Here is a 576,716-nt window from a genome sequence, read left to right as displayed (position 1 = left end):
TTCTTGGTATTGATCTAGGAGTTACTAAGAAAGTTACTTTTAAATGCTTCATGACTTTAGTATCTTTATTAATTCCTCCCATGATTCTGTCCTATTTTGCTCTATGACTCTATTATTATGCACTTAAAATGTTTTATCTCCCTTATGAAGTAAAACTTTTGTCAACATAAAATGGCTTCCTGGACAGCTTCACCACTGAATTGCACCAAACATTTAAAGAATTACTGTCAATTTTTCACAAACTCTTCCAAAAACAAACAAACAAACAAACAAAAAACAGAAGAGGAAGGAACAGTTTCCCAGTCAGCTTGAGACCAAATCAGACAAAGGTGCTTGACATCATTAGTTATCAGGGAAATGAAAATCAAAACCAGGATGAGATACCACTTCACACTTACTGGGATTGCTAGAATCAAAAACTCAGAAAGAAGTTCCCTGGCACGGGAGTTCCTAGTTGGAAACGAATCCAACTAGTAACCATGAGGTTGTGGATTTGATCCCTGGCTTTGCTCAGTGGGTTAAGGATCTGGCGTTGCCCTGAGCTGTGGTGTAGGCTGCAGATGCGGCTTGGATCTGATGTTGCTGTGGCTCTGGCGTAGGCTAGCAGCTGTAGCTCTGATTCGACCCCTAGCCTGGAAACATCCATATGCTGCAGGTGTGGCCCTAAAAAGCAAAAAGAAAGAAAAGAAAAATACTTAGATAGTAATAAATAGTGACAAGAATGTGGAGAAATGGAAACCCTCAAATACTGTGGGTGGGAATGTAAAATGGTGCAGCCACTTTGAAAAACAGTTGGCAGTTTCTCAAATGATTAAACTCTCCTAGCTATATGCCCGAGAGATATGAAAGCATATGTTCAACCAAAATATTGTACACCAATGTTTATAGCAGCATTATTCATAGCCAAAAGATGGAAACAACAATGTCCATTAATGGATAAATGGATAAATTAAATGTCATGTATTCATATGATGGAATATAATTCATCCATGAAAAGGAATGAAGTACCAACACATGCCACAACATAGATGAACTTTTAAAACACAGTAAGCAAAAGAAGCTAATCACAAAAGTCTATGTATTATGTTTCCACACAGAATATAAATGTCTAGAATAAAGAAATAGAACAAAACAAAGTAGATTTTGGTTGCTTAGACCTGTGGGAGTGATAAGGGGGATTATAGCTAAATGGTATGAGGTTTCCTTTTCAGGTGATGAAATATTCTAAAGTTGTGATGATAGTCGTACTTATCTGTGACTATACTAAAAAAATCATTGAGTGGTACACTTTAAATGGGTGAACTGTATATGTAAATCATATTTCAATAACAATGTTAAAAAGATAGCCTATAGTGGTTGACAAACTCAACTAGTATCCATGAGGATGTGGGTTCAACCCCTGGCCTTGCTCAGTGGGTTAAGGATCTGGCATTGCCATGAGTTGTGGTGTAGGTTATAGATGTGTCTCAGATCCCGGGTTGCTATGGCTATGGCATAGGCAGGTAGCTGTAGCTCTGATTCGACCCTTAGCCTGAGAACAAAAAAGACAAAGCCTAAAAAAGACAAAGAATAAAAATAAAAAATAATAAAACAATTTTGTCTGATGTTAATATACATATGGTGATATACATGTGATACATATACTTCACCCTGTTGAGAATTTTGGGCTTCCTAAATCCTGAGTCTGAGGATTGGTGCATTTTGAGAATTTGGGGGAAGTCTCAGCCATTCTTTGAATAACACTTTTCCTTTATAATCTTGATAAACTCTGCTATAAACTACAATTAGATGTGTGTTGGAACATTTCACTTTATATTTTGTATCCCCTAACTTCTTTTTCATGTTTTTCTTATCTTTATGCAATATTTGGGAAATACATTTTGTGCATGACCTGATTCACAATATATCTTCAGCTCTTTCAACCTAGCATCTATGTAGTTATATTTTCACTTAATATTTTATATTTCTGGAAGTTCTACTTGATGCTGTCTCAAACTAGACATTTTGATATTCTTTTGTTCACTCAGCATATTTCAAATCTTATTTTATCTTTAAAATATTTTAAAAATATACTTTCTAATCCATCTCTGATACTTGCTGTCTTTGCAGGTATTGTTATGTGGTTTTTTTTCCCTGCAGATTTTGCTCATTGAAGCGTTCTTCTTGTGCTTTGTGTATTTTGATTGTAAATTCATGTTCATCAACCATACCTTTTAAAGTTTGTTTTCTAAAACAATATAGTATCCTACATTTGATGTATTTTGTATGGTTGGGCTTATCTAGATATCTAGTCCTAAACATTACCAGAAACAGAAGTCCAGTCATCCTTTTATCTTAAATTTCTTACATTATTTTGTTTCAGGTATGTCTCATTAAGTAGTAATTATTTGCAATTTGTTCACCAAACAAATTTGAGATGCCTTAATAGATGAGCTGAGCCTTGACATATTCAGTATATATCTTATCTATCATGTTCTACTTCTGTTATTTTTATGTTTCCTTATTTTTCTTTGGCTGCCTTCTGCCATATTGCTGTGGCTGGCCTTGGTTTTCTTGGTAGCATGTCTCGTTCCACACTTATTTTTACCCTACTGGAATTTAATTAAAAACTTATGCTTTTTTCTAAATATATTTACTTTCTTCCTACATAAGGCAAGAGATGTTTTATATTCATCAATACTTCTTGTATTAGTGACCGCCATGTACTAAATTCTTACAGAATAATCTGGCCTCTTAGCTAAGTTTTTTTTTTTTTAACAAATTATGTACTATCTTTCAGAAATACCTTTCAAATTTACGTTAAATATTATCGTTGCATTATAGTTGTTCAGACATCTTTTCTAAATTTTACTGGGTTTATTTACTCACTTTTGGATGTTGTTCCCAAGAGCACTTTCCAAAAAACCAGCTGCATGCAAGTGTCCATTCCAGACTTACAACATCAGGACAATCTCTAAAGTGGGCAGGATCCTAGGCAAATACTGTCTATGTAACAATTTGATTAAAATTGCATTGTAAATACATGGGCCCATGTGAGGTATAGTGAATTGTCAATAAAGATTTAGAACAGTGGCTAAAGAAGGGGTACTTATGTGTTTGTTTACTGTCCATCAATGCATATGAAGACACTATATAGCACCCAGACACCATTTCTTTCTGTCCAGGTCCAGGAATTTTCTTGTCCTGTTTTTTATTACTGCTCTATTCACTGTCAAATACATGGTCCTTGGCTAACTTTCTATATCTTACCAGGAAAAGAAGCCAGTAATTATGTGGATAATAGAAAGCCAGGCTCTAAGCAAAATGAAAATACAGCATACAAATTGGAAGAAAATATTTGCAAACAATGCAACCAATAAGGGATCAATTTCCAAACTATATAAGTAGCTCATACAACCTAAGATAAGCAAACAACCCAATAAAAAGAAGACATACAAATGGGCAACGGGCACATGAAAAGATGCACAATATTACTAATTGTTAGAGAAATGCAAGCAAAATTACAATGAGTATCACCTCACACTGGTCAGAATGGCCATCATCAAAAAGTCTACGAAAAATAAATTCCAGAGGGAGTGTGGAGGAAAGGAAACACTTCTACACAGTTGGTGGGAATGTAAATTGGTACAACCACTGTGGAAAACAGTATGGAGGTTCCTCAGAAAACTAGATATAGAGCTACCATATGCTCCAGGAATCCCACTTCTGGACAAAACTATAATTCAAAAATATGTGTTCATTGCAACACTATTCACAATAGCCAAGATATGGAAGCAACCTAGATGTCCATTGAAAGATGAATGAATAAAGAAGATGTGGTAATACACACACACACACACACACAAGAATATTATTCAATCATTAGAAAGAATGAAATAATGTCATTTGTAGCAACATGGAAGGACCTAGAAATTATCATACTAAGTCAGTCAAACAGAGAAAGACAAATATCATATGATATCACTTGTAAAAGGAATCTAAAAACTGATACAAATGAACTTACTTCCAAACAGAAATAGACTCACAGATATAAAAAGCAAACTTATGGTTACCAAAGGGGATAGTAGGGTGGGGAGGGAGATAAATTAGGAGTTGGGGACTAATATATACACACTACTATATATAAAATAGATAGGTAACAAGGATCTACTGTATAGCACAGAGAACTATATTCTGTATCTTGTAATAAACTATAGTGGAAGAGAATATATATATATATGTAAATGAATCACTGCATTGTACACCCCAAACACAACATTGTAAATTAACTATACTTCAATTTTATAAAGTTTGAAAAATTAAAGAAAAAAGCCATTTGCACTGAAACAATCTAGATCTTCTTGACTCTGAAGTTCCCTAATGGCCTTGTCTAAGGCTGCATTATATTGTTTCTTGTGATGCTGCATTATTCAAAGCTGTCTGTGCATGCTGGTTTCCAAGGAGTCTCAAAGGCTATTACTGTGCTTTGTTTTGGTTGCCATCCATGCAAGTCTTCCTCAGGTGTGACAGGAAATGTGAATGATAATTCGTTTTCTGGGCATGTTAAATTTATACCTTGAAATTTTGTAGCATAAATGTAGAATGATACATCTTCCAACAGTGCCTTCCCTTGAACTCTTTGAGCTGTAATCCCATTCCTAGAACATGATCTCTTTCAACATTGACAGCAGTCCCATTGTAAGCAGAAAGGATGCAAGGGGCCTATAGGCAGGACATGAAAAGTGGTCCCATGCTCCATAGGATGTCTGTCTGTCATTCAGCACAGATTAAGCCTGATCCAGAAGAACATGATGCCATGAATATATTGGGTGAGAAAGTGCATGAGTTGAAAGGGCCCTTTGGCATTTTCAAACAATGATCTTTAAAGGTTCCCAGAAGAGCTGGGCCTGGTCATGCCCAGAGGACTGCCTGATACCTCATGAGAACCTGCAGGAGGTGGTGGGTGCACAGGGTGAAATATGCATGCCTCCAACTCTAGCATCCTTTGATGCTAAAGGATGGTGCTGGCATCCACTTGGAGCCTTGATGGCTAAATGCCTATGCACCATTCCCTACCTACTGTCTAAGCCCAAGGGTTATGGTAGCCCAGAGACCTGAACTCATGTGAATCCAACATAAGGGACAGTCACCCAAATCAGTGTGTCAACACTATTCTGATGGTTCAGTCTCATACCATGACATGAAAGAAATAATGTGCTGACCAGTGGAAGTGATCTGCTCACCAGGACACTCTCTGGGAGCCAGGACCTGTCTTTAAGGCCCAAGAACAACTCCATAGACCCGAGGGCCATGTGAACGTTGCATGGACATTCTAGGAAGATGCTCTCTGGGGACACTTTGGGGCTACTTTCAACGTTTCAAAAGAGTGGAATTCTTCCACTATCTGCTCCTTAATCCACCCCGCCAGTTTTAAAACTTTTTCTGTGAGCTTGGAGTATCAGGTATGGGACATTCTGCTGGGAAATCTCCCCTAACTTAGCTTCCCAAGGATGCTTTTCCTTCATTTTTGTGGCAACAGAAACTGGCACACGATTGCTCAATCTGGAGGATTAAGCGACTAATTTGTTCAAGATCTTCCCTATTTTTTTAGAAGGATTTTTTTACTTGTCGTTTTTCTCTTTATTGTGACCATTGCAAAGGGAATTGGGGGGAAAAGGAAATTAAATTCATGGGCTTATGTAGTAATTAATTACATTATTATTATTATTGTTATTATTATTATTTGTCTTTTTGTCTTTTCTAGCACTGCACCTGCGGCATATGGAGGTTCCCAGGGTAGGGGTCCAATCAGAGCTGTAGCCACCAGCCTACGCCATAGCAACATGAGATCCATGCTGGATCTGCGACCTACACCACAGCTCACAGCAACGGAGGATCCTTAACCCAGTGAGTGAGGCCAGGGATCAAACCTGCAACCTCATTGTTCCTAGTCAGATTCATTAACCACTGAGCCACGATGGGAACTCCTCTGCCTTACATTTTTGAGGGTTTCTGTAATGTTTGGCACTGGGCATAAGGCTGGTCTTCAAACTTCAGCAAAATATCTGCAGAGATAGACGTCTCTAGGCAAATATGGATGCCTTCTTGTGATAGGGGTCCCAGCCTGGCAGTGGATCAATTGGTGGATCTAAGAGTTTCAGGGTAAATCCCCATGCTGTCACCAAAATTGGACATTCTCAGCTCTGAGGATGGTTTGAGTTCTCAAGCCCCAAATAGCTGAGGATCTTTCTTTGAATGTACTTGCATTAAATACTCTTCTCCTCATCCAATTCAGGACATTTTTGACTGCCCTCCAACTTCTGATATTGTCAGAGCTCAGACAACCCCTGCGGGGTTAAATTGCTCATTGCATGAGAGAAGCTGGCCATAGGAAAGATGCTTGGGGCTCGGCTCTTATAATCTTTGTAATCTGCTCCCAGGCTTCCTTGTGCCTTGGGGAAAGGTCTGCCTTTGCTTTCTGTCCTGCCTCAGCAGGCAGAGACGGTCTAATCAGACTCTTCCTCTCTTAGTCTTGCTTGGACCATGTGGCAGCAAGCTCCCTGCAGAACATCACAACAGAGGGTACAATTATGCCTTTGAGCCATTGTCACTGCCCCTGCCTTGCCTGATTCTCACATTCTGACATTCTCTCCACTTGCTCTTTCACGTTCTCTGACATTTAAAAAAACTGCCCTCCCTTCTTATCATTAGTATACTTATTAGCATCTTGATTAAAAATCAAGTGGGATCAGCATGGGTTCATTTCGTGGGCCTACCACTGGGACCAGGCAGGATAAAGGAATGCTCTAAGGCTGTCCCACAGTGAGGCAAGGGTGGGTCAGCCAGAAATGCAGGCATGACATTGTGGGCAACCAGCAGTCACCTGTGGCTCTGATCATGTGATTCTGGACTGTACAGCTCTGGGACAAGGGTCCTTCAGCGATGTGCAGGCATTGACTTTAGAGCAGCTGCTCCAAAATCTTCCCTTTCTGTGGGCAAGTTTATTCAGCAGGGCCCCTCCAGTCCAGTAAGTCTAGGTAGTTCTCTGCAGAATCTCCTTTGGGGTTAAAGAAAGAATTTAGGAAAGGTCATTTAAACTGAGAGCCTTTGGCTAGTGATACACAAATAAAAGCAATCTGGCTCTCTCTGCTCCTTGGCCATGTTTCTTCCTTGGAGGTCAGGAAGGAGAACTCAAAAGATACCCACACTCTTTCTCCCATCTTCTTTCTCACTTGTCTCCTCCTCTGCTTCCTGGGTGTGGCTTCTTGACTAGTTCTGAGCATCTTGGGAATTTCTAAAAGGCACTTTCTTTCTCTCCTTAATTGTTAAAAACACTATTTAAAATTTTTCTAATTACAAATATGACAAATTCCTATTGTAGAGAATTAAAAAATAGGTATAAACAAAAAACAAAATAAAAAATCACCTTAATCCTACTATTCAAAGGTATTTGTTGTGAATATTTTATTATTATTTCCTTCTAGTTGATTTCCCTGGTTATATATTTTTTTACTTGTGTAATATTACTCTATGAACTATTTTGTACTATGTGATTTTCACTTAACAATATGCTCTTGGTTTTTTATGTTATTAAATATTTCTCCTTAACTCCATTTTTAATGGCTATACATATTCTATTTCATAGAATTACCATCATTTTTTTTTCTAATTTCTGGTTGTTGAATATTTTGATCTTATTCTTCCTCCTTCTTTTCCTGTTTTTGTCATTTTAATATTATAAACAGCATTGTGGTAGTGTATGCCCACCTTGCATAAATTCTTGATTATGTCCTTAGTAGTATAAATTCATAGAAGTAGAAAGGTTGGATCATAGACATAGGAAGTCTATATATTTTTTAAAAAACAACAAATTGTCCTTCAAAAAGACTATACTAGTTTATATCTCCACTTGAAGGGTGTAAGGGTTCATTAGGCCAAAGTTGAATTATTGTATATATATAGTATACATATAATTATACTCAATATATACAATATATTTGTATTTAATATATACAAATTTTCTAGAAAACTTTCCAAGAGTTTATGCTTTAATCTGTGTTTCTTTGATAATGAAACACTGAATATTTTTCAAATGTTCAATTCTCATCTTTTACGTCATGCCTGTCCAGGTCCTTTGGTTTTACCAGTCGTATATTCATGTTTTGATTTACAATCAACTTGGAAGCGCTTCTATATATTGATGGTATTGCTCTTTTGTCCATTTCTATGATTTCCTTTATATATTTTTTGACATGTCAAATTCTAATTTTGTTAGCATTAAGCTCATTCCTGAATTCACTTAACAGAAAATTTATAGATGCTACCATATGCCAGGCACCATTCTAGGCAGGGATGTAGCAGAGACAAATGAGATAATGACCTGCCTCCTAGGATTACTTTCTATTGGAGGGAAGAGGAGTCACACAATGAACAAACAAGATATGCAAAATAGGTAATGATAAATTCTGAGAAGAAAAGTACAGGCGTAGGGAGATCCTGGAGGGCTGCTGTAGCTGGATGCCCAGGAATGGATGGCGCCTTCTGAGAGTAAAGGGGAGTGGGTGGTTTTCAGGCAGAAGGAGCAGCATGAGCAGAAGCCCTGTGGTGGAAGTGTGCTGGGTGTGTTGAAGGTGCTGGGAGTCTGTTGTAGGCAGAGCAGAGTAAGGTAGGGACATAAGTAGTGAGACTGGAGTGGAAGCCAGGCACTGGTGTGCTGGAGGCTGCTGTTACCTGCCCAACAGAGCCAGTTGCCAAATTTTCAAGAATATTGAGAGCCAGTTGTTAAACATAGCCATTATTAAAAATTAAATTACCCTGTATGAACTTATAATTAAGTACACTGTCTTATAAATGAAGGTAAAATATACTCAAATTTCATTACTTTCTAATTGTTTTTTCTACTTTTGACTGTGTGCTCTTGAAGTTAATTGTGTCTATTGTGTCTGTGTGTTGGAAACTACATAATGGGGGGTTACAGCACATCTCTTCACATTTCAATGGCATTATGTTGGTACCATGAAGTCAGCTGGTGAGAATATTCACAGCACAGAAATCAGCAAATTCTACAAATCAGGGCCTCGATGATCATTTTGTTGGCTGTCTATACTTGAAGGGATGGAGAAAAATGTCCATTATGTAGATTAAACTTAAGTGTTTGTGTTTCTATCTGCTACATTGTGAATGCACCAAAAACAAAGAAACAAACAAACAAAAACCCAAGGAACTTCAGTATTTAAAAATTATGATCCAATTCAACAAAAAATGCTTTGCATCACTGATGAGCAAGGGGAGTTCCAGCATATGTTTTTACCTTCTATTTACTTATTAATATAAAGAAATATATCAACCAATGTTTATTTTGAAACTATATTTATTCATCACTTGCAGTCATAAGTTGGCTAAGGTTACAGGAGTGTGTCAGAAAAAAAACAATAAAAGAATTTTGTGAGAGTTACCTTATTATATGGAATTTATAATGAAGAATACTAGAGAGTTTATTTGTATTTGCAAATATCTGCTACACATACTTTATATCACTAAAATTTATAGTAAACACATGAAAAAATGCTCAACATCGCTGATTATAAGAGAAATGCAAATCAAAACTACCATGAGATACTACCTCACACCAGTCAGAATGGCCATCATTAATAAGTCCACAAATAACAAGTGCTGGAGGGACTGTGGAGAAAAGGGAACCCTCCTGCACTGTTGGTGGGAATGTCAACTGGTACAGCCACTATGGAGAACAGTTTGGAGATGCCTTAGAAATCTATACATAGAACTTCCATATGACCCCACAATCCCACTCTTGGGCATCTATCCGGACAAAACTCTACTTAAAAGAGACACATGCACCCGCATGTTCATTGCAGCACTATTCACAATAGCCAGGACATGGAAACAACCCAAATGTCCATCGACAGATGATTGGATTCGGAAGAGGTGGTATATATACACAATGGAATACTACTCAACCATAAAAAATGAATGACATAATGCCATTTGCAGCAACATGGATGGAGCTAGAGAATCTCATACTGAGTGAAATGAGCCAGAAAGACAAAGACAAAGACCATATGATATCACTTATAACTGGAATCTAATATCCAGCACAAATGAACATCTCCTCAGAAAAGAAAATCATGGACTTAGAGAAGAGACTTGTGGCTGCCTGATGGGAGAGGGAGGGAGTGGGAGGGATTGGGAGCTTGGGCTTAGCAGACACAGAATAGATTTACAAGGAGATCCTGCTGAATAGCATTGAGAACTTTGTCTAGATACTCATGTTGCAACAGAAGAAAGGCTGGGGGAAAAAATGTAATTGTAATGTATACATGTAAGGATAACCTGACCCCCTTGCTGTACAGTGGGAAAATTAAAAAAATTATTAAAAAAATTATGAATTTATGTGCATACATTTTTTTTTCCTGGTTGCTAAATATTTTTTGGGGGGAGTCTTTTTAGGGCCACACCCATAGCATATGGAAGTTCCCAGGCTAGGGGTCAAATTGGAGCTGCAGCTGCCAGTCTACACCACAGTCACAGCAACACCAGATCGAGCCACGTCTGTGACCTACACCACAGCTCTTGGCAATGCTGGATCCTTAACCCTGCCAAGGATTGAAACTGTGTCCTGGTGGATACTAGTCAGGTTCCTCACCACTGAGCCACAGTGGTAAGGGAACACAGAGAACTCCCTGGTTGTTGAACACTTCCCTGTACACCAGTAGAGTCAGCTCCAGAGCATCTGGGAGCCAAAGTAAGGATAGTTCTCCTAAGTGTAATGGAAGTTATTAGTGGGTTCTGAGCAGAGGGATGATGTAGCCAGTTACTGGGTTGACGAGATTCATTCTGGATGCCATATAGGAAATCAGCTGAAGGAAGTACGAGGGGCCACAGATAGACCAGTGTGGAAGTTCTTGAGGGGTTCCAGGTGATAACAAAGATGATGAGAAGTGGTTGTATACAAGATATATTTTGAAGATGTGTCCACCAGATTGCCTAATGGATTAGATATGGGGTTTGAGAGAAAGGGAGGAATCAAAATATCTCTCTAGAGCTTTTGATGTGAGCAGCTAAAAGGATGGAGGTGATTGTTTCTAAGACTGAGGAATTAGGGGAGAAGTAATTTATGTAAAAAAAAAAAGAAAAACTATTTGGAATTGAATAAGCAACATTTGTGATGTTTTCCAGACATCCAAGGGGATGTTGAGCAGGAAAAAGGGCATAGACTTCTGAAGTTTTAGGACAGATAGGTGCAAGGAATCCAAATTTACTGTTCAGAATTGCAGAGATATTTGAAGCCATGAAAAGAGACAATGTCACCCAGGGAGGAGTGTAACAGAGGGAGAGAGTTTTAAGATGGAACACTGGACACTCCAGCATCTAGAGATTGCAGGTATGAAGGGGATACAGGAAGGAAGCAATAAAGTATTGTAGTTTTCATTCTCTTATGTCAATTGCTTTTCCAACTATTTCTGCACCAATAATAAATTATTTTAGTTCCGGTAGCTTTAAGATAGATTTTATTCATTTTTCATTTGGCTGTGGAAATCCCTAGGCCATAGCATTGACCCAAACGGCTGCAGTGACGCCAGATCCTTAACACGCTGAGACACAAAGGATAGATTTTGATATCAGGTAGATTAAATGTTCATAATTTTTTAGCTAGTCTTTTGTGTTCATGTTTCTTTACGGTAATTTTTATGGCTAATCTTATGTGTTTATTTTTCTAGGTATTTTTAGACAATAGTGCTCAAGTTTTAAAAATTTGATGACGGACGTCTAAATCATTTATGGGTTAATTGGTATTTTATGCTATTAAGTCTTTCTTTCTAAGAAAGTGCTATTTCTTTCTGTTTATTCAAATATATTTTTATGTGCCTTTGTAAAGTTTTAAAGTCTTTTTTATAGTGCCTCTAAACAATTTTGGATAAGTTTATTCCTATACATCTATTTTTTCTGCTGTAAATTGAATCCTTTCTCTCTATTGTTTTTCTAGCCAGTTATTGCTAGTGTGTAAGAAAGTTCTTTACTTTTGTATATCCATTTTTATCCAGGCAAATTCCTGAATGCTCTTACTCATTACGAAGAATCTTTCGTTCATTGGAGTTTACCAGATGATAATTATTCAAACAATAACAATGTTGGGTCTTATTTTCAAATATTTATATCTGTTATTTCTTATTTCAATAAGCAAACTTCTACAGTTGAGATTAATTAATTGTGCTGAAAGTAGACGTCCTTATATTTTTTCCTGACTTTAATGGGAAAGGCCTTTATTATTTCACTGTTAACTATGACACTAGCTAAATTGGCTTAGATTAGTGGTTCTCAAACTTTGGCATGCATAACAATTATTTGTCTTTCCATTAAAAATACATAAGTTGATAGTTCATTTCCGGAGTGTAGAGGTCTTTGATAAGGCTTAGGAGTCTACATTTTTGGCAAGAAACCTACCCTGTTCCATGCTGGACCTCTCTAAGAGATACTCATTTTCATGTTAAGACAACATCCTATGTTTAATTGAATTTCATCAAATGTTTTCCTATTCTTCATCAAATATGAATTTTATTCTTTAATTAAATATGATATATTCTAATATGAAATTAAGTTCAGTTAGATTGTTAAAATGGTCCTTTAAATTTTTTAAAATGTATATTTAAAAAGAAGATTTGTTTTTAGTTTATTTTGGAGGTTAACTTTGTCAGGATATTTTTCAAAATCTGGCTTTTTCCAGGTTTTTAAAATGAATCAGAAATCATAAAATGTTATATCTGATGTAACAGGGAAGTGTTCTGCCTCTTAAAAGGTTTGAAATATCTTTGCCTATAAAACTCTCTGGGCCTGATGCTGTTATTGAAGCTATTCAATTTTTGTAAAATATGTCTAATTTTTTTTTTTGTAGGCTATTTATCTATTTAAGTTTTTTTTCTTAAAATTTGATTTATTTAAGATTTCACTTTTTAATCCATTAGTTAGAGGAGGTGGTCATATTTATTTCCATTCATTTGAGTTTAATGCTGAAAGCACCTGAGATTCATTAGCTTTCCTTTGAGATTAGTTTTGACTCACCCAATATGTATTAGTCTAGTATCTTTTTACTATTGCTCTTTTCTAAGTCACATGCAAATGAAAATTTTATTCCTTCTTCGATCTAAGAATTATTTATGAGAGAGGATTTTTGAAGTAATTTCAAAGTGGTTAGAGCATTTCGATATAAATTATAGAATTAAGTTTTAGCATATTCACTCTGGCTTCTACAGTTTTTATTTAATTCTTTTAGTTCTTTTTTATTTAGTTATTTTTATGAAATATGATCAGTATTTTTGAAGTGTGGCATGGGCCACGAGAAAGAGTTGTGTAAGCTACGCTTTTGGAGTTCAGCTATATAAATAATCACATGTATGCATAAATACATATGCATAAATAAATATATGAAATTAAAGTTCCCTTGTAATATATTATTCACAACACCAGTATCTTTACTTTGCTTTTATTTTATATTCTGAGTATTTATAAAGGTATTATGATAGTTAATTTTATGTGTTCAGTTTCTTATCTAGGCCATGTTACCCAAATATTTGGTCAAACCTCACTATAGATATTAACATGAAGATATTCTTTAGATGCTAATAACATTTAAATCAGTAGACTCTGAGTAAAGCAAATTGTTTTCCATAATGCGGGTGGGACTTATTCAATCAGTTGAAGACCTTAGTAGAAAAAGACTGACATTCCCCAAGAAGAAGGGAATTCCACCAGCCTTTGGACTTGAACTGCCACTCTTTCCTGAGTCTACAGACTGCTGGCCTACCCTGAAGATTTTGGACTTGTCAGCCTCTACAATGCCGTGAGCCAATTCCTAAAAAATAAATCTCTCTCTCTTTATATACTTACATACTGTTGGCTTTGTTTCTCTGACAAAGAAATCTCCCAACTTCATTGTGCTTTTGTAAATTTATTCTTCAGCAAGTTTTGCTTTTAAGAGTATGTGCTTTACATACTTTGATGCAATATTTTTCAATGTGCAAAGATTGATGACTAGTATCTTTTCACTGTAAGTTATGTTTGTTAATATTAATATCTTTGTTCATGTTGTTCAATATTAAATTCTTATCCTTAATGTTAATCATTATTTTTTAGCACCTTTTTGGTCTATTTTGCCCATAACTGATTTCTATTTTATCAAATATTAGTATCGCAATACTTCTTTAAGATTTTTATCTGCTTATATATCTCTGCCCACTTTTCCACTCTTCAGCTTTCTGTATCTTGTTTTAAGGGTGACATTCAAAAACATAGTATTTGTTTTTCTCATAGCACTTTGCTTGCTTATTTTTTAAACAGAATTCTTGTGTCCTTTTCTTTTATTCTTTTTTTTTCTTTTTGTCTTTTTTTTTACCATTTCTTGGGCTGCTCCCATGGCATATGGAGGTTCCCAGGCTAGGGATCTAATCAGAGCTGTAGCTGCTGGCCTACACCAGAGCCACAGTAACGTGGGATCCGAGCCACGTCTGCGACCTACACCACAGCTCATGGCAACGCCAGATCCTTAACCCACTGAACAAGCTCAGGGATCGAACCCACAACCTCATGGTTCCTAGTCGGATTCATTAACCACTGAGCCACATGGGAACTCCTTGCGTCCTTTTCTAATAGGAAATTAATATTTGTGCAACAGTGGGCTATTACTTAATTTCTTATGCTTCTATTTTTTCATCTGCAAAGTAGGGATATTAGGAGTATTTTCTCTGCTTTTTTTCCTTTTATTTTTAGGGCCGAACCCATGACATGTGGAGGTTCCCAGGCTAGGGGTTGAACTGGAGCTGTAGCTGCTGGCCTACGCCACAGCCACAGCAACACCAGATCTGAGCCACATCTATGACCTACAACATAGCTCACAGCAATGCCAGATCCTTAGCCCACTGAACGAGGTCAGGGATTGAACCTGCATCCTCATGGATGCTAGTCAGATTTGTTTCCGCTGAGCCATAATGAGAACTCCAGGAAGTATTTTTTTAATGGATTGATAGTGCGTGTGCATGGGGGTTCTTGTGTGTTCTTGCACAAGTATGTTTGTGTATGTGCATGTATATACTCATGTATGTGTGGTGCAATATATGTTTGTGTTAGTGTGTAGGTGTGCAAGTTCACATGTTCACATGTGCTCACATATATGGATGGACATTCACATATGTATGTTTTTGTACACGAGTGTGCAGATGCATGAGTGTGTGTGTTACCTTATGTTGCTCAAGAGTTATCCACTATTGGCCAGGAGGCCACATGAAGACACTTGCAGAGGAGTTCTAAGGGGACCAGTTTTACGATGCTACAGACCAACCTGGACTGTTCCTCTGGTTCCTACTCAGTTCCTCTCTTTAATAGTTTTGTTTTGGCCTCTTATTTTTATTTTACTAATTTAAAAGAAATTTATCTCCTCCATCTCTGCTATCACTTCCTTCCTCATATCTTGCCTCAGTTAATGTAGAGGCTTATTGACTTGTCTCCCTGCCTCCAGCTGTGATTACCTCCAACTCTCTGCGGTATCAAAGCTGACTCTTCTGAAGTTCAGAGTCTCCGCAGATCATCCCTACTCCACACTGCCCAGGGATTTCCCTTCACCCATACCTGACGTTTCAGTTCCTTAGCTCCTCCACACGCAGGTACACTCTTCCCCAACTCCCAGGTTCTCTTGCTGGCCACCCACGGACACGATCTTGGTTCTCTCCCAAATTCTGTTTCATTTTGAAAAAACTAAGTCAGCCTTCCTGGAAGCCCCTCCAACACCTCCCTCCACCCGAACAAGGTAGCCCTCCTCTCTGTTGGCTCATGGGGTACCTACGCTCCTCTCTCTTGGGTGAGTACACATGATTGCTAAATTCCATAGAAATAATAAGTAGCAGAAGGGTATGGAACTCTGGGCTTCTAACTTGGAGCCCAGTGATGGTTAATTCAAAGCTTGGCACCTCCTCTAAGCAGGTTGTGATGTTAAAAAGTTGAATTTTGAGGTTCTGGTGATCAGGTACAGTGAGCATTGGCCTCTCTTCTCCTACCCATTCACTAAATGCTCTGCCCAGCTTCCAGCAGGAGAAAGAGACTTGCACACTCATAAGAGGAGGTGGGTGGAGGTGATGGGGGCCTCCACTGTAATGAGCAATGGGCTGGGCTGCACTCTGGGGAGGGTAAAGGTGATGTCCCAGATGGTTCCACTGAAAATTCCAATTCTCCCACTTAATTCAGGTAGCTCAACAGGCAGAGTCAGACTGGAGCAATTAGAGCGAAGGGTATCCCTTAGGAGAGCACTGACAATGCAACTCAGCACAGATTACTCCAGGAGCTCTTTATTATGCCACCTCTGAGGTTGGGGAGGATGGTCTTTGTATTTTGGGCTCAAGAAATCATTTCTCTGAGGCAGAAATGATTTTGATTCTTATCTAATAATCATCATAATGATAATCATAGTAATAATGAGTTAGAGCAGATTAACTTTACCAGAAACTGCAATTGACTCCAATCCTGTGTTGAATTCAGATTCTATGTAACAGCTACTTTTAAGCTACTAAAGATGTTCAAATGATTGGCTTTGTGGGGGGCGGTTAGAGGGAGGGCTGGTGAATTAATGACTTTACACGTAATAAGAACTCACATTTGAAATTCACTTTTCTCTGATGCATTTTAACTTGTTTCCATCCCTACAACAACCCACTAAAGTAGGCTGGAAGGGGTTGCAAGAGTCAGGACATGGTGGCATAGGACAGGGTGGTAACACTATGGGTTTCTGGACATTAGCTTAGGTTTGAGTCTCATCTCTGCCCTTTTAGAGCTGTGATTTATGGCCAGTTCCTCAAGTAGGTAGCCATTATTTTCTCCTCTCTAAAATGAGGTTGGTAAAGACATTATGGGGCTTGAATGGGACAGTTCCTGACATGTGACAAGTACTTAATGAATGTCCTGTTATTTCTAGTGGTTTGTCCCATATCATATAATAGTAAGTGGTAAATTGGAATTTGAATCTGGGTCTTTTAATTTCAAATTTATTAGCTAACATACCTACTCAGAATCCTTTAGCCTCCACTTTTCCCCTCATTTCTTATTTTTATAAATCTTTAATTTATTATATGAACAATCAGCAAGCATTTATTGACAACATTGACTCTACTGGCCAGGCTCTGGGGGGAAAAGAGATGAAATACACACTGACACACTCTTTGAAAGGATGACATCTATTGAGAATCAGAGAAGTAACACCCAGGTGCATGGTAATCTCAGAAGATCTGTAATCAAGGCCTGGAATACAGTGGACACACTGGGCATAGGGATGCTGAATCAATGAATTGTAGCGATTAGCCCAGGATAGAGATGATAAAACTGGCAGTGGGTTTAGAGGGCTGAGTTGGAAGGGATGACGGTTAATGATAGATGGTGACTTTTCTGGCAGCAGTATTGATGTGGCATTGATGGGTGGCTTGTGTGTGTTGCACAGGTGTGTCTGGGGCATGAAGGGAGGGGCATGGAAAACATGAGGCTAGAGGGACAGGGGACACCAGTCTGAGAAAGGTCTTTGAAGTTCCACTGGGAGAGCCTGCCCTGCTGTGAGGTTTTACTTATTTTACTCTATAAGGAAAGGGAGCCATTGGATGAATTTTAATGGAGTCATGCCATGATCAGAAGAAGGCTATAGAAAGTGAAAGATGGATTATAGGGTGGGGAGATGAGGTCAGGGAAATGAGCAGAGTATATTAGACCTCAGCCCACTGCCTGGGAGAGTTGAAGTCAAGAGGGTCAAGAGAATGGGGTGGGTCAAGAGAAGGAGGTAGAAGAGGCTGTGAATCCAAGGATTGGAGTTTAGGAGAACATAGGTGGTAGAGTTCTCAGCAATCACAAAATCCAGGGTGGTGCTGCAAAATCAGCTGCAGAAGTGGGATATAAAAGATGTTATGATAAAGAATAAGGGACTTTGATACCAATGCTAGATGTTTCATTAAAAGAGACACAAATCATAAGGATGATGGTGGACTTGACATAGAAATACAAACTGAAAGTCAGGTGCCAGCATTTTAATGATCCTTTAGGTCATGGACAGCAGTCATAAGAAGGGGGGAATAGATGATTTGCCAAATGGAAATGGAACAACCCTAGTCCAGCTGTCCACCACTTTCCATGGTGGAGAGCTTTTTTAATGTAAGAAGAGGTAAGAAATCCATTCCCAAGACCAGCTCTTGACCCTAAGAGGTTAGTTCTGATGTGGGAGGATGAACCTCACCCCCTTGAGAATACTTCCAGAAAGCGGTACTTTCATAAGAAGCTGCAGGCAAAGGCAGAGACCCAGATTTCAGATGAGGCAGGAAATGTGTGGACTGACTGCGAAGAGTTTGAGGCTATGGGAGAATTTGCTTACAAAAAGCTGGGGGTTTGGAGTTCCTTTTGTGGCTCAGCAGAAATGAACCCGACTACTATCCATGAGGATGCGGGTTCGATCCCTGGCCTTGCTCAGTGGGTTACAGATCTGGTGTTGCCGTGAACTGTGGTGTAGGTCACAGACATGGCTCAGATCCCTCGTTGCTGTGGCTGTGGTGTAGGCCAGCAGCTGTAGCTCTGGTTCAACCCCTAGCCTGGGAACCTCCATATGTCACAGGTGCAGCCCTAAAAAGCAAAAAAATAAAACATAAATTGAAATAAACAAAAGCCTGGGGGTTCTGGAGGCCCCCAAAGGGAGCAGAAGGGAAACGAGTAGTTAGAGCAGAAAAAAAAAGGGCATGTTTTGGTTTTTGCTGTGGCCGGTGAACAGCTTTCAGGCTGCTGCATTTGACTAACCTCACATCCCTCTTTGAAACTCTTTCCTTTGTTGATTTCCCAGCACTACTCTCTCCTGGTTCATTGTCTGTCTCTCAGGCTGAGTTGTATTTGTTTACATTCCCTAAGTATTATTATTATTATTTTTTATATATATCAAGATTTTATTTATTTTCTCATTACAGCTGGTTTACTGTGTTCTGTCAATTTTCTTCTTCTTTTAATTTATTTTTTTCCCACTATATAGCAAGGGGATCAAGTTATCCTTACATCTATACATTTTTCCCCCACCCTTTGTTCTGTTGCAATATGAATATCTAGACATAGTTCTCAGCAGGATCTCCTTGTAAATCTATTCTAAGTTGTGTCTGATAAGCCCAAGCTCCCGATCCCTCCCACTCCCTCCCCCTCCCATCAGGCAGCCACAAGTCTCTTCTCCAAGTCCATGATTTTCTTTTCTGAGGAGATGTTCATTTGTGCTGGATATTAGATTCCAGTTATAAGTGATATCATATGGTCTTTGTCTTTGTCTTTCTGGCTCATTTCACTCAGTATGAGATTCTCTAGTTCCATCCATGTTGCTGCAAATGGCATTATGTCATTCTTTTTATGGCTGAGTAGTATTCCATTGTGTATATATACCACCTCTTCCGAATCCAATCATCTGTTGATGGACATTTGGGTTGTTTCCATGTCCTGGCTATTGTGAATAGTGCTGCAATGAACATGCGGGTGCATGTGTCTCTTTTAAGTAGAGTTTTGTCCGGATAGATGCCCAAGAGTGGGATTGTGGGGTCATATGGAAGTTCTATGTATAGATTTCTAAGGTATCTCCAAACTGTTCTCCATAGTTCATGGATCAGAAAAATCAATATTGTAAAAATGGCCATACTACCCAAAGCAATCTAAGGATTCAATGCAATCCCTATCCAATTACCCATGACATTTTTCACAGAACTAGAACAAACAATCCAAACATTTATATGGAACAACAAAAGACCCAGAATGGCCAAAAAAATCCTGAGAAACAAAACCAAGGAGGAGGCATAACTCTCCCAGACTTCAAAAAATACTACAAAGCCACAGTCATCAAAACAGCATGGTACTGTTATCAAAACAGACAGACCGACCAATGGAACAGAATAGAGAACCTGGAAACAAACCCTGACACCTACGCTCAATTACTCTTTGACAAGGGAGGCAAGAACATAAAATGGGAAAAAGAAAGTCTATTCAGCAAGCATTGCTGGGAAACCTGGACAGCTGCATGCAAAACAATGAAACTAGAACACACCCTCATATCATGCACAAAAATAAACTCAAAATGGCTGAAAGACTTAAATATACGACAGGACACCATCAAACTCCTAGAAGAGAACATAGGCAAAACACTCTCCGACATCAACATCATGAATATTTTCTCAGGTCAGTCTCCCAAAGCAACAGAAATAAGAGCAAAAATAAACCCATGGGACCTAATCAAACTGAAAAGCTTTTGCACAGCAGAGGAAACCCAAAAGAAAACAAAAAGACAACTTACAGAATGGGAGAAAATAGTTTCAAATGATGCAACTGACAAGGGCTTAATCTCTAGACTATACAAGCAACTTATACAACCCAACAGCAAAAAAGCCAATCAACCAATGGAAAAATGGGCAAAAGACCTGAATAGACTGTTCTCCAAGGAAGATATACAGATGGCCAGCAAACACATGTGAAAATGCTCAACACCGCTGATTATAAGAGAAATGCAAATCAAAATTACCATGAGATAACACCTCAACACCAGTCAGAATGGCCATCATTAATAAGTCCACAAATAACAAGTGCTAGAGGGGTTGTGGAGAAAAGGGAACCCTCCTGCACTGTTGGTGGGAATGTAAACTGGTACACCCTAAGTATTATTGATAAAATTTCTTTGTGCTTTTGGCCCCTTCTCCACACCTCTTGCTAAAAACAAAGACTCTTTAACTCTTCCCTTTTCACTCCACTGACTCCCTACTGGGAACTGTAAATGTTCTCAGGGCTTCAGTTCCCACCCACAAGGCAAATTCTACATCCAGCCCAACTCCCATGAACTCTGGGTTGCATTTTGTGCTTCCCCACCAGCACCTCTACCTGAATGTCAGGTGCACCAGCATCCTCCAGGGTGTCAGGCTCCCTACTTTGCCCATCAAGGCTACTTCTCCTTGAAGAGAGGTGTTCCCTCTCTCCATGCACAGCACCCCAACCTGTCACCCTAAAGCATGTGAAACATATAAATTTCATGAGGTCAGAGATTGTTGTTGTTGTCTTGTTCATCAATGTATCCACACTACATTGAACAACAGTACTTGGCATGTGACAAGTTCTTGATAAACTTTTGCTGTACGAATAAATGATTGAATTCTTGGTGCCCCTCTACAACACTTCTCACATCCTATGAGACACCAGTTCTCTCAGTTCTACCCTGAGCCCATACCCCCTTCTCAAGGCTGACTGTCCTTTCATAATTCAGGCTGCATGGTTTTCCTACTGCAATTTCCCTTCCTGAACCCCTGCCAGGAAGCTCTACTGCAGTCTACACTCCACACTGCCACCAGATCCACTTAAAAAAAATAATGGTTAATTCTCAAAATTGTGGAGCACCTGGAAGTAAGTACTTTACCCTCTGCAGAATACCATGAAATATTGTTTTCCTTAATAAGATCATGCAACATTAGATCCCTTTGGTTGGATTTTATTGGCATGTCTCAAAGAGGATTCTGCTGAATAGAAGCTCCTGGAATTGTTCTGAAAAAGAAGCTTCCATGATCCAATGTGCATAGAAAAATTAAACACTCAATCCCCATCCTGAGGAAGCACGTGGCACATGGAAGAAAATTAACTTTTTTAAATTCAGTACCCTCCCATCACCCATTTAAAAAAATAAATCTCTTTTTCTAGGTAATTTCAATTAACAACCAATAGAATTAAAATTCTATGAAAATTATTTAGGAAATGCAGAGCTATGCTATTTTAAAGTGGGTCTTGTCTTTACCAAAAATATATAAGACATTTTTAGAAATCACATTTAACAGAATAAAAGTTATAAACATAAACTGAATGATCAAATTTAGTGTAGAGATGAGGCTGGTAGGAGGCATAAATCTCTTGCCTTTGGATGACAACTGGCTACTTTAGCTTCTAGTGGTTGGTGGCTGAAAGGTGTAGCATGCCCAAAGGTTAAAGAAATGCTATGGAAGAAAACTTAAAAAAAAAAAACCTTAAAAAACTTAAAACTTAAAAACTTTTAAAAAGTCCCCATTAACTTAATCTTTTGGAAAAGGAGAAATAGAACACCATTATTTTATGTCACTGATGGATAAATATGATGAATCATCAGGTACTTAGTGGGAGAGCATGTGCACTAAGGTACAAACTGTCTACATCCTTGACATGCCCAGAACATACACTGTGACCCTGACCTTTGGTTGTTCACCATTTGTGGAGGACTTGCATGGGTTGTAGTCTGTCACAATGAATCTGTGACTGGCTTTTTGTGGATCCTGCCCTACAGCTTCCCTGATTTAGCTACCTTGTTTCATTCCATGGAACACTGATGTTAGCCCAGTGAAGCAAAGGAAAGTCCTGTTATATGCTAATGGGTTAATCATTTCAGGGTCTCAATTAAGATCTTTCCACATTCCATACAGTCAGCAGTTTAACTGTATGTTCAGTTTATGCTAAAATTGATGCATTTTTGCCAGACCATGTTGAAGATATTTTGGGAAGGGTCATTCTAAACTTCTCAAATTGCATAATTTATGTCACTGTTCAAACACAAACTCAGTCTGAAAAGGACCAAGCCACCTATCACCCTTATGACTAGGTCTTTTTTTCCCCAACATTATTCTGAGACAAGGACTCTGAGCTTCCAATATAAGAGCCTGTGTATTGCCCCCCACCCCATGGAATTATTGAATGAAGACATCCATAAAACTGCTGCAGTGTGAGTGAACATAGATAAAAGAGAGGGAGGGGGAAAATGTGTAACAGCCCAAAGCTGCCCTCTTAGAGTGAGTCTAAAATCCAAAATTCTAAACCACTTAGAGAAATCTACAGCTAATGAAGATTGCAAAAAATATCTATAAGAACAGATATTTACACAAGGTACAATGTTTTTAAGAGTCTGATTTGAAAAGTAGGTCTAAAAATCTGGGATAATTAGAAAGATGGTGGAGTAGGAAGAGCCTGGGCTCACCTCCTCCCACGGACACACCAAATCTACAACTACACATAACTATCTTTGAAAATGCCCTAAAGACTAGCAGAATAGATTTTCTACAACTAAGAATATAAAGAAAAGGTGACATCAAGATGAGTAGGAGGGACAGTCTAGTCAGAACTCCCTTCTCTGATGCAGCAACCATACAAGCAGGAAGGATATCAAAGGCATGGAAGTCCCCTTTGAGGAGCTAGGCATCCAAGCACCAACCCGGATTTTTCAACCTGTGGGCCTTCACTGGGAAGCTGAGTCTATACCATGTCTGGCTTTGAAAACCAATGGGGCTTCCATCCAGGAGAGAAGGAGGGCTGTGGGAAACTGAGGCTCTGCTCTTGAAGGAGTCACACATAAACTCACTAACTCAATTCCAACACAGAGGTAGCACCTTGAAAAATGCCTAAGTCATATAAGAAGGAGATTTATTGACTAACTTTAAGGTGTATGCTAGGGGGCAGGGATTTGGTGGAATTTTCTCCAGGGATAGAAGTGCTACAGGATATCTAAACAAACAAACAAACAAACACCTCTCCTTCTACCTACCTGGAGGGCAACATTTCTGTGTCTCTCCATCAACATTTCCAACACCATACACTATGTGCAGTGCCCTGGAATTCCCTTGAAGTTCAGCCTTGCTCAACCTGCCCACCCAGGCTGGGCCTTGCAAAGTAGCTCCTATCCCACCACCTCCAACATGCACCACAGCCATCACTGACAATTCTCCAAGGTTATTCCTGCTTTGAGAGGCCAGTCTTGTACACCAGCATGCCTGCAATGGTCACAGCAAGACCACTTGAGCTGAAAGACAGCCATGCCCACCAGTGCATTTGCAATGGTCACAGCCAACCCCTGCATCAAGCCGGTGTGGGGGCCAGCCCCCCCTACCAGCATGTCCGCAGAAATCACAGCCAAACTTCAACAGAAGGGAACACAGTGTCTTCATAGCATTTATCCCTGGAGTACCTGGCACTGGTGACCAAGGGGGGAATGTGCCACTGGGCCCCACAGGACACCTTCTAAGACATAAGTCCACACTATCAAGACTGAGTGACATAGTTGATATACCTAATACACAGAAACTAACATAGAGTTAGGTAAAATGAGGAGATAAAGGAATACCTTCCAAACAAGAAAAGACAAAACTTCAGGAAAAGAATTAAACAAAATTGAAATAAGCAAGTTATCAGGTAAAGAGTTCAAAGTACTATTCATACATTTACTCACCAAACTCAGGAAAAGAATGAGTGAACTAAGTGAGAACATCAACAAAGAGATAGAAAACATAAAAAAGAACTAATTATCGTTGAAGAATACAATCATTAAAATGAAAAATACACCAGAGGGAATCAACGGCAGATTAGAGAACGCAGAAGAGCAGATCAGTGATATAGAAGACAGGGTCATCAAAATCACCCAGTCAGAACAGTAAAAGTAATATTAATATCAACAAATCAATAACCAGTATATGCCACATTAACAAATGGGAGGATAAAATTGTGTAATCATCTCAATAGATGCATAAAAGGTATTTGATAAGTTCAACATCCATTAAAACCTCTCAACTAAGTTGGTATAGAGGGACTTTACCTCAAATTAATAAAGGCCATATATGGCAAACCCACAGCTAAGATCATACTCAAGGTGAAAAGTTAGAAGATTTTCCTCTAAGATCGAGAATAGGACATGAATTTCCAATGTTGCCACATTTATTCAACATAGTTTGGAAACCCTAGTCACAGCAATCAAATAAGAAAAAGAAATTAAAGTCATCCAAATTGGAAAGGAAGAAGTAAAGCTGTCTCTATTTGCAGATGACATGAGCCTATATATAGAAAACGCTGAAGATTCCACACCCCCCCCCAAAAAAGCCTGTTAGAAATAACAAATGAATCCAGTAAATTTGCAGGGTGCAAAATCCATATACATAAATCTGTTGAGTTTCTATACACTAAAAGTGAACTGTCGGAAAGAGAAATTAAGAAAACAGTCTCATTTAAATTTGCATTAAAAATACCCAGAAATAGGAGTTCCCATAGTGGTGCAGTGGAAACGAATCTGACTAGGAATGATGAGGTTGTGGGTTTGATCCCTGGCCTCCCTCAGTGGGTTAAGGATCTGGCTGTGGTTGCTGTGAGCTGTGGTGTAGGTTGCAGATGCATCTCAGATCTGGCATTGCTGTGGCTCTGGCATAGGCCAGAAACTACAGCTCCGATTAGACCCCTAGCCTGAGAACCTGCATATGCTTCAAGAGCAGCCTCAAGAGCTCAAAAGACAACAACAACCAAAAACCAGGAATAAATTTAACCAAGGAGTTGAAAGACCTGTACATCGAAAATTATAAGGCATTGAAGAAAGAAATTGAATGACAAAAATAATGAAAATATATATGTTGCTAAGGAACAAGAAATTAATAATGTAAAAATATGTATAGTACCCAAAGCAACCTACAGATTCAGTAGAACAGAAATGAGAGCCAAGAAATAAATCCACACATATATGGACAATTAATTTATGCAAAAGAGCAAAGAACATACAATGGAGAGAGGTTTTGGGAATAAATAGTGTTGGGAAATCTATACAGCCACAAGCAAAGAATAAAACTAGCTCACTATCTTACATTATGCCCCCAAATTAACTCAAATAGATTCAATTAAAGTCTTGAATATAAGACCTGAAAGTATAAAATAAAAAAAAATTCCTAGAAAAACATAGACAGTAACTTCACTGACATCAGTCTTAGAGGAGGTTTTGTGACTCTGACTGTAAAGGCAAAGGAAACAATAGCAAAAAAAAAAAAAAAAAAACCAAATGGCAGTATATCAAACTAAAAAAGCTTTTAAACAATGAAGGAAACCAGTAACAAAATGAAAAGGGAACCTAGAGAATGGGATCATATTATAATGACATATCTCAATAAGGGGTTAATATCCTTATTTATATATATATATATATATCACATATATGTATATTATATATTAAATATATAAGAATTCACACAATTTAACATCAAAAAACAAACTACCCAATTAAAAAATGGGTAGATGATCTGAATAGGTGTTTCTCCAAGGAAGACATGCTGATGGCCAACAGACACATGAAAAGTTACACCAAATTACTAATCATCAGGGAAAAGAGATATCACCTCATGCCTGCCAGAATGACTATTATCAAAAAGAGAACAAAAAACAAGTTTTGATGATGGATGTGGAGAAAAGGGAACCCTCATGCACTGTTGGTGGAACTGAAAACTGGTGCAGTCACTGTGGACAACAGTATGGAGTTTTCTCAAAAAATTAAAAGTAGAACTGCTATATGATCCAGCAATACCACTTCTGGGCATTTATCTGAAGAATATGAAGATAATAATTTAAAAGGTATATGCATCCCTAGTTCATTGCAACATTATTCATAGTAGCCTAGATATGGAAGAGCCCATTAATAGATAAATGGATAAAGAAGATGTTATATATGCATAATTCAATATTACTCAGCGATAAAACAGAAATCTTGCCATTTGTGACAACATGGATGGAATTAAAGGGCATTATTCTAAGTGAAATGTCAGACACAGACAAATACCATATGATTTCACTCCCACATGTAATCCAAAAATCAAACCAAATGAACAAAACAAAACAGAACAGACTCATAGACATAGAGAACAAACTGGTAGTTGCAAGAGGGGAGGAATAGGGGGGTGGGAAAAATAGGTGAAGGGGATTACTACAAACTTCCTGCTATAAAATAAAAGTAATGTACAGCATAGGGACACAGTCAATAAAATTAGAATAATTTTGTATGATGACAGATGGTTACTAGACTTATTATGGTGATCAACTTATAATGTTCATTAAGGTGGAATCACTCGATTGTACACCTGAAACATAGTATTGTATGTCAACTATACTTCAAAAAATAAAAAAATCCAAGATAATTTGTAAATAATTGCATTAGAAATGAGAAATTATAAAACAAGTTCAGTAAAGGGAAACAAAAACTGATGTATACTAAAAACATTATAAATAAAAACTATTGCCACTGAAATAAAATCTCAAAAGATGAAATTAATTCTAAATGGAATGTATTTGAAGAGAAATGGAATGAATAGGAAATGTCACTGAGAAATGCATTCAAATCCAGAACAGAAGGGAGAATATATAAAAATAAGAAAAGGGTAGTTAAATTACATGAAAGATAGTTTAATACTATCCATCAAACATTTCATAGGGATTTCAAGAGAAAATATAAGTCATAGCAGAGAAAAAATAGTTGAAAAGAGATAATACATCTTCACAAGCACAGAAAGACTTAAGTCTTAAGAGTTATCCTATATTTAGTTTTAAAAGGAATTTCCATACTGTTTTCCATAGTGGTTGCACCAGTTTTCATGCCCACCAAAAATGTAGGAGGATTCCCTTTTCTCTACACCATTTCCAGCATTTACTGTTTGTAGGTAGAAATTTTGGTGATGGCCATTCTGAATGGTGTGAAGTGATATATCATTGTATTTTGGTTGGCATTTTTCTAATAACTGTTAATGTGAAGCATCTTTTCATGTGCTTTTGGGCCATCTGCCTGTCTTTGGAGAAATGTCTATTTAGATCTTCCGACCATTTTTAAATTGGTTTGTTTGTTTTCTTGATATAAAGCTGTATGTGATGTTTATAGATTTTGGAGATTAATCCCTTGTTGGTTGCTTCATTTGCAAAGATTTTCTCCCATTATGTGGGTTGACTTTTCATTTTTTAAAATGATTTCCTTTGTTGTGCAAAACTTTTAAGTTTAATTGGTCTCATTTGTTTACTTTTGTTTCTATTTTCATTACTCTAGGAGGTGAGTCAAAAAAAGATATTGCAACCCAACAGCAAAAAAGCCAATCAATCAATGGAAAAATGGGCAAAAGACCTGAATAGACATTCCTCCAAAGAAGATATACAGATGGCCAACAAACACATGAAAAAATGCTCAACATCGCTGGTTATAAGAGAAATGCAAATCAAAACTACCATGAGATACTACCTCACACCAGTCAGAATGGCCATCATTAATAAGTCCACAAATAACAAGTGCTGGAGGGACTGTGGAGAAAAGGGAACCCTCCTGCACTGTTGGTGGGAATGTCAACTGGTACAGCCACTATGGAGAACAGTTTGGAGATGCCTTAGAAATCTATACATAGAACTTCCATATGACCCCACAATCCCACTCTTGGGCATCTATCCGGACAAAACTCTACTTAAAAGAGACACATGCACCCGCATGTTCATTGCAGCACTATTCACAATAGCCAGGACATGGAAACAACCCAAATGTCCATCGACAGATGATTGGATTCGGAAGAGGTGGTTATATACACAATGGAATACTACTCAGCCATAAAAAAGAATGACATAATGCCATTTGTAGCAACATGGATGGAGCTAGAGAATCTCATACTGAGTGAAATGAGCCAGAAAGACAAAGACAAAGACCATATGATATCACTTATAACTGGAATCTAATATCCAGCACAAATGAACATCTCCTCAGAAAAGAAAATCATGGACTTAGAGAAGAGACTTGTGGCTGCCTGATGGGAGGGGGAGGGAGTGGGAGGGATTGGGAGCTTGGGCTTATCAGACACAACTTAGAATAGATTTACAAGGAGATCCTGCTGAATAGCATTGAGAACTTTGTCTAGATACTCATGTTGCAACAGAAGAAAGGCTGGGGGAAAAAATGTAATTGTAATGTATACATGTAAGGATAACCTGACCCCCTTGCTGTACAGTGGGAAAATAAAAAAAAAATCTAAAAAAAAAAAAGATATTGCTGTGATTTATGTCAAAAGTTTTCTACCTATGTTTTCCTTTAGGAGTTTTATAGTATCTGGTCTTTAATCCATTTTGATTTTTTTTATTTATGGTGTAACAGAATGTTTTAATTTCATTGTTTTACATGTAACAGCTCAGTCTTCCCAGCACCACTTATTAGAGAAACCATCTTTCCTCTAGTGTATATTCTTGCCTCCTTTGTCATAGATTAATTGGCCCTATGAGCATGGCTTTATTTCTGGGCTTTCTATCCTGTTCCACTAATCTATATTTCTATTCCTGTGGCAGTACCGTAATATTTTGATGACTGTAGCGTTGTAGTAGAATCTGAAGTCAGGGAACCTGATTCTTCAAGTTCCCTTCTTCTTTCTCAAAATCGTTTTGACTGTCTGGGGTCTTTTGTGTTTCTATACAAATTTATTTCACCCTTAGGCATCTATCTGGAGAAAACCATAATTTGGAAGTATACATGCACCTCATTGTTCATTTCAGCACTATTTACAATAGCCAAAACATGGAAGCAACCTATATGTCCATCAACAGAGGACTATAAAAAGTGGACTATTACTCAGCCAAAAAAAGAATGAAATAATGCCATTTTCAGCAACATGGATGAACCTATAAATTATCAGGCTTAGTGAAGTAAGTCAAAGAAAGAAAAATAGTGTTTGATATCATTTATATGTGGAATCTAATAATAAATGATATAAAAGAAGTGATTCACAAAACAGAAACAATCAAAGATTTTGAAACCGAACTTATGGTTACTAAAGGGGAAACGTTGCAGGGAGGAATAAGTTAGGAGGCTGAGATTAACATACACACACTACTATATATAAAATAGATAAGTAACAAGGACCTAATGTATAGCACAGGGAAATCTACTCAATATTGTGAATAACCTATGTGGAAAAAGAATCCGAAAAAGAATGAATGTATGAATGTGAATAACTGATTTACTCTGCTGTGCACCTGAGACTAACACAACATTGTAAGTCAACTATACTCCAATAAAATTATTTAAAATGATCTAACCTACCTTTAGAGGTCTTAAAAATAGGGTCCACACTGAGGCATATCATAGCAAACTAGAACATGAAGAATAGAAGACTATCTTAGAAGTTAAGAGAGAGAAAAGATAGAGATAAGAGGTAAACAAAAATCTGATTGACAGCAGATTTCGTCTCAGCAAAAAGAGATGTTACAATAAAATTATATATTTATAGTACTGAAGTGCCCAACTTTTATTGTCACTCAAAGGACAGGAAAATGAAGACTTTTTTTTTTGGTAAAGGGTTGACAGTTTATTTTTTCTTTTACTATTTATCTATTTACTTATTTTATTGAGGCATAGTTGATTTACAATGTTGTATTAGCTTTAGGTTTATAGCAAAGTGAATCAGTTATATATACATATACACACACACAACACATTCATATTCTTCTTTCCTATATTATTTCAAAACATTGAATATACCTCTCTGTGCTATACAGTACATTCCTGTTAGTTAGCCCTCCTTTAGATAGTAGCGTGCATGTGCAAACCCATCCTCCCATTTTATCCCGCCCCACCCTGTTTCCCCTTTGGTAACCCCAAGTTTGACCTCTAAATCATTGAGTCTATTTCTGTCCTACAAATAAGTTCTTTTGTATCATTTTAATTTAGATTCCACATACAAGTGATAGCATATGATATTTTTCTTTCTCTGATTTACTTCACTTAATATGATAATCTGTAGTTCTATCCATATTGCTGCAAATGGCACTAATTCATTCTTTTTTATGGCTGAATAAAATATTGGACTATATATATGTACTACATCTTCATCCAATCCTCTGTCAATGGACATTTAGGTTGCTTCCATGTCTTGGCTATAGTAAATTGTAAACGTAGTAATAGAACATTGGGGTGCATGTATCTTCTTGAATTATGCTTTTCTCTTGATACATGCCCAGGAGTGGGATTGCCGGGTCATATGGTAATTCTAAATTTAGTTTTCTGAGGAACATTCATGCTGTTCCCTATAGTGTTTTTACCAATTTACATTCCCACCAACAGTGTAGGAGGGTTCCCTTTTCTCCACATCCTCTCCAGCTTTTATTGTTTGAAAATAAAGACATTTTGAGACATCAAAAAAAAGAAGACAGTTTACCAACCACATTTCTCTACTGGTAAAAAAAAGGGGGGGATATAAACACTCATGAATCTTAAAGGGGGCACTTTGAATAAAGAAAACAGATTAAGAAGGAAGACCAGAAGGACAGGCGAAACAAGGGGGGACATGGAAAGTGGTAAGCTATTCATATAAACATAATAGACAAATCACAATAGAAAACAGCATGGCAGTTAAACTCTAAGAAACTATTTTTTAGAAAGGAGCATAGCTAGTAACATTGAATAATTTAGTATTTTATTGTCATAATTATAAGCTTTGGATGTTAAATAGTTTGTAGATTTCCTTATTATTTGTTGCCTTCATGGCTTTCTTTTTCTTTCCTGCCCTTTTTTTAAGTGGATGCTTTTGGGTTCATAGTATACAACTTTAACTTATTGCAGTCTCTCTTCAAGTAGTAGTATATGACTTCAAGTGTAGTATAACAACCTTACAACAATAAGGCTCCGCCCCCTCTCCTGTTCCTTATGCTACTGTTAGATGTTTTAGTCCTGCCTATATTATAAACCCTACAATTTGTGGACACTACTTTTGCTTTAAATCACTGATGTACTAAAGAGAATTATTAAAATAAGGGAAAAAATGCTTTCATATATTTACCCAATGTATTAGTTTCCTGTGGCTGCCATAATAAACTATCAACAATTTTGTGGCTTAAAAGAAAAAAATTTTTATCATACTTGTGGAGGCCAGAAGTCTGAAATCAAGATGTCAGGAGGGCCGGGCTCCTTCTGGGGACCCTGGGAGAGCGTCCACTCCACACCTCTCTTTTAGCTTGTGGTGGCTGCCTGCAATCCTCAGTATCCCTTGGCTTGTAGCCTCATCATTGCAGTCTCGGCCTCTGCCTTCACATCACCTTCTCCTGTGTGTCTGTGGCTCCTTTTCTAATTTCCCTCTGCCTCACCCTTACCAGGGATTTAGGGTTCACAGGGATTATCCAAGATGATCTCAGCTTAAAATCTTTAACTTAATGATTACTTTTCCGAAATCAAGCGGCATTCACAGTCTCCAGGAATTTGGAGATGGAAGTACCTTTTTGGAGACCACCATTCAACCCACCAACATCATGAAGATGTGAAGAAATGGGAACCATCACATGATGCTGGTGAGAACAATTTGACTGTAGATAGTAAATACATATATTTCTTTCTTGTACAAGAAAACAGACACACACACACATACATATGACAGAAGTGTTTTCCAAAATCATGAGACTAAATCTAGCTAATAGGTTGGATGCTTTCTCCAATCCTACAGCTGACAGTGGACCCCGGGAAGTTTTGCTCTGATGCTGTTGTCTTTCCCTACTATTCTGTTTTATTCCCACTGATTTTATAAGGACATGGCCCTAAATTTGGTGCTTTTATGTTTTTATGCTTCTCTCTTTCAACCTGTGTGGCAGTGCCCTCTAAACGACTCAGCGATGCCCTGGGGCTGCTGGGGTTTACAGGGATCCCTGGGCAGACTCTCAGGAAAATTGAACAGTCCTGCCTTCCTTGAGCTACTTTGTTCAAGGGGATTCTGTAAATGGGGTTTCCTTAAAGTAGGGTCCACCCACCATTATTACCCAGAGCAGAGCTGTCAGGCTCATCATTGTTTGGGAAGAACACTGAACTAGATGAATGAGGCTGTGTAATTGGGCCCTGATCCAGCCTTGAATCCCACAGCAGGAAAGGGAGGCCTTTCATCCTACCGCAGCCCCGCCTCCTCACCCTTGCTTGCTTGAAGACACCAGCAGCGCTGTCAAGGGAGCCCGGTCCAGAAAAGAGAGCTTGTGGACGAGATCTGAGGCCCTTTAAAAATCCTGCATCTAACAGAGGAGGATTTCCTCTAACTGGCAGGAGACAGATGCACTGCAGACTCACAGAGAGACATCAGAGAAAGGGACTGTCCCCTGTGATGAGAGGGCTTTCAGGGATGAAGTGACAGGGAGCAGGCCCAGAGGCTCTGGGGATCGCTGTGTGTCCCAGGCTCAGGCTGATAGCCTGGTCATATAATGTCAGAGTCCCTGAAGGGCCAAGCCAGGAGGGGTCCTCACTGCTCCCTTGGCCCAGACGGGAAGGGATCAGCAGAGGTCACATAGGAGGTTAGTGGTAAAACTGGGCACGGCCTCCCAAATAATAAAGACACGGTGAGCTTTCACAAAGGACAGTGCTGTCTTGTCCCTGCCCTCAGCTCTTAGTTCCCTGCTGCACAGAGCCCTGCACCACTGATAACCCAGTGTCAGCCGAGACCTGACATCCTCTCTCCTAGTGTGAAATCCCCTGCTCATCTCGCCTTTTTCCCTCTTGCAGATGGTCTCACTCTAGACTCATTTCTTTTTTCTTTTTCTTTTTCTTTTTTTTTGTCTTTTTGCCTTTTCTAGGGCCGCTCTCGCGGCATGTGGAGATTCCCAGGCTAGGGGTCAAATCAGAGCCATAGCTGCCGGCCTATGCTAGAGCCACAGCAACACGGGATCCAAGCCGAGTCTGCAACCTACACAGCAGCTCACGGCAACGCCAGATCCTTGACCCACTGAGCAAGGCCAGGGATCGAACCCGCAACCTCATGGTTCCTAGTTGGATTCGTTAACCACTGCACCACGACGGGAACCCCTAGACTCATTTCTGTCAGTCAGACTCTGACCCCCGGACCCCATCGCCCTATCTGCTTGGGGTTCCCTGTTGCTGCACATTAGGTGGAGGGTGGCACCTCTGGGCTCTGTCATAGGAGGTCTTGGCAAAGAGCCTGAATGAAGATGTCTCAAGGTCAACTCTATGCTAGCCCTGGGTGACTTCTGACCATTGTTGTAAATCCTCTCACCTCCTCCAACAGGAATGACTGCCCACAGAATGTGGACAGGCCTTGGCCTTGGCAATTAGGGACCACTTCCTGTCACCCATGTCTGACTGAACTGTCCCCACCCCCACATTTGCACTCGGAAAGAAGCCCAGGCTTCTCAGGGAGGCTAAGGAGGCCCTTCACGCTGGGAACACTCTGCTCTTCAGTGCAGGCTTGCACACCATGTACTCAGTCTCTTGGATCGGTCAAGGGCAGCATGGAGCTGAGGATGCAAATGCCTCCGGAGCTGTATCAGATTCCCCTGCTTAGACTTCTCTTCCCGGCACCACCCTTTTGCACGTCTGGGCTGAAGTCCACTCCTTTGGGTCCCCTCCCTTGGTCAACACACTCATTCCAAATGAGAAAACCTCAGTTTTGAGAGCAGATCCAGGACTCCAGCCTCAGTTCTCTGACCTCAAGACCAGACTGCAGCCTCGGTGTGGAGATGCAGCACCTCATTTGCAAGAACTCTGCTGTCCTTGGCTCCGACATCTCTGCCAGACCTGCCGTGTCACCCGTGAATGGGGTTTTGAGGCTTCCTGAGCTGCCATGGCCAACATGCTCCCACGGCCCAGGACACTCAGTGGGAAAGGTTATCCATGCACTTCAGTCTTATTTTTTTTCCTTTTCAAAAAAACTTTTCTTCTATCAATATTTGATGAGGGTAATTTCAAAGACTTGTTTAGTATGATCTGCACATAAGGAGCCCTTCCGAGTATTTATCACGCTCGGGGTATAATTACATTCAAATCCTGAGACACTGTTGCTAGGTTACTGTTGCTGGAGGTTCCTCTGACTTCCATGCTTGAGGTGCTCCGCCTCCCTCTGCAATGTTAGGGGCAGGGGACCGGCAGGGTAAGGCTCCCCATTGCCCTTAATGAAAGTGAGATTTTGGGGGTCTCTCCTATGGCTGAGAGAGAGAGAGTATGTGCCTGCTGGGGAGGGGTTGGAGGGGGAGGGGAGCATGCACACTTCCCCATGGGGCTGAAGGTGTAGATCACGTGGTTCCTGCAGGGAAGATTAAAGAGGTGGGAAGGGATAAAAAAGGGCAGTGGCTGCCTTGAGAGACCCCCATGGAGGAATCATCTCTGAGTCTTTCCTCCCGCCCTGATGATTCCTGAGAACTGAGCACACATCCTGCATCCTCCGCAGGCCCCAGGAGGAGTTCCATTCTGACGGCAGGAGGCTGCCCTTGTCCAAGGACACAGGCAGCTTCTGAGGGGAGAGCACCTGCCTTCCAGGCTAAACAGCATTGGTTCTCCCAGTAAAAGGTGAAAAATCAGGATGAAGAGCCAGATGCCCACCCCTCTCCTAGTGAGGCTCCGCTGAAAGACCATCATGTATACAGGGGAGGCTGGAGTGTTGAACCTGGGATGTCCACATTGGCCTTTGCAGTGTGGAAATAAGGGCAAGTGGCCTTCCGGCTCACATTTGCGAAAAGTCTCAAATGTAGACTCTTTTTTTCTTTTCTTTTTATGGCCACACCTGCAGCATATGGAAGTTCCTGGGCTAGGGGTCGAATCAGAGCTGCAATGGAGGCCTATGCCACAGCCACAGCCATGCCAGATCCCAGCTGAATCTGTGACCTTTGCAGCAAAAATATCAGATCCTTAACCTACTGAGGGAGGCTAGGGATCAAACCCACATCCTCATGGATACTAGTTGGGTTCTTAACCTGCTGAGCCACAATGTTCACTCCTCAAATGTAGGCTTTTGGTGTTATTTTCAAATGGGGCTAAATGGACAATCATTGTTCTTTTTTGGTTTTGTTTCTTTTTCTTTCTTCCTTTTTGCCACAGTTGACGGGCTTGTTAATGTAAGCCTTTAAAATATACAGCATATTTACAACTCTGTTTTGATATTTATGTTTCCTTTTCAGTCATCTAGGACATTTCAGCATAGGATGTGCCTGTGCCCCTATCTACCTCTGAAAGCCTGGCTTAATTTCTCCCTGAGCGCACCTTGCACCTTGCAGTAGCTTGCTAACCTGTGGATGCTGCCTTTGTAGCCATACATTGATTAATGGCTGGCCAGGGCCAAACCCACACATTTGTGTTTAATGCACTACTGAGTCAGCATCACTGGCCTTGGAAAAGAAAAAAAAGAAATAAAACCCAAGCAGATGGGTTCAGGGATGGAGTTTAGCATTTGATTTGCATTTCCTGACTCGGCTGCCCAATCTATTTCCCATTGGCCTTTAGAAACGTGCTAGATTGAATTGTGTTTCCTATTGCAAATTTTAAACAAGGTAGATAATACAGTAGGCATAGTATCCATAGTCCCCTGGGTATAGCTGCAAATACGCTTTTAAAGCTCAGAGCAATTTCCTCAGTCATCACAGAGCAATAATTGCTATTAAAAAGAATATATACCCAGGCACACACACAATGTTTGTAGCTCATCAGTGGGGAATATCGATTGTTGTCAATTTTTAATGCAAAAAATAATTAAAGACTTAGCAGCTGTTCAAAATATTTACAAAACAGATTTACTATTAGTGTTTATCTTCAAAACCACAAGCAAGATTGGGAGATAATTCGTTGAGACATCAGCTGACTAAAACACATTTGGTTTCAACAGGAAGAGTTTCTAAGCCTCGTGTCGGGGGATGATGCGGAAGGTAGATTTTCCCATCAAGAAGGTTAGCTAAGCTGAGGAAGGCTGAGTTTGCTACAAAATGGCAAAGGATCTTGAATTCATCCAAACAAGTGAAGGCGAGGTGACATTTGTTAGTTGCGGACTTTGTTTTAAGGACTCACACATCTCTCTGATCTTTGTGTTCATCAATTGGCTTGTTACCAAGAAGAAAAGCCACCTGGTTTTGCTGACTCCATGACTTTGACTCAGTCCCCTCAAGAACTCTTCTCAGTCTTCTGCAAGGGTCAGGCAACACAGAAACACCATCTGTATCACCCAGGAAAACAGAAGCCAGACCAGAGAGGTCAACAGAGGCCGTTTGCTATGGGAAAACAGTTATAGCGGGATTTGAAAAACTGAAATTGGGCTGGAAGTCCACCCAGAGATTATGAGAAACCATGACCACCCCCAGGCTGGTGAGCAAAGGGAGAGGATGAAGCGACTGAGGCCAGGACTTGGGCTGCCTGGTGGCAGCTAGGACTATCTTGCCAGTGATGGCCCTCCTCAAAGTGGGGAGGTAGGGGAGAAATTCCCTGGATTCTCCCCTTCTCCTGCTGTCCATGTTATAACTCATGCTTCTCACTGGCAGGCCCTGACCAGAAGCCAATGGCCCGTGCATGTGGGAGATGCTCTTTATAGTGTCAGGCCCTGGAGACACAAAGCAATGATAGATCTGAGGGTGGATTTGACTGGCCCATCAACTCCAGCACAGTGCCAGATGAGGAAAAGGAGACAAAATAGTCAAAGAGCCCCATAGAGGGAATGAAGATTTCTAAGGGAAAATCAAGGAAGGCTCTCTAGAAGAGGCACCACTGAGATGGGCCTTGAAGGTTGGAGAAGATCTCATCAATAATGCTGGGGTGGGAGATGGGAAGGCAGAGTTAACACTCAACTGCACCTGGAGGTCACTTCCAATATGTGGGAGAGATGGTTTTGGGATGGTAGTGGTAGGGATAGAGTAGGATAGTTACACAGGTAGTTTCTAAAATTCCCAATAAGGGACCATAGATAGAGAGGGAAACCTAGGGAACTTTGGGAGATCACATTAAGTTAATAATTGCACAAGAAGGCCTTGAGAATGAGGCAAAATTTCTTGACTAGTAGAGACAGGAGATTTGACTTAGGTCATTGGGTGGGGGAATGGGGTGAGGCCTGCATTCAGGTTCAGACCAAGGGTTTAAGGACCACCCTTCTGCTGATTTGAATAAGAAATTTGTTTGACCTTATATTGTCAAATACTCTCTTACCGGATACCAAGGAGGAGTTGCTATTCAAAGAAAAAGAAGGAGGCGGTCTTTTCCCACTCCCACTCCCCTTGGATTATAAAAGTATAACCCGCCTAATCCTTGGAGAAGAGCCACCTGCATGCCTGCTCGCATCTCTCACCAGCGTCCTATCTTAATAAATCTGTTTCTTGCCTATCACTTTATTTCTTGCTGCATTTCTTCTGCATGGAGGCACAAAGAACATGAACCTCAGTAATTTCAGACGAGTCTCAATCTGGGTAGGCTGGGTTCAATCCTGGCATGTGAGGTCAAGTCCCATTCTGGGTTCTGGAAAGTTCAAGTCATAAATGCTGTCATTTTCAATAGGAGATGGGGGCCAGACTGAGGGGGCCAGGTCCCACAGGATATGCGTCGAAGAGGCTAGGTGTGATGGCAAGACCAACAAGTGGGCTGTCATGGGTCGAGATGGTCAGGAAGCAGACTCTCAGACAGAGATGGGCATGTGCTCTTAGGATTAGAATAGACAAGGAAGAGGAAAGGGCCAGGACTGGGCAGAGGGAGGAGTTGGGCTGTGATGCAGTCACAGCAAGGGCTTTAACCAATCCCACAGGGAGCTCTGGAGTTGGGAGAACCCTTCAGAATTGTCCTGTGTTGGGACAAGGGAGCTGGGCCTTTGTATCTTAGCATCAGCCTGTCACTGGGTGAAGGATGCCCCACGAAGGGGTGTGACTCTGGGTGAGGAGGACTCCCAGCCAGGGTGGCAGCCCCAACAGCAACCTCCCTCAGCAGGGGAATGGAGATCTTCCATCCCACTTGGGCAGCATACCACAATGTCCTTCATAAGAAGCCAAGGGAGTGGAAGGAAACAAAGGGTACCTGCTAGATGCCAGTGGACCTGCACTTCACACATATTACCTTACTTCCAGATGACACCCTGCAGGCCAATGTCACCAGCCTCATTTTAAAGACAAGGAAACCGAGACCTAGAAAAAGTAACTTGCCCAGTGTCCCTCATCCGTAAGTAGTGGCGTCAGAATTTGACTGCATGTCAGCCCAACATTATGACCCCAGTCAGAGCTCTCATGGCAGGGAACCACTTATCTCTGCAAAGAGGGAAGTGAGGACCCAACCAAGTGAGGGGTCAATGGTGAGAAGGAGGATGGTTTCCAGTAAGTTGACCAAAAAATCCAAAACAGCTACAGAGCTTAATGTGATAGGAGAAGAATAAAAAGGTTGATGATCAAGCAAGAGAGAGACTCCAGGTGAGGTTAGATTGCATGGCTATTTTCTAGTACTTGATGGAATTTTGTTTTTTTGACAATTCCCTTACTTGCGTTGAGGAATTCTCCACCTTATGAACCCAGCTGGGAGAAGTAGAAAATGGTGAGTCATCACCAGCAGCCTCTGCTGCAGCCAGGCAGGGCACCAGGCTCCCCTGCTCACCCACATCCACTCAGCTTTGATTTGCACAGGAGGCCAGGAAGTTGTGACCTTGAGGGAGCTGTTCTGACCCCTTCAGGGCTGACAGCCTGGTCAGTCCTGGCAGGTGTGTATGGCAGCACAAGGATTTGGGGACGCCAGCAGGACTTGGGTGTTCTGTTTGGTGGTTCAATTTTGAACACTTTTTTTTTTGCTTTTTCTTTAGGGCTGCACCTGTGGCACATGGAGGCTCCCAGGCTAGGGGTCTAATCAGAGCTACAACTGCTGGCCTACGCCATAGTAATAGCAATGCCAGATCTGAGCCGTATCTGCAACCTACACCACAGCTCACGGCAATGCCAGATCCTGAACCCACTGAGTGAGGCCAGGGATCAAACCCACAACCTCATGGTTCCTATTCAGATTCATTTCTGCTGCACCACAATGGGAACTCCCTTGAACACATTTTATTCCTAGATATGTTATCCTAAGTCTGGTCTTTAGCCCTTTTGCCAATTCTCTGAGTGACCCAATATCCTTTAAAAATTATCTTGAGGAGTTCCCGTCATGGATCAGTGGTTAACGAATCCGACTAGGAACAATGAGGTTTCGGGTTTGATCCCTGGCCTTTCTCAGGGGGTTAAGGATTCGGCGTTGCCGTGAGCTATGGTGTAAGTTACAGATGTGGCTCGGATCCCGCGTTGCTGTGGCTCTGGCATAGGCCGGCAGCTATGGCTCTGATTTGACCCCTAGCCTGGGAACCTCCATATGCCGCAGGAGCGGCCCAAAAAATGGCAAAAAGACAAAAATAAACAAACAAACAAATAAATAAATAAATAAAAATTATCTTGAAACAATTTCATGCCTATAAAATACTGCAAAAGTAATAAACCCATAAACACTTCACTCGGATTTTCCAAATGCTAATATTTTACCACACTTGTGTGCTCCCTCTTATCTCTTTATCTATATGTGTCTCCTACTCTAGTAATAGTTTTTTCAGATAAGATTCATCACTGGATGCAAAATTAATGATGGAAAGAATAATGAAAAATCATATATTCACACTGTTTCAAAATACCTCCCTTCGATTATACAGAGTAAAGAGTAACTTCACAGAGAAGAAACCTGCCAGATGCCACTTTAACCCAGTGATCAAACTTAATATTACAAGCTTAGGAACAAATCAACACCCTGTGCATCTTTCTAGGACCCACCATTTGGATGCCCCATTGCTTCTGTGACATTCCTGCAAAAATGCACAACCTGAGCTTACTCCTGAGGAAACATCCAGAGAAATCAAGCCAAGGTTCATCCTAAAAATAGCTGGCCTGTTTCCCCTAATATCATTTTGGGAATTTTTATTTCTTTTTTAAGGCAGTGCTCTATCTAAGTGTTTTTATAATCTGCCTAGCGCCAAACCAATATTAGATCATTCTTGCAGTTTTTTTCTGTGGTAAGGTCCATGCTGGTAAGGAAAATGCCTGAATGGGGCACCATGCCAAGTACTGACTATCATATCACAGGGGACTCTGGGATCAGCAGGTGGATGGAGAGGGAGAGGAGATAGACAAGGAAAACCCTGGGGCACAGGGGTGTTGGATGGTGTTCAACATCCGGCTTATGATTGTGCATCTCAGTTTTCCACCCACACCTGTGCTCTGTGGCTGCAAAATTATGGCATGTTTCTTCCTTCCTCTTTGGAGCAGAAGGAGTGATGAGAGAGTGAGAGCCACAGGCAGGGGGCTGACACTTTCTGAGCACTAACCAAGGGCCCAGCACCATACTGTTTAGGAGTTTGCAGTCTCCCTATTGTGAGTCAGTGTGTTGCATTGGTTGATTATTCAGCTTCTTGAATATGTTTTTTCATCTGTAAAATGGGGATAATGATAATGCACCATTCACGGGCAGGGGGTGAGGATTGAATGATATATTGACTGTAATGGTGCCACACTTGACCCACCATGAACACAAAATATCGGCAAGAGTATAACTAGAAGGGTTCTGGATTAGATGATGCTCTTGAGGTCACCCAGCCTCAAGAAATGACACAGGGATTGAGCCACATTTGCATTTTCTACAGCAGTGTTCCCTTCCATGTGAAGCACAGAAAAATGAGGACACACAGAGGAGGCATGGACTAAAGATCTAAGGTTCATTTCACTGATGTAATCGCAGGGCTGGCAGAGTTCTGGACCTTCCAGGTTGGGTCCCGATGCTGCTCTAACAGGCCCCCTATTTTGCCAAGTTCCTGCATCACCTATGCTTGTGCTAACCTTGGTGCCCAGGGAGGTGGGCAGGCAGCTCATAACTCGGTAATTGCCTTGTGGATTTTATGGAGCCATATAACGGTGTGCTGTGCAAACTTTTATGAGTATTTATTTTATAGTGTCTACTGAAACCATTAACACTTTCATTAGCTAGATTCAAGGGCCATGAGAGGCTTGGCTTCCCTACTAAGATCAATTTTGTCTGTAGATTTTAAATAAAAGTTTATGAAAATATTGCATGAACATCCCAAGGCAAGCAGCTGTTCTCAGTGTCTTGCAAACCCAGATGGAATTAGGAATCCATGATCACCTATCTATCCTTTTAAATTCTGTGTTTGGCTGGAAGGGGACAAATGGGGATTACTAGACAAGTGAGTCCACAATGTTTATTATTACTTTTCCTTGAAACCTGGATTCCATCAGCAAAGCTGATCTCCAAGTGACCTCTTGCCTTCTGAGATTGTACTTTTCTTTTGGATTCCATAATTCCAAGTAGGGAGGAGCTTAAGCATGGGGTAAGCAAAATGATAAAAATATAATTTCTAGTTCCTTTGAAATATGTGGCTGTACATTTTAAGTGACTATAGCTGATAAAATTAGGACACTGTCTCTTGTGTACTCAGAATCTGTGGTAAAGACTCAGAGTTGTTTATCAGATTTTTTTGTAAGTAGTGCTGTAAGTTGTTAAAAGAATTACTGTGCTTAAGTGAAGTGATCATTAGCAGGAAGCGATCAGGAAGTCATCCCAGCACCTGGGAGTTTGTTTCTGGTTGGGTAAGATGAGGACGTGGATGGTTTATTTTCTCAGTACCAAGGCATGTCATGGAGCTTACTTGATCAAAATAAATGCACACTTTTCACATTAATTAATTTCCTTAACGATATGCAAGGAAATGTCCCAAGAACTATGAAGAGAATTGCAAAAATGAATCTTACTTGCATGGGACACATGTTGTTTTGTTGTTATTGTTTTTTCGAATGGATCTTGTTTATGGTAGGTAGAGTTTATCTTCATCCTTGAGTTCATGGCTCATTATCATTATTGGTAATTGCCAAGCCTTTTTCTTCTATTTATTTTTTCCCTTTTATCTTCCCTGCTTCCCCATTCCTTTCCTCCCCATATGCAACTGCATTTTTGCATTTGATGGTTGTCTTTTTTGCTTACATATGTTTCTATAAAAGGTTTATTGTTTTACTGCATGTATTTTTAATGTATGTAATGGTATTGTGTTATAGAATCTCATTCCATTTCTTACTCCTCTCACTAAACATTAAATTTTTAAGATTCACTCATGCTGCTCTATTTAATTTAGATCTGTTGCTTCTAATTGCTGCATAATGCTCCATTCAGATGTTATTCATGTGAAAGAGTAAGCTATTTTGAGGAACAGGTCTAACTGAGCTTCAGGAAAATAATTCTTCAGATTCTGGAGAGAAGAGATTGGGGTCATTGGGAGAGGGGCAGCTCCACAGCAAATTTAATCCTCCAAATGAGAGGTAACCTGGGCCAAGTACTGGGAAAGTATAAGAGGAGTGTGTGTTGGACCTATTTAGAGGTAGACCTGATATATTTTGACTATGTGTTGGATAGAAGGAGTGAGGGAGGAGTCAAAGGGAACACTAGGGTTTTGAGCCTGTGGAGTCGGTTATCTTCAACATGGATGACTGAAGGAGGAGACACAATAAAAGGGGAGGATATGGTGGAAAGTAGTGAGGAGAATGGGACAGCCCCAAATGTAGACACTCACTGGTTTATTCAATCAACATTTATTGAGTCCTATTATATGCCTGGCCCTGAACTAGCCTGCTAGGAGAACAGGTGGGGGTGGGGTGTGTAGAGTTCTCTGCCCACATTAAGCTTGAGTCAGATATTAACAAGAGGTCACAAAAATAAAAACATCATCACAAACAGTCCCAAGGCCCTGGGAAGATGAAGGGCCCCAGATGCAGCTGGAAATCAGGAATGAGCTCTCTGGGGACATCACCTTTCAGCTGAAACCTGGATGAGTAGGTGTTGCCCCAGTGACAAATAACAGGAAGCTATTCCGCACTGAGGAATGGCACTGGGAGAGAATTTGGCACGTGTGAAGTGTGAAGGTGGGAAATAGTTTGGCCCGTGGGGAGGCACTGAAAGAAGCTCAGGGAGCTGGAGTGTGGGGCATGAGGGGAAGATCAAGCTGAGCGGTGACATAGCTCAGACCACTTCAGGACTTAGAGGCCATGCTACAGAGCCTGGACACTTTTTCAAAGGGAGGCACCGGAGGGCTTCAGGCAGGAGTGACCTCATCTGATGAGTGTTGTTAAAAATCTCATGCAGCTGCCGCATGGAGCACAGATTGGAGAGCAAGTGGGAGACATTCAGGGATGTTGTAGTTTTCTAGGTGAGGGGTGGGGGTGGCTTGGATGGAGGGTGGCAGTGGAGATGGGGATTGATTTTTGAGGTTTTGAGCTTGAGTTGACTGGGCTGGATGAGGGATGGAGATGGTGGGGGCATGATGCTCTTTGTCAACAGTGGCAGCAGGTTGAGCCTGAGCTGCCTGTTAGATACGCAAATGCAGATGTTCAGGGATCACTTGGAAATGACACTCTGACATGTAGCTGGTTTAGAAGCCATGAGATTGATTTCAGAATTGCCTGTGCTATGGTGAAAGGAGAAACCATGAAAATAGGTGAGATCATCAAAGAAGACAGTGCAGGGACATAAATTGGGAAATGCCTATTTGGAAGATAAATTTTTATTGGAGATTTAAAATTTTGTTATTCATTTTGAGACATTAAAAATGCAATAGCAAGCAAAGAAAAATATAACATAATTTCATATTCCCATCATCAGGAATCTAGCTGGTCATATCTGCCACATTAGGAAAAAACAGAAATAAAATATCACAACCCCAACCTCCCAACTCCTGGCAAACATGCTCATGAGTTTGGAGGCAAGATGCTTTTTTGAGATATATATTCATCTTTTCTTTGTTTTCCCTTCCCTGATAGAGGTAGGTCAAAGACTGTATGCTTACAAGCCTCAGGAGACATGGCTCTGATGTTTATGAGTTCAAGGCTGCCTGTGGAAGATGAGGATAGGAGAGGCAAGGATGGTTTCCTGGTGATTGAAGAGCACTCCCTGGGCAAGTTCTGTGGTCTTGGCGTGGAACAGTGGGGTCTTTCTCCTTAGCGCTGAAAGTACCCCAGGCTCTGGCAGGATCTCATAGTGGGCAGCCCATGGTGCCTGGCCAGGCAGCCCTGCCAAAGCTTCATAATGCAAGCTTGATGGGAAGGAGCAGAACCTCAGAGCCTGAGCTAGTAGAATTCTCAGTGGTTATCAGAGTGGACTGTTGCCCTATTACCAAGGAGGTCTCCATTCTGCCTTGGCCCTGTGTCCTTCCTTAGAACCATGTCAAAGCCCCTCAGAGAAAGAATAGGAAGCCCTTGAGAAGGACTGAATTTCTCACCAACCCAGCAGGATGACAACTTGGGGTTGAAATCCAGTTAATTAATGGAAAATAAGGTAATGCCATATTTCTTGAATACTTGAATCTATGAACAGGAGTTCATCCCCCATACAAGTCTACTCAGTAGGGGGGAGGGGAAGACAGAGAACAAGGAGGACAAGAACCAGGATCCTCTAGAGAAGAACCAAGATCCTCTAGAGAAGAGGCAGTTCAAAAGGTGGGTGTGGTCAGTTATGTGACATGCTCTGAAAAGCGTGATGTGGAGGCTGTGCCTTTGAGAGCACAGAGGACACGTGGGAAGCAAAACTTGTTTAGCTGGCATTCAAGAAGATTTTCAGTGAAGAGAAGGCAAGAGAAAGAAGATTTAAATAATTTTTTTTGGGTTTGCTTAGGACTAGAAAATACTTGAGGCTCTTTCTGTCCTGAGACAGAGGGAGAAATAGGAGAACCCGAATAAGAAAGACAGACAACTGGTGGAGGGTGTGACAGCTTGTGACTACCAGGATCCTGTAAGGAGACAGGACACACCCTCTGGGCCTGCAAGAAGGATGGCCTGGCTATATAGAGGCACATTTAAAGTGTATACAGGGTACTGAGGGAGCACGTGGTGGAGGCCTTGATCTTCATAACTAAGCATGTCAATGTTGAGAGGTCAATGTCTGCCCTTCAGGGACTTGTGAATAATAGAAACATTTTAGGGGCTATACAGAGAATACCACAATAAGGAATCATTAAGTCTGAATATAAGTACAATCATAACAAAAGCACTGTTTTATGACTACTACATAATAATCTATATAATTAGTATAATTCTTAGACATTATTAGTATTATTATCTCTACCTTATTCATGAGGAGATCGAGGCCTAGAGAGACTAAATAACATAATTTCATTGCATAATGTAACCCTGTGGTCATTCAATAAAAATGAATGGGTTTTAACCAGTCTACTAAACACCAAAGTCAGCCTTAATCCTTGGCCAACTGGAGAAACACAGCAGGGCAGGCCTCCAGGTTGAACTGAGTGAGCTTTACCACAAGATGCTCACTAGCAGCTTGGGGTCAGGAGGATTGATGGCTCCTGGATGACCTGGTTTAAGAATTCCTTAACGCTCGGATCTCAAGATGTCTGGTTGAAGTAATGAGTGTGATGGAGAGAGCCTGGCAGAATGAAGAGTGTGAAGGAGTGAAAGAACTGGAGAACAAGGCCAAAGGTTGGTTTCAGAGTTCATCTGTGGAAGCTGAAGCCATGAAGCTGATGAGTCTGAACTTATCTCCCTCAGGCTGATGAAGGAGAGAGTCAGGAGTGTGAGGAGGAGGGGGCTTCGGACCAGGTCTAGAGGAATTCTTACATGAAGTGGTCAGTAAAAGGTGGAGACACTAGTGAAGAAGGCAGAAAAAACTTGGCAGGAAACCTAGGAGTAGGGCAGGGGTGTGTCACCAGAGAAAAGGGAAAGCAGTGGTATGGAGAAATAGGAAGGGTCCCACAGGGCTAAGTGAGAACCTGGCAAGTGCAGTGGGATGAGGATGGAAACATGCCCAAGGGATTGGGGGCATGGAAGCCTCATGTGATCCTAGCAATAGCTGTTCCAATGGAATGATGGGGATGAAAGCCAGCCAGGAGTAGGTTGAGGAGTGAGAAAACTGAGGAACTGTAAATAAAACAACCTTTGTAGGAAGTTTGGCTTAAAGGGTAAAGAAGGATGAGGCAATAGCTGGAGAGGCATGCAAGATTGAGAGAAGGCAGTTTTTAAATGGAAAAGACTTATGGGTATTTAAATGTCTTCGGGTTCTCCCGAAGAGAGAGAAGTAGAGAAAGAAGGGACCACAGATAATGTACACTTCCTGACAGGGCAGAAGAAGATGGATCTTAAGCCATGAGGATGAACCAGGCTCAGTTGGTGGGAGGGAGAAAAGGCCAGGGAACAGGAGGGAGGGGGTGGGCTCGAGCACTTGGTGGTGGGTGGGTGAGAGAGTTCCATGTAACAGACTCACTGTTCCCTGAGAAATAGGAGGCAGGGTTGTAAGCCAAGAGTGAGGAAGGAAGTGGGAGAGTCAGAGGTTTGAGGAGGACAGATTAGACCAGAAGTGTGTTACAGAGTGGATGAGAGAAATGTGGCATGCTTGCTAGGCAGTGCTGGAAGTGGTCTGAGCATCGTTACCATGAATAGTGTTGAAAGTGGCCTGCCCAGATGTGGTGTTTTCTTAATATTACTCAACAGCTCATGCTCTGCCTCAGAGCAAGAGGGGAATTGGGTCCATTTAGAGTTGGCTTTGTGCTAGATGGATGGGATAAAAGGACAGAATGGCAGAGGAGTTTATAGTTCCAAAAAGTGTTATGGAGTGATGGGCCATGAGATCTAAGTTGGATAAGGAGAAGAATGAATAAAGAAGCTTGCTGATGGATTGGCAGTGAAGGGGCTTCACTGACTGCAGGTTCCCAGGAGGCTCAAAAACCATTTGAAAAGAAGCTGACCAAGTTAGTGGAAGAGGAAGTTAGGACCAATGCATAAAATGAGTCATGAGGCCAAGATTTGGGTGGTTTGGGGAGTAAGTGACTAATGTGAAATAGAGAAGAAGGTCACCCGGAATGAGGACATCAAGGGACTGAGGGACCAGCATGTTGGATGGTCATTCACGTAGACCCTAAAGACACGTGACTCAGGTGCCAAAGTCATCTATGAATGAGGATGGTGAGAAGATGGTGGCGTTGAGGAGGGGAAGAAGGCAAAATAGCTGGTACCCTGCACAGGGACATTTTACCTAGGAGGAAAAATTGAGGGTATGCTTAGTCCTGAAATGCCACAATTCCTTTTTCGACTTGAGGCATCATCTCCTTTCAGTTGCAAAGGTTCCGAGGAGGAGTAATACACTAAGCCGTGGGAATCATTTACTCTTTGGAATAAATGCGTTTCTCAGTAGTCTACAGAGAATACTTTTTGGCCAGGAAAGCTAAAAAGGCATATGGAGTGAGAGGAAATGGCTAAGCCTAGAAAATGTCATCACAGTCAATCCCAGGAACCAACACAGGGCAACTGGCTCAGCGCACCAGGAAAGTTGTAATCGGGCAGGTGGAATTCCATTGGCTCACAGCAGCCCTTGTGGGAAAGCACGGAGACCCATGAGACTTGGCTTAAGGCTTCCCAACTCCTTGGCTGGTTTGAACGAAATTGGAACAAAAATCAGAACCCTGGACAACTCAGAGGGACCACAACATGCCCCAATAAAGACCATTTCCAGGCTGCTGGCTACTGACCTCAGACATGTAGACTTTCTAATTAGAAAGGAAGGGGTGTATAAACTTGGTAACTATAGGCCCCCTCTCATTAATGGGAAGCAGATAACATTCATATATTTCGAGAAACAGATCATGCTGTACTTGTCTGTTCATCTATACATCCCAAGCATACATCTACTAATCAATTTCTACATGTAGATCTTTTGATGAGGACTATGCAAAGATGCACATAAGACATGATCCCATTCTTCAAAAAGATCATCTGGGCAGGAGAGAGAAAGATAATTTTAGGCAAATAATTAAAATGATATTTGAAAATTCCATAATAGTAAATTATATGAAATAGCTGGAGAACATAGCAGAAGGAATAAAAAATTTTGTACACAATTTTTTTATTCTATATCAGGATACAGGCAAACTGAAACATTGGTGACAAGTGTTCTAAAACCAGTGCATTTTTGGGTGAGGAATAAGTGCCTTCTTTCTCACATGTGCTTTTTAAAAATTGCTAGAAGTAAGGATGGTTTCAGAAGGGCTTGGCATCTGCACAAATGTCCTGATGTTGGTGTGAAGGAGATGTGTTTTGCTGTGGTTTTGAGATGAAAGAATATTCCACATTAACAGAAAAAGTATTTTGTGAATTAGACTACCTATACAAAGAAGAGAATGCCAACAAAATCATATGAATATGATTTCTCTCCTGCTTGGGAACTTGTCAAAGTGTCATTGATGCTGATGAGGAAGGGATCCCAGTAGTATCCCTGCATTCTCTCACTTGGGGACATGGAGCCTGAGACCTCAATAGGACCTGTTTCATTTACCTACAACCATGATTCCAGCTGACATTTGTAGCACGAGGATGTGTGACCACACCTGTAATAATTTGTGTGCCCCCCATAATAGTTTCCAAGTTCTTTCTTTCTTTTTTTTTTCTTTGCTTTTTTAGGGCCACACCCATGGCATATGGAGGTTCCCAGGCTAGGGTTCACATTGGAGATACAGCTGCCAGCCTATGCCACAGCCACAGCAATGCAGGATCTGAGCCATGCCTGTGACCTACACCACAGCTCACGGCAATGGTGAGCTCATGACCTGGGTTAAGGAGTGAGGCCCAGTGAGCGAGGCCAGGGATCAAACCTGCAACCTCAAGGTTACTAGTTGGATTCGTTTCTGCTGAGCCACAAGAAGAACTCAAGTTATTTCTGTAACAACATTACTCTTACTCATTCAGATTTGAGTTTTTCCCCAGGGGCCTGGAAGGGGGTGAGTTTACAGCTCCGGAAGGGATTTTGCATGGGCTGCCACCTCTCTTATATCTGCCATATCTTTCCTACTATGAAGACCATTGTGACTGAGCAGCTAATTGTCATGGCTCACACAGGGAAGGTTCTGCTGGAGATGGATGGTACTGTGCTGCTTCTTTTCCAGGTGTAAATAGTTGACATCTCAATGATAGTGCTTAGATCAAGTCAGTCAGGATTCTTCTATTAAAAGAATTTTTTAAAATGTTAGGCATTAATTAACTTACTCCATAGGAGGTGAATAAGTTTGAGGTTTTGATGGGGTGTCGAGAGAAGTAGAATGTTGAGGTACAGATTGGTGCCTTTGAACGGGAGTTGTCATTAATTGTTACTTGACCTAAGGTTTTCCTCTCATCCTCTAGGAATCCTTTCTACACTCTTTTCAGCTCCTGCCTTTCAGCTTTCAACTCCATGAACCTCTGGCCCATGTTCTTTCTGGCTTGGCTTTTTCTTGGGTTGGGGTCTCTGTTTCCTTGTCTCTCCCTGAGTTTCTTTGCTTGTTTTTTTTGTTTGTTTCTGCTTTTGTTTTTTGTTTTGTTTTGTTTTGTTTTTTGGCCATGCCCATGGCCTGTGGAAGTTCCTGGCCTAGGGATCAAACCCAAGGCATAGCAGTGACCCGAGCCACTGAAGTGGCAAAGCTGGATCTTTAACCTCCCTGAGCCCAGGGAACTCCTCCTGAGTCCTAGTTTTTACTTTTTACAGCTGCACCTGTGGCTTATGGATTTTCCTGGGCTAGGGGTCAAATCAGAGCTGCAGCTGCACCCTACAACACTATAGCCATGGCAGTGCCATGTCAAAGCCACATCTGTGAATTATACCACAGCTTGTGGCAAGGCTGGATACTTAACCCACTGAGCAAGGCTAGGGGTTGAACCTACATCCTCACAGAGACAACTTTGGGTCCTTAACTTGCTGAACTACAATGGGAACTCCCTGACTCCTTTTAACAGACAACTGACTTCTTGTTTCCTTTCCTCTTGTGGTCAGAGGACAAAGAAAAATCTCGTGGCTCACAGTCTGGTCTCCTTCTAATGGTTGTGGTTCCCTGATGACTGGGTCCTGAGACCCAGAAGGCTCTGCTCTCTGCCCTCTGCCCCACTCCCTCCACTCGCCTGCCCTGCCTTTTCTGATGAGCAGACTCCTCACACCCACTAAAGGCTCAGCCTCAGAGCAGGCAGCCTGCAGGATTGTACAGCCTTCCTCTGACAGCCCTTTTCTTAAAGAAGCCAAACTCTTTTGGCCTTTCCAAAATTTAAAAGATATCTTAAATATGCCAGAGCATGTGTTACAGGGCTACAGAGTAGTTTTCATATATCCAAGTTACTCTTTTTCCAGGGCCTGCCAACATTTCCATTTCAGGCTTGTGCGATTAAAAAGAATAATTTGAAAATATGTCAAAACGTTACGTTTTTTATCCTGGCTCTGCATGCCGATCACTTAGGGGTGGACTCTGTGATTCCTGGGCCAGTTCTCTTCTCACATGGATTACACCCTTTGTATACTCACTGGAGGTGGGGGGTGTTCAGGACACACTCAGGGCAGTCTCTGTGATTTTAGTAAAGGACTAGAGTCAGAATTGAATACAGGAAGAATATGAACCATGGACTAAAATCAGGTTTTCCTTATAATCCATGAAGGAGGCATGATGGCTGCTAAAGGGAATTGAGGGAGAGAAGTCCAGCTTTTGAGTGCTGGGTACCCCCTATGCCTAGTCTCCCTTTAGACCTTCATTCATGATGATGCTTTCCCATCACACACACACTCACAGCCCCTCACACACCAAGACACACCCTCACCTCCTCTCACTCCACTCCTGACACAGATGCACCCACAAATTTACACACAATCACACACAGATGTACACACTTGCAAACATACAACTCTCTCTCCCTCTCACACACGCACAAGACATACACACACATTTATACACATAATCCTTCTTAAAGTGTGATCCAGAGGGCAAGGTATAGTTCTTGAGTGGCAGGGACCCTTAACTGAGCATAAGAAGACTTGGTGCACTGCTTGACTTTGAAAGACTTTTCACTCCATTGGGGCCTCAGTTTCCCACCTGGACCACATGATGCGGGAGTTTGTGCCAGCCCCAGGGCAGGCAGGAGGAGAATTGCTCTTTCTCAGGATGTGCTCCCACCACTCCTACACAGAGGGCTTCTTGGAAACCAAAGAATGATGCTGAACTGATTAATGAGGGGACAGAGATGAATCCGGCTCAGCCTTCTCAAGTTAATGATTTTGTAACCTGCTGTGCTGGTCTGGCACCTTCAGACCAGTACTCAGGTTGGCTTTCTGTTGGTCTTTTCCAGGTGTCTGAATAATTCCCCTTGACAAGGTGTCCATCCCTTTTTTCATTCCCTGGGCATCCAGGGGTGGCACAGGGGGCCAGGTTCACACTGACGCAAGGCTGCCACTGGGGCTGCAAACACCAGAGAAGCAAATCACCTTGGGGCACTGACTTTAGAGCAAGAGATGATGTCTCAAGGCCCAAGATGCACGCAATCACTCCCCTTTTCACATCACTTTGCCACAAGCGATGCACATTCACACCTATTAATTACTTCATTTGGTTCTACAAGAGCTCTAAAAAGAAGAGGGTTCGAATATTCTTACTGCAATTTTTGATAAAGGGTTAAGTGACTTGCCTTATGGTCACGGCTAATGAGGAGCAGAGGTGAGACTGCACATGGGTTCTTTTGATTGACAGACTTGGGCCTTTCCTGGAGCTTTTTATCATCTCTTAAGAATGTAGTTGTCTGGGGAGTTCCTGTCGTGGCACAGTGGTTAATGAATCCGACTAGGAACCATGAGGTTGCGGGTTCGGTCCCTGCCCTTGCTCAGTGGGTTAACGATCCGGCGTTGCTGTGAGTTGTGGTGTAGTTTGCAGATGCGGCTCGGATCCAGCGTTGCTGTGGCTCTGGCGTAGGCCGGTGGCTGCAGCTCCAATTCAACCCCTAGCCGGGGAACCTCCATATGCTGCGGGAGCGGCCCAAGAAATAGCAAAAAAAAAAAAAAAATGTTGTTGTCTGGGATCACCTTGCATGGTGAAGGGACTTGTATTGTCAGGATGGGGGATGGGAATCTAGCTTGTTGGCTGGATTCCCAGGGGGATCTGTGGTCTGGGGACCCCCAAGTTTTGTCATTCTGAGGATGGAGCAGGCTTGGTGGGGTAAGGAAGCTGGGAGGAAGGGAAGCAAATTGTTTTGTGATGCTGAGGCCTGATGGAATTCTGTTATTTTTTTCTCTCTCTCCTTTGGCTTCTTCATGGCATATGGAGTTCCCAGGCCAGGGATCAGACCAGAGCCTAAGTTGCACAATGCAGGATCCTTAATGCACTGTGTCAAGCTGGGGATCAAACCTGTGTCCTAGAGCTCTAGAGGCTCCACTGATCCTGTTGGGCCACAGCAGGAAGTCCTTAGCTTGGAATTCTGTGTGATGCTAGATTCAGCCTCTAATCACTCTCAATCTTGGTCTCTTCACTTGCTCATGAGGCAAATGAAGCCTGGACTAGCCATTCCCCCTATGCATGTGTATGAACACATGTGTGTTCACATATGCACACGTATTAGCTGAGAAGGTACTGTTTGGGAAAACCCTCATAATGCTCATGAGTGGTTGTGTTAATTAGCTTTGCTTTTTTTTTTTTTTTTTTGTCTTCTTGCCTTTTCTAGGGCTGGCTGCTTTCCGAGGCATAAGGAGGTTCCCAGGCTAGGGGTCTAATCGGAGCTGTAGCTGCCGGCCTATGCCAAAGCCACAGCAACAAGGGATCCGAGCCGCGTCTGCAACCTACACTACAGCTCACAGCAATGCCAGATCTTTAACCCACTGAGCAAGGCCAGGGATCGAACCTGTAATCTCATGGTTCCTAGTCAGATTCGTTAACCACTGCGCCACAACGGGAACTCCAGCTTTCATTTTGAAGACAAATAGCCCTGATTTATCAGGGGCTTGCAACTATCAAGCATTTTTTTCTTACTGACTTTCCATATGGGGCTGCACTTGGGGTAGCTCTGTTGGCTTCTGAGGGTTGGACTGAGCTGGGCTCTGCATTCAGTCTGCAGGGCAGCCACTCTCTGGGACAGGCAGTTCTCGGGGGTGGGGAGAGTCAGAACAAAAAGGGCAGAGCCAAATCCCAAGTGTATTGAAAACCTGCTCAGATATGAGCTATATCCTCATCCATACTTGCATTTCGTTAGCAAGTCTCTTGGGCAAACCTAAAGTCACTGGGGTGGGGATTATATACTCTGCCTTCAGCAAACCATGGCCTGGGTGGAGAGGGAGTGAATAATTGTCAACACGTAAGACAGTTTAGCACCGGGGTCATGATTCTGCCCATGGTTGCAGGACCCAGAGGTTGAAGAAAGCTCTCCATTGTCTGGTCCAGTGATGATCTTTTAGTCTGAGTGGCTTCAGTGCCATCCTGGCACTTTTGCAGCTGCCTCTGTCTCAGTGTATCTTTCAGACTTTCCCTGTTTTCCATTTTCTGCTCAAGTCTCAAAGGATGGCTGTCCCTCCAGGGCCCATGCAATATGAATGTAGATAGGGAGAGGCAGCCCTAAATCTCAGCAGATTTCTTGAGTGCCTATCACTCAGCATGGCCTGTATCAAGGCACTTATGCTTCTCTCCTGCAAGAGGGACCCCTTCAAGGTGAGAGACCATAGACAGAAGAAAGGGGACCAGCAAATGGAAAGGGGACCAGACAGGGAAATGGCAAGACTTCAGAGACTTTTAAGGATTTCAGTAAGAGGAAGGAAAATGGGGTCAGTGTGAGTTCTCTTGCCCCCTCTTTCAGGGACATGGTCCTTCAGGATAGGAGGAGGCCCCATGGCCTGACCCCCACTGCATCTGGTTATGGAAGGAGGCCTGAGCTGGCCCATGTCCAGAGCACAGTGAGAGATCATGGGTTAGAGGCTCAGAATTTTGTAACCAGCCTCACCCTTGGGTGGCCCTTGTGATCCCTTCAGTGGACTCCATCATTAACATTGTCACCATCATATCATCATCACTGTCATCACTAGGCATGTCACTGAACAAACCTTTACCCCATACCCAACACTGTCATTTCAAGAGCATGTATTGAGGGCTTCCTGTGGGCTGGACCCATGTCTGAGAATATGTTGAGGGATAAGCCCCAGGTTCTGACCTGAAGAACTCACTGTCCGCAACATAAGGCAGATGTATGAACCAAACCTTATGTACCAACAGAGGCCCCTCAGAGATGCACCTGCATCATCTTGGGGGTGCAGACAACAGGCTCTCTTCTTTAGCTGCCTTGTTTTTTTTTTTTTCAATAATGATAACGACAACAAGAATATCTGGAGCACTCTAGTCCCTATAAACAACCCTTATGATAACAGTCTGGACAGTGGAGCAGCTTGAGAGAGAGAGTCTTGGAAGTCTGGCTCTGCTACTGTTTGAACCCACATGAGTTATTTAACTTTGCTGAGCCTCACTTCATCAATCAGGACAATAATACCTTCTTTTCAGGAGTTTTGTAAGGATTAGGCCAAAATGTTCCCATTGCCTCGTTCAGTCTCTGGATGATCTTTGGATAGTATCTACCTTCAAAGTGCTATCGATTCTAAATTTGATCACTTCACACCAACCTCCTGGTGGCATCCTTTGCTAGTTAGGTGAATACTAGGTGCTTCAACAAACAAACCTCTTGATTATAGTCATTTAATACAATAAAAGAGGATGTGCCCCCTCCTACTAGAGTTTAACACAAGTGGTCACAATTGGCAAGAAGCTTTCTTCGTGGAGGCCTCAGGAACCCACACCACCTCCATCCTGCGGCCCTCCCCTCCCCTCCCCAGACTCTCCATTGCTTACAAAAGATGGGCAAAGAGATGGAGGAGACAGTGCATTGTCTCCTAACTGCCTTGCCCAGGAGCAAAACACATCACCTCTATGTATATTTCATTGGCAAAAGAAGTCAATGGGCAGCCCGATCTGTAAAGGAAGCTGGGAAATACAGTTTCTGTGAACCAAGGATGGACAAGGTCCATCCTTGTGCCACACACCAAGGTTGTGCCACACACCATTTCTCCCTCAGCCCACTGCAAACGGTCCCCCCGAGCATTCTCTCACCCCAGGGTAGGCGATCTCCATTCGGTAATCAGAGGGATCTTTTAAAACTGTGAGTGATGTTAATGCTATGTACCCATGTAAATCCCTTCAAATCTAGACCCCTGGTCTCACCTCCTATTACTCTGCTTTTCATGGCACTTCAGCCCCACAGGTCTTTCTGTACCCAGAGCTTGATGGAATTGTAATAACTCAGGGCATTTGCACTTGTGGTCCCCTTGGCCTGTGATGAACTTCCCACTTCCTCTTTCAGTCAGTTCTCTGATAAAATACTGCCCCCTCAGAGCACCTGCTTTGACCACTCAACTATCCCTCATTTAAAATAAATTATATTAGAAAATATTAAAAACAAAAAAGTTTCAGGAAACAATAGGATTATACTACCATCCGCTTTATGAAGCCTTACTATATATAGGAGTTTATTAAAATGAGGATTTCTGTGACTCAATTTTGACCCAAAGACCAATATCATGAGTACCAAGTGGCCGCATATTCTAAAACAAGTTGATGGCATTAGCTGGTCAGCTGCCTCCAGTTTCTAGAATGAGCTGATGCCGGAGAGGCCAAAAGGGAGAATTCCTTTGGAGGGCGTGGGTGGAGTGGCGTGGCATGTCCTCTCCCCTGTCTGAGGAAGAAGAGAGGGACTGTTTTTCTCCCTTTCACCTAAGAGATGGGACCTTAGAAGAACTGCCCAGAGAGTCTGTCCGATGTCCACTGGAGTGAGGAACCCTAGGAATGGAGAAGCCTGAGGAGAAAGAACAAAGGGATGAGGCCTGTGAGTGGAGAGAGCTCCAGAGCCAGGTGTAGGCAGGTGCAGTGGGTGAGGGTGAGGTCCTCCTGGTCAGAGGTTGGTCTGAGGAAGGGAGCAGGTGTGGGCCCCACTCAAGAGGGTCACTGTGGAAGTTCATGTTTCCTGGCACTGAGCTGGCTGGGATAGAGGCTTGCTACAGGACTGGGGAGCATGGCTTCCTCCACTGCTAAAATCTAATGGGATTGGGTACTCTGGCCACAGCAGCCAGAGTAATGCTGGATCCAAGCTGCATCTGTGACCTACACCACAGCTCATGGCAATACCAGATCCCCAACCCACTGAGCGAGGCCATAGATTGAACCACGTCCTCACGGATACTAGTCAGCTTTATTACCACTGAGCCACTACGGGAACTCCCAGGCCCACATTTTAAAGGGTTGTATAGCGGTGGGATGGGCTGCCTCCACTAGAACATGCCCCCCCACCCCAGCCATGTGTACACAGCTGGTCCCCACATGTGTCTCTGCAGGATGCTGAGAGAATGAGTGACCCAAGCCCTTCTGCTCCTGAGCTCTGCCCCTGTGGCAGTGTATTTCTGCTCAGTGCAGAGTATTTCCTTTCCCCACACCGACGCCACACTCCACCTCCGGAAGAGTATACTTACTCAACCCATTAACACTGGACTGGGCCTACCTTTGGCCAATAGAATGTGAGCAGACTTCCAGGGTGCTAGTTCTAAACAGAAGCTTTTAGAGAGATTGTTAGTCTGCTTTTTCTGCCTCAAGAATATTGACTTATGGTTATGGGGGTGCCCTTTATCTTGGGTCCTAGAATGAAAAGACATGGACACAGTCACAGCTCATGACCACAGCTATGAACATACAACACAAGGAAGATATGATAGTTGCTATAAGTGCCAACTAAAAACTGGTGCTCACTATGTGGTTCTATAAGAACAAATTTACTAGCCAGTGCAGTTGCTGGCCTACAATACAACTTTGAAAGGAATTTAGGGCAGGGATTAGGAATGAAGCACCCTATACTCTGGGGGGAAAAATGGCAGAATAGACCTTTAGATAAATATTTTGAAGAGAAGAATTTTATGAACCCAGTTTCTTGCATCTCCTCATATCTAGAAAAGCGCAAAAATGATTAATGGAGACATCTGCTCCTTGAGACTAGCAGCCACCTTCTACCAAAATGTACGCTTGATTGCATGCATCCCCCCGCTTCCTCAAATCGCATATATACTGACCTCCTCCTTTACCTACTCAGAGCAGTTTCTCAGAACTGAGAGGCCATCTCCCAGGTTATAGTCCTCATTTGGCCCCAAATAAAACTTAACTCACACTGTGCAATTTTTTTTTTTCAGTTGATATAAACCTCTGAGATTTTAAGGTTCTTTGTTTCACAGTTTCATCTGTGTTTCACTGCTTCAACCAAAAGCCGATACTAGCCTTCTACAAATGATATTTGTTGATGTTCACCTGAGCCTCCTGCATGACCTGTAGTATATAGGGTCAGGGCATAAGGAAACTGATATGGACTGAGGGTTTATATCTTCTCAGAATTCGTATGCTGAACCTCTAATTCCCAGTGTGAGAATATCTGGAGGTGAGACCTTTTGGAGGTAATAGGTTTAGATTAGGTCATGAGGTCAGGACCCCCACAATGGGATTGGTGCCCTTTTAAGAAGAGGAATAGATTTCCCTCTCTTGATTTCCCCCATCCCCTCCCCACACATGCACACAGGAAAAACTAAGTAGCAGCCTTATAAGCCAGGAAGCAAGTTCTCATCAGAAACCAAATATGCTTATATCCTTATTTGGACTTCTCAGACTCCACACTGAGAAATACATATCTATTGTGACTTTTAAGCCTCCCGCCTATGGTACTTTGCTATGGAAGTCCAGCAGAAGAAGACAATAATTGGACTGAAAAGTGAGGTGCTGCTGTAACAGATTCCCTGCAAAGTGGAAGCAGCTTTGGAACAGGGTAATGGGTGGAAACTGGAAGAGCTTTGAAGTGCATGCTAGAAAAACCCAATAGTGCTAGGAAGGGATTTTAAAGATGACTCTGGTGAGAATGCATAAAGAAAAGAGGAGAGCTATAGAGAAAGCTTCCATTTTCTTAGAGAATCCATAAGGAATCATGTATAGAATGTTGGAAAAAACATGGACAAAAAAGGCCTTTCCGATGAGGCCTCAAATGGAAATGAGGAACACGTTATTGAACAGTGGGCAAAAGGTGATCCTTATTATAAAGTGGCAAAAAAAACACCAAATTGTGTTTTTGTCCTAGTGTTTTGTGGAAGGTAGAACTTGTGAGCAACAAAATTGGATAGTAAGCTGAAGAGGTTTCTAAACAAAGCATTGAAGGAGAGGCTTGGTGCCTTCTGACAGCTTATAGTAAAGTGCAAGAAGAGAGAAATGAAAGGAAGAAGGAATTGTTAAACAGAAAGGAAACCAGGACTTAAATATTTGGGAAATTCCCGGCCTACGCATATTGAAACAAAACAAAACAAAAAAGAGAAATCACGTCTGGAAGAGAATGCTAAGGTGTAGCTCACCAATAAAGAGGTTAGTGTGGGTGTGAACCAGTGACCCAGTCAGCCATTTCCACAGAAGCCAGGAATAGACATGAAATTATAACTGTAGAAATGTTGCAGGCTGGGACTAAAAGGAACAGAGACAATAGGAGAGAACAAAGAAGGGTGCAAACATGCTATTTCTCAAGAGAAGGGAAGAAAGACATCCAGGGTGATTCAGAGATGCTCAGAATTGCCACTCCCAACAAGGTAGGGGGTTGGGGGTGGGCAGGGATACTTCTTCCCTGGTGTAAAATGGGAGGCACCTCTCTGGTTTGGAGGGCCAGTACCTCAGGAGCAGAGACATCCCCAAGAACCACATGTGCAGCAGCCCACTGAACTGAAGGGATGGGACCACCTGCCAAGCTGTGGGGGTGATGCTGTTACTCCTGCGGGCCAGGAGGGCAGAACATCAAACAAAAGAGAGTTATTCTTGAGCCTTGAGATCTCATGGAACCCATTTGCCTTGTTAAGTTTACGACTTGTTGGGACCTATCATCCCCTTTCTCCTTCAGATTTTTCCCTTTTGGACCAAGAATGACTATCCTATACCTGTCTCATCATTGCAATTTGGAAATACATAGCTGGAAATACATAACTGGCCTGGCTTTGTGGGTTCATGGCTTGAGAATGTTTTGCCTCAGGATGAATTTTGCCTCAAATGTTTTGCCTCATTCATATCTGATTTAGATGATTTTTTAAATTAAAGTATAACTGATTTATAGTGCTGTGTCAGTTTCTGCTGTACAGCATAGTGACTCAGTAATACATACATATACATATTCTTTTATTTATACTCTCTTCCATCATGTTCTAATCTCTTGGGATAGAATATGGTTTAGATAATATTTAGACAGAATTTTGGACTTATTTATTTATTTTTATTTTTTGGTCTTTTTGTCTTTTTTTGTGTGTGTGTGTGTTTTTAGGGCCGCACCCATGGCATATGGAGGTTCCCAGGCTAGGGGTCCCATCAGAGCTCTAGCTAGTGGCCTATGCCACAGCCACAGCAATGTGGGATCTGAACCATGTCTGCAACCTACACCACAGCTCATGGCAATGCTAGATCCTTAACCCACTGAGCAATGCCAGGGATCAAACCTGTGTCCTCATGGATGCTAGTCAGGTTTGCTAACTGCTGAGCCATGACAGGAACTCCAAGATGGAACTTTGGACTTTAGACTTTGGAGTTGGTAGTGGAACAAGTTAAGACTTTTGAGGCTGATTAGATAGGAAAAAAAAAGTATTTTGCATGCAAGAAAGACGTGCATTTGGGAAGACCAGGAGCAGGATGTTATAGATTGAATGTTTATGTCTTTCCATTTTCATATGTTGAAGCCCTACCCCCAATGTTATGATATTAGGAGGTGAGGACTTTGGTGGGTAATTACATTTAGATGAGGCCATGAGGGCAGGTTCCTTATAATGGGATCAGTGGTCTTATGAGGAGAAACCAGACAGCCAGCTCCTTCTCTCTCCCTCATGTGAAGATATAGCAAGAAGATGGTAATCTGCAAGCCAGGAAGAGGTATCCTCCAGAAAATGAATTGGCCAGATTCCCTGCCTGTGGGAATTCCAAGCCTCCAGAACTGTGTTATTTAAGCTACTGAGTCTATGGTATTTTGTTGTAATAACCTAAAAAGACTAATACATAACCTAAGGGCTAGATAAGGGAGGACATTTTAGTTATAGAGTTTCCACAAATACGCTTTAACAGATAGAAGAAATTCCTTTCATTTTTGGAGTGTGCCAAGAGTGTTTATCATGACTAGGAAAATGAATAAGCAAACTGTGGTATTTTCACACAATAGAATGCTACTCAGCAAATACAAAAATAAGTAAATAAATAAATCTCAAAAGCATATTGAGGAAAAGAAAACAAATTCAAAAAATACCTACTGTATGATGTTATTTTTATGTAGTTTAATAGTTCAAGCTAATCTCTGATAATAGAAACTGAATAGCTGTTGCCACTGGGTGTGGGGATTGACTGGAAAGGGGCATGAAGAAAATTTCTGGAGTGATGGAAATGTTCTCTATTTTGTTCTGGATGTTGGTTAGCTACATGGTTGTCAGATATTATTGATAAATTATTATTTGTATGCATGTTTGCAGTTTGATTACCATGTTGTTCAGCTTTGGTTTTCTTTGTAGTTAATTCTATTTGCAATTTACAGTGTTTCTTTCATTGAAGCTTGATGTCAGTTGCCACGTTTGAAAACTCTCAGTCCTTATATTCTCAAATAGTTGTTTCTGTCCCATTTTCTTTCTCTTCTTCTGAAACCACAATTACACACAGGTTAGGGTGGAGCAGACCAAAGGTGGACTCCCTCAGGCAAAGCTGTCTTGGTGTATTTTCAGCCCAATTCCTCCTGTGTCCTTGGTAAGCTCACATACCTTCAGCTCTCCATCCCACTGCTGCAGAGCCTTGTTTCCAGATAGCCTCTCAAAATTTGTTTCAAGTGTAAAGACTCAAAATATGAGTCTCTCCTCCCTGTCCCTTGGAAATTCTGCCTTATGCATTGTAGTAAGAAGTCCTTATGCCTCAGAGACATTGTGACCCTGAGAGGTGTAAGTACACTGGCAGACTTTCAGACACCCTGACCCAAGAAAGAAGCTTGCAGGCAATTCGCCTTTCTCCTTTAAAATCTAGTTTAACTGGGGTCAATAAAAAATATTTATACATATTTCTATAGTTTAAGAAGTAGACCCCTATATAGTTTGAATAAGTCAATGCTTAGAGAACATAAAGATAAGTATCCCTATTTTGCAGATGTGGAAGTTAAGGTTCAGATTGCCTGCCATGGGCTGAGTGCCTTGGAAACATTATCTCATTGACTTATCACAAGACCTGCGGGATGAAAATCATCCTCAACCCGCTCACTTGGTGGAGAGCTGAATTCATTCTGGGAGCTAATGCAGAAATCATGACTTTCCATCACACCTCTTTTCCTTAGAGTTGTAGGGTTGGTGAATGATTCTAGTCAAGACATAGAGTAAGATTTTTCTAACACAAATATTCCTTCCTTCCTTTTCTGCATTTTCTCCAGTTATATATTTATTAAAATTATTACTTTATTATAATTTAAATAAAATTCCTCCAGTATTTATTTATTAAAATAGCAGTATAAGAATAAAGAAAAGAAAACAAAGAGAAAGAAAGGAAAAGAAAAGAAATTTATACACTATAGATCAACTATTTTAACTTTCCTATGTCTCCTTTTGGTCTTTATCCACATTCCTTCATATTTTATGTTGCTGTGATCCTACCCCAGTTATCACCTTGGATTCTGCTCTCTTCATCTGGTGTCATGTCATGGGCATTTCTCCAGGTTGTTATGTGGTCCTTGATATAACCATGCTTGATATAACCAAGGATGTAGGTTGTTTTGGTATGGTCCCCGAACATTCTCTGCTCCTCTCCCCCCATTCCACTTCTCCATAGCCTCTTGACAGCAGAACCTCAGACTTCAAGATGAAGGCTCTATGCCCCCCCACATGTTTTGAAGGGAGTGAGATGCGAAGAAGTCTCTTTTATTAAAAATTCAAACTTGAGCATCAAATAAGAAATGATATGCATGCTGTTAAAGCAGTGATTTTTAAGGGCTGCTCATCAACAGGTGAGTCTGTGTAAATCCCTGCTTAAAACTGCTGTATTGAAGTCCAAGAGGAAATAGAAGGTAACGACTTTCTAATGCTGTCATTTGCCTGGACATTCAGCAGGGATGCCAATTTCTTTTAAGAGAAAATTTCAGCAGGAATCAATTTTTCTAAATCAAATTCAAGGGTCACTGATTGTTAAGGCAACCATGGGTACACTAATGATGCTATTTATAGTTTGCTTAATATGTATGCATAATAAGAGAAAATTATTTATAGAGATGATGAATTTAATATTGGGAGTGAAGCAGATTTACAGCCTGGAAAATGTAATTGCTTTTTGATATCAATTAAAGGACTATTTCCAAAATCAATAAGAATTTTAAAGAATAGCATGAGCCTGAATGAATGATAAGTAACTTGGAAGCAATTTTAAAATCTTACAGTGAACAATTCTCTTGAGCCCCATGAAGGGCTTTATGGGCCTTTGAGGAATAAGGTAAGATTTTTTTAAAAAAACTTCCATTGATTTGAAATGAAAGCAAAGCTTGCACACACCACTGAACTGCCACTTTTGTCGCTACATAAAGCCATGTTGGACATGGAGCTCTGGGAGTGATGAATCAGAGGGAGTGAGAGAACCTGGGAGTTGGTGCCTTATGGGCTGGAGCCAGACGAAGAAACATCTGCCAACCCTGGGGCGGGGATCAAGGTCTGCCCTGGGGGGAGCCCCAAAGCTCCAGAGCTGAGCATTGGAAGATGGGGAGTCTAAGAGATGCCAAAGGATCAAAGGCATCCAATTTTATCACTCCACAGACATCTATCATGCATCTACTGATCTACTGATGCATGGAAGGAGGAGATACCTTGAAAAGCTTTGCAGAGACAGTGATGAATCAGAAAAGGTTTTGATCTAGAGGGGTTCATGGACTAGGCCGATGTGCAGACAGCAGCAGGATGATATAATGTTTGTTCCCATTGGTGGAGAACTTTGTGATGGGCAGTGCACCAAGCACTTGGCATCCACTGTCTTATTCAGTTCTCACAAGAAGACCCCACTTTACAGACTAAAAAAACAGAGACAACAAGGTTATATAACTTTCCCAAAGTCACCTAGTTGGCAAGTTGCAAGAGCTGGAAATCGAACCCAAGAATTCTGCTTTGGTTAAAGGTACTAGCACTGTTTCCAGTAGAGTTTGAGTCCTGGACTTTTGCTGTGTGTGTTACCAAAGTACTGACCACAACACCTAGGAGAACCCCATAAAGGTGAATGCCCAGTGCTGTGGCTACCCAGGAGGAAGAGACCCACTTTGCCTGGAGAGGTGAGGAGATGCTCAGCCAGCTGGATCTCCCAGAGGTAATGATATTTGACTATTCAAGGATAAATAGGCACGGGCTTTACAGAGGACAAAGGGAAGGATATTTGACAAACACAGAATTGTACCCTGTGCAAAGAGGCAAAAGTGGGCCATGAATTAGTCCTGCTACTTGCAGAAAAACCTCCTCGTCTCATCTCAGACAACAGGTGCCATCCCTGTTTTTAATTATACCCCATGACATTTGCCTGTGTCATTGTCCATTGGAAGTGATCACAGTGTCTGAAGAGTACCTGATTCTTGGGAGAAGGTTCAAGATGGCAGTGTAGGAAGATTCTGAACTCTTCTCTTCCTATAGACACAACAAATCTACAACCACATATGAAATAATTTCCTCAGAATGGGACCTGAAACCTGGATAAACTGAGTTTACAAAAAAGGGTAAAAAGACAGAATCAGGAAGGGTAGGAGAGGCAGAGACACAGTCTTACCAAGGGAAAAACCATACCCCAGTAGTCACAGCAATCCAGGATTAGGAAAGATCACAAAGGTATTAATCTTCTCCCTGAGGAGCAAGGGATTCAAGGTCCACATCAGGATCTCCAATCCCCAGATCCTGCACAGAACAGAGCACAGCACAGAACACAGCAATAGGGAGGAGTTCCTGTTGTGGTGCAGTGGAAGTGAATCTGACTAGGAACCATGAGGTTGTGAGTTTGATCCCTGGCCTTGCTCAGTGGGTTAAGGATCCGGTGTTGCTGTGAGCTGTGGTATAGATCACAGATGTGGCTCAGATCCTGCATTTCTGTGGCTTTGGTGTAGGTGGGCAGCTGTAGCTCTGATTTGACCCCTAGCCTGGAAACCTCAGGCAGCTCTAAAAAAAAGAAAGAAAGAAAGAAAGAAAGAAAGAAAGAAAGAAAGAAAGAAAGAAAGAAAGAAAGAAAGAAAGAAAGAAAGAAAGAAAGAAAGAAAACCAATAGGGAAATATTTAGAAACATCAAGGAATGCTTGCTCTTAAAGGGCTCCCTCATAGATTCACTCAAACTGATAACCAGTACAAAGCTCCAGACTTAAAAGCACATGAATAGGTGAATGCGACCCACTTACTAATCATGAAGTATCTGCTAGAGAGGAGAGAGCCAACACTTTGGGTTCTCCCTGGGGACTGAGACACTAGTGGAAGCCAGTTTTGCAATCTCAGGCTACCTTGCTGATTCCAGTGCCAGAAACTGCTATTTTGGAATCTCCCTCTAACTCTTTAGTGCCAGTGGGCCTGCCCTGTTGAGAGCCCACCCATCTCTGTGCCTCAGCTTGGCCTCACAGCCAGTTGGGGTGATAGTCCCACCTATCAGCACACTGAAGTTATCTCAGGTGCTCCTCAAAGCCAGGCTGGGGGCCACTCCTGCCCACCAGTGCCTCTCAGCAGCCCCAATAAGGCCCTGCACTAAGTTTGGGGCTAACCCCATCCACCATCATGCTGCAGAGCAGCCTCAGCCCCTCCACAAGAGGATGCATGCAGCCTACAAAGGGATGCTCCTTGAACACCTGGCTCTTGTGATTCCATACAAATTTTAGAATTATTTGTTCTACTTCTGAAAAATATGCTATTGATATTTTGATAGAAATTGCATTAAATCTGTAGATTTCTTTGGGTATTATGCATATTTTAATAATATTAATTCTTCTAATCTATAAGCATGGAATATCTTTTCATTTGCCTGCATCTTAATTTATTTCATCAATGTCTTACAGTTTTGGCTATACAGGTCTTTCACCACCTTGGTTAAATTTATTTCTAAGTATTTTATTCTTTTTGATACAGTTCTCAATAGAATTGTTTTCTTAATTTATCTCTCTAGTTCATTACTAGTTTGTACAAATGCCACAGATTTATACATACTGATATTCTATCCAGTGACTTTACTGATTCATTTATTAGTTGTAAGAGTTTTTGGTAGACTCTTTAGAGTTTTCTATATGTAGTATCCTGTCATCTGCAAATAGTGAGAAATTTTCTTCCTTTTTTTTTCAATTCAGATGCATTTTATTTCTTTTCTTGCCTAATTGCTGTGGCTAGGACTTCCCATACTATGTTGAATAAAAGTGGTGAGAATGAGCATCCTCGTCTTGTTCCTGATCTTAGAGGAAAACTTTTCAGTTTTTTACTGTTGGAACATGATGTTAACTGTGGGTTTGTCTTATATGGCTTTTACCATTTTGCTGTACATTCTCCCTTGAAATTTTTAAAATCATAAATGGATGTTTAATTTTTGTCAAGTGCCTTTTTTCTGTATATATTTTCTTAATCATATGATTTTTATTCTTCATTTTGTTAATATAACAGGTTGATTAATTTGTGGATGTTGAGCCATCTTTGCATTCTGGAATAAATCCCAATTTATTGTGTTGTGTGATTCTTTAAATGTATTTTTGGATTTGGTTTTCTACATTTTGTTGAGGATTTTTTCATCTATGTCTATCAAGGATATTGACCTATAATTTTCTCTCCCTTTCTCCCTTTTTTTTGTGATATCCTTGTCTGGTTTTGTGCCAGGGTAATAATGGCTTTGTAAAGTGTGTTTGGAAGGTTTCCATCCTCTTCAATTTTTTGAAAGAGTTTTAAAAGAATAGGTATTAAATGCTCTTTGAATGTTTTGTAGAATTTGCTGGTGAAGCTGCTTTGTTCACTTCAGTATTATTTACATTAGTCAACATATGGACATGACCTAAGGGTTCATCAATGAGTAAATAGATAAAAGAAAATATGGTATATATACACAATGAGATAGAACTCAGCCACAAAAATATGAAGTTTTGTTGTTTGCAAAAACATGACTGGACCTTGAAGATATTATGTGACGCGAATAAGTCAGATGGAGAAAGAAAAATACCATATGATTTCATTCATTTGTGGAATCTCAGAAAAAAAACAAATGAATAAACAAAATGAAATAAAAACAAACTCATAGATACAGAGATCAGAATAGTGGTTGCTAGAGAGGAAGATAGTTGAAGAATGAGCAAAAGAGTGAAGAAGACTAACAGAATGGCAACGGGCGATAACTAGATTTGTAGTGATCAATTTGTAGTGCTTATAAGTTTCAAATTAAAATTCTGTACCCCTAAAAGTACTATTTTTTTCAAAGTGCCTGATTCTCAGTTGGGCACTAGGTCAGGAATCTGAAGGTAGGTTATTAGTTCTGCTACTTCCTCTCTGTGTAACTAACAATGTGTAACTCTCAACCTTGCTGAAAATTAGTTTCCATATTTGTCAAATGAGGATGTAATACCTATTTATAATGTTTGTTGTGAGGTTTAATAGGCAATACTGAATTTAAAGTGACTGGTATGGGGCTTCACATAAAATTAGGCTAAATAATTCTAAGTATCTATATCTGTATTAGTATCTATGTCCATATGTACATTTTTCTTTATCTTTTGATATTTGTCCTCACAAAATGTGAATCCTAGTTGCCATGGCAAAAACAAGTACATGGATACTTCTTAAAAAAAAACAAAACAGAAGATTTGTGGCAACCCTACATGGAGCAAGTCTCTCAGTGCCATTTTTTTCCAACAGCATTTGCTCACTTTGTGTTTCTGCATCATATTTTGGTAATTCGTGCACAATTTCAAACTTCTTCATTATTATTATATTTGTTCTTGTGATCTGTGATCAGTAGTCTTTGATTTCAGGTGCCACAAAATATGCCCACATAAGATGGCTAACTCCATAGATATTGTGTGTGTTCTGCCTGATTTCTCTTCCTCTCCTCAGGGTTTCCTACTCCCTGAGACATAAAAATATTAAAATTTGGCCAATTAACTACCCTACAGTGGCCTCTAAGTGTTCAAGTGAAAGGAAGAGTGCACATCTCTCACTTTAAATCAAAGGCTAGATGTGATTAAGTTTAGTGAGGAGGGCATGTTGAAAGCCCAGGTGGATGGAAAACCAGCCCTTTTGTACCAAACAGCCAAGTTGTGAATACAAAGGAAAGTTTTTTTAAGAAAATTAAAAGTGCTATACTAGTGAACACAAAAAAGATAAGAAAATGAAAAATCATATTGCTGATATGGTGAGTTTTAGTCTAGATAGAAGAGCAAATCAGCCACAACATTCCCTGAGCCAAAGCTTAATCCAGAGCAAGGCTTTAATTTTCTTCAACTCTATGAAGGCTGAGAGACATGAGGAAACTGCAGAAGAAAAGTTTGAAGCTAGCAGAGCTTGGTTCATGAGGTTTAAGGAAATAAACCATAACATAAAAAGTGCAAGGAAGTAGCAAGTGCTGATATAGAAGCTGCAGCAAATTATTCAGAAGATCTAACTAAGATCATTAATGAATGTGGCTACAATAAATAATGGATTTTAAATGTAGACCAAATAGCCTTCTATTGGAAGAAGATGTCATCCAGGACTTTCATAACTGGAGAGGAGAAGTCGACGCTTGATGCCAAAACTTCAAAGAATTGGCTGACTCTCTTAGAGGCTAATGAAGCCGGTGGCTTTAACTTGAAGCCAATGCTATTTTAACATTCCAAAAATCTAGGGCCCTTAAGAATTATGCTACATCTATTCTTCTTGTGTTTTAGAAATGGAATAACAAAGCCTGGATGACAGCACATCTGTTTACAACATGGTTTAGTGAATATTTTAAGCCAACTGGTGGGACCCGCTGCTCAGAAAAAAAAAAAATCTTTTCAAAATGTTACTGCCCATTGACAATGCACCTGGTCACTTAAGAGTTCTATGGAGACTGACAACAAGAATCGTGTTGTTTTCATGCTTGCTAATGCAATATTCATTCCACAGATCATGGATCAAGTACTCATTTTGACTTTCAAGTCTTGCTATTTAAGAAATACATTTTATAAGGCTATAGCTACCATAAATAGTGATTTCTCTGATGGGTTCGGGCAAAGGCAATTAAAACCTTTTTGGAAAGGATTCACCATTTAGCTGTCATTAAGAACATTGGTGATTCAAACAGAAATTTAGAGCAAGCTGAGTCCAACTCTCATGGATGACTTTGAGGGGTTCAGGACTTTGGTGGAAAAAGTAATTGAGGGATGTGGTGGAAATAGCAAGAGAACTAGAATTAGAAGTGGAGTCTGTAGATGTAATTGAATTGCTACCATCTCATGATAAAACTTGAACAGATGAGGAGTTGCTTCTTATGGATGAGCAAAGAGAGTGGTTTCTTGAAATGGAATCTACTCCTGGTGATGGTGCTGTGAGGATTGCTAAAAAGACAACAAAGTATTTAGAATGGACATAAACTTAGTTTATAAAGGAGCAGTGTTTGTGAGGATTGACTCCAATTTTGAAAGAAGTTTTACTGCGGGTAAAATGCTATCAAATAGCAATGCAGTCTACAGAAAAATCATTCATGTGGCAAACTTAACGGTCATCTTATTTTCAGACATTTCCATAGCCATCCCAACCTTCAGCAACCACTATTATCAACTGAGGTAGAGAATCATAAGGTCAAACAGACTTGTAACCAGGGGACCCCCAAGAGAGTATCTGGTTCAGGATACTGAATGGTATTTGATTCTCAGTTAAGCATGTTTCCTAGCACACCACATTTTAGTGTGTGGCCTCTAATCCATTTCCAATGAAAAATTTTTTTAAAAATATTAAGAAAGTAGACATGTGTCCTGATTAGGCAATTGATCATGGAATAAGTATGCCAAAGCCTGAATCTTAGCTCCATTACCAGCTACCTATGAGAGTTTGCTCAGCTTAGTAGAATTGGCTGTGCCTTCATTGTTTCAACTTTAAAATAGAAATAATAATTACACCTAAAAATTCTTGGGATTAAATGGGAGAATATATGTACATCTCCTGCTTGTTCCATAGGAAGTGCTGCCCCCTCAAAATGTCCATTAATATTGACATCAAAGCATTGCTAAGTTGCAACAGGCAGTTTACATCTTCCAATAGGTCATCAACACAATCAGTATGGCCACTAGCCCAGCCAAATAGTGTGTGGACAACAGTCTGGAATTTCCAGCTAGAGGGTTTGGTCTATATTCTGTTTTCCTTGTGGGCTTTCAGAACAGAACTCCCATTGATTTGCAACAAATTTAGATAAATTATATTGGTTCAGACATCGATCATATGTGAGTGCTGGCTTGTCTTCCATTACAATGTTGCCAGGAAGAAATCAGCATCATCTTGGGAAGGAGGAGGTACAGAAGGATCAATCTCAACATAGCTGCAAAGAAAACCTAAGAAACAAGCTAGGCTGTAGAGAGCCTCACTGATCTGAGAGTCGATATAGCAAAGTGATTGGATTCTGGAGGCACTGTCGGAAAGTCATCTTGCTTTTCTGCATCAGATACCTCATTTGTGAAATGGGGACAATTATAATACCTAATACACGGGTTTGTTGTGAAGATAAAATACATGTGCATACAAAGCATTTAGAAGCTAATAAATGCTGAATACTCTTCAGATATTATTGGTAATACATGGATCAAGCATAGTAAGTGTAAAACCAGCTTCAGAGAGGTAGGGGTGCGAGAGGAGAGAATGGGAATTTTTGCTTCTTCATCTCTGATTTCTCTCACCATTCTAGTAACATCCCTTTATGTTAGTTCATTTCCTTGCAGAAAGCATTTCCTGAGGGCCAGCTATGTGCCAAGCAGTGTGCACGATTCTGCAGAAGACCCACAAGGAAGAGCAGGGGGTATCAGGCCTCATTTCCAGGAGCTCTAGGGAACTCTGCATCTCAAAGAAGACATTTTATGCAGTGTGTCTTTGTTTTACACTTGGTTTTGCACTAGCTCAGGCAAGGAGAAAGCAGAGGCTGGATATACATGCTGCTCTAAGCAACAATCCAGGATGATGTGAGGGCATTTCAAGTATCAGAAGCAAAGTCAAGGTGTTTGTCCAAGTGTGATAAATGGAGGTGTATGTATGTGTGTGAGGAGACCAATCTGGCTAGAAATGGAAGGTTCAATTTAAGGGGCTGCTATAGTAACTATGTGGGTTGGGCAGAGATTCAGCCAGTGCCCAAAGTAAGATCATACTGGTCATTAAAGTACTGAAATCTGCCCACACACTGTCAACAGCCTGGGAAAGCCTATCCCCCCAAGAAGTTCCCCAAACTCAGAACTAAAAATTAATGCCCCACACCGCAGGGCTTCCTCTAGGGCCAGCCTGCTCTAGCACAATGGCCAGTGACCAACTTTGATTGGTCAGTGGAAGATTACCCTAATTTTCAGTTTACAGAGGATTTCAAGGGCCAGGCTGGGAAGATTGTGCTTTATTCTAGAGACCACAGAGACACACTGCCAGTCTTCTGTCCTTAAAATTCCCTTTGTCCTGCAAAGACTCAGCAGAAAAATGCCTCCTGCTGCAAAGGAATGTGCCTAATCCACACTCAGCAAAATATATTTGCTCTTTCCAGTTGGTTTCCTATCTGGGCCTGATAGCCACACCATTGATGCCCACAACTGAGGTCCCCACACCAGCAGAGGACAACACAGATGCTCAGTTCTCTTCATCATGATCCTGATTTTGTCACCATGGTTGCTGAGATCCATCCTTTGCCCAATCCATTTGTTGTCACTTTGGATCTGCTTCTGCTTTTTGCTTTCCCTGTACAAATAGTTTGTCTTGCTAATTCTTTTTCAAAAATGTCTGTTGTGTGTTTCTTTGTCTCCCCATCCTAAGGGCTGCCCATCTCCCTGTCTGGTGCCCTTCAAAAATCTTGACCAGTTAGCCCATTCCCTGCGGCTGAAAGCCCTCTTAGCATCTGCCACTTTGATCCTGTCTTCTAACCTCCCTCTGTGGGCAGAGACAGTGTGTCTGTGTTGGGGACTGTGGGCTCATAGGGAGGGAGTGCAGATACTGGTTTGTCCTAAGGTGACACACCTGTTGGTGAGAAGGACGTCTCCAGGGAAGCGCTGATGCACCAGAGAATGGCTTGGGCCAATTGGGAAAGCTTCCTTGAGGACAAATTGGAAATTGATTTCTAATACTTTTAAATTAAGAAAGGAAAGTGCTCCTTGTTTTCTTTAAATAAGTCTGGGTAATTTCATCAAGGAGGATGATTATATTGGAAATTTTGATTGATTCAGAAACATCATTATTTAAGTTCAGAAATACATAAATTACATTGGTTAAAACAATCATTTTCATATCTTGCATTTAAACAGATTATAGGATTCTTTGTTCTCTTCTCTGTAGATGGTTATTGAGCAAAACCTGGATCTCCCAGCTGCTTGATTTGCTTCTTTTCAGATTCAAGGCACACAAATGGTTGTATTTTTTTTCTCCTCAGCATTTCAGGGCCAAGGGGGTTGAAGAAGTCCAAAGTAGAGATTTCTGGCAAATCCTCTGAAGAACCACAGAAAGGATGATCAGAAACCGTCTTCCAGATAAACAGAGGATCCAGGAAGAAGATGAGGATGTATCATAAGTTTGCCTTTTTATTGGCCAAGCCTGAAGTTTTGTGATTGTATACTGATGGCCTCTGAATCCCCCCATCCCCCACAACCCAGTTCTCATCATCTGAATTCTGTTTGAGCCTCTTACAAGCATTTTAAGCTAGTCTTCCTATATTGGCTCTTGTTTTTTCCTATATGCTAACCATGTTACCTCAACCTTACAAACTCCTTGAGGTCTTAGATGCTCTATTCAATCTAGATACCCAAAGAAGAGGTCCACAGGCTCCCCCATGACCACTTATTCATTGGCATTTACACTAATGGGAAATGACCCTTTTTGAAGGGACTCAATCCAAAGAAATTTGTTCTATGGGTTGAACCACCAAGGGCAACAAATAAAATGACTGCCTTCTTTGCTGCAATTATATTGTTGTCTTTGCATAAATGGATGACTGAGGGTGTGACACCACATGTCCATCACCTTGGAAAGTCAGAATTGGTAATCTGGATAAGGTGCCAAGGAGACATAACTGGGTGCTCCAGGGGAGAGACTGCTCAGGGCAGAGGAAGGGAGGCAGGATAGCATTCCTGTTAAGCACTCAAGACTTCAGGCTGCTGGCATTTGAATCTTGATGCTGCCCTGGATTTTCTGCATGAAATTGGCAAAGTTTTTATACATACTTTTGCCTTATATTAAGCAATCAAAAATGGTGCTGAGAACAGAGAATGCAAAATATGGAAGTTATTGCTGGAATGTCCCCCTTGCAAAAGGTAACTGTGATCAAATCTGCTAGCTTGCAGAAACTGGTTTTTCTGTTACTTTTGTGAAACCACTTCATATCCCTTTTAACAAGCCCCACTAAAGTCTTTTTTGATGTGTTGAAACATGAGTTTTAGCAGAAGCCCTGTTTTTAGAGGTGTCGTGGTGCAGGAAAGGGCTGTAGATTGGGAGCCAGGAGGCAGACATGCATCTGGAGCCCTGGGCACCCTTTCCTGGCAACCGAAGTTCTCTAAGATCCAATTGCCTTCACCTGTTAAACCATCACCACTATTAAAATAACAACAAGGAGTTCCCCTCATGGCTCAGTGGTTAATGAATCTGACCAACATCCATGAGGACATAGGTTGGATCCCTGGCCTCACTCAGTGAGTTAAGGATCTGTCCTTACTATGAGCTGTGGTGTAGATCGCAGGTGTGGCTTGGATCCTGTGTTGCTGTGGCTATGGTATAGGCCAGCATCCACAGCTCCAATTTGATCCCTAGCCTGGGAACCTCCATATGCCCCAGGTGCAGCCCTAAACTAAAGAGCAAAAACAAACAAACAAAAACCCAACAAAATTTGCATCATCACAAAATTTATTTTCTCCCTCTTTATTTCTTCCTCTGTTCTTATCCCTCAGGCAACCACAAATCTGCTTCATGTCGCTAGATGTAGATTATTTTGCATTTTCTAGGATTTTATATAAGTGAAATTATCCATATGTACTCTTCTTTTAATCTGGCTTCTTTCATTCAATACAATTATTTTGTGATTTCAGCCCTGTTGTTGTGTGTATGAACAATTTATTAGTTTTTACTGCTGAATAGTATTTCATTGTGTGGGCGTATTACATTTGTTTAACAACTATTCGTGGATAGACATTTGGGTTGTTTCCAGTTTTTTGGTTATTTTATTTTATTTTATTTATTTATTTGGATTTTGCCTTTTTGAGGGCCGCACCCTCCGCATATGGAGGTTCCCAGGCTAAGTGTCAAATCAGAGCTGTAGCTGCCCGCCTACGCCACAGTCACAGCAATGCAGGATCCAAGCCACACCTGCGATCTACACCACAGCTCATGGCAATGAAGGATCCTTAACCCACTGAGTGAGGCCAGACATTAAACCCTTGTCCTCATAGATATTAGTCAGGTTTGTTAACCACTGAGCCACAATGGGAACTCCCTTGGTTATTTTAAATAAAGCTACCATGAACATTTATATATAAGTCTATGTATGTTTTCATTTCTCTTGGGTAAATACCTAGGGATAGGAAGACTGGGTCATATGGTATCAGTACATTTAACTTTTTAAGAAACTGCCAAACAATTTTATTCCCACACATGGTGCATGAGACTTTCAGTTCCTCCACATTGTGTCCAACACTGGCATGGTCAGTCTTTCAATTTCAGCCCTTTTAATGAGTGGCTAGTGGTATTTCACTGAGAATTTGATTTGCATTTCCTTGATGATTAATGATGTCTAGCATCTTCTCATATGCTTATTGTCCATTTGCATATCTTCTTTTTGTTGAAGTGATTTCACATTTTTGCCCTTTTTCTTATTGGTTTGTATGAGCTCTTTATGTAATCTGGATTCAAGTTCTTTGTTATATGTGTTGTGAATATTTTCTCCCAGTAAGTGGCTTGGCTTTTTGTTTTCTTGATGTCTTTCAGAGGGTAGAAAGTTTTGATTTTTCTTAGTCTGATTTTGTCACTTTTTCTTTTGTGGGTCATGAATTTTATCCTTTAAATATCACTTGCATATCCCACGATCATAAAGATATCTTATATTTTCTTCTAGAAATGTTGTACTTTTGGGCTTTACACTTAGGTCTTTGATTTTTTTTTAAGGATTTTTATTTTTTTCCATTATAGTTGGTTTACAGTGTTGTGTCAATTTCTACTGTACAGCAAAGTGACCCAGTCACACATATATATACATTCTTTTTCTCACATTATCCTCCATCACGTTCCATTGTAAGTGATTAGATACAGTTTCCTATGCTACCCAGCAGGATCTCATTGCTTCAAATTAATTATTTTGTATAGTGTGAGGGTAAGATAAACATTTAATACACTTTTTACCACATAACTCTCTGGACATCATTTCCAAAATGCTTTCCTTTCCCAACTGAATTGCCTTAACAACTTGTCATAAATCAATTTGATCAAATATGTATATTGTATTTCTATGCTATCTATTCTGTTCCTTTGATCTATATATCTATCTTTCCACCAATATCAAACTGTCTTGATGACTGAATCTTGATCATTGAAATGAGGTAAGTCCTCCAATGTTGTTCTTTTAAAAAATTGCTTTAGTTATACTAGGTATTTTTCATTTACATACAAATTTTAGAGTTTATATGAATTTATATAGAATTTCCATATACATTTTAGCTTGCCAACTTCTACAAAAATGCCTGTTGGATTTCAATTGAGATTACATTGAATATGGGGAGAACAGTCTTGCAATGATATTGAATCTTCTAATTCACAGAAAAAAGCTATATCTTTTTCTATTTATTTAGGTCTCTTAATTTCTCTTAGCAATGTTTTGTAGTTTCAGGGTAGAGTTTTTGGACCACTTTGTTAGACTTATTCCTACATATTCAATATTTTTTTATGTCACTCTAAATGGATTTTTAATGAACATTGTTCATTGCAGCGCTGTTTACAATAGTCCAAGATATGTAAACAACCTAAATGTCCGTAGACACAGGATTGGATAAAGAAGATGTTGTACATATATACAATGGAATATTACTTGCCATAAAAAAGATAGAAATAATGCCATTTGCAGCAGCATGGATGGACCTAGAGATTATCACATTAAGTGAAGTAAGCCAGACAAAGATGAATATTATGAGATCACAAATATGTGGAATCTAGTAAAAATAATACAAAAGAATTTATTTATAAAACAGAAAAAAACTCATAGATTTTGAAATTAAATTAAGGTATACTAAAGGGGAAACCATGTGGTATAAATTGGGAGGAAAGGATTAATAAACACACAGTATTATATATAAAATTGGAATTTCCATTTTGGCTCAGTGGGTTAAGAATCCAACTTAGTATCCATAAGGATGCAGGCTGGATCCCTGGCCTTGCTCAGTGGATTAAGGATCCGGTGTTGCCCTGAGATACGGTGTAGGTTGCAGATGAGGCTCAGATTCCGCATTGCTGTAGCTGTGGTGAAGGCTGGTGGCTGTAAACTCTGATTTGACCCCCTAGCCTGGGAACTTCCATATGAAGGGGGTGTGGCCCTAAAAAAAAAAATCAACAAAACTGCTTTTTTCCCATTAACCTTATAGCCTTACAAGCTTGCTAGATTCATTAATTAATTTTAGTACTCATTTTTTTAGCTTCCCTGGCATTTTCTACATGAACAATATCATTTGCAAATAGGGAGAGTCCTACTTCTTTCTTTCCAGTCCTTCCAGTATTGGTTTTATTTGCCTGCCTTAGTACAATAGCTAGAACCTCCAGAAAAATGTGAGTAGATGTGCTGAGGGTGGGAATTCTTGCCTTGTCCCTTGCTTAGGAGGTAAAATATTCAATCTTTCACCATTAAGTATGATCATTAGCTGTTAGTTGTCTGTTTTTGCTTTGTTTTTAGATATAGATGCCTAGGTTGAAAAGGTTCTTTTTTAGTCCTAGTTTGATAAGAGTTGTTTTTTAAATCATGAATGGGTGTTTAATTTTGTCAAATTCTTTTTCACACTAATAAATTAACTTCGTATTTTTCTCCTTTTATTTCATTAATATGGTACATCTTGTCACTTAATTTGCACAAGTTAAACTAAACTAGCATTCTTGGAATAAGTCCTACTTGGTTATAATGCATTTTCCTTTTTATATATCATTGGGTTCAGCTTGCAACTATTTTGTTAAGCATCTTTGCTATCTCAACATTCATGAGAGATATTGGTCTGCAATTTTCTTTTCTTTGTCACATATTTGTTAGGTTTTGGAATTGAAGTTGTGCTGACCTCAGAAGAGGAGTTAGGCATCGATCCTTTTTTCTCTATTTTTTAAAAAACTTGCATAATATTAGTATTACTTCTTTTCTTCATTGTTTTATAGAATTTATAAGGGAAACTGTCTGCATTAGTTTCTTGTTGCTATTGTAGCAAATGACCACAAACTTAATGACTTAAAATTACACAAATCTATTATCTTACAGTTTTGGAGGCCAGAGCCTGAAATGGCTCTCACTGGGTTACATTCAAGCTTTCTGGAGAGAGATTCTAGGGAAGAATTTATTTTCTTGCCTTTTCCTGCTTTTAGATGCTGCCTGCATCCTTTGGCTCATGGCCTTTTCCATTTTCAATATCTACAGTGGCCAGCTGAGTCTTTCTAGGTTGACTCTCTCTGACTCAGCCTACCTTATTCACATTTAAGGACCCTGCGATTACATTGGGCCCATCTGGCTGATCCAGGCTACTCTCTACCTTAAGGTCAGCTGATTAGAAACATTAATACCATCTACTGTCTTTTGCTATAAAATACTCACAAATTATAGAGATTAGGTTATATACATCTTTGGAAAGTCATTGTTCTGTTTACTGTACCATACCATCTCAACCTGGGGTTTTCTTTGTCAGATGGATTTAATTTTTTTTTTCAATTTCTTTAATAGGTATAGCAATATTCAGCTTTTCTGAAAGTCAAAAGTCAATTTTGGTAAGTTGTCTTTTTCAAAAAAATTCTCTGTTAACACCTAAATTGTCAGATATAGGCCTAAATTTGTTCATAGTATTCTCTTGTTATTCTTTTCATGTATGTGGCATCTATGATGATAAATCCTTTTCATCTTGGTGATGTATGTTCTTTCTCTTTTTTGCTTGATCTATTTAGAGCTTGTTAATTTTTTAAAAAAATTTCTAAGAACCAGGAGTTCCCATGGTGGCTCAGTGGTTAACGAATCCGACTGGGAACCACGAGGTTGCGGGTTCGGTCCCTGCCCTTGCTCAGTGGGTTAAGGATCCAGCGTTGCCGTGAGCTGTGGTGTAGGTTGCAGACACGGCTCGGATCCCGCATTGCTGTGGCTCTGGCGTAGGCCAGTGGCTACAGCTCCGATTTGACCCCTAGCCTGGGAACCTCCATATGCCACAGGAGTGGCCCAAAGAAATAGCAAAAAAAAAAAAAAAGACAAAAAAAGTAAAAATTCTAAGAACCAGCTTTTTGTTATGTTAATTTTCTTTTTTTTGTCTTTTTTTGTCGTTGTTGTTGTTGTTGTTGTTGCTATTTCTTGGGCCGCTCCCGCAGCATATGGAGGTTCCCAGGCTGGGGGTCAAATCGGAGCTGTAGCCACCAGCCTAAGCCAGAGCCACAGCAACGCGGGCTCGAGCCGCGTCTGCAACCTACATCACAGCTCACGGCAACGCCGGATCCTTAACCCACTGAGCAAGGGCAGGGACCGAACCCGCAACCTCATGGTTCCTAGTCGGGTTCGTTAACCACTGCGCCACGACGGGAACTCCTGCTATGTTAATTTTCTTTACTGTCTGCCTGCATTTTATTCCATTAATTTCTACTCTAAGACTTTATCCTCTTCCTTTTACTAACTTTAAGTTTACCTTGCTCTTCTTTCTCTAGTTTCTTAAGTGGAAATACTAGAGAATTGATGTTAAGTCTTTCTTTCCAAGTACAGTTTTACTACATGTGACAAATTTTGATGTGTTTTATTTCTGTTGTTTTTCAGAAAGATCATTGCATTCATTGGATGCTATAAATCCCCTGTCTCCTTAAGATACTTCTTAAAAAAGAATTTGAGACAAGGGTATTGCTGCACCCCAAAGTGATTTTGGAATGCAACCACTCCCTTGACCTTGAAAAAGAATACTGCTCTAGACCAGAATCCTTATATCAGCTATTTCTATTTTCTTACCCCCAATATCTCTTTTTTGAGGGAAAGAATTGTGTAATTGTTTCAAGTCTTCTCCAGTTACTGAACCTCTAAGCTCAAGTTGGCCAGAAATAACATCTTGAATAAACTGTTACCTCTCTTCTAACTGGGAAGAATTATCCGAATCAGCTTTACTGGCGTCTCCTGCACGCATATGTCTCCAGCTCAGCTGGGACTGACTGTTTCTCCTGGTACCTATTCGGACTGTTTCACTGTGCTAAATTGGGATGCACATGGGCTTCTAGAGTATGCATGTACTGGGAGAAGATGATGCAAAATAGAATCCACAGGGGGCGGAACTTGCTAAGTAGGTAAGGTAGAAAGAAGGAGAAAACATGTAGGGCCAGAAGTGAGTTTCTGGGTTTTATCACAACTCCTCATAGTAAGGAGAAGATAGAACAAGTCCTTTCTTCTCTCTGAGTCTGTCCTGCCAAGAGTGTGGGTGTTGTGATCCATAGAGCAGAGTGTGGATGTGAAAGTCCCTTACAGGCTATAATGTGCTGGGGTGACTGTGGTCTGGCATTGCTCTCTGCTTTAAGCACCTCACTCCTTGGCCCTTATTTCTCCAGCAGCTCTTGCTTTTTTCTTTCCTTCAGGGCTGGTTTCATGAGTTTGTGATCCATCCAGCTGCCCAGGGCCCCACACTCAGAATGACCTGCATGTGGTTTAATACTCTGTGTCACTGTCTTGAAATTCTTAATGATTTGCAGTAAAGAGTCCCCAATTTTTATTTTGTACAGAGCTGTGCAAATTCTGTAGCTGATCCTGTTTACCTAGAAAGTACCTTGAAGACAAGGTAGTCACTTGGCAAGCAAAAGGGCCATGGCAAGACTCTGAAGGCAGATCTCCTCAATAGTTACAGACACAGCCAGGTGCAATGGTGGGTGGTGTGTCACATTTCCCTGTCTCACTAAAACAATTTCCAGCAGATCCTCCCCCACCCCACCACCTCCTTGTAAGGAGAAATTTTTGAAGGCTAAATCATATTTACCCGGATATTCCTCACCATACACCTGTCCCAACAGCTCCCCCAGTACTCATTCACATCCAGCAACCCAAGAATCAATAGCATCCATATGGTGCATCCTCTATAAATGAAAGCTCTTTTAATTAGTGATGGAACACCTCAAATAATTTCAGCAGATGCTTCCATTTCATGCAAACAGGCACATGTCTTTGCAATTGGGCAATATTGTTCTAATTATATCATAGCCTGCAGCCCAACTGGGCACGTCTCTGAGACAGGCTTTCTGAGGGAGATTACGTGGGTTGGGGGAGATCTATTTTATTCACTCTCCCACACATACACACACACTGTGATATCTCCTTTCAATATTTAATGTTTGTTAACTGTTTTTTGTTTTGTTGTGTTTTTCACTATTTTGCTTTCCAAGTACTTTCCACAGTCAGGAGGAATGGGAAGGACATAATTATTTGGCACTAGAATGGGTGAGGGGAGGAGGCTCTAGGATTTTCCTTATTTTTATAATTTTCCTAAAAAGCCTGGGTCTACTTCAAGGAGGTTACAGAATAGGCACTGTGATGCAGAGGTTCCTTTTGCTCTCCCTGATCCTGGGATTCTTGTGGCAGAGATGGCAGAGCTGTTTGCTATCATTAAAATTCCTCTAAGAGGGATGGAAGAGCATGTGGTCTCTGAGCAGACCGGGTTTCTATCTGGAGGCATCAGCATGGTGTGTGTAGTTCTTGGCATCCAGCACAAGAGGGACCAGTAGGCTTGTCATGCTTGGGAAGGGGCACTGTCTGACTGTGAGATGCTGGTGGCAGTTGTTCACTAAATATTTTCAGCTCACCATCCACCTTCTGAGCACATAGTAGAACCATGCTTCTGTCTTTCTTTGAGGGATTCTCTGTGCTGTGCTTCTATATATCCTTCCATATGGGGCTGTGTTGTTGACCTTGGCCAATGAAATACAGGCTTGAACTGTGTTCCTTACAAGGGGAAGGCTTCAAGAGCCAGACAAACTCAGTGGTCACAGAAGCACATGTCAAGATGAAGCTGTCACCCTGAGTCCCTGAGTGTCTAATCAAAGCAAAACCCTCCTGTGAGCTTAAGACACTTGTGTCACACCACTGAGATTTTGAAATTTTTTTTTTTGATTTAGCAAAATCTGGTCTGTTCTGACTAATAAAATAGTGACTAGATAATAGGGTTAGCCCAGGTTCACTCTCTGGGCAGTCCCCACGGGGCCACTCTGAACTGAGGAAAAGAGGGATTCTTGGAGGAACAATCTGGAGGTTGGCAGTCCAGAAACAAGCAAGAGAGGATCTACTGATGTATACCCATCTTGGGAACACTTCTCTCTTGTTCTGGTACATAGGCATAGCCGACCATGAGACTCAGGCTATTTCAGGTACAAGAAAGAGCAGCTAAACTCTGGCACATTGAGGAGCAGGCTGAATGAACTATGGGTGAGGCTATCTCAGGAGATCTTGATGTCTCCAGGCAGACCTAACTTCATCCCTCCCGGTGACCTATTGTCCTATCACCAGGACTTATCCTTTGCACTTTGGCCCAGCACTCAGGCCAGCCTGTGTTGAGGTGCCCCCAAGGACAGATGGAGGAGGCACCCAGATGTCTCCATCTGGTAGTGGTGTCCTGAGGATGGCTTAGCTTTTTGCCCCTTCCTCTCTATTGTATAGGTCCAGGATTTCTCAATGAAGAGTCTACCATAGGCTAACTGGCTTTCCTGGACAACCTCTGAAGACCCCCCCCAGGGCCCAAGGAAAGCTCAAGGTTAAACTTTCCCACTCCTGCCTGCCTCACCTGATATTTCTCTGGGAACCACCATTAGTGAAGGCTCTGCTTATAGAAAACACGATCTGGGCCTCAAACAACCAAATGAACAAGAGACTATTTTGAGCATCTCTCCATCTGTAAGATGGGGAGCCTTGTGGTTTTTTAAAATCAAAGCAGGATGTAAACAAAAATGAAAAAAAAAGAAGGAAAGGCAAGTTTCTTTATTCAAACTTCTTCAACCACACACTTCAATCTGTTTTATTACCAAGATAGTAAAATAATGGGGTTAAATTTAGATAAAAGTAAAGAGACAGAGTGACTTTTATTTTCAGTAGCGCATAATACATTTAAAATGCTGTTTCTGGGTAAATACTTTAGGCTGGGTCTCACCTCAGCCAAAGGGCTTCATGTTCTGTCCACTGACCATGTTGAGAGAATAGGTCTTCTGAAGTCTGGGTACCACCCATCAGCATCTGATCGGTATCTTCTCCACTCTCACTTAGGTGTACTGAGAGTTGCTGTAAAAAGTAGCCCAGAAGCCGCCTTCAGTCTTGCTCAGAGGCAGAGGGCTGGATGAGATGACCTCCCAGTATATCTTCTAGCCACAATGTATAATGCATTATTAGGATAAAAAGCAGGAAACTATAGGATTTGAACTTCCACACCTTTTCTCTTTCCTACCTGAGGTGGCATTCAAAGGAGATAAGTTGGGCAATAACACAAGTGATTAAAAATATTTGGCAGCTGTAGAGTGTGGACACACAAAAATACTAATGGTTTCAGGACAGCATGGACACATTTTGCACTCACTTTCTCACTGTCTGGTGGAGGAGACAGACAAATATATTTCAAAACAGTGATCAGGGCTGTGTAAGACATATGTGTAGCTGCTATGTGTGTGCTGATGGAGCAAGGGGTTCTGCTTTATTGGATGAATGGACTTCAATCTGAATATTGGAAGAAAGTGGAAATTAAGTGACGAGAGTGAGAGGGGGCAACATTCTTGGTATCTGCAAGGGATTTCCATTGCCAGGTTGGGGTCCTGGCAGGAAAATGGCAGGAGGGGAAGCTGGAGTGAGCCAGAAGTCAGGTACAAAGGCTCGATATGCCAGGGAGGGAAACAGATTTCCTTATGAAACAGTGGGAGGCTGGGGAAAGATTTTAAGCAGGGGAGAGAGGCATGTAAGACGAGAGATCTCTCTCACCAGCTCTGGATGGAGAATGGCTGGAGGACAGCAGCACTGGAAGAGGCAATCCTGTGGGAAGCTCCTTAACTAGACCAGATGAGAGATGGCTACGCCTGGGGGTGGGGCAGGGAAGCAGGACAGAATCTGGGGATCCAGGATAAAGGATAAGCCCATTCTAATGCCTTTTCCATTTCTCAGGGAAGAAACACACCCAAGTAGTAAGCCTGCCTGTGTTGAGCTGGGTTTGCTTGAGATTCAGTTCAGTTGGACTTAATTGGTTTTTTAATGTTTTAAAAAATATATTGAGGTATAGTTGATTTACAATGTTGTGTTAATTTCTGCTATACAGCAAAATGATTCAGTTATACATGTGTGTGTATATATATATATATTCTTTCTCATATTCTTTTCTATTATGGTTTATCACAGGATATTGAATATAGTTCCCTCCACTGGCAGAATGTTAAATGCCCCACTCCCACTCACTCTCTGAGCAGTGAGTTACCCTCAACTGAGAAGGGCCTCCTACTGCCTGTGGCTATTCCCAGTGCCCTCAAGGGTGTCTCCCAGAGATGGCTGCTATGCTGCTCTGATGCTCTGGGCTTCAGCTCTGCATCACAGCTGCCACTCTTTGGTCCAGTCCATAGGATCACCCCTCCCAGCTCCAGGATGCCTGGTCAGCCACCCAGAGGAAGCAGCAAAGGGTGGCACCACATGAACGAGTCTAAGCTTCCTGAAGGAAGCTGGATTCCCATCCTGATGTACCACAACTCTTCCTCACCCTGGGCCCTGCTTTTCATTGCAGGGTGATGGGGAGCTCATGCTCTCTCAATGTCTTCTAGTAGAGTGATTCTGATGTCTTCTAGTAGAGTACATCTGAATTTTCTTGGGCTTGTTAAAACACAGATGGCTGGGCCCCACCCCCAGAGAGAGAAACACTCTGATCCATTAGGTCTGGAGGTGGGGTGGTGGTGGCGAGGACTGAGAATCTGCCTTTCTAACAAGTTCCCAGGTTATGCTGATGCTGCTGGTGTGGGACCAGATTTTGAGAACCATGTTTTTCCTCCCCAGTCCTCTGGGTTGCTCAGCCCTTTAAAACAGAGAAAATAGAACTGCTCTATTTCAGCTGGTGCATGCAGGATCCAGGTGGACTTTTCCACAAGGAGGCTCAGATGCATGCTCCTGGCTAGAGGCCTATCTGGGAGAGGCTGGAGAGGCTGGGAAATCGGTGTGCAGTCAGTGCAGACGTGAGCCCTAGGATCCCTGGGGCCAACCTGCAGAGCTGTGTGGCCACTCTGCCTTTTCCCACTCCTCCATTCCCTATTCAGTCTCCTCTCTCCTGATATGTGGGGAAATCAATGCCTGCAATGTATAAGAAAAGCCATCGAATTGCCCTTACCTGCCACCAGGTGACACCTGATATTGATTGAGCTTATGAAAGTGATTCACAGGTTTGCTGAAGCCTGGAAAAGATCAAATGTTATGAGCCTCATGATCCCATCTTCCTTCTCTGCTCTCAGCTAGCACTAGAGGAGGTAATTGGGAAATAATAGACCGAAGGAGCTTTTTTGGTGTGCTCACAAGGAGAACAAAATACGGGAGAATCATTTCATTGGGAGAGAAGGGATTCTAGTATCATTCGTTTTTATTTAGGGCAGTTTTCTCTTTAAGTGCAGCATCCCCCAGACTTGACCATTATAGAACAGCATTTTCAACACAGCCAGTAAATCAAAGAAAAAATGACTGTGGAAGGAAGCTTTCTATGGATGTTCTGATGCTAATGTACCAGGCAGGTCTCTGAGGGCTGGAAGTGCTGGTGTCTGCCAAGGGTTTATGTTTGGACAGCCCAGCCCCATGGAGGGCACTCTCTCTTTTCAGTTGGGTAATAAGACAAATATAGACTAGCTTGTAACTTAAGTCAATTTCAACATCTCTGTGTCTTTATTCACAATAATAACTATAAACTTAACTTTAAGAGTTGCTGTGCAGACTGAAACAATGAAAAGCAGCCAGTGCCAGGCAACAAGTGTTGGGTGTTATTGTTGTATTGTTAGGGCATTAAAAGTAATAGAACTGGAAATAGCTGTGATAGTGAAAGGTCAGGGTATCCATTTATTGAATGCTGTGGCACCATAGTGATCTGTCATCTCCACACCATTTTGTCTTCTTGGATACACCAGGACACCACATGACCCAGGTCCCTCTGCAATTAATTGAGAACCATGTGCCAGAATTCTGACCAGTGGGATGCAGGTGGAAATGATGTCATTAGCTTGTTCCCAGCTCGCATTTTCAAACATTTTACAAAATCCTCCAGCCTTTCTTTCCTTGCTGTATTGAACTTGAGATCACATATTCTGTGTGTTTTAGCTACAAGATGGATGAGGGTTACTGGACCTGTGTTAAAATTTATCTGCGTAATAAATAATGTCTTTTCATGTTAAGACCCTGGGACTTGTGACTTTGTTACTGCAGCATGGCTTATACTATCCTGACAAACACAAATGTCTATTATGTATGCAACTGTAAATTAGACACAAGAGTACTATGACCTTATTGAATCTTCACAAAAGCTCTGCAAGTCTGCTGGTCCCACTCACCTCTCAGCTTACTGCCTCAATTCTGCAATGCAAAAAGTATATACTATACTATAGTGAGCTGCAATCGTTGAGAAAGAAGAATTTCTAAAACTGGCCCCTGTCTTGTCTAGAATTTCTATTTTTTTATTTGTACAAGATGGGTCTGTCTTCATTTAACCATTATGGAATTTCATGCTCATAATCATGCAGGTTCCATAATAGGATCTCTGTTGATACTTCATGATTGTTGTATCTTATTTCTACATTGTTATTTTTATCATTTTGTGTAATTATTCTTCACTCCTATTGTTACAATATATAATATCTTGAGTGAAGTTACTATTGCAACATTAACTTTCTTTTGTTTATAATTTGATTACATGCTGTTATTGGATAGGCCTTCACTAACTAACAATAAAATAGTATTCGCAGTTAGTCCATAGTACCCATATCTTGTATTTATATATCATATGGGTTTATTTGTTCATTGTTTATGGCCAGTTTCTCCTCACCATAAGAATATAGGTAAATACAAGTGAGGTTTTCATAGATTCATATGCAGCTTAAATTGTAGAGAGATCTCTTACATTTTGCCCAGTTTTCCCCAACATTTTGTAGTACTATGGGATCATATCACAATCAAAATATTTACATTGATACAATACACAAATTTTATTCAGATTTCCCTGGTTTTACTTGTACTCATGTATGTGCATGTGTGTGTGTGCAAGTGTATGTGTGTATTTGTGAATTGAGTTCAATAGAATTTTATCATTTGTGTAGGCTTGTATATCTACCACCACAATTGAGATACTAAACTGTTCCAACACCACAGGGATTCCTCTGTAGCCCTTTAATAAATACCTGTTTTCCATCTATACCCCTCCCCCTACAACCTATAATCTATGATCCATTTCTAAAATTTTGTGATTTCAAAAATGTTATAGGAGTTCCCGTCATGGCTCAGTGGTTAACGAATCTGACTAGGAACCATGAGGTTGCAGGTTCGATACCTGGCTTCGCTCAGTGGGTTAAGGATCTGGCGTTGCCGTGAGCTGTGGTGTAGGTCGCAGACTCGGCTCGGATCCAGAGTTGCTGTGGCTCTGGCGTAGGTCAGCAGCTACAGTCTGATTAGACCCCTAGCCTGGGAACCTCTGTATGTCGCAGTTGCGGCCCTTTTAGAAAAGACAAAAGACAAAAAAAATAAAGATGTTATAGAAACAGAATCATACCATGTAACCATACAGTATGAGATTACTTTTTCCTTAAAGTGACACTCACATAACATAACATAAAATTATCCATTTTAAAGTGCACAATCCAGTTGTATTAATAAACTTACAATGTGCAACAATTATCTCCACAAGATTTCAAAACATTTCGTTATTCCAAAAGGAAACACAACCCTACTGAGCAGTGACTACCCAAAGCCTCTCCCAAGAGCCCCTGGCAACCACTAATCCACTTCATGTCTCTCTATATTTACCTATTTTGGATATTTTATATAAATGAAATCATACAGTATGTGACATTTTGTATCTGGCTTCTTTCACTTAGCATAATGTTTTTGAGGTTCATTCATGTTGTAACATGTATTCTTCATTCCTTTTAATGGTGACAGATCATATTTTTATTCATCCATTTATCAGTTGTTGGATATTTGTGTTATTTCCACCTTTTGGTTACTGTGGATAATGCTGTCTGTGGCTATCCATGCCCAAGTTTTTGTTTGAATAACTTTTTTTCTCTTCTTTGGGGTATATATCCAGGTGTGGAGCTGCAGGGTGATATGATAATTCTACATTTAACTCTTTGAGGAGGTGTAAAATTATTTTGCTTAGCAGCTGTACCATTTCCACCAGCAATATACATTCTCTACATCTTCACCAACACTTGTTATTTCTGCTTTTTGATTATAGTCATTTTAGTGGGTGTGAAGTGGTACCTCATTGCAGTGTTGATTTGCATTTCTCTAATGACTAATGATGACGAGCATTTTTTCATGTACATGTTGGCCATCTGTATATCTTTTTTGGAGAGACATGATGTCTAATTCAAGTCACCTGCCCATTTTTTAACTGAGTTTTTTTTATCATTTTCTTTATATATTTTATGTAGTAGAAACTTATCATATATATGATTTGAAAATATGTTCTTCCATTATGTAGATTTTCTTTTCATTTTCTTAACAATGTCTTTTGTGTCATAAAAATTTTAAATTTTGCTGATGTCCAATTTATTTATTTTTCTTTTGCTGCTTGTTCTTTTGGTGTCATATCTAATTATTCATTGCCAAATCCGAGATTGTAAAGATTTATCCCTTAAATGTGCCTACATTACTTGGCCTGGCACCTTTTGCCACATTCAAAGCCAGCAATGTAACATCTTCTTTCCTCTCTGGCCTCTGCTTCTATCCTTACATCTTATCTCTCTGATTGTGATCACCCTACCTCCTTATAATGAGGACCCTTTCCAGAAACTCCAAGAATCCTTCTTTTTTTTTTAAATTTTCTTTCAGTTTAAGAAAATTTCTTCAGTCAGTCTCTAAAGATATGTTTGCTAACGACAAATTTAAAAAATTTCCTTTGAGAATATTTTTGTTTCTTTTTTATTTCTGAAGGATAATTTCAACAGATATTACATTTGCAGTAACAATTCTTTTTCTTCAGTACTTCAAAAGTACTGTGCTACTTCTTTCTGATATCCATGGTTTCAGATGAAAAATCTACTGTCGTTCAAATGGGTGTTCTCTTGCAGGTAATATTTTCTTTCCCTCTGACAGTTTTCAAGGTTTTTTCCCTTTATCTTTACTTTTAGAATGTTTAATTATGATGCATCTTGGCATAGATTTATTTGGGTTTATCCTTTTTCAGCTTTACTTAGCATCTTGATCTGTAGGTTTGTGTCTGTCACCAAATTAGAAAAGTTTTCAGCCATGATTTCTTCAAAAACTCAGCCTCTCTCTCTCTCTACACCCTGGGTGGCAGTCACCAAGTTTTGGGTTTAGTATGCAGGTATTGGCTTACCTTTGTTGGCTGTGGTTCCAAAAACAAACTAATGAGTTAAAGCCTTTGTAGTGTTATTTTGGTCTGCAGAGTGTATCTAGTCTCACTGAGCTTCCCACTGGTCCTTGATGGTGCTGCCTTAGAGGGGAAGAAGGAGATTTCTCAGGTAGATCACCATGTGGCTCTGGGTCAGGGAGGGAGGGGTATAATGGAATCCCCTACAAATTTCCCCCTCATCCTTCACTTTCTCACTCACTTTCCATTCCTAGGTGTCTATGGGTTGATGAGGAAAGTCTTGGGCTCAAGGGGACAAAGAATCTTCCTAGATCAAGATGCCTCCTGCAACTGTGTCTCTCTTGTTGGCTCTACCTGCCCACTTCTCATAGCTCTTCATGGAAAAGAGGAAACTCGGGCCTGGGGAGGAAAAAGAATGCCCAATAAATTTCCCTTGTAAGTTGTGTTGGGCTCACCTGACATTATCAGAGAGATTCCTGTTGGATCCAGGGGAAGAATGAACTTACTTGGGTTGCCTTCTACTACAGGGTGGGGGACTTGGAAATTTCTGGTCTGGATAGCCTTCCTATGTTGTGTGGGGGGATGTAAGATGCTCTCTTCTGTGTTGTTCTTCTAGTCTTAAAGCCTCAAACCAGTTCACATTTTTCTTACCATCTTTCAGAGTTCTTCTTTGGTGGACTCATGCTCCGTTTCCAGGGTTAATAGCTGTGCTTAGCATGTAGGAGATAGGAAAACAGGTTTATATCATTATGTCTTGACTGGAAATGACTTCACCATTTTTCTTTGAAGATTTCCTCATCTTCATTGACTTTGCCCTCTCCTACTGGAAGTCCTAGTAAATGCATTTGGAACTCTGTTTTCTTCTTTCACTTTAAAAAAAAATTACTTTTTTATTCTCCATCTCTGTCTTTTTGCCGTGGTAGACTTCTTTATCTTCATCCACTATTTTGGTTTTCATTTATGTTCATTCATTTTTTTCAGCCCTGCTATTTAGTTTTTATTTCAGTTTTCAGAATTCTAATTTTCAGTAGTTCTTTCCCCCCCATTACTCTTTTTAAATGTTTCCTCAAATGATTCTAGGTATTCGAGTAAGAAGTACAATATTTAAATTGCATTCTTTCCATTGATTTCTTTAATGTTGTTTTGGTTCATTTTGACTTCTTCTTTCATGTTGTTGATTTTCTGTAAAGTCCTTAAAGGCCTTGTGATCCCTGGCTGAATTTTCATGTTTATGAGTCTAAATAAGACAAAGCTATTTGATACAGATGGTGCACAGGGGGCATTTTGCCACATATACAAGGCCTTTTCAGGGGGAGGGGAGGATGCTGATGTTGATCTTGAGCAAACAAGCAGGCTCATGATTCCCATCACTACCTGAATACATTGTTTTTGACCCTTGTCATAGCACTTGACTGTATTTTGCTCTGCCTCCATTTCTTTTTCTTTTTTGCCTTAATTTTTGGCCACCCCATGGCATACAGAGTTCCTGGGCCAGGGATCAGATCTGAGCTTCAGTTGAGACCTATGCCACTGCTCCTACAATGCTAAGTCCTTTAACCCACTGTGCTGGGCCCGGATTGAACCTGCACCCCAGGGCTCCAGAGATACCGGGGACCCTGTTGCATCACAGAGGGAATTTCTCTGCCTCCATTTCTGTTTGTTGGTCTGCCCAGGAGGTTGGGAGATGCCCATTCTCTCCTCTCCACTTCCTCCAACACCCACACTGTGGCAGCAGGTCAACCAGGTACAGATCTTCTTTGTGAATCAGGAAGGCATAGGGCCAACTAACCTGGGAATCATACCAGAGCCGGTGCTAGTGGAGAGAGGGGTGAAGTTATGCAGATAGATCCATTGGGTGTGCAAAGAAAAGTTAGAACTTTTACTGACAAGAATTTTATCTCAAATATGAAAGACAATAAAGCTTATTAATGTTAACATGTGAATTGTCATTCCTGAGTAAGCCTAAGAGTTCCTTAATCCACTTATTTGCTTGTTTGATTGTCTTGTGATGAATTGCAGTTTATATCTTCTTGGTTAAGGAGATTTATGGATAATACATTCCATTTAAAAAAATCTAATCCTCTCAAAATGGTTAAGTGATTAGAAATTCTTGTATAGGAAATGTGAATCAAAACCAATCTTAAAAAATGCCAATGCTAGTAAACAACTTGAGAATAGCAAAGATGATACAACTAACTTTTATTGACTACATTATCTGATGAAAATGATGATGATTTTTATGAGATCTGATGGGAATTTTGTCCCCAAAGTTCAAACTGTCATGAAGACCACTTGGGAGATGAATTGTCACTCAGGATCACTAGTGATTAATCTCATCTAAATATAAATTGTGCTGAGATATTCGCTAATGATATAGTATATGCATATAGTTTATAAATAAATAAATTCACATAAACTGTGTGAATTTTTAACTGCTTAATTTTTTTAAGTGAAAAGAGTATGTGGCTCAAGACAATTTGGAAACCATTGCTGTAGATAGTCCTCCACCTAATGATTCTGATTATCACCCCACAGCCAAATGCAAGCTGGGAGACCCTCTGGGGCTTCCCTAGGAGGTGCTGCACTTGCTACTGCTAGAGTTTTCCCCTAATGGTTTTGAGTTGCAATCATCCAGTCACATCTGTTTTTCCATTGCCCATAAATTTTTTATCATTTCTGTTCCATCAATGACATTCTTCCTTATAATTAAGGCACCCATGGATTTATTCTTTTTTGTCAAATTTTTTGACAGTTTTGTAGGATCCTGCTGGAGGAGAGGACAATACATATGTATCAACCACTGTCCCAAATCTAAAGCCAAAATGTTGCTATTGAACTCAGAGAATAAGATATTCCCTATTGAATGAGTTTCTTTTTATTTCCTGTTGGTCTTTATTAAAACAAAAGTAAAAACAAACCAAGCAGCCTGACTCAGGAACCAGGGGATAGAGCATGCAAGCTTAGATTTTGTAATGCCGTGGGTGACTCTTAGGGCTTGATGTGCCTTCAGCATGTTGTCTAAGGGGAAGGTGAGATTGGAGGAAGGAAGAACAGGTTGTTATTATCATGGGGTGTTTTACTTAAAGGGAAATAGAAAGGACTGTTTCTTTCCATCTAGGAAAACTTCTACCAGCATGGAGCTAACCTCAGAATCAGAATTAAGCATCCACCACCCACCCCTATGCAGAATGCAACGTGCCACCTCCTGGTGCCCTTCCCTGCTTAGGTCCTTGGGGGCTCCTAGATTTGCTTTCAATGGGGGAGGATGTTTCTTTACAACAAGACCTTCCTATTGCTTAACTTTATGATGCACACACTCTTTTATAAATATGTCATGTTGCACATTCAACATGAAAATGAATTTAAATTAATTGGGTTTGAGATTCCTTTTTGGAGAATTTCATGAGGCCCTTTGAAATAACAGAAGTGTCACAAACATGAGTTGGGAAGCAGATATCAGGTACAAAGAGTATCTTCCAGAGGAAGATACACTTGTCAAAAAGGTATTTTTTCCCCCTGCAGTGACAGGTGGCTCTGACAGCTCTGGTTTGTCAGCAGGCAGACACATGAGGATGAGGGGATCAAAAATGAAAGACGCCAGTGAAAATAATTCCTTCTGTGGCTGTGAAGTGATCATGACATTGCTGTATCATAACGCAGCACCGAAGACAGAATCAAATTGAGATCTCTCAAACTGTAGAAGAAAATGTTACCTGATAATGCCCTTTCTCCAGCCCTTTCTATATTTACTAGTGTTCCCTGAGGGTGAATGGGAAGGGCAGGTCTGAGTTGACCTGTCCATGTCCATGGATTTCTGGAGATTGGAGGCAGACAGGGTGTGGTTGTCAGGTTTGTGTCTTGGAGAGAATAGTCCTGGGATGCTGGATGACGAAGCACGCAGTGGGGCTGGGGGTGGAGGGGTGGGGTGGGGTGGGGAGTGGAGGGGAGGGTAAGGTAAGCTGTAGGGAGTACCTGGGGCCCAGCACCAGGGGAAGACCTACTTTCCAAATCAGAAGGCACCGATACCTCCATAGGATGGTTCATCTGTACTAAGGCCCTTTCCTATCTTCTAAGGGTTGCAGATGATAGGAAATGTGTTCACTTTCTTAGGAAAGAAGGTCTTAGAGAAATATTTTCTCCTTAAGTGTTCTGGAAATAGCTGATGGCTACTGCAGTTACTTTCCCAAATGAATAGAGGCTGAGGGTATAGCTGAGAACATAGCCAGCCACAGAGTCCTGAATGAGTTAACCTAGATGCTGGGTGCTTCTTTCATCAACCAGCTGTAATGATGAAAAAGCAACTTCCTGCTATGTCTGAGCTGAGGTAGCTGTGACCAAGGGCCAAAGAGGGCCTTTGCAGGGTTAAGCTCAGAATGTGGGTGAGCAGAGGAGGCAAGGGCTATGGTGGAAATAGATGGGTTCCTGGATGGATCCCAAATGCCTGCTCCTTTATGTGATCTACTAAGGCTCTGCTTCTGAAGATTTTCAGAACATTTGGAAAAAACAACTGTGCATAAATTATACTAGTTCATGTGACAATGAGTGTCCTAAACTCTCCATCTACAATGGGTGGAGAGTTCTTTTTTTTTTTTTTTAATACCTTCAAATTTAAGGCTTGCTCCATTAGTCTCCTGCTGTGGAGTTTGGGGGGGGGTGGAATTTTATATTCACCCAAACAGTGAATATTTTTGGAAAACCTGTCATGTTTGCATGCTTGCTGCCTATTAGTAACTGTGGGCTACCAGATCTGGCCTCAGCTATCAAGTCATCATTTTATCTGTCAATTGAAAAATATAGGGTTTTCTCCAAAGCACTGCTAAACTGATACTTTAAAAAATAATAGGTATACACCTTCAAGGACAAAGAGATTGTAAAAGGAGTAGCACCAACTACTTTGGAAGCTGGATTGCAGATGTGCAAGTTACATTTGACTTAGCATAAAGAAAGCTGAATCTGAAGGCCGCAATGGGGAGAGCGGCAAAGCAAACCAGTTTCCAACCCCAAGCTCTCAAAAGGTTTGGGGCTTTCTGGTCCTGGTTAACCTAGGAGTGGGAATGAAAATTATCCTAGGGAGTTCCCCTCGTGGCTTAGCAGGAATGAATCTGACTAGTATCCATGAGGATGCGGGTTTGATCCCTGGCTTCGCTCAGTGAGTTAAGGATCTCATGTTGCCATGAGCTGTACCGTAGTTCCAACACATGGCTCAGATCCCATGTTGCTGTGTGCTGTGGCTGTGTGTAGGCTGGCAGCTGCAGCTCTGATTCAAACCCTAGCCTGGGAACTTCCATATGCCATGGATGCAGCTGAAAAAAAAGAAAGAAAGAAGAAAATATTACTAAAATCAGGACTCATATTGTTCTAGATCTTATCACCTCCAGGAAGGTGGGCAACTGCCCCTCTCCACCCTTCCAGAATACTTACTGGAGGCTTGTTTTCTGGAGAGAGAAGAGAGGGTCTCTGCCTTGGAGGCATCAGACATATATGAAGGCAAAGCCACCATAAGGAAAGATAAGGGAGGGCTTCCATGCAAGCTTGTGTACTGAAAATGTTGAGGTTGCCCACCCCTGCTCACTCTCAGGTCCCAGGAATCTGGCAGCCAGATTTGAACTTCCAGGAAAGAGATCAGAAGAATTTCTCTGAGGAATATGACCAGTCTAAGAGGACAGACATAAAGATAGTGCAATTGAAGCTTCCCCAAGAAAATTTAAACCAGCACACATGCCTACATGCAACATTCACAACAGGGAAGGACTAATCACTTACACAGAGCTTCCAACTGGACTTTTCAGTTTGCTAACCTTAAACATAGGTGGACAATTAAGCATCACTGGAAAACTAAAGATGTCCTCGACTTAAAACATAGACATCAAAACAAGTGTGAGAAAAAGCAACTTGGATGAAATGCAGGAATAAGACAAGTTTACTCAGCCATAAAAAAGAATGAAATAATGCCATGTGCAGCAACATAGATGAACCTCTACTTATCATGCTAAGCAAAGTTAGACAATGAAAGACAAATATCATGTGATATCACTTATGTATGGAATCTTAAGAAAGGGATACAAATGAACTTATTTGCAGAACAGAAATAGACTCACAGACTGAAAACAAACTTATGGTTACCAAAAGGGACAGGTTGGGGAGAGAGATGGACTAGGGGTTTGGGACTGGTGTATACACACTGTGGTATATGGAATGATTGGCCAATGGAAACCTGCTGTATAGCACAGGGAACTTTACCCAATATTCTGTAATAATCTGCAGAAAGAATCTGAACAAGAATGGTTATATGTATATATATAATTGAATCACTTTGCTGTATAGCAGAAATTATCACAATATTGTAAGTCAAATATGCTTCAATAAAACTTTAAAAAATATGAAAAAAGAAAAGCTTAAAAAAGATCTATCATTAATATCATATGATAATAAATATATTATATCCATGAAACAAAGAAGAGAAGGCTGTAAGCATTAAATTCAGGGAGCAAAAACATAACCTAAATATATAAAATATGATGATAAGTGTGAAAAACCCAATAGGAGGATTGGAAGATAAAGATATCTCCCAGAAAGTACACACAAGATGAAAACAAAATGAAAAAAGAGAGATGTAGTCAAGGAGAAAAAATGGGACATTTGGGGGATGTTTCAGACATCCAAAATCTAAATAATAGGGATTCCTAAAAGAAAGAACAGAGAAAATGGAAGGAAGGTACTTATCAACAATGAAATTAAGGACACTTCCCAGAATTGAAGGGCCTGTGTTTCCCAATTAAAAAGACCGAGTGACCAGCAAAAAATAGAGCCACATCTCATCATCATGGCCACCATTGTTATCTATAATAATGAACAAATACATGTGATTATTTGTAGCAAAGGATAATAGGCAGAGCAGAACTTTAATCCCTGAGAGAAGAGCTGGCCCAAGTTCACTGGTTTTCTCTCTGGGGATACTTTCCCTACAACAGTGTGGAGAGGCAGAGGGACCATTATGTCACTGACCTGAGGAGGCAGACATGGAGGCTTGAAGCTGCTGACATGCTTGGAAGGGTGGCTATGAACACACAGAGACCTGAAAGGCTCAGCAGGGAATAGATGCTTCAGGACAAAAGCTGAACAGATGTGCCTGAGGCCCCACCGTGCTGTGAGACATTCAAATTTCAACTGAATCAGTATGAAGAGTCTTTATTATAACTTTAGAATGTTCCAGAAACCCGTGAAAAGCCACATAGCTATAAATACCACACACATTGTAAGAAAGAAAAAAATACATTAATAAAAACATAGAAATCCATAACAAAATATTAGCAAATTGGATACAGCCCTATATAAAAACAGTGATGCACTTTAGCCAAGTGAGACTTATCCCAGGAATGCAAGTTGGGTTAACATTTCAAAAATTATGTAATTTAACACATTAACAAAATAAAGGGGATGTGATTACTTCCATAGATACAGAAAGCATATTTAACAAATTCCAACAACTATTCATGATAAAAATTCTCAGAAACTAGGAAAAGAAAACTGCCCCAATCAAATGAGGGGCATCTGGTAAAAATATCCCACAACTAAACATTGTACTTGAAGTTTTCAACACTTTCTGGCTAAGATTTATGTTGTATTCAACATTTTATTGGAGGTTCTTCCATTGTAATAAGACAAGACATAGAAATAAAGTTACAAGGATGTGAACCAAGAAGCAAAACTGCCTTTATCCATAGATAATGCTATTGTTCAGGTATAAATCTTATAGAATCCACAAGCCAAGAAAACCTACAGAACTAGTTTATGAAGTTGACAAAGTACAAAATATAAAGTCAATATAGGATGCAAATGAACATCTGCATAATAGTAGTGAACAATAAAAAAGTGAAATCATTAGCATAATGCATAAACAATAGTCCAAACTTCAAGACATGATAGACAAATGACAAATAAATCAAAAATAGATACATAGGTGATAGATAATAGGTTGCTTACACAGATAGAAGGTATTACAGGATAGGGAAAAATAGATCGCAGGGATGCATGTTAATGTTTCCCCTGTGAACAGAACAACATCTGTTCCACCGTACTTTTGTCATCCTAATAAAAGTCACCTCTATCTACCCAGTGGTGATGCCTGGACGTCATTCCCGATCGTGCTTCTCTTTCATGCACCACACCCAAATAGGCACCAAGCTCTGGTAATGCTTCCTTCAAAGGCAACTTTAACCTGTCCACTTCTCTCTGTCCCAGTTGCAATCACTGTAGTCCCAGCCATTGTCATTTCTCAATGAGACTTCCTCCAGAGTCGTTTTCCCAAATCCAATACATTTTCCAATACATTGTTAAAAAGTAAATGGATGATGCCCCCCACTCTGCTGAACATCCTTTAAAGGCTTCCAGTTGCCTTGAAACCATCCAAACTACCAGATATACTACCTGAGGTGGAGAGAAAGTCATGTTCCATCCAGCAGCCAGTCCATACCTCCCATTGGGTAAGCCCTGCCATAGGCCACTGGACACTGAGGATGGGAAACACCACCTGCAGAAGGCAGTATCCCTCTGCCCCCACCTCCATGATGCAAAATATCAGGGGAAAGGTGAGAATGGATCTGCCAGTACCCAGGCCCAGGATCAACTTGAACTAGACAGGTCAGGGGATGACTTCAGACTGAGCCCTGAAGGATGAGAAAAAGTAACAATGTGAATAACAAGGGGGCACAGGCTTGGGGCTGGGAGAACAGCACTGGCAACTACTCAGGTGCAGAAAAGATGAACTGTGCTGTGTTTGGAAAATTAAAAGAAAGGCTGCATGTGTGAGATGTGGTGAGTGAGGGGCAGAAAGACTAGAATGAGGCCATAGGGAAAGGCATGGGGGCTGATGATACAGGGCCTCACCAAACACGGTGTAGCATCCGTGCTTGCTTTTTGCAGCACCATCTGATGGACATCCATCTAGGCAGAAGAAAGATTCTTTCTGGCTGTTGTGTGAGAGGAATTGAACGGGGGGCGTCACACCAGGAGGCAGGGAGACCCAGGGGAGGCTGTCGCTGCTATACCAGCAGGTGGCAGTGGGGATGCAGGGAACTGGGTGGATTCCAGGTACATTTCCTTTCCCCCTTTGCCAAATGATGGCTGGAGGGGCCAACACTTCCAGGTATCTTAGTCTAAGACACCTTCTCTCCAGGCAGTGTTCCTTGATTGCTGAGACTCTTTCCTCCTCTTCCTGAGAGCTGCGGGATTGGAGTTGGGGTAGCTGTTGGCCCTAAAAATCATTCCTCCTTCCTTGGAATTTCCTGCCTGCCTGAGCCTCTTCTTCCAAAAACTGGAGCAAAATTCACCCCAAGCCAGAGACCACCGAAGCTGATTGTGCACAAAGTAAGTAGACTTAGGGGAGGGAAACAGAGACAAGGACTGGGTCTCCAGTAATTTGGATGGCTTTTGAGGCAACTGGAAGCCTGGACCATGATTCACTCATTTCCTTAAATTCCAGCCTGTGCTGCCCGTTTTCCAGCCCATTTCCTCTTCTCTGTGAGGAACTGGTAGAGGTAATGGCCCCTTCCAGCCCCCTTCTGGGCGTGTGTAATTCACACACAAAGGGCAAAGTCAGGGAGAGCAGCCCTTCTGCCTCTTGTGTCTGTCGGTGCAGCTCAGTCTTGACCCAGCTCTGAGTAGGCACCTTTTCATCCATTCAGCCTTCCCAGCCCCCCGGAAGGGCAAAGGCAATCTACTCATCAGGCTCACTGACCCATTTCTTGAGCTGGGTTCTACATCTGCTCTGTTTTTCCAGGTCCAGGCTTCTTCCCTGGGAAGAGCATCTCCTGGGTTTTAAGGGAAGTGACTTCTAAAGTCAGGGGAAGTTCCAGGTGCATCACAGAAGACTTGTGACAGAGTTGGGTTATTATAGCTGAGGAATTAGGCCAATTTGAGCTCACAAAGAGCTCAACTCATTTGCATATTCTGTTTGCATACCAAGCATATACTGGTCATCTTTGTGCCTGTCCCTGTTCTAAGTACGTAGGGAACAGAAATTAATCTCAAGGCAGGTCCTCATCTTCACACTTTATCTGGAAGAATAAGCCCCTCATTCATTCAGCAACAAGCAAGGTCTTTCCCGCTTAGAAAGGCATCCTGCACTGCCTATGCCTCATCCTAACTTCTTGGTGGCTCTACCAGCAGTAAGGATTCAGAGGAACTCCAGGAAACTGCCAAAGCTATTTTGGGTGGGTGAGTGAAGAGGCAAATCTTCGTCAGCCAAAAATTAGGCTCCTACCCTAATCTGACAGAATTCTCCCATGAGAAGCTCCTTACAACATTCCCAAGAAATGTCTGGCCATGTACCCTCAACTCTTCCACCTGTAGCATCAGATTTACTCTTGTCCAGATTTTTCCATTCTGTGCTTGGGCAGTTCTGTCTTTCTTTTTTTTTATTGGTCATGCCCACAGCATATGGATGGTCCCTGGCCAGGGGTGTGACATAACAGCAAGAAGAGCACTGCAGTGACAAAATCAGATCCTTAATCCATTGTGCCACAGAATTCCATAAAGTTCTGTCTCGTACTGAGCACAGACTTGCCTCCACATACCATGATAGTTCTGTCTTCCTAGCTGACTCAGAATAAACTACCTCCTCCTCTGCATGTGGTGCTGAGGGGAAGGCTTATCTCAGGAGCCTTCTGAATGTTTTCTGGGCTCAGCCACCCCTTTCTTCCAATTCTCCTTCTTAAGGCTTGATGATGCTTTCCCTCATCATCCTGGGGTTTCCTATGTCCATGTGCTCTGTGATGGGGTCAGAGGCCAGAAGCAAACCCAGCACCCTAGGTTGAGGAAGAGTTCTCACCTGAGTTCACTGGGGTCATCAACCCCCCCACCCCACCACCCATGGCAGGCATTCTGTTATTTCACCTCTCTGTATCTCACTTTCCTGATCCATCAGAGGAAGATAAAATTAGTACTAACCTCATAGGGTTACTTGAGGGTTAAAGCAGATAATCCATGTAAAGCACTGAACACACTGACTAAATGTGGTTCATTAACCTAGCTTGGGTCACCTCTGGAGCCTGAGAGAAAGATCTGAGGTCAAGGAACATATTTTGGGAAGAGGTGGCAGGAAATAGGAATGGGGGAATGGGAGGTCCACCTGCAGGTCCTGGTTAAGATTGAAACAAGAGGGAGGTAGGACCCATACATGGGTATGTCCTTGAGTTGGTCACCACTATTGCTAACTAGGGCTCAGTCCTGTTGGAATCCTCTGCAAAGCCGTTTATCTTGTCATCGTCCATCTAAGAGATGGAAGAGAGGAGAATTCAAGGTTGCCCATTGGCCAAAGATGGCCTTCTTGTGTGCTAATTTCCTCACACTTTCTGATTGCATGTGGAAGTGCCACCAGGTTCCCCAAATGTCCTTCACTGAGGAATCTGAGAATCCCTCCAAAACAATAGGGACAATGTACAGGGGAACCAAGGTACTATCAGGTTAGACTTACATAAAAGTGCTTGCAGGAAGTGTCCAATATCTGGTGCTCAATAAACCTGTGTTCTTTTCCTACTGATTACCCTCATCACAATTAATGCAAGCCCAAGGTCACACTCACTCTTTGTCAGCCACATGCTGGTCTTGGTCATAGTGTTAGCACAGAACCAGGTTTCCCTAATAACAGAGCTCCACAAAATGACCTCTACTGTCTCTTGGCACCAACCTCACACAAATTGCACACTCAGCACAGCAATCTGAGTCCCTCTCCTGTAGACTTTCTTCCTGACCCCAAGGTCTCCTGAAGGTCTCTTTCTAAATCTGAGTTTCCTAATCTACAAAATGGGTGGTCGGGGGTGTATCTCAGAGCTTTTTCCCTGGTTGGAGGAAAGGGCTTTTCTGAGGCACCAGCAACTGTCTGCCCTCAAAGATGGAGCAGTGATCCTCATTTGCAAGTGGTCTCCAGAGGACACAGAAGAGGTCCTTTATAGCCTTTCTGAAACGTGGGGAGAATGAATAATAAGCATCAGCCCTGTAGCTGCATAGGTGCACACCAAGGGAATACTACAGAGATAAGGATTTCAGGAAGGGGTTGTGGCCCCAAGGCAGGCCACTCCCTCCTCAATGTGGGTGAGAAAGATGGTGGCCAGTGGGAGGATGGACTATGCCCTCCCCTTCCTATTTTAAGTCCCCCCTCCCCCCACCCCTTGGGGTCTAAGCCAGGCTTACCATGATGAAGGGCAAATCTAAAGTTGAAATCTAAACTGGAAGTGACCAGAAAGCCCCAAATTGTCCAAGATACTTGAAAGATGGAGGGAAAAAATTCAAAAGGAATTTCCCAGTGGCCCAGTGGGTTAAGAATTTGCTGTGGCTGCTGTGGCTTTTGTTGCAGCTGTGGCATGAGTTAGATCTTTGGCTTGGGAACTTCTGCATGCTGCCAGCACAGTCAAATACATGTATATATTTGCTTTGCCCAATCTCCCCTTCCCATATATATATGAGGAAGATTGAAAGGGGAGATTGGGCAAAGCACAACTGGAGATAGGAGGAAAACCTCTTCCTGTATGTGCCCTGCAGAGTTCAGACAGTTCAATTAGCCAGTTACATTTGTGGAGCTGGGTAGCAGAGTGGACCATTGCAGGGCCAGTTCACAGCACGCCTGTGACTCTGACTTACTTTCCTACAAAATGGTCCACAGAGAGGAGATGTTCAGGGCTGCCTTCCTGCCCATATCAGAATGTCCTGTTTGACTGTCTTCATTCCTTCCCTGGAAATGATGCTGAATAAGAATCAGATAGAGCCGCTGTCTCCAACTTTTCTGTAATTTCACCCAGGAAGGCGACTGGCCAGGGTGGGGTAATTACCCCTGGCCTTCCCATCTGTGCTGGAGAGGAAGCCTGGCACTCAGCCATGGGTGCTCTGATCTGTGCTCCAGGCAAAGGAGCTCCTGACAAGCATGCTGACACTTCCATTGCTCTCATGCCAGCAAGAGGCACAACTTTAATTAAACGAGGTTGCTTAAAACTGCGGCAGAAGAGCTGGGGTTCAGACTGCCTCTTCTCTCCTATGATATCACCCTGCTTGCGGCCCCTCTTTTTCCTCTGCTCCAGGCTAATCTTCTCTTGGCAGGCAGCTGCCCTTCTTCACTGCAGACCACTGAAATTTCTTTCTTTTTTCTCTCTTTCTTTTTTTATTTTACATTTTTTATTAAAGTATAGTTGATTTACAATGTAGTACCATTTTCTACTCTCCAGCAAAGTGACCCAGTCATACACACACACACACACACACACACACACACACACACACACACATTCTTCGAAATTTCTCTGACTTCTGCTTTCAAAGCCCTTTGCAAAAATAAACTCTGAGACCAAATCCAGTGGTGGGGGGAGGCAGAAAGAACTTCCTGCCTGTGGGTTGCCCCTTTGGGAAGAGGGATTTCTTTCTGTACCTTCTCCGGTTTGCCCCCTACCTCTGTCTGATTGCGTATAATAAGAGTAGGAAATGTGACCATCCAACTGAGCTTTGCATGTTGTCTAAGAGGTATCTAATTTGGGCATATTCTGCAGACATGGGGACAACCTATGGGGAAAATAAGCCAGGTCTCCCAGCAACCATATTGCTATGATGTGGGCCTGAAGGGGCTCCTCCAAGGCTGAATTTAGGGGAAAGCTTGTTTCTTCAGGGCTTTGGGGACCTCAGGCTCAAGCTGCTTCCTCATCACAATTACTGGGAATGGGAAGGGACAGAGGGCTGGGAGGAGGGCATGGTCATATTTCCATATTAGTCGGGCCAAGTTCCAGTTGGTTGACCTCCTGGACATTACAACCAAGCACTCCTTCTACATGGCCATTCGCTGGCCATTGGCATTAAGACCGGAGCTTTTCATATTGAGTTGTTTTAAAAGAGGGGTCTCTCTTTGCTTGGAGGTGCAGGTGTCATTTTCCCTTCCCTGTTATTCTGCTCTGGCTTCTTGAAGTTGATCTTCTGTAGGCTGCTCTATTTAAAGGAAGGAGAAAGAAAAACCGAATAAATAATCTCACCGTACTTGATAGCTAGGTGTCAGAGATGGATAGAGGGAGATAAGGGCCTATTCCTGGTGACTTATTCTTGGTACGAAATTTATCAGGACGGGGAGGAAAGCCTTGGAGAGAATGTTTAATCAGAGGGAGCAGTGAACGATGGACAGTCTCATTACATCCGCCTTCTGCAGTGTGATCCTCAGGAACAGAGAACACAGTGCCTTCGTCTGCCCCTCTTAACGGTTTTTAATTTTTCAATGCATTAAAATTCTTTTTAAATAAGTGACGAGTTCTTAAGGTTTTTTTTTTTTTTTAATAACTCTGACTTGACTAAAAGTTGGATTGAGAATGTCTCTCTCTTTCTTTTTTTCTGGAAATTTTCTCCAGCCTTTGAAGTACTCCCAACTATATTCTCCCTTCAGAGAGAAAATGGTTGTTTTGAAAGTTGCCTTTTAAGCAGCAATGCTGTTTTTTCTCTGCTGAGAGCTGCTCTTGTGCACTTCAAAAGCAGAGTATGTCAGCCTTCTCCACCCTGTTTCTCTCCTTTGAAGTAAGTGTGGGGGCAGCCACTGTCTCTTAATCACACTCTCTGGCATTTCCATGGCACTTTACAGTTTCCAAAGCTCTCTCACAGCCATTTTCTTATTTGATCGTCACCACAACCCCTGAGGTAGGCAGGGCAGGTGTCTTTATCCCCATTTTACAGATGAGAAACCTAGGGCTCAGAGGGATGGAGATTTGTCCCAAGGTGACATGAATCACAAAGTAGAGGAGACTGGACCAGTGTTGAGCCTTTGGTGGCTACATCAGGGCTCTTTCTTTCTTTCAAGGGCCACGCCTGTAGCATATGGAAGTTCCCAGGCTAGGCATTGAATTGGAGCTGTAGCTGCCAGTCTACACCACAGGCACAGCCATGCCAGACCTGAGACACCTCTGTGACCTATACTGCAGCTCACAGCAAAGCTGGATACTTAACCCACTGAATGGGGCCAAGGACCAAACCTACATCCTCATGGATACTAGTCAGGTTCATTACCACTGAGCCACAATGGGAACTCCTACATTAGGGGTCTTTCTCCCAAACTATCCCACCTTGCCCTGTTGGCATTTGGGGGACCAGGGGCTGAGAAGCTGGGGGTGATGGAGATATCTGACATTGGCTCTGCCCAGCATAGGAGAGGTGTGTGTTCCCTGAGGATTTCTGTGCCCAGTTCTGGAGACTGTGTAGGAACAGAGCCCCATGAAGCCTTCTCCTGCTGCAATAGAGCAAAACGAAGTCAGGAATAAAGCTGAGCATTGGCAGATCTTGCCCCCAGCTCCCACGCTCCATAAATTCCCACAGCTGTGGCTCCTTCTCCCCAATCTCTGGACTCAGCCCAAGCCTGGCCCTGGGAGCAGGAACATCAGATGCTCTGGCTCAGAAGCTGCTGCTCTGACCAGCACGTGATGACTTCGTCTTTCAGTGACTGAACTACAGCTCATTTTGAAACTACTCAGTATATCACTAGTTTTTGTTCACAGCTTAAATCCTATGTCTCAGGCAGAATTTAAGTCAGAAATCAAGCTTCCACAGCAAGGAGGCATCTCTTTTACTTGTACATCCAGTACACTGAGACTGATGGAAATGTCTTTGAATGTAGACGCTCCAAACTCAAGACTCTTCGTTTGTTAATTTCATGGACTGGTTTGCCCAACAAACACTGTGTACGCAGCGCCTCCCTGAGACTTGGCAGAGAAAGGAGTGAGTCCATTTTCATTGGACTTTGGCTTGGGGCGGCAGGCGGCGGGGAGATGCCAGGATGGGCATGAGCCCAGGTGCTGTGGCCATCCTCCATCCAGAACTGGGAGTCAGTAAAGGCTTCTCAGGGAAGGAAAGGCCAGATCTGGCTCCTGAAATGTGAGTAGATGTAAGCCAGGCAAGATGGCGTAGGGAAGGGAGAAGGGAGGGAGCAGTCAGGGAGGACATTCTTGGAGGAAGAAACAGCACAGAGAAATGTCAGGAGGTACGGCAAATGTGCATTTGAGGCTGAGAGTAGCTCAGGGTGACTAGAGCATAGAGTTTGGGGAAGAAGTGAGAGGTAATACGTGTGAGGGCTTAGTCATCAAGGAGCACATTAAAAATCTTGGACTTCATCCCAAAGTCAATGTGCAGCTTTAATATGGACTTTTAAACAGGATAACGTCATGCTCAAATTTGCATTTTGGAAAGATCATTCTAGTCGCAGTCTGGAGAATCTAGCACGGACATACAGAGACACAAACTTTCCCATAGGCCTGCTCAAGACATAGGCGATTTGAAAGAGACCATCGGAACAGCCCGTGAGTTCCTCATTTTCCTGGATCCCCCTAAGTTCTGTACTCTATCCAGCAAGATCATCAAAAACCAAAATGCTTGGCTTGGGCTGTGTTAGTTCCCCCATGACATGCTATTGCAGACCTGGAATTTACTGATATTGTCTTTAGATAAGAACTATCCTTCTGGAAAAATGCTCTGTGTTTTTGTCAGACTGAAGTTGACATTATCCATCAAGTAATCAATATCCTTTATTTGAGGATCCTCCCTTTTATTTATTAAAATTTTTTCACATCTTTTTTTTTATTGAATGAAAGATTCTTTAAATATCTCTATAGTGCTTTACAGTTTTCTAAGTTTCACACACATGATTTCATATAATAACCCTGCCTTTCAGGAGTGTCCTTTCTAGAATGTTGTTTGGTTCAGCATCAAGAAAAATGTTCAACATGGCTTTCCTATATAATACAGGGTCATAAAATTACCTCTGGACTGTTGGGAAGGTTGACCGTGGCCACACATGTGATGATCCTTGGATTCTCTTCGGTAATAAATAGCATGTTATAATTTCTCATGTTTTATACACAACCTTTAATTCTAGGCAGTGGTAGATAGATGTGGGTTAGGAGCCAGGTACCAAATCTGAGCTCAAATTCTGGCTCTACCACTTTCTACAGCTGAGACAATGGACCAGGTATTTATTTAATTGCTACGAACCACTGCTCTTTTATGTCTAAATCTTGGAGACTAACACTCATTCCATTGAATTATTGAGATAAGTAAATGAAATAATACATGGAGAGTGTCTGCCACATAGGCGGTGCTGATTGAATATTTAAAGAATGAATATCTTTATGCAAACAGACCTGTGGGCTTCATTTCACCTGAGTGTGAGGACCATGTAAATCGGCTTCTTTCCCTTTCCTTCTTTACTGCCAGGAAACTCAGAGTTCATTCAGGCTTCAACTACAGGCTTATGCCAGCATTTATTCTTATGTTTTCTTTTCAGATTTCTATTTGTTTTCATTTTGCATCATTCTACTTTGTATGTCTTTATGCTTTATATCCACCTCAAATACACTTTTGAAGCTTGCATATTTAGGTATATAACAGGTTAACTAAATAAATTTATTTTTTTATCAGCACCATGTTAGTAACAGGGGCACCTGGATTTTATCCCTCTGTGGAGAATTGACTTATGCCCTGGTTTTTGACTGCAAGCTCAAAATCCAGCCTTGGCTAGAAATGTAATGTAGAAAGATATATCCATCTTATAACAGATCCTACTGTTTGGTGTAATTCTCTGGAATAATGTGTTAAGTAAATACCAAAAGCAATGGCACACACTATCCAACATAAAGGGAGGATATGGTTGATGACATGGAAGTATTCAGCGTTAATTCTGGTTTCAGGCAAAGCTTGATCAGGGTTCGTATAATGTCACAAGGACAGAGACTATCTCTGTCTTAGCTCTGCCCTCCTTCATGTGTTGACATTGTGCTTTGACTCAAGATGTGCTTTGTGCTTTATGCAAGATGCACCAGGGGCTCCACCGCACAAATTTTCAGGATCAGTTTTAAGCTTCTTTCCACCCTTGTTCCAGAAACCTTAGGAATGTCTTCAAGCATCTCATTCACTCTGATAGATTTTGCTGTGTTGCCTTTTAGTTTTTTTGTTCTTTCTCATTGTGACCAGTGTGATGTGATACTCTGATTGGCTTATGCCCTTCTATGCCTCACCTCTAGATCTGGGAGTGGATCATTTTCTCTAAATGGCATGGATTGAGAATGAGAAAAAATGTGGATTCCAGAAAATTTAATGTTGCTTTTTTTCCCAGGAGAAAGTGGAAGGCTGCTGTGTGATAAAAGGGATAAAGGAAAATAAGCTGGGACCAGACCAGGATCAGCTGCTCATCTGGTGTATCTCACCTACAGGACAATTTCTTCATACTTTGCTCTGTGATGCTGGGGCTGAGACCCTGAAAATTCTACTTCCCAGGTTTCCTTGGTAATGGGTTTCCTATTAAGTTTCTGCCAGTGGGAGGCCCTAGCAGAAGACTGGAAAAGAGAAGAGTGAAAAGAGAACTTCTTTTGGTTTTCAAGTTTCCTTCATCTTCCCTCAAATAACAGCAGAAGGTTGGCTCCAGCCCCAGCTCCTTTTGGCCCTTCCAGAATCATTCTTGCCTGAGGCATTGCCTCTAGTTATTCACCTTCATTGTTTCTGGACATATATCTAGAGGCAGATTACATGTTCCAGAGTTCAGGTGCAAAGTCTGTCTCAGAGGGAAATAGCTGATATGCCCAGATAACTGCACCATTTTGATAATTTACATAAGCAGAGACCTGGAAAATAGTCTGAGGATGATATATAAGGTGATAGAGCAAGAAGGATTGTCTGTAATAGTGGATCAGGCTGAATTTATCTATATGGTTCTTGGTTAGTCGACTGAAACCTGAACTTAGTGATGCTGAGATGCTCAAACTTCCCTGGCATAATAGAGAGGAAAGTCAAAATGCGTAAGAAATAAGAATATTAAGGTGGATTTATCTTGTGCAGACTCACTCCTAGCCCCACTAAGTCCACTGAAAGGCCCAGGTTGTACTTCCTTTACTAAAGTATTGAGAATAGCATTAGTGAGGGGACACCCAAAATCTTGAATAGCTCTGTTGTGGCCATCTGCAGGCTGAGAGGTGCTACCTCTGAGGTGGTTTTCCTGATTTCTAGAAGTAGCAGAAACCACGTGATAACACCAAATTTCCAGAGACAAAGTGGACAGAATGACCATAAAGGAGCAACAAGGATGAAATGCTCATCATCATTTGAACAGTTTTAAACCTGCAGGTATTTTTGGCAGTGGCTAGTTGATCACAATGCCCCAAGGAATGAAATATATAGGCAGTCTTGGAGTTTCCATTGTGGCTCAGTGGTAGTGAACCTGACTAGTATCTACGAGGATTCGGGTTTGATCCCTGGGTTCGCTCAGTGTATTAAGGACCTGGCATTACTGTGAGCTGTGGTGTAGGCTGCAGATGCAGCTCGGATCCTGCATTGCTAGGGCTGTAGTGGAGGCTGGCAGCTATAGCCTGATTTGATCCCTAGCTTGGGAACTTCTATGTGCCATGAGTGTGGCACTATACAGACAAAAAAAAAAAAAAAAAGGAAGGAAGGAAGACAGATATGAGCACCCTAGTAGAATGTTACTTAGTTGGTGAAATAGGAAAAATGACCATGTGCTGGTCAGAAATTTGGCGAGAGATGCCAGGATGGAGGATACAGGTTTCCCACCCAGCTTCAAAGCCCAAGTCAAGTCACAGACCAGAACCCTTAATGGCAAGGAAGACTGAGTTTTCTGGAGACAAGTCCCTGCAACCACCATGTCTGCCTCCACAAATTCTCCAAAGGGATAGGAAGCCATTTCCTAGGATGACTGTACACAGGTTAATGGGTAAGATCAAGATCTTTCAGGAATTTCAGACCTGGGTCTGATTAAATATTAATAATTAGGTACTAATATTAGAGTGGATCCTATGGAGGTTTGGTGACAAATTGAGCCCAATTCTATCTTGTAGTAATCAGATGATCTGTAGAGCCTCCTTGTGTTTATTTTCCTGGTTCTTCTACATAAAATTGGAATAGTCATATTCAGCAGCCACTCAAATTGAAAATGAGCAGGGCCCTGTGGGGCACCTTGGCACAAAAACCTTTCTGTATACCCTGTTTCTTGTTTTTAGGAAACAGACCCCACTCAGCCTCCATGACCTTCCCTGAGTTCCAAAGGGCAGGTGCAAACAGTTGTTAATCAAGGAAGGAGGGGGATGCAGAGACAAGGGAGGAGCAGTCAAGAAACAGTAGTGTAGCCTTGGGGCAGGGTCCTGGTTTTTCCTCGAGGAATGCACATGACAATATCTTTGAGTTCTTCTGAAGACCTAAACCCCCAACAAATTAACTATCTTATGAAGCATTCTTCACTCCCAGACCACCAGAACCAGTCCCAGGGACACTAAACACCAATACAAGCTTGGTCCACCCTGATGCTTATCTGCAGCCCAATTTTCCACTCCAAGAAAATTTAAAAATATTTCCTATTCTCTCCCAGAGGTGGGCACTGGCTTTAGGGCATTAGCCTGCTGTGGCCTCCTTTGCCTGGCAAAAAAATAGAACTAATTTTTTTCTTCCTTCACCCAGAACTCTGTCTTGGAGTTTCTATTTAGCACCAGTGGACAGGGGCCAAGTTTTGGCAACAAAATCCCCTCAATGACCACTGATCCAAGAAATAAAAACTCTTTTTGTAGGAAAGGCCAAACAGAAACCTCTGGAACCTACCCCCTCCATTCGGATAGTAAACCCAAGGCAAAACCATACATCAAGGTAAACTGCAAAGATAAGTACCACTGTTAAAAGACCTGAAAGATGCAGGGGGGTGGTGATTTTTCTCAGATCTCATCGAATTTGGTCACAGGGCTTGTGCAGGAGGTAGATGGATCTTGGGGAGAGACTGCAGAGGATTGTAAACTTAATTATGTGCTGACACCAATTACAGCAGCTGTTCCAGATGTGGAATCTCTCCTGGAACAAATCAACACAACCCCTGGAAGCTATTACACAGCTATTCATATAGCAAATGCTTTTAGCACTGTATTGGTTTACATGGGCTGCAAGAAGTGGTTCTCTTTCACCTGGCTGGGGCCACATTACACCTTCCTGGATGCCCTCAGACTATGCCAATGCTCCTATTCTTTGCCATCTAATCCAGAGAGATTAGTCATCTTGGCATTCTACAGAATGGTCACCGCCTAATATCAGAAAGTACCTGGGAAGTTTTAGTAAGATACATTGGTTCCAGAGGATAAGAGATAAATCCCATACCATTTCAAAGGCCTATAACTTCAGGGACCAGTCTAGATCTCCTATGATCTAAGTCATTTCCAACAGAGCCTTCAATGTAGAGGACAGGTATTTGCACCTTGTACCACCTACCACTAAGAAGAGCAACATTTTTCAGACTTCTTTGAATATTGGAGGGAACATGGACCTCATTTGAGTATGATGTTCAGACTTATTTATCAAGTGAATTGAAAGTTTTTAAGAGGGTCTCAGAGAAAGACGAAGCTGTGCATAAAGTCCAGGCTTCAGGGCAAATTACTCTGATACTTGGTCCCTATGACCCATCAGATACTACGTCACACAAATTTTCTGAAGCTCTCTGTGTCTATTGGCAAAAATCATTGTGGAGAACCTTAGGATTTTGCAGAAAAACTCATCTGTTTTCTATAGACAAGTATTCCTTTGAAAAATAGTGCTGGGCCCTGGGAGTGCTTGAATGTGTGACTCCAAGTGATCTGAGCTTCTCATTTCAAGTTGAATATTAATAGACCTGTCAAGTCATAAGGTTAGGCATGCATACACTTAGGTCTTCTTGGCTGTAACTGTGTAGTGTGACCTCCTCTACCTGTGGTAGCTGATGGTAGAGTATTTAACCTATCATATTCTGGAAGTGACAAGCAGCAAGGGGGGAGGGGGAGGGGACTGGCTTCAGGGCACACCAATCAGCAGTGTCTGCCACTGGCAAAACTAGTCATCGTCTGTTTCTGGTGACAGAAACTGCCTCGTGAGACCCACTCCCGCTGGGAATACTACACTACGTTTAGACAAAAGATGGTGGCCATCTTTTTCTGCTTCCAGAGACAAAAATAATTTCACATCATCTAAAAGCTATTAGAATGGGTACAGAGCACAGATAATTTTTAGGTTATTGGTAATTTTGTGAGGCATTGGGACATTTCTTGCAGTCTGATTCTTGTGTTAAAGTCTCTGAAAGAGAGTTAAGTAGGCTTGGGTCAATAAAGAGGTTGTACAACTTGGGCCAAGTTTGATTTCTGTCTGTGGTGTAAACAGATGATGACAAGATCAATAAATTCTTCCAGGTCTTAGGTTATCTTTCCTTGTGTTTCCAATTAGAGGAAACGAACCTCACAGAGTATTTCCAATTGAAGTATCCAGGCCTCTGGTTTTTCTAAGACAGAGCTGGCACAAAATTGAAGATACGTTCAATGTGCTGATGTTGCTAAAATTTGGGGGAGCCAAGGATTACCCTCTTAAGATTTATTAAATAGACCTGGGGCCAAACTTACCCAATTATCTGGATTAAAGTGTTTTGCAAGAATCATGGTCTACAACCCAGTGAAGTTTTAAGGAAATCCGAGATTCAGAATTCATCTTAAAAGCTTTCCTCTTTGGCTCCGGGCAGTTCATTGGATGTTGTGTCATCACTGGGAGAATTCTGTATCCCATTTGACATGGCGTGGGTATCACATTGCTGCAGATGTGGAAACTACTGCTCACCCAGACATCCTACATGACCACTTCTTCAGAGGCCTTGCCATAGGCTACCTTTTTTGTGTGCATGTGTGGCAATATTTTAGTAATTTTTAAAAAATAATTAGAGTATAATATATGTATAATAAAAATCAATAATGATAAATGTCCAGTTTGGTGAATTTTTTATCATCTGGACATGTGCATGTAACCTGCACCCAGATCAAGAATGAAAATGCTTCCTTCCTATCAACACTTCCTCTTCCAAAAGTGAAAAGTCTCTTGATTTTTTTCAATGTTTATTGAGATACAATTGACATATAACAATGGATAAGTTTAAGGTGTACAACATGATGATTTGATATATGTACCCATTGCAAAAGCATCACCACGCTAAGTTTTAACATCCATCACCTCATGTAGTAACAGTTTTTTCCTTATGATGAGAACTTTTAAGATCTACTCTCTAGAAATTCCCATTGTGGCTCATTGAGTTAAGAACCTAATATAGTGTCCATGAGGATGCTGGCTCAATCCCTGGCCTCACTCAGTAGGTTAAGGATTCAGCATTGCCACAAGCTGCTGCCATAGGTTGCAGATGTGGCTTAGATGTGGCATTGCTCTGGCCATGGCATAAGCCTACTGCTGCAACTCTAATTCACCCCCATCCCAGAAACTTCCATATGCTGCAGGTGCAGCTCTAAAATAGAAAAAAAAAAAAAGATCTTCTCTCTTAGCAATTTTCAAATATGCAATATAGTATTTTTAACAATAGTGACCATGCTGTACATTATATCCCCAGAATTATCTATCTTATGACTGGAAGTTTGTTCCTTTTGACCACCTTCACCCATTTCCTCTACCACCTACTTCCTGCCTCTGGCATCTCTCAATCTGATCTTTGTTTTTATGAATTTTATTATTTTAAAATTCCATCTATAAATGAGATCACACAGTATTTGTCTTCATCTGTCTGACTTATTTCACGTAGCATAATGCCCTCAGGACCCATCTATGTTGGCACAAGTGTCAGGGTTTCCTTTTCTATGGCTGAGTAGTATTTCATCGTATATATAGATACCACATCTTCTTCATCCATTCATGTGTTGATGGACACTCTCATGACTTTTAACAACATACATGCGATCCACCTGCTTTTGAAATTTATGTAAATAGAATCATAGAGCATGTTGTCTTTTGTGCCTGATGTGGTATTTCACTCAGTGTTACGAGCTGGGATTCATCCGTGTCTACACACTTGGTTGGAGTTCATTCATTCTCATTGAAGGGCAGTATTCCATTGAATGCCTACACCACTATTACTCTCTATTCTTCTGTTAATGGTCCTGGAGGTAGTTTCAAGTTTCAGGCTATCATGCACAGTGTTGCTATGAATAATGTACGTGGTCTTGATGAATTTATGGATGTTTCTGTTGGATGAAATTGCTGTGTCATGGAGTAGACGTCTGTTCTGTTTTAGCAGACACAAGCTGCTTCTTTCCCAGAATTGATGGCCTAGGCCTCCCTCTGAAAGCGGTTGGATCTCTGGCTTTTTCAGGGGAAATAGAGCTTCTGATACAATGTGTAATGAGTTCATGGCATCTTCTGACAAGCCTCTCCTAAGATTCCATGTTGCTGATTTTCCTTGAGATATATATATATATATATATATATATATATATCTCCTGGAAGTTCTCGTTTAACCAATATTTTACCAATTATGTTTGGGACAGTCACATGCCTAGCAGAAACCAAGCACTACTAAGTGCTTAACCTATTTTCCTCCATTACAGTTCTTATCTAGGCTCTGCGGAAGATTTGCTTGCTTTACAGGTCGAAAAACCCATGACTGGGGAGGGGAATGGTGGAGCAAGTAGGGAGACCCGAGACAGTTAACTTGCCCCTCTCTGTCAGCTGATATTGTTTCTGAACTTGTTCTCATACCTGGCTTCCACAAATTTAGAATTTACTAAAAATGGAAAGATGCATTTCATAACTCTTCTCCCAACCTGCTGTTCTCTGTCACCAGAGACAGCGTGAGAAGGCTGCTGCTGGAGATTTAAAGCCTAAAACTATTTGAAGAGCTACAAAGTGTCATCAAAAGAGTAAACCAGCAAGTTCCCGCTGTGGTGCCTTGGAAATGAATCTGACTAGTAACCATGAGGATGTGGGTTTGATCCCTGGCTTCACTCAGTGGGTTAAGGATCTGGCATTGCTGTGAGCTGTGGTGTAGGTCGCAGATGTGGCTCAGATCCCACATCGCTGTGCCTGTGGCATAGGCCTGCGACTGCAGGCCTGATTTGACCCCTAGCCTGGAGACTTCCATGTGCTGCAGGTGTGGCATAAAAAAGAAAAAAGAAACGAAAAAAAAAAGTTGGGGTAGATGTGAGGCCCTACCCTGTAGTAAGATGGGCATTTGGTCATGATGAGATGTGGCTTCTGGTCACACAAACATATCTCTGGAGACTCACAGGCCTGTTACCAAGAACAGCTGTCAATATTCTTTCAGGCTGAAATGTGGAGTTTTATGGGCACTTGCCTTTCAAAGTATAGCGCTCCCTAGAGCACCATCCTCCTTATGCTGTGTCGAGGGGGAGGGTGCATATCATCTGTGGAGCAAGCTTTCACACTCACAGGGGGCAGATTGGATCCTGTCAGTGAACTTGGGGGCTGGGGGGTGGGGTTCAGCGCTCCCAAGAGAGGCTACTGCTGGTAAAGTGTTGAAAGGGTTTCTTGAGTGAAACCCTCTTGCCAAGTGTGCTCAGGGGGTTCATCCAGGGAGGTTGTTAATTCTACCTGGTACAAATAGAGAATGATATCTTTCCTGACTATGACTTTCCAGCAGGGATGGAAAGGAGAAAAACAATTGGTGCCCCTTCATCTAGGGAAGAATCCCACCTGGCCTGTGTCCCTTCTCTGCGCTCCTGTAATGCTTGAGAAACCTGTCCCCGAGTGATGGCAGGAGAATCTGGAATGCTGATGAAGGGAAGCTCAGAGTACTTCCTTCTGGGCAGGGCCAGAATGAGTGGTCCAGCGGTCCCCATGTCTAAGGTCACAGAGATGCAAACCTCTCCTCCTCTAGACAGAGAGCCACCTCATTGCCAGGCAGCCTTGCCCCCCATCTCTCTCTATCACTGGCCCAGTGGGAGGAGTCCTTGGGAGAAAGGACTGCATGGCCTTAAGCTGGGTTAGTGGTCAAGACCACTCTATATGGACAATTGTTTCTTCCCCTTCTGCTGCTAACAAATTCTGACTCTTCCCAGGATTTGACACATGCTCAAGCTGGATCAATATTGTATCCTATCCTGGGAAATATAATTGTGGGGCAAAGGAAGAAGGGTGTCAGATGTCATCAGAGAAGGACCCCTAGTTCCTGCTGCTGCCAAGATGCTTAGAACAGCCCCATTCCTGAAATTCCAAGTTCCAAGGCCAGCTTTTCTCTCCTCAGGATCCTTCCAATTAATCACTCACACAGACTCCCTTCTTTCTTTTTTTTCCCCCTAATAAGTCAGTCAGAATTGGTTTCTGTTGTTGCAGCAAAATCCTGGCCGATACAGAAATTGGTTCCAGAAATTAGTTGTTGGCAGCAGACACTCAGGGCATGTGGAATCGGTCATGGGCCTGAATGGAAGGCGTAAGTATACAGAGAAGGAGCAGCTATTAGGTCACCTGTTGAGCTCACCTGAGATACAATGAGCTCAGTGAGGATGCAAGCATTAGGTACCAACACCCCTGCCATAGAGCATGTAAGGGATGGGACACAGACATGATGGGTCCTTGGCAGGGCATCTGATGGAATAAGCAAGTGTCCTAACCTGAGCTCCTCAGAAATCGGTCCTTAAAGTAAATCATTTCCCATCCATGGATGTTGGGCTGAAGCACCTTTAAAAATTCCAAAGATTGAGTCTTCCTGTGAATGAGCTTCCCTTACTTCACCATTTCATGAACCAGGGGCATGGAGGAGGGGGCTTGTGACACTGGCGTGGGGACCTCTGAGCACTGGAGGACTTGAAGACCCTGCCTCTGCAAACCCTTCTGACATACGAGTCCACTCTGCCCCCACCCTTGCCTGTAGTTGTGGCTGACACTCTGCCCCCACCTCACTGCTGCTCTCTGGATAGGTAGGAGCTGGAGTCAACATGGCCTGGGGTGGGGGTAGGGGATGAAATGAGTAATCAGAACACAAAAGAAAAGGTTATGCCTGGAAGTAATTGTAGCTCCATCATCTGGGGTAACTTGGGGCATAAATTTTGAGAGTTAACTAATGAGAGTAAAATATAATTTGAAATGTGGCAGACTCTATTGTCATAGGTGAGCCCATCAAGACGCTGTACCTGCTGTGTGCCTGCTTGGACAGCCAGCTGGATTCCTGCAATTGGATGCTCTCATTAGTGAAAATTTCTCCAGAAGACCGGCCCATGCTGGGTGGAAACAGAAGGCCAGAAATCTCTGCAGTGATGCAGAGAAGGAAATTCAAAGATTCACTCTCTTGCTCTCTCCCTTGACAGGGCCCCAAAGACTCTTATATTGCCTCTGCCTTGAGGAAGAGATGGCAAGGGAAATGCCAAAACCTTTTTTAAATGCTCTGCCTATAGTTCCCTCTGGGCTAAGAATCCTGTGGATAGGGCTCACTCAAGGTGGGTCCTTTGTATCCTTGGGGATGGAAGAATCTTAGAATAGCATGGCCCAAGGCATAGCTAGAGGCAAAGCAGTTTGGGTTCTCATAATAGACAGTTTGTGAATGAGGAGTTGGAACTCAGCGCAGGATCTTACACACAGTGATAACTAGCTGTGATCAGTCAATGATGCACCCCAGTGTCTGTATTGCTCAGGTCAGGCTAGGCTGTGCTGCAGTAACAAATAGCTCCTGTAACCTCCATTGCTGGGATAACAAAGATTTAAATCTCTCACTCAACACCATTTTCCACTGGGGCTCCTCTGAGGAGGGGGCTGGGAAGGGGTGCACTCCTCATGGTTTTATATGGACCCAAGTGGATGCAGTAGCCACTATCTCAAATGATGCTGGTCACACCCAGGAAAGGGAGATCTGGAGGGTGTCGCACAGCCTCAAAGGAGGGATGCATATGATTTCTCACTGGGTAGAAGTAGTCACACTGTCCCACCCAACCAATAGGAAGCCAGGAAATGCAGACTACTGTGTACTTCAAAGTGGGGAGCAGAAAATAATTGGGAAACAAAATTAATTCTGACTACCACCCTATCCACTTGACTATCACATAGCACCTATGACACCATGAGAATGTTCTCTGTGGACTTTACATAACAATGGGAAAAAAATGACAGCTTGACCCTCTGGTGACCAATAGTATCTGTCAGTACCACCAGGAAGTGAGTGTATCTCCAACTCAGAGATATGAAACACCACCAGAAAATGTAAGTCCTCCCTGAAAGCCAGCTCTGTCTGAAGGGTCGATGAGCTGAAGTGAGGGTCTGCATGGCTCCTGACAGTAGCTGCAGGCTTGTGTGGGTGGTTAGAGTGTGTGATTTTGTTCATACCCTTTAAGAGGGGAGTTTCTGTGTCCACGGCTCTCTAACTCTCCCATGCACGGTTTCGCTGGCTTCCCAGAAGGAGCTTCAGAGTCCCATTTTCCTGGTACAGAATTCCCAGGCCTGGGAAGCCTGATGTGAGGCTTGGACCCCTCGTTCTTTGGGGTGAACCTCTGTGATTATGATAGTCCTCCCATTTGTGGGCACCTACCTGGGTGTGTGGGTCTGGACTATATTGAGTCTCTGCCCCTCTTACCCAGCTCATTATGGTTCCTTCTTTACATCTTAAGTTGTGGGAAATATTTTCTGCTAGTTTTCAGATGGTTCTAAGTGTTGCTCTGTAAATAGCTCGTGGGCCAATGGGAGGAGGTGAGCTCAGGGTCTTCCTACTCTGTCATCTTCTGTACCTCCCTTCTTTCATCAGGGCACACCTATACTCTACCAAGGTCTGGGTACTGGCAGAAAAAAAAAAGACAAAAACAAAAACCATCTTCCCTGGATACAACTTCTCAGCAAACGTTTCATGGATAAGGATGATTCCTATTCATGCGTTTCTTAGTTTACCCCTCACTCATTAGTTGACCCTCAGCCTGTGGGGCCCCTTCCCAGTGCCAGGCCCTCACTACTTTTATATGACTATGAATATTCCTTGCCTTCCTGAACCATAGTCACCTTTAGTTGTTACAGCAGAGCTCTGCTCTCAGGGAAGAAGTCTGATGAGAATCAGGCCCCATGTCCAGGCCAGGGGTCCCAACTCATGGTAGCAAAGGTGGCTTCTCTGTCTCCTGGATGGATACATTGGGATTATCTCAGAGCCAGGCAGGGTGGAGGAGGGCGTCAGGACCAATGCTGGGATTCAGACTTCTAATTTCCTGCCCAGGGGATGGGGAGATTTTTGAAGAAGGAGCAGAGAGATCTAGATTGGTAACTGGACTCCTGATGGCCAAATCCTGGGTTGCTTGCTCTTGGTAGTGAGGTAATTGTCCTCTGAGCCTGCTAAGGACTTTGGCGTGACATGGCATGGAGCATGTTTTCTGGCCTGAAGGTCCCCTTGATAAGGCTCAGACTGCTGTCACACCATTCATACTCCAGACCTAGGGAGAAGAGCCTGGCACAGTGAATGTGGAGCTCAGGGCAGCCTGCAGGAAGGTCATGACATTGTGGCATGTGCTGTCAGCCAGCTCTTGAGTGGCACCCACTCAGGGTAAGAAACAGAAATGGCTGTTCCAGGTCAATTGGAGATTGATTTACTTGACATGTCCGTGTTATATGTCTATTGGATTTCCACAGATGGCTGATCTTCAGTTGATATCACACTGGACAGAAGGAGAGTGATGAGATGGGCTGCCTGCTCAAATCCTGGCTCCTGCAGCCCTCCCTCATAACTGGACTGTTTAACCCTTGCAAGTAGGCACTGCCCTGCCAGTCTCAGGGACCACATTATGCTCCAGGCAGGTGCCCTGTAAGGATCTGGGGATCTGTGGCCTGTTGGTTTGGGATTCCAACAATCTGGTTGTGGTACTGTCTCAAGTGTCCTGAATTACAAAGCAGAGGCATTCATCCCTTTTCTAGGATCAGACTGTCTCTTTATCTTCTTTTGACCCCAGAGTCACTAAACTTATCCTGTATGGTGAACCCCTTCCTCTGGGATCCAGCTCCTCCTGACCTATGGCAGGCCCTGTTTGACATCAAGTCTCCCAGAGATTTGTCCTTCTTTGAGTATATGTGTGGGACACTTAGATTTCTAAGATTTTGTCTTCTCAGCCTTTGCCTTCCTCTGACCCCCACTGGCAAGTTCCATTCCATCCCTGGACCTAGCCATTAATATCCCTAAATGCCTTTCACACCTTCTAGGGTCACTTATTGCTCCATACCTGAACACCCATTCCCTATATTCATGTTAAATGTCTATCCAGACTACATCTTAGAATGCTATACCTATTGGACATAAGCTTATCCCTCTCTGCCCTCAGGATCTAGGCTCCCAGATCCTACTGGGTGGGTTCAGTGCTACCTTCTGGTCTCTTTCCACTGTATACTTTCTGGCAGATATCGAAGAGACCTCCTCCTACCCAATGTTGCCTGCATTGACTCCATGCTCTACTGGGCTTGTGCTGTGCTCTGTGTCTGTGGGTTGGGACTGAATGATATGGCCAGCCCTCTAGACAATTAAGATGCCAGCTTTATATGGGCCAGCTGGGGAAGGGCACCATTTACTTCTCTGAAGGTACCAAGAGGGACCATATTTTATGCTGAAAGAGCTGGGCATGTGCTTCTGGGTTGTAAGGTGTACTTTGATGGTATCCCAGAAGGGTGAAGACCATCCGGTAGGAAGGGCTAGAGCAACAAGTTCTCAAATATTGACTCTTATTTTGTAACTGACTACCTAATGTCATGTTACAAACATTTATAGAACATCTACTGTGTTAAAAACAAACAAGACTGTCCTGACCATGGGGAGGGTTGTGGTGACATCCTGAGCATCACGAAGCAAGCCTCATTCCAAACTTATGGCCTGGTTTTAGCAACATGAAGTAGAACTCAGGATTTATGTTTGGGTTGGAAGTAGACATTGGAAATCAGATCACCTGAAACCAGGTGGAGGTGGTGTCAACTATAAGAGAGATTGAAAAGAGAAGCAGAACCTTGGGGGTGAGAATCTGAGTGGACTGCTTTCACTAGCCCTCCCACTGGAGACTCACCATCTCTAGGAGGCTGGCAGTGGTAGAGCAGTGACAAGTATGGCTTTTGAATGCAGATGGACCTGAGTTACAGACCCACCTCCATCACTTACTAGGTTTATGATTTGGACAATTTATCTAATCTCTCTATCCCCTAGTTTCCTCACTCGTAAAGTAAAAACTCAAATACTTGGATTATAGGAATTAATTGAGAAAATATATGCAAAAAGCTAGAGTGCCTAGAACACAATAAATTCTCAGTCAATAGTATCCATTCAATTTACTATGTTTTCCACCTTAGGTGATTGATATTTGTTTTATTCAAGAAAGAGGTAATTTCCTTTGACTATCCTGCCAGGTCAATCTTCTGTTGCTAGATACTTGGACAGGAGCCATCCTAGGGCCTGCGGATGGATCCAGTCTCTGGGTCCTGGTCAACCTACTGTTTGATCCTTCCCTTCATCCAGCAGGCCTCAGCTCTAGAAGATACCAGAGACCAAACCATGCACACAGAGTATGCAAGATCTTATTTTTATCCTGTCTTTCCCTTGAAGATGTCTTGATAATGCAGGTGAACTCTGCCAGAAGAGTTATATGATCTAAAGAGCTATGTGAATTTCTACTTAAAGAAAACAATAATGTAAATGAATGTGTGGGTTGAGAGGGGTGGGAACACAGTGAAATAAAGTCTCTAGCAAACAGTGGAAAGATCAGTCTGGTCTCTATCTCCCTCCCAATTTCAACAAAGAGTTTGGTTTTGCAGATCCAGCTTCATTCTCTTTATGCATCCAAGTTGGACCTTATGTAATCTATCCCACTCAATACTAATTAGATGTACATGTAAACCATCATTTTCACACCCTCTCTTCTTTTATCCAGATTAAGCATTTAATTGTCTGATAAGGGTGTTTGTAAGATAATCAAAGGGAGGGAGATCAGAGGGAGGCCAGAAAGGGCTGAAAACCTGACAATGAGTGAGGACAAGGGAAGGCCAGCTGGCAAGCCGCCAAACCCCCCTATCCCCCATGGCTGTGAGTCCACCACCAAGATTCAAGGCACAGTTCCACCTCACCAAGTTCAGCTCCAGATCCCTTCAGGTTGAATTGGGGATACCTCTCCTCTCCTTTCTTTTTTCTCTTCTCCTTCCCCTTGTGAAATAAACTGAATAGAAGTCTTCCATGGTATGTCCCATTGCTACAGGTGCCTCATGTTCATTCATTGACTAAATGTTCTTCAGGAGCCAAGGATATTGGTTGTGTCAAGGTGAGTAGCTTTGAGCTGAGGTCTTTGTATGTTATGATCATATTGAGCACAGGGGAGGATACAAGGTGTGCTCAAGAAATGTCTTCCATTGATTTACTTAATGTTCCTGACTTTGGCCTTGAGAAAACGGTCATCATTTCTCACATCTTCATGAAAAAGAAGGCCTGCCCCATGAGTTGGTGTCCTGTTATGATGGCTGGGTACACACCATGTGCCAGGCCCTGTGCTGGGGTGTCGACACTGCTATTTTCCTTTCTCCTTCCTGATCATTCATTGCCCTCCACTTTCATCCAGAGACACGGTCGTTCAACAGGATTTTTTTTTTTTTTTTTTTTGACTGAGAACCAGCTCTCACTGTGGGGCACTGGGAATATAAGACAAACAGATAAAAATAAAATACCTGCTCTCAGACTCACAACCAGAAGATAAACATGTGAAAGACAGGCCACCTTACCCACCCCCACCCCAGGGCAAGGCAGATAGTATGGGGTACTGGCTTCCTGTCTTCATGTCTCTGTCATTCACAGCAGCATCTGTCAACCATTAGTAGTGTGGTCTCTTGCTTTCCTGATACCATCTTCTCATTCTAGCATCTCAGGTGTCACAGGGAAGGTATTTGTCTCCAGCTCTAATTCTTCAAAGCATCTCACTTACCTTGCACCCAGTTTGTCTTGTAGCAAATGTGATGGACAGGAGAGGAAAAGGCTCTGCCTGGTAGGTTTTGTTTGGTGCTGAGAAGAAGGGGGATGGGTCTCACTGGAGAGAGTGCTGTCTCTGTGGACAAAAGTGGTCTTGCTGTCAGATGGCATTGACAGAGGGTCTCTCCTAAAACAATCCCTCTTCCAGGACAGACTCTGAGACTCTAGACCCTCCTCCCACTCTGGCTTCCCGGGGTTGGCTCCAATCAGAGTTTGGGCTGTCCTGCTTATCCCCCGATGGCCTTCCCCCTCTTTCCTTTGCCCTTCAGAAGTCGCCTCAGGACCCCAACGATGTGCGGCTTCCAGGCAGAACAGGGACAGGAAATCTGGTGCTCTTCCGCTCCCACAGAAGTACAGCTGTTCCTGCTCAGTGGTTAGAGAGCCAGGCCCACCACCTCGGGAGAGGAGAGAACTTAGGCACCACTGACTTCTGCCAGCGGGACGATGAGATGTCTATATCCCACTGAAGGACAAGCCCAGATCTTTCCTGGCCACGTGGTGAGCAAAAATCTGTCACTGAATTCTGCTGCCTTGGCAGTCTCCAGGCTGCAAGTTCATGGACAGACCAAGAGCCAGGAAACGAGTTAGCAAGCAGCACGGCAGCAGGCTGACTTGAAGAGTCTGGCACCTGGAAGAATGAGGAGGCAGAACCATCCAGCCACGAGGCAGGGCCTCACTATACCCATTCAGGGCAGAAAACTCAGCAAGACCTGGGAACCAGAGGGACATGAAGGATATAGCGGGGACTCCAGGGTTCCTCTGTGATGGCATTCAGAGGCTGGTCTCCTCTGGATGTGCCCTTCAAGCTGCCACTGCATGTGAGGACATCATCCCTGCCACGCCTATGCTTTGCTGAAGGGTGCCAGCTTTGTCACTGTGGTCACTGGCCAAGCCAGTGTTAGTCCCCAGACCTCCAGAGCTGCAGAGATCAACAGAAAGTTCTTCCTTATATTGATGGAAAATTTTCCTCCCCACGAACTCTACCTCTTAGTCTGAATTCTAAAGTTCCAGAAAATTGGGCTTCTCCCTTATGTGACAGTCTTCCAAGTATTTGAAGGCTTTCAAGAGTTATAGCAGGAGTTTCTGATGTAGCTCAGCATCTTAAGAACCCAAACCAGTGTTCACAAGGTTGTAGTTTGATCCCTGGCATCGCTCAGTGGGTCAAGGATTTAGCAATGCCCTGAGCTGCAGCTTATGTCTAAGACATGCCTCTGAGCTGGTGTCACTCTGGCTGTGGTGTAGGCAGACTGCTGCTGCTCCAGTTCTACCCTAGCCCATGAAGGACCATATGCCTCAGGAGCAGCCCTAAATGGAAAAAAAAAGGTCACAGCATCCATAGGATCCAGGCATGTTACCCCCTTGTTTCTCTGAAGACTGTTTTTAAACCCCTCATAATCCTCCTATTTTCACTGGATGTTCACAACCTGATACTCAAAGTGCAGTCCACAGACCAATAATGTTCACATCCCCTGGGGGCCTATAAGACAGGCTGGATCTTGGGTCACATCCTAGGCTTCCTGAATTAGAAACTGCCTCTGAACAGACTTTCCAGGTAGTTTACATACACATTAAACTTTGAGAAATACAGGAAACACTGACTAAGAGCATCTTCATAGCAACACATAAGGTTCATACGTAAGCTTTATGGCAAATGACAGAAGAAAGATTAATTACCTTGTAACGTTTAGCCTATGAGATATGATGCATAGAAAATATGTAGAAACTACAAGGAGGTGTTAATAATAATAATCGGCCTTGCTCAGTGGGTTAAGGATCTGGCGTTGCCGTGAGCTGTGGCGTTCGCAGACGCGGCTCAGATCCTGTGTTGCTGTGACTGTGGTTCAGGCTGGCCGCGGCGGCTCTGATTAGACCCCTAGCCTGGGAACCTCCATATGCCACAGGAGCAGCTGAAGAAAAGGCAAAAAGACAAATAATAATAATAATAATAATAACAATAATAACATTGAAAGAGAGCGTTGACTGCATACACCTCCGATCCAATTCTGTTTAAAGCATACTAGTGGCTACCTTCTTGAATTGTCATTAAAACCCCACAAGGTAGACAACATAGTTATTTCCATTTGAAAAGTGATGAAAGAGGCCCAGAGAGGCTAACTTGCCCACAGACATACAGCTAGAGCCCAGACAGTTTAGTTCCAAAGGAACTGTGCCTGACCATTGCTAAAGTTGAATGATAAAGCCACATATATAGAGTTGGGTAGAAGCTATGGCCACAACTATGCGCATATAGCCTGAGTATGCTCTAGTGCTGTGACCTCGTGTTACCATAATAAAGCAGTGTGTGCCAAAAAGAACACGGTTTTGTCCAGGCCCAGCAGTATTTCTATCACCTCACTTACATTTTCTTTCAATTTAAACAATGTTTACAATACAAAAATAATATAGCCATGGTATAAAAAAAATCATACACATAAAAGGATAGAAAATAAAAAGTAAAGAGCTCCTCCCCCATAGCCTTTCTTTACTTAGAGATAATCACTCTTAGCAGTTTCTTGTATATCTTTCCAGAAAATGTGTTCTTCATTTAAAATAATGAATACACACACACACACACACAAACACACACACACACAGGTACATATATAACATGCACACAATCCACTCTTAGCTTGGCTACATTTGTTAAACAGCCTTGCAATTGGCTCCTGTTTTATTTATGATGAATTGGAACACTCATATCTTTCGCACATGAAGTGTTATTAAGTTTTCATCTCTCCATCTTGTACAGTTTTTTTTTTCTCACCTAAATGTAGGATATTTTATGTCTTTTAACTGAGTTTCATGTAGCTGGTTGTGTTCTAGCATCCCAGCAAATTAAATCTTTTTTTTTTTTTTTACTTCTGAATCTAAAGCATGGAAGCTTTCTCCTTCATAAGTCTAGTAAGTATACCCTGATTTTCCTGGTCTGAGAAAACAACTGCATGGCTGCAGGGCGAGGGGAGCAAAGGGATGGTATATGAGGGTCACTATATTGACAATGAAATGTACCAAAAAGGCACCAAATGTTAGCGATGGATATTTCCAGATGGTGGGTATTTTTCTATAGTTTCCAAATGTTTAATGATGAGCATGGGTTATTCTGTCATTAAAAAAAATAAATAAAAGCTGCAATTTTATAGATTCTACCTTTTGTTTTATTGTTTTTATCATTTTATTGTTTCTACCTTTTCACTGTCTTCCTGAAAGAGCTGCTAGACCCATTCCTTCTCCTGGGACACTTTGTTGTGGCTCCAGTTGACACTGGGCTTGACCACATGACTTGCTATGGCTGATAGGATGTTACCCAGTGTGATATGAGCAGAGGTATCAACTTGTCTCTGCGGTTTGATTGCCACTTGTGCTTCTGCAGCCCACCATCCACCATGAGAAGAGCATGCCCTAGGTAGCTGCTAGTCCCAGATTTGAGAGCCCATGGGGCAGATGTCAACCTGGTCCATAACCTAAGGCAGAAATCCTCATTCCCCCATCAACCGAGAGAACATTGATTGAGAAAAATAAATATAACTGGGGGAGTTTTTAAAATATATAGCACAATTACAGTAATAAATGACCAGGAGGAACAATCAGCTCCTCCAGATAGTGGGTGTGACCTGACAATAGTTACCCACCCCCTCCAGCTGTTTTGACTATGCCCTCCTTACTTTGTGCCTCCCACTAGCCACTTCAGCTATGCTCACCCATTCTTAGCCTTAAGTCACCTGCCTCCAACCATCACCTGCATGGCAGGTAAGGAGGTGGAAGCCATGCTTCCTGGCTTGTCCTAACATTCTTTTCTACAAAAGTTTCTGTTCTGTAGAGTAGAAAGGGCTCTGGTCTACACCTTAATTATGAGTCGTTGTGAGGTCTACAGCTTAATTATTGTTATGAGTCTAATGGTGTCCCTTCAAAATTCACTTGTTGAAGTCCTATTCCCCCTGCCCTGCACCTCAGAATGTGACCTTATTTGAAAATAGAGTCATTGCATTTGTTAGTTAAGATGAGGTCATAGTGAAGCAGGGAGGTTCCCTGAACCATTATGACTAGAGCCCTTAAAAAAGGAGAATTTAGACATTGAGATAAAGACACGCAGGGAGAATGCCACGTAAACCTGAAGGCAGAGATCAGGGTGATGCTTCTAAAAGCTAAGGACTGTCAACCATCGCCAGCAGACCGTCAGAAGAGGAGACAATTACAAAACAGATCCTTCCTCACAGCCTCAGGATGAAGCAACCCTGCCAAAATCTTGATCTCAGGCTCCCAGCCTCTAGAAATGTGAGACAATAAATTTCCATTGTTTAAGCCTCCCAGTTTGAGGTACTTTCTATGGCAGCACCAGGAAACTAATACATGAGGACACCTCATATTCCACACCGGATTACAATGTGCAGATTTTTCTTTGTCATTCAGCAATTCTCCTACACCAGCAGGGTGTCCTACAATTCAATTCAACTCTGTCACTATCTGTCTGGAGATAAGGGCTTATCTTATAAGACTGTCCCATCCCCCTACTTCAAACACCAGTCATAACTCCAGGGTGTCACCTGGGCTTCCTGGGGACATGTGAGGTCTCAAGAGCCCCCTCCTTGGGTTCCCTTCATTTGCTAGAGCAGCTCACAGAATTCAAAGAAACATTTAACTTACTGGGTTGCTGGTTTATTATAAAAGGTTATATTTCAGGCACAGCCAGAAGGAAGAAATATGTAGCACAAATGAGGAAAGGCAGGGCCCTCCCATGCCCTCTCAAAACTCATCACTCTCCCAGCACCTCCATGTGTTCACCAAACCAGAAGTTCTCCAAACCCCATCTTCTTTGTTTTTATGGAGACTTTATTACATGGGCATGACTGATTAAATCATTGGCCTGTGGTGACTGATTCAACCCCCAGCCTATCTCCCCTCCCAGAGGGGCTCCTGTCAACCCTCCCCCCCTTGGGAAGTGTTTTCTGAAAGTCACCTCATTAACATGGCAAAAGATGTCTTTATTACTCTCATCATAGGAAAATTCCTAGAGTTTTAGGCATTCTGTGCCAGGCATGGGAATAAAGACTAAATATACATCTCTTATTATAAATTACATGTCACACCGCAGTCAAGCTCTCTGTTCCTTTCAACACCCTTGGAAGTAAAATGTTGCACTCCAATCCCTGCCCCCAGCATCTGGGTCTGGCTGACCTGGAGGTTGAGTGAGCAGATGAGATGTCCTCTCTCCTCTCCTCCTCCCTTAGAACCCGTCCTTTCCCCACACAGGATGCAGGGCCAAAGCCACCCTCACCCCTACCCTGCCCCTTCCACTCAGGAACTCAATGCTGGAGTCCAGCATCTATTGCCAACTCCTTCACTGTGCTTCTAGTGACTGTCTTTCTGCTAAATGAATCCTAATACCTCTCCGCAGGCCCCATGTGGATACATTGATAACCCTATCGATAAAGACAGGGCTAACTATCCCTCCTGTCTACTGTGTTGCCATATAAGCCCATGACCCTACCCATTAGAAGTGACCATTCAACCAGAAACTGGTCTGCCTTCCAGCTCAGTACACCATCCACCACATGGCTAATCATGAAGGAACAACCAGATAGAGATACCTGACAGCCCCCAAATACAAGTACCTGTGGGATGCCCTTAATCTGTCAGTGAGCTTATCAAATGTAAAATAAATGAAGTTCAAATCTGAACGTCAGAAAATTAGCACTGAAAAGAACCTAGACCTCATCAAGCTCAAACTTCCATTTCATTGGTGAGGAACTTGAAGCCCCGGGGGGAAGTGACTCAGACAAAGTGAGTTCTTGGCAAAGCCAGGACTAGCATACTGATTTTCCACTTCAGTTTTCATAAAACCACATTAAAGAGGTTTGTTTTTTTGTTTGTTTGTTTGTTTGTTTTTAATCTGCGAGGGCTCTAATTGATCGCAGTTTCCCTTACTCATTTTCCCTGATCATCGGTTTAATAAACTATTTCACATTTTTTATTACAGAAGCAAACATGCACATTGTGAAACAATTTCACATTGTACAGTAGAGCTGGCTATGGAAAACGATTACCCTTGTTCTCCTTCACTTCCAACACACACGTCTCTCTCCCCTGGGTTAGCCACTCATAACCTCTCCTGCCTTTAGTATGTCAGATGGTTATTTATCCCTGTGTCACTAAATAACCTGCTTATCCTCTTGCAATTGTCCAAACTTCAGTCAGTATTAATTTTAGATTCTATTTTTTTTAATCTCAACTTCAGATGTTATCTACTAGCCACAATATATGGAGAGAAATTAACATCCATTTCCCCCCTGTGCCATTTACATGGACAAAGTTGGTAACATTTATTTTTATTCTGTAAACATAATTCAGTCCTCTTAGCATTTATCCATAAGTTAATTCCAAAAGTAAATACATATATCACTTAACATACACGAATGTGTGAATAGTATTCAATGCAGATCCCAATATTGTATTTTTCCTCTTAATTATTAAGGAAGGCTCGTCAGAATGTAAAAGCCAAGTGCTTTATCTTCCCTGACACCCGCTTCAATGCATAATCATACTTCATTTCTTTCTTTCTTGTTTTAATCTTTTTAAGGCCACACCCAAGACATATGGAGGTTCCCAGGTTAGTGGTCGAATCGGAGCTGTAGCCACTGGCCTACCCCACAGCCACAGCAACACGGGATCCAAGCCGCATCTGCGACCTATACCATGCTGACCGCAACGCAGGATCCTTAACTCACTGAGCGAGGCCAGGGATCAAAACTGCGTCATCATAGATGCTAGTCAGATTCATTTCCACTGAGCCATGTGGGAAACTCCGTGCCTCTTTTTAATGTGTATTAGAGACAGAACCATGTTTTCCTTAGGTACACTTTCAGTCTTCCTAGATATCATAACGGAGATTCTTTTCACGTTTGAAGATCTTTAAGAGCCTTAGTCATGCTATTGATTGAATAAAATCTTCCTTTTTCTTCAGAACATTCTTTGTGGAAATCCTCGATGCTCCTGTATTTATGTGACTGGTTAGGTTCTAGGATGGCCGTTATCTCATTTTGGAAATCCATGTTTTCCTTTTATTTCCCTTTTGGTATCTGGAATACATCCTTGAGTTTTTGTTTCAGAAAATACATGTGGGTGGAATTTAAAATTTTTGAGTTTTGGAATGCCTGAATTGTCTTTATTTCACTCTCATACTTGATTGGTCATAGAGATTGGCATGGGATTTTAGATTCCAATTATTCCCCTCAGAATTTTGAAAGAGTTTCTCCTTTGTCTTCTAAAACCCGCTGTTGCATATGAGATGTCTGGATCAGTTTAATTTTTCTCCTTTTGAGGTCATCTCTTTGTTTCCTTCTTGGAAGTTTTAGGATTTTCTCTTCTGTTTGGAATTCAGAAATATCACTAAGATTTCTCTCAACATGAGCTTTTTTTTGCAGTAATCCCTGTTGGGATTTGGTCACGTCTTCCAATTGGAAGAATTGCTTCTTTAGTTTCAGGACATTTTCTACTAATACTTCCTCGATAATTTGCTATTATCATTTTCCCCCAGTTTTCTCTTTTAAATATTTTCTTTCTGAATATTAGAACTGCTACATCTGTCTTCCAGTACCTGAACTTTCAATTATATTTTTCACTTTACTCTATGTTTTGTGATATTAACATAACTTTATTTGCCAGAGGACCAACTTTGTCTTCAGCTGTGCACTTAATATTCAGAAAGCAATTTAATTTGTTATTTTTGCAATTGTATTTGATTACTAACAACATTTTTGTTTTCTGATTGCACCTTTTTAAATTATCCAATTCTTCTTCTAGAGATATAATTTCTATTAAATCGCTGTTAAGTATACTAATAAACATTATTATTAGGCACACAATATTCTGAACTTTGCTCTTTTTCACCTCGCATTTTATTTTGGCAATTGTTGTATGTCAGCCCCCACAGGGTTATTTCAATTCTTTTTCATAACTACATTGTATCTCACTTTATATGTTATATTTGTGTAACTCATTAACTAGTGCCCCAATATGGGATATCTGGCTTTAAAATAAAGAATTGATATCACACAAACAATTTTGCTGTTATTTTCTTTGTATGAATGTCTTCATGCATATGGAGTATTATATTGGTGGAATAAATTCCAAGTTATAACAAGTGCTGATATATAGTATGTAAAGCATGGTGATTATAGTTAATAATGCTGTATTACATAGTTGAAAGCAGATAGGAGAGTGATTCTTGAGAGTTCTCATCACAAGAAAAAATGGTTGTAAATAAGTATGGTGATGGATATTAACTGGATTTAATGCAGTGATCATTTTGCAGTACACTAATGTTGGATCACTACACTGTAACCTGAAATAAATATAATTCTGGGTCAACTATATCTCAGTTTAAAACAAGAATTGGCACCTAAACAGCACACTAAGTAAATAAACAGTGCTAAGCTGAAGTGTATATGCACTGCTCATTTTGATTTGAATTATCAAATCTTCATCCACTGAATTTACCTAATAGAGTCCACCAAAGAGTGAAGAGAGTTCTGTATCCTACCCCTTCCCCAACAAAGTACGCTGTCAGACTTGACCCACTTCATCCATGAAAAATGGTATCTTAGCATAATTTAATTTTGATTTTTATTATTATGAGTGATATAGATCAAATTCTTGTATGCTCAAAGTCTTACAATTTAATTTCTATTAATTGTTTATTTAAACCTGGACTGTAGAAGTTCCCACTATGGCACAGTGGAAATAAATCTGACTAGTATCCATGAGGATGAGGGTTCAATCCCTGGCCCCAGTCAGTGGGTCAGGGATCCAGCATTGCTGTGAGCTGTGGTATAGGTTACAGATGTGGCTCGTATCCCACGTTGCTTTGGCTGTGTAGCTGTAGCTCCGATTTGGCCCCTAGCCCGGGAACTTTCATATGCTGCAGGTGCAGCCCTGAAAAGCAAACAAAACCAACACAACCAACAAAAACACATGGACCATATATCTATTAAGTTATTGATATTTTAAAGTTTTATGTGTTGCAGGAATTTGTATTTTGCTATCATGTGATTTAAAAGCATTTATTTAGATACTATTTGTGGAGTTTCTCCATCCTAAAATTCCAATAAACTTTTCAAATTTAAAATAGTTTCAGGAGTTCCTGTCATGGCTCAGCAGAAATGAATCCGACTAGGAACCATGAGGTTGCCAGTTTGATCCCTGCCCTCGCTCAGTGGGTTAAGGATCCAGTGTTGCCATGAGCTGTGGTGTAGGTTGCAGATGAGGCATTGTGTGGCTCTGGCATAGGCTGGCAGCTATAGCTCCGATTAGACCCCTAGCCTGGGAACCTCCATATGCTGTGGGTATGGCCCCCCCCCCCAAAAAAAAAGAGTGGTTTCAGATTAAAAAAATAAAAACTCCTGAAGGTAGTATAGAGTTTCCACATATCCCATCCTAGCTTCTCCTATTATTATCATCTTAGGTTAGCATGGTTTAATTGTAGCAATTGATTAATCAATATTAACATATTATTATTAACTAAAGTCCATACTTCACTAGTCAGATTTTCCTTAGTTTTTATCTAATGTCCTTTTCCTGTTCCAGGATCCTATCACGTTACATTTAGTCATCTCATCTCCCTACTCTCCTCTTAGTCAGTTTCTCAGACTTTCCTTATTTCTGATGACCTTGACAGTTTTGAGGAGTGCTGGTCTAGTACTTTATATAACATCCTTAACTTAAGATTTGCCTGATGTTTTTCTCAGAATTAGACTGAGAGGAAGACCAAAAAGGTTAAGTACCATTCTCCTCACATCATGTAAAGTGAACATACTGTAAACATGACTTATTCCTGTTGATGTTCACCTTGATCACCTGACAGAGGCAGTCAGCTTTCTCCGATGTCTACTTACTCTTTCTTCTCCTTTCTATCTTTACCCTTTGGAAGGAAGTCGCTATGTGCAACCCACACCTAAGGAGTTGGGACTTAAGGCACTTTCTTGAAACTGAGTATCTCCATGAATTATTGAGAATTCTGCATGGCAGATTTGTCTCTTCTCCCACTATTTATAATTTATGTAGGCATGTACATAGTTGTTTATTTATTTAGTCATTTATTTATTTATGTCCATATGGACTCATGAATATCTATTTTATACTTTGGTTTATAACCCAATACTACTTTATTTTGTTGCTCCAATTGTTTTGCTTTGGCTATTGCGAGTTTTTTAGCTGCCTCCTGTGTCCCTTTGGCACACACACATCATTGTGCATATATGATTTTTTAAGCACATCCGTACTACAAGATGCTCCCGGCTCATCTTGTATATTTCTAGTCCCAGTTCTAGAAGAAACCATTTATCTAAAGAGCCCTATTCCTTTCACTGGAGAATAATATCACAAACCAAGGTGTGGTTTCTCAGTGTACTCATTTTTATTGAAATGATTGCTTCTAGGCAAGATAGAGCAAGGAACATACTAACCCAAGTATATACATATAGCAATAAATATTTCCATATATAACCTTCTGAATCTATATTAAGCTAAACATGAGTTGACATCGATACCTTCAGCTATAACCCAGCACCACATGGATCTTTCTAGCGTCCTTTCTTGCCTATCAGTAAAATCCTACTCTAACAGCGAGAACCCTGGCTCCTACCATCTGTCATCCAATTACTTAATTGTTCAATTCCAATATTCACGTATATAGTGTACCTAGAATTATTTACTAGTACTCCATGGGGAAACAACTTTATCAGAGTGCAGTGTTGAGGTGCATGTCCTTTTGCTTTTAGTCTTACAGATTCTACTCCTTTCCAAAGTTCCTTAGTTTAGCACCTTTCCCCTCACCCTCGTCAGTGAAGATGTTCCATGCATTTGTAATACAGCTGGCTTCTTTCATCACATTCTACTATTCATCCTCACGCCTCCCTCCAAACTCCTAAATGATTTAAAAAATTTTTGCATATGTTAAGTTTTACTCTTTGTGTTTTAGAATTCTACGGGTTTTGGCAAATGTATAGTGTCATATAGCTGCTATTATAATATGTTTTTTGGGGGCACCAGCAAATTATGCTCAGAGCTTGAGATTGTCTTTGCCAATATTTTATTTAACACAGGTTCACTGTGAGAATTATAATAATTTCACAGGCCAATAGCATGCAGAATAATATCTCTTAATAAGCCAATAAATAAGATGCTCCAAGCAAATGTTAGCTTAATTACTATTGTTCCAAGCAAGGGAAAATGAAAGGAATAAAGTCCAAATTAAGTGAAGGTTTGCCTTTTCTAGAGTTTTCGTTTCTCAGGAGAAAAGGTTTTGCTGAAGTCCAGCCCAGTACAAAAATAAAAGTCCCTTGTTGCTACAGCATGTTGCTAGGGAACAGCAGTTTTGATGGCTCGCCTGATCTTTGAGGGCTGCTGTGAGCTTTGCTGCACTGCCAATAAAGAAGTCACCCTTATGAGAACATAAGAAAATGCCCCTTCTGTTTCTGAGGCCGCTGCACAGTTTAACACCACTGCCAACCAAAAAGAGAGTTGTTTGGCCATGGCAGGAGCAAGTGTCTCTAGATCTTCAGAGAGCAGATCAGTAAAAGGTAGTTTTCCTCTGACTGAAACTCTAGGATATTCTGTAAAAACTCTCAGTATTTATCACCTAAATGTCCCCTCTTCATGGTGCTTCTTTATCTGCTAAACCCCAAGTAGGGCCCCTCAGTAGCTGAGCTACTAAAAGCTTACCAAGGATAACAGATTACTTGACGAAATCCTGATGCAACTTTATTCATTTTTATATCAAAACAACTTTACTCCTAAAAACTGCTCTTTTTAGTTTTTATCATAAACAAGTGGATTAAAACAACTTTACTTAAATCATAAACAAGTGGATTTGAAATCATGCCAAGCCAATACACAACACAGTGTCATACACAATAGTTTCACTAAAGAAGATGAGTAAAACAAAAATGGTGGCATCAGCACTTTCATCCTTGGTGAAACTGCCACAAGACCCTTGTCCAAAAACCTCTGACACGTGCTTTAAATTAGACCATGAATCTCTTTCTCATAAGAGCTGAGTGCTTTCCAAGCTTCTGCCACTGTAATGGGACTCAGAGAGAATGAATTTGTGTGTGAACCCTTCAAGACTGAAGTCTTGATTTTCCCACAGATCTCTGGTTCCCCCAGATGTCATCCCCACTGGTTTTCAAAGCTAGATGTTATGGGGACTCCTCTTCTTGATCTAAGTCCCTCAGGCTTATGGCCCATATGTGGGGCTTGGACCCCTGGCTCCTCAGGGGAGAACATCTGAAATTTTTATAATTTTCTGGCCTGTGGGACTCCACACCAAGGGTGAGGGTTCTGACAAGACTGCATCTCTACCCCACCTACCTGTCTTAAAGTGATCTTTTCTTTGTATCCTTTGTTGCAGAAAACCTGTTCTGCTTGTTTCAGATCATTCTCAGATAGTTGTTCTATATATAGTTGTGGTTTTGGTGTGACCATGGGAAGAGATGAACTTAGGCTCTTTCTACTTTGGCATCTTGATCCAGACTTATCATATACAAAATTTTTACATGAATTCTGTGACTATTTCACCATTCTCTTTTCTGTTCCACTCATAGATGTTCCAGTCATGTCAACGGCATGCTATTTAATTACCCCTATATTTATAAAATATTTTACCATATAGAAGACTGAGTTTTCCTCACTTTTATCTTTCACAATTTTCTTAGAGATGCTCACATGATTATTTTCCCTCAACATATGATTCAACTTATTCTACTTCAAAAATAATCTACTGTTTTTATAGGGATCAAAATTAAATATATATATTAAATTAAGGCTAAGTGAACTCTTTGTAATATTGATTTCTCTCTCCAGAATATGATAGACTTTCATTATGAAAATCTTATTTTGTGTCTTTCAATGGTATTTTTAAAGTAACCCTCATGTTATTCAATAATCACATTAAATGCAAATGGTGTACTACCCTAATTACACAGTGGAATTGTCAAATTGGATAAGAAATAATGCCCAAGTATTTGCTGCCTCTAAGACATGCACTTTAAATATAAAGACACAAAAGATGGAAAAAAATGAAAAGATGGAAAATGATATAGTATGCTAACATTAATTAGAATAAGAACATTACCAGAGATAAAGAAGGGCATTTCACAATAATAAAGGTATCAATGCATCAAAAGAACATAACAAACCTGAATGTTTATGCCCCAGTAACAGAGCTTCAAAATACACAAACAAAATCTGACAAATTACACAGAGAAATAGATAAGCCCAGCCCTTATTGCTGGAAATTTCAACACTCCTCGCTTAATAATTGATGGAAGAAGCAAATAGAAAACTAGATATAGGAGATTTGCCCAACACTGTCAACCAACTTGGCCTACTTGGCATTCATTGTTCACTCACCCAACAACAGCATAATACAACTTTTGTTCAAATACACACGAACTTTTAACAATGATAGATGGTATTATGGACCACAAAATAAGTCTCAATAGATTTAAAAAGATTGAAATGATTAAAATTTCACCCTTTGACCAAAACCAAAGTTACATTAGCAATCAGTAAAAGGACAATATCTAAAAAATTCCCAAATATTTGAAAGTAAATAGCATACTTTCAAAAACTCATGGATCAAAGAAAAAATCTAAAAAAGAAAAGAAAATATCCCAAATTAGCTTCCATCTCTAGAAACTAGAAAAAAAGAGCAAATTAAATTTAAGTAGAAGAAACAAAATAATAAAGATCAAAGTGGAAGTCAATAAAAGAGAAAGCAGAAAAACAGAAATCAATAACAACAAAAGTTTTTTCAGAAGATCAAAAAAATTGATAGACCTTTAACCAGACAGATTATAAAACAGAGAAGACCCTAATTATCAATGCCAGAAAGAAATATTCAACAAAACAGATTCTATAGCTATAAAAAAAGTTTTTTGTTTTGTTTTTTGTCTTTTTGCCATTTCTTGGGCTGCTTGCTCCCTCGGGGCACATGGAGGTTCCCAGGCTAGGGGTCGAATTGGAGCTATAGCTACAGGCCTACGCCAGAGCCACGGCAACACGGGATTCGAGCTGCGCCTGCGACCTACACCACAGCTCACAGCAACACTGGATCCTTAACCCACTGAGAAAGGCCAGGGATCGAACCCGCAACCTCATGGTTCCTAGTCAGATTCGTTAACCACTGAGCCACCATGGGAACTCCTAAAAAAAGTTTTTAAAGGAATATTATAGAGAATTTTATAGCAATAAAAATTTTTAAAACATTTGAAATGGCAAATTTCCTTTAAATACACAAACTGCCAAAGCTTTCTCAAGAAGTAGATAACCTGAATATCCCTTTATTATTAAAGAATTGAATATATAACTAAATCCCTTCCCACGAAGTACCCCAGGCCTAGTTCACATCAATAGGGAATTCCACCAAACCTAATGAAGAAAAATACCAACTCTGTACAAATGCTTTTTGAATATTTTAGGCAAAGAAAAACTTTCTAACAAATTCTATGTGGCCAGCATTACACTAATACCAAAATGAGACAAGGACATTATAAGAAGAATAACAGCAGACTAATATTCCTTATGGACATTCATGCAAAAATCCTTAACTAAGCTTTAGCAACATGTATACATAAAAAGGATAATACACTCTGACCAAATTGTATTTATGTGAAGCTAGTTTAATACTAGCATATTAATTGATACAATTGACCATATTACAATCTAAATAAAAAAGGGAAAAACATGGTCATCTCAATGGATGCAGAAAAAGCATTTGACAAAACTCAGTTATCTGTTCATCAAACTAGAAAAAGATGTGAACTCCCTAATCTAAGAAAAGGTGTCTAGAAAAACACCACAGTGAATACCATATATAGTGTGAAAGATTGACTGCTTTTCCCCCAAGATCAGGAACAAGGCAAAGAGTTCTGCTCTCTTCTCATCACCTTTATTTAACATTTTTCTGAGGTTCCAGTCAGGCCAATAAGAAAAAAAAAAATGAATGAAAGAAAAGCATCTAGATTGGAAAGGAAGGAATAAAATTGTCTTTATTTGCAGATAACATGAATGTTTATGTAAGAAATTCCAAAAGATGTACAAAGAAGCTCCTAGAAATAAAAAATAAATTTAGCAAGTTCAGTGTTTAAAAAAATTCTATTTCTATGTACCAGAGATAAACACTTGAACATATAAATTAAATAGTTTCACTTACAATAGCTTCATCAACACAAAATATTAATAAAATAGGAAGTTCCCACTGTGGCACAGTGGGTTAAGAATCCAACTGCAATGGCCTGGGTCACTGCAGAGGCATGGGTTCAATACCTGGCCTAGGGCAGTGGGTTAATGGATCCAGCATTGCTGCTTGGATTCAGTCCCTAGCCTGGAAACTTATACATGCCATGGGTGCATCCATAAAATACACACACACACACATGCATATGTGTATATATACACACACACATATATATATATACCAATATTTGTATGTAGAAACTATATAACATTCATAAAAGCTATCAAATAAGTGAGACAGGCTAGGTCCTGGGACATAGGACAATTTGCTTCAGTGGCTGTAGTGCTTGTACCTAGATAAATACCTCCTTGAGCAACAAAATACAAAAAAAAAAAAAAAACCTGTAAGGGACTAAAAATAACTGTGTGCGTGTGCAGTTGGGGCAAATTATAGACAAGATACAAAAAAAAAAAAAAACCTAAAAACCCAACTCCTACTTCTGAAGTACAAGGAGAAAAAGCAGGGAACTGTGTATGCCCCCTGCAGACCCCCTAACCCATCCCTCTGACCAGACCCTGGACCCACCCCTATCCCCACACTCCATATAAGGAACCAGCTCACCACCCCCTCTTATGGAGCTAGAAAGCAAGCAATCAAAGGTGCAAGGGAACCATTTTCTTTTTTTCACCCCCTCTCTGCTGCAGCAGGGGCCCCAAAAAGCCTTGTCTGAATTTCTCGCCTGGCCTCTTATCAATTTGTTTTGATTAAGGAAGACCAATAACCCAGATTGGTAACAGAAACACTAAATAAATGGAGAGTTATACTTATAAAACTGTAAATTGATTGCAACCCCATTCAAAATATCAAAAGGCATTTTTGTAGAAATCAGAAATCTGATTCTAAAATATATATGGGAAAGTAAAGAAATTTTAGAACAATTTTCAAAAGAACATGGAGAATACTACTGCATCATTTTCACACTTGCCACTAAATACAACAATTGAGTGACATATTTGTGAGAGATTTGTCATACTGATTAATGAAACAGAATAGAGATAGCAGAATTAGGTTCAAATAAACACAATCAATTAATTTTCACTGAAGTTCCCATTGTAACTTAATAGATAAAAGATGGTGTTTTCAGCAAATATTGATGGAACGTTTAGCTATCCACATGTAAAAAGAAAAAAAAAACTACGCTCATACAAAGATAACTCAAAATGGATCATAAGCCTAAATATAAAATGATAAACTATAACTATAACAGGGAATACATTAAAGATAATTTTTTTTTTACTTTCAGTTAAGCAAAGCTTTACTAAAGAACACACAAAAATACAAACCATAAAACTAAAAAAAGATAAATTGAATTTAATTAAAATTTAAAATTTAGTTTCTTTGGATGTTAAGAAAATGAGAAGTCTTGAACTGTAGGAAAACAGGTGGGAAAAAAAAGTAAAAGTCTGATAAAAGAAGTCTACTCAGAATATAAAAGAATTCTCTTAACAAGAAAAAAAATTTTAAGAATGAAAAAATATTTAAACATTTGCTTCACTGAATAAGACATACAAAATGATAAATAAGCACATGAAAATGTGCTTGACGTCATTAATCATTAGAGAAATGTAAGTGAAATGTATAATGGAATATTACTGAACACTTATTAGAATAACTAAAACACAAAAAATTCCATGTCAAGTGTGAGGATGTGAAGTAATATTTTCATCCATTGCCTCTAGAAATGAAAAATGATACAAATCACTTAGGGAAACGATAGTCAGTTTTTGAATAAAGTAAAGCTTGAATGTACTTTATGGCCCAAGAATCTTCAAACTAATTACTCAAAAGGGATGAAAACATATGTTCACACAAGGACCTGTATGTGGAGGTTTATAGCATATTTATTCACAATAGTAAAAAACTGGAAACAGTCCAAATTTCCATCAACTGGTGAATGGATAAAGAAATCAGTGTACATACAATGGAATGCTACTCGGCATTAAAAATAAATAGAATACTGATACATGCAATGCCATGGGCAAATCTCAAAAGCATTGTGCTAAGCGAAAGAAGCCAGACCCAAATGACTATATTTTTTATGATTCCATTTATATAGCACTCTGGAAAAGGCAAAATGATAGAGACCCAAGTCTGATCAGTGGTTGCTGGGGGCTGTGGGTGGAGGGAAGAAATTGATGACAAAGGGTGTAAGGGAACTCTGGGGCGGTGATAAAATATTCTGTACTGATTGTGGTGGTGATTACATGACCTATATATTTTTCTCAACTCATAGGACTGTATACCTCAAAAAGGTGAATATTATGTAAATTATACTTATTGAGACATTCTTCTCCATGGATTTCTTGCAGATCTTACGGGTAGGGCAATGTCGCCCTTTGTTCTGGACTATTTTTTTCAAGAATGTTTCCATAGCAAATAGCCTTGGGAGAGCCTCTAGAGCAATATGCAGGCATGCTTACTGTCTGGTATAATAAAAATATCTCCCTCTGGAGAAAAAAGAAAACTTATTGTTGAGTAAGTTTAGGGTTTTTCTTGTGCATTGCAACACTCTGCATGTGTTAGTGTCATCCGGCCCAAGTCATGCCTCCCTGTGGGAACTGGGAACCAAGGAACAATTCCAAAAATTATGATATTCTAGTTACCACTATTTCTATGGTAATACCCTGTCCTTCATCTCTGACCCAGGATTCTGGTTAGAATAGCATTCATGAAACAGTGGCAGGGTAACTTGTTAGCTTGCAAACAGAGTAAAATTTCTGACCCTTCACAGTTTTGACACTTTCAGAAAACCAAAGTGTATGTTCAACCAAAGCGAGTGTTCAACCAGGCAATAAATTGTCCTCCACTTAATTGCCTATTAATGAGATGGGACTGGGGAGGAATTGCAGATCAAATACTAGGAAATAGGTTCAAAGATAGCTGCATGAACTAGGCCTTGGATGTTACAAGTCTCCTCCAGAGGGGGGACTTTGCTAGTCCAGTGGTCAGCTTCAAGTTCACCCTATTGTAATAACAGATACTAAGATTTTTCCTGAGGGCAGCTGGCTGAAGGTTCAGTCTCTATTAGATAACAGTTACAAAAACACCTACATACACTGAGAATGAAGGAGGGAAATTTGTGACTACCATGTGCAGCAAACTAGACCTTTGGCTTATTCATTTGGGAGATGTGGGATGTAGGATACTTATTAAGGACAAATGGGAACAGCTGGTTCATCTTAGGGCTCAGACCTCTACTGCAGTCTGTCATGTCAATTGCAGGTCCATTTCAAAGTAGCAATAAAAAGTTCAGAGTTGGGTTTTGTTGTTGTTGTCTGTTTCTTTGTTTTGCAGAAGGTACCAGTTGCCATAAGGGAATTTCCTTAAATCAGACAAACTCCCCTGGAAAATTCTAAATAAGGTATTGACTACTATTCAGAGTTTTAGTGCCCTGGATTGGGTTTACAATAATGAAAGCGATCCACTGCAGAATGAGAAACTGAACCCAAAAAATCTAGATAAATGCTTGCTGTCAGCCCTACTGCCCTGGAAAATTCCCCAGCCCTTATGTGGAGATTGAATAAGAACTTAGGAGGTGTTAGTAATGGGAAATGATGCCCCAGATTAATGTATGCTCCCCAGTGAAGGGTACCACTGTGGGAGCCAAGCCCAAGCCAGCCAGATGGCACACACCCCATGGCCCCAGTGGGAAATCATTGTGACTGTAACTGCTGAGTCAAGAGCTTCCCAAGGATGAAATAGAGGGTGTTAGCCATGAGGACTTCACCATTCCATGTAGTTTTGAGAAGGCTGAAACCAATGGAAGTTTGTTTGTTGGAGCTGAGCACAGCTGCTACATTGCTCAAAATGGAAAGTAAATGTGCCTTGCTTACTGGTGTGGAGCCACACTCTCCCCAGTGCCCTAGTTTCATCTGTACTGCTCTATCTCAGTTATTTAAGTAGAAAGATGATCAGACATGAGGCTGAGATCTCCTGTACCCAGAAATCCTGAAGGCAATATGCCCCTGTCTGCACATGTAGGGAACTTCAGGGAGGGAAAAGATTCAAATTTGCATGGCTCTGTTGCCCATGTCAACATCATGCCCATTGTCAGGATGTAGTTAATGGAGTTTGAGCGAGGTTCAGAGTAGAGGAAGGTAGTTAATGTGATTTTTGTGGTTGGAACCATCAGGCCATTAAATGTACTGTGGTAGTGGAATCCACTGCTGAATGTGTAATTGACATTGATGTTTTACATGCATATATGTGAATGCTCATCAAGTCCAGAGGAGAGTCTCCTGGTCAGAAGAGAAGTGCTCACTGAACGCTTAGTATTCCCCATGGGTGCCTAAAGTGCACTGTGATTTGCCAGAGGTGAATGAGTCAAATTTTAGCAAGAATGTCTCTGCTTCCTGATGTCCAAATCTCTCATTACGTAAATAATGTCCTGTTCATTGCCAGGACAGAAGCCTAGATCTTTGTGATTCTGACTGAAATATGATCACTCTCTGAGATGGTCAGTAAACCCTGTGACAAAATTAAAACACTGCTCTCTGAGTAAAGTTTCTTGGGACTATGTGGATGGATACACAATGTTCAAGTACACCCCTTTTGAAAAGTATCTATTAGCTTGCCTTTGTGAAAAGTGAATCATTGATCATGAAGTCCTTGTGACCCGGATCAAAGATTAACAAATCCAGGAGTGCCCAACAAACCTCACTTGCCAAATGGAAAGAGTATATTCAAGTCCTCAGCCAGGTTGACCCAACAGCATCTTGGATTTACATGAAAAATGGCAGCTAGCTCTTTGGCAGAACTTCATCTCCTATTCTACTACTGTGGAAAACTACTTGAAAGTATGTGCATATACCATGACCCATGATCTAGCAATCTAGATTCATACTAACAGAAATGCATACATGTGATGTTGAAAGACATGAACACCAAAACACATATGTGAGATATTAATAGCACAATTATAATAATCAGAAACTGGAAATAGCAATGGAGTAAATAAGCCAATGGAGATAATGGAGTAAATAAGAAAACTGTGATATATTCATGCAAAGGAATATCATACAGCTATTAAAATGAACAAATTAAATTATGAAAACATGCATGAATTTCACAAGTATGGTTTGAGCTAAACAAATCGAACACAGAATAATATACACTATTATTCCGTTTATATAAGGTTTAAAATGCAAAACAGTCTTTGGTTTCACAAGTCAGGAGATGGCTACCTGCTTTTTTATTTTGTTTTTGTTTTTTTGAAAAGCTGGGGGCATAGTGACTGGGAGGGAACTTGATGCTAGTGACTTTTTTATTTCCTCATCTGGGTGGTAGTTACATGGGTGAGTTTGCTTTATGAAAATTAATCAGGCTGCTGACTTATAATTTGGACAATTTTTCTTCTATATTATACCTTCACAAAAATAAATACTAAATAATCAGAGTTTTGAAAATAAAATGCTGAAAATCCTATCACATATATGCAACTATGTGAAATTATAACACACCAGATCACCAGTAAATTAAAAGCAAAACATGCCATGATGAAGTAGAGTTTACTTCAGGAAATCAACTCTGGTTCAATATATTATCTCCTCTATAGATGCTAAAATGCATTTTAAGAAATAAAATATCTACTTAAAATAATAATTCTTAGTAAAACAAAGAAAGAAACTCCATTATTTGAATATCTATATAGTAGCAGCAACCAATATCACACTCCTTATTAAACAATAAAGACATTTCTATTCAAATGAGGGAAAAGATAAATACATCTGCCAATAGTATCACTGAATATTTTTCTAGAAGTTTCAGACAGTGCAATAAGGCAGGAAAACAAATTAAATTTAAAACACTGATAACATGTAATTAAACTCTCTTTTATTATAGAATGTATAAAAAACAAATGAAATACTTAATTCCATTGAAGAAATATCAAATAATAATGATACTTAGCATGCCAGGTAGATATAAAATATATATTAAAATTTGCAAGCATAATGAAAAAGAAGATTCCCTTGACTACAGCAAAACATAAATTACAGGAATTTTTAGCAAGAAATACATAGCATCTGTAAAAAAAATGTATAACACTTTGCTGAGGATTATAAAAGAACTTGATGAAAAGGAGATAAATGCCATATTTGTAAATTGGAAGATATATCTGGTAAAGGTTTCTACTCTTCCACATTAATTTAATATTTAGAACTATACCAATGAAAATACTAGTATTTTGGAACTTTACAGAATTACCTCATAATTCAACTGGAAAAATATACAGGTGAAAATAGTTATGAGAATTATGAATGTGAATAAGGATGGATGACCCATGTCACACAACATTAAAATGTGTAATGAGGCTGAGATAATTAAGATAGTGCTTTCCTGGAATAAGAGTTGGCAGACTAATAAAGCATCTCAGATGCCCAGAAACAGATATGTATATATGCATCTATACATACACACATGTGTATAGATCCAGTTTAAAGACAGGAGGGGAAATAAGTGGGGAATAGGTTGATTATCTCCATTGTTCCCAACCATAGGCAACCATTCTATTGTGCTCAATACAGATACTTTATCTATGCATGCTCTTGTAAAACAGGTATTACATTATATATCCATCCTAATTCTTGCTTTGCCTACTGAGTCCTATGATCTTAAAAATCTGTGCAGGGTGCTATATGAAGATCTAGTAGTCCATTACCTGGAACACAAGAAGTCCATGCTGTGCATTTAATACATTTTGGCTATTGGCTACTCAGCAATGGGCACGCAGATTGTCTTGACTTCTTACCATAAGACAGCTTCTGATAGAGCCCTGTGATGTTAGTCAACCAAGCTGGGAGATTTGAAATCATTTAGAATGGCTGTCTTCCCCTTGACTTCTTCATTACTGTTGAGGACTTGCAACTTCTCTTGGCCATGAGTTTTCTTTTTTCCAATGTGAGATCATTCTTCTTGGCAGAGATGCATATGTCCTTTCTGGAAACTGGTTAATACTTGGTGGGGATGGCTTTACTGTGCAGTCTGTACCTACTGGCTGTGGCAATGCTTTCGTCTCCAGGGCTTGGCTCTGTGTCCCATATTTGATCAGCATTCCAACATCTAACTTTACACACAGGGAGATACATAGGTTTTAGAAAACAGTGTGTGTTTTAGGATCATTTCAATCAGGATTTAGTCCCAGGTTAACAACCCACTTCCTTAACCAAACCATGCAGCCTTCCTAAGTCTTATCAGTTTTTACATCTAAGTTTTTACAACAGTTAAATGCTAATAACAATATTGGGATGCATTAGGGCACAGTGAGGCATAAATGAGATTGCATATGGAAAGTCTATTTACTGTTCTAGAAGATATCAGGCTGTTTTATTTTTTAACTCACCAAACTATAGATGCTGCAGTGGCATTGGCTTGCAGGACATCCGTCCTGGCTCACTTCCTTACCTCCTCAAGTATTTGCCCAAATCCCACCTTCTCAATGAATTCTGTCCTGATCACCATAATGAAAATTGCAAACTGCTCTTCTACTCTCCAACTTTTCCTTTTTCCACAGCATTTTCAACCTCAAAGGTGTCAGGTAATTTATTTATGTTTATGTTTATTGTTAATTGTCTGTCTCCCCTTGCTGGATTCTGTTGAAGATACAGATTTGTGTTGCTCATGGGCCCTAAGCACTTGGAAGTAGTGCCTGTTTCCAGGTGGTTAGGAGTCCCTACTAAGTAAACATTCGATGAATGGTTACACTTAGCACTGCTAATTCAGAATAGTCCTGAGAGCCTACCTAAGGTGTTTTCATGGTGCCAGAACAGATGCTTGAGAAAGTCAGTCTTTGGAGAAGATAAACACATGACTGAGGTTGGGGTGGGGTCGAGGTTTCATAGTAGGAGTCTTTTTCATAATCTCTACCTAGGAGATCAGAGATCCTTGCAGGGAGCAGCCAGGCAGAGTCACCTTTGCATGGAAAATGCATCTGATAACTGTCTATTGGCTGTTGTCTATTTGAGTTGTCTATTTGGAGTTGGCATGAACTTGTTAACTTTGAACATGGGGACATTCATGCCTTAGGCACAAAGAGCTCCCTGACCAAATGGGAAATATCCTTGCTCTTTGTCCATTGCCCTGACAACTTGGAAAAAAGTTCAACTTTTACCTAAAATTCAGCCTAGAAGCTGATCCTTCTGGTAACTGAAATGAAATGCTCATTGGAAAGCATTGTCAGAAATCCACGTGATCAAAGAAGACTCACCATCCCCATTTTTCAGACCAGCGAAATGGCATTGCGTCCCCCACCATGGTGTCAGAAGACTGGTACAGCTGTGGGTCAGAGTGACTTGGGGGGAGAGCTCCACTCAGGAACCACTGGGAAAGAGAGGTCCCAGGTGTGAAGGCAGGTGTTGGTATCTGTGGAACCATCACCTGTGGGCTATTTGAAAATAACAAGGAGCATATAAGTGGAGGGACAGACTCACTCCCACATTTCTCTTCTCTCTTAGGTGCTTCCTCCTTGTCCTTTACCGCCATCGACTCCTCTTCCTTCCTCTCACCCCTCTTCACTGCTCTCCTCCCTTCCTTCCTCTGTCTAAGTTTCTCTGCTCTAGATCCATGGCCTCACAGCACCAGGACCACTTGGAAGCCTTATGAAAACACAGGTGATGGGGCCCATTCCTCAGAACTTCTAATCCATCACTTCTGAGCTAAAGCCTAAGAGCTCACATTTCTAATAAGTTCCCAGGTGTTGCAGCTGCTTCTGGTCTAGGGTCCACACTGTGAGAAGCTCTGACCTATTGCTTGTTTCCTCCTTACTCAAATTCTCACTGGGTTTCTCCATCTACCTCTACCTCCATCTCTTCTTTCTTATTGTCTTGGTCTCTCCTTTAATTCCTCGCTATTCTCTCTGTCTGATGTTCTGAGGTCACTGAATTCTCTTTAGGAAAGTTAGAATCAGGAGAAGAGTAGAGAAGGAAGCCTCAGGTCCCATTACCCAGCACCCTGTATCTCAGGCTGGAACTCTCTCTCTTTCCTCTTCTCTCTGATGCTCTTTGCAAGCGCACGTGCTAAAGCCTCCCTCCCGGGGACACTCTGAGCGCCCTGGTTGGAACTAAAGCCCAGGTCCTTCCATATGGCAGACCTGTGCCTCTGTTCCTTTCTCCCACGGAGAATGCCTGGGAATCTTCAAAGAGCACAGACGTGGGGAAAGAGATGAGAGAAAGTGAATCCATTAAAAGGCGTAGAAGCTGACAGTTTCAAAAATAATGATCTGAGTTTCCTCTTATTTAAAACTACCCAGGTGCCCTGCTGCTTCCATTGCTGCTACAACTGACACTCAGCTACATTTGGAATTAAAAATACATAAGTGCTTTTTGAAAGAGCTGCTAATTTGAAGGTCATTAGCAGCCAAAACCATATTTCTTTAATTTATAAAGAAGGCATGTAATAAAGCTATTAATATTTACTCTCCTCCCAAACTCTGGCGTACCAACTCACTCTAGTTTATTCTGCCTTTCTCACCTTGGCCCCATCAATGTACTCCCAGGTGGCCTTTGTATCCCCACACCTGCCCTGTACCTGACACCTGCCTGGTGGCCTCCAGCACTCAGAGGAGCCTGTGACTTGCAGTTGACTGGGATGGATGTAAATTGCCATTAGAGTTGGGGAAATGGCCCTGTCTTCCAGAAAGAGGGTACTTGCAGCTGTTAAACACTGATGGGTTCAGAGGCACTTGCTTCCATAATGAGGGTACTGGGGATAATTTCCCCTGTGGTCTGCAGCTTGTGTCCTCACTTGCCCTGGTCTGTGTCACAGCAACCAGGCAGACACACCTCCCCTGGGGATGCTGTGATGGGCAATAGTCATCTTAGCACTTGGGCCACCATCCCTGCATGTCTGGAGGGAGCCTTCCACACCTCAGGCAGCCCTCGCTAGGCTGGGGTGGTCCCAAATCCACATTGCTGTGACCCACTGTTCCCTGGACTCTTTTTTTTTTTTTTTTTTTTTGCGTGCACTCCACTCTCCTGTGTTTCTCCGTCCCCTTGTGGCTTCGGAGGCACAGCTGGCCCCACTCCACCACCCTGCCTCCCAACTCCCTCTCCTCAGCTGTTTGTTTTATGAGAGAAATTACTAGAAGACCAGCCTGTCGGCAGTTTCCCTGCAAATCCTACTTGCAAAAGGAGGAGGGAGGTGGGGAGAAAAGCAGGTGGAGGGGGGAGGCAATGAGGCTGGGGGTTGTGGTTGCCATAGTGATATAGAAATGGAACTGACAACTGAGAAGCTTCTACAGAGCAAAGGAGAAGGAGGGGAGGGTGACTAACGGGGCAAGGGGAGCAGCTGATCGATAGGCAGCTGCATAATGCAGGTTTGGAGGAAGGACGATGTGGAGAGAGGTCCCCGCCTAGGAGATCCTGCCAGAGCGCAGGGCTGAGATTAGAACACAGTCGCCAGGCCTAGAGCCAGAGAAGCAAGCAACACAGGGTCTGCAGAAATGCACCATTGTCACAGAGATCGCCTGGATGCCCTCCATCCTCAGCCAGCAGTGGGATGGCTCACCGGCCTTCTGTTGTGGATGAGGCGGAGCACTGGGTGGGCCAGGCGACCTCGCGATGCCTTCTAAAAATCTGACACGTGGCAAATGAAAACACAGTGGTGCACTCTGCCTTAACTTTGCTTCTTTTCCCTAAGATTTATTCTTTCTCTCTCTCTCTCTCTCTCTCTTTTTTTAAAGTCATTTTGCACTTACTTACCCAATTTTCTCTCACTGCTCTTATTTCTTCTAATTACATGTGTAAAGCAGCTGGTTACGCCTGCCGCTCTGTGCGGACTGGGAAAAGGATGGTTTCCCCAGGGTGTATGAAGAGGTGTGAGTCTTAGTGAGCCCTGAGGAACACTCTCCAGGGGCTCAGAGGCCACAGAGTGGGCTGATGGTTCTGAGAGTGGGACAGAGCACCCAGCCTCTGGGCCACCAGGGCCCTTTCCATCACCGCCAGTGACAGGGACCCAGCAGCATGGGGCCGAGCTTCTCCAGCCGGCCTTTCTCTGGAGCACATCTGCTGCCCTTTGCATGTCTGGAAGAGACCACCCTGTCTCCTGCCAGATTCCTCACCCAGGAGGGCAAACCTTCAGGCCTCCCCCTGCCCTCCTTCAGGATTCCTGCCCCAATGGAAGCACGTCTCACATCATTTGTGCCATTAGAGCAAAGACTGCCTGGCATTTATAGGGATTCTATACGGATGTGTGAGTCAATGAATGTATGAATACATAAATAAATATGTATTGTTTTTACCTCGTAGAGGTTAGGGTTAGGGTTATTCTAGCCATGAGTCTTCACGGCCACCACCCTCTCCTGAGTCATCAGCTTGGATGTCTCTCATGTGACTCCCTGGTGGTTGCCTGGAGAAGATCTCATCATTTCATCATTTGCCTTAATCCCTAAGGAGACAGAGCCCAAGGTGGCCAACTGTTCCCTTTCTTGGTGCTTTAGTCTAGGACCACAATCACTTTAATACTGACCATGAGCATCTGCTTTTCACTACTCACAAGAATCTTCTGAGGAATGTGCTTTTTTTCCATCTTGCTGTACTGGGGGTGGCAACAAGCTGGGTTGCTGTAGGCCTGTAATATTCTCCTAAAATGGGCTTTCAAGAATAACTTTAGCAGATCACCGATAAGATGGTCCCAGAATCAGGATTTAGTCGGTGAGGCTTTTACAAGTATTTTGGATTCCTGAACTTTGCCACAGCTTCTCTGATTCCAGCCACTACCCCTCCATTCACCTGAGGCAGGTTGCATCTAGGTTGGCCTGATTACAAAGTGAACTCTTTGTTATTTATTTATTTATTTATTTATTTATTTGTTTGTTTGTTTGTTTTTGTCTTTTTAGGGCCGCACTCAAGGCATATGGATGTTCCCAGGCTAGGAGTTGAATCAGAACCACAGCTGCTGGCCTGTGCCACAGCCACAGCAACATGGGATCCAAGCCGTGTCTGCAACCTACACCACAGCTCACGGCAACACCGGATCCTTAACCCACTAAGTGAGGCTGGGGATCAAACCCACATCCTCATGGATGCTAGTCAGGTTCATTACCACTGAGACACAATGGGAAGTCCCCCAAAACAAGAACTCTTAACTGCTAGTTAGACCAGGCTGGCCAAACTAAGGTCTGTGTACTACATGTGGTCCTCTACCTGCTTTTATAAATAAAGTTTTATTAGGACACAGTCACGCCCATTCATCTAAATATCACCTATGTGCTTTCACAATACAAGGGCAGAGTTGAACAGTTGTGACAGACACCATATGAGCCTAAAATGGAAGTCAGTCAGACAATGAGACGCCAGTATCAAATGCTATCACTTACATGTGGAATCTAAAAAAAGGACACAATGAACTTCTTTGCAGAACAGCTACTGACTCACAGATTTTGAGAAACTTACATTTCCAAATAAGACAAGTTGGGGGTGGGAGATGCACTGAGGGTTTGGGATGGAAATGCTGTACACTTTGGGTGTGATGATTGTTGTACACCTATAAATGTAATAAAATTCATTAAAAAAAGGGAAAAAAATTTACTCTCAGGCCCATTATGGAAAAGTTCTATTATCTCCTGGATTAGATTTACTGCACTAGATTCTAGAAGAGATGCTGGATAATCTTGCTCTCTGGTTATCCTCAGGACTCAGAACACAAACAGTTAACTCAATCTCAGTGCCATATGACAGTTTGCAAATAAGACCAAAGGAATGATGTTCACTCAAATGAAATCAGCTGTGCAGTTATGCCCCCTGGGCCAGACAAGTTAATGCTTGGCAAACTGCCCTCTCTGTGAAACATCCCAGCAGGAGCTGAGCCCCATGGTGGGAAAAAAACAATAAAAAAAATTGTTAATTGTTAAATTGGATGTCAGAGAGAATATCTTTCAAAGTTGCAGTAGGCAGTTTGCATTTGGGAAATATCAGATTGCGAGTGAGACTGGAGGTCACCAGTAGGCAAAGGAGCCCTTCCCCCACTGAGCAGAGTGGATGCAAGGCTTGGTGCCATCTGCCCTGTTCAGCAGGGAGACACATCACCAGGTGCCCTGCTTGGCTGCTGCATTTTCCTTTAGTGAAAGCACAAATAAAACTCTGGGAGCAGGGTGGTGTAAATATGGTTCTAAAGAGTTGTAGTCAACGTGGCCCAACCTTGAGCCTGCGGTGAAGTAACTTCAAGAATAATCAATGTAATCAATGAGTATCGTTGGTCCTTTAGTTTCCTTGGTTGGAAGCAACTGATGGCAAAAGTGCATGGATTCAATTATTAGTTCATTCATTCAACAGATTTACTGCGTGAGGACTTTGCCCCAGGCCTGCAGATTCAGCCATGAATAAGACATGCTCCCCAGTTTGGCAAAGTTCCCAGTCTGGGAGGGTGGGATACAGATGCATAGACAGGCCATGATACCACAGGGAGTGAACTTTATGATGGTGAGAAACACGGGGAGCTGAGGATCCCCAGAAGGGAAGCCGCATAGCCAGGTGAGAAGAGGCGGGCCAGGACATCGATCCAGCTTGGAATCCCAGGACAAGTGGCAGGGCCATGGGAATCAAGGAATGAGTATGAGTGGAGGTGCCAGAGCAGGGGTTGGGAAATGTGAAGAAAAAAAAAAAAATGAGGAGAATTCATAGGTTTCCAAAGTTCCATTTTTCTTTACTTTTCTTTCTTTCTTTTTCTTTTCTTTTTCTTTTTCTTTTTTGACTACCCCATAGCATACAGAATTCCTGGGCCAGGGATCAGATCCAGTTGCAGTCTCGATCCAAGCTGCAGCCTCAGCAATGCCGGATCCTTAATCCACTGTGCCGGGCCAGGGATTCAACCTGTGTCTCAGGTCTCCCAAGACACTTCGGATCCCATTATGCCACAGCAGGAAACCCCAAAACTTCCATTTTTCAAGTCCCTCCTTTAATTTTTTTTTTTACATAGCTACATATTAATTGTACTACCATTTTGTTACTATTTCTTCTTAAAACCAAGGCATGGTTTTACTTGAATAAATGTATTTTAAAAGGGAACTTCATGATATCTATGGAACAGTGTAGTATGTATTTTATGCACTAGATACATTTTTCTTTTGTGTACGTTAAAATAAATGTATAACTATTATGATTTTAAAGAATCTGGACACATACAGCCTAAAACCCTCTTGCCTATTGAGGCACTCCTGGAAACCCAGCAAGTTGACACCCTGCAGATGGTGTTTCAGTCACAAGAAAATCTATGTATAGTTATTAACTGAAGAAAGTCTCTCAAGTGTATGGACAGACCCAGAAATTGGGTTTTAATCCAAAGAAAATGTTCAGTTTAGCACAAGGAAGAGCAGGCCCCTGGCCTGTGAGAGAAGGCAACGTGCCTATGCAACATATTGAGGATGTTTCCAGAATTCAAACCTTGGTCCAGTATGACAGGCACCCTGGGAACCCACCCAGGAGCAAGGCAAAGCTCAGTTCCAACCTCAGCAAATACGCAAGGTGAAGGGCAGAAATGATGAAGATGACAGATACACGCAACTGTGAAGTTCACACAAACCTCACATCCACAAAGGGTAAGGATTGACCTTATCAGAGGCAAGAAACCTCTTTTACAGTGAATCTTGGGCACTGATTTGCTTTCTATTTTTAGGTTATAGAAATCTCTAGAAGCAAAATAAACTGCTAACAGGCAACATTTATGGCGCACTCCCTAAAAACCAAGAGTTGGATTGTATGATTTATAAGGGGGTCCTTCATTTCTTTCTTGTGAAAACCTCATGGGGTAGGTAACATGCTCCCCATTTTACAAACACAAAGGCTCGTTGTGAAAATAAGCCACCTTTGTTGAGTGACCGTGCTGAACAATCAGAAGAAATTCCAGGAAGACTCCTAGCTCAAGTGGAAGTACACCTGTGATTCAGAGAACAACTCAGACATAACCTGGGTTCAAATCCTGGTTCTTCATCGTGATCTTGAACAAGCTGCTTGAGCCTCACTAGTAAATGCATTTTCAAAATGGGTATAATAATAATACTGGTTGTATAAATACTTGGTGTGCCCGGCTCATGGTAAGTGCTCCAAAAAAAGTAGCAATTGCTATTACCAATTATGTAATTGAATTTGTGATTATTATTTTAGAGAACTTCTCAAGTGGCCATAATTTCGGCCTCACCCCAGGATTATCTCCTCTAATTAGCCAATTGAAAAATGCACTTTAAATTCTAAATGTAGGATACTCTCAGCTCTGACCCAGATCAAAACCTGGTATGGGAGCCCTAATCAGCTTATCTGCCTCTAAAAATGTCTTGGCAGTGGTCAGAGATCCCGGAGATGCCTAGGGTCACACGGGAAGCCCAGTTGGCACGCCAGACTCTACTGGACTTAAGCATTGGGCACATGCGGGCTCTCCCTGCAGATCTCTCCTATAGCGGGCTGGGGTGCAGGGCTGGGCTGTCCTCAAGCCCTATTGCTGCAGTACAGCAGGTGGGGGTGGTGGGGATGACTCAGTCATCACAGAACCACAGGAATCCAGCCAAAGGTGGCTAATCGCTCAGAATTGGAAGCAGTGTGTCCTGTGTGTACAGCTTAGACATGGGACACTTTCTGAGGAGGTCTTCATTTCCTGGCCATGCCCCTAACATGGACAGATAGAGCCCTGAGCTCACACGCCACCACCCACCTGCTCATTCAACAGAGGCCATAGCACCTGAACAGGTAGAGATGGCTGTGCATGCTGCAGATCTTGTCCCATGGTAGGAAAGCTCCTTAGAGGACAGCCTCGCCTCCCTGCCTAGTTTCATTGTTTCCCTCCCATGTGAATGCTGGGGAGGCCACCATTGAAGAGCCCCCAAACACATGCCAAGCTTGAGTGGAAAAACCAAGGGTCCTCCCCGACCCATCTGACCAGTCTTCCTAGCTCCTCTGCTGATGGGCAGTGCTGCCTCCTGCATTCCCTTGTCTGCTGGCTGCCTATCTCTCCATGGGGTCCCCAAGCAGACTTCTCTTTGACCTGCTGAACTGTGATTTTCCCCTTTGCATAGTTTCCAAAGGCTCTGCTCACTTCCTGACTTCATGGTATCTATCCAGCCCTCTGCAAAGCCCCCAGAGCCCAGCAGCAGTCTCGTGCAGGTTGGTTGAATAAATGAGTAGAATCCTGCTTTGATATTACCTGGCTCTTCCCCCTATCTCCCATTCTAGTTCCTGGGAGTCTAGGGTCTTGACCCTGGGCTCTGCCCTGTGACTGAGACCCTAACCCTGAAGCATAGATATCCCAATCCCTCTGCCTGCCCATCTGTCCAGTTGTCTGGGCCTTCTACTTATTAGGATGTCCGTGAACTTCCCCTAGACCTCCCAGTGCTGATCTCTGCATGCCAGGGTGACTACCTGTAGCATCTCACTACCATACTAGCTGAGCCTGTCCCCCTGGGCACCCCTTCCATTCTCTGTTGCTAACACTCCCTTATCCAATGCCCAGAGCTTATCTATTTCTTGACCTCAATCACCCAAAATTCTCCTTCCTTCAAGTGGGTTTAGTCTCCCTGAGCCTGGCCATGCCCTGCCTCCCATAAGTACGTATTATATGCTGGCCCAAGGCAGGGTGCTGGAGACACACAGATGAATACAACCCATTCCCTGCTCCCTGGGAGCCCACAGACTAGGAAATGAGTTAGTTGGGTTGAATATGACAGAAGTGAGGACAGTTGTTTAGAAGATGAGAAGGAGGTGAGTGACTATGAAGTCTCCACCACCCTCACAAGACCTGTGACAGACGTCGGAGGTGGGGGCCTGGTGGGCTCACAGGCTGGGGAGGGGAAGGGATTCTAGCACAGGCACGGCCGTGAGTGCAGACGTAGAGGTGGAAGGGGCACAGCAGAAAGCAGGCGCTGTGGTGGGTAGCTTGGCTGGAGAGTTGGTCACGGGCCTCCCAGCCGTGATCAGGAATTTGGACTTTATCCCTTTGGTGGTGGGGTGCCCCTGAGGGGTATTAAGAGGGGCCTGGGATGATCCATGTACATTTCCCACCAGATCTTCTCATTGGCCCATCATCTATTTCATCTGCAAGGACGTGCTGGCCTTGTCGCTCTAGCATCACGACTGCGAGGCCCATGGGTTCAATCCTGGCTCTTTGGCGGTCTGCAGGAGAGGCTGCAGGGACTGTTTACATGATTAGATTGGGAGGAGATGGGAAGGTGAGCTGGAGTTCTGCTAGGAATTCACATCATTTCTCATTTCATTCAACTTCTAATCTGAATTAGAGTGGCTGCATTTGCAGCCACAGCCCCCGTCCAGCTGTACGGGGCCTGATCATTTTCATGAGCCTCCTTCTCATCTTCTCTCCCCATGGATTTCTTTTCATCAGCTTTTAAATGTGCTTGAAAATTTCCCACTAAAAAATAACAGCCAAAGGGAGCCTCATCCAGCTACTTCCTTATTTTTCTTCTCCCTTTCAAAGTCAAGCTTCTTAGAAGATTGTGATGACTCTCTTTCCTCAAGCCAGCCAGCATCTTCTGCCACCAGCTCTGCTGATGCTACCTTTACCAAGGTCACCCCTGACCTCCTGCAGCCAAACTCATAGGCAGTTTTCAACCCTGGCCTTACATTAGCCTCCTTGGCAGCACTGGGCACTGGGGCTGCTCTTCTCTCCCTGAGAGGTTCCTTTGGCTCCACAGACTTTCCCTCATGTTCTGGTTTTTATTTTGGCTCCTGGAGGGGCTTCATCCAGACCCTTGTGAGCCTCCCTTTGCTGGGACAGATTTATTTTATTTTATTTTATTATCTTTGCTTTTTTAGGGCCGCACCCGCTGGATATGGAGGTTCCCAAGCTAGGGGTCAAATCAGAGCTACAGCTGCCACCTACACCACAGCCACAGCAACTCAGGATCTGAGCTGCTTTGGTGACCTAAACCACAGTTCACGGCAATGCTGGATTCTTAACCCACTGAGCAAGGCCAGGGATTGAACCTGCATCCTCATGGATACTAGTTGGATTCATTTCCACTGCACCATGATGAGAACTATTTTATTTTATTATTTTATTTTATTATTTTATTTTTTTGCATTTTTATGGCTGCACCTAAAATCTTTTAAATAGCACCATTCCACATTCACCTACTCTTCTTCCCACTCTCACATTCTCATGCAGGAGGCTCTTACTTCCCGTGCCTTTGATGACCATCTAGCCAAAGGATGGCTCCCAAACTCCATCTTCATCCTAGATCTCTTTGCTGAATTATGAATTCCTGTGTCCAGTGGCCCACCAGGAACCGATATTTATATTGTTACCTTCCTCCCCATATCTTCTTCCTTTTGAATCCCTTATTTCAATATCAAAATCCACTCAGATGCCCAAACCATAAACTTGGTGTCATCCTCAACTCCTCCCTCCCTGCCCTGCTGACAGACAATCCACCTCCACCTTCTGCTGGTTGAATCGATCCACTTCTCTCCATCCCTAATGCTAATCCACACCCCCAGCCAGGCCCCCATCATCTCTTGCCTATGTTGTTACACCAGCCTCCTAGCCAGGCTCCCAGAGTTGAATCTATTTCCTTAACTCCATCCTCCATTTTGTGCCCAAAGTGATTATTGAAAACAGAGTTCCCTTGCCTCAACCCACTTTCCACCAATGGTATTCAGAACAGATTCCTATGTCCTATAAGACCTTTCATGATCTAGCCCTTGCCTACTCCTCCAGGCACCCACACCCAGCATCTTGTTCTCCAGCCCTGTGGAACCGCCTGTGATCCCACATACTTTAATCCTCGCTGCTCCCTCCTCCTACAACACTAGTTCCATCACTAACATCTTCCTCTTCCCAATTTGAGAAGTCCTTTCACTCCTCGGGGAACCTTTAGCAGATCCCCCTCAAGAATGCCTTCTCTGACCCCCTAGGACAATGGCAGTGCCCTTCTCTGGGACCCGATAGCCATGTTTATTCATTTCCCCACCGACATTATTTACAAAGATGAGTTCTGCACTAGAGGTGGTAGCTGGAATTTGTCGTCCTATTTTATGTCAGAAAGCCATTTCCACAGCTATAGTAGTTCATAATGTACGTGCCAAGACGAGTTTGCAGATCAGAAAAGGTAATTGAAGCCATATTAGAGTGAAGAGAGCCTCTCTCTTTTAGGAGAACAGCATAGCATGGCTCAGCATCTCAGTAGCCTAGAAGTGGCTTATCTGCCCATCATGTTGTTTAGTTTTCTTATTTCAATGTATTTTCTCCTGGTGAATGGGGGGTGGGGTGTAGAAAATCTTGGAGCAAGCGTGGCTTTAGAAAGATAAAACAGCTCTTGGAAGAAGGTCTCAGTGTGCAGAGAGTGGCAATGATGCAAATAAAGTTTCCCTGGCCCAGAAGTCCTGTCCTTTCTCTCTGCCCAGCTGGACGTCATCCTGGAGGAAGCGCAGCCTTGTTCTGCTTTCAGAAGGATGTGCTGCTCACTGTGCTTCACTGCCCTTCTGATTTGCCTCTCCTGTCCCGGGGATGGTGCTGCTTTCATTTCTGCATCTCGGGAACTTTGCACAGTGACTGACACTCGGTGGGAGGCTGCTTTCCCGGCTGGTGCTCTGGGAAAGTTCATGACATCACATTAAAGATGCAGAGTTGAAAAGAAGTGTGTTAAACTTTAAGAAACTAAAATTAGAAGAGCCTACAATTGATCACAGTTAAGCGTGAGGAAGATTCCAACCAAATATCTAGGGATTAATGTCTTTTAAAAGCACATTGTTTAAGGTCATGCACCTCTGTAGGTGACGTATGACATGTTAGACTTTCTCAACTCCAACTTACTTAAGTCATCAAATAGGTTTTGGGCAACTTCTTTGTGTGAGGCAGCGTGTTGGGTCCCGGGCACAGAGGTGAATAGAATGAGCCCTGTGTCCCCTCTCACGCTGGGGACCACTGGAAGATTCTCCCTGGGAATGCCATGTGCCAATCATGACTCCCAGCAACAGAGCCTGTGATGACATGGTCAGCCCAGGAAGGTACAGGTGTGGCAGGGAAGGCGTGAAGGGCTCTTCTTTTCTCTCAGGTACATGGTCCAGGTCTACCTGCTATTGCCTATGGGGCTGTCCAGCCCACCCACCCCAAATCAGGGTCTGCAGAACACATTGTCCCCCACAGTCACCCCCACCCCCAGGGCTGGTGCTCTCTGTGAGGGACCAGGAGTTTGTTCTCAAACTTCAGTGCGCCTCTTCTGTTCTCTGGAAAATTGCGTCTCAAGAGACCCCTTGCTGGTGAATACTTTGCCGTTTGACCCTATCAACTTGAATGACCTTCCAGTGTGAACTTCCTCCATCTGATGACCTTTATGTGACCTCAGTCATTCCCCCCCGCCCCACCATCCCCCAGGCCCATCGATCTTTCAGACAATACAAAACCTTTGGCTCTTTTTGAAAATGACCCTGTGACTCCTCTATGAACTGCAAGGTGTGGCAGTGAACGAAGGGCCCCCTTTGACAGGGATCTTAAGTGCCCTCAAAGCCTTCCTGCTGGCAGTGAGCACTGGATGGTGCCTGCTTGCTGCTGGGGCCCCGTCACAGAGCAGTTCTCCCTTGCTTCACTTTCTGGGGAATTAATCATGCTGAGTCGAGTGAAACCAGAGCCACCATCATTTCACAAATGATAATGAGGGCCCCAGGCCAGCTCACAAAGGCCTTCATAGACCAGACATAGCTGTTAACATCATTGTTAATTGATGCTTCATGGGTTCTCACTCTCCGGCCTGTCTCGTTCTTCCTGCCCCCCATCATTCCTGGAGTCCTAGTTCTCAATCCTCACTGGTTTCAGTTCTCTTCAGAAATGGATAGTCAAGGGAAACTTTGAATCCTCATTTCATTTAAATTCTCCTAGGAGTTCTTGATGTGAGGCAAGTGACTGGCACTGCACATAACTTGAGGAGAGGTACAGGGAGGTGGAAGGAGGCATATGATCTTCGTAGTATGGGCACCTGTTCAAATCTCAGAACTTCAGTGATTTTCAGATGATGCCGCAAGCACATGCTCTATAGATTTATCTACTCTTTATCCATCATCCCTATATCCCAGTACAGGAGAGGAGCGGGGAGAGGGCACAGGGAGGTGAGTCATAGTCTCCAAAGCTTTCCCCAAAATCGCCTTCATTCCTATTATTCCTGATCCAGAAACACTAATTAAGCATCTCCCACCTGCCTCCTATGTTGTCCCCACCCCCATGACACTTGGTGGCTGCAGGTGTGCCTGGCAGAGGTCCCCTGGGAGCCCTAGCCTGGGCTGCACAGCACAGCTGTAGATTCTATCTCTTCAGCCTGGCTCTCAGGGCCCCAGGCCACTGACCACCATGCAAAGTGCACCTTTGAGAAAGGGTCTGAGGAGTTCCCTGGTAGCACAGTGGGTTAAGGATTGGCATTCTCACTGCTGTGTCCAGGGTTGCTGCTGTGGCATGGGTTCGACCTCTGGCTCAGGAACTTGCACATGAGTGGCCAAAAAGAAAAAAAAACTTTAAAAAAAGAGAAAAGATCTGAATTAGAATTAATTCTCGGCAAGATGATGAGGCAGCCTGTCTAACTGAAATTCAGGGGGCTGGGGTCTTGCTGCTAGTAGCCTTTTCCCTAGAGTGCTCTTTCGAGGGTGTGAGTGAAGTCCCCTGGGGCCAAAGCGCCTGTGGGCACAGATGCCTCATGCAGGAGACCAGTCTCTCCCATCCCTCAAGCCCATGAGTGTGAGTGTCCATTCCCTTCTTCCCGGGTAGCCCGAGAACCTCGCTGCCTATACCCGAGTCAAGGGTTTTATGTCACTAACTGTTAGGAAGTTGGGTTAGCACAGTGCGGCCCCTGGACCAGCAGCATCAGCACCACCAGACACATGAGAGAATGTCAGCACCACGAGACATTCTTGGGTTCCCCTCCTGAGATCTACTGAACTGGCAAGAGTGGGATGTATGTTTCAACACACTCTCCAGACGATGCTGACACACAACCCAGTGTAAGCCCTGCTGGAATGAAGGTTAAGAGCACGAGTCACAGAGCCTGAGCCAGGCTCCACCACCATGTGATCTAGGATAGGTCTTTCTCTTTCAGTTTCCTCACCTGGGAACAGGGGACCATAAAGCATCTGCTAAGAGTTCATACAGGTAAAACACTTAGAAACGTGCCTGGCACGGACAGTCTGCCCTCGAGTAGCCACCACCCACTGACTATACACATGTGGAAACTGAGGTCCTCCCCGTGCTCAGAGGGAATGCACAGGGTCTCACTCATCACAAACACACTGCACTGGGGGTGGTGGAGGGGACCAGCCTGGCCTGTGAAGCCTTGCTTGGCATCTCCAAGGAAGGGGGTGTCCAGACTTGACCATGAAGACCTAGCCTTAAAGCACCCTGGCCTTTAGGCTTTCTCCTTGTGTACTTTGAGTTCTTTCTCTCTTTTGTGGACAAACCAAACCAAAGGATGTGACATGGCCTTAGCTTAACCTTGCTTTGTCCACAGCCAGAAGGTGGACTGGCCTTGGTGGAGGCACAGTGAGGATTTCAAGGCTGCCTGAGGAATTTGGTGACCAATTACAATTCATTCCCATGGAAAACTTATAGTAGATTAGCTGAATTGCCTAGGTTTGTAAAACATGGCATGGATTGAGGTCTTTGGAGTATTTAGCAAATTGTGCATGGAACTGGGAAGCTGTTAATAAGGGAAGTTTTCTCTTCTACATGCTACATGGCTGGAGGGGTGCCCTTTGCCACCATATACCAACCTGCCAACAGTTCTGTCCCTCTTCTCTCGCCCCCTCTAAGCAAAGAGTGGGGCTTTAAGATGGCGCTCCCCTGCATCAGAGCTGTACCTGCAAACCTATGAGCCTCTTTGAAGGGGCCTCAGAAAGTAAGAATCTGGCCAAGTACAAAGTCACCTGAGTATAGGGAAAAAGCCTCCTTTCACCTTAAATACTTGTGAAAAAAGCAACAGGGAAACCATAACTACTTTCCCTGCCTCACAAACCCTCCTCTGACTGCGTGTTCGCAGACCCTCCCAGCACGCAGCCTAGAATAGTCTTGAGTTGTGTTCACAAAATCAGCCTGGATATGACCTTCCCAATGCAATGTGTAAACTGGGCTCAGGGCAGACCATGTACCTGTATTACTGGTGATTATATTTATTTGCCAGTGACTTCCTACGCCACTTATTTGAAGCCTGGGAGCCTGCTATTTATTTAGTTCTTCCTTTGGGTGACAGCGGGGAGGGTGAGCTCACATATGCTGCTTCTCGGGAGCCCCGAGGTCCAGGATGTACTCCTTCTGTTCCCTATCAGGGGACGAAGGGTGGTTGTTAAGGATTCTCCCATCGAGGAGGGGTGGTGGTGGGACTCACTGGCGTCTGGGAACACACACTCTGACACCGTTCTATGTAAACCCGGACATGCTTCTGCTCATTTTAATTAGACAGATAAAATTAGCAAGGAGATTAAGGTCAAAGGAGAAATTAAAAATATTTAAGTGTTAGGTGGAATTTACAAAAGTGAATTGAACAATGAGGTACAGGAAGGAATGCAGAGAAACACAGACATATCTGAAACATTCCTCGGATGCCACGCGGCTTCAGCCAGTCCCCAGACTGGGAGGAAGAACTCTCCGCCGCAACCTCTTGCCTTGCAGATTCCAGGGATGTGGAAGAACATTATCCAGAAACACCTTCCTTCTCCTTCTCTTCAGATGTTACCACAAATAATAATGATCAGTCAGTATCATTCTACAATGGCCCACACTGCATCCAATTCAAACGACTCACCTGTTTCCTGTCTGAACTCACAAGCTCTCCAGAGTTTTTTTTTCCCCCTTTTCATTTGATTTTTCTCCCTACTCTCTCTCTTGCCATGAAGCCAATAGGCCAATTGGGCCAACCAGAAAACCAAACCAACAACCCCCCCCCCCCGGGCCCCTTTGAATTTTCCAGGGGCAATGACCTCCCAGTTCTTTCTTGTTTGCATCTGTTATGGACAAGCAGTCATTTTATAACACAGACATACATAGGCGTGCCCTCGCACACGGAAACAGGTTTTTCTTTTTTTTTTTCTTTTTTTCTTTTTTTCCAATTTGTGGTTTCTTTCTCCTTTTTGCAGAAAATGCAAACAAAAGAAAAACAAGGTTTTCAATTGAAGGTACATCTCTTCTTCAATATGAAGACATTAATTGAATTGGTTGGATCCCCCATGCAGTGGTCAGCAAAGTCCTTTGGCAACTGACAGAACATCTGGAGACGCAGGAGCTGGGGTTTGTTTGAAGAAACTTCCCTACACGAGTCATGAGCAAAGGGAAATGGATGTGGGAGAAGGGAGCGGACTCTTGGGGAGGAGGACAGAAGGAGAAAAGAAAAGAACGTCATTGGTGAGGAAGAAAATGGGAAACTGCCTCTGTTTCTTCCCTTTACCTCCTTTCCTTTCTTCCTGTCGGTGCATGACTCCAGCCCGCTGAGGGTGCAGGCTGAGTTCACTCTTGGTCCCCCGATGCATATTGTTTTCTCTTCACTTCCTCTGAGCATATCGCCTTTTCATATTTTTATTATTACATAGTTGGTTTCCCATGGCGTCTTAAATGTGTGTCTGTCGCTGAGAAACAAAGACTGCCTCTTAGGAACAGGTCCAGTTTATTCTTCATGGATGAGAATGCATTTCTCAGCTGAGAGGCCAGTCTCTCCCAAACATTTCACGGTGGTCCATCTCTGGTTTTCCCTTGAGCCTGGTCCTTTTCCTTCCTCTCCTCCCCACGGGAAACAAGAGTTCTCAGGCCATTGCCGTTGGTGACTGACTCATCTGGACCCTCATAGACAGAATGCTGTTCAAGATCTTCTTCTGATGACCTGCCAAGGTGACCCCTATTCTCAGGAGGTCTCTGGGAGGGAAAAGCCACAAAAGAAGGCATTTTAGTGCTTTTCACAGATCAAAACTCATCTTTGAAGGCAAACTTCTGATAATAGTGAGGTAGGCAAATAAAAGTGTGTTTAAAATCTGATGCACCCAAATTTACCTGAGTCTGGCAAACAACTAAATAGATAGTCTCTCTTTCTTTTTCTTTTTGGTCTTTTTGTCTTTTCTAGGGCTACACCTGCAGTATATGGAGGTTCCCAGACTAGGAGTCGAGTCGGAGCTGTAGCTTTTGGCCTACGCCAGAGCCACAACAACACAGGATCCGAGCCATGTCTGTGACCTACACCACAGCTCACAGCAATGCCGGATCCTTAACCCACTGAGCGAGGCCAGGGATCGAACCTTCAACCTCACGGATACCAATCGGGGTTTGCTAACCGCTGAGCCACAATGGGAACTCTCTTGTTCAATTTTACTTTCTTCAAGTAGTGGCCTCATCTCCAGGGCCCCCTCCAGCTTAGAGAACCCTGGAGGCACTGCACCTTGTTCCTTACCAGGGGGTTCTGGAGCAACCCTTTTATTGTTTCCATGACCCTTAGGTAGACTAGAACTTTCCTCTATCTTTTGTTAACACTGCAGGCACACACTGTATGGGGCTTTGGTTAGTCTGTGAAGTTTCTGCCTAAATCAGTGACTGCCCACTGTGATTGAAAGATGTGGGGCTTGCCTAGTTTTCTGATGTTTTCCCCTGAGTTTCCATCTTCTGCCCTGTTTGAATTTTAATGTCATGAATTTTTAAGAAGGGTGATCTCAAAATAACTTTCAAATATCTGCCCAAGGAGGAATCCAAGGAGTATGTTTCAGATAGGGATTTGGACTGATTCATCTTTGAGCTCTGAGTCTTAATATGAACAAGTTCATGGCTTCTATTTGACTTTAGGAAGACCATGCATCTTTCTTTAGTTAATAACATAACATTTCTTGAGTGATTCCCATGTGTCATATACTAACTCATTTATTTTCATGGAAGCATTTCATAAAAACTGCCAAACCACTTAAAGTCAATGACAACAATTTACCAGCAATCATTTCTCATGTGCGTTCTTCAGGTAGACAATAGACCAAGAGCTTCACATGGACTATTCCATTTACCTCTCACCACAAACCAGTGAGATGGGCACATTTAGAGACAAGGCAGGTAGGGCACAGAGAAGTTAAGTGACATACTCAAGATCACACAGCTAGTGGGCAGCGTGGAAACGGGGTTCACTTTCAGGATGGTCTGGTTCTCAGTATCGTTCAGGGGTGCTTTCAGAATTCTTCTAACTTCCTGACTGTATTCCCTCCAGAACCCCCATCCCAGGACAGCAGACCACTCTGCACACTGTGCAAGAGATCTGAGGGGAGGCCCCTTGCTGGACCTCCATTCACAATGCCTGGGCCCTCCTGACCCCCTCCTTTCAGCTGGTGGTCATTCCCCTGAGGGCTGGAGCTAGTCTAGATTGTCAAATTGCGCACATCTTTTCTGCACTTTTGAAACGTACTCTTGGATTTTGAATTCACAAATTGCCCCACAATCTATTTAGTTACACATGTTCTTTTTCTGTCTTTTATCTCTCAAGAAGCAAATGAAATTGCTCCAGTAGTGTGTGGCCATCTTTTTTTTTTTTTTACTTTGAACTAAATCCCTTAATTTTCAGTTTCACTTTCCTTTAATTCTTGCCCTAGCTCTTTTTCGCATGGCTGTCCCTGGACTGAGGGAATTACTTCACTTGATTCCTTCAGTTTCTGGGGGATCAGGCAATGACCATCCCCATACTCAGCCACATGACAATGGGAAGCAGGTGCAGCCCTGCCTTCAGGAACCCCCACTCTGTCCCTTAATCCAGGCATTCATTTTAGCTCTGCAAGATGGGGAAGCTGGTTTCTCCACCAGTAAAGGCTTATTTTTTAATTTTTTTTTTTGCTTTTTAGGGCTGCACCGAAGGCATATGGAGGTTCCCAGGCTAGGGGTCAAATCGGAGCTACAGCTGCCAGCCTACACGACAGCCACAGCAACTCGAGATCTGAACCTCGTCTTCAACTTACACCATAGCTCATGGCAACACCGGATCCTTAACCCACTGAGCAAGGCCAGGGATTGAACCCACGTCCTCATGGATTGGTTTCCACGCACCACAGTGGGAATTCCTTATTTTTTTATTTTTGATGTTTAATAATAATTCTAAATGTCAAGGACTTTCTTAGGCATCACCAGGAAATGAACTTAGGTTTGGAAAAATGAATTCTGCTATTTAGCAGGTCCAAGGCTAGAGGCTCATTCAAGCCATTTCCCTGGAGCAAGTGAGTTTCCATGATTCTGGCAAGAATATGCCTGACAGAAGCAAAGCTGGACTCCAGGAATATTGACTGCTGAGCAGGAGTCCCAGACAGATGCCAAGTATCAATAAACTGCCCCTCTGTGGCTCAACTGCTGGAGTGAATGATCCCCCCTCCCCTGAGACTCCCAATTGGCCCACCCCAGGACGGAGTCCCAGCACCTGAGACCGAGCCTGACATAGAACCGGTGGCAGTGTTTGTCAACTACCAGGCAGACTGACCGATGTGCTACCAGGCGAAGTGTGTGCCACAGGCCACCAGCCTCAGTACTGTTGGTATACACGGCAGCTGGGCAGCTGGTGAGGTCCCTGCTGGGGTGTGTGTGTGTGTGTGTGTGTGTGTGTGTGTGTGTGTTCAAAACTGGACCCTTGCCAACTCTGGTTTAGTGGTTCTCAAACTTTGCTGCACATTCGAATCATCTGGGGAGTTTTAACTCCCTGTGTCCAGGTCTGACCACACACTAAATAAATCAGAAGATGTGGCCATAGCAATCAGACCTCACTAGTTTAACGACTCCCAGATGACTCCGTGTGTGTGTGCAGCAAACTTCAGCCCCGGGTGGCCCTGGGAGGACAGGTGGGAGCCTATGGAGCCAGCAGTCAGGAAAGCAGGCTTCAGCCCCCACTTTGTCACCTCCTTTCTCCATCATTGACAGGAAGAAGTGGCACTAGATAGAGATTTCCCCAACTGCAGTTCCAGAAAACCCTGCCCTTCTGAACTATGGTTCCATGGCATTTAAGAATTTTACATGGGTTTCTTTATTTCAGGCTTTCTCCTGGCCTTTACAATGCTAATACTTGGAGGGAATCTCCAAGAGAGTGATAAAGTGCTCTGTGTTTCCCAAATTTATTTGACCAGGGGACCTTTTTTTTCCAAGGAGAACCTATTAACATTTCTCGGAACCGGTGCTGCCAGAACATTCTTGGGGAGATGATGGACTATCTGGGTCTTTAAGATCCTTTCTGGCTCTCCTCTTCTTCGAATAATTTTAGTTTTTTTATTCCTCTATGCTCCTGGGGTAGGGGCTGCAGATTGGAAAATAATCTGTGGGGGATGGAGACATAAGGCTTATTTACAAGTGCTATCGAAGTGCGGATGCAGGCTCCCCGAGCCTCGGAGCTCACTGCTGAATCAGGGCACCGCCTCTTCCTGCTATGTGGTTTAAAGTGCTGGCTGGCTGTGTTCTTTCCATCTGGATGCTCTCTTTGATGGGCTGAGTTTAAAAACTTAAATGGAGGAGAGACTCTCGGTGATTAGGCAGATGACATATGGCTGTGACTTTGAAGAACTCTCATTTGGGTCCCAGAGTGGAGCTGGGCCTCCCCTCCCCCGCTCCTCTGACTTTCCAAGTCACTTCCCCACCCAGCCTGGTTCTATATTGAGGTAGTGCTCTGGGGATGAGGCCAGAAGGTGGAATTCGCACCGAGGGCCATCGCAGGGAGGGAGCCTTCAGCCCCCACCCTGACTGAACGAGGTGATTTCCATCACTTACTCAGATGTCATCTGGGTGACCAGCTGGAGGGAGGTGAAGCCGGCGGTGAGGAAGCTGTCCCTGTACTGGACCATTTTGATGGCACTGAGCCAGTCATCCACAGTGGTGAAGGCCGTGAAGTCTGGAATGGAGCGGTCGAGTAGGGGCTGGGAAGGCCTGCAAGACAGAAGGGAGCAGCTGACCCCACAGCTTCAGGGGGGCATGGGCAGAGCTGCATTCTGGGTGAATGGCAGACTTCACAGATCTGCAGCCCCAACGGGATGAGGATTAGGGGGGGAAACTTGGCCTGACCCTTCCTACCCTACACAATCCCGAGCTGGCATGGTTCTCAAGGCCAGGTGGCCAGTCCCCCCTGCCTCTGGGCTCTGTCCCTTGCCAGTCAGTGCAGAGAGGCAGACCGCACTCTGAAGGAGAGAGATGGACCACAACTCCTTTGTAAGCTGCAAACTAAGAGCTTCACAACACAGCAACACCAGATCTGAGCCACGTCTGCAACCTACACTGCAACTCACAGCAATGCTGGATCCTTAACCCACTGAGGGAGGCCAGGGATCGAACCCACATCCTCATGGATACTAGTTGGGTTCTTAACCTGCTGAGCCACTACGGGATCTCCTATCTTGTTTACTCTATATGGCCAGCAAGGGCACAGTGCTTAGTCCATAAGCACCCAATAAACTTTAATCAAAAGGATGAATTTACAAATGAGTTAACACTGCAGATGTAGATGAGTGATGTACAGCTGACAGTTGCTGACAGTAGCTGACAGTTCTGTGCATTTGCTCGTAACAAATCCAATTGCTGTGAATTTCTTTGTCCCACGGCAGTTAGGACCACTACCTGTTAATAGGTTGGCCGAGGTTCCAAGTCTGCAGCTCCATCTGCCTCATGCACTGGTGTGGTTAACTGAAAGGGTGGCTTCTGGGAACAGGACTGCCCAGAAGTGGGGTCTCATACCAATCAGATCAGATACACTCAACTACCACAAAGCCCAGTGCTCAGCCCAGCTGAGGCCAATGGAAGATAGAGACCCAGACAGGTATCTCAGTATCTGGCTACAGCCCATGCTGGAGGGAGGGAATATTTCAGAGAGACAGAAAGAGGAAAAGGAAGGGAAGAGTCTTGAAACTCCTTCCATCAGTGGATAAGCTCAGCCGCCTCTTCCTTGCTCTCAGTTAGACTGAAGGCTGGTAGCATCCCTGTGGGCCCTGATTAACCGTGAGACCACCCACCCCTAGGACCCACCCTGCTCGCTAGACTCACACTGCGGTGATGGTTGCCACAGTCTTGAGACTTGCCGGGTTCCGGATCATCTTGTCCAGGGTGTTGACAATCTCTGCGAAGCGGGGCCGGCTGTTCCGGTCCTTCTGCCAACAGTCCAGCATGAGCTGGTGTAGAGCAGCTGGGCAGTCCATGGGTGGGGGCAGCCGGTAGTCCTGCTCAATAGCATTGATGACCTGCAGTGACACACATGGGAACGGGTGTGACTGGGTGAGAGTAACTGGCGGGTCATTCACAAATTAGACTCTGAGAATGGAGCCTCCTCCACCCGGGTGCGCTCATTCTGTGTGCCTGTATCTCAAACTATAATAGATCTTTCCCCCCTAGTCCGTGGGCTCCCAGAAGCAGGGTCTGCATCTTATTGCTCCTGTGTGTCCCCAGCACCTGGTGCAGGGCCTGACACACACTGGATCTCTGTAAATGTGTACTGAAGAATGAGCTGGTAGGAGTTCCCACTGTGGCTCAGTGGGTTAAGAACCTGACTAGCATCCAAGAGAACAAGGGTTAGATCCCTAGTCTCACTCAGTGGGTTAAGGATCTGGTGTTGCTCCAAGCTGCAGTGTAGGTCACAGATGTGGCTCAGATCTGGCAGTGTTGTGGCTGTGGCTGTGGCTGGCAGCTGTAGCTCTGATTCGACCCCTAGCCTTGGAACTGCCATATGCTGCAGGTGTGGCCCTAAAATGAAAAAAAGCAAAAAGAAAAGAAAAAAAAATGAGCTAGTGAATGGCTTGAGCCTTTCCTTCTTTGAGAGGCTTCTGGGCCCAACTCTGTTGCACTGGCAGCTAGTGGCACAAAACAATGGACGTGGGAAGCCTAGTGAACCTAGAGTTACAAAGGATGCTCACCAAAGCCCACTGTGGCCTCATCCTTTCATCCCTACAGGAAGAGGAAGGAAGGGAAGGACTGGCATTTGTGGAGAGCCAACCTCATGCCAGGGACCCTCTAGATGCTTCCTAAGCAGTATCTGTTTTCAGCATCATGAGGCAGCAAGAGGAATCAGGTTGAAGAGAATTTAGTCAAACAAACTGGTTCAGTACAACGATGACTGACAAAGGTGGAAATAACAAGGTGATCCAACATGAATATCTCCAATCAGGTTTCGTTAATGTTTGCAGACTCCAGGGGATCATTTTGTAAAAATTTTTGGATCTTTAAGTACTTTTTCTGTTTCTCAGACTGTTGTATTTTTTTTTTATCTTTTACTTCTTAGTTTCCAATTCATTTAAGTCAACTATGCCTCCTCTGTGCTTTTTGTAATAGCACAAATAATTGTTAACAACCCAGTGCTAAACATAAATTTATTACGGAACATTCATAACACAATGGAAGGCCTGGAATACAATGCAGGCCTTAAGATGTCGCAAAAATGTACCTATTGAAATGGAAATATGCTCACATTGTAGTATTAGGCAAAAGAGCAGGCTGCCTAAGTGCAGGTATGCTGTACTCTTGCTTTTGTTAAAAAAAAAAAACAAAAAACAAAACAGGAATCAAAACAAAAACCAATAATTACATACATGCATAGAAAAGGCTTGGGATGGATATATACCAAGGAGCTAATGGTGGTTGCCTCTTGGCAGATAGAAACATGAATGCCCTTTTGTCTTTTGCTTTTTGTTTGTTTGTATGTTTATTTTCTGTAATAATTAGGCATTTATTTTACATTAGAATGAACAGTTAAAGCACCTTTAGTAGCAAAGGAAATCATTGCGAGCTCAGGGATTTTCAAATATTTTTGCCTCTACTTAAAAAAATGTCAGATTTATTTCAACTGATTATTCTTTTTTTAACTTTGTAAATTGGTCAGAAAGTGAATATTCTCAATCGCTTTACATTTGTACAATTTCTGTGCACAGGATACAGGGCATATGGGGCATGAGATAATATAATAACCTGAAGTCATTAGAGATAATCAAGGTGTATTATTCCTTCTATTCGAAGTGTCAGAAAAACAAACAACCATACAAACTGTATCAATATTATCTACTTTATAAAAAAAATAAACGGCCCCTGGGAACATTTACTTTGGAATAACACGTTGTACCACCAACAAATGTTGATCTTGGCCAGACTGCTGTCAATCAAATTACCTGCTGTCCTCTAAGGAGGGTATTTTAGCCCTATTTTCCCCGGGAGGAAATGGATGCACGAGCAGGGAAGTCATTGACCTGAGGGCACACAGCTAGTAAGGGACAGGGCTGAGAAATCAGAGATACCGGAGTTTATGAGCTTAAGTTCTGAATACCCTGAAGCCCCCTTTTCCTAAGCTCTGTGGGGGTGTCATGGGAACCTCAGCTTGGAGAGCAGTCTTTAGAGCTGTTGACTGCCTTTGCGGTAGGAAACAGGGGTGTGGAGCTAAACCCCATAATCCACGAGGATGAGCAGCTGAGTTTATAAACTGGCACCTTTTCTAGCTCCTTCCAGGCAGTCAGATTGAGGGGCCCTGTCACAGAGTCCCTACACAACATGGAGACAAGTGAGGTTACCTTTGACCTCTTTCTGGATTGCCTAAGGACATGTTAGGTGGGACCAGCAGGAGGGGCCGGTGTCCAAATTCACCTTCTCGTGGGGTTAGGGGTTCCCACAGTCTTCCAGTGCGGGGCAGCTCATGTTCCCCTAAACTTCTGCCATCGCTGCTCAAATTATCTGATGGCCAGAGCCCCAAATACTAATGCCCACCCCCCGACAAGATTCCTCTCCCCTCTGCCCATAAGAAGAAGGAGCACTGGAGGCCGGGTCCTTCTGTGGGGACACAGTTCCGTGGTGGGACCAGCTCACCCAAGCATTTCTGGCAGAGCCTCAGAAGACAAGGAACCCAGGAAGGCATGGACTCTTCTGCCTGTGAGCTTTAGACTGGATACCGCTTGGCCACTTTTCCCTCATCTCTTCTGCAAGCCACCTCACTGGAGTTTCTGCAAGACCATCCTGGCGTTTTTTTTTCTGTATTTCCTCATCTTTCTGGTGTGCTGACTTTCTTTCTCTCTCTCTCTCTCTTTTTTTTTTTACTTTTTTTTATAGTTGATTTACAATGTTCTGCCAATTTCTGTGACCCAGTTATATATACATATACATTCTTTTTCTCACAATTATCCTCCATCCTGATGACTCTCTTTTAAAAAGGACATCAAAGAGCCACTGATTCCTTCTCACTGAAGGAGCACAACCCCATGCCATGTGCTGGTGACAGCGTGTCATTGCCACTGGGGGCACAGTCCTCGGAAGTCTAGTTTCAAATCCTAGTTCCATTTCATATTAGCTCCAAGAACTTGGGAAAGTCACTTGACTTTCTAAAACTGCACAGATGGGGTTGTTAAAAGGATTAAGTGACACAACGAGGCAATGAGGGGTGAACATCACCCATGTGAATCACAGGAAGAATTCCATTGTTACATGGAGGCTGTCACTGCTGCCAGGGGAGGTCTTCTCTGCAGAGTGTTGCTCTCCTGCTGCCACAGCCACTTGGAGGTTCAGGAAGATACTGTTTAAAAAGCACCAAGCATGTAGTGGGGACTTGTTGAATGCTACATCCCTAAAGTTCATCTTTCAGGACAGAGGCTAGGAGAATCTTCTCCCATAATCTTGTTTGCAAAATGAGACTTGATTCCTTTTGCTATTTCTTCTACATAAATTGACTGCTATTACTCAAGTTGATACTTGGGGGCATTGATGCTTTTTGCACATTTGGAGAAAAAAAAAAAAAAGGTTTACCCTCATACCAAGTCATTACTTGGTCTACAGGTAGCATTTACCTTCTCAGATCTTTCTTTGAAGCACTGTGCCTTTGGAGATGTTCATTCTCTCCTTAAGGATCTGGGTGTTTTCTAAAGGTTCTAAGCATATATCACTTATAATCAAATTAAAACATCATTATTTCAAAAAAGCAATTGTGGTCCTCTAATGGGGCTTTGCTATCATTGCTTGTCTCTCCTGCTTGATGGGCAGGTGTGAAGAAAACAGGAAGGAGGTGGGAGAAACACTTTTCAGTCCAAACACCAGTGAGTGCATCTAAATTTTGTGAAAAGACACGGCCTGAGGTTGTGGGCAGAGGGTGTCCTATTGAGCAGAATTGAAAAAATCAGAGCGAAGAGTTCCTGCTGTGGCTCAGTGGTAATGAACCCAATTAGTATCCATGAGGTTGCAGGTTCAATTCCTGGCTCTGCTCAGTGGGTTAAGGATTTGGCATTGCTATGAGCTGTGGTGTAGGTGGCAGAGGCAGCTCGGATATGGCATTGCTGCGACTGTGGTGCAGGCCAGCAGCTGCAGCTCTGAGTGGACCCCTTGCCTGGGAACCTCCAAAAAAAAAAAAAAAAAAAAAAGAAAGAAAGAAAAAGAAAAAAAGAAAGAAAAATCGGAGTGAGTCCTGGGCCCCTCTCCTTGGACCATGACAGGATGAGATAAATGGGTCTTGAAAAGACTGGAGATTAAATTGAGATCAGATGGTGTTTCCAGAGAGAAGGGGACATGGTGGTATTATCCAGGGTAAGGAACTGTCATGGGGCAGAGTTGACTTACTTTGAAAGGTCTGCGGCACCTCTCTGGGCCATCTGAAGGCCAGTGTGAGCAAAGATCCTGGGGCCCCAGGAGACAGGGACAGGGTAGGGTGAGGCCTGCTCTCCCATACCTTGAGAAGGCAGGTGTGGGGCTGGGGGGCATCTAGGAGCAGGTGGTCTGACCCCAGTTGCCTCCCCAGAGCTGGAGGGGGGGGGGGGGAAGGGAAGGGCCGGAACTCCTCAAGGAAAGGAGCAGAGGCCCTCCCTTTTTTTCCCTCCTGTCCCCAGCAGGGCTCCTGGCTGTTCCCAGACAAGTGCTTCCCATTAGTGAGATGGGCGGTGGGCGGGCTTCCTTGACCTTCTGCGAGGAGAGTGAAGTGGAGGAGCTCAGAGCTGTGGAGGAACCAGGGCAGAGGGGGTTAAGCTGAGCTCTGATGTTTCAATAAAACCACAGCTCCTCTCCACAGACACTGCCACTCTCATTATCTCTGTCAATCAGATCCAAGCAGTAGAACTTCCAAGTTCTCTCTCTGGCTGACAAACTCTCTGTACATGTTCAAAGACCTTCCTGGGCTCCGGAAGCCCAATTACCAGCACTCTGACTTGTCTCTGCAATTCTCTTTCTTAAAGCCTTTCAATTGTCATCTGTAAAATCCTTTACTGCCACCACCTCAGTGGTTTCTGATGAGTCGGGCTATAGCCTGAGCTGCTGGGAGCCCCTCCTGTCGCTCTGCCAGGCCAGGTCATAAGATGCCTTCTGAATGGGCAAAAATCACCCTCTGCCTTTCACAGAGAGAGAAATGGTACTTGGGACACGCCGACTGGCTTTATTTTAGAGAAATCCAACAAAATTCAAATAAGCTGCTACTTTGCAGATGTTCTTATTCCCTCTGAGTCCCAGCTCAAGCAATAAATATCTGCAAGACGTCCTTACCTGCCCCCCTCCAAATATTCCCACAGACCCATGCCTGTGCCACTGGGCTGTAAACCCCCCAAGAATAAAGCCAGCAAGCACAATGCTTAGTCACAGTTAACAGATACTGAGTGTTTGTTGAATAAATGATTTGGGAATTCTGAAAGTCTAATATCAGAAACTGCATTTGTTTTCAGCATAGGTGAATGCCTTTGCGGAGAATATCTTGAATGTCAAAGCTTGCCTGTCAGACAGTTTCATAATCCATTCTATGTGTGCGGAATTGTTCTTAATCGGATTACAGTCTCTGGGCAGGACAAAATGGATCTGCTGTTTCCAGCTAACGTTTGTCCCTCATCTAGCTGGCGGTACAGACGGAACCAGGGTGCACCTGATTCTGTGAAAGCAGTCTCGGCATCAATTCTGACACTTACAGATTTGACATGCTATAGGAGCAGAGGCAAAGCATGGATAATCAGAGAAAATAGGGGATCTAGACGCCACACATGGTCGGCATCGGGACCTGGTTATGGATGCAGCCATTTCACCTGCTCTGGGCTGAAGCCGTTCTGCCCATGGGAGCAGGAGGCACTCATACCAGGACCCAGCTCCTCTCTCCTCTCCCAGGTCTCCAACTTTCTCAACCTTCCGAGCCAACAGCCATGGCTGGAAACCTCTGGCTGGATAGAAGGGCTGGGGACAGACTTCTTCAGTTTACTGGTGTCTCAGAGCCCACCCACCATGGACATGCTTACAAGTGGCTGCTTTCCCCATCTGGGCTGGGCCAGCCCTGCTTCTTCTTGCTTGGAAGTTGGGAAAGATAATAACTTCCCCCTACCCAAGATGAAGGAAGGAGCAAGCTGAGAACAGAGGTTTTGCAGGCATTGCAAACTATAATCCTCTCAGCTTCAAGAGAAGGTCATATAGTCAGATAACAAAAGAGAAGTGGGAATTCCCACTATGGCTTGGCAGGTCAAGAACCTGACTAGTATCCATGCAGATGTGGGTTCGATCCCTGGCCTCACTCAGTGGATTAAGGATCCAGCGTTGCCGTGAGCTGTGGTGTAGGTAGCAGATGTGGCTCAGATCCTGTGTTGCTATGGCTGTGGTGTAGGCTGGAAGCTACAGATCGAATTCAACCCTTAGCCTGGGAACTTCCATATGCCACAAGTGTAGCCCTAAAAAGACAAAAAAAAAAAAAAAAGGAGTGGTCCTGGGGGAACAGCCCAGGGTGCAAGGCAGGGATGAAATTCCAGGTAGTACCGGACCTTATCAAAGCAAATCATCCTCTAAAGGCTTTCTACCTTTTAGTAATTATGGAGCAAAGGGTCCCATCTGGAACACTCCCAAAACACCTCTGTTTAAAGCATCTCAGAGGACCCTTCTCTTTCCTTTCCGCCTTTCTCTTGCCGGTTGCTGAAAGGGTGTTGATGACCTCCGTTCCGACAGGCCCCCTCCTGAGGCCCGTCTGTATCTGCCTGGCTTTGGGACTCTCCCTCAGCACCCGTGTCAGTGAAGGAGGCTTCACTGGCAGGTGACACGGGCTCCCAGAAGAGCAGATTCTCAGGAAAGAAGCACCCCTTACAATTAACTCCTCTCTTGAAAGCTGAAAGGTGCGAGTCCTCAGAAGCTGCAGCTGACTCAACACAGCTCATCGGTCAGAGCAGAGCAGCTAGAAGCCAGGCTCTGACCAGGGCTGCTTCCCCTCCATCACACACAGTGACAGAGGGCACATAGGCTGGTGCTCTGGAGAGGGGCAGAATTCCCTGATTAACTTCGGGCCTGATCTATTCATGGTTCATGGCCATTCAGATCCAGCCCATTGTCTTCTGGGTTGGCCTGGGCACCTTACAGGCTTTGGGGTCATGGGGAGCATCACATCTCCCTGCTGGGCTCTTTGATTAGCTCAACCATTGGTGCCATGGGATCCCTGTATCCCCTGCCCTGGACACCTCACATTCACATTCTGAGGCCTCGAGAAGAAAACAGAGAGATGGGTTTGGAAGGCCACAGCCCATGGGACCCCTAGGGTGGGGCTTGTGGCAGCCAGGCACCACTGACACTCACATCTTGGTTGGACATATCCCAGTAGGGTCTCTCTCCAAACGACATGACTTCCCACATGACGATCCCGTAGCTCCAGACATCGCTGGCGGATGTGAACTTGCGGTAGGCGATGGCCTCTGGAGCCGTCCATCTCACCGGGATCTTGCCTCCCTGGAGGAAGGAGAAGACTGGTCAGCCCAATAGTTGGGTTCCTAGTCAACGGTGGTGAGAATAAACTGGGCACACGTGTCCTTCCAGCCCCACCCCCATGTCTCGTGAATTAGGATAGCCAGCAGGGCAGTCAGTGTCCCCGTGCAGGGCGATCTGCGGGGCTGAGCCGTCTCAGGTCAGGTGTGGTCACAGGGCACCACACGAGAGGTGGTGCCTGGGGCTGCAGCTGCATTTGCCCCCTGGCTCCCTACATCCTGGTTCTAATGTCACTGTGGGTGGGAGAAGTAAGTGAAACTGGCGTAAAAGTACTGCCACAGGGCAGTCCATGAGATCAGCCACGTGAGCCTGACAGGTGGGCGTGGCAATACCGTCCCCCAGTGTTGCACACATCATGAAGCAAAACAAGTAAAAAAAGAAGGCACTGACCAGTGACGAGCAATACCTCCTGGAACCACCGCCCCCCCAACCCCTGACTGCAGGATCACGCTCCCTCTGCCCCCCTTGCCTGTGCTCCACCCCGGGGAACAGTTTTCCTTATTCTGCAGCCTGCAGGCAGCCCTGGCTGCCCTGGGTTTAACAGTTTCAGTGCTGAGAGATTCAAGCTCTCCTCCCAGCCCTTCTGTGCAGGTCGGCATTGGAGCTGCAGATACGCTTTTCCAAAGAGCCGCTCTTAGGTTTGTTTCTCGGTCTGTCTTGCCCTCCGACCCCACACTGGTGGTTTCCAACTTGGCTCTCTGCTTGGTCCTTGGTTTGTCTGCCAGACCTTGACCTGTTTTGTTCACCTAAGGGATTGATGTCCAGCCATCCATTCATTCATCCATCCGCCCTGTTAACAAACAGGCCCTGAGCACCACTTTGTGCCAGGCCCCCTCTCTGAGAAGCTGGTGTCCCAGAGCCGAGCTGGCCAGGGGCCCTGCCTTCAAGCTGCACAGGGTGTGGGGAGGCAGACCAGAAAACAGAAACTTAAGATGTATTGTTAGCAAGATGGAAAGTGATGAGGGTGAGGCCAAAGGGGATCCAGGGTGTTCTGAGAGCCAGAAGAGACTCCTTAACACAGGAAGGGGTTAGAGAAGATGGCCAGCAGCAGTCAGAGGGGGCAGTTTCCCTTTGGCCAGGTGTGGATACCTGTACTATCCTTTTCTACCTGAGTGACCTCTCTGTGCCTCCATTTCTCATTGGAAAAATGGGGGTAAAGGATTGCACTTCCATAGTGGGTTGTGGTGAGGATAAGTGGATTACTACCAATCTAGTGTGGGAGCAAGGCCTGGCATACTGGGTCCCTGATGTACACGTGGTAACTAGTTAATCAGGCAGAGTGCGGGGAGGAGGGACGCCCAGGCAGCAAGGAGCATGTGCAGATGCTGGGGTAATGGAGAGAATGGCAACTGCCAGCAAAGTGGGCCCAGGACTGCAGGAGCACAGAATTTTGAAGGAGGAAATAAAGAGAGGCCGACAGAGAGCAGGGCATGCTCTGCAGTACACCGATGCCACCCCTGGGGGTAGAGTTCATCCTTCTCCAGAGTAAATATCATCCTCATTTTCAATTCTTCACGCCAAATACCGGACTTCACTCCCAATGCCTGGGCTCTGCCTCCATAATGCATGAGACCTGCGGCTCCCTTCCTCCCTCCCCTTCTCAGCTGTCTCCTGCCTTGGCTGAAGGAGGCTATTTTTACACTGACCGTCCTCACGATCTGTTAAAATCACCAGAGATACATGTTGGACTTTAGCAAAAATACCTTAAAAATGTACAAGTGGTTAATCTGAGCACAAGTGAGAGAAAGAGGAGCCAAGTGCAAAGTGTATTTTTATCTGGTTTCCTACCCGGGGTCTGGGAGGAAGAAAGGCGATCTGGCCCTGACCTCCCCAGGCACACATCCAGCTTTCTGCAAAGAAGACAGCCCTGATTTCCCCGGGGACAGTGGCAGGCTTTTGTGGTGGGAGACATCCTTAGCTCAAATGCCAGCAACGTGACAAATGCCTGGAGGGCAGGCTGGGGCTGCGGAGGCAACAGGATACTCTGTTCTCACCATCCCCCAGAACATGAATGAATTGACTGGTTTTATCTCCTCAGTACCATGGCTGGGAAGAGAGGTGGAAAATTCAGCCAGTGAACCAGGAGCTGCCAAACACCTGAGGCCAGTGTCGGATAGCTCAGGGACCCCATGCTGTGTGTCCCCCATGAGGGGAAGGGGAGTTGCCACATATGGGGCTCCCCTAGAGGAGAGGGGTTTCTGGTCTCTCAGTATACCTGGGTTATGAGGCAGGAGAGGACAGGAGTTTAATTAGTGTGAGAGTGTGTGTGTTGGGGGGTGGGGGGCAGACAGAAAACTTGGCCATGTGGGTCTGTCAGTAAGAGTTAGGATTAATCTTTTGTGTCTGTTTGTGTCTGAGAGAGGGGCAGGGGAGGCAAAAGTGTGTGGTTCTTCTGCATCTCAAAGAGGCGATCTGGGAGTCTGAAGGTGTCCTCTCTGCCAAGTCTGGAGCAGACCCCAGGGGCTGCCAGTGACAGCTGTTGAGCCCTCCCTCCTGGATGTCAAGTGGCGGTGCCAGGCCCGCTGGCGAGGCGCCTGGGCCCTCCTGCCACCTTGCGCTGTTGGGCCTCGCTGAACACAGAGTTTGGCCTGTCACCACCCCGCCTCCATCCCAGCGGGTGGCAGAGCCTTTGAGAAGAGCAGCCCCAGACAGGCAGGTGACAGCTTGTCATGAGCGGCTCTCCACCAAGAGAGCAGGGGACGCTGACCTCCGAGGCAGCCAGGGGGGCACAGGGATGGGTGCTTCCTTCCTGGCAGTTTTAGTTTCCTCTCAGCTTTTCAAACATCCTATCATCGGCATTGTCTTCTGACGCTCAGAGGTAATTATGGTGACGATCATTTAACCCGTTTTCAATTATGTGAAAGGAAATCTACTAACGTAGAGCATGGTGACCAGCCCCACGCAGGGGAGTCAAAGAAAAGGAAGTGGGAGGGTGTTGCAGTCACCAGGGCTTCTGCTAGTCTGGACCGGAAAGCCCAAGGTCAAGGTATTCCTGTGACAGCAGAGTGTTCTGAGGGTCCTGGCTCTCACCAATGCAGGTGTGAGGAAGCAGCACAGGGAAGGAGCAGTTTGCTCTGTTGGATGGGAGGAAGCCTTGGGGGAGAATTCCCAGGGGGTGGAGAACAGGTGAGGCTCCCTGGAAGGAACCTCCACCCATGTGGGAAGAGGGGCTGACACTGGGCCTGAGGAGAGCATTGTCCTCTGCACTGGTTTCTTCAAGCACCAGATGACTTGATGCCCTGAGGGATGCTGAGGACATAGGTCTGCCTTCTGCAGGAACCAGGTTCCCCCAGAGCTGCAGCAGGGGTCACTGTTGGGATGCGGGGAAGGGAGAAGGGGAGAGAAGGGAGGAGCATCCCATGGCCATCAGTGTACCTCAGACACCGACCTTTCAGGTAAAGCTTGTCAGTCTTCGAAAGTCTGGCATCTCCAAAAGTTTACTTCAGAACAGTCGTGCCTTAACTCAGGTGTGAGGCAAACCACAAAGATTGTGTGTGCAAGTGTGTAATTCAATAAACTAGGAGACAATGTCTGGCAGCAGATTAATTCTAACCCAGTCATCTTCAAGGTCACCTGCTAAGAACCCCCACCCACACCTGCCACCAGGAGTGATACCAACATGTAGAAGGTTTCAGCATAGTACTTTAGACCCTCAGCCTTAGCCGGCCTGCAACACGCATCTCTGCAGCCCCCACTCTGCCCAGCACCCTGCTGGAAACCTGGCAGAGATAAGACAGCCCCACTGTCAAGGAGCAATGGAAACCTCCAATGCCACCTGGACAACTCACTGTCTTGTCACTGTCACATTAGACAGGTACAGCTCAAAGCATTGGTTCTAGAACCCACCCATGTATGGAGCTTTCCAGGCCGAAGCCTGAGCATAGGACTGATTTCCTTTGCTAGTTACTTATCCTAGAGATGCCCATAAGGGCGACACTTCTATGTGTCTGCATTGTGACAGACTCTTCTTCACCATCATGCGTGAGATGAAGCCTCAGCGGGGATATAACAGGAATCCAGACACTCATGAATATTGAATATTGTGATCGTGGAATCACTGGAATCATGCCGCATGAGGAATCCCCTTGAAGGGATAGGTTTATGACTGAGAACATCATACGATGGCTCTGAATTTCATAATGTCCACTGTCAAACAGGTTTATAATATATAAAACATACTGGGGTTGTTTTTTTTCTTTTCTCTTTCTCTTTCTTTTTTTTTTGTCTTTTTGCCATTTCTTGGGCCGCTCCCACAGCATATGGAGGTTCCCAGGCTAGGGGTCTAATCAGAGCTGTAGCCGCTGGCCTACGCCACAGCCACAGCAATGCAGGATCCTTGCCATGCCTGCAACCTACACCACAGCTCACGGCAACGCTGGATCCTTAATCCGCTGAGCAAGGCCACGGATAGAACCCGAAACCTCTTGGTTCCTAGTCGGATTCGTTAACCACTGTGCCATGACGGGAACTCCATACTGGGGTTGTTTTGAAGATCCAATATGAGATATGTGTAAATCACTCAGGATAGTATTACCATTAACCAGGAATTTATGTTTGTGAGTTGAATTGTCTCCCCGCAAAAGGTATGTTCAAGTTCTAGCCTCCTGTACCAGGACACGTGACCTTATTTGGAAATCTGGTCTTTGGGGATGTAACTGGAACCACAGAACTAGCCCCAAACTGGCCTGATCCTATTTCTAACAAGTTACTGAGCTGTTCTGCAGAGACGACAGAACAAAACCGCAAGTTGTGCTGCCAAAGCATGCACAAGGAGAGAAGTTTGATCCTAAATAACACTTAGAACCAAAGTTTCTCCATGCCCACAGAACAAAAGCATCAGAACATAACCCGAACCTAAATGCCAGAACATTTTCAGAAGCTAAGGCTTCGCTGCCCAGGAGACCCAGTGCTGAAGCCCCCATTACAATACCTTACCATCAAATGCTAAGTTCCAAAGTCCTCCAATCAAACCCTGCCCTGCCAGCACTTCCAGATACCATCCCTCCTTCCCTAACTCATAAAACTGTGACAGAACCCCAGATCAGGGAGACAGATTGGAGAGCCTTGTCTTCTATCTCCTTGCCAGTCAACCCTACAATCAAGCATTTTATTTTCTTAAATGCTGGTGCCACAGTATTGGCTTCTATGCATTTTGGGCAGTAAGCCCTTTGCTCAGTAACATAACCAAGTAAGATGAGGTCATTACTGGATTAAAGAAGGACCTAAATCCAATCACTGATGTCTTTAGAAGAAGGTCGTGAGACATGGAGAGACTATCAGGTAGGAAAAAGTACCAAGTGAAAATGTGGGCAAAGATTGGAGAGATGTATCTACAAGCCAAGGAATGGTACAGATTGATAGCAGCCACCAGAAATGAGGAGAGAGGCATGGACCAGATTCTTTCCTGGGGTCCTTGGAGAGAGCAGGACCCAGCCAACACCTTGATTTTTGGCCTTCCAGCCTTCAGAACTGGAAGAGAAAAAAAAAAAAAAAAACCTGCTGTTTAAAATCACCTCTTTTGTGGTCCTTTGCTGCAGCAGCCCTAGGAAGCAAATATGTCAAGTACGTACAATTTTACCAGACACTAGTTTAAGAATACTGTTGTTAAATTCTCAGGTGGCAGACCCATAAGCTACTATTAGGAGGCAGTGGGATTTGAGAGTGAGAGAAACTTCTAATATTTAGGTAGAATCCTAGCAGGTAAACCACAGGGCTTCTGTAATATTTCCCCAGTGCTGTTGCTCAGACCCAGACCAATCTACTCCTTGAAGAACTGCCCTTTGCTTAGCAATGTGAGTGGTGTGTGTGTGTTGGGGGGGGGATACTTTGAAGGACAAGAACATGGCACTTCCACTGATAGAACAATGAGGATGCCTGTCAGAAGGCATCTCTGATGATGATGCTGGGGCCATATCACAACTCCTACTGGAGAGGCATGACATACCTGAAAGAGAATCAACCTTCACTCCATCAGCCATGTCCACACACAGACCGAGCTGGCCAGTCCAGGCCTGGGTAGCCGTATCTGAATTGCACAATGCTAGCTGAATATCCCTTTCTTTGGCATATCCAGAACACCTAGCCTATGTTGCTCAAGCTTGGCTATCCACTGGAATCACTCTAGGGAAGGGCATTATTATTATTATTATTATTATTATTATTATTAATATTATTAATGCAATGGGTGCTCTAACTTATTTAGAATTTGTGGGAGCAGTGCCCAAGCATCGGTAAGTTGGACCACGCTTCAGGTGATTCTAATATGCAGTCATTCAAACCTAATGTTTTATTTATTACCATGCTAAGTCACAACCACTGGCCTGCAGCCCTGGTTCTCAAATTTGAGTGTGTATCCAAATCTCCTGAAACCTTGTTTAAACACATGTCACAGGGCCCTAACCCGGACCTTCCCATGTGTAAGTTCTGGGATTGGCTTGGAGAATTTACATTTCTAACAAATTCCCAGTGTGGTTCCTATACTTTAAGACCCACTGGCATAGATCGATCTGGCATAAGTCATGGATTGAGTGAGGTCTCATCTCAGATCCCAATTCTGGTCATTGCTAATGGTGGGGTTGAGAAGAATTCTGAGGCTTCATCTGAGGTCAGCAAAGGAAAATGCCGTGACTGGTGAATGATGCCTGCCACAGGTGAGGGGATGAGTGGCTGGATATATGACAAGTATTTGCCTCACTGCCCCAATCCCCAAAAGGTCTTAAAATGATGAGAAAAAAAAAAAAAAGCCATGAGCTGGCTTCTTCAAAGTTTCTGTCAAGTGGCCCAAAGGAAACGGAGGGAGAGTTGGGGTGAAGTTCACATCACATACAACAAGTGTCCTTCTGGAGTGGCAGGCTGAACACTCCCCTTGGAGCAGGGACCGTCCTGACCACGTGCTTGACCAGCCTTGGTGAGGCATCTGTCTGTGAAGGGCTCCACACAGCCCTCTGTGGTCAGTTCAGACACAGATGGCCCTGCCCTCAGGGTGCAGCCATGGGACATCTGCTCCTCTGGTTCCCCAGTCACTGTCCACTGCCTTGGAGCCAGAGATCTAACATGATTCTAAGTGTTAAACTAAGAAGGTATTTTGGGAGGAATGTCTCTATTTAAAAGCCCTCTCAAAGTACGCTGACCCATTTTCCCCAACCTAATCAGCAAAGTGATTTTTCCACATAAGACCCATATCAGCTATACGAAGCAAAAGAAGTTTCTGCCTAAAAGGTTATCTTTCTCTGAGCACTACCAGCTTCTAACAGCCCGTGGAAATGGCTTCTGGCTGCTGGATTGCGACTGAGTCTATATAATAAAGAGGCTGTTCCTAGTTCCCCAGGATGCCATGAATTTGCATGAAAACAGTCTCTCCATCTTCTGAGAGAGTTCATCTGGCCCCACTGCTTATTTCTTTCCAGAAGCCACAATCTTGATAGTGACACTGTGATTTATTACCATGCTAAGGATTATGATGCAACACACAGAGAATTAGAACTTTTAGGTGGGAAACAGACTGCAGGAACAGGTGAGCTTTTGGAAAGGTTGGTCTTATTTGTCATGCAAATGGCACAAGGAACAGAGAAAGGGGCTGAGAGAAAAGACAACCCAAAAAGACACACTGCGTTGGCTGCAGACAAAATTGTTTCTAAATAGAATGTTTTTCAAAGCTTTTCTTGAAGCATTAGCTGCTCCTCCAAAATGAATGACACAATGTATTTCGTACCAGTAATAAAATATGTGATTTGAATAGCTACAAATGGAGAGATTTACAGTCGGTGGGGTCCGCACTGCCTCTCCCCTGAGCTTTGTGAGCGCTGAAACCCTTCTGTGAGATGCTGTGCAAGGTAATTGCAGCCCAAACATCATTTTCCAGCAGCGAGAGAAAGGCCTATTTGGACGTAAATTAACTAAAAATATGCGGATGGTAGTGTGTGTTTCATGTGTGAAGAACAGAAAGGCCACTTGGTGACGTTTCCCAGCTGGGAAAAAAAAAAAAAAAAAAAGCCCTGTTCTTCAACCAAGCAGACGTTGTTTCTCTGTACAATACTGTCAGGGCAAACAGCTGTCTTTTACTACCCACCCCCAAAAGAGCCCCTGATGGCTGAGATGTGGGCATTTAATTATATTTTTTATCACACATTATTTCTCGAGTTTATAATTAAAAAGACAGGGTGAAGAGACAAGGGCTAAAAATTCACTGGCTGCCTTCATTCATTTGACAAGAGGTGGGGAGTGGGTACCTTCTGGGCAAAGGCCAGGGTCCCTAGAGGGAAAGGGAACAATACCACTCTGGCCTGAAGAGGGCGTGGCATAGGCACTCTCGCCATGGTAATAGGCAGAGATGGTGAGGCTTGATCTCTCCTGGTGCAGTCCCAAAACTCAGGCCTAGTTTTCAATGCTGCTGAAATGTCTGTCTTGGAGAGTGTTTGGATTAACTGGTCCAATGGGCTTTAGATTCTCTACACTTTGCCTACCCAGAGGGGGACTGTTGGTCCCCTGGGGAGGGAGGCAGTTCCTCTCAAGGATCCACTAAGCCAGGATGCAGTCTGCCCTGGTGCTGAAACCAAAATACTCCCAATCCCAAGGAAGTGGGCAGGAGGGTGAACCCCTAGGCCCTCAGAATGGCCAGGTTGGCGGCAAGGACCGGGAAACAGGGGTGGGCGGGTTGAAGAGGAGGCTAGACGGTCACCCTGCTCTCTACCCTTCCTTTTCTGGGCCAGTCCAGTGTGCATCGATTGCTTCTCTGAACAGGGCAGGGATTGTGCTTTTTTCGGAGCTGCCACTGGAGCCACCATCACCACAGCTTCACTGCTGCCCCTCAGCCCCACGCCTACCCTCAGGGATCATAGTTCTCCTGCCCTTTTCTAGTCTGTTTGCCTCACCAGTGACCCCTGGGCTCTCCCAACTGTCTTCAAGTCTCTGTGGCTCCTGTCTCTGTCAACAGGCCGTGACAGCTCCCCCACCTTTGCCCCAAATGTCTCCCCCATGGCCCTCAGGCACCCACTCTTCTCCCATCCCATTCCCTCCCCGTGCTCAGTGACATTCAGGGCTTCCTGCCACTCTGAGGTAGGGCTGCACCTCCCACAGCAATGTGGCAGGGCTCCTGACAGTGAGCAGTGAGAGGTGGGGGTGCCCAGTCGAGTGGCTGCTCTGTCTGCACAGCCAACCTGGGGACCTCTACCAGCTCTGTGGGAACCTGGGGATTTGTTTCTTGTCCTCACTGAGCTGACTAAGGCCTTCGATGTTTGCCCACCTCTTCTGTGAGCATCTGACAGACTGTGGCAACCCGTTTTCACAGGTTTCCTAGGTCTATTCCTTATTTGAAGGGTGATTTTTGGTGCCTCACCCGTGTCCACTAGCCATGCTTCTAGACTCTCTTCCTGCCCCCACCCTCCAACAGCTATTTTAAAATAATCAGTCACATTAACTAGCTTAAGTTCTTCTGGCCTCCTGAACTGCACTCCCTTCTTGGCACGGCATCTCTCTCAAAGAATCCCAGCAGTTATAACCAAGTCACTTAACCACTCTGTCTTACCGTCTCCACCTGCCAATAGGGATAATAATGCTTAATTATCTCAGAGGGGCGTACAAGGCGCTGCTAGCTGATGCTGGCAGACGGTGAGATGTGTGAGCCAGCCTCCTCTGCCTGGCTCCCGGCGGGAGCCCTCTTTCCAGGCCGCCTGTCCTCTCCGGTAGCAGTGACAGAGGTCAGGGAGGGCAGGGCCAGCCCCAAAGACCATTCGGGGAGGCCAGCTCCTTCCTGAGTCCCCTCTTCACTAGTCATGTGAACCAGGGGGAGTGAGGAGGGCAGCTGTAGGTTCTCACCTGATAGAAAGTGGAAGCAGCACTTGAAACTGGTCCTTCGATTTCCAGTCTCGTGCTACCTTTTCCTTATAGCAGATAATGGAAAAGAAGTTGGAAGGATAAATGGAGATAAATGTCCCTGTGTATGGCAAGCAGGGACATCTTTTCTTTCCCAAGGAGGGAGGGGAAGGACTGGCTTCTGTTTTCCTTTGATGGAGTGCGAGCCCCAAACTCTCAGCCAATGGTCCCGTCCCACCTGTGCCATCATCACCCCCAGACTGTCTAAGTCCTAATCAAGTCTGGGGCTAAACAGGACCATGTGAGTCTACCTCATTTTTGATGTTTGGTGAAATTTGTTGAGACATAAGAATACTAGAGTGTATCTCGTAGTGAGATAAGGGGGAAGAAAGATATATTAAAAAAAATAATAATAAAGTATTTGGAGTTCCCGTCATGGCGCAGTGGTTAACGAATCCGACTAGGAACCATGAGGTTGCGGGTTCGGTCCCTGCCCTTGCTCAGTGGGTTAACGATCCGGCGTTGCCGTGAGCTGTGGTGTAGGTTGCAGACGCAGCTCAGATCTGGCATTGCTGTGGCTCTGGCGTAGGCCGGAGACTACAGCTCCGATTCGACCCCTAGCCTGGGAACCTCCATATGCCGCGGCAGCGGCCCAAAGAAATAGCAAAAAGACAAAATAAATAAATAAATAAATAAAATTTAAAAATAAAGTATTAACAAGCACAGTGTACTGTCTGGGATTATGTTAAGAAGATGAACGGTCCCGTGTTGAGGGAGGGGCTGGGGATGTGGGAAAATCTCACAGACTGAGGGGGGAGCATACGTTGGCAAAAAGTTTGGAGAACTGAACTTTTTCTACCAATATTTAAATTGTGCAGTTCTTCACGTCACCATGAGGGGCAGGTGCACATCATGGGCTCAGCTGTGATGCGTAATGCATAATCGGGATCTAATCATGAGGAGAGACGAGACACACCCCAAATAAGGAAGCTTCTCTTTTAAAAAGGGGGGCAATGTTCTTTAAAAATGTCAATGCTGTAAAACACAAAGAAAGGCTGTGAAAATGTTCCAGATTAAAAGAGACTTTATCAACATGATAGTGAAATGCAATATCTGATCCTGGATTGGATCTTCTACTAGAAAGAAAAAGTGCTAAAAAGGACATCTGGGGGTCAGTGAACAGTTAAAATACAGACAGTAGATCTGATAGTAGTATTTTATCCATGTTAAATTACTGAAGTTGATAACTGTACTGTTACAGTTATTAAGAGAATATCCCTATTCATAGGAAATTCATAGGAAATACAGAAATACACACTGAAGTATGTGGGATACTTCATGGGGCTAAAAAGCCATGATGTCTTCCAAGAGTTTAGGAAGACATTTCTAAAATCTTGGAAAAAAACCTTTTTTTTTTTTTCTTCTTTTGGTGGTGAGTAGGCAAATAGTAAAGAAATGAGGTAAAATGATAACAATAGGTTAGGAAATTGGGCAAAGGTTATATAGGTATTGTTTGTATTCTTCTTCTTCTTTTTTTTTTTTTTTTTTTTTTTTTTTTTGCTTTTTAGGGCTGTACTTATGGCATATGGAGGTTTCCACACTAGGGGTCAAATTGGAGCTGGAGCCATGGGCCTACACCACAGCCACAGCAACTCCAGATCTGAGCTGTGTTTGCAACCTACCCCACAGCTCATGGCAATGCCAGATCCTTAACCCTCTGAGCAAGGCCAGAGATAGAATCTGTGTCATCACGGATACTAGTCAGATTCATTTCTGCTGAGCCACAATGGGAACTCCCTGTATCATTCTTATTCTTGGAACTTTTCTTTATGTTTGACATTACTTTAAAAAAAGTTAAATATGCAAATTCTTTGGCCCAGGGATTTCTTTTCCTGAAATTAATTATACAGATCTATACAAGTGTACAGAGGCATCTATATAAGAATATTCACTGAAGCATTGTTTGAAATAATACAACATCAGAAGCTGTCTAGATGGCTATCAAAGAGAGCTTGTTAGATAGTTTCTATAGTTCATTCATACAAAGGATGCTTGAGAAAGAATCAGAGAAACTTACAGGGGCAGCAGCAAAAGGTTTTCAAAGGCAGGAAGTAAGGTACTAAGAAGGGAAAAGGTCATATTCATGATACATTGTTAAGTAACAAAGCAAAGTGATGAGCATATTGGTATGCATAGTATGAGACCATAAAAATATAGCTAAATACACACACACACAGTAAAGCTGGGAAGGAAACCCCAACCTATTCATGACAGTGACTTCGGACATTTGGGAAGAAAGAGTTTGTTTCACTTTCTACTTTAAACAAACTTTAATTTTTTAATGTTTTTAAACATTGCTTTTATAAATAAAACCAAAATACTTTAAAACAGTGGCATTCTAGAGACTTCTCTGGGTGCCTGTCTTGAGATTGGCTGATGTTTCAAGTTGGACCAATGAGCCCTTTCTCCCTACCTGAGATCCATCCATCCTCCCCTGGTATGAGGGGAGGGAGTGGGGGTTATGATGAACATAAGCCTGGTGAGTGGGGCTGGTGATAAAAGCCACTAAGAGCCACAGGGGAAGGGTCAAGTCTCAATTGGAAGAGCAGGAATTGAAGGGTATCTTTCTCCTGCTTTGAAGAGCCCACTGCTTTGGGCCAGTCATCTTGCTCCCTGGGCTCCTGCTACATTTAACATCGACCAGTCTCCTACGTGGCATTTCTGCTCTCCAGAGACATGTATGTCACTCATTAATTCATCTCTTAGTTCACTCCACAAACATTTATTGAGCCCCATGCAAAAGCTCAGGGATGCTATAATAAAAGAAGAAGGCAGGCCAGCTATTGGGAGTGGAGAATGCAGAGCTGGGTAAGACCACAAGGCAGGTAGCAGAGGCCTTGAAGAGCCACTGGGCAGCATGGAGGAGGACATTGATGTCAAAGCAGCTGTGAAAACAGGCTAGTAAGAGCCGCATTGAGAGCATGGTGGTGGCTGGACTGTGAGCTGAGCTGCCCATGCTTGTTCCTAACCTCTCATTCCTTTGGCCAAGTACTTCAGAACTTGCTTGAGGTGTGCTGGGACCCCAGCTTGATTTAGACTTTATCAATACTCCTTGCATCTCATCTGTCCTCTCTCAGGACTAATCTATTTTCTGATCTACTTTAGGATTTAGGCTATATTTTCCCATTCCTTAGAAAACCAACTCCTAGAGATCCTCCCGCACTGCAGACTTAGCTTTCTTCCACCTTGGTGGGTCTAGATGCCTGGTCTTTGCCTCCCTGCCTGTCCTGCTTGGGCCCAAAGGAGCCCAAGGATGGGCTGACTGTATGGCAGTCCCAAAGGCAGCTGGATTCTTCAAAGTGGGAAGGAGAGACCCATCAGTGTCTGCCTCTTCAAGCCTGGATTTGACCCTTTCGCCATGGCACTTAGTGGCGGTTATCACCAGTTTCACTCACTAGACTTTGGACCTTCCTAATCTTGCCATAGTCTTGAAGCTCTGCCTAGAACTGCAGAGCCTTTGTTTCAGAATTATGAGTTATGGGAGCATCTCCTGCTGAAGACTAAGAGAGAGTCTCTCTTTTCAGAGAGTTCAGAACTCATTGTATCCGGGTTTGGTGAATGCTAAGCCATTCTAAAACAGTTTTCATTTCCATTAAGTTCATGCTCTCCCAAGGCCATGGAACCCACTGTTTTGTAGAAGCCCCAAAGTTTCAGGAATAATCCCCAACTAGAAGTCAAGAGAAGCCCTGGCAGGTTGACTAGATTGGTGGCCTCTGCCCGTGGTAAGCAGAGCTTTCTCATTTGGGCTTGGTGGAGGGTGCCCTGGTGGTTCTACATCCTGCAGGAGTATTTCAGTATCTCCCAAGGCCTCTCATACATTCACATTTCTGAGCCCTCCAGGGTTGTATTTTACTACCTGTGGCAAAGGCTGGGTGAGTTTAGGACAGGCAGAAGGCAGGGCATCCTAGCTTTGGAAGAGAGTAGGCAGGAGGCCAAGAAGCAGGAATTAACGAGCCAGCATATTTATGGGACAGACTGGAATTTGTCTGCTTCCCCCATCTTCTGCCCCTCCCCCCAAGTAAACTAGATGATTTAGATCAACGGTATGGGCAACGTGAATAGTGATTGGGACAAGACCAGCCTGAAAGGTCATAGCCTAAAACAGGGATTGGCAACCTGGGAACAGATAAGAATCTTAATGTTTTGGGCAAAGGTCATTCCAAAATTTCTCTGGCAAAAATCATAGAGAATGTGATCTTCAGAAAGTTACTAGGTCAAGTTTCTAAGCAAGACAAAAGAACATTTGATTGTGTTATGGAACTATCATCCAAATGTTCCCATGTCAGTGATGACAAGCACTGGCCTTGTGGCTGGAGCTGGAAAAGATCATTTTGCAGCCATGGTAACACAGACTGGTTCAGACAGGAATCATCAAAGGATGCTAAAACTGGGGGTAGGGGATTTCGATGAATAACAGGATATTTGCATGGTCTGACTGTCTTCCACACAGGCTGCTTAACAGTTACAATAGAAAAAATACAATATATATATGCATGTAAATATACACTGGATAAGTTGGAGAAAAGCTTGAACAGGTGATCAAAATCAGTAAGTCCAGTCAAGGGGCAGATGGACATCAAGAATCTTGAGATATGACACCCCAGAAATCACTTACTACACTATATACCCACTATAGAACCTGAACCTAATTGTGAGGACCACCAGAAAACTCCAAAAGGAAGAATATTCCATCAATGAAAAAAAAGGAAAGGTATTCTTTAAAAAAAAAAAAAGTGTCAGTGTCATCAAAGACAAAGACAGTGAAACTATTCCACATTGAAGGAGACTGAAAAAAAACCATGAGGACTAAGACCTGACCCTAGATGGCAGTTCCTGGAGGGTAGTCACTTCTCATAGAGACTGGTTTGGAAAAAAATTAAAAATATTGCCTTTGGAATGGATTAGCAATGAGATCCTGCTGTGTAGCACTGGGAACTACATCTAGTCACTTATGATGTAGCGTGACAATGTGAGAAAAAAGAATGTGTACATGTATGTGTAACTGGGTCACTTTGCTGTACGGTAGAAAAAAAAATTGTATTGGGGAAATAACAATAAAAAAAGAAAAGAAAAAAATCTTAGCCATGGTATAAAGGTCTTCAATAAATTGGGGGGGGGGCAGATTTTATCCAAATAAAAATTTCTTAAGATGCTCCTTTTCAAATGACTGGGTAACCCAAAGGACCAAATAATGGCTTTGCCTTTTGAAGCTGTTCTTACAGAGAAGACAATGAGGAGAGTCCCAAGCATTTATATTATGGCTTCAAACAGAGGCAGTGAAGAAAATGCAATATGGACAATATTCTAGCTTTGAAGCTCCCAAAAATGTAAAAAAATTTCCCCAAATCTTCCTTAAAGACCAATACTTGGCATGATCTGTAGAGTCTCTTCTAGGCCTAGAAAAAGTACAGTGGTGGCACAGAAATATTGACCTCATAAAATGACCCACTGTCATCACACTTGATGACCTATAGTCCTTAAATATTGCCCTTGTAGTGGTAAAACCCTTGTTTGAAAGGAAACCTTGGTAAATGTTCAGCTTTAAGCAAAAAAGAGAGGAGCTGTTGTAGTTGGAATAGGATGAGGTCTGGAGCTGGGATGGGTCTCCCCATCTCCCTGGTGGTGCTCCAACACAATTCCTATAAACTCTAGGGTGTGAAGCTGATGTTATTGACCTCATGGGTTGAAATGCATTCCAGTGACTCTCATTTTTCCTTTCCTTTGATTCACATATATACTCTAATGTAATTACTTTAATTTTGATCTTATTAACAATTTTAAAAATAATCTCTGTCTCAAATCGTTAGGCCTAATACAGACTGGTTCAGACAGGAATCATCAATGGATGCTGAAATTGGGGGTAGGGGATTTTGATGAATAACAGGATATTTGCATAGCCAACTATTTATTACATGACCATCCTAATAAAAATAGCCAGCACTGGTAAATGAAAAGATGCATTTTCACCAGGATGTCAGTCATTCAATCTTTTGCAACCAAAACTCTGGATTTTGTGCTTCTTCCTTGCTATGTAGGTTATACAAGTATATAGGTTCTAGGGAATACTCCCATCTTAAAGAGATCAGTTTCATTAACCTAAAAAAATCTGACCCAGAGGATAGACTTCTTTGTCCAAAAAAATTATAATTTAACATAAAGGACATGCTTTCACAGTCTCCTTATCTTTATTCTCAGTTTCACCAGGAAATATAGTGGTTCTGGAAACCACTACACCAGCCACTATTTCCACTAATGAAAGGTCTTGCTGGCAATGTTAAACTTTTTTTCTTAAGGTCTTACGATGCTAAGGCTTTCTCTGTAATTTTAAGAAATCTTGCCCCTAATGCTTTATGATACATACACCCCAGGAAAAGATCATATGAGAACCATAGGACTTACACATTATACTCATGTCATTCCCCCATTTACCAACTATATATTGAATGGGTTTGCATTGAGGAAATATGCACTATAAGACCAGGCTATATCTCTATTTCCATTTTTATGAAGAACCTCAGAGGAGGCAAGAGCAAATGGCCTTGTCTCAAGAATCCACTGGGTGCCAATTGCTTTGCTGGGCACTTTACGTATTTGATATCTTCAAATTTTCACAATCATTCTAAGAAGTAGGTTCTTATCCCCATTTTACAGATTAGAAAACTGAGGCTTATATACCAAGTAAATACCTCACCTGGCTTATATAATGTATTAGTAGCAGAGCTTGGGTTTATATTTCAGGCTCATTGCCATCCAAGTTTGTGCTCTTTATGTTACATTGATTACATTTTAATGCAAGATCCTACCACTTGCATTATTAACTAATCCCATTCACTGCTAACTACATTTGGCATGTCATGTATGGGAACAGATTTCCCTCCTCATATCAGATAAAAGCATTTCACTGAGATCCAGAATGCTTTATTCTATTTCGTCAGCTTTTACAATAACTTTTATTTTGTTACATTTTACAGGACTTCAGAAAATTATTAAAGCACTTTCAATACAATATTTTTCCTTTGATCTCTACAATAGTCATGTGATATAGACCGAGTATAATATCCTGTTCCTGTTCAATGAATAATGGAATGGAGCTTCAGAGAGGTAAAGTGAGTTTTATCCCAAGTTAGTAATTGGCAGTGCCAGGACTCAAACCATGCTTTCTGGCTAGAAATTCAGCCTTGTCCTTGTAAATTCTGAGGGAACCACCCTTCAGAATTACCTACTGTGAAGTCCTACATTGAATTGTCTATCATTAGAGGTATTGGACCAAGTTATACTACATGTTTTGAAATGTGATGAAAACATTGAAAAATAAAGTAAGGAAGGAACAAGTTTAGTGTGTTTGTCATTGAAGATAATGATTACTGGTAGGATAATGCAGATCAAAAGCCAATATAAATAACCAACAAAAAATGAATAATAGGTTTTAAACAATGTTGTCTTACTACTCACTAAAACAATTTTCTAATACTGAGAACAATTGTAGAATACTAATCAGTATTTTAGAATAATAGAACCATAGCATGTATAATAGGGGGAAAAAAGTAATTTAGGAGGAACATAAAGTATTTTTTAAATAATTTACTTTATCACTTTTTTTGGTTTGTTTTTAGGGCCGCACCTGTGGCATGTAGAAGTTCCCAGTCTAGGGGTCAAATTGGAGCGGCACTGCTGGCCTACGCCACAGCCACAGCCACGCGGGGTCTGAGCTGTGCCTGCCTGCAACACCGGATGAGATCCTTAACCCATTGAATGAGGCCAGGGATCAAGTCTGCATCCACATGGATACTATTTGCGGTTTGTAACCCATTGAGCCACAACGTGAACTCCTACTTTTATCCTTTTTAAAAAATTTGTATTTATTTTCTAATAATGATTTGCTATCCTTTTTTAAAAATTATAGTTGATTTACAAAAAATATCTTAAAGTGATACTTAAGGAATCGGCTCCTCCCCATGCCCAGGCCTTTGCGTCTCCCTCCCCTTTCCTATCCCACCCCCTCCTGCCTCAACATTTCCTGGCCAAACCTCTGCCCTTCCAATTCCTCAGGGTAGAATATCTAACTACAAAGCCATTTTATACCATTTTATTGGGGATGTTTTTTGAAAGCATACGAATTTACATTGCTTGGGAATTGGGGATAGGGTCTCCATGGACTTTCTGCCATCCTCTGATCCCTGAAGTGAGCCAAATGCCATTCAAAGGAGAAATTTTAAAAAATGATGAGGCCTTGGGGAGATGGGGGGATGGGGGGAGGGAGTGGGATGGACTGGGAATCTGGGGTTAGTATATGCAAACTATTACATTTAGAATGGATAAGCAATGAGGTCCTACTGTACAGCACAGGGAATTATATTCAGTCTCTTGGGACAGACCAGGATGGGGGGTGATATGAGATAAAGAATGTTTATATATGTATGACTAGATACACTTTGCTGTCCAGCAGAAATTGGCACAACATTGTAAATCATCTGTACATTGAGAGAAAGAAAGAAAAGAAGGAAGGAAGGAAGGAAAGAAGGAAAGGAAGGAAGGAAGGAAGGAAGGAAGAAAGAAAGGAAGGAAGAAAGAAAGAAAGGAAGAAAGAAAAAGAAAGGGGAGTTCCTATCATGATGCAAAAGAAACGAATCCGACTAGGAACCATGAGGTTTCCGGTTTGACCCCTGGCCTCGCTCAGTGGGTTAAGGATCCAGCATTGCTATGGCTGTGATGTAGGCTGGCAGCTGTAGCTCCGATTAAACCCCTAGCCTGGGAGCCTCCATATGCCGCGGGTGTGGCCCTAAAAAGACAAAGAGACAAAAAAAAAAAAAAAAAAAGAAAGAAAGAAAGAAAGAAAGAAAGAAAGATATGATGAGGGCTAAAGTCAAGGCCTCATGGCCGCGCCTGGCTAAGTCATGGGCCATAGCCCTGGGCTGTGTGCCTAAAACACGCACCTCTAATAGACATGAAGTAAAAAAATGTGTATGGACGAAAGCGTCTTGGCTAGTCTGGCATTGAGTGGCAGGATGTGAGGCTGCCGGGTCAGGTCCAGGCACAGCTGGGCTGAGGCTTTGCATTTTGATAGAAAACTCTCAGAAGGTTAATGAATAGAAGGTCACCCTTGCTCTTGTCACCTGGGTCATCTCCCCTCGCCTCTTCCCACTGCTCCGCTCCTTGGCCAACAAGAGATGAGAGGAACAAAGTCCTGACAGGTCACTTTGAAAAGAGAGTCATTGCTGACCAAGGAAAAAAATATCTGCCTCCAAGAAAGAAAAGAGCTGGCCAGGAAGAGAGACGAGCAGCTTGCAACTCAGGAGCATAATCCATGGGCTTTGAACTTCTCTTTATGCCATTTTTTCCCCTTGTATCAAATACCCAGATGGCATGTGTTTCTCTAAGTGAGCAATATTAGTAGAAGTTCTACACGGATCTTTTCACTGAGAATCTTCTTTTCCTGTTTTGTACTCTCTCGCTTTCTCACAGGGAAAGGGTTTACTTGAATGCTTTTGTGGGAGGATTAAAATAAAATCTTCACCTCTCAAATCTGTTCCGCATACTCCCCCTGCGGCTAGAGCATCTGCAAAAAAAGAGCGGGAGCAGAGTGGCCTTTGAGCAATTCCCCGCCCCCTGCTCTTTGCCTTCCTCACTCTGCTCTCTCTTTTTCTCTTGCTTACACTCTGACTCACTCTTCCTTTTACCTCTGGAGCTGTAAATTCCACTGGAAGAGAGTTCCTTGGCTGCCTTCAGATTCTAAAATTCAGCTTTCCCAGAGGAGGTGTAATAGGATCAGCCATGATAAGGCTGCTTTTGAGCTTCTGGGGTCTTGAGAAAAATCACTCTTGTTTCGGGATGCTCCTCAGAGGGCTGGGTGGAAGCGCTTGGTTTCACTTCCTTGGATAAACAACTTGCCTTCTAGAGATTCACTAGACTCGGAAGCCTCTTTTCGGAGTTCCTGTCGTGGCGCAGTGGAAACAAATCTGACTAGGAACCATGAGGTTGTGGGTTCGATCCCTGGCCTCGCTCAGGTTAAGGATCGGGCATTGCCATGAGCTGTGGTGTATGTCGCAGAGGTGGCTTGGATCCTGAGTTGCTGTGGCTCTGGCATAGGCCAGTGACTACAGCTCCGATTAGACCCCTAGCCTGGGAACCTCCATATGCTGCAGGTGTGGCCCTGGAAAAAAAAAAAAAAAGAGAGAGAGAAGCCTCTTTTCACAAGGAGGGTCTGCTTTGTGCAGGGTTCACAGGTCAAGCTCTATTAGGTCCTGAAAGTCCTATTAAGCTGGGTAAAAGGAATGAGCCCCCCTACCCCCTGTATCAACTTCCAATGATGCAGAGGACTCCTGCAGAACCAGAGGGAGATTTGCAAAGACACTGGAATCTCCTTCTTATAAAAACACCAGTCATTGGATTTAGGGTCCACCCTAATCCAGTGTGATCCCATCTTAGGTTGAGTATATCTGCAAAGACCCTTTTTCCAAATAAGGTCACACTCACAGGTATAGGAGTTAGAACTTCAGTGTGACTTTTCTGGGGGAGGATACAATTCAACTTGTAACAGGGTCCTTCAAGGGCGAACACACCATGGTTTCATTAGCCTTCACACCCTCTTCCCCAAACCAGTCAAATCAGCTTGTTTACAACCTGGAGCACCCCAGTGAGTACACTTCTTTCTGACCTCTTCCATTCTGATCAAAATGTTACCCTCCTTGGGGAACACCCTCAGCCTCTAAACCCTTATAACCTTATCCATTTACCCATCCATCCTCCTTCCACCCATCCATCCTATCGACAATGACTAAGTACCCAGCTTTACCACCTCATTCACTTGCCTCCAACTTGTCTGGGAAGCTACTCCACCGTCTTCCTCCCTCTCAGCTAAAAGCCACCTCCCTTTTCTCTAAGCAATGGCTCCAAACTTCTTTACTATGCACCCAGTCTGGAAAGTAAGCTTACATCTCATTGAATGATTTACAGATACTACTGCCAATCAACATAGTAAATACAAGTACTGTTTAACTTCTCTGGCAGAGGCCCTTGGCTATTGCAAGGAATCAATGATTGATTGGTTCACTGGCTTCTTGACTGACCCTTTGGGACCTCAGTTGAGAAGATGAACTCGGGCTCACCACCCTCTGCTGGGGGGCGGGGGCATCAATCCAGGTGCCCTCACGGTTCAACCCGCCATCACTTCCCAGGGCCCCCCTCAGCCTGCACCCTGAGGACCTGGGTCAGGGTCTCATTTCTGGTTCCTCCCCTCTTCCTCCTTCCTGGAGCTCACAGGATGGAGCAAAGCTACTTTGGGCCCACTCTGCTGCTCACACAGTCCTAGCCCTCCATGCTGACTCACTTCTCTTGCCATTTCCTGCAACGTCCCCTTTGAAAGCTTTTTCTATGGGACAGCTGCTTCTCCCGCATCCGTGCTTATGTTCCCTGACACCCTCCTCTCCTCCATGCCCCTAGCTGAGGAAGGAGGCTCTGCGTCCAGCTCTGGGAAGGTTCCCATGGGGTCCTGGCAGCACTCTTTCCCAAATGAATGCTTTTCCATCCCTGAAGTTTAGCCCAGATGTTCCTTCCTCGGGGTATGTTATACATGCTTGATATATGCTTCTCCTTGGCACCTAACACTTGTAATAACAGCACCTAACAATTGTAATTACATAGTTAAGAGTGTAGTTATTTGAAGTCCATCTTTTTTGCTAGGAAGGAAATTCAAGGAGCTCGGGAAGCATCTGTTTTGTTCGTTGCTGCACTTTGCACTGAGTAGATGCCTAATAATTGCATATTGGTTGAGAATGGCCAGTAGAAGCTTCGCATGAGCCTGTGCCCATGTGGCAGACCCTCCTGTCTGATGACAGGCATGGTGAAAGGCACACAGGGAGGAGGGCTTTGCCTTCCTGACCCCACACACCAGGCACAGAGTGAAGAGAGGTGCTGGCCGAGAAACCTGACCTGGGCCTTGCTCCCGTCCCCAGGGTATTAGCTGGCTCAGGCTCTGAAATCCCATCCTGATCCCACTCATGCTAATAACACACTGGCCTTACTAATAATAATTACACTGAGTCTTTTTCAAAAGGGCACTTCAGTCAGGGTTTGATATCCCTAACCGAGCATCTGGTGACAAAGTGATCCAGGGAGAGGTACTAGTGGAAGCGGAGGCAAGGCTGCAGGGAGAAGAATGATGTGAGCAGCAGAGCAGGGGCTAGAGCAGCGTCTGAATGATTCCTCTCTCAGCTTAATTAATGCTACAGGAGAATGTCCAGGGGATTAGGGCCTGGTTTTATTCTGGCTGCAATTAAAGGGTTCCCCCTCTTTTCTTTACTTTATTCCTGTGCACTTTCCCATCCACCCAAGAGAGAGTCTGTTCCTCCAGCTCAATGATTGAAAGAAGAGCGAGAAATCATAATTTGAAAACGGCCTCGTGAGGGAAGCTAGGGATCAGATAAGGAGGAGACTGTATGATTTAAATGTAAAAACCACCAAGAACGGGGGGGAGAAGTGAAGCTGAGCCTGGGTCGCTGGACAGAAAGCCAGCAAACCTTTCTCACTCCGGAAAGACCAAGTTCCCAGCCTGAGCCCAAAGCCTCAGGCAGAGGGATCTTCCCAATAGCATCTCCTTTTAGTTCGTCTTAGTTTTACTGAAGCAGAGTTGATCTACAATGTTGTGTTAATTTCTGCGGTACAGCAAAGTGATTCAGCCATACATATGCACACATCCATTCCCATGTAGGTTATCACAGAACATCGAGTAGACAGCTTCTGCACCTGAGGCTGCAAAGTGCAGACAGAGGGGACTCTCTCCGGAAGGCCTGCAGGAAGGATTATCTCTGAGATAATTTTCTGCTTTCTTTGCACCTTGTGAATTTTAAGTACATTATAAAGGAAAAAAAAAACCCAAAACCTAAAACGAGCACTCTAGCAGTGGAATTCACTTCTCTGTGATAATGAAAAGAAATGAAAAGGAACAAAATAATGCCATTTGCAGCAACGTGCATGGAACTAGAGACTCTCATACTAAGCGAAGTAAGTCAGAAAGAGAAAGACAAATACCATATGATATCACTTATATCTGGAATCTAATATATGGCACAAATGAACCTTTCCACAGAAAAGAAAATCGTGGACATGGATAAGAGAACTGTGGTTGCCAAGAGGAGGGGGAGGGAGTGGGATGAACTGGGAATTTGGGGTTAATAGATGCAAAGTATTGCCTTTGGAATGGGTAAGCAATGAGATCCTGCTGTATAGTACTGGGAACTATATCTAGTCACTTGTGATGGAGCATAATAATGGGAGAAAAAAGAATGTATACATGGTATGGGTGACTGGGTCACCTTGCCATGCAGTAGAAAATTGACAGAACACTGTAAACCAGCTATAATGGAAAAAAATAAAAATCACTATAGAAATAAGAAAAAAAAGAAAAACCCAGCCCTTACTCCACGTGACTGGGAGGGTCTGTGTCTGCATGCACCGGTCTTAAGGAAGCCCTGGCTGCCCACATGTTCCTCTGTGTATCTCTGACCTTGCTTTTGTATCTATGTGTATGGACTGCACTATACCTGCCCGTGCACATTAGGTGTTCGATGCTGGTGGGAGCCACTCACTGCAGGTTTTAGGGAAGGCTTGCAGAAGCTTTCCTGTCTTTACCATGGAGCCCACCTACCGTTTGTCACCCAGGAGGGCTAGAGTCAGCACTGCTGGCTCCTGATGGAACAGAACGTCTGGGCAGCTCAGACAGGGAGATGGCTGTGCCCCCCTGGCTCTGCCCTCAGTTCCCTGATGGCTCAAGGAACAGTGATGTAGGTTGGCTACTCCTCCAGGGTGTGTCAAAGCAGAGGGGGGTCTCCGACTGTGGCACCCACTTCTCCGGTGCAGGTGGGGCTCAAGACCTGGCATGGGGAGGGGGGAGGGTCCCCAAAAGTGAGGTAATGACCCCCTTGATCTTCTCTCTGTGGATCTCCTCTTTGAACATTTTCCAAGCAACTTCCCCGAGGGGTTAAAAAAAAAAAGACTCTCCAGCCCAGACATGGGTGAGCCCCTCAGGCATCCTGAATGACCTTCTTTCCTTAAGCCCTTATTTACTCATAGAAGATGGAGGCTAAGCAAACACAATGAAAGAAGCCCTCTCTGAATTGAACTCCCGTTTACTGGGCAGCCAGGCACAGTGTCAATGAAGATGACTGAGGTGGTAATGCGTCTGTGTTTGATGCTATGTCATAGAAGAATCTCAAGACGGGGGGTGATCATTCATCTGTCCCCGACTCCTTAACACCCAATCCCAGAATCTTCAAGGCTGATATAAGCTTTGCTTTTTTTTAACCGAGAAAGTTGATGGATAGGGAGGGGCGTTCAGGCTCTGGGCCATTGGGCTATTAAGAGGAGAGAGGTAGCAGAATCAGATGGAGGTTCCCAGATGCTGCTTTGGGGCTCTGTGGCAGGGACACAAACTGGTGCTGTGCCTTCCCTGCCTCCCCAGACATGGGTGATGCTGGGCCAGAGGCTTGGGGACTCTAGCCCCCGCAAAGACAAGGTGCCCAGTGTGGCCCCAGGACCTGCTCACTTCCCTGGGCTTGGGAAGGGAGAAGGAGTTCCAGGATGGCTGAAAATACGTTCTCTTCTCTAGTCTGAAAGGATGGGGACTTAGTGTCAGATTTACTTCAATTTTTGAAAAATAACTGACATTTCTTGCAATGCAGGTTTATGAGGAAAGTTATGCTCCCTAAAATACTTGCAATGCAGTCATTTTACAAGTGAGGTCCAGGACTAGTGGGATCTGCACTATCTGGGTTCTCATGTAAAATACACATTCTTGGGTTCCACCTCAGACCTCAGAAATTTGGGGGTGAGGCCCAGGAATCTGTGCTTTCCTAGACCTCTGGGGAATTCTGGGCCACAAGGAGGGGTGAGAACCCCAGGTTTCAACGGACACAATAATCTTAGTAGCCTTTTTCCTCTGCTTTTCTCCTGAGAAGTTTTTTTTTTATTTATTTTTTAAATTATAGTTGATTTACAATGCTCTGTCAATTTCTGCTGCACAGTAAAGTGACCCAGTTGTGTGTGTATGTGTGTGTGTATGTGTATATATATGAATATATACATTCTTTTTATCAAAGTGTGCTATACAGCAGGATCTCATTGCTTATCCACTCCAAATGCAATAGTTTGTATCGACTAACCCCAAATTCCCAGTCCTAAGACGTTTTCTTCAAAAGTCTCCCGTGGTGATCCTGTCATGAGGGCCTTAGGTTTTCCTTTGTGAATATCAGATTTCCTGGGCTTCTGGAAGCTCTCTGCTTCATTGTTTTCTGTTTCGCAGTGACTCAGAAGAGGGAAAGTCATGATCTTTTTTCACCCATGCACCTGGCTGCCTCTTGCCCTGGGGTATGGACTCTGAGAGCCTGGAAATGCCAGTGGCAGCACCTATGACAATCACAGATGCTGTGACAAGGGCAGAACTCGGATTAGGGGTTGTTTTCAATTTATCACGGGGCGTCGTAAGGATCTTAGAGTTCTTACATCTTAGAGCTGAGGAGACCAAAGGCCAAACTTATAGAGTTTACTTTGATCCAAATCCCGAGTCTGCCTGCCATGTTTGAAGAACAATTCTGCCAGACCAGGGAGGGAGAGAGCTCTAAAGAGGGTCTTTCTGCCTTCTTCCCAGCCCACATTGCTGTAGACATAGGCAGCACAATATCATGGAGTAAAGGGCAAATTATTTTGTGAAAGGAAAGGCCCCACACACTACAGCCCAGATTCAGTTGTGGCTAGAATTGATGCTCTCTTCTCAAAGCGCAGTGAGGATTGGGGCTACCTCTGAGACAATAATTTGTGGGAATAACAGAGGAGGGCGAGACCAGGGTCCTGCCTCCATGGTGATAGGGGTGACTGAAATTAATCACAGGGGGACGAGAGCCCCTGCAGAATGTATGTGGAGCAGACCTGGTTTCCCCTGGCAGGTTCAGGAGGAGCCAGGGGGCCAGGTGCCCCCAGAGATCACCCTGGGGGACAGGCTGACCCTTGTCCCACAGGGAGAATGGACCCTCCATGTCCAGTGCCCCAGAGCAGCTCAGAAAATGAGTCTGATGCAGGTGGGGCAGATTCTTGAGGCAGAGGACCAGCTGAGTGGTCCCTAGCTGGTCCAGGCAGTCATTGTGGGAAGTGATGGTGGCAACAGGCAGCACCAGAGATCAAGGAAGGACGAGGTGCAGCTGGGGAGGGGCTGAGAAGATGAAGGCTGTTTCCTGCCAAGTGGGGCAGATGCCCAAGGAGCAGCTCTGTTTGCAGTTTGCAGAGGGGGACAGAGTGGGCAGAGAACATCAGCAGACTTTAGAAGAGAGAAACGAAGAGGAGGGAGGGACTGGCTGGCTCAGAAGGAAGTGAGCCTCAGAAGCAGCAGAAAAAAGCAAAACAAAACAAAAAAAACACTGGGTGTGAGAGGAGCCAGGGGCTGAGACAAGAGGGCTGAGAGGCAGGAGGAGCAAAGGGGAGGGGGCTGGTGGAGATCAGAAGTTCATTGAAGACAGAGTGCACTTCCTGATGAAACAGGAAGGCCTGCAGGGAGCGGGGTGGAGGGAGGTATGGGCAAGGCCAGAGACTTCTTAGAGAGACAGCCTGGGGCTCCAAAGGATGGGAAAGTTGACACTACTTTAGCAGAAGGAACCTGGCTGAATACTAAGAAGCAAAGATTTTGCTCACAAAGGGACTGGATGAGGCTTCTTCCTACCGGTCACAAAAGAAAGCAAGGCACGCTGGAGCAGAGCTTTGGTCGTAATGGGCAGAAAGAGGCCATGCAGAGGGTTTGTGAGACCCCACTGGGGCTCCGTCCATCTGTGTGAGCTGAGAAAGGGTGAAGGTCAGGTATGGGAATGTGTATGTGAGCCCCAAGTGCAAAGAGCCAGCCAAAGATGTGACATATTCCCTGATATGGTGCCATTTTCCCTCTTGGTGACAGGAGACAGGACCAGCAATAACCAGAACGTGACCTGTGACATCAGACACTGAGAACTGGTCTGTGACACAGCATGGTGCTACGGACTAAATGTGTGTGTCCTTCTGAAATTCCTGTATGGAAGCTCTAACCCCCAATGTGATGGTATTTTAAGGATCGCTCCCCCCACCCCCTCCGAGGGGGTTAGTATCCCGAGAGGAAAAAGAGAGACCGAAGCTTGCTTGCTCTCTGTCTCTGTCTCCGCCTCTCACAGCCTCAAGAGCACCGAGCAAGGTGGTGGCCATCTGCAAGCCAGCAAGAAGGCTCTCACCAGAAACTAAGTTTGCCGGCACCTTGATCTTGGACTTCCCAGCCTCCAGTTTCTCCAGAACTGTGAAAACGAAATGTCTGCTGTTTAAACCACCACGTCTATGATATTTGGTTATAGCTGCCTGCGCAAACTAAGACACATGGAAGTGTTATTTGGAACACCCATAACGGTCCTCAGACATACACCTGCCAAAAAGGAAGGTGTGTAAACGGTACAGATGTTAGAGCCCAGCCGAGCCCAGAGATCTGTCTCTTTGCCATGTTAGCAGCAGTTCAGAACGCCTCTTATTTTAATAGGTTTATTCCAGTCATCAGAAAGCACAAAGAGCAAATTCTATCTGTTCATTATTCCAGGAGTCTGATGGGAAGGAAATGCTCCTGGGGCTAGAAATACCAATTTAAAACTGAGAAGGAAGACCTGGGGGGAAGCAGGGTGGAGAATTAAGACAGAATAAGAGATGAAGGCAGAGGGCCTAGTAGGAAAAACTAGAAAATTGTAATAGCTATTACTGAGGTCTTCACTTATAAAGTCAAACAAGATGTATCATAAGATGATGATGTTTAAAAGATTTTGAAAGAACTGCATGAATAGAGGATTTAAGATGGAGGATTTAAGAGCTGTTTCGTGGTACGGCTGATTAAGGGTAATACGCTCAAGTTCCACTTTTGGTGTGGAAGAGTATGCTTCTAACGGATAGACTCTCCCACAACTAACAAAAAAATACAAGAGAAGAGACAAAAGAAGAAGAGGAAAGAAAACAAAGTAGAAAATACCTGAAGGTTCCAGAAACTGAGCAGCCCAGATGTGAGTTTTACCTTTTGCAGTTTTTTTGTGTTTTTTTTGTCTTTTTGCCATTTCTTGGGCTGCTCCTGCGGCATATGGAGGTTTCCAGGCTAGGGGTTGAATCAGAGCTGTAGCCACCGGCATACACCAGAGCCACAGCAACGCAGGATCCGAGCCGAGTCTGCAAACTACACCACAGCTCACAGCAACGCCAGATCGTTAACCCACTGAGCAAGGGTAGGGATTGAACCCTCAACCTCATGGTTCCTAGTTGGATTCGTGAACCACTGCGCCACGACGGAAACTCCAACCTTTTGCAGTTTTGCCCTGGGCGCAGCTGTACTCACTGCAGTCTAGGCAGTGGCTAAAACTCTAATTGAAAATCCTGCTGTGTAGCACTGGGAACTATGTCTGGTCACTTGTGATGGAAAAATAATGTACACATGTATGTGTAACTGGGTCACCATGGAGTACAGTAGAAAAAAAATAATGTATTGGGGAAATTTAAAAAAAAATTAAAAAAAAAAAGAAAATCACACTATCTTTCTGATTGGAGAAACCAAGAGAAGGGGTCCTGGATAATCAGGCCTGCCTGAAAGTTGGGGAAGAATCCCTGGACACAAGAGAACCAGAGAAATGGAATTCCAAGTTCTGAGTAGGAACTTTTCCCAGTTCTCTGGCTGCCTCCTGAATCCTGCAAGTATAAGAGAGACTGAAAACTACAGGAAGGGAAATCTGAGCTGGTGCCCATCGCAGACCTGACAGAGTCTGCAGTTTGAGTACAACGTGTAAATTTCCTGCTAAATCAAAAACATCAACACTCTTTGGATCAGCACAGCAGAATTCAGAATCTCTACGTCACATACATAACATTCACAACACATGAAATCCAAAACTGCTAGCCATACAAGGATCCAGGGAAATGTGATCTGTTCTTATGGGAGGAAGAAAAATGCCAAACTCAGGATGACCCAGACTTAAAATAGCAGCTATTATGGCTATTGTCAATAGGGTAAAGAAACATAAGCTTATGAGGAATAAAAAGTAAGACATCTCAGCTGAGAATTAGAAATTATAAAAGAAAGATTAATAACAAAGTATAGAGCTAAAAAACACAACATCAAAAAATAAAGTCTCTTGAGAGATTTTTTTTTAGCAGAATGGAGATGGCAGATTAAATAACCAATGAATTTAAAAACAGATCTGAGGAAGGGAGAAGAAAAAAAAAGGGAAAATAATGGACCAAGCCTCCAAAGCCTGTGGGACAATTTCACAAGTTCTACACATTTGTAATTGTAGTCCTAGAAGGAGGGGAAAGGGATAGGAAATAATAGTTGAAGAATTGTAGCTGAAGTATTCCCAAATAATAGTGAAAGACATAAATTTACAGATTTAAGAAGCTTAGAGAGTCTCAAACAGAATAAATTGGGAGATAAAAACATGACCAGGCATATCATAGCCAAGCTGAAAACCACAGATAATGAGAAAATCTTGAAGGTCACTGTGTGTGTGTGTGTGTGTGTGTGTGTGTATCAGAACAATGGTTTAAATAACTGTGGGACTCCTCATCAGAAACCATGGCAACAGGAAGACAATGAAACAACATCTTTAAAGTGCTGGAAGAAAAAATTATAAACCTGGATTTATATATCCAGCAAAAAATATCTTTCAGCAATGAGTGCAAAATACAGACATTTCTCTGATAAAGAAAAACTTAGAGAATGTGTTGCCCAAAGACCTGCCTAACAAGAGATATTAAAGCAAGTTTTTCAGACTAAAGGAATCCTTGGGTCTTAAAGAATGAAGGAAGAGCAGGAGAGAGAGTAACTATTTTGAGTTACTATAAAACATTTTCCTCTTGATATCTTTAAAATATATATGAATGCCTAAAGAAATAACTATAAGATCATCTTATGGTTGATGTCAGTGGAGGTAACACATACAACAGTTATAAAGGGCAGCATGGATGGGGTGGTCAATAGACCTGTACCTTTTGATTATATTGTTTCTGCATTTTATATAAAGGGGTACAATATCAATCCCAAGAAAACTGTGTAAAACTAAAAAATAAAAAGCATACATACATAATACATACATACATACATACCTAAATTCTAGAGTAACCACGAAAAAAAAAATGTAAAGAAGTGGAGCTGCAAAAGGTCAACAGATAAATAAAAGTTAATAGCCTATCTACTTCTGCCTGAAGATGGGGTGGGGGATGCAATAGGGCCTGGCTTTGGTGTGCATAGCTGAAAGGCCAGTAGAGTCAATTGTCAAAGATGACAGCTAAGTTGGACTCTAAAGATCATCCTTTGCTGGGTCTTTGTGAGGAAAGGGGAAAAATGACAGAGAAACAGGCTTTCTGGGACAACCCAAATGACCCAAATTGGCTAGGGAGTCAGGGACACTATGGGGCCAGAGAGGGAGCCATGGTGTCCTGAGCACTGGCCTCAGAGTCAGGAGACCCAGACTGGAGGGCCAAAGCTGCATAGACAAGCTAAGTGACCAAGTAACTCATGTGACCACTCTGGGCCTCAGACTCCTGTTCTGCAAAGTGAGGGGGTAGGATTTACAGCAAATTCTTAGTAAATACTTCTCTGGAGAAAAAAGGCAGCTGGGTATAACCATACCTCCTACTCAATTAATTTATATACATTGTATTGGTCAATGTTGGGCTGCTTCATGCTCATAATGAGGCCCTTTGTCCAATCTATCCTCCCCCAAGTCAAGTACACTTATGCCCCTTGTTTTTATTCTTATCTTTATGCTAATGACTCCTAAGTATACATCTTCATTTGGACTTCTCCTCCATGCTCCAAAGCCATACATCCAGCTGCCTATTCAGCAGCCCTACTTAGATATCCTACCAGCACATAAAAACCAAAATGTTCTATACTAGCGTCTTTCAAAATTTTGTATCAGAGTCACTTGGGAAATCTTGATAACAATCCAAAGGTCCAGATCCTCTTCTACTTCAATGAGTCTGTGCCTCTATGTTCCTTATTATCTGTCCGGGTAAATCTACACTCACTAAAATTTGAGAAAGACTACTTTAAATCCACAATTTACTCCCAACCCATCTATTTTTCCAATTGGTTCCTTTCCAACATCCCCATTTTCAGAGATTGGTACCAACATTCCTCCAGAAACACAGGCCAGATACTGTGTGTCATCCTTATACCTCTCTCATCCTCACCCTTAAGCCTCACCCACTATCAAGTCTTTTCCATGTTTCTCCCCTGATCCCTCTGGGCTTCATTCACTTCCCACTGCCCATAGCTTCCTGATACATCCTGCTTCTACTGTTGCCTCTCCCATCTGTCTTCCATATTTGAGCCAGAGTAATTTTTTTTAATATTTTATTTTGGAGTTACTCCTATGGTGCAAAGGGATCTGCAGCATTTCTGTAGCATCAGGATGCAGATTCAATCCCCAGCCCGGCACACTGGGTTAAAGGATCTGGTGTTGCCACAGCTATAACACAGGTCATGACTGCAACTTGAATCTTATTCCTGGCCCAGGAAATCCATATGACATGGGGCAGCCAAAAAAAGAAAAAAAGTTTTTTTTTTTTTTTTTACTTTGAGACAGTTTCAATCTCTAGAAAAATTTCAAGAATACTACAAAGAATGCCTATACACTCTTCACCCTGATACTCCATTCTAACTCTTAACAATTATCACAGAAATACCCCCTCAAGGACCATATACATTACCAAGTTATCATGCCTATTAAAGTCCTTCAATCTGAAACAACTGCCAGGCTGTATAACTTCCCTGACCTTGGAATTTTTAGACCATAGGTTAGGTATTTGATAGAATGTATCTCAATTTTAGTTAGTCTGATGTTTCCTCAGGATAAGACCCAGGTTATACATTTTCAATAGAGTATCTGAAATGCCATGTTCTTTTACTGCATCCTCTCAAGCAGCACAGTGTCTACTGGGCCTACTATTGGTGGTGTAAACTCTGATAATTTGATTAAGACAGTGTTATAAAACTTCTCTCTAAGGTTACTTTTGCCCCTTTTGCCATAAATATTTTGGGGGAAATACGTTGAGGCTATGTAAAATCCCCATATTTTCCCAGTATTGGTGTCTATTGATGTCTCTTAACTATTAACCTAATGGTCACCAAATAATGATTTTTCAGTGACATCATTCTTTACACTATGGGAAAAGCTTTATCATCTCTTCATTTATTTATCCATTTATATTCATATCAGTGTGGACTCCATAGTTCCTAACCTGTTCAATAGGTTATAGTCTGTTACCATCATTAAATATTTTGAGGTTCACATTATCCCTATTTGGACATTGAGAAGCCCTTCAAGCTGGGTATTTTTTTTTTTTTTGACATATTCCTACCATTCGTTGAATGATTTATACTCCTGGAACAAAAAGATATATTAGGCTCATCTCACACTTTCCCTGCCCAAGGTCTGGAAGAGGCCATTTCTCCAATGAGTCCTAGTTGCTTTTAGTATAGAAGAGGATATAGAATCCAAGATCTGAGTGCCAGGTGTACTCTTTGCTACACGGGTGTCATTGCTTTGAGGCACTCTCAGCTCATGTTTATTTCCCAAACCCTTTATATATTGAAAACCACAAGTCCACATCAATCCCTCCAGTTCCAGTTTAATACCACATAATTCCTTCTAGTTTTCATGCTTTCCATATTTGTACTTCCTTTCAAAAGTTCCTGTTATCTCCAATAGAGTTTTCAATATCCCTGTATATAGTCAATCTCCCAATCTCACTGGGTTTCCAGCCCCCTCCCATGTGGGTCTCAAGCTCTAATAGGGGCTTACCTCCATAGCTCAGGATGTCCTACCTCAGTTGGGTCTGCCATATAACTTTTTTGTGAAAGAAAGAAGAAAACCAACAAAAGTTTTTTATTTGTTTGTTTTGTTTATAAAGAAGGGAGGGATTGGAAAGGAAAAACAAGAGAAAAAAAACTGGTTATTTTTAGAAAATCCAAGTCCATCACCTTTGGGTCATGTGCATGCATCTGTGTGTATCTGCTGCTGCACTCCCCCACCCCCAACCTGCTGAGTGATTTCCCATTGCTCTAAGGCTGTAAATTTCATCACAAAGGTCTTAGGAGGCCCTGCCTGATGTAACTACTGATGAGTTCTTTGGTCACTTTCCCTTTCTTTCTCCAAATGCCAAGCACAGGGGTCCTCTCTCAGCTCCTCTAAAATTCCTCCTTCCCTCTTGCCACAGGACCTTTATATGTGCTGCTTATGTTTCTCAGTGCTCTAATTTGCCCCATTTGTTTGAGTGACTTACTCTTCAGATCTTCACTGGAGCACCTTCTCCTCCTCCAGAAGCCTCCTTAATTCCCCTAGATCTATTTAGAGCATTTTTCTTATTTATTATTTTCTTCATGTTCCCACAGAACACGGTGGCACTTATCTCAACTGGCAATTAAACACTTATTGGGGTATGTGTGCAATTAATCTTCCCTTTCCTATTCAATTGTGAGTCATGTCAGAACAGTAATGCTATCTCTTTTCAATCTTAATTGTGCCTCTAGCTTATGGTCCAGGGCTGGCACATCCTAGCTGATCCATAAGTATTTTCATGTAAATAAATTGCATTTTTAGAAACATAAATAGTTTAATCAGCAAACATGGTAATTTTCTTTATTTTGAATAAAAGGGAAAACATGGAATATTAATTTGATAAAATGTGGAGTATCCTGAAAGCTCTCGGGTTTAGGAGTTTATAAGTTTTATCATTTAGAAGAAACACTTACAAAATCACATCAAATGAGCTAAATAATATGTATAGGAAAATAATACAGGGAAATTTTCGACTATGAAATTGTCAATGGAAGGCATATACAGATTGCATATTTGGTTCAGATTATTATTTAGGTGACTCAGGGTCATTAGAATGTTAGTCCTTCCAAATGTTGAAAAAAATTCCATTCAAAATCCATATGTGAGTGTGTATGTATGCGTGCATGTTTTGGAGCCAGAAAAAGCCATCTTAAATTGCACTTGTAAGAAAAGATATTTGAAAAGAGCCACGAATTTTTTTTTTTGTCTTTTTGCTATTTCTTTGGGCCACTCCCGCGGCAAATGGAGGTTCCCAGGCTAGGGGTCAAATCGGAGCTATAGCCACTGGCCTACGCCAGAGCCACAGCAACGTGGGATCCGAGCCGTGTCTGCAACCTACACCACAGCTCACAGCAACGCCAGATCGTTAACCCACTGAGCAAGGGCAGGGACCGAACCCGCAACCTCATGGTTCCTAGTCGGATTCGTTAACCACTGCGCCACGACGGGAACTCCCAGAAATTTTTTTTTTTTTTAAAAGAAGAATGAAGAATAACTTATTTTACCCAAATAATAAAATTCTTGCTAAAATTATTATAATTGGAACAATACACATAGTAAAGTTTTTGATGAAGTTATAATCAGAACAATATAGTTGGGCATGAGAATAAATAAATAGATCAGTGGAGCAGAATTGAGAAGCAAAATATAGTTTATGTAAAGAACTTAATATGTGACAAGGATGACATGTGAATCACTAAAATATGGAAGATATCTTTAATAAATAATGCCAACATAATTATCTATTCACCTGTATAAAAACAAGGTAAGAAGATATGTCCAAGCCCATATTCAAAAGCATATTTGAGAACAGCTCTGGTGTCTATCAACAAAAGAATGGATAAACATTGGAATGCAACAATAAATAAGAAGGAACTACTTCTGCACACAGCAATATGAAAGAATCTCACCCACAGAATGCTAAGGAAAGCAGTCAGACATGAAGAGCCTCTTGATTCCACAGGCCAAACTAATCTATGGTTGAAGAAAAAATCAGAAGAATAGAAGCCTCTGGCTGTGGGGTGGGGGCGGGACATGAGGGAACTACCTGCTATGGTGACAATATTCTATATTTTGGTAGGATTTGAAGTTACACAGTTGTATGCATTTGTTAAAAGTCTGTAAATGTATAGAATATTTATGTACTTCTTTATATGCAAATTTTACCTAAATCAAGGAAAGAACTATAAACAAATATTTAACTCTCATTAAAGATATGTATGCTGAAGTATTTAGGGGTGATATGTGCTAACATCTGCAACTTACCTGAAAATGTATCAATAAACCAGGATGGAGTGACAAACAGACAGAGGGAGAGGCTAGATGTATAGTTATATGATAAAGTCAACACAGCAGGATATTAATTCTAGAATCCATGTGGTGAGAATAAGCTGTCTTTTGCAAAATTCTACGAAGTTCTCTGTACACTTGCAATTTTTTAAAATAAAACCTTGGGAAAAATAAATTTCAAGTCTACTAAGTATGTAGATAAAGAACAAACACCCCAATAAAACAGTACAGAAAACTGGACAGTGTTTTTAACTTTGGAGTAAAGAGAACTCTTAGGATAAACCAGAAAATCGCATGAGTAGAGGAAAATATATAAAAGAATATTAACCACTTTTTGCAAGCCAAAAGATACCATAAACAATATCAAAAGGAAAACGGTATTCTTTTGAACACAAAAAGGGATTGTCAGGGAGTTTGGGGTTGGTAGATGCAAGCTATTACATTTAGAATGGACAAGCAATGAGGTCCTACTGTGTAGCACAGGGAACTATATCCAATCCCTTGGGATAGAACATGATGGAAGATAGTATGAGAAAAAGAAAGTGTGTGTGTGTGTGTGTGTGTGTGTGTGTGTCTATGACTGGGTCACCACTCTGTACAGCAGAAATTGGCACAACACTGCAAATCAACTATAATAAAAAATAAGTTAAAAAAGCTGACTAAAAGAGATTGAATTTTTTGTACAAAAAAAAGATAGAGGAGGAATTAATTGTATCCTATATAGCAGATGAAGGGTTAAAATTTCTACTGTAAAAAAGAATTGCTGTAAATTTCTAAATAACCAGAAAACAACCCAACAGAAAAATAGCTAAAGACAGGTACAGTAATTAGCAAAGGGGGAAACATGAATCCCAGTAACTGTATTAAAAGGTGGCAATATCTCTAGAAGTCAGTTGAAAGTGAAAATTAAAACAAGATGAGGTATGATTTTTCATCTTTGGATTGGCAAAGTTTTAAATATGGATTATTTCCAGTATTGGTGGGGATATTGGAAGAGGGGCACCATACATCTCTTCCGGGGTGTGAATGTTTGCAACCTTTCAGAATATTTACAACCTGGAGTGAAAAAATGCCCAAGAAACACACAAGACACTGAGTGTCTTGTGTAGACAAGTACTATAGACATAGTATTATCCCAGTTTTATAACATAAAAATGTTCAAATTTTTGAACAGAGAACAATATGAAAGCAGACACATCAACTGTTGCAGCTAATGCTTCAGGAGAGGGATTGGTAAATTATAGCCTAAGTACAAAATTGGGTTGGTCACCTGGTCTTTTACAGCTCATGGGCTAAAAATGGAGTTCATGAATTTTTAAGGGGTTACATTTTAAATGATTATATAATCATGTACCTAATATCCTCATTTGGCCTCTTAGCCAGCAAAGCCTAAAATATTTACTATATTGCCTTTTAGGGAAAGTTTACCAACCCTTGCTTCAAGGGACTTATAGTTTATTATTCTTTTCCTCTTCTCTGCATTGTTTTGATTTTTATAATAGTCACATATTGCTTTCGCAAGCTTAAGGAATGGAGGTAATTAGGTAGGCAGATCAATCAGTCTGGATGGTGTTGGGAATGGACATAAGGAGAGGAAGGGAAACCATGGAGACTAATTAGGAAGCTAGTGTAACAGTCCAGGTAAAAGAGAATGATGCTTTGGAATAGGATGGGGACACAGTAGAGATGTAAAGAAAGGGACAGCCTTTATAGAAACCAATAGAAGTTGCTGAGGTATTGGACATGGATGACGAGGCACAGAGAAAAATCAAGACTGATTCCTAGGTTGCAGTCAGGAATTGAACGGTGCAACCACTGGGATGGAGAGATGAGGAAGGGGAAATTGGAGAGTAAACACAGAACTCTATCTTGGACCTGTGAAAGTTCTGAAGGGAATTGTGCAAACTAGGTTTTTGGACACAGATGATTAGAGCTATTCGGGCTGTAGAGGAGAGGCTGAGCAAGCAATACACATTTAAGAGTACTCATCATGTAGGTGGAGCTTTTTGGAAGCTATGGAGAAGAGGAGATGAGGACTAGAAGTCTGCCTGGTGACTTCAATGCTCAACCCAATCAGAATCTGCTCCCTGCGTACAGATGTCTCAGATGCTACTATTCAAAGGTTTGGATCCCCCCAAACCATTCTTTTCAAAAGGTCCTCTCCCATGCGCCAAGGAATAGAATGGCTTCAGAGGAGACACTGACCCTTACGCTATGCCCCACTGCTTGCCTGGACAACCAGCTACTATTGTTTCTCCTGGATGAGTGGTCTGCCAGGCACCTGGCTCCCCCAGGGGAGAGATGAGTTCTGGTCCCAGTCACTCCCGGAGTGCCCTGTGAAGGGTCCCACCGTGTACAGCCACCTCTCACTCATGTCATGGTTTGACCTGAGAAGACCCAGAAGGACTCACCAAGGAGCTGGTGTAGGTGGGGTCTGAGGTGTCATCCTGGAGGTAGCGGGAAAGGCCAAAGTCAGACACTTTGCACACCAGGTTACTGTTGACCAGAATGTTCCTCGCAGCCAGGTCCCGGTGCACGTAGTTCATCTCAGCCAGGTACTTCATGCCCGCAGCGATGCCCCTGAGCATCCCCACCAGCTGGATCACTGTGAACTGTCCATCATTTTGCTGTCAGAAAACACCAAGGGCATCCAGATCAAGACGGGGTTGTAGTGCTTCAAAGCCCAGGTACTGGGGCCCCACCACCTGTCACCTCTTGGCCAAGCTGCTCCCTGCCTCTTCCCATTCCCATTCTCATCCCTCCCCTCGATTGCTCTTCTCTCTTCTCCTTGCCAAGCCTTGTGACTCTCATCTCCAAATTACCTCTCAAAGCCACCCACTTCTCTCCACCTCCACTGCCACCATTCTAACCAAGTCATCATCCGGCACCTGTAACACTTCCCTCCATCTGCCCCCACAGTCCATGCTCTAACCTCAGAGCCACCCTTGTGAGACATAAATCAGGCCATGTCGGTCGCTGGCTCAAAGCTCTCTAATGGCCTCCCATTGCATTAAGGGAGAGCTCCAAACTCCTCAGTGTGGCCCCCGAGGCCCCATGGGATCAGCTACCACCTCACCTTATGCCACTCTGTTCCTCACACCTATGCTAAAGCCACAGTGACTGGGGACTTTGAAGTCCTCTCCCAGGCCAAGCCCTTCCTGCCTCAGGCCTCTTACACATGCCATTTCCTCTGCTCCCCTCCCCCCACAATCAATACCTCCTTGTTTCAGGTCTCTGCTTAAAGGTCACTTCCTCAGAGAGGGCGTCTCTGCAACCAGCCCCCTCCCCCAAACATAATTAGCACTTTCTTAGTACTATCTTTCAGTGCATGCTCTTATTTTCCTTCTTAGCATGTATCATAAGTTTTGGCTCTGTGTGTCTGTCTATCTCTGCTGCTTGACTCTAAGCTCTTTAAGAAAAGAACCCTCGGTCTTGCAGTCCTCACAGCAACCCCAGTGCTGAGAAAAAAAAATCACATAGACAGAAAAGCTCCATAAACATATGCTGGATGAATGACTAGTACATCTCTTCCTGTCCCCAGAATTAAATGTTTAAGGCATCTTCCTCAACACCGGGATACCCACACCTGCCTCGGAAGGCTGGGTGGTCAGGAGGAGCTCATGCGCTGTGTCTGGCTCGAGGACCCTCTCAGGGTATGGAGGCTCTTCCTGCCCCTCCTCCTGCCAATCTGAAGTGCCGCCTTCTCTCCAATCACAGTTTCTTACCTGCATGCCCTCCCTCTTCCATTGTTAGATGACAGGCTCTTCAGTGAATGAATCTGTGCCTTCCTTCACCTCCCACAAGCCCCCGAGTCTGGGCTCTGCACCCACTGATTATATCAGTGGACCCTGGACCATGATACCAAGAACACATTTCCAAACTGGTTCAGCCCCCATGCTCCCTACAGGGCTTTGAGTTGAGCCTGGCCCAGGCACTGAGATGCTCTGAATGGGGGAGAGGAGGGAGGGGGTAGGACACTCTGGGCAAGTCTAGTAACTGCTGAGCACAGGCTTTGTGCAAGGCAGTTCTTCCCTGTGCTCTAGGGTCTTCTCATGAAGGGCAGGAAGCATAAACAGAGTTAGAAGCTCCTATTTATTGAACACATTCTGATTGTGAGATGGTACACAATGCACTCAACATGCATTATCTCACTGATACAGATGAGACACATCATTTATGTATGTGCACCTGCAAAAGTATTTTCTAGGCAAAGATAAGTAAGGAAAAGTAGAAGAGTCATTATAAAAAATATACTACTTATTAAGGAAAGGCCCAAGATCTAACAATGATAGTGTGGATTGTTGAAGATTCTGTTTCTGGTACAAGATGGCAAGCCTGGGGGTTGGTTCTGTCCCCTGGTCAACTGAAAGAGTGGAGCAAACTGATACTCCCTCCACTCCTTCCTGAGTCCCGCCCCCAAACCCACTTCCTCTCAGGAGAATTTGACACACTCCAAGTTTCAAATTCTCACGCAAACCTTAACCACCTCCCAATCTGCCCAGAATGCTTCCTCTGCAATTTTTGCTTCTAACCAACTCCGAAAGCAAGTGCAGAGCTGCTTTTTGGAAAATGATTGGTTTTCAGCACATGGTGCCCATCTGCCAGAGCTGGATGTGCTGTGAAGGATGCAAATCTTTCTCACTAATGAACTTCACTCAACACCTCCTTGAGAAGCTAGTCCGGCTTTCCCCAGCACCGTCATTTCTCTAAGTAGGTCTCTGGGGACCTGCCTCCCCAGAAAGTTGTCATGCAACTTTCATGCATTAGAAAATGTATTTCAGCCACAAGTCACAAGAGTCGGATTTTTTCAATTCAGTTTGTTACTTCTCCTCTGTAAGTGGAGACAACGATGTGGTTAAAAACAAATGTCTCCCTAAAAAGCCCACTTGTAGGTAGATGTTGGGGAGGGCACTGGTGGTGGCTGAAAACAGCTTTGCCAAGAGCAGGGTTGAAAGCATTTGCAAATTTGTATCTATGTTTCTACTTTAAGTCATTAAAGGCTTGGTTAGGTTGCTTCATTTTCTGCTTTATTTCAATATTTAGATCAGTCATCTTATAGTTTCCGGGGTCGACAAAGGACAAGATTTGGTTAAAAGTCCAGCCTTTGCAGCTAGATGGACCAGGGTGGATCTAATCTCCATCTCTCCCCAGCTGCATCCTCTTGGACACGTTATTTAACCTTCTGAGCAATGATTCCTACATCTGCCAAATAAGAACAGAGTGCCCATTCTTCCTGAGAGGTGGGACTCAAGGTTAAATGAGATAATAAAGGTGAAGGGCTTGGTTCAGTGTCCCGTGAATACTAAGACAGCAGTAATGATTGCTGGAATTATCAGCAAGGCCATAATGCCTCACAAATCAGATCTCGCATGAACCCCAGATGCCTGGTAAGAGATGGGGGCACTTTAGGCCAGGACTGTAGGTTCCTGTTGACTTCCTGGGTGTGTGGAGCAGACATCCTAGACTACTGCCCTGAGAGTCTAGTTCACAGGGCACTCTGAGCTCAACAGGTTGGCATCTGTAAGAGCCACCCCCATTCTAACTGTAATAGGACCTAGTGATGCAGGTCTGGAGTTTGGATCAATTAATTTACAGGCTTTGATTTCTTCACTCACTTGGCTTTTGGATGGCAAGTCATACTTCATGGAATTTGTTTTCATCCTTAAAACTGGTTCTGTGGAGTAGGCAAGGTGAGCAATATTATATTATTTTCATAGAGAAGATAAAGGAACCCCAGACCATTTAAGTGATCAACCTTAAATCACTCTGTGTGATTCTGATTTATAACATGAATCTTTGTCCAAACAGCAAATTGTTTGTCCACTGACATTCCATCTTTGATCAACTGGTAGTGGCTGTCTTAAATGCTATGTGGAGAATTTTGTGTATAAGCTTCAGAGGAAGAAATGCCATGATTGATTAATGATGTCTGCCATGGCCATAGAAATGGAAGGTAGAGGTGTGTCCCAGTGCCTTTTCTGCTGGAATATGCTGACTTTGCAACACATTTTCATTAGGGTCTGCAGGGGAATCACATGTCATGGTAAGAGAGAGTCATACCTGTTGAATTCACATCTTGCTGAAACTTAAAGATAGAAACATAATAAGATTTTCTCATATATTGAGCTGTTTCATATTCTGTTCATTGTCATAAACTCTTTAAAAAGAAATTTCAGAGATATATGCATCAGTGTACAAAGATAAACAAGATAGGGAAAAAAAAAACTAGGAAGTTTCTTAGGGGAGAGGATGTGGTTTTGTGCTGAGCACATGGTAAAAACACAGTTCAGAGGCTGGGTGAAGTGATTTAAACTTTCCTCCCTTCATGCAGTGCTTTCTGCTGAAATTGCTTTTCTGCAAATTCATTGAAGCCACTTGCTGGCCCTTTTATTAGACAGGAAGGATTTAGGTTTTCAACTTCCATTGGCAAACCCACTTCAGGAAATGAAACCCTTATTTGATTTGTTTGAAGGGAATGAATCATAAGTTTTTTTTTTTTGTTTTTTGTTTTTTTTTTTTTAAAGAGCACTTTCAAGATTATCCAGCTCAGTGCCTTTAGTTTATAGATTGGGAATTTGAGTTAACAGATTTGCTCAAGACCACAGGGTGACTCATAGCAGAGCCCAAAGCAGGACCTTGGTCTCAGATCTTCCAACCTGGAATTCTCTTCCGAAAAACTGGCTTGAGGTCCTCTGGCTCCAGCCCACGAAAGAGATCCCCAGGAATGATAAATGTCCCCATTTTACATTGCTCTGTGACTCCCAAGAGTCTTCCAGTTATGACCACCTATGATTTAATTTGGAGTAGCCACAAAGCCAAGCCTCAGCCACAAAGGCCTTATGGAGCATTTGACCTTGTTGGCCAAACCGTAAGGCATTGAGTAGAGCTTCAGGGTTTATGCCTAAGATTATGTAAAAGCTACCAGATTGAATCCTCTGAATCTGAGTGCCAAGAAGGTTATATTTAATTATGAACTTGCATGCTACACAATCTATGGCACAGACCTTTTTTTTTTTAATGGATAATAATGAACCTCCAGAATGTGTGGTGAAAGAATAGCAGTGTGTCTAATCCCTACGGAATGTGAGAGATCCCAAGTCCTGCAACAGGAGAGACATATACTGTCTGATGTGCTCACCACACCAGATGCCCAGAGCCTCTAAGACACTGACCCAGAGCGGGTGTCATGGCTGTGCTCCAAAGCTGCCATGTCCAGTGTGAAAGGACCAGTTGGGGGTGGGGAGGGAACAGGTGTGGAAACTGAGGACTAGCCCTTTTACCTTTCTCCTCTTAATGGTGATCTTAAAACTATACTACCTCCCAGAAGATGGACCCTGCAGAACTGAGCTGATGACCCACTTTTCAATTTTATCAAGCAGCAGATACATCAATTAATGCTGCTATGCTCCAGGGTTTGGTAGTAAGGCTGAAATTAAATTTATAGATTACCTGCCTCCATGTGGCGCAAGGAGTCAGACACGCTTCATTTCCACCCCCTCCCGGCGCTGCCTGCTCCAGCCGCTCCCTTCTTGTCATCCTTTACCCTCTTTCCCTGTGCTCCTCTCTCGCCCCTAGCTTTTCTCTCACCACCTGGGCCACGTCGTCATGAAAAATACTGGTGTCCAACCTGCCCCCATGGCCTGTCCTCTCCCAATGGAAATAGGTCCGTGCAGAGCAGCAGCCCAGGGTCTTGATATCCCCAGGCTCCTGAGAATGTGTCCCTGTTGCCCTGCACGTTCTAGGGAGAGAGTCTATCACAGTCCCCTCTATCACAGAGTCTCTGTGAAGCACAGAAGGTGGCCGGCAGCAAATAGATGACTCCTGAAAGGGTCTGAAGGCTGGTTCCAGGAAAGACTTTCTCTCCTAACACTGCTGCCTCTTCAAGCTTTTTGAAATTGTTTTATTAGAGTACAGCTGCTTTACAATGCTGTGTTTGTTTCAGGTGTGCAGCAGAGTGATTCAGTTGTACATATACATATATTCATTCTTTTTCAGATTCTTTTCCCATATAGGTTATTACCGAGTACTGAGTATAGTTCCCTGTGCTAAACAATACATCCTTGTTACTTACCTATTTTATATATAGTAGTGTATACCCCAATGTTTCCCCTTTGGGGAACCATAAGTTTAGTTTTGAAAACTTTGAGTCTGTTTCTGTTTTGTAAATAGTTCTTTCATATCTTTTTTAAAACTAGATTCCACATATGTGATATCATGTGCTATTCGTCCTTCTCTGACTTTCTTCACCTAGTATGATCATCTCTCGGTCCATCCATGTAGCTGTAATGGCATTATTTCATTCCTTTTATGGCTGAGTAATATTTCTTTTGATTTCCCCTTTTGTAACCATAAGTTTGTTTTTTTTAATTTGTGAATCTATTCGGGTTTTATAAATAAGTTCACTTGGGCAGTCCTATTGTGGCACAGTGGAAACGAATCTGACTAGTACCCACGAGGACAGGGGTTTGATCCCTGAACTTGCTCAGTGGGTCAGGAATCCAGCATTGCCATGAGCTGTGGTGTAGGCTGCAGACGCAGCTTGGATCCCATGTTGCTGTGGCTGTGGTGTAGGCCAACAGCTGTGGCTCTGATTCTTGGAACTTCCATATACCATGGATGTGACCCTAAAAGGCCAAAAAAAAAAAAAAAAAGTTCATTGGTATCTTTTTTTTTTTTTCTTTTTATGGCTACACCTGGTTGCATATGTAAGTTCCCAGGCTAACGGTATGCAGCTTCAGGCCTATGCCAAAACCATCGCAACACTAGATCTCAGCTGCCTCTGTGACCTATGCCACAGCTATGGCAATGCCGGTATATTAAGGATTAACATACTGAGCAAGGCCAGGATTGAACCTGCATCCTCACAAAGACAATGTTGGGTCCTTAACCTACTGAGCCACAACAGGAACTCCCATTTGTATCATTTTTATAAGAGTCCACACATAAGTGATATCATATGTTACTTGTCTTTCTCTGTCTGTCCTAGTCACATCTATCTGGCTGTCTGCATGATAACTGTGATCATAAAATAATACCCCCAGGAGGGCATGGTCCATGCCCTGCTCTGGTATGAGAGGTCTGGCTACAAGCACAAGAGACCATGTATGCTCAGGATATTCTGTCTCTCCTGCTATGCCCAAAAGCTTGAAGAAATGGTTCCTCGAGTCTTTCATTCAGCTAGCATTTACCACTATGTTGGTGCTGGGGTTTCAAAATACAAAGCATAGGGAGTTCCTGTCATAGCTCAGTGGTAATGAACTTGACTGGTATCCATGAGGATGCAGGTTCGATCCCTGGCCTCACTCAGTGGGTTAAGGATACTGCATTGCTGTGGCTGTGGTGTAGGCTGGCAGCTGCAGCCCCAATTCAACCCCAGCCTGGGAACTTCCAAATGCTGCAGGTGAGGCCCTGAAAAGAAAAAAAAAAAATATATATATATATATATATATATGTATATATATATATATATGTATAAAAGCTAACTGATGCCCTCAAGGAGGCTGTACCAGGCCAAGTACATGGTCCCCATAATCTATATCCATTGCTCCTCCCCACTGAACAAAAGCTGGCTAACAACCCAGACGAGGCATCAAGTGTGCTCCCTCCACAAAGGTGGCTTCAGTATGTGCAGATGCAACTTCTAGACAAGTCCCCAGAAACCTTTCAGCACTGCAGCCCCCAAGCTCTGCTTCTGAGAACTGGAGCCACCAAGCAGCTGCTGACAGATTACCAAACAGTCCATACTGACCTTAGCCTCTGAATACAGTTCCACTGTTCTGTCAGCCTACCTGCCTCTTCCTGACCTGTCTAGCAAATTCCTCCTTCTCCAATATCAGAGAAATTCTCCCTCCTCTTTGAAGCCTTCCCTGGCTTGCTCGGGAAGGCTTCAGTTTTTCTTTATGTGAAACCTTTGTACTCCATGCAGGGAAACAAAGTCTGGTCTAGGCACATAATTTCTGGAAGCTTTGGGCACTGAGGAACCTGAGGACAGGGGTGCCTATGCAGGCTGTATCCTCTAAGATGGATAGAATAGAACTGCCTATGCCCTACATGTAAGAAGATGGGTTGCTGTTCCCCATCAAAATGTGGGGCATGTTTGTTCCCTTTAAATCTGGGCAGGTGATCACTGTGGTTGAAGGATGCTGTGTGACTTCCAGGCTAGGTTACTACACTGACAGCCTCTGCCTTCTACTCTCAGGATGCTTATTCTGGGCACCCAAGAGGAGGCTGTAGCTGGCCAGGTACAGAGATGCCAGCTAATACCCAGCATCAACCATGAGACCAAGGAGTGAAGGAGCCTTTGGGCGATTCCCAGCTTAGCCCTGGAGCTGCTCTCGATGACTACTCATGGGACAGAGAGGTCCCCACAGAGCCCTGCCCAAACTGCAGATTTATGAGCAAGGCAAACTGTCATTTTGCTAAGCCACAGAAGTCTTGGGGTGATTTGTTCTGTAGCATTACAGCAGTGTCTCTCAGCTCTATAGGTCCAGCTCCCAGCACAGGACATGACCAGAACAGTCACTTCATGAATGTTTCAGTGACTGGCTCTATGAATGGTCCTTTGACCTTCAGCCACAGCTGGCTTTGTAGCTTTGGTAACATGCATAGCCTGCTACTTGGTATTGCCACGAAGCTCTTGCTCAGAAGGCCCCGCCCCATTCTGTGATGCTGCCCCCTACAACCTCTGCTCCCAGGCTCCCTCGCTGAGCCTTTGGTCCAAGGGAGGCCTAGCTCCCCGGCCTTGCTCAGACAGCTCCCACTCCCAGACATGAGCACTGTGGGGGTGCTCGCTCACCCCTTCTCTGAGTAGCTCTGTGATATCCCATAGGAATGAAAGTGCTTCCATCGTGGTTCCATCTTGGCATGTTCTGACCATAATTTTTTACAGATCTCCCAGCCATAGGCCTTCAGGGACCCCCACCTCTGCTGCATGTTGGTTGGAAGCCGTAGTCCTTCATCCACCCCAGGAAATACCTGTGGGCGCTTGTGACACACTCTTCCCCTGTCCTGCCCAGAAGTGCCTCCTCAGAGGCCAGGTGGCCCAGGCATCAGAAAAGGACAACCTGTTTCATCTCTGAACAGCAAACAAAGAGAGCTGGCTGGGATGGTGCCATGCTGGAGGAAAGGCTGTGATGGCCACTGGTGTCTGCATGAGTCACGCAAGACAGCATAGCAGCTGAAAGTCTCCCCGATCTCTGTGATCCGTGCAGATGCTGATGGCCATTCTCCATCCTCCTCTGCTCATTGCTACTCATCCAACAAGCACTTATCAAGGCCCTGCTCCATTCCAAGGTGTCCACAGGCTCTGCTTTGTTCTTTCCTTTTAGCAACGAGTCTGTTAACCTTGTTAACATCTCCCATGCCCTCCCACATGTCACTGGGGATTCCTTTTGTGTGTGTGTGTGTCTTTTTGCCATTTCTTGGGCCTCTCCCACAGCATATGGAGGGTCCCAGGATAGGGGTCCAATCGGAGCTGTAGCCACCGGCCTATGCCTACACCACAGCTCATGGCAACACCGGATCCTTAATCCACTGAGCAAGGCCAGAAATCGCACCTGCAACCTCATGGTCCCTAGTTGGATTCATTAACCACTGTGCCATGACGGGAACTCCTCACTGGGGATTCTTAAGCGGCAGGTTGTCCTCCCTCAGGCACTTCTCCCCAGCCCCGCCACTGTCCCCCACAGCCACCAGCACCAGCATCATCCATGCCCCTCCCGTGCTCACTGCCCTTACCCTGAGGAAAGAATCCAAAGCGCCGTTTTCCATGAACTCCGTGATGATCATGACGGGCCGGCTCTTGGTGACCACACCCTCCAGGCGAATGATGTTGGGATGGTCAAACTGGCCCATGATGCTTGCCTCACTTAGAAAGTCCCGACGCTGCTTCTCCGAATACCCGGCCTTCAGCGTCTTAATGGCCACATAGATTTCCCTTTTGCCCGGAAGTTTCAAGCGCCCCTTGTACACCTCTCCGAACTCTCCTGCAACAAGAATGCAATTATTATCTGCTTCCTTCTCAGTCTATGGCACCATGAGGGGGAAAGGAGGCAGCTTTTTGAGAATAATTGTGTTTCAAGCAGAATGGTGATTAAAGTGGCAGAAAGGAAATAGGGTTCTCTAATTATAACTGTGATGTCTTGGCTCTGATCAGTTCATGGCAAACACAGAAAAGACACCCAAAGATGCTCTTTACCTGGGATCTTAGACAGCCTGGGTAACTAACGTGAAGTTTCAGACTCTCTATGAGTTTGTTTTTCCCCATGTTTGGTTTTTCATCTGTGTCCCAGCTGAACAATTGAAATGAAATGGTCAGTTTCACTGTGGCAGAATCATAACTCAATTTTAGCAGAGCCTGGAGCAAGAATGTGCAGGGGCTTGGGGACATGCTCGGGTACTTTAGTCCTCTGAATGAGATGTATAGCGTTTATGTTCCGACATTACCCTGAAAGGCTTTGTGTCTGTTGGGTCCCTTGGAAGACAGACATGGAGGAGGCAGGAAGGGAAGTTAGAAGACACCGTGCAGAATAAAGGGGAGAAGAAGCAGGACTGCCAGAGCCCCAGATCACGGTGCAGATCTGACATTATGAAAAGAAAGGAGGAAGCAGGAATGGGAGAGGAGAGGCCCAGATGCAATGCAGATCTGGCTGATGCAGACCTGAAGTCTCACCCCATCCAGCAGGGAGCTGCAGAGTAAAGAGCGCCTGTTCCAGAAAGGCCCAGGCCCCAGCTTCCCACCATGCTCAGTCACTGGCTGTTGCCAAAGAGCTAAGCCCCTGTGGGGAAGTGGAGACAGATCCCAAAGGTGCTGCAGCTGGAGGCTGGCAGCGACCTGCACTTCTGGCAGCAGAATAGCAAATGGTTTTTCCAAGCACACACGAGCCACACACCTCCACGGGTGCCACAGCACTGAAACATTTCTGCAGTGAAATCACCCAGCGTAAAAACAATTCTGGTGACACTATTTCACAGCTGCTTAAAAAATCTGTTGCATCCCGTTAAATGTGCTTTCAAAAGTTATCTTGTGATTTAACTTGGTTTTGTAACTTTGGTTCTTTCGTAAAGCAGTTTCACATCTACTTCTAAGTGTATCACTGAAACGGGTGTCAAAGGCCTGATAGGAGAAACATGGCTTTCTGCTGGGAAAACTTTCTTTTTCACTTTCAGCTTCTGGAAGAAGATGATGGAGCAAACTGTGAGCGATCGGATAAATTACTGGCCACATTAGAAAAGCAAGATAACATCTGTGATTTGGTTGGGTGTTTCCTGTATTTTTCTACTACATGGATTGGAAGGTAGCTGCAGGAAAGGGCTTTGGATGCAAAACTGCTCCAGAGTCAAGGGAGCTTGTTACAATCTAGGGCTGGAGTAGAAGTTGGCTTAAGCACCATTAGGAAGATTTCAACATAGACCTACGATTGACAGCATGTGTGCTATTGGGTTTTGACCTTTAATCACAACTGTTTGAGGTCAGACCAAGTCTCATTCACGTCTGTAGCTTGCACACCGCACTACAGTATCTGGTATGAGACAGACATGACAATAAAAGCTGGGGCATCATATTTACTACTATTTGTTTGGCTTTCACTTTTCCCATCCTTGGGTTATAAACTGTTGGAGGCTCTAGCCCTGTTCTGTACAAAGGAAACATAACTACCAGTATTTACTTTTTTACAAAAGGATATCCTTCTATAGCCAAACTCGCTATGACCATAACTGGGGGAGGGGGGGTGATGATTAGAAATAGGACATCCATCCTGTGGAAGGCCATAAGCTAATGAAAATTAAGAGAAGAGTGAAATGTATTGACTTCAAATAATGTCCACATTACATTTCTCAGTGAAAAGGAAATGAAGAGCAAGTTATAGAATGTGATCCGTAGTATATGCCTATGTAGGAGGTGCATGCATATGCCAAAAAAAAATTATGGAAAAAATTCACAGCAACTTTATTTTCAGTTTCATATTATTTAAAAATAGCTATACTAGAATGGCAGGGATAGAAGTGGGGAAGTACAGATTGGTAAACATAGTTACTTCTGTGTTGTTTAAATTGTTACAATAAGCATTGGTTTTGTAGCTCAAAGGAGTAAAATTTAAAGTACTAAATAACAATCACTTGTCCTCTATGTGTGTGCTTGTGTATGTATGCATACCTATATGTGTATATACATGTATATATATGTCTATATGAATCTGTGCATGTACTGTATATATGTGTCTATATGCCTTGTGTATATACTGTATATGTGCATGTATCTATAGGCATGAGTGCATATATTGTATATCTGCATGTGTCTATAGGCATGCGTGTATATACTGTATATCTGCATGAATCTATACGCATAAGTGCATATATTGTATATATGCATGTGCCTATATGATTGTGCATATGTTGTGTATATGCATGTCTCTATATGCATGTGTCTATATACTATATATATGGGCATGTCTATATGCACATGTGCACATACTATGTATATGGATTTGTCTCTCTATATGTGTATGGACATATATATACGTATGTGTGTGTGGATATATATGGAATCCATCTCTCTGACACCTCAACCTAGTAGGTATTCAATAACTATGAGCTGAATGAATAAAAATTGCATATTTAATAAGCATACTAATTGAAGAATATCAGTACATTTTTTTGTTGCCATACTAATGAGTTCTATTTTCTTTTAGTAAAAAGACCCAATTGAGAGTTGGAGAAAGTGTGCTAATATTGCTTGTTGGGGGAGATGATGCACTAATATGTATTGACCACTTACTATATGCCAGGCACTGTCTTGGGCTCTTTGCATGTCTTGTCTCATTAATCTTCACAACACCTTCATGAATAGGGCATTACTATGCCCATCTTACTAATAAGAGAGTGGAGGCACAAAGAAAACATAACTCCAAACCCTACTTCTGTGAGTCAGAGGCAGGGATGCCATCTGTGCCCATTGACTTTTCTTGCCATGCAACCTCTCAGAAGGTATGTTTAGTTAGCCATGCCACAGGAAACAGAGGTGAGTGGATGTGAAGTCACAATGCAGAGACCAGTATGCCCCAACTGTGCAGGTCCTAATCGCTCATATGCAGTTACTATCACAGCAACTCAGGAACTAGGGAATAGCAAACATGGTGGAACTACCTTAAAAATGTCATATTCATGGAAAGTTCCTATCTAGCTAGTCAGGAGAATATTTAGAATACTTAGGAATCAGTATAGTTATCAATTTCTACATCAGTATGGGGAGTTTGTAAAAGTGCTTTAGGTGAATATGCTATTCCCCCACCCCCCAACCCAAGCACTCTAGTTGAGGACTTCCATTCTATACCAGTGGTTCCCAAAGTTGGCTGCCCACTGCAGTGACCTGGGGGGCTTCAAAGTACAGAAGCCTGGGTCCTACCTCCAGGAATTCTAATTAGTTGGTCAGGGTGCAGCCTGGGCATGGACATATTTAAAAGCTGCCTGTAGGATCAGCTACATAATTTGCAGGCCCTGGTGCCAAATGAAAATGCAGGACTCCTTGTTCAAAATTTATTACAAATTCCAAGACTGTGATAACCGAGCATTAAACTAAGCCTGAGCCTTCAGGAGCATGGGGCCCCTGTGCAATTGCACTGCTCACAGGCCCATGAAGCTAGGCCTGGCTGCCCTGGTGGTTCTGAGGGGCAGCCAAGGTGGAGAGCCATAGGTCTAAAGGAACCATGCATATTTCAAATGGATTAGGGAACAGCCAAAGGCCCTGAAGAATCATGAATTCTACTCTCCACACTTGAATTCTCTTGAAAGCAGTGCTTGCATACAAGCTGCCTCTCATTGCACAGGGCCTGACACATGTGGGCTTTGTAGACATGAGCAGGGAGAAAGAAGAGAAGGAAGGAAGAAACAGGTGAAGATGTGGTTTTTTTCCATCTACAAAGTACAGCGCAGGCCACATACATTCCTTTCCTAATTGACAGGTGTCATGTCATTGTTTAATCTTTGTGGTTGATTGGGCTTCAGGTGCAGTGCTCCTAGTTCTTTCGCTCTAAATTATATCCTCTGTAGAGGTCTTATCATATCGTTTTTAGAAATTATAAAATGGGAATTCCTGCTATGTGGCAGCGGGTTAAGGATCAGGTGTTGCTGCAGCTATGGCTCAGATTTGATCACTTGGCTCAAGGACTTCCATTTGTCTAGGGTGTGGCCAAAAAAAAAAAAAAAGAAGTTATAAAATAAAAATGTGCTCTCTTGACAGGATTTTTGGAGCAGTGAAATTACTCTATAGGAAACTATAATGGTGGATACACATCATTATTCATTTGTCCAAACCCACAAAATGTACGACATTAAGAGCGAACCTTAGCTATGAACCGTGGGTGATAATTGTGTATCAATGTAGGTTCGTCATTTATAACACTCTGTCTGTATTATTTGTTCCACTCTGCTGGGGGATGTTGATAATGGGGAGGAGGCTATGCCTGTGTGGGGAAGAGGGTATGTAGAAATTCCTTTACTTTCCACTCCATTTTGCCATGAACCTAAACCTTCCCTAAAAAAGATAGTCTTTTTTTTTTTAAAAGCGCCCTCCTTGGGTAGGGAGAGATAGGTTCTGTGTGTCACAGCTCTCGAAAATCTGCTCCATAATCATTGGAAAGCAGTGGCTTCAAGAATGGTGATTCTGTAAAAATAGCTCCTTTTCTAGGTCTGACAAAGAAATGATTTCTTATTCTCCAAGCGCAGAAGTTTGTAAGCCACCACCTGCAAAGGAAGTCACTTAATCTACAGTCCTCACTTGGAGGCTGGGCTCCACCTGTGCAGCTGGGGCAAACTCTGGCCAGAAGAAGAAACCCTGGACAAGGAAGCTCAAGTCTATGCCAGCTCCCGCCCCCCGTCCCCCTACCCCATCCCTGCCCCTGACTTCAGGTGAGGCACTTCCCTGGTTCAGCCTCAGCCTTTTCAGCCTCGTAGGACAAAAAGAAATGATCAACTGTAGGGCCTTCCTCATAGGGTGTGGGGTCTGTGAGAAAGTGTTTTCTAACTACACACTGTTGAAGACACAGGTGGGTGGTGGTTTTTTGTGGGGTTTTTTTTGTTTTGTTTTGGTTTTTTTTTTGGGTTTTTTTGGCTTTTTGCCTTTTCTAGGGCCGCTTCCCGCGGCATATGGAAGTTCCCAGGCTAGGGGTCTAATTGGAGCTGTAGCCACCGGCCTAGGCCAGAGCCACAGCAACGGGAGATCCGAGCCACGTCTGCAACGTACACCACAGCTCACGGCAACGCCAGATCCCCAACCCACTGAGCAAGGGCAGGGATCGAACCCACAACCCCATGGTTCCTAGTCGGATTGGTTAACCACTGCGCCATGATGGGAGCTACACCACAGCTCACGGCAACGCCAGATCCCCAACCCACTGAGCAAGGGCAGGGATCGAACCCACAACCCCATGGTTCCTAGTCGGATTGGTTAACCACTGCGCCACGATAGGAGCTCTGGGTGGTGGTTTTAAAAAGACAAGCCAAGGATGGGGAGTGGGGATAGGGGTGGGCATAGAGAGTTGGGGGTAGACAGTGGGGGCAGGGAAGGGGGAGGAGCATGGGGTGGGAAGTGGGCAATGGGTACTAGAAAAAAGAGGAAAACTAGGCTTCTGCAGCCAAGTAGGACTTGAAGGAGGCTGATCCAAAACACAGCAGAACATCTTGTTGGGGGGGGGGGGACATCCCCCTGCCAGGTGTCTGGGCATGGAGGTTTCTCCAGGTTGGCCAAGGGCACTAAAGTCTGGGGGCTCTAGCCCCCCAGCACCCTCACGGGCTCCTAGGGAATGGATGTCAATAGGCCATTATTAGTAACAAAAAGAAAACCAAGGCCTTGTGTCACTTGCAATCTGACTACTGTCACCTGTGATCTTTGACTTCGAGTTCAAATATTATGCTCTGGGAACTACTTTTGCTTTTTTGGACACCTTTCCTATAATTAGGAACAGAACTTGAGGTCTGTTGTGCTTTGATTTGCTATCATCTGAACTCTAAAGAGATTCCTTTTACATGAGCTCCAAATCATGGCCATCCATTTTTGTCTTTTTTTTTTTTTCCTTTTTAGGGTTGGCTAGGGGTTGAATCGGAGCTACAGCTGCAGGCCTATACCACAGCCACAGCAACACTGGGTCTGAGCCACATCTGTGACCTATGCCGCAGATTGAAGCAATGCCAGCTCCTTAACCCACTGAGTGAGGCTGGGGATCGAACCCACATCCTTATGGATACTAACTGGGTTCTTAACCCATTGAGCCACAATGGTAACTCCCATTTTTCATCTTTTTAATAGAATTCTTAATATTTAGAAAGTATTTTCAACAAATCAGGTATTCACATCATACGCAAAATAGATACTTATAGGGAAGGACTGGGTAGTGATAATGGTTGGTTCTTTCTATGCAGCTCCTTGACAGTAATTTCAGGCAACCTACTTTTGGTCTGGCTGGACTGTGATTGGCATGCATCTTTGCAGCTGAACTTGGACCCGCTCCTCTCGGCTAGGACCCAGCTCTAGTTTTGGGCCAGTTTAGTGCCAGGGGCTCTTTGCAGTGGTTCTCAAATTGTGGTTCCTGCCCAAGAGCATCAGCATCACCTGGGGACTTGTTAGAAAATGCACATTTTGGAGCCCTTCCTATACCTACTCGATAGGAAGCTCAGTGGGTCAGGCCCACTGACTTGGGTTTTAACTGGCCCTAGGTGATTCTGATGGCTTGCTCCAGTTTGAGAACGGTGGCCCCCAAGGCTGTCAGGTGAGGGTTATTTAGCCAATTCCTGTTCTTGCCCTCCTAGAGAGCTACTGAAATGATTAAATGATTCCCTACAAGTTTCAGCTCATTGCCAGGTGCTCTTTCCTACCTTCTTTGACAAAGTGAGGAAGAGAGAAAAATTGGTTCAGCAGCATTAAATGCCTCAACTATTATATATAAAATCAGAAGGAAAGAATTTTCAATTTTTGAAAATGAAACATTCAGCCTGCCAGCAGGTATTTCAAGCAGTAGCTGTTGGCTATGTGCATCGTGGATCTACACACTACTTCACTCTTTTTTTTTAGCAGCAGCATTTTGAAGTCACAAACTGCCTTAGGGGTGGAAAAGGGAAAGCAGAGCTTCTCGTTACTAATTCAAGCTTCCACTAGAAGAGAAAATTTTAAAGAATTAATTTAAACAAGGTTTTAAAGTATGATTTCCAGCAAGTTTTAACACACTCACCTGTGTGTGCAAGATAGGTATGGCTAAACAAGGGTTAGTTAAAACCAAGACAGGCATTCCACCACCTCTTGACCCTGCACCCAGGACAGACATTACTAATGGATCATAAACCTATTTCTCCTTCTCAGAAAAACTCTGCACGTACCCATGCCCAGGCTGCTGGAGTTGGTAGAGTCAGGGAATCTAATTAATAGCCATGGTGCCTACAACACTTAATACCTTGATGGGATAATAAACTAGTTTTCTCTTTTCCCAAAGCTTTTTTGCAGTCATTAGAAAATCACACACCTAGATATTACTTATTATTTTCTTAGCATAAGCAAGCGATGTAATTAAAAATGCTAAATATCTTGGCTCTCATTACTCTCCTTCTTAAGGTAATAACTGATCATATTAGAATAGGAGGACTGGAGAATGGGACAGAAATATTCTAGGAAGACCAGGCTCTCCTCAGGGAATTTGGGACATCTTTGTGGCACCACTGTATGGGCATACTGAGTTCTAGGAGAGTATCATTCCCAGCCAGGAGGCTTGGGTATTCCAAACAGTTAGATACAGTTTGCAATGTCTCTATAAACTTAACTGCTCTCTTCCAGAACAGTAATGAAAATGGTAGATAGTGTGGGAGTAACATTTATCAGACTAAGATCAACCATATCTAGGTTTCAATTCTTGCTCTATGATTAACTCAACAGGCAATAATGGCTTTTAGCAAGCTGATACCCTACCAGTTTACATACGCATGCAGGCATACATGCACGCACACACACACACATGCACGCACACACACACACAAATGCTAACTCACAGGGCTAACATGGCTATTATGAGAGTTAAATTGGACAATACTTATAAAGTATGTACATGAAGACTCTAAAGAGTGCATGCCAGCTATACAAATTATAATTACTGATGACATCTGCTTAATTTGCTTTTCTAGAAATTCTCCTGGCTATGACTCATACCCTCATGCTGACCATCTTCACTCTGAAGGAGCCCAAGAGAGTCAGTCTGGCAGGTGACTTTCTACCAAATCATTCCCAAGAAACCCATCCTCTTCTTCAAAAAGAGGTGGTGGGCCTTGCTGGCCCCATTCCACATTCCATCTCTATACATCCCAAATTCCCTTTCCTTACCTAGTCCTCTCCCAGTAAACCTCCTTCTCCTTCACAATAAGCCAATGGTGGAAATGTTAAATTGGCAGATGCTGGAGTCAGGAAAGGATGTGTTAATTCATTAAAATGCAGTTGGCATGTTTCCTCTTGGTGACATCTCCTGGTGACAACTCTACCTAGATTTTCATGCATATGTCATACTAGGAGCTGCTACATACAGTTGTGTAGGTTGCTCATTGCACAACCAAGGAGCACCATTAATGCTGTAGGGATCTACTATGCATGGAGGCTCTGGTTTATGCTCTGGGCATGTCTACAGATAAAACTGATCAGAATTAAGCAGTAGATCAGAACTTCATGAGTCAACTGAAGTTGACTATGAATGACTCCTGTTAGTCAGATTCATGGTTAGAAAGAACCGACATTCTCCAAAGACAACAGATGGCCTCCTGCCCTCTCTAAAGAGACTTCAACAATTCCCATCTGCAAAGAAAAGAGGAGGGGTCAGCCTTCCTCATTCCATTAGGCTTTTTTCAGAGCATTGAATGACTCATGATCTCATGACCTCTCTAGTTTCTCTCCATTCTCCCAGACTCAACCCCGTTCTCCTAATTCTTATACCTGATAAGGTTTTCCCTCAAGTACATTCAACTGTATGCAACAAATATTTATTTGAGCATCTGAGTACCACATACCAGGCTAGGCATGGGACTAACACAAGCACTAAAGTTTTACCACCTCCATGGAACTTTGAGCATGATGATAAAAGAGGGGCACTAAACAAATAATTACATAATGAGTAATGAGCTAATTATATAGTTGACCCCTGGATAACATGGGTTTAAACTGCATGGGTCCACTTACATGAAAACTTTTTTTTTTTTTGATAAATAGGTAATATGTGTTTGGTTGAATCCAGAGATGTAGAACCATGGATATGGAGAACTGACTATAAAGATAGGCTCAAATTTTCAACTGTGCAGGGGTGAGGGGTGGTGTTGGTGCCCCTAACCCCTATATTGTTCAAGGGTCAAGTGTAATTCAATCCTCTTGGCTGGTGCCACACCTGACTCACAGTCATATATATATATATATATATATATATATATGCATTTACACACTGCAGAGTTTACTTCCTTACTGCCCTAGATCCCAGCACCTGCCACCCCAAGCCATCTCCACATTTCCAAGCTCCATAACTGATTTTCATGCCTTGGAGTTCCTATCCACCCTTTCCCATCAGCCCTTCCAATCCAATCTAAACACTGCATCTATCAGATTCATCTCCCCCACCCCTCATTCCCACCATCAAGCCCTTATTCCTCCTGTCCAGGGCTGCATGGTCTCTGGCCCCTGCTCTTAGCTCTCGGTCACCTCCCCTCCTCTCTTGGGGTGGGACTGCATCTGTGTTGGGTAATAACACATCAAACTAGTACTGTTAGGTGTTACATGTGTTTTTCAGCAGCCGCCACAGTCACAGGCATGAAATCAATGTTTGGTGAATGAGGATCTTTTTGAATTCTCAAACTAACCCTTCCTACAACAGACACAGCCCTCTCCTCTGGGTCTAAACTCAGCGAGAATGGGCCAGTTCCTCTGCAACCTCTTTGAAATTATCTTGCACATTCCAGAAGGCCAGAGTGTGCTGGTAAGCGTCCAACTACCAGCTCCAGAAAACAAAGATACAAGACCCTTGATTTGTAGAATGTGCCAAGTCTCATGGTGTAAACACTCCCCCTATGGCTGATGTCAAACCACCAACACAATATCACTGAAAAAAGATGCACATGACTGGCTCTCAAGAGGCAGCGTGAACTAGCTCCAGCACACCACTGCTGGGAGATCATGGTCATTTCTCTCCTTAAGTCATTTAATTTTTCCTCTTTGGTCTCATCCACTCATGAGTTTGACAAAAACTTACTTTTTCTATTAGTGTCCATCCTTGAAAGCTCAGGCCAAAGGTGGTTTCCTTTGTGAAGTCTTCCTGATCTCCCCCACTCACTCCCAGAACTCACTCTGTATTGACCCCACACATTAGACATGCCTGGGGGGTGGGCTGTGTGGAAGGGTGAGTGTGTTATGGGTCTGTTTCTCACCAAGACTGTCAGACCTCTGAGCGGGAGAGTGTCTGTTCATCTCTGGGACTCTACATACAGCACATGAAAAGTACACAAGAATAAGAGTTTGTTGAGGGAAGGAGGGAGGGAATAGAATGAAGGAAGGGGAATTGACTTTGAATCTTCTTCTCATGTTGTGTCACCATTTTGCCCCCTGCCGGAATCTGTCAGGTGGCTAAGGGAAATATTGCCAATTACGTTACATAAACGTTAATGCATGAAATTCTTTTTCTTTTTTAACTCATTCTTTTTTTTTTTAACTTGACCTTCACACCAGCTCCCTGAGCACAAAGTGAAGTCAGACTCAGTGAGGCAGGGTGTGGGAGAAGCTGGAGTGGTGACAGAGAGAAAGAATTGAGGACAGGGAGAGATTAACTCCAGCCAGGAGTATCTCCTATTGAAACTGCATCAAGTTACACGTAGTGAATTCATAGCCACAGGGATTAGCTCTGTAATTTATGAATTGAGAACAGATGGGTGTCTGGTAGAGGATGGTCAGCAGCAACTTGGCAGAAGTCTTCATCCCAAGCTGCTGGGCCTCTTAGAAACTGTGAAATGTCTCAATTCCTCCCCAGGACCAGGTGAGCCATGGTGAGGATGGAGCCCTCTCTGAGCAGAATGCACAAACAGGGCAGCGTCAGCAAAGGCTACACAGAGATGGTGGGTGAAGGATGGAGCAGGGCCACAGACAGTCTCTTTATAGGCATCTGGCAGTTAGTTTCAATTCCCTGGCAGGATCATAAAGGGAAAAGGTTCTTTACTCCTCCTCTGACAAAGGTATGATGGGGGCTATGTACTCTCAGGGATGAAATACAGTTCAGAACTCATTGCTCTAAGCACATGACATGAATGACAACATTAAAATCACTAAAACCATCCCCACATGACATAACAGAAACGAACAATGTGGAGAAACAGGGTGAGGGGCTGAAAGCCCTCCCCGTAGCACGCTTCCAAGTTTACTGGAGAGATCTTAGCCCCTACGAGTGATCAAGTTTATCCGGGATCCAGCCTTCCAAGGCATGATCCTTAGGTCTGCCAGCAACTACAGGGGAAGAGAAAATTATCTGCACAGAAGTGAAAGCTGTGATTCAGTAACATATTTCATTAAAGTCAATAGGAAATCTGTATAGACTCATGTAGATTAGATTATGGTCAGCCAGCTGGAACTCATGAGGGGTTGATAGGAAAAGAGTGGTTTGTCCAGACCAGGAGAGTTCCAGCACCCACCACAGTGATGCCACAAGGTTGGAGCTCTTTAAGAGGAAACCCAGAGCATGAACACAGTGGCTTAATGGAGCAAGCTTTCAAATGTGACTTCCAATTTCACAGATGGGTTTTTGACCCCTCAGTGTATTAAGAGAGGCAATGAATGGAAGAAGGGTGACTTTCCCCCTAAAGATTATATATGGAGTGGCTGTCTGGAAGATTTCATTAAACATATTTTATGGAGTTAAAATATTATTCAAAGAGGCAATCCCATAGCTCTCCAAATATTGACATGAAAAAGCATTTCCAGATGTAGGAACTACAAAGAAGAATAGAGCATATGAGTGAAGAGAGCCTGAACAATGGCTAATACAATTTAAAGAAGAGAAGACAAAGTTAGAAAGAGGACACAAAGCAAACACACCTTTTAAGAAGATACAGAAAAGACAGCAGAGGGGGCAGTAAAGAGATCACTTCCAAAGAAATAATATTTGGGGATATTTTATTCATTTACATTAATAACGTTGGAGCCATTGCCCAACTGACTCAATGACTGATCCTTTGAAGGAAGGTGAACATTTTAGATTAGTCTTTAAGTAAAATTTCCTAAGAGCATCTCAGGCAGTTACTTCTCTTTTGAGCTGGGTTTCTATTCCAATGCAGTGGGATGGATGATAGCACACATTTCTTGGGAGTGAAATTTGTCTCATGTTATCAACCATATCATAGATCTTTTCCAGAAAATGTGGCTACGGGTAGACTTTCTTTAGGGAACAGTGGTCCCTCTTCAGTACATCATGGTCTGTCTCCAAATCCACTGAAAATGAGGGGAAAAGATCTTGACCCAAAGCTATGGAGAATTGGTGTCAGTGAGTGGGATGCTAGGTCCAGCCTCTAAAAATTTCTATTCCTATCAAAATCTTCTCAACTGATTCTTCTCATCTGCATTTGGTGGTCCATTTCCAGAGCTACTTCTGCATCTTTTAAAACTAGAGCTGACTTCTCTGCACCACCAAATAAACTTGGACACCATGTAAAGATCTCCCAAAGATCCCTAGACACACACTGTAGACAGCTTAGATGCATCCTCTGGGGAAAAAGATGGTAGAGAAGACCCAGAGTGATGGGCAGGGGATATCTGGACATAAAGAGAGCAGAAACAAGGGAGGGGAGAGCCATACCTGCTCCGATGACCTCTTCGATTTTCACAAAAGAGACATCAATCTCCTTGGCAAACTCCCGGACAGCTTCATTGGGGTCCTCATAAGTGAAGGGGTCAATGTAGATCTTCATCCCTGGGGAGCCTTTTTGGAGGAGATAAGCAGGGTTAACATCCCAAAGAGGACATGGTGGTCATTAAGTCCTGGCTGATGTCTCCAGCAGTAAGGCTGTGGCTGGGGGCGGGGGTGGGGGGGGCGTCTCTCCTATACCTCAGGCTGCCTCTCTCCTTGCCTGACTTCCCCATCTCCCCTCCCTCTGGGCCACGCTAGCCTGGTTCTCTGTCCTCTAACTTCTCCTCCATATTTTCTTCTGTTTTTGAGCTCTTGATGAAATGTGGAGCAGATTACTTATAAGTGACAGATCGGGACCAGTTCCCACACCAGGCGCTCACAGAAGGCAAAGAAGCTGATTGATGCCAACCAAATGCATTAGTGGAAAAGTGGTGGTAAAATGGTAGGGTAGATATCAATATTTATCAACTTGACAACTTTCATGAGTGGAAGCCACCTTTAAGGTTATAACTGACGGCTGGGTCCAGGGCTGGAAGAGGGATGAGGGTGGATTATATCTTTTTTTAAAAAAAAAAAAAAAAAAAAGGAATTGCTATTAGAAAAATCTCAAGATAGGAGTGCCAAGCCAGTATACCAGAAGAGAAAATGGGAAGAGAACAGCATAGAAAACACTGAGAGAGAAAAGAGCAAAGTCTGCATAGAAAAAAATGAGGTGGAAAGAAAAACGGTAATTGAACCCCCATGCCTTTAGACACACTGAAGTATGAAAAGTGAATAAAATGGTGAATGAGAAATACATAAAGGAATATGGACTTTGTCACTGATGTTTACAGTGGCAAGATAAATAGGTGTGCATGGGGACAAAACAGAGAATTGTCACTGCAGGAAATAATGCATGCAAAAAGTGGAGGAGAGGGGACACAAAAAGGAAATGGAAACCCAGAAACAAATGGATTCATCACGACGTCATTTTTCACCATGGTTGGATGTGTCATTAAGGCAAGTATGGAGATTGTTTTCCTCGGGGGTGGTGTGCTGGGAGGTGGGCTTCCAAAGCTGAACAGCACAATCTGGCATTGCACCCATGTGGAGAGGAGCTCTTTTCCCTGTGGCTGATGCTGTCTGGTTCGTGGATGAGGCAGGTCAGCAGGGCAGGCAGGTGTGGAAAAGCGAAAGCACTGTGTCCACAGCTGGGAGGCTTGGGGCTGACCTTCAGGTTCCCCAAGCTCTGTCCTCTCAGAGCACACTCCCCACTGTGCTTCTTCTCCGTGATGCTCCCAGCCCTGAGTGAACTGCCTATTTTTGACGGTGACTCTACAATTCCCCCAAACAAATGCTGCCCTGCTCACCAATTCAGGCCAGAAGACAATCCAGAGGAAGAAGGCAGATGCAGCAAACAACTAAAGGGGGATGTGTTTTTAAAGCCAAAGAGAGCCAAGTGCCCCATCCAGAGGAATTGTTTTTTGTTTTTTATTTTTTGTTTTTTTCCGAAAGCTGGGTTATTCCCAGCCATGAAAGAAAACCATCCCAAGTGCAATAGGCAGATTGATCTATGGCAGTCTACATATCCTAGAATGCTCTCGGGAACCTTGGGGGTGACAATTCTGACTTTGGAACCTGATGAGTGAGTTTAGGACAAAGCTAATCCTAATCTTTATAACAGAAGGTGAATGGAGAGAGAATGAGAAGGGGGGAGGAGACTGTACTTTAATAACAATGGACAAAGGGGAAAATAGAGCTGGGGCTCATCTCTTTCTCTTTTGGTACAGATAAAAAGTCAACGGCTGAAACCAGATAGGAAGCCTATCAACTCAGGCCAGCATCTCCAGGCAATCTCACTTTGGATTTTCCCCAGATGCAACAACTTGAGACAAGGTTTAGAAAGAAGTGGTTTCCCTGAGAGGCTATCCCAAGGAGCACTGGCAGACGGGTGGGGAAGTGAATAGGAAAGGAAGGCAGCCTCTGAAAGGTGTGCCCTCAACGCTTTGGGGGACTGACACAGGCTTAACCCCCAACTCCCCTGGAAAGCTCTGGGAGCCAGTGCAGGTACCACATGCTTCAGAGTTCACCCACCCTAGAGTGGAGGGAGCTAGAGGACCACCACACAATTCCCATCAGTCGTTGGTTGGGGGCCGCTTGGCCTGCTGTGCAGGTGGGCGGGGAAGCCCCAGGACCAGAGAGGCACTTCGGGGAAGAAAGGAAGATGCTGCAGATGGAAGCCGACCATGATGTAAGTGCAGGAAACAGAAGACCCACTCGAAAAGCCGAAAGGGAAGCTGGTGTCAACAACCTGTGACTTTTCCCCAATTCTTGGCTGAGACAAGGGAGGTTAAGAACCCACAGGCTGAGATCCAGAGGTGAGAACAGAACCCCAAAGCCTCTTACTGGCTGGGCATTTCACAGCGAGAGCACATTCATCTCATAACAATTTCTCCTCTGCCAGCAGTGGAACAAACCGCTTCCTCCCCAGGTGGCTGTGATATTAAAGCCCGTACTGCAGGTGACATGCCTAACACAGTGCCTGACGTACAGGAAGGGTTCACAAGCTGATCCGCTCATGAGCATTATCAGTAAACTGTTCTAGGAAGTGTTCAGGGGTGGGGGGGGGGAGGGATAAGGAAGTGAGGGGTGGGGAAGGGGCAGGGGGGAATGTAAGCCGCTTAAGGTTATATTAGTTACTTCACTACTACTTTGTTATTTTCGATCAAGGGCTTTTAAACGATGTATGCTAAGCTCTCCTACAGGAACTCTTCCATGGAAACTAATTAAACCATCTAGAATGTGCTGTAATGAATGGTGTGCAAGTAAAGACATATGTAAGGATGAATGAGGATGGATTCTGAGTTAATGAGCTCCACAGATATTGGGCTGATCAGTGCTGCAAAGGAGCTATTCCCGGAAGGGAGAGGCTCATCTCTCCATAGTGCCAGGATTCATGTAGGCCACTGGCATCCAAACAAGTGCGCCTACGTGGGAGAGAGCTCACACTCTAATGACCGCGGAGGTTGTCCACGGGCAGGTGTGCTACCTTGCTGGTTTGTGGAATTAAGGAGTGTGTGTGTAGGTATGAGTGTGTGTATGGATGGATGGATGGATGTTAGTATGTGTATATGTGCCTATGTGCGCGAGTGTACAAATGTGTGACTGTGTATACGTGTGCATGTGTGTGTGTGCATATGAGTATGCATATGTGTGTATGTGTGTCTGTGTATGTATGTATGCATGTTAGTGTGTGTATGTGTTTGAATGTACACATGTGTCTATGTGTATCCGTGTGTGTACATGTATAAATGTGTGCATATAAGCATGGGTGTGTGTGCATGCGCATGTGCACGTGTGATGTCTCGACTGCTATTCTGGGCCGAGGGCTTTGGTCATCATGGAAGCCTTTCACAGAAAGGCCAAGGATGCAGCACGAAGCCCAGGGGTGGTGATGCAATGCCAATTTAGAACATCCTGCCATCTATGCAGCAGTAAGAATCTGAACTTGTCTTCTCTGAAAGTGAAGATATCATTGTTAGACTGGGGAAGGGAAAGTGAAATCAGAAGTCTAAAAAATGGCTCAAACCAAGTGCTTTTCCTCTGATGGGGGTCTGATAGGGCTGGCCTAGGAGTGGCCCTGGCCTTGACTCCTCTGCCTGGGTGCAGGTCCCTACATCCTGAGTCTGAAGAGTGACTTGGCCACACATGTGCTCTAATACTCCCCCTGCATCCACCTCATCTCAAGCTGACACATTTCTCCAGATCTCTCTCCCGCATCACAGCCAGCCTTTTTCAAGTCCTAGAAGATGATGAGGGAAAAAAAATGCCTTTAGCTAGGCAGAACAGGTCATTTGTCTTTTGGCTCATTTTGTGTTTCTGCATAAATCCTGCATCAGCCTGTTCCTGCTCCCACTTGCCAGTGAGCAGTTTTTAATTATCAGGGAAATGGTATTTAGTGCAATGAATCACCAGACAGTGAACAAGGAATTCTAGTCAGCTGCAGAGTCAGGCAGAGCCAAACATTTGGAGACAGGGCTCAGAAAATGTTCTCAGATTGTGAGTGTTGGGGAAATATTATTAATGGCAGTTATAATAATATCAGATGTAATATAGCTCTATAATGTAAGACATTTAATAATGTTCTGTACTATGCTTCATGTTATTATATGTTTATATATTTAGAATAGTTTCTTATTATTTTCATTATTTTTAACCTGAGTTACATTCTTTTGGCATAAGAGTGGTATGCACAGGTCTAAATTTTAACTGATGGTGCCAAGAGATGGAGAAGAAATCTTGAATTTTATGATCTTCCAGTTTAGTAATTTCTATTGAAAGCTGATTTGCAGATATGTTTGTTCTTTGATCTCAAAACTCATTTATGTTATTATGGCCAGGGTCACAGCCTGGACTGCTAAAGCTATAAAGGACCATAGTCCCAGGAGATTTGCAAAATCTTAAACATGAACCAAAGCTTTAAAGATAATAAATTTGGGGAGAAATGACTTAGCCAATAGCCAGAGCCTTCCTGCATGGCATGGAGCAGTCCTTGAAACAGAAGATTCCCTGGCCATTGTCAGAGACTCTGGATTGGGAGATTAGGGTGCTTTTAAAAGGGAAAAGGCTTGGACAAATTCTGGGGATGCTGGCATACTGTGGGGTGTATCTAAAAAGTCAGCTTAGAGTTCCCATTGTGGCTCAGTGGGTTAGGAATCTGACATTGTGTCCATGAGGATGTGGGTTCCATCCCTGGCCTACTCAGTGGGTTAAGAATCCAGTGTTGCTGTGAGCTGTGGCATAAGCCTGCAGCTGCAGCTCTGACTTGATATCTAGGCTGGGAACTTCCATACATCGCAGGTGTGGCCTAAAACAAAGAATAAAAATAAAAATAAATAATAAAAACGTCGGGTAGGAGTTCCCGCCATGGCATAGCACAAACGAATCTAAGAACCATGAGGTTGCGGGTTCAATCTCTGGCCTTGCTCAGTGGGTTAAGGATCCAGCGTTGCCATGAGCTGTGGTGTAGGTCACAGGTGTGGCTCGGATCTGGCATTGCTGTGACTGTGGTGTAGGCTGGCAGCTGTAGCTCTGATTGGACCCCTAGCCTGGGAACCTCCATGTGCCGCAGGTGCAGCCCTAAAAAGCCAAAAAAAAAAAAAAAAGTTGGGTAGACAAGTTTCTAAGTGCCAGGGTCTCAAGGTAGACTAGAATGGGCCGGAGAAAGACCAGCTATGAACAGGAGGTGACATCTGGGTATTAAAAGCTGAAGGAGAAGATGGAACGCTGCCATCTCAGCCCTCTCAAGCATTCAGAAAGTGTGAAATCAGTAGCATGGACAGCTTCTTGATCCCATGAGGGAGTCTTCAAGGTGCCTGGAAGAGCCCAGTGCCTTCCTGCTGGTGGAGGATTCCTAGAATCCCACAGCAGGGTCTGGAGAGCTAGTGCATTAATTAGGTTGTTTTCAGTCACTGACATCTAATGTTCCAGCAGGTCTGATGGAGCCATGGGCAAGGGGGAAGGCTGCCTCTTCATTCCCCATTCTAGAGCCAAGGCAGCCTTCGTCATATTCATGACTCACCTAAATTTGGTCCAGATATCTAAGCACAAGAAGGAAGCTGTTTAGGGATACGCATGTAAACTCTGGTCCCTGGGAGGAACCTCATCTAGTCCTCTGCCTTAGATCATTGATTGCCCCTCATTTTCTTAGTGCTAATCATACACCCAACTAGAACTGCACCAGGGACCACAGAAGCTACAGGGAAAATAAAGCTCATGGGGTTCTCAGATCATTGAGACATGAAATAACTGGAACAATGCTGGAGAGTCCAGAATGAGGACCCCACACCGTGAACCAAGCTATAAGTGCTGTAGAAACCTTAGAAGGTAGAGAACTATGGATGTCAGCTTTCAAGGTCAGAGTCCTGGAAGGACAGGTCACGTGGTCCTCCACTGCACTGGGGGAAGCCTGGAGTGTCATGAGGCACAGCTCAGAGACAGACCTACCATTGGACAAGCAAGGAGAGAGTGGCCAGCTTGAGTGTGGAAAGAAGTAGAGTTTGAGGCAGAACAGTGCTGACACACTAGCACAGGAGGGCCTTGACTACCACCAAAGGCATTGGGATTGATGCCACTGGACACAGAGCTGCAACTATTCCAACAGCAGGGAAGGGACATGCTGGGAGCAAGGCATCAGGGAGTTCATTTTGCTGGCAGCCTGCAGCATTCCCGTGCATTGTTGTGAGGAAGGGCTTGGAGGCTGAGAAAATACCTCTGAGGTCGTTGCAGTCACTAAGGTGCAAGATGACTGTTTTCAACCAGAGTGCCACAATGACAATAGCAGAAGAGACAAGAGAAATTTCAAAGGAAGAAATGACAGCACCTGGTGAGCAGTTAAAGCTGAGAAATTAAGGCAGGACCAGAAGAATCTAAATCAATGCCAAGACTTTCAGAATCAAGTGGTACTATTAACCAGGTGATGGACTTTGGGAAGGAAACCTACAGTTAAGGAAGTTTGCACATGCGGTTTTATTTTTTTTTTTATTTTTTATTTTTTTGTCTTTTTGCCATTTCTTGGGCCACTCCTGCGGCATATGGAGGTTCCCGGGCTAGGGGTCGAATCGGAGCTGCAGCTGCCAGCCTACGCCAGAGCCACAGCAACGCAGGATCCGAGCCGCGTCTGCGACCTACACTACAGCTCACGGCAACGCCGGAACCTTGACCCACTGAGCAAGGGCAGGGACCAAACCCTCAACCTCATGGTTCCTAGTCGGATTCATTAACCACTGCGCCACGATGGGAACTCCCTTTTCTTTTTTTTTTTTTTTTTTTTTTCACATGCGGTTTTAGACTCTGGTTGCATCCATGCAGTGTGCAAGTGTCTAGAAGTCAGTCCCCAGACTCAGAATGGAAGGAGTTGGAAGACTGGATCTGGCATTGCGGATGTGGGTTGGGCACATAGGAGTGGTAGCTGAGGCTGTTGATGAGAAGGCTGAAGACTGGGCGGTTTCTTAGGGCAAATCTACCAGGGAAGGTTGATAAGCACTAGACAGAGTTTGCTTCACCTGCTTCTTGGGGCCAAGGCCAGGACAGTGGGTTACTGTCTTTTTCCATGAAAGAATGGAGTTCATGGGTGCCCAGACAAGGCCAGAGGAAGAATCCAAGAAGAGGAGTCCTAGGGCAGGCAACAGGGCTGATGGAAAAGCACTGAATTGGAGGAAGCGCTCCTTTCAACATTTTGTTTGGAGGTTTCAAGATTTGTCCTTAAAACTACAGGTATTGCCAAATATGTGTCTCTATGACAAAGCAAGGGAACCACAGGTTACTTGCTTTGAGGAATGTATTTCAGGAAAAAGAGATAACATCTTCCTGCTTCTTGAGTATCAATGACCAGGGCAGGAAGGTTCTTGCAGGCAAGGCCCACTGTCAGGCAACCTGATGGCAACAGCCCAGGAGCTGGGAACTCAAAGAGTTAACCTGGTTTCTAGAGGTTCTGGCTTAGAGCCAGCAGCAGACACACGGGTGAAGCCAGCTCATTAAATTTATTTGACATTTAATAAGCACCCACTGAACACCTGGCCACCTTTTGCACCTGGGGGCCTGTCCTCTTCTTCCCATAGGCCCTCATTCACTCATGCTTAGTTATAATGCTCCTGGTGCCTCCAGGAGAGGCAGCCCAAATGGCCACATCCTCTCTCCCTTCTGCAGGCACTCCTGTCTCTACCCTCATGTCCATGGTGATTTAGATGGTCTTCTGCAGTTTGGAGATGTCACCCACAGTCAAAAAAGCTGGGTGTAAAATCTAGCTGAGTTTCTGGGTTGAAGCAAGTCCAGCATCCTACCTACAAGCAGGAATCTGCTCTACAACATCCTTTACTGATGTTGCAGGTGGGTCTGCAAGAGCAGAGAGCTCACCCCACTGTGCACAAAGCAGTCTGTCTCTGAGTTGGTAGGTCCAGTTGTAGGGGGTGTTCTTACTAGCACTGGGAACTATATCTAGTCACTTATTATGAAGCATGATAATGTGAGAAAAAAGAATGTATACATGTATGGGTGACTGGGTCACCTTGCTTTATAGTAGAAAATTGACAGAACACTGTAAACCAGCTATAATAGAAAAAATAAAAATCATTATAAAAAAAAAGTCTGCCTACTCTGATCTCTCACCAGTGTTTCCATTTAACCTCACAAAACAGCATCTCCTTTCCTTCACACCATGATGGGCTCATGACCCCTCTGGGTTCCTGTCTGCTTTTCTCCAGCACCAAATCAGCTGGTGTCTCTGAGGTGACACATCAGGACTTGGCACACTTCATGGTCAGGTGCTTGGCTGACAAAGTCCTTCTTGACATGGGGTCCTCAGAAGCAAGAATATCCCTCTAGATGTGTTCTCGCCAGCACAGAAGACAGCGTGTTGGTGTATTACCTCCTCTGATCTCAGCTTTAATTGTGACCACAGAGTCAGACTGACCTGAGTTGAGAACCTTATTTGGCAAATCACTAATTCCAAGATTCCAGATAGGCTACTGGATTTCTCTGAGGCTTTGTTTCCTTACATGCAAAATCTACTTCTTGGGACAGTTATAAGGATTAAATTAATTTAAAGTTACTGTGCTTAGCACTATAAGTGCTCAAAATTGGAGGGTTTTGGTAGTATTATTCTGCATTAGTAACAGGGATTGGCTTTTTTTAACAGCTATTTATCACTCCTATTAAACATGTGATCCACTAAATACCTCAACTTTTTCAGACAAACAGACAGCAAGCCAAATCTCCTCCTCTTTGTGCTGCTTTATTTTTGTTTTAACCTAAACACTAGATTCTAGATTTATCCCTCTAACATTTTGTCTTGCAGATTTCAAATTAGCATTCAAAGCTGTTATATAGCCCTGAATTTTGCTTCTGTCTTCCATGGTATTACTTTTGCTACCCAACTGTTACATACAAACTTGATAAGCATCCCTAGGCTTGCACCTGACTTCTGAATTTAAAAAACAATCAAACAAACAGGAGATTGAATAGGACAAGAACTAGAATAAAAAATGGTGACTTCCCTTCTGGCTGACAGAGTCACTTACCCACTTTCTTTTGGAATGAAGACTGGCCTGAACGCACTTTGCAATGCTTTCCCTTAAGATTATCAATTTTTTTTTTCTTTTTAAATAGATAGTTTATTTACCCCAAAGTTTCAACCCTGATATTGAAGGCTGGAAATTATCAAATATTTTTGCCAAAATAAAAATCCATTACATATACAATTCCTCCTGAATTTACTAAATGCATAACTCTAGCAAGTGAGATGAGGTCCCTATAACTTTTCTTTCCTTCCTTCCTTCCTATTTCCCCCTCTTCCTTCCTGTCTTTCTTTTTTCTTTTTATGGCTGCACCTGCAATATATGGAAGTTCCTAGGCCAAGGGTCAAATCAGAGCTTAATTTGCCAGCCTATACCACAGACACAGTAGCACCAGATCCGAGCCACAGCTGTGATCTACGCCATGGCTTGCAGCAACACCAGATCCTTAGCTCACCAAGCGAGGCCAGGGATTGAACTCACATGCTCACAGATCCCATCCCATCCACAGTAGGAATTCTCCCCATAACTTTTCTTAATAAAACTGTGTTCATTCCCAGTGATCACTGAGTTTATTAGTTTTAAATGCCCAGAACCCATCTGCTTTCCAGTCTCTTCAAGCATCTGGCTGGGATCAAGCTCACACTACTATTCTGTATTCCCCATGTTCTCTCCTCTTGCGCTATGTGAAAATTAGAGTGTTTTCCAGTCTTACAGTCTTTGGACACATCTCCCATTTGTTTTTGCTTTTCTCAAAGTTTAACAAAAGTAACTGTGCTTGTATCTGCAGTTGCCTATAATATGGAGATAATTCTGTGGGGGATGCTTTCTGAAAGCCCTTGACCCCTCACCAAGCCCTTACCTTCTTCTCTCCCCACCCTGCACACTCCATCCATCTCAGAAATCCATGCAGCATCAACCACCATCAAGTGCATAGTTATCCAAGCCCCATAAGAGCCTGGTAACATTTTCCAAATGTAGAAATCAACTGGAACTTTTCTAAAGATAGATTCCCCAGCCTACCCTAGCCCACCTGGATCATCCCATCCAGGCAATTTTTAGTCAGCCAGCACCTTTTGAGAACAGCCCACAGAAACCACAAGAACACACCGTCTGTTTGCCTCTTCCTGGACATGGGAAACCCATACTCCCACCCATGAACATGAACCCCAGGCTCCCAGGCTCTTCATCCCCACATCTAGCACCACATCCATGCACTTTCTCTTTCCTACCTGCCTTCCCTCTGGTCTCTTTCATCCAAATCCAAATCCCCCTTAACAAGCCTGTTCTCTGTGCTCAAGGCTCAGAGTGAGGACATAAGCCAGTCCCCTAAAGAGGACCTGGCCTTCTCAAATTGACCACATCTGCCATGCGTCAGGGCTAGAGAAAGTATTACATTTGCCAACATTTCTGTTATCACCTTCAGCCTTTGCATCAGCTTGAAAGGTGGGTCTGGGAAGGCAGGGAGCCGCCAGCCTCTGTATGGTGCCCTATGTGCTTCCTGCATGGGCAGGTGTCGTCTCAGGCACAGATGAGTGAGGCTGGGAGCCAGTGCAGGTTTTCTATCCCTCCCAGGGCAGAAGGTACTTAGATCTCCAGCTTACCACCCACATCCCACTGTGAGGTACATGCATGTAGGTGGCCCAGGAATGGCAACTTGTACACATTCAGATCAGGCATTATCCATATTTCTGCCTCCTGCAGTAGATCCCAGAGTGGGGACTCAACAAACTGCCAACCAGGACTCCTGGCATCAGCCCTCACCCCGTTTTGACGTGCTCCTAACCTCCAGGCACCTTAAGCCTCTGTGATAGGGAAAGATCCCGGGTTCAGCAGCCAGGTTGAGAGGGAGTGCAGTCTACTTCCACCACCCATGAGCTGTCAGGACATGGCAACATCATCTCACCTCTTAGATGAGTGCCTACCACCTAGAGTGGTTCTCAGGCTCGGAGACGGTCAGATGAGCGGCCAGAATAAAGTTCCCAATGCAGGGCACAGAGGAGGCTTTCCCTAACTAACCACTCCTACCCTCCCTGTCTCAGGCCAGGTCGGTCCTCCAAGAGACCCTTGAGTTTCCTCTTCTGCTATACGTGTGCTGAGTCCTCCCCCAGCTCCATGGCCCCTTGACTGTGATTCTCCAACAGTAATAGCTTTACTCAGAGTGACGAATGTCCACAGGAGAAAATGCACTAATGCAATCTGATGAGGGAGGCTGTGCGTTTAGAGAACCTGAGTGCAAAGAGGAGCCAGGTTTCAGGAACTGGATGAAAAGAAAACGGTTATGAATAGAAGGAAAGAGCATTTATAAAAGGAGAGGTGATTTTAAAAAGAAGGCAGACTTCTAAGGCTGCTGAGGGAGTCCACTCTGGTCCCTGAAGAACCCTGCAGCCCAGAGTCCCTGGGATGGAGATGGCAGAGCCTGTCAACACTGTGTCCTCAGCCATCCTCTCTGGTTGCAGCAAGGCCACTGCTACTGCAGACTGGGTGGTAGGTGTTCTGTGGACCCTGAAAACCAGGGGAAACCTCCTTCTATTGGCCTTAGCAGTGACAGAGTCCCCCATAAGAAGCCTGTGAGCACCTTGTGAGCAAACCTCTGTGCATGTGGGTGCCATGTGGCGGCCCAGCAAAGCCAGCACCTCCAGAGCAGGAGAATGGTCAGATCTCAGGTTGAAGTGGCCAAAAAAGCAGCCATGTGCACTCCAACCTGATGCTTAGGTTCTCTATGTACCCAGACTAAGGGGTGGTCACGATGCTTAGTTTGCCTGCCTTTAAAAAAGGAAGCTTCCTCCTAGGGCATCCTGTCCTCACCTTTGGGCACCTCTACATTTCTAGTCTTCAAAATTGCAGTCCTTTTTTTTATGGCCACACCTTTGGCATATGGAAGTTCCCAGCCTACAGGCTGAATCAGAGCTGCAGCTGCCAGCCTATGCTACAGCCACAGCAATGCTGGATCCGAGCTGCATCTGCTATCTACACCAGATCCTTAGCCCACTGAGCAAAGCCAGGGATTGAACCTGCATCCTCATGGACACTGTGTTGGGTTCTTAACCCGCTGAACCACAACAGGAATGCCAAATTCCTCCTTTTGAACCCAACATACAGTCTTCTGCTTTCAGGCTGGGCCATCTTTAAATGTTTCATTCAAAGCATTCAGAGGATGCCAAATCCAAAATAGACCTTATGGTGGCTCTCAACATGGGCAGGAGCGGGCCCAGAGCAGAATCCTGAGAGGTAGAGGCAGGGAAGCAGGGAAGTAAAGGAAAGCCCTACAGGTAATTCTGATGCACCTTAGAGGGGGCACCTTAATTTAAGAATTATATGAAGATTGGAGTCTCTGTCTTTCAGCTCAGGAAGCCAAGGCCCTGGCTGGAAGAGCAAACGCACAGGTTGATAAAAGTGAAAGCACCTGTAAATTTTGCAGTGAGGCATAGAGTCAGGACACAGGAAAGGAGAGAGAACATATTAAGATTTCCCCTCTAAAAACAGTGATGTTCAAATGGGAGCCCAGGTGATACCACCCCCCCTCCGGCAAAAAGAAAGCAGGGGAAATGGGACTCTTACGTATTGCAAGAGCTGGGCCTGTAGCACAAGAGGGCTGCTCTCTCAACACTCCCCATTTGGCTACTGCTGGGTGGAGGGGCTGCCTGGACCCCCTTGAGTGAGTCTCCACCCACAGCTCCTTCCCAGCAATGACTTCAGAACAGCTTAGAGCCCAGCTGCCAGGGGCTTGGGACTCTACAAACCCTTGGCAGGTTCTTGATCTTGGATTGATAGATCCTGAGCAACAAAGACTGATTTACAGGGTGGCCATTGTGCAGCCCCAGCCAGCACTGGCCTTGGCCATGTGAGAACAGGACAGGTTACTGAGTGAGCATCCTGGCATCGCTCTCTTGCTTTGGGGAACCTTGGATGAGAACTTTTTCCTTGGAGCCCATTTCTGTTCCCAGAGCCGCCCATCCAGTGAAGGCCTGCTTAAGGTGTGTGTGGGCTCAACCTGCTTTTCCTGCTCACCCACCCAGGGAACAGGAAGATGGGGCTGGCACAGCCACTGCAGGGCTAAGCTGGGATGTGGCTCATGGAAGAAGCCTGGGGCAGAGAGGGCACAGCATACAGTGTTGGGGCAGGTTTTTGAGGGCATCTGTGAAATTCAAAAGGACCTACATAGAAACAGGACATGTCTGCTGTAAGGATTCAAGCATTCTGCTTTCTGGAGGTAGGTGGCCCGACTGACCACCTGGGACCCTTTAGGATCCTGCAACGTTGTAATTACATAGATTGAAGAATAGCTCTGACACAGGATTGTACATTGGCGAGGGGACATTTTAGTTATGGAACTATTACATATGGGTTTTGGAGAAAAAGAGAATAGATAACAAGAGAGAAAAACTTTTAAAGGCACTGCTTAAAAGAAAACACTTGGGAGCAAACCCAACACTTGGGCCTCTTGGGCTCTGCTATCTTTTTAATTCCCTACATTCATGTTCTCTGGCTTATCTGTGAATTTGGTTAACACATCCCCCAGCTGCTCCATAGGATAAGATAAGGCAGAAGATGTTAATAGAGAACCCTCCATCTTTTCCCACTGAGTCTGATTTCAGGATTCATTGACTTGCTAAACTCAATCTTCTCCTTGCATGACATGTCCTCTACGGGCTTATCAATGCAGAAGATCATCTACCTGCCAGGCATCCAATGAGTGCCGATGATGGGCGGGCACAGATGGCTTTGACCCCTGGGGACTGAGGGGCTGGGTTCTGGGGGCTGGGAGGGGGCTTGTGGTTGGGACCTGCCAGTCTGGCTATAAGGAGGACCCCGAGCACTCGAGTGCTCCACTCAGTGGTTCTCCAGGGCAGTGGGCGTCTGCATCTACTCACCTCGGCCTGTGCTGTAATGCTGGAGTTTATCGCTGTACACAGCCTCTTTGCTGTAAGCCCGTTTCCTGTGGATACAAGGGAGAGACGGTCTCTTAGCCAGGGTGCTCCCCCATCTCTTTGCTCCTGGACCTCCACCCAGGCCTCCTGTCCTGACAGGGGCTCCCCTGGGCATCTCCTGGAACTGGGAATTGCAGCTCTCACTTTAAGTGGAGCTCCTGTCATGTCTGGCTTGACCACCAGTCCGGGCAGCATTCAGATCAAGGTCTTTCAGAGGCCAGGCAGGGCTATGGGTCTCCATCAGAGCATGGTGCAGAGGCTCTGGAGGATGCCTATTAACACTCTGGGCCGCACTGCGGGACTTCTGGAGGGGAGGCGGGGGCGGGCAGCTACAGGGCTGTGCACAGCAGAATCTGGGCTAAGCACCCAAGGCAGCAGCAACAGTATTAAAAATTCACAAGGCCTTCAGGGCCTGCTCTCCTGCAGGACTCAGTGTTTCTCTTTCCTCCTCAGCTCCCCTCCCGCCCACCTGCCTTGTGCCCTGTGCCAAGCGCCCTGGATCCCTAGCAAGTGGATGGGCTGCTGCACAGGGCATGATGTTCTAGTGGATCAAATGCAATTTTGTCACTATCACTCCAAAAAAACCATCCCGTGGAGGGGGGCTAAACATCTTGGCTAAAATGAGCATTTCAGGAAGAATGCTCAGAGCTTTGCCCAGCTCTTAGAGAGGATTTTATCTGGGGCACAGAGAAAAATAAATGATTTGGAGAATTCGAGGCTGCCTGTGGATGGAGATGGCGTGACGACTGTGGTGACTTTGTCCCCAAATGGCCAGCCCTGTCCAGTCTGAAGGACCTGGGAGGGGTCCACAGGTGGGGCTTCCTGCAGGAAGGGGTGGGGCAGACGGCCTACCTGCTGCAAACGATGGAGATGGCCACCAAGGACACGACGAACACGACCCCGGCTGCAGCCGAGCCAGCAATCAGGGGCAACTGCTCCCGCAGCTCAGACTTGTAGTCCTCTAGGTGAGAAAGAGGCATGAGAACCTTCCTGTATTCCCTGTGCTGATTCTCAGGGATGACACCAAAGATATCAGATGGAGAGATTAGAGAGGGAGAGGGAGAGGGAGCCTCTATGCTGCAGAGCTGTAAGCCTGACCCAAACTAAATCACAAATAAAAATAGCCCAAACCAGTAGTTGCAAACTATTACATTTAGAATGGATAAGCAATGAGGTCCTGCTGTATAGCACAGGGAACTATGTCTAATCACGTGCTAGAACTTGATAGAAGATAATATGAGAAAAGAATATATATATATATATACACACACACATATAAAACTAGGTCACTTTGCTATGCAGCAGTAATTGACAGAACATTGCAAATCAACTATAATAAACAGTTTTTTAAAATAACCAAAACCAAATGACAATGACAACAATAAAAGCAAAATAGCAGTGACAGAGAGGATCTCAGAACTGAGAGCTCATGACATTGGTCCCAGAGCAGAGGTGACTCTGGTCTACCCGCCCTCATTTGCAAGGTCTCTCAAAGGCCTGTCAGCCACACTAAGGACGTGTCTAAGAAGGGGAATGGAAACCACTGCTGAAGCATCGTCTCAAACACAGAGCTGCTAAGGTGCCGCACAGTCAACAGATGCACTGAACAGATATTGAAGAGCATCTGCAGACAGCCAGCACCACGCCCAGTGCTGCAGAGGATAAAGAAAGGCTGAGAAATGACCCAGCAACCTCAAACTCACATTCAAGAAGGATGGGGTCCAGGCTTCTGCCAGTGTTAGCCCCAGGCTGTATGATGAGGGAAGGGGGTGCCCACAGGCCAATGGCACTCACCCAAACCCTGGCTCTACGACAGGGAAGCTTGGTCAGTTTGGACAAAGCATTTAGTCCCTCTGACTCTCAGACTCCTTATCTGCTAAAATAAACACTTTTTAGTCAAATCATGTAAGCCATATTTCCCAGTGTCTGACCTACCATATTTGGTGCTCCGAATACAAATTCTTTTTTCCTAAATCCAAATAAGCCATTTGGCCCAGAGAGCTATCACTGTGGTGATTCTCTCACTTGATGTCAAGGAGCCATTATCAAATATTCAAGACTGAGGCAGACGGAAGTCAAGCTTTGTATGTTGTGTTCTAAGTAGGGTCGCTGGGTATAGCAAATAAAAATACAGGATGGCCAGTTAAATGTGAATTCCAGAGAAACAAATAACATTTTAATCTGAGTATGGTGCAAATATTGCACAGGAGACAATGAGGCTAAAACATGACGTGTTGTTTATCCAAGATATCACTGGAGCTCCCTTATGAATTAGTGGGTTAAGGATCAGCTATTGCCACTGCAGTGGCTTGAGTCACTGCTGGGGTGTGGGTTGGATCCCTGGCCAGAAACTTCCATGTGCCCTGGCTGTAGCCAAAACAAAAAAAGAGACTGACATTTAACCGGCCATCTTGTATTTTATCTGGCCATCTTAATGATAATTCCTCTTGAAGTGAAGCTCCCCGTGCCCTGCTTCAGAATCATTTGAGCCCAATTGTTAGACCTGACCTGGGCCCCTCCTCTGAATCAGAATCAGAATCTCAGAGTGAACAGCAGGATATCTGTGTGTTTGCCAGGCACCCCAGTGTTTGGGACCCATCCCTCAGCTCAGTGGGTGGGGGATAAGACTTCAAAAGACAAGGATGTTGTTCTCGAAGCTTCCCACTCTGAAGAAATCAATTTTAAAGACCGAAGGTAGAGTTTTAGTTTCCCTCCACTGGAGTGCTTTTTGTAACATGCGTGTTTTTAAAAAAAATTTAATTGGTAAAAACAATGCAAGGAACCATAGGGAAGAGAGTTCAAATGAATTAAAAACTTCCTAAGCCATGTGACCTTCAGCCTGTCAAACTGATTTCTAGAGAGTCAGAGGGTCTGAGAACCAACATCCTTGAGTTTAGAAATCTGCTTTTCCACCTGCAGAGCTGAAGGATGGTTCTCAAATACCGGGGCTCGTAATCACCCAGAGTGCTTGGTAAACATGTAGATATTCTGCTGTAGGAACAGGGTAAAAAAGTGAGGCAGCCAAGTCAAAGGTTAGCAGGTGGCAGCTCTAAGCAGCCTAGGACCACAGCAGCTCTGCCCCATGTAGAGGTCACCTGCCCAAAGCATGGTCACTGACCCTGGACAGGATCCCACGGGTCCTCTATGGCCCAATGACCCAATCGTTAACCAACCTTCAGACTCACCTTTGTGCCGCAGGAAGGCCTAAAGCCTCAGTGAATATAATTACTACTGATGTGTGAACCTCATTCATTAAGACAAATACTCTGGAATTTGGCCACTTACCAGAACTCTCTTCCATCCAGCCCCTCTTGGGTTTACAAAACTTAACTGCCAAATGTAAAAGGAATCGCCTTCTTGGGAGAAATCTGTTACTTCTTGATTTGTCTAGCGGAATTGCCAAGAGACCAGCGCTCAGAGCATTGTAAGTTTGGAGCTTTTAATCTTGTGTACCTCCTGATGCCAAAATGCCCATAAATCTAGATTGGTAAGCGAGGTGCAAAGAAGGGAGCAGAGTCCTTCAGGAGCAGAATATAGCCTGTGTTCTTTTCACACCAGCAGTGTTATTAATTTGATTAAACTGGCTCACCTTTCTACCCTAGCTCACCATCCTCAAAACATAAGCCCAAACTCACCTAAAATAAAAGCAGAACCAGCTGCAAACTCTAATCCTACAGAGAGGCCAGACCGCTCACATCAAAGCATCCAGGCATAGGTCACTGGGAAGTGGTGAGCTCTGCCCAGGGCGGCAAGCCCCCAGCTTAGGGCAGAGTTTTCACACTAGAATACCCACCAACACTGGCTTCTCAGACATGTTTTCAGGAGAAAATGGATATTATAATTTTTATATGAAATCATAAGATTTTTAAATCTTACCGATGACTTTTCAAATTGTTTAAAAATACAATATGAGTCAATACAAAACCTTGAGCCTCATCAAGTACCTCCGCAGAGAGCGCTGGTCTAAAATAAAACATTATGTAAGGGCAGAGTGTTTTCTATGTAATTTAAGTACTAAAGGAAAAGTGAAAGGCTTTCAATTTGGGAAGCTGGGAATAGAATGACATTTGGGAACCTGTCAGGAAACAGCTCGTCAATGAACAAATAAATATAGGTAGGTGGATAGAGATTAGATAGATAGATAGATAGATAGATAGATTGATAGATAGGGGAATCCATTCACTGTGTTAAGTGGCTAATGTAGAGACAGACACCCATACATCATGCTGAGTTTAAAGGGAAATAAGATTTTCATAACAATCGAGGGGAGTGGTCTCAGAGCACAGGGAAGGGAGGGACTTAATAAAGCCCAGAGATGGAAGTATTTTTGACAGATTGTATGACTTTGGGGATAAGTTGGAGAACAATGGCTGTGGTTCCATCTGGAGACACCTCAGGAGGACTCACTAGAGGTCACATATGAAGCTGCTTCAAATATTCTGAGAAGCCTGCTGCAGCCACTCCTCAAACTGGGTCTCCCCATTGTCTCCCTGGAGCCCTTGGCTCATGCAAAGAGCCTATGTGCTTGGTTCTCAGCTGGGAGAACAGAGGAGTGATGTGGGAGTGAGGGTGAACCGATGGCCTTGGTTTCTGTGGAGGTCTCACTGTTCTGCAAACGCAGGCGGCCATGTGGGGATCTCTCTGCGCATGCGCGCTATAGAGATGCTTCCAAGGCAACTGCCTAGTGAATGGCGTCTACAGCCACCGGGCGCAAACCCTCCCGAGGGAATTCCAGGGGAATCCAGTTAGCGGTTGGCATTCTGGCTGCGACCACAGCCCCCTGGGGTCTTTCTCTCCTCCCCCAATTGCCTGCCCTGCACCAGGTCCCCAGCCTGCCCCTTACCGTCCGTCAGAGTCTGGAAGCACATTTTGCCACTGAACTTGCCGTAGCCGGCCACGGTGCGGGCGCGCACCTGGACCACGTACACCATGCCGGGCCGCAGGCCATCGATCCGTGCGGTGTTGGTCTGGCTCCTGGCCATGGAGGAGTTGAACTCGTTGTGTTCCTGCAAAATAGCAAGGTGAAGGGGTCAGCAGCGTGCTCCTGAGCACAAGGGCCCCCTAAGTTCTCCATCCTGCAGATCTGCTAGAAGCTGTCCAGAGCCCTAGGACATCCTGGGAATGAGGACATGTTAGCCTAGACCTAAGGAATGACAAACCAGCTCTGGGCCACCGGGTGATGACTCTCTTCATAAGGGGACTGAGGGAGCTCCAGGGCCTGGCAAGGGGGTGCATGGACATTTTCTACTCCTTGCCCCTCTGGGCTTCAAAGCCAGAAAAATAAAGCACATCCAGCTTTGCAGAACCCCTCTCATCTCTGACCTCAGCATAAACAAAGGGGACCACATTCACAGCCGGCCTGCCTCTCTTTTTCTTGCTTCTGCTGAGCCCTGGTCTTGTCTTGCCTCGCCTCACTCAAGATCTTCCTGTCATTCCTCACAACGGCTGTTCTAGATCTCTCCTTAAGGGACCTCAAGTCCTTAGGAGTTCCCGTCGTGGCACAGTGGTTAATGAATCCGACTAGGAACCATGAGGTTGCGGGTTCGGTCCCTGCTCCTGCTCAGTGGGTTAACGTTCTGGCGTTGCCGTGAGCTGTGGTGTAGGTTGCAGACGCGGCTCAGATCCCGCATTGCTGTGGCTCTGGCGTAGGCCAGTGGCTACAGCTCCGATTCAACCCCTAGCCTGGGAACCTCCATATGCCACGGGAGGGGCCCAAAGAAATAGCAAAAAGACAAAAAAAAAAAGGGACCTCAAGTCCTTAGACAAATGACTGTATCCAGTCCGCTGAAGAGCTTGAAGCCATTCAGAACTACCTTCCACACTGTTTCTGCCTTCACCTTGGTGTGTGTCTGTCTGTGCCCCCATCGTCCAAGTTCCTCTCCACCAGCATCTAAGGAGGGCATGCCCCTTTTCCCTGGAGACCAGAGCCTGTGTCCCCAGTGCTCCCACTGCTCAGTGGGCCAGCCCCACCCTCCTGTGTGTCACTATCTCCAGTATCTTCTGCCCTGCCCTCAACAGTCCCTGCTTCGTGCACACATAGGTCCTCTAGTGGGCACAGACCTTGATTGTGTCTCCCTTTCCTCCGACTCTCCCACCATCATGAGTGCCCTTAAGGTGTCCTTGCTTTCCACTCTTCGCTGCTGATCTTGTGTAATATACGGTTTGCACCTGGACTTTTGTAGCCTCTCATCTTTTTTTTCTGCCACTTCCTCCCTACCAAATCCAAACTTCTTTTGTGAACAAAAATCTCTGATTCCCTAAAAGTATTGTCATAGAAAGACAAAGCTCCTGAATCTCACCTCATAGGCCTTTCATAACAAAGTCAATTCCAGTCTCTCATATCCCCCTACCTTGCCACCTTGCTGCCCCTCCAGGTACCACATCCCTGGCCACCAGACCTTTGCTCAGGCTGTTTTCCAGTCTGAAACACTTCTCTCCAGGGCTCCTCTACATTCTCTGTGTTCCTTAAGCATCCTTTTCTAGGGAAGGATCCCTTACCATTCCAGCCTAGGGACTGCCTTCACTGCTGCCCTCCATCCTTCACCTTGCCCTCAGCACCTCCACATACAGCATCCCAGTCTCTAGTCATTTCCACATGAGCACTGTGGAGAGGGTAGCTTATCCCCCAGTGTGCAGGCGCACAAATTTAGAGTCTGGTTATGCCCCTGTTTGCGCTAGGAATCTTAGAGAAAACTGGTGATATTAGTGAAAATAAAGATCTTGGGTCACCAAGAGGAAGCCCGAGGTCCCATGTGCAGACCTAGGTCACTGTGACCAGTTTAGCTACAACAGTCTAAGAGGCCTGATGACTAATGAGCAGAGAGCTGATGACAAGAGGTCTACAAGCCACATCCTTAGTCAAGGGACAGAAGAAACATGGGGAGTCAAACCAGGACAAAAGAACGAAGTACAGTGATAAGAAATTACCAGTGTCCTAAAATATGTAAAAGCTCCCTTCCAAAGGCAGAGATGATGTGATGTGTGAGCATTCATTCATTTGGCCTGGCACTATACACAGGCTGCAGGTACCAGGGAATGGTCCTTGCCCTTGGGTACCCAACATCTTGTGGCAGGGGGCTGAAAATAAACAGGATGACAGCAGTGCTGACAGATTGGCTTGGCAGAGGGCAGCTCAGGGGGTCATGGAGAGCAGCAGAGGGTCCCCGAGCCCAGACTGAGAAGGTGTTTGGGAGGGGCTCAGAAAAAGGATGACATGAGTGAGTCATGAAAGATGAAAGAAATCAGCCCCACGGATGAGTGAGGAGAGTGAGAATGAAATAGAATCACCCCTGAGAACAGAATAAAACCTGCAAATGTAAGGCTTAAAGGAGTTTAAGAGCCTGTAAGTAAGTAAGTGGGCATCTCTGAAGTGTAAGTGGCATAGAGGGTAGCCATCAATGACCTGGAAGCAGTTGGAAGGAACTGCAGTTTATAGGCCAGATCAAAGAGCTGAAAGTTACAAAGAGGTCCATGCTAACCCTAAATGGGGCAATAGCCAGAGTTCCCGTCATGGCACAGAAGAAACGAATCCAAGACTAGGAACCATGAGGTTGCGGGTTTGATCCCTGGCCTCGCTCAGTGGGTTAAGGATCCAGTGTTTCCATGAGCTGTGGTGTAGGTCACAGACACGGCTTGGATCTGGCATTGCTGTGTCTTTGGCGTAGGCTGGCAGCTACAGCTCCAATTAGACCCCTAGCCTGGGAACCTCCATATGCCGCGAGTGTGGCCTTCAAAAGACAAAAGACCAAAAAATAAAAATAAAAATAAAAATAAAAATAAAATAAATGGGGCAATAGCCATTGGCCTCTGTGAGGGATTAGCCATCCATCATTTGATCTATTCAAAAAGAAGGTGGATTCCCCCTCCCCTTTATCACCAGTCAAGATTCAGCAGAAAGAAGAAGGTGGCCCACTCTAGAACAGCTGCCATCTAAAACTTCTGTCATCACCATCTTGACACACCGGAAGCCTAAAACCATGAAAATCATAGTCTACCTTGGGAATTGGGTCAAAATCCCATTGCTGCAAAATCCAGGTGGCTGCCTGAATTCTCTGGTTTTACTGGAATTAGATGCAAGTATTCACTGCTTGAAATAAGGGAAGCATCACCTGGGTAACTCTTTTACTGAAAAATGTGTTTTGGTGTATTGGCATTTGGATTGTGAGGACCAGACATCAACCCATAATCACTTTATAGTCCATACATCCTTCAAGAAGTCCAGTGATTAAAATCCTTGATCCTCTCAAAACCATTAATCAACCTCAGGTGAATAAGTGAGAATGAAGAAAAGGCGGGGGGGTTCTTTTTTTTTTTTTTTCTTGGTTGCTTATGACTGATTTGATAAGCATGTGGGAGACAGAGGACAGACAGGCTATGGCTGTGGAGGGCAGAGACAACATCTCATTTCTCCATCTCCAACATGCTTCACAGGGCTCGCCCTGCCTGGATGCCCCACACCTCGGTGCTAAATGAATGAATAAAAAGCACTATTTGGACCAGTTATTTGAACCCATCGATCCGGTACAAGATAGCACCAAGGTCTGAAAGGGTTCCTATGAGAAAATGATCCTAAATTTGAAGGGTAGAAATTCCCAAGGCTAAAGCAGCCCGTTCTAGCTCAGACAGTTATTATGAAGGGCGAGTGCACATCTCAACGCTTAATCATCGAGACAGCTGAGAGCAGATGTAGATGTTCCCGCCTCGGTTTGCCTACAAGCGCTGATGCCAGGAGTGAAAAGTGCTACAAGACAGTAAACAAGAGAGCATGATGAATGGAAACGTATTAAAATGGGGAAGGAGATGAACATGGGAGAGGCCCTGGGAGTGTCATCAGCTCGATGGCATCTGAGCTCTCTATTAATGAGCTGTTGGAGGAAGCAAAAGCCTCATTGATTCTATTCACAGCGCTGAAACTGAAAGGAGTCCCAAGCACAAACCGAGAGGATGATGTGGTCAGGAGACCCAGGGAGGGTTTTGGGGACTTGGAAAACTATACTCTATGGCCAGCTACCTGTTTTTATAAATAAAATTTTATTGGATCCCAGACATGCCCATCTATTGACATCTGTTGCCCATGGCTGTTTTCCTGCTACAAAGGCAGAGTTGAATTGTTGGGATCAACTATATGGCCCACAGGCCTAAAATATTTACTACCTGGTTCTCTCAAAGAATGGTGCTGACTCTTTAGAAGAAGTAGCACAGGATGGAGGAATGATGGGTTTTGTTTCTTTAGACTGATTCCAGGACATTTGCTGGGCTAAGTTCTATTTGTGTTTGCATCTTCTAAAGACCAGGATTCCACAGCCTTGTGGAATCAGGTAGGCAAATCATTCTGGTTACAAGCATTTGGATTGAAAATGAAGATATAATCTCTTACTTCAGGGAGCAAGCTAACTTTGAGATCCTCAGCATCAATACAATTGCATCCAGTCCTATACTGAGCTCAGAAATATATTGAAATATAATAGAAATAAATAAATCTCTATAGTTCTAGTTCTGTGCTTCCCTCATTGTGACTTGTGTGGTCAAAGGCAAGTCATTGAATCTTTCTGTGACTTAGCTAGTACCATCATCCATAAATTGGTTACAGCGGGCTTTGAAGTATCTTTTATTTCTTTTGAGGATCAGAATGGATACATCTGTGAATATCTGGCATATAACAGGTACTCAATCTATGATGAATTATTATCATTGTGGTTATTATTTCAAAATACCCTCACAAGGTAATGTCTTTTTTTGGAGAGACTGGAGATGGTCAAGGCAACGTAATGGATTGTATAGTCAAGCACTTTCTAAGTGAGGGAGAGTCCTCTCATAATGTACTGAATGGTAACCAACGCTTGGGCTTGGTTCCTAAGGGAAGCGTTCTATCCTCTGGGACGATGATATGCTTCACTGAGGTGTGAAAGCCTCCTCAGGCCCTGAGCTGCTCTGCATGTGTGTCTGTTAATAATTAGTGCAAATTACTGAGATGTAGGGACAGGGCCTAAAATGGGAGAATAAGTTCCTTCATGGCCTCAGAAGTTTATTACAGTTTGTCCAGGGGCTTGCAGGTACGAGGGAAAACCTGTAGAGGAATCAGATATGGTTTAGGAAACAAGGAGCCAGGGACACAAGCAAGAGCTCACTGATGGGCTGAGAAGGGCTGACTGCCCTTGACTATAGAGCCAAGGGAAGGCACCCTGGGACAGAGGGAGAAGAGCTCCATGATGGGCTCAGAACTGAAACCATGAGATCCATCCCAGGGTGCCTGCCCTTGGCTCCATAGACAAGGAGGAGCTGGTGGTTTCTATGCATCCAGCCCCTTCCCAGCAGCCCCAGGCTGCAGGGCAAAGAGCCCAGACTATAGACTCCCTTGCTAGCTGTGTGACCTGGGCAAGTTGGTTTTGTTTGTTTTTTTAACATCTCTGTGTACCTGTTTCTTTAACCATAACAGCCATACCAATATTTAACACTCTGGGTTGTGAGGGGGAAAGAAGATGATGTTTAGAAAGCCGCTGGCACCCAACATGGGCACACTAGGGAGAAATGATTATCACTTTACTGATATGAGCTATAAGGCTTAAAGTTCATGTGCATGGGGGAAGGGGGCTGTGTGGGACATAAATGGTGATTCTGACATCACACTGTATACCGGCCACACATGCTAGACTATTGAACTGCTAGGTCAACTTTGGTGATGAAATGAGGCTATGTGATCGATGGGTCAGATGGGTCCCAAACACTTTTTGCTTGGTCCAACATTTACCTTTTAACTGTTTTAAAAAAATATCTAGCAAATAAGGGCCCCTAATTCAAAGCTGGATGGATATAGTGGTTGCTTATGAGGTGGTTATGAATCCAGACAGTGTAAATTACCCCCAATCCCCTCAATTATCAGAATCAACTGTCTACAAAACCTAGCATCCTCTAAATGAGTAGAAAGTGGCCTAACCTTCACCTCGACTGCAAGTTCGGCTGTAATGGCTAAAGGGCACGCCTCCTTGCAGGCTAGATTGGTGTTCCATCTGGCTTCCCACTTTCAGAGAGGTCAACGGGTACCATTTTACAAATGTGAAAACTGACCCAGAGTGACTCAGTAATGGGCCCACGGCCATGTGGCCGTCAGTTACAGAGGCTCCTGCGTCCCAGAGGAGTCGTTGTTTCACTGTTTAACATTTCCTCCGTGTTGGAGGCTGCAGGTCTCCATCCTTGAGCTTGTTCTTATTTCCACTAACCCACTGGATGATCCCACCCAGGCTCGGGGCTTTCATACCAAGGACACACAGACAACTTTCAAATGGTCATCTCTGGCATGGTCCTCTCCCTGGAACTCCAGGCGTGTACATCTGGCTGCCTCCTCTGCACCCCCATTTCAGCTATCTCGTAAACCATCTCAGACATGGGGCTGAACTGTGGCCCCTTCCCTCACCCCAGACATGCTCTGCCCACACTAATCCTCTTCTTAGTCAGGGGTAGGTCCACCTTTCCAGTGACTCAGGCCCAAACCCTCCCACATCCAAAATCCAATCTGTCAGAAATCCTATTGGCTTTGTCTTGAGTTTATATATATAGAAATCAACTATATGACACCAGCCCTCTGCTTCCACTCTGATTCAAGCCACCCTTGTCCTTGTCTTGGATTATTATAATCTAGCAGGTTGATTTTCAATGGAAAAGCCCAAATGATCCTTTTAAAAATGTGAGTCAGATTTTGTTCCTGCTCTGCTCCAAACCCTGCTATGGATTCCCATCTCACTCAGCAGAAAAGCTCAAGTTCTTAAGGCCTAGCATGAGTGCCTCCTCTGATTACCTCTCCCCTGTCTACTATTTTCCCATGGCTTGTATGAGTTCAGTCATGCTGGTCTCCTTCCTGCTCCTTGAACCCACAGTCCTGATCCTGCCTCCAGGCTTTTGCACAGGCTCTCTATTCCCCAGATATGGGCTTTGCAAGACCCTTACCTCCTTTAGGGATTTACTTAGAACTTACCTTCTCCAAGAGCCCCACCTTACGATTCTAATTATTTCTGCAGCTCACTCTTCCCCCAAACCTGATCCCCTTTACACTCTTCATTTTCTTTTCTTTTTTTTTTTTTTGTCTTTTCTAGGGCCATACTCATGGCATACGGAGGTTCCCAGGTTAGGGGTCCAATCGGAGCTGTAGCTGCCGGCCTACACCAGAGCCACAGCAACATGGGATGCAAGCCACGTCTGTGACCTACACCACAGCTCGCAGCAACACGGGATCCTTAACCCACTGAGCCAGGCCAACGATCAAACCCAGAACCTCATGGTTCCTAGTTGGATTCATTTCCACTGTGCCATGATAAGAACTCCCTACACTCTTCATTTTCTAACATACAATAGGGTAGCCTTATTTGTTATGTTCATTCTTCATTGCCTATCTCCTTCTACTGGAAAGTAAGCTTTTGAAGGGCAGGAATCCTTATTTTGATCACTAATATATCCTAGAATAATACCTGCCAAATAGCAGGCATTTAAGAAATACTTGCTGAACAAATAAATCAATAGATCTGGTGTTTGTACAAATATTGTATTGGGTCAGTATAGAAAGCACCGTATTTTCCTGGGGTTGTGCAACTGCTACAGTTCACCATGGTGGAAGGAAGGCCCTGCTTTCCCCACAGCCAGGGGTCAGCTCCACAGGGCACCATTTCCCTTTTTCTGGAAGAACATGGCCTACAGTAGCCCCCAGAAGCAGCTGCAAAAGAGCAGCCAAGGAAGATAATGTATAAATCTCTATTCCTATTCATTTTGATCTCATCCTTTTGCATTTCCATTTAAACATTTTAAACCACCATACATACATCACTGCAGAAGTCCATGCATATGATTTATAAATAAGCAATCTTATATTGGAGGTACCTGATGAAAAACCTTGACAAATACTAGTTTACAAAACCACAAATTCTTTAGAAAGTTCAGGGGACACCTGCGGGGTTGGTAGCAGCTGCATTAGTAGAGCAAGCACATGACTAAGAGAATGGGATTGGTCCTGTCCATCCGTGACAACCCAGCGAGCTGTCCAAAAGGCAGGATGAGGGGTTGGAAGGTTCTCTCCTGAGTTGGTACAGAATGTACCTGGACTTTGGAGGCCTTTACTGGGGCACACCTTGGGAGTTCTCTCACAGAGACTCTGGCCTCCATCACTAGATCTCCTCACCCCGCAGGACCCCCTCCAGCCTGGCTCCTTGTGCCCTCAGCTGACCACCACCCACAGAACAGTGATTGGCCCTGAGTCTTGCAAGCCTGCAGGCAGGGATGGCTCACCTTTTCGTAGTACCGAATCTCATAGTCCAGGATGATGCCATTGGGCTGCTCCGGCTGTGGCCATGACAAGGTGATGCTCCTCATGGTGGCGCTGACCTGGTGCATTATGGGAACAGTGGAAGGGGCTGCAGAGAGAGGAAGAGACAGGGCGGATGAACAGAGCCTTGACTGTACAAGAAATGCCGTCTTTCATCGGTAAATAGGGAGAGAAACATCCTTGGGTTGGAGCCCTGCCCTTTCTTTCTCATCAACTGAACTGGACTTACAGAACATCCTGTGGGTTTTGCAGAATGAATGGGGTTTGGATACCAAAGGAGAGAAAAGGTGATGGTTTAGGACAAGTGAACATGTGAGAGGGCAGGGGCTGGAGTGGACAGGGTGTTTTCCAGGCAGGAAGGAGAAAGGCTTGACAGAAACAAGAGGAGGTGGGCAGAATCACAGAAAACAGTGTGGCTGGGGGAAGCCACAGCCAGACATGGAGGGTGGGACCAGCACGACAAGTCCAGGCTTCAGGCAGTGGGACAGAGGAGCGATGGTTTTTGAGGTGATGGTGTTGAAGGAACCTCAGCCTTGCAGGAATGGGTTGAGCCATCACAGAGAAGAGAACCTGGAGGCAAAGGATGAGAGTGAGAGAGGGGAGCTGGCCAGGGCAGAATTGCTGAGCAGTGGAAAGGAATATTCTGGCAAACATCTCCTTCTGAGACTGTGTGGAAGTTGCTGCTGCATTGCAAAAGGAGGAGGGGAGACGTCTCTCAAGAAGACAAGAAAACAGACTGACAGAGTTCTTTTAGACTTCTGTCAGAGTTTTCCAAATGAGGGCACTTGCTATCAAGATCTCCCCAATATAAATGGAGAAATGATACACAAACCAAACATTTGGAAACAGAATAATAATTCCAAAATCTGTGAAGTGCATCTGAAATCTCTGTTTAAAAGGAATATTATTTATTTCCCAATTCAACATTTTTCACACAGGGTAAGTAAAACGAAAACAGTCTGGAAATAATAAATGAGGGTTGTCTGTCTAGGGGAAGAGGCAGGTTAATGGATGAGGCTGCCGTCTGCGCTCTGGCTCAGGGGCTGTTCCTGTTTAGCCCTGGTACTTCTGCAGTGATGAAGGTCGTTTGCTCACACGAACTCCACTTCACAAGGCTTTCTCTGGGGACCGTGGCTGAGTGACATTTTCTCTCCTGGATTTAAGTTAACAGATTCCCCTCCAAGAGCTGAAATTACAGTGCATGGCTCTCAGGTCACAGAGGGTCCCGAAATCTCCATGATCGTGGACTCTCAGATGAGTCGTGACTAGGTGAGCCGCCAGGCTCAGGGTGAAGAGGCAGAGCACTTGTTCTGAAGATGCTCATTGTCCAGGGGAGCATAAGGAGAGCCCAATGTGAGAGGTGCTGTGATGAGCCCTTAGAAGCAGAGTGTCTGCTTGGGACTCTGCTCAGTTCCCATTAGAGACTTTGTGATGGCTGTGAAAATGCACCTCTCCGAGCTCCGATTCTGGGGAGCACAAATGACGAATGGCCCCAGATCTGCATTCTGTGATCCATCACTGCATCCACTCAGAGCCCGCTTCCCACATGCTGCTCCTAGCCAATGACTCAGAGAGGCAGTCCTGACGCTTCTGATGGGCAACTTCTGCTCAAACTTTGCCCATTGGACTTCCCAAGACATCCTTATAACTCACGGCAGTCTAAGACTCTTCCCATCCCATCCTTACTCCTTTTCTCTCTCCTTCAGAGGGATCAGACCTTCACTTGGGCTGTGGCTCCTCCTCTGGTGTCCATTTCCCTTGCACATATAATCCCATTGGCATCTGCTTCATGGAGGACCTGAACTGATGCAGTCCTGAATCCCCCATCAAGTATTCTCTTTCTGGTCCTGCTGCATCCCCAGGGATGGAAGGATCACTGCCTCTAGAAACTGCTGCACCACAGCTGATTAGCTCTCACCAATTTTCGCATCTTCCTTATCCATACCTGAAATATGTCTTCTTCCTACTGATCTCAATTCTGCCAAGTGAGGTAATATAGACTGTTCCCTCTTCCATGGAATGACTTGTCAAATAGCTAAGGAATCTAGTTAGGTCTCCCCTGAGTTTTTTCCCGCTGCAAAGAATGGCCGGCTACTATGAACATTTCTCCCATGATGTGCTGCTACCCGAGGTGGCTTTTTTCCAAATGAGGCTCATGTTATCTAAAGTTCTTTAGGCATGAGGCCCAGAGGTGAACCCTATCCTCTCACTGCTGTTTTAACAACAAAGATTAGAGTGAAACTGGAGTTCCTGTTGTGGCTCAGTGGAAATGAATCTGACTAGCATCCATGAGGATGCAGGTTCGATGCCTGGCCTCATGCAGAGGGTTAAGAATCCAGTGTTGCCATGAGCTAGAGTGTAGGTCACAGATGTGGCTTGGATCTGGTGTTGCTGTGGCACAGGCCAGTGGCTATAGCTCCAATTCAGCCCATAGCCTGGGAACCTCCATATGCCGCAGGTGTGGCCCTAAAAAGACAAGACAAAAAAAAAAAAAAAAAGGAGTTCCCATCGTGGCACAGTGGTTAACGAATCCGACTAGGAACCATGAGGTTGCGGGTTCGGTCCCTGCCCTTGCTCAGTAGGTTGACGATCCGGCATTGCTGTGAGCTGTGGTGTAGGTTGCGGATGCGGCTCGGATCCCACGTTGCTGCGGCTCTGGTGTGGGCCGGCGGCTGCAGCTCCGATTCGACCCCTAGCCTTGGAACCTCCATATGCCGCGGGAGCGGCCCAAGAAATAGCAAAAAGACAAAAAAAAAAAAAAAAGATGAGAGTGAAACTAATATCTACCATGATCTATGTACTATACAACTATTAATGTAAACATTAGCTGTTGCTTCCAGAACATGCCCCTGCTATTTGATTTTGAAGCCACAGTCAATATAACCTTAGGTTTTCCCATGGCATTTTTCTCATCTTTTTTCAATAGAGTTCACTTTGGGTTTTGACTACAGGGGTTGACATGGATCTATGTACCTCGATGGTATCAAATTTGGCTCATTCTAGTAAGTTGAAATAATTTTTGATGCTGACTCAACCATCAAGTACATCTTCTCTTGCTCCCAATGTTCTACCATGGCTCAAATCCATTAATTAACTATTTAAATAAACATTTATTGAGTATCTGTCCTGTGCCAATCATCATTCTAAGTTCTCGAGATCCCATAGTGAACAATGTAAAATTTCCTGCCTTTATAGAGGAATTCTAATGGAAGGATTAAAAGAGACTAGACATAATAAATAAATGAATTACAAGGTATGTTTAAAAATATTAGCTACAATGGGAAAAAATAGAGCAGAGGAGGGATGCAGAACACCAAAATGTAAGAGGCCAGCTGTGGGGAGGCTGCAATTCTAAATCATATGGTCAGCTAGGCCTTGCCTGAGAAGTAGGTGCAGGAGCACAGTAGGGATGGAGCCAGGTGGATGGAGAAGGGCCTATAAGAGAGACAGAGATCCGAGCAAAGGTTCAGGGCCTTTGCAGGGCAATAGCAAAGAGCCAGTGGAACTGGTGCACAGATGAAGCCACAGATGGTAGGGCCTCAAAGGACCCTTGAGGACCCAAAAGGATGTTGGCTACTACTGAGTGAGATGGGGACCTGTGGGATGGTCACCAAGAGGGGCGTGACCTCATGTGAGTTACATGTTACCAGTATCACCCTCTGCTGTATCGCGAAGGGAGTGCAGGGGCTGTGAGAAAGCTGAAAGAACTGTCCTAATGCTATGGCACTAATCTGGCTGGAAGATCATGGGAATGTATACCAGGCTCAGAGCAGTGGGGGTGGCGAGAGGGAAAGGGGGTCATATTCTGAAAATACTTAGAATATCTCAATGGATGTGGGATGAAATGGAAGTGCCAGTTGGCTCCAAGTTTTCTGGTCTGGGCAGCTGGAAAAGTGGGGCTGCCACCAGCTGAGATCAGGGGAGACATAGGTACCAGAAGTTTAAGAGGAAAGAACAGGTGTTCCACTTCAGCCCTGCTCCTTTTCAGACGTCCTGGATGGCCCAGAGTAGAGGCTGAGTAGGCAAATGCGTGGAGAAGAGGTCCAGACTGGAGATATAAATTTTAAGTCTTTGAATGTATTTCAGAGATACTAACATTCATATTTCATAGATCCTGAAAGCACCAAAAATGACCGAGATCACCAAGAGAAGGCACAGAAGGGAATATATAATATAAGATTCAGGAAATGAGGGGAAAGCCACCAAGGGGCCCGAGAAAGAAAGGCCAGTGAGGTGGAAGGAGAACCAGAGTCTGATCGCCTAGAAATCTGGAGGCCATCAGCGCCTCCAGGAGGACAGAGTGTGTGGGATGCCTGCCAATGTTGAGTCACTAAAAGGAAACTAGAAACTGTGTGGATTTAGTACGGCTGGATGGGTAACTGGGTGGCAGGTTGGGGACTTATTTTTTTTCTGAGACCTGTGTACACTGTGCAGAGCCCCGGGAGAGGATGAAGACACTTCAGGGAAGGTAAGGCAGCGTTCTTGAGTCAGTTGGGATGGTTTGAGATCCTGCTGGGCCCATCAGGATGGGGAAGAATGGTCCCCCTTGATCATCGCTTCCCCACTGCCCCCCAGACTCCAGCGCACCGAAAGGACTGCCCTTTCAGGCCTGTGTGGAAACACGATTCTATTTACATGTTGTTAATCATGTCAGTGCTATGTAGGTTTTCAGGATCCTTCTGTCTTGAAAGCTGAAGCATTATGTTTTAAAAATTGGAAAGATTAATCCCAATGGCCTGCGGCTTTTGATGGGCTTGGTTCTTTTCTTTGCCTCTAAAACTAGGAGAGCAATGAATCAAAACTCAATATATTTGCCAACCACTGTGCCAGGCCCCTGCTCTAATCGCAGGGGACAGAAGGACAAATAAGAAAGTCACAGTCACACCTGAAGGTCTAGGTTGGGGTCAAATGGCAAAGAGGTAATCACAGGACAAGGTGATCCGGAGGCAATGGATCCACGAGAGGAAGGCTCCTGTTATATTGATGGCAAGGACCTCCCAGTGGCCAATCCTCAGCACACGGATCCAGGAGAAGCTGCCAGAGGGTGACAGTCACCACCACAACATTTCTCAGGCTTATGGCAATGACACCTTAATCACAAGCCCCATGGCAGGCTGTTCATCCTCATACAGGTCACTCTACATGTCTTACATTTTCATTGAGATGGGATTTTGCACAGGGGGGAGAGTAAGAAAGTATTACTTTTCCTCCCTGAAGATCAAGCGAAGCTGCCGTTTGGTGCTCTGCCGTCGGCAATCACCTAACCTACAGTGACAAATTTGCTTTTCTTTTTCCTCCTCCAATGACAAATGCCACTTCTAAATCCGGTATCTTCCATACTATGAAACCCTCAGACAAAACAAAAGGAAAAAAAAAAGGAGTTCTCTTGTGATGCAGCAGGTTAAGGACCCAATGATGTCACTGCAGCAGCTCAGGTGGCTGCTGTGGTGCGGGTTGGATCCCTGGCCTGGGAACTTCTGCATGTCATGAGTGTGCCCTCTCCCAAATATATATATATATATATATATATATAGTTAAAATAAAAAAGACCTCAGGTATCCACTCAAACATAACTTCTTCCAGAAAAACTAAAGTAGATTAAGGAGGAATGGAGAGGCTAATTCCAAGCAGCAGACCCCTGAACACCAGGGCTGGAACAGGACGTTCTGGCCAGCTGTCCTTCCTCCATAAACCTGCATCCTCAGATGAATGGTTTCCCTGAATGCTTGAAGGAATCTCTCTCTTGTGAGCACACAGAAGAACAGTTTGACTAAATTAAACATGCTACAGAGAGAAGGAAAAGAAAATTATTGAAATTTTAGCAAATAAACAGAGAACTTTCTTCAGAAAAAGTAAAGTTGAATTAGTTTCGAGGCTATTTGTTTGTTTGCTGTTGTTGTTTTTTGTCTTTTTAGGGCCGCACCCATGGCATATGGAAGTTCCCAGGCTGGGGGTTGAATCAGAGCTGCAGCTGCCAGCCTATGCCACAGCCACAGCAATACCAGATCTGAGCTGCATCTGCGACCTACACTACAGCTCACGGCAATGCCGGATCCTTAACTCACTGAGTGAGACCAGGGATCAAACCTGTGGCCTCATGGATGTTAGCCAGGTTCATTACCACTGAGCCATGATAGGAACTCCTGTTTAGGAGCTATTTGGGATGAAGGTTCTGAAGGATCAAGAAAGATGCGTTTGGCTTAAAGAGGCGGTGCTCAAAAAACACAAACATAATCAAAATTGTCCTGTACTCCTTGTTAGCAAAATAAGAGGCTGATACCACAGGAAGCCAGGATTCAAAGAGAAGAGAGAGGAAGCAATGTCAAGTGTCCTGTCAGGCACTGAGGAAAATCAACGAGGGTTCAAACAGAATCAGAACCAGGAGCGTCTGAAAGAGCATTGACAGCCAGTGATAAGAGGCCCTTTAAATGTGTCAGAAGCAGAGGCTTCAACGTCATTGGTCAAGGGGCTCAGGGATAGAGAGAATGCAAAGGCAGGCTGAGCAAGTGAGTCCTTTGTCTCTGTTTTTCCCAGGGAAAAACTTTGGGGAAAACTTAGTCCCAAATTGCTTTTGAAGCAGACAGATCTCAGATAGGATATCACATATAACAGAGAGAGCGCATGGAATGTTCTTGCCGGAGCTGACAAATGAGATGTGGATAAATTGCTGGGACAGGATGGCCCCAGCTGCAGGTTGCGAAAAGAACTCACAGGTGATATGGGACAAGCATCAGCCCAAACTGGTCACAGGTCACTGCCAGTGGCATCATGGATGGGGCCGGGTGGACGACTGGGCAGCCCTCCATTTGTAAGGTGGGCTCCAAAGGAGATCGTCAGGCCTGCACCCCTGTGAGTCAGGCTAGGTCTGGGAGGGTGGGGTGCATCTTGGAAGTTAATATAATGACCCTAAATCTGGACCCTAGAATCTTAACTATGGAGCCTCGATTTCTTATCTCGGATTCTCCCGGACCATACATTTTATGTTTATGACATTCCTTGACCCTTTAATTTGATTACTAAGTCAAGTTCAGAGGTTTCTCTTACCTATTCTGTTTTCCTTATTTGGTGGGGGCATTTTCCCCTAGCAATTAAGCATCTCAGATTCCAAAATGTGTGAACAAATTGACACTTTTTTCCCTAGGACAACGACTAAGTTCTAAAGCATTATCTTTGCTTATTAAAAATTACTTCCTAATATCTTCATTGATTTTTGTGTCAAAAAATTCTTTCAACAGCTATCACCGTAATCCATTTGGAGTTATAATAAATGATGTCAAAATCTTTTATTTAAGGAGTCAAAAATGTTTATCAGTAATTTTGAAGAAAAATAATAGCAAAATGCATACATTCAAAATTAAGTTGATCTGTCGGAGTAAAATGTTTGAAGAGGTTATAAAAATATGGCATCTGGATTTTCAGAGTCCAGCAAATCTCATTTAAAGGGGAAAACAGTGTTGCTTCTACAGGTGGAAATCATGTCAGGGATAGCTTTGCTATGGGGCCACCCTGCACCTGCTCTAGAGCAGGGGTGCAGGTCACAGCTGAGTCCCCTCTACCTGGGCTCGGGTAACAAGTCCAGTAAGTGTCCTGGAAGACAAATGGCTTCTCCAGTTAGGGGCTTTCCTATCTGAACATCCCGAGGAGGCTTTATGGAAAGGGAAGCCCGTTGCCTCCTTCACAATAGCTCATGCTGGGCAGTGTAGGGGAAAGGTTTACAGGGCGGGGTGGGGGAGGTCCTCACAGTGATCTCTCGGTTATGCAGCTGCCCCAGCCTAAACAGTGTGCATCTGAGGTTTATCACCACTTCCACCATCGTGGGCACTGCTGTTTCTAAGACAAACACGCGTTACTTCATGGGTTGTGTCCAGGTTTTGACTCTTGTGAATAATGCTGCCAAGGACATTCATGGACCCATGTTTGCATTTTTCTTGAATATATATGGAGGAACTGCTGGATCATATGAGCTTTTTTTTTTTTTTTTTAGTTTTTTTTAATGATTTTTATTTTTTCCATTATACTTGGTTTACCGTGTTCTGTCAATTTCTACTGTATAGCAAAGTGACCCAATCACTCTCTCTCTCTCTCCTTCTCTCTCTCTCTCACACACACACATTCTTTTTCTCACATTATTCCCCATCATGTTGCACCATAAGTGACTAGATATAGTTCCCTGTGCTATACAGCAGGATCTCATTGCTTATCCATGGATCATATGTTAAAGCTAACCTCTTCTATTCTTTCCAGAATAGTATTTCCCAGCCAAATCATCCTTGGACTTACCACCTTCAGTCTATATCGCAGACCCTAGCTATGAGGAAAACAGGCGGCTTGTGGTGGTAAAGAAGAGTAAGGAGCCTGGGGTCCTAGTCTAGGGTGGGAGGACTCAGCAAAAACAGAGAAGGGCTGTGCTCAGGGCCCTACAGATGCTGCAAAGAGACATGGGTTCCTAGTCTGGCTCTGCCATCTGTTTATTGTGTAATCTTAGGTTAAGATTACTTAACATCTTTGGACCTCAGATTCTTCCGCTGTAAAACAGGACTATGAACCCTGATGTTATGAGACTCTTGGGTGTTCTGAGGCTGTGTGGCCCATTGCTTCTTCCAATTAGATCCAGTCTGCCAGGCCATGGGACTTGTCAACCACCCCAATGTCTCCTTGTGGGTCCAACCCTGCTCATAGATGCAAATCCATCCCTGGACATAGTTCCCCAAGGTAAATATGAAAACCACAATCCAGTGACGAGCCTTGGGTATTTGTTTGATAAATTTGAGGGGATAAATAAACATGTAAACCCAGTCAGAGTGGAGCGGTGAATAACAATGGGCTTGGAGAAAGGGCAGGCTAAGAGCTGGGTTCCCCGGAGGTTGGTGTGATAAATGCTCCAGGAGAGAGATGGTTTCCGGCAACATCTCACAACGACCTCAAGTTTTTCTGGGAAATAATCTAGGGAATAAATGATGGGTGCCTTGTCCTTGAAGACAAGGGGAGACTGTGACTGTGGGGAGGGGATCAGTCATGCCCTCTGATGGTGTGACTCAGGCCCACGCATCACGGATGTTCCCTGGGCTCTGTGTCCACCTTCCTCCTGGTCTGGCCACCTGCATCACCTTACACCTGATAGCTTGTCCCAACTCCCTTGTCCACCTCCAGGCCTATTTTTTTTTTCTTTATAGGGCTGCACCTTAGGCATATAGAAATTCCCAGGCTAAGGGTTGAATTGGGGCTGCAGGTGCCAGCCTATGCCACAGCCATGGCAATACCGGATCCAAGCTGCATCTGTGACCTACACCACTGCTTGTGGCAACACTGGATCCTTAATCCACTGAGCAAGGCCAGGGATCGAACCAACATCCTTATGGATACTGTGTCATGTTCTTAACCCACTGAGCCACAACGGGAACTCCCTGGGCCTCTTTAAACTATACTGCAGCCAGACTAACCATCCCCAAGCTCATTTTACCCACTTCCCCTAATGCTCAACAACCTTCAATGGCTCCCCATTGGGAAATAATCTTGGCTCGTTCTCTAACATTTCACAATGTGGCAGTCACTGGCCAGTCCAAGCTACCTCCCACTGTTCCCTCTCAGGAACCCGCTGCTCTCATCTTGCCAGGTCCCAGCAGAACTCAGTTTTGGGGATCTCATCTTGCAGGACCACCCTCTATGGCCATCCTTCTCCATAACCCCACCAGCCTTCAAAGGTCATCAGGCCACAGGCTGCTCTGGCTTAGCGGCATCAGATCATGCCCATCAGAGTGCGCTTGCCCTCCTCCCAACTCAAAGTCCTTATTATAATTTTTTTTTTTTTGGTCTTTTTTAGGACCATACACGGGGCATATGGAAGTTCCCAGGCTAGGGGTTGAATTGGAGCTCCAGCTGCTGGCCTACGCCACAGCCACAGTAATACCAGATTTGAGTTGCATCTGGGACCTACACTACAGCTCACGGCAACACCGGATCCTTAACCCACTGAGTGAGGCCAGGGATCAAACCTTCGTCCTCATGGTTACTAGTCAGATTCGTTTCCACTGCACCACAACAGGAACTCCTCAAAGTCCTTATTTATTTATTTATTTATTTATTTATTTATTTATTTATTTTGTCTTTTTGCTATTTCTTGGGCCACTCCCGCGGCATATGGAGCTTCCCAGGCTAGGGGTCTAATCGGAGCTGTAGTCTCCGGCCTACTCCAGAGCCACAGCAACGCGGGATCCGAGCCGCGTCTGCAACCTACACCACAGCTCACGGCAACGCCGGATCCTTTAACCCACTGAGCAAGGGCAGGGACCGAACCCGCAACCTCATCGTTCCTAGTCAGATTCGTTAAACACTGCGCCACAACGGGAACTCCCAAAGTCCTTATTTTTAATAACTCTCACTGGGCTATAACTGCCACCTTGGGACACGGTGTCTTGGGATCTAACTTTCTAGATGCTCATCTCTGCTCTCCATCACTGAAATAAACTCTTTAGGGCATCAGTCCTATTTTTAGAGTCTTCCCACTGTTTTCAGTCAAAGTTTGCCCTTTCCTAGAATGATTTCGGGCTTTTCCCCAAAGGCGCTGCAAGTAAAAGGGGTCAGAAAATCACATAATTGCTCCAAACATGGGCATTGGCCTTTAAAGGAGAAAGATGTGGAGGTAGGGGAGGTGGGATTTTGTGACTCTGCAGCCTGTACCAGGGAAAGACTACAGAGTGGGTCTGAATATACCAGTCCCAGGAGAATGGGGATGCGTGGGCTTCTAGAAGGTGGAGGCAGAAACTGGGGAGGCTGGGGCCCTTCCCATCTCACTGGGATGTTGCAGCTGAAATGTCAGCCTAATAGGAATGTTTTTCCAATTTCTTTTCTTTTTCTTTTTTGTCTTTTTAGGGCCACACCTGCAGCATATGGAAGTTCCCAGGCTAGGGGTCAAATCGGAGCTGCAGCTGCCAGCCTATGGCCACAACCATAGCAATGCCAGACCCAAGCTGCATCTGTGACCTACACCACAGCTCACGGCAAGGCCAGATCCTTAACCCACTGAGGGAGGCCAGGGATCGAAACTGCATCCTCATGGATACTAGTTGGGTTCGTTACCACTGAGCCATGATGGGAACTCCTAATTTCTTTTAAGTGGTGGAATCCTTTCTCCTAAGAAAAGATTCCTTGGAGCACCAAGTGTGAAACAGAACAAAGTGTACTGCTCTGGGTGAATCAGAAGCAGGGGTGTCAGAACCCCAGGGCCAGTCCATTCCCTGTCTCCCCAGCCCAGACTCTGCAATGTTCACCAAGAGATCCAAAACTGCTGGACAGCCTCCAGAAGTCCTCTTGAGACCTCAGATGAATGTCTGTGAATTCTGTGAATTCCTAAAAGGCATGAAGGGTGATGAGGATGGGAGTGAGGAGTTGGTGGCGGGGGGAGGAGGGGGTACTTTTTTCCTTACATGAAACACATCCTCAGAAAAATCCCCCAAATCAGTATTTAAATGTCAGCTAAAGATCAGGCCTAGTAATATTGATAACAAAGAATTTGCACATGGGTGAATTGCACCAATTATGGATTGTGCATAGAAGAATCCTGTTTCTTCTGACATTCCTATTCTAGGAAATAACTTTGTTGAGAAAATACTGCTTGGATAACAGGACGGGGAGTTTGAGGTTGGTAGGTGCAAACTATTACATTTAGAATGGATAAGCAATGAGGTCCTACTACACAGCACAGGGAACTATATTCAATCTCTTGGGATAGAACATGATGAAGATTGTATGAGAAAATGTGTGTGTGCATGTGTATGTATACACACACACGCATATATATATACATACGCACACACATGCATGAGACCAGTCACTATGCTGTACAGCAGAAATTGGCACAACACTATAAATCAAGTATACTTTAATAAAAAAAAAGTCATTTCATTGCACAAATATGCCTGAATTTTACATTAGGAAGCCTAACTCATTAAATATTTTTGGTGCAGTAACACTTCTGGTCAAAGTAGATTAAACAAATAAGCAATTAGTTTGGAGACTGGGTATGAATACAAAAGCAGAATTCATTACTTTTCTGTTTTCCCATGGTGTGGACATTTGCTTCTTTGCTTTTGCTCTGGGCTATACCTTGAGATGACCTTGACATCTGCTTCCAATCTCCCTCTCTACCTTGAGTAACCTGGGGACAGAGGATAGCTTTGGTGGGTGGCATCAGTTCAAGACTTATGTAGAATATTGGCTGAGACTCATCAATGGGCTCAATGGAGTGGGAGTGGGAGGGAAAGTGAGAGCTTCCAGCCTGGGTGGCCAGGTCAGCTCCACACTCCCAGAGAGGCACCTCTTTCCCTGGTCCATCCACTAAGGGTTTGGTTCTAAGCCAAGGGTGCATGTAACAGTGGGGACTGGAGGATGGGGCTGCTTTGGGCATGAGGGTTTACAGCAGATAAATATTACCTGTGATGTGGGGTAGGCTTTTTATTAGGATCTTCTACCTGACCTGGCTAGCTCTCAAAATGTGCTCCCAGATTAGCATCTCCTGGGAACTGGTAAGAAATGCAGAATCCTGAGCCCCACAGCCAGCCTGCTAAATCAGAAACCCTGGAAGAGGGGCCCAACAATCCAAGTTTTAACAAGCTCTCTGGGGGATTGTGATGCCAGCTCAAGTTGGAAAACAGTTTGCCTAGAAATCTAAAACCAGAATGTTAAATTTTATTTTTTAATGGTTGCCTTGTGATTTTATTTCTCCAATGACATTAGATATCCATTAAATAAATTTTTTTATTATAGTTGACTTACAGTGTTGTACCAATTTCTGCTGTACAGCAAAGTGACCCAGTTATACATATATACATATATATTATACACACACACATACATTCTTTTTTTCATATTATCTTCCATAATGATCTTTTCCCAGAGACTGGATATAGTTCCCTGTGCTATAGAGTAGGACCTCATTGCTTATCCATTCTAAATGTAATAGTTTGCACCTACCAACTCCAAAGTCCTAGTCCATCCCACTCCTTCCCCATCCCCTTTGGCAACCATAAGTCTGTTCTCTATGTCTGTCAGTCTTTTTCTGTTTTGTAGATACATTCATTAGTGCAATATTTTAGATTCCACAGATAAGTGATATCATATGGTATTTGCCTTTGTATTTCTGACTTACTTTACTTAGTATGTTAATCTTGAGTTGCATCCATGTTGCTGCAAATAGAATTAGTTCATTCTTTTTTATGACTGAGTAGTATTCCATTAGTGTGTGTGTGTGTGTGTGTGTGTGTGTGTGTGTGTGTGTATCACATCTTGGTTTTTTTTTCATTTTTTTTAATTGAAGTATAGTTGGTTCGCAGTGTCATGCTAATTTCTTCTGTATGGCAAAGTGACCCAGTTATACATAAATATATACAATCCCCTTCTTATCTTCCATCATGCTCTAGCCCCAGAAACTGGATATAGTTCCCTGTGCTGTACAGTAGGACTTCATTGCTTAGCCACAGAATGTCAAATTTTAAAAGGACATCCGAAGTTATTCAGTTTTCTGTCAATTCTTATAATTTATAGATTATAGCACTGAGGCCAGAGAGAGAAAGTGGCTTCCCTGTGTCCTCAGCAGGCTAGAGCAGAGAGTGCAATAGCCTGGCTCCTATCCCTGAGACTGATGTGGGCTCCCTCTAACCCCCTCAACACTCAGCACCCAGCCTTTTTTGAGCCTCTGGAGGATGCCTAGCTCGGGGAGGGTGTGCAGTCAGGGTCACGGCATTCATGGATGGACACTGCTCTCTGGGACTCCACAGAGGGGGACATGCACAGAGCCCTGGAGGAGGATGAGGCACTTTGGCTTATGTGGTCCTGGGGTCCCTCTGCCCTTTAGGTCATGCTTGCCTGGCACTTTCCCACTGCTCCATCCTCCTGATCATGGAACCAGAAGGTACACCAGAATAAGGCAGTGAACCTGAATGCTGTAGGAGGCTGTGAAGGGGTGTGTGAGCAATGGGGGCTCCTGCCAGGTGGTGCCATCCTAGGCAGGGACACCAGGGTGGCCTTGAGGACCATAGCTCTGCCTTCTACAGGCTTGTCAGCCTTCCTGGTGTGGGGCCAGAGTGCTGGCATCTCTGGTTTGTTGAATGTTTGTTCACAGAAAGCAGTTCCAGCTCTGGAGTGGCCACAGCAGAGAGCAAAGGACATCTGGGGTGCCCAGTTACTCCCTGGCTCTCACCCACATGTGTTTTGCAGGGCACCTAGCACCACCACCCAAAGCCTGACATCATGGCCACCCATACCAGGCAGGGGAGCTATGCCGGCAGCCACTGTGACCAGCCTCCCTGGGTCTGGAGGTCTGTTTTCTGCCCTTAGGGCTGAGAGCCCTGCTCCTGCAGGCAGGTTTCCATGTGCAATGCCCAGCTGTGAGCCCCTCTGCACACCACCATCCCCAAAACCTTCCAGGCCTCCTTCCCCTTGACCCTGACTTCCTCCTCCACCAGCTTGAACACCTCAGCCCCAGGCCCTGCAAAACCACTGCTCAAGAATCAGGAAACTACCCGGCTCTTCCCAGAACCTCCATGCCTGCCTTGAGGAACAGCAGCATCCCCACAGACACCTCTGCCCTGCAGTTCTTTCAAGTGTGGCAGGTTGTGACTTTACACCCAGCACACCTCAGGGTCAGAAGGGACCTGTGTCCTCCTCGTGCCCATCCACCACGGCTCAGCATCTCCTGAACTTTCAGTACCAATACCCTTCAACTGGGCTGTTGCTTCCTCCCTGAGCTTAGGGCGGCTATGTGCTCCCTCCACCATCACACCCTGCCTTACTGACGCTTGGGCTTCCATCTCTGTCTTCTCAGTCCAAGCCTTGCCCTCCATGGGTGCCTCCAACGTCCACCTGAACAGCGCACACTCACTTCCACAGCCCCCACAATTCCTCCATGTCCGTCCCTTTCTGCCAGACAGGTGGACATGGTGGCCCCACCTGAATTTGCTCAATTTTCAAAACCACATATTCAAGCACTTTTTTTGGCTGTGCCTGCAGCATGCAAAAATTCCCTGGCGAGGGATTGAACCTTCCCCACAGCAGTGACCTTAGCCACTGCAGTGCCAACACCAGATCCTTAATCCTCTGAGCCACCAGGAAACTCACCTAAGCACTCTTCTTGAAGGCAAGCATCCTGCCCACGGCAACCTCTGATGAATCCACTGCAACTCTTGGCCTCATGTGACCCTCTTGGCCTCTGCTTCCTCCCAGTGCAAAGCCCCCTCTTAATTTATACCCACATCATCCAGCTCAGGTTCTATTTTGCAATAGTGTCATTGACAATACTCCCCCTTAACCTCAGGCATGAGTTGCCTTTATCTTTCCAACCAGCAAAACTCAAATAGCCAGAGACCCACCATCCTCCTCCTCTAGGGTCTTCTCTGAGCAGCCAGGCACTGCTGAGAAGGCCACGGAGCAGGGCAAATGGGCGGTTTTGTAAATATAAGATCACCAACTTCAAATGAGCTTCAAAACATTTTCTGGACATGCTGGATTTCTCTGGTCAATTCCATCTCCCATTCTCTGTAATGGACTGCCACATATTTTTTATCCTCCTGCAACCTTTAACCCCAATGCATCCTCTGTCACTCTCAGCGACCAAGCTTATCTCTCACCTACAGAGAAGATAAAAGCCTGAGTGTCCAACTGCATATTTAGTACCTCGATGTGGGTACTCAAAGTCTTCACAAAATCACACATGCGCAGAACCGAACTCAGCCTCCCCTGGGAACACCCCACCACCACCCGGCATGTTGCCCACGTATTTTCAAACCATCCGCTCATTCTCCTGCTTTGGTTTCTTTGTTTTCCACCTTAACTGCTTGTAAGAGAGCCCTAGGAAAGCTGCTCACCAAGCCAGACTTCCAGGGCCCCCTCCGCAGAGCTGAGGGCCTGTGGGAACACGGTTCACCTGTGCCTCTCAGGAGGCACCCACTCACCGTCCCTGAGCCCACCTCCCTGCTGAACTGCAGCGCCTCCTTGGCAGCCTCAAGGCTGCCTGTCTGTGCCTCAAGGCTGCCTGTCTGTGCCTCAATGACCCTCCTGTCTGTGCCTCAAGGCTGCCTGTCTGTGCCTCAATGACGCTCCTGCAAAGCCACTTGCCCTCCTGGTCCTCACTCCCTTCTAGGGCATCAGATGAGCCCGCAGACACCTGGAGGTCCTGTCTCCACCCAGCCCCCGACAGCCCCACTCCTCACAAACTTTCCTCCCCACATGCAGACTTCTTACTGCAAACAAATGCCAGCCTGCTGGGTTACGGGTGCCACCAGACTGTGTACATTATATCAGGCTGGCTCGGGCATCCAGGGACAGAGGACACCATGCCCAGCTGCAGGTATTACTCAAGCAGTGAGACTTGGTCTTTTCCCTTGGGAGCCCTCAGTCTATCAGGAGATATACAGCCCAAGCACACAAACAACTCCTGTGTATTCAAGAACTCCTTGTGCCCGCCTTATAGCTAGTACAGCTCAGAGAAGGACAATACACACATCAGGGTTTTCAATGGGGTGGATGAGGCCCCAGGGGCATGAATGGATGCTTGTTCCCCTGAGCTCTTCCAGAGAGATAAAGCATCTGCCCTGTCCAGAAGAAAGAAAGAAGGGAAGATAGGAAGAAAGAAGGAAGGAAGGGTAGGAGGAAGAAAGGAGAGAAAGAAAGAAGGAAGGAAAGAAAGGAAGTAAGGGGGGTTCCCGTCGTGGCGCAGTGGTTAACGAATCCGACTAGGAACCATGAGGTTGCGGGTTCAGTCCCTGCCCTTGCTCAGTGGGTTAACGATCCGGCGTTGCCGTGAGCTGTGGTGTAGGTTGCAGGCGCGGCTCGGATCCTGCGTTGCTGTGGCTCTGGCGTAGGCCGGTGGCTACAGCTCCGATTCAACCCCTAGCCTGGGAACCTCCATATGCCGCGGGAGCGGCCCAAGAAATAGCAACAACAACAACAACAATAATAACAACAACAAAAAAAAAAAAGAAAGAAAGGAAGGGAGGGAGAGAGGAAGGGAAGAAGGAAGGAAGGGAGGAAAAAAAAGAAAGGAAGAAGAAACATACATTTCAAATGCCCAGGGCTCAATTCTATAGCTGATGTTGTCCTGAGACTCAGCTCTCAAGGGGAAACTGATCCCAAGGCCTGGGGGGCTGGCAAAGAGTCCCCACTGCACTGGAAAATACTTGTGGTCCAGCATTGCTTTTATTTATCCAGAACATTTAATGTGCCTTTTTTCCCCATCTTTCACATCCGCTCAGAGAAGATGTTAATTTTCTGAAATTAAACACTTAGCTTGATTACTGTTTTGTTAATTGCTGCATTCAAAAACCCCTGGTGCTCCTGCCTGTTTAACATGGATGGTGCTGTGAAAATGATAGGCGCGGAGCTGGCATGCAGGTGGACAGACAGCAGAGCTGGAATGCCACTCTGTTACCCCTACTTGCGCCTGCTCCAGCAGCTGGGGCCCCGCCTTCAGGGGAAGGGGAGCCCGAGCCTGAGCAGAGTGTCTCCCACAGGGCCGTGTTTTAGGAGGACAGTGCACCCAGGAAGTCCAGGTCTCACTAACATCTGGGAGAACATCTGGGAGAACATCTGGGTGGTCTTAAGCGCCTGCCCAGAGATGCCTGAGGAAGGAAAGACCACCGAGAGAGCACAAAGCCACACCATTGGCTGATGCCTGACATAAGTTTATTTAATAACTTAATAACTCATTCATTTGAACATTTCTTTTTTATTTTTCTTTTTATGGCAGCATGTGCAGCATATAGAAGTTCCCAGGCTAGGGGTCAAATCAGAACTGCAGCTGCCAGCCTTCCCCACAACCACAGCCACACCAGATCTGAGATGCATCTGGGACCTGCTGCGATGTTGGATCTTTAACCCACTGACCAAGGCCAGGGATCGAACCCACACCTTCATAGAGACAACGTCAGGATCTTAACCTGCTTGAGCCACAATGGGCTCACAATGAACATTTCATAAATGCGGTGATTTCAGGCAGCCAGCTAGACACTAGGGAACATCAGCCTCTCAGATGGGTCCAGGACACCCTCTCATGGACCTGACATTTGTCAGAGGAGCAAGGAGCAGACACTTCACTGGACTCCTCCCTCCCACCCCCTGTGCCTTGGCCACGAGGCCAACAGAAACCATCTCGTAATCCAACAAGAGGTTCCCTCGGTAATGAGGGTGATAACAATCTCATTTGGACTTTGAACAGGGGAGGGAATTTAGTCCATCTCATTGCCAGCAGCCCTGTTTTCACTTAACAAGCCATGTACTTAGAATGTCTTGCCCAAGATGCAGTAAAATGAACAACTAGGTCCCCAGAGCCCACGGGGCCCTCCAGTCATCCTCAGAGCAACACAGCTGTTCTCAGGCTGTTAGCATCACCAGGCACTACTCAGGACCTGGAACAGGGAGCGTTCCTATGCCCAACTACGGGGTGGCCCAGCACGTGATGGCTATCCATGAGAAGTTCAAGTTGGTCAGGCAGGGGAGGTGAAGCTATCCCACCCAGTGTAGCAAAAACTGCCCTGGATTGAAATGCTCTGTGGCAATGGCATGTGGTCATATCCTAACTTTTGCAAAGTGAGAGCTGGCACCATAGCAGGTTGTGGTACCCAGAGCCCAGCTAAGGACTCCGTGGGTGACTTTCTGGGCCTCTGATCCCAGTCTCAGTGAGTGCTAGGGAGCAGAAGGTAAGCTCCCCCAGGCATAGGCTCTTGTCTGTGCTGTTTGCCCCTGTGTTCCTTGTGCCTGGAGCCGTGAATAACACACAGAAGGTCTCAATAAATATTTGCTGAGTGAGTGGGAGCCCCTAGAAGCAGGAGCCAATGAGTCAGCATGTGGAAGACAGTCACAAAGACTGGTGAATGACTGAATACATTTCCAAAGTTAATGCGCTTAAACACATACACAGACACACACACACACACACACCCTTTGAATGGGGTTGAATCTCACTGTGTTTCCCCGAGTGCATCAGGGCTCATATGAACATCCTAAGACCAAGCTTTCCTTCTAGGAGCCACAGAGGTGGAAGACTTGGTCCCCTGGCTGACCTGGAGGAATCACCTGCCCATCTGTGGACCACCAGGATGTATTATTTTTTTTTTTTTTGTCTTTTGTCTTTTTGTTGTTGTTGTTGGTTGCTATTTCTTGGGCCGCTCCCACGGCATATGGAGGTTCCCAGGCTAGGGGTTGAATCGGAGCTGTAGCCACCGGCCTACGCCAGAGCCACAGCAACGCAGGATCCGAGCCGCGCCTGCAACCTACACCACAGCTCACGGCAACGCCGGATCGTTAACCCACTGAGCAAGGGCAGGGACTGAACCCGCAACCTCATGGTTCCTAGTCGGATTCGTTAACCACTGCGCCACGATGGGAACTCCCAGGATGTATTCTGATCACTACACATCAAGCAAACATTTATATACCAAAGCTTATAGGCAGGGACTAAAGACCTGGCAAATATTTATCCAGGCTCAGCGCCTAGGGCTGTGTGTCCCATCCCTCATGAAGCTCGGGTAGGTTGGAAAGTCTGATTCTCTGCAGAGGCCACCATCTAGTGGAGAACCCAAAGCTGCCTGCAGTGGAAGGTCATGACTCTGGTGAAGGGCAATGCTACGTGCTGACCTGCTCAGCTCATCAGACAATAATCCCTGTTTGCAAAGGGTGGGACCTCTCTGAGGCTGCTTGGAAGTTCCTTCTCAAGGCCAGGACTGAACAAACAATAAAAACAACACTTTGGGAATTAACAATGAGAAAAAAGCAATGAAGTAGACTATGAAACTGAATTAAGAGCAGTAAAATTTTCATTTACTTATGTTTTTTAACTTTTCCTTATTGACTTCAATGAAAGTTTTCTTTAAAGTCATTCCCATCTTTTTGAAGTTCTGACTTAATCTTTTCTCTGCTCTGGAGCGAATTTCACCTGCTAATTTCCAATGAGACCAGCCCTTAAAAATGAACTAGATTCAACATCTGGATCTTAATGCTCTAAATTTTTACAGGCAGTGGTGTAATATTGTTTTAATATTTAATTTTGAGATTTACATAATATCTTTCCTCCAAAGAGCTCAATATATTGCAATATCATAAAATTCCTTTTCCTCTTCAAAGATTATTCTTTATGCATGCAAATACTATATTTAACCAAGGAATAATGCAAATTAGGGGATTGTTCAGAGGAATTGGTGAGCTAGGTAATTCGTTTGTGGGAAAAGCAGCGTCTCTGAGTGACTTTAATTGTGTAGGAACTTCAAGATGCCTTAAAAATGGACAAACGGCAGGGGCTTGTGACAATTAACACAGCAGTGAAGTATTTTTTAAACAAAATTAAGTAACGGCTTGTGCGTGGGTTGCGGGCGCAGTGGCTGTTTGCATTCCGCATGGATCGGCACAGCAGGCCATACATGAGCTGTGTGCAATATAAACGTCAAATATAAATGCTGCCGACGCATCATGCAAGTAAGGTGCAAGCGCTGCTTCCCCAAACATACAATAAAGAGAGACCGCCAGGCTCCTTGGGACGCAGCAAGAGCCTGTGCTGGTGCACACATTCTGTTCCATTCCTGCTCTCTTCATTAACTCCCCAGGACGCAGATTTCACTGCTCTCCTTTCTGCTGTCTACTTCCTCCGTGAAGAATGGGTCAACTGATATCTGCTATTTATCTGATCTAGATGACATCAGTCCCAAACAAAGAGCCCGGGGGCCTTGGAAGTAAACAGCCTAGGGAAAAAAAAAAAAAAAGTCCAGCAAATTGCTCTCCAGTTCAGGACATATTCTCAGCAATGATGCTTATCTCCCAGTCCATCACATGGTTTGCAAAGTGATTTTCTATCCCCTGTCTCATTTGCTGGTCACACAGCACTAGGAAGCAGGTGTCATTACTCCCACCTTACAGTTGAGAAAGGAGGGATCATGGCAATTCAAGGCCCTTGCAGAAGTCACATGAGGAGCAGAAAGAGGAACCAACCCCAGGACTCCCCTCCCCCCTGCACTGCTGCCACCGGGAGTCAGGGAAGATGACTGCCCCATGGTGCAACACAGCACACGCACCATTCAAGCTTGGGTAAATCAGATTAGCCCTCTGAATCAGGGGTTGCGAACCACAGCCAAAAGGCCAAACGCAGAATTGGATTTGCCTGGCTCTCAAGTGTTTTGAAATTTTCTAATTAGTTGTCAACATTTTAAATCTGGATTTTCAGCTTTGAAGGTCTGGCAGCACTTGCTGGCGCTGAGTCGGGGGAAGCTCCAGGGGAGCACTTGCTGGCGCTGCCCAGGTTCACTTCCCTGTGGTCCCCACCACGCCCGGTGGCTTGACTCCTGGCCCTGCTGTGCTCCTCTCCATTTACCTGCCTGGCCTCACGGGTCTTCGAGTATGTTCTCTTTGGCTTAGATGGTCCCGAATTTACTGACTTTATTTTATCACACTCCAAGTTGACTTTATAGATGGGCTGGGCTGATTTGTCTTATTTATTTTTTCCAAGATTTCCTCGGAGGTCCTCTTTCCCAGCTCTGACATTCTGAGTCTAGTTGGCAGAAAAGAGAGGTAAAGTTTGTCATTCACTTTAATGCTCTCTGACAGCCAGATGATCCGGCCATCAGTCTGAACCTGGGGCCAGGTGCCAGAGAGTGACTGCAGGAGTTAGTGGTGATAACAACCTCTCCGCAGATCTCTTGGCCACTGGAACAGAGAGAGTTCCACCTGATCTGGTCTATTTTAAACTCCAGGCAGCTGTATTCAGTGCAAGACTGCATCCCTAAGGACCTCACGTAAATCTGAGCTTGCATAATTCATGACCATCCCTGACCAAAGATGATGGACATTTTTTTGACAGCTAAAGTGGTCCAGCTATGTGGCAATAGCTTAGAGGGAGCTTATGACTTACACGGCTCACCATAATGCGATTTTTGATCAGTCTGAGGATAAAATGGCCACAAACCTGAGTATGAAACCCAGAAACATCATTTCGCTAACTGGGAGATGCTGAGTACATTCCAAAAGCACTCTGACCCTGGTTTCTTCAAATGACCCAAATCATTTTTGTAAAGAACTCTGAAGGGGGATGGCACATGGGAAGTGCTCAAAAATGGTAGGACTTTGCCCCTGCCTACAGGCTGGGTGGGGATCCTATCCTGATACTCACCAAGTGATACAGGATCTTTGAGCAGTCTGACTGTATATCTGACTGGAGTCATCACAAAAGGAGATGAAAGTTCTCTGGAACTCGGGATTCAAAAGACCCTTTGGCATCCACCCCCATTGTGCTTATTTCTGAAGGAAGAACTATACGTAATGTGTGCCTAATGGACCACAAAATGACTATAAAATCTCCTTAGATCACAACCCTGGGGCCAAGAGAAGCCTACTGGTGACTTTCTCTGACAAACTAATGCCTACAACCATAAGCCTTTTTGTCGGGCACCAAATCAGCTAAGATGAGCTGCCGGCCTCCATGGGGCAGGACTCACAAGAGCAACATGATGCAGCATCGATGATGCACATCAGGAAAGAAGAAAGAAAAGCATGACATTCTGCCTCTGCTGCACAGTGAGGATGGTGCGCCCAGCCACAGATGTGGTCCAGAGCTCCTCAATAAAGGACGGACCAGTCCAGAGCACTGAGCAGCCTCCCAGGAAAGAGTCTGATGTTCAGATCAAGTCCAGAACCCTTGGCAGCCAACTTGTCCACCCGCCTCATGTGACCCTTACATCCGTTGTCAGGATCCAATTCACCTTGGGAACAACTTGTACCCCTGGACAAACACACACCTATCTCCCATCTCCACTCAGAGAGAGAAGGAAGCCTTTAGTGTGTTAGTATTACAGAGAAAATTGTGGAAGGATAACCAGGCTGCATACTGGGGTCCCTTCCTCTCAGTAGGATGGCATTGGTTGGCTCTGAAAAACCTCTGTACCCAGAAGCTATGACATGGAGTGCCAGAGGGACTGGCCACCTCTTAGGGAAAGAAACAGAAGACAGAAACAGAATGGACGTGTAACTGACCCTTTTCTAATCCTCAATTTCCCAAGCCCCTTTTGAGTCTCTGCTTCTTTATCAGAAGAATGGGAGCAATAATGCACAATTCACAGGGTAATTACAAAGATCAAATGAGTCCACACATTCCAAAATCTGCTATCAACTCAAAAGAAACACAAGCATGAGGTGTTAACTATAACTATAACTCACCTGCTCTTCCTTTGGGACCCAATCAATAGCCCCCGCTCTTTTCAGTTTGGGCTGCTCCAGACACAGAATAGATAATAAATGCTTAGCAGTTGACTTAATGATTGATTCCAGGACTGCTCTTGGTCAAATTCTTTACCTGCCATCTACCTACTCATGACCCAAACAGCAAGACAGGTGTGGCCACAGGAACTGAGAGGGGGCACACTATCCTGCCCTCAGGATGGGGGGCAGGGTCAACCTGGATCTCACCCAGAGGGAGAGAGCTCAGGGGTGCCCTGGGAAGGGGACAGACATGTCCTGACTTCTTGGTGATACAGAGGCTCATCCCCTTCATCCCTTAATGGACCTACCTGAGTCATTAAGGTTTTATGATGCCTCTCATTTAGTCTCCCTTTCAGTTCTGATAAAATGTGGAGCTTCCATTCATGTTTCTAAACCCTTCTTGCAGAGGTACAGGCCTAAGTGTTGCTTCGGAAAGTTCTCTTTTTAAACAAATGATCTCTTGATTGAAAGTAAATACTCAGGAGCTCCTGTTGTGTCTCAGTGGGTTAAGAATCCGACTAGTATCCAACCAAGGATGCATGTTCGACCCCCACCCTCACTCAGTGGGTTAAGATCCAGCATTGCTTCGAACTTTGGCAGAGGTCACAGATGTAGCTTGGACCTGGTGTTGCTGTGTCTGTGGCACAGGCCTGTACCTGCAGCTCCAATTCAACCCCTAGCCTGGGAATGTCCACATGTTGCAGGTGCAGCCTTAAAAGAATGGAAGGAAGGAAGGAAGGAAGGAAGGAAGGAAGGAAGGAAGGAAGGAAGAGAAAGAAAGAAAGAAAGAAAGAAAGAAAGAAAGAAAGAAAGAAAGAAAGAAAGAAAGAAAGAAAGAAAGAGAAAATATGCATTCACCTGTGACTCACCACAGCAGGACCATGGCACCATGCTCCTCAGAGCTCCATAGTCCTCAGATGAGAAACCACTGGTTAACCTGACCTTGATTTTATAATAATCTTGTGCCATCAAGGAGCAGTAGCAACCTTATCTCATTAACTGTAAACTTTCTGATACCCAAATTCCAGAATTTCCCAAGAGAAACCATAGACTGGATGGTGACAATGGGGCTGGGACCCCCAGATCAGGGAAGATTAAGAATAAAGGGCCCCTCAGAGGGGGAACAGTGGGCATGAGAGATGCTCCTGGAGTGGCAAATGGGTGAGGACAAAAAGAAATGTTTGTAATATTGGGAATGCAGGGTCCCTGGTAGGAGCCCTGGTCCCTCGGCCCCACTACAGCCTGGGAAAGTGCAGATGGCAAGATGAGCAGATGGGCAGGTTCGGGAATAGCAGGGTGAGGAAAGGGAGGGGCAGAAATCAAAGCAAACCAATATAAGTGGCAGGTTTGTTCACACATGCTTCGAGAGGGAGAAAAGACAGCCAAGCCCAGTGTAACATGACAGCCTGGCAGGATTATTATTCCCAGAAGCTGGGACACTAAAATATTTCAGCCAGTTTTCTGCCTTAAACTCTCCAAGGGAAATACTGCTAACAAAGGCTGCCCATGTTCCGTGCTCACCATGAGACAAAAATTACCATTCTCTTCTCTTTGGCTAAGACAGGCTGTCACAACCTTTGTCTCCATGGCACCAGGGCTGTGGTCACCAGCTGGAGGCTTCCACACTTCCACTCTTATTTTCTCACCACACACGTATGCATGTAAACACGTGACCACACCGATACATACAAACAGGAACACACACACACACACATGCGCACGCACACACACACACTCACAGCAACAACGCAGCCATCTGGACAGCCACGCTCTCCTATGACACCTTTTTTTCTTCTCAGTTCTGACAGCTTAAACCCAAGAATCATCTGCCATCAAAGATGCCTGGTATTAAGAGAGGCAGGGCGAGCCTGAGGATGGGGAGGGGCGGGGTGGGAAAGGAGGGAGAAGGCTAGAAGAGGTCCAGAACTGGAAGCTACGTGGAGGGAGAGAATGCAAAGAGAAACATGCAAGAGAAGCGCTTGACTCCTGCGAGCCCACTAACAAGCTGCCCTTTTAGAATTTGTTGATTGAGAAAAATCCACAATTCCAAAAAAAGATCATGGTCCACTGCCCACAACCCCCATCACTGCCTACAGATCTCGTGAAGTCCACTTCCCCCCTGCACCCCCTTGCATCTTCACCCCAGAGGAGAGATTGCTCATTTATCAGTAACTCCGTTGGTATTGACTGCACGTGGACAGCACGTGATCCTTAGAACACACCACCTTGCAGCTCTGTACTTCGTGTCTATGCCCTAGAAATCCATAAGCTAATGAGTTTCACGGGAAGAACCATGGCATTCAAGTATCACTGTAACCCTCCCCGTGTCCAAGCCATAGCTTCACCCACAGTAGATGCCAAATGACTGTCCCTTAATAATGAGTGAATAAATAAATAAATGAGTGAGTGCATGAATGGACTGGTTAAATGGACATAAAAAGAAATGGGTCGTTGCAAGAGGTGTGAAAAGTAATAAAGGGAAAAGGTCAGGAGAACAAAAGATATAGAGATAAAGACAGGAACATGTGTTCTGGGCTGTGCACACCACAGGAGGTACTGGCCATCGGCGTGATCTATTACCAACTAGCTGAAGTCTCTGTAACCACGGAGCATTCATCTGAGCCAGCTGTAAAGAGAATGCATGCTTGAATCACATGAGTTTAATTGAAAAATAATATATGGAGGCAGTACTGACTATCACGTGATTTCCAGGAAGTTTCTTTCACTGGGTTTTCTACTAAAGAAGGCACTGCGGTTCTCAAGATGGTACATCCATCCCCTCATCCCCTGACCCACCCATCTCTCCATCTGACCATCCATTTACCACCCATCTGCCTATCTGTCCTTCCATCCCTCCAGGGACAGGTGTTGCATCCCAGCTGGATGTGCAAAGCACTGGGTCCTACCCTGGTTTGGAGCTACGTCTTTGCTTTGGTACAGGGTCAAGATAATCCCTTAGAATCCAGTTCACTCTCGGAAGTGAAACTCCACACCCATTTCCTCCATGGTCACACATGCCCATCACCTGATCCCTCCCCGCCAGGGAGGAGGTCCGAGGGCAGACGAACAGCATGGGTGCGGCTGCAGCTTGGTTCCTGCACAGAGATGGCAACGAGCCAGCCCAAAAGACCAGACGGCAGAGAGAGCGCCGAAGTCTCTGGACTTACCAGCTTGGTTTGTGGTGATGTTGACAGAGACGTGCTGCGGGGGGAAGGGACTCTTGCTGGACACCCCATTGACGGCCTGGATGTCAAAGGTGTAGGGGGTGTGGGCCCACAGGCTGCTGATGGAGACGCGGCACTCGGTCAGGCCCAGCTGCCTGGGCACAAACTCCACATTGTCGTCGCAGCGGGAGCAGCTCCGGCGGTCCGCCCGGCACTTTTTACAGATGATGTTGTAGGTCACATCATCCCTCCCACCGGTCTCCCGAGGAGGGTGCCACTCCAGAATGATGGATGTCTCGTTGACGATGGAGATGACATTGCGGGGGCCGGAGGGGACACCTGAAGGGAGACCAGGACTCAGTGAGGTTAGGTGGAAGCTTTCTTGCCCAGCATTTCTCTATCTGCCTTTGGTATGTTCCCATCCTCATCACATACACCATCCACTCTCGTCCCTCAACCCCAAATCTCCACGCTCCAATTCATTCTGAGAAAAAAAAAATAATAGAGATGACCACCCATCCCCAAATCCCCTTTTAGTCATCACCTCTTGGGCTTTCCTTCTTTGAATCATTATGTGCCAAGAGAGAGGGGGATGGAGGACCTGGGTGCAAGCCCTTTTGTTCTCAAGACCTAGCTGCATCCCCCAGCAGGCTTTAGCATCAATAACATGCATGTATAGCAGGCACTTCTTGGACTCCTTGTCTCTCCTTAATTGGTTTGGAACTCAAGAGTAAAGGGGTGGAATGACCCCCTTAAGCCCCAACATATCCCGGCATCCTGCATAAGATCTCACCCAATCTGGGATCTCTATGGTGTGCGCACAGCAGTGGGAGCATTTCTCTGTAGGACAGGCTGCCAGAACATCTGGAGGGATGAATATTCACATTGCACAAGCCTGAGTGCATGAGAACCCAAGCCAGGTTAGGTGGGAAATTCCCTTGGCCACCATTTTTTGACCCCATGACATGAGAAGAGCACAGGGGTTTCCCAGAAACTCTGCTAGCTACTTTGCAGGCATTTAATCCCTCCAAGAACCCTATTGGGAAGATAGGATAATTAACTACATTTTAGAGCAACACTGAGAATGGGAACTGGCTGTAGATCATGTGGTCTCTGAGAATCAGAGTCAGTAAGGACACCACGCCTGCTTGATTCCAAAGTTCACAGTCTTCACTAGAGCCCTGTGATGCCTGCTAGTGAAGCTATCTTCTCCTACCATGTGAAAATCTGGCCTTACACTAATAAGGCACTCCAAATGTTGGTGGTCAGATGTGTTTGTGGATAACAGGAGATCTGAACAGACTGACTTTCTTACAAGCAAGCCAGGCTCACCGGGACTCAAGGAGGACGAGGCTGAAATGCCTTTCTGGCAAAGGCTGAAATGTCTTGTTGCAAAGAAAGCCTGCTACCTAGTAGGAAGGCAAAATGTTGCTGAATTAATGGCCGCAGTCCTGAGCACCTGGAGATTAAATTGGAAGGTCTCCTTCCCAAGAACAGAACAGATCATAGAGTCAGGTGCCCAGGCTGAGCTCTGCTTATCCTCAGTATCTCCCTGATGGACATGCACCCTGCGTGGAAGCCCTGCTTCTAAACGGCAGGTCTGCTGGAGCCACTGCTCTGGATAGTAATGCATTCAGCATTAACGCACGTGACCGTCGCCAGATGAACGAAGACATGTGTAAAGCGGTTCATGCTGGGGACAGGAATCAAATGCCAACACACAAAACAAGGGAATAACAACAAGGTCGGGGGGCACCTGGGAAGGATTCTGTGTTGAATCAGTCAACAGCAAGCAGCTAGAGCAGAAAGCAAATACGAAATTGGATTCTATTAAAACATGAAAGAAAATCAGTACTGTACTATAGAAAGCCCATTAAGGCCTGAGCTAAAGCACGACTTTCATGCACACCTGTGACAGGGCAGGATTCATGAAGCATTTTTACTCAAGTCTTGCAAACAGCATTCAAGAATTCCCCACCTATCTGCCCAGAGATAAACATCCATCTCTTTCCGAAACAGCACACAGCAAGTCCAGGGCAGGCAGTTGGGACTGCCCTAGGTGGGCTTTTACTGGGCCTGGCTAGTGTCATCTGACACAGCACTATTCATTAGTGTCCATATTGGCTACTGCCTGGCTTAGACATGTCTGTTTTCTCAGAATGATGAGACTCAGACCACAAGTTCCCAGTGGTCAAGGCCATTGCTGCTTATCTCACTGTCACAGCAGAGAGCCCAGCCTCAGCCACAGCCCACTGTTTCTCATACTCATAATGATTATATTCACCGAGCGCTTACTGTACACCAGGCATGGGGTAAATCCTTTAACCATGTTATCTGCCTGCATCCTCGGACATCTTAAGGTTATCACTCAGAATTCAGCTTTAGGAGTTCCCACTGTGGATCAGCCGTACCAAACCCGACCAGTATCCATGAGGATGCAATTTTGATCCCTGGCCCTGCTCAGTGGTTTAAGGATTGGGCATTGCCCTGAGCTGTGGTGTAGGCCAGCAGCTACATCTCTGATTGGACCCCTATCCTGGGAACCTCCATATGCTGCAGGTGCAGCCCTAAAAAGACAGACAGACAGACAGCAAACAGCTTTAGGTAAAGGGGCAGAGAGAGATGGGTGACCACCCACATCTCCCATCCTTTGGAGATCTCCTCCACATCAATTACCTCCATTCTCCCTTGAACTTCAACTTCATCCTCTCCCCTGACTCCACCTTCTCCATATGAACTTGCATAAGTCATTGCCATTTTAAAACTAAAACGCAGTCGCCTGGTGTTTCTTTGTTCATATTATGTGTCCTCGCTTCATTCTCCAGCCAAGATTTCTCAAAGTAGAGTCATCCTTGTGGGCTGTCCTCTCTCCCTATTCAGCCAACTGCAGCCTGATTACTCTCCCTCACTCCTCTGCCACACTGGCTTTTTTTTTTTTGCCTCCTACTTGACAAATCCAGGGAACAAAATTAGGTCCTTACTCTCCTGAAACCCTGTGTTGTCACCAACCAGAACCATGTTGGGGAGCCCGACACATGGGCTGTCAGCTCATCTCCCTTTTCTTGGATCTTTTCCTTCCTCTCTCCCCTCCACCCCACATCAATGAGTCTTGCCCATTCAATTCTCCGACTTCCCTTTGCATCTCTCCCATTCATTCCCTTCTGCCAGGATGTGAGTTCCAAAATGGACAGGGGATCTTAGCATTTTCTTCTCTCACCCCAGTTATACAAACCTTTACCCTCCTTTCTGTGACCTTTGAGTCCCCATGTGGTCTTGCTGCTCTTGATCTCATCTCTGGCCACTTGGCCCTTAATCTTCACATTGTGACCAACAAGAAGATTCCTGTGTTGCCCTGTGCATGCTAAATTCTCTTCACATCCTGGGCCTCTGCACTGCATTCTCTCTTCTGTCAGGAATTCTTTTCCATTGATCAACTTGATGAGCTCCTACTCACCCTTCCAGATCCAGCACTCATTCCACCAGGAGTCTTCCCTGATGCTCACAGTCACAAACCGCCTCCCTACCCTCGCCTTGGGGCATCCATAAGCCCATTTCCAGACACCCAACTCAGAATCCACCATTGCACTGCAATGGGCTCTTCCTCTGTGTCCTCACCATGCTGTGGTCTCCTGGGTAACAGGGGCTGGTGGCTTCTTTATCTCCATGATTCTCATGGCCAACAGTTTGCCTGGGAGGCCCCAATCTACCAGTTCTCAACCTCTGCTCAGCGTGCAAGGTTTCAGGTCCTGTGTGTGCATCCTGTGCCAGCATGATGGAGGATGCCCTGTGGTGGGGCCGAGGGAGGATGCAGTAGCAGCAGCAGTAAGGACCCTGCTCGTTACTCTGGGTGGTAGAAGCTTTGGTGACAAAAAGGTGGCAGATGAAGAGCTGGTTTGGAGCGGTCTGAGCTCTGTCCTGAACCATCAGTGTCCATGGTAGCTGAAGAGACTCATTCTGGCCAATACTTTCTCCATGTTCATTTTCTTACCACTCAAAAAGAAAAGCAGTGGGTTTCCAGGAAGAGTTTCTCATGTTTATTTAGAAATGGCCTTCATATGAAGCTGCCACCTCTCATCTATGACTGTGCCCAGAGCTAATGCATCTGTGGAGCATGAACAGGGGTCGGTGGGAGCCTGGCTGCTGAACCCAGGGCTGCACACATCTGAATCCATTCCTCCCACGGAGCAAGAACTGACATTAATGGCCTTGCCTGGAGAGTGGACTCGCACAGCTAGGACAACCTGAGCATGTGCCTTGTCTCAGTGGCTAGCACAGAGCCTGGGCTCACAGCATGTATTTGTGGAGGTGGTGCAAGACTAAACCCCACTCATTATTCATTCATTCACTCTCTCGCTCCTTCAACAAACACTCCCTGCACTGTTTCGGGTACTTGAGAGATAGGAAAAAGCAAACCAGCCGAGCTCCTGCTCCCATAGAGCTTACATGATTTGAAAAAAACTGATAGGAAAGAAGGAAACACAGAGAAAGAAGATGGTTTCAGATGATAAGAATAAGTGCCAGGAAATAAAGCAGCCCCCAGGCTCAGATTACCTCCCTGCAATTACCTCCCTTTTCCCACGAGGCCTCTTCCAGGCCAGGCAAGCCAGGCCCAGTGTCTGGGTAGCTAAAACAATGATGGCCCCAAGTCTGTGCTCCATTGGCCTGATGACAGGGGTACATTCCTGCAGGTAGGCAGCTGGGACTCTCCTGTGCCTCAACAGAGTGACCAGAGCAGGGTTGGCCTCTGAATCAACCTCCCTAGAGGAAGTAACAGGGCCACTTGCTTCCCATCTAGGCTTCACTCCTGGGGTTTAGGGTCCTGCCCCTGAAGAAGCATTTGTTTACACCAGGGTCACCAGCAACATCCTCAGGAAGGAGTCCCATGGAGATCAGTGAGCAAAAAGTTTAAAGGCGGAGTGGAGAGGGAAGCCACAGGGAGAAGAAAATCGGCTTTCTCTGTCCTCAGAAGCCCTTGGGAAGTACACTGGTAGGGCTCAGAGCCAGGGTCTCCTTGTCTAAGCTCCCTGCTCTCACGTCTGCATCCTCGTTTTTCTTAATTATATACAGACAGGCTTTTTGAAGCCTCTCTGATCTGTTGCCACGGTTACTACTGATGAAAGCTTTCTGCTAAAAGGGCTAGGAAAACTCAGTCCTTTTAAAGGATGGGAAAACTGCTGAGCTGTGATTCTCTGTCTGGGTGGGAGGAACACAGTGGATTCTGGGTTAAGGGGATGGGTCTCCAGTGTCTTTCAGGAGGTGCCTGAGAGGATGGGTCAGCCCACATGAAGCATAAGCAGCACTGGGACTGCAAAGAATTAAGCAAAAATGATCTTTCTAGAGCCATGGGACTAGCCCAAGTGTTGTCATATTGAGAAAGAATCTCCTGCTTCTTAATGTGCTTTGGGCCAGATGATTTTTTTTTTTTTTTAAGAATCAAGATACTGGGTGGGTGGGAGAGAGGAGGTGAGTTTATTTGTAGGCATAAAGCTGAAAATAAGAGCACTCTTGAGTAATCAAAGGGAAAATCTGCTGAAGATAGGTAAGCCCTGAAAGCCAGTTCCTTTATCAGGAATCTTAATAAAGCCAATATCCTGGTTTCAGAATTTAGATGTGATTTTCTGGCTTGTCCAAGGTACAGAGCTGGCAGTGTCCAGCTAACTGCACATGACTGCAGCCAGGGTTTGTGTCCCTGGACCCCTCCCCACAGGGACCAGGTGAGGGTAACTACCACAGTGAGGCAATGCTCTCCTGGGAGACCCCTCACGGAGGCTGGAATTGGCTGCTCTGCATCAGGTCAGAGGTGGGTTCCCCCCTTTTGTATGCATGACCCCTTTGAGAGTCTGATGAAAGCAACCAAGCTTTTCCTGAGAAAAAGGAACATGTACCTGAACATGTGCATGTTTTCAGAGACCCCCAGGGGCTCTCTGAAACCAACCAATGAACATTTTAAAGGTCACACCAGCTAAGGAAAAAATATTTCTTGTTGGAAAACCATTGGAAGGTGAATTTCTAAGACTTAATGGTCTCATCTAAAAGGAGGTAGTTTTGAGGATTTAATGAGATAATGAGTCCAAAGGGTTTATCTGTGTGGCTGGTACACAGAAAAACTCAGTTAAATGTCAGCTTCTATTATTAGTAGTATTGTTATTATTGGATGGTCTGGAACCCTGACTTGCTCATCCAACTAAGACTAATCTAATTCAGTCTCTTGTTCCTTGAGCAGAGGCCCTGATGCCCAGAACTGTGCTGAGAGCCATGAAGATATAGAGGTTAGAGCCCATATGCTGGGGAACCTATATGCTTATCAATGAATCAAGACTCCTCATTCATGGAATACTGGGAATTGTGGACACACACAGTTGAGGGTCAAAGCAAGGGTTTCAGACATAGAGTTACAGATGGTAATGGAAAGTTAAGATTAATGCAGAAAAAAATATTCAGAGATGGTATCTGGGGGGCTTGCCCACAAGATTGGGGCTGTATTTGTGGAAAACACCTTGAAGTTTATCTGCTCTAGTCTATACCCTTTAGGCCACCTAACCTGTGCAACTACACCCTAGTTAGAGCCCTAGTCTTGGGTACGGGGTCGTGTCTCTAGGATGTTCCAGCTCTTTTTACCTCCTGGACTCAAAGCCTGTATACACTTCTACATCTGCTTCCTGGCCTCCTGAGAGGTGGTCTAGCTTTGACACGGTATCCGTTATTGCTTGTTCTCCTTCCCCTTCTTTGCTTCTACAGCAACCTCTGTCTTCTACTCAATCTTTCTTTAGGAGAAAGCATTGAGATAGGGTCTACAAATGAGCCAGCAAGAACATTGGATACTCAAGACTCATGCCTATTGTGGGACAAAAGAATGCAGAGGTAGTGTTCTCATTGTGGAGAAAAATCAGGATTTTAGTTTGGAGAACTAACCTCATCTTTCAAGGTGAGTTGAAGGTTAGAAGGGGATAGAGTAGGAGATCAGAAAATAGCATCAGGGATAGGAGATGGCCAAAAGAAAACTGTGTTGTGAGGGGCCAGAAGAACACATGAGGGGAGAGGTCCAGGACTGGTTATCAAAAATGACAGTACTATCAAGACATCGCTTTACACACTGCTCACCGTGACATAGGTACTTAAAGGAACCATGTATGAGTTGACTGGGAGACTTCCTAGAGAAGGGAAAAGGTCTTTGAGGTTTTATGGAGAAATAGATAGAAGTCAAGGACAAGAGGCAAACACATAAACAGGGGCTGTGGAGGTCTGAAGAGGTCTTCTATGAAGGCAAAATAGGCAGGAAACCAAGTCAGGCTCATTGTAATGCCTTTGCCCTCAATATACCACATAGAGCTAAAAATAAGATGGGTTGAAGGGTTCACATAAGCCATAAAAGGAAAAGTTTGCAACTGTCAGAAAGATAGTTGAGTTGCCAAATAAACATGAGATCAGCTTCATGTTCTGTTGCAGTTCCTTCTTTGGTAATTTGTTAATGGAAAATAATGTCAAAACAAAAACCTCTGTTTATTCTCTCTGGCCGCCATGTGTAGCTTTGACATTCAGCCTACGTTGAGCGCTCTCTCTCTCTCTGCATTTGCTTTCCCTCCTGAGGCACCAATTCCTCTTCCACCATTCCTCCACTAGGTGTAGACTTCCTGGGAGATACTGGACAAGAATGACCACTGTGCTAGAGAAAAGGGTTGTGAGGCCATGCACTGTGCTTGTTCAGAACCTTGGAGAGGGGCATGAGCCAGTGCTCCTACCTCTTTCACTGGGGTTCCCTGGATAGGAGTGGACAGTTTCTAAAGATTCTCTGTCAGGCACCAATAACACCACAATAACAGTGGCTGGTGACAGCAGGGGTTGTAAGGTATTATCATTCGAGAGTGGGGACCATATCAGAAAATCAAGAGTAAGTTATCAAGGACTTGGTAGAAAGCAGTGTCATCAAGTAGAAAGATTGCTGAAGCATCCTCTGCTCAACAGGGAAGCTTAAGAGGGGCTTGAGATCTTTTGGAAAAACAGACCAAGGGTTGTCCTTAATTTGTGAGTGATGAGCAACAGACAATTGGAACACTATTTTGCTCACTATGGGGATGGAAGTGCCTGAAGTTTTGAGGTGTCTTTTCAAAAGAGGGAAGTTGTCCTCAAGGTCAGAGGCACAGGGCTAGAAATCTGAGTCACGTCTGTCCCACTGCAAGCTCAGGCATCCTTGCTACCCTCCTCAAATGTAGGCTGTCCCCACTGAGACAAGGAGAGGGTCAGAAATGTGGGGAAATCATGTTGCTTACTTTTCCTTGCTGCCCTAGGATCCCAACATTCCCAGAGACAATATTATGTCACCTTTTGAAGCAGTTTAAAATGAACCCTAGGGACATAGCTTTCCTATGGACAGACACCTGTGCCATCTGCAGAGATGTTGGAAGGATAAGGCTTTGACTTGGTGGAACTTGTTTGCTTCCTGCCACTGAGTGAGTGATTAATTTTGGTAGTTTGCCTAGAATAGATTCCTACAAAGATCATCTGAAAGATCAAAGAGATGACTATGGTTTCCATTTTAGTGGGGTTCTGTATGGAATTTTATTTTTTACTTTTTTTTTGTCTTTTTAGGGCCACACCCGAGGCATATGGAGATTCCCAGGCTAGGGGTCTAATTGGAGCTGTAGCTGTCAGCCTACACCACAGCCACAGAAACACCAGATCAAAGTTGTGTCTGCAACCTACACCACAGCTCATGGCAATGCCAGATCCTTAACCCACTGAGTGAAGCCAGGGATCAAACCTGCGTCCTTATGGATGCTAGCTGGGTTCGTTACCCCTGAGTCACAATAGGAACTCCTGCATGGAATTTTGAATTGCACTTTAAGAGCAAACCCCACATGCAAAGTACTATCTTAGGCATTTTCATACACTACTTAATGAAATCTCATTTTCCTAATATCCTATGAGGTAGGAACTATTAGCCCCATTTTACACATAAGGAAACTGTAGCTCAGAGACAATAAATAACTTGCCTAAATCATGTGGAAGGTGAGTGCCAGAATCAAGACTTGAGCATGGGCCTGGATGGTTCCAAAGCATAGCCTTAACAACTCTTCCACCCAAGGTACAGGCACCTAATGGTGCAAGGCACAGGTGAGATGCAAATGCAGCCAGGTGCTGGGGGATAGGAGGTAAGTCTCCCATGGAAGCAGGAGAGAACCTGCTTCTGAACTGTTTCAGTAGCTTCCCTGTAGAAACAAAGCGACAGTGGCTCCAGGGCTGTGCTGAGCACGTCTGTGTGTGTTACTCATTAGGGTCTTGGAAACACTGGGCCTGTACTCAGGCAATTCTCCTAATCATAACAGTTTAGGGATAAGAAGAAATGACTAGTCAAAACAAGGAGGGACCCTGCTGAGAGGGATTTCAGGAGCATCAAAGAACCCAGTGTTGCACGTTTCACCAAACACCAGTGTTTGTAGAAAGTACTTCTTGTTTTTCCTGCTTCAATGGAGCTAATTATCTGGGAGAGAAGGGCTGGGTTTAACTTTCTTGGAAAAAAGACAGCCCCTCTATCTGACCTAAGCGGAAGCCTGCGCATCTGGGTTTCCGCAGAACTGCAGGAAACCTGGAGCATGGCTGAGGTCCTGCACCCCAAGAAGGAAGCAGTGTGTCTCAATAGGAAAGGCTTACAGCCATCTTGCATGCTGCCTGTGCAAGGGAATGACAAGAGGTAGAATCTTCTATTTGTGGCCCAATGCGAGGCCAGAGAGAGGGAGGCTTGGACTGACCCATACCCCACCCCCGCAGATTCCTTGGGGCCATTTCAAGACAAGGAGAGCAACAGGTCATGGCATCTTAAAGATATGATCTTCAAGACCTCCTTCCTGCCCTGAAATGAGTCCTTGGAGCTTTCTGAATTGGTACAAGATTCACAAAGAAAGAAATCGAGGCTGAGTGCTAGCTTTGTGACCTTAGGCAGGTCACTTACTCTCTCTGAGCCTAATCCTTCATGGATTCTTGACTGATCAATCCATCTGTGTTATTGAGACCCTATGTAAGACACTGTGCTATGCCCCATATGTAAGATTATAGTTTTAAAAGTTCATTGGCATCTACCCTGAGGAGCTCAAAGTCTTCAGAGGAGGTGGGCACCTGCATAGCAGCCACACAAACCACTGACTGACAAGGCTGGTGGAGAAGCCCACCCTCTTCCCACTGATGGTGGAATCAAACAGAATACATGATAAAGGAGTCAGTGTATCTTAGTGTACTCTAAAGGCATAAAAGACTGACTGCTATAGTTACCCAGGAATCTCTGCCTATCCATTCACCTTCTACCAGAGAAAGAGCGACCCCATGCACACCTGTACAGTGAAGGGAAGACACTGTTCAGAACATTTGACCTGAAAGCCCCCTGAAGCAAGAAGACATTGTCCTGCCTAGCGATTTTGAGGCCCCATGCAGACCCTCATTATGGGATCTACATTCCCAGGCCCTGCTCATGGCTCTCTGACTCAGGTGATCCCCTCAGAGAAACATTTCCCATAAGTCTTCCTGCTGAAAGATCCATACACGAAGCCACATCTTGCCAAGGCAGGCTCCAAGGTGTCTGCTATCATTAGAGGCAACAGTCTAAGCCAGAGTCTTCTTGAAGTCAAAGAACACTGGGACATACTTCAGTCTTGGGCACCACAAAAGGATAAACCCTCCTTGGGCAGAGCCTCCCACAGAGCTACCTGTTCAGGCATGTCATTTCTAATTGATACAAACTTAGACCCTGAACCATCCCAAACCACTTGTTTGATTCCACATATCCTGACACAGTCCAGAGCCTGGTGATTCCCCCCAGGCTGGGGTGCGTGTGGAGACGGAGATCTGGATAGAAATCCAGGACAAAGAAACTGATGCTATGTCTCTTGAGATATGGTTGGCATCCACTGGATCAAGGTCTGTGAAGCATGAGGGTCACATGAAGAATGGAAGCCTTACAAATAAAATACTCTCAGCACACATCACACAGCTGACCATGAACTCTCAGATACTATGTACTTTGGACGGAAGGATGCAGATTTCCAAGGTAGATTCTAAAAGAAGATAACCATCTGGACCAGACAGGACAAGCCCCTGCTGTGTATGGGGAGTGGAGTAGGGCAGTGGTAGCTGGGATGTAGCCTCAAAGCTACTGCACAATCAGCAGTCTTATCTCTCCTCTGTCTGCAGAGAGTGGTACCCATGAAGGAGTCCTGCATCTTCACAGTGCTTCAGAAATGACCAAAAGTCCCCCCCCCCACTGTGTGACAGAATTTTTCCAATTGTCATAATTCTTCATCATTTTTAGAAGCTGTACAGCAGAACAGCATCAAGATAACAGCTGGGAAGGGACTATGAGTTACATAGTCATGGATTATTCATTTAATTTTCCCTGGGAATACACAGAAGAATCTTCCCGGCACTGTCATATGTGGTTCTAAAAGAGTCTTATGCTGCTTCTTTCTAGGTACAGAGAAAATGCCCAGGTTCCAAAGGCAACAATTAAAGGTCAAGGGGAAAAAAAGAGAAATTGAAAAGGGCAGATATACCTCCCAAAAAGGCTCAGGTCATCCCAAATCAAGCCCTGACTCTGACATCATAGACACACTCATTCTTGGCCTGGGAAGGAAACTTGTAGGTCACAACATGTCCCTAGTGGTGAATGCCCTCCATAGTCCCTACTTGATTGACCAGCCTCTGTTTGATTCCTCTAGTGATAGTAAGCTCACTATTCTCACCATCAGGGAGTCATCTGCTAACAATACTCATAACCGGTTCGAAATGTAACAAAAAGAGTCACCTATTCACAATAGCTGCAAACCCCATAAAATTTGTAGAATTAAATCTCACAAGGCCTATGTAACACTTGTAAGACAACTATAAACTTTATTTAAGTGCACAATAGAGGATTGAACACATGATACTAAATGAACAGATACATATCATAAGGTGGCAGTTTTCTCCAAAGTAATCCATAGATTCAATGCTATCCCAATCCCAGTTTCACAGGATTGTTTAATGAGTTGTGCCAAGCTGATTTCAAAGTTCATCTTGAAGGCAAAAATGCTTAAGAATGGGCAACACCTTTTGACAATGAATAATATGTATAGACTTGGTTTACCAATTATTGAAACATACTATAAAGCTACTACCTTTGGAACAGCTTAGAAGTGGTCCCAGGAAAGACTAAACAATCAATGGGAAGGAATAAAGATGTATGGGCACTGAGTATGGAATAAAAGAGGCCAAATGTTAGTGAACATTTGGACAATTAAGGTGGAGTTGATGTGATGTTATTTTTAATAAGAGAAATAAGAATAACAATATCACATCTTATACAAAAATAAATTTTGGATGGAAGAAGGAGCTAAAAATAAACACTACACGAAGAATTAAAATAAAATATGAGAGTGTTTTTATACAATATAGTGGGAAGGACATACACAAAATCCAGGCCAAAAGGCAATATGCAAATCCCCAACATCAGAAAGAAAAGGATTTGAGCTCAAAAATGAAAAACCTTGGAGTTCCCTGGTGGCCTAGGGGTTAAGTATCAGGTGGTGTCACTGCTGTGGCTCAGGTTTGATTCCTGACCCGGTAAGTTCTGCATGCCATGGGCATGGCTGAAAAAATGAAAAACCTTAATAATGAGGAAAAACTGCAATCATAAATAGAGTTAAAAATATGTGGAGGGCTGGGGGGGGCAAATGTCATATATACTTAATAGGCATCTAGAAATCGATTTTTAAAAATAGAAAAAGGGCAAGAGTTATAAACTGTCAATTCCAGAAGACAAGATAAATTGGTCAAGAAATGTATGAAAAATACATACTAATTCAGAATGAGGAAAACACCAGTCGAAATTACTAGGCGGTCAGTCAAATTGCCAAAAGCCAGAAGTCTTGATAACTTCTAGCTGGGCCAGGGTGTGGAGAAGCAAGATATACATCACCAGTAGGGGTGTAACTTGGTTGGGTCCTCTGGGGAAGCACTTTGGTAGTATTGATTGGCTTTCGGAGGCTATGTGCCCAGCAGCCCAGCAGTTCCATTTAGAGGTGAATTTCCTCCACAAATACAGGCTTATGTGCCTCCAAGGTATGTCTGAGCATTTTCATGGCGGTTTTGCTTATACGAGTGAAACACTGTGTTGGCCCAAGTACCCACCAATGGAGGACAGCATGACAAAGCAGGTGGCTGTGCCTCCATGCCCCAACCCCCGACACCCCCACGCAATGTGGTGCACAGCCTTCCTTGTGCAGGCACAGGGGGTGAAGACACGGTGCAGGCTAACCTCGTCAGGGCTTCATGACGCCCTTTCAGGGGCAGGAACATGAGCCTGCCCTTCGCTTAGGTTCACGGAGAGTGAATTCTCACCCAACCCACACGTCCTCCTCTTCTGGCCAGGAGACAGCATGCTCTGTAGGGGAACAGAGCAGCTCTCTGTCTCTGCTCACCGAGCACTGGCAGGGTTTGGTGGTGGCCATGGCTTCCCACTGGCCACCTGCCACCCACTCCCCAACCACCCATCTTCTGTGCATGTCTGGTCCAGCAGAGCCAGCTAGCACCAAGCTGCATCTCACTATACAGCCGCCATGCGGGCCTCATTTGACTCCACACTGTGGAGCATCCTTTATTGTCATGTCCAAGGTGAGCAGAGCTTAGAGGTAACCCAGATGAGCTGCTCAAAAGGTCACCTTGGCAATCTCCTTGCATGTCTAAGCCCCCAGCCATGAGGGGCTGGGGGAAGCAACACACCATTACTACCACTGCCCTGACCTTCTCTCTATAGGATGGGGAGGGGGGACAGAGTGACCTTTGTGTCCAAGTGGCTTCTGGTCCTCTGCCTATCAATATGTGAGACAAGCCATCCTTCTTAATGTGGCTTCAGAATCAAAGCACCTTGAATGAATGGGACAGAGTTGGTCTCTGGCACAAGCTGGAGGGAGTCCTGGCCCTTCCACAGCTGACTTCAAACACAGCCTTCTCTTCCTCTGCAAATCCATCCATGGTCATTTTACCCACTGGGGAGTCCAGCCTTTAAGCCCATAGCCTACACCCTATCATAACAGTTCCCAGGTGTCTGGCTCTGACTAGACACTTTACAGCCAATTGTGTGGAAAGTTTCTCAGAAGACCAATGTGGAGTTTCAAAATAAATCACTCAAAGTGCTGGTGTCCTGGTCCTATGCCACACATAATTCAGAGACTACATGACCCATTTCTTTCCACTTCACCCAACTTCCCACACAGTTCAGAAGCCCTCTTGGCAGGCATCACTAGCACCTCTTTGTACATTTCCAGTTGAGGTAGATCACTAATTACTCAGGTGGCTTTGCTCTCCTGGACGGTGTTCAGAATTTACCTTTATGGTAAGTTGAGAGTGGCTCCCTTCTAAATCTTTGATGGGGATCAAAGACAGCTGGGACCCCTGGTCTTTGTCTCACCCAAGTGAAGCCAGCAGTGATAGGGTCTCTGGCTCTAGGTGCCTTGCTGTGTCCACATATGTTACCATACTAGGAAATCTGGAAGATCACAGCCCTGGTTCAGGAAAAGGTTGGCTAGTACCAGATATCCAAGATGGTAATTGGAGGGTCAGGGAATAAAGATAGGGTGGAGCCGGGGACCCCGTCCAGTGTAATGGAGATGAGGGTGGGTTCTGAACCAAGCCACTGGACAGGGTGAATGATCAGTAATGGACATACAGTGGGTCCATAAGGCTTCTAGGGCTGAGTGGAAGGGTGACCTTGAAAGGTGATGGCAAAGAGGACATTGGCTGCAGGACTAAGAGTGAGTCCCAGACACAACCCCACTGTGGGTCCTGGGCTTGGCTTCTGGTATCAGAATTAGATCAGGATCTGATTCTGGGTTACACGGAGAAAAGGGGGGGGGGCTAGAGGATCCAGCTGTGACTATAGCCACAGCTGGAGACTGCCTATAAGGAGCTGGGGACCAGGATGGTCTTCACGGGTGATACATGGATTTGTGATCACAACATGCATGATGGGGGTGGAGACGGGGGTGAAGGTGTCCAGCCAGCCTAGGATGGCTCTCCAGGAGCAAATGCTCTAAAAATGGCCATTTCCCTCCAACCTGTTTTCTGTTCTTTCTGTGCAATTCAGATATGACTCAAAACAAAGACGACAACTTATTGAGTGCTTACCATACATCTGACACTAAGTTAGGTATACACATCACCACAACTGGCACAATAATAAAAAAAAAAATACCTTCATGTTATGGAAAAGAAACAGAGGTTCAGTAACAAAGGCAATGGAGGAGTGGTGCCAAGAGTCAACTCTGGTCTACCTACTCCCGATAGCAGGGTTCTCACCACCTGGCTGTGTTGGGTATCTACCGTGTAAGGCTGCAGAGGGGATACAAAATCAGATCAGCACATTAGGAGCTTCCAGTCCAGTGGACAGAGAAAGCCCTACATCTGAATAGATCTGAATAAAATATTCAGAGCATGCATCTTCTTTCCTGGGGATGAGGGAAGATGCTGGCAGAAGAGAGAAGATGTACAGCCTTGTGCCTCTGACTTTCTTCTCCTCTGAGGAGAATTGGAGCAGAGAAGATTTAAGAACCATGAGCTACAGTTGCCATCAAGTTCCAGCATCCATCCCAGACCAGCTCCGTCTGGGACCAGGGCCTGCAAATTAGACATCAGAGCCATCGCCTGAAGGCCACCAAGGATTCTTCACAACAGAGGGTCCAAGAATCATGAAGAAGACAGCTTTGTTCTGATTTTCAAAACAGAGAAGAAAGTAGATTAAATAAATAGATGTTACCTCACCCTCCTACACACACATTTCTGAAACTTCATAGTTAAATCAGTGCTTTGTGAGCCTCAAGGAAACAGTGACAAAAACCAGCATGGGTTTCAAATTTAAGTCAGGCCACATGACATTATTTCTTTGTTTAAAAGTTTATGAGCCTTTAGAGGGAAAGAGTATAGAGAGTATACCTAGATTTCAATAATGGTAACTGAAAAAAGTCCACAGACTCTTGGGTACCAAAGGAAGAAACGTTAGCTAGGCAATAATTCCAGTGCCTGAACTTTAGTTGCTTTGAAAATAGCACAAAAGTAGGATGGGCAACTCTAATAATAGTCATAAAATAAAAGAGCTTACTTTTACTGAATGCCAAACACAGTTCTCAATAGTATTACTACACTTATACCCTTGACGACACAGTCAGCAGACACTCATGCTATACTCACCTTATGAATGAGGAAAGGAAGTTACAGAGAGCCATGTTCTAAGCCCCACATCACACAGCTGGCAAGTGGCAGGGCAGTTCTTGGACCCAGACACTGGAGCACAAACATCAGAGCCCACACTCTTGACCAGTCATGCCAATGCTTACCACTTGAAATCAGTTTTCAAAATCATCTCTACTTGGAAGAGCATGGTGCCCAAATTCACAAGGCAAATGTCGGAAGTTACATGTTTAGGTACCAAAAAGGAAAGACTTGAGTGGGGCATCTTCTGATGGGACAGAAAAAAAAGCTTTGAATGTTTAGGGGTCAAAAAAGTCTGTTTGGAGCCCAGGGTGTGAGAAGCTGCAACCAAAGTGGACCATCAGCATATCCCAGCCACAGGAGAAAATCCATCAAGTATCCACTGGACCTGGTGAGGGGGTGAGGATTACATGTTTCATTCTGTCTGCTGTATCTTAGGGGTTTTTTTGGGGTGTGTATCTTTTTAGGGCCACACTTGAGGGATATGCAGGTGTCCAGGCTAGGGGTTCAATAAGAACTGTAGCCACTGGCCTAAGCCACAGCCACAGCAACACAGGATCCGAGCCATGTCTGTGACCTACACCACAGCTCACAGCAATGCCAGATCCTTAACCCACTGAGTGAGGCCAGGGATGGAACCTGTATCTTCATGGATGCTAGTCAGATCTGTTTCCACTCAGCCATGACAGGAACTCCTCTGACTACTGTATTCTGAGTTGTATTGATAAATGTAAGGGATTCAGAAAAGGCCAGCTAGGACACTGAGGTTCAGGAATCATATGTGTTGGGGAGTAGATAACATAACATATGTTTGTCCCCCAGTGGTTGATTAATGAAGATGAGAAGGTTGTTAAGCATTGGAACCCCTGATTCCACCTGCCGGACCAGGTCCTCAATGATGGGCCAGAAGTGAGGAGGGGAGGGAGGCAGTGCCGATCCAAGGTCCAGAAGATCTCTCTTACGTGACGGGTGATGGTGCCTAGCAGAGGGGTGGAGCCACCCTGCAAAGCCCATCAGCTGTCCATCACCACAAATATTCAGAAAACTAAAAATGGAATGACAACCCCTCAGGGTTGCTGGAGAGAGAAGGCTGACACTGAGGGGGTGTTTAGGTGGCAGGACCTGTGAAGCTGCTCTGAGTGTTAATCATCTGTGACTCCAAATGGCCATTCAGATGAAAAGCTGAAAGGGAAACGTTTGCACCTGGGCCTGGCTATTAGCTTAAAACTTCAAGCTATATGATGCCCCCTAAGTGTTATCCCCACTTGGGTCGAATAACTGTGAAAAGAAATTGTAAATTACAGAAATGTGAAAGCCCATGTATACAGGCAGTGCTGACCCTTCTGGAAACAGCAGTGACAGTTATAAATAGCTTTCCACTTGCCGTCACACTTCCTCAGTTCTGCGCCCAGGTGTATACACGATCCGAATCCAGGCACTCTGAGAAACCGCTCACTTTAGGACTCTTGTTCATCTGTGACCCCTGTTGGAATTTCACCTCCAAGAAAACACAGATTGTCTCCCCTTCAAAAAGCACAAATGATATATTTTTATTTATTTATTTATTTATGGTCTTTATTTGTCTTTTTAGGGCTTCACCCGCAGCATATGGAGGTTCCCAGGCTAGGGGTCCAATCGGAGCTGTAGCCACCAGCCTACGTCAGAGCCACAGCAACGTGGGATCCGAGCTGCATCTGCAACCTACACCACAGCTCACAGCAACGCCAGATCCTTAACCCACTGAGCGAGGCCAGGGATCAAACCTGCAACCTCATGGTTTCTAGTTGGATTTGTTTCCACTGCGCCACAACGGGAACTCCACAAATGATATATTTTTAGTTGTGGTGTAGATCACAAACAGGGCAAAACCAAGCAGCTCCTTTGCGTACAGAAAGAGGCACACAGTGGATCTTTTGCTAAAGCCCTGGTCAGGAACCAGTGAGGCTAACCTTTAGTAAAGCAACTTCCTCTTTTAATAGGTTGCAACTCCCAGATGAAGATATTAATGCTTTTGAAAAGTATTTAAAATCATCCCCTAATATGTTGGCATGGATACTAGTGAGCAAGCAGTCCCCAGTTGATAACACTGGATTTCTGTGCCCTGCGGTGTGTTTGTCACCCCACACGGCTCGGCTCCAACCACCCAAGAGATAAAATGGAATGAAACTGAGCCAGAGCAGATGGAAGAGGTTCTGAGAGCTAGTGAAATCTCCCTTTGAAACACTTGAACACAGACACACACTCACATATTCACACTCACATCTCACAGACCCCTCCTCTTCCTCAGGCGTGTGTTCACAGTCCCTCGCTGTCGCTCTGTCTCTCTCTCCCCAGCCTGGTACATAAGACATTGATGAGGAGGGGCAAGCCCTGTGGTTCCAGTCTGCAGGAATTCACTCAATGGCTTTTCTCCCCAGGAGTCATAAAGCAGAGGACAAAGAAACATGACCTAATTCTAAAGCAATGCTCTCCAACTTTAGCAAGCTTCAGAATCACCTGGAGGGCTTGTTAAAACTCAGCTCTCTGCCTCCTCCCATGCCTGGCTCCCCATCCCCAGAGTTTCTCATTCAAACTCTGAGAATTTGTATTTCTAACAAGTTCCCTGGTGACACTCAGGCTGCTTGTCCAAGGACTGCATTTAAAAACCACTGCTATAAAGGAAACCATCACTGGCTATCTTGTCAAGCATGAGCCAGTAGGACCCCAAGGCTGGTGGGAGGAGATTCTGATCTGATGTCCTTACGGACTTTTCACAATGGCACAAATGCCATAAGACCTGGAAGCAGAGGACGTCCTTCTTTCTCTGTCATCCCAAGGCCCTTTCCATCCTCTGGGGTCTGGTACTGTCTTCCCCATTCTCTGCCCCCCACCCCCACAGCCTGCCTGGAAAGACTAGGGTCTGGGCAATGCCACATTCCTGGGCAGGTCATACAAGGAGCACATCCCCTGCATCATAGGGATCCTCATGTTGCCCTGAGATGGTTGGGGTGAGGGAGGGGAAAAGCTGCAAGCCACTTAAAGGATGAAACAGGAGCTTAAGGAGAGAAACGGGAGTAGGCAGAGATGGGAGAAGAAAGAATGGATTCTTATCCTTATCCGTGGGCAGTGGCTTTAAGAGAGTAAGAGCAAATCACCATCATTGCCATGACCATCTACAACATTCCCCTAAGAGCTTCCAAATCGCAGCCCTCCCTGTGTGTGAGGTCGCAGTCCTGGAGGCAGACACACCCAAGTTTCCATCGGGGCTTCCCTGACATCCCATCTTTTAATTCTCACAAGTTCCTCATTTGAGTTCCATCCTGTCCTGTTCTGCTGATGACAAGCCCCTGTTCACAGAGTCATCACATGCCCCAGGTCATACACCTTCGGGGTCCACACCCAAAGCACCTGCCTTGCTGCTCCGTGGCTTCCTGGCCACCTCTCTGAGTCAGAAGAAAGATCAGGGGTGGTCTCTGGGGGACCCCAGAGGGCTGGTTGCCAACATGCCCCCTCATGGGAGGGGATGATAGGCAGGGCCAGGGGACAAGGCAGTGACCTCCAGAGCCCCTTCTTCACTCCACTTCTACGATCAAAACTACAGAGAGAAACCCATTGTGTTTGAAGAAGAAATGAAGAAAGAAGACAAGCACTAGCTTGCCTTTGTGATCCATCAAAGTTCTCCCATGAGGGTGACAGGGAAAAAAAAGGGTTCCTGTGGTCAGACATGTAACAAGGTAATTATTTTTACACCAATCCTTTCACATAGTTTTTCACAGATAGCAATTTTATAAGGCATAATTATCTATTTTCACCTGCTTCATAAATTCCCCCTTTCCATCTCGTCACCCCGTAAATAGAAATTATTTTAAACTAAAGACATGCATTTTGGTTTCACATAGCTATGCATTTCCTCATGGATTCCTCGTTGCCATCTCTCTCTGGCCAGCCCTGCCTGTCACACTTCTAGGACCATCAGACCATCCTGTGAAAAAGCATGTTTGACCCTGGGCAGTCACTGAGCCCCTGATCCCTGAGAACTGAGAGCCCATCTCTTGGCTGCCACTCCTGCCCAGCTTCTCAGCATCTCTCAGTCCTGGAGGACAGGGACCAGCAGCACCTGGAGTCTGTGATGCTCTATCTGCATCTTCCTCCTTCTCCCACAGCACATCTGCTCCCAGTGGCCATCACCTTCTCATCTGTTTCCATCGGGATCTCCAGGCCAAAGTGAACAGCGACTGTGATCTGAGCCACACATGGATTCTGCTGTGACACTTGGGGCAGGTGTCAAACTTGTACTCCCCCTGAGGACATCACTTTTATTTTCAGATCTCCTATCACACTGGAAGCCTCCATATCTGCTGCAATCTTCACACTTTCCAGGGATGTAACCAAAGCAAGTTCTAACACTGAGAATTTACTACAAACCAGGCACTGTGCCAAAGACTCCATGATACAATTTTGCTTAATCCTCATAACAACCAGAGAGGCATACATTAGTATGAGGTCGGGAGAGGAAAATAAAGAAAGTTAAGAGATTAATGGAAGAAAGTTAAGAGATTAGCTCAAGGTCACAGAGATGGTGAGAGACAGAGTCAAGGTCCGAACTTTTGTCTGTGACATGCCAAGCCCACCTTCCCAATGCTACAAGCAATTTGATGACTCGATCAGCTGTCACGGGACCCACTCAAGGCTGGGGTGGTTTGGGATGCCAGGACTCCCAGGGGGCCTCGGGGCCTCTGTGCAGTGGTCCAGCAGCAGGAGGAAGGTGGAAAGCTAAAGGTCAGAAAACCTGAAGTTCACAGTTGGCTCTTCAGCCCACACCTTCCCAACCACTCCCAGCTGGTGGGGCTGCACCTTCCCCTTGACCTCGCCTCCTGCTCGCTGCTGTAAGTGGCCTTTTGGTGACTCCTCCTCATGAAAGGTGGTCCCCACTGTGTGTTCCACATAGCCTGGCTTCTTTCAGAGGGTTTCATTCTTATTAGCAGGGAGGAGTGGGGTCACCTGTGACCTGCCTCTAACAATCCCCCCAGCTTCCACCCATCCCACCCATGGCTTAGGCTGTCCCTCTGTCTCTGTGGGCGGCCCCAACATGCATTTTAAGTCCTTTCATCAGCCTTCTGTGTCTTCCCTTCCCTCCCTCCAGAGTGTGCCAGGGGACAAGGCCTCCTCCTGAACATGAGCACATGGGGCTATGGCTGGACAAGGGGGACAGTTGGCCAGGTACTGCTGTGGCAGATCCAGAAAGCCAGGCCTGGCAGAGGGGCGAGGAGGATGATGGAAGAGGCGAGCTGGGTGTCCACAGACCAGGAGCAATAACATTTCACACTCAAACCCAGAGCTCCCTCCACCCACTTCCTCTAGCTTCACTTGGCACCCACACCAGCCCCTTTGACCCGGCCTCAGGGTGCACCCAAGTCCTTGCTGAATCCCCAAACCTTGTCAAGGTTTAAGCTAGACACATAGGGCTGCCAGGGGCTCTCAGAGGTCAAGGAGACGCCAGGATCTCCCAGAAGGTGAAAAAGAAAATGAAGAAACACCCACCCAGGGCTACAAAAGTTATCTGCATTCTAAATGTTTAGGTTAATTTAGAATAAATTAATGTTTTGAATGCTATTAAAAATACAATGAATATATATGTGCTCATTTCACAAGATTAGCATGATTCATTAAAAACATTAGTTTTTAGAGCACTATAGCTATTTTAGCTTTGTAAAGGAGCACATTTTAAATCATATGATTCGTCATCAAATTTTCAATATAGCCTGTGAATGCTTACTGATAGGGCCTCATTTAAAGTTGGTGGCAGAAGGCCACACCTGAGGCCCTTCCAGAATGAGGCATAGACTCTTGGATGCTTGCAATACTGTGTCCCCTTTTTCTGACACCCACAGGACCTAGACACTGTAGATCCTCACTGTCCTGTGCACTTCAGGACGGAGACCCTTTGCCTGGGTCCTCCTGGGCCATCATTGTCTCCTGCTCAGATGGACAGAGGGATGCACTTGCAAAGCAGACAAGCACACATGCCCTCCATCCGCAGCCTCTCTCAGCTGGCTGGACCCATGCTGACCGCTTGCTTGCTCCCCGTGCAGAACTAGTCAGGTCCCCAAACCACAGGGCAGGGCTCTGCCTGGCCTCAACAGCTCCAGATATGCTCCTTGTATCTGAAAAATTATTTACTGTGGTGATGTGTGATGCCTTTTTAAGAGAACAGATGGCACCTCCAATTAGAATGCTTTAAAAGGAAACCCTAATGAGATTATAAAAGCCAACAAATTGACTTTTTCATACAGTACTTCCCTGGCACACAATAAATCAAATATATAATGAGGCTCAATAAAATAATGGGTTTATTTACACTTGTTTTGCCTAGCATTGTGCTGCCGCCCAGCCCGGCCTCCAGGTCCTCTCACTAAGTGCTTGTCTCTGCAAGCAGGGCCCGGGAGCTGGACAGTACATCCCCGAGCCATTCTTGGCCTGACTGCCACAGACAAGTGTGGCTCTGATTTGGCAATTTCAGGTCTGACCCTAGCATTCTAGTTCTGGAGGTGAAAGAGCACAGGCTGTGTACGGAGTGTGGTGACACCCCAAGTGAGTCTAGCATTCACCCCCACTCTTTGTAAGATGGGGAGACTGTGGTGGGATGTAGTGGGTGGGAAGGTGTGCTTAACTCAGAGCTGGCTGGACAAAGACAGGAGAGAAAAGCCTCAGAGGTTTGATTTCAATGAGGTAAACTCCAGATACGGGTAGGCAGAGCAGGTGTAGAGTGAAGGCTCTGGGACATTCCATTTTATACCAGGAACAGTCCTGCTGGCTCAAGTGCATCAAGTGGGTGGTAGAGAGGTAGATGGGAGATATCAGGTGAAGGGTAGATGGAGAGGTGCTATACAGTAAGGAGCTCCACATCAGCATTCTGAGCCTCTGGCCACTGGCCTACCTTCTCTCTAGGTGACCTTATTCAGAGGCTGGATGGATTTACAGGGTGTGTCTGCTGAGGTGGAAAGCTGGGGACTCAGACTTTTATCTGCATGAGTTTATCTGCACAGGGAGCCTGGCCAGTGAGACAGACTGCATGAGCAGCAGTTGAAGGGAATGTTTTCAAGAGGGAAGATGTGAGATCCTGAGTGTATGCTTTGGCAATTGTGGAAACTGGTCCTTGGTCTGGATATCTAGAGAGCAGAGATTCAGCATTCTCTTTTTTTAACCAGCCAAACCTGTGCCATGTGGAAGTTTCTAGGCTAGGGGTCAAATCGGAGCTGTAGCTGAGGACTACATCACAGCCTTGGCAACACAGGATCCAAGCCACATCCGAGACCTTTGCTGCGTTTTGCTGCAACAGTGGATCCTGAACCCACTGAGCAAGGCCAGGGATTGAACCCACATCTTCATGGACACTTTGTTGGGTTTTTAACCCACTAAGCTACAACAGGAACCCCTTCTAAAAAGTACATGAAATATTACTTCTTAGGCTCACAGAGATCCACAGGGGAAAAATTAGTAGAGGGATACCACGACACAAAGACAGGGACTCTAGTCAGCAGAAATAGCATCATTTCTGTTCATACCAATCCACCAGAAAGGGAAGCCTCAGAAAAAATCAGTTTACAATATTTCCTCAGTTCAAATCTATAAGCATTGATTGACCTGAGGACCTTCATTTATAAGACACTTTCATTCTTCTTTATCCTGCAAAGTTTATACACACTGTGAGGCTAGAACTAAGAAATTCTTCTACCCAGAATTCAGTCATTTTTTTTCTGCCCAACAAATTGCAAGGGTGTATGAAATGTTCCCTCTGTACCCTTCTATGCTGGCAGTGGGAGGAAGGAGTTTGGTCAGAGGAGGTGGAGGGAAGCTCCTTGCTCGCAGGAATCCAGGTGATGGCATCCAACACAGAAGAAAGTTCTAGAATAATTAGAGGTTAACCTGGAGCACGGACTTCTGAATGCAAGAGGAATACTGGAAAGAAAAAGCATCCCTGTATCAGGGCTGCAGCACTTAGGAGAGGAGAGGCAAGTTCTCAAAAGTGCTGTGCAGGGAGAGTAGTCCTTCCTCCCCATTCCCCACCATGACTGTGGATTATGAGGGAGAAGAGTGAGAGGAAATTCTCCCCTCTCCTATCCCCATCCTTCTCCAAGGAGTGGAACTGCCCCCCCTCCACTTTTGATAGGATGACTGCCCTTCCCTCTACTGCAAAGGGTGGGAGAGTGATGGAGCTGATGCACTAGCCCCAGACCCTAGAATCTCTGCCCCAGAGATGCATGCTGTGGCCAGGACTCTGGTCATGTCATTTGGCAGAGGTATGGATGCAGCCTACAAGGCATTGGAAGGGACACAGATAGATGAGTATATGGACCTGGCATACAAGAACCTTCATATGGTACCAAAAAGGCAAGTACAGAATGATTTGACATTTTTTTCCTTTTTTTTGGGGGGGGGGGGCTGCACCTGCAGCATATAAAATTTCCCAGGCTAGGGGTAGAATCAGAGCTGTAGCTGCTGGCCTACCCCACAGCCACAGCAAGGTGGGGTCCAAGCCACATCTGAGACATACACCACAGCTCATGGCTACGCCAGATCCTTAACCCACTGAGCAAGGCCAGGGATTGAACCCACATCTTCATGGATCCTAGATGGGTTCGTTACCACTGAGCCATGACGGGAACTCCCTGATTTGACAACTTAAACGATGATGAGAATACTGAGAGGATCTTGATCAGAGAGATACAGGAAGCCCAGTAAAAAGAGGATATCCTCAGCTGTCAGAACCAGAGGGCCTTCTTGGAGGAGGTGATTGGAAGAGTTACAAAGAATTATTGCAACGTCCTGGTGCATCTTGATTCTGCACTCAAAAAACTCTCCAGTTGGCATTTTGAAGATGTTGTCTTGTTTGAGGGATGGGAGGGAAGGGCCTCCCATCTGGGAGGAGGGAGCAAAGAAAGAACATCATCTTGAGCCTGTACTGCTCAGAGAGAGTCCCTGCCTGCCAAGCACGGGAGCTGTCCGTTTCAGCACCATAGTCAGCATTTCTGCCTTGTACCACTGCAACCGGAGGATGGGGTCTTAAGTCTCCCCTGCCCCAGGCCTACCACTTGCACTGTCAGGAAATCAAACTCCCCAACCCAGAGCCCCTACAACAACTTACTAGTGCATGCCACGTCCGGGGGGTCAAAATCCGCTCGGTAATAGCCAGTCCGGCAGGTGCAGATGGGAGATGCCTCTGAAGGGGATCGGCTGTTGGAGGGGCAGTGGGAACAGCCCTCAGCTTCTTGGCTGGCCTTGAACATCCCTGCAGGGCAGGCTGGAACACAAAAAGATCATCTTAGAATTCATGAAGGAGGAGCATTCAGAGGTCCTTCCTTGGAACTGGCAAATGAAACATTCTACCCCTTAAAAAGGACGCTGAGATAAACCCTTGCACAAAGTGAGCGTTTCAGATTAAGAAAACCTGTACTTAACACTACCAAGTCTTCAAACATCCTTAATGAAATGTACCTTCCAGGTACCAATGGCCTCTCTTCCTTTAAAAATATGAATAATGATTCTTCCCTTTCAGGTACCTCAAGAGATTTAATTGAGAAAATGAATCTAATGTGTAGCTCAGTGTCTGAGGCATGAGTGCCCTATAAGTGGTTATTCCCTCCCTCTTACACCTGGTTAACAGCCAGGGCCTTACCCTGAGCCAGTCACTGAAGGAATTTCACCCAGTCCAGACGCAAAGAGGTTCTGGTTGACAATCAACTGGACCCATAGTTCTTAAATGCCATTTTGCAAAAAACACATGAAGGACACTGTGAACTATGTTAACACTTGTTATGAATGATAGTAAGGGGCTGAAATTCATGAGTTATTCTTCAAGAAGAAATTAAAATGATTTCAAGGTTACTGGCTTAACAACATCATTCTCCCTTAATTGCATTTTGAAATGCTTCAGTGGGGTGGGGGGCATTTGCAAGCAGTGCACTTGGTGCTATTTATCACACACATGACAATGGAGAAGGCTGGAAATACCTGGTACAGTCCTATGCCCACTAGAGCTGCCCTGAGAGATGAGGGATTTATTCTCATTTCTCCATGGGGTCAGCCTGAGAAGAGCTATGCCCCTTCTAGGCCATCCCTCAAGCTTTTACCTTGCCTTGTATACAGAGACCCTTGACTCCAGACATCTGGTCTCCATCTTGCTGATTCCTCTGAAAAAAAAATGTCCCTGCCTGCCCTGTTTCCCTGAGGCCCTTCCTCACTATCTCAGCTCCTGACTCTTCTGGTCCCTGAGAAACCTTCTCTGGCTCATTCTCCTTTGAAACCAGGTAAAACTTACTGCATGGTCAGCTCACTTGGCTTCCTTATATACTTCACTAATTCATTCAACAAACATTTGCTGTGATCCTGCTGAGCACCTGATCCAGAGAATTTTGAGAACACAGCCTACACTCGAGGAGCTCTTAATCCAACGTAGTCATACAATTGCAGTACGGTGTAGAGAAGTACCACTATAAAGGTTTCTACTTATACAAAGCTCATCTAGACACACTGTTCCCTCCTGGAATGTGCAGAACACTCTTTAATAGTAGCAGTAGCCACCATCTGTTAGGATTCTTGTTAAGTGCTTTACATGAGTGACTCTATGGGGTAGCTATTCTTAGCTCCACTTTGATAATGAGTAAATTGGGACACAGAGAGGTTAAAGAGTTGCATGGGATCACACAATGGGAGAAATAATAGCGACAATATGCATATAAACTATATGAAAAATACCCACATCTTTTCTACCAAGACAAGAAGGAAGAACGGTTTCCTCTACTGGGTAAGTTTTCTCACTCAGCAAAGGATCACTTGAAATGAAAGATAGGGTTTCAGTCACTCTGGAAGTGTCCTGGGGCAGTAGCTTGTCTTGAATAGGAGCCAGTTTTGGAAGTGGAATGTTCTGGAATGGCATACCTCAAGAGTGCTCCGTGGGGTCCCAGTCCTTCAGATTGTTCGCACCTGTTGCTTGTAAGGGTTCTGTGGTCAGAGGTTTTGGAAATGTGATTTAAAAAGTTAACCTCATTTTTTAAATTACAGAATTTTTCAGAACTTCCAAAAATGGGATTAGAATGCCGGGGTTGTTCACCAAGAAGACCTATTTTGTAGGGCATCCTGGGATTCAAGCAGCATGGAAAACACTGGGGTAAATGTTATCTAGATCCCACAATCAGCTTTCTAAAGATTTCTGTTGCAACCTATGTAAAAACGGGCCATTTGCCACACATTTCAACACGTTCAAAAGAAACTTCTCAGTAGGAAGAAAAATTTATTAAAGGCTCAACAAATAAAACACCAAAAGGAAAACCCTGAATGCCACACCCAAAGAAAGCGTCCTAGACTTTGGCTTGCCGATCAGTCTTTCCAAACCCACTCGGTAAAGTCTCTCCCTCCATTCCTTTCCTCCTCTCTCTCTTTCTTTCCATAGCTCTTCTTTATCGCCTGTGAGAAGCACCTGGCCCTTTTCTTTGTAAGTCACCCAGTCATGCCGGCTCTAGCCCGTTCTAGAGCTGGAGATCACAGAGAAGTCCTAAGCCTGTGTTGCCCAAACCCAGCAGCAGCTCTTTCCCTGGAAGGTGGGGGAAGGGAATGTGGTGATTCTCATACATTCACTGGAGCCCTGCCACGTGTAATTTTCTTAATGTACCAGCCCAAGAGAAACAAGGTTTTTTCACTTTCTTTCCAGCACTTAAAAGCCTCCTTGCTTTACATTTAATAAGTTAACAGCATAAACAACCCTCCTGATAGCCCCAAGTAGTAGAGAGATTTAGAAAGTGCCTCCTTCGGAGCTTTCTGATGGAGGAAGGCAGAACTGAGTATCTCTAGACTCTGACAGCCACAAAGGGAGGGGATGAAGGAGGGCAGGGCCAAGCTGCATTCAAAGACAGAGAAGCTCAGAGAAAGACTGGTCTGAAAGATCCTGGGAGGGGGTAGACTCCATCCTCCCCAGGGTGCTGAGCACTGAGCAGTGATCAAAGAGTCCTGGGTCTGACTCCTGGCTCAGCTGGTGCCTAGCTGGGTGTCCATGGACAAATTACTTTAAGCTTCAACTTACTCATGTGCCTAAAGAATCCATAAAAAAGAAATTCAACGCTTCTCAGGACAACTCCCAGAGGTCATAAAAATGTACTAAGTTCAAATATGAAAATATACCCAAGCTCAGTGAGTGTTAAATGATGTTAATTCCTCTCTACCGCCACTTACCCAGTCCCTTTTGAAAAATAAGCTTTTTTTGTGTGCAGAAACTTTTTGAATTCAGGGTTAGAATATAAGTCTAGAGTCCCAAAGTGGGTAAATACATTTTGGAACCAAATGGAAGAATGTTTTCCTGCACAGATTATTTCTGTTTTACATAATGGACGAATCATTATATCTGTAAAACATATCTTACCAATAATTACATAATGGATGAATGTCATTAATATTCAGATTTCATAAGTTAATATTTATTAAAATCTATGTCGAGGCATTCCTTAATTTATAAAGAAGCAATATTCCTAGGTTCATTTATTGAAGTCTCGGATTGTAAGCACACTTGGGCTATATTTTCTCATAGAACTAATGCTTTAAATAATGGTTTAAAGTGCCAGGCTAGGCCACAAAGCCTTTTTAACTCATCTTGTATCAGACACCACTAATAAGAAAGAGAAGTTAATAATATTGTTATTTTATTAGAAATTTAGCAGAGAAAAATAAATAAGAAAATTGTGCCACCCCCAGAGGAAAAGCAGCTTTAATTAGAGGTGATACATGGAGCTGCTGGGTAGGTTCTAACAAAGAATATTTAGACCAAGGGACGCAAAAGCAAGAGCCTCAGCCCAGAGAAGTCACCTGAGTATATAAAGCAGTTGGAAATAACAGTGGAGAATGGCAGGGGCTCTGGCAGCTTGGAGACCTCACACCTGCCTGAAGGCTTACAAAATAATAATTAAATACTGTGATCGCCTGAACAAGCACATAGCCATACTTTCAAGCAATTTAGAGGTGAATGACACAGTTATTTGCTTTAATATCATTAAAAAACTCAGAGACTATCTCTTGATTTAAAATCATGGTCTGCATTATCACTATAGTCATGACCCTCTCATTCAGCAAATGTTTGTAGAAGATCTAGGTGAGCTTTGGCACCTTGCTAGAAGAATGGAGCAAAGCACAAGGGGTACAGACTTTGGGAAGGAGGGAGGCAGACAATGGAATGCTGGCTGATTCCCATAAGGCATCATCTGTGTTATATGCATGTGTGCCCAGGGTTGGGGCGGGGTGGGGGAACCGGTCAGGTGGGACGTGCATCATTTGGAGGATCCTTCATTAGGAGACAAGGAGCAGAAGAAACATTTTCTGTGGCCACAGGAAGTGAGAGTCAGGGAAGGCAAAGACAAAGCTGGAAGGGAAGAGGTAGAAGAACAGGAGAGGTGGGAAGGGAAATTAGGGCAGAGTGCCCAGCCCCATCTCAGCTGGACGGTTCCATGACTATTCCCAGAGATGGGTGGGAAAGAAGGAGCTGTAGGCACTTTGCCATGTGCTCCCATTAGATCTTTGTCTGCGGGACACCTGTGACTTGGAGGGTTGCACATTTCTGACACCCAGATTTCTTTGTTTCCTTAAGAAAAGGGGGTTTACTTCCCTCCATTGCAGGGGATCACAGTTCAGACAGGTGATACGTGGAACTTTCAGGTGGCACCCCCCCCCCCGACACACACACACACACACACACATACCACTTTCCCTGCCTCTGACTTTGGCAGAGAGGTAGAGACAAGACACAGGTACCAGGTCCCTAAGTGTGTGTGTATTTTCCATTTCCTAAGCAAAACACGTAGCATTTCTCTCCCTCTTCAAGTGACAAGGGACTGGTACATGTGACCTCTAGCTGATACCCAGAAGGTCACCTTGAAACGCCCACCCAACTTCTCAGAGCCTCAGAGATGTAACAAATTACCTAGTGCTTACAATGCTCTCGAGAACCCCCACCCCTCCCATCCCAGCACGCAGCCTTCCAGTGACACTAAATCCATCACCTACAGTACTATTACTTTATAAAGAAACAGATTAAGTGTCTCATAAACAGTGCAGTGATTGAGATAATGGAAAGCGCCTCTCGTCCCCATCTGCAGCATCAGGTTATGAAGCATTTCCAAGCAGCCAGGAAGAGGAAATTAATAGAAGCAAGAGGGAATAACCACTTTTATGCAATTTCCTCAGGAGATAGTGGACCATCTAATCTTTATTGGAGCCCTTTAACCTGTCACTCAGCACTCACCAGAGCCTCTTTAGCTCTCACAATTTTTCTTGATATCCAAGGGAGATAAAATGGAAACCTCATAACATTATTTTATAATTTTTGTACGTGGAGGGTGTACATTACCTCTGCCCCTCCCCCTTCCACTGAGGGCACACAAAACAACATTTTTATGCAGCAGGAATGTGGGAAAGCTTAACTATTCCTGGTGCATGGTCCAGGGGGTCACAGCTTCCCTGCAGGAAGGAAATCTCTCCTTGCATTTTAAATGCACTGCTTCTCTCCACCACCGCCTTCTGTCCTTGCTTTTTCTTTTTAATAATCTGATTACTTCTCCTGATCTAATTTTTTTCCCCCAAATGAGTTTGCAAAGGTTCATGCCAATGAATATTCATTCCTTGCTTAAGAACCCGGTGCCGCTTTCTCAAGGCAGGTGCAGCTCAGCAGCTGGCTCGGGAGGTGTGCCTACCTCATGGGGTGACAGCCAGAGGGGTGAGGTGCGTGCTCTTGGCTGGGAAGAAAGAGGTTCACAGCCCTGAGCTCACTGCCTCTCAACCTCCCCTTCATCTCCACACAATGCTGCTCTGGACGACAGGCAGAGGAATTGAGGGCTCTGGGCAGCTGCTGAGATGCCAGGGATAGGCGTGGTGGGCGGGGCGGGGCAGGGTGGGAATAAGAGCTTCCTGCCTGGCTTTCCAACAGCTCTGCCCATAGGTCTGTGGCCTCTCACTGAGCCAGGTATTTACAGTCAGGCCCGTGGCCCAGTGTCTCCCTCAAATTCACATTATGGGGGCTGACACCAGGGGTTCTTGACTCGGGAACTCCAGGCTCGAGGCTCCTGGGAAAGAGGCATGCTGGGCTTCCCTCCCTATGCTCATCAGCATTCTCTGCTTTTCACAGAAACAGGTCTCCCTGAACAACCCCATGACATCCCAGTGGAACCCAGGGCCTTGTGAAACTTCCAGCTCACAGTCAGGGAAGTATGTTGAGAAAACTGACAGTGGAGAAGTAATTTCCAGGTTCGCATGCATGCGTCCATCCTGCTATTGCACTAGTTTGAAAGTTCTCTGAAGGCTGGTGCTAGGTCTGGCCACCTTAGCACTTTCCTCTGCCTGGTACCACACACGCCTTACGTGTAGACATATGCATTCCGTGGCTGGTTGAACTGAAAGTTCACAGAAGGCCTGCTTAGAGAGACCCAAAGATAAAAGCTGTGATTTAAAAAAATAACAACAATGATAATATGATGTTCATATTGCAGGGTAAGAGGTGACAAGCACTCTCACACAAAGTGTGGAGTCTTAAAGCTTTTCTGTATTAAGAACTTCAAAATGTCCAGAGCTTTGTTTCAACAATTCTACCTCTAAAGACTCATGCTAAAGAAAAAGCAAGGCCATGTGGAAAAAGATCTATGTTAACGGATGTTGACACCATTGTTATTTATAAGGCAGAGAAAGAAAGGAAGGAAGGAAAAAAGGAAAGAAGAAAAAAAAAGAACTTAAAAGTCAAATAATAGGGTATTCATTAAATTATTCATTAAATAAATTATGGAACATTCATATAATGTACTACTATACAGTCATTAAAATTATGTCATGTAACAACATTTTTTTGGAAAAAACTTTACAATAGATTTGAAACTATATAGAGTATGAACATCATTATACACATACATACATACACACACACATATGCACATATATACATATACACATTGTATATATATATATATGTGTGTGTGTGTGTGTGCATATGTGTGTGTGTGTATGTGTGTGTATATATGCACTGAAATAAACCATAAGTACCAAAATAAAAACCGAGCAGTGGTGGCATTACCGATGATGATTTTGTGCTTTTCTATAACTTCCCAATGTTTTGCATCGTGTATACAGGACTCCAGAAATCAAAGAAAATCTCAAGCACTACATTTTTAAATTTAGAGGAGGACATAAAAGCATGGATGCCACCTCCAACCCTGAGGTGCTGAGATGAGCAGGGCAGGTCAGAGTGGGCTGCTTACATCAGAGGTGGAGATGCCCTGCGCCAGAGGTCTTTGGAGGAAGGGAAGAGTAAAGGGGAGCTGGGGAGGCTACCTGGAGATGGGGGCACATGTACAGGCCTTGAAGGACAGACTGGTAAAAGTTGATGCAGAAAGGGGAGGGTGAGGCAAGGGGAAAAGAGTGCCCTAAACCTCAGAGAGGGAAAGCAGGACCCACGATGGCCTGGGGGACCTGTGGGGAGTTGTAGAGGCTTCCAGGAACACGCAGCATCCATGGGGCGACGGCAGGAGATGAGCCGGGGCATTAACGTCTATGATGACCTGCACACATGAGGCCAGGTGGGTCTCCAGTCCCTTCCTCCACGGGGCCTGGTGCTAGCTGTAATGGCTGTGCAGAGGGAACACTTAGCTGTGTCATACACTCATATCACTCTTGGTGACACTTGCTGAAATTGATGAATGCTGCAGGCACCATGACACAGATGAGACTAACTTCCAGTGCTATTAGGCTGCTCACGCTGCAGCAGCAGCAGGAAGCCCAGAAGACATCAATCAGCGTGAAAGTCGTTAAAGATGTGGGGTCAGGGTCAGGGGCATTTTGCTGTGGTGAAATGGGGAGATCACTGGTCAGGATGGAAGGATGACAGACAAAAGGGCGGTGTCCCAAGGGGGAGGGGCAGACACTTAGGTCCTTGTCACTGATTACAACTTATCCCTAGGCAACAGCCGGGCACAGCACAGCCTAGGCCAGATTCAGGGAGAGAGGCTGGGCTGGGCCTCGGAACCCCTCAGCAGGAAGTTCAAGGCTGCATCCTGCAAGTGTGGCCCAAGGTCATTGTGGTTGGAGAGCACAGAGCAGACCCAGGGATTTTCTAATGACCTAGGACAGTGATCCTCAAACTGTGGCCTCCAGACCAGCAGCAGCCACATCACCCTGTGAAACTGCAGAAATGCAAAGTCTCAGACCCACTCCAAACCCACTGAACCAGAAATTCTGGGTAAGGGCAGTGATCCGAGTGTTAACAAGCCCTCCAGGAGATTCTCATGCAGCTCTGATTTGAGAACTGCTGCTCTAGACCAGCTGGGAGAGTGGAAACATAATGGCCATGGCCTCGAGGTCTGTGAAATTTGCCACCTCATGATTGTGTGATCTTATGCTGAGTTACTTAACCCCCAACCTCGGCACCTTCTTCTAGAAAAAGGGGTGCTAGGGTAACTTCCTTCTCACAGTCTTGTGAAGATCAGTGTAATATATGCAGACTTTCTGGAAGTAGCATCTCCTCAATAATTAGCAACTGGATGTTTTCTGCAAGGAGCCAGGCTGCAGGTTTGCACCCATCATTCATTGTAAAGTATTTAAACTGGTCATTCAATATATACCTGGAAGTCACTGATGGATGTAACATTTGGGGGGGGGGGATCAGATTCTTATTTCTGAAAGATCATACTGGCTGCTGGGAAGAGAATAAATTGGAGGAGAGGAGAGGGTTGGGGGTGATGCAGAGCCCAGAAAGAGGGATAAACATCAGGAGGGGATAGGAGCAGAGTCAAGAGTCCTTTAGAAGAGGATGATCTGGCCGTTGATTGGGGATCACTCATTCACTCCACAGGATGTGGGGAACCCCTTAGGGGTGCCAGGCTCTGGGCAGGTGACCGGTTGTCTGGCTTGTACTGATGCCAGAAAGCCCACCCCCCATACTTCATCCACGAGGGCCGGGCATTTTCCTCTTCCTTGAGTTCTCTTCTAAACCCTATACCCTGGCAGTGGGTTCACTGTCCCTATATCTTTGAGGGCATTGAGAGTGACATTAGAAAAGGGAGGAACGGGGGAGATACGGTGGGAGCTCCTCCTGGAATTGGCTGGGTCTGCTCTCCAAGTCTGTCTCCTAACAGGGCTGGAGGAGCCCACATACCCAGAAGGATCCTTCAGACTCCAGGAATCCTTTAAGACTTTAGAATGGGGTGGGGAGGGGCCTCTAGTCAGGGATCCAGCCTCCATCTACTCGATGTCACTGGACCCAGAAGGAGCAGTGCTACCTGAGCGCCTTCCCAACAGGCCACCTGGACCACCAGCGGTTTCTGGGAGCCCCATTAAGCCGCTTCCTAAGCTTTAGCCCAACAGAGCCCTTTCCCTTTTCTGTGCATGTCTCATTCATCCAACAAGCATTTGGGAAGTGCTCTGAGTTAGATATAAGACAGTCATTTTCTTTATATTGGGAAGGAAGAGGGCTATTGCTGAGGAGTGAGGGCCAACATGCAGGGAATCAGAAGGGGAGGGGGTGCCTAGAAGAGCCTGCAAACCAGAGTAGCAAGTGACCAGTGGGGATAAAGTTTGTATATGTGGGGCTCCAGGGCCAGAGCAAGGCCTTTTGAAGAGCCCATGTCACGGCCAGGTGGTGAAGGAGGTGGGTGAGCCCATGCTGGGTCGGGAGTGGGGGAAGGTCTGTCCTCAAGAGAAGTACCCCGCCAGCAGCAGGACAGGCTTCCCATTTCCCTCTTCACCAGAGAGATGCTTCTCAGGGATCCTGGGACTCAACAAAGAGGAAGTGAGAGGCAGATCACTTTGGCTGCTCCAAAGGGCCCCAAGGTCCTCTATCCTGATCTAGCCCATTGGGCCAGCAGGGCTGCCAGGCATAGGCTTCTACTGCTCTGCCAGGGGAAGGGGAGGGCAGGGAATCCCCAGCTGTCCCCTCCCCAGGCCCCAACTCCACCCACGTCAGAGCCTGGCTGCCAGTGTTCTAAAAACACCATCAATCTGGTAGCTCTGGGCAGCAGGCAAGGGGGACATATGCTCGCAGTCAGCCTGCTTCCCATATTTTCGAACTGAAGTGTTTACCCTTTGAGGAAAAAAAAAAAAAAAAAACAAACTTTATTTTTAAGTACTCCACTGATAAAGACCTTGATGGATTCCCTTAAAAAAGAATTTATAACCAAGTCTTTGAGATAAACGAAGGTGACTTCTTGCTGTGTTTCTCAAGGCTGAACAATGATGAGAAGCCACCCAGGGCTCCTGGCCCTTTCCCATGGCCGGGGCAGGGGCTGGCCACCTGAAGGCACACAGATAGCCAGGTCTGGCAAGTCTCCACGCCCAGAAAAAGCACTCATGTCCTCTGCTTTCTCTGCTTTTCACAGAGCCAATGTGAAAAAACCAAAAACAACCATGTTCAGATGCATGACACAAATCTCATTTCCTCTCCAAAACCTGACAAGGCAAATAGTATTCTTATCTTAGGCCAGGTTGTTACTGTTTCCCCTTTTCCAAGCTTCCTCACTCCAGGGCTTTTTCGAGTCCACAAATCATTTGTAGTCAGAGTGGAAAAAGACTCTAGAAATACCCTAGAACAGGGTTAGCCAGTACAGCAATGCTCACCACCTCCCACGCCACCCATGGCAGACATAGCAAATCAATCACAACACTCACTGCCACTCAGCCCAGACCAGCGCTCAGAATCCTTAACACAACGCCCCAGGAAGCTGCTACCCACAGATCAAAGTTGGCACCTCCCAGATCTTTGATGGGGAAACTAAGGCCCAGAGAAGGCAACGCATAACTGGGCCAGAGGGGCATGGTCTGCGGGGGAACCAGAACAAGCCATAGAGTCCACTACGCCTGCCTCATCAGGACGAGACAGCTGCAGCCCTGGGGTGGGGGTGGGGCAGTGCTCACCCCCATCCCTGCCCCTGCCTGTTTCAACTCCTCCTTTTCATCTTTGAGGTCAGCCCCACAGCACAGCCTCCTCTCCAGCTGGGATGCTAGGGCACCTAATTATTCTCTCTGTGTGCATCCGGGGAAGAGCTGCATTATGTTTAAGTAAGTGTAGCTAAGAGGTGCCGCATCTCAAGAGAAGGTCAAGTGCTGCATATGTATAATATAAGATTAAGATTTTCCTCTTCTCTGGTGTACTTGATAAAATAATTTTGCTGTGACCTTTATAGAAACCCAGGAGTGGAAATGGGCCCAGTAGAATTTCCAGCTTCTCCCCAGGTCACAAAGTCATAAACACCAGAAATCTATCACACTGCTACACATCACTCAAGTGGGACAAGTGAGCTAAATAAATGATTTTCATTTTTCCATAATGACAGAGCAAAAGCACCGAGGCTGAAATTCTCAAGCTGGATTACCAGGCCTGTCTTGATGGAAGGACAGGAATCCACCCCCCCGCCCCCCGAGGCTTCCCTGGCCTGGCCTGGTGGCACCAAGAGTATGTCCTAGGTCTCCTGTAGAATGTCCAAGAACTGGACCTGTCCAAGGTCCCAGAGCAGGTCAGTCAGGCCTGACTGGCTCTGTCACACTCTAGCCAAGAGGGTGCGCTGGGCCCAGTCTCAGCTCTTAAATTGCAGTGACAATGGGTGTACCACATGGCAAGTCCACGAGTCACCTCTGAAAAAGGGAAGTGGCTGTGAGTAATAATTAACATTGTAATAATAAGGTTATTTCGGTCCCAGAAGATTCTCCAAGCAGGAGCGAACATGACATTTATCCAAAAGGCTGAAGGCAGAGAGATTTGGCAGAATAGGTGTTGACCCCTGACCTTTGCTCAGGAACCTCACCAAATCTTCTCAGTTACAGGAGCCAAGCTCTATCATCTTTTTGAGGCTCAGTTTCCTCATCTGTAAAAATGGAAGAGCACTGGTCCCTATTTCATACAGTTGTTTTGGTCATTGAATGAGACCATGAATATAAAATGTTTGGTATAGTACCTAGCATGTAATAACTACTCAGTTAAAAGTCACTATTAATATTTTTTTTCAGGGCCGCGCCTGTGGCATATGGAGGTTTCCACACTAGAGGTCGAATGGGAGCTGTGGCTGCCAGCCTACAAGTTCAGGATCCAAGCCATGTCTGCAACCTACACCACAGTGGATCCTCAACCCACTCGTTCAGTGTCTTCATGCATGCTAATCAGATTCATTTCCACAGAGCCATGAGAGGAACTCCCGAAAAGTCACTATTAATATAATTCTAGTATAAAATTATAATGTGTCATCACCTTGCTAATATTTTATATTTTTTCAAGGCAACATTTGTCCCATCACAGGGAACATTCCCATCAAGGGTTAATAATGCATGGGCCTTGGCTTGAATTGCTATAATAAAAAGAAGCATATGTGGCATCTGGGCAGTGACTGTCAAGATAGAAAGCTAGCTCTTCTTCCCTCATTCTTCATTCTTGCTGGCTGGAGAGTAGACATGATGGTTGAAACTCATGCAGCCATCTGGGGCTAAGAGGTACTACTAAGGACATCAGAGCAACACGTTTGAATACACCTGGGTCTCTAATACCAGGCCATGGAGTACCCTACCAGCCTGGATCTATTCTACATGATGGGAAACAAATCTCTGTATCTGAAAAACCAAATTACCTTACCTGTTTTCTTTCTCATAGACAAATGTAATCCAAACATACCATTTCCTTCAATGAAACTTTGGAAGAATAAGAATCATTCCCATTTTACTGGCAATGACATTGAGGCTCAGAGAAGTAAAACAACTTGCCTGATATTTCACAGCTAGTCTGTGGTGGGGCAGAATTCAAACCAGGGATGCCTGGCTTCAAAGTTGATGCCCTTCCCAATTATCCACCAAGGTAACTTATTCATGGGGGTGGCAGCATTCTGTATCTGCAAGCATGAGCTCAGAGGCTTGAAAATGACATGTTCAAGTGCCCATGAGTTCAGATGAGATGCTTGGGAAAGGGACAAGATGTATTGCTTTTCTGCTCACTGAAGGCATCTTGCCCTACTTTCCCTGCCTCTAGATGGAGGTGGAAAAACCCAGCTAAGGTCTACGTCAGTCTATGTCGAATGCTGGCTCTGAGCCCTCTGAGTCCCTGCCTGCCTGGATTCCTGATCAGATGCAAAAAAGGTGACGTAGGCATGTGGTTTGTTGGGCATTGTGCAGACACCGACACTGAAAGGCAAATTCACCCTCCCCGTGGCATCGGGTGGGCAGAGGGAAATGAAGGGAGCGTTAATGAAGGGACTAGCTGATTTTCCAGAGGATGAGCGGGCAGCTCAGCAGCAGGTTAGGGGGAAGGGCGTGGTGAGCATTCACTGGCACTACCTACTCCTACCTCTAGTGGGCGCCAACTTCCTAGAACATAAGTGGTTTGCTATGGACAGGACATATAAGGCACCTAGAATTATTATTTACTACAACCCAGTTCAAAGACACCAAAGGAGACTTTCACCCTTATGCCCACTCCTGGATAACTTCAGGATGGACTAGAAGTACAGAAGCAGCCAGCCTGCTGTCCACCAGCATCAGGGGCACAGAACAGTGAGTGCCAAGGAAACTGCATGCATTGAAGGCTGGATTTCACCATCATCAGGCTAATAATCATTATAATCCTATGAAACTTCATTACTGAATTCCCCCTTTACCATTTCAAGACGTAACACTCATTTGTTAATAACCAAGATAAAGGGCCATAAAACAATATTGCTCCCATGTAACACGTCTTTCTCCTTGCTCTCAATAAGATTCTCGAATGTCATCAGAGGAATGTAAGCGCTTCACCAAGATGTGTCAATTATTTCAAGATGACAGATATTCGATTCCCAAATTCATCAGTGGGGGCTGAAAATGTATTGGTTCATCAAGCAAAGCACATTTCTGGAAGTGCTCTCACCATTTGGGAATCAGATAATCATTGCAATACCAACACCTTGACTTTCTAATGGAGTTTTTTCAAGGAGCTAAAGGGCTTCAACACATTCCCCACCAACCCACTCTCAAATTCATCTTCTTTGTAGGCTTCTGAAATAGTGAAAGCCCTGGTTTTATTCCTCCCAGTTTGCAGAAGAAAGAAACTCCAATTCTCAACTCAGAAGCTGAGTGACTTACATAAACAGGGCATATTGGAGGCAAAGGAAAGACAGGAGGCAGTTCTTTCACTTTGGGGCTCCAATCACTTGACTACACAGTTTGAGAAACATCACTCCTCAGATCCAGGCCCTGACCTGGCTGCTGAAGATACAGAGCAGAGTAAGCTAGAGTCCCCATTCTCAAGGAACGGTAGCCTAATGAAAGAACAAAATGCTAAGAGTGGTTATAAAATAGCATGATTAATGGGAAAAGAGAAGCATATATAGAAGTGGGGAGACAAGAGGCAATCCCCTCTCTATGTTAGCTGGAAGAGACAGGAGGGCTTTGGAGAAGATGAAAGCCAATCTGGGTTTTGATGCATGAATAGGAGTTTACTAGGTTGATAAAATTAAGGAAGGCATTCAGGCAAAGGCAATGGCATGTGCAAAGGTATGATGGTGGGGAAAGAGTCAAGGATGTTTAGTAGCTTGCTAGTGTCCTTGTTGCAGGCCCATCACCAACCTAATGAATGAGAAGACTTTGTCTTCATGGGGAGAGAGATCAGTTGTTCCAGATAGGCTGGGATTTGTCTTGGGCAGGGAGAGAAGGTTGCCCTGAGTCTTGAAATAAGTAAGAATAATAGCTATGTTTCGGGACACCCCACCCTCATCCTCCAATACTTAGTCTCTCTTGATAAATGCCTGCCTGTTCCTCACTGCCTTCTTGTCCCACCTCCTTCCAACCTAACAGAGCTAATCAAAGAACCTCTTGGACCTGGCTGACTCTGGCTAGTGGGGTATGGGTGTCTCAGCCCTGAACGGGGCTGCCCAGACTTGCTAATCCTGAGACAAGCACCTTTCTAATGCCCAGAACCCACCCTGTCTGCATTCTCAGGGCCTTCTCTTGTCCAGAACAGAAAAACAAAAGGGCAAAAGGGCCCTTCTGAGGAAGGAGAATTAGTAGGTGCAGTGGACTGAATGTCCCCACGCCCTTCCCTGTCAAATTCATATGTTGAAGCCCTAACTCCCCGATGCAATGAGAACTTGGAGGTTGGGCCTTTGGGAGGTAATGGGGATTGAACTAGGTCATGAGAGTGAGGCCCCCTTCATGTCTCTGTCTCTCTCTGTCTCTGTCTCTCTGCCAGCAACAAAGACAGGGCAAGTGAGGACTTAGCGGGAAAAAGGCCCACAAGCCAGAAAGCAGGTGCTCACCAGATGCTGAATCTGCCGGCACCTTGATCTTGGACTTCCCAGCCTCCAGAACTGGGAGTAACACATGTCTGTGGTTTAAGGTCCTGGATCTGTGGCATGGTGTTATAGCAGTCCCTGCTCAGACAGCAGCAAGTGCCTCCCTTCTCTCCCAGGCCCTGGCCTTTCCTCCAGGCGCAGGCTGATTCCTGTCTCCTATGGAGGCCTCCTCTCTGCTCCAAATCAGTCTCCCCTCCCATCCTTCCCAGGCAGGGCCCAGTGTGGATTTATGATTTAATTTGTGTGTATGGCACTAAGGAATGATTTCTGGGCTGGTCACTTAAGAAATGATTAAAGACTGTCATTTCGAACCCACAGCACTCCCTGGGGGAGGGGAAGTGGCATGAGTCAGAAGGAGGTGTCAGTAAAGTGCTGAGATGGACTTGTGACAGGGGAGGCCAGTGGCCCCAGGGAGAAGGAGGCAGGAGGGCGGGGGCCCGGATGCCTCGTTTCTGTTTCTGCAGTTTCTGCATTTCTGCTGTTGTGGGGGTGGGGGGGAGGATGTGCTGGGAAGCCCTGGACCATGCGCATAGGACCAGGTGAGCTCAGTCCCCCATCAGATACTCCTGATGCGATCTTGGTCCAAACCAGCAGATGCCATCCGAGGCAGGTGCAGCCCAAGCTCCCCTCCTCCTCAGCATCTTTACAACCTTGGAGCAATAAACCTGGGCCTAAAGGTGCCTGAGCGTGAAAGAAGAAAACAACTCATGAAGGTCTCCAACCTCCAGAAGCTTTCTGTGCACTGACACAGACCGGAAACCCGCATGCAGGAACTCTAAATCACCCTGAAGTTTCTTCCTAGCGAATGGCCAAACGTCACACTGTACCAATTTATGAGGTGGGGCTGTAAAGTTCTGAGAGCAGGTAATAAGCTTGGGAAGACGCATTCCACTTCCCTCGAGGAATTCCTCAAAGTCAGGGCTGTTCGCAGCACCTCCTCGGGTTCATCAACCCGACTGGCCACCTGAAAACACAACTGAGCCCTGGCCCCACTGCTCATGGCTGCACATTCAACACGGGGCCCAGGATGCCACAGGAGGAGGGAAAGGGCCAGCAAAATTCACCAAGTGTTGACCCTGAACCCCGAGGTTCCAGAACCTGTTCCTAAACTCTTGCTGCCTGTGAGATCGTGGGCAAAACTCACTGTTGCTTCTCTGGGCCTCAGTGGCCTCATCTGTGAAATGGGGACATAGGGGATAAAAACAGCTCCTCATCTTTGCTGTTGATTGGCGAGGCTTGATTTCATGTGAATTACAGCTTCCCACAGCTGCTAACCTGAGCCTTTGGAACATTCGTCATGGTAAATGCCTTTGATTTTCGTAAGCTCCTTGTATTCTGAATAGCAAAAAACAGCTCGGAGGGCACATTCTCATTCATGTTTTACAGCATCTCTCAGCAGAAAGTGACAGGGACAAAGAGGTCTCTGGGGAGGAAAGGGAGGAATCTCAGGCCAGCTCTGTAGCTGATGAGTGAGTCTCCTCTCCGGACTGCACTGACCACTTTGGTGAATGCAATGGTTAAAATGGATTCAGTGACCCACCGATTATTAAGCCGGGGGTCCCACATGATATGAAAGCAAGCAAGCAGCAGCCTCAGCCACAAGGAATTCATGCAAACCCTGATCTGGAGGACTTCTCCCATTTCTATGCAGCGAATCCAACCCCAAGCACGGTTGCTCCCGGCTGTACCCGTGGGTCAGCTAGGGGCAACCAGAAATTAAAGGCCGTGCTCACCCAGCATGTCTAAGGCGAGGTGGAGACTCAGCTCATCTGGATTCAGGCCTCCTCGAGAGATTTTCCCATTAGTCTGCAGGGCTTCTCCATCAATAATAATACCAACCGTAATGAAGATAAATATTTTGCAATGAACTGTCGCTTTTTCACATGGGAAAAAGCTATTCAAATTAAAGGCATTTTGCACTCTCCCTTTCCCTCTCTCTCCTTTACTTTTATTTCCATTTTCTTGGCATATCTCTGAGCCCAAAAAACAAACAAACAAACAAAAACAAAAAACAAAAACAAAAACAGAGAGAGAGAGAGAGAGAAGAAGAAAGAAAATCTATTCCTGAAAAGGGAGAGAGAGGACCATCCAGCACAGATTTTACTCATCACCTAGACTTGCTATTTCACAGTTCTGCTGCCACAAATACGACCCTATGTGGGTGTTCATTGAATTGCCATCATCACCTGCTCCTCAGAGGTGAGGGGGGCCCCAGGATGGGACTGGGGACCCTGGAGACCAGGGATGCAAGGACTGCTCCGGGCTTCCTAGGAAGCAAGGGAAGGAGCCAGGAGGACAGACGTGATGGACACACTTGGCCTTTATCATCATTATTATTTTTCAATGCACAGTCTTTAATTAAACTGACCCATGTAGCGCTAACGTGCCTGCTACATACAATTATAAGCTCCAATTAAAGAAATAGGAGAACAGCATGGGGAAGCCTCATCACCAGCTATGCCCTTCCCCAAGCTCCGGAGAAGATGCTCCTTGTGATGAAAATGAACCCCACTCCCATCCCGCACTCACTCTCAGCCCTCGTCCTACCAGGATCAGAACCTTGGTTTCTTCCTCTCTTCTGTATTTGCAACCCCTGTCTCTGGGACCCATCCTGTGGATTGCCCACAAGCAGATGTCCCATCATCTGGTACCTCCCTAACCCCCCTTCCCTTTGCCCACATCACTTGTCACCACATCCTGTCATCTCTACATTCCCAGCTATTGTCAAATCTCCCAATTTCTGTCGCTACCGTGGTTCAGGCCCTTGTCTTGTCATGAGCTCCCTGATTCTCCCAGGCTGCTGCTTGCCTCCCCTGTACACCTGCCAGAGAAAGCTTCCAGTACCAGGCATCCGAATTGATGCCACTTTCCAGTCTAAAACCTCTGAGGGCGCCTCTGACTTGGCAATAATGTCCTGTGCCTGGTGGTGGCTTTTCCACAGCCCCCCAAGATCAGTGGCCCTGCTTACTCTTCTAGGGATGGGGGCTGCTGGAGGAGCCCCCATCCCTGTGTCAGAGCTGCTCAGGGCCTCCTCCTCCTGGAAGCACCATATCCTCTGCCCTTGTTTAGACTTCTGTGTGCCCATCCCAGGTGTGATGGTTCACCTGCCCTCCTCTTTCACCGATCTGCTCCCAATACTCTGTGTATCTTGGCCTGTTTCCACCTAAACAGCACTCAAATACTCATGCTGAATGGACAAAAACGTGGGTATAGGCAAGACAAACTTTGAAGAACTCAGACTATTTTTTTTACTTTTTCCTGCTGCATGACTTTCTACCTTCCAAGGCATTGCTAACACAAACCCCACTTTCTGCAGGTTATTCTCACCCATCCCTGCACCTCCAGCTTAGCTCACATGCCACCCTATCCATGCCAGGGCCCCTCATTTCCTAGCTGACATGAACATCTCCTCCCACAAGGCCTCCTTAGCATCATCTATGCATGCGCGTCCTGTCTGTCTTGTGTTATAGTGCAGGATGTGGAGTCAGGGGCTCCAGGGATCCCAGGGAGGGATCCAAGCCCCATCTCCTACCAGCTGTGTGACCACAGCCAAGTCACTACCTCTCTAAGGCCCGGGCTCCCCATTTGTAAATTAAAAAGAATAATAGTTCCTACCTGCTAGAATAATAATAGTATATAATGATAGTGCATAACAATAATGGTACCTACCTGTACTGTTGGCCAGTAAATGTGATGATCCATGTAGAATGGTTTGTGTTCTAAGCAATCAAAAGAGTTAGCTCATCACCATCTTCCTCCTCACTGCCACCACCATCACAACCATCATTTGGTCTCTCTCACTAAACAGTGCATTTCCGAGGGCATAGGCTATATGCAGGTCACCTTTCTGTATCCAAGGACCTGCACAGCCCAGATGGCAGCTTCAGATACTAGCTGAATAAGACTGTCCTTCTATCCCTATTGGCTCTTAGGCTCTCCTGTCTATTCATGGTGATCCTGCAGCCCTCCTCCCATGGAAATCCCTGGCTTTCTCCAAGCTCTTCTCTTGGCCCTGAGCCAGTCTTAGGGGTCCTCGGGGGGTGGTGTACGTTTTCCTGTAACTCTGAGTCCTGCCTCGGCTACAGTAGCCCATGCTGGGGAGAGCTTGCATTTAGCAGGCAGCACCTCCCAGACTGGGCCTCCTGCTCAGATCTCCCCAGTCCTGCTGCTGCTCCATCTGCCTGGAGGGGAGGCCCTCAGGCCTCACCTCTCCTCCCCTTCCCTCCCCCAGAAGCTGTGCAGCTCTGAGCTCTCTGCCCACAGCAAATTGTAGGTGCCTTCTGAGCCCCTGGCCCCCATCTCCCTGATGTTGGCCCTGCCTTTTCCCTTTTTTCTTTTATTGGCTGGGTCAGCTGGCATGTGGAAGTTGCTGGGCCAGGGATCAAACCCCTGCTACAGTAGTGACCTGAGCCACCGCAATGACAACACTGGATCCGTAACCTGTTGTTCCATGAGGGAACGTGTGACCACTGCCTTTTAACTCTTAAAGGGGTCAGATCGTCAGATCCCCACCTTGATGGATGGTCTGATGGACAATCAGTCCCCACTCCACCTCCAACCTTCCCTGCTCCCCTCAGGCTCACAGGGGCTGGAAGCAGGGGAACTACTTCCCAGAATGCTGTCCTGTGGGGTCCAGATTAGAGCCCACCAATGAGAGGCCCTCCTACCAGATATGGGAGTTGGGTGGGAGGAAGCAGCTAGGATGCAGCTCTTGGGCAGCGATGGGGAGCAGCCTATGGGTTTTGACAGAGGTGAAGTTTTCTGGTAACCTCCAGGTGTTTTCCATGCACTTGCCTCTGCACTAGGGGCAGCTGTGACGTTTGCCAACGTCATCTTCCAGGTACCGACTTCCTAGATGTTAGTGGCCAACCCAAGAGCACTCAATGGGCTGCCCGACTTCTGTCTCCCATCTCTTTCAAGGGTATTGTAAGCACCTATATTCCTATATCAAATCTGATTCTACTTGAAATACCTGGGGTACTTCTATATCAACTCCCTTCTCTTGCCCATACACAGCTTTCTTCTAAAATAGGTTGAAATCACTCTTCCCAAAGCCCTCCTTTTATGCCACACACTCTGAGAACTTGTGAGGAGCATGTTCAAAGGTACTAAGAATACGCAATTCCTCAAAGGCTTCATGTGCTTTTCTGATGATGGTGGAGGGAGTGGGGTGGATCTCTGGGCACTCCCCTCTCTCCTCTACTCCTCCTTATTCTTCCCCTCACTTTTCTCATGGGGGAGAGGATGGAGATTTGGAGTAGAAGATGCCCGACTGAAGTGGAAGAGGTTGGATGTAAGGCAAAGTCACCACCAAATACACAGTCGTTATGTACCAGGCACTATCCTAGATACTGTACAGAAACCATCTGATTGTGTCATTTAATCCTCAGAACACTATAGCAACTGTGAACAATAATAACAGCCAGTGGCCATAGTGGGCAAGGACTCAATCTGGGTATCGCACTCAGGACTCAGCTGCCTTGTCATGTTCAGTTGTCCCCCCAGCCCATGAAGTAGGGGCTATCATTCCCCCTTTTAATAGATGTGGAAACCAAGCTGCAGTGAGGTTACATAGCTCCAGCCAGGAGCTGTAAATGACAGAATCAAAATTCAACCCAGGTCTGTGCTTCTGCTGCACCTGATCCAAGCTGAGGGAAGGTGAGGTTTGCAGCTTCAGACCATGACCTACCACTGGTTTTCACTGGCCCTAAAATTCTTAAGTGGCCAAGTTGTCCTGCTGGCACCCACCTCCCTGAGTTCTCACACTTGCTGCCCCCTCCCCTTCCCCAGACTGTCTAAACATGGCTTAACCTCTGAAGGCTCTGCCTCTGCCCCAGTCCAAGTGGCCCCAGGGCTAATTTGATTGAAGCAATTTACATTTTCTTGCAAAGAAAGTTTGAGTTTTCCCAGAAACGATTTCCTTTAGAATCCAATTAACCCTGTAAGTACAAGCGCAGGAGTTTGGGGCAAGTGGTTTTGGCTCATCTTGCCCCCTGCCCTCTATGCTTTCTTCCTTGGCCCCAGATCCCCCCTTCTGAAGTCTGGCTGAGGGCTACTCTACTGTGAAGCCCTCCTCTGAGCCCAAGATCTCATCCCATTCACGACCCCACACCAGGACCAGGATTCAAAGTTAACACCTCATCTGTCATGAGCTTCCTCTCTCTCACCCCTCCCTTCCCCACCCTTGCAAGTAACTCCCCACCCTTCAAGGACAGTGCAAAGCAGTAGCCAGGGCTGCCTCAGTGATCAACTTCCACCAGCTCCCTAAAGCCACCCCCAATAAAGAGGATCTCTGTTAAAACAGTGTGCATGCCTCACAGATACAGAAGTCAGGGGGCATCTCTCAACCTATTTTGTGCCCTGGACCACCTTTGGACATATGTAGGTGAGCGGGGGGTGGCCATTTCTACTCAGATGCTCCTGTTGTCCCCCAAGCTTGAAGAAGATAGCTGGGGTGATGGTTGACAGGAGAGAGAGGCAAGCAAAGATGCAGTGAAAGTGACTTGTGTCGGATGCCACTGCAGAGCCTCTGAGAGAGGGTACACAGCGATGGCAATTAGCGTACACACAGCCACACATGCACAAATTGCAGAACCATTATTTTGTAATTTCCATAACGAGGCCTTTGGAATAACAATCAAACTGAAAGGAAAGAGAAGATGAACAGCCCTGAGGGAGCTCAAGACTGCTCTGCCAAGGGCCTCCCCACCCAGCTCTCCACCACCACTATCTAAACAAATGGCTGGTCTCCAGGAGGAGGGAAGCTGATTGAGGCCTTCTCTTTCATGGGGTTTGTGGGCAGAGTCTTTCAGAGGCCTTGCTCTAATGGGGTCATGGAATATGTGGCAGCAGCAGCAGGCAGAAGTCTCACATGGCACCAATTAATTAGAGGCTTGGCTGCCCTTTGGAGAGACACATGGGACTTTGGGTGGAAGTTTGGGTCCCCGTCGGATAGGGGAGCATGAATTTCACTTGATGGAGGCATGGGTCCCAATTGGTTGGAGGATTGGTTCCCGACTGGATGGAAGCACAGGTCCCAACCAGATGGGGAGGCCTGGGTCCCATATGGATGGAAGCATGAGCCCATAAGCATGTTATCGTCATTCTGCAGGGGAAGAGCTCAATCATCAACTCATTGCAGCCTTCTAGGCCATCACTGCCCAAGCACAAGAGAGACATCAATTTTCTTTTTTCTTTTCTTTCTTTTTTTTTTTTCCTTTTTGTCTTTCTTTTTTTTTTTTTGCTCTTTTTAGGGCTGTATTTGCAGCATATGGAAGTTCCCACGCTAGGGGCTGAATCAGAGCTGCAGCTGCCAGTCTATACCACAGCCACAGCCATGCTAGATCAGAGCTGCATCTGCGGCCTACACCACAGCTCAAAGCAACACTGGATCCTTAACTGACTGAGCAAGGCCAGGGGTAATACCTGCATCCTCATGAATGCTAGTTGAGTTAGTGAACTGCTGAGCCACAACGGAAGTCCCAACTTTCTAAGATGTCATAAAGGGTAGCCCTTTAGTGGTTGGATGGTTGGTTTTTAAGCTTATGCCTATGGCTCCCCAACTGGCAAAGTCACCCCAGAAAGCCTTAGCTGTCCTAGAGCATCCTACCTCCAGTTCCAGGTTATGGCCCCAAGATGGGCCTCCTGGACTGTCCAGCCTCTCCTGTGTGCACTCATCCATCCAATGGTCTTTATGTCTGCCCATATCCCACACGCTGCTCCTTCAGCTCCCTCAGTCCAGTTCGATCCTTCTACTACATCTTTCCCTTCTTTCGGTTTGGGATCATTTCACAAGTCTACACCCAGCCATCTCTTGCCCCATTGAGGTACAATGGAAAGCAAGCATGCCCATCAGAGGAAATTCCTCCCAGGATGATGGAGAAGGAGGGAGAGATGGCTGATACCAGAACTGGGAGGAGGAAGGGCTGTGAAGGTTGAGGAGATGCAGAGAGCAGGAAGGCACCCATACTCCCTGCTGGAGGAAGGGATGGAACTTTTGAGAGAAGGGGTGGTAAGCTGAGTGACTCAGGGTTGGGCTGCAGAGTTGCCAAGGGCTGCCTCTCCTGCAGGGGGCAGTAGAAGGTTCTCAGGACTCAGCTCAGTGGGCTGGACCAGGTGGGGTCTGCACCTTCCCTGGGGGCTGCACCCACTCTCCCCTTCTCTACCCTCATGAGGTGGTCCTTTTTGCAAAGTACATTCTGGACATTCTGGAGTCTACCGCTCTCCTTTCTTCCTTTTTTTTTTTTTTTTTCAAACAGCTCATAAAGCTGTTTGAAGTATAATTAACAAACCATAAAATTCACTGTAAGTGGACAGTTCAGTAATTTTTAGTGAACATCTAAAATTGTGCAACAATCACCCCAATCTAATTTTAGAACTCTTTGGTCACCCCCGAAAGTTCCCTCATGCCCATATGCAGTTAATAACTGCTCCCACCCCACCCCCCCAACTTTGGGCAACAATAGATCTAATTTCTATCTACAGATTGCTTTTTCTAGCTATATCATGAATTCAATCTATATTTTCCTTGCATCTGGCTTATTTCACTCAGCATAATGTTTTTGAAGTTTATCCATACTGTAGCATATATGAATATTTCATTCCTATATATTCATGAATAATGTTCCATCGTATGGATCTATCACAATTTGTCTATCTATTCACCAGTTAATAGGCATCTGCATAATTTCCACTTTTTGGTGATTCATAAAATAATGCTTCTATGAACATGTATACCCAAGTCATTGTTTCCATGTTTCCATTCTCTTGGATAGAAATTAGGAATGGAATTTTTGGGTCATATGGTAAATTTATGTTTAACTTAAGGAATGGCCAAACTATTTTCCAAAGAGGCTGTGTAATTTACAACCCCACCAGTTAAGTGCAAGGGGTCCATTCTGTAAATTTAAAATTTCAAATTACAGACATGCTAGTGGGTATGAAGTGGTAGCTTACTGAGGTTTTGATTTGAATTTCCCTTCTGACTGATGATGTTGAGCATCTTTTCACGTACATAATAGTCATTTTTATATATTCTTTTCTGAACTGCCTATTCAAATCTTTTGCTCATTTTTAATTGAGTTTTTGACTTATTGAGTTTTAAGAGTTCTATATATTCTGAATATGAGTCCTTTAAGAGATATACAATACACAGATATTTTCTTCCAACCTGTGCATGATTGGTAATTATCTTTGTGGTATCTTTTGAAGAGCAAAAGTTTTAATCATGATGAAATCCAATTGATTGATTTTTCTCTCTTATAAATTGTACTTTTAGAATAAGATCAAAGAAATCTTTTAAGGTCACAAAATATTTTCCTAGAAGTCTTATAGTTCTGGTTTTTCCATTTAGGTCTATGATCCATTTTGAGTTGCTATTTGTGTATGGTGTGAGGTAAGGGTCTAAGTTCATTTTTCTTGAGTATGCATATAACTATCCCACCACTGTACCTTCTTTCTACGTGGACATCAGGAGCCTACCTCTTGGGATGCTGTTCAACCACCAATGTGACTGTCCATCCGTCATTACCAGATGCCTCAAATAGGAGGAAAGTAACACTGGCTATAAGGTGCCAAGGAGAAAGCCCCAGGACTCCTCAACAGGCAAGCCCCTTACAGGGTGAAGAGGATACCTCTCCCCTCCTAGTGACCTATCCACTGTTTACACTCAGGCTGATGACAATGATGGAGAAGAACTGTGAAGATGATGGGGGTGGAAGCAGGACAGCAGCCTTCCTACCATAGAGGGTAGCAAGAGTGCACTGGATATTGGCACTCACCATCTGCCTCTATAGGGACAAAATCATGAGCTGCTGCAACTCCTGACGTTCAACACCCCCTGAAAGAGTTCAGGGTGGAAATCAGGAGTGAGGCAATCTGTGCTCGGGGTAAACTAACAGGACAGACCTTCAAATACTTGGATATTTTCAGGAGAATTTATGAGTCCAATTCTTGCATCTCCTCATATCTAAAAAACACTAAAATCCTTCATGGTGATATCTGCTCCACATGACTAGCAATAAACTTCATGAGACTAGCAGCAACTTTCTGCAAAATGTGTGCTTGGTTGCATGTACCTCCCCTTTCACCAAAACCACAGATACACTAACATGCGCCCCACCTCTTGGAGTGATTTCTCAGAGCTATCTGAAATGCTAACTCCCAGGCTATAGTCCTCATTTTGCCTCAAATAAAACTAAACTCACAACTCTCAAGTTGTGCATTTTATTTTTTAGTCAGCAGAAGCTGTCACACCCCCTAATTAGCCAAATCCTTGCCCTTGGCTAATAAAAAGCCCCTAGCTATTGGCAGCTAGTGTTGGGAAGCAGGAGAGAGTCTGTTGTCTCTACATACCTCCTCAGGTCCATATGGGCATCAGATAAACTGATCTTCTCTCTGGGGGCCAGCGACACATGCTGCTGACCGAGATGGGAAAATATGGGCCCTGCGATTGGAGGACAAGGACACAGACAACATCAGAAAGCTCACGGAATGCAGGCTATTGGGGCCCATACAAATGACTCCTGCAGCAGACTAAAGGAGAATGACAGTGGACCCTCTGGCACTCCAGATGTCTGAATTCCAGATGAGTAGAGCCACCGGGGCAACTGGCAAGGCTGCCTCCTCTGGGAGGGCTGAGGGCCAGGGGACAGGGGAGATGGACTGAGGGTATGTATGTAGTGGCTCTGACAGCAAGTGCATCATCGATGAGGGGATGGCTCAGGCATCAAATCACCATGCTCCAGGAACCACACTTTGAAAACAGCTTTCTTCATCCAGCACCTAGCCTTCCTTCCTCCAGAGACTCCCAAACATTCCCAGAAATCTCTGCTAACCTGCTAGGCACCCTGTGCTCCCCCCCTCCACCGCCCCCCCCCCCCCCAATCTAGAAAGCTTTTAAAGAAAACAACACATAGAGTGGCACCTGTATTCCAGCCATGGCTCCTTTTGAGCTGCCAGCTGAAATACACGTGATGGGCTCTCCCTCTTTATCTGTGGGTCCCACAAGACTCTGCTGCTGCTTCACTCGCCCCCTCTGATGCTGACATGCACTGAGGAAGACAGAGAGCCCTCAAAATGTAAGGGCTGGAAAGAGCCTTGGTAATGACTTGGTGCTCCCTCTACATGGTCAGATTCAGAAACTGAGACTCAGAGGGGAGAAGATTGGCCCAAGCCCCCAGCACAGGAGCCTGGACCAGGTCTGATTAGGGTCACGGCCCCTGGGCCAGCATCTTCCCAGGTGGGAAACACATCAGTGGGTTTTGATAATGAAGTGATTCAAGATCTAACTGAAAGCATTTTGTTCAGTAGTAGATGGATAAGCACATTTCTAAAGGCAGAGACTGAGTAGTATGTATTTAGTTAAACCCTAAAGGACTAAGTAAATCATTAAGGAACAGAGTTACCCCTAAAGGAAAATCATCCAGTGGTTTTGCATATAAAATCTGGGACTAGAAAGTCTGGAAAGAAAGAACTGAAAGCCTATAGAAAGCTCTAAATTTGCATTTGCTCAATTCATTAATTCAACAAATATCTGTTGATTGAAATGCATTATGCATGGTTAAATCTATGAGCTCATGATAATATTTAAAATGAAAATTCTCATCAGTCAACTTTGGAGGATATAGGGACCAGCTCATTATTTTGAAAACTGACAAAGAGAAAGAATTTTATCTGCCTTTCCTATACAAACTACACCTCAGGGTAACCAAATCATAATGAGAGTAAGTTTCTCCTTATAAAGGTATTTCAGCTAATACATGCAGGAAGAAAGACAGAATAATATTCACATTTTGTCAAGTCTAATGAAATACTGGATCTGAGCAATGATAAACCCCACCTCGAACATCACGGGGAGACAGCCAGACTCAATGTGCCTCCTGACGGAAGAATATGAGACTGAAATATCCTTTCCAAAAAAAGCAAACCTCAACCTTATCAAGCCTCAAGTACAGTTTACAGAAAACGCAGGGGCCAGAGCAATGTGTCAAACAACTTTAGGGAACGCAATCACAAACCTAGATCATGGGACACTGTACAGGACAAGCTACTTGGTGTCTTCAACAAATAGATTTCAAGAACAAGAGAGTTGGAGGGATTAAAATACACTAAAAGACATTATAAACAACTGCAATTTAAAGACCTTCTTTAGAGCTTAATTCAAACAACAATAGGAGTTCCTATTATGGCTCAGCAGGTTAAAAACCCACCTACTGTCAATGAGGATGCCAGTTCAATCCCTAGTCTGCTCAGTGGGTTAAGGTTCTGGCATTGCCACCAGCTGTGGCGTAGGTCACAACAGATGTGGCTCAGATCCCTCATTGTTGTGATTATGGCTGTGGTGTAGGTCGGCAGCTGCAGCTCTGATTTGATCCCTAGCCTGGGAACTTCCATACCCTGTAGGTGTGGCCCTGAAAAAGAAAACAACAACAAAAACTTGTTTTTTTTAAAAAGAGGAAGACATTCAGGGAACTTTCAAAACTTTCTAAATACGATATTAAGGAGTTGTAAATTTCGTGAGCTATGATATTGGTATTGTGGTTATTTTTGCTAAAGGACCCCTATCTTTTAGAGATACACACTGAAATATTTATAGATAAACTTGGATTTTTGCTTCAACATAGAGGGACAAATGAAAACAGATTGGCTCTGGGCTGATACTTGTTGAAGCTTGAGTGATGGGTAGAAGTGGGTTCATTATCCCATTCTTTCTACTTTTGTGCATGTTTAAAACTTTCTGTTACAAACATTCAAAACACATTCTCTACTAGGTGACAGTGCGGAGGATGCAACAGTGAACCAGTGAGAAAATAAAACTGTTCTCATGGGATTCAAGGGGCTTCCATTCTAGTGAGGGCAGAAGGGAAGGAAGAGACAGACAATAAATAAACACATGCATAAGACAATTTCATACAACAAGAAATGCCTTGAAGACAACAGGGAAAATTAAGGTTGAAGAGATGGAGCATGCAGGGTGCTTTAGACAGAACCAGGCACACAAAAGATCAGGGGACTTAGCTTTCTAAGCAAAAGGAGTGGAAAGTGCCAAAGGCCCTAGAACGGCTGAAGGCTGTTTGGGAGGCAGGAAGGCTTGCGTGGCTGCAGCACAGGGGGCCTGGATGGAGCAGAAGAGGACACATCAGAGAGTAGCGTGGGGTCAAGTCCCAGAGGGCTGGTAAGGAATTTGGTTTTATGACAAAAGACAATGATGGTTTTATGGGAGTTCCCTGGGGGCCTGGCAGTTAAGGATCTTGGCATTGTCACTGCTGTGGCGTGGACTCAGTCCCTGGCCCAGGATTTCCTCATGCCTCGGATGTGGCCCAAAAAAGATAATGATGGTCTTATTAAGGAAAAAACATCAATGATGGACCGGGCCGGGCTCTGCCGCAGAGACAGAGCAAAGCGAAGACTGCAGCACTTTCTCGAGGTAGAGCTGATAGACCCTACGGGCAGACTGGAAGCAGGACTGGGGAAGATGCTGAGGAGAGAAATCAAGAATGATCTACCTAACTTATTTGATTCCACCGCTGGATCTGAGGCGATGCCATCTATTGAGATGTTGAAAAGTAGGGAGCAATTGGTGTGAAGGAAAAAAGCAAAAGTTCTGTGTGGGCGGCATTGAGTTTGAAATGCCTCTTAGCCATCCAGGGGGAGATGTCAAGCCAGCAGGTGAATATATGATTCTCAAACAGCACAGGTCTGGCTGGAGATGTAAATTTGGGGGTCATTAGCATATAGATGGTATTTAGAGCTATGAGGCTTTTCACTGATTACCAAAATAAAGCACTAAGGGGAGCCCCCACTCGCTGCTTACTGAAGACATCTCTGGAACCCAGATGAAATGGTGTTAGAACAGAAAGAGGTGTCAAAGGGCTTTAAATTGTCAACCCCAGGGCCCAGCTTATAAGGCTCCACACGTTCCAGTCCAGCACGTTATCTCTTCACATCCCCACAGCTCCCCTTCATAAACTCTTTGAAGAAGCCACACAAACCCTTCCTCTGTCTCAGCACATGCACCTCCTACCTCCTTTAAGGACTCTTTTTTTTTTTTTTTAAATTGCAGCACTCACAGCATATGGAAACTCCCCCAGGCGGGCCAGGACTGAATCCGAGCAGTCAGCTGCAACCTACAGCACAGCTGCAGCAACTCAAGATCCTTTAACCCACTGCACCGGGGATTGAACTGCCTCTGCATCAACCCGAGCCTCTGCAGTTGGATTCTTAACCCACTGAACCATGCAGGAACTCCCTTTAAGGACTCTTTTAAAAAACAATTTCATTCTTAAAGGCCTTCTGTCCCTTCAGACCTGGCGGGAATGATCTTTCTTTCTCTGAATTGCCGTTAGGCTGCACCTGCCTTTCTCTGAGATGCTTCCGCTCTCAGCCCTGTACTGTGGTTAGGTGGGCAGCCTGCCTCAGCCAGACTGTGATGTCCACAGGAGCAGAGATTGTGTCGGCCTTACCTCTGTATCCCAGCACACAGGGGATAGATGTTTGGAACACGCATCTCCTTAGTGGTGCTTCCTATGAAGGACTGTCTATTGTTGAAGGTTTAAAACCTTGTGCCAGGGCAACAGAGAAAGGGGGGATGGGAGCAAAATCTCCCTGGCCTTTGAGGAGGATCCTATGTAAGGAAGTAGCCCGGCTCACTCCCTAAATGCCCCCAGCTGTGTGGGAGGAAAGGCAACATGGACCAGGCAGACCACCCTCTGACCCTACTGGCCATACTTACGCTGTGGTACAATGCACACGTGGCCATGGGCAGCATTTTTGACTCTGTGCAGAATCAGAGCTGATGGTCTGATGTCTCTGTCCATCTACCTGTCTCAGGTAGAGAATCCCTCTCCCAAGCCCCAGACGTGCCTCTCACCTGTCATCTATACCATGATTCTCAATGCATACTTTAGGTGTACAAAACAATGCAAACATTCGTCTCAAACTGCCAAACTAGGGAGGTAAATAGAACGTAAAAGGGATCTAACATAAAATCATTACTGAATAAATAAGAATTCAGTTAACCACTGTATTGGGTATAGTTTTGCCTTCATTACTACCTCTACCTTCCCCATCGCGAATCCCTCACAAGAGTGAGCAAGTGACCTGGGCTGATGAAAAGAGGAAGGTCACCTGGAACCATGGCCTCACCAGTCCCTTCCTTACCTCCTAGGGCCCAGGGACTCTTTCTCAAACTCTAGGGCTCAGCCTCCCAGTGGCCTGGCCAGTTCTCCTGCCAGTAATGCTGGTGGCTGAGCCCAGAGATGCCTGGATTTCCACCTTGGACATGATAAAAGGTCAAAACCCCATTGATCTGGAACAGATCAGATGAATTATGGGGTTCCTTGGCTGCCCAGGTCCAACAGAGGAATGCAGGCAGCCCTGAATGTCAGACCAGCCAGGAGTGAAGATCTGAATGCTTTATCTGCTGCCCAGATAAAGCTGGCCATAACCAGGCCAGCTTGAGCACTGTTTTGGGCACCCCAGAGGATAAAGCATCCTCTGGGAGGCAAAATATTAAGTGCCAGGTAGGACAGAGTGACATCTGAACCACATAGCATCACACACAGATAGAAGTCCAGCTCCATGACTGTCATTTAATTTTTATTATGTGAAACTGGCAGAATTCATTTTTCAAAAGCTCTTTCATAGTTAAACTAATTTGGGAAATCCTGCACAGCACATCTCCCTCCTACAGATTCAGGCTAGATGTTCCCAGAAAGACTCTGGAAAGTGCCATAGTAAAGAGACCTATTTGTGTTCAATCTAGTGTTTCTCAGTCATTCAACCACACAGCCATCATCTCTCATATTTCTACGGTATGCACTTGAGGAGATGTTATTCAATATCTCCATGATCAAACCATTCTAACTTTCTGAAAATATCACGTCAATGGGATTCAAGCAATCCTCAGAATCTTTAATACAAGGTCACCAATGTCATGTTTTGAGCAAAAACTGGAGGCTCAGAGTGGTTCACTGAGTGGCCTGGGATCACACAGCTGGTTAGAGTAGAACTACAAAGGGGACCCAGAGCTCCAAAACCAGGCCAGTGCTTGAGCTCCAGGAGGACAGACATGAGAAAGCACAGCAGGCCTGAGCCCACTGAACTTGAGTCAGCCTCAGTCTCACCTGGCCAGGCCTTACCCAGCTCTGAGGCCCCCTCACTAGCACATCTGTGTCCATCTGGCCTTCCTCATCAGAAGAGTCAATGCACGTCCCTGCCCCAGGACAGCCCTATTGGCCTCTCATGCTGCTGGAGGTCCTACTCTGAATGGTCTTCCCTGGGCTTCTAGGTTCTTCTCCATTCACCATAAAAGGCAGGACGCCTGACATATGAGTAGGAGAGATCCCTTAGAAAACCCTGTTCAGGAGTTCCTGTTGTGGTGCAGCAGAAATGAATCTGACTAGGATCCATGAGGATGCAGGTTCAATCCCTGGCCTCACTCAATGCACTAAGGATCCAGTGTTGCTGTGAGCTGTAGTGCAGGTCGCAGATATGGCTTGGATCCAGCATTGCTATGGCTGTGGCATTGGTCGGCAGCTGTAGCTCCAATTCAACCCGTAGCCTGAGAAAGTCCAGAAAAGAAAAGAAAAGAAAACCCTTGCTCAGGACTTGTAAAACTAGTGACTCACAAGAAGGCAAGAAGGCTCAGATTTGCCACCCCGGAACATAAGAAGGTTATTTATTTATTTTTTCAATTGAATTGATTGTCTTAAAAGAGTGTGCTATGAAAATTAACTCAAATGAAAGATCTAAATGAGCTGAAATGATAAAATTCTTATAAGAAAATATAGATGTAAATCTTTAAGATTCTGGATTTAGGTAATGGTTTCTTAACTGTGACACCAAATACACAAACAGCAAAGAGAAATAATAAGTAAATTGGATTTCATCAAAATTAAGCTTTTGTATTTTAAAGGATACTATTTAAAAAGTGAAAAAAGAAAACAGAGAATGGGAGAAAATATTTGCAAATTATATATCTGAGAAGGAACTAGTGTTCAGAATCTATAAATACTCTTACAATTCAACCATAAAGAGAAAAATAACCCAATTTTAAAATAGGCAGATGAATTTGAATAGACATGTCTCTGAACATGTACCAATAGCCCCAATAAACACATGAAAGATGCTCATTAAGATCAGTTAGTAGGGAAATGTATCTTAAAACTACAGTGAGGTACCCCTTCATATCCACTAGGATGGCTACAATCAAAAAAGATGGGCAGTAACAAGCGTAGGTGAGGATGTAGAGAAACTGGAATCTTCATACATCGTTGGTGGGAATGTCAAATGGTGCAGCTATTTTGTAGAACAGTTCCGCAGCTGTTTCAAAAACTAAACAGAGAGTTAGCCCATGACCTAGAATTTTCAATCCCAAACCCAAGAGAACTGCAAGATCTATGTCCATGCAAAAACTTGTGCACGAATGCTTGTTGTTATTCATAACAGCTAAAAAATAGAAACAACCCAATATTCATCAATCGATGAACAGATAAAACATGGGATAGCCATACAATGAAATATTATTGTCATAAAAAAAGAATGAAGTAGTGATACAGGCTATACCTGGAGAACCTTGAGAACATCATGCTGAGTGAAATAAGCCAGTTACAAAAGACCACCCATCACATGATCCTATTTACATGGAATGTCCTGAATAGGCAAGTCCACAGAGACAGAAAGTAAATTAGTGGTGGTCAGGGGCTGGGAGGAGGAGAGAATAACTGCTAATGGGTATGAACTTATTTAGGGAGTGGTGAAAATGTTATGGAATAAGACAGTGGTGATGGTTGCACAACTTTGATAATACACTAAAAATCATATTAAAGGGTGCATTTTATGGTACACGAACTACCTCAATATTAAGAGAGAGAGAGAAGAGTTCTCATTGTGGCTCAGCAGGTTAAGAACCTGACATAGTCTCTGCAAGGATGTGGGTTTGATCCCTGGCCTCGCTCAGTGGGCTCAGGATCTGGCATTGCCACAAGCTGCGGCATAGGTCGCAGATTCGGCTGGATACGTTGTTGCTGTGGCTGTGGGAGAGGCCGGCAGCTACAGCTCCGATTCCTGGGACTTCTGTATGCCACAGGTGTAACCCTAAAAAGAGAAAGAGAGAGAGAAGAGACGTGTACAGGTAGGCCCATCCTTCCCCATGGCCTTGTCCCTGGCTCTGCCGGCATAGGCACAAACTGGTTCTCATCTTATGCAGGAGACTACTGAAGCCCAAAGGACACAGGGACTGGCTGGCCCAAGATCACATGTCAGCAGTGGCAGGGCTGGAACCAGAGCCCCACATCTCAGAGCCTCTCAAGTCCTATTCAACTTCCCTAAGCATTTGAAGCCTTGGAATGCTATTTGCCATAAAATATATAGTCTGGGGTTTTTTTATATCTATATCATGATTTTTCTTTTTTTCTATTATAGTTTGTTTACAGTGTTCTATCAATTTTCTACTGTACAGCAAGGTGACCCCGTTACACATACATGTGTAGATTCTTTCTTCTCACATTATCCTGCTTATAGTCTGTTGTTTTTAATGTCTGCATGATCATCACCCTCATCCATGCTTGTTAGGAAGCAAATGTCCATCACACCTAAAACAGGTACAACCCTTCCCACCCACATGACAGAAGCTGCCAGTGAGATGGGGAGGCTTGGCAACTTTTGCTCCCCAAACCCCCACGAGTGCTTCACCTCCTTCTCTCCCACCACCCTCCTCCTTTCCTCCCCTTTCCACCCCCTCCTCTCTCTTCTCTGCTCCCCTTTCGAGTTGTTTCAAGCAGGCAGGTGTTCGCTCCTCAAGTAGTGGCCAATTCGGAGACCTCCCTGGAATGGGGTGAGCTGGCAGGAATCAGCCCTATAAGGGAAGAGTGACCCGGGTCATCATCTCCAGATAACGTGGGACTTCAGACACTCTCAGGTGACACCTGAATTCCAAATGTCAGCTTAGCTGTGATGCAGTAAATGACCGCGTGTACTCCAAGAGGCCGCCTTCTGTAATAAACGTTTTCCTCCTTCAGAAGTAAACCTTGTAGAGAAGCGGAGCATCAGTCCCATAGTTTGATCTCAGAATGGAATTTAGACAGAAGAATCCACTGCCCTACGGACCAACCTGATTCACCACACATAGAAGGTGCATGAAAAATATTTGCTGATACGATTTGCTTGATAATATCCATAAGGACCGGTGCAGGAACTTAAGTGAGGAGCCTCACTTAAGAACAAATTGCTCCTCCCAAACTGCATTCTGGGAGGTGTCATCAGGTATGCTGAGAGAAGCTTCCTGCACTCAAATTAGTTGAGAAAGTTCATACTGCATCCCCCCCTGTGAGAGACTAAAGAAGCTCAGGAATGTGAAAGCTCTCAGGAGCCTGCAGAGAAGAACCCTCCCATGTGCTCTGCATGGTTCTGACTGGAGGACCCTGTTGCATAGAGCCCCATGTCAGCAGAAGGAACGGGATGTAGGCAGGAGATGCCATGGCTGAGCCAAGGGCACTGCAGGGCAGCCAGTGCAGAAGGGGCAACTTCCAGTGCTGGGGATGGGCGAGCAGTGGTAGCAGAGAAGGTATTTTTGGTCACTAGGCTGATGCATGAGGACAGGATGAGAAGGTTGGTGGGAGGACCTTCAGGGCTGTAGACTGACAGCTGCCCCCAGGAACTTCACGCAGGCAGAGGCCCAGAGATGCTGCACAGACTATGTTTATTCATCAGCAGGAGAGCTGTACCCAGGAGATCTGGGACGGCAGTGAAGGAAGGCTAGCAAAGATGCCCCCTGTTGTGGCTGGGCCCTCCTCTCCAGGGTGTAGAGTAGCCACGGGCAGCAGGGGAGGGGGTGGGGGTGGGGGGAGAGCGGGGCAGAACCCACTACCTGGCCAGGTGGGCCGCCCTACAATTCCCTCTCACAGCATGCTCCAGCAGCAGCGGGGGTGGATGTCACTGCTGCCACCAGGGCATTTCTTCATTTCATTCACCTTTTGCCATGTTCATCAAGTGAGATTAAGAGCAGAGGAATGAGGGAGACAGCCAGGCAAACAGAATACACCAGCCCAAACCCAGAAGCTCGGGGCTCCAATGCTCAGCATGGAGTGGCTTTTTGGTGGCTTCATTCCTCTCCCCCCAGCATCCCCATCTGGGCTCATCCACCATCTCCCTGACTCCCATGCCCCTGACTTGGGCGTGACCCCCCCATATACAAGCCCCGTCTCACCCCAGAGAACACGATCAGCTTTGGAGGGGCTGCCTCCTGGGCAGAATCCCAATGTTTCGCTATCTGATTGCTCTCTACAGCTGATCAAATGTGATTTTCCAGCTAAGAGAGAAAAATAAACTCATTCAAAGAAGGGAGATAAAAGTGAAGCATCCTAAAAGACAAAGCCTGCGCACAATATCTGAGCAGGTGGGGCTCAGCCCCACAGCCAAGGTTGTATGGGGTTTTCCAGAAAGGCAGCCAAGGACATGATTTAGGCATCCCAACTGACACGTGTGTACTGACATATACAGTATCTGTGTATGTACAGACATATGCATACGTACGCATGGTGCACGTATGTCAAGGAATCTGATTTGGAGTTTGGAAAATGTGGTCAACACACTCAGAAAACCTGCTAGGAAGAGAGTGACTCAAGCCCTTGGTGGGAGAGAAGCAGTGGATAGCACCTCTGAAGAGCTGGGCAAAGGAGCCAGCCAGGCTCAGACTGCCCAATCCCGTGGATAGAAGGCAGAATGGGGAGAACAGGGATTGGGGCTGACAAGCATCTATGATGAGATGACAGAGCAGAGAATGTGGTCCTCAGTGGGTCCAGGAGGGTGGTTTGAGGAATGTGTGGTTCTGGGGGTTGGAAGATTTGGGGTCTTGAGGACTTGCTGACCCCATTGGTAAGCCATTCCAAAGCCTCTCCAAAGGGGAAGAGAAGAGTAGAGCAGGAAGAGAGAGGGACAGGAGGAAGAAGATGGGAGAGACAATCGAACTGTCCCAGGGGCAGGGTGGGAACGAGCTGGCTGGCCTCAGCGCGTGATGCTGAGGGCTCAGAGGCTACCCCCATGGTTCCTGCTCTCCACCCTTCTGTCGGCCCCCAAGCCCCTCCAGCTTGTGACCTCTTGCTCTTTGGCCCCCTCTCCTATAAGCCTTCCTCATCCAGGGACTCTTGCTGAGAAGGACCGTCTCCCAAGATATCCTGGCTGCACGTGGCCCCTGGCACCCATCTGTGTGGTCAGGACACGTCTGAGCCTGCACTGGCTCCTTGCCCAACCCCTGCCTTACCTGCTCCTGGGATCAGAGGCGGCAGGAGGGATGTGGCAATGATGTGTGCGGAGTCTAATGACTTCCCCAAGCTACCCAGTAACTGCCCCCTTGGGGAGTGGGTGTCACTGAGCTAGTCCAGAGCGGACTTCCAATCTCACCACTCTGCAGAGTGGATGTCCTTTTCTTTGCCCATATGAGAGAGGCTGGTCCCTGGGGGGCTAGTACTTGGGTAAGAATCTTCTTGCAGCCCAGCCGCGGTGCTTGGGGCTCACAACCTCTCTTTCTGCCCAGGTTCCTCTGGTCCCCTGCTTGCCAGCAGCCCTGCTCCCAGGGCCCAGCCTCCACCACACACATAGCCCGCTCCTCACCCACAGCCCCCCTGCCAGCCTGCAAGGGCTCTGAGAAACTTCAAGCATCTCTGTGTGGCAAATGCATTTGGAAGCATGAAATCTGTTGGAAATCTAATGAGACCAGAGGAGAATAGAAAGATAGACGGGAACTTCTTCCTCCGAGTTCTTCCTCCCAGATGGCAGGAGATGCTGCCATCTCCTGTCTGCCTGGAGGTTGCCCTGCCTTTGTTCAGAAGTGCCTCAGGGCACCATCAGCACACCTGACTTAGTCTCCTTGCCAGCTCCAGCCCTTCTGAGGAGATCTGCTGCCTCAGGAGGTAGAACACAGAGCCTCAAATACAGGGCGCACTCTGGGAAAAGCCGAGCAAGGCTGCTGTGTGTGAAGTGTCTGCGGAGCCTCTGTAGCTGGGGGGTGAGCAGGGCAGCCCTCCTGTGTTTCATGGTAGGTGCCTGCCCTGTGCAGGCTTTGGAGGCAAGGGGTCCAGCCCAATGCTCCACAGTGATGCGCAGGCTTCCTGGTACCATGGTCACCTGACCTGGGCTTGGAAGTGACACCACTCTTTCTCCAGGGAGTGAGCACCTGATGAGGTGGTTGTTAGCTCTGGGACAGAGGACACAAGGAAGAGCTGTGGGCTGGGCCAGGGGCCGTGTGAGAGACAGCCTGGGTGGAAGGGCCCTGGGAAGATGTTGTGTGGTTCCTGCTTCCCTGTCTTCCAGGCGCACTGATGGAGAAGCAGGCAGCCCTTCTGTAGACCTGTGCTGAGGAGGCGTCACCATAGAGATGACAAGCACCGGCCAAGTCACCGACCGCATGACCTCGTCCACGTGGACAAGTCCCAGTCACCTCATCTCTTTGTACTTTAGTGTTCTCATCTTTAAAAAGTGCCAATTGAGGTAGCAATTCCGTGAGGCTGCTTCAGAAGCAACCAGGCAGCGCTTAGCACAGGGGCTGGCCCGTGGGAATGTATGGGGGAGGTGAGCCAGTACTATGGTGGAGTCTTCCCTAAATATATGCCCCAAAAGACAGACAGAGAGCTAGGTGCAATATGTTCTTTGAAGTGTTATGCATCATCATTTTATGAAAAGCAGATACAAAACAAATGTCCGACATTACTGAAATTGTTTTCCATATGATATTATACCCAAAGGTAGACAGCCAAATGGACAGCCATTAAAAAGAAGGTTCATGATTTTTTTTTTGTCAAATATTTGGACTAGACTGTTAGGTACAAAATGATCATAAACCAGATAATGAGGCTACAAATTAAACATACCAAAATATTAACAGAATCGTGGGTACTATTTTGCCTACTTTTTAGTATGCTTAACTTCTCAAATTTTGACAGTAGGCATCTGTTAATTACAGAGTCATTGCTCAGTCTCTATGGGAGATCAGTTCCAGGAACCCCACAGATATAAGAATCTGTGGCTTCTCAAGTCCCTTATATAAAATGATGTAGTATTTGCATAACCAATGCACATCCTCCCGTATATTTTAAATCACCTTTAGATTATGTATAACTCCTAGTACAATGTGAATGCTATGTAAATAGTTGTAAATACAATGTAAATGTTATGTAAATAGTTGCCTATGAGTGGCAAATTCAAGTTTTGCTTTTTGAAACTTTCTGGAATTTTTTTTTTTTGGGGGGGATCCTTGGTTGACTGAATCCATGGAGACAGAACCTGCAGAGGGCCAACTGCATATGGAAATATTTAATTTCCTTAAACAAAAAAATGAAAAGTGAGAGCCAGAGGAATATTCTGTAGGACGTAAGGCCTAAGGAGGCATAAGGGAAGGAGATGCACCAGGACAAATGGATGCGTTTGGAAGAAGCGGCTCTAAAATCAGGAAAACACCCAGAAAGGAAAGGATGAAACTCATGCAGAGAAACAGAAAATTGAATCTACAAGAATTTGGAGTTTATGAGGAATAAATATGCAGTGTTTGTGGAAATTGTATTGCATCTGGAAAAAAGAACAATAAATATGTATATAAGGTAAATCTGTTATAATAAATCTATGCAAGATCCAGTGAGCTAACGTCCATGACAGCTAGCATTGTGAGAGGTCTAAGGCTCCCCACGGGTGATTGGGGTCTACAACAATGGTGGGTCAAGCTGGCCATGCTCTGAGGCTGTCATCCTTTACTTGGGGGCGGGGTGTCATCTGATTCTCCCCAGGGCAGAGCGAAGCAAGAAGTAGAGTGTACAGTACACCGCCCTGGACCCTTTCTAGCATCTACCTGAGCTCTCTGAATTTTCCTCTTCACACCTGGCTTCCCAGATCTCTGAAGACATTACATCCCATCTTTCAATTCACTCGTGTTCTGCTCCAGTTCTAATCCAAGCCCCATTCCTCTGGAACAGACCCCGAATTTAAGGGCACAAAAGGACAAGGATGATTATTTAATAGAAACACACGGTGTGCTAGGTACTGTGCAGAGAAATAGGGGCCTAGCAGTGGATGAGACAGATGTAGTCTCCTGGATGTTAACTTAACATCAAGGTATCTTGTGCCAGATCAGACCCAGAGTAGATGCCTCAAGCCTTGAAAGAATAAGTGGGATAAGAGAAACAGAACCAGAACCAATAAGGGGTGTGTGTGTGTGTGTGTGTGTAGGGAGAGATTTTAAGGAACTGGCTGATGCAACTGTGGATCTGGCAAGTCCAGAATATGCAGAATAGGTCAGCAGTCTGAACACCCAGGAAAGAGTTACAATTCAAGTCCAAAGGCAGTCTACTGGCAAAATTCCCTCTTCTTTAGGGGGTGTCAGTCTATTTTTTTCAAATGTGGGCTGTCAGTTGATTAGATGAGGCCCACCCACATTATGGAGAGTAATCTGTTTTACTCAAAGTCTACTGATTTAAATGTTAATAATTTCATCTAAAGAAATTCTTCACAGAGACATCTAGAATAATGTTTGACCAAGTATCTGGACACCATGGCCTAGCCAAGATGACACAGTAAATTAACCATCAGATTAAACTTACAATTTTATAGATGAGTAAAAAGCCAATCATGGGAGACACAATGGCTTGGCTACACAGCTGACAGAGCCTAAGCCTAAGTCAGCCCACTGTCTAAGCAACTTCCCTTTTCCACTCCACACCTCTTAAGTCAAAAGCAATTCTTTTTTCCTTTTTCTCTTTTCCTACCTAGCTTTTTTCTCAAACCCAGAGAAGAGCTTATTCTAGAACTTATTCAAACTCCAAGGCCATCTTGGGAGTTCCCATCATGGCTCAGTGGTAACAAACCCGACTAGTATCCATGAGGATGGTGGTTTGATCCCTGGCCTCACTCAGTGGGTTAAAGGGTCCAGTGTTGCCTTGAGCTTCAGTGTAGGTCACAGACATAGCTCTGATCCTGCATTGCTGTGGCTGTGGTGTAGGCTGGCAGCTGTAGCTCCAATTCGACCCCTAGCCAGGCTCCATATGCTGCAGGTGAGGCCCTAAAAAACAAACAAACAAACAAAACACTCCAAGGCCTTCCTGAAGGAGCTCCCTATCATTCTGATAAGTTTCCCAGAATTTTCAAAAATATTCAATCAACACACACCAGAGATGTTCAGAGATGTTCAATTCAGCCTCTGACCTGTTATCTTTTTACATAACCCCAGTCTGATGTCTGCTGTGACCGGGGTTGAATACTGACCAGCTCTCTCTGCAAGGATCAGGAATTTTTTCCTAACTTCTTACCTAGGACCTAATTCTCCCTTCCCAAACAGACTAACTCTATCCCAGCAAAGCCATGTGTTAAACTATTAGATTGTTCCATATAAAATTGCTTATATTTGACCTAGGAAAGAGCATTTTCCTAGATTCAAGGGAAAATGAGCTCATCTTTTCCTAGTCGGACCTCACCTTCCTCAGCGTCCTCTTCTCTGTGAAGAGAGACTCTCCCCTTCCTCGGTGGACAGGAATGAAAGATGCTGTTATTAAAAACAATCTAAAGCGATTTGAGAAGTGACAGCATCTCTTAGAGCAATGAGGTAATGCATCCAGCCAGCCTCCTCTGCCGTTTAACTTCCTGACAGGAGGCACGGAATGTGAACAAATTGATTGTCCTGTACAAAGTCAAGTAAATAAATAGCAATGCTTAATGCAATCATTTTCCATATTGCCTCATCAAAACCCACGCAGTCAAAGCCATTTATGAATTACGTAGGTCCCTCCCGTTGTCATCTCTTCAGTGCGTTGCTCTCAAAGACGCCTGCAGGTGGGGAGAAATAGGAGAGCAGGTGCTAATCAATCTTGAAGCTATGATCAGAAACCATTTAGAAAGATGACAGCTTTTGCTTGAGCCATTCCTAAATTTCTAAGAGGAAACCTCCAAGGGCTGAAGTCATTAATGGAATGATAGGAAAGAGGCTGGTGGGAGAGCAGTTCAGTTATTACTACAGAAGAACCATCTTTGTGCCTTTGTCTACCTTATTTTTCAAAGTAAAAGTAAATAAACTTTGGGAAGAGGCGAAGGTGGGAAGCACCCAGGCCCAGAGTAATGGTGGGTCAGAAGGAAAGGGGCCCCCCAGTCTAGCTTGTTGAACTTCCTATTTTCTTTCCTTCTGGCCATTCTCAAAGTTAAGACAACAGAGCCCCAGAAAAATCAAGGATAAAAAGACCCAAACAAGTGTTCCCATTGTGGCTCAGAAGTAATGAACCCAACTAGTGTCCGTAAGGACATGAGTTCGAGCTGGCATTGCTGTGGCTGTGGTGTAGGCTGGAAGCTGCAGCTCTGATTCGACCCCTAATCAGGGAACTTCCATATGCCACAGGTGTGGCCCTAAAAAGACCCCCGCCCCCCAAAAAAAGACCCAAACATGACCGGTAGTTGGATATTAAGAGTTATTCTATCAGCAATTATAAGTGGATCAGAACTTCTGAGGCAAATCCTCATGAATGAGGTGAGGCCCAAAGCTGCAAGAAGCAGAAACCATGCCCCAGTAAGCAAAAGCCACTCACTTCCCGATGCAGAAAATTTGGGCCCCAGGAAGACAGTGCCCCCAGCACTGATTATTAATCTGCAGTATAAAGACAAAAATAGGAAAAGTGCAACACGCTTTAATAAAGATAAATTCATTTGAACTGAAAAAACTGTCCCTTATTATTATGTCCTTGCCACTTTGAGGGGTGGGGTTAAAAGGTCTCCTTTTTGACAGGATTAACAATAGCTGTAGGTGGTCATTACATTTTTGGTGGTTTCACAGGAAAACCACATCTAACTCAAAAGCTAGGCTATAAAGTCAGCACATAGACAAAAGCCCTATAGTCTAATTCTTTTTTTTTTTTTTTTGACTTTTCTTGAGCCGCTCCCAAGGCATATGGAGGTTCCCAGGCTAGGGGTTGAATCGGAGCTACATCCGCCGGCCTACACTACAGCCACAGCAACACGGGATCCGAGCCGTGTCTGCAACCTACACCACAGCTCACGGCAATGTCAGATCCTTAATCCACTGAGCAAGGCCAGGGATCGAACCCGCACTCTCATGGTTCCTAGTTGGATTCGTAAACCACTGCGCCATGACGGGAACTCCCTATAGTCTAATTCTTGAAAGCCTCTCCATTCGCCTTCCCCGGTGGTCCCACATCCATGATGGCATGTGTGCATCCTGCATCATTCCCTCTACTTCATTCTTAGTCAACACTCTGCAAGTAACACACACCCACTGCACAGGAGCTTAGACTGCAAAGGGAACACGTTGGCTACAAAGATTAAAACAGAGGGGGGTGAGTCCCTTGGGGTACTTGTCCTGAGGGACTATGGGCTGCTCCCAGCAAAAAGACATTGCACACTCAGGGACCAGCCAGCTTTTGTCTCATCTCAGGTTTCCGAGCAGAAAGAGCCCTTAGAGCACAAAGTTCAGAAGTCCAGCAGTTAACCTGTGAGCCCTGAATCCCTCAAGGCAGGAGGCACGCCTTGCCTCTGTCCTTACAGAGAACCTGGCACAAAGCTAATGCTCAGCACCATTTGATCAATGAAAGAAGGGATGAAGGGCCTGTTCACGCTTCTCTAATCACATGTTGTGAAAGACTTTAAAATACAGCTCTCCTCAAGTACCTGACACTCTTCCCATTCAGAGGTGGGGTCTATGTCCCCACCCTTAAATCTGGGTCTTATGACTTAGGAGCTGACAATGATGGAGGCTCTGCTACGCCAGTTTCCAAACAGAGGCATTAAGAAATTCCCAGCAGCTTTCAAGTTCTGTCTCTTGGGACACTTCCTCTTGGAACGCCGCCACCATGCTGTGAGGAAGCCCGGGCACATGAGGCAGAAAGGTGTTTTCTGGACAACAGCCCCAGGTGAGTTCTCAGTTGACAGCAGACCTGTAGGACCAGAAGCCTTTTTGAGGATCCCAGCTCAACATCACCTAACTGTAACTGCACAAGAAAAGGTGAGGAAGACAGGCCCATCGAAGCCCAGAAAACTCCTAGATCTGCGAGAAACAGTAATAAAATGATTGTTGCTGGTTTTAGCCAAAACATTTGCTACACAATTGTCAAGGCACATTAAGTGGCTTAAAGATGTGGCCAAAGTTAAAGATTTATGCAAGGACATGCTTTTCAAGATAGGCAAAGATCTCAAGGAGACGGCCCCTCTCTCATTCAGCTGCTAAAGGCTAAGTGTAGTCCAGTGGTGGGGTAGGAGGACTGGAAGGCAGTGCTTATAGATCAGGCTGCTCCATTTAGATCCCAAAGAAGTCAATGGACCATGATGGTCAGAGGCACCTTCTCCAGAGTAATTAAAGATGGCCTGCAAGGAAGCATCTGCAGGGCTAGATCTCTAGCTCGTTGGGTCCTCAAACGTAGAAACACGTGCTTAGCAACCAAGCCCACAGAGGAAGGACGCAGGAGTGACCCGGCTATTTGGTTGGACATGTGAGCTATTCCATCATCTCCTGAGAAAAGCGCTCATGTGAAGAGACACAATGCTGGGAGAAGCAGAAGCCAAAGTGGCCTCATAATCAAGGGGCCTATAGCCCCAGTGTGGAGCTCAGGAGCACAGTGCCCACCACCCAACAAGTGTGACTAGATCCCTCCGTGTACATGGAGTGGTGGATGGGGTGACACATATTAGCCATTCTGCTCCCTATGTTCCAAGGCAACAGCTCCAAACCCAAGGTCATGGGCCCTTGGCAAGAGGAGAGACTTCCTAAGACTCAAAGGGAGACTCAGAGGACAAATTAAAGGAGGCTTCTTTCCCTCCCTCCCTGAGACCTCCATCTGTAGACCTGCCCACCCTTCCTAGCACCCCTGACCTTGCCCTCCACTGACCCATACAGAGAACAATCTTCAGCTTCCCCAGGCTCCCTCTTCAAGCCTCACTCCATTGTCTACTTCTTCACCTCGACAGTGTAGGTTGCTATCTGCTGTCTCCACTGCCTAGTCACGCCCCGGGTAACCATGGAATAGCCATCTTCCATTTAGTGCTGGGTTCTCAGTCTCAGCACTATTGACATTGGGGGCCAAATACTTCTTTTTGGGGGGAGGGCCCCACCCTGCCCTGTGCATGATGGGATGTTTAACAGCATCATCTCTAGCCACTATTTGCCCACACACCCTCCAGTTGCAATAATCAAAAGCCAAATGTTCCCAAGGAGGCAAGAGGGGAAAAGATTATTGCCTCTTCCTTTTTTTGTTTGTTTTTGTCTTTTTAGGGCCACACCCACGGCATATGGAGGTTCCCAGGCTAGGGGTCCAATCAGAGCTGCAGCCTCCAGCCTATGCCAGAGCCATAGCAACGTGGGATCCAAGCCATGTCTGCAACCTACACCACAGCTCACGGCAATACTGGATCCTTAACCCATTGAGCAAGGCCAGGGATCAAACCCGCAACCTCGTGGTTCCTAGTCGGATTCATTAACCACTGAGCCACGATAGGAACTCCTATTGCCTCTTCCATTTAAGAAGCACTGGACTAGAGTAAAAAGAGGCTGCCTCGAGGGTGTGAGGGAATATTTGTTACGAGAAGGAATAGGTGAACAGGGGATGAAGGGAAGGGAGGGAGGGAGGGAAGATGGGAGGGAGCGGGGAGGAAGGAAAGAGGGAGGAAGGAAGTTAATCAGTATACTGGAGAGGAAGGGAAAGTGCCCTAGAGAGCCCTGGGCACAGAAAACTGAGAGCTGTAGGCAGAGAAGAGTTAATAGGTCAGGCAGTCCTATTGAGGCCCTGAATCCTCAAGGAACTTCTGCTGGCTGCACAGTTTCCAATTAAGGAGAAGACTTGTAGATACCCACGGACCTTTAATAAGGGTCACAGGAATGGGGCCTCAGATAAGCCAGTCTGAATTCAGAGTGGGGCACAGGAAGCTCAGGTACCTGTCTGCCCAGGCGCTGATTCATTCCCTTTGTCAAACTGCGGTTTGGAATGACAGCTACTCACCTTCTGCTTCTCCAGCTGCCATCTGCAAAGGTTACCTGCTCTAATTTGCCCAGCTTTTCTCCTCACTCCTCATCTCTCTGAGCTGTCACTTCTCTCTCTCTCTCTCTCCCTTCATTGGGGCCTCTTTTGGAGTTCACTGGACTGCTGTGTGCAGGCCTTGGGGAAGACAGGACCAGGGGACCTACAGGGTTAAAGGTCAGCATACTTCCATCAAGAAGGGAGAAGCAGGCAGAAGGCCCAGAGCTGGTTGTACATCATCCTTCCTGGGCCTCCTGGGTCTCTCTGCTGTCTCTCCAACTCAGCCACACTCCCGACCCTGAGCTTGGGGCCCCAGCATGTGAGTAAGGGCTGGGCTGTGGGCAAGGACATAGTCCAGTATGATGTGAAATAGTCTAGGCTTCCCTGTCCTCTAAAATGAGACTAGATCCCGCTTATCAAGTGTCTAGGCATTGCTGCGAAGCATCTTATGCATTATCATCTTCCATCATCTGCCAGCAACCCCAGCAGTGAGGCTTCTCATCTCCATTTTACAGGGGGAATGAAAACCCCAGAGGATGGGGCCCCCTTTCCAGACTTCCTGACTCAGGAGGTCTGGGCTGGGGCCCAGGAATTTGTATTTCTCAACTGGAGGATGAATGGCTTAGACTGGAAATCAAATGATCTTTTTTTTTTTTTTGGCTTTTGTCTTTTTAGGGCTGCACCCAAGGCACATGGAGGTTCCCAGGCTAGAGGTCCAATTGGAGCTGCAGCTGCCTGACTACACCACAGTCACAGCAATGTGGGATCTGAGCCGCATCTGTGACATACGCCAAGCTCACAGCAACACCTGATCCTTGACCCACCTAGCTAGGCCAGGGATCGAACCCATGTCTTCATAGATCTTAGCTGGGTTCATGAATGCTGAGCCATGACAGGAGCTCCCAGGACATTCTTAAGGGAAACTGGCATTTTCTGTTGGTTTGAGTGACTTAGTAAAAGACAGAATGATCACTAGTACACTTTGGTGCTACTGATTTAATTCTTGCTAAGGCAAGAATTAAGACTCTCTGCTTCATAATCAGGTAGATCCAAATTTTACCCACCATCTGTGCAAATATCAAAACAGTGAAATAGATACAGGGCACATACGCTTTATTATCAAAACAGTTCTAACCTTGAAGACCCCCTAAAATCATCCTCCGGGGGTCCACAGAGCACACTCTGAGACACTCTGTGCTACAGAAGAATTCAATTCCACTTCTGAATCATCTCCTGGACAAACTACCTGTCCTATTCATGATCAGCCTTGCTTCTGGGATGCCTCAAGAGATTAGATACATCAAGAAAAGAAAACACAAAAGGTGAAAATGTAAAGGGAAAAACATAGTCTTTTCTATAATGCATGAGTTAAGTATACAGTTGAATTAAGCAGGCAGCTTAATTTAGCTTAAAAGCCATCACTTTTAAAACAACGAAATGTGTTAAGACACTACAGACCTAATTAATATGTTTTCTAATAATAATCAGTCCCATTTTTTAAACATTTACTAAGGGACAGGCATTGTGCTGAGACCTTTGCCTATGTTATACTGTTTGCTCTTTCCAACAGCCCTATGTAACAAATATAATGATCTCCATCTGCAGGCCAGGAAACTAAGGCTCAGGGAGGTGAAGCAGCATGCCCGGTATTAAAGAGCAGTAAATAAGTAAGCAGAATTGTGATGATGAACTTGGTTCTATCAGACCAGGAAGCTAGTGGTCTCAGCCTCTCTGAGCTGCAGCATGGCTGCCAGTGGGCTGAGCTGATGTTGCTGTGCTGCTTGCCCAGGGCTAAATGCTGGCCTGCATCCACAGGGACTGGTCCCTCAGGGCAGGTGCAGGCACAGCTGCTGTCCTCCAGGAAAGTACGGCTCTGCCACATCTGCAAACCCTCAGGAAGCGCTCCTGCCATCCCACCACCTCCATCGTCTTCTTTGTTATAGCAGCCATGGTGGCACCAAACACCATGCACAAACTCGTGACATCTTGGGGAACTTACATAACTATAGCAGAACCCCCACCCCTTTTATTAAATGAATAGTTTGAAAGCGAGACAAATCCGTTTGAGTTAGAATCCATTTCCTGATAAATTCACTGCTGAGGACATTCAATCTACTTGCTAATCTGTGACCGTCCTACCATTCTCAGGATAAGCCCTGCCCTGACAGTCAGTCTGGAGAGAGTGGAGTGCTGGGGAGACTCCAGGGCAAGGCTGGATCCTTGGGGCGCCAACCAACAAGCTGAGGCCTCAGCGCTCCCCCTCCCTGTCCTTCTCCCCACCCCCACCCCAGCTTCCAGGAATTTGCAGGTCAACCTCTCCCACTTCTTCTTCCCCAGGTATTAACTCGGGAAAGGACCTATGGAGCACAGTCCAAGGTACCAGGGGCCAATCAGCCTCAAGGCATCATCAGTGCCAAAAGCAGCTTCATTTCTACAGATGCAAAAGCCTTCTGCCTAAGGAATGCATCTTGGGAATTCCTGGTGTGGAGATAGAGCAGGACCTGACATGGGAGAGAGTGGGGAGTCTTTAGGACATCCCCAAACAGCCATGGAGAAGATTCCTCCCCAGACAGGGGGGTCAGTGAGACCTCCTCCCAACAGGCCAGTCAAGGGAGACAGTGTGAAGGGGCTGGGAGAGGGAGATGGGAGAGCTGGTGCTGGGGAGGGTCTTTACTCTAGGCTCTGGCAGCATGGAGGGGTTGACACTCTGAGATGGGTAACTGGGCACAACAAGAGCCCTGTTCTAGCCTTGATTAAGCCTGAGCCTGGTTTACTAACAGTTAAAAGACCAGAGAGAAAAGTGTCACGCTCTATTTAAGGGGCACAGATATTCCACATTCTCTTTGATATGAGAGTAGGATGTAAATAAGAAAATAAAATCCTAGGTGTTAACTTCTTTAACTGGAATTCAATGGCCCAGCATTTGCTGTTTGCTCACGTGCTTAAAGAAGAGCCATGAGTGGATGAGTCAGGAGGTTTTTAGTGATCAGCTGAAGAATACACTGGCTGTTTGGACAGACCAGATAATAAGGCAGCACCTTGCCTACCTGGGGCCACTGACCTTGGTCAAGTGAATTCCTCAAGAGGAAACAGTCAGCTCAAGCTGCCTTAAAATCTCGGCAAAATCAGCTCAGTATGCAAGACTCAACCACCACCACAGGACAGTCCATCTCCTCAGGCTGGCTGGCCTGAGGGATTGAGCAAGATGCCTACCCAACTGGCCCTGAATTTCAGACAAGTAACAAGTAATTTTTTCAGCATAATTATGTCCCAAATTTTGCATTGGATATACTTATCCTGAAAACTCTTTATTTGTGAGAAGGTCCCTTTGGGACATACTTACACTAAAAAGTTATTTATTCTTTATCTGAAATTTGAATGTACTGGGCATGGTATCTGGCCATCTTCATTCTCATGGTCTCAGATCTTGGGCTTCAGATTTTCACCTCTTTGCCCATGGAGTCTGGAGCTGCCTTTTTCCTTTTAGAGGGTAGACCTGCTTGGGCTGTGAGCAGGATAAGACCATGGGGTTCCTTATATAAGACAAGTTGGAATACCTGCATTTAAGAAACCCCACTGGAGGAACTAGTTCTATAGGAAGGCAAAGAGCTCCAGCATCACAGCTAGTATTTCTGCAGCTACAGAAGGTTCCCCAGGTATTTTGCGCTTCTCAACACGCCAGTGGTTCTGGGCCACACGGGTAAACTCTGAGGGACCGCATTATGGGGTGTGTGGTGGGGAGTAGAGGTGGGGGTGGGAATTGGGGAATGATAGGGCCAGGAGCTCTTCTCTCTAGGGCAGAGACAAGGAGGGAAGCAATTGGAATTGAGGCTCCAGAGCTCTAAGCAATTCAACCAACACACCCATTATTACCTCCTGGGGGGTGGGTTGGTCCCTGCTCCCCTGGTGTACAGAGACCCGGGAAGGGGCCCCAGGTTATGGAACACATCCCTTACCAGCAGGGACTGTCTCCACACAAAAGAAAATCCCTTCTGAGGGGAGTCATTACATAAAGTCCCGGCTGAGCCTTTCCTAAGGGGCTCCGGGCCTTCTGAGCTGGACGCTCACTAATCCCCATAAAATTCCAGTGTAGTAAGAAGGGGAAGGAATTATAGATGTAAAATTGTTATCAGGAGGGTTCAGGCGGATTTCTCCTCATCCACTTCCTCTATCTCCTCCTCCTCCTTGTCGTGCTATTAAGAATAATGCCTGGTGCATGGAGAGCGCTTTACAGTTTAGGAAGAGCCTCCCATGCATTATCTCAGAGCTGGGCAGACCAGTGACGAGCTGGGCTATGACATGATGCCCTGAGGCTCCCGCTTTGGGGCTCCACACAGCTATGCTTGAGGGACTGAACAATCAATTAGCTCTTTCTCCTCCCTTTGACACACGCTCACGTGTGCACAGGCATACAGGCATGCCTTGTAGATGCAAGTGTGTCTTATCCCTAAGCCCAATGTCATCCCTGCACTCCTGGCAGGTCGGGACACGGGCTTCCAGCTCAACAAATGCCCCCTGTACCCAGGGCTCAGCATCTGTGGGTGGCCCTTCCCTACCAATACCTCAGGTCCCCAAGAGGAAAAGCCAGGAAGCTCTTGGGACAACCCATGGTATGTGAGGGAGTTATTCTCCAAATGCCCCTGCCTAATGGAATTCTGATTTGCTGGTAAAGTATTCAAAGGAGAGCTTGGATTTATTGCACTCCTACTATAAGCCAGGCCCTGTGTACCATACTGTGGTGTATGCTTCGCAGTTCTTCTGAAGGAAAGCAGTGTCATCCAGTTTTACAGAGGTTGGAACTCAAGTTTCTGAGAGGATCAGTGTTTGTCTAAGGTTACACAGCCAGAAAGATGTCACAACTGGGATTCAAATCTAGGAAGTCAGACTCCGAATTCATATTTTTATGATCTGTTGAGTTTGGGGGGGTCAGGAATTGAGAGAGAGGTTGTTGGGGTCATTCTTGGGCTCCAAGTGGCATTAGGCAGGGTTCCTCATGATAGGGATGAAGTAGGCATAGGTAGTTATAGAAGTCCCGATAAAGGACCATATTTAGAGAGGGAAACTTAGGGGACATTGGGAGATCACTGTAAGTTAATAACTGCTCAAGAAAGCCATCAGCACAAGGCAGGCTTGCTGGACTAGTGGAAGCATGAGAATTGCCTCAGGTCCTTGGGTGGGGGGTGGGATGAGGCCTGCAGTCAGATTCAGACCAAGGGCAAGAGTTTGAGGACCACCTTTCTGAGGATTTGAATACACACCTTACCAGATACCAAGGAGGAGCTGCTACTCTCAGAAAGCAAGAGGAGGGCTGTTCCAACCCCCACTCCCCTTGGATGATAAAACTGTGGCCCACCGGATCCTGGGGCAGAGCTTCCGTGCCTGCCTGTTTGCATCTCTCATGAGTGTCCTATCTTAATAAATCTATTTCTTGCCTATCGCTTTGTCTCTTGCTGAATTCTTTCTGCAAGGAGACATGAAGAACCTGAACCTCAGTGAGTCCAGACACAGGGTGAGTGATTCTAATTTAAAACCGTTTAAGTCCCAATCTGGGTTTAAGTCTCAGTCTGCGTTTAGGCCAGGTGTGAGTCCCGGCACGTGGGTTCAAGTTCCAATCTGGGTTTAGGCCGGGTTCAAGTCCTGGCATGTGGGTTCAAGTCCTAATCTGTGTTCTGGCTAGGTTCAGGCCATTAATCCTGTCAGTTTCACTTAGTAGTATTCAGCTGGTGATTGGGTGGGACAGGAGGGTCTGAGATGGCCTAACTGACATGTCTGGCACCAGGGCAGGGCTGGCTGGGCTCAGCTGGACCCATTTCTCACACCCTGAAGTATCTGGGCCTACCCATGCCCTCTCTCTCAGGGTGCTAAACTGTTACATGGCAGCTCACAGCACCAAGAAGCATGGAGAGAGAAACACACACTCTTAAAGGCAAGGCCTGGAAGTGGCAAAGGGTCACTTTTTCTGATCTCTATTGGTCAAAGTAGTCACAGCCCCTCCCAGCTTCCAGGGGAAAGTAAATGGGTCCCAGCTCTTCATGGAATGAGTGCCAGAGAATTCGCTGTCATCTCTCTTCCCCACAGTTGCTAAGTAAACCCACAGATGGACTTGGTCAGGCTGCCCCACAAAGCTACACCTGGCCAACTTGACCCTCACACCTTATGGTCAAGGTCATGGGAGGAGCATGCTTGCAGTAAGGGACAGCCTGAGATGGGAGTGAATGCTCTGGGGCTGGTAGGCTAGGAAATCTCAGACTAGTGGGCATAAACAATGACCGTAATTTCTTTTTTTAAATAAAAGGGGTAAGAGTTGAAAAGGGGCACAATACCAGAAAAGTATTCTAATGCTAACTGCAGAATTCCTGCAACTTTTCTTCATAAATCACTCAAGAGGTCATAGGTTAAGGAGGTAGAGCAAACCTGGCCTGATGAAACACACCATTCAAGCCACACAGATGAATCAGGACCCACTCCAGGCAGATACCATAGAACATCTAGGAAATATGAAATCCACCTGGCAACCTCATACCTCTTGGCTTGCTCTGTGATGAGACTTTTATCTCAAGTGGACCTGAGATATAACGTAAATTTTTACCTTGTTCATTCACTCTTTTTTTGGCGGTGGGGTAGGGGGCCCACACCTGTGGCATATGGAAGTTCCCAGGCTCGCGGTCAAATCAGAGCTACATCTGCTGGCCTATGTCACAGCCACAGCAATGTGGGATCCAAGCTGCATCTTCAACTTAAACCACAGTTCAGGGCAATGCCAGATCCTTAACCCACTGATCAAGGCCAGGGATTGAACCTGAGTCCTCATGATACTAGTCGGGTTCGTTTCTGCTAAGCCACAATGGGAACTCCTATTTGCTCTCGTTCAACAAAATCAGCATTGATGGGGGTTAGAGATGGAACTGTCCCTGTCCCAAAGACAAGTCACCTAAACTCTCTGAACCTCAGTCTCTTATTAATAAAATGGACTTGGTCTACTTGTTTCTGAATCTCAATATTTTTTATGTTGGCAGCTAGTGTCAAAGACACTTATGGATTTAAAAGCCAAATCCATGCAAAACCAGTCATTTTCTCCCTTACAAATCCAACAAGAGCCTTTCCACACAAAACATTTATCCTCAAGGGGGCACCACCCTAGAGGTTGAACACTCCAATTTTCAAGGCCAAGACCAAAGAAAATTCTATCAAATCCTCCCCAGAGGCCAGATACTCATCCCACCAGGCCTCCTGTCTCATGCAGATTTGAAACAAAGAGCAGAGTTTTCATTTTCAGTATGCATCTGGGGTGAGGAGATTGAGTTCTGAGGGATTTGCTGCATCTCGCTTCTGGGCCTGAGCAGCACCTCTGGGTCCTCAGCACATGCTAATTCCTATGCTATGGGTGTGAGCCTGGCTGTATCCCAGGTCAGGATGCTGCTTGTATCTTAGAGTGTCTGGCCCCAGAAGATCAACCTTCCATTTCTCCATGGTCTGGGTACCATCCCAGGTACCTGGGCCACCCACTCAGCCTGGTATTCCACTCCTCAGCACACTGTCTTTGTGGCTACTGCGCATCCAGCCCAGATGCCCACCCCACAAACCCCCACGACCCTGGATCCCGGCCATGTCAATCTATTGCTGTACCATGGGTAGATCTGAACCATGGCTTCCAAATTTGGGTTTCTTCACCTGACTGCCTGGCATCAGCACAACCTGCTATTTCTGAAGTTTTGGGGGACCTGCTGCATAGCACAGAGAATTCTACCCAGTATTCTGAGATAATCTATGTGGGAAAAGAATCTGAGAAAGAATAGATATGTGTATATGTTCAACTGGGTCACTTTGTTGCACAGAAGAAATTATCACAGCCTTGTAAATTAACTATACTTCAATGAAACTTAAAAAAACAACAAAAATATTTCTTTTGAAGTTTCCTAAATAGAAGCTCCCATCATGGCGCAATGGAAACAAATCCGACTGGGAACCACGAGGTCGCGGGTCCTATCCCTGGCCTCATTCAGTGGGTTAGGGATCTGGCATTGCCATGAGCTGTGGTGCAGGTCGAAGGTGCAGCTCGGACCCCAAGTTGCTGTAGCTGCGGTGTAGGCCAGAGCTATAGCTCTGATTGGACTCCTAGGCTGGGAACCTCCATATGCCATGGGTGTGGCCCTAAAAAAACAAAATAAATAAATAAATAAAGTTTCCTAAATAGACACCCTTTTGATCGGAGAGGTGAAGACACCTCTCCTAAGTTCAGATATGTCTTCAGGGCAAGGGGGGCTGGGACACCCCCCACCAGTTATATTGTCACAGTGGCTGTTAGGAGCACCCTGCACAGGTCTGAGGGGGGAAATCATGGTGAAGACAGCACCGCCTGAGATGTGAAAGGCTGCAGGGCACACATCTCCCACAACCTCAGGGCATGGAGATCTGTGTGCTGCAGAGTCCCCACTGGTAAAAATGGTAAAAATGGCACAGAATGGCAAAGCGGTGAGGGGCCTGCAGCCTCACAGGCCATCAAGGCCTGCCCCCTCCATTCTGGCCAGTGTGGACATGTGTGTGCTGATTCCACCCTTTCCTGATTACAGCTCTCCCTGTCAAATTCAAGCACACCCTAGCAGCTAGGTCAGACTGGCCTCAGACACTCCCTGTCCCTTTTCTGTATGATGTGGGTCTGAGGCTCTGATCCTACAGGGGCCATGCTCCACCAGCCTCCCCATGCTGTTTATGCTGCAAGCTTTGCCTGCCTTCCCAACCCACCAACTTTGGGCTCCCAGGGATCAGAAGAAGCTTCTCACCTGTCCTCAGCCTTTAGCCCATAGCCTGGCAGCAACTGGGGTGGGGTGCTCCTCAGTGGGCATACATGGCATCAGTGAATGGATATAGACAGGGGTGGATAAAAGGAGGATGGATGGAGAGAGAGGTAAATAAATATTAACACTTAAGGGGAGTTCCACGCCTTCCTGGCCCTCCTTTCCTCACACTTGTGGACCTGCCCAGACTAGAAACTTTGACAAGTCCCATGAGCCAACCTCCCTAAGGACCAATTTTCTCTTCTTGGTGGTACAGCAGAGTGCTGGCATGTTATACACAGGCCTCCAGGGGGCCAGTCACTGACCCCTGCCACCAGCTTATAGGCTTTGGATGGTCTATAGTTCATGCCTCATGGAGATGTCTGCCGTGGCAGGAGATTCTAAAATAACACCTCAAGGTCAATGGACATGAGGTGTCCATCCTGCTCAGCCTTCCCTAGCCACAGGAGCCAGATCCCTGTGATGGGGTATGAGAGGGGCTGCACTGGCCCATGGTGGGAGGGTCCCAAGTGAAGCCACACCCCACGCACAGAACCTGCTGGATTTTAACCTCCTTCTCTAATTACCCAAGGATGTGCTCCCTAGGATGTACTTTAAGAATACAAAACCCCCTAATTAAAGGTAATTCACTCCCCAATTCCATTTGCTGCTGTGCATAATTATTGTAAATACTGGCCTGGAATAGGAGAAAGTTCTTCTCCTCCCTGTGCAATTCTAGCTTCAGCATCTGTGGAACCAGGTGGCAAAACCCAACTCCGTGGTAAGAAGCCAGGCCCTGTCAGTGGGAAAGGGCAGCAGACAAGGGTTGTGGACAAGAGAAACCACAGACCCCTGCCAAGGGCAACCCAGGCATCCCTGAGCCTCCCCGAGGAGTGCAGGGGATGGATGCACAGCAAATGCCCACTCTGTGGGGGCAGCAAAAACCTAAGGCTCAGGCCACAGGGTTCCAAACCCTGGTGGGATTAGAAGAATGAGCCCAGAACGTGGCCCTGGCAATGCCCATGAGCAGGCAGCAGGCCGGGGCTGTGCCCACAGAAGATGGCTCCAACCCATGGAGCATGCAAGTGCTCGGCCTCCTTCTTGGGCTTCCGTACTCAGGGGGCGGGGGGTGCTCCCTCTGTCCCTCCTTGGCTCTGCTCGGCAGCCTCCCCTTGTCCTGCTTTCTTCCTGCCCTAAGTCTATTTAGATCCTACAGGCAGGGTGCATCCCAGAGAGCCACCTCCGCGACGTTCTGAAGTGCCCCTGGTGATGAAAGGTAGCACTTACAAGCCAGCTACAGGGCTGGGATACCCCCCTCATCTGCTTGCATAGTCACAAGCCCCCCACCAACCTCCTCTAGTGACCTTCTAAAGCCGCTGCCAGGGGCCACAACAGCTGCCTTGACTGGATCACCTGGGCTTGCATGCAGATACTCTCTGGGCAAAGCTACTTGGCAAGAGCCATGTGCCCAGGGATCCCTGTGGCCTTAACCGGGGGCCGAACCTTGTCCAGGCATTAAAGCTATGGCTTCAGGACAATGCACCTCCCCAGGTCCCCAGGTCCTGCACCAACTCCCAGCCTCCACCTCTTCCTCAGGCAGACAGCGCCGGCCACTCACGGGTTCCAGGCTTGGCTGCAAACACAGCCAGGAGCCTTCAGCCCCTGCAACAGAAGTCCCAGATTGAGCCTTCTGTGCCAGGCCTCCCATGTGAGCCCCTTCCAGGCAGACCTGGCTGTACTTCCCGGCCTGCCTGCCCCTTGCCCTCCCCAGACAGGAGGTGCATATTTTATCTCCAGTGGACCATGAAGGTCTGTAGGAGGCAGGCTGATTTATCAAAGACACAGTCATACAGTTGAAATTGTGTCAATATATCTTTGCATAGTGGATTCTGAAGGATGCCCCCTATTTCTCTGGTAAATCATACACATTTAAAGTTCCCAAATGCCTAAATATATATTTATCCAGTAAATCAGCTCGGTTTTGAAGTGGCTCATTTCTTTCCTGCAGGAATACAGGATACAGTTGCTAACCTTGTTTTTCTTTCCTTCTCCAAGTTAAAAAAAAAAAAAAAGAGGAGCAGAGAAATGAAATTCTGAATAATGAATGTTTAAATATTGACGAAGGTTTGACACTAATGGTGTGAGGGAGAGCATGCAGCACAACTGCTTCTCTGCAGCAGGATCTTCAAAGGGAGGCGTTCTGCCAAAACCTTTCAGGTCCCTTCCAGCAACTAAACTCGGAATCTGAGACACATTATTGAGTGCCGGGGGGTGGGGGTGGGCAAGGCGGAGCACCCTGGACTTGGATGGAAACTTGATGCAACAGGAAAGGACTGGTGATTTATTCGTCTTCATTTCCTGATTCCTTCTTTCAACTCACTTGAAAACAATTTATTCAGAAACAGCAGTTTCTTATATATACATTTTTAAAGATACCACCCTAACTCTAGCTCACTCCTATCTCCCTACAAGGATGTGTGTGAAATCCTTAATGCTGGCCCCAGTGCAAAGCAAGTTCTTGATCAATGGTGGTTCCTCTCCTAGAACCTCCAGACCCTTGTGTAGATTGTGATTTTACAACCAGGTGCTCCATGAAGCTGGCAACAATCTCCTCACTGTATAGTTAAGAGAGTGGAAGCTGAGTGAGTCAAAGAAAGCAGCTGTCCCACGGGATTCCTGCAGAGTCAGGCAGCCTTTGATTCTCGGGACTCTAGTGGCCGTAATGATGGAAGGTCCTGAGAGCTGACCTTTCCCCAGGGGACACATACTGCCCTGCCCACAAACTGAGCTTTGACCTTGAGGTCTCTGAGTCTATCCCTCTTCTTTTAAGCTAAATTCACAGTAAACAATCCCAGAATCTACCCTGATTGTCACACTGCAGGAAAGGAATTCCCCTGCAGTGCCCTATCCCAGCACAAACTGAACCCTGCAGCAAAGCCCGGGACTCTTACTCCTTCCTGGTGTTCTCTTCAGTTTCTTCTCCCCTGTCCCAATGTGCTAGTCAGTCTTCAGGCATATGGACTTTGCTCCAAAGTCACCCACATTCAAATCTCTAATTCAAACAAACACATTTCTCTTTGCTACCTCCTGGAGCCCCAGGAAATCACAATAAGCAGCAAAAAAGGGGTAAGCTCTTCATGAACAGGGAGCTCTTGGAAAGATTCAGCACACGAAGGTCTATGTATTTTTGGAGGGAGGAGTGGACATTGAATTCGAGGAATGGCCACAGTGTCCAGCCCTCAAGTGGGGCCATGTGAGCTGTTGGGTCACTGGAATGTCTCAGAGACACAGTTCCCTGAAGGTAGAAGTAAAGTGTGAAGGCAGACATGTCCCTGCTGCAACCAAACAGATAAATAACTGATCAGGGGACTGGAGAAATCATGTCTTGAGAAATTGAGGGCATTTGAGGAAAGTTCTCTGGGAGTTCCTGTTGTGGTTTAGTGGTAACAAACCCAGCTAGTATCCATAAGGATTCAAGTTTGATCCCTGGCCCCATTCAGTGGGTTAAGAATCTGGTGTTGCTGTGAGCCGTGGTGTAGGTTGCAGACATGGCTCAGATCTGGTGTTGCTGTGGCTGTGGCATAGGCCGGCAGCTATAGCTCTGATTCAACCCCTAGCCTGGGAACTTCCATATGCTATAAGTGTAGCCCTAAAAAAAAAAAAAAGAAGAGAGAAAAAAAAAAGAAAAAAGATCTCTGGATACTGACCCCAGTGAATTGATCATCTTCCAACAGACCACCTGACAGTTTTACCCATCCATCACAAGCCCCAGCCACCGACATGGAGCATCTGACCAGCTTTCAGTGCCACACACTAAAATATGAACAGATGGCCTAGATATTTAGATACAATTTTTGAGCCTTCAACACGAGATAGAAAAACCTACAAACAAAAAGGGCATTCAGAAGAAAAAGAAGCAAAGCAGAGAATTGGAAGAAAATGTCTAAAATTGAAATAAATATCCTCAGAAAGATGGGAAGATATATTCATGAAAAAAAAAGGACAGGGTGTTATGAAAAGAAATAGGCCTTAGAAAATAAAAAGAAAAAAAAAACAGTAAAACGATTGTATAATGAAAATAAGGAAATCACCCACACAGGAAAGCAAAAAACTAGAGATAAAAAAATAGGAAAAAAAGATTATAAAAAGATGATCCATCAAGGATGTCTTCTTCATATATAGCTAATGAGAGTTTCAGTAAAAGATGACTGATAAAATGGATACAAAGAAATGATCAAAAAAACACTAGGATAAATTTTACCAGAACCAAAAAATCAGAATCCGAATTAAAATATTCATGGAGATAGGAGTTCCCATTGTGCCTCAGTGGTTAATGAACCTGACTAGCATCCATGAGGATGTGGGTTTGATCCCTGACCTCACTCAGTGGGTTAAGGATCCAGTGTTGCCGTGAGCTGCAGTGTAGGTCACAGATGCAGCTCAGATCCTGAGTTGCTGTGGCTGTGGCATAGGCTGGCAGCTACAGCTCCAACTGGACCCCTAGCCTAGGAACCTCCATAGGCCGCCAGTGCAGCCCTAAAAGACAAAAAGACAAAATAAATAAATTAATTGATTGATTTAATTAAATTAAATATTTATGGAGAGCACAGGCAATGAATATTAAACAAAAAACAAACATGAAATTTCATAGTCCCAGGGATATAAGCAGATATTATAAGCTTCCAAGGAGGGAAAGCAAACAAAGCAAAATAAGGAAAATCAGAATGTTATTGGACATCTCAATAACATCAGTGACACAAAGAGGCCAAATCAACATCTTCAAATGGTTTCTAACCTAGAATTCATACCCAGCCAATCCATCAAGTGCAAGAGTAGAATCATCTTTCAGACAAAACACTTGCCTCCCAAGCACACTTTTTCAATAGAAATTTCTGAAGGATGTACTCAAGCTAAACAAGAGAGTAAACCGATAAAGGTGAAGACATAAGACACTGGAAACAGGAGAGGCAGTGAATGAAAGTTGCAAAAAAAGTCCTAAGATGCCAATTGCACAGTAGGACAGGAGAGCAAGCTTTAAGCCGGAGAATGGAGGATTTCAGAAAGGATTTGGGAGATCATCTGAATCTTCTGAACTTTGGGAAAGTAAAGTAGATTATTATTGGATCTATTTGATCTTGTGGGAAAAACATAGATAATACGTAGAAAATTCAATAAATGAAAAAATGAAGTAATTATTAATCCCACATTTCATAAAAAGTGTATGAGAAAGAAAATAGCCATGTAACTAGGTTCAACATTGAAAAATGGTGGCATACATTGTAAATCAACTATACTTTCATAAAAATATAATAAAAGCTAAAAAAGAAAAAAAAAATGGTGGCCTAGCTGTGATAATGTAAACATGACACAGATTTAGCCAAAAAGTTATCCAAATAGATTAACAAAATACACAACTATACATTCTGTTTACACACATATAGATACCTCAAAGTTAGATGTATACAACCAAAATATTATAGATATATAAAAGAGTGATGGATATTAACAAAATAAGACAAGGTGAAGGATATGGAGAGGGACAAAATCAGCAAGTCAAGTCCTCAGCAAACCCAGAGGGCAAGTCAAGAGACAATGCCTAAATTGATGTCAATAAATAGCATTATAATCATATAATTCAAAACATGGACATTTATATAAGAACCAGATCAAAGCGTCAGAGAACAGGATGGGGTGGGGGATATGAGCAGAAGACTGGTATTTTCTCACTTTGGTACTAATTGAATTGCTTAATCCATTTACTTTGATAAAAATTTAAAAATTAATTTTTATAAAAAAACCTATTTCCACAAGTAGACCTGATACAATGTGGGGGAGAAGGTGCCAGTCCACCCCCGCCTCCCAGTGTAGGATGGGGGGATGGGGCGGGGGGGCGGGTAAGTGACAAGAGAGCCCCTGAAACACATGTTCCACGCTGGTTGGGGCTGACACGCTTCTTAAATTCTGGCAACAACTATCCTTGTTTCTAAACCACGAGTTGAAAGGTTTCAAAGAAGGTGGCTTTAACAGATTAGTTGGAACTTTCCCTCTCTGGGATTAAAATAGAAGTAAAAGTCGTATTTTCACAACTAGAGCCTCACCAGGGCCCTGTTTTCATTCCACTGCATAGTGTGTGACATGAAAATAAACAATCCTGGAAAGGAGGTGTTTCTGTGTTTTTCCTGAGTCTCCGGAGATGAAGTTGGGCAGAGGGTACACAGCCAAAGCATTTTCACACCAAGCCTCCACTGAATCTCACACGTCTTTGCATTTAGAGGGGATTTTCATCACTGCCTGATTTCAGAACCGACTAGGTATAGACCACAAGCTGATAACGCAGCCCAGTGATCTCAGCCAGCATGTGTGGCTTGAATCTAGGTGTTCTCGGGTCTGGAACTGCTGAGCATGGATTGAAGTTCACAGAGGGACCATTCTTCAATGTGGTCCTGAATAAAGGACTTCATCAGGCATCCCAAATGACAGCCTGAACCAGTGACATAGTCCCCCCCAAACACCAACATATGTACTCAAAGCAATTCTCCTAAGAAACAAGAATTCTTTTTGAAAGAGTCTGAGTATAAAAACGCAGAGCGAGAAAATTCACAACAAGGGAGAATGGTGTAAAATAGTCACGGGCCAGCAATGCCTGACAGTTTCTCCCAAATTCCCGCCAAAAGACCAGTAAAAACTAGACAAGGAAAAACTCAAAAGCTACTACGTTAACCATAATTTGATATGGTGCTAAGACGGAGAGATTTCTACCAATTATAAAGCCATGGGGCAGTACTGAAAAAAACAAACCGAGGCACACACATATTTTTTGCTTGACTTAGAGCCCAATGAAAGTAAGATGGGAAAGACACTCTGTTCCTGTGCCTGAGTTCAAAACCCAAGTTTACAGCACCCTCAGCTCCAGAGATTCTCCACAGGGGTAATTTGGCCCCCTAGGAAACAGTCACAATGTCTGGTGACATTTGGGGCTCTTCCAACTTGAGGAGAAGGGACACTCCTGACATCTAGTGGGTAGAGGCCAAGGAGGCTGCTGAACATCTTATGATGTACTGGATGGCTCCCCAAACAAGGATTATATGGACCAATATGTCAAGAAAGCAAAAAACTACTGTACTGTATAGCATATATATATATATATAGGGCTGCATCTACAGCATACAGAAGTTCCCCAGCCAGGAATCATGGCTCGACACAATGACAATGATCCTTAACCCACTGAGCCACTAGGGAACTACTGGGGGATATATCTTAAAGCAACAAGAATACCTATTTCCCCATCATACCTAACCACACACACACACACACACACACACACACACACACACACACGCAATACACACCTTAATACATTATGTTTGAAGGCCCTGATATTACTATCTAAAAGGACCTTTTGAAAAAAATCTACAAGTACTCAGGCAAGAGAAAAGCAAAAGAAAACAAAAATGAGATCATTATAAAGGACTAGCCTCAGACCACCTCTGCAATATCACAAAGGCAAGAACTGAAAACTGGAAACAACACCATCCACTGAGTTTTGCAGAAAATGGTTGTGCCCGTGAAATTTTATACTCAACCAATACATCGTCTCAATGTGGAGCAACAAAGATATTTCAAGATAAGCATGAACTCTAAAATGATAACATGTAAGGTGTAGAAAAGAAAATATTACTTGAAAATACACTTCACCTGACTGAATGATGAATCAAGAATTTAGGAACGGGTGAGCTAGAGGTGAGCGATAAAACCCATTTAAATGTAAACTTCTCTGTATGATTATTGTAAATAATGAGAATGAGAGAAAACAAATAACATAACTACTAAGAAAAGGGGCTATAACAACAAACACACAGTGGTTTCTTCTAGTACAAAATAATCTCTCTGGAGTTCCCACTGTGGCTCAGTGGGTTAAGAACTTGCCTAGCATCCATGAAGATGTGGGTTCACCATGGCCAACTAAGGTTTATTCTAAAAATTGAAAATAGAGTTTTTACATTTTTATTAATATCAATCAAAACCTAATGTCAATTGAGCAACAAGGAAAATAGTATGTTTATCTCAAAACATACTGGCTATATTCTTCTTTACTATTCTTTCACAAAAGTATACCCTATTTTTCTTCTTAGTTTTCTCCTTTAAAACTACACCATTCTAATAATGAAACAACTAAAGGCAGTTCCAGTAAAATTAAGAAGAAAATGAGTTTGTTCCCTCTCACTAATGCTTTACTTCTGGAAGATCAGGGCAAGGTCATAAGAAATGAAACAGATGGAGTTCCCGTCGGGGCTCAGTGGTTAACGAACCCAACTAGCATCCATGAGAATGCGGGTTTGACCCCTGGCCTCACTCAGTGGGTTAAGGATCCAGCGTTGCCGTGAGCTGTGGTGTAGGTCGCAGGGGTGGCTCAGATCCCGTGTTGCTGTGGCTCTGGTGTAGGCTGGAGGCTGCAGCTCTGATCCGACTTCCATATGCCATGGGTGCAGCCCTGAAAAGCAAATAATAATAATAATACAGAAGTTTAAAACATGACTAATGAAGTTACTAGAAGCTGTCTGATGGGAAAATGGCATTGTTCCAGAGAAGAGAAGGAGATTTGATCCCCAAAAATTCCAAGATCTTCTGGTAAAATGAATGGGCAAAGGAATTAAGAAAATCTGTAAAAAGAAGAATAAAAAGAGGTGGATTTATCTAACTAGACTGTACCCTATTTTACAGCTGTTAGGACTGGAAAGCCCTGCTGTAATCTTGGATAAACAGAGCAATGCAACTGAACAGTACTGAAATAGACCTAAGTACATTTAAGGACTTAATAAATTACAAGGAAGCAGTACAAGTAAATGGGCTAGAAATGCACCGGGACAATTGGCTATTGGGAAAAAAAATTAAATTAGACTCTCACCCTATTACTATTTACTGAAATACATGCCAGGTGGATTGAAGAGTTGGTATAAAAACTAAAGCCATTTAAAACAGGACTACATCCATATATTACTTTGAGATTTAATTATTCTAATGTTTTAATGAAGCAGTTAAAAAAAAAAACCAAAACACTAACAGAAAATATAGTTGTAAATTTAGCTGAAGGACATTTTAAGTGTAAAAGTCCTAGAGACAAAGAAGGTAGATCACAGAAGGAAAGCTCCAACATTCACTACATAAAAATTTAAACCTCTATTAAAAATCATAAGCAAAATTGAACGGTACATTGAGTTACTGAGACATAGTACAATCTTGAAAACATTCGGCTAAATGAAAGAAGCTGGTTACAAAAGACCATGTACCATACGTTTTCTTTTATATGAAATGTCCAGAATAGGCAAAGCCATAGAGACAGAAAGATTAGTGGTTGTTAGAGCGGGGGACAAAGGAAATGGAGGTGAAACAGGGAGTTTTTGCTGATGGGGGGATGGGGTTTCTTTTTAGGATGATGAAAATGTCCTGAAACTTATTGTGGTGATGGGTTACACAACTCTATGAATATTCTAAAAGTGATTGACTTGTATATTTTAATGGGGTGAACTGTACGGTATGTGAATTATATCTCAGTAAAGCTGTTATGAAAAAAATTAATGGCAAATAACCAACTGCAAGGAATATTTGGAATGTGTTTGGGAAAAGATTAATAATCTTGATATATATAGGGGACATTTTAATAAGTAAAATGGTGACACCCTGTTGCACAATTGAGCAAAATCAATGAACAAACAATAAATGACTAAGAAACTAATGGACGCTGTCTACTGCATCAACTTAGCAGAGATTTAAGGAATAGTAACGTTCTGTGTGGAAGAAGGTGCCAGAACAAAGACATTCTCATCTATCTCAGCAAAGCCTGGAGACCCTGTTAGAAAGCAACTTGAGCAAAAGCACTCAGCTCCATCAACCAAATCACATGCTCTTTAGTCCATGTCTAGGAATCTGTCCTCAAGAAATAAGCAGTGCCCAAGGATTTATGTATGAGGATGTTCACAGCATCAGTATTTGTGGATATTCATAATATCCACAAATTAGGATGATCATAAGTGCTCAAAAAGGGAGAAATGGTTAAATAAATTATGGATCAGCCACAAGACTGAATATTATGCAGCCATTAAAAATGATGTTTTCAAATAAATTTAATGACAGGGAAAATGATCACAATGTAATGTTCAGTGGATGAAGGATATAAAACTGCTTACAATATGACCCCATACACACACAATGCTGGAATGAAATACACCAAAAGGCTGGCATAAATGATCTCCGGATGGTGGCATTCTGGGTGATTTTCATTTTCCTTTTTATTTCCTGTATCTTTCACGTTTTCTACAATAGGCATATTTTATTACTGTAATTCGAAAATCAAAAATGATATTTTTTGGGAATATCCATCTACGGGCAAGTCTTGGGCCAGAAGAATGAATAACTGCAATGTAATTTCCTTAAAAGCTGGTGTCTGCTTTGCACCCACACCACCTCTGGGCAGGGGAGGCAGTTTTAAAGGCCCACCCACCTTCCTCCAGGCAGCTCCATCCTGCTAGACCAGCCTGGCTGTCTCAGACTGTACAGACTGCTATAACAAAACATCACAGACTTATAAACAACAGAACTTTATTTCTCACAGTCCTGGAGCCTAGAAATCTGAGATCAGGGTGCCAGCATGGCTGGGTAGGAGGGCTCTTCTGAGGTGGCCTTCTCATGGCATGCTCACATAGCCAAAGGGGTGCAGGAACTCTCTGGATCCACACTTTTTTTTTTTTTTTGTCTTTTTAGGGCCACACCAATGGCATACAGAAGTTCCCAGGCTAGAGGTCAAGTCTGAGTTGAAGCTGCCCACCTACACCACAGCCACAGCCACCACGGATCTGAGCCACATCTGCAACCTACACCACAGCTCACGGCAATGCTAAATCCTTAATGCACCAAGCAAGGTCAGGAATCGAACCCACTTCCTCATGGATACTAGTCTGATTGCTTCTGCTGCACCACAACAGGAACTCCCTGGATCCACTTTTAAGCCACTCATTCCATTCATGAGGGTGGGACCGAATCACCTCTCAAAGGCCCCACCTCCTAAGACCATTGCCTCAGGTGTCAGGATTTCAACACATGATTTTAGGGTGGAGGACACAGACATTCAGACCACAGCACTGACTGTGGAGCTGTTCCCTGCTCCAGTCACCTAGGTTCTTATCTCTGGGGGGCTGAGTCTCTTAAAGAAGAAGAAAGCTGACGACATCAACAATGATGCCTCTGAAGGTCTTTTCGTCCAAAGTGGTATTATTCTAACAAGAAACATATTAAAGGCTAAACTCCAGTGGAAGTAAATGTCTCATAATTAAAGAAAACGTGAGATCTATATCCATATCTATTCCATTGTATATAACTGGGTTGTGTGTGTGTGTGTGTGTGTGTGTGTGTGCGTGCGCACGCGCACGTGTGTATTCATTCTATCATATCATGGAACATTATTCAACCATAAAACAAAAAATAGATCCTGCCAGTTGAGGCAACATGGATGAACCTGGAGGACCTTATGCCAATGAGCCAGTCCCAGGAAGACAATATTGCATCATCTTATTTATGGTGGACCATCTACCTAAAAGCCAAACTCATAGTAACAGAGAGTAGAATGGTAGTCACCAGAGGTTGGGGCAGGGGGAATAGGGAGATAGAAGTAAAACGGTGGTTGCCAAGGGCTGGGAGATGGGGGTCATAGGGAGCTATTGTTTAATGGGTGTAGAGTTTTAACTGCAAAATGAAAAGAGTTCTGGAGATGGAGGGTGTCGATGGTTGCACAACAGTATGAAATGAGCTTAGCTACACGGAACTACTTTAAATTAGTCACGATGGTAAAGTTTAAACTGTTAGTATTTTACCACAATTTTTAAAAAGAATGTCTTTGGAGAACAGACTTGTGGTTGCCAAGGGGGCCAGGAGAGGGAGGGGCATGGACTGGGAGTTTGGGGTTAGTAGGTGCAAACTATTACATTTAGAATGGATAAGCAATGAAGTCCTGCTGTGCAGCACAGGGAACTCTATCCAGTCTCTTGGGAGAGACCATGATGGAAGATAGTATGAGAAAGGGAGTGAATATATAAGTATGACAGGGTCACTTTGCTGGACAGAAGAAATTGACACAACACTATAAATCAACTACACTCTAATATTTTTTTAAATTTATGTTGAATATCATGTCTGTGGAAGAAATGGGGTGAAATCCCTACTTAGCACCCTCCCAAGCCTGCCACTGTGGTCAACCTCTCAGATGCTAGAGTTGAAGGCTGGAATGCAGGGAGGGCCATCTGGGGTCTCTCTGTATTTTCCAACACTGTACACAACTCGGCTGGGCAGCCAGCATTGGTTAAGCCTTGGTAGAAAGGCAAGGTCACTCTGAACATACAGGTCTCAGGCAGACTTGCCCAAACCTGCCTCAGTCCCCCTGGGCCTGCTGCCTCTCCAGGGCATTGCTTCAGCCTGGAATTTCTTTTCTTTTTTTTCGTTTTGTCTTTTTAGGGTGCACCTGCACTATATGGAGGTTCCCAGGCTAGGTGTCCAATTGGAGCTGTAGCTGCCAGCCTACACCACAGCAATGCCAGATCTGAGCTGCATCTGTGACCTACACCACAGCTCATGGCAACGCCAGGTCCTTAACCCACTGAGTAAGGCCAGGATGGAACCTGTATCCTCATGGATACTAGTCAGATTCGTTTCTTCTAAGCCATGACAGGACCAACACCCTCAGCCCAGAATTTCTAACCCTCAGTCCCCATCAGCTGGCAAGACTCACTCCTGTCCAGCACTGAGGAGGAAATGAGATCATGATGCAAAGTGCTGTCACATGGTGTCACTCAAAAAGCATTAAGAAATTGGTCTGTCAAGGATATAATCCCTGTATTTATTCAGCAGCTACTAGGCAAACTCAATAAAATAGTACGCCGTTTGTTCCTGTGCAGCTCATGGACCAGCACGTCCTAGAAAAAGGCAGATCAGCAGTGGCAAGACATGGAGGGCAGAGTAGTCACAGTGCTAGCAGAGGTTTTAGGAATCTGCTGAATGGAGGAAGGTGACATCTGAGCCCAGTCACTGAAGAAGGGGAGGAAGGCTGCTACAGTGGGAACTCAAGTATCAGCAAGGTCCCCTAGGCGGGGAGAGTGTCAGATGGGCTGTCTAGGCCACACCCACAGAGAGCCACCTGAGGAGATCAGAGCTTGCTCAGCACCCCAACAAGGCAGCTGAAAGGCCTTGCTAGTCACTCATCAGCACCATCTCTCAGAGGACCCATGCCTTCTGGATCTAAGTTGGGCAGAGTGTGGGGAGGATGGGGCTGACTACTGCCTGTCTGGAAGTGCCAGTGCCCTCGTGATGGGGGCTTCACGAAACCTGATCATCTGTCCAGGCACGGTTTAAGCACATCTCCCACCTCACTGCTCCTCCTCCTTCTCTTGTCTCCCACCCTCCAGGACTCCCATCACACCCCACCTCATAGCCCAGGCACCACGGATACCCCTGTCAAAGATGGCAGTAAGACAACCTTAACTTGTCTGAGTGTATGAGGCTCCCTCCTGTGTCCATTCATTCATTCATTCATTCAACAAACACATACTGACTGACTCAGTAAGCCAGAGCTTGGGGTGCCACAGCAAAAGACTAAGTCCTTGACCCCAACCTAGTCAGCTTCTAGTAGAAGAGACAGACAAAAGCAAAGTCCAAGATCCCTGAACTCGGACAGGGAAGGCCAGTCCTGCAGAGATGTGACAGCGGGAGGCCACCTGGAAAGGCAGTGAATGGTGGTTCCTCCAACTCTGTGGGGAGCCCCCAGGCGCTGAGGACACCTGAGCAGTTGGCAGCAGTCACACAAAGTCCCCACTTGGCCTCCCCGGCTGATGCCACCTGATAAGCACTGAATCTAAGATTAATCGGAAGGCTCTGCTGCCCGGGAAACAATAATTTATTCTCTCTCACTCTCTCTCTCACACACATTATTTGCAATCCTTTGTTCTGGGTTTCCTACACATTTAATTACCTCAGGATAAATCTGATTTCCCCTCTTGGCAAATCTGTCTTTTGTTTCCTTTTAATTTCCCTTCCTTTCACGTTACATTTGACAAAGTTAGGAGAGACGCTGAGAAGGATGCGCATGGAATGGGGGCGAGGGCTGCTGCAAGAGCATCGTGGCCACGAAGTGGAGTGGCCTGGTGACACGGGCCACCTCAGCTCTGCACCAGAGCCATAAATTAGGAGAGGTGCCTTGGACTTTTATTTAATTCAATAACAAATACTTACATAAAAATAACTTATTTTCATTCTGAGAGGGGAAGGCCTAAATTGAAACAATCTTTTCTGGGGAAAAAGTCTGCCAATTCTGCCCCCTCCACCCCTTCCAGCTCCAGGCCTTCGGCCGACGCTCAGAAAGAAGGGGAGTCAGGTGCTGGCCAAAGGCCAGGCCAGGGGAGAGCCGTCTGGGCATCTCTGGCGTGAGAACATACTTGTGGCCGGAGTCCTGAGAAGGAAGCATAGCAGACATTCTGAAGGGAAAGAAACAGAATGGACGGGGTGATGGCCATGCTTATCTGGTGAAGTTCCTATTCTGACCTGAGAGAAGACAGGAAGAGCTATTGGCTCCCCTGGGAGGGAGGACGCTGCCCCCCAGAATTCTGGGCTGGGGCCCCCACCTGACTGTCAGGCCTTGGGCAGGGCGGGACTCTGGGCTTGATTCTGCCTGTCACTCCTGTGTTGGGTAGCCATGGGAGGGACAACAGGCCTTTCTCAGCCTCAGTCCCCCAAGGGCTTCCCCTTCCAATGACTTGACAGCAACCAGCTCCCCACGCATACTGGCCAGGGTGGTGGTTGTCGTGGTTATAAGTATTATTATTTCACGTCAGTCAGCTCATCTGCTCCCCCCCTCCAAACTCTCCAGTGCTTCTCCACACTTAGAGGGGGAATCCACTTCAGCCCAAGCGCGGTTCTCTGCAAAGGCTGTTGCATTGGCAAGTCGTGATCCAGAAGAAAGTCGGAAACCACCCGATCCACTGAGCCAGCTCCTTGGGTGAGAAGCCATGTGCACCAGCATTATGGGTGCTATTATTTTCATATCTGTGCTTTATTGGGAAACAGGGAAGGCTGACTGGAAGGATTTCAGGGGGACCAGGACCTCTCTTTTTCGGTATAGTTTTAAGCCATGGCAACAAGCCCACTTCAGAGTGAAGGCCCTTTGGTCTCCTAAATTGTCCCCACCTTTACTCATTTAGGATGGGGCATGACTGTGCTGAACTGGAGAGGTGTCATATCTGTTTGACAGAAAGGAAAGATGAGAACAATCTAGGAGCCCCATACCACCTAACCTGGGCCTACTTCCCCGACCTCATCTCCATCACTCTCCCCTTCCCACTGCTACAGCCACACTGGCTGGTCCTTGACCTTGTCAAGAGTGTCCTACCCCAGGGCCTTTGTACTTGCTGAAATGCTCTTGCTGGAGCCTCTGCCTGGAAAGGTTGGCTTCTCATTTTTCTGTCCTTAGCTTGTATATCACCTCCTCAGAGAGGCCTTCTAGGATTAACCATCTAAAGCAGCCTCAGACCCAAGCACTCTCTCTCCTTTCTTCCCAGGCTTTGTCTTTTTTGTCTTGAGCGACAATTTTTTTTTTCTTTTGCTTTTTAGGGCAGCACCCATGGCATCTGGGGGTTCCCAGGCTAGGGGTCAAATCAGAGCTGTAGCCACTGGCCTACACCACAGCCACAGTAAGGTAGGGTCTGAGCCACGTCTGTGACCTGCACCACAGCTCACGGCAACACCAGATCCTTGACCCACTGAGCGAGGCCAGGGATCAAACCTGCATCCTCATGGATACTAGTCGGATTTGTTTCCGCTGCCCACAAAGAGAATTCCTTGAGTTACAACTTTTGTGGATCTCGTGCTAAGCCCCTTCCCCAGAAAAGAGGTGGGCTGTAGGGGGATGGAATTGAGACTAAAAGGGCCTGCTTCCCCCACTGCTTTTCTTGGGGGCATGGCCAAAGGGCAGATCCATTAAAAACAAACAAAAAAAAGCAAGAATAATTTATGCCATAAATAATTTATGCTCTTGCTGTAACATCTATCAAAGTTGTGACTATTTGGGGCAGAACCCAAGAGTCCAGGCCCCACTCCCAGGTTCTCAACTCAGCCCCACCAGTCACAGAACCACCAGCCAAGCTCACCACTTCTTCCTCATTTCTACTCTGACCTAAGCCTTCCTAACCTTTGGTGGTTCCATCTTGAAGGGTTATCCCAGAAAAAAAAGAGCTCCAATGGTGCTTTTTAACCCTGGCAGCTCTTGGACTCACCTGGCAAGATTTTAAAAATACTATTGCCACCCCCAAGTGGGCCAATTCAGTCAGAATAGCAGGAGAGAGGCAGGGCTGAGGCCAGCATTGGAAAGCTCCCCAGGCTGCTCTCAAGTTCAACCAAATTAAGAACTCGCAGATCAGCGCTTAGGGACCAGTGCTACCTTTCACCAGGGAAATGTTCCTGCTTGCCCTTGGGGGCTGGCAAAGGCCAGCACAGAAACTGGCAGATGCAAGCTACGGCCCTGCCCTCAGGGGAATGCCATCAGGCTCCAGGCCCAAACAGGATGGCTACGCAAAAAAAAGGAGAAGTCAGGAGTTCCCATCATGGCATAGTGGAAATGAATCCGACTAGGAACCATGAGGTTTCGGGTTCGATCCCTGGCCTGGCTCAGTGGGTTAAGGATCCAGTGTTGCCATGAGCTGTGGTGTAGGTCACAGACAGGACTCGGATCCGGCACTGCTGTGGCTGTGGCACCCCCAAACACATAAACACCTAGCAGCCCAGTGTGTCTTCACCCCTAAAGACAGAGAGTAAATCTGTAATTGGCTGTGACCAGCAAGTCTCCCCCTCTTGAGGTCTATTAAATAAGAAGAAAGGAAAATAAAACCAAAACTAGAAGAAATAGCCATAAGGACCCATGAAAGACTGGGTGATTTTTGCCTGTATGAAAGCTGGGCTCCAGGCGAGTTGCCACTGTTGAATGCCAGGACCTGACCTCACACTCCACAAAGGCCGGCCGGGCACCTGCTTGGTGCATGAATGGCACCACATGCTCCCACCAGGAAGGCAGTCTTCCAATAGGGCCCATCTGGAACGTGATCTGGGGGCTGGACAGGCATGTCTCCTCCACCAGTGCATAAGCTCCATGAGGGCACATCTCCTAGTGTTTAGCACAGTGCCTGACACCAGCCCACATTCATAGCCTTTTACTGAATTATGAATGGGCATTTCTCCATAAGTAGGGTCTTTCTGCTCAAAGCAGCATTCACCTAAGAAACACCGCCAGCTCAAAACTCAGCACCACTCTTGTATCAGTGAGGCTTTCCAGTTGCAAGCAACAGAGACTGAACATGGTTCAATGAAAGAAACAGCAAAGAGAGGCAACCTTTTGGAAAGCTATGAGTCAGTGCTCAGAATCATCAGAAAGGCTAGGCAGGAGACAAGGCAGGCTGGGAAGGTCTGGACCTGCCTAGACTTTCCCAATGCCCCCCACCCCGCCGCACCCACCCTCCAAACACCAGATACAAATGCATCTGCTGGGACTTAATGCTGTGGCAAATGTCCCAAGTCTCCTGAATCTCCAAGTTGCACTCTTAAAAGTCAAAGCTGGAGTTCCTATTGTGGCTCAGCAGGTTAAGAACCCAACATAATGTCTGTGAGGATGTACGTTCACTCCCTCACTCAGTGGGTTAAGGATCCAGTGTTGCCATGAGCTGTGCTGTAAGTTGCAGATGTAGGTCAAATCCAGCATTGCTATGGCTTTGGTGTAGGCCGGCAGTTGCTACTCCGATTTGCCCCCTAGCCTGGAAACTTACACATGCTGCAGGTGTGGCCATAAAAAGAAAAAAGTCAATGCTTTGGCAAGAAGCATCTAGATTGCTAGGCTGAAGTCTGGTGTCCATGTCCGAACTCCCCAGAGATGGAAGAAAGACCACCTGGCCCTTCAGATTTCCTAAGACTCTGAAAGTGTCACCACGCCATCCCCCTTCAAGCAAGAAGGCATTCTGAGTCCCACCCCACCCCCACCAGACAGGTGTCCACCACAACATGGAATCCCATATTCAGTTTTCAGGATGACTTCAGTCCATCAGGTTTTTTTTTTTTTTTTTTTTTTTAGGGTCACACCTGCAGCATTTGGATGTTCCCAGGCTAGGGGTCAAATCAGAGCTGCAGCCACTAGCCACAGCCACAGCCATGCAGGATCCGAGTCACACCTGCGACCTACACTTCAGCTCACAGCAACACCAGATCCTTAATTCACTGAGCAGGGCTGGGGTCAAACCCACATCCTCATGGTTACTAGTCAGGTTCATGACTTTTGAGCCACAGTGGGAACTCCTTCCATCAGCCTTTTAAAACTAGCTGAATTGAAGTAGGAATAAGCTCTCTTGCTTGATGTGTAATTGAGTCAATTTTACAATCTAGTGTGTACACCATGCTTAATCTACAGCCAGGAGGAAACGGCGGCATCTGTAACTTTAGCCGCTGGTTACTTGGGGAGGCTGGGGACACTGTCTGGGGGAGACTTTGGGAAGAAGATTAAGAGAACTGGGATGTTTTCAAGCTAGAGGTTGGTGATGGGTGGTGGGAGGGATAGTCGAAATCTCAGTTGGAGGCTAAGGTCTGGACAAAGTTACTTTTCTTTCCTAGTGGAATTTAGCCTCAGGGTTCTCAGCCCATGGCTGCCTCCTCCTTTCCCCCTCCCTGCTCTCACCCTCAGGGTATCTAAATCTGCTGCCAGCTCTCCCAGATGTGTCCTCTGGCGCATGGATGCTGCAGCATGCTGTGGTGATTCAGTGGGTTGGGCTGCACTTCCCAGTGCCTGCCATCTGCGCATGGTCCATCCTCACCAAGGGCACGTGCTAATCTCACAGCCGTCCCAATAAGGAGGGTGAGCATTGCATTCCTGGGGGGTGGGGACCACAGGGATGGACCATACATGCCTTTGCATCTGGGATAAACCTTGGTACCTTCATCACTCCCCTAATAACTGTTACTAAGGTCCTAAGATGGGGGGCGGGAGGGGGAGTTATCATCACCTGTCATAGTTTTACATAGAAACATGGTTGGGTCTGTGACTCCCACTTCTGTGCACGACCTTAATGGGTACAGTTGAAGATGCTTTGGGAGGCTGAAGGGCCTTTACTCTGACACAGCCAGGTGCTGCACCTATTACAGTCCACCTTGAGACTGTGCTGAAGAAAGAAGTTCTGGTCACGCTGAAGTCCTTCCAGCCAGCCTTCCCCATTTCCCAGTAAAGCAGATATGCAAATAATAGGGCACACAATGACAATGCATATGGCTTTCACTCAAGGAGCTGGGTCAGGGGATCCAGTTGTTTCAGACTTTCCCCTGGTTCACCGTTTGCCAATAAAACAGCCTTTGCAGAGAAATGAGTTGAGAAGCTTGGACCAAAGCTTACTCACCCTGTGAGGGAGGTGGTTTGGGGCAGCCCCAGAAATGAGTAGCTCCAGCTATGGGAACCAGGGCAGCAGGGACAGAGCGCCAGGCACCTGTTGGCCAGGTGTCCACCCATTAGCCATGTTAATTAGAAAAAAAAGAAGAAGAAAGTCAATTAAACGTGAAACAAATCGAACCTCATCCTGACCCCAGCTTAGGCAGAAAGGTAGAGGAAAGCGAAGCTGCTTCTGAAGCCTCTGTCCTCCCACGTATATTGCGCTAAATGCACAAAGGAAAAGGGCTTTCCCTTGTAGGAAGAGAAGAAAGATCAGCCTTCATTAAAACTAAGAAACAACCACCACTACAAACTGCATAGTCAAAAATGCAGAGACATTTGGAAGAATACTGAAAGCTCACACAAACCTCTTCAGACTTTGGGCAAGACCTTGAATTTTCCCAAGGAAATGTGGCATCCTGAAAGATGCGCTCCAGTGACATGAGAGCAGAAGGTAAGGGAACCTGTGAAATAGCCTGAGGGGGTTCCTCTCTCTCCTCTGTCTCTGCCTCTTCCCGGCCGCATCTCCAGTGTTCTGGGCTAGGACTCCTGGTTGAGGGAAACTTCCAGAAGAGAGTGTGCAGGAGACAGGGGGAAGTGGCCTCAGTGGGTCACAGCGCACAGCCCCAAAGAAAAAAGGCACGTCCTATGCACCTACCAACAATGCTTCGGTGCAGTGGTACTCTGTAGAAGAGACTTCAGAGCAGAGCACAGACCACTCTAAAGCAGACAGGAGAAAAGCCTCCTGAATTAAAGGCTTGATATTACCACCTGAAAAAGTCAAAATGCATGCCAGGATCAAAGCAAGACACATCCTGGTGTATCACCAGACCTCAAGGATAAAGAAGGAATCCTCTAGACATCCAGGTGGAAAAAGGCAAATCACCTTAAAAATGTAAAAATCAGGAATTCCCATTATGGCTCAGTGGGTTAAAGACCACGACGTTTTCTCTGTGAGGATGACGACATTTTCTCTGTGATGATGCAGGTTCAATCCCTGGCCTCGATAGGTGGGTTAAGGAACCGGTGCTGTGGTGGCTGTGGTATAGGCTGCAGCAATTTGACCCCTGGCCTGAGAATGTCCATATGCCACAGGTGCAGCTGTAAAAAAATTAAATTAAATTAAATTAAAATAAAATTTAAATTAAAAAAAGGTAAAAATCAGGCTCACCCTAAACTGACCACAGTAATATTCAGTGCCAAAAGACAGTGAATATGTCTACAATTCTGAGCAAAGGAATGTGTCGCCCATGTATTTTTAAAGCCTGGCAGCTTACTCCCCACCCCATATACACAATTAGGTCAGAGGACCCAAACATTCTCAACAATGCCACATTTCAGGGAACGCAGAACCAAGGAGCTATGGGGCGGAGGCAGGGGGCGGGGAGGGGTGATTAGAGATAACAAGATGGAATCTGGTCAGCTTCGAAGTAAATAAAACATTTTAGAACCTGTCCAACGAAGTGTGGTTCTTGCAACAGCAACATGAGTACCATAAGGGAGCTCGTTAGAAATACAGACCCCATGGGAGTTCCCGCCATGGCTCAGCGGAAACAAATCCGACTAGGAACCATGAAGTTGCGGGTTCCATCCCTGGCCCCCCTCAGTGGATTAAGGATCCGGCGTTGCCGTGAGCTGTGGTGTAAGTCGCAGATGTGGCTTGGATCCTATATTGCTGTGGCTGTGGCTGTGGCACAGGCCGGCAGCTGTAGCTCCAATTAGACCCCTAGCCTGGGAACCTCCATATGCCGTGGGTGCACCCTAAAAAAAAGCGAAAAAAAAAAAAAGAAAGAAAGAAATACAGACCCCACCTCACACTTACAGCACCAGCATCTGCCTATTAACCAAATCCCCAAGTGATTCATATGCACTTTAAGGTTTGGAGGTCACTGCTCTGGAATACAGAATTGCCAATGAAGGTCAGGCAATGGCAGACGAGCAGAGGAAAGTAAGGTAATGCACCTGGGCACGACAGCACAGAACAGAATGCAAATGCTACAAACCTTGTTTTTGTTTTTTCGTTTTTATGCTTTTCAGGGGTCCAATTAGAGCTACAGCTGCAGGCCTCCACCACAGCCACAGCAACATCATATCTGAGCCGCGTCTGGGACCTACACCACAGTTCACGGCAACACTGGATCCTTCACCCACTGAGCGGGGCCAGGGATTGAACCTGAAACCACATGGATCTTAGTCGGATTCGTTTCTGCTGCACCAAGAGGGGAACTCCACTACAAATCTTGTTGATGTAAAAATAGTAACAAGAGAAATTCACAGTTGGGGGATTGGGGGGGAAGGTGGCAGGAGATCAAGAGACACTGCAAAATTTTAAAATTGGGAATAAATATCATCTTCCTCCCAAATAAATAAATAACTACAGAAAATTGTTTCAGCAATTGAAATAACTTGGACAGAAGGAAACTATTTCTCAACTTCAGCAATTTTTGAAGTTTCATTTTAATTTTTTGTCTATTAAATTCAAATCAAACATATTGCTTTTAATTTAAAAATGTGTACAGTAAGATTCTATTTTTGTAAAAGTGTTTCAATTTACCTAATTAGCTATCACTCTATCAGAGAGGGAGAGCTGTGATAATGTTCACCAAATGTTAATGGTGGAAATTGAAGTAATTTCTTTTTTCTTTTCTTTTCTTTTTTTTTTTTTTGGTACTTTTGTATATTACTTGGTTGAAAAAACAAATAATGGGTTTGGATCAATTTCACAAAAAAAGTTCTTAAAAAACATAAAAACATAATCAGAAAGGCCTGTCTTTGTTTTAAATAGCAGATTTATGTGATGTTCTAATTAGTACTTAGATTGTATAAATCCTAAGGAAAAAAATAATTAAAACAAGGCTAAAAGAAGTCAAATTGGGAGATAAGCTGGCAAAAATTTAACTATTCCAGGTCCACAAAATACTGCTCTTTCATTACCAGGATGTTAAAAAACCTTGCTATCTGTTATAAAGCTTCTCTGGCAGTTTGCAAATGTTCTGAATCTCTCCAGGGTTCTGGTCCCCAAGCCAAGCCAGTGCCTGCAGCTTTGTCTATGGCCAATCCTAGGTGTGGTCAGTCCCTGACTGAGCTCCCTGAGGTCTGCCTTTGCTTCTCTGTCCTCTGCTGCTCTCTGCGCCTCTAACATTCAAATACAGGAGAGCTTGCAGGTTGCATCACCGTACCTGCACAATAAAACACCCAGAGCTTTAAGAAATGACTGTGAGCCATATCCTAGACCACTGGTTCTTAAATTCTGATGATGATCAGAATCAGCCCAAGAAAAGTGGGTAAAAATGTAACAGCCTGGGTCCTATCCTCTTTCAAGGCTTTTGGGGGTCCTGTGTGCTTTGGCAGCTCTGCAGGTGATCCTGATCCCCCCTCAAAAGAGACTGAATCAGGCTCTGCAGATGGGCTGGGGCACTGGCAAACATCCAAGGTCCCCAGGAGATTCTGAGGGCAGCTGGGGCTGAGACCCACTGCCCTTGCATCTGCTCCCAGATCTAATGAAGGATGTGCGTTTACATTGCTTCCCTTCCCCAGGTAACACAGGGCCCTGTGACTCTGCAACAGAGCATCACAGAAAACAAGTCCATCCCCTGTGGACCACGCCCATCCAGTGGAGAGGCTGCCACACTAAATGCACTTACCTTGTGGACACCCAGGCTGTGACTTAAGTGTCCCCATCTCAAGATGTCCTGAACATTTACATATAAAAGTAACTACACTGAAGTTATCTTTTAGATCATGGATGAAGCAACTAAAGACCAAGGCATCAGTTGATGCCAGAGCTCACCCTCTACCCAGATCTCACGCTGTCCTTGTGCTATTCCCACTCAAGCTAGGAAATGCCACCACACATTCAGAACATGGTGAGATGCCTTTTGAGACAACTTGTCATAGCAGTCACTTTCACCTCTCCTAGTTGGCTAAAGGAGGATTCCACAGGATCTGCTGAGCCTAGAGAGATTGCCCTGAGGTCTGGAGTCCCTGGAATTGGCAAAGTCCTCTTTCTAGAAATGCACTCTTTGGAACCCATTAAACAAGATGATGGAAGGTCCCACTGTGGGGCAACTCAGGTTGCTGCGGAGGCACAGGTTCAATCCCTGGCCTGGAATGGCCATAAAAAACAAAAACAAAAAACAAAAAACCATACAATATGATGGAGGCTGAGCTTTCCAAGGCCACAGAGTGAAGCGGTTAAGAGCATAGACTCTAGAGCCAACATATATGGCTTTAATCCCTGGAAGTAGGACTCAGGATAAATTATTTAACCATTCTGTACAATGGGGATAATAATTACACCTGCCTCCTAGGATAAAAAATATACCTGGCTCCTAGGATTTCAAGAGAATGAAATGAGCTCACCTGTGCATAGGACAGTGTCTGGATGCACTGTAAGCACTGCATATACACTTGTTATTCCTCTTTTCACATCATACCTACATGTCCGAATGCAACCACTCTTCTCTCCTCCTTCAGTTCCACATACTGAGCCAATGCTTTGGCCCAAGTGCCCTCCACTTCCACTGTACAACCTGCTTCTTCCTTGGTAGTCAGGACTCAGGTACTAATAGTAGCTTTCCCGTTTTGTCCCCCACCTCTTCCCACTGTCCCACTTATCCTGCTATCAGTAGAGCATTTGAGGTCTTCATGATTTCTCCATAGACATGATGCTTGGCAGAGACCTCGGCCATCCCATTAGTAATAATTCTGTTAAATGACTGTATCCCGTCAGCCTTGAGAAATGGGATGCCATCACCTGACGCTGCCCTTGGTCCCGACCTAATCAACATTTTAATCCATAAAGTGGAAGGAAAATATTTAAGAGAATGTATATCAAATCAGGAAGTGACAGAAAGCTGGAAGAAATGACTAAAATGCTGGTGAGTGAGTTAAGATTCACTCAGATTGATCATGGGGGTTTGGAATTCTGGACTGAAGCCAAGAGAAGGTGCTCTGTAGACAGGACAAATGTACATTATAAATCAAGGAGCTTTGACTCTGGAGCTCAGTATGTGAAGAAGATCAAGGCATGCCAAGAAACTACATGCTTCCAGCACTGATCCAGGATAGGCTGCATGCCAGAAAGGACCAGCCCACTGGCCTCTGAATTGAGAAGTTTCCTTCCTAAGAATTCTACACTGTTTGGGAGCCACAGAATAATAAGAATATTAACGACTAGAATTTGCAGATAATTCATGTATTCATGGATCCATTCGCCATCATTTATTTCAGGCTTTTCCTTTGCAAATACCTGGCCCAAGAGCTACTCAAAGAAGGACTACACTTGTCTGGTTCTTCAGAAGATCTAAGATTATGGGCTGGAAAACCAGGAAGTGCATTTGATGGAGTGTGACCTTTCTAAGAATCAGAGAGAAAGAGCTTGTGGTCACTAGCTGGGTAAGAGACTCTCTCAAGGCTGGGAAGGGAGCATTACAAGGACTCTCTGTTTTGAGGAGCTGAACCTGTGAGATCCTCTTCCAAGGTGTCATTCCGTGTTTCTGTGAATCACGTGATAAAGCTGAGACAGCAAGTAGAAGGAGACAGGGGAGGGGGTAAAAGAGCCAGAAATTCTTCTTTCTCACCCAGTCAAGCCAGCCTCTCTTGTGCCTCCAGGCTGCTCCTGACCTGTTTCCTTCTTGACCTGGGACCAAGGTGACTCCTGACCTTTGGAGCCTCTGACACTCACCACATGTGTGGCATAACCCCCTGAGAGAAACGCCACTTAAATCCACATGGGACACCATATTTCAGCTGTTCAGTTGGCAAAGATCAAACTGCTTGATATCAGACTGTGGCTGGGATCAAACCAACCTTGTATCTCATGAGTCAGAGCATGACCTAGTCCAGTCTTTAAAAGAAAATTTGGCATCATATATCAAAATTTACAATGCCCACACTCCATCTGTGTAACTCCATTTCTAGAACTGCATCATATAGATTTACTTGTGTTCCTACAGGGTCCCCTAGGATGTTCACTGCAGCACTTTTTTCTTTCTTTTTTGCTTTAGGCTTCAGTCACATAGTCCTATGTTTCCTAGCTTTCTATTTTTCTATGGTCATTTCTTTTTATGGTGACAAAGTATACATAACATGGTAATTTTCATTTGTACAACAAAAGTATAATTTAGTTGCATTAAAATACATTCACAATATTGCACAACCATCACTACTATCTGTACCTAAAACATCTGCATCATCCCCAACACAAAACTTTGTATCCATTACACAATAATGCCCATTCACCTCTCCCCTCCCCCCCAAACCTCTATTCTCTTTTATCCTTATGAATTTGCCTATTCTATGTATCTCATATAAATGAAATCATAAACATCTGTCCTTCTGTGTGCAGCTTCTTTTACTTCACATACTGTTTTCAAGATCTATCCACACTGTAGTTTGTATCAACATTTCATTCCTTTTTATGAAAACAGTCCAGTATATGGATATACCACATTTTGTTTATCCATTCAGCTCCTAATGGACTCTTGGGTTGTTTCTACATTTTGGCTATTGTGTCAGTGGAAAACAGTGCTCTAAGTGTTTTTGTACAAATATATGTTTAAGCCCCTGATTTCAATTCTTTTTTGCAGCATTCTTTTCAATGGTTAAAAAAAAATGGAAATAGCCAGAATAATTCTCAGAATAACTATTAATAGGGGATTAGTTAAATAAATTATTATATATACACACAAGAACACTATGCGACCCTTTAGAATGAGGCAGGATTATGAGTCTTGGTATGGAATTATCTACAAGGTGTATTATTATATCAAAGAAGAAGAAGGATGATGGGGCGGGGCAGAGGAGGGAAAGGAAGAGGGGGAGGCAAAGGAGGAGCAGAAGCACAGGCAGCCATGTGGCAGAATGAAATGAAGGCATGCCTGATTTACAGACTATCTCCGAAAGGGTCCATGGCATCAAGCAGAGCAGTACTTTGGGAGGCCACTGGGCCCAGGATCAGCAGTGAAGGAAGTCTTACCTTCTCTTTCCTGTATGCCTTCTGTCCTGTTTCAATAACAAACTGAATGTTTTGCCTTCTGAAAACTAATCAATATGGTTTTTTAATTGGCATGTGTTCAGAGCCCGAGTTTGGTCACGGGTCCAGCAGAAGCCGGGGAGGTGTGACGGGGAGAGGCTGCAGAACAGCCCTGGCAAATGTAAGAAAAGGACCATCTGACACCTGTCACTTCTAGCCCCAGAAACAAGGCAGCAGCTGCCCCATCTTCAAACACTGAGCTCCTATCAAAAGCCTCTCCAGAGCCTGTAGCCTCCCACATTCAATCCCTCTGTTGCTTCTTTTCTTTCTCCTCTCACTAGAAAAGTAACTTTGACAGCTGCAAGGTGAAGGATGTGGGCTCACCTTGCCAGAAAGGGAGGCCATAGGGGTGAGGCTTCAAAGCTGCAGGGACACCCTGCCCTGAGGAGGGTGATGCTCCATCCAGAGAGCCTCTGCCACTCTCCTGCAGGCCACATGTGTCGAGAGGGTGTCTGCTCAGAGCCAGCAGAACAGACCTCACAGGATGATAATCAAATCATATTTGAAAATGAGATGAGGAGGGGAGTCAGAACAAAAGCCTGTGAAAAGAAAAATAAGGTGAAAGTTGCCAAAATTGGTGCTCTGTATTCTAAGGCCTTCCTGGCTCCTAGCAGGGTTTGAGATTAGTGTTGATAATAGCCTCACCATAGGACCACAAAAAATCAATGCAACTGGAACCGAGGCAGGATCCATTTATCTTCTTGGGGCAAAATAGAAGGTGTGATTTTTAAAAGACAAATTATCCCGAATGCGTGTAATTGATGTGCGTACACAGAACCATGCAAGGAAGGCCAAGTGCACACAACTGCACAATATCAGGCATTATTCTCATCAAGAGTTCCTTGTAACAATGCCAGCCCTAGGGCACGGTTCAAGTACTCTGGAGAGTAGTACTAGGAATTGCATTCTAGAATATGCTGCATTATTTTTACATGGCTAATTATTTGTTTGAAAGAGCATTGAAGAATACAAAAAGGAAAAGGCAATTTGCAGGTCCTGCTTTGTAATAAAAGGACTTGGTTGAGACAGGCCTCCATCCAACCCTCTGCTTCTCCTTTAAATGGACTGTCTACCCATCTGACGAAAAATCGTCCCCTTTAGTTTCAAGTCCTTTATTTCTGTGTTTCCTTCATTGAGTTATACATACACTCTCATGGGCAGGGATGATGGGATGGAGGCCTGATGGCCTCCATGGTACAAGTATCTGAGATTCTCAAACATGCTGAATTAATTAGTCAGTTAGGTAGTTAATTGAGATCTTGTTTTTCAACCCAAGAAAGGCTATCATAAGCACAAGTCCAAGCTGTTCACAACCAGCTTTCTGGTCTAGCCAGCCCAGTTGAAGGGTTCCAGTTACTCCTTGAGGAGGTAAATTAGCAGAGAGGGCTCGGGCAGGGGCACAGAGGGTATGAGGGGAACCACCACCCGGTGTCTGGAGATCAGGGGACCCAGAGGGACACCTCTACAGAGGTGTTCCTGTGTGTGTGCAGCCCACTTATTTGGACTTGTCATCTCTGGAGCTAAGTATGGAGCAATACCCCACAGCACTTGAAAGGTGAGGAAAAGAGGCTTGTGGTCCAGGGAGAGCCTCCCTCCTTGCTTAAATCCACTTCCTGAAAGCTTTCCTCAAGCTTTCCAGAAAGGCAGTCAGTGCCAGCCCAAGGCACAAGGCCACCTGAAGCAAGATGCTTTCAAGGCTCTCTTGGGGTGCCCAAGAGCATGTCTAAAGGCTTCTTCTGCCCCTGGGCTGGGCCTACAGGCTGCCGGGGAACCCTTTCATCTTCTTTTTTTCTACACCAGTCATGGCTGTGCCCTGCCCCTCCCCCTGTCCTAGGAGGTGGGAGAAGACAGCCTGCCCTCCTTAAGGGATCTCTTATCTCCATCACAGCCCCACCCAAAAATCCTCCTGCACCTCCCTTGCCCAGGAGCCTCCTGGCCACAGTCAAGGGCAGCCATGGCCTTGCCTCCTGGAGTTCTCAGACCAGCCTTCCCTCCACACATCTGACTCCCTCCTCTTCAACTCCATCTCAGACTAGCTTTTTCTCTTATTCCTCCTCTGTCTTGCAAATTGCTCTTTCTCATCACAAGCTCCTTCCCAGAGGATATCAAGCTGATCAGATCTTCCCCATTCCAACAACAGCAACAACAGTAACCAAAACAAAAAAACCCTTCTGGCATGCTGATTTCCCCTCAAGCCCTCTTTTTCTCTGCTTCTTTTCCTTTTTTCTTTTCAAATCTGTCTGAACTGCTTCCACTTCCTCAACCTATGCAGCCTTCCATCTAGAGAAGGGCCCCTCTCCATCACGCTTGCTTACTTCTGCAACTAAAGGTTACCTGGCATCACCTCTTGCCCTCCACCCCTGACCAGCGCCCCCCACCTGCCCAAAGGCTTCTCCCAACTGCCCTATGCTTCCTTTCTGGCTTATCTTCCCCTTTCTGCTGCTGCCCTGTCCCTCAAAGCCCAGGGTTCGGTCTCCCTCTCTCTCCAATCTCTTCCTTGGCAATCATAGCCTAGTTTAGTTCAAAAAATATCTATTAAATACTATGCACAAGACTCTGTGTTAGACACTGTTGATGCAGTGGTGAATTTTAATTCTTTCCAAAAGCTGACAGACAAATGGGGCGGGGGTAGTGAGGGGAAAAGGGTGTAGACAGATAAATAAATGATTTCGCACACTATATTAAGACGACTTACTGGCGCAAAGTGGGGATAGCAGCCCAAGGCATGTGCATTTTTTTCAGTAAAATGATTATGATGTCAGAGAAATGTTGAAAACTCACAACAACCTTTCTTCAGTCTAATAACTGATGGATAATCCGGTGTCAGGAGTGGGGAGGGGAGGCTCTGCATCAGGGCTGGATTGAGAAAATGCACCAGGTTTAGGATGGGCTCATTGACTGACTCTACTGCCTGCAACAGGGCTGCCTGAGAAAAAATTTAAGATCCACCACTGTCCCTGTCCAAGAGACCCAAGGATATGACCAGCGAGGAACTGGGCTATGCTGGGAGACAAGGAAGTTTTCATTTCACCCCCGACTCTCTTCCCTTTCCAGAAAACAGCCACACAAAGCATAGCTATCCAAGGCCTGGGAGTGACATCAAGTGTCTGAGTACTGTGGTCTGAGGGGAAGAGCATTTGTGGGAAGGGGTAAGGAGATAACACCCAGAAGTGATGGAGGCAGGCAACTGCGCTTTTCCCCTATCACATCAGACTAGAAGAACCAAAACCAGATGCTGCAGGTCCAAGGAATTTGCAAACTGAGTAGAGCAGAGAAGCAACATGGGAAGCATTTTAGACGTGAGAAACTGACAGGGGCCCCCACACAACCATCTCCAGAGCTGATGCAGACACAGGAGGAGAATCAAGTCACCAGGAGTGGGGGGACACAGAGTCCCAGGATGGGCCTCTCGCCCAGTCTACACAACCTCACCAAGTCGCACCAAAGCCCATCGTGTTTTAAAGTTCAAGGTAAAACACCGCATACCACAAGAATGGGGACCTCCTTCTGTAGAGTCAGAGGAAGAGTGTGCCTCTAAAAATGAGATGCTGCAGAATTCAGAAGAAAAATTCAGGAAACGATTTACTTTTTCAGGAGTTTATAAGAATGCTTGGCTTCTAAAAGAGAGGAGCAGAAAGTCACAAGAAAGGGGCAACAGCAGGGTGAGATGAAAAGGAGGATGCATTCAAAATGAGAGACTAGCAAAGAAACTGAAAATGCAAAAGGAGAGTAGCAGTAAAGCTTCAGGATGTCAAGTCAGAAAACAAATGTGAGAGAAATTAAGACAATGTGGCAGAAGGTGAAAGATCTAGCAAATAGAGAATGAAGAACCACATGTAGATAATGAGGACTCTGAAAACAGAATCCACAACAAAGGAAGCAGAAGAGAAAGGAAAGATATAGTGTAATAAATTGTTACCGAGCTGAAGATAAAGGCCTGTGTGTACAGACAGATGGGCCTCACCAGGCAAAGCCAGTGAAAAGAGACCCTGTACACATCATGGAAAATAATAATGTTGAAAAGAGAAAGGCTGCTCATAGGTGAATAAGGTGGCTTCAGACATCTCAGTGACACGGGACAGACCTCAGGGCAGAGAAGCACATGGGCCGTGATGGAGAGGACCTTTCCAATTGGGGGAAAAGAGTGAATTACTCAGGGAATGAGGCAGAGGCACAAGTTAGCTCTTCAAAAATAAGCCAAATTCCTCCTTTATGCCAACCCCTCCCCAAAAAAATGAATCCCTACTGGATTAAATTTTTAGGAGTTCCCGTCATGGCTCAGTGGAAATGAATCAGACTAGGATCCATGAGGATGCAGGTTCAATCCCTGGCCTCACTCAGCAGGTTAAGGATCTGGCATTGCTGTGAGCTGCGGTGTAGGTTGCAGACACTGCTCAGATCTGGTGTTGTTGTGGTTGTGGCGCAGGCCAGTGGCTACAGCTCTGATTTGACCCCTAGCTTGGGAATCTCCATATGCCGTGGGTGTGGCCCTAAAAATAAAAAAGACAAAAAAAATATTTAAATGAAAAAATGAGCCATAAAAGTAATACGGTAAGGCACAGATGAATATTCACACAACTCTAGAGTAAGGAAGAACTTTCAAAGAAGGAACCAAAGGAAAAAGCACTTAGGAGAAAAACTGATAGACTGAAGTACATAAAAATTTTAGGGTTTGCTGCAAAAATACAGTTCTAAATCTAATTACAAATTTAGGAAAAATGAAATATATATGACAAAGGTTCATATCCCTCAAATCAATAGAAAAATGGGTAAAGAATAAAAACAGGCAATTCCCAATAGAACAAATACAAATATTTAGATCAACGGGAAATCACATTTAAAAATCTAAAAATAACTACGTCTTATCATTTTCAGCTCTCAGACTAATATAGGATCAAAAGAACTACAATGACCATTGTTGTCAATCAGAAGCAGAGCGAGGGGGTCACTAATGAGTGGCCAGTGTACAAAGGGTACATCACCACAACATGTCTGAATGGCAACTGGGTTTTATCAAAAAACTTACAAATGGGAAAAAGCTTAATCCCAAAACCTTATATCATCCATTAAGTTATAAAAAAATATGTGAACAAGAACCTCATTAGGTATTGTTTATAACAGCCAGAGAAAAAATTAAAATGACCAAGATGTCTTAGTTTAGTGAAATAAGTATCCAGATTTAATTTACAGCAAGTGTTAACATGAATACATAGGCTGCCACTGATATGAAGGGGGGAAACATTTTATTACTTAAAAAAAGTCAGAAAAGTATATGGTACTTTGTGTGTGTGTGTGTGTGTGTGTGTGTTTTCTAGAGCCCCACTCACAGCATATGGAGATTCTCAGGCTAGGGGTCTAATCAGAGCTATAGTTGCCAGCCTACACCACAGCCACAGCAACGCCAGATCTGAGTCATGTCTGCGACCTACACCACAGCTCACAGCAGGGCCAGATCCTTAACCCTCTGAGCAGGGCCAGGGATCGAACCTGCCACCTCATGGTTCCTAGTCAGATTCATTTCTGCTGCACCACGACGACGGGAACCCCAATGGCACCATTTTTGATGAAAGACATACACACACAGACATACACACTACACCAAAATATCAGCAGTAGTTACGTCAAGATTACAGGAGATTTTTTCCTTTATGTTTATTTGTATTTCTACTTTTTTTTTTTGCCATGGACATGAATTATGTATGATTTTTTTTTCAAATTTGCTTTAAAATACAATTAAAATGCTGAAGAGTACATTCACTGGGTCATGTGAGAAGCACCCAAATAATTTTGTAAGAAACTGATGTTCTTTTCCAAAGTGGTTGTACCACTTTACACTCCCACTGGCAATGTATGAGTGATGCGGTTTCTCCACAATCTTGCCAGTATTTGGTATTATCACTATTTTTAATTTTAGCTATTTTGAGAGATACGTAGTGACAGCTCATTGGGGTTTTCAGTGGTATGTCCCTAATAGCTAATGATGTTGAGCACCTTTTCATGTGCTGTTGGCCATCTGTAGAAAAATGAAAACTTATGTTTATACAGAAACCTGTACATGAATGTTCATAGAAGCTTTATCTGTAATTGCCCCAAACTGGAAACAAACCAGATGTCTCTCAACGGGTGAATAGTTAAACAAACTACAGTTCAGTTGTCCCTCAGAGGATTGGTTCCAGGACTCTTGTGGACACCAAAATACCCAGATGTTCAAACCTCTTACATAAAATGGTCTAGTATTTCATATAACCTACACAAAGTATCCTCTCGGGTACTTTAAATTATCTCTAGATTACTTATAATACCTAATATATTGTAAATGTCATGCATATAGTTGCTGGTGCATAGAAAATTCATTTTGTTTTGGGGAACTTTCTGGAATTTGTGTTTGTTTCCAACTAGTTTTGATCCATAGTTGGTCGAATCTGCAAATGTGTAGAATCCACAGACACGGAGCGCTTACTGTACATCAGCATTATGGAACACTAGTCAGCAACAAAAAGGAATATTTGACACGTACAACTTGGATGAAACACAAGGAAAGAATGCTAAGTGAAAAAAGCCAATCTCTAAAGGTTACACGGTATGATTCCATTTATATGGCATTCCTAAAAAGACAAAATTATAAAGATGGAGAACAGATTGGTTGCCAGGGGTGAAGGAGGAAGAGAAAAGGAGTTGGCTATGATTATAAAATTCTATCACAGGGACACTTGTGATAAACTGTTCTATATCTGACTGTGGAGATGGTCATACAATTCTACACGTCATTAAAATGAACAGATATAAATACACCCACACACACACAAGTGAGTTCATGTAAAACATGAAATCTGAATAAGCTAATAGATTGTATCAATGTTAATTTCTGCATGTGACATTGCACTACAGTTATGCAAGATGTTACCACCTGAGGGAAATGAACGAAGGGCACATGGATCTCTCTGTATTATTTCTAACAACTGTATAAGAATCTATAATTATCTCAAAATAAAATGAAAAATTTTAAATATGGGACATAAAACTATACAATGAATCTACAATAAGATACAAGCTAACACACAGCTATGTAAAGAGCAATGTGAACACTGGAGGTTGGGGGATGGGAGCACACAAGGATTCAGGGAGGCCTTCCTGGAGGAGGCTGACCGAGGAGTCTGAAAGGACTGTAAGCAGCAAGCACATTCCTTGGCATGAAACAACAGGAGTTGGGGGTGCATTCTGAGAGCCTGTGATGATTATCTCTGAAGCTTAAGAAGCCTGATGCAGAGGGATAAGAAGCAGGGCAGACTGGGAGAGAGAATACCCCAAGAGGGCCAAGATTTTTCCCCACTTTGTCATATTGTTTCATTTATTTATCATGTCATACATTTATCTACTCATTCATTCATTTGTTCATGTGCCAGACACTGCACCAGGCCCTTGGGAAAAATGATAAATAAAAGACTATCTGTATCCACCCCACCCCACCCCACCCCAGGCAAGGTCTTGGTGGGGAGACAGGCAAACAGAGAAGAATGCAAAAAACACTATGGGATGAAGGGCCATGACAGGCTCTGCACAGACTGCGTAGGGAAAGGACCCCTAAGCCCAGAGGGCTACATGGAAGAGGTGGCATCTGGACTAAAACCTGAAGCATCAGTGACAGAAATCCAAAGGAGCAGGAGGTGGGGAAAGACAGCCTTCTAGGTAAAAGGCATAAATGGCTTGGACAAAAGTCCAGGGGTGAGAATGTGTGTCCTAGTTGGGGCAACCATGGAAGTAAATGTGGCTGGACTGCTCATTAAACCCAAGATCTCACAGCACTGGAATGTCATGCTCAGGAGCTGGACTGACTCTTGAGGGGACGAAGGAGCCATTGAACTCTTTTTTTTTTTTTTTTATGGGAGAAGCTCATGATCAGAATGGAGCTGTAAGAAGACCATGCTGAGAACAGCGAGGGAAATCAACTGGGGCAGAGCAGGGAACCACAGCCCCTGTCGGTGCTCCAGGTCACCCCCGCACAGCCCCCCAGAGCACTCACACAGCTCCCTGGGCCCCTGTGCTGTGGTCAGCGCACGCCCCCTCGGGCAGCACATAGCACCATGGTTTATGGAGTTCCGAGCTCCCGGGGCCAAGCTCTCTTCCATCCCGATCAATTGCTCCCTGTCACAAGCTGATCTTGGTCCAGTTCTTTACTTTCTGGATCATAAAGTTGTCCTCTGTGTGACTTAGGAGGCTCTCTGGTGCTGGGCATTTATAACCCAGAGATACCTATGCAGTCAGCAGCCCCCATTAGCGTGTGCTTGACAATTTAGCTGTCCCCTCCGAGGCCAGGGTTAGATCTATCTGTTTCCCTGGGTCTTACTCCCCTGGCATCTGGATGAGACTGGATGGCTTCCCAGGCTCTGCTCTGGCGGCAAGGGCTGCCAGTAGCCTGTGCCGCTGTAGCATCCAAAGAGATAGAGCAAGAACTGCAGACAGGCCCCCTGGCAGTGGGGGACAGGGCACAGCACCCCTTCCGGTGAGGCAGGCATCTTTCTGGACCTCGAGGTGCCCGTCGGGAAGAAATACTATCTGGCGAGAGGCTTTTAGAAAAGGACACAGGACCAGGGGCTAAGGGAACGGGGGAGCAAGGAGCCCACTAGTCAGCTCCATGTGGTGAGAAACAAGAAATCCCCAGGCAGGACTGGAAGCACACCCCTCGACGGTGGTATTCAGGGACCACGGCAGCAGGGCCAGGGTGGCTTAGATCAGGAGGGGTGGGATTGGAGAGTTGGGGGAAGAAGAGAGCTTGTGATCTGCTGTCTCATTTCAGGTGGTGGGACAGACAAGACAGGTCTGTCCTCCAGAGCTCAGAGCATGGAGCGGGTGGGACAGGCTCCACACTGTCCCCATCTGACCCTCGACACTCTGTTTCCTGTAGGAAGCCAAGGCAGAGGCTGTGGGCACAAGGGATTTTGGCGGTATTTACTTGGCAGCCCAGGGGCCAGTAAAGAGCCTTTCATGGGGGCTGCTCATCCTATGCTGTGCTCAAAGGCTCAGATAGCTTCTGGCACTGAGGAGATGCTCAGTCAACACTCGTGGGATGTCTGTCTTGGTTTAACTCCTTTGTCTCCAAGAATAAGAACACTAACGAGCTGCTGCTGTTCTTCAGAACCCTGATCAGAAGCCTGGGCAATGCTGTCCTTGGACCAGAGGGAAGTTGGAGCCCAGCGTGTTGCGTGGGGCTGCCTCCCTCAGAGGCATCACCAAGCTCCCACAAGCGTATAGCCTCAAAGGGAGATTCCCTCGGGGCCAGGTCCTGAGAGCAGATCCTGACCTTCAATCTCACCACAGGACAGCCCCCCTAGCTCCCTGCACCAGCCCTCGGGTGCTGGGCTTATGTCCGAGGACCAGAAATCACAGGCTTCTAAGGGTGAGCGTCTCATGGGAGGACCTGACATTGAGCTCATTTACTGTGTGACCTTTAAAAAAAATGACAAAGGAAAGGCAGTTTTTTCCACACAGGTGACCTGGGATTACAGTTTCCAAAATGCAGCTAGAGAAAGTGGAGGCTGAGTCATGGGGAGAAAGGGATCACAAAATAAACAGCCCCAGAAAGGGGCCACCTTCCAGACGGACGCCACAAGGGCAGCCCCGAAGGATTTTATCTGTTCACCTTGCCTGAGAGAAGAGGGACCCTCACACTGGGGATCGGAGAGCTGTGCAAATAGCAGGGTCACAGCCTGCGTAAGGGACCTCTTAGGGCTCCTTGAGGCTGTGGCATCTGAACTGAGGTCTGACTTAGGGAATCAGGAAGAAAAGGAGCTGCGATCCACGCGGAGGGATCAATGGGGGGGGGTCAAGGGGGGAAGGTGGTTTTCCCTGGGGTGATGGGTAAGGCAGGTAGACCATGCAGGTCTCTGGGGCCAGTTCAATCCAACTGGTGAGTTAGGGTTCTGAGAATTCCCTCCAGACCCCTTCATCTTCAGAGTTGGAAAGGAAGAGGCTAAAAGGGTGACTATTTTTTTTTTCTTTTCAGGGCTCACAACACCCTTACAGAAAAAAAAAAAAAAAAAAAAAAAAGCTTCAGGGCTCCACTCTGAAGCAGGAAAACAATTCAAATGTGCAGGCTTTAGCCCTATGACCACTTCAAACTCAAGGAAGACCAGCCCTGGTTAGAAGCACTGAGGGATAGTACATGCCGTGCCTCCCTCAGAGATGGTGCACAGGCCCGGCTGAGCGTTCCTCCTCCCTCAGGGACAGAAAGGTGGAGGGAGGAATAACCAGGTGCTTAAACTGTGGCTTAGGAGTGAAGACAAGTATGCCCAAGGCAAGGGGGGAAGTCACCCTTCCCCATCAGAGAACCCGGAGGTCTGCTCAGAGCTTCCCCTGTGAAGTGTGAACATGATGAGAAATGAAGGGCAGGGCAAATATGCAAAGGCATTACTAATCCTATTTTAAAAAAAAGAAGAAAAGAAATTCAGAAACATAGCACGTAAAGGAAACAGGAAAAAGAACCCAGTGTGGAAGAAAATCTAGTCCAAGAAATAGAAGAAAAGTACTCATAAGGACTCATTTTCAGAATTCAATAATAGTTCAAAACCAGCTGAAAAAATAACAACCACCACCCCAAAATTTATAAGAGGCGATTGCAGAGTTAAAGACACAAGTTCTGGATGAAAATAATAATATTAGAAAGTGAATAAACAAAGCAGAATATGGCTACAGAATTGAGAGAATTTAAGACTGAACTACTGACAGAGTAAATCCATTAAAAAGAAGTGCTGAGCTCAAAATACTCTATGGAGGACAACTGGTATTCCTAAACTAGAGGCCTCAGCCAAAAAAAAGTGGTATTCCATGTTCAAGAGACCTAAGACCTAACAGAAAATAATTTCCTAAAAATGAAGAAATCATCAGCTAAGTCAAAAGCATGGCCTAGCGAAGCTGTTGAACTTCAAAGATAAGGCAGTGCTCTGCCGGCAGACAAGAGCAAGTCACCTCTCAAGGGAGCACAGTGCAGCCACAGGCTTGGCAGGAGTGACCTTCCATTCACAGGCAGAGAGCCCTTCTGGGGGAAAAACTGCCTAATGAAATTCAATCAACCAAGAGATAAATCAAAATAATGAATTCAGTATAGAGAAATTGTGATGAAGCCATGGGGAGTTGTTACAGTCTTTTACATACAGAAATAGGGAGTTCCTATTGTGGCTCAGCAGGTTACAAATGCAACTGGTATCCATGAGGATGTGGGTTCAATCCCAGGTCTTGCTCAGTGGGTTAAGGATCCAACATTGCTGTAAGCTGTGGTATACAGGTCACGGCTTGGATCCCACGTTGCTGCGGCTATGGTGTAGGCTGGCAGCATCAACCCCTAGCCTGGGGACTTCCATATGCCACACGTGTGGCCCTAAAAAAACAAAAACAAAAACAAATAAAATAAATGTAGAAATAAAATAAAAATATTCTGAAGTTGTTAGGAACCTTAAAATAAAAAAAAATTAAAAATTAACAAAAATTATGGAGGCGGGAGGCAGGGAAAGGGAAAGAAATACAAGTAAGAAATAGAAATAGGCCAACTTCCCATTTTTAAAAGAAAGGGGTCAATTGTTACTATTTAAAATTGAAATATGAAGTTTAGAATAATGATTCAAAACACATTTTTATAATATGTTTTCTTAATCTGAAGAGAAACTTTCAGGAAATATATCTTCTGGTGAAGAAATATTCATCAATGGAGCAATTTCCTCTGGTCTATATTAGTTTATTTTTCTTCAGTTACATTTAAACTAAACTAAATTAATGTTTTCAAGCTTACCGTTATCACAGTTTCCTAAAGTTAGTTCATACTCTCTAACTTTCTAGCTATAATGAAGATAGGTTACAGAGATATATTTAAACTGGTATTGACCTAAATTTAACAATCGTAGTTTCTGAAATTTTTGAGTAATTTTTTACTTTCCTCATTATACTATTTTTTTGGCTTCTGTGAAATGTTTATATAAATATGCAATATTTTCATAAAAACAAAAAGTCTCTTCTTAAAAACGTCAGACACAAAAAGAATATCAATAATATGTGCCTACATTAAAATAATAGTTCATGATTTCCGTGTTAGTAATTCCCATTTACCAGCTCCTATTTGCTCAAAACACTTTCAGAATCTCCCTCTCCACAGTTTGGAAAAGACATTTGTAATGTTCCCACTCTAGTGCATTACATCTAGTGATTTATGTCTTTTGGTCCTACTTTGTCCTTTAATCAAATAGTCAGAACCTTTCTAACTGATGTCAAGTGACATCATTGCTTCCACTGGGGTGCCAGAGACACACAGGAAGTGGGAAGTTTGAAACATTTTCAGGAATCTATTTAATTTACTCAGAAGACCTCCACAAGTGTCTAATCCCTCAGTCTGCTTATGAACCTGGATGGAGAGACAGCCATAGTTCCTCAGCCCCTGGCCTTGAACTTGGATTCCAGATGAGGCAATATCCCAATACCCACCCCATCTTCCTCTGTGAGCCTCGCCCACTGCTCCGTCTTCCACCCACTCTCTCTTTTCTTCTGTCGCCAGTTCCTCTATTTCTAAAGTATCCCCAACAGCAGTGACTCAAAACCTGAGTATCCTGAAGAGAAATTCTCAAAGTGTACAGAAGTAAATCCAGGGATACCAGAATTTCATAAAAAGAAAATCTGTGTTTGGGAAGGGATTACTGTAGACACACATCCCTGTAAGTAATACAGGTACAAACCACGTGAATCTGGATACCTGAATCCCTATACCACCTATCTGTCAGGGCCACCCCAGCCAGCATCCATTAGCAACAAGGAGGGTGGAGGTGGGCATCTTCCAGTATTGATAGCACGCTTTTCGGTCTAATAGTGCATTCTTTCACATGGTCGCTCTTATTAGGGCAGTTAGCACTTCAGGACACAATTTATAGAACTTGACAGGGATTCATTCTGCTCATGTTTATTCATTTGATTAGGCTAACTGCTCCTCTTGGAAAAAATAGACTTAAGCTGTTCTAGGAATATGTTTACACACATCAAGCCGAAGACAAAGAGATGCCAACTACTCTTCATGTATCTGTTCATCAGATCCCATTAACATCTCTCCAGCTCTTGCCTACTCTGTGCCCAGCTCTGGGCCCAGGACTTTCTACTCGCTTTCACTTCTATTCTCTTTCTACCGTAACAATCCCCCTGGGCTGGCAGGCACCTCTTAACACAGAGCCTTGTACCCTGGCTCAGAAAGCCGGAGCTACTGCTGGCTTAGACTGAAGAGCAAGGACTTGGACTGCCCTCCAATCTCAGGGTAAAGCAAGTGCCTTAATGGATTCCAGCTCAGACTCTGGAACAAAGCCAAGCACCGTAATTTCTGCTCAACCTTGGACAAGCTAGTCATAATTCCGGGATTCAAGGTCCTCCTTGGCAAAATGGAGCTGACAAAAGTACATACCCCAAAGGATTGCTGTATCAGTCTGCTGGGGCTGACATAACAGAATGGCACAGACTGGTTCCTGAAACATCAGACATTTATACTCTCACAGTTCTGGATGCCGGAAGTCTTAAGTCAGGGTGCCAGCAGGATTGGCTTCTGGTGAGAGCTCTCCCCTCAGCTTGCTGTGGGCACCCTCTCACGGTGTCCTTACATGGCCTTCTCTCTGTGCATACATGGAGAGCCAGCTCTGGTGTCTCTTCTTCTTAGAAGAGCCCCGCCCTTATGAGCTCATTTAACCTTCCTCCCCTTGTCAAAGCTCAATTTCCAAACGCAGTCATAATGGAGGTCAGAGCATCAGTATTTGAAATTTGTCGGGACACAATTCGGTCCCTAATAATTGTAGGGATGATTAGATGAGTTAATGCATGTGGTGTGCTTAGGTAGGGTGGTGCTTATCCATACAATATGCCTATTAATTTGAGCAATTATTATTATGATTGATATCATTGTTTTCAAAACACTGAGTCATCAAAGACTAACGTTTGAAGAATAGCAGGCGTCCAATATTTCACAGTTCCCTCTAGGTGAGTATCTTGCTGAGTGGTACCAAGTAAGAAAGAGAACACTACCCAATATTTTGTGATATTCTATGTGGGAAAAGAATCTGAAAGAGAATGGATATGTGTATACGTATGACTGACTCACGCTGTCGTGCAGCAGAAATTATCACAACTTTGTGCATCAGCTATATCTCAATAAAACTTTAAAAGAAAAAAAATAAAAAAGAAAAGAAAAGAAAGGGAGCGTCCTTCACCCTCAGAGCAGATTAGACCAGCTATGCCCACACTCGGATGAGCCAAAGATGAGAAAGCCGTATGAACCTAAGAGGGCTTGATGTAATGTAGTAAGATTTTCACCAAGATGAAAGTGTCATAAGATTAAATTCTTAAATGTTTAAGTTCTGAGAGTTTATCCCTCTGATGTGGGGAAACACATAGTTACGCTGTCTCAAGACTGTGATGACACATTATGTTGAAGAGAAAGGGGCTGATCCCTCTTTGTCTTTTTCTTGGTGGACAGAAATGATGCACCAGTGATGGAAAACAAACTTGTTTTTGTTTGGGCAGTGTGTGTGTGTGTGTGTCTGTGTGTGTGTGTCTGTGTGTGTGTTTAGTATCCTTAATGGGGAGCTCATATTAGTAATCTGATATTTTGGGGATCATTTTCAGTCTAAAAGTCTGGAGCCCATGGCCTGGACTGTGGTACCACTTGAACTGAAAAATCAGAGTTCTCTGTCCCCGACCCCCACTTTCCAGGTAGGTGAGTTGGACGGTGACCTTACTTGGCTCCCAAGTGCCCTCGCTGCTACTGTCAGCCGGTCCCTCAGGCTAATGTCCGCATTCACCCACATTCACCTGCACATTGGCCAGGATGCTAAACACTCTACATGCAGACACTTATAAAGGCATATGTTTATTTGTGAGTACCGGCAATTAAGCAAGTCTCATTTAGGCTGCACTGCATCTGACAAGAATGAGTTTAAAGGAACCATCTAAGAGATAAAGCACCCTGAGTCAACTGAACTAAATTCACTGAGCACTGGCACCACTTTTCCCAAATGAAAAAGATGGTTTCGTGGAATAATCATGAGGGGCCTCCAGCACTCACATTCTTTAATTATCTGGAAAACAGTCACTGCCCATGATTGCGGCATGAATCTGAGGAGTCAGTGTTTGAATGATCACATCCTGACCTGATGTGTCAGGCCTGCATGTATAATCTAAAGCAACGAGTGAAACGCAGACGTCTTTAGTTGTGCCTCACTTGCAAGCTGCTGCAGTGAAATCCATGTCCAAGGGCTATGATCTGGGCGAGCACGTTTTCTGCTTAGCAGGCACCATGCGTGACTCCTGACCTCAGGCTGCCCAGTGGCCTCACGGCCACTGGCTGTCATGACTGAGCCAATGAATCAGGCTTGAACCACCCCAATCTCAGAATTACGGGGTCCTGGAAGCCAAAGCCAGCAGGCAGCCCTGACTAAGCCATCGTGGATATGGGCAGGTGTACTGGGAAGAAAGTAGCCTCAATAAAGTAAAAATAAGAACAACAATAACAACCCGAGCAACCTGAGTGCTAATATTCGGCTAGAATGGTTTGCTCTGGTTCTATTTAAAATGATAAGCATTTACTCATCTCATTTAATCCTCCCTACCATCCTGTCAAATAGGCTCTAGTATTATCCCATTTTATAGACAAGAAATCTGAGGCACAAGAAGCAAGTGGTAAAGTAGGTGGAAAAGTCCTTGTTTCTGGCTCAAGAAATCAGAATCTCTGCAGAAAGAAGGCAAAATTGAGCCAACTCAACTCAAGGCCGAACGAAGCCATCTTTAATTGCTCCAGAGCATACCCTTGAACCCCTCCAAGGGGCAGGTGGAGGAGCCCAGGGGTCAAGCTAAGTCCTGCAGGGCCATCTACGGGGAGGGGCCCAGAGGACGAACCCAAGAGTCAGACTGGGAAGCCAGGTTTAGTCATGCAATAAAAAGGACTCAACAGAAAATATGACACCAGGGTTGTGGCCACCCAGGTCCGGCTTCCCCTGGGGGTAAACTCTGGGAATCACAAAGGCCGGGTGGTCCCTACCAGGCTCTGGGCCCTTCCACGGAGACCACCCATGCTTCCTGACCCTGGCCACAGGGTGGAGTGTGACAGGACTGTTCTCCGTCTGCTACCCCATCTCTTCCTTGGCCTCAGGCCCCAGCCTCGCACTCTCCTCTTTGGCCTCTGGTGGCACACCCCACGCTGCAGGACACTAAGCTGTCCCTTTTGGAGGCTCTCCCCCCTCAACTCCCTTGGGGCCCCTTGCCCCTGGAACCTGCAGGGAGCTCATCAACATGGCAAGCAAAGCTCTGTGGAGGCATGTGGGCTGGGAGCTCCCAATGCTCTGGAGCTTACAGGGCCAGGACACTCCCTGCTCTGCTGCCTGGAAGTAGCCGATCTCCTAAACCTCCCAGGGAGGCTTCTTGGGGAACTTGATATTCCGCTCTGTGGCCCGTTCCCCCTGTGGTGCTGCCCCAGCCTCTTCTTGGCCATCATTCTCCTCTTGGACTCTGTCTTGTCCCACTTCTCTGTTCCATGAAGCTGTGGAGAGGAGCTCTCTGAGGGCCATAGTCAGTGCTGTTCTCGAGCGGGCTGGGCCTTGGTAGGGAGGGGAAGGAGGCCCAGCTGCAGGGTGCTCCCAAGGCACCCACCCAGAAGCTGGCCCGTGCTCTGAAGAGGGTCACATCCAGCCCTCACAGCGGGGAGACAGAGGCTCAGACACAGGGGGTGGAGCTCAGAGCCAAGAGTTCTGCTCTCGTTCCTGCTTCTTCAGCCCCTTTGGACCACCTGAGAATCACCCGCTCCCTGAAGGGCACAGAGAGGATTCTTCACCAGGCAAGTCCACAAATGAAGTCACAGTCACCTAACCCTCAGGACATCGTGGGAGTCCACGACAATGAGGGAGGTGGTCACCGCCACTCTGCAAATGAATTGCTGTGGCCAAGGGTACAGTGGTTAGAAGTTGGGGTGAGATGCACAACATTGCAGGGGGTCCCAGGTTCCTAAATGCTTGCCCAGACTTCCATCAAACTGTCCCTGAGATGTTGCATCACTGCCTAGTCAAAGGGTCCTAGGAGAGGAAGCCACCGTCTGCAGGATATTTAGGAAAGCCCTTCAGAGAAGTGATGCCCAGGCCCCCAGCATGGAGGGTCTGCATCCCAGCATCCAGCTAATCCTCTGCATTGCACGGGGGAGGGGGCAGGGCAGGCAAGCGACCCACTCCCTAAGCTTCCTCCTCCCTGCAGAGCCTCCCAGGAGCTCCGCTCTGCACCTCTACTCCCCTCCTCACTTGGAAAGCAGCTTTCCCTCCGCCCCCCCCCCGCCCCCGCTTGGTCCCCTCCCCCGAAAAGATGCTCTGACCAGTGGATGCGCCTGAACCCAGAGGGTGAGAGGAAATCAGCGCTGAGCCCCACTGAGCCCTGGAGAGAACTGAAGAGGTGGGTACTTTACATCTGCAATTAGTCACACACACAGAACTGTGCTCACAACTAGTTGCACCTGCAAGTGGTTAATTGCTAAAGAGCAAATGCAATTAGGTGCTTACACATCATCTCCAGACCACGAGCCACCAACACAGGCGTCACAAGTGTAGGTATGGTCATACCCAGGTGCAGGTGCACACACGTGATTATGCATAGGTTTGCACACAGGGGCACACCCACATACACAGGAGTGCACACACAAAGGAGCAAACACAGAAGAAAGCAATTTGACCCTCTGGGTCGGAGCCTGAAAGACACTAAGGGGAGCCTTTTAATTAAATGCCAAGAAACTGCATTAGAAGAATCTAGGTTAACCCAAGCCTTGTATCGATATAGAGGACACAGTCTAAGGCTCCCGCACCAGATAAGAGCAGCTTGGGACTGCAGATTGTTCTTTTGATAAAGCCTGAGCAATCGTGGGAAACAAATTGGTCCTAGCACACGGTGCCAGGCTGCAGAAAGGCTGCTGCTTTCAGGCCTCAAGGACCGCTGTTGATCCTGATGTAAACTGTTATTTAACTGCAGACGACAGAGGCGAGCCATAATTGTGATATTCACGGATTTTTTTTTTTTTTAATCTCAAAATATCGCTTTGGAAAGTAACACACACAATCAGAGAGTGACCTTTAAAAATTCCGTTTAATGCCTCCTTTGTAGCCCTTTCCTCCTTCTTCCAGTTCCTCTGAGCTGTGATACTGAGTTGTCATATTTTTCAAAAATATTTCCTTTTCAGCAGCCGAGTGAGGAGGAATACATCTGTGTATTTAATTGTAGTCGGTTCAGATGTGGTAGACTGGAGAACCTCTTCAGCGGTAATGAGATGCGCCGAGGCGAGGAATTGGGAGACTGATGGGCGAGCCTGTGATCAGTGATGATCAGGTTATAAGAGCAGCAACACCGACCTCCAGGAGCCCCTGAGACCCACCCCACCCCCGCCACAGGAAAAGCGCCTTTGCCTGCCTTCTGAACAGAGCTATGTCACCTCGCCAACAAGACCATCACTCTAGGAGTTCCCTGGTGGCCTAGTGGTTGAGGATCCAGCATCGTTACTGCTGTGGTATGGGTTTGATCCCTGGCTTGGGAACTTCCACATGCCACAGGCACAGCCAAAAATAAAAAACAATAAAAAATAAAATGATAGGAAACTGGCACACATCAAGTAAACATTAAAAAAAGGACTATTGCTCTATGTCAAGAGCATCAACCCCACCCCCTCCTTGTTCCTTTCTTCCCTTTCCTTCCTTTCTTTCCTTTCTTCTTTCCCTCCTTGCTTTCCTCCCTCCTTCCTTAGTTCATCAAAAAGGACTCAAGGAGTTCCCCAATGGCTCAGTAGGTTAAGGATCTGGTATTGCCACTGTTGTGGCTCAGCTTGCTCCTGTAATTTCCTTATGTCGCAGGTACAACCAAAAAAAAAAAAATATATATATATATATGAATGATCTGAAATCACTGAAAATGATCCTTGCCTTCTAATTATTCATGGTACAACTGCAGAGAATAAACGTTGCTGTTTCCAGGACTCTGATTCAGAGAAAAAAAAATGCATAAGCATTAAAAACAGGTGTAATGTAGCCACTGAAGAGTAAAGACTTGGACTTGGCCCAAATTTATTTATGTATTTATTTTTAAGAATGAACATACCTCTTTATTTATCTCCAGCAAATACCTAAGAGAAAATTTTCTGTGTATTAGGGTGGTATAGGCTGAAATTTACAAGAAACAGCCAAAAAAAGTTTTCCAACCTGGTTGGTAGGTTTTAGAATCCTACAGGACTAAACTCCTACCAAGTTTCTCCACAGGCCTTGGGCCCAAATTTAAACCTCAACTCTGCCACCTGGTAGCTGTGCGACCTTAGACAAGTGACTTAACCCCTGGGAGGTTGAATTTATTCATTTGTAAATGTGCATAACCTAGCCAACCACTCAAAATTGTAGTGAGAGTTAAATTAAACACTTAGCGAAGTGTCCGGCTTATTGCAACGGCTCAATAATAGTAATGAAACAAGATTATTGTTATACTTAACCATCAATAACATATTGTTGAGGAAGGATTCATTGATACTAGCTGTCTTTATGGGGAGTCTAGCTATAGCCTGAAAGAGCTGGATAGATTTTGAACAACTCCAGCAAGATTAGAGACTTCTCCAGAAAACCCTTTCATCTCCATATGCTTAGCACCTGACGCCATACCTGGCATGGGACAGGTGCTCACTAAACATGAGATGGGTAGATGGATGGTTTGCAGGCAGGCATGCAGGCATGAATGAAAATGCGGAGAAGAGGGAAAGGACATTATGAAGACAGAGCACAGATACTGCTTTGAGGAGACCGTTTTGATCGTCATGTAGCAACCAGTGCGATTTGCCACTTCTTCCAGCTCTCTGTGTTCCAGGGACATGGCAGGATTGTGCTTCCTAGTCCTTTGTGGGGTGAGGCCACAAATCTAGTTTTGGCCATGGAGTTGTAGATGGAAGTAATGTGTGTCACTTCTGGGCCAAGGCATTGAATTGTCAATGTAAGACCTGCTAAAGTTCCTTTTCCCTCTGACAGATGACTCTCAATGGCAGGGAACACAATCCTTGCCAACCCCTGTTGAAATACACTATGAGGGGGAAATCAACATGTGTTGTTTTAAACCACTAAGATTTGGGGAGTGTTTGTTACTGCCATATATAACTAGCCTAGACTGACTGATACAGGCATGATGGCTCATGAGAATCTAATGACAGAATCTGGTGTGGCTTGAGTGCTGGCGAGGGGACCACCATGTGGGACACGGGATAAGAAAGCTCATTTGTGACCACCTTCGACTACCAAAGCAGCTGGCCAACATGTTTCCCAGGGATCCTAATGCATCAGGGATGCCCTGGCAGGACAAGGATGACCCTCCAAGGTCGCATATCCTGCCAGTCCCGTGCTTATCTCCTTGGTCCAAATTTGATGGAGGAGAACCCTTGGAGCTCATATATAAAGTTCTTTGAATTTCCAGGAAGTGGCTCTTTGTGCAGTCATCTCTTGGAGAGACTTTTAATCCCTTTGCCCCCAAGGCTTACGCCAGATGAGTTATCTTCCCTCCAAACTGATATGGTTTAGGAGCAGCAGGCAGAGGAACCTCAAACCACACAGTCCTTAAGCCCCTGGCCTAGCGTGGTGCCTGGTGACCCACCTAATGTACACTGAGTGTTTATGCCAGCAGAGTGTGGCAATGGCCACCGCTTCTCTGGCATAAAGAAGATGTGCCTGGTCCAACCCAAGAGAACTAAAGGGGACAATTTAGAAGACCTGTCTTCTCACGTGGATGGAGAAATGAAAGGTATTAGCATTGTCCACTGCTAGCAAGTCTCTTTAGAGGCTACCTTCTCATCCTCTTTCTTCCAGATAACAACGAACTCAGATGGATTCAAGCAGAAGAGAACTAGTCTGTTGCGGTTTTAAAAACATGGATGTGAATTCTTGACATCCCTCCCATGGACAGGTCTCCTAGGATCTACATCCCCTGGTCTTGAATCTGGGTGACTTGTGACTTCTTTCACCAGTGGGACAGAGCAGAAGAGATGATGTGTGACTTCCAAGATTAGGTCCTAAAAGCCAAGGGGCTTCTGTGTTCTTCACTCAAACACTCTAAAAACCCTGAACCACCCTGTAAAAAGTCTAATTGCCCTGAGGCTGCCATGCTATGAGGAAGCCCAAGCCACGTGGAGAGGGTACCTAGTCTGTGAAGGCTCTGGACGAGCTCTAGGACTCTCAGCTGAGTTCTGCCTTTCTATGAGACATGTAAGTGAAGATGCCTCCAGAATATTCCATCTCCCAGCCATTCAAGGCTCCCAGCTGAGGCCCCAGCCAAGGTGGAGCAGAGGCAACCCATGCCTGTTGCGTCCCATCCAAATGCCTGAACCAGAGAATCTGCGGGTATAATAAAAGCAGTTACTCTTTTATGCAACCACTGAGGTGGTTGCTATGTATGTAGCAAGAGGTAAGCAAAACATGATTCTGCCCATTAAGATCCCGGCAGTGCAATGTGGGGCTAACCCAAATAACTTTTGCATTCAGACATCAAAATGACCATGAAAAAAATACATGTTTATAACAAAAGAGTCTGGGCTCAAATGCCATCTATAACCATGCACTGACAGATTGGTCTTGGGCTGGTCATTCAAACACTCGAGTTTACATTTTTTTCCTTCTACAAAATGGGACTAATAATGATCACAGTAATAATCTCCTCAAAAAGCACTCCCTGTCGCTGTCAAGAGAGTGAAAAAGGCCCTTTCCAAAATGTCTGCTTGAGGTAAAGAACATAATCTTCAGCTATTGATGGAAAATAGTATGAGTTACACACATGCATGCATGCATGTGTGCGCATACACACGCACACACACACACACACACACACACACACACACACACACTACTGGTTGCCCCTTTCTGAAGACAATGGATGCCTTTTGAACAAAAGTCTAGTTACAGAGAGAACTGAAACACATCAATCTGGTTGGGTTTTTTTTTTCCCCTTGCTTTATTTAAACATACTCCTTTACCAAAGTTTTAAAATTACACAATAGCTTCCAAAGATCTAATCACTAGATTTCTCTTCTTAAGATTCCAGGTTAAAAATACCTTAAACACACTGCCTCTGTCAGTCAAATCCTCATGTAGAAGATACTGTGCCATTCTAAATATAAGTTGAGAAGAGTTATTTCCCCCAAGGAAAAATCCTCCAACATCTTGACTTTGTTTCCTTGAGGGCTTTGACAAGCTATATCATGGGCCCAGAAATTCAGAGTTAGTCTAGCTTCTAGATCCCAGGCACAAGGTCCCTATCCCCACCCTCCTTGGGGGAGGAAGCGAGGCAGTCTGGTTCTGCTTTACTCCCCTGAAGCCAAGAGGCAGCAGCGTCCACTGCCCAGCACATTATTGGTTATCTCCCACACCATTCTCTCATTCATTCATTCATTCATTCTGCACATGCATAATGAGTCTCTGTAATACCAGCACTGGGCTGAGTGAGGAGCCACAGAAGTGACCTGGGGGCTGTTGTACCCTTAGGGAGTTCACAATCTCACAAGAGGACCAGGAGAGAGAACACGCAGCCTGTGCCATGTGATGCATGCTACCAGAGTCAACGCTTACAAAGCACTGGGGACACAGAGCAAGAGCTGCTGACAAGCCTCTGGGAGGTGAGACAGGAAGGCCTGGTAAGGAAAGGCCATCTGAGCAGACCTGAGCTGATCAATCAGAGACAGAGAAGGGAAATCCAGGAAGAAGAAATAGTACCTAAGTAACACTGAAGAACAGACTAAATTCTGGGAACCCCTGAGCATGGTTTGGCCAGAAGTTTGAGGGGGAGCCCGGGGACATAAGTCTGGAGACAAGTCAGAGGTGAAACTGCTAGTTGCCTTGGTGCTAAGCAGGGATGGGGTGCATCAGATTTTATCCTGGAAGTGATGAAGAGACCTAAAGAGCTGTGTTTGCTCAGGTGGCCTAGACCAGCTTTATTTTGGAGAAGACCCCCGAGGCAGCCATGTGGAAAAGGCACTGAGGGGCCAGGACAGGAGGCAGGCTGACCAGAGAGGACCCAACTGCACTAGAATAGGGGCCAAGGAGAGAAAGGAAAGATCATTAGCAGCAGAATGGACAGAACTTGGTAATTCAATGGCTGGGGGCGAGGAGAAGGTTCTGTCCTGGGAGGAGGGAAAATCTTGGGCCTCTCATTGTTGAAGCTCTAGAAGCAGCCCCCTGCCTCTTCAGAGGGGCCAATTCAGCCACGGGCTGATGTGTAAGCAGAACAGGGATGCCCGGCTCCTTCAGTATCAATCACGCTGTCTGAGGATCCCCCAAAAGGGCCTGGACATCGTGGGAAGAAACAGAGAGGATGGGGAGGATGATGGGCAAGTCTCCTTTGATCCCTTCTTCTGCAGGTAGAACCATCCCACCGGCCCTGCCTGGGGAGGTTGGGGGCTCTGTTCCCAGCGCTGAAGATTTCCCCTGTTCACTGGGGTTAGGCCTCTACCCTTATTCCTCCGGTGGATGACCCAGGGGGCGTCTTGGGAGAATGGAAAACCCACCCTGCCCATGGTGGGCGTGAAATGGGAAGCAGCTAAGAAAGTGAGGGGGAGACGGGGAGCAGGGAGAATCTCTGAGAACAACCCTGGTGGGAAGCACCCCCCATGCACAACAAACTGGGGTATCTCACCCCAGGAGCAAAGTGTGGACCCATAATCTTAGGAAAACTGAACATGCTCAGGATGATAGTGAGAAACTGGGGAGGAGGACACGAGATGGGGAGGGACCAGAGGCTGTCCCTGTCACTGACGGGGAGTCTGCCAGAAATATTTGGATCTTCATTATCTTTCCTGAAAGGAAAACCTGAAAAGGAGAGAACAGGTATTTGGGGGCATCAGCAGGGTGTGGGCCCCAGAGGGATGAGGAACATGCAGGATGTGGCCCTCCCCTGTGCCAGGATGAATCTCCTGTAGCTTCCACTCCTTCTCCTGGCCAGGAGCTGGGGATTTTCTGAGGCTCTCTCTTCCACACCCCAGGCCACTTGTGGTGACCGTGCCTGTGACATGAGGCACATGCCGAAAGCCCCCACACACGTTTCCTTTAGTGTAAGATGTGGCCTTAACAGCTCCAAACACCTCAGCTCCTCTCCTTCTGAAAGTGGGAACGCAGATGAAGCAGCCACAAAGACAGGCTGCCTGTCTTAAAATACAAGGATGCTTCAGATTCTTAATTTTGACAAATTCGGTCTCAGGTAGAAAGGAATGCCCTCCAGGACCTACATTCTCAAGAAGAAGGCAGGGCCCCAGGGTTCAAGGCTACATAGCCTCCATCTACTGAAAGGCGGATTTATCTGGGCGACTGTTCTTAGTAGGACTGTTGTTTTTCTTAGAGTTTTGGCTGTAGAGTTCCCATGTGTTGATGACAAGCTCTCATCTTTCTTTTCCTTGAGGCTCAGGTACTGCATGGTACAACTTTAGGGAACTACATGCGACATTCCAGTAGAATGCCTGGGCCCTGGAGAGCATCATGGGTACCCAGGAGGAGATGGCGTGACATTTGGAATAAGTCACCTCTAAGCTGAAATCCAAAAACTGGGGAGAAGTTAGCCTGGTGAAGAAAAGGGAAAAATAGTTCTACAACAAAATCTATACAAGATCTAAAAGCTGGCAAGAAGACCAAAGGTTCAGTGGCATCTCAGGTTGGTTTGATCACCTTTCAACTTTCCTATGTATTATTCCTGCCTGATGTTGCCTTTACTGAGCCAGGTAAGGAAGCTGTTCTGCATTTGCCAGGGGCTGCCAGGTGGCAGTTCCCAGAGGGGCTGTTGCACGGACCCAGCTGTGCCCTTGACCCCTTTTCCCTGCCCCTGCTCAGGAGCCAGGGTCAGTTGAGATGTGATTAGGCTACTGAGCTCATGGCTGCTTCCATAAAGCCTTGAACTCATGTGGGGAGGGGTGATCACAACTGTGGAACACAAGTAGGGGGAACAGGACAGAGCTGGTGACGACCAAGCAGTCCATCCAGAGGACCCACCTCTGACCACAGGCATCAGGACCTTCAGTTATAGATCATCTTACTTCCCTGCCTTTAATTTCCTGTCATCCAGTATCTTCATCTCTTCCCTTGATTCTGTTGGTTGATTTATATATACACAGCATCATTCCCAGGAAGATTTAACGCATCGTGCATGTGTGAACATACACATCCTCCAGGAGGGAGGATACTGCCTTCCCCCAGCCCTCACTCTGCCCGCTTAGATCTATTATTCTATCTTTACAAATGTTTTTTTCAAACCCACTGCCCTTCCCTAACTGTATTCCTGTGATGTTGTCTTACCCATAAAGCAAGATGTGAATAATATGACCTGTGTCTGGAGGTTATGGGAGGATTGGATGAGATGAGGCAGGCGGGGTCCTCAGCACAGGCATTGGATCATGTACCAACCTGTCTCTGATGCCAAAGCAGCAGGAGCCATGGCCTCACCAGCAACTCCTCCCCCACGGTCCTCCTCCCCTACCTGTCCCCACCCCAGCAGCCCACAATATGACCACTTTGTCTTTGCTCATCTCTCTAGCTGCTCTTCAGCTTTATCCTCAGGTCTAGGCCAGTGTGCCAGGCCTCCCCTGCCCAGGGCTCTCTAGGGGAGGGCAGCCCTGACCCCAGCTTGTGAGATGTGGTGTCTGAGGTCCCTGAGTTTTCTGAGTCTCCGGAAAAGAGTTTCTACCCTCAACTCCTAACTCAATAGCACAAAGTCAATGGCTTTTGAAATAGCTTTCTTCCTACGTTTAAAAATAAGATCATGAAAAGTGCCCCAGAAAAATCAATGCTGGCTTTTTAAAACTCCAAATCAATATGATGTGTGAAAGTTCTCATTAAGAGAGGGGTGGGGGCGGTCAGAGAAACAAGGAGCGGCAAGAAGGGAGAGACGGAGAGAGGGGAGGACAGAAAGAGAAACAGGGGGAGCTGCGTGGGGCCGGGGAGGCAGGAAGCACAGGGAGAAGGATGAAGGCAGAGAAGGAGGTACCAGGGCCCGAGCAGGTCTGGGAGGAAGTACTGAGAGGCCCTCCCCCTGGGAGAAACCAGGATAGAAGGAGGAGGAGGAACCAGGAACAGGACTGGGACCCCTGAGGGGCGTACAGTCTGCCTGTGGTGCTTGCGGGACAGAGGGACACATAGGCAACGTGCTGGGAAATGGTACAGACAGAAAAGTCAATTACTACGTCCAGTTGGCAATTGGAGCCAGAAATCAAAAACTTTACAAACGAGGCAGGAGTTGAGGCAGGCCCTGGAGGGTTGATGAGATTTAAAACGTGAACTCTTGGACCTGAAGTGGAGGGGGGCCAGCAGGCTACCAGCGAGAGCTGGAAAATAATAACAACGATTCATGTACACCGAATGCTCTGACAGCCAGCAGGGTCCTGAGCCCCTTGTAAGCATTAATTTGTTCAGTTCACACCACCACTCTAGGAAGCAGGGCGCCCATTTTACAGCTGAGGAAACGGAGGCATAGAGAGGTAAAGTAAGCCAGCCAAGGTCATACAGCTGGTAGGTGGTGGTGACAGAGTTCCAAGCCAGGCGGCCTGCCCCCGGGGCGTCTACCTCTTAACCTTGGGGGCTGTGGTATCTGTGGGTATGAGTGTCTTTGGAAAGCCTGCCCAAGAACGTGCTCTTGCAGCAACAAGGAGCTATGAATTTGTGAGCAGAGGGGATGACGGAGCCAGTCTGGGGTTTGGGAGGATGAATCTGGAGATGGGGTGCACTCGGAGTACCTGAGTGGGGTTTGGTTAGAGGCCATGGCTGCTGGCAGGGTCTCCAACAGGAAGGCAGAGAGACGGGCTACCTCCTCCATCCCAGAGGCAGCTCTAAATCACCCCACAGAGCTCTCTGAGGAACGTCCCCTCAGCCAAATCACCCACTCCCCACTGGCCTTCAGATCATCCTGCCTGCAGACATGTGTCTCTAATGTTTTGCCAGGTTAGACACTACTTCCCAGTGTCTCCCTAAAGCGATAAGATGTGCTCTCCCACTCAGGTCTTGGAGCCAGGAGCCACCATGTTTTCCTCGAGGATTTAGGATGCCACGGGGCGGGGGGGGGGGGGGGGGGGTCCTCCGCCCCAGGTTCTTTGACAACACCTACCCCACCCATCATTCCTGGGCATTTTAATTCTGCTCAGTTGATTCCTATTGAAAGACCAGAATACAGACAGGGACAGCTTCTGCTCCGTTCTCCACCAGACCTGCTGTGGGCTCGCCCACAATAAAGAAGCAGGGAGCATTCTCGGCAGGCTGAGCCAGGCCTGGCCCAAGCCTTGGTCCATTCTGCACTTCACTGTCAGGCCCTCCTGCCCTGCTCCCCAGGGAAGGCAAGGATCAGTCAATGCCAGCCAGAGAAATGCTCCTTCTGGGTGCCTGCTCTTGCAATGGACTGCAGAACTGGGTGCCAGGGCACACAGATGCCTGCGAGCAGCAGCAAGACCACAGGGGGTGCCATGGGGGCGGGGCTCCTGCCAGATGACCGTGCCCAACACCCGAGGCAATAGAGCCATTTGGCCAGTCCTAGCTCAGTCACCTGACCTCTGAATCAGACTGCAAATGGCTCTGTCCATGGAGCCCCCAGCAGGGCTGTAAGAAGGAACAGGAAGAGGAGTCAAATCCCTAAAGATGGAGATATAACTCAGGGCAGGCTGGGTGTGCAGGTGCTTGAGGGGCCTACCTCAGTCAGAGCTGCCCAACACCAAGACTCAGGGACTGAACCCGGTTGTCACAGGTCAGGTAGGAGGGCCACCTGGCCTCTCTCCCACTTGGGAACAGCCTCAAAATCACAGAGACTGAAATGATGAGCCTATCACAACTTCAAAGTGTGTCCCATCGTCCAACCAGCCTGCCTCTAAGGCACATGATCACATCTCTCAAACCCCTCAAGTATCTTCTCATAGCGTAACATCGAGTATGGCAACTGTGGTGTTAAAAGCATTTAATTGTTGGGAGTTCCTGTCATGGCTCAGTGGGTAACGAACACTACTAACATGCATGAGGATGCAGGTTCGATCCCTGGCCTCACTCAGTGGGTTAAAGATCTGGCATTGCCATGAACTGTGGTGTAGGTCGCAGACACAGCTTGGGATCCCAAGTTGCTGTGGTTGTAGGGCAGGCTGGCAGCTGCAGCTCCGATTTGACCCCTAGCCTGGGAACTTCCATATGCCGTGGGTGTGGCCCTAAAAAAGCAAAAAAAAAAAATTGACGTATTTATTTGTTGAATGCAAACACTTAAATCATACCACAAGTTTGGTAACCCAGTTGTGACATCAGCATACATAGATTCTCAAGACAGACCCAAAGATCCAGGCACTCTCTGTACAGCTAAGAGGCCCTACACCCAGCACTGACTCAAGGGAGGGATGCTCCAAAGGAGAGAAAGGGAAAGGGGCCCACAGGAAGAGGCAGCCTGTCCCAGCAGGGCTTCCCTGAGAGGAACCACAGGAGTCAGTGTGACCCAGGGCAAGGAAAGAAGTAATTCTTAGATACTTCCAGTTCTGTTTCTGATCTGTAATTAAGACCTCCATTTAAGCCGGTAACACTTAAAAAAAAAAAAAAAAAAAAAGACAAAGGAAGACTTTTTAGCCAGCGCTGCTTGGGCTTCTTGTCCGTGAATTATTACAAGTGTTAATGGGCGTCTTCATTAAAGTATAATTTAAGAAATATTACAAGTTGGGTTCCCCCACCCTCACAAGTCCGATGACTCAAAATCAACAGCTCCTCCTACTAAACTGAAGCAAATTTATCAAAAGGCAAAATTAGACTACTTGGTCTATCCAGTGGTAGAAATGAGACAGAAATAGGAGCTAACGTGGGTTTGCTTTTCTGGGAACAAACACAGTATATGACCAGATTCCAAACGGGGCAGGAGCTTTAGCTGCTGAGAGATCATCAGAGGGCAGGGCTTGCTGAACCAAAGGCACTTGGCCAGAATCCACTGGCCCAGCAGGTTCCACTCCCTGCAGGGGATGGTCTCTAGGGGGGCCAGTTCCTCTTCATCATGGAAAGGAAGGACCAGCTCTCTCTGGAGGTGCTTGCCATCCACCCCCACCTGCCAGGTCCCAAGGATGCTACCCTCCTATCCTGTTCCTAAATTAACATTCCCTTTAAGAACAGTGTTCAGGAGTTCCCATAATGGCTCAGCAGAAACAAATCTGGATACCGTCCATAAGAATGCTGGTTTGATCCCAGGCCTCGCCCAGTGGGTTAAGGGTCTGGTGTTGCTATGAACTATGGTGTAGGCCAGCAGCTACAGCTCTGATTTGATCCCTAGCCTGGGAACCTCCATATGCCATAGGTGCAGCCCTGAAAAGACAAAAAAAAAAAAAGAACAGTGTGCAAACGCAACCTTCCAGGGCTCAGCCAGCCCCTTCCCCCGCATCCAGCCACACTGTGGCCCCAAGCCCCTCCTATAGAGAAATTCCAGAGCAGACCTCAGGGAGACACAAACACTCCTTCCACATGCCACTGGGGAGAGCGAGTGATGTTGGGATCCAGGGTCGGAACAGCATGAAGAGGGGCTCCGTTACAGAAGGGGATCTGCTAAGCCCCCCATCCTGCTTATCTCATCCGTGCTTGTTTCTTCTGGCCTTTTTGTATTGCCGAACCGTTTGCTTCTCAGATTCCCTGGGCCTCCCCTTGATGAGTTAAGCCTCCTCCCTGGAACGGGAGCACCGTCAGCCAGGTGAAGCATCCATTCCAGCCGACTCTGCCTCTAAACAGCTTCCCCCGTGGGCCCCCTGCCCTGCCAACCACCTCATCTCTGAGCGGCTTCTAACACCCAGGATGGAAGGCTGATTAGAATTTAAGATAATTTTCCCAGGGTGTTAGAGTGCTTTCATTCTTTCTTTCAAGGGGTATAAGGGTGAAAGCGGGATAAAGCTTAAGTTTCAAGGAACGAATACTTGAAGACATAGAGGAAAAATGGTTTCATTGCTTAAGTTCTTACTAGCCTCAAACAATAGGATGGGCGGGCGGGTGAAAGAAGAGCTGGGGTGGAGTGTTCATTTTGACCAAGCCATCTTACCTGATGAACATGCGAGGCAGGGCTCCGGACAGCCCACTTCTGATCTGATCCAGCCTGGAAGCTTCCACCGGCCACCTCTGCCTTCTCCCTCTGCAGCCATGTGCCCTAGGGGACCCCAGCCTCTTTGGCATCCAGTTCTTGTCAATCACTCTGGACACACTGGTTACAAAGCAGACCCCGGCCCCACATACCCTCAAACATCCCTGCCCTCATGTAGCTCACAGTCTAGTGGGGAAAGACAGACAACACACAAAATCAAGAAGTCAGTTGTACGCTATGTTAGAAATAAGCGCCTTGGAAAAAAAAATAAAGTGAGGTAGGGGAGATGGGAGGGTGGCGGCGGGAGGCGGGGGGGGGGGGGGTCTGTGCTGTGAGCAGATGGTCAGGGAGTCCTGAGAGATAATATTCAAGTAAAGGCTTGGAGGATGTTGAAGGAGGTTGTGGGTGTTAGAACAACTGCACATCACAGGAAAATAATAATAAAATAACCTTCAACCCAAACCTCACACCTTCAACAAAAACTAACTCAAAACAGAACCTGGATTTGAATGTAAAACACAAAACTATAAAACTTTTAGAAAGTAACATTCGGAGAAAACATTTGTGCCCTAGGGTTGGACAAAGAAGTACTGGACATGGCATCAAAAGTGTGATCCTTATCCTGGACTAACTGAAAAAATAGCTGGTTGGATAAATTGGAAAAAAAAAAAAACTGGATTAATTCTTCAGACAATGGAGTATTCTTCAGCTCTCAAGAGAAATGAGCTGTCAGACTATGAAAAGGAAGTGGAGAAAGCTTAAATGCAGATGACTAAGTGAAAGGAGCCAGTCTGAAAAGGCTACATACTGCATGATTGCAAGTGTACGACGTTCCGGAAAAAGGCAAAATAATGGAGGCAGTAAAAATGATCAGCAGTTGCCACCAGGGAAGGGATGAAAAGGCAGAGCATAGATGATTTTGAGGGCACTGAAAGTCCTCTGTATGTTACCACAATGATAGACATGTCATCATACATTGCATAGCATTCTACAATGTACAATTATACATTATATATTTGTCCAAATCCACAGACTGTACAACACCAAGAGAAAACTTTAATGTAAACTATGGACTTTGAGGGATTAAGATGTGTTAGTATAGATTCACCAACTGTAACAAATGTACCACTCTGGGCAGGGATGGTGATAAGGGGGGAAGCTATGCGTGCATGAAAGCATACAGGAAATCTCTGTCCCTCCCTCTCGATTTGCTGTGAACCTAAAATTGCTCTAAAAACTAAAATCTCTACTAAAAAATGTTAATGGATAAACTGGATTTTACCAAAATTAAAAATATTTGCTTTATAAAAGACGTCATTAAGAGAAAGAAGAGACAAGTTACAAATTGGAAAATATTTTCAAATCTCATGTTCAACAAAATGACTTGTATCCAAAATACATAAAGAAATCTCAGAACTCAAAAGTAAGAAAACAAACAAGCTAATTAAAACTTGGGCAAAACTGTTGAATAGACACTTAACCAAAGAGTATAAACAGATGGCAAATAAGCACATGAAAGATATTCAACATCATTTTCACTAGAGAAATGCAAATTAAAAACCACCATGAGATAGATACCATGACACTCCAATTAGAGTGACTAAAATAAAAAAAATACTGACAATACCAAGAGCTGACAAGGATGCAGAGCAATTGCTGGTGGTCATGCAAAATGGTACAACCACTCTGAAAATCAGCCTGACAGTGACACATACAATTTCCATTTGACCTAGCAATCCCTCCCCTGGGTATGAACACTAGAGAAGTGAAAATGCATGTCTATACAAAAACCTGTACGTGAATGTTTATAGCAGCTATTTAACGTCACCAACATTTGGAAACAATCCAAATGTTTTTCAGCAGCTGAGCAGGTAAACAAAGCGTGGTGCATCCATACAATGAATACCACTCAGTGATAAAAAGGAACAAAACACTGACATATCAGCAACTTAGATGAATCTCACTGATTGAGTGAAAGACGCCAGTCTTAAAACGTTGGCATAGCCTATGGTTCCATTTTAAAAGGCAATATAATGGTGATGGAGAATATATCATTGACGCCAGGGGTGGGGGATGGGAGAGGCAGTGAGAATAAAGGGAAAGCATATGGCAGGTCTTCTGCATCCTAATTTTATGGTAGTTACACAAATCTACACATATGTTAAAGTTCATAACACTGTCAAGTTTTCTGTAGGACAATTTTCTGTATGTATATATTTTTATATTTTTATTTATTTATATTTTTATTTTGGCCATGCCCACAGCATGAGGAAATTCCCATGCCGGGGAGCAAACCACTATACTACAGCAGCAACCCGAGCCACAGCAGTGGCCACACCAGATCCTTAACCTGCTGAGCCACCAGGGAACTCCTTTGTATGATCATTTTTTAAAATAAAATTTCAAGTTACCAAAAAAAGAAAAAAGAATCTTAAAAATTAATTTTTCATGACAAACTGGACAAAGTCATATTCATTTATGACTAGCTGGGTGGCTTCTACCATCTTCAGAGACACTAAAATCTTTTACTTTATTTTTTGTCTTTTTTTAGGGCTCACCCACAGCAAATGGAGGTTCCCAGGCTAGCGGTCAAATCAGGACTACAACTGCCAGCCTATACTACAGCCACAGCAACACAGGATCCAAGCTGTGTCTGCAACCTATACCACAGCTCAAGGCAACACTGGATCCCTAACTCACTGAGCAAGGCCAGGGATCAAACCTGACCTCGTGGATACTAGTCAGATTCATATCTGCTGAGCCACGATGGGAACTCTGATACTAAAATATTTTAGATACCCATGACCCAGATCTTAATATTTTAAGATTTTTTTAAATAATTTTCTGGATCTCTGTAAATATACCACATTCTTCCCATACTCTTCCCATGCCTCAAGAGAGCCAGCATCACAGATAGATAAAAAATTATCCTTTGGCTTATTTAATAATAAAATGTTGATAATATCAACATCCATTTTTGAACCTTTGCAACGTGCTAATCTGCAGGCAGATTCTCGTGGTGTCTTCACAGCAAGCCTGAGCCCAGTGTTGTAAAACCATTTAACACAGAGCAATCCCAGGCCCAGAGAGGTCATTCTGTTCGTGAACACAGAACCAGGACAAAACAACCCCAGCTGTCGCATGGGGATGTGGACTCAAGTGCTTGTTTTCTAGAAGAGTCCTTGGGTTGGGGTTAAGCTCGGTTAAGCGCCGAGCTTCTAGGGAAATGCATTGTGTGCTGGAGATGGTCCACCGCCTATGGACTCCAGCAAAACTCATTTTGAGATCTCATTCCGTCAGAGGACTTTCTCAATAGATTCCAATGGGGTCTCTCTTCTCAGGCGTAGCCATCACCTCCAATAGCCGCCAGTGGAAGAGAATGAGCTGGTTATATTGTCTTTTCTCTCCAGGCTCTATTTCCTTTTCCTTTCCTCCTCTCTGACTAGTTAGGACTGATACGTATCCCCAAGAGGCTGCCACTGTTCTCCTTTTCACTTATTTACATTCACAAGAAATCAGAAAGTGACCTCATTCTGTCCATACACAGGGCACTGACGTCAAAACCTTTATGGATCTGCATCAAGTTCATCACCATATGGCGAGAGAAAGTGCATCTCTAGATGGGCCAAGGGGCCAGGTAACCCTCCTTCCCCATGACTGCCAGCTCGCCAAGCCGGTCCTCCTGGGCACCGCCAGACCTTCGGAATGAGCCTGGCCTGGAAGGAAGCACAGGGCCACTCCATCCTAAGCCATGGAAGAACTGCCAGGTAGGTGCTCCCCAGCCCTGACTGCTGTGGCATCTAGAACTTTCTGGGAGTCTGCAGTGGGTTGAGATTGCTCAGGCTTGGGGCTGGGTCCTCTCCTAATACTGGCTGCTGTCTCCACCAGCACTTGAGCACCAAACATCAGAGCTGCTTGGCGCCACCTTAATGACATGAGGTCGGGAAAAGAAATCGCCCGAACCAAGAATAGGACTGGGTGAGAAAAAAGCCCTGACAGAAAGCCTTGATTTGTCAGAGGATATTTTCCAAGCTGGGGCTTCCTGATGACTCAGTGGCTCCCATATGAGGAAGCTCCCCTCTCAGCCAGCCCTGCGGGGGAAGTGAAGCCAGCGATCGCCGCCTCTCAATCAGCCTGAACAAAAACTACCAATAAAAGGATACACTTAAATGTCCTCCATACAGACATTATTTTTTACTGGACAAAGATGAGAAGGGCTAGGGTAGGTGGATGCCAGCCGTGGGAATTTAAAAGGAACTGTCATTTCTTCTTTATGAAATGGGAGGTTAAGACAAAACCCCTCTTGGCCATTCTGAAGAAGAAGCTTTGTTGCTTATTTGGTCAAAATATCCGCGCACCCCCCCACAAGCCCCTTCAGGGGCCCCCTTGCCTGGTCTGACTTGCCCAGGAGCCGGCCTCTCAGCGGCATTCCTCTTGCAGGATCACTCTCATTCTCTGGCCCTAATTAGCAACTGCTTTTTTTATTTCTGTATGCATGTTCAAAGACAGAGAGAGAGGGGGAGACTGAAAGGGAGAAAGCAAAGGTCTGTGTGAAAGGAGAGAGCAGCTGGCCTTTCCTTGGCTCCCTCTGTGTACCCAGGCCCCCGTGTTGGCAAACAGCACACAATGTCTGTCTACAGGGCTCTTTGTGGCCCAGAGGGAAGGGCAGGCACATAGCTATGGGCAGGAAAGGAGACCAGGGTGCAGGGGGGAGGCCAGAGGAGGGAGACGACCGACCCGACCCGGGGAACTGGATGGCAAGCCACTCTGCCTCCTCCTCCTGGGTCAGGAAGAAGTGGGGTATGATATCCAACTGACTCGTGAGCTGATGCTACCAGCTCTCTGGGGAGCACCTCCATTGCACCCATGAATGTATATATATGTATATATAACTGAATCACTTTGCTATACAACAGAAATTAGCACAACGTTGTAAACGGGGGACATCCTCAGAGGGGAGGGAGCCTGCTGCTCCACTGGGACTGTTGGCTCCCATTTAGACTGGTGGGCAAGGAGGGAGCAGGAAGTGCACCTTAATGGGATTCAGAGCAAAGGGGAGTGGAGAGGCCAACCTCCAAAGATGAAACACTCCCTCAAATAACTGAGTTCTCATCAGAGGAAATTCTGAGGTTAGTGGGCAGTGTAGGTGGGCAGATCCCCACTGAGGGGGAGGGTGCTCTCAGCCTGAAGGGTGGACTCTGGCATGTCAATTCCACATCGAACCGCTTTGGTTACTGGTTCTTAACTAGTAGCTGAACGGAAAGATTTAAAAGATGCTAGGGACAAAAGGAAGCTGGATGCAAAGTATCACATTCAGAATGGATAAGCAATGAGGATCTACTTACAGCACAGGAAACTATATCCAGTCTCTTGGAATAGAACATGATGGAAGATAGTATGAGAAAAAGAATGTATATGTATGAATATATATGTGTGCGTGTGTGTGTGTGTGTGTGTGTGTGTGTGTGTGAGTGACTGGGTCGCTATGCTATTATATAGCAGAAATTGACACAACACTGTAACTTAACTATACTCTAACAAAAATAAAATAAGAGAATTCTCCTAAGCCCAGAATAACCAAGAATGAGGCTGAAGAAGCTAAGAAGCAGCATATGCTCCAGAAAAGTAAAGAAATGAGCACCGAGAGGCAGACATTTTTTAAAAAACTATACTTCTTTTAAATAAATGATATTATTATCAACGTGTGGATTACGTATTAATATTTTGGGTATAGTGCAGGTGACTACATTCAACATCCTGTGATAACCCATAATGGGAAAGAATATGAAAAAGAATGTAGATATATGTAACTGAATCACTTTGCTATACAGGGGAAATTAACACAACATTGTAAATCAACCATACTTCCATAAAATAAAATAAAATTTTAAAAAGTAATTTCGTTGACAAAAATCACCCTTGTAATATCTGCAACTGATTTCACTGATAAATATTGATTTCCAGTGTTTCACCATATGAAAAAAAATCATTTTTTCTTGCAATTTGCATCTAAACAGTTTTCTAGGGAAAAACAATAAAAACAATGAATGGGGCCAGCCATCCATTCATTAAAATTCTACCAATGAGATTGTGTTTTCTCTTTTCTCTCTTTTCAAGTCAAGTCCAGAGAGAAGACAGACAAGAGAATAGAATAAATGGAGGAAAAGAAAAGAAAGCAAGGGAGAGACCAATTTGGCCAAAGATGCAAAGGGAAGACAAATGGAACCTGTGAGAGAAGAGAAGCCCAAGTCACAAGGGCCTCCGCATTGGGATGAACACAGGCATGTGTGTAACGGACCCAGCAACCAAATAAGAAACCCTCCAATCGCCTAATTCCCAGAACAGGCACGCTTTCGCCAAGTTCACGATTTGGCAGAGTTCTTGCATATCCCATACAAACTCAATGAGAAGCTCTATCCATCTTGTGCAAAGAGCAGATTGTCATTTTCCACTTGAAACACACACGTCTCACTGACCTTATGTCCTCTGTCAAACTGACACATTATCACCAACTCTCAGCAAAGGGGTTTCATGATGTATGGGCTTGCGACCAGTCTGTTGATTTTCTTCTGTGTGTGGCTGTGTACGCACAACGTGTCACTCTATTGGACAACAGACAGACAAGGCCTCTGCCATCACCGGTTACCTCCTCCATCTGGTTCTGCCTTCATCACCTCTCCGAGCGCACGCCTTGTCATCGGACTCACGCGCCGTTCCTGCCTGGTTTTTGTAGCATTTACATTACTTGATGCTGCTAAGATATTTTCCTAAACATCCTAACTCAAAGCCTTTCTTCCTCTCAGCTCACATCCTGTTTCCACCAATTTTGTTTTCAGTGTATTTTGTTTGCTTCTTGTGTAACAGATGGCACAGAGTAGGCATTCGGGACTCAGAAACGCATCAGTGGTGGCCCTGAGCATGGGGAGCTTGGGGAGGAAAAGAGGGAGGGCTGGACTGACCGGGTAGGAGGAGGGGTGTGCCTTGAAAGCATTCCTCCATGAGCACGGTCACTCCATGAGCCTCCTGGTTCATCCCGAGCCAGTGGGAAAATACAGATCAAACTATGATGGCTATTCTTTGGGTACCTTAGTGAAGGCTCCTATCTCAGGCCACATGCCACATGAAGCCACCAGCTCCCATCACAAATCACAAATCTGCCCCTAACCAAATCTTGCTCTTCTCCAACTGGGGGAGGAATACAGAATAACAGCGATGAACCAGGCCTCGGAGTGCTATGTTATACGACCTTGGCAAAGCTCCTGAGCTTCTCGGTGCTTCACTGGCTTCAACTGAAAAATGAGAAATGAGGATGATGGTATGTACCTCATAGGGCTATTGTGAGGATTTAAGAGATGATAGAGGAAAAGAATATAGCAGAGCATCTGGTGCAGAGTGAGTGCTCTATAAATGATAGCCACGCTGCATTAGTGCTTCGAGGCAAACTGGAAGCCAATCCAGAGAAGTTTGTTCCATACGCAGATTATAACCATCACCATGATCAATGGAACACAGGGCTGCCCTGCAACATGCTAGAGCTGCTTTATTAGCCCAGGTAAACAGGAAAAGTCAGCAGTCTTTTGAACATCAGTCATTTGCATATTATCTTTATTGTTTTTTGCCATATCTACATGCCAAGTTTTTAATCTATTATAACTTATTGTTTTTCTTTAAGATGACTCACTCTTTTTTTGGACCACACCTGCAGAAGCTCCTGGGCCAGGGATTGAACTCCCTCCATCCATAACAGTGACTCAGCCTTAACCCACTGAGCCACCAGGGAATGCCTAAGCTGACTCACTACTTCTTTTTTTTTTTTCTTTTGGTATTTTTAGGGCCACACCCGTGGCATATGGAGGTTCCCAGGCCTGCTCCACAGCCACAGCAATGCTGGATCCTTAACCCATTGAGCAAGGCCAGGGATCGAACTCACTTCCTCATGGATGCTAGTCTGATTCGTTTCCGCTGAGTCACGATGGGAACTCCAGCTGACTCACTTTTTAAGCTGCATGTATTTAAACAGGAAAGTGGTGAGAAAAGGAAAGAGAGAGGGAAGAAGGAAGAGGGGAAGGGGAAAGGAGAGAGGAGGAGAGAAGGGACATAAGGAAGAGGGGAAAGGGAGGCTGAGGCCACTAAGAGTTAAAGACAAAGACCAAAAAGAGAGGGAGACAGTGGGTGGCAGCCTGGGGTGAAGACAATGCCCACTGGCAGAAACAGGCCTGAGGCTTCAGCAGGGCTGTGGGAAGGTGTGTGCTCAGGCCTGGGACATGGAGGCCTGGTCAGGGATGGGCAGATTCAGAGCTGCCTGGGTAGGGGTGGCAGGTCTGGTGAGGATGGGGTGCTGCAAAGAGATGATGAGGAGGCTGGAGGAAGCGAGGACTGAGGGCTGGTGACTTAGGAAGGGGCTTCGGAGTGGGAGTCCCCTGCTGAGCTGAGCCCCAAGGCCTCAGGGGTAAACTGGGAGAGTCAAAGATAAGGATGGGGTGGAGGGGCCGGATCAAAGGCTGAGAGCTGAGAGATGCATGGGGCAGAGCAGGGCTGCAGGAGGGGGAACAGGGAGTCCAGAACAGGTCCTGGGCAGGAAAAGAAGGGTGGGAAAAACAAGCTGTGTTTCCCACCGAACCAAGCTGGGCTTGCCCTCCCAAGACTGGGCATTTTGGCCCTTCCACACCAGCACCAGCCCTTGTCCTGTCCCACCCGGGCCCCTTTCCCCACCACAGTTGAGGACATGCCAAAATAGGTGCATGGCATGTGCCAAAATAACCTGAAGTTAGAGACAGGCAAAGAACACATGAAAGGTGGGGTGCAGGACAGGAGGAAGGGGACCAGAGCACTTGGAAGGGTAGACCACACCATGGATGTGCCAGCTCCAAGTGGACGGCCACGGGCAAACCCACCTGATGTCCTGCTGCAGCCTCTAGGAGTGCCTGCGTTTCAACGCCTCAACAGGGCAATTCAGGGAACTTTGCCATGTTCAATGCATCTCACAGCAAGATAAATGTAAACAGGAACCACAGTGGGATGCCAATTTTCATCTATCAGATGGGTAAAAATAAAAACAATCGATATCTTACTATCTTGGCAAAGGTATGAGGAACAGGAACTCTTCTACATTGTCAATGGGAGCAAAACTCGGTAGAAAAAGGCTTTTTTTTGAAGGACTATTTGGGGATATCTATCAAAATTAAACATTTATATACTCTGATTCAACACTTTTACTTCTAAGAATTTGCTGTATTCTCAGTTCTTGGAAAAATGCTTGGCACACAGAAAGTCCTCGATAAATATTCATTGAATAAATTAATTAATGAATTCATCTCACAGATATGCTCACACCCAAGTGCAAAGATGAATGCACAAGGATGCTTCTTGAAACAATGCTTAGAAATACCAAAAAAAAAAAAAACAGGAAGCAACCTATAGGTACATAAAGGAAGGACCAATTAAAGGTTCATGCGGCCAATGGGATAATACAATCATTGGAAAGAAAGAGGCAGATTCTAAGTCATACAACCAAACTACTGCTAACCTTCATGGGGACATAAAAGACAGTGGGTTGGGAGAGGGGGCCAGGTGAAAAACCCTATACAGATGGGGAAAGGATTTGTTCATACTCTGAGTATGCAAATGCATGGACTCTCTTGTCAAGAGAATATCAAACACTCCAACAGTGAGGGACCTGATGAGGACAGAGTCAGAGGGGAACTTACTTTTCATATGTCCCATCTGTTCAAAGCATTTAAAAAATAACAACAACAAGGAGTTCCCTTCGTGGCTCAGCGGTTAACCAACCTGACTAGGATCCATGAGGATGCGGGTTCGATCCCTGGCCTTGCTCAGTGGGTTAAGGATCCTGTGTTGCTGTGTCGCAGATGTGGCTCGGATCTGGCATTGCTGTGGCTGTGGCGTAGGCCAGCAGCTGTGGCTCCAATTAGACCCCTAGCCTGGGAACCTCCATATGCTGAGGGTGCGGCCCTAAAAAGCAAAAGCAAAACAAAACAAAACAAAAAAACCAACAACAAAAGGTAACTTGGGAAAAGGGAGGTTTGCATAAAAGTTCAGTTCCTAGGGACTAGTGAGGTGAGCCCCTGATTTGTTGCAATCCTGGAAAGAAGGGCTCAGAGATGAACCAGGAGGTCTGAGTGTCCCATCACTGGAGGTGTCTAAGAGCAGCCTAGGGACCAGGGGACCACTGTGGGAAGGCAAAGCACGTGTCCCCTGATGGGCTGGACTCACTGTCCATAAAGGTCTCACCCAGCTGCAAGGGGCCACTCTCTATAGGACACTTGTGGTCCCCTTGCCCTCTGGATATTGCAAGCACTTTTTAAGAGCTAAGAATCTAGCATATCCTCAAACGTAAAATTACTCCATCCGTGCGTATAAGTACACAGGGCTTGGCATCAGCAAGTGCCCAATAAGAACCAAGAATGGACGTGGGATACTCTGGATGAGGGACTCACGGGTGGAATCCAACCTGACTGAGGAAAGGAGAGGCCCAGAGCAGGCCTCAGTGGTCATACCGGAAGACCAGGTAACCCCAGCCTCCACTAGGGGTGCCCATAGGGTCAGTGAATGATTCCACACATATGTCAGGGATAAGCCAGAAACCAAAGGGGCTGGTCCAGCCCTTCTCCTGAATTGGGTCCCACCCTTAATGAAAACTCTTGTTAGGGCTGGGTTTGGCCCTCGCTGGCCCTGAATTTCTGGCCCGTGATTCTAAGAAGCTTTCTGAGGCTCCCCAAGTGCCTCTCCCTCACCAGCCTTTCCAGGGCCCGATGTGGCTGAGCTGATTTCCTCCTTACCACTCGGGCCATGAGCGTGCATGCACACACATGTGCACATGCATACACACACACGCACACAGGGGATGAGCCCAGCACAGCTGCAGCTGCACAGACTCCTAGCGTTCAGAAAAGCAGTATGCTCTCTGTCATACAGAATAGCTCCTCAGGCCCAGAGCAGACCAAGACAGACTCCTCTACACCAAGCTGCATGTCCCCAGGATTTGCCTGCCCTGCCTCATGAAATGACCCTTAAAGCAAAAGTGGAGGCCCCAGCTGCCTTACAGGTGACTGGTACTCCAGCTCTTAGCTCAGCCAGCAAGGGCAGTGTAGACAGGACATCTGAAGTAGAGACCCCTTCCCTAGGGAAAAGCTAGGGTACCCCTCTCGCAATGTCCCTGCCACAGCCCTGTTGGCAAAATAAGGCTTTCTCATGGCGGTGGGCCTGGGTGTAGGATGCACCCCCATCCGCATTTGCAGGGACCCCGAGGTGACTCTTCTCAGGCTCTTTGCCCCACTGCTTTGAGAGAGAACTGAGGTCCAGGAGCAAAGGGCACTGTTTACACAGCTTGTCAATAGCCCAAAGCCATGGAAACTGAATTCACACCATCAGAGGTCCCTGGGGCCCAACACTGAGGGACCCCACTCCAGGCGGGGCTCCAATGCAAGAGTTTTCATCTCCATGCTTCAAACTCTATAAAGTGGTCATTTTCCCCTCCAGGCAAGGAATTCTGTGCAGATGTGTGTGCACAGATTCTGAAGACAGGGGTTGTCCAGCTCCAGAGAGAGATGGGACAGGAAGCAAAGGGGGTGAGCCTGACCAGCCTGGATTCAGCCCTGGGGCCCATGCTGGTCTTGTACTGATTACAGAGCCACAACCAAGCCTCCAGCTCACAGCCCCACCACCCTACCCTCCCTGTCCTCTTCTGGAAGCACAAAACCTTAGACCTCATCTTTCCCAGAAAACAAGGAGTCACCCCCACCCCCCCCCCAGGACACTCTGCACCCTCTAGATGGTTCACAGGTAAGTCAACACGTCAGAGCATCTGGAGAGATGGTACTGCCCCTGGAGAGGTTAAAAGGAAGATGGGGAGGAGTTCCTATTATGGCTCAGTGGTAATGAACTCGACTAGTATCCAGGAGGATGTGAGTTCGATCCCTGGCCTCCCTCAGTGGGTTAAGGATCCGGCATTGCCATGACCTGTGGTGTAGGTCACAGATGCAGCTCAGATCCCGAGTTGCTGTGGCTGTGGTGTAGACCGGCAGCTGCAGCTCCGATTCAACCCCTAGCCTGGGAACTTCCATATGTTGCAGGTATGGCCCTAAAAAGACAAACAGAGAAAACGAAGAAGAAGAAGAAGAAGATGGGGAGAGTCAGCATGGAGCCCTGTGCTGTAGGACGTGGCAATGTGTAACCACAGAGCACAGCTCCACGGAGCCCCTGGATCCAAGTAAAAACAAGGGACAATATAGACACAGAGAGTGCTCATGGAAGACCAGCTGAGAGAGGTTGACATATGCTGTGCTTCCAAGGACAGTTCATTTCAGGAAAAATCAGTCTCAGAAAGAGAGGTTGACAGTGGCCTCCCAGACCTGGCTTCTGATCCCAGCTCTGACCTTACCCAGCAGGCCTTTCTAAACTGGTGCCCAGAGATGCTTTCTGGCTACCCTCTCCACAAATAAATGAGGCAGTCAGAATAAAGCGTCTCTCAGCATCCCACCCTCTCCCACCCCAGCTTGGGCATGGGTAGTTTCAGCCTCCATAGTTTTGCATGAGCCAATGATGGTGCCACAGTGCTGGCACCAGAGCCCCAGCTGGACTATTCGCCCCATGATGGCTCCACCACCCACATCACCTCAGCAATGTCCATATGGTGAATCTGTCATCATCTTTGATAATACATTAAGTCATGGACTTCCACCCAGGACAGCTCTCATGCTCAGAACATTTTCGATAATCTAGCATTGACCTGGAAGAATCATGATGGCTTGGTGAACATCAGTGGAATCTGGGTGCTTCTACCTGTCTTCCAAAGGCAGAAGGGGCAGTGTAGAGCACAAGGGGATTTGGAACCCAGAGCTGCCCCCACTCCCTTCACTGTCCCTAGCCGCTACCAGAGTCTAGGAGTGCACAGCCCTGCCCAGTGTTGCTAGAGCCGGTGAGGCAGCCGGCATCCTTCCAGCTCTGTTTGCTGTTGCTCACGCTGGTGTCACAGCCCATTACATCCAGCCAATTACATCAGAGTCCTCTCTGGAGGGCACTGGGCAGGGCCACCGCGGACGCCCGAGAGGTTTCTAAATGAAGTAGCCTGTTGGGAAATCCTATTACGGAGCTCATCTTACAGGGCTGCAGTGTTAATGGCCTTGTCCTGCCCCAGCCCTGAGCAGAGCAGGTCTCCCTAGGGCTTCGGAGGAGGGCCAGGCTGTGGCCTTCCTCTCACCAGCCAACAGCCAATAGATCAGAGAGCAGAGCAGAGAGGGCTCCTCAGTGCCCCTGAATGTGGCCACCAGCACAGTGCCACACACACACACACACACACACACACACACACACAAACACACACACACACACATTTAGGCAGGCCCTCACCTTTTCTTTCAACACCCAGGATAGATAAGCAGGTGGAAACTCAGAGCTGGGGACCAGAAATCCTAAGGAAGGTGGAAAAAGGTCCCAGAACCCTTTTCTCCAAGCAGAGCTAAATTAAACACATTTTTCTTCCCCTTCGACTCCAGCAGATTTTCTGTCTCGAATCCCCCAGGCTAATAAATTGGCTCATCTCAGCTGCTGAGGTTGACAAAGGCGCCGAAACTGTTGAAAGGTTCAAAATGTCCCTTGGGGTTCCAGGGATGAAGGAATTCACATGTAGGTGTAAAATTACCAAGGAAAACATAGGGGTGGAGGAGGAATGAAGAAGCAGCCCTGGGGAGGGACAGGAAGAGTGGCCGAGGAGCAGGGCAGGACTGCATGGCTGTCCACACGAGGTTACAGGACCCAGGGCAGGGCTTTGACGGATACCTGGGAGCAGGAGAGACACACAACGGGGGACTGCTCTGTTCTTCTCTAGGAGCTGCCAAGACTCTGACGACACCCGGGGTTGGAAAGATCTCACCTGGATTCCTGGTTGTGGGATGTATAGCCTCAGCCCCAACCCTGACTGGCCAGCCCTGAGCAGAGCATGGGAATCCTGCAGCTTTAACCTTGCCCTTGAGGACCAACAGCATCCCTGCTGCTCTAAGGATGGTCTCGAGTGACTGGGTCCCAAGGGAAGGCTGCTTTTTTCTATCAGCCCCAGTCTGCCCCCAGGTTTCTGCCCCTTTCCCCTTCCCAGTGCCCTTCTTAAGCGTTCTAGAAGCTGAGGTGCCACGTCTATAGTCTCTGGCCTTATCAGGGCACTGCACAGCCCCTGTACAGCCCCAGCCACTACTCAAGGTCCAGGGATGCTCTAAGCATTTATCCCCCCGCTCCGTCCCCACTGGCGAGCTCAGGCCCCGCAGCCCCAGCTGGCTCCTGCAGCCCCCATTTCCAGGCTCTTCTAGGTCCCCCCAGGTCCACCCCTTCTACAAATCCCTTCAGGCACCTTCTGGCATCTTCTCCAGGACCCACATCTCCCAGACTCCAGCTACAGAGATGGTCCTGGTCTAGAACTTACACCCAGGGCTCTCTGCCCCAACCAGACCTACCCAGTGCAAGCTCAGTAGGGCGCATCCAGAGATGTCATTTTACAAAACTTTTCCGAGGGTTCGCATGCCCATTGTGGGATCAAGAATCACTGCTTCAGAAGAGCAAACTTCTCTCTCAGGCCTAGGAAGCACCCCCTTCCCTACTCAGACCTTCAACTCACAAAGACCACCTCGTGGCAGGCTGCCTGTGCCTTGGCCTTTAAATGTGTGCTGACTTACTGACCTGTCAAGGGACAGCGGATCATGCCATGTGCTGATCTCACTGGTCACTGCTCAACAGTCATGGAGCTGGGCCTGGGCAGCTGCAGGGAGGTGATGAAGGGGTGCTCAGGACCCCTGCTGCCCTGTGTCTCTGGGTGGGGGTATTACATACCAGCTTCACTCCTGAGTCTGATTCCCTTAATAATCCAAGTCAGATGGTGTGTTTTAGGGTTTCAGGGCCATGACACCAGGGCCATGACACCCAGCGAGGCCTAGAGAGCATCTTCATATCCATCACCCCACTTGATTTCCACATACCCTGTTAAGTAGGCAGAGAAGCAGGACTGTCACTGGAGAAGGACTTGAGCTAAAAACCACTCTGAAGTTCACAGCACAGCTCCAATCTCTAGGACTGGCCTCTCACCCAGACACACTCAGTCCCCCTTTCATCCACCTGCATCCCCTATCAGTGACAGCACCACCAATGAAGGCCTCGGCACTGTGGGTCAGCAGGTGCCCTCTGCAGGGTGAGCCAAGGATGACTCGGATACCCAGAGGAGCAGGAGGAAGGGAGAATGGCAGGGAGGCTATAGCATTGTCATTTCCTGAGCCCTGGCTGGGACTGGAGAGGGAGACTGATAAGGCAGCTCCTTCGGAAGCTCCAGGAACTGTGTCTGGGAGGGAAAGTTAAGCCCCTGTAGAACACTCAGAAGTGGACACCCATCCAAGCCCCAGGGATGCAGTGCTCCAGCTAAGATCTGGCTGCCAGAGGCTCTCCCAGCACCTGGAACCCCTGTTTGGGCACCCATATGGGATACTAAAGCCCCCAAGCTTCTAACAGACAGATAAGAGGCCTCCCTGGCCAGGTTCCCCCTAGCGACTCTCAGTCTCAGCTCAGCCATCTTCCCCGGGGACCAACTTCAGCTGATGCAGTATTTCAGGCTCCACAGCATAGAAGGAGCTTGGCCCAGGGATAGTTAGGCTATAGGGATTCACAGAGAATCGACTCAGCCATCAACCTGAGCAGGGAAGGAATGGGGGTGGGTAAAGACAGGGCCATGATTTCTCATTAATCCTCAATTCTATGAGCATAAAACTTGAAGTCGGGCAGAGGAGCCATTTTCCTAGTAATTAACGATTTCATAAAGATAAATGCATGATGGGGTCGGTCTCACTGGTGGGGTCAGCAGGCTCCTGTGATTCTGCCTGATCAGTCCTACCTAGGTGTGCAGAAAGGCTGCGTTCTGAACATGCCTTGGGCCACGGGGCCCTCTAGAAAGCGTGTGAGCTGCATGCCGCACATCCTGATGTGCAAGCTCCCCCCTCGGCTTCCTTTGCTCACCACCCCGTCCTCTCAGCACCCTCCCTCCTCACAACAGGAACAGCCCTAGGCCAGGACCGTGCTTTGCTGGCTGAGCTGCCTAATTAGTCTCCAGGTGCTTCTGCAAAACCCAGCAACTGGTCACCATGACTGACAGGGAGGGTTCAGCAGACGCAAAGCAAGTCAGACTAAGCTTCTTGCCCATGATGAATGTCTGTCTTGCCAGAAAAACAATATAAAAGAGATTCTTTCTGCCACCCCATAGATTTGGCACATGCAAAGGCTCAGATTCAAATAGGCAGAAAAGGAAATTGATAAGATTAACAATTGATCAGTTAACCCAGGCTTCACCCCTTCAGGCTCTGGGGCATCAACTCTCAGGGCTCTGTTGGGAGAGAGTATCTTGCCTTCCTTCTCCAGTCCTACCAGGACAGCTGATGGAGACCCCACTCTTTCTCACCCACCATTTGCTGTTGCATCCACCATTCTCCATGCTCTTGGCCTCACCAGCATTGGCTGTACCATGCAGGCAATGCCAAAACTGCTGTGAAGGGCCATGGTGCCCACCGGACAAGCACAGCATAAGCATCCAAAATGAATGGAGTACCTTACCTTGAGGATAAACCCCAGGGACCAGTTACAAATCTCTCATCCCCATCCAAAGGGTGCAGAGTCTTCCCAAGATCATTATCTATGTCCAATATCCCTTTACCCCCCCCCCCCCCCGCCCCGGGCAGCCCACTGTTGTGAGCCCTGGGGAGGGAGGTCGGGCTCTGCCAGCAAGCCGGGAGTTACCAGCAGAGCCAAGGATGAAGAATTTGGAGGAGGCATCTTAAAGTTCTTGAGACAAAAGAAAGGGGACTTCTCTGCCCTTCTAGAGCACTGAGCTCAGCCAGGCTACTGGGCTACAGGACCCATGATGCCATGTGGCTTGCCACTCTCCATTCCTAGAAACACCGCCAAAAATGCAGCTGCTTGTGCCTCTGAAATGGCAAAGTGATGGTGCCCTGGGCTCCTCATGTCCTCCAGCCTCCAATGAGTTTCCAACAAGCAGTTTGTGAAATTAAGTCAGGTTCATAAGAGCTCTAGATTAGAAACATCCGCCAAAGTCAGGAGGGGGCTGGGGTTGGATAGGGAGGATGGAAAAAAACCACTTGCATTTACCTATTTGTCCCCGTTGGCCCTCCTAGGACAACCACAGAAGGTAACTGACAAGCAGCAGGGACAGCAGTACCCCCCAAAAGAGAAAAGTTCCAATTAGCCCCAAGAAATGAGAGCCCATTCCCAGAGTCCCAATTAAATCAGAACCAATCAATGTTTGCCCTGGTTCCTGACTCTCTGCACAGATAATAATGAGAAAAACGAAAGGGCCCCAGCCAGCAAGTGTGGTGTGGCAGCCCTTTGAAGCCTGGAGAAATCACCCGTGCTAGTGCAAGAATGCCTGGCAGCTGCCGCATCTGTGCCTTTAAGAACTCAGCCTGGTGCCTGGGTCCCCGCTGAGACCCTGACACATGCCCAGGAGGGCGACTCCTGCCCAACTCCAAGCTATGCGACAAAGAGGAGTGCCGTGGACCCAGGCTGAACTGGATTCATCACTGGAGCTGGCACTCTCTCCCCTGTGTTTCCACATCATCCATCATGGGTACCATAACCAAGAAATCCAATAAGGACACAAAGGCACAGCTCTCTGCTCTCAGCAGGCCTCAGAAAGGCTGCATGGATGCCCCAGTCCAGGCAATTAGCCGAGTCCAAAGGATGCAGAGCTGGTGGACATTAGTAACCCTGTGCCTGGTGCTTCATCTATAGGTGCCTGGCCAGTGAGGTTAGTGGGAAAGGAGACACACAAGGGATGTTCGGGATGCTTAGACAGGGCAGAGGTGACAACAGGGGATAGCTGGCCTAAAGATCATAATGTAGAAAAAGGACCAACAACAGATTCCACTTCATCCAAGTTGTCCCCAAAGGACACGACGAAACCCAGTTAAGGAGTTAGGGTCAAGGTAGTCACTTCTGAGGTCCTTGCTCTTGAAAGAACCTGAAACTTCTAAGGCTACACGCAAAAGATAAAGACAAAGGAAAACAGTCTTCTCTCTCCCAACTCTCGAATCCCTCATGTTCCATGTACTCAGGCAACAGATGAGCTGCGGACCCCTTAGACCCTTCTATTAACTCCCAGAGAAGACTGTCTTGAGCCAGTTTATTGTCACATATTGAACATGTGCTCTTCTGGGCTGAGGAGGGTCAGTGTGAGCACATGGTACCCAGACACCCCCGACTGCAAAGTCAGCATCACTCTGAACCACTTTGAAGTGATAGTACTGTCCCAACCCTATTCCAACAGCTTCACCTCCTTCCAGGACATACTAATGCTGGGGCCCATCCATGACCCAAGCGCCTGGCGCTGAGCCCCTGGAGGAAGACAGCCGGGCCAGGGGGCTTTGAGTTAATGAGCTCCATGGCTTCAAGAGCAAGCTGAGTGCTCTGGGAGCTGGACTAAAATGAACTAAAATATTTTCCAAATTCAGTCACTTCCCAATTACCCTTGAGTGCCTCGTCCATGACAACCCAAATAATCCATGCCTCAGAACAGAGAGCTGGACAGGATGCAGGGTGTGTGTGTGTGCATGTGTGTGTGTGTGTGTGTGTGTGTGTGTGTGTGTGTGTGTGTGTGTGTGAGAGAGAGAGAGAGAGAGAGAGAGAGAGAAAGAGAAAGAGAATATGAGTGTCAATTTCCCCAGAGCTAAATATAACTGAATGGTTAAGTTGTTACCCAATGTTTGGAATCCTTCCCATCTCTTCCCCCACCATGAACACAAACAGTCTGGTTGGAGACAAATGGAATATCATCAGGCCTTGCCCTGGAGATGGAGGGTCCCCAGAGCTTTAGAAGAAGCCATTAGGCTCTTCTGTTTCTTTAGGATCCAGAGCTGGAGGTGGAAACCTGTGCAGACTCAGCCCTGCCCCAGGTGGACAGGAGGTAGAGGCCTCAAGAGCCCCAGGGCTTACCCTTGCAGGCCACGCTGTTCTCGGGCTCATAGCCAGGCTTGCAGGTGCAGCGCCCGATGGGCACCATCCACTCCCCATCCCCGTTGCAGTAGAGTTTGATGGGCACGTCCACTTCCTCTGCGTTGGGGATGCACGTGCCCCGAGCAATCACCAGAGATGTGCTCTCCGCCCCAGTCATGGTCTCTGGGAACACCGCAAAATTTTGTACAATGCTGGGACACTTTTTGAAGAAGACACGGACAGACAGGAGAGACATACAGGCTCCATAATCCTGGAAGGCGAGGTAAAAACCATTCCGCGTGAGAGGTCCAAAGCTCCTGACTTCTGTGTTGACCTTCATCAACCTTCCCCCAAAGTCCACCTGGGAGAAGCTCTCGTCTGCAGCAATGGTGTCCACTTTGAGGTAGGGGGCCTCAGACCAGAAGGCCGACTTCTTGGTGGCAATGACGGAGTCAGTCTCGTAGTAGTACAGGTTGAAGGTCTCCTTGCAGGAGCCTGGGACGTTGGGGAGGCTGCTGCAGTCTCTCACAGTGAAGCGCATCTCCGTGTAGATGCGATGGGCCCCCCGCCGGTTGATGAAGGTGGTGAGCAGCCAGTTGTTCTGGTTGGGCTCGAAGACATTGCACACCTGGTAGGTGCGGATGGTGTTCAGGTTTTCATCGTAGCCACTGACTTCTTCCCACTGATACCAAAGAGGCCAGGCACACACATGAAAAACACAAAATAGGGAGTGAGAAGACAGGGAGAGGCAGGGAAGACAAGAAGCCTGGCACTGGAGGGGGCCTTAAGAGCTCACCAGGCCAGCTGCTTGACTCAAGAAACAAACACGCCTAACCCTCACTTGCTTGTAAAGATCCCCTTATAAGGAGACTTCAGAAGACTGCTCTGTAGTCCATCCCCAAATATAACAGACCTCACCCTAGAATGCCTCACTTCATCTAACCCACAACTCTCATGCTGTGACAGTGACGTGTTATATCCACAGCAATGACCTGCAACTCTTAGCCCCGTGAGATGGCAGGGATTTTCATCCTCAATGCCACAGCCTCTGCTCTCAACAAGTCACTCCATGGATTACAGGTCTGATGACATGATACTCTAATCTGAGAAATCCTTATTTCTGACCCCAACTTCTTTACCATGGTGAAATTCCTTCATATCTCCGAAAAGTTTCTACAACAACTTTTGTTTTATAAGATCAATCTCTTTGAGAGTAGCCTGTGGAGCTGGTAATAGTAGAGGATGCTAAGAGGGATGCTTAATGAAGCAAATTAAGCTTCATTGTGTGCACATTTCAAGCAAAGATGTGATGGAGATTGTTTTTGTTTGTTTGTTTGTTTTGTCTTTCCTAGGACCGCACCTCCGGCATATGGAGGTTCCCAGGCTAGGGGTCCAATCAGAGCTACAGCTTCCAGCCTACACCAGAGCCACAGCAATGCCAGATCTGAGCCACATCTGTGACCTACACCACAGCTCACAGAAACACCAGATCCTTAACCCACTGAGCAAGGCCAGGGATCAAACCTGCAACCTCATGGTTCCTAGTCAGATTCGTTAACCACTGAGCCATGATGGGAACTCCATGATGGAGACTGATGATTACTTTCTTAAGGAGTAAGAAACATTTCTTATTAAGGGGGAGACAATTGTGATTCCTACTGGAAAAGCACACTCTCATTTTTAGCAGTCCTATAAATTGGAACAAGAGAAACAGTGCATTCATTAAGTGATGTCTCAATCTTCCCAAGAGTTCCCCATAGCACTAGATTATCATCCCCAATGCATAGGTTAAAAGACATCATATAATTCACCTGTGGTCACACAGCCATAAGAGGAGATGGGGAAGAGAGAAGAGAGAAACATGGGCTTTGAATGGCCAAAGAAGTCTGCTGAGTAACTTATTTCAGTAACAGACAATAAGGGGAAGGGGGTCTATAAAAGACACGGCTTCTTTAACTGAGTTACTGAGGAATAGGGGCCAAGGAAGAGTTTCTGGGTCATTATTTCTTTATTTCTTCCTGTGCTGGGAAAGGAAGCAGTTGTCCGTACTGGGGAGCTCTCAGGACACTGACCTCAAGAAACAAGGGTCTTCCCAGGAGGTTCCAGTGGGCTTGCTAAAGAAGTGAAAAAGGAGCAGAAGAAATCCAGCTTCCTAAAGTGAAAATAGATTAAGATCCTTGACTGTTTAGTAGAAACCAAATAGTACCATTTCTTTAAATATTGTGCTAATTGCTTATTATTCTCTGTGGAGCTGAAATATATCCATGAGAACTCTTTATGAAAAAGAGCTAAAAGCTAATCTCATGTGGATGGGAAACATGCTACGGTTTCTTCTTGCACAGAATGAAATCTCTGAGGAGCAAGAAGGCCAAGCCAAGGCTGTCCTTCTAACTTGCCCCAGGGCTTCTGAAGACTGGGTGTGGAGCTGAGGAAAGCTGGGTACATGAAGGGCTGGCCCTGCCCACGCACGCCTGTACTAGGACCCCATGGACACGCCTGCTGCCCAGGCACAAGGCACTAAACTCCTGAGCTGCTGCAGCCTAGCCAGGGCCCTTCTCCTCTAGCCCCTCACTGCACTCTCAGGGGTCCGGTTCCCTCCCCAGCCTGGTGGGCCCCTTTCCAGGATCTTTACACACAGCCAACCTCACCTGGCCTTGGCTTAACTGCTTATTGGATTTCAAGATGTTGAGTCACCATTTCTTATGCCTTCTTGAGCTTATGTTATGTTCTATTTAAATGTGTTTGTTAAAGTTATGTTCTGCTTGCCTGGTTTTTCCGAACCCAAAAGCAAATACATTAGGGAGAAGTCATTGCTGACGGTTGTTTTAGAGCAAATTTTCAGGCCTCGATCTCTTTCCAGGGCTGTCTCGAAATAACATTTTCTCAGTTGACCCCACATGACTTTTGAGGGAAGGACAGGTTTTTTTTTGTTTTTTGGTTTGTTTCTGTTTTGTAATTGTTTAAACACAGCAGGTCTCAGGATCCATCATTTCATTGGGCTGTATGAGGTCTCAGCATGACCATGGGGTGCCTTTGTCAATGTAGGTGAAGTCTGAGGCCCCATTTAGGGTGGGGATATTGATCCACCCTAAGGCAGCCCTGCTGTGTGGGTGCAAGACACGAAGCCCACCTTTGGGGCCTTGCCTTAGCCCTGAGATTGTCACCACTAGTATTTTTTTTAAATAGTCAGAAGGAGGATTTATAACCTTGTGGAGCCAGCATATTAGGAACATTTATCTTAGAAAATGACACTGATTGGTATTATAAGACACAACAGAGGTAACTGTTTCGAACATTAACCTCTCTGGGCCTCGGTTTTCTCATCTGTAAAATGAGGAATCATACTGGGTGACCTGGAGTCAGGAAATTCTACGGATTTAATTGATTCTGTGACAGCTCCTCAGAGAGCGATCAGAGCAAATTAGGGGGGATATGGCTGTATATTCAAAGAGAAAGAGTAGAGAGAAATTGAGAGAAAGGAAAATAACTCCTCATTGTTTGGAACAAGGCCATGATGGAGTCTCTTTCTTTCCTTCTTTCATTTTTCTCCTGCCCGCGGGTGCTATAGGGGTGGGAAACACAGCAATCAGAATGGGCTGGATCCTTAAAAAAAAAAAGAATGGGCTGAAGAAGGCACGAATGCTTTCCGAGCAAGTGACAATTAGGACTGGGGACCTTGAAAGAGAAGATTTGGGTAAATCGAGATGAGGGTGAAATAGCATTCCCAGCAGGGAGGGACAGACATTATTATTTGTTTATGATACTTGGAATCAGTGTCATTGCTTTATAGTTCTACCTCATTCATCCATCAGTGAAAAAAATACGTACTGAATGCCAGCTTTATACCAGGCATTCCATTAGCCACTGGGGAGGCAGCAATACCAAGCTTATAATCTTGTGAGAGAAACAGAAATTAGACAAATGGTTATTAAAATAACTAAATTATTGCAATTGCGCTAACTGCTATGAGGGGAAATTTCAGGATGCCAAGAAGGGGAGTGTATCCAACACACAGAGGCGTGCCAGAGAAGACCCTCCAAGATGAGTGGGATGGATAGATAGAAGTGAGCCAGGAGAACTGTGCGTCTGCTGTGGGCAGAAGAGGGGCAGGGAAGGGGCATCAAGGCCCAGGAACAAGTGCAAAGGCCCCGTGGTGGGGAAATGTAGCCTGGAACTGATGAGGGATAAAAAGTCATGAAAAGCTAGAGGTGGCTGGAAGGAAAGTGGGAGAGGGTGAGTCTTCTGGAGAACTTTGAATGTTATCTTGAGGATAACTAGAAAGCATTGGTGAGTTTTAGGGAGGAAAAAACTCAGAGCCAAGTTTTGTAAAAGATATCTCCGCTGTAAAGTATAGGCTGCTGGCAGTTCCGTCGTGGCTCAGGGGAAATGAATGAGACTAGTATCTATGAGGACGCAGGTTCAATCCCTGGCCTCACTCAGTGGGTTAATAATCTAGAGTTGCCGGGAGCTATGGTGTAGGTCGAAGATGTGACTTGGATCTGGTGTTGCTGTGGCTATGGCATAGGCTGGCAGCTACAGCTTCGATCAAACCCCCAGCCTGAGAACCTCCATATACTGAGGGTGCAGCCCTAAAAAGAAAAAAAGAAAAAAGTACAGACTGGGCTGGACCGAGCGCATGAGCGGAACAGCTGATAGTCATTGTCCTGGTCTAGGTGAGAGATGATGGTGAGTGGATCCAAATGGGGAAACTGAAAATATATCCTTCTCTTTTTCTTCTTCTTTTTTTTTTTTTTTTTTAGGGCCGCCCCTGTAGCATATGGAAGTTCCCAGGCTAGGGATCCAATCAGAGCTATAGCTGCCAGCCTACGCTGCAGCCACGGCAACACCAGATCCTTTAACCCACTGAGCGATTGAACATGCATCCTCATGGATACTAGTATGTTATCACTGAGCCACAATGAGAACACCTGAAAATACATCTTGGTGTAGAGTCCCTAGGCTCTCATCCAGCTGAGTGTGTGTGGGGGTCGGAGAGAGGCTGGTTTGACCCGACCCAAGGGGCCCTGTGTGCCCTTGACACTCTTTCATGGATCAGTCCTACCTCCACAATCAGGCTTTGAGGTCCCCTGTGTCCCCAGGCACATTGCTTCCCAGATCCTTACAACCAAGGAACTTCACTGGTGTTAGATATATAAGCTCATTGGCATTCAGACCCAGTGTCTTTGACCCAAGGCCTGTGCTGACTCCAGTCCCAGGGAGCTGCTCCCACTGCACCACCGAAAGCAGATTTCCTAAAGTCTCTGTTCAGTGGCAGCTTCTCAGCTTCCACTTCCAGGCATTTGACATCCTGCCTCCTGTGATCCTTTCTGTAATTATCTCCTCCCATTAAAACAACAAAACACCACCATTTGTTTATCAGATTGGCAAAAAATTTAAAAGATAAAATATCAAGTCTCAGGAAGAATGTCCAGAGAAGGCCACTCCCAAGCCTGTTGGTGACACTGTAACTGGCAGAATCTTTCAGATGTCAAATCAATAGTTTCTCTCAGCATTTAAAATGTTGGCCAAAACTCAGAAGGAAAAGGTGAATCATTTTTATTATTATTTTTTTTGGTCTTTTTTGCTATTTCTTGGGCCGCTCCCGCGGCATATGGAGGTTCCCAGGCTAGGGGTTGAATCGGAGCTGTAGCCACCGGCCTACGCCAGAGCCACAGCAACGTGAGATCCGAGCCGCGTCTGCAACCTACACCACAGCTCACGGCAACGCCGGATCCTCAACCCACTGAGCAAGGCCAGGGACCGAACCCGCAACCTCATGGTTCCTAGTCAGATTCATTAACCACTGCGCCACGACGGGAACTCCCAGGTGAATCATTTTTAAAAATTGTTATAATAGCTGTGTAGCCATCTGGAAAAAAAAAAAAATTTTGCATCCATACTTCTGAAAAAAATTCCCAGTGAATCAAAAATTTGAACATTAAAAATGAAACCATAAAGATAAAGAAATCACAGAGACAGTATACGCATAGTAATTACAACATGAAACTCAGAAGCCATAAATGAACAGATTGATCAATTGAGCTCCATACAATTTTTTTTAATTAGCATTATAGAAATGGCCAAAATAAAATCAAAAGGAAAAAAAAGAAAAGAAAACATGCTGGGGAAAAAACTCTTTGCCACTTAACACAGTAAAGTGTTAATTTCCCTTAATATATAAAGAAAATCATCAATAAAAAAATAGAAAAATGGGCAAAGGATATTAACACTGTTTACTGAAAGAAACAGATATAGCTCATACACATATGAAAAGATGCCAAATCTTATTTATTTTAACCAAAATGGCAATTAGTCACATTGCGATTTTTTTTTTTTTTTTTTGGTTTTCGGTCAGACAAGAATTAGAAAACACACTGCATTGGAAAAGGTATAGGTGTCAGAGATAAGCAACCTAATCAATAGCTGGATGAAGGTCAAACTGGTATAATCTCTATGGACATTTAGGTTTTATTTACCAAAATCAGAACTGTATACATCCTTTGACCCAGCAATTCCAACTCTAGAATCGCCCCTCAGTTTGGTGCCCATCTGACTGTGGTCCTTGCTCCTCGGAGCTCTCAACTGGACTCTACTATGGTACCTAAGACTCTGTGTTAATGTCCATGAACGAGTGAACACATAAACAATATGCACAGCCACTGAAGATATGAAGTTGATGTGATGCAGCCATATGATGGAGTATTATTTAGAAATTTAAAAATAAGATGTACTGGTGCCTCTAAAATGTGATGCCCAGTGGAAGAAGCCAGACACAGAAGACCGCATATTCATCTCCATCAAATGTCCAGAAAAGGCAAATTTATAGACAGAATCATGTGGTATTTTCCTGAGATCATGGATGGGAATGGAGAGTGATTGCAAATGGGCCTGAAGGCGCTTTTGCAGGGTGATGAGCATGTCCTACAATGGGATTGTGGTGGTGATGACAAAACTGTACGTTTACTAAAACTCACCAAATCGTCCACTTAGAATGGGTAAAGTTGATGATGTGTAACTAATACTTTGACAGAGCTTTTTCTGAAAAACACTGTTTGTTATCTGCTCCGGCCTACACCTCAGCACCTGATAAGGCTGACCTGGTCTCTATTACCCACAAACAGTAGGCCCCCTGGCAACCCCGCGCCCAATGTGTCACCGCAATTTGCCATTTCCTCCAGAACAATGTTCCTCTTATCTGGCCTCTCTCTTGCCTTCCACGGCCATGCACTAGGGCTGGCATTACCTCATGCCTGGACTCACGCCCTGGCTGGCTCTTTGGGCCGAGAGTAATGAGCAGACCAGGCAAGAGATGGCCAGGGCTCAAGCCAGGGCCATATTCTCTCACATCACTCAGAGACCGTGCCCATTTCTGCCCCTTGATGTTGCTGCTGGTGTTCTGACAATTTTTTTTTTTTTCCTCTCCCACCACCATCCCATCTCAGCTCCTCCAAGACACAGAACCAGAGGATAACAATCTGGCTGGAAGTCACTATAGGTCATGTTGACCAAAACCTTTTGTTGACAAATGGGCACACTGAGGCCCAGAGACATTCAACAGTTGGCCTGGAGTAAGGCAGCTGATGGGTGGCAGAGCGGAGCCCTCTCTGTATCCTTTTTTGAGGGGGGGTTAGGTCTTATTTCCCCCAGGATGTCTTCCCAGCTTATAGTCAGCTACCATTTCCCCGAATGTCTCAAGTCTGCTTGAGCTTATTCCACACAATTTAGCATTTGATAATACACTGTTCTGAACTATTCGTTAATTGCTTCGGTTTCTGCTACCAGGCTGTGAGCTCCTTGAGGACAGGGAATTATGTTTTGACTAATTTATTAGCTCATGTCAGCAGCGAAATAATTCCAAGCATTTAGCTTTGCAATGCTGGGATCACACGACAACATTTTTACTGAGCAATGCTTGTGACGAGTGAACTCCACAGGTTTCTCTGGGCTCCACCCTCATTCTCTTCTCCTCCCCCTTTACATCCTGGATGATCTCAGCCACACACAAGGCTGCAACCACCAGGGCCTACATCGCTGCCCTCTCCCCAGTGCCCAGACTTGTTTATCCAGCTGCCTGCCGGATGTCTCTTGGTAACTTCTTGAGACTCACTGCCTTGCTCCTGGGGATTCTCCTACAGTCACAAATCTGTCCCCATCCTCCCCATGGACTTACCCCCTAGAGGGCTAGACTATAGTCCGGCCTGATAGTCCCAGTGCCTAGCCCTCATTAAATACTGACAGGCTGAGGGAAGAAGCAGGGTCCAGGTCTATTCCTAGGCCTCTAGTCCTTGGCTGGGGACTTAGAGCCGGTGCCACCAGAGTAACTTGTCCCTGGGAGAAAAAGAACCAAAGCAGCCTTGCACAACCAGCAAGATAGTAACAGTCTTTGAAAGGACAAAATTATTGATGCCAATGGACCACCTGTCCTTGAGATAAACATAATAAAGAAAATAATGACACCCATTACAAAGTACTTGTTCAGGCTTTCAGATCGGGACTTTGATGTATGATAAAGAAGCCTGGGCGTTCAGCTTGTGGCTCAGCAAGTTAAGAATCCAACATATTGTCCCTGTGTCCATGAGGATGCAGATTGATTCCTGGCCTTGCCCAGTTGGTTAAGGATCGGGAATGGCTATTGCTACGGCTTAGGCCAACAGCTGCAGCTCCGATGTAGCCCCTAGCTCTGGCACTTCCACATGCTGCAGGTGAGGCCATTAAAACAAACAAACAAAACAAACAAACAAAAATACCTATAGGTGCCTCCAAGATCTCAGTTTCTCAGACTGTCTAGTTGGAGTCAGAGCCTGCAGGTCTGTTGCTCTGGAATAGCCCAGAATGCCTGTTGACATTTGCTGTCTGGCTGACTCTGTGTGTGTGTGTGTGTGTGTGTGTGTGTGTGTGTGTGTGTGTGTGGCCTTCTAGAAAGATGTATGATCACTGGCCCTTCCTTGAACTGCTGCAAGCTCGCTAGGCTGGCCCTGCTCTTCCCAGAATGCCTAGTAGCTACAGAGAGGCTGCATCATACTAACTCCAGAGAATAAGCCATTTCTCTAGCACCTGTCCAGGGAGGGGTGCTTGCTCGGGACACTGCTATTTAAGATGAGAACAGAAAGCACTGAAATTGATCTTTTGGGCGCCATTTGTCTAACAAGAGGTTATTCTGATTTGTTTCAAACCCAGCTTATTTAACTCATTTTTAAATAAAAAAGTGAGCACCTACTACATCCCAAGGAGTAGCCTAGGTGTTGGTGACACAGCAGTGACTGAGAGACAAGGTTCCTTCCCCCATGGACCTGATAATGTAATGGAGCTAATCAGAGCATGAATAAGTAAACAAAATAAAAATATAAAGTCAGAGAGCCTTAAGTACTACTGAGGAACAGGGAAGGGGCTAGCAAGTGACAGCTGGCACTGGGGTCATCAGAGGTTGCTTCTGGGCAAAGATTTGAATGAATGAACCTTGGATCAGGAGCCATCAGCCTGAAGGGCACATGGAGGAGGAGCATTTCAGACTCACGGAACAGGAACAGACTCTCTGGAGCAGGAGTGTGCCTGGCCGGAGAAAGCCAGGAGGCCAGGATGGTGGGGGAGGAGGTGCAGCAGGGTGGGCAGCGGGGGAGGGGTGGGTACAAGCAGACCCCACCTCTGCCAGTCACAGCTCTGCGACCACACACAACTTTCTCAGCTTCAGTTTCCTCATCTGGAAAATGCTGTTTACCTTGCAGAGTGTCACGAGGACTGAAAGATCCTGTAAGAAATCACCCTACACTGAGCCTTTGCGAAACTACCATTCACTAAGTACCGAGTATCAGCTTTACATCAGCAGCAGTGGCATCACTGTTATGTTAACCTCAGGATCTTCCTTGGGCTGAAGCATCAGGGCGTGGATATCATCTCCTCTACTTTAGATAAATATTCCTGCCCTTTGGTCAGCAGAACTCAGGGCCTAAACACTGGTCTCCTCCCAGCCCCAGAGGGACAGCCAGCAGCCCCTCCTCACCCCTCCCAGAATCTCCAGGGCTGCCTCTGGGCAGGTTTCAGCATGGGCCACTTCTCTCAACCAAGCAATCTCTGGGTGGCGGTCAGCCACCAGCTCAGACCACAAGCAGACAAACATGGACACAGCTCAAAGGCTTTGGTCCCACTCAGCTCTCTGTATTTGGGCACAAACTTTAGTTTGCAGGGACTTGCTATTCTGCAAACAGTCACCATCCCCAGGCCCTACAGGACCCTAACTTGCCTGGCACTGCCCAACCATGGGAAACCCAAAAAACCACTTTCAGGTCCCCAGTTAGAGATGGCTGCTCTCTGAACAAGAAGCCCACTGAGGCCCGGGCAGCACACAATGTCCCAGAGCCCACAGCCAGCTAGAGTCTTTGGGGCAGTAGTTTGCTCAGGCAGGTCGGGAGCCACCAGCACCCATCTGCCAGGATCCCAAGGACACGCTCATGCATAGACAGTAAACTAAGCCTGAAAGAGCTCGGATATTAGACAAGCTCGAGGGCTAATTAAAATGTAAAATGTGGTCCGTGGGGCATAAATTGCTACAAGCCCAGAGGGATCTACCATTTAGTACACCAACCAAGCAAGGCAGCCGTTTGCTCAGGGGTTCCCCAGAGGGCTGCGAGCACCAGCTCACCTCCCAACAGGCTGCATTTGCCTCCCAGTTGTGCTGGGCTAGGAGGACAGGAGTGGCCCCTGTTCCCTACCACAGCCCTACATGTGGTGTGCCAAGGAGCTGGGCGCTTGGCGTGGGGCTGCTTCTGAGAGCCCAGAGCCTCGAAAGGGCACAGAGCAATGGATTTTCTGAACCATTTATTTACCTACTCCCTAGGGTGCCTAAGAACATGGGATGTGGGTGAGGGACACCGTGGGAATATGGAAAGAAGGAGAGGAAGGCAAATACACTTTCTGTTTCCCAATGCAGTCTCTACAAGCCTCTACAAAAGCCTTCTGGAAACTTGGATAGTAGAAAAATGCAAGAAATACTGAGAAGTGGAGGTGGGGGTGAGAGAAATGGCCCCAAGCATGCAGACCTAGATTGCCTGAAAGGAGGGTTTTTGCCCTGACCAACAAAGGTCTGGGATTAAGAAGAATGGCCATCACCCTTTCTGACCCTGAACCCTAGAGGTCACGGGGACCCCTGGCTTAGGGCCATTCAATTCACAGAATCTAGAGTCAGCCAGACCCAGCCCTGTGACCACGGGCCTGTCTTCCAAGCTCCCTGAGCCTCAGTTTCCTTGTCTCACAGAAGAATACTTGGACACTTGGAGTACCTATCCCAACAGACGGCTGTGAGGATGAACCGTGATAATGCACATAAAGTACTTCAACCTGAACAAGAGACCCCTGCTGGCTGGCAATGGCTATCAGCCCTCCAGAGACACAGGCCCCTCTCTCTGAGCAGCAGGCATTTTTCCTGGAAAGCCTTGCTTTCCCTTCCATGATATGTGTGATCCGTGACTCTCTCTTGTCTGTCTAGTTGTCTGCACCTGTGCATCACTGGTGTGTGCACGTGTGAGCATATATATGTATGTGCATGCATGCCTGGGTGTGCATGTGTGGGTATAGTTTGGGATGCTGGTTGCAGTATATGCCCAACCGGTTAGCTCTGCCCACTCCCAGCCAGCGAGCACCCCTTGCTGCTCAGAGATCGCATGGCTAGGGGCCGTGGGAGCCACACTAAATAGAGGGCAAGGCCAGTGGGCCCGAGGTCCAGAGAGCTTGTATCTCTATATCCTGGCACATTTCACACCCAGGTCTCTGCCAGCCTGCCAGGAACAACACTGCAGGCTTGTGCCTCAGGAGGGGGCTCCTTGTCCACAGCACCCAGGCCCCTGTAACTTCCACCAGGCAGCGGCATTTGGTACCAGGCCCTGCCTGGAGTGGGGTCCTCAGCCATTATGACAGCTGCTGCTGCTGTTGACACTGAAACAGTGACAAATTCATCCTTCTGACAAGATCCCTTTAAATAATTCACAGGGAGCTGGGGATTAAGACACTGTTTCTCTCTGTCTCTGTTGAGATTTAAAACACCTCCAGCTGGGGTATTTAAAGAGCATATAATGGGCTGCCCCTCTCGGGTCTCCCCTCCCCCTTTCCTCCTCTTTCCCATTTCCCAAACTCACCCTCCCTGCCCTACCAGCCAGCCCCATAACAAGGAGGCCCAGAAAACAAGGAAGAAAAAAAAAAAAGGAGGGAACCAGTGCTTGGCTGGTCACTATGGCAACGGTGGCAAGGTATTCAGCTGTCATTATCCCAGTGCCTCACACATGTGATTATCTTAAGCTGTCAATTGAATGTGGTCCTTGCTGCTGCCCAACAAGGCCTTGTCCAACAAGGCAGGGGCGGGAGCTGCAGGCCCCAGGCCCCAGGCCCCAGGCCCCATCGGCCTGGTATTTCTCTGCCCAGGCCTGAGCTCCATTGATGAGGAGCAGCTACCCCTGGGAGAGACTGATGGCATTTCCCTTCTGCTTGGAGGGCTTTCTCCTCAGACTGCACAGCCGAGGCCAATACATTGGGTTACAGGCCGAGGAAATGGGCTCTTCATTCCATGAGTGCAGGGAGTTTTGACAGAGCATGGGCCAGGCTGGCTGTGGCCAGCTGGAGCCATCCTGGAGACAAGAGAGCCAGCCACGTGGGAGGAAGAGACTGGCCTTCTTAGAGGAGCTCCTGGCATCGTTCCCGTTCTCAAGAAGTAGGAAAATCCAATCTGGCCTGGGAAGGGGACACACTCCCCTCCATCCTGTCCCCTCCTCAGCTGTGGGAATTTGGCCACTGTGTGTGATCCACTTCGGGGGATCTTTTCCTGGGACTGCGGCTGCTGGAGCTTGGTCCTGGAAGGCCCCAGGAGAAGGACTCTGATTTCACACCTTTGTCTCCTGGACTTGATATGCTCAGGCCAGCACGGCACGCAATGGGGCCACTGTCACCTGTCACTTGCACCTGGATTGCCCCAAGTAGCACCAGCTCAGTCTGGCCTTTCCTGCACTTTCATCTTGTGATCAGTCCTCATGAATACGTGGCCAGCCACGCTAAGTCCCCATCGCCTAAGGCACTGCCCACTAGGGTCCCCCATGGCTTGTTGCTTACAGTGACCTGTTTGCACCTAATAGCCAGCATAGAGCATTACTATTGACTGTTTCATTTTGAAGGCAGAGCTCTCACTCAGCAAGAGAAGTCTGAATCTTGACACCAATATCTTTCATGTTGGTTGTCTTTTGTGACACCAATAAGAATAGTGAGCGCGATAGGAGATGCACAGAGATGAGGGTGTGCCATGACTAGACGCTCCCTTCCCCATTGTATCAGCAGAGCCCCTCAAATGCAGGAGGGGCTGGTCCAGCAGAGCTGACACAGGTCCACTGGATGGGAAACAGCAGCTCACAGAAGCCCCTCGCAACTCTCCCTTTTCTGGAGTCCTCAGTTCCTGAGCATCTGCCAGGGCCTGGGGGCAGGAGCTAACCACAGGCTCCTCCACCACCGCCTGGAGCCGGCCATCCCCAGGGACCCCCTGTGACCTCCTCTGGATCCCTGGCCAGACCTCACTTGCTCTCAGGAGCAGGGATCCCCCTAGACTTGCTATTCTCTGCCCGCAAACCCCCACATATCACTCAGTGCCTGCTCCGCCCCTCCTCACATAGCTTGCTTTACAAAGCCATTCCTGGGTGCTTGACAGGTGTGCATTTCACTGGCTCTCAGCTTTCGAGCTTACCCTTTCCCTTTGTATAAAACTGGGGAACTTCTGCCTCTCTTTGCCCCTGTTCTCTGGTTTATAAACAATATATGACCCTCAGAATCCCCTCCTCATCCTCATCCAGGGGCAGAAGTACAAGAGTGAGCACTGTGGTCAGAGGCCTGGGGTCAGTCTCAGTAAAAGCCCTAAGCAGGCCACGACTTTGGATAATTGCCCCCCCACCCCTGAGCCTCCGTGTCTGCTCTGTAAAATGGGAGAAAGACCCCCTGGCTTTCGAGGTCCTGGTGGGGATTCAGCGAGATGGTACAAGTGCCTGAATACAGCAGGCAGTTAATTAACAGTACTAGTAGTAGCAGTAGTTATCACGAGTCTTAATAATAGCACTGTCAGTAATAATAGGGTGCGCCCTCTGATGGTATTCGAGTGAGAGCTGGAAAGCTGATCTTGCATCTCAGGGTCCCCCTCATTCATTCCCACCCCTATCCCATGCAGGTTAAGTCTCTCAGACAGGAGGCACTGCGACCACTAGTACTAGTCAGGGCAAGCAGTGTTGTTGACTGAGCTTTGGAGCTTACCAAGAAGGTAAATACAATTTACACTGCTCAGCCGGTCTGTAAATAAGAACTCGTATTACACATGTGGTAGAGGCAGAAGATGGGCTCAGAGAAGTTAAAGAACTTTGAGGAAAATGGAATAAACCCAGCACATAAGCTTCCAAATCCTGGGCTTACTCCTTGATGCTACTGGCAGTACCATGGACTTAGGCCCAATGCTTCTTCTTGGGCTGTACCCGGAGGGAAGGCCAAAGGTGGCATCCCCAGGCTGTCCTGTTCCCACATAAGCTGGGCCCATCCTTCCAGAGCCATGGGAGATTCCCCATCTATCTTCTCACCTGGACCCTCCCTCTCCACTCATTTTCCTCCTGTCCATCTTCTCCAGGCCTCTTAATTGGGCCTCACCTTCCCTCTAACGCCTCACCCTCCCCAGGAATATATTCCTGACCTTCGGCAAGGTCACCAGCAAGGAACTGTGAGTTCAGGCTGTCAGCACCCCCACAGACTCCATGCAGCTCCATCCCAGTCGGTGCCTGGGTCAGGAGCCCCATTTCCTTCCAGGGCCCCAGGCTTCAACCTGAGATGAGCTGTCACGAGGCAGCTGGTCTCAGGTTGACGTACCAGAGAGAAAAAGGTTTCCAGGGCCAGGACAAGGGGCACGGCTGGGGAACTGCCTTCCTGGAGAAGGTTTCAGAGAAAAGGAAAGACCCCTGTCTGTCCAGACAAAAGGGGGTGAAGCCTGCCTCCGAGAGGGGAAGGGGGGTGGGGCTGGGTGACCCCCGGGGTTCCCTCCCAGAGTCTGCGGACAGAAATAGCTCCTGTCTGCTGATGAATGAGTCTGTGAGCCATTTCCAAGAGCAAGAAGATAAATCTGCCAGGCAGTATGGTTCTGGCGAAACAGCACAACTCCCCAAGTTCTTTAACAGAGCGAGCGGGAGAAGCGTCTCTTTCCCCAGTGGATCTTCCTCTCCCCTCCACCCACATCCCTCCCCATTGCACATGTAACCACAGGCCTTCCTGAAGGATGTCTGCAACCTATGTAATAATTAATATTCTCCTCAATGTAATAATTAATATTCTCCTCAGTGACCCAGCTCTAGACACCTCTCTGTCAAAGGCAGGTACATGTCCACACAAAAGGGCTCCTGTAAAAAGCTCTGTGACAAAGCAACCAGACATGATGAAGCCAGGCAGGATGGTGCCCTTGTCTGGCCCTCCTCACCTCCCCTGGGATCCACTAGCCTCGGCCAACCCGCTCCAAGGCGGTCACCCTTCCCAGAGTGGTGCCTGAGACCAGGGACCGCCTCCCCCCTCCCCAGGGCCCCACCTCTGTGGCTCAGTCCTGAGCCCCCAGGCCTTTGTCTATCACTGTCTCTGTCAAGCAGGTGATTTTAAACTTCCATTCCTAAAAGACAAGTATTATATATAAAAAAAAAATGTTTTAAGTGCCTCGGGGTGTTTTGTTCCTCATTGCTTCATAAAAGTGACATTAATAGCCAGAAAAGAGCACTGCTGAGTGCAATTACAGAGGATGTTTCAGGTAGGAAAGCTGTTTTGAGCCTGCTAATGTTTCCTAATTACAGACCTTTTGGTAGCGAGAGAAAAAGATAAAGGGTGGGTGGGAGGCCCTGGGTGGGAGCTCTGACTTATCTCAGGGGGTTACCTGAAGAGGGCAGGGGAGGGGTGGGAAGGAGAGAGGGAACAGGGCACAACCGGTGGGAGGCAGGGCCCATCCCAATACTAATTCCTGGGTAACAGCTCAGGGAAAGGATACCACCCCTGTCTTGAACTGTGAGAAACCTTTTATTTATGTTTTATTTTTTTATTTTTTCTTTTTTAGGGCCACACCTATGGCACATGGAAGTTCCCAGGCTAGGGGCTGAATTGGAGCTACAGCTGCTGGCCTTACACCACAGCCACAGCAATGCAGGATCCAAGCCACATCTGCAACCTACACCACAGCTCATGGCAACACCAGACCTTTAACCCACTGAGTGGGGCCAGGGATCGAACCCACATCCTCATGGATACTAGTAAGGCGCGTCGCCACTGAGCTGTAATAGGAACTCCCAAGAAAGCTTTAGATACTGAGCCTGAATTCAACAACCCCCCTAGCAATTGCAACTGGAAGTTCCTTTGGAAGCCACTCTCTGGAACCACAGCAGTGGCTGCATTTCCCTGGGACAGAAGGTACAACATGGTTGTCAGCAGGAAAGCAGGACGCCGGAGGTCAAAAGTCAGCGCTGGCACTTTCTAGCCATGTGACCAGAGGCAATTTAGTAGCTGCTCTGTGCCTAGGTTTCCTCATCTGTAAAATGGGGCCTTTGTGAGGAATGATGCATGCCTGGCTATAAAGCACATGGGGCCTGTGATACAGGATTAGATTTCATCTTTTCCTGCACAGCACCCATTCAGCTTTTCTGTACCCACTTTCTGATTCTTTCTGGAGAATTACATTCTTCAGGCCTTCAGCCCAAGGTTTCTGGGAAGCTCAGCATAACGAACCTGGGAGTACCACTCAGCACTTGGCTTCTCCTGGCTGCAGGGATTGGATCAGAGCAGGCATGGGAACCAAGCCGAGCCAGTCAGGCCTATTCAGAGCTAATTCCATGGCTGCTGCTGGGGCACCAGGAGGAGGTGCTTGTTCTTCCCCAGGAAATGTAGATGGATAAGGTTGTAAGGGCTGGAGCCACTGCAGACTTCTTATGACCAAGAGGAGGCCCAGCACAAAGTCAACACCAGGAGGTAGAGAGAGGAGAAAGGGGGTAGAAAGAAAGAGAGAGATTGGTCCTAAGGATCTGGACTAGCCACACAGAAGCCACATCAGCCCCTGGACCATTCAGTTACATGAGCCAAGATACCTCCTTTAAAATTGACTTGTGCTTTTCTGGCCACCAGGAAGCTCTGACTGATACAAAAGTGTGACTCCCAGCAATTAGCGACCAGGTCAAAGGCCCTCAAGTCCCAGGCGGGGGTCCCAGTCTGAGAAAGGATGACCGACTCCATCCCCCTCTGCCCACCTGCCCCTCGCACGGCCGGAAATTCATATACCATACAACTCCATTCACAAAATCAATTTGCCCAGAGCTAAATGTCTCTCGGATTTGCCTAATTTAGCTCAGGCTTTTCTGACTTAATTAGCATGATTGAGTCATCAAAGGAAGAAGAGAGAAAATCCAGGACTCCAGAGGGTGAGTACTATGCTAAGGCTTCCTGAGTGTTTACCCAGGAAAACTTTTTACTGACAAGGTTTCATATGCAGAACAGTTCCCATCCTCAGCCCACTGATGAGAGGAGGCAGTGAGGACCAAAGGTGTCTGCATATGCCGCCCGAGATCCAGCAGGCGCAGAGCGGGATCAGGAGCTGGATCACTGGATGCCAAGGCCTGAAGCCTTCACTAGGCTTCATAAACTTCTCACCCATCAGACCAGATAAGTTTCAATTGATTTTGCTCGGCCTTAGAACAAATGGGGTGTTATTAGCGGGTTCTCTCCTGAACGTGCAGTCCTTATTCCCACAATGTGGGCAGCCAGCAAGAGTGCCTGCAGCTGACAGACCCAGGAGAGAAGAGGCAGCCAGGAAGGCCCCCATGTGGACAAGAAGTGGCCGTACGTCCGGCCCCCTTGTGCCACTCCCATGGGTGTGCACCTTGCATGAGGAGTTAATTTTTTCAGACACAGGTGTTCAAAGGAATGCTGTTTCCTTCACACTCGCCTCCCCGGAAGCTCTCCACTTCGTTAAATAATCGTCTCATCATTTAAGAGTTTTCCAGAACTCTGGGAACTGCCTTTAGGCATAAGATGAAATCAGTTCATTTAACTTCACACACACACACACACACACACACACACACACATATCACATACAACTACACACGTTACATATAAATATACAGATATATCACATAAAATGAACATACACAATACACATAAAACACATACATACATATACCTGTGCACACACACATGCAAACACACATATTACATATACATGGATAGCTGCACATGCACACACATATACACACAGGTGCATACACACACACAGAGCACAGACACACACACAGCCTGAAGCCTCATTAGTTCTTTGGTTTTTTATTTTTGGCCATGCCCATGGCACATGGACGCTCCCCCACTTGGACTGAATCTGCACCACAGCAGCGACCTGAGATGCCGGAGTGACACCACCAGATCCTTAACCTACTACACCACAAGAGAACTCCCTGAAGGCTCATCAGGCTTTGCTCCAAACTCCTTTTCTCTCTTTCCCCTATCAATCCCCACCCCTTTCCATGATGAAGATTTGCCAAGTTTATTTATTCCTTTATTAATTTTGCCTTTTAGGGCCACACCCAAGGCATATGGAAGTTCCTAGGCTGGGGTGGAATTGGAGCGGTAGCTGCCAGCCTACACCACAGCCACAGCAACGTGGGATCTGAGCCTCATCTGCAACGTACACCACAGCTCATGGTAATGCCAGATCCTTAACCCACTGAGCGAGGCCAGGGATCGAACTTGCATCCTCATGGATGCTAATCCTATTTGTTTCCGCTGAGCTATGACAGGCACTCCAAGATTTGCCAACTTTAAAGTAGTGAATAGAGCACATCACAGGCTGTGAAGGTGGTTCCAAAAGGCAACACAGATGGAGGTGGAGTCTGAAAGCTGGTGGAGTGCTCTTTGAAGAGAACTTGGGATCTGTAGATGTTCCCATTGGGGGCCACTCGTCCCACAGACACAGAAACATGCACACATAGAGGCTAGTGGCTGCCCAGGTGCAAACAGCCAGTGAGAAAAGTAAAACTTTGGCAAAACTCTGAGAAAGTAAAAGGCCTTGCTTGGACTCCCAACAAACAAGGTGAATAAGCCTCACTATCAGAGGGACCCAGGCTTGCTTTCCTTACCCATCACAGCCAGCATCTGAAAGTGAGACCTTCCGGGGATGTCCTGGTCTCCTCTATCACACTCATCTCAGGAGAGGTGGCTCTCTTGGCATCCCTAATTAAGCTCTTTTAAAAAGATATTGCCAATCAATTGGGCATTAGGTTTGCCTACAACAAACATTTTATTGGGTTACAATAATTCTAAATTGAGCATCTCCTGAATTCAGAACTCTGCACTGGAGATGCAGGAAGGTACCTTGAATACTCTGGTCCTTCTTCATTGATTTGGCCAAAAAGCCTTTACTGGAGCCTGTTCCCCTGCTGGACCAGTGTTGCGCACTAGGGATAGAAACGAAGCCACTCCATCCTCTGGCTGGGAATTGGGGGTGGGAGAACATATGGATACAAGTTTCACTCACAAAGTGATGGACAGTATCTTAGAAGTCAGCACCAAGCCCTCTGCTTTAGGAAGAGGCTCCCTAGCATGGGGTCCTGGTGTGGAGGGGCATCCAGGAGGGCTCCCTGAGGGAAGAGAATGGAGCCGACATCTGAGGGATGAAGGATGGAGAAGGATGCAGGGAGAGAGGGAGGGGGGAAATGAAAAGGGTGGAGAAGGCCAGAGAGCATCCCGAAAGAGGGGCAGACTTCAACCCCAAAGACCAGCACTTACAGAACTCTGCCAATGGCTGGCATGGCACTGACAGCTGCCCACAGCACCTGTCTGAGTCCCCTGCTTCCCAGAGCTTCTGACGTCAAAAGGTCAGGACCTTTTTGGAGCAGGGCTGGAAACAAGAGTTTGGGAGGGGTCATTGAAGGCAGCCTGAGGGAGGAGGTGAGGTCAGCTGGCTCACGGGTGACAGATGACAGTCCCAGGATGCCCTTGGATGGTGCTCAACCCCTCCCAGGCATTTGTTACTTATAAACTTATCTGTTACTTTTTCCCTATGCTCCCCAAGTGGCCTCTGATTCGGGTGAAACCTTAAGGCTTTCAATTAAGGCTGCAATTAGAGTATAAAGCAACATTTCGCCTTTTGAGTATAAATACTTTCTGGTTTTGACATAATATTATGATCCACTTTCCTGCCATGTAACTGAAAATAATGTGTGGGCTATGTGTGGGTAGGCAGTCCAATGCCTTCCTACATCTGGAATTCTTCAAGTACAGCGGTGAAGAAACAGTGACCCCGTAAAAGCAAAAGTCTCTTGGCCTCTCTCTGGGGAGCTCACCTCCCAGTCCATGCACTGTGAACAGGGTTCACTGCAATGCCAGCTGGGCCCCTGGAAGAAACATGAGGCAAATCTGTTCCCTAGAGACCCACAAGCTAGCACAGCAATGCCCACCTACCCTTCTCCATCGTAAGCATGCACAGTATCCTGACTGCAGGGCCAATCTGAGGCCTTTGCCCCTTTTCTGCAGTGACAGGGGCTGTGGGGGGGGGGGGTGGATTCCTCCCCCACTGGATCCAGGAAGATGTGGACCACAGCCCACCCTCCTGGCTTCTCAAATGCCCAACTCCGGCCCCCTCCTTGGACCCCTTCATTATCCAGCAGTACTCTGTGTGTCTTAAATCCAAGCCCTGATTCAAAGCCAAGGGCTCCCATCCTCCTCCAGGCTCACAACTGGGCCCCTGTACTTTGAAACAACAGTTGGTCCCTCCTGGCTCCACTCTGATGCCTCCTGATGCCCTGCCACAAGATGCCAAGCCCCTCTCACTAATGTCCTCAGCTCCTGACCCTGCGGGCCCACCATTCTTGCACAACCATAAGTCAGGATGATTGGGTGTCACACCTCTCCGGGTCCAGCTGAACGAGGCCTGCAGATCAGGGCAGTCAAACGCACAGCCTGCAACCCCAGCCAGGCCCTTTACTCCAGCCACAACCCTTCCAAACAAGCCCAGCCACTCCCCAGCTCTCCAGCAGTAGCAGTTACTGCAAACCTCTTCCTCCCTCCTAAAAACCTGCTACTCAACACTCCCCAGCCCAACTCTCAGAACCGCGCCTCCAACCTTAGAAAGCAGACAGGAGGCTGGAAGACTCTTCTATCCTATGGCTTTTCGGTAAAGACTTTTCTATTCTATGGCTTCAGTCACCTGAGTATCCTGAGTATCCCCAACTCTCTGAAGGCACTCAGTCTCTGTCCTGCCATTTCAACAGAAAAGGAGCCCCATCCTCTGAAAGGCTGGTGCTCCCCCTATCACCCTGTTCCCTCCAGCCACAAGCTGCTGTCTCCACCTCCTCACCTCCCACTGACCCTTCAACACCCTGCTTTCTAGCTTCTACCCTGGTGCCTCTGACACCATGTGCACAGGGTCCCTATAACCAAGCCCAGTGCAAACATTCACCGCCCAGCAGCAGCTGCCACTTTTGCTCCCCTTCCCCCTCCACCCACCCACCCTTGGCTTCTATGAGAAGACCACCTCGTGGTTTTCTCCTGCCCCCCAGACACTCCTTCTCACCCCCTGTTCAGGCTCCTCTGTCTCTATTTGATACATCAGTCAGGTTACCCATGGCAAGTTCTCATCTCTCCTCCCCCCTGGGTTGCCTCCCATCCTGCCTCCCTGGGGCCACTTTCTCATTCCAATGCCCTTGAGTTAAATGCTCACGGCGCCCATCTCCAGGGTCCCCAGGGGCACTTAAGACTCGTGGACTCAGCCTCTTTCTACCTGTGCACTCCTCCTCCTGCATCCCCCATCTCCAAGAATGACACCATCAGCCACTCACTTGTCCAAGCTGGGAACTTTGCACAAATATACATTGAGTCAAGTAATGAACTAGGAGGCAGTTTCCAATAGCGAACAAACCCACAGAGTCACGGCCACCATGCAGGTCACAGTATGGCCACACTGGGAGAGGGGTAGAGATGGGTCCAACACTAACACAGAGATGCAAATCTGCAGCTGTGAAAAGGGCCCTGGACTAAAGCTCTCTGGCCCTGAGACGACCTATGATGGGGACACCTAACGTGGTCAGGTTGCAAGGAAGATATATTGAGGATGGGCTGAGCAAGCGGAGGCCTGAATATGAGACAGGAAAGTCAAGAAGGACTTTGAGAATTCCTTGGTGGCCTAGTGATTAAGGATTTGGCACTGTCACTGCTGTGGCTTGGTTTGATCCCTGGCCCCAAGAACTTCAGCATGCCATGAGTGTGGCCAAACAAACTCACAAAAAAGAAGTGCTCTTGTCCAGTTTGTACCTTTCACGATGTGCTAAGACGGAGTCCCTGGGTGCGGGTGGAGGGGAAGGAGAGGAGAGTGAAGTGCTCCAGCCATGCTGAGCAGCCAATGAAAGATGGGACAGGTGGCTATGTGAGCTGGGACAGGGACACAAATGCGGGGGTCACTGGTGTGTTCACAGATTCAGAGGCAACCGCCCAGGATGACAACAGAGGGAGTCAGGGCAAGGGCTTGGATGAAAGCATTGTCCTCAATCTGCCCTCTCACCCAGGCCAAGGGCCAGCCTGACCCTCCTGCTGCTCGCCGGAAACCAGACAGACTCAGAAGCCACTCAGGGCACCAGGAGAACTATCTGGCTGGGTGTCTCTTGGAGAAAAACATTGGGGAAAGACCACCAAGCATGGCTGGGAACCAGTGGAGGGCAAGTGGGGGGTAGCCCGGCCAGCTGCTGTCTCTAAAGGGCATCTCTTGACTTTGAACATTTTCCTAAAGGACACTCTTCCTCAGGAGAGGTGATCAGAAGTTTAAACAAGACAGCAGTGTGTACAAAGATCAAAGGAAAAAAGAACAATAAGTCACGTCGATACCTTGTGAGAAAACACGCAAGCCTTCAAACAATACCGTGAAAAGTAAAAGAGCGGCAAGGTTTTAAGGTCCTGGCCACCTGAAGAACGGCTGCCGCATTGGCTTTTCATAAAGCCCCTAGTGGGAGGGGAAAGAGTTTCCTGGTGGCCCACAGTGTTCCCAGCAGGATGTGCCCCTGCTCCCACCCCTGCTTCTGGAAACACAGCTCACCCCCGACCTTGACCTCCTGCCCCAAGTCCAGATGCCTGCACCTGGGCAGTGAAAGGGAGAACCCAGGGGAGAACGCAGGTGTGAGGAGCCTGCCCCTGGCCCTGAATCCCAACGTCCCTCAGGCCAAAGTGGGTCTGTGAGGACTGGCTGTGATGCACACCCTGGGGTGGCAGAGTGGCCCCGGGCCCTGGGCTAGATGTGACCAAGGGCAAGGAGGAGAGAGGAGGTGTGGGCAGATGAGGAGGCCTAGCCCACTCTGCCCCTGCCAACATCACACCCTTGCTGGTATCACAAGTATCCATACTCTCCTGCCCTCTCCCTTCATGATTAGACCCCCAGCAAGCCAGGCACCTGAACCTCATTCCCATCCCCTCGTCCCCCCTCCCCCACAGTCCACCTGTGGCCCAATGATACCAATGCCTCCCTCTTAGCTTCACTCCAACTGTCCTGAGTATGCCATTTTTTTTTTGTCTTTTTGCTATTTCTTTGGGCCGCTCCCGCGGCATATGGAGGTTCCCAGGCTAGGGGTCGAATCGGAGCTGTAGCCACCGGCCTACGCCAGAGTCACAGCAACTCGGGATCCGAGCCGTGTCTGCGACCTACACCACAGCTCACGGCAACGCCGGATCGTTAACCCACTGAGCAAGGGCAGGGACCGAACCCACAACCTCATGGTTCCTAGTCGGATTCGTTAACCACTGCGCCACGACGGGAACTCCGAGTATGCCATTTTAATTCAACTCCTTGGACCCATCCAAGAAGCTGCAAGAGCCTCCTCAGTGCCTTTCTCTCAACTGTTCCCTGCAGTCTTGTTAGCAAGGTTGACTATTTCATTCTCCTGTCCAGGATCCATCTATTGCCAATAGGATATATACCCAAACTGCTAAGTCTGCATGGCAGTCACAGCTCCCCACACTGTGCCCTGGCCAGTCCGCACTCCAATGCCAACTCAACACCGCCCACCTCCTGCCATGGTCCAGACACACAGACTCTGGTCCTCTGACAGCTTTTCACAACGACCCCATTCTTTTTTTTTTTTTGGCTGCCCTGAGGCACATGGAGTTCCTGGGCCAGCCCAGAGGAATCACATCCAAGCCACAGCTGTGACAGTGCTGGGTCTTCAACCCACCATGCTCTACCAGGGATCAAACCGGCAAGCCAGCGCTCCAGAGACACTGCCAATCCTGCTGCACCACAGTGGGGACTCCCATTCCTTTTAACCAGCTATTCCTTCTACTTGGAATAGCTTTCCAGACTTCCTGTTCACTACCTGTTCAAACTCCTACTCACTCTCCAAAACCCAGCTTGCATGCACCTTCTCCGTAAAGAAGAGAGATGCATTTCAGCTTATTCACGATCATGGTGGATCCCACAGGAAGCTGTGAGCTCCTCAAGGCTGTTTCGTCTTTGTGGCTACAGGGTGTGGCCAGGTGCACGAACACTGAATAATTGAATCCAGAACAGAGCTCTAAGGCAACGCCAGGTGAAAGGCCTTGACCTTTCTGAGTTCCGGCTCCTCCTCATGCCCTTGTCCTCTCTGCAGCCCAATGGGCATCATGGATCTCTGTCTGCCCCAGCACCACTGGCCTGAGCAACCAGCTATGGGCAGCCACTGGGCCCAGTCCCACATAGGCACAGCCCTGGTCACCTGGAGGGCACCCCAAGAGATGATTTGTATCTCCAGACCAAGGAGCAGCCCAGGTCTGAGAGCCCCGCAGCTGCCTCTCTGTGGCGGGGCAGTGAACACAGCCATCCCCACCTGCATGTCACCTCCCAAAGGGGCAACTCAAGCTCTGCTCCCATGACTACTCATCAGGATTGAAGGGTCGGTGCGGGGGGGAGGGGGGGGCGATGCTCACCCCTGATGCAGGATTGGCAGTCCATCCCAGCTCTGCAGTAGCCGTCCTGGTGTCCATTAAAGTTTCTGCAGATTAAAAACAGAAAAAAAAGGTGAATCAGAAGGGTTACTGGACAGGGCCCTTATGTTCATGAAGTTATTTATGACTGTAAATGTCAGCCTTGCCAAGTCCAAGGCTCCGACAGGAGGAGAGGTCCTAGGAGGATGCAGCTCAAGGCAGAGCTGGGCACAGACCTCAGGTCTCCCGATGCTAAGTCTACCTGAATGACTCCAAGCTGCCCGTGTGGCTAAAGTCATCTGCCCATTCATCCATCACTTTAATCCCCAAATGCAGCTTCTTCCCACATCACTTTACCTACGGGCTCTTCCCCAGCCATGCCTACCTGGTAGCCAAATCGAATTCCTTCTTCAGGCCTTCCTCAGCTACCTCCTTTCGCCCTCTCTCTCCACACTGGGCTGCTTCTCCACCCTCCACCCTTATCTGGCCGCCTTCCCTTCTCCCTGCTCCTCTCCTCTGCTTCCCCTCAGGCATCCAGGTTGGCACCCTTGACCAATTTCCCCTCAACTGCTTTGGCCCCAACACTCAGCCTTTCTGCAGGTCCCTTTGCCTTTGGGCTCAGATACACAGTCACCCCCATGTCCAAGACTCTGCCGGGCACTCACCCTAAACAGAAATACACATCCCAGACTCCAGGGGCCTGCTGCCTGGTTACCAAGCCCTCTGGCCAGTAAGGAAAAAGTCAGACGCTCTGCCTCAGCTCAGCTATGAGCTCCTGGGGGCCACCGGGGGGCTACAGTACACACGCCAGGCACCACAGAGTGATCACAGAGTTGGTATTTATTACAACTCTTTCCTGGCAGATAGCAGAAAAATGTCTTGAACATAAGGCACCTTTTTTCGTTCTTTTCTTTTCAATCTATTATTGACTGCTGTCTATTATTTCCACCTGTCAATGGAAACTGCTCTCCAAAGCCTAATCAGAGCTCTGATCAGCAAACCCAAAAGCCCCTTTGTTTTTGCTGTTTTGTTTTTTTTTTTAACAGCTTTACTTTGGGAGAAATGACATGCAATAAACTGCACATAATTAAAGCATCCAATTTGATACGTTTTGACATGTTTATATTCCTGAAACTATCTCCACGATCAAGAGAACATCGCCATCATTTCCAGAAGTTTCCTGTCCCTTTGTAATCCCTCCTTCCCTCTTTTGCCCCATCCTGTCACTGTCCCCAGGTGATGACTGGCATACCTTCTATCACTATAAGTTAATGGTCATTTTCTAGAATTTTATATAAATGAAATTATATATTATATATTGCTTTCTTTCTTTCTCTTTTTTTTTTTTTTCTTTTTTAGGGCCGCACCATGCCATATGCAAATCCCAAGATAGAGGTCGAGGTCGAATCTGAGCTACAACTGCTGGCCTACACCACAGCCACAGCAATGCTGGATCTGAGCCATGTCTGTGACCTACACCACAGCTCTCGGCGACACCAGATCCTTAGCCCACTGAGTGAGGCCAGGGATTGAACCCAGGTCCTCATGGATACTAGCTGTGTTCATTTCCACTGAGCCACAAAGGGAAGTCTATATACTGTTTTCTTAATCTGACTTCTTTCACTCAGCATCATGGTTTCAAGATTTGTCATGTTGTATGTATCAACGGTTCTACTACTGAGTAGTATTTCATCGCATGGAAAGATTGCATTTGTGTCTGCTGTTCACCTGTCATTTCCAGTTTGGGGCTATAACATGAGAGTGTAAGAAAGTTCCAGTTCCTCCACATTCGCACCAAGACTTGGCAGGGTCACTCATTTTTAATTTTGGTGATTTTAACAGATGTGCAGTGGTATCATTGTGATTTTAATTTTCACCTCTTTAATAAAGAATGATGTTAAGTATCTTTTTACATGATTGTCATCTATATCTTTCTTAGTGAAATATCTGTTTAGTATTCTTCCTTTTTTTTTGTGGCCACACCCACAGCATAAAGAAGTTCCTGGGCTAGTGGTTGAATTGGAGCTGCAGCTGCAGGTCTACGTCACAGCCACGGCAACAGCAGATCTGAACTGCATCTGCCACCTATGCAGCAGCATGTGGCAATGCCCAATCCTGAACCCACTGAGCAAGTCCAGGGATTGAACATGCATCCTTACAGAGACTGCTTCTGGTCCTTAACCTGCTGAGCCACAATGGGAACTCCTATTCTTTCCATTTTTAAATTGGCTTGTTTGCCTCCTTATTACTGTGTTTAGAAAGTTCTTTATATATTCTGTATACAAGTCCTCTATCAAACATATGCTTTGTTAATTTTTTCTCCTACTCCATGGCTTATCTTTTCATTCCTTTAAGAGTAGCTTTCAAAAAGCAGAACTTTTAAACCTTGGAGAGGTCTAATTTATTAATATTTTTCCCTGCTGTATAGCACTTGGAACTCTATCTAGTCACTTATGATGGAGCATGAGAATGTGAGAAAAAGAATGTATTCATATATGTGTGACTGGGTCAGCTTGCTCTACAGTAGAAAATTGACAGAACACTGTAAACCAGCTATGATGGAAAAAATAAAAATCATTAAAAAAATATTTTTCAGAGTCCCTGTCGTGGCACAGCAGAAACGAATCTGACTAGGAACCATGAAGTTGTGGGTTCAATCCCTGGCCTTCCTCAGTGGGATAAGGATCTGGCATTGTTGTGAGCTGTGGTGTAGGTCATAGACACGGCTCGGATCCTGCATTGCTGTGGCTCTGGCGTAGGCCGGCAGCTGTAGCTCCAATTAGAGCCCTAGCCTGGGAATCTTCATATGTCACGGGCGCGGCCCTAAAAAGACAAAAGACAAAAGACAAAAAAAAAATTCTTTTATGATATGGTGTCATAGCTCAGAAATCTTTGCCTAACCCAAGATCACAAAGATTTTTCTCTTACTTAAGTCTATGATCTATTTTGAGTTAATTTTTATATATGGCAGGGGCTATGGTCAAATATACAACTGTTTTTTTGGGGGTTATCCAGTATCCCAGAGGGACATCTTTTAAAATCACACATTGTGCTGTTTAAGCTAATGGAGGTGTCTTCTGCACCTGAATTTCCTGGGGCATGTATCAAAGGACCAGGCACAGCACACCTCAGCTGCACAGGTGCTCAGCAAACACGGGCACAGGAATTACATGTGATGTGCTGTTTTGGTTTCTCCCTCTTCTGTTTCCTTTTCTCCTGAGCATCCCTCCACCCCATGTGAACAGCCATTCTCTGTGCATGGCTCAGGCAGGAGATGAAAAGTCTGAATGCAGAAGGTTTGGGGCCCTCTAGGAAACAGAAGGACTCCCGGCATACACCAAAGATTTGGGAAGAAACCCACCCTATGGGCAGGACTGAGAGGATGAAAATAGAGTGATAAATGAGAAGCCATGTTGGGCAAAGGGTTCCCTATACTCTCGTCTCCCAGGGCTCAATCCCAGAGGAGGAAGGGTGGGAGTCTGTCCACGTGATCAGGCTTTGCACATCCAGCACCCCATCCTGGAGTGACACCCCACCAGGCTGCCACAGCACAGACAGAGCAGAGGAGCCTTTGCGCCAGAGCAGGTCTAATAAAGGGGACCCAGAACCATGACTCGGGATATGCATGGACTTATATAAGCAGGTCAGATGGAGTACAGGGTGTCTCGGGGTGCCAGTGTGGACAGGCGCTAGCAAGGCCAGAGAGGCACTGTCCTCACAGCCTGACACTCTCTAGCCTGCCTGCAATCCAGATAACGTTTCTGCCACCCCCGTGGATTGGAGGGGAGTAAAGCAAAAAAGGAAGCTGATCGTCTTCCCCTTTTGAGCTTGGACCTGGCTGGAGAGCCATGCCCCATGCATATGTGAAGGAATGCAGACATGGGAACAGACTTCTCAAGTTTGTTTTCTACTCCGACTCTTCTGACAGCTGGGAAGGCCGATCCCTGCATGGAGCAGCCCTCCCTCTCTCCCTCATCTCCACTTCACAGCACTAATAATGATCATAATGACACACCAAATTTAAATAATACACTTCTCAGAAGGCACTCCATGAGGCCCTGTAGAAATTCATCTCCATGATTAAAATGCCTTCACCAAGTGAGCCCAGAAGCTGGCATCATGGAACCCATTTGGCAGAGTTGGGGCACCAGGGCCCAGAAAGGCACAGCGTCTCTTGCAGGGTCACACAGCCTCCCATCCTGATGCCCACAGCCTCAAATCTCAGCATGCTGCTCACCAGGCAGACCTGGGCATCTGCGGCTGTGGGGCTCTGCTGAGGCCCTGGGATGGGAGTCATGGCTCATAAAGCCAAGAAGCCCTCAAAGCCCCCAGAACAATGCATAATGCAATAATGATGTATATGGTGGCACTCCCAACCTCAGGTTCATGTTGAAGTGCAGCAAACAGGCAGAGGACATGGGCAGGGAGGGAAAGAGAGCCAAGAATCAAAAATAGGAATTAGCCTTCACTCCTAAACTTTCCATGGACTCATCTGCTCTGTTAACCCCATTAATACAATCTAGGACTTCATTATATTCATAGTTACCTACTCAAGGGCTATAATTGAATCTGTTTCTAAATAATGTGTTCCATCCACCCTCTCAGACAGAAGTTGCAGCAAGAGGAATCCATTTCTCAGCATCCTGCCCGATGTGGAGATGGAGGACCACAAAACCGTAAACCATCCACTCAATATGATTAAGGGCAGTTTCTTTTCTGGCACCGAGCGCTCCTGATGATGGCATTACACTCTGGTGGGGGCTGAATTAAAGTGATTTGAGGAGGTTTACATCTCCCTGGAGAAGAAGAGAGCACTCATTTGCATTTATAAAGCATATTGAGGGTTCTGGCAGAAAGTTATGGTGGAAGCACAATTAAATATTTACCATCACTTCTGCTCTCAAACAGTGGCATGGGGACCAAACCAGCTGGAGGTGCATGTGTTGCTCTCAGATCTGATGCCTACAGAGGACACGACTCTGAGAGCCACCCACACTGCTCACGCCCAGGGGAGGAAAGCTGGGGAAGGTACTCGGAGTGAAGAGAGGATGCTGGTGTGGGCAGGTGGAATCTGGGTCCTACATCCACTGCTTAGTGACCATCTTCCTTTCTCTGTCTTTCGCTCTCTCTCCCCCCTTCTTCCTCATTGGCAGTTGGTGCAAGGGACTATAGGAGGACTTCCTGGCACAAAGCACCACAAAACAAATGCTTATATTAGCATAACTTAATCATTCCTGGCTATGAAAAGAATCTAATGATGGTATCTGCCAAATACCTATAAGATATCTGTAAGAAAAAGATGTTCAACATCACTAATTATTAGACAAATGTAAATCAAAACTACTATGAGGTACCACCTCACACCAGCCAGAATGGCCATCATCAAAAAATCTACATACAATAAATGCTGGAGAGGGTGTGGAGAAAAGGGAACCCTCTTACATTGCTAGTGGGAATGTAAATTGGTGCAACCACTATGGAAAACAGTATGGAGACGCCTCAAAAAGCTAAAAATAGAATTACCATTTGATTCAACAACCCCTTCTGGGCATCTATCCAGAGAAAACCATGACTTGAAAAGGTACCTGTACTCATGTTCACTGCACCACTACATACAAGAGCCAAGACATGGAAACAACCTAAATGTCCATTGGCAGAGGAGTGGATAAAGAAGATGTGGTACATATACACAATGGAATATTACTCAGCCACAAAAATGAATGAAATAATGGCATTTGCAGCAACATGGATGGACCTAGAAATAATCATGCTAAATGAAGTTAGTCAGACAGTGAGACACAAACGTCATAGGCTATCACTGACGTGTGGAATCTAAAAAAAGGATACAATGAACTTCTTTGCAGAACAGATACTGACTCACAGACTTTGAAAAATTTATGGTTTCCAAAGGAGACAGGTTGGAGAAAGGAGGGATGGGCTAGGGATTTGGGATGGAAATGTTGTAAAATTGGGTTGTTACGATCGTTGTAAAACTATAAATGTAATAAAATTCATTGAGTTTTAAAAGCTAAAAAAAAAGATATCTGTAAGAATCAATGATAGATATCAAGGTAGATATCTCCTGATATCTCAAACTACCAAAGACCAAAGAGTGACACAAGCAGAAGATATGGCAGTGAATCAGAGGGGTGGGTCCCCTGGAGGGACTCCTGGTCTAGTCCAGGAAGGGACAAGAGCACAGGCCCCCTGGGCATCCTATTCTGGCCGAGCCCATGAGGAGGAGGCTGGGAAACTCAGTGGAGTAGACACGGTTTTTCTCCACATGGGGAGTGCATAGGCCCATTCCTCAAAGGGAGACTCACATTGTTCATGAGCCAAGGCCATGCTGCAGTTTCCTGAACAGGGGTGGGCAGCCGTGGGAGGGAAGAACACAGATCTCCACCTGGCGCCTAGGACAGAGACGACACAGCAACTCCCAGAGGCAATCAGGGCCAGGCAGAGACTGGCTGATGTGAAGGAAGCGGAAGCCATCCCAAACCTAAGGGCGGGTGTGGGAGATGGAGCCGAGGGGAGGTTGCAACAGGAGACAGAAAGGGGCCTCTGGCAAGAGCTGGCTGGACTGGCGAGAACCCAGGAAGGCGGGGGCACGTGAGCAGCCTGGCTGAGAGACACTGTTTTCCCAGGGAACAATTTCCCTGCAGTGGCTTCAATATGGAAACCCAACCATGGAGGGTCCTGGGTCCTGGGTGGCGGGGCCAGATCTGAGCACCCCTTGAACCTGCAGAGGCAGCTGCTCTGCAGATGGTTCCGGTTTCTGTCTGGATTGGCACCTTGGGATGTATTGACATTTGGGATGAATTAGATGCCCATCATGGTGAAAGAGTGCTAAATAAACCCTCTCCTTACAGCTCTGCCACTCTTTTTGGAGAGACATTAATCAGACATTCAGCTGAAAATATTTACAATGTCCTTCCGTGATGGTTACAATATGCAACAACATACACAGATGGGACGGGGGCTTCCAGGCCTTCTCTGAGTGATGCCTCATGTGTATTTGATAAGTAGAGTCCATGGACCTTCCAAGCAGGGAAGGATAGCAGAGCCATGCAGTCACTGCTCTGTGAAGTGGCCCACAGGACTCCTGAAGCTGGAAGCCACAGAACAGAGGCCTCCCCGCATCCTGCTCCTATCCTGGAAATTCCAGGAGTTGGGGATCAGCCCACTGTGCCCCACCCTCTCCCTCAGCCTCCATGCAGGATCGGGATCCTCAGAAGAGGGCTGTAATGCGGTTACATAAAGGGGTACTGGTCACTCCTTTGTCTGGGTCCCTCCTGTGGGCCCCGTGGGCTCTATGCAGGCACCAGAGACAGAGTGGAGAAAGAGACATGCCAGTCCTCAGAGACCTTGCAGGCAAGTGGGAAAACAGACATTAATCAAATTATCATGCAGCTAAATCTGCAATTTCAGCCACAGTAAATAGCAGGAAGGGGAATCCCAGGGACACTTGTGAACACTGAATAAAATGACAGGTGTGTAGAGCCCAGCACACAGCTGACACTTCCTCCTTCCTTCCCCAGACACACACTCACACCCCTGTGCTAGGGTCGAGTCCACAGTGGCAGGTATGGGATATATAGGAAATGGTCTCCCTGTGCCCGGATCCACAGCGAGCTGGTGCCCACAGAGTGCCAGACAGCCCTGACCATGGTGAGGCCATCAGCCTTTCCAAGGGCTCCCTGTGCTGCCCTCCAGACCTGGACTCATCAGAGAGAAACAGAGCACTTCCGGGAGCTCACATCCTCCAGCTCCCACTCCAGGCTTTTGCAGTGACCACCTGTCCCTACCCTGCTCCATCCATCACAGCAAATCCAGCCCAGCCTCACTGTAGACGCCTCAGGGACCTCTTTCCCCAGACTCCCAAGGGCTGCATCCTGTCTTCGCACACCCCACTCACTGGGCCAGCCAGCTCTGTTGGCCCAGAACGCCCCATGATGTCCACGATAATCCTCAAGAGGTCTACCTCCCCCAATCCTCAGCCCTGATGCAGCTGCCAAGCCCCAACCTCACACCTGCCCAGACCTCCTGTTGCCAGTGGAGACCAGCCTCCCTGTAATCTCATCTCTATCCTTCTGAATTGTCCTCAAATCATGTCCAGACCAGAGGAGGGAGGGGCTTTGCCGGCTCTGGGTTTGGGGATGGCCCTGGTTGAGTGGGAACCATTGAGGGCACCAGCCAGCCTCAGGGACTCATGCATTGGCACGACTGGGCCCAGCACAACCATAGTGTGACGTGAGAAAGTGTTCCAGGAGTTCCCGGTATGGCTCAGCAGAAATGAATCTGACTAGTATCCATGAGGACGCAGGTTCAATCCCTGGACTTGCTCAGTGGGTTAAGGATCTGCTGTTGCTATAAACTGCGGTGTAGGTTGCAGACGCAGCTTGGATCTGACGATGCTGCGGCTGTGCTGTGGGCTGGCAGCTACAGCTCCAATTCGACCCCTAGCCTGGGAACCTCCATATGCCATGGGAGTGACCCTAAAAAGAAAGAAAGAAGGAAAGAAAAGAAAGTCTTCCAAGCGGGCCTTTCACATCCTATCCCACGTTCCCACCCATCCAAATCTTCTCTGTCCCTGCCCCTCCCCACTTTCCCACTTCCTTTTCCTGGAGCCCAGTGTGAAACCTCAGAGGCATTTGGCTTTGACTCCTCATTCTCCCTCAGTCTCCCATGAAATCATTCTCTGTGCCACAGTGACTCTTCTTCCCTGTGGGCTCCTTTCCATTCCCAGCAACCATTCTGAGTCCAGGGCTTCAGCCCTGCACCTTGTGACCCTAGCAGCCCCCTCCAGCTAGTGTCTGGGCAGAAGCCCCATCTGCACCACTCTCCACGCAGCTGCCCAGTTCAGCTCCTGCTGTCAATGTACACAGTTCGAAGGCAATGTGGCTACACTAAGCAAAGGCTGATCGAATCTCAGGTCCTCTGATCCCCCAGTGATGTCACCTCCAAGAATCTACCCAAAGAGAATAATTCCAAAGGAAAAGAAAACCCGAGCTCTCTATCAGGAAGCTGTTCATTACGGCATTAGCTGGAATGTGAGAACACTAGAACCAGCCTATCCATAGCGGAAGGACGTGGAGGATGGCCAAGTTCTCGTCATGCCCCTGGAGTGTTATGATGACAATGTCATCAGGACATCAGGACGTCAGCAACAAAACATAGAGTAGGAAACAGAACCATGCCTGTCCCACAAATGCAACTCTTTTCACCCACCTTCTAAAAATATAATACCCTTTTCATGCCACTCTCACTCCCCTCCTTTATGATTCTCAAATTGTCTCCACTGCCAAGATATGCCACAAACTTCTGGCCTTCGTGAACCTTCTGATCCAGGCCCACCTTTTCCAAATTGGTCTTCAATTCCCCCAAAGGAAACCCATCACCTCCCATTCCCCCCAACTTGTGTTCTGACAGGTCCTCCTGTCTAGAATGGCTTTTTCCTCTTCTCCATCTGAAATCTGGTTGGAATCTTTCCTCCCCAAGTATGTCAAAAGTACCTTGAGAAGGCAGAGCTGTGACTTCTATCCCATAGAGGTTTACTATATGCCTGAGACAGCAGAAATGCTCAGTAACCCTGGAGGCCTGGGTTCAAGTCCCAGTGCCATGACCAACAAGCAATCAATCAAGTCATATCTGAGCACCCAAGCCTGATTTTCACAGGGAGCCGTATCGCTCCTGCATCTGTGAGCCAGGGAGACGAGGCCCGAAAAGATGCTCTGTATGTTCTTAAGAACACTCACCGGAATAACATGTATTCACCGTCTCTGCCAAGTGTAAAACGCTAGGTGAAGAGAAGCTGTTATTACACAAATCTCCATTGACTGATGTGTAATAGTGGCCGGTGAGAAAGAGAAAAAGCCTGAGTAAACCGAATGAGCCAGTCCAGCCCACCTGCTGAATGACGGACTGATTGAGTGAGTCAGAACAGGCATTTAAATTATAGATATAAACTGTGAAATTTGCTCTTTTAAAGGACACACACATTAACACAGTCCTCCCCACCACACCCTTCTCCTTCTGTTTCTTTTATTTTCCAAGGTGCAATTAATTATCATAAATAAAAAGAAGCCACATCTTAGATGGGTCACAGCACAGAGATATGCCTCCAGCAGTTGGGAGGGACTCTAGGTCTGGTCTTGGTTCCCAGGTGGCAGAGCCCATGAATAAGCCAGGATGGCCCAGAGACACGGTTTTGATGTCCCTCCCTCCTAGCAAGGCTCTGGGGCAGCAGACCAGAGCTTGGGGACCTGATTGGGTCTGTTCAGCTGCAAAGGGCTGGGGATAAGCCTCAGAAGGGCTGCCTTCTCTGCCCAGCCCAGCTCGGACTCGGTACCTGGGTTGGGAGGGTCCCTCTCCTCTGGCCTCAGCAGGTCCCTTCTGACTCCCAGTCTCCAGACTGAGTGATCTCTAAGAAACATGATCAGAAACAAAAAGGAACCTCTGGAGACTGGATGGATCCCACTGCTTCCTGACTCCCCAGGTCCTATGGTGATTTAGCAGTGTACACACCTGTTCCCTGCAAATGTTATTTACTAATAAAATAGGGAAGTCATTTAGACGATGTGTTCATTTCCTGGGGCTGCTGTAGCAAAGTGCCACAACCTGGGAGGCCCCAAACAATAGCTCTGGAGGCTCAAAGTCCAAAATCAGGATATTGGCCAGGCCATGCTCCCTCTGAAGCCGGAAGGGTAGAAGTCTTCTTGCCTTTTCCAGCTTCTGGGGTCTTACTGATGATCTTTGGCTTTCCTTGCCTTTCAGCTGCATCATTCCACTCTTTGCCTTCAAGGTCACAGGGTGTCACCCATGTGTCCCTATCTTCATGTGACTATCTTATAAGGACACCAGTCTTGTTTGGTTAAGGCCCTGCCCCTACTTTAGTCTGACTCATCTTAACTAATTACATCCACAATGACCCTGTTTCCAAATAATGTCATCCAGGAAGGCGCTGGAGGTTAGGACACCCTCTATTTTTTTTTTCTTGAGTGGACACAAGTGAACCCATGACAGGAGGGTGGGACACCAGTAAATACCACTGTCGAACTTCCTCCCACAAATACGTAGCCATGTGCTGAGCACTTAGGAGACACAGACACAAAGAAGGTCGGGTGCCTCTTTCAAAGTCGCATATTCGATTAGGCAATGGTAGGTCTTCATTAGCTGCTCCTGATCCATTTGCCATCCCCCCCCAACCCTGCTCCATCCCTGGAGGCAGGCCTGCAGAGACACGTGGACTGGGCTCCCTGCTTAGGAGCCTAGGGTGGCTGGGATGGGAGGCTGGAGGGTAGGGGTGCTAATCCCTGGCTGCCCCCAGCCGAGCCACAGAGGGTAGTGGCCCTCTCCCACTGCCTGGCCCTGGTCACAAGGCCTCTCTCCTTGTCTTTCAGGCCTAGTGTGCTAAAAAGCTCCCCATTGCCACAAATTTCGCCTTTCTCTAACTCCATTCAAACCTTTGCAAACAGCCCCCTCCTTAATCTCCCATCCGTCACCTCTTTGGACCGTGCCATCTGTATCTCCAGGTTCCTGGTGATACTAGGGGCTTAGGTCAGTGGCCCGTGGTGGGCAGCACCTCATCTCCTGTACCCTCCCTGCCACATCCTGCAGCACTGCATACAGGAGGCAGCCACCTGCCAGAGTGGCTATGTCCTGACCGCACTGGACTCAGATCAGATAGACCTGGGTGTGAGTCCCAGTCCCACATTATCCAGTTATATGACCTTGAATAAGTCACTTAGATCCCTAAGGCTCATGCTTGGCCATCCATTAAATGAAGATAATAATGTCCATGTGACAAGGCATTTGTGGGGAGCCAATGAGACAAACACTTCACCAAACGCTTAACTGCACAAATACTTGACAAGCGAAAGCTGGTCAGCTAACAGGAGGCACCGTCAGGCCCCGTGTTTGGTCCTTAGCTGTACCCTACGAGATGAGCCAGCTCCTCTCTGTCTCCAACCCTAAGGCCCACTCTGAAGGGTGGGCTTCGGTGCCCGTCCCCCACCCCACCCCGGCCCCAGCCCCAGCCCCAGCAGTCTCAGTTGATTGAAAAGCCACACTCTAACTTCTCCCCAGCACCCCCTGCCCAACCACCAACACTTGGTGCAGCCTCCTTCAACCCAGTATACTATGCATGGGGGACCTGGGACAAGGCCTGCAGCCTCAGCAAGAGTATACCACATGCCCATCCCACAGGCTGCCCCTGATGACCAGCTGCCCCCTATGAGACCCCATCTGGGTCTAAAGGGAAGGGTGACAACAGAGGAGCCCAAATAGCCAAGTGGCTCCCCTGCCCCCATACACCTTCCAAGGCCCAGGGAGCAGCGGCTGATGCCCACCCAGGGCTTGCGGGCGTGCTGGCACGTAGGGCTCCAGCCAGGGCTCCACTCTAGATGAACAGGCCACATCCCAAACCCTCCTCTCTTGGACTGAGTCTAGAGACATTCTGGATTCACTAAAGATGAACATCAGTGTAGGGGCCCTGGACTGGGATGGGGACCCACCCCACTCCCACCTCCACCCCCCACAGCGTGTGAAGTGTGGTGGGAGACAGTCAGGGTCTCACGCATCACACGCTTCATGGCCTGTCTTATTCATGAGGCCACAGCGCACCAGCAGCCTTGGCTACCGAGAGCGCAGGTCCCCTGGCTTAGACGCTTCATGGCCTCATTCTTCAAATATATAGTCAAAGAATCTCTGGTTTGGGAACAATGGTACTGGGCAGCAGTTTTCTCTCTTACCTACAGTCTCATGTGCCACAGACGGTGCTCCCTCTGGGGATGCCACCAAGAACTGAAGGCAAGTGTCCCTCCTTGCACCCAGAGCCCTTGAGAAGGGGCCAGCAAGCAGCTCAACCACCTTGGAGGTGTCTCAAGGGGACAAGGTCAGGGACAGAACTTCAGAACAATGGCAGGGCCTGTCCTGTGGCCTCCCCGAGAGTGTGCTCCTCATCGTCCTGATGTATCAGACCTGAAGGTCTCATTCTTCACAATGAAAGGATTTCAATAGTGTTCTTGCTCAACGGGGGCTGGAAGCTCAGGGCTGGAAGCTCAGGGCTGGGCCCCACCCCACCCTCAGGAGACTGTTCTTGTGCAAGGCTGGTACCAGGACTATTCCTGCACCCCCAGCACAACCGCCATGCCCCTCGCAGCCTCGCAGCCTGCTCTCATCCTGTGTACTCTCTGCCACTAAGGGGGCAACCTGACCCTTAGCATGATTTATATGCTTATGTCCACATATGGTTCCTTGATGGGCAAGGGGGCCTGGGCTGTAAGAATTGATAGCTACTCTCCAACAAAGGAGAAGCCCTGAGCAAGTGAGACTAGATACAGGAACAACGAAATGGGGAGGCCGAAAGCCTTCCATTTCAGGCACAAAATGCCAAAGAGCCAGCCTTTCTTCTGCCTGATTCCTTCATCTGCCTTCCTTTCCTTCTATCTTAGTCCCCTTTCCCTTTCTGATATCTGTATTCCCTGATCCTTCAAGATGGGCAGACACCCTCTCAAATACACGATGTGCACCCTTTTTATGTCTGAAAATCTGCCACAGCCAGAGAACCAAAAAGAAAAGTAGGTCTCAGAGTTCCTGTCGTGGCTCAGTGGTTAACAAATCCGACTAGAAACCTTGAGGTTGCGGATTCAATCCCTGGCCTTGCTCAGTGGGTTAAGGATCCAATCCGGCATTACCGTGAGCTGTGGCGTAGGTCGCAGACATGGCTCGGATTCTGCATTGCCGTGGTTGTGGTGTAGGCCAGCAGCTACAGCTCTGATTAGACCCCTAGCCTGGGAGCCTCCATATGCTGCCGGAATAGCCCTAGAAAAGGCAAAGACAAAAAAAAAAAAAAAAAGTAGGTCTCATCGCTCCTGGCTGGGCATCTCTTGTTCTCTCCAGCTTCAAAGACCCGTAGGCAGAAGCCAAACTGGCCAGATTGGGTCGGTGGGCACAGAGAAGTTGGGTCTCCAAGGTGGATTTCCGACCCAGACATGACCGCTGGCAGCCCCAGCCATGCCCAGGTCATCAGGCATCAGCGGGGCCTTTATCCAGCCTTGCAACATCCTGCCCAAGCCCTCACTCCTCCTGCCCCAGCTTCCTCCCAATACCAACAGCAGTGTATTCCAGCAACCTCATAGCATTGCTGTGGTTGGGAGACATCCTTTAAATCAATGTCCCAGCACATGGATAGTGCAGGCCTGGCCAGGAGCCCACTGCTCAGGGCTTCACCTATTTGCATTTTTGTGGGATGAGTCAAAGACCCATTAAAATTGAGAAGCCTGGCATTTTCCAGTCTCCCAGCACCATGAATTCGAAGGGAGATTAAATCTGTTTGCCCCAGCCATTCTTTCAGACCTGAGAGTTGACGCCAATGGCACACAGGTAAGAATCATGCATAATAAGCCCGCTGCCTCCCCGCTCCTTATGGGCACCAGGAGGGCCTCTCACTTTCCGGGGGATGCAGGCACCCAGGGGGCATCAATCACCCTGGGGAAGAGCAGGGAGGAGAGGCTGCACGCCCATGCAAAATGACTCTCTGCTGCCCTAATGAAGGCCAGCGATGGATGGTGGCCCGAGCTCGTTAATCAGAAGGAACACACTGCCGTCTGCCTCTCCCTTCCAGGCCCTCCCCCACCCTCATCCTGAACTGATCTGTGGCACAGTAACTCTCAGATGTCACTGGCCCTAGGGCCCCAGCACCTGTAGCAGCCAGAGAGCCAGGGGCCCCTGGAGGGTATGTGGGTGGGGCTTGGGGATGTGCCAGGGGCAGGGCAACCAGTCAGAGAAAGCAGGCCTGGGGCTGATAGGTAGGCCCTGGGGTTCTCCTAGACCAGACTCAGGCTACTGAGTCCCGAGGGGCCACTATAGCTTAAGTGACCCCTTAGGGCTGCACCTCCCCCCACATGCATGAACATCCTCTTCCAAGTATCTGCCATCCTTAGCATGGCCATGCAGAGGCTGCTGCTGCTCCATGGTACCGCTCTCCTGGCACTCAGCCTGCATGCCCGGCCCATCATCTACCCAGGGGTCTCACTCTCCTCTCTCCAGAGATCCGGGCTCAGTCCAGAAAGGCCTGGAGCGATCAGTCCCACCTCATCATTGCTCACCCAAGGAGCCTGGGTGGAGAGTATGCAGGCTCCCGTCGCATGCTGATGGCAGACCCCTGGTCAGCTGTCTCCTGGTCAGTTCCCTCTGACAACTGATGTGTAGACAGCCTCTCTTCTCCGTATCTCACTTTAGCTGGTTGCTAAATGGGAACAATTCCATAAATTGTAGCTGAGGGTGGTATTCTAAGACCCTGGAGTAAACGGGAGGCATCTGTGTTGTGACATGGCATTTAACCAGTCCCCAAAGCCTGACAGCTCTGGGAGTGGGACAGTTCCTGCCCTGGGAGGTTTCAGACCCCAGACTTCCCTCTGCTGCCCCCCTTCCTGTTTCAGAAGGCAGATCAGGCAGGCACTCCTAGCCAGACCTGCTAGGAGGTGAGCAGGACTCTACTTGCTGCCAGTCCTGGAAACCCAGCAGAACCCCGCTAAGGCCAACAAGGGAGCCCTGTTTGAGAGGGTAAACCCCCCTGGAGATATTTCTGCATGAAGGTGTGCATTGTAAGAGTTTGCAAGCCTCGGGACAGACACTAATGGTATTGTGACTCTTTGGGGTCTCAGGAAACGCTGGATGCTAGGAGCCAGTCAGTGCTATTGATTGAGAAACACAAATAGAAGCCTTCCCAGGGTGCTCTCCAGATGTCTTGGTGATGATAGAGAGTTCTCAGGAGCATGAATGCCAGGCAGGGCAGGACAGGCTTTTCCTGACAAGGAGACACAAAATGGCATAAGGAGGCATCCGTGGAGTTCCAAGGGCAGCAAGGGTGGGGCCTTGGGCATCACCCCATTGGCCACCACCACCACTCAGCTGGACGAGGTCAGCGTTATGATCTCACAGAAGGGACCAGAGCGAGCCCTTCCTCAGCAAGCTCCTCTCCTGGGATCTGTTATTGGTGGCCTGTTGCTCCCATCACCATCACACAGTTGACAATAGCCAAGTGCTGTGGTAGGGCAGGCTCAGAGCCCAGGACAGACGGGCCATTCCAAGCAGTTCAAAGTCAATCCCACTGGACAGGAGAATGATGAAAGGCAGAGAGTGACTGAGGCTGCGCTGAGGGTGACTCTGGACCAAAGTGAGCAGTGATGGGTGGCTTTCACATCATCAGGGAGGCTTCTGGAAGAAGAGTGATGGGGCCTCCACCTTGTAGCCCATAGCCTTTGAACCTTGGGCCTGGCACACAGCAGGGCTGGACACCTCAGCAGGGTCCCCATCCATGGTTGTGAGCAAAGTGCAGAGGGCCCGTGGAGGAGAGGGACATCACTCACAGAGCCTATGGGATCCTGGGCCTGGGAAATGTCAGGAATCAGCCCAGAAGGCTGGCTACAGAGCTGGGTGCCCATGGGGTGAGCTACATCCTGGAGGGAGGAGAGGGGCGATGGCTGGGTGATCACGCCTCCCAGAGAGGGTGAGAGGCACTGCGGCGGCCTTGGAGAGCTCGAGGGATTTGGTGGGGTGGAGAGCCCTGTGCGATGAGGACATATTCTTTCTCAAAGGCTCCCGCCTGAGAGGAAGCAGAAACACAGTTCCTGGTCTCCTGACAACGGGCAGGCAGGGCACCCAGAAATCACCTGCTCCTCTTAGGGGCTAGAAGCTCACAGGCAGGGTGGCTCATGGACTTGGATTTGCATTCTCCCTGCTGGGATGAGGCAAATGTATCCTTGAGGGGCTGGAGCCTCAGGACTCTCCATTGTGATTTTCTGGCCAAAACTGACTTCGGGAGAAAATGATGCCTATATTTCTCCTCCTTTTGAACTGAGAAAAGATGAAGTTCAGTGGCTCAGGATCTGAAGCGCTGTTCCCTGCCCTCCAGTGTGGACCCGATGACCAGTCCGGACTTCATCTGCCCACTCACTTCACTTTCTGCCTGTCCAAACGCAGTCGGGGTCTAGCCCCCAATCCAGGCACTGCTCTCAGTTCAAACCTCTCAAAGGTGTGAAAGACAAGACTCCAGAGGCTTGGTACACTCCTCCTGCCCAAGTTCCAGCCTCTGATACAGCACCCTCACCAGTCGCTGAGTCAATCTAGGCTTGCATACCACCCAAGATGGGCCACTCACTACCTGCCCAGACTGGCCCTTTTCTTTCAGACAGTCCAAACCATCAGAAGCCTGGCTCCTGCACTTCCCTTTCTTTGCCTCTGAAAGGGTCCCCACAGAACCAGCTGCTCCCCTTTCTCCATGGCAGCCCTTCAGAGACTGTGGGGCAGGACCTGTGAAGTTTTCTCCTTCCCAGTACCACACTCCTAGCTCCATCAGCTCTCCTGCCAGCCCCCATCACCTCTGTCGGGTCTGGGCATCACTGGAGTGGGGAGGGAGCTGTCATCGCCCTGGTGGGCACATCCTACTTCTCTCCTCATCTCCTTGTTGATTCTTTTAGGAATCCCAATGAGCATGCAAGGGTCTCCCTAGGAGAAACAGGCTCTTCAGAGCTCTGAATCCATCACCAGCTCCCCTTGTGAGTCTCTTCCTCTTTGCCCTGGCCTCCATCCCCCTGGCCCTCTCACTCCCCTCTCCTGCTTCCTCTGCCTCCCCCATCCTGTTCCCCTTCTTCCCCCCCCCCCTCCTCCCTCTTTGTGATGTGGTCACTGTTTAATAGGGTGTTTCTGGGCTGAATAGTATTTGCAGCTCTGGCCAGGAATACATCCGGCCTTTCCCAGCCCCGCCCCTGTCCTCAGGGCACTGGTGGAGGTCTAGGGAGAGCTGGGCCCAGACAATGGGCCAGCAGATTCACTTGAGAACTCACAAAAGCCCCATTTCCCTTCACGTAGTGCAGAGTGACAGACTCAGAGTGACAAATCCCTTCCCTATGAGCTGACTGAATAGGATGGTGTGGTACCCTGAGCACAGAGGCTGGAGCCCTGGGCCCCAGAGGGCCGACGGGAAGGGCCAGGGCTCACAGAGCTGCAGCCTCCCAGGGCTTGGCACAGGAGTCACTGGGAATACCAGCACGTCCATCCCTCGACACACGGGGGCTTCTAGATGGGCCCCACGTCCTGCGTTTTGATTCTAGGAGATGAGGGCTTGCAAAAAGGAAGGCAGGATGTGAAACTCACTGTACTCCAGGCTTCCTAAGGGGAGGAGATGTGCTGGGTGGGGTGGGGTTGGGCAGACATAGAGCACTGGCTGGGACACTGCTTCAAGGCCAGCTGAACGGATCAAGGACTGAATCAGCGGGGGAATAAGGTCCTAGCCTACAGCATCTCAGGGGAGAGGACACTTCTCTGGAACACACAGACCCCTAACTCTCTGTCAGGAAACCCTGAATTGAGGGCTATGGACATACATGCTGAATGTCTGCAGAGAAGGACAGGATTCGTGCACACTGGCGGGGAGGGGGCATGTGCCGCAAGGGTGGGCGTGGACAACTATTTCTCGCTCTCCAAAAACACTCACTTGGTGAAATGTGGACATGTTTCAAGACATCTTCTTTTTTGGGGGGGGGGGGCGCTTTTTAGGGCCGTACCTGCAGCATATGGAAGTTCCCAGGCTAGGGGTCTAATCGGAGCTGTAGCCACCAACCTACGCCAGAGACACATCAATGCCAGATCAGAGCCGCGTCTGTGACCTACACCACAGCTCATGGTAACACGGGATCCTTAACCCACTGAGCAAGGCCAGGGATTGAACCTGCAACCTCATGGCTCCTAGTCGGATTTGTTTCCGCTGTGCCACGACAGGAACGCCTATTATTTTTTTTAATTGAGTGATGCAATTGAGTGGTATATTCTCTCTTCTAAGACATCTGTTCTCTTTACCTTCTTTTTTTTTTTTTTGCCATTTCTTGGGCCACTCCTGCGGCATATGGAGATTCCCAGGCTAGGGGTTGAATCAGAGCTGTAGCTGCTGGCCTACACCACAGCCACAGCAACGCAGGATCCAAGCCACGTCTGCAACCTACACCACAGCTCACGGCAATGCCAGATCCTTAACCCACAGAGCAAGGCCAGGGATTGAACCTGAAACCTCATGATTCCTAGTCAGATTCATTAACCACTGAGCCACGACGGGAACTCCTCTTTACCTTCTCTTGATTGCCATCACCAGTCTTACTGGCTGGCTTTCTTGGGAAGGAGGAGGGCTACCTTTTCCCCACATGACAAGAGTTCCTCTATTGGACATAATAGAATGTAATGATAATAAATGGCAAATAGCAAAGGAACTGTGTCCTTCCTAGCAAGTTACTTGATGCTGGGATTCAAGTTCACACTTCAGTAAAATGACATGGAACTTCACTCTACAAGAGTCAAAACACAATCTGAAATTTGGAAATGGCCAGAGATAATGAGCCGTGTTTTCTTTATGTTTCAATAAGCTCTTTGGGTCCATCTATCCTTCCTTTCGAATAGCAATGCCAAGCTTTACTTATCAGCAGAGGAAAATACACACCTGCCTCCTTCAGAGGACCCCTGCCTTGTTATCCAGGCTGCAGCTCAGACAGCACTGAAGTCACGAGACACTGGTTCTAATCCAGGCCATGTGGATAAAAGCAGCGGGGCCTAGGCAACCCACATAAACTCTCTGAGCCCCAGATTCTCACAGGTAACATGGATACAATACACTTGTTTCTCAAGGAAACATGAACATTAAATGAAATGCTATTTGTAGAATGTCTATTACTATACCTAGCCAATAATAATCACTTATCAATATTACCTGTTATTCCTTCTAAACAAGTGGATAAAAAACTATGCTTTTATGAAGGGTGTGATTCTGTGTTTAGACTCTCTCTCTTCTTTCTTTTTTTTTTTTTTTTTTGGCATGTAGATGTCCAGTTGTTCCAGAACTCTTCGTTGAAGAGATTTTGTTGATGTTGTTGTTCCATTGTGTTACCTTTGCTCCTTTATCAAAGGTCAGTTGACTATCTTCCTATAGGTCTATTCCAGGCTCTCTATTCTGTTCCACTGATCTATTTCACTATTCTATAAGTCAGTGTCACACTATCTTGATTACTGTAGCTTTATAGTAAGTCTTGAAGCTGGGGTGGTGTCAATCCTCCAACTTGGTTCTTCTCCTTCAACATTGTCTTGGCTCTTCTGGGTATTTTGCCTCTCGTAGACACTTGAGAATCACTTTGTCAATAGTCACAAAATACTTGCTGGGATTTTTATTGGGATTGCATTGAATCTATGATCAAGTTAGGAAAATTGACATCTGGGCACTATTAAATCTTCCTATCCATGAATATGGAACATCTCTCCATTTATTTGTTTTTTTTTTATTTCATTCCTCAGTTTTATAATTTTCCTTCTATACCTCTTGTACATATTTTGTCAGATTTAGACTTAACTATTTCATTTTGGGCAGAGCCAACATATGCTTTTTATAAATTGTCCTGTCTAGACCTTATAAATGTTTTCACAGACATCATCACATTTCAGAAGACTATTATCCAATAAGCATCAGCCCTCATCAAATTCTCTGAGCCCCAGCTTGAGATCTTGTTACACAAAGCGAACATAATACCATAATTGAATGGGTTTCAGCCTGCATTCCCCTAGACCGATACAGGTGACACAACATCTTGGCTAGAAATAAACACAGCTCTAGGGCAAGTGCTCCAGCACAGCCCAGGCCAGGAGTCCACCCTCCCAGGTGGCCTTAGTTTACACTGGCCCTCAGGAACTGCGCTGCTAGGATGTGCTGCAACAGCCTCTACGGGCAGCCAGCAAACTTTCTGTAAAGGTCCAGATAGTAACTACTTCAGGCACTGTGGGCTCTAAGGTTTCTGTTGCAGCTATTCACCTCTGCCATTGCAACCTAAAATCAGGCTGCAGGCTACTGTTTGCTCACCCTTCATCTAGATGGGCAAAAGCTCTGGCAGGGACCAAAGGGCTGACAAAATGTGTTCAGTGATATCTACACTTTTTCTTGTAATTTTTGATCAAAAAAATCATTACTTTAGCATACAATAACACATCCTTCCAGCCATCAGCAAACCTACAAACTTCACGGAAGCCTTTGTGACCTTCAGAACACCAGGGACCCTGGGAATGTTCGTGAATGAAAACACAATTACATAAGGTTTCTATCCACAGGGAGTCTTAGCAAAGTGTATCTAAGGAAGATGACTGTCCTCTTGGGCTAACTGGTTCCTACCAGATTTGGGTGGGAATTTGAGTTCTTCCTAGGGGATCTGAAAGGAAACAGGAGAAACACATAAGCCTCATCCACCACTAATGAATTGGCAGAGGACCAATGTATAATGCATAATGAATATGTTTGTCAGCTGGGAGTCTGGGGACCTGACACATAATGGAAACGTGTCACCACAGGGGCACTCAGAAGGGCCCTGGGCTCAGGGAAGAGTCTTCTTTGATCTGATGGGACCATGATCAGAGGCATGAGGAAGGACACGGGAGAAAATTCGGCTCAGCTAAACCAGGAGGCAGAAGTGGAGAAGTGAGCAGATGGGTAGAAGGGACTTCAGAAGGGGAGCCAACAGCAAGATGCTGGCTCAAGGCAGGGCTGCCCAGGAATGATGGGGTGGTGTCAGGGCTCCATCTGCCTCCCACAGTCTACAGGGCAGCTGGGAGGAAATGCAGACAGCAATGCCCCTGGCACCAGGGAGGGTCAGTCCATGTCTGGCCAGACCTCACAAGCAGGGGAGGGCTGGGATCAACACGGTCGCTCCTCAGAGTCTCCAGCTCAAGAGTCAGCTCTAAGCAGCACTGTGTGGCAGAGGCCCATGGCTCTCTCCAAAACTCCTCCTGCAGTGAAGGGAAACTGGTGGGTCCTTGAAGGTTAGACAATGGCCAAGAGACAGTAAGACCATAGTGAGTCCTCTCCATGCCTGGCTTATGTTACTGAGAACGGCTGTGATGAGCACATGGCTGGGGCTCCTGGGTGAGGAAGCCAGGACCCCAACCACAGCTCCAGTAGGGAGGAGCAACGGCCAACATAATGGGCTGAGTTGGATCCCCCTAAATATAGGCCCAAGTCTCATCCTGTAGTACCTGTGAACGTGACCTTATCTGCAGATATAATTAGGATCTTGAGCTGAGATCATCCTGGTTTTAGGATGGGCCTTAAATCCAATGACTGGTGTTCTTATGAGAGAAAAGAGAGAATGAGGTCTGACACACAGAGATCCGTAGAGGAGAAGGTTGTATGAGCACAGATGCAGGCACCACACTTCTGCAGCAACAACTAAGGAGCAACCCCCAGGAGCTGCTCCCTCAGAACCTCTAGGAGGAAGCTCCCTGCTGACACCTTGGTTTTAGACTTCTGGCCTCCAGAACAGTGAGAGAATAAATTTCCATTGTTTTGAGCCCTCCGTGTGTGTGGTGGTTTTTGTTTTGTTTTGTTTTAATAGCAGCCCTAGGAAGCTAATCCAACTGGGAATAGCATGCCCTTCCATGATCGCAGAGGCCTGGTCTGTCTTGCTCGCCCTATGTCCTCAGCTCCAGGCTCACTGTAAATAGACTGCCTGCTCTGGGCTTGGCTGCTGACAGAAGGTCCCCGGGCCTGAGGATGAGACAAGGAATGAGTGGTCAGCCAGCCGAGGCACTGGCCTGAAGGTTGTAGCCTTTTCTGGCCGGGCTTGGGAGGCCCTGAGCTCAGGGGCACTGAGGCAATGGAGTAAGCAAGGGTAGCAGGAGTTCAAGAGTCCACTGGAAACAGTGGCCAGGTTCTTGGCAAGCTGTGACCCTGGGCTTGGGGCTGTGCCCCTTGTCACCACAATCTCCAAAAGCATCCTTGGAACCAACTGGTACAGACTATCAGGGCTTGGGGGAGGACAGAAGAACAGGTAGTCAGGGAAGGCTTCCTGCAGGAGGCAGAGGATAAGTACAGCTTGGTATGCAAAGGGTTGGGGTGGGAAGAGAAATGAGAGGATGGAGGGCTTGGAGCAACATTTCCCTAAGAGGAATTTGCGGAAGTGGTGAAAGAGAAAATGTTTCAGGGAGAAAATAGGTAAGTGTGTTCAAATCTGTCAGGGATGTTAGTTAAGCCAGTGTTGTCACCGTAAGGCCCTTCAGACTTGAGGGTGAAGGGCGAAGGGGCAAGCTGAGAAGGGGGCTCCAGGGACAAAGACAATCCTCAGGAGCTGCCACTGGATTAGCGCTCCGGCTGCCAAGGAGAGGGACAGTAAACGGACAGAGGATGTGGCCCCGGCAGGGCCAGGTAAGTGTCAGCTGGTAGGATCATCCTCATCATCCTCAGCCTTCCTCCCACATCACTCAGGAGCTGGGCGTGAAATGGGGGTGGGGGCAGGTCTAGGGTGGATAAGAACCTGGAAGGGCAAAGGACCCCTCACACAGGAACCCAGGCAACTCCGTCTTCTCTAGTGAGGAGGAAAACTTCCTAATTAAAAAAGAAGGCAAGACGACGGCACAGACTGTGTTTACCTTCATTTTATGTCCTTTACGACGAGCTTAATGACAATGTTCCACTTTGGTGCAACTACAGTGCCCCTAAACAGCACATCGATCCTGATTCAGTTTATTTGAAGCTCATTCCTGGGTGGGAATCACCTTCCCCAGCTCCCCAAACTGTGCACAAAGAGGAGGCAGCGGGACGTGGAGAGGATAGGAAGCCGCCCCCCTGCCTGAGGTAGCCCCTTCACTACCCCTGAGCCCAGCATCACCACCTCCCGCCTCCCCATTCTCAGAGCAGCATCTGCTCCAAAGATTCCTGCTTCCCAGCACCCACATCTGAGGCTCTGGAATTCTCCCTGCTCCTGGCCAGGGCACTCCCCCAGACAGTATGGAGCATAGTGTCTCTCTCCTCCCTCCCTGCCCCCCGCCCTGGGCCAAACTGATTGGTCCTGTAAAGCCACCCATCACACTCTGCCTTTGCTCAGCTCTCTCCCTTTGCCCCCACTTAAGCATCTTTACCCAGCAGCTGGTCTCCACATATATGCTGAACTGATGGATAAAGTTCGTATGTTTCCCAAAGCAGAACTCTGCTCTCCTACCTAGTGGCAGGGTAGCCAGGACCACCCAGGGTGAAAACAGGCATGTTAGACGCATCGAGGGCCACTGGAGGGCCGGGTGGAAGGTGAGGCGGCACAGCAGCTGCCGTGGGCACAACCTGTTTAGGACGCCTGCAAGACGGTGCAAACGCACAGAGATCAAAAGTGTTGGCCTCCGAGAGTGGTTCCTGGGCTCCCTCAACCAGCCGTTTCCATGCTCCAAAGAGGAAGCCAGGTGAGCCCTGGTGGCTTCTCAACTTCCTCCCCCTGCAACTTACAGAGTATTTGAAAAGATACCCTCCCCAGGGAGGTGGTCTTTCTGGAGTGACTGGAGGACAAGGCAGACCCTTCTGAGGGATTGGTCTCACCCACCCACCACCAAGATGCCCCCGCCCACCTCCAATGTAGCCTGAGGGACTGCTAGGTACCAAAAAACATAGCCCCATCATTACTTTGGCAGATTCAGTGCCTATGGAGTTCACATCTCTCAAAGTGCAGCCCTGCAACTGGGGACGGGGCATCTGCCACCAAGTGCGAAGCCCCCTCCCCACAAAGGCCTGGGTTAAAGCAGAAAGGTGCAAGAGCGAGGCATGGCTGACCAAGACAAGCAAATTTTTGTAAAAAATAAACCTCCTTGAGAGCTTTGCTGGTTGAGCAAACGGCTTAAACACTGTATTTAGGTGCCTTTATTTATTTATTTATTTTTTTGTCTTTTGTCTTTTGAGGGCCACACCAGTGGTTAGGGTTGCATCAGAGATGTAGCCTCAGACCTATGCCACAGTCACAGCAACGCTGGATCCTTAACCCACTGATCGAGGCCAGAGATCAAACCTGCATCCTCATGGATACTAGTCAGATTCACTTCCCCTAAGCCATGACAGGAACTCCTGTATTTAGATGTCTTAAGGCAATTTTTCAAGTTTGTGTTCCTCCCATCCCGTCTGATGCCTTCCCTGACTACCCCCCAAGGGTGATCAGAATTCACCTCCTTACCCCTGTGCTTGGCACCCACAGAGGCTAGCTTGGGTTTGCACTCTCAAACCTCTCTGCCATAGCCCCTCCATCTGGTCTCCAGTCATGACCTTTCCCCCACAAAGAGAGTCCAAACAGACCCCTAACTCAGCAAGTGTAAAGGCCCAATAACTGTGGGCCCTCCTCCCCATAGGCTCTGGGGGGATGTCCCACCCCTGGAGCTCACCCTCTTCCTGAAGCCCCCTCCTTCCCCTCCCCTCGCCTGAAGCTGCCTTCCTTCACAAACTGCCTCAGCAAGATGAAAGGGGGACTGTGTCCCTTAAACAGAAGAGAATATTTTGAACAGAGAATTAACAGCAAATTAAACTGGTTTCATTGTACTCATTCATGCACAAAATGAGTGTGGGAGTTAAACTGAGAAAAACCAAACGGGTGATGCACTGTGATAATCAGAGGGCAGGATTGCAACGCAGAAGGCAGCGATCATCATGGGAGGAAAGAGCCAAGCAGTAGGGCTCGTCATTGGTCAGGAGCCCAGCAGTCCCTCTTCCCACGCTGGGATGTTGCAGAGGCCTGTCCCATTTCAGGCAGACACACACCCCTGAAAATGCCCTCCCCTCCCAGACGGCCCCTTTCTCGGAGCAGCAGCAGCTGCCTGCACTGCCTGTGCACTTAATCAAAAATAATCCAGGGGCAACCAATGAGGGCCCACAATCCTCTAGTCTTTTTTTTCCCAGGCACATTTGGCTGCGCTGGGATCGAGGAGGAACTGCTCAGCACGGGAGTTACCGAGTGAGCCCATCAGTCACCTGGGGATTCTTCAGAACCACGATTAACAGCAATAGAATGATAACCAGCTGGGCCCCACAAATCTCTTTCCTGCCAACTCTATCTGGTTAATCTATTATCTGATTCCCATCTCTGGTGGGTCCCTGGGCCCCTCCCTTTGCAGAGGCCCTCCTCATCAGCCTCCTCCCTAGAAATAAACCTGGTTACAGGTGCACACAACCGGCAGGGATGGGAAGGGAGTGCACAGGAGTGGGAGGATCCTGGCCTACAGTCCCCAGGACCTTCTGAGAAAAGGATTCTCAGAAAGGGAAAATCAGGATGTTCTGTGTTTTTGCTTATTTGTTTTTGGCCTCGGCATGCAGCAGCTGGATGTGGGATCTCAGTTCCCAGACCAAGGACTGAACCCAGGCCGGAGCAGTGAAAGCACTGAATCCTAACCACTAGACCACCAGGGAACTCCCTGACTTCATTTTTAATTATGAGGGATGCCCTTAAATGTGATGATATTCACATAGATGCTGACACATGCCGGGCCCTGGGGCAAGCTGGGGTTTTCTTCCTGGTCAGCTGGCTGAAGAGGCCCGGAGAGGGAGTACATGAAGTCGTGGCTATTTACTGCCCCTCCCTTCCCCCACACACCTACCCTTGCTCTTCCAGCACCAGCAGGACCCATCTGGACGGCCAGAACTACGAGCTGCAGGGGTACCTGGGATGCAGGGGCCCAGACTGGAGCCCCAGGCAGATGGCTCAGAGTCTCACTTGTCCTAACCAGCTCCCACAAGGCACGTGATCACCCTCAGCTTGGCAGAAAGCAGCCCAGAACTGCAAGTGGAGTGCCTGCATTTCTATTTCTGTTTCTTTTTAATACATAAAAGAAGATGAAAGAAAAAACTAAGCTTTGGTTATGCTGAATGTATATACAGATGAACCCTAACACCCTTGCTTGGGGCATGGTCAGGGTCCCGTGTCACAGGCAGCTTCCGAGGTGTCCTGGGAGCAGCGTGGGAGGGCAGCACATGGGAGGATGCCCGCGTGCCCTAACTGTGCATCTTCAGTGTGACGTACTGGCGAGGGGCATTTACAGCTTATATGATCTGGTTTAGACCAAACCAATCCTTACAATGACGGAATAAGTGGCTTTAAAAGATCTGTGAAGAACACACAAGTTTACCACTGCAAGCGGACAAGCAGATGTAAGCCCACCAGCTTGGCGGATGCTTCCCCTACCGCTGGTAACAGATCTTCATCAGCTGCACGAAGCGCTAAAAGCCATGATAGTCTAATGGGATCTGACAAGAAATGGGCCAAAAACATCAAATAATCAAGAAGACTATTTGAAATATGGATCTATATCCACCACCGTGAATGATGAACCTCTCCGGAGTGTATATTTTGCCTTGCTCTACCAGTTAATGAGATTAAAAAACCATTTTAATCATCGCAAGATACTTTAAAATATTGTTTATTTCATCTTTATCTGATTTTTAATAACTTTTATTTCATTGCATACATTAAAATGCAGGGAATATATGAGTACAGTAGCACACACGTATTCACTAAATACATAAATATACAAGTACTGGGGTGCATGATCTATGACAGAGCTGTGATTCTGGAAGTTTGAAGACTACCCCCCAACTCAGTGGGTGGTACCCGCCTCTTGCCAAAGACTGAAGCCAAAACCCTGACCCCCTCCTGGACCTCTGGCTCCTCTCTCTCACCTGCTTTGTCTACCATCTTGTCTCTGTGTTTATTCTCTGAACACCTTCCAGTAAGTCCTTATGCCTTCATCCCCACGGCCATCACCCCACCCAGGCCAGCCCCCTCTCTTCCGGACCACGGCATCAGCCCCCAGCTGCTGTATCATCTCTTTTCTTGCACCTCCCGAATGCATTCTCCATCTTGCCAATGGGTCAGGCTTCCTAAGATGCACATCTGATCCTACCACTCTCTGACCCAGAAGCTTTTCATCACTTCCCACGGACCTCAGGGGCAAGTCCAAGCTGCATCCCTCCTCCTCCACACTGTCATCATCATGATCACCGATAGCATCTATTGAGTTGCTCCTATTTGCCAGATGCTGGTACTAAAGGTTTTCCATGGGCTCTTTTAACCCCCACAGTCTTTTCAGGAGGTAATCATGGATATTGGGTCCACTCTGCAGATGAGGGGCCCAAGTTCCCACAGCTCTGCTTTGTCCTCTTTCGCCACACCGCCCACCTCCCAGCTCCTCAGGGTGGCTCAATCTGAGGTGTCCTCTTTTCATGATCCCCTCACCCACTTCCCTTCTCCTAGTGACACCTCTCACACGGCTGGCTTTAGCTTAGATGCTGCCATCAATGACATGTCTTCCCCACGAAGGCTATGGCCACCAATGGCTGCCAAACCAGCTGGGAAAAGCCTGTGTGGAAACCAAATTGAGCCTGAACCAGATCAACAGGTCTGATTCTCAGTTTACAGGACATCCAGGGGGCCAAGGAACTGGCTAACCAACACCATGGGGTATGGTGGGCAGAATCCAGACAGATGCTGCGAAACTCTACAAGACATGTAACCTGGTTTATTCAACAAAAAAATTACATGAAAAAATAAAAAGGTAGGGGAACCTATGCTTTCGGAGGGAGGTGAGACACAAGTCAACCAGAGTAAATGTATGTCTCTCATTTGGATGCTGATCTGAACAAACCAACTGTAAAAACAGGACACCAGGGTCATTTGAATGCTGATTGGCTATTTGATAACACTAAGGATTCTGTGCTGATTTTGGTAGATGTGATAATGCTGTCGTGGTTATGTTACAGAATGAAAACATGCACCTATTTAAGTAAAAATGCAAATCATGTTTATTAAAATCAGGATACATAAGACGAAACGATGAAAGCTTTTTAAAAAGCAGATTGTCCTCTGAGCCCCCAGTTATGTCTCAAGTACTCATAGGAACTTTCAGAGAATTCCAGAAATTACCCATCAGACCAGTCACCACCCTTTCACATAACGATATCATTACATCATTATAGTCATTCTTCCCCTTGTCGCTGCAGTTACAAGCTTCGTGAGGACAGAAATGTGTCTTTTGGTTAGTGTTGGGTCCTCTGGACACACATTAGTCACACACACACACACACACACACACACACACTCACACACATATCCCCCCAACTTCTAGCACACACACTCACACACATATCCCCCCAACTTCTACGCACACTGGCAAGTACCTCGACCCATACACAAACACACCCGTCCTCCGTCCACCAGTGTTCTTCCCTCCTCACCTGCCCAAGTCCACCTCCCTCTGGGCCCTGTGAGCTCAAGCTCTTTCTTCTTTGGGAGGCTCCATGACATCCTGGAAGCCCCCAGTCCAGGTCCCTCCAGAATGGGTTTGACATGTCCTGACTTCTCTGGGTCCCCTCCACACACCTCTGCTCCCAATAACCCACGCTTGCACACATACCCGCCGCCAGGGTCTTCCTCCTTCATGACACGTTCACCCTGCCTCTTCCTGCTTTAAAATTCTTCTGAGGGTAGCAGCGTCACTCAGCTACTTTCAGAAGTGAGCAGCCAATACACACACACACAGTGCAAGGTCCACAGGCCGATCTAAAGATGCACAGAGTACGACCGATCCCTGGTCCCAAAGCTCTCGGCTTCTCAGCCAGAATGAGCTGAATTACAGCCACCATGTCTGAGCACCTCCTACACACTCTACCTGCATCACCTCCCTCGATTCTCACAGCAGCCTGTGCAACAGGCTCTCCTATCACTTTTCTACAGAGAGAGAAATGGAGGCCCAAAGATGAAACATCAGAACTTAATTCCACCCTAATTCCAACCAGCATCTAACCCCCAAGTCCATTCACCTCCAATGTGTTCATCGGCTTAGACACGCGTCACCTCCAGGACCCACCCAGCCTATGTCCTGCTACTCCCGGCCTTGGGTACACCAAGCTCTGGGTCCATCAGCCTCCCCACTGCCGCAAAAACTCCCCAGGCTTGGTTGTGACTTCCTGCCACCACCCAGCTGTGCCCCACCGCAGACAGCCCTTCCTCTCAATAAGCTCAAAACCTGGAGTTCCTGTCATAGCTGTGGTTAACAAATCCGACTAGGAACCATGAGGTTGCGGGTATGATCCCTGGCCTCACTCAGTGGGTTAAGGATCTGGTGCTGCCGTGAGCTGTGGAGTAGGTCCCAGATGCAGCTTGGATCCCATGTTGCTGCGGCTGTGGTGTAGGCCGGCGGCTACAGCTCTAATTAGACCCCTAACCTGGGAACCTCCATATGCTGTGGATGCGGCCCTAGAAAAGACAAAAAAAAAAAAAAGAGCTCTAAGTCTAATGTGTGCTTTGGGTGGTTGAAAAATAAAGAAGAGATCAACTTTAGAATGTAATAAACACTATCCCTGGAAAGATCTCTAGTCTGCCTGACAAAAAAAGGTGCTTAAGTTGGGGTTTAGCACATGAGTAGGAGTGAGCTGGTCAAAGACGTGTGGAATGGCATTCGAGGCAAGGGGAAGAGCACAGGCAAAGGCACTGAGGCAGGCAAGAGTGAAATGCTTGGGTGGTGAGGGCTGGTCAACAAGTTGCCTGGTGTGGAATCTCAGATACATGGACAAGATGAACATCCCAGGCCAGCCTCTTTAGGAGCAGTCTCGACCTCTGCCTACCACACCCAGCAGAAACGTTCCATACAAAGAATCTGAAAAAAGAATGCGTGTGTGTGTGGGTATGTGTGTGTGTGTGTGTGTGTGTGTGTGTAAATGAGTCACTTTGCTGTACACCTGAAACTAACACAACATTGTAAATCAACTATACTTCAATGATAATAAAAAGGATGTTTCATAAGCCCTGTGGCTGAGGATGATGATAAAGATGAGGAGGAGGAGTTTCCTGAATGCCTATCAGTTAAAGGATCTGGTGTTGTCACTGCTATGGCTCAAGACAACACTGTGGCGAGGGTTTGACCCCTGGCTGGGGAAGTTCTGCATGCCACAAAATAAAAAATTAAAAAAATGATGATGATGATGATGATGCTGAAATGAATGCAACATGGATCCGAGGGATCTTTCCTATTCCTAACCCCTGGCAAGTGTCTGTATACACCCCAAGTGATGTGAAGACCCCACGGCCCCTTCTCATGCTCCACTCCACTGACCAACATGCTCGGAATTCAGGAAACTGCTACCCTACATGGTCCCCACCACCCCACTGTCTTGGGGGACGGGTTCAGATCAGAATTCGGTGCACTGTTAGGACGAAGCTCCCACCCAAGTGCAGCAGAGGTTTAATCCCCACGAAGAAGAGAATCAACACTGTGCTCGCAGGCCTGGAGACAGAGCTCACAAAGGCCAGAGCCACCTCCTGAGAAGACCTGGGACTTCCAGCTTGAAAATGAAATGGCACACAAGAGGGGGCGGACGCTTCCAGTCCTGAGCAGCCGTTGTTTCCTCAACAAGCAAGCAGACCCCACACAGACCCTGTTCTCCTCCACAGATGGGCGCCTGGAAAACACAGAGTCGCTTCCAAACTACAGATTGTGCCGAAGCCCCATATCACCTGCTCGAGGCAGACTCCGCCGGCGTCACTCATCTGAAGTCTCCTGGGAGTCAGAGCATTCGGGCTGGCCCACCACCAACTCCAGAGAAAAGCCGGAACAGTGCCATTAAGTGGGGGTTGATGGTTAGAGGATGGGTCAGTGGGAGGGAGGGACCTGCTGAGACAGGGCTGCCCATCTCACAGGCCTGGCTTCTCCCCTATCCCCGCCATCAGCACACCTGCCGCGTGATCAAGCCATTTTTCCCACCTGAGAAGGGGGCTGATTCTGAAGCCCATGAATAGGATGAAACCTGGAGTCTTGAGAGTTTGATGGTAAAAGTGTAACTTAGAGGAGTTGGGCATGAAGCCGATAAACCAGGATGACAGATGCATTGCCTGCAGGCAGCCCCACCTCTTTCCTTGGCCAGGACAGACACAGCCAGTGCCCCAGGCAGCCGATCAGCCAAGTCACAACCCTCCCCACCCACCACAGCCCATCCTGCTGCCACCCCAGTCCATACCAGCTGGCACAGGTGATAACATCGATTTGCCTTCTCAGGGTTAATCAGCAAAGCCTCAAGCCACAAATCCCTGAGGGATGTTTCAGAGCAGAAATATAGGAGTGTCACAGCCTCGGGCCAGCCCATTGCCCAAAGGCAGTCTGGGCACCATGAGAAGAGAAGGAAAGTTGCTCTAAAACCCCTCCCTTCTTCACAGCACAAGACCCAGCTGCCCGAGCAGGAAGAGGATTCCCCAGGGAGGATGGGCAGACACACTCCAGGACTGGGGCCCGAGCCAACCCCAGGCTTTCCCAGCCGACCATTCATCCATTATCCATTCAGTGCAGCAGGAGGAGGGGGGCTGGAAACTTCAGAGCAGGTGGTCAGGGGAGGCCACCCACTCCTGACACACCCCCGTGGGTTCCGGGTGAGTTGTGCTCAATGAGACTAGAGGGGAAGACATTCCAGGCAAAGGAAACTGAAGGTGCCCGAAGACTGGCACCCTTATGCCTGAGGACCATTAGGGACATGCTGCTTTGCTGGCCTGCTCTTCCAGGGTGGCCACCCTCCCTGCAGGGCTGCTGCTGCTCCAGCCCTCCTCCCTTTGTCCCTGGCCTGAGTCCCAGGGGGTTAGGGAGTGGCTAGGATGGAGCACCTTCCCTTCAAGACACTGCAGTCCCCCCACAACTCCCCAGGCCAAAGAGAGGTTGGAATCTTCTAGATTCCTAAGGATGACAAACTGAACTGACCAAGAAGCAAATTTTTCTTTAGGTATAAACACGATAGGGGGGCTGGGTGTGCCCTGGGTCTCTCAACTTACACCTGGCTGTGAGAGTCACCGAGTTCCTTTGCCCTTACCCCTTCTGGAAAAACCCTCCGAGGCATAGTCATCTCACCAAAGGACTGGAGACCTCCTCCAGCCACCCTGGGTGGCCTTGTGCCCCCACAGCCCTCTGGTGATGGGACAGGTACCACATTTGGAGAGCAACATTCACCCAGAGGGAACTTTCTGCCGGGGCTGATCCTTCACCGGCCCCCACGCCTTTGAATCAGGACAGGAGGGGCTCTCTGGAGCCTTCAGGACATGGCTCTGTAATCAGATTTCCACCTCTGTCAATGCCAAACTCATGGTGCTTTCTAGCACGTCTGCCGAGTGGGGCTGCCCTCTGAGCCTGACACCCCAGGGCACTACTTACTCCCAATGAGCAAAGCACCCAAGACACTTAAGGACAGAGGATGTGGGATGGAGGAGGTGGACCCCATGGAGACCTGCAGTGGAGACCAGCCGGCACAGGCTCTGACTGGAGGAAACCACTAAGTCAATCGGCAAGAAGAAAGGTGAGCAGTGGCATGCCAGTGGGAGCAGAAATGATGGTTGTCATCACCACCATCACCACCATCATCACCATCACCATCACCATCACCACCATCACCATCACCATTATGACCATCATCATCACCATCACCACCATCACCATCACCATTATGACCATCATCATCACCATCACCACCACCACCACCACCATCATGACCACCATCATCACCATCACCATCACCACCATCACCATCACCATTATGACCACCATCATCACCATCACCATCACCACCATCACCATCACCATTATGACCATCATCATCACCATCACCATCACCACCATCACCATCACCATTATGACCACCATCATCACCATCACCATCATCACCATTATGACCATCATCATCACCATCACCATCATCACCATCACCACCACCACCAACACCATCACCATTATGACCATCATCATCACCATCACCATCACCACCATCATCACCACCATCATCACCATCACCATCACCACCATCATCACCACCATCATCACCATCATCATCTCCACCACACCATCAACTGTTACTGGATGCTTAAGATGTCCCAGGTGTGGTCCCAGCGCGTGTGCTGGTCCTCGACTTTGCGCTAGCTCCTGTGATTGCCTCCCTTCACTAAGTGGACCACTCGCATCCAACAGACCAGGTTATGGGAGAGAGCATGCCAGGATGGAAGAGAACTGGTTGGAGAAGAAGATCAGCATCCAGCAAAGGCAAAGCAATCCCAGACTCAGCATCTCTGAGCTGACTTCTGCAGGAAGGACACAGAGGACCATTTGAGGTCTGAGCGCTCTGCCTGGCATCTCAGAGCTTCTTTCCCTGGCCTCTATACACCATATGCCTGACCTGGTGAGCCACTCAGAGGGCTCTTTCTACAGCTCCCTGGGGATTCCAGAAATTCCAGAAAGGCTACAACTCTCCCAGACTAGCTACTTGGAAGAAAGCTGGCCAAGGAGTCAAAAAGAAGATTCCAGTTCCTTGCTTTCCCCCAACCCCTACCTCATCTTCAAGCCTTGTTTGCCTGTGCCAGGGATGGTTGGCACCAGCTGCAGAAACTGGGACCAAAGAGAAAGGTACAGGGTGACCTTATGGAGCTCCTTTCATTCTGGCTTTGAACAGTCCCTATGGTCCCTATGGCCCTGCCCATTCCTTCCACAATGCAGAAGATAAACCTGACATGTTCTTCTATCAGCCCACCTTCTCTAGCTGTTTCAACCGGAAAAGAAACTTAAGCTGCCCTTCTTAATATTCGGTGGCTTTTCCTCTTAAAGCTTATAAACGACGAATTCACTTTTGCTTACGAGAGTACTAGAAAGATATTTGAGCATGCTTAATGGGAAAAGTGCATGTTTTCTGATTCTGCAACTGCATACAAAAGGTCCTAGCACCGTATTTTACTTTCCTGCTGGTTCCCAGCCTAGAAAATTTCCACTTCAAAGCTGGGGCTTTCTTATTTTCTTTGTGGAAAAAACGCATTGGTAACAGCAATTATTCTCTCCAAGCTCACCCTCTGCCTGTGCGTGATCAGGAAAGGAAGGAAGGGCAGGCTCCCACTCTCCAATATGCGCCTTCTGTGCTGGGCACTGAGGCCAGGCCCCGTGTCCATCTGGACCCTGATTCTCTGTCGCTGGGAAAACATGTTTAATTCACCGGGTATCCAGTGAACCACCAAATGCAAAGTGAGAAGATAAAATATGGGCAGGTTGGGTCTCTGTGGATGTCAATCGCAGGAGGGTGGGGCAAGCTTCGCAGGAAAAAGCAAGGCAGCCCCAGAGGGCCACAGGGAGGAGGCAGAAGCAAGCAGAGGGCATTAGGGCTCTTCCCATGCAGACTCCTAGTTTGCATTAATTTTCTTTAAATGACACCTTTTAAGCTGCAAATCTCCAGAAGAAAGGGGGATGATTATTACAGCAGAAGAGCTGGCTATGCATTAAGGAGTGAAAAGCCTGTTTCTCCTGCAGAAGCCCAAGGCTGGAGGCTGTCACTCCTTTCAGAGGCTGGAGATTTACTGAACTCGAACCAGAAAAAGGGAGGCCCTCCCATAACAGCCACGGTTCCTCACTCCCAGAGACAAAGAGAAAATGAAAAATGAGAGGGAAAAATACCAGTTAGGGGAATAAAACCATCAGAAGGGAAGGTCTTCCAGGAACAAAGCACTTGGCTTGTCAACATACCTCTGCAGATGGGAGATGACTGCAGGAGAAGGCAGGGGAGATGTACCTTCCACAACGCTGCATCCTCAAACGCTGAACCAAGGCGGCAGTCTCCAGGAGCCCATGGCAGGGACTTTGGGGACAGAGGCTGACTCTTCTGCCACCAGACCTCTGGCTCCGAACAGAATTCCCCTTCATTCTTTCACAACCTGATGACATTTGCCAGAACCCAAGACCCAAACCAATAAGCCTGGGCTTCAAAAACAGCGGGAAAAAGGCTAACACAGAAAAGCAGACTCTCAGAGAGGAAATGCAACCACTCCTGGAGGCTAGCAGTGGATTATACCACCTTCTGAAAGAAGGCTTCCAGCCTGAGAAGCTATAGACTCTGAATTTTTCGGCACTTCTGCTTCAAAAAGTTTAAGGAATTCTCTTTGTGGCTCAGCGGGAACAAACCTGACTAGTATCCATGAGCACTCAGGTTCGATCCCTGGCCTCACTCAGTGGGTTAAGGATCTAGCATTGCCGTGAGCTGTGGTGTAGGTCGCAGACGCAGCTCGGATCCCGCATTGCTGTGGCTGTGGCGTAGGCCGGGGGCTACAGCTCCGATTTCACCCCTAGCATGGGAACCTCCATATGCTGCAGGTACAGCCCTAAAAAACAAACAAATCAAACTGTGTTACTAGAGGGGGGCCTCAGATGAGGAAATCAAGGTTCCAGAGAGGAAATGGAGACGGGGAATATGGTCTCAAGGCAGCACAGTGAGTCAGGTCCTCCCAAATCTGAGGCCTCGCTGCCAGGCTGCCCTGCCTTCTGCAAGGGGTGACTCCAGGAAGGGACACCTCAGGATGAAATTACCCATTGTTCAATGAACACACAGTGAGCCCCACATGCACTGGCTCCAGGAGTCCCCTGCTGGAGGGAACTGAGCCTCTTCCTGAGCTCTGGCTTCATGAGAGGAGAAACCAGCAGGGGCTCAACTCAGAAAGAAGAGAAATAAAGGATGGGGGAGAGGGTGGGAATCAGAGGAAGCAAATGTGAGGGAAAATGCACACTTCCAGGCGAACATCTCCCACCAGCCCAGTGAAGAAAAGATGCTATTGCTCTTGGTACTGCTTCCTTCCTCCCCCACTCCCTCCCTCCCTTCTCCTTCCCTCCCTCCCCTCCTTCTTTCCTTCCTCAATTCAGCCCACAGGTACTTAGGGAGCAGCACCTGGTCTGCAGATAAAGCCCAAAACAAACATATCAGGCTGGAGCCTGACCCTAGACAGCCTATGATCTGGGAAGATAGAGAGACATCCCACAAGGAGTGGCCCAAATACCCATGTCATGATCTTTGCACACAGTGACACAGTGGGGAGGATGCCAGTGGGTGGAATAGACAAGAGGACCTAGCTCAACACGGGGGACTGGGGAATGAGAACATTTGCTGGAAGAAGCAGCTCTGGGACAGACAGAGGGATGGGGCAAATGGGCCCGATGAAGGACAGGGGGCTGGTGCCTGATATGATGCAGCAGGCAGAGCAGGGGTAGGTCCAGAGCCCTGGGGTGAGGGGTCCGGCACTTCTGAGCAAGTGAAAGGCTCCTGTGGGCATCTTCGTGGGGGAGGGGTGTGCCATTGCTCTAGAGAGAGTCGGGAGAAGACAAGGCAGGCTGGGCCCCAGGCCACATTCAGATGTTCTTTGTTGGGATTTATGGCTTGCTTGTTTTTCTACGTATTCTCAGTGCTGGGCGAAACTGCTCAAGTGTTTGAGGCCGAGCCGCCCATGAAAGGATTTGTTCACTCCTCGTTTCAGTGAACATAGTTTAGCTTTACACTTTTTATGTGCATTCTGGAGGCAAACAACAAAGGTTTCAAGGCCTACGCTTGCTAATTACTCAACCAATTAAGTCTGTAATCAGGACGATCTCTAGGCTCCCTGAGACCACTGGTACTCAGGACCACGCTATGGGGATGTGACCCATCCTAGAGACATCTCTTCCTAGATTCTCGCAACTTAATAAGGTCTCAGATGGATGACTTGAGATTTTTCATTATATTTGGCTAGAAGAAGATGCAGAGGGCTGAGATGGTGTGTGTGAGCTTGTGCCTTTGTGCAGGCTGCAGGCATCCTCTGTTTGCAAGGGGCTTGACCCAGGCTGCACAAGTGGCGGTGAACGAGCTGGGGCTCAGCAAAGCAATCCATTTATTATAATTCTACTGAGAAGAGGCCCAGTAAATCAAAGAGACAACCTGACTGCAAACAAATTACACACCAAGAGATAGGATGGAGGGAGGGAGGGCAGAGCGGAGTGGTAACCAATAGGGGAAAGTGAGAATAAAAAGGAAGGAGACAGAAAGCCAGGGAATAGAGACCTAAAGAGATGCCTGGTGTCTGAAAGAAATAAAAATGGAGCCTAATTTGTCCATCAGAAAGAAAAAGCAAAAGAAAAGCATCCTACCAAGAGTGATCCCATTTGCTGGCCACCCCCAACTTATCAACCTTTGACTTAAAAAACCAACTGCCCTTTGTTCTCCCAAGGGGTCACCTAGGGAGTGATTGATGGGTAGTTAGTTTCTCCAGAGCAAAAGCACTGAGTTCTCTTTTCTCATGCAAATAGAGAGGGGGCCTCTTCTCAAAACAGAGTTAACCTGTTCCTGGTACCCCAGCTGCACTTATGCCTAAGTATCCTCCAGAAGCAACTGCCCTTTTGGAGGTGAAGATGCTCTTGTTGGGCCAAGGTTGGAAAGGATGGGCTTCTGAGGAAGGTTCCAGCATGGAACTCAGTCCAGGTTCCTGTCACCAGAATATGACAAGTGGTGAGCAGCTGTGGCTGGGGCTGCCACCCCCACACCCCTGGTAGGGTCATTACACAGTAAATGGGCTTTAAGGCCAGGAAGAAGTAGTAGCTCAACTATCACTTTTTTTTTTTAAAGGATGGACTTTTTAATTTAACTTAATTTACTTTTAATTTTTTTGGCTGGACCCACGGCATGCTTAAGTTCCCAGGCAGGGATTGAGCCTGCACCAGAGCAGTGAACCAAGCTGCTGCAGTGACAACACCAGATCCTTAACCCCTGTGCACAAGGGAACTCCCTTATAACAACTATCAACTTAGTTTCTCTGGGAAAACAGACCCCTAGATCCAAATGCCTCTCTTAAAAACTCAATCTTGAAAGAAGAAAAAAAAAAAAAAGCTGCTCGAAAAGCTACAAAGTGCTTCTACTGAAAGCAGTAAGCAGAGCAGATAGAAGGTTGGGAAAAGGTCTGCTTAGATAATGGGTTACACCAAGTTCTCCAAAACACATTTCTATGGTAAAAAAAAAAAAAAAAACTGAAGAAAGAATAAAATGAGCTATAAGAAGGAGTTTCCGTCTTGGCTCAGTGGTAACAAATCTGACTAGAATCCATGAGGACGAAGGTTCGATCCCTGGTCTCACTCAGTGGGTTAAGGATCCAGCTTTGCAGTGAGCTGTGGTGTAGGTCGCGGATGCAGCTCAGATCCATGTTGCTATGGCTGCGGTGCAGGCCAGCAGCTGCAGCTCTGATTCGACCCCTAGTTTGGGAACCTCCATATGCTGTGCATGCAGATGCAGTTGGGATCTGGCATTGCTGTGGCTGTGGTGTAGACCAGCCGCTGCAACTCTGATTCAACCCCTAGCCTGGGAACTTCCATATGCCTTGGGTGAGGTCCTAAAAAGCCAAAAACAAAACAAAACAAAACAAAACAAAACCTGAGCTATAACAGCAGGCTGTGATCCATGGTCATTCCCAGGGACTCCAAATAGACTCTTCCTATCAAGATGCCATCCTCCCTGTGACACGACTATGCAGATCACCTCTAGAAGGCCAAAGGTCTGTGGAACACCTGGGGACCCAAATAACCATAGGAAGTGCCTCTTAGTGTAAATGCTGAGGCTGCCACGAGGACTCTAACAGCCAGACCCCACAGGATGCTTCAGACATAGCTGCCTATACCCAGGCAGGCCTGGAAAATCAATCTTGTTTATGAATACCAGAGTAAAAACCCTAAATAAATTAGAATCCAGCAACACACGGAAGGACCAAGTGGGGTTTACTACAAAGCAAGAACGGTTCAAGATTAAAGAATTCAAAACATAATTTAGCTCGACTACTAGATCCAGGCATTATTTAAGTATCTCAATGGACACTGAGGAGGCAATAGATAATACTCAACCCTCATTCTTGATTTTTTAAAAACTCATGATAACATGGAGATAGATGGATATTTTATAGGCTATTCTCAGATACAAAACACTTGATGGGAGAACACCAGATTGTCCCCATAAAAAATTAGAAACTGGGCAAAATGTCCAGATTTACCATATTATTAAGCAGTGTCATGGGGCAGTAGGCAGAACAATTAGTGTAGGAAACTAGGTGTATAAACTGGGAAGGAGAAAACAAACATGGTCACCGTTAGTAGGTATGATGATTGTATGCCAGGCACACCCAAGACCATCAACTTGCAATCTGCTCTAAATGGTAAAAGGATATGTTACCAAAGAAGTATCTAGAAAGAAATGATTTTGTTTTCTTGCTTTTTTAGCCCTGCAGGTGCGGCATACGGAAGTTCCTAGATGAGGGGTCGAATCAGAGCTGCAGCTGCAGGCCTACACCACAGCCACAGCCACACCAGATCTGAGCTGTGTCTTTGACCTACACCACAGCTCACAGCAATCCCAGATCCTTAACCCACTGAGTGGGGCCAGGGATTGAACCTGCATCCTTATGGATATTACTCAGGTTTGTTATCACTGAGCCACAATGGGAGCTCCTAGAAAGCAATGACTTTTATATTTACCAACAACCAAAAGAAAGATACAGTGGGAAAGAAAATTCTCGTTTATAACAAAAAAGGACAAAATACCTGGAGATATACTTTAAAGATATATCCCATATTCTTGGATAAGAATTCTCAACATCATATAATGTTGGTTATCCTTGAATGGATCTATAAATGTAATCCAGTGCAACTGTTACTTATTCGTATGTTCGTTTAGCAATAGTTGAGTTAATTCTAAAGTTAAAACAGGAAAGCAAACAGGTACATTCACTTCAAAGAGCAGTTTGACTCTATCTAGGAGGCCTGAACAAGTCTACATCCTATAAACAGGTTATTCCATTTCTAGGTACAGATCCAAACAATCGCAGGGAAATTCTTAGAAACGCACAAGAATGTCAGTAGAAGCACTGTTTATAATGGTAGAAAAGTGTTTACAAGCGAAATGCCCTTCAAGAGGAAAATAAATAAATTATGGCATTTTCATACAATGAAATACCACACGCCTGTGACAGTAATGGACTAGAGCAAGTCATCTCAACTTGGAAGAATCTCCCAAATACAACGCTGACTGGGGAGGGGGCAGCAAGACTCAGAAGGACACCAAGTATAATACCATTTATATAAAATTTACAAACATCTAAGCTATTGTCATGTTTAGGCCCACATACACAAACATCAAAAGTGCATACAACTCATGGAAACAAAATCCCCCAAACACAGTGGCCACCAGGTGGGAGGAGGGGCAGGGACTGGGTGGGATGGATGGCACTTCCTCCCCATTTGTAGGGGAAACTGAAAGATCTTCAGAAGCTTCGCGGTTGGTAGACCAGTTTGTAGACCACATTTACCTTTTTTTTTTGTCTTTTTGTCTTTTCTGGGGTCACTCCTGCGGCATATGGAGGTTCCCAGGCTAGGGGTCGAATCGGAATTGTAGCTGCCAGCCTACACCAGAGCCACAGCAACGGGGGATCCAAGCCGCATCTGCAACCTACACCACAGCTCATGGCAACGCTGGATCCTCAACCCACTGAGCAAGGCCAGGGATCAAACCCACAACCTCATGGTTCCTAGTCGGATTTGTTAACCACTGCACCGCAACAGGAACTCCTAATTTTCTTTTTTTTTAAAAGGTTGCATTATTGTTCATATTCTTTATAGATCTGCAACATTTAACAAAAAAAATTTGAGGAGTTTCCCATCACGACTCAGTGGAAACAAATCTGACTAGTATCCATGAGGATGCAGGTTCGATCCCGGGCCTCACTCAGTGGGTTAACGATCCTGTGCTGCTGTGAGCTATGGTGTAGGTCACAGACATGGCTTGGATCCTGCATTGTTGTGGCTGTGGTGTTGGCCAGCAGTTACAGCTCCGATTCAACCCCTAGCCTGGGAACCTCCAGATGCCATGGCTGCAGCTCTAAAAAGACAAAAAAATAAAATAAAAAATAGGAGTTCCCGTCGTGGCGCAGTGGTTAACGAATCCGACTAGGAACCATGAGGTTGCGGGTTCGGTCCCTGCCCTTGCTCAGTGGGTTAACGATCCGGCGTTGCCATGAGCTGTGGTGTAGGTTGCAGACGCGGCTTGGATCCCGCGTTGCTGTGGCTCTGGCATAGGCTGGTGGCTACAGCTCCGATTTGACCCCTAGCCTGGGAACCTCCATATGCCGCGGGAGCGGCCCAAGAAATAGCAACAACAACAACAACAAACAAACAAAAATAAAATAAAAAAATAAAAAATAAAAAAAATATTTGAGTACAAGATAAACAAGAATAGCCAGGAAAACTTTAATAAAAGAACAAGAAAGGACAACAGTCCTACCACATAATAAAACAGACTATCATGCCACAGCCAGTAAAAACAGTGTGGTACTAGCATTAAAAGAGGTAGATTGCTGGAATAATACACAAAGTTTCGAAATAGTCCCAACTTTCTTTTTCCAAAGGGCTACCTACTTGTTCTAACACAACAGTTTCTGTGTGGTAATACTTCACACACTTTTTCACCCAAGAACCCCTCGTGATAGGATGATGGTGAACAGGGACCTGAAGGTCTGGGACCACAGCTCAAAGTGGCCCATCAGGGGGACAAAACTTCCCTGAAGACTCAAGCTTTATTGTGGTAGTAAAGGCAGAATTGCAATTGACTCAAAAATGCATGCTTTTTCATAACCCCCGGCCCAGGCCACCGTCTTCTCAGGCCTGGCATCTTGCACCTGCCCCTCATTGGACCCTCTGCCCAGTTTCCTCTCTTGCCATCCTTATCAATGGCTAGAAGGATTTTTTTTTAAATTTTTCTTTTGTTTTTCTTTTTAGAGCAGCAGGTGCAGCATGTGGAAGTTCCCAGGCTAAAGGTCAAACTGGAGCTATAGCTGCTGGCCTACACCACAGCCACAGCAATGCAGGATCCAAAACCCACTAAGCAAGGCCAGAGATCCAACCTGCATCTGGTACTAGTCAGGTCCATTACTGCAAAGCCATGATGGGAACTCCCAGCTAGAGGGATCTTTTAAACATGAAAACTGTATCCATGCACTCTCCTGCTTAAAACGTTCCTGCAACATCCCATCGACCTCAGTGGAAACTCTAAATTCCTCGCCAGGACATACGAGCGACTCTTAAGGGCTCTACCTCAGCCCACCTCTCGAGCATTCAGACTCTATACTCAGTGCCCACCAACTAACCTTCTCTCTGCAACTGGGATCGGCCAAACTGCTCCCCTCAGAATTTTTGCACTGTCCTCCTTCTCCTTCTAGAACATTCTTTGAAGCTCCAGGAAAGCAGAGATTTTCATCTGCCTCGTTTATGGCTGCATCTCCATTCCTAGCACAGTGCCTGGATGGAGTGCCCCTCCAAATATGTGTGAATAAGCAAATTACACGTGGGTAACACTGACACTCCAGGAAGACAGGCTTTATTTCTGAAAAAGAAGGGTATCTTTTCCTAGCAGGGACTTGGCAGATATGGGCCACAGCAGATCACAGGATGCTTTTACCATGGGTCTTTAGGATCCCAAAGTCTCCCTCTCCCTCACAGCATCGAGCTCACAGATGAGACATTCCTGGTGGTCTCCCCCACCACATAAAGCATCCCCCGTGCTGGGCAAGCCTCAGGGGGCCCTGGGGGCCTGCACTCTGGCTGTCTGCAGGGAAAGGCTGTCCTCAAGGATGCACAGGAGGTGGAACTTTCCACACTACCCCTCAGCCAGAGCTCCCAGCAGGCAGAGCTCAAGTCCTCCCCTGGCACAAAATCCTGTCCTTGGAAAAGTTCTCACACTACCCTTAGCCCAAAGCAGCAGGGGAACTAGTCAACACAAATTCAGGCAAGGAAGCCCCTGAAAGCCAGACGCAAACTCTTCCAAGGTGGAAAATATGACCCATGTTCTCTGAAATGGCATTTCTGTTTGATGAGTCTCCCAAAATGGATATAGTCCTTTTCTGCTTAAAAAGACCTCTAAATCCTCCATGGATATGATCTCATTAATCTTCAACTTTTTATTAACTTTCGAAATGGATCATCCTGCAGAGTTAAAACAACAAAAACCTGATTATCCTTTGCCATCACTCCCCACATAACCTCTTTGCATTACTCAGACATGTAATGAGTTGTTTTGAAGCTAACATCCAAAGATGTAAATGAAATAAACACTTTCTATTTGTTCCTAGACAAATGTCACTCGTCTTCTGACTGTCCTTTGTCCCAAACCTGGTGCAGTAGACGGCTATAATATCAGCTTCCAGGGAACCTCGCCTCCCTGTGCCCAGGCCTCTTGTCATGTGACTTTGCCATCCCTTCCCTCCATAGATGGTGTCACTTCTCCACCTTCTTGAAGTCAGGCTGTCCCTGAGGCTTGTCCTGACCGACATTATCAGTGGAAGTGACATGTGAATTCAGCAGCTCAGGAGGCCTGGCCCCAAGGACTTCCACGCCTGTCCTCGTACCATGAAGACGCCCAGAAGAACCTCCAACAGCCTGCACCAACTGCCAGATATAAGAATGATGCTCCTTTAGAGGCCCCTACCCTCCAGCAAAATGCAGCTACAGGAATGAGCCCAAGTAAAACCAGAAGAGAAACACCCAGCCAATCCTCAGAACCATGAAAAAAATCACTCGCTGTTAAGTGTCTTAAACCATTTCATTGGGGTGGGGGGGTTGCTATGCAGCAACGGAGAATGGTTGTGTTGGGCCTGTTGACTCACGAGTCTGTGTCTCAATCGCTCTCTCTCTCTCTTTTTTCCTATTTCTCAATTTCCTACCAGGTGAGCTCATTGCCTGGAAAGGAGCATCCCTTCAAGTTGTATGACTTTGTCTCTCATGCCACCCACACAGGACCACCTCATAGATTCAGTGCTGTTTCCAGAAGAGCTGTCATCCTCCTGTTTGTTGGCAGGGCAGCACCTCCTAAAAGACTTCAGAAGCATCCTAGTAGTGATGGGACATGCCCTTCCCTGAATGAGTTCCTGGATCCAAGACAGGGAAAGACTGCTCCCCCGCTCCTTTACCGGGAAGGAGTTTGAAGCTCTGCCATCTCTGCAAGAGCTAGGCCTGCTGGTTTGACCTAGCTGCTCCCAAGCTTTCCCAAACTTTGGAAGCCTTGGAGCCCTCCTTTCTTACAATATCAATTACGTTCCACATAATTCCTTGGAAGCCATGTAAGGAAATTTGGTTAGGGGGTCCTAGAGGTACAGAGCTGGAGAAGACCACCTGACTGCTTCCCACTGGTTAACTGTCCTCAAACGCAGGGTTGCTTCCCAGATTTGTCAATACAAATAGGTGGCTATGGGCATATATATTTTTCTGAAAGGAATCACAAGAAACTGTTACCAGGAAAGTAAATACAGAACTACAATATGATCCAGCAATCCCACTCCTGGGTACATACCCAGACAAAACTTTCATTCAAAAAGATGCATGCACCCCTATGTTCAGAGCAGCACTACTCACAGTAACCAAGACATGGAAACAACCTAAATGTCCATTGACAGATAAATGGATTAAGACGATTTTTTTTTTTTTTGGTTTTTTAGGGCTGTACCCATGGTATGGAGATTGCCAGCCTAGGGATTCCAATCGGAGCATGGCAACATTGGATCCTTAACCCACTGAGCAAGGCCAGGGATTGAACCTGTGTCCTCATGGATGCCAGTTGGGTTTGTTAACCACCGAGCCATGATGGGAACTCCTGGATTAAGATGATTAACACACACACGCACACACACATACACACACACACACACACACACACACACACACAATGGAATACTACTTAGCCATAAAAAAGAATGAAATAATGCCATTTGCAGCAATATGGATACAACTAGAAATTACCATGTCAAGTAAGTCAAAAAGAGAAGGACAGATACCATATGATATCACTTATATGAAGAATCAAAAATACGGCACAAATGAACCAATGTACAAAACAGAAACAGGAGTTCCCGTTGTGGCTCAGCAGAAACAAATCTGACTGGTATCCATGAGAACACAGGTTCTAACTCTTGCCTCACTCAGTAGCTTAAGGATCCAGTGTTTCCGTGAGCTGTGGTGTAGATTGCAGGTGAAGCTTGGATCTGGTGTTGCTGTGGCTGTGGTGTAGGCCGGCGGCTACAGCTGATTTGACCCCTAGCCTGGGAACCTCCATATGCCACAGGTGAGGCCCTAAAAAAAAGAAAAAGAAACAGACTCATAGACATGGAGAACAGACTTGTGGCTGCCAAAGGGAAGCAGGGAGGGAATGGGTTGGACTGGGAGTTTGGGGCTGGTAGATGCAAAGTATCACATTTAGAATGGATAAGCAATGAGGTCCTGCTGTATATAGCACAGGAAACTGTATCCAGTCTCCTGGGGTAAACCATGATGGAAGATAATATGAGAAAAAGAATGTATATATTTGTGTGACTAAGTCACTTTGCTGTACAGTAGAAATAGACACAATATTGTAAATCAAATATACTTTCATTTAACAGAAGAAATAAACAGTTATCAGTGCTCATCACTGAGGAAGGACATGGGGATGCAAATTGGAGAAAGAGGCTATCACTTTCATTCTGCGCTTTTTCTAACATCTTCCATGGTACTACTCCTTTGTTGCTGTTGTTGTTGTTGTTGTTGTCGTTTTAATGCCAACAGTTCACTGATGCCCTGTTCATTATTCTTCAATCTTTTATCCCTCTGTGTTTCATTCTGGATTAAAGTCTTCGAGTTCATGCATCTTTTCTGCAGTGCTTCATCTTCCTTCAATCCCTTCCAGTGTATTCCACATCTCAAGATGTTCATCTCTAGATGTTCAATTTGGACCTTTTCTACATTTTCTTTATCTCTCCTTATCTCACTCACACATCCCTCTACCTTCTTGAAAAGCAGAAATAACTCTGCACCATTAGAATCTAAACCTTTGTCTTCAATTACTCAGATGAATTCCAAACAAAGCCACCCTTTCAGCCCTGCAATATGAGAATCAAAGCATCCACTCCTTGTGTTTCCTCCAAGGGCTGATGTCAATTCCAGCATGCCTTTACTTATATAAGTGTTCAATACATGCATGCTGATTGATTGATTACAGTTCCAAAGATCAGGTCTAAATAGATGGATTGCTCAATTTCTGTTCATTGGTCCAGCATCTCCCTTGTGCCCACACATGTCAGGTGTGAATACAGCACAGCTCAGCCCACTCAGTGGAGGAGACTTAGAGGCTTTCTCACTTAGATTATTCCAGTGCCCAGTACTTTGGCCTCTTAAAATGCAAAAATTCAAATTAGCCAAAGGAAATATGATCTGGGTCATTCAGATCTTTTGAAAGAAAATGGTCTTATTAACTCGCATCCTACTGCTTGTTTATGCTGATTTTTGATATTTTGTTTAACTAACAGGATGGTAGCCATTGCTCGCTCATTCTTTGAACCCTAGCTAATTAAGACCCGCTGTACTCTCTGTCAAGAACAGACCACCTTCTGATCAAATGAACTTCTGAATCCCCAGGAACAGCATCTGAGCAACTTTGGTTTCAAGCATGTATTTTCAGAGCTAAGAGAAAGCTGACACTCATTTAGTTATAATAAGCATATGTGCACGAAAGGTTTCTTTGAGGCTTCAGGAAGTAGTAGAAGTGTGATTGCTTATGAACTTAGAATTCTTCCAGCTGTGCCCTACCCAACAAGGAACATTCAAATCCTGGCTTCTCCACACGTTCACTGCCCTCTGACATGCTGCAGGGGACCATAGCCTCTGACACAGGAGGCTCAGCCAATGGAACACTGCTCGGGTATTTGGACATCATGGCCCAGAAGACCAACCAGGGCCACAGGGCCTGACACACAGAAACCAGAATGGGAGGCAGCACAGGGCACTCAGCTCTAAAACGGATGAACCTGGGCTCAAATCCCATCTTCTCAGTACCTGTCAGCAGTGTGGCCCTTAAATTCATGGAGACTACATTTCTTCACCTCTTAAACCAGAGGAAAAAACAGTTTGTGAGTTGCCATGAAATGCATTTAACACAGCACCCAGCACAGAGAAGGTCCCTAAGGGCTTCTCTCCCTGATCCCTGCCCCACTCCTTCAAGGAAGGACAACTCCTATCCTCTGCGCATCTCAGCACGACTGGGATCTGGTACAGCTGCTCCATGGTAACCAAAGGTTACTCAGGAAGGTCCAATCTCAGAATAGTCAGTGATCCCCTGGTCCACCCCCCAACCCCTAAACCTGACCCAATTCCTTTCATGAAAGAAGCTATGTCTGTCCATCCTTTATTTTTTGATGGCTAACTTAGGGTTCATGGCCAGCTGTGAAAAGCTACCCGAGGAATCCACTCCTCCAAAAATCTTAAGTCAATAGCTTGTCCTTTCTAAGAGAGTTTCAAGTTGATCCTGCTTGCATTCTCAGAATTAAACACAAGGATTAAGCAGGAACTTTCAAACGCAGTCCTTGACTCCCCCTCAATATTTCTGCCAGCAGGTTGTACAACCTCTGCTTGGGATGGAGCACTCCCTACGTCCTAAGGCAGGACACTTTGTTTTAAGACAATCAGGGCCCAAATCAGAGAACTTTGTATCAGGGGGACCCTTTTCCTTGCAGTGACTCTCATGTCTGCCTCTGATGTGCCGTGTTTCTACAACGTCTCTTCTTAGGACAGATTTCCAGTGTCTGCTCCTTGGAACAGACTATGGTTTGTTTCTCCTCCTTCAGAGTAGATGGAATAGTTCCTTCCAGGCCTAAAAGTCCTGATTGCAGAAGGAAAGAAGAGCTCCTGCTCCAGGTCTCCAATTCCATCATCTTAGGGATGTCCCTCTCCACCCCCTCCCCCGACATACAACACATTGTATCTTCATGGTGAGTCTGTGTTATAGCCATCTGGACAGTGATGCTCCGTAATTGGGAATTTTTTTATAGCTTTAATTATTTCCTCTGCTCTCTTTTCTTTTTCATATACAATGAATCACTCTGCTCCTGAGAGAGGAAAAATAAAAAGATTTTTGAAAGTTATGGCTGTAATTTCAATAGAAAGAGATTGGGCTTTGAGGAATATGAGCATTTGTTGTATTTTCTGAGTCCATTTTTCATCCCTGCTGGTTAATGAAGATGTTATTTCTCTCTTGCATTTCAGTTGTTAATTTCTGACAAGTGGGCTTTTTTAGTTATGGCTGGTTATACGGCTCTTGGTTCACCCCTCTTTTGTATATTTTATGAAATACTCAGTTCTTCATGATAGGATGAGGTTTGATTCTCCCCTGGCTGTGATTAATGGTGTTAGTATTTGGGGACCTAATTTATGTTTATATGATTCTCCTAGTGTTTCCATTTTCTTTTCTAATTATCCATTTTTTCCCCATCTTTTTCCCTGAAATTAGTACTGAATTAGCTTGCCTCTGATTACAGTCTTGGATGCATCCCAAAGAATATTGTTGGGCAGCTCCCCATTATCATTTCATTCCATGAATTCTTTGTTTGGTTTTTGCAATAAAGCTTTGTTAACCCTCCGTGAACCCTTCTTTTCATTTGCTCAGCCATCCTGGATGGGAAGCTGCTCCAGGCTACGGCCCGGTGTTAAGGCAGTCCCTCCCGCGATCTCTGCTACTGCCTGCCAAGTCAAGCTCTTTTGAAAAAGTCAGAACTCCAGGGATTAAAAAAAGATCTATGCCTGTATTGTGGGGGGAGGGGAAGCTCATTTCAATTATTCATTTATTTACCATTCTCACATGGATGACTGTTGGGGCAGCTCTAATGATGGGTATGAATCCATCATTGTCTGTTGCCAGGACTCCTGCCCCTGTAGGTCTTACTTAGTTTACAGAGAGGTCCTTTCTGACCTGGCGCCACAAATGGCTGATGCCCCGTCTCAGCCAGCAGGACTCGCCAGCAGGACTCTCCAGTGGCCCCGACAATCTGAGGCAGGTGGGGCCCCAGTGAGGTTGCTCTGGAACGGGGACACATCTCACACATCTTCAACCAAGACACCTTTATTTCAAGTCAGCCTAGGGTCTGTATTTTGCTTCTTGGTGGGCTCTCCTTTCTGACAACTCCCTGCCCCTATCTGCCTGAATATACCTACATGCCCCATCCCACCATATACACATCTATCGACTATGTACCTGTTACACCCTTGACGCATTCATGCACATGTGAAACACACACCTGTCCACCTCTTCCCATGGAGCCTTTGGGGCTTCTGCCTCCCTGGCAGATGCTGTTTCCTACATTAGGGATGTTGCAACAAAGGCTCTGGACCACTGCTCATAAAAAGTCCTCGCTCAGCCAGCAAAGGCTCAGCTACCCCGAATCCCCAACAGCAGAGGGCACAAACCATTCTGACCAGGGCCCTTCTGCTTCTACCCTTGATCTGCCAATGTGAGTGTGGGAATGGCACTGTTCCAATGATGGACAACTTTTATCTTTTAACTGTATCCCAAGCCCCAGAATCCTCACAAATTTAATTCTCACACCACCCCTTCCTTTTGTAGATAAAGCAATAACATCTCTTGCTTCTCGAAAGAAGGACCAAGAAACCTGATTCCAAGCTACTTAACCTTCCAGCAGAGATGCATCAGGAGTCTCATCAGCGTTGAGTGCCGCCCAGCTCTGCCCTACAGCGAGATGCTCACCTACCACAATTTCGCCCTGCTGAGCGCCAGCCGGGGTCTCCCAGGGGACCCAGGGAGATGAATTCTGGCTGAGCAGTGACATGGGCCTATCTGTCTGGCCTTGTGGTCCCTGGAGATGGGCCCTGAATGCCACACCCTCTGCAATGGCAGAAGCTATCTCTTGGCTATGAGGAGGGCAACTGCAGTCTCTAGGAAGAGCCCCTGGCTGCCATGCTGACATGCCTCCACCACCACCACCAGAAGGCCTGCCCTGGGAACCTTTCAGATGAGAAGGATGGACAAAGGAGGAAGAGCAGAACCAGCCTTTACCTCCCATGGCAGCACCCAGCAGGTGCCCACTGCAGAATGGACAAACCAACCTCACCAAAGCCCCTTGCTGGCCTAAGGGACAATTCATAATCCTAAAATGTCACCCAGATGTCTTGAGGAAACGTGCTTCCAAAGAAGACCTGGACCAAGGCTGCCCAGGTCTGTCCACACATATTCCTCACATCTCCCAGTCACTCCTTCAATGGCTGGAGGGCAGCAATATCCTTGTCACCTTCAGTTCTGTGTTTACTGTCTGGCCAGATGCACATAGGCCAATTCAGACCAAGGCAGGGTGTTTCTTCCCACAAGTCCTCTTCCAGCCCTGGAGCAAAAGGCATAGTTGCCAGAAGCTAGGAACAAAGAATGAAGCATGGTGTCTGGGAAAGGCCAGCGGATAAACATAAAGGAACAAGAAGCCAGGCTGCTCAGAGAAGACCTTATAATTTGTTTTTCAGCTCTGAGACATTCTCTGGGGCATGCTGTTTTTTTCCAGCCTCATTGATATTGCTTCTCTACCAATCAGCCCCTACCAATACCTATTTCAGATTTGATTTTGCCTGCTACAGTGGCATCAGGCTGGGTTTTGATATGAATCATTCTACAACTTAGTCCAAACTAGACTCCCTTCCTCTAAAGCTCAAGAAATTGGACAGATTCCACACCCCCCCCCAACAACTCTGCCCTCCCCAAATCCCCACCCTTTGCATTTCTTGATGGAGCCTTTGCTTGGTAAATGCTTGGGGCCTGGAATTAGGGTCTGATGTTGGTTTTCCAGGCTAAGCAGTGATCTAACGACTCTGGTTCCCCAAAGTCTTAAGTCCTGGGCTTTGCTCTCTGGCCAGTTCTGAGCACCGTGGATATATTACCCTATATGTGAGCCTTAGTCAAGCTTTCTGCAAAACGGGAGAGTTGGAGGGACCAGGTGAGGGGAGAGAGGCGGGCACCACTGTGACATTCAAAGCAATTTGAAGGTAGAGTCAAACACCACACTAAATCATGCTGGATGGCTTAGGTAGAAAAGCCTGCCCCTTTCAATTTCCTTCCCATCCTTCTGATCACCAAAAGGAAGAAAGTATCAGTTTGCGTGTGATATTTAACACCTCTTGAACATGTAGTCATCAAAAACAAGAAAAAAAAAATGGCTTTAGATTTTAGCTAAAGCTGGATACCTTTTTTTATTTGATTCGTTTTGACAGTTATTTTCTGTTGCCTGTCTATGTCCAATTTTCCGTATATTAGATTGATTTAAACCTTCTTTTACAAATGAATGCATGTAGACTTTCAAAAAGTGAATCAACAATGGAACAACAGTGAATCAACAATAGTAAACTATTATGGCAAAAATTCACCGTGGCTGGTGTGTGAAGAACAGAAATGGAGGAAATGCTGGGCTCTGTGGTCCTGGGTGGTCCCTTCTGCGCTCAACACCTAGACTCCCGGCTGGGAACCTATCCCTGTAACCACAGTTGTGATGAAGGGACCAAAGCCTCCCCTCCCACCAGCTCTCTGGAAGCCAAAGGGAGTCACAGCAGGGACTCGCTTCTTGCCACTCAGGGATGGCGATGCCAACCCCTGAGGTGTTTCCCTCCACCGACACAGCGGTTTTTCATTCCTGGGGTTTCCAGCTCCTCTTTGTTAACAACTTTAATATGAGCCGTCAACTCTCCCTGCCCCACATCTGGCTGATTCTCCATTAAGGACAGAGCAAATTTAAATTGGGAAGACAGACAATGAATTATTCAGAAACGCTCATTTCACCTGGGCCATTTTCTTAAGAAATTGCTTGAAGAACAGCCTGAAACTTGTTCTTAATTCATGATATACAAATATCCCTCAGAAAGATCAATGGAGACGGGGCCAGAGGGCTCTGCGGAAAGTCCCAGCCTTCCCACGACCATCCTCAGCTGGGGTGTGAAAACTGGCAATGCCGCCATCACCTCTGCTGGGGGAGCTGGTGGTCGTCTCCACACAGAGGCAGAGGGGAGGAGGGGCCTGCCTTCCCTCAGTCACACCCACCTCTGTGGGAACCACATGTGATTCGTCCCAACCTGACCTGGCGGCTCTGAGGGCTGAGGCAGCCGGGGAGGGGCTCCTACTGCCCAAGGGAAAGAGGATCTCAGAATGGTGGGTCTTACCTAAACCACTGCCTGGTCAGGTAACACTGTCAGACTGGGCAGAGTCTCCCCAGGGTCCCCAGGTAAGGGGGCTGCATGACGGATCTGAAAGGCCACAGGTGACACACAGTCCCTGGCTCTCCCCTTACCATGGAGCCATCTCCCGCACACAGGAAAGCACATATGAGTCAGGGAAAGTAGTTATAGGGAATAACCTTGAACCCCTACAATCTGTTAAAGAAGCAAACACATTATTCACAAACTTGGGGGGTTTGTCATCTACTACAATTTTCTCATGGTCTATCTGCTGACTGATGCTGACCCCGATTCTGGAGTTGGTGCCTTTGGAAAGGTGTGCTCCTGGGCGTGCTCAGCTAACTGTCAAAGGGGCTGGGGGATGTGGAGACCTGAGGGTCAAAGGGGGATAAGAAGAGGTGCTCAATACAGAAGGAACATGGCTTTGGGGTGGGCCCTGGTCCCTGGGAGCTTGGGGGCTGAGGGCCAGGGGGCTGGCGGCTGAATTGATTCCTCCCCTACAAGGAAAGCACTGGCGCCTGTGACATTGTACCACTCACTCCATCCTTGCTGGGCTCCATCAAGGCTAATGCTCTCCAGGTATCCTGTCCATGACAGGACACTCTCAGCCTATGAAGAAGTGGCCCCCCAGTGGTGGATCTTATCAGACCACAGGACCCTCAGGATCTGGACCGGTGTACACAGCAAAGGTCCACACCCACTACCATTAGCACAGTCTAGGACCATGACCTCAGGTACGAACGCACTCCAGACCTCTCAGTGGGGCTCCGTTTGTGTGTGAGCCTAGGGCTGGGCCTCAGTGGGCTCACAGGTACTGAGCCCCATGGGATGCAGGCCAGGGATCAGGTGATCAGGAGTCAGTGCTGAAGGGGACACCCACCCTGGCCTCAGGAAGCTCACAGTGCAGTGGGAGAAACAGCTGCATGAGCTAAAATGCCTTCCACTGTGATGACAGCAGCAAGGCACATGGGCAGCACACAATCTCCTGGGTGGTAGGAGCAGTCAGGGAAGGCATGCTGGAATTTTCTGGGCCTGCCGTCCAGCATTTCCACCCTTTACTTTAGTAAAAACACTAGACTCTGCTCTGGTCAATAGCTCCCTTCTGCTCTCAGTCCATGGGACTCAGGGACTCCTCACCCTGCCCCACCCGCCCCCAGCCACAAGGGATGGTCAGTCATGTTACCCAAACCACCAAGTGAGCCTCTGCTTAGGACCTTTTCAGGCATAACTATGGAGATGCATCCTGTCTGCATTTTAAGACTGGACTTGCCGATGGCCATCTTTGCCATCACTTTGGGGGCCTACTTGAGAATGCTTCCACGGGGAGTTCTCGTCGACGTCGTGGCTCAGCAGTAACGAACCCAACTAGTAACCATGAGGATGGGGGTTTGATCCTTGGCCTCGCTCAGTGAGTTAAGGATCCGGCGTTCCCATGAGCTATGGTGTAGGTCGCAGACACGGCTCAAATCCCAAGCTGCTGTGGCTGTGGTGTAGGCCAGCAGCTGCAGCTCTGATTAGACCCCTAAGGGGCCCTAAAAAGCAAAAAAAAAAAAAAAAAAGAAGAAGAAGAATGCGTCCAGGGAAGAAGGGACGATAGCAGAGCCATGAGATGAGAGAGATCTGGTCCTGATTTGCCCGAGCACCTGCAGCCAGAAAGTATGTGATTTTTCAGTTTTGTAAATCAATCAACTTCCTTTTCCTTGAAGCTTTTTTTTTTTTTTTGTCTTTTTGGGACTGCACTCACAGCATAGGGAGGTTCCCAGACTAGGGGTCAAATCTGAGCTGTAGCAACCAAATCTGAGCCACGTCTGCGACCCACAGCATGTCACCTCTGCCACAGCTCACGGCAACGCCAGATCCTTAACCCACTGAGCAGGGCCAGGGATCGAACCTCATGGATACTGGTCGGGTTTGTTAACCACTGAGCAACGACAGGAACTCCATCCTTTTCCTTGAAGCTATTTTGTGTTGAATTTCCATCCTGTGTATCCCTCCAAAGGCTGGACGCAAAACTGGCAAATGAAGAGGAAAGAGGAATGGAGGAAAAAGCAATTGCAGGGGGCCCAGCACTAGCCAATCAACTCTGGGAGCTTCCCCTGAGCTAAGGGAGGAAGGGGTGGGGAGGAGGAGCAAGGAGGATGGGTTGGAGGGGTGAGCAGAGGACAGCCCCAGAAGACCAGGGAGCCAGGATGCTTACCCTGCAGGGGCAAAGGAGCCCCAGACCATGAGCCCAGGGACAGGACGGTGCCTCCCATCCTTCTGCCCAGCTCCGTGCCCAGCACAGAACTCAGGTACATCTCTTTTGTGAAAGCTGAGTTATGACCAGAAGGTTGTGGAGCAGGAAAAGGACAAGACCATGGGTGCAGTTTCTGAGAGCTCCCTCTGGAGGCCGTGTGGAGGATGGCGCAGTGGAGGCCAGGCTGGGTGCTGCGAGGCTAGTTTGGGGGCGGAGGCAATGGTCTGTTTCAGCAGGAGATGACAAAGGCTCAAAAGAGGCCTATGGCCACTTCCCTGACCTGTTCCATTTTGGATGTCTTTAAAATTTTTGCTTTAAAGACCTGGGTGAAAGTAAGTACTAGAGAAGTGGAATAAAAATAGGTAAACATAATAATCATCTCACTTAGGTGTAGCGATCTACAGTGTTTCAAGCCCTCTCACAAACATTAGCTCATCACCACGTTGAGAGGTAGTTATTATCCACATTTTATAGACGTGGAGACGAGAGTACAGAGGCGCCGAGGAGCTTGCTGTGGCTGTGGCAGCATCAGCGCGAGGGTTCAGGGGAGAACAGGTCTGCAGGGCTGTGCCTTCCAGGCCTCCAGGGTCCCCTGAGGGCCACCAGTACCCCCACTCCCTGAAGTTTCCTAAAGGTCCCTCCCTTCTGCAAGAGACTGGGGCTGCGCCTCTCCAGACTGCCCACTTGCGCCCTCTCCACTGCCAGCCGTGCCTCCATCTGCCCAAACTCGCCCTCCCAGCTGGCCTTCTGCTCCCCTCTGCCCGCCAACACAAGCCCTGGTGAGGGACCAGGCGGGCAGGTCAGCTGTTCCTGGCTGAGCCAAATGGAAAGGGATTAGGACAAGGCTCGGCTTCTCCCCAGGAGCCAGCAGAGCTACCTGCCGGAGTCCAAGCTGAGCTGCCCGCTTCCTTGCCCGGCATAACTGGGCAGGGAGGGCTTCCACTCTGGAAAGCTTTGTCCAGGTGTCACAAGGCCTGTGGGAGGCTGATCCCTTGGGAAGTGAGTTCCTAAGGAAGCCAGGAGCCAAGCTCTGGGCAGGCCCCCAGAAGTGATGCAAAAGCCTGGCCCGCTGGGCACCCAGGTCAGACAATGTTGTGGAAGGGGATGGAAGTAGACTGTCTCCCTCAGACAGGGACCCCTCAGCTCTCAAGAGGGTGCAGTGATGCAGGCTCAGTCTGCGACAGGGACAGGAGGGCAGGGGACTCCAGTGACCCAGTGACAGTGGGAGCCCACATTCTATAACCAGGCCACCAGGTAACTACAAAATGAATTCAGCCCACACAATGCAGTGGGGAGGGAGGGTTCCTTCTGAAAACTCTCCAGCAAGAAGGAGAGACATTTCTCCACATTAGGAGCGATTTCAGTCTACTTTGAGCTGAGGAGTGCAGATCACCATGGGCCCAGAAGATATGCAACATAAAGTCCTACTGAGCCATCCAGGCCAGCCTGCTGCTCCAAAAGACAAGGACCTATGATTTCCATGCTGCCTACAAACTTTTTTGGGGGGGTTGGAGGGGTAACTGTGTATAATGCTTTAAAAATCTGTTGCTAATGTTTTGTTTTTGTTTTTTTTTTGTTTTTTTTTTTTTTGTCTTTTTGCCTTTTCTAGGGCCTCTACTGCAGCATATGGAAGTTCCCAGGCTAGGGGTCAAATTGGAGCTGCAGCCGCCAGCCTACGCCAGAGCCACAGCAATGCTGGATCCAAGTCACATCTACGACCTACACCACAGCTCACGGCAATGCCGGATCCTTAACCCACTGAGCAAGGCCAGGGATTGAACCCGCAACCTCATGGTTCCTAGTCGGATTCGTTAACCACTGTGCCACGATGGGAACTCCTGTTGCTACTGCTAAAAAAAAAAAAAAAAAAAAAAAAAAAACACACACAAAGATTTCACATAAAAATCCCAATTTCTGGACCGAATTAAAGAACATCCAAAGATCTGGCCATGCCTGCTCCTGCTGGAGGGGAGGGCAGGGCTGGAGCAATCAGCTTGCAGCCACAGGCTGCCTGCCTGTCTGCCAGCATCGCCTGCCAGGCCCTGCTGAGTACAAGCTTCTACCCAGAACCAACCCACAGGAGCGTCTGAATTTCTGCGCCTCTCAAAGTTTCTCCAGAGAGGGGGACTCCCCATCCTGCTTGCTCTGTCTCTCCTTAGAACCTCCCAGGCCCAGCTGAGTGACAAACCACTGCCCACCAACTTTCAAATAAAGGCTACTCTACCCCAACTGGAATCTGAGGTTGAGAGGAATCACCTCCCTTGTTCTTGTTTATTGCTGTTCTTCAGTCCACACTGGAGGCCCCTCCCTCACCCCGGAACCCACCTGGCCATCCCTCCTCAGGGCTGTCAAGAGACACAGATGCACAAAGGGGCCATCATTTAACCATCATCTTGGTGCCAGTCCAGCTCCTCCAGAAGGACAGCAGGCAGGCACTGCAGGACCATCTCCTGGTTGCAGAACAGGCCACAGTGAGCACAGCCTTGCGAACTGACAATAGCAGGTCATGAGTTCCCACTGCCATTCCTCAATGAATATATCCACTACTACTGCTGAGATGCAAACTAGATGAAAAGACAATTACTGTGGTCGGTTATTAGAATACAGATAAATTCAGTAGGAAGCCCCAAACCATCTGGGTGGCTGGGATGTGGCAAATACATCCCAGAAAAGTTTTCTCTTACTTGGGGTAAAGGTGACAAGGAGCAGCAGGGAAGCAGGAGAGAGGAGATGTCACTGCCCAGTCCCCATCGGCTCTGGGGCTCCTTCTTATCTCCTCCTCCCCTCCTCTCGCTCCCTCTCTGCTCCCTCTCTCCAGGAGGGCATGAGTTGGCTCCTGTTCCCTCCATCTCTGTCGCAGCACGGGTAGTTAAGCTGGCAGAATTCTAATTTAATGGTTCGGGTTTAAGGGTTAGGCTGAGAGAGAAAATTCCAGGTGCTGTGTCAATATCTAAAAATGTCATTTTCTGAATTACAGCTGAAACAAGAGCCATGTCAGGTCCATAAGGCGCTCCCCCATCCATCCCCGTCAACCACTGTCCCCAGTAGCTCAGGTTTTTCATTCCATCATCCATCCACTCAGCCAGCCTCTGCTGGGCTCTCTTTGGATGCCGGGTCCCGTGCTTATCCAGGGAGAGGGAAAATAGCGTGGTGCCTGCCTCACAGGACACCCAGTCTGGTGGGGGCGGCACATGGAATATTCTGGATGATAAGTGCCAGGATGGAGGAGAGCTGTGAGGTACTAATTTATGGAAAGACATTGAAGGAGCCTAAGCAGGGAGTGACATGATCACTCATGTAATTGAGTAAATTAGATGTCAAGAAAGCACCGTTCTGCCCACGATATTGTTAGTTGGATTGTAATACAACTGGCAGGCCCCGATGTAGCTTTCCTTTATTTATTGGAAATCTGTGGTGTGTAATGTGATAGGTTGGCCATAAAAACGTCTAATCGCCACATGTGAAATAGCCATGTCTTTCCGCTTTGCATGAAAATGGCAAATTCTGCTTAATGTTCCTGGACTCTTTTACAGCCTGATTAATTGTATTGGATCCAAATTATAAGGAAGAGAAGAGGCAACAGCAGAGGGAACTAAGACTCTGAGAGCATGAGGCCCCTCCCTCGAGTGGGAATCATCTTTTAGATGTGCTGATAAGGGCCCAGGTAAACCACGTCAAGGCCACTTTGTGAGGCATCCTGGAGCCCCCTCAGTGGGGGGATTATGCGGTTCCTCCTAAGGAAGCAGAGGTGTTACCCAGAACCTAGCCATTCATTGTCAATTTATCCTGAGAAGGTGGCCTTTATCCTCAGGGGTCAGGGGAGGCTCAGAACAGACAGAGCGCCCCCCAGGAAAAACAGAGAGGTGGGAGAGGGCCAGAAAGTCAAGGATTTTACAGCAGAAAGGGGCCCTCCACGTGGGGATCAAGAGCAGATGCAGGCATCAGAGGGGGTGGAAGGGTGGTTTGGCAGACGGGGTGCCACCCCATGGTGACACAGCAGCCAATGCTTGCTGGCAAATAGCCACCCACATGGTGGTGGTCTGGAAAATTTCTTTTTTAATTTTGTTTTGTTTCTTTATTTCTGCACCCGTGGCGTGCAGAAGTTCCTGGACCCAGGATCGAACCTGTGCCACACCAGCGGCCCAAGCCACTGCACTGACAATGCCAGATCCTTAACCCACTGAGCCACACGGGAACTTCTGGTCTAGACTTTTTGCAGACACTGCCCTTTAGTTGTACTAAGAGTTTGATGCCATTAATTATATTAATATATCCAGCTGTAGCCATCACAGGGCCACACGGATGTGATGTCCCTGTGAGGATAACCCGGAACTTTAGGAAAGCCACTACTCATTCTGCCCACTCCCCCACACACACTCACACTTGCTCCCTCACCTGCAGCTGCTGGGATAATGAGGATGATAATTATAAAGACTCCAGGGTCCAAACACAGTAACCCCTCTGCAGGAGTGCCCCTGAGCCTACTAAGAAACATCTTCCCAGGGGATTCCCAAACTTTCTCTTTGGGGAGAAGGTTTGTCCTGGAAAAGTAGCATGACCTTGGAGAAGTGCATTGGAGCAGACCAAACTGGGTTTGAACTTCATCTCTGCCACTTACAAGCTTGGAGGAACTTAGGCAAAATAAGTGACTTTTTTTTTTTTGTCTTTTTAGGGCCTCACCTGCAGCACATGGAGGTTCCCAGGCTAGGGGTCAAATCAGAGCTACAGCTGCCGGCCTACACCACAGCCACAGCCACAGCAACGCAGGATCTGAGCCGCATCTGAAATCTATACCACAGCTCAAGGCAAAGCCAGATTCTTCACCCACTGAGCGAGGCCAGAGATCGAACCTGCAACTTTATGGTTCCTAATCGGATTTGTTTCCACTGAGCCATGACGGAAACTCTGCTAGGTTATTATTAAAATGAGAAAAACACTTGTTTATGAATACACTCAATAATTATTTATGCAGAGCCTATAATGTCCCAGGCACTGTATTAGGCCCTGTTCAGAGCAGAATGCACACACAAATGGTTCCTGCTCAGTGTATGCAACTCCAGTTCATGGAGACTGTAGATCAGGAACCAAATAAATAAGATAATTTCAGATAATTACAAGTGCTGCACAGATGATACAGCAAGATGGTATGATAATGGGGTATCATTTAACTATGGTGAGCTAGGAAGGCCTCTCCATGAAGCTGACGGATGAGGAGGAGCCAGTCCTGGGAAGCCCTGAGGGAGACCATTCCAGGCAGAGGGATCAGCAACTGCAAAGGCCCAGAGATGGGGACCAGCCTGCTCTGTTAAAGGGCCAGACAGGTCTGTGCAGCCTAAAGGATACTGTGGAGTAAGAGGCGGGGTTAAAGAAGTGGGTGAGGCTCAGAGCACGTGGGGACCTGAGGGCCATGGCACCAAGTTGGGGTCTTACTCTAAGTGCGATGGGAAGACACCAGGCGGTTTGAGGTGGAGACGGAGATCACTTGACCTACAAGGGGGGCAAAGGGATCAAGAGACCAAAGATGCTCAGGTGCGCGACCTGCTGGTAGAGGTGGAGAGAGAAGTGGACAGGTCCCAGAGGCACTTGGAAAGAGCTAGCAGAGTATGTGGGTGACCAAACGAGGGCCACGAGGGAAAAAGGTCCTTACAGATGACTCATGTGTAGGGGCTATGACAACCAGGCAGCTCACAACGCCATTCACTGGGGCGTAAAGGCTGGTGGAGGAGCAGTATCACTTTGGACACTTGATGGCTGCAGAGGCTCTGAGACATCCTAGTGGAGAGATCCCAGGATAGAGAGGAATCATGCATTTGCAGTGAGGGGAGAGACTGGGCTGGAAATACATTTGGGGGTGGTGAGTGTCTGGGTGGTATTTTTTTATCTTTATCTTTTTTTTTTTTTTTTTTTTTTTTTTTTGCTGCCCCGGCATATAGAGTTCCTGGGCCAGGGATCAGATCCAAGCCACAGTTGCAAACTACACTGTAGCAACACTGGGCCAGGCCAAGGATCGAACCTGCATCCTGGGCTCTCAAAAGACACTGCCGATTCCGTTGTGCCACAGCAGGAACTCCAAGGCGGTATTTAAAGTCCCAGGCTTGGCCGAGCTCACCTTGGGAGCCTTGGATTACAAAGCGCAGTGCATTCAATAAAGGCAATAATAATAATGATCATAAATAATGAGCACAGTGAGGTGGCAGACCAACAACCCCACATCTATTTGATTTGCTCCCAGCAACTGAATCCACTTTGAACAAAGGACCTGGAGAACGGCAGGGCTCAGCACCCTTGCCCCTGCCCCAGTGAAGTGGGTGGGGCCCTTACCTGCTGAATTCCTCACGCTCTCAGTCTCCAGTTCAGAGAATTGGCTGAACTGGCCAAGCTGACTCATTTGTTGCTCAGATTATGAAAGGTACTCACCTGCCTAGACCCAGGAGCACACATGCAGTAACAGCCAGAAAGCAGCGATGCTATAAATAAGTCATGGGCTCCTTGTTAGACCCGGAGCTGCAATCATTACCCAGCTCCACGCGTTCCCTGAACTGCAGCTGGTTTAAAAGGTCGTTATCTGATATTGTTTTAGTAACTAGGTATTTCCACGGCCTCCCTCTGGCCTACGCGTTTCTAATCTCTGTTACATTATTAAGCTGAGGCCTTTCTCACCGTGGTGCAGGAGCCCACAGTAAACGGTCACAGGCAACCCAGCCCGGGGCAGGAGTGGGGGGCGTCCAAGCTATTAGAGGCAGCAGCAGGCCAGGTATATGAGCCACACCCTGCTGGGAGGAAAAGAGGGAGCTTTGGGGCCCCGCTCTGTCCCTTTTGTGCCATATAAACAAGACAAGTGCTTAACTTCCTTGAGATCAGTTTCTACGGCTCAAAACCAGGGAGACACACCTAAGAGGGAGTTGAGACTTCCTGTGTATTACTCTGCACTGGGAACTGGCCGATTCTTCATTTTTTTTTTTAATTTAATTTTTTATTTTTCTTTTTACAGCCACACCTGCAGCATATGGAAGTTCTCGGGCTAGGGGGTCAACTCAGAGATGCACCTGCCAGCCTATACACCACAGCCATGGCAACCCCGGATCTGAGCCCAGTCTGTGACCTAAGCCGCAACTTGAGGCAACACCAGATCCTTAACCCACTGAACAAGGCCAGGGATTGAACTTGAATCCTCACAGACACCATGTTGGGTCCTTAACCCCTGAGCCACAACTGGAACTCCTTAATTTAATTCTGTAATTGAAGTATGGATGCTTTACAATGTTGTGTTAGCTTCAGGTGTACAGCAAGGTGATTCAGTTATATATATACATATATACATATACATACATATGTGTATATATATATATAGGCATATACGCTTTTTCAGATTATTACAAAACATTGAGTACAGGTCCCTGTGCTATAGGTCCTTGTTGGTAATGCTGATTCTTATTTCATTTAATCCTCACAACAGTCTGTGTAGTTGGTATCCCCATCCCCATTTTATTGATGAGGCTCGTGAGACCAGCTCTGTGTATGACTGGGGTGTTCTGAGGCTGGGTTGTCCTGGCACACTGCAGCAGAGGTCAGGCTGTCCATTAGAAGATGCCAGCCTCTGCCTAAGATCTTGACTCTGGTGGGACTCAAAATCTGTTGTGACTTCCTGCATCCCTGAGCAAAGGAGTCAATGCCCTCCCTGGCCCTCCTGGGTGGGCAACCCCTTCTGAATACTCCTCAAGTGACCCAAGGGGAAACACTCCATGAACTAGGCTTCCCCCTGCTTTGCTCTGGAACCTGGGCCACCCCGAGGGCATACACATAGAGTGAGCAGGATGCTTTCCTAACATCCCCACCCCGCCACCACCAGCTCTGCTATGGATATCCTCCTCACTCAGACTGGATGCCCACAGACCCTGGACATCTGGTTTGTACATGGGCTGAAGTCATTCTGTCTCTCTCTGGACTGCTGCCTCTCCTTGGGAGGTCAGAGCATCCTTCCTCTCCCACCTGCCCCATATGGGCCCCGCTCACTCTTTCAACATCCACAACTGGCCCAGCTATGCCAGTCTTCCAAGAGCAACCTTGAGTGGTGGTAACTCTCTTTATTGACCTTATCTGACCCGCCCAACTTCCTAATCTTCCTATTCACTCTGTCAAATGCATGGACCCAGTGCTCATGGCCCTATGACAGTACAAGGAGGCTTATGCACTGTACCCCAAAAGTTACCCAGAACGCTTGCCCAGAGTCTGCTGTGTCTGTCCCCAAACCTGTTTGCCAGTTGCATTTCTGGCTATAAATACTTAATCAAATATTGATAAACCAATGAAGTATAAATGCGAAGACGAAGAGCTGTTGCTCGAAGGTTTTTTGGTTTTTTTTTTTTTTTTTTTTTTTTGTCTTTTTAGGGCCGCACCTGAGGCATATGGAGGTTCTCACGCTAGGGGTCAAATCGGATCCATAACCAGTAGTGTACGCCAGAGCCCCAGCAATGCAGGATCCGAGACCTGCCTACGACCTGCACGACAGCTCACGCCAATGCTGGATCCTTAACCCACTGAGTGAGGCCAGGGATCAAACCTGCATCCTCATGGATGCTACTCAGATTCGTTATTGCTGAGCCACAACGGCAACTCCTGTCGCTCTAAGTTGAATGCTCTGGAAAGACACAATGAATGCAAGTTGCTGGAAAAATAAATGTTCACTTTTTGGACAGAATAAGAGGAAACTAAAAGATCAGAAACAAAATATCACTGAAATGCTAGCAGATTTTGCGCTCAACATACTTTAGGGTCTTAAAGTCCTTGCTTCATTACAAGAGGCCAGAAGTGGACACTGTAGAGGGTGTGGTCTTGGAGAGAGTGGAAGGGTCTCTGAGCACTCAGCCAACCTCAGCGAGTGGTTCAAGGTCCGGCGCAGCCTTAACCCCCCTCCCCCGGGGGCTATGCAAGGGCTCTTCCTAGAACTACAGGAACAAAGACTCTTGCACTTCCCACGGAGTTCATCCTGGAAGGCTATCATCCAGCAGCTGCCTGCAACCATCACCATAAGACTGTACCAAAAGGGTGTGAGAATGGCATTTGCCCAGCGGCAGAGGGGACAGGGAAAGCAGCTCATGACACGGCTTGACCTTCCTGGTCCACCGAGAAAGTCAATACATTCCTCATCCGCTCAAGCCAAGTTGGGCTGGGCTTTCCACCCCTGCCTTGCTGTTTCTCCTCTGGGAACACCCTTCCAGCCCGGCTCTCTAGACCTCTCCTTGTTCTCCATCATTAAGCTGACACTACGTAACATATCCAATCCTTCCGACACTCCTGGGAAGTAAGGACCCCTGTGAGGAAACCCTGGCCCTGGGGTGTGAAGTGACTCCCTCAAGGCTATGCAACTTAAGAGGCAGAGGCAAGACCTGAACCTACCTAATCATCCCTCCAGTGAGAGTTCATCAAACCCCGGAGGCCCGTGGCCCCCATGCACCAAGTGGCCACAGGGGGAACAGACGGCTGAGGGCCCAGCGTGAGAGCAGGGCTCCTCTGAGGCCTCATTATTTTCCCATCAGGAAGTCTGACACAAAACTTCTGTTATTAATCAGGTCACAGGTGTATCACATTCAACTGTTTAGCAGTCCATTTTCCTCACTATCTGCTAAACGACTTGAGCCAAGAACATATCCTATCCCTATATGTATCCCTAGAACCTGACGCATAGTAGATGCTCAATAAATGGCTAGTGAACCTAACTGCACAAGTCAAGCCCACTTCTCACAGTCCACTCCAAAAGCCTTGCCCCGTAACTTCTTCTGCAAGAACCAAGTCACCATGGACTCTGCCTGATGTGTTTTTGTTTTTTGGGGTTTTTTGGGTGGGGGAGGTCTTTTTAGGGCCACACCCAAGGCATATGGAAGTTCCCAGGCTAGGGGTCAAATTGGAGCTATAGCTGCCAGCCTACGCCACAGTCACAGCAGTGCAGGAGCCAAGCCTTGTCTGCGACCTACACCACAGCTCACGGCAACGCCGGATCTTTAACCCGCTGAGCGAGGCTAGGGATCGAACCTGCATCCTCATGGATGCTAGTCAGATTTGTTTCCTCTGAACCATAACGGAAACTCCCTGCATGATGTGTCTGAAGATAAGCCCACCCCTGTCCTGGCTTCAGCCTTGGGCTTCCCCTCTCCCTTCTCACCCTCTGCATCCATTTTCCTCCCCAGTACAGGGCAGAAGCGCCACATTCCTGGCGACCTACATTGCACCTTACAGCCACAACACGCAGGAGGCAGCTGACTTTCCAAGACACTCTGCCTGCCATGAGCGTGAAGTACCAGCCAGTGAGCATGGCCGCCTTTATGTAATGGCCTTAGGGTCCAAACAGCTGAGCTTCACACGCAGGTGATTAATTGACGGAAAATGGTAAGCGTCTCCGCTCAGTTATGCTTTTTAAGTTAAAATATAAGTCTTTGTTAAAACAGCCAAGCCGGAGATCCTAATAGCATTAATCATGTCCACATTTAAAAATCTGATACATAATTTAAGAACAAGAGGCAAAGAAAGATAAGCACTTAAGTACAATTTGGTATCTTTTCATTAAACCTTAACTCATCAATCAACTCGTCTAACCCTAGTCTTCTCTCCTGGCTACAGCAGAATCCCTCCTTCAAGCCTCCCTGAATTTCATGTTTAGAGACCACGTCTTTACTTACTGTCCTCAGTGGACACCCTCTGCTGGCTCCGGTCCTCCCCCAGCGCCCACAGCTCCCTTTCCACTACAGGCTGAAGGGACAGTTGCGGACAGAGCCCAAGGGAAAGGAACTCCGACACATGGTGCCCTCAGAAGCCCTGGGAGATCAGCCCCCTCTCCATTCAACACCCCTCCTCACTCTCAGTCCAGGGCCCAACGTGAAGCGACACGTTCCAGTGCTCCCCAGTGGAGCAGCCCCCAGGACCTGGTCTCTGGTCACCTAGTTGCGCCCCACTCCCTCGTCAATGATGTCGTTCATCCCTCCACCTGCGTGAGTCACCATCTTCTGCTTCTACCAAGTTTGGGCCAAACTCTTGACCTCCATCCCAAGCTTGAGATGAACTATCAGGGAATCAGGGCCAAGCAAAATGGGATTCCCTAGCCCTGCATCCTAGTCGGATCTGAAAGTCCAGTCCTGGACCAGTCAAGCATCTTTTCCCCCAGGACTCCTCCCCATCCCACTTTGCACAACCAGGCTTGAAGTAGAGTCAGGTCATGTCTGTGTTCTAACCTCTGAGACCGAGTCAGCTTTCAAAGTCTGTTGCCTCCTCCTTCCCAAGGTCCCTGGTGCCACTCACTCCCTTCCACCTGCCACTCTTCCCAACCCAGGCCCTTGGCTGCTTGCTGGAGCTTCGGCAGCAGCTTCCTAGCTGGCCCTGCCCAGCTCCAGCTCACTCCCTCCCCCTCCCAGGTACTTCCTGATGAATTTCACAGTGCCCCACCAGGGCCCCACCATTCTCTCTGCTCACCACTGTCCAATGCTGCTGCTGTTAGCTGGACAGAGGGGGTTGGGACAAACATAGGCAGAATACGAGAGGGCGCATAAGATGCCCCCTGCCAAAATAGATACATACATACACCTATAACCTGGACAAACATCAACATCAACACATGGTATCTTCCGAGGGAGACCAAAGATCTCAGTCCAGATAGAATCAGTTAGATTTTTTTTTTTTTTAATCTCTTTTGGCTACCTCAAGGCATACGGAAGTTCCCAGGTTAGGAATCAGATCTGAGCCACAGTTGTGACCTACAGAGCAACTCTGGCCACGTGGAATCCTTAACCCACTGTGCCGGGCAGGGGATGGAGCCTACGTCCCAGCACTGCAGAAATGCCGCCGATTCCATGGTGGCACCATGAGAATTCCTCAACTATAATTAAATTGAAGGTATTCATAAGGCCAATGAAGGAATGTGCCCCACAAGGGAGACTAAACCGTGACCCTTCCAGCACTGCCTGCCACCCCGACCCCATTACACACACACGTTCATTGCATATGTTCTCAGTGGAAAGGATCAGCCCCCAAGTATTCAGTGATACATCAGGGCTGGTGTTCCATAGCCCCAGGGTGGCCTGTGCAGCTCAGATTCTTGATGCCAAAGCCCTTTTTTTTTTTTTCTTTTTATGAACCCCACTCCCACCCCCCATGCCCCTGGCAGCACATGGAAGTTTTCCCAGATTAGGGGTTGAATGGGAGCTGCAGCTGCCAATCTACACCACAGCCACAGCAACACCAGATCCAAGCTGCATCTGTGGCCTATGCCGCAGCTTGGGGCAACACCAGATCCCTAACCCACTGGGTGAGGCCAGGGATCGAATTAGCATCCTCTTGGACACTATTGTTGGGTTCTTAACCCACTGAGCCACAATGAGAACTCCCTAAAGGGCTTCGGATGCTGGTTTTCTGCCCCTTTGGAGCTGCCCAAGGGAAGGTGGGTACTGGCCAGAGGGCTTGGGTATCCTCGCCCCTTGATGGCTCCACTCCCAGGATAATGAACCACAGGCAGAGTTTAAATATGAGTCTCTGGGAGCCTGGAGAATATCACTGTGCCCCGGAGAGAGGGCTATGTCCTCCATATGCTGATGAAAACAAGTGTTCAAGTCTGCAGCCCTAAGATCATGGTGGCAAAGTGCCAGGTAAATGTTGCCCTGTGAAGTCTTGGCTGAATACTCTGCCAGCTGCCCAGGGATCCTCCTTGGCCCTGGAAACCTAAACTAAATCAGCATGGGCTTTGGAGTGGACAGACCAGGCCCCACCTCCATCCTCAATTCTACCCCAGCACTGGCCAACTCCTCAAGACCCCTGCAGGGATGATCCTAGGATCCTGGAAACTTCAGGGAGCTTGACCAGCAGGCTGGACAGCAGGCAGCAGATACTGGGCATGAGAAAAATGGTCCTTGCCTGCAGACAGCTCTCCTGAGTCCTGGGCCCTCTCCAGCCCAGCCTGAAGAAGTAAAAAGCCCCACTTGGTCGAGGCTACAGCGATCAATATCCCTTGGGTGGTGCTTTTTTTCTTTTCAGGGCCACACCTGCAGCATATGGATGTTCCCAGGCTAGGTGTCCAATCCAAGCTGCAGCTGCTGGCCTACACCACAGCCACAGCAATGCAGGATCCGAGCTGCATCTTCGACCTACACTGCAGTTTGCGGCAACACCGGATCCTTAGCCCACTGAGCAAGGCCAGGGATCAAACCCACATGCTCAAAGAGACAACTTCCTGTCCTTAACCCACTCTGCCACAATGGGAACTCCTAGTGATGCTTTTTTTTGACATAAGCAATTGCATTCAAAATGTTAGATTTTGAAAGTTAAATTTCTAACTCCTTCTCACCTTCACGCTTTATATCTAGAAAGAGAGAGGGATAAAGGAGGGAGACAGAGAATGCGCATTCTCTGACTGCTGGTCCACTCCATTCCAACCTCTGACCCATCTGCCTGGGTCTTGGATGTGAGGTCTGGACCGGTGGCCTCTGCTCGTTCTCCACTTGGGCCTGGAACTGTCCCTGGTTCTGCCTTAGCTCAGAGTGAGCCCCATCCCTGTCCCACTAACCATGGGATTCCCTATTTTAACAGGCTCTGTGGCAAATCTCCTCTCACCCATTCTGACTTCACCGTTCCTTTATGCATCTGTTATGTTGAACCTTGTGCAATTGCCAATATTCCTTTATTTTGACCCTTAATAATGGCAGTTTCATGTGATTTGACCCAATACAAGCAAGGATGAATATAGAATCTAATTAACCCCCCTTTTTTACTCAAAAGGCAACATACTAAACACGCTGTTTTGCATCTTGTTGTTTGCGTTAATGTATCTTGGCAATCTTTTCAACTTAGGTAATTGAGAGCTTCTCTCTCCTTTTTTTAAACACCTGCAGAGTATTCTTCCATTGTCTGGATATTCCATTAGTTATTCAGCCAGTCCCATAATGATGGACATTTGAGTTGTTTCCAATCTCCTGCTATTATAAACAATAGAACAAAGAATTATCTGAAGCATCGCTTTGTACAAGTATATCTGTAAGATAAATCCCTAGAAATGGAATTTCCAGAAACTTCTCCAAGGGGAATGTCCCTATAGGAACATCAGGGTCAATCAGTGTATATATCTGTAATTGATAGATATTGCCAAAATGCTTTCATCAGGAATGTGCTGGAGTTCCCGTCATGGCACAGCAGAAACGAACCAGACTGGGAACCATGAGGTTGCAGGTTCGATCCCTGGCCTTGCTCAGTGGGCTAAGAATCCAGCATTGCCATGAGCTGTGGTGTAGGTCACAGACATGGCTCAGATCTAGCGTTGCTGTGGCTGTGGTGTAGGCCAGAACTATAGCTCCGATTGGACCCCTAGCCTGAGAACCTCCATGTACCATGGGGGTAGCCCTAAAAGGCAAAAAAAAAAAAAAATGTGTTAACTGTCACTCCCACTAGTGATTCAGGAGAGTTTCCAGATCAGTGACCCTTACCATCTTCCTTGAGATCAGCGTTTTCCAAAGTGCAGATTGTGACTCATTGCTGGGTCATGAAATCAATATCATGGGTGGAAATCAGTATTTTTTAATGAAATAGAATAGAGTAGCTTATTATCAAATCAAGAAGAAGGACACAGAAAATACCACGTTGATTTGCATGTAGAAAGGTTAAGTAGTGTTTGGGAAATTTTTGTTTCAGAGATGACATAGGTAGACATAGACATACAAATAGATATAGATACCCAGAAAACTAGGCCCTCCCTGCCCACACACACACACAATACATACATACACAGATGTGCAAGATGAGGTCTAGATGTCTTTTTTTTTTTTTTTTTTTACTATAGGTCATGGTTGAAAATTGTTTAAAATATTAGGTCCTGAACCTTTTCAAGAATTCAAGGAAAGGAGTTCCCATCATAACTCAGTGGTACGAATCTAACTAGTATCCATGAGGATGCGGGTTTGATCCCTGGCCTCGCTCAGTGGGTTAAGGACCCTGTGTTGCTGTGAGCCCTGGTGTAGGTCATAGGCACCACTAGGATCCCGTGTTGCTGTGGCTGTGCAATAGCAATAGGCCAGCGGCTGCAGTTCTGATTCAACCCCTAGCCTGGGAATCTCCATATTGTCTCAGGTGCAGTCCTTAAAAAAGCAAAAGAAAAAAAAGAATCCAAGGAAAACTATAGAAATTCTTCCCAGAAGATGCACCAACACACACAATATCTCAAATCTCTGACCTTGCAGAGACCCAAGCAGAGACCCTAAAGCTGGAGCCTTGGCCATGACCATGGGAACCCCTAAACAGGCCAGTGGGTTATTTATCCTCCCAGCCCCCGTGGCCAGCCCGACTGGCAGCAAGGTGTTCTGCAAATACATGCTGCCCTGAGGAAACGAACAAGCCATCCTGACACGTCCCCTCCACGGCTCCTTCTCCTTTGCGGCCGTGGAGGGGATGTGTCAGGATGGCTTGTTCGTTCTGTTCTGGTTCCTATGAAAGCAGGACAAAAGCGCGGGAAAAAGGTTTCAGAGAGTGAATGATGATTTCTCCCCTTTGAGTCCACTGATTCCTTTTTCACACTGAACCCATGGCTCAAGAGAGAAATAGAGGAAGAGGGACGTGGGGAAGAGGAGAAGGGTGATGGGCAAATTAGGAGGAAAGAGACAGTCTGAGACAAGCTTTAGAAAAGGCCAGGAGAATAAGAAGGGTGGCAGGGACATTCTGGGACAGGAGCCTGTGTGCAGGGATCTCCAGACAATTCGAGGACAGGTGAGCAGGTGGAAGTGGAGGGAAGGAAGCGGCCAGCCCGTTTGTGAAGCAGAGCGCATCCTAACAGCTGGGGATGAGGGCCCAGGTCTTTGTGACCCCTCTCCTGCCCCCAGCACTGCGCAGCACAGTCCAGAACCCACGAATTGGGGGGTTAAAAGAGGAGGTGAACAGAACTTTCCACAAAAGCAACCAGCTGCAGTGGGGCTTAGAAGAGGGCCAGGTGGAGGCAAATAAAAAGGCTGGTGCTGAGGTGTGGGGTCAAAGCTGTGCCATCTTCTCTGCTGTTCGTGTGTGTGTGTGTGTGTGTGTGTGTGTGTGTGTGTGTGTGTCTTTTTAGGGCCACACCCACAGCATATGGATGTTCCCAGCCCAGGCATCAAATCAGAGCTGTAGCTGCCGCTGGCCTACACCACAGCCACAGCAATGCCAGATCCAAGCCACGTCTGCGACCTACACCACAGTTCATGGCAACGCTGGATCCTTCACCCACTGAGCAAGGCCAGGGATCGAACCTGCGTCCTCATGGATGCTAGTCACATTCGTTTCTGCTGAGCCACAATGGGAACTCCTTCTCTGCTGTTCTTGAAAGGAGAGGATGCACTTCTTGCCCCAAAGCATCTCTCTAGTGAGAGATGCTTCATCCAGCCCCAAGCAGAGATGCTGTGATCTCCCCCAGCACTGTCCCTGAGCCCCACTTCCCAACCACTGCCACCTGCTTCCCGTGAAAGCTAATGTATGCCTGGAAAGGGCAGGCAACCCCAGTGTCCACTTCCATTATCTGCTTTCCCTCCCTGAGGATGCAGTCTGGGGAGCAGGATGCTGGACACTGGACACGACAGGGTGTCAATACCATAGACCTGCCTCTCCTGGTTTGTGCCTTAGACATGACACTGAGTAAGGAGATACCATCTTAGAATGAAGGAACAGTTCTCTGCAGGGAATGTCACACCTGTTCTATTTCCAGGCCCTGAGGCGAAGAGCAAATTGTGGAGTTTCTTTCCCCAGGCTTGCTCCAGGAGCCCTGCAACAACAGCTACTCTTCCTCGGAACCAAAGATAATAAAAGACCGTTAAGTCTTTAAAGACCCAACACAAATATTGATTCTCCCTTTACCTAATTTCTTCCTTCTTTTGTTCCTGGTGAAGCTTGCTTCCACTTACGAGTACTGGGCTTAAAAGACAAGCACACATGAGGTTATCGATTTTCTCCTAAGAACTCCCCTGCTCTTGAAGTGGGCTCACATCAGGCAGGCGGGGTCCAGGTTATGGCAGGTGAGGCATGCTGGCCAGACACCAGAGGGGCCCTGCCACTCACTGACACTTTGTTCTTGTCAAGACAGAACTCTTCCTTCGAAGAGTAATATAAAATTCTGGAAGCATGAATTGATGACTCTAAAAATTAGTGGATAATAAAAAGACAAGTGAAGGGCCATCGCTACCCTTAAAAAACATGCAGTCTCCTATATAAGAAAGACGTAACTTATTATTTATTAACTTATACCCTGACTTGTACAGAGGAATGGAGATGGCCATGCACATGGCTGTGCAATATGATGCAAGACAGGTGGATGGAAGTCAACAGACCAACTTAGAGGAGCAGCAAGAAGATACGTCTCGCTGGGCCTTGAGGAGTGGGTGGCTAGGGATAGCTTTAGAAAAACGTTATTACTTCCAGCAACCTGCCGGTGAGCTGGGAGACTGGAATGGCTCAACAGAGGGCCCCTGTGCACACAGGCATGGTGGGAGATGAGGAAGATGGGCAGGAGGTCATGAATGCCAGGTCCGCTAGGTCAGGGAAGCCTAGGGGCCACCCCACCTGCTGTCCAGGAGCTGCTAGAGCAAAGCCACACACACACACACACACACACACACACACACACACACACACACACACACGTGCACACATTATTTCTCAGAGCCACACTACCAAGGGAAAAAAATGGGCGGGGCTTTGGGTTAAGGTGACTCTGTCAGGTGTGGCCTGTGAAGCCCTGTGTGTGACCTGCACCCCTTCCTACTCTGTGCCCCATGGGGCCCACCTCTGCTCCACTCTCTATGCAGCCAGCACCCAGTAAAGAAGCCAGAGGGTCACCAACGTTGCCACAGGGTCCAACCAGAGGGAAGTTGTGTGTCCAGGGCCCAAAACCAGCATTCTGCTTCCTGCTCCCCACACCTCAAGTGCCACAGCAGCATGTCCAACCAACCCTCCAAGCACCCTGTGACGAAGGCTGGTGCTCCCAGACCACAGGGCCATATCGGCTGCTGCTTGTGGGAAGCACTTTAATTAGTGTTCTATTTTAATTTATGATATGTTTTAATTGGTGTTTCGCTTTAATTAAAGTTTGATTCTAATTGAGGTTTTTCTTTTTTTTTTTTTTTTTTGAGTTCACAAGGTTCAAGTAAAAGAAAATAAATAGCCTGTCCGGAAAAATAAATCTAAGACAAACAGGCCAGTATCCCCAGGGGAAGAACTGTGGTTAAGACAGGTGTAAGCCTATTTTAGGGTTCCAGAGAGACTGACTTTGGACTTCCGTGGGGTACACACCTCTCACCTCATTGGGCTTAACTTAAACTGCTCTTCCTCCCCCAGAGAGCTTCTCTCCGACTTCACCCCCCTGCCAGACATCCAGGAGGCTTTGACCGTGAACCCCACAGCCCTCTGCACTAGACCACATGCTCCCAGCAGGCAGGGGAGGCCCAGAGCAAACCTATGACTTCCTGCTCTCCACGGCCTCTCACCCCCTCACCCGTGCTGCTCAGGGGGATCCGAGAATCTGAGAATTGCCTCTGTACGGGAGGAGCACTGAGGCCAACGGGACCAATGCAAGGAATCCCGCTGGAGCTAAGCCTGCGCCCCCAGGCCAGGCCGGGAGGCTGACAAGTTCATGCTTTTGGAGGCTCCTCTTCGGCCTCCAAAGTGAGCACCCATATCAGACACTGGGCAGAAGCCCAGGGACAATATTACACATGGGCTATTCTCTGAGCCTGGCAGAGGCTGCACACATCTTTCCTACTTCTGGGGGGGTGGTTTCTCCTATTTTCCCCCATCCCCTGTCCCTTCCCTTACTCCTCCACACACCTGCTTTCCAGGGCGACTTCCTTTTCTGGATTTGCCATGGTTCTCCTCACCCTGAAATCTCTTTGCCTCGTCCAGCTGGTTTTACCTCGTCTCTAATTTTGGCTGCTGAAACTCTCAGGGAGATGGTCTCCAGCTGGAGGCCCACAGCCTCTCCCCCAATTCCTTCCTCACCCCCTCATGGGGATTCTGCCCCACTGTGCCCGGAGACAAGCCTGCCAAAGCCTCCTCTTCTTTCCACACCCTGGGCCGGTTGTCTGGGCCACATCCATATGCATTCCACTCGACTGCTTTCTCCTTAAACGCCCTGACTCTTGACGACTCGAGAATGACATTATCATCCTGCTGTTCCATCTCTTGCTTTTTTCCTGGCCCCAGGGGCTCCCTCTTCTCCTTAGACCCTGATGGGTTCAGCACACATTTGCTTCCTCCAGCCCAGCCCCATTCCTCACCATACTCGCTCCCTTTAGCCCCACAACTGCAGCATCTGCAAACCTGGCCGGGCCCTCTCACACTGTTCTGAGCCACCAATTTCCTCCACGCCCTCTCCTAGTCACTGTATGGCCATGGCCAGGAAAGTCCTTCTCTGGGATATACCAAAAGTAAAACAAAACATGGAGCAATCACATGCAAATTGAGCAGTGAGCCTTGTAGTACTACTTTTCACTTTTTTTTTTAATGAGAGTTGCAATGTTTAATTCAGGTTCTCTCTTGTTTTTCTGTTTGTTTGTTTGTTAATTTTTTTACTTTTTTGCAACATAGGCAGTATACAGGAATTCCTGGGCCAGGGATTGAACCTACACCACACAGCAGCAACCAGAGCCACAGCAGTGAGAATGCAGGAGCCTCAACCTGCTAGGCCATCAGAGAACTCCCTACTTTTTACTTATTTAATTTGGGGGTGAGCTAAGGTGCGTAAGGAAATGACTAGCAGAGGGTCTCGTGTCACTCACAGTGACACTGCCAAGCAACCTTTTGGAAAGCACTAAGTGGGCTTGGTTCTGACACCAGGGTTAGTTTGAAAGTCCACAGCATCAAAACTGCCCTTGAGCATCCCTGAGGAAGGCACCGTGCTGGACGCCACCACATCCTTCTTCCCGGGAACAGATGGCCCTTCCTTTGGCTAGGTACCAAATGCAGCAGTTGGTGTACACTTAGGTGCCAGAGAACACGAAAACCATGAAACTCTAACATCAGAGTCTTCATCAAAGGTGTGGCTCCCAGAATGGGAGGTTGGAAGAAGGAAAGTTGGCCCAGGGGTCAGCAGAGCCCCATGTACCCCTTCCTCTGTGTGTGTGTGCGTGTATGTGTGTGTCTCCATCCCTTCTGTTTTGTTAGAGTTCAATTCTGGTCACTTAAATGTGCATATGATGCAACTCTGCCCTTTCAACAGCTATAAGTATTCAAAAATAATCCATTCTTCTGAGTTTAGCAAAAGAAAGAAAAAGCAACATGCAGAAAAAAAAGCCAAATACATGATATACTTATTTTCAGTTTCACAAAACAGGAGAATGGTTAAATATGATATGGTCACTTGACAGACTACTACAAAAGCCATTGAAAAGGAAAAATTATAGAGATTATGTAAAGCACGAGAAATGAACATTAAATGTGCATACATCTGTACACAGATTAGAAGGGGAATCACCGAAAAACAATGAATTTAGTGATCTGGTAATATAAAGCATTATTTTTTAAAAGGGAAAGTTTGCAACCAAATGCTTGTTAATTGAATGAATGATTGCATTGGGGTAGGAGAAATTTAAATTCCTAATAGTGCAGCTGACAGGCTCCATGGCAACAGAAGTCAGGAGCTTGAGGGTCAGAATAAGAAGCTATGAAACCTGTGATGGGCCACTGCAGTCTCTAGCAGAAGGCTCAGCGGGGGCTCTGCCAAGGGGCTGGGGCACCAGGATTCACAGACTAAGACCCTGGGATGGGCCCTCTAAGAGATCACAAGTCTCAGAACACTGGACCAGATCAGAGCCCAGACCTGCCACATACCTTCAACAGAATGGTCTAGAGCAAGCTGGACAACTTCTCCCACCCTTCAAGTAAACTTCCTGCAGGAAGACTGGGTGGAAAGTATGGCCCAAAGCGAGTTTCCCTTATGCCTTCTGGCTGCAACCACCACCAGGGGTTGTGTTCGAGAAGCATTTTCTCTGTTGGTTGGCAGCCATCATTTGATGAGGCCTGGGAGGAGCAATTAGGGAGCAAGGGAAGAGAAAAGATCTCACACCACACATCCTGGGGCAGAGCCTATAACAGCTAACTAAAAGTCACCATGGAAAAGGACACATGCCTGGGAGATCCAGGTTGTTCTTGTGCCCTCATACGTGGGCGTGAAAAATAAAAAGCCCACCAAACCAGAGGGGACACCTCCCCACATTCCTCCTGCCCTCTGCCCCTGGGTCCCAGCCCCTGTGACTGTGCGACGAGCAGCTTGCCCCCCACGTGGCTGGAAGCAGGATGAGCTAGACTTCGCCGTAGGATTCCCACTGCATGGTGGAAAGGGGCCCGGAGTTGTCATAAGTGCCTCCAGGGGAGCTGCCAAGGCAGGCTGGGCTTTGGGGACCTGCTGGAGGGATGTCCTGGCCAGAGGGTCTGGCCAACTGGTCCTGGCTCTGTCACCGACTCTGTGTTCACTTCCCCTCTCTGTGCTGCCTCAGTTTCCTCAATAGTCAGATGCATGGGCGTGACCAGCTCCTGAGGGTCCTTTTTCAATCAAGAGTCAATCATTTCATGCTGGTATTTCTAGTAGCCTTTCCGGAGCAGAGGCGCTTGCTTTCCTGTGCCCCTTTCAGGAAGTGATTTTTGGGTCAGGTTACATAAGCTCCAGGCTGCCTTAATTTATGTCGAGGCTGCTCTGGGGGCCACTGATGGGAACAGATTTTAAATCATCCCTTTGCCATGATGAGTGCAAATACACCATCACTTTCGTGCCTAACAACACTAGCCATCAATGAAACTCCATATTTAGCAGATGTTCAGCAGTAATTACCTGGACATCAGATACATTCTCCTGTTTAATTACTCCGCTATGGTACCCCAGATGCCCTCCCACGTGCTCCTACCCCAAGGGCTCACATAAACACACTCAAAACATCGTCCTTGATTCTGACCCGTTAGGGACCCAAATAAGCATTGGGGTAGTAACAGGACAGGTTTCTGAGGCCCCAAGCCAAGGAGTCCACGTCACCCTGATCTAGAGGAACACCCTGGAGGTGACAACAGGGATGATGATGTTGATGGGACCAAAAGCTTGCCATTGAGAACAAGAGAAAGTTGCCAATCTGAAGCTGTTCTGTAAAAGTTAGGTGGGGGGCATGGCACCAGCAAAGGTCCCCGGATGGCTTCCAAGAAGGCTGTTAAAATAGTACCTCCTTTTGTAAGCTCACTCTCAACTGCAGTAACGGGGGCTGACTCAGGCCAACAGCATTCACAAAGAGTAATGCATAACCAGGATGCTGATGTGCTGCTTTCAAATGAAGTCAGTACCTGTCCAGGAAGCCAGAATACCTATGCTGGCTCACCAGTGCACTCCTGCCTGTGGACAAGCAACCTAGAGAGTCACATGATCCAACAGGTACTTTGGAACTGATGATAGAATTTAAATACTCAGTAGCATCTGGTGGGCAGGCTCTGCCTTCACTTCTACCCTGGGCACGAAGAAACATCATCCCTAGACGTGCTTGGGGCGGACACCACCAGTCTGTTTCTGTGCGGGACAGAACCCCCATCATCACAGCGCTTGTCAGATCCAACATCTCTGCCCTCGGCCCAGGGACCCATGCCGAGCTGGCATCCACACAGAGGTCGGCGCGGAGTGGATCGGAGCCCAGCACTGACCCTAGGGCTGACAGCCTCAGCTGGTCAGTCGGCCATGACCAACTGAAAAGGTGGATCTCACCAAGCAAAATGCCTGCATCAAGAGGAGGGAGCAAGACCTGCAAGGATGTGAGAGGGGCAGGAGGCAGGGCTGGGCAAGCCGGGAGGACAGAGGGACTCAGAGGGAGGGAAAGGGACTAAGAAAAGACAGAGGACATATGCCAGCGGGGAATAGACTGGGGACAGGTGCTGAGAAACTCAGAGTCACTGCTGGCTCTCCCAGGAGCCCCTCCAGGGAGCTCACCCCCCCACACCCCCTCCTGTGGGTGGTACACTTGGCTTCCCCTGGTTTCTTGGCACCAGATCCCTACTGCAACCCCCAGCCCAGGAACTGGACCTAAGGGTAACCCTGAAAGGATACATTCTTTCTTTAGATGCATTTTACAGCCCTAGAAATTCACATAGCTCAGGGAGAGGTACAAAAATCACAACCTTCCTTTTTTTAAAAAAAAAAAAAAAAAAAACCTTCCTCCATGTCTAGGAGTTCCCATTGTGGCTCAGTGGTTAATGCATCCAACTAGAAACCATGACGTTGCGGGTTCGATCCCTGGCCTTGCTCAGTGGGTTAAGAATCTGGCATTGCCATGAGCTGTGGTGCAGGTTGCAGACGTGCCTCGGATCCCGCGTTGCTGTGGCTGTGGCGCAGGACGGCGGCTACAGCTCTGATTGGACCCCTAGCCTGGGAACCTCCATATGCCACAGGAGCAGCCCAAGAAATGGCAAAAAGACAAAAAAAACAAAACAAAACAAAACAAAAAAAAACCTTCCTCCATGTCTAAAACAGTGCTGTATAGCAGAAATATAATAAATCACAACATATGTCATTTTAAATTTCATGGGTGACTTTCTTCCAGTCTTACTGTGGGATCCAATGGGTGCCTTTGAATTTCTTTCAGGGTGTTCAAAATTACCACCAGACCTGAGGCAACCTTCCCAGAACAACTTCACCCACAAGGCAGGTGTAGCACCCCCATCCAGGACCTCTGTTTTCTGGGGAGCCCCCTGAGGTCTTCTCTAGATTTTTCTGCAGGCCTTGCCTCATTCTAGGTTTTAAAGTTTCCCTGGAAGTCTCTGCTTTAAATCATATATTTTATTTTATTTATAACCCACTCTATTTCAGAAGATTTAAGATGGGCTTACAAGAATTATGTAAAATACTCTAAGATATATAAGTAACCAAGGAACCTATTACTCATTGCTATTTTTTAAAGTTACCAAACACAATGTATAATGTAGTGAAATTGTTGTCTGAACATTGTTCATGTGTGTGTACATGTGTGCACACCTGTGTATTGTGTGCTCCTGCGTATACAGGAGACAGGTAAGCCACACACAAAATTGAACAGATTGCCACAAGGAGGGGTTGGGGATTACAACTGACTCCATTCTCTTCTTTAGAGTTTTCTATGTTTTCTTCACTTTTGTAGAGCATCTCTACTTGTTTCATATTAAGGGGAAAAAGCAAAGGAAAAATCTCTAAAGAAAAACAGGCGAGAAGAAAAAGCCAAACCAAGAGCAAAGGCATAAATTGGAGCCCACCGTGAGGCTAAAAGAACTCATTTTTCCTTGGCCAAGCCACACATTAAAGCTGGATTTTCTAGCAGTTGATGGATGAGGAAAACCTGATCAGTTACACGGGTCACAGGGTCCACAGGACATAAACAAAATGATTGCTCAGAAAAGCCCGCTGTGCTTGATGTGGAGGCCTGAGGCCAATGCCTCCCAAGGGCCCCCACAAGGACACCGAGTAATGAAATGAACGCCGCCAACCACACCCTCACGATAAACACCACCAAAACCTTCCAGTGCTGTTCTTCCAGAGCCCCTGGATGCAGACTGAGAGCACCTCGCCAGGCAGCAGCACAGTAAAGGCCACTCCTTGAGGAGCGGACACCATGAGGCCAGGTTCAGGGGAGTTCCGACTCAGTCCAGAGGGACACGTTAGAAGATCAATATGAGCACAGATCACTGTGCTGAGAGCACCTCCCAGGCTCATCTCAGCTCTGCTCATTCCTAAGGTCAAAAGGCTGACTGCTTAGACCTCTGCCTCCAAGAAGCTGCAGGCACCCAGCTGTTCATCCCACACTTATTCACTGAGCACCTACTGGGCACTCCTACCACACAGTTCCTCCCAGTAACCCCGGGTCCGTCACATACCTGGAGCCCTGAGCCAGCCCCACCTGTCATCAGCTTGGGGCCTTTAGCAAGACAAATGCCATTTTTACTACACAAGGGCCTGAGGTTAACCTCTGGGTCAGGAGAGGAACAGATGCACCTGCTTGTACACCAACAGGGTTCACAGCAGGTAGCAGCCACACTTGGGGAAAGGAGTCGGAGGCTGAATATGGGCTCATGGGAAGAGCTCCATGGTGGAGGGGCTCTGGGCTATGAACAGGCTTTGCGGAGACATGCTGTCATTTCCATAAGGAACACATCTCCTGTCTCCGCCTCTCCGCCCCACTTTAGTTCTGGGCCGGGCAGGGGCCTAAAGCCTTCTCCACCTCCCAGAAGCTTCTCTCTTCTATGTTCTGAGAAGAAGCCAAGAACATGGCTGGGCCACAAGCTTATGGGTGGGGAATTCACCATCTGTATACCCGTGGCTACCAACTGTCCACCTTGACCCCAGCCCACAGACCTCTCCTCGGAGCCCCTGATCCACACATCCCATCTCCTTGGCCAATGCCCTGGAATCCTCATAGGAAGCTCAGTCTGTACTTAGCTGGCTTCCAGTCCGCCCCTTCTCGACAAGTGGCCTCACCATTCATGGACTGTAAAAGCCAGAACCTGGATGCTGCCTTTGACCATCCCCTTCCCTTACTTCCCACAGCCAACTCATCACCAAAAGCTGTTGATTTTTCAAACACACCCTCCATTTCCTCCCATTTCTAGCTGCATCGTTAGACTGCCCAAACCTGTCACATGAACTGAGGGGTCCTCAGGGCACCCGTGGCCTCTGCTGGTCCTGTGGGGGCTGGCTGATCGGGGAAGCGAGGGCACCATGAGTCACTTCAGGGCACCAGCACACACCCTCTCCTGGAATTCGGCCCTGTGCCTCCCTCCTCTCTCTTCCTCCCACAACACCAGCTCCCAGGTTTGCACTCACCTTTTCTTTCTCTTCCCTTTTCTCCTCTTCTGTTCCCACCTTCTATTCTGCTGCTCTCACTTCCACCCCTTGGCCTTGTCTATTTCTTGTTTATTTCTTTCCTCTCTCTCCCCACCCCTCCCCTACAGCCTCTTCCTCTCTCACTGCTCCCTCCCCACCCCAGCCCTGCTCTTCTCCCCTTTTTCAGATGTTACAGGCACAGAAAGTCAGAGTTGGCAGTGACCTCACAGGCCCTCCCGATTTTACAGATGGGGAGCTGGAGGTGGGGGCGCTGAGGTGGTAAAGCCACGCAGCCAGGTATCCACCCTGGGCAGCAGGGTCGGCCCTAAGACTCCAATATTCTCACCCCAGCACTGCCCCCAACTCACATTCCCTATTTCACTGATTTTCCTGGTCCTTGTCCTTTATCCCATGACTGTGGTCCTCTGCTAAAGTCAGGGCTGGTCATTCTTCCTACAACACAAGTCAATAAGCAGGGCACCTGGGTATGTCTCTTTGTCTCTCTCCCCATATTTGCCATATGCCCAGACACCTGCACTCAAAGTCTCCAAGGGGAGTGGGCTCACCCGCTACAAGCTTTTCATTCTGTTGCACTTGGATGCACCTACAAAACTCCTCTTCAAATCCCATCACATCACCACCAAGGTCTGGCTGAAGTACCATGAAGAAGGTGGCTGAAGGAGATGTGGGGGGGGGGGTGAGGGACTGAGCGCCTGACCCTCTGCCCTTTTCTCCTGTAGCCCCATATGCTCTTGGCACAAGAGGCCTGCAGAAATCAAATAACATCTTCGGAACCCATCCAGATTTAACGGAGCCATCTGTGAAAATGCTGCTTGCCATGGAGGGAGGGGCAGAGTGCGCTGAGGCTGAAGATTTGGGGTGGAGGCAGACTGCCAGAGGCGTGGGGCCATCGGAAGGAGGGGACCACTGAGGCGGGGCAGTGGCAAGAGGCGAGTGCAGGCGGATGACATCAGATGGCAGTGCACTGTCCCAGTGCCCTTAAAACAGGTAGGAAAACACCCCCGAAATGGGTTAAATGCACAGCCACCTGCACAGGATGGAGGTGGGACCCATCATCTGAACTTGGACAGACTCTTACAGCCCTGGGGTTTTACTGAAAATCCACCCTTGGGCAGCATTTCTCAACAGACATGGAGCAAAAAAGGATGCATGAAGACCCAGGCTCCTCCTGCAGTCCACGGAAAACACATCCAGCCTCCCAGAGTCTGGCAGAGGCGATGGCTCAGCCCTGAGCACAGACATAGCTACAAAAAGGTAAACGAAGATTACAATTTGTTTTTCAGATTTTCAAGATTTTCACCATTTTAGGATTTTCAGCCAACATAATTTATTAAAAGTGTAACAAAGGAGACTCGATATTTATACCTTCCTTTGTAAGGCTTAGCATGTAAACAAATCTCAGATGCAAAACAACTATCCTCTGCCAGGCAGTGAAGAGTGACTGCAGTGCCCATGGGTCCGGGCACTGAGGACCATGAGCATGGTTTGGCCCCGGAACTGGCAGGGAACCAAGGGACCAGACTGCAAAAGCCAAGACAGCCCATGTGTACCTCGCCATGCAAACAAACACACTCAGAGTTCATCCACCGAGGTGTGGGGTGTTGTCCTGGGGAGGAGGGTGACTATAGAAAGAATTTACAGAAGAAGGTGGGGAGGGACTGAAGAAAGTGGAGGGGGTGGGGAGAGGGGGAGAGAAAGAGAGAAAGAGAAGGGAAAAGAGAGAAGAGGAAATAACCAATGTGGGGATGGAAGGGAGCTCAGGGGAGCAAAGGGGCAGTGGAGAGGGAAGGGCGTGCCCAGTGCTGGGGACCCTTGGGAAATAGCGCATGAGGACTAGACAGTGAAGGAAACCTAAAAGAGACCTCGGAAATGCACCTCTCCAGAGGCCTTAACCACTCTGGGAAACCTGTGGCTGAGAAGCTGGCACTGCATTAAGGTGCCAACTGTGGGCCCTGCTGGGCTGCTTTGCTGTAGCCGGGATTCTCCTTTGCAGCCCAGGCCTGCCCAGCCCTGGGGGGCCCAGCACCCCCTTCTCTCTTTGGCTGGACCCAGCCAGACCCTGGGAGGACACAGAAGCAGCACCTTTCCTCCCAAACACGTTCGGGCTTTCAGCCCGGAGGAAACAGGGCGGTGATCCAGCAGCGAAGAGGGGAGAAAGGCAGTTCCTGATGGAGGCCCTGGGCCAAGGCGCATCCTTCCATTGTGATGAAATTTCCCTCCCAGCTGCTTCTGCAGGGCAGTCCCCAGGGCGAAGGGCACCAACCGGCCAGAGGGTCTGCTGCCACCGCTGGCCCTGCTCCATCCACAGGGAGACTGGCTGTGCTCCCTCATGTCCACATGAGTGCCCCAGGGAAGAGGGAGTGGGGGGGATCGTGACCACCCCCCATTCTAGACAAGCCAAGAATCCCAGCTATACAGGCACAGCAATGTGGGCTGCCCCTTGATGCTTGAGCACCACTCCCAAAGCCCCCTGGGGCCAGCGGGAGCTGCCAGCACCAGACTCCCAAGTCCCTCCAGGCCCATGGTCCCTTCTCACCTCTGTGCCTGGGACATAAGCCGTCCCCTACCTCACAGTCCCCATTTCAGATTCCTGGCTGAGAGCAGTGAGGACCAGGCCAGAGGACCCCCAAGAAGACCAAGGGGTCCTCACCCCTGTAGGCCTCCCAGCCTCATTTCTCCTGGCCCCAAGCCAAGGACATCTCCCCAGGGACCCAATGTGGAGGACGCCCCTCTTTCAGAGCAGGTCTCCGCCAGTGGGCTGGTCCCCAGGCCTCGAAGCACGGAGGCCAGGCTGTCCATGAGGCTCTCCCGGGAGCTCCTCACTGCTTTGATGTGGAACAGCCATGACGAGGGCAATATTAAGTGGTGGGAAGGAGCTGTAACACTGCTGTTTTAAATGACAGCCATTGTTCTCAGCAATTTTATGATCAAGGCAAAGAAACAGGCCTTTTAAGAAATGATGTAGCACATTTAAGAAGCCCTAGAGGATTGGGGAAGGAATGAAGCGCTTCCAAAGAGGAAGCAGCTCCACGCTGGCAGCCTCGGCTCTGTCCCCTCCCCAGGGGACCGGGGCACAGCCCTCCAGCCCTCTGTGAGCACCCAGAGGCCAAGGCCACCCTGCTGCTGGGTGATGCCCAGAGCCAGGCCCAGCAGACCTAACCAGGTAGGTGGTGGGTCTCTTCCCAAGGCAGTGGTCCGTTTCCCCACAGTAGGGGCTCCGAGGTACAGAGCTCCAGGGGACATGTCCCTCCCCCCCCCTCCCCCACCCAGCAAAGGCAGCAATTATAACCCCAACAGGTGGGGTGATGGGCCATGAACCACAGGCCTTTTTGGTATCATCCCTCTGGGCTGCATCTCAGGAGGGAGGCGACAGCAGGTATGAATGGCTTCTGACCCCAGCTCTTCTAGCTGCCCTCAGGGTCCTCCTGCCTTCTCACAGTGCCCCCCGGGCCACCCACCCTCTCCAGAGATGGAGAGAGAGTTCTCCATCTCCAACCCCCAGAGGCACTGGCTGTCCACCTCCAAGGTCAACTGCTAAGGCTCTGCAGCCTTCTCCCTCCAAACTCTCCACCTCTGACTCTGGCCTGTCACCTTCCAGGACTTTCCCTCCTCTCTGCTTGTTGAGTAGAACCTCAGCTAGAACGTCCTGCTGCAAAAGCCAAAAAAACCCCTTCTCCATGAAGCCTCACAGCGGCCTCAATCTGAATCGGTGGTTCGCAAAGTGTGGCCATGGCACCAGCTCTGTTAACCCTCCGGGTGCTTCTGTCTATACTGTTCATCTGAGACTCACGCCTCCTGCCTTATGCTAAGTGTGGCCTCTGCAGGGCACTGGGGCTGAGTCTTGCCTCTTTGGGCCTCTGCACAGTACCTTGCAGAGATTCAACAAATATCTCTCATACTAAATTGAAAAACAGGAGTTCCCGTCATGGCTCAGTGGTTAACAAATCCGAGGAGGAACCACGAGGTTGGGGGTTTGATACCTGGCCTTGCTCTGTGGGTTAAGGATCTGGCGTTGCCATGAGCTGTGGTGTAGGTCACAGATGTGACTCGGATCCTGTGTTGCTGTGGCTGTGGTGTAGGCCGGAAGCTACAGCTCCGACTGGCTGGGGAAACTCCATATGCCACGGGTGCCACCCTAGAAAAAGGCAAAAGGACCAAAAAAAAAATGAAAAATAGAGGCCTGTGACTCCTGGACACATGCCCACTATGAAGACACCTCAAGTCACCAATGGCCTTCTTCTGCTTTCTCAATGAAGAACACACGAGATTTAGGAGGTTACAGATCTTAGAGGAGTTTCTGCCAAAAGAAGCCTCCCTCCCAGGTGACCGGTGCCTTGAAGTTTGGGTTGGCGAGTGGCAGCCAACTGCAGCAAGGAAGGGAAGCATAACAGTTTGTGATGGTTTCCTAAAAGTCCCCAGCACTATTATCATTTCATCAGCATCACAACGGCAAGAAAAAGCTATTTCTATTTTAAATTGTCAATATTAATCTAATGCTGGAGATGAATGGAGTAGTGATGATAAATGGGGTGTTTAATAAAGATGAAAGCTCCAGCAGCCTAGGAGAAAACTTCCTTTGACTTAAAGTTATCGTCTTGATTAAAATTTCCATTTTATTATCCTAATCAGCAATCTTTGTTCAATGTGCTACAATTTCTATTTTCTCCACTTAGAGAGATAATTAACAACACTATAAACATATTAAAAGTAAAATGTTTATTACAATGGTGCTGTTACCCACATTTAACTTGTGTTTAGGAATGCTTTTGTGTTTAGGACACACCCCTGCCTCCAGGAAGCCTTCCAGGAACCACCCTCTGCTGGGAGCCTCATCTTGTTCATGAGGTTAAACACATTTAACTTGTGTTTAGGAATGCTTTTGTGTTTAGGACACACCCCTGCCTCCAGGAAGCCTTCCAGGAACCACCCTCTGCTGGGAGCCTCATCTTGTTCATGAGGCCTCGGGGAACTGACAACCCCTTGTCCTGGCGACATGTTCCTGAGTTCAGCAGGTCTGTCAATTTAACTCCGTTTAATTTCATGCCATCCAATCTGACATCTCTTTGTGCAGAGACTGAAAACCACTATTCTCCATGATGGATGTATGACTGGGATCGAGTGCAGACACAGATGGGAAATGGAGGCAAGGAAAATACACAAATTTCTCCCAGGAAGTCTCCTCTGCATCTCTCTGGAAGGCAGAAGTTTCATTTAATGAAAGGTATTTAACAAGCAAACAGCCATGAGGCACCGATTATGAGCCAAGCTCAGTGGGAGGAGGCCCGGCGCCTCACAAGCCAGATCCTGAGTCTGGGCAGCGCACCAGGACACACAGCATCTCCAGGCCACAGTGGAAACTTGTTTAAGTCTGATTTTTTTTTTTTTAAACACAACACTGATCCTTGTCCAGACACCGAATCTGATTCCCCATATGGGATGTCTGTTTCATATTCATACAATATCAAACACGCAAGCCAGGTTGCAATGGCCACCTCGGTCACACAAGGCCCTTCTGCTTCCCTTGTCCTGCCTTCTTCTCAACCTCCTTGTCTCAGGGCAGATCACCGACCTCATTTCATCCTCTACACAAGGCTGACTCTGCATTGGGAGTGGTCCTCCCTGCGGCCACCAGGAGTCCAGAAGGGCCACGAGGCCGCCCTTCCTGCAGAGGACTCTGGTTTAAAAGCACTTTGGCACAGCTCTCGCGTAACCTCTCTGAAGCCTGGTGAGGTAAGTGTAATATCCACATTTTACAGATGAAGAGGCCACTGGTGAGGCTGGATACCTTGCTCCAAGTCACACAGCTAACAGGCTAGTGGGAGCGCTGGCAGCATCCTAGTCCCAGCTGTCCCCTGGGGACCGAGCGCTCTAGCCTGCTCCTAGGATGAACGGCTATATCAGAAGCAGGAGGGGGACCCAGCCTCCCCAAGGGCTACCGGGACAAACTCTCTCTGTCTGGGGCATGTTTTTCCATGATGTGTGTGTTTTAACCTAGGTCATTTCCGGGTATACTGGAGCTTTCCACAGGGAAGGGCACGTCCCCTTAATCAGCATGAACCGGCACACGCCCCCGACCCCCGGCAGACCGAGGCGACACTCGGGGAAAATGCAGGAAACGGCAATCCACACGGGCCCGGGGAAGGACCATTAATCTCCCTCCCCTGAAGGAAATGAAATCATTATGTCTGCAGCTACAGAATCCAAAAGAACAAATTTCCTGCCAGGATAATAAATGGATTCTTTTGTGTTCGCCTCGACTCCCGTCACATGACCCTCCCAGGCCATTCCTCATCCAGGTGACTTGGCTGAATAAATACCCAGAGGTTTCAGTTTCAACTTCCAAAATGGACCAGGGAGTGGCCCACCAGAGCCTTCAGTCCGCCGCTCCAGTCTGCCCTGACCCTCTCCTTCCACCAAGCCTTTCACAAGCGGGACCATCCCCTGCCCTCAGCCAGGAGCAGAAGCAACTCTGTGGAGAAGACAGAGGAAGAACCATCTCTCACTGAACAGGCATTGCACAAGATGTACTTTGGAAACAACAATGAATAGTAATATGGGCTATAAAGTTCCCAGGGCCGGCCAGGAGCACAGGGGCGATGCTCCAATGATGTGCGTGGAGGGAACAGTGAAGGGCTTGGGAGGCTTTTGAAGGCAGCGTGATGGGCAAGCTGAGTGGCACTGGGCTCCACTAACCTTCCCCTGAATGGGGCCCCGGAGCCCTGCTCTGGCAGGTCGCAACGTGCAAGCAATGAACCACTTCATAATGGGCTTCTGTTCAGACACAGCACTCGGCGCTGGACTTCCAAAAGGGGCCTGTGTTTGCAAGGAAAAATTGTTTCTGGCTTAACACACAGTGGGAGCCATGGTGCCTGGTGAACAGACCCAAGGAAAACCTGTCCACTGCTCCTTGCCCTCCAGGACCCGAGCTGTGCAAAGAGGTAACGCCTGAAGCAGAGAAGGAAATGCAAGTCTGGGGTGCAGGGTGACAGCCCCTCTTCCTCAAGGATGCTGCCACCTCAGAAGACCCTCTGTGGATGTGTAGAGAACCAACTATGATGATTCTGGATCCAAAAGCTTCTACCTCCTAAGTATGTGCATGTTGGGGGTGGGATGACATAGTTCCAGTCACTTAACAGAGGCAAGGGTGCCTCCTCTGTGACAAAGAGTGAGAGCTTGTTTGGGGTTTTTGTTGTTGTTTTTGTTGGCCACACCCACCTCAGGTGGAAGTTCCTGGGCCAGGGATCAAACCCATGTCACAGTCGCAGCCTGCGCCATAGCTGCTGCAATGCCAGATCCTTAACCCACAGCAACCTACAAGGGAACTTTCCAGAGGTACAAAAATGAGAGCTTGCTAAGCACTCCTGAACTCCACAAAAAACCCTGAAATGTAAGTGTTTTGCAGTAAAACAGTGGATAGAAATAATGAGTGTCTTGGCAGGAAAAGTAAAACTGTACCCCCTCACAGAAGCAGTGTGAGCAAATATATAACCACTACAGCTGGGGTTATCTCCCTTAGAATTGTACAGGATGAACAAAGTGCTAGGTAGTCTTGTCTCCACCCACAGGAGCTTCTGGGCTCTAACCAGAGAGCCCCAAAGCCATAGCATAGGGTCATGGACACCAGATCACCACCCCAATGTCACTCCTCTGGCCTATGTACCTGCAGCTCTTCACTCATGCCTTCCAGAGCTCATGTCTAGAGAATTATAAATTATCTATTTATATCTCTATCTTCTCTATTATAGGTGTTTCTCCAGAGCACATCTCCTGTCTCATCTATCTCTGCATAATCTGTAGAAAGATGGAGGGATGGTTGGATGAATTTATGGTTGGATGGATGGATGGATGGGTGGATAACCCAGATGACTAAAGGCATATTATCTTCATCACTCCCACATCTCATGGGAAGAAATGAAACTAACAGTTACAAGACACTACTCCATGTTGGGTATTGTTCTAGGTAACTTCTACACTTTCTCTTATTTAATTCACACAACTATCCTAAGAAGTTAGTTTTACCTTTGACATTTTACAAATAAGAAACTAAGGAGAAGTAAGTTGAGGCACTGTACTTGAAAACCAAATCCAGGTCTGTATGAGTCCACATTCAGCATTCAAATGGATCAGCCCATCGATCCATTCTGTCAGTCTATCAGCCATCTTTAAGATCATAAGTGCAACAAACACCTAATGGGAACCTGCTGTGTGCCAGGCATGGTGCCACTCACTGAGGATCCAAAGAAAAACCCAAAAGAGATTCAAATGGAGATAAGGAAGGAAGGAAACCCAAGCTCTCCAGTGACTCTGTCACAAGGAAAAAGCTGATCACAGTTAAAAAATAAGCAACCTAGTAAAGATCCATGGTTGAGAAGAGGCAGGAGGTCAGCAAATCTTCTTTAAAAAAAAAAAAAAAAAAGCAACTATAAAGCTGGGCAAAAGTGACAAAAACTACCATCTCAGCAATTTGAAAATTTGCCGAAGACAATCTGAGAAGTGTTTATGTTTCAAAGGCTGAACTTTGGGTAAGAACAGGGGGAATCTGTGGTATTCGTGCTTAGGGCTGCTCTCTCCTCCCACCCTCCCCCAAGCTGGGTTAACATGGTGGTTCTTCTTGGAAAGGAAAGGATATGAGAACAGCAGAGCTGTGGGGTCAAAAAGGACTTAGATTTTGAGTGGTTGCTGATGCCCACACCCAGCAGCACTATCCAGAGAAGTGAGGATCTTGGCAGGCAGGACTGTGGTCATGGTTAGGGCAAGCAAACACATGTGTCCAATGAAGACCACAGAGGACCCAAGATAGCCACAGAGTAGCCCTAAGACTGTGCTTGCTCATAAGAGAAGCAAAAGGACCCATTGGAAAGTCAAAGCTGCAGTAGATTTCAAAATGCCATGAACTTTGTGCTTTTTGACCACACACAGATCCATTCCAAATGACTGGAAGCTGAACCATCTCAAGCATTTGAGCACAACTTCTTCTTTAAGACCATAAGTGCAACAAACACCTAATGGGAACCTTCTGTGTGCCAGGTTCCCATTAATCACTGAAAGATGACTAAGCTACACAGACAGAGGGGCTACCCTGAGGAAGCAAGACTCCAACATAAAAACACAAATTTTAAATTAAAAACTGCATCAGCACAACTGATGAGAGGTCACACACTTCAGGAGAGACAGATTTAAGCTACGTAAGTTACAAAACAAACACATAAACAAAAACAGTAACAACAGCCTTTGGCAGAAAGAAAGAAGAATGCAGAGATGCTACATTATCAAAAATGTCCAGTTTTCAACAAAAAAAGTTATGACAGATCCAAAGGAAGAGGAAAATGTGACCCACACTCAAGAAAAAAGCAGTCCCCCAGTTCAACAAAGACTTTGAAGTAGTCATAAATATGTTCGAAAATAAAGGAAACCATATTTAAACATTTAGATAAGTGTGACAACATGAACAAAAAAACACGCCCATATTTTCACCAAAGAGACAGAAATTATAAAGAACAAACCAAGTGGAAATTCTGGAGATGAAAAGTGCAATAACTGAAATGAGAAACTTCCTAGAGGATCCTAACATAAAGTCTTCAAGTTGGAAAAAGGAAAAAAAAAATCAATGAACTTGAAGGAAGATCAATGGAAATTATACTATCTGAAGAACTCAGAAAGAAGATTAAAGTAAAAAGCAACAGAACCTCAGAAATCTGTTGGATAACATCAAGCATGCCAATACACACTTGATGAGACTTTCAGGAGAAGAAGAGTAAAAAGGACAGAAAAAGTGTGAAAAAAATGGTTTAAAACTTTTGAATTTGATGAAAAACATTGATCTATACACAGGAAGCTCAATGAACCCAAAGTAGGATATGCATAAGGAGACTCCCACATAGATACATCATAGTCAAACTTTTAAAAGACAAAGAGAACATTTTGAATACAGCAAGAGAAAAATGATTTATTGCATACAGAGGAACATCAGGAACATTGATGTGATTAATACCTAATTCTTTTATGAAACAATGAATTCCCAAAGGCAGTGGAATGACAAAGTGTCAAAAGAAAAAAAAAATGAGTTCCCAAGGAGGCTCAGTGGTTAACGAATCTGACTAGGAACCATGAGGTTGCGGGTTCAATCCCTGGTCTTGCTCAGTGGGTTAAGGATCCGGTGTTGCCGTGAGCTGTGGTGTAGGTCACAGACTTGGCTCAGATCCTGCACTGCTGTGGCTCTGGCATAGGCCAGTGGCTACAGCTCCAATTAGACCCCTAGCCTGGGAACCTCCATATGCTACGGGAGCAGCCCTAGAGAAAGCAAAAAAAGACCAAAAAAAAAAAAACTGTCAACATTTCTATACCCAGCAGAACTATCCCATAGTAACCAAAGGCAAAATAAAGATACTGCCAGCTAAACAAAGGCAGAGAGAATTCATTGCTAGCAAAACTGCCTCACAAAAAAATAGAGAAGGATATCATTCAGGATGGAAGGAAATGATACCAGAAGTAACATGAGAACAGGGGAAGAAACAGAAACTACTGGAAATGGCAAATACGTGGGTTAATATTAAAAAATCTACAAATATGGTTTTCCTTGTATCTTCTCTTAACACCTTTTTTTTTTCCCGTCTTTTCTAAAAGGGCTGCACTGGTGGCATATGGAGGTTCCCAGGCTAATATTTAATCTGAGCTGCTGCTGCCAGCCTATGCCAGAGCCACAGCAACACCAGATCCGAGCTGCATCTGTAACCTACACCACAGCTCATGGCAACACCGGATCCTTAACCCACTGATCAAAGGGATCGAACCCACAACCTCATGGTTCTGACTCAGATTTGTTAACCACTGAGCCATGATGGGCACTTCTCTTAGCACCTTTTCAAAGCATAAGATTATATAAAGGAATCATTATAACACTGTGTTATTGCATTTGTAACATCTACAGATGTAACAGATACATTAGTGGCAAAAAAAAAAAAAGAGAGAGAGAGAGAGTCAAGCAGGTCACGAAAGATGTGTGGGATAGTAAGAGATGGAGCTGGTAGGGAAGGTACTGCAGGCAGAGAGAACTGAATGGGCAAAAGTGAGCAGCCAGGAAAGCCATGTCTGAGGAAGAGCCAGCTGTCTGACTGGAGGGCCTAGAAGGTGAGGCTGAAAGAATCAGCTGTTGGTAGCAACTTAAGGATACCCACTGGAAGCCAGGCTGAAGAAACAGGACTTTTTCCCCACTCAAAGGGAAAACAGAGGGCTTTGGGGTTTTGTTTTTAAATGAGGATAATTGATCTTTCCAATGAGTGCCTTGGGGAGGGTCTTCTGGCACTGAGGTGGTATAGGACCTGGATGGAGTGAGCCACGATGGGGTAGGCTTTGGATGGCATGGGGTGGAAGAGAGAGACTCAGATCAGAGAGGTCTCTTAGGAGCCCACCTAATGATATGAGATGATATCCATGGCATCCTCTTACTTTTATTCTCACCCCACCTCTCAGAGTCCCTGAAAATAAGCTCAGCAAGGTATAAAGCAACGAGGGAGACCCCTAGGTGTGGACAGCCCAAATGAATAAGCAAATAAGGGAACTCAAATCAATCCACACACAATGCCAGACACTCTGATAAGCACCTCAAATGCCCTCCAAGCCTAAAGGGAGATTTTATTAAACTCATTTTATAGAGAAGGAGACTGCGGACTCATGGGCCCGAGATCACAGACAGTTTGAGAAAAGGAAGATTCGGATGTGCATATGCCTGACTCTCTATGCATGCTCCTTTCACCCTCAGCCACTCTCCCGTGAGAAGGTGGCCACTCCGAAGAGTCAGCTTTTTCAAACAAATGGGTGAAATAAGGAGAGGAGAGCTCTTTGAGCTAGAGTTTCCCCTGCCTCCTTCCAGAAGTCTCTCATCTCACTGATCCCAAGCCTGTCCAGCTTCCCCCAAAAGCAAAACACCTGAGCTTATTAGCAATGCTCCCAGCTATCCCACACACTGACACGGGCCTGAAAAACAGCCTCCATCAAAAGGCAGCCTGAGGAACCAGCATTTAGAGAAGCAAGTTGGAGAAGGCTGCTGGGGACAGGATGCCCACTCCTCCAAAATGCCCAAGTTGGATCTGAACACTGCTGGGACCGGCAGAACACCTAATGGTGTTTTGGAGATGTCCTGGCCACTGCTTGCATCAGAGATCTTCCAGAAACCTGAAAAGGCCCAGGAGAGGCAGCAGTGACCATGAACTCTGCCCCTTCTTGGCACACACATCCTACCCTGACCAGGTGTAGGAAGATGTAGCCAAAGATTGGGGCTCTGAGAGCGTGGAAGACCAGGGAGGGAGCCAGTCCCCTGGAGGGAGCCCCAAGATGGGGCAGCCCATAGCGATTCAACCCCTTGCCTCCCATCCTATTTAACACCTGCAATCGCCAGCCTGGTGACTGTGACCACAATACTAAGCTGATGAGGAGTTGAGGGCCGTGAGCCGCCAGGGTCACTAAAGTCCATTCCAGTGCCGGAAGCTTCAGGGAAGGGGTCCTAAAGGGTGGGGATTCAGATCTGCCACCAAAGGAGAGGCAGAAGGGACAGTCAGGGAACTGGCATTTGCAACATTGCACCAGTTTTGCACACTGTAAAACAGCATCCAGATTACAACTTTCTCACCAACTTCATAAAATACATTTTATTGGAATTGTTATGGTGCTCGCTCAAACAACTTCATAAAATGTTTCCTCCTTATGAAGTGAATGCTCTTACACACACTCACTTGAAAGACATAAGTTCAATTGCCGAGGTCCATTTAATTAGACATGCACATCGAGAAACTATTTTTTAAAGGGCAAGGACTATTTATGGTGCTTTAATTTAGAGGTGTTTAATGCATCTGAGAGCTGGATTGATTTTATTTGGCCTGCACACCAACATAAAAAGAAAAAGGTGCATTTTTGCCAACATTTAAAAATTGGGGATTATCCCAGGAAAATCCAGAAGATGAGGCAATGACCATGAAGCTAGATGAGGCGAGGGTTCATCTGTTCACATGGCTCCCATCAGGCAACCTTGGCTGGTTATGAACCCTGCGAGCTCCTAGCCAGCTTCTGGATTTGAGGTTCCTGCTTTTAAATGAACTGCAAACACTAACGGCATAGTCCACAACAGGCAACGCCCTGTGCCAAGCTCCATGGGAAACAGTACGACCTGGTCCCTGTATCCTAATGAGTCATGCTACCTGGGAGACAGACAGACACACAGAAATAACTGACCCAAAGAGTTTCAAGCAATAAGGGAGGCAGCAAGTGGAGATAAGGAGATTTCTTAGGAAGAGACAGTGGGTTGCATAAAGAAATACCACTCCTTGAGTTCCCGCCATGGTGTAGCAGAAATGAATCTGACTAGGAGCCATGAGGTTGCAGGTTCTATCCCTGGCCTCGCTCAATAGGTTAAGGATCTGGCATTGCCATGAGCTGTGGTGTAGATTGCACACGCAGCTCAGATCTGGCGTTGCTGCGGTTGTGGCGTAGGCCGGCAGCTACAGCTCTGATTAGACCTCTAGCCTGGGAACCTCCATATGCTGTGAATGCGGCCCTAAAAGCAAAAATAAAAAATGAAAAGCAATACCACTCCTTGCCACTCCCAAATGAGTCCTAACCCATCCTGAGAGAATCCTCGACAAAGCAGAAGCACCTACAATCTTTCACTTGTTTGTTCACCAAAGGGTGTCCCAGGGCATATAGCAGAGTTACCTGGAAGCTTTTTCACCCCTATACAAACAGGTCCTACCATCTATGGAGTTGAGCTCCCTTTTGAGGGGTGAACTAATTATTTTCCTCTTACTGTTTTTAATAGAATCTGCCTGGGGGGAGAACGTTCACTTTTGTTTTCAAGCTTCAAAGTTAGCTGCCTGCAAAGAAGCTGCCCTTTTTTATATACTTCTCGTGTAATTAGGGTTCTCTGTTACCAGGTGGAAGTGGTTGCTCTGGGCTCAGCATCCAACTGGAAGACCCATGTTTTAACTTAGAACCAGCTACAACCATGAATTTTCCAGATACCAATTTTCAAAGGGCAAGGAAGGCCACATGTGATTGATTAGAAAATTCTATTAAGTGAAGGATTTTTTTTTTTTAAGAGGAGAGCTCCAAGCAATTATTCTCCCATGACTTTCAAGTACAGCATGAGAGGATAAGGTTTTAAATTTGGGCAGCACAGATGACAGATATTAGGGAGAATTGATTGACCAACAGGATGACAACATTTTAGCATAAACTTCAAGGAGACTCTATAGAGGAGACATCCTGGAGATGTCCCCAAGAACTGAAATAAGCTCAGGAAAACTGTGAGAGCAAAAAGGCTAGGGCATGAAGGAAGCCAGGGTTTCCCCTTTTTGGCTCCACATCAAACACACTTGAGACTCTAGCCAGATCAGCTAACTTCTCTGGGCTTAAGTCCCCTCATCTGTAAAAGAAAAAAAAAATGAGGGAGTAAATGATCTTCTGTGGCTTCCCTGACCTCAGCGCTCATAAATTTTCCACCTGTTTGTGGGGCATCTCCCAGATCCCAGCCTGGATCCTTCCTCCAGGATAACAACTCCTCTTTTCCCCCACCTGCAGGCAGAGCCAAATTTCAGGAGGCCAGCTGCATTCCAAGCTATGAGAAACCTGGCATGAGGGCACTGGGGGCAAGAGCAGGGCAGAAGCACAATCCAGGAAAGCAACTCCCTAAACACCCAAGTCGTAATGGCTAACTCTCCATCTCTGGGAGCCAGAGGAGAGCTTTCTTTGGTACTCTGTTCCTTTGACAAAGCCATGCTTTTGTAGGTTCGAGCAAGCAAGACCTGAAGAAGCCCCAGGCTAAAATAGCTTCTCTGCTCACCATGAGGGTCCAGCTCCGCCACATCACAGCTCACCAGCCCCACCTCTTCCTGGTTCCAACAAGGTCTGTACAGGAGGCCCGGATGCCCTCTCCCCTGCCATTTCCCAGGATAGCCAAGGGCAGGCTGCAAAGCCCACCAGTTGCTGGTCATCCTTGCTTTCATATCAACAATATCTGTATCCACATGAACCAAGAAAGATGACAACTGGAGATCCTTTAGAAGTAAATCAGATTTATAAAACATTTATTTATTTATTTATATTATTTATTTATTTTTTGCCTTACCCACAGCATGTGGAAGTTCCTGGGCCAGGGATCAAACCCACGCCATAGCAGTGACAATGTTGGATCTTTAACTCCTAAGCCACCAGGGAACTCCAAAACATCTTTTTTTAAAAAAAATTAACCCTGGAGTTCCCATCTTGGTGCAGCAGAAATGAATGTGACTAGGAACCACGAGGTTGAGGGTTCAATCCCTGGCCTCACTCAGTGGGTTAAGGATCCAGCGTTGCCATGAGCTGTGGTGTAGGTTTAAGACACGGCTTGGATCTGGTATTGTGGTGGCTGTGGCTCCGATTCAACCCCTAGCCTGGGACCCTCCAAATGCTGTGAGTGCGGACCTAAAAAGACAAAAGGCAAAAAACGAAAAAATTAACCCCAATTTTAAAAAGATTCATTTGCTTTTTTCTAGCCAAAAAAGATATTCTAAAGCTCAAAGACATAATCAAGGAATAGATAATATACCTTTTAGTCACAGATGCTTGAGAGAAGAGCTTATTTTAATCCTTTAAAAGAATATTTTACAAATAAATCTTGATGTATCCCTGACACACTGGTTGCCAGGATTCCCACAGCTGTGCTGGGGTCACACTCTATTTGCAGGGACACCTTGGCACCCAGCCACTTGAACAACTAGCTATCATCCTTTTTCAATACAAACTCTATGAGTCAGAGCTAAGAGTGGACACATTAAGAGGTAGATATTTGCTGATGAGTAATTTCAAATAGTTAAAGCCGTTTACCTAAATTCATCAGAATATTAAAATGAGAAACCGAGCTTTGAAAAACAGTAGCCTCTTCTCTAGATGAAGAAACAATGTCTTCTTTCTTTAGATAAATCTAAAGATTAGTCTCTCGGGAATTAGAAAAGCAGGCAGGCTCCTATTTCTTTTCCGGTCAATGAATTAACAGGAAGAAGAAGGTAAGCGGCTGCATAATGAGGACATTAAATTTATTATCTTGATTAAACTTAGGCTGGTTCATATTTACAGTTTTTTTCAAAGCCCACGTTTCAAAATCCTAACAATGCATGCACATGTTTTTGTTAAAATGTGCTTTTGTCAAATGTAAATAAATATTCATAATATATAAATATGCGGTTTTAATTAAACAAAATAGTTTCACTGCCTGTTACTTCTGTTGTACTCTATTTGCCTAATAAAGTATAAGTTTTTAAAATTCACCAAACATATATCATACTTCTGTTAGACCAGAGATGGTTTGCCTCTTAATTTACAAAGATCTGCTTCGATTTGTGTTTAATGAACTTCCTGAAAGATTACTACATTTTCCAATGCAAAATTAAAAATAGACAAATGAAGTAATTCCTAAAATGCACCTTTTAAAAAAAACTGCATCTGATTTATGAGAAACAAGGAGCTAAAATCCATTATTAAAATTTCCTTTTCAATTGAAAAAATCGAGTATAATAGATGTTGAAATCACACCTGGCATTGACCACTGTTAGCGAATCAACCTGAGAACAAATGGAGCCTGTGCCTTAGGGGATGCTCAGTGTGGTCAGTGTGGCCAAAAGGAGAAGGATGGCTGTACCTGGCAGGTGCCCAGGGGATAGCCCTCCCGGGGGGGGGGATCCCCCCACCCTCCCCATCAACTTCCTCCTTCATATGAAATGCCCACAGAAGAGCAAAGCCGCTGACTGTGGCACAGCCTTTCACTAAAACCTCATTTATGAGGAAGCCTGCTGACTCTCAGCGGAGCACCGGTACCTTCTGTACTTGGACCAAAACAGCTCCCACACTGCAGCCTCCTACCTGTGGCCAAAGGAATCTACAGGACAGGGCGACAGGAACCCCAAGGATTTGATGAAAGGAATGACGATGATGTGGGGCCAAGAATGGGTGGAGTCCAGGGGGGCCCTGGAAACCTTGACACCACTTTGCAGCCCTCCACTGGGCCATCCTCCTTCCCCAGCCAGGCCCTTCCCTTTACAGAGCCCCAGGGGCCTGTCACCCCCAGCTCCACGGTCTGCCCCATCTGGCTGGATGAATCATGTGCAGAAATGGAAAGAGCACAGGCTTTGGAGTCATTCAGTTCAAAGCTAGACTTTTGGCTCCTGCCACTTCTACTCACCTTGGGCATGTCACCTGGCCTCTCCGGGCCTCCAGATCCTCACTTCTAAAGAGCCGTGATCAAGAATCAAGACAGGAGTTCCATTGTAGCTCAGCAGAAATGAACCCAACTAGTATCCTTGAAGATGTGGATTTGATTCCTGGCCCTGCTCAATGGGTTAAGGATCTGGCGTTGCAGTGAGCTGTGGTGTAGGTTGCAGACGTGGTTTGGATCTGGCATTGCTGTGACTGTGGTGTAGGCTGGCAGCCACAGCTCCAATTAGACCCCTAGCCTGGGAACCTCCATATGCCACAGCTGTGGCCCTAAAAAAAAAAAAAAAAAAAAAAACCTCAAGACAATGTACGGAAAGACCAACCCAGTGCCCGGTGGTACTGTCAACAACAATGTCATGGTCACACATATTCATGTGTTCCCATGATCAAATCCCCTTCTGTGGGGCAAGAAGCAGTCATTACAGGGGCTGGAATCTGAAATATACCACCGTTACATGCTTGTCCAGTCTGGGGAAAGGATCTCCAGTACTCTGTCCCTAGTCCAAGAGGGATGGACCTGGCTTCTCCAGGGTGCTCATCACCTCCAACCAACACCGCACACCAGCCCCTCTCAGCTCAGGCCACAGCTCAGCCAAGGCACCGCCATCAGGAGTGACCCACCTACACAGGTGTCAGCTTTTCCCAGAGTCACCTGGCCTCTGACAGAATTGAGAACCCAAAGCCCAGACACCTCGTGGAAGCCAAGGAAAGGAGGCTGCCAACCCGTGCTGCATGTATCCAGCCAACCATGAGAGAGTGCTTCTAAATTACCCCCTGTTCACTTGACTGAGGAAGTAGCATTTGTTTTTATTTTCTAGGACAGACAGTCCATCACTCGCATGTGACAGAAATAAAGATAAATACCACCTATTGAACTTTAAATCAAAATACTAATCCCAGGCTGACTTCTCTGTCAAGGTCTGACACTGAAGTGATTCAGCGGGCTTTGATTATGCCCCCAAATTAATGCTTTGGTGGAGATTATGCCTATTAATCATGGATTCTGATGATGTGGTTGCGGATGTTCCTCCAAGGAGTGACATCCAAAACTGTCTTGATGGCCAGAGGGACCTTCGCCTGGGTATCCCCAGCTTGAAGATTATAAGGTGACCCCCAACTAGGAGGACCTGAAAAGACCACTTGATGTTTCCATATGGGAAAAAGCCTCAAAAGGTAGTGTCATCCCTAAGAAAAAGCTAGAAGGTGACATGTTTGGAGCCTAAAACAATGGCAAATTCTGTCTTTCCTAAGGACCAAGCCAGAGAGGCATGGGGTGGCCAACAGGAGTCCAGCCAAAAACACCCCAGAAAGGACCACACCCACCCAGAAACCCCCAAATGACAAACACTCACTTCCCAAAAGACCATCCATAGTCAGGAGTTTGGTTTGTGTGGAAAAAACAAAGGCAAAAAACAAAGAGTTCTTGGCTCTGGAGATCTGCTAGAGGGGACAATGAGGAATCCACACTGGAGCATCATCTGCACAAAACCCGACCCCCTAAATCTCCCCTCAGTCTGAACCTCTCATTCGACACATATTTATCACCTACTATGTATCAGGCTCTATTCTAGGCATTTGGGATATGTCTGAACAAAACGGATCAAGATCCCTGCCACCCTGGGACTTGCATTCTAGGGAGCCTAGATGCCCTCTGGTCCAGGCCTTCTCATCTCTGTGGAAAAAGGCCATGGATGCCTTCTAGTTGGTCTCTTCTCTCTCAGCAGCTTCCCATCCATCACCCACACAACTTCGAGAGCAACTTTCTTAAATGTAAACTTGACCAAAGCTCTTCTTAGGCAAACCCTTGAGCCTAAGACTGAGAATATATATTTCTTATCAGGCTCTGGGCCAGGGGTAGGGGTGGAGGGTGGTGCATAAACCTCCTCTACTTACCCTTCCAAATTCAGTTCACTTCAGAAATATGGGCAGATGGGAGAAGCTCAGCCCACACAGGGCTGCTCAGCCCCCTGGCCCACTCTTGTCTGTCCACTCAGCTGGGCACAGGCCACACCCCTGCTCTTCACCCATCAAACACCTCCTGACCCTTCAAGATTCAGCTTTATGGCAGCTCCTCCAGCCAACCCCTCTGCTGGACCACACAGGACACTTGGCCTCCCCTCCATCAGTCCTGGCATGCACCACCCCAAGTGGACAAGGCCCACTTACCCAGTCTCTGCCCATCCCTCCCACAAGACGGAACTCCAGAGTTCCTGTTGTGGCTCAGGGGTTAACAAACCTGACTAGTATCCATGAGAACTCAGGGTTGATCCCTGGCCTTGCTCAGTGGGTTAAGGATCTGGTGTTGCTGTGGCTGTGGTGTAGGCAGCAACTGCAGCTCTTGTTCAACCCCTAGTCTGGGAACCTCCATATGCTGTGGGTATGACCTTAAAAAGCAAAAAAAAAAAAAAAAGCTGAACTCCATTTAGCCTGAAATAGTGCTTTATACATTCTGTAGTCCCAGCACAGTGTCTGGAGCATATTAGGTGCTCAATGAAAATTTACTATCCTGAACCAATCATACCATAAAACCTAACCACCCTTTAGTACATTGTTTCCATGGAAAAACTGTGTTCCAGGTTTTGCCTGGCCTGTCAGAGACACGGCTTGCCCACTCACAGTCCCAATGACAAGAATACCGGTCCACTCAGCACACTCTATCCTGTGCTGTCCTTCCCATCAAGGATCCTAAGGGGAGGTCACAGGGACAGTGTATGGCCTCTGGCAGATCACAGCTGAAAAGTCTGGTTGGGTTTGCCCCTGGAGCCTCATCATAGGCAAATGAGCACCCCAAAGGACTGCAGGAAGGTCTGTGTTGGGCCCCAGGATATCATCCCTGAGGCTGAGCAGAGACGACAGGGGATCAGGTCACCCTGGACATGCACACACTGCGGAAACTCAGACTCCCAATTGCAAAATGTCAAACCTCTCCCACAGAGAAAGAAATTCATTCATAAAGAACTTTTCAAAGAAGTTCTTAAAGACATTTTATACTTTTTCAAAGAAGTTTTCTTGGGGCACCATGGGTTTGGGATCTGGCATTGCTGAAGATGTAGCCCAGGTCACAACTGCTGGCTCGGATTCAGTCTGGCCTGGGAACTTCCCCATACTATGGGTGCAGCCAAAAAACCAACAAACTAGTATTACTGGCCACTGCGAAGGCATCCCCAACGCCAGTGCCTTCTAGAAGCAAGAGTCATATTGACCATATTTAAAGAGTCACATTGACCATATTTAAAGAGTCACAATAAGGGGAGAGGACAAGATGGCGGAGGAGTAGGGGGACACGCTCGCCCTCTCCCACAAACACAACAAAAAAAAGCACATCTACAGAATAAATGACTCGCACAGAACAGCAACCAATCGCTGGCAGAAGAACCTAAACTCCAATAATGGCAAGAAGTTCGTGACATTACGGGGCAGAGCGGGAGAAAAGAGGAGAGTGAGAGAAGGTGAATCCGAGCGGGAAGGGCGCTCCCGAAAGGGAACTGCGGAGGAGAAAGGGATCCCGCACCCTGGACAGTCACCTACATGGGGGAAAGATCAAACGAACCGGAGGAATCTCCAGATGCAGAGAAGAGTGTAGCAGTAAGTTGGAGTACGGAAAAGCCGATCAAGAACCGAACGGACCATCTGAACTACGGGCACAGTCACCAAAAATTGAGATGCCTGGGTGGGGGCTGGGCACCGAGTCCTCGGCTCCAGAGGTTAGTCCCCGGGAAAGTGTCATGGGACGCCTGAGTGGGGGCTGGGCACTGAGACCTCGCCTCCGAAGGTTAGTCACCGAGAAAGGGCCGGGGACGCCTGGGTGGGGGCTGGGCACCGAGACCTAGGCTCCAGAGGTTAGTCCCCGGGCTGGGGGCGCAGGGCGGAGAGGAAACTGCTTGGGAGGTCTAGAAACCATTTGACGGGGCAGAGACTGCCTGGGAGACTAGAAAACAAAGCTGTCGCAGAGGAAGGGAGCAATACTCTAGGGGCGGGGAAGTGGAAAGCTGCATCAGAGGGAACCTGGGAAAAGAGCCTGGTCTGCGCCCGTGCTGGGGAGGGGAGAGAAGAAGGGGTGGGTCCCCATAGAATACCCCCCACACCACAGCAAGCTTACAGGCCCGCTAGCTAGCTGAAAGCTGTGCTTCCCAGTGCATCCCCTCCCCCCACCCCCACCACCCCCTATGCTCTCACCGAACCTGGGGCTGCCTGCCATCCAGGAGGGCTGGCCTCAACAATTGCCTGAAGACTACCACCGCAGGGGCTGTCCCTGCACAGGCCTGCTTGCCCTTTGGAGGGGCTACACTTCCACAGAGTAGCACCAAACATCACCAGCCCCCAAGAAAAGGCCTGCAGCCCAGAAAAGCTAGAACAAGCCTAGCCAGGCAGTGAATAGATCTGCCTAATTCCCGGACAGTTTTTCTGAGTCGGGCTGCCCCAGGGAGGAGCCTCTTCGGTTTCCAACGGCCCTGCTACCCACCCAAGCCCCCAGGGGGTGCCCTAGTGGATCGGCTGCATAGGACTGCCAGCTCCAGGCAGGACCCCCCTGCAGCCCAGAAAAGCTGCAACAAGCTCGGCCGAGCCGGGAAAAGATCTCAGACGGTCTTTCGGAGTCGGGCTGCCCTGGGGAGGAGCCTCTTGGGTTTCCAGTGGCCCTGCTACCCGCCCAAGCCCCTAGGGGGTGCCCCACTCCCTCGGAATAGCTGCTCAGCACCACCAGCCCCCTAGAAGAGCCCCTGCAGCCCAGAAAAGCTGCAACAAGCTTGGCCAGACTGTGAAAAGATCTGCCTACATTCTCAGGCCAGCCTTCTGAGTTGGGCTGCCCTAGGGAAGAGCCTCTTAGGTTCTCAGTGACCCAGATAGCTGCTCCAGCCCCCAGGGGGTGCTGCACTCCTGAGGAACAGCTGCCCAACACCGCCAACCCCCTGCAAGAACCCCACAGCCTAAAAACACCACAGAAAGCTCTGCATGACCAAATGAAATCTGCTACATTCGTGGTGTGGACCTCCCAGTCCTGTCTGCCCTCAGGAAGTCCTCCTTTGCTTCAAAGAAACACTTTTAACCCCATCAACACTCCAGAAAAGCCACACTGCCTCAAAAAAGATTGACCAACAACGCCAGCCCTCAGGAAATATTCCACGGCAGTGACAAGGCAAACACTGCCCGATAACGGAGAGTACAACTCCCTCAGGAGAAAGAAAACAACAAGCAAGATGAAGAAGCTGAGAAACCACCCCCAGTCAAACCAACAGGAGAACTCACCTAAAACAGTCAACAATGAAACAGATCTCTGCAGTCTGACAGACCTGGAGTTCAAAAGAAAAATAGTGAAAATACTGAAGGAATTAAGAGAAGATATGAACAGTAATGCAGATACCCTCAGAAAGGAACTAGAACATATAAGGAGGAGCCAAGAAAAACTAGAACATTCATTTGCAGAGATGCAAACTGAACTAAGGGCAGTAAAAACCAGAATGAATAATGCAGAAGGACAAATCAGTGATATGGAAGATAGAATAATGGAAATCACTCAATCCGGTCAACAGACAGAAAACCGAATCAAAAAACTGGAAAGCAATATAAGACACCTATGGGATAATATAAAGCAGGCCAATCTACGCATAATAGGAATTCCAGAAGGAGTAGAAAAAGATAAGGGGATGGAAAATATATTTGAAGAAATTATCGATGGAAACTTCCCAAATCTAAAGGATGCTGGGTTTCAAGATACAAGAAGCACAGAGAGCCCCAAACAAACTGAACCCAATAGACCCACAGCAAGACACATCATAATAAAAATGGCAAAAGTTAGTGATAAAGAGAGGATCCTAAAGGCAGCAAGAGAAAAACAGAATGTTACCTACAAGGGAACCCCCATAAGAATATCAGCTGACTTCTCTACAGAAACACTACAGGCCAGGAGGGAATGGCAAGAGATATTTAAAGTGCTAAAAGGAAAAAATACGCAACCTAGAATACTCTATCCAGCAAGAATATCATTTAAAATAGAAGGGGAAATAAAAATTTCTTCCAACAAACAAAAACTTAAGGAATACTGCAACACAAAACCCAGGTTAAAGGAAATATTGAAAGGGCTTCTCTAAACCAAAAAGAAAGGAAGGAAAGGGAAGAAAAAAGAAAAGAAAAAAAAAAAGAAGAAGAGGAAGAACTAGGACTGAGGAAACCGCAATCAGAGAGCAGTCACTCAAATAAGCCAGCATACCGATTTAATCATGAACAGGCCTCAAACAAAATAAAATTTAAAAGAAAAAAATAAAAGAGTCATCAAAACCATAAAATGTGGGCAAGGGATGTTAGGAAGTAAATAACCCTTTTTGTTTGTTTGTATGTTTCTCTTCTTAATTTTAATATAGTAATGAAGTGTTTGAACTTACAGGACCATCAGGCTAAAACACACAATTATGGGAAGGGGGTAGCATACTTAAAAAACAGGGCAACCACAAGCCAAAACCAAATATGGCATTTGCAAAAAATGAAAAAAAAAATACACTCAAGCAGATGATAACAGGAGACCATCCAACCAAAAATAAAAAAAATAAAAAAAAAAGAAAGGAAGAATGGAGAACCATAGAATCAACTGGAACACGAGGTTCAAATGGCAATAAATAATCATCTATCAATTATCACCTTAAATGTCAATGGACTGAACGCCCCAATCAAAAGACACAGAGTGGATGAGTGGATAAAAAGGCAAAAACCTTCAATATGCTGCCTACAAGAAACTCACCTTAGGACAAAAGATACATATAGATTGAAAGTGAAAGGGTGGGGAAAAATATTTCACGCCAATAGACACGACAGAAAAGCAGGAGTCGCAATGCTCATATCAGACAAAATAGACTTTAAAACAAAAAACATAAAGAAAGACAAAGAAGGACACTACTTAATGATTAAGGGATCCATCCAAGGAGAGGATGTTACTATCGTCAACATATATGCCCCAAATACAGGAGCACCCAGATACATACAACAAATATTAACAGACATAAAGGGAGATATTGATGAGAATACAATCATAGTAGGAGACATTAATACCCCCCTCACATCAATGGACAGATCCTCTAGACAGAAAACCAATAAAGCAACAGAGATCCTAAAGGAAACAATAGAAAAGTTAGACTTCATTGATATCTTCAGGACACTACATCCAAAAAAAGCAGAATACACATTCTTCTCAAATGCTCATGGAACATTCTCAAGAATCGACCACATATTGGGACACAAAGCTAATCTCAATAAATTTAGGAGCATAGAAATTATCTCAAGTATCTTCTCTGACCACAATGCCATGAAATTAGAAATCAACCATGGGAAAAGGAAAGAGAAAAAACCTACTGCATGGAGACTAAACAACATGCTACTAAAAAACCAATGGGTCAATGAGGAAATCAAGAAGGAAATTAAAAACTACCTTGAAACAAATGATAATGAAGACACAACCGCTCAAAATCTATGGGATGCTGCGAAAGCAGTGCTCAGAGGGAAATTAGTAGCAATACAGGCCTTTCTCAAAAAAGAAGAAAGATCCCAAATTGACAACTTAACCCTCCATCTAAATGAATTAGAAAAAGAACAAAAAAGCCCTAAAGTCAGCAGAAGGAAGGAAATTATAAAGATCAAAGAAGAAATCAATAAAATAGAGACTCAAAAAACAATAGAGAAAATTAATAAAACCAAGAGCTGGTTCTTTGAAAAGGTAAACAAAATTGACAAACCCCTGGCTACACTCACTAAGAAGAGGAGAGAAAGAACCCAAATAACCAAAATTATAAATGAAAAAGGAGAAATCACAACGGATACAGCAGAAATACAAAAAACCATAAGAGAATACTATGAACAACTATATGGCAACAAGTTTGACAATCTGGAAGAAATGGACAATTTTCTAGAATCTTACAGCCTGCCAAAACTGAATCAAGTAGAAACAGACCAACTGAACAGACCGATCACGGAAATGAAATTGAAGAGGTCATAAAATCACTCCCTACAAATAAAAGTCCAGGACCAGATGGCTTCACAGGTGAATTTTATCAAACACATAAAGAGGAATTGGTACCCATCCTCCTTAAACTCTTTCAAAAGGTTGAAGAAGAAGGAATACTCCCAAAGACATTCTATGATGCCACCATCACCCTCATTCCAAAACCAGACAGAGATACCACCAAAAAAGAAAACTATCGCCCAATATCATTGATGAATATAGATGCAAAAATTCTCAACAAAATCTTAGCCAACCGAATCCAACAACATATCAAAAAAATTATACACAATGACCAGGTTGGGTTCATCCCAGGTTCACAAGGATGGTTCAACATTCACAAATCAATCAGCATCATACACCACATTAACAAAAAAAAAGTCAAAAATCATATGATCATCTCAATAGACGCAGAAAAAGCATTTGACAAAGTCCAACATCCATTCATGATCAAGACCCTCGCCAAAGTGGGTATAGAGGGAACATTCCTGAATATAATCAAAGCCATTTATGAGAAACCCACAGCAAATATAATCCTCAATGGGGAAAAACTGAAAGCCTTCTCATTCAAATATGGAACAAGACAGGGATGCCCACTCTCACCACTGCTCTTCAACATCGTTTTGGAAGTCCTAGCCACAGCAATTAGACAAACAAAAGAAAGAAAAGGCATCCATATAGGAAGAGAAGACATCAAACTGTCACTGTATGCAGATGACATGATACTATACATAGAAAACCCTAAGGACTCAACCCCAAAACTCCTTGAACTGATTCATAAATTCAGCAAAGTAGCAGGATATAAGATTAACATTATATATATAGGATATAAGGATAACATGATTAACAGAAGTCAGTTGCATTTCTGTATACCAGCAATGAAATATTAGAAAAGGAATACAAAAATATAATACCTTTTAAAATTGCACCTCACAAAATCAAATACCTCGGAATACACCTGACCAAGGAGGTAAAGGACCTATATGCCGAGAACTATAAAACTTTAATCAAAGAAATCAAAGAAGATGTAAAGAAATGGAAAGATATTCCATGTTCCTGGATTGGGAAAATCAATATTGTAAAAATGGCCATACTACCCAAAGCAATCTACAGATTCAATGCAATCCCTATCAAATTACCCATGACAGTTTTCACAGAACTAGAACAAACAATTCAAACATTTATATGGAACCACAAAAGACCCAGAATCGCCAAAGCAATCCTGAGAGACAAAAACCGAGCAGGAGGTATAACTCTCCCAGACTTCAAGAAATACTACAAAGCCACAGTCATCAAAACAGTGTGGTACTGGTATCAAAACAGACAGACAGACCAATGGAACAGAATAGAGAATCGGGAAATAAACCCTGACACCAATGGTCAATTAATCTTTGACAAGGGAGGCAAGAACATAAAATGGGAAAAAGAAAGTCTATTCAGCAAGCATTGCTGGGAAACCTGGACAGCTGTATGCAAAGCAATGAAACTAGAACACACCCTCACACCATGCACAAAAATAAACTCCAAATGGCTGAAAGACTTAAATATACGACAGGACACCATCAAACTCCTAGAAGAGAACATAGGCAAAACACTCTCTGACATCAACATCATGAATATTTTCTCAGGTCAGTCTCCCAAAGCAATAGAAATTAGAGCAAAAATAAACCCATGGGGCCTAATCAAACTGAAAAGCTTTTGCACAGCAAAGGAAACCAAAAAGAAAACCAAAAGACAACTTACAGAATGGGAGAAAATAGTTTCAAACGATGCAACCGACAAGGGCTTAATCTCTAGAATATATAAACAACTTATACAACCCAGCAGCAAAAAAGCCAATCAATCAATGGAAAAATGGGCAAAAGACCTGAATAGACATTCCTCCAAAGAAGATATACAGATGGCCAACAAACACATGAAAAAATGCTCAACATCGCTGATTATAAGAGAAATGCAAATCAAAACTACCATGAGATATCACCTCACACCAGTCAGAATGGCCATCATTAATAAATCCACAAATAACAAGTGCTGGAGGGGCTGTGGAGAAAAGGGAACCCTCCTACACTGTTGCTGGGAATGTAAACTGGTACAGCCACTATGGAGAACAGTTTGGAGATACCTTAGAAATCTATACATAGAACTTCCATATGACCCCGCAATCCCACTCTTGGGCATCTATCCGGATAAAACTCTACTTAAAAGAGACACATGCACCCGCATGTTCATTGCAGCACTATTCACAATAGCCAAGACATGGAAACAACCCAAATGTCCATCAACAGATGATTGGATTTGGAAGGTGTGGTATATATACACAATGGAATACTACTCAGCCATAAAAAAAGAATGACATAATGCCATTTGCAGCAACATGGATGGAGCTAGAGAATCTCATACTGAGTGAAATGAGCCAGAAAGACAAAGTCAAATACCATATGATATCACTTATAACTGGAATCTAATATCCAGCACAAATGAACATCTCCTTAGGAAAGAAAATCATGGACTTGGAGAAGAGACTTGTGGCTGCCTGATGGGAGGGGGAGGGAGTGGGAGGGATCGGGAGCTTGGGCTTATCAGACACAACTTAGAATAGATTTACAAGGAGATCCTGCTGAATAGCATTGAGAACTTCGTACTCATGTTGCAACAGAAGAAAGGCTGGGGGAAAAATGTAACTGTAATGTATACTTGTAAGGATAACCTGACCCCCTTGCTGTACAGTGGGAAAAAATAAATAAATAAATAAAGAGTCACATTAACCTTAGCTAATTAACCATATTTAACACTGACTTTCAGGGTTAGAAAGTTGTGACCCCTACAATTCTTCTCTGGCCTCTCTGATGATGTCAAGAAGAAAGTTTCATTTGGGCAACTCGTGTGTCATCAGGCCCTCTCCACCACTGGCCAAGTTCACTTTTTAAGGACTCAGGAGCAAGTTTGGGACTCAGAGTCAAAGGCTGGAGGTCAATAACATCGATGTCATGGTCCTTATGTTGACAGTCACTGGTAATTTGTGAAAAGTGAGACTCCTTTTCCCCTGAGAAGAGCAGAATCAAGTGTCCTTTTTGAAATACGTTTATTTAAGGTTTTAGGTGAACTGATTTAAGGAACTCGATTAAGCCATACGAGCACCCAAGGGGGCAAGGGGAGTCGTGACAGTAAGGCTCAGAGGGCCAGAGCTGGGGACAGAGGAGGGCCTCAGATTAACAGGGCAAATTCTCAGGGAGCCACAATGACTCAGACACTTCACATGAAGGTTTGAAGTTCAGTTGTCTCACGACCTGTCCCAGATTTCTTTTCAGCTTTGTTCTGTCTTGCTTTGCTCCCAGCCTGGCCTTTGCTGATGTTCACAAATGCCCTTATTTACCTCAGATGAAGGCTGCCCA

General features: G+C 45.9%; 1 protein-coding gene across 1 annotated transcript; it reads right to left on the bottom strand.

Moving 5' to 3' along the window:
* Nucleotides 1–160,396: 160,396 nt before the first annotated feature.
* On the bottom strand, nt 160,397–467,773 carry EPHB1 (EPH receptor B1). The gene is made up of 16 exons (XM_047752118.1): nt 467,752–467,773; nt 467,398–467,462; nt 442,444–443,125; nt 312,912–313,067; nt 287,564–287,899; nt 261,134–261,258; nt 252,708–252,870; nt 248,717–248,825; nt 247,808–247,872; nt 233,833–233,955; nt 220,727–220,974; nt 211,402–211,617; nt 173,778–173,927; nt 166,290–166,483; nt 165,027–165,182; nt 160,397–161,180 (listed from the first exon to the last, which is right to left on the bottom strand). Exons 1-16 carry the CDS (start codon nt 467,771–467,773, stop codon nt 161,072–161,074), a joined length of 2,919 nt encoding a protein of 972 aa, XP_047608074.1. The 3' UTR covers nt 160,397–161,071.
* Between the last annotated feature and the right edge of the window lie 108,943 nt (nt 467,774–576,716).

This window comes from Phacochoerus africanus, chromosome 1 (genome assembly GCF_016906955.1).
Source record: "Phacochoerus africanus isolate WHEZ1 chromosome 1, ROS_Pafr_v1, whole genome shotgun sequence".
Classification (NCBI taxonomy): Eukaryota; Metazoa; Chordata; class Mammalia; order Artiodactyla; family Suidae; genus Phacochoerus; species Phacochoerus africanus.
The sequence above is the reverse complement of the archived record's forward strand: the minus strand, read 5'-3'. Positions and strand labels throughout refer to the sequence as shown.

What these genes read in the sequence shown, in the direction of transcription:
- EPHB1 (XM_047752118.1), bottom strand. Translation starts at nt 467,773, where the DNA reads ATGGCTGGGGAAGAGCCCGTAG. An exon ending in CCCGGACGTGGCATGCACTA is followed by an intron (nt 287,900 to 312,911) that starts GTAAGTTGTTGT and finishes GTCTCCCTTCAG; the next exon opens with GTGTCCCCTCCGGCCCCCGC. An exon ending in GTCACCCAGATGACATCTGA is followed by an intron (nt 161,181 to 165,026) that starts GTAAGTGATGGA and finishes TTTCCCTCCCAG; the next exon opens with AGACCTCCTGAGAATAGGGG.